This window comes from Falco rusticolus, chromosome 4 (genome assembly GCF_015220075.1).
Source record: "Falco rusticolus isolate bFalRus1 chromosome 4, bFalRus1.pri, whole genome shotgun sequence".
Taxonomy (NCBI): domain Eukaryota; kingdom Metazoa; phylum Chordata; class Aves; order Falconiformes; family Falconidae; genus Falco; species Falco rusticolus.
Genome location: NC_051190.1, coordinates 103966937 through 104489851, shown reverse-complemented (window position 1 = coordinate 104489851; position 522915 = coordinate 103966937). Strand labels below are relative to the sequence as shown.

The following is a 522915-nucleotide window of genomic DNA, read 5'->3' as shown; positions in this document are numbered from 1 at the left end:
GCCGGCCCGGCAGCGGTGCCCAGCGGTGCCCGGCCCCTTGGCCCCGCACCTCGGTGTGGGGAAGCTGCCCCGCCGCGGGGCCGGGCGGTGGGCAGGCCCCGGACCCGCAGACCGCCGACCCCTGCGGGGGCCAGGCGGGAGCAGCCGGGCCGTAAGCAGCGGGCCGTAAGCAGCGGGCCGTAAGCAGCCGGGCCGTAAGCAGCGGGCCGTAAGCAGCGGGCCGTAAGCAAGCAGCGCGCCCGCGCCGGCAGCGGGACGGAGGCCGGTGGGCCTCTGGCCTGCAAACCTGGGGGAAACTGAGTCCCAGGAAGACGGCCCCACACCTCGGCCCTGGGCACTTGCCCCTTGCTCCTAGCCAGGCAGGCGGCTCTGGGAGGCAGATCGTTGCCCGGCCTTCAGTCACGCTCGGGAAGATGTGCCGGGAAAAGGATGACAGTACATCCCCACCACCCATCTCTAATTCATGAGGCAGGGAAAGCGAGGAAGGAGAGTCTCATTAACAGCTCTCAGCTTCAGCGAGCAACATGGCGTCTGAAGTAACAGGCGTGAAAGCAATAGCTACTTGAAAGAATCAGATTGGTTTGTTTTTCCTTAAGGAATTACAGGAATATTAAACCCTTCTTGCAGTTATAAATCATTTAATGCAAATCATTTAATCCAAACAGAATTTTTACAGGCTCATGAGGCTCACTCATTTTGCCAAGAGTGAGTCATGTACAAATAAAATGAAACCAACAAAGAAAAGAGCTCTCATACCATGTGTATGTGGGTGATCCTTTGAAAAAATTGTAATTATTTTTTTTAACTCTACCACAGCCGGGAAGACAGGTTTGTGAAGCGAGAGCAAACCTTGATAACTGAGCTGTGGCACATCGATGTGTAGTTTTTCCTTCACCCAGAAAGGAACACAACAGGTCCCTTGTCAGGCCAACGAGAGCGATGGTGTGACTCATGTACCAGTAGCCCCTCCAAGGCCGCAACTTCAAACCAAGTTGTGTACTGACATACGAAGGAAGCAAAGGGCTTTTCAAAAAAATGAAAATAATGTTAAGTGATTAATACTTAGTAAAAGAATGCAGTAGGCAGCTAATCCCTCACTTACGGGTTAGTTAAGGACGTGAGTTAAACTTCATTCTTCACTCCCCATGTCATAAATATGTGCTGCTAAACACAGAGCACAGTATGAGCCAGTGGGGTGGTGATGCACTGCTCTGAAATGACTAACATGCAGGGACACAAAGCCATGTGATGGTGAGAATGGGAGCCTTGAAATGTGTCATCATCCCCATCAAATGAAACTGATCTGGAACGCCATTCACTGGTGGCAACGGCAAATATTTGCGCATACTAGAGAGGTATGGCTTCCTAGTATGTTCAGATGGCAATTCTCCGCATCGTTTGGAAGAGGTATGTCGGAGTATCTCAAAGTGCTCCTCTAGCCGCCTGCTTTGTGTTTTAACAGGACAGACGCTCCTGGGTCCTCACGGGTCCACAGCCTCCCTTCCACCTGCTTGGCCAGAAGACTGTAAGTCCCCGATGCGCAGTAGGACAGAAGCAGGGCAGGAGTCCAACAGCATTTTGGTAACAAGCCAAAGGGCTGGACTTTGGCCAATACAGCTGCCCAGGTCCAGTGTATGGTGTGAACACCAGTGGAGCAGAGGGCCCCATATTTAGGCAATCCAGGACCCTAAGCCATCTGTGATGGGACTTTCACTATCGGTGGTCCTCGTTTCAGTGCCTGAAATGCCACTCCTGCCTGGCAGAAAGAGAGGTCCTCTCATTCCCTTCAGGAGTTTGAGGGAATCTCTGCTTGCCTTGTTGCTACTAGGGATGTGCTGTGTCTACCATGCACTCACAAAATGCTTTTCTTACGCGGAGACTGTGAGACGGGGGTTCAGCACAACTGCAGGGCATGCAGAAGTGCCGGTGAAACCCTGCACTGTTTGTACTGCCTGACCTGCAGCGGACACTGCAGCAGGAGGGAGGAGTGGAGGGAGGGAGCACATAGCTTGTACAGCCAGGAAAGTAATGACATTTTCCTCCTCCCTGAGAACACAAGTTCAGGTCATCTGCAGGCATAAGCTGCCACTGCATCAGTTACCCACGGGCCGTGACTTTGTTCACAAACATCAGGAGTCAGAAACTTCTTTCAGTTAAAAAGCTACCTATACACTGACCTCATCAAATGACCAAGAGCTGGACCCGGAGTGCATAGGTCCTCTGAGGTGCTCTGAGATGAGCTGGAAGAGAATCTGTACAGCTTTCAGGGCATAAGGCTCTTGCCAATGAAACAGTATTTTTTCCTTTTGCATTTTAACACAAAGACATAACTCAGTACCTTGGTGGATTTCAGCTTTTTATCCCTTACTGCTCTCAATTTACTTTTTCTCCTAAGTATTTTTTGTCTGGCTTTCATACCTCGGGGCTCAGCAGACAGGAGAGAACTTTAGTTCAGCTGGGCTTTCTAATGGTAATGGACATCTTACTTACATCTGCCATCACCTGGCAGATTTCCTTGTTACTGGTTATTTTGATTGTTTTTCCCTATGGATCTTTGATTTTAGAATGGTTGCTTGGCAAATCAGTTCAGATACAAATGACCGTGTTTTTCTCAGAAGTATTACATACCTCATGTGCTCTTTTTTGAGGAGTGGTGTTACTAACTTGTTTACACACAAGCAGGCAGGCAGCACAGGCAATGACAGGAGCTAAAGAAGCAGCTGAATCACTTGACCACTTGGCTCACCTTATCTGGTGGACAGAGGAGCCCCTAATCGCTTTCCAAAGGAGAGTCTTATGAGACATGTAGGTTTTCTTTTTATTTATAATTTCTCAGGCCTCTTATTTCCTCAGTCCTCTGAAATAGCCTGTACTACAGTGCTTGGAAAAATGGTGATTAAAGACAAAAACAGTTATGGTAAAGCAGTACAAAATGTCAGTAGTTTAAGATCACTCTGGAGCCTGCTGATTAAATGAGAACCTTACCTTTTGGCAGACTAAGGCAATCCAAAACATTTTGTTTTAAAAACTTTACGAGGAATGTCGAAATCAGGAAGCGTACATGTCCCTGTTCATTTTTCAGACTACCAGCAGTGAGTCAGCACAGCAGGAAAGCATCCTGTGTGGGTCCCCCTTTAAAGCACCAATAACCACAGCTTATACACACAACAAAACTACTGGGCAGCACCTATTAATGATAGCTGAGGCCAATCTTCTCTAAATGCCATGAAACAATTTTGTGTTAACTGAAGGTATTTGGCCAACATCCTCTAGTCTTTGTCTGGGGCAAACATCCATTTCCTGCAAAAAATTGAAACTAAACCACTAATACTATATACTTTCTTTCCCTCTCTGATTTCCATTTTACAATACAGTGTAATATATGTCTGTTTCAAGATTTCTGGGGAACCTAAAAATAACCTAATGTAATAATACCTTGTTTCTGCACAGAGATCCAATTCCATCCTGCCATCAGAATTCAAGGGGAACCACAGCAGATGTGTAAGAACAGAAGATGAATGAATGAAAATCACGACAAATAGGAAACAAAAATAAATAACAAGAAGGAAAGAAAAAGAGAAACAAACCTAGAGGCACAGTCTAACCTCCAATGCACAGTTCATATTCATTTTTGATCTTCCATGCAAAAACACAGCAGGGAATTTTTTTCAAGTTCTGCAGGGACGCACATGGCACAGAACATTAGTGTTTGGTCCACAAAACCAAAGGAACAAGGGCAAAAAAATGTGAACTGAAAGAAAAATCACCAAAAATTATTTTGTAAATTGCAACAACAAAGTATTGAGGAAAACAGTCTTAGCCCTCCTACACTGAAGCCAGCTTCCAGACTAAATAGGAATTTGTGTATATTCCCCTTTGTATTGCAAAAGCTGTTTTACTAAAAAAGGCTGTTGGGACTGTCATCAAAGGATGATGTGGAGGTTAAGAAAGTTCAAAACAGATCAGACAATAGACAGATAGGTCTATTATTGATGGCTAGTAAACATGATGATGCAATCCAGTGAAATTTCTGGCTCAGGAAATTCCCATAACCTCTGCCTGCCAGCAGTTAGGAAATCCTACACTTGTCCTATTTCTTCCAGTCTTTCTGCAAGCGTTGTCTACTTGTCAGTCAGCCAAAGGCGACTGGGCTAGATGGGCTACTGGTGTAAACAAAAACAGTGGTTCATACTCGTTATGCTCTGAAGAGATGATCAAGGCCATTGTTGTCATATTATGCTGTCACCTGGGATGATTTTGTTAATGATCCAAGTAATGGTTCCAAATCTCATAAAAATGATAGCAGACTTAGTTTGGATTTCCCAAAAATACCCAGCAGAAGCAACTCCACATTAATAAATTAATATTAATGGCAAAAGTAGATTAAAAATGTCAGGTTTCATTAGCTCAGAACTGTAGCTTTTCCTTCATACTGAATGGAATGGACAAAGGGTGAGATGGGCACACTAGTAAGGACAGCCCATCAGGCAAGAAGAAACAGCATTTAACTGACTTGCAGAAAAGTCTGTAATTTGGAGTGGGCGTGATAGCACCAAAGGCTTTGCACAGAGTCCCCTTTCCATGGTGGATAAGGAACATATCTTTCGAGAAGAATCAAAGCAAGAGTGAATGCAGCTCTGAGAGAAGGTACAGTGGGAAGATGGTTAGAAGTCCTATTGAAACCAGATCCCTTGTCCCAAACCCCTGCGGTTTCAGTTAAAAGATTAGGGCTTGGAAAGGCTCCTGCAGTTGGAATAATTATAACTGGGTTACTCTGAGGGAAAGCTAAAACCCACTGGGGAGAGGCTTGATTTTGGAGGCCTGACAGAAGCAAGAGCTTTGCAAGTTCTCTTATTCCTAATCTAAGACCATATGGAGCTCAACTGCCAGGTGGGTGGGTGTATTAATGGAGGGAATGTGCAGCTCATCTTATTCAAAATCAACTTGTTCTTCATAAGTGAGCATCACTATGGAAAACACAGCAAGAAACATGGAGATGCTGGGAAACAACCTCCACCTCTAAGTAAAAATAACAAAACCTAGAAATTGAGATTCCACCTTTATACTAAGCTCAGAATAGAACTTAGAAGCCTGATATCTCTTCTTTGGAGAAGATGAAGACATCTACTCATTTCAGTAAGTGAAAACATGTAAAATAATGCACTATCATCTTTCCATTCATTCTCCATCTCTTGTTTTAGCAGTATTTTGCTAAGCTTTATTTTAGCAGGCCTAAAACATGGAGTGAATGAGATCACTTTACCTGAATCCAGTCATAGCTGGATTTCTGGAATAATTCAGAGACATGCACAGAGTCTTCATTTAAGTATTTTGGTTCCTAAAGTCTCTTGAAAGGTGTGGAAGAGAAATATTACTACAGTGCTAGCAGAAATACTATAATGGTATAGCACTATAATTCTATTATTGTAGAATGGTTGTTGCCATTTTTTGCTCCAAGTGTAGCACATAGTGTAGTATATATACCTGCTTAGTGTAATATGTAGTGCTGGTACAGTTCCAACAGTCATATTTCAGTAAATGCCAATTTAAACATGATTTTCCTGACATACAAGAGGGAAGCATCATGTTGTGATATTTATGCTAGCAGTGTCTGGAAAAAGAAGCAGTTGCTTCCCCTAGAAAACCTGATTTTCTAGGAATCCCAGATGCTTTAGAGGCCGGTTTAAAAAATCACTCTACAGGACCTGCCAAGGAAGAGTCCTACTTTAGTCAAATCTCTGGCTTTTCAAGTGACCTTGCCCAGTACAAACATGCTGCAGCAGAGTGGCAGTGCTGCCCGGTGTGCATAAATCTTTGCAGAGGGAAGTGCTTCAGCAAAAGCTCTTGCTTGACTTCTAGAGTAAGTATAGCAAGTCATAGCATAACGCTTGACAGTGCTACACATTTTTATAGTTACCTGGTCATCCAAAAGCCAATAACATTAAAACTGACCCAAATGCAATGAGAAGTATTCTGGAAACACCTACAGTGGTGCACTCAGACCCATGGCTATGAACTCCTGGAACAAATTAGAAACTGGCTGTACCGTAATAGCTGGGTATCTCATTTCTTTAGAATATGAGCAAAACATGAACAAACAAGCAATGGATGAGGCAGATAAGTAGCTAATTCTAACATGCAGGAATTAACTTACCCAGCCTAGGCAGCCCTCTGACTATTGAAAAAACTATCCGCCAAATCTATACTCATTACCAGGGCAATAAACAAATTAGAAATACACAGAGACAGGCTGAACAACTTGCACGCTGTTTTTAAATTACCTTTATCAAAATGAGAACTTGGGGAGGCGATGGGGATGATTAGAAACTGATGATGGCATACACTGCCTGCTTTTCCTCCCTGTAAACTATCACTTTGTTTCTTTCAATTCACTGGGTCTTCAGACACACCAAGAGCAGTTACTTGTTCTTTCTAAAGACTTTTAGAAAGCTGGCACCTACACTTTTAGCAGGGTGAAGAGGAAGTAAACCTTTGAGGAAACCTTACCCGTTAGAACCACTTTTTAATAGTCTAATGATTTTTTAAAAACAATTTGAATTTTGCCCAAAATGTCATTAAAAACATGTGCTTCTCCACCCCAACTATAGAATTCCTGAAACAACGTAATAATCATCTGAAGGGAGGAGATTCTCTAGAAAAAATGTCTATTTACTGTTCATTACAGTGCCATGTTTCATCATTCAGCATTGAAAATCTCCATTCATAAAATAGCATTCATTGGTTTTATAACAACTCCAGTTCAAAATCTTCTTTTTGGAACTCTGATCCTCCAAACTGAGCTTTATTAATCATTGACGGAAAACTAGCAAAATCCTACCCCATACTTTGGCAACCTTTCAAAATGTCCAATTAGGTCAAATCAAGAAAGCCCTAGAAACCAATTACAGCAGCACCTCTAAGACAAAAACCCTCACTGTACTCTCAAACAACTGCAAAATTACAGGGAAAAAAAACCCAAACCAAAACCCTCAATCATGATGTGGTTATGCACCTGAAATACCACCTCCACAGAAACTTGCCAAATAGCCACTGCTTGAACCACATCAATGAACAATATTTGCTCACAGATTTTCTTTATCAGTGTCATAAATGTCACCAAGCAGTTCGCCATAAGGAACAATGCCAGCAAGTTCCTTAATCTGTCAAGTGAACACTTTCTCCTCTTCAGCATTTTTCTACAGACCTCATCTTTAGTGCTCGTTAATTTCACATGCACATGAAGTCTTCACCTTTTTATGAGTTTCATGTGTTCTGTATCTCACCTGCATGTTTGTACATTAACAAATATGTTGACAATGTGATAAAAATAATCTTGGCGGCAAGAACAATAGCAACCTTTATCTAACATCTCAAGAACGTGATCTTTGCTTCTGCAGTACTACTGCACGTACAGCCATAGGTGCTGGTGGGCTGTCTGAGGTGTGTGTTGCTGCCAATCCTAATCCCACCACCCACAGTTAAGAATTAATTAGGACTTGAAAATGCCAGAGGGAGGCAAAAGAAACAAAAATAGCATTTTAATTAACTGTAAACAATAATTAAAATTCTGCATTATGTTTAGCATCTGCACATTTCTTGACTTACTGCACTGACTCTGAATCTAATGAGATCATCCAAACAAATCCCAGAGGACTGGACAGATCTCAGATCCTAAGTACATCCCCTATTATATCTCAAACCAGTAAATAATTTATGCATCCTTATTGGGAAGACCAGGAACTAAAATTTCAAAAAATAACACTGTAAATGAAGCAAAATCCATACACCTTGGCCAGGCTGAAGGGGAACGACATGTGCACACATATAGTAAATAGGTTTTGAGTTTCCAATTCCAGATGTACACTTGTTCTGCAATTTCATAACACAATGGTCCCCACTTCACTACACTTAGTTATTTAGTTAGTTGTTTTATTACTTATTTATTTATTTACTTATTTACAGTTCCCTTTTACTTTTTTTATTAACCTGTCATTAAACTAACAAAATTTGGAAGGTGGTGTTACACAACTTCTTTTGCCAAAGCCATGGAAAAGTTTCCAACAATTTCCACTCCAATGCTCTTTTAATTACAATGTTGAGACACAAGAACCCTCTAAGTTCTTCCTATCTATTTTAGTTACTCATTTTTCACTGCCATTTGATCTTCAGCTGGCTAGTTTACAAATTGGATCTCATCAGTTCATTTCAATAGAAAGTACTACATTCCATCAACTCATGCTTGAAACAGTCACCTGTCATTCAGAAGTCAAATCCCTTAACAAAAATCTCCATACCTTCACCAGGAGGACAGGTAAACTTCCTGAAGTTTTACTTTACCAGGAGCTTGATCAAAGGTAACCACCAGGACCTAGCCATACAGCAGAAAGTCAAGGGCTTCTCCTGCACCCATTTCTAGAAACCCGAAGGAAAACATCTGTCTGAAGTAACCACCTGGCTTTTGTGTTCTGTCACTTTTCAAAAATTGCTAGACCAAACTTCTTAACATCTCTTAGCTACAGCTAAAACTTTAATTCACACACACACACACAAAAAAAACCAACCCAAAAAACCCCGCCTAATATCCATTTATATAATGCACTCAATATTGCAGCCCAAATAGCTCATTTGAATTATACTACATGGCAGACAAATGCAATGTTTTAGCTAATGTGTTGGAAGGTTTGTGTGGAACCTTTTCTCCCTTACATTATTTGTTTACGAATCCATTAATACAATAATCAGGAAATGTTTGGAAGAACCTGCATATCTCTAGCTTTCTTTCAGCTTGAGTTTCATAGGTTCTCAGGTTTCACAGGTTCATATGTTTCATGGATTCTCCCTTACGCTTTTTCTAAACTAGTAGGTACAGAAGATTAACTGATTAGGAATGTCATTATTGAAGTGTTCACTTCCATAGCACATTTTTTGAAATGCAAATTGAAGAATTGTAACGGAAGTATTAAGAACCGCATAAAACAAAGTAAAAAGAGACTGGTATGTATTCAGGAAGCCAAGGTCAGACGTAAGTCTAAGGTCTATGTCAGGATGTATCCAAATTAAGGATATCTTTTGTTAGAATGGCTGCCGTTATTTATGACTGATTGCAAATGTGGCTGAATTGCTTTGTTGACCTGGAAAGGTCAGGAAGTTTACCCTGTTTTTCCTCTCATTTTATGTCATGCCTTTTCTTTAACTGTCTATACTCTCGTAACTGCACCGCTTCGCTACACTTGTCTTTCTACAAAAGCTTTCCTTGCATTTTCCTTTTCATTCATGCTTGGGGTTTTTGGTTTTTTTTCCTCTGTTAGGGTGGCAAACAGGCCATTAAAAGTGCTACATTTCCTCTGGGTGGATGAAGAAGCCAGTAATCGCTCCCCTTTCTTTACATGAAATGCTGTTTTGCCATGGCCTAGAAGGCCCAGCTTGGTACAGGCCAGCTATAGGCTGCTCCCTGGTCTGAGAGACATCCTGTAACAGACCGCACCTCACAGTCACGTACGTGCTGCTGTACGAGAGCTGCTGAACCTCGGCCCTTATCACGGTTGCTCCTTCTAGTTGGTAATACTTTCCAGGAAACCGCCTCACAATCTTTTGTCTTTCTTTCAGACGTATAGAAAATCTGTATTTCCTATAAGTACCCTTGGTTTGCAGAGCCTTGTAAGGGAGCTTCACATTTTCCTCCTTAACTTTCTTGGCCTTCCCTCTCACATCCCCCAGTTGGGGCAGATACATCGTTCTGTATCGACTGTTTTCCTGCTTAGTCCTTTCCCCTTTCCTGGAAATGCAGCCCTTAGCACGTTCAAGAATTTCTCAGGTTTCTCCAGTGCATCTTCATTTGCCCAGAAAATAAAACAGTAGGGTCTCACAGTCTTGGGGTCCACACAGCAAAAGCAGCCCACAGTTCCCGAGGGCAGCAGGGTTGCATCCCTCCCTCCCAGATGAAAGTCTCCAGGAATGTCTGTAGCAGTTCAGCTACCTACTTACGCTCTGTTTCCTGCGCCCTCTTCCTAATCCTTTCCCACAACTTTTCTGCAAGCTACCTCTCTTTTTGTGCCTTACTCAGGTTGGTCTCCAGATTGTGACAATCTGTGTGATGAAAATAAATGTAATTCCTCTCCTTTGTCTCAGCTTCTTTCTGAGTCACACTAACCTGTGTCTTTTTGTTGAAATCTTTTAAGCGGGTCAGCTAACTCCAATATTACCTGAAAATGTTTGTTACCTGGAACACTTCAACTTCTTTTTAATAAGAGGTTTTCCATCATTATCAAAGACATTTTGTTGGATTTCATGTTTTCCCCCTGCCTTTTTTCTCACAACTTTTCCATTTCAGCTTTCTCCATGAAAACAAGCATTGTTGTATTAGCAGGTTCCCTTTCCTTCTTTCTGCTAGGCCTCATTTTTTAAGAGATTTCCTTGTTAAATCTAAGACAATATGTCTTTCTTCATTTCCCTAATAAATCCTGATACCATTTCCCAAGCCTTTTTTACTAACAATGCCTTCTCATTTATCCTGTTCAAGTTTTATCTCAACTGTTCAGCAGAAGTTTATATTAAAGCTGTATATTTTTGTTTTATGTTTATTTATTCAGCCAAAAAGACCAAGACCTTAAACTTTTGCAGCCCAACATGCTGTTGTGCTGTGAATTCTTAACTAAGCCTTACTCCTTTTGGAAATCGTGCTTTTATAGATAGACACTACTGACTGGTTTTAATATTACACAGTATCTTCCTGCCACCCTTTTGCAACTGGTTGAGCGCTTCAGTCCCCTGCAGTATTTTCTTTCAGGTATATAGGTTCTGGGGAAAAAAGAACCCCTTTAACATCTGAAAGAGCTGTGATATGACTGTCCTATAGATATGTTCTGCGGTGCTTTCTTTTCATTGAGGCTTAGCTTCTCACTGCCTCCTGATTGCTCCGATCCATGCTGCAGGACCTAGCAGAGCGCCCTTCTGTGACTCCCAGCACATGGCAATATTCGGACCCGGGAAAGCCTCAGTTCCACCAAACACTGCTTTTGTGGTCATATGGTTTGAGCACGAGTTACAGGGACATTTCTTCTTTTCCCCAAAGGTGCTTTCCTAGTCTAATAATAATAATAATAATAAATTAATACCAGGTCTGTATCACAGCCTTAGTAAGCCAGAGCTGATCCTGTCTCCCTTCAGCTGATGGTCTTTGGGCACTGTTTTGGTGAGGAGAAGCTCTGTCCCTAACGGAGGAAGATTGTGCTATGCCAGCCAGGGAGCCGGGGCACGCACCCTCCTCTCCTCAGCTCTGCCACCTGTTGCTGCGGGACTTGGGATAAATTACTCCATATTCCCGTGCCATGTGTTCTCCACAAAAACGCGTATTCTGTGTTAAGTTTGCTTACATCTCTCCCACAGAAGCATCTCACCGAAACACCACAGAACTCAGAAACGTGTTTTTCCCACGAGGTACAGAGTTCACTCACAAGGTGGCCGGTAGCGCCAGCTTCTCCAAAAAATACGGGTATGTCACCCTCCACGGGGACAAGTACGATTAACAAACCGTGCCGCTACCTTGGCAGAGAGGTTCTTACAGCTCCTCCCGGTTTGTCAGCACGTCACAGAGCACTGCCTGGGGTCCCCGGGGTCCCCAGCGCCCTCCCGCGTCCCCCCGCCCCGCCGAGCTCCGCGCTCCCACCCGCGCCGCGCCGGGACGGCCCGGGAGCGGCCCGGCCTCTCCCGCAGCATCGCCGCAGCTCCCGGGGCGGGGGAGAGGGATGAACTCTGCAGGAGCCATCACGACGTAGCCCTTCCTGGAGCCTATGTTCTTCCCGTGCGACAAGAACATACATCTGGCAAACCGAAGGGCCGGCGGACCCTCGGTAGCGGAGGCTGCTCCTGCAGCTCCAGCCCCGTCCTCGCAGCCCCGCCGACCGCGGGGAGCCCCGACACGGCTGCGGAGGGAGCAGCGCTCCCAGGGCGGCAGCACACCGGAGCCTCCCCGCCCCACCCAGCGGCAGGCTGGGCCCCGGGCGGCGGAGGCGGCCGGCGGCGACGCCCCCGCCCGGGCGGCTCCATCCCCGGCGTTGCGCCGCCGCGCCCGCCCAGCGCCGCCCCCGGAGCGCGGCCCCCCGCCCGGGCCGCCTGCGGAACCCCGGCTCGGGCTTCCCGCCCCGGCCGGCCGCCGCTCCGGCCCGGGGGGTCCCGCCGGCCCCGTCGCCGGGGGACGGCGGGCAGGGCATGCCGGGCGGCCGCCGGGGGAGCGGGGAGGGACGCGGGGTCTCACCTGCCACAGGCGAGCGCCGGGCGGGAGGCGCCGGGCCGGCTGCGGCGCTTCCTGCGGCGGGAGGCGGGCGCTGTCCCCGGCTGACCCCGCGGGGGGGCGGGGGGCCGGGGGGCCGGGCCGGCCGGGCGGCCGCCTCTCCGCTGCGGAGGGAGGCGGGCGGGCGCGGGCGGCGGCGGGGCCGCGGCGGCCGGTGACCGCTCTGGCGCTGCGCGCTGTCATGGCAGCGCGGCCCGGCCCGGCCCGGGGGCCGCCCCGCTCCCCGCCGCCGCTCGCCCCTGGGCGCGGAGCCCCCGCCGCCGCGCCGCGCCCTCCCGAGGGGCGGTCCGGGGAGGCCGTGCCGGCCCCGGGGGGCGTCGGGGAAGCCGCTCGCTCCGTCTGCGCTCGCAGCTCAGCGCAGGGGCCGCGGGAGGGCCCGACCCCCGCGCCCTCCCGGCCCCGGCCGCCCCCCGCCTCCCCTGGGCGCTTCTGCCGGCCCGGCCGGGGACGGTACCGCCGCCTCCCTGTCGCCGTCCGCCTGCGGGGAGCGGCCCCGCGGCAGCTCGCCGCCGACACGCGTCCCTCCCCGCCAAAACTGCAGGGAAATTAATCGTGTTAAACGAGAGCTCGAACGGCGCAGGAACTCTGTGGGTGTCCGCAAAGTGCCGGCAGCGCTCCAGCCCGCGGCGGCTCCGCTCCGGGCTCCGCGCTGCAGCGCCGGGGCAGGGCAGCGCGGCTGCCGAGATGGGCGGGCTGCGCTCGGGCTCCGTCCCGCTGGAGGTAGTTTTCCAAACAGCCAGTGGATACCGAACACCACGTTTCTTCCAGATTGCAAAGGATTTTGTTTCGGGTTTAATTTTGTTTGGTTTTGGGTTTTTTTTTCCTTCGTATCACTCTTCACCAGCGGCCAGTTTTGAAGGCTGAGCTACGAAGCAGCCAAAATCCATGCCCATTTGCCTTACCGTTTTTAATTGGCTTCTTTCTGTTTTCAGCTTCTTTACCGTCATTTTTTACATCTAATAAGGAATAAAAGGAATGAAAAACACGCAAAGTCAAAGCACAGCTTAGCTATCACAGTGTTGCCTGCATTAGAAATGTATAAATAAGATGAGCACCTACGTGACTCCTGCTAGGGGATGCAATTAATTTGACTACACAGCCTCATAACACCACAGCTGAGACAGAAGTGCAGTTCAAAGGCAGTAAAAGGATTAAAGCTCCATCCCGGTTAGCATTTAAACTTCTTGAACACTGTTCCTCTATAATATGATTCTGCTCTGGAAATGTGATAGCATGTGCTGGTTGCCTCGGTGCTTGCTGCATCGTGGACTCAGTTTACATGTAAAAGATGTTCCCACTGAATTACAACCCTGCAAAGCCAACTGAGATCTTCTCTTTGACTAACAGAATGATTATAGCTAATATATTTTATATAACTAATAATTATAACTAACACTGAAATAGACTGAAAGTCTAACTTCTCCTATATACAGTGTAATACCTACATGTCTTCACTAAAATTACACAAAAATTGTACAACTCTTCATCATCCAGCTAAAACATGCTACATATTTTAAATTTAAATTACTTTAGTTATGTAGCTTAACCAGTGGCAGCAAAACTCAACAAACATGAACTGGCCTGAGCAGGAAATAGTGCAGGTGGGCAAACAAGCTTCTCTACTCAGATCATCTAATACTTTGGCCCGGACTCCTGGTAGCACATTGCAGAGGGTCTCCCCAAATCATGTCTGTGGATCTATCAAATTAGGAAGCCACTGTAGTAAACCTATCTAGAAAAGTTTCAGTGCATTCTAGAAATACTAGGGAGGATCATTCTTGCTTTAGAGAACAAAAACACAGGCTTTAAAATAGCTAGGGGTAATGAACTGAATGACATTGATCCATTTTTATACAAAGTTAGAGTTTTTCAGCTAGCACAAATACATAAGGTGTGATTGAACCACCTTCGTCCCTTAGGCCCAGTTCAGTTGCTCTGCATAGGAGAAGGTCTGTAGACCAGGACTATAATAAGCCAACAAAAGATCTGATGAGGCTGCACTGTTACATGGCAAAAGATGAGGGGAATAATGGTGATAAAAAAAAATAAAAATCAATGCCAAAGGAGCAAGGTGAAGGCAAGTAAGGACATAAACTTCAGCTTGATGTAGCAGGGCAAGGGAAGCCATCTGAATGCTCAATAGGGGTGATGTATCCAGGAGCACAAGGAAGGATGGTGACTATCCAGGAAGACGAGTGCCTTCAAGACCTTTCTTGAAGATACATTTGAAGGGTTTGTTTTCTGTGGAATCTCCATAGTTCCATCCAGCAGTGAAATATCTAATCTATACAGGAATTTAGTATTGATGCGGTTTTATTTTTCCCGTGCTAAAGGACTAGACAGGCAGACACAACTGGCCAGAACTGGGAAGAACTGGTTAGTATGTTAGAGTAGACAAGGCCCAGTGTAATGAGGAACAACGTCTGGAGCAGGATCTGAAGGTTTGCTATTCATGCTTCCTTATAGACTCTCACGCTACTTTCTACAGTGATTAATTTTTTTGAAAGTATAGAAATGAAAGTGACCAGATCAGCCATTTGTGTATAGACTTACAAAAAAGACGTGTCTTCTCCCACAGACTTCGCCCTTAAAATCTCGAGTGGAGTGAATCTACTGAAAACCTCCCGGCCAGCCCGTGCAACCGAGTGAGGCAGCTGCTGGATGCGCACAGCATTGTCACCCCTCCGCAGGGAGCGCGCCGTGGTGTGGGGGTTGGGGTGTTGTACGGACTCGGGGGAGCCCGCAAACGCCCCGGGGTTTCATGCCTTGGGTTTCACACAGCCCGTGTGGGGCCGGCGCTGCCCGCCCCGGCCGCCGCCGCTCCCCGGGAGCTGTCCTTGGTCGGGAGCGCCCGGTGTCCCCACCCGCACCGGGGGCTGTGCCCCGCCGCGGGGACACGGGGCTGCCCGCGGCGGGTGTCCTAGTGCTCCCTGTCGCCATGCGTTCCTGCTTCGGGGGACACCTCTGCCGAGGAGACTCTTCGCTTTTATTACTAACGTGTATCCCAGATACAGTTATCTTTTTTTTTTTTTTTTTTTTTTTTTGTTGCTATCTGACATAAGATACTGTTCAACTTTGGAAAATCTCTTAGGAGTTCACTTATTTTAAAAAATGCTATTTTTTTAAGTTTAAGGTTTCCTTTATTATTTTTTTTCAAGCTTCTTAGATGACTATCTATACTTTTGGTAGATTTCCAGCTTTCCCATCCATCTGTTAAGTTGAAAATAACATGAATTAAATATTCAGTTTGCTCTCCAAGTTGTGGATTTTCAAGGAGTGAATCTTATTTAAGCAGATAAATGCAGTTGCTGCTTTGCCAATTTGTGACTTTATTTCCTTCTAGATATCCCCACTGGCTTGCATATTGCTGCCAAGGTATTGAGATTGACTCATCTCTTTGCACTCTTTTGCCTTCTACAGCAACGCTTGAATTTTAGGCTGCTTGTTGGAATTATTTTTTGCATATTATTGTTAACCCTAGGATTACTATCATGCTCAGTAATCTTTTAGTTGACCTTTTCAGACAGTCTTCCACATCTGAGTGATCACTACAGACCTAAGTTACTAGCCAAATAAGACTTCAGTATCTTGCTGTTGTGCCATTTAATATCTAATAGTCTTGCTGTCTAAACCTTTCTGATAGTGAATCAGCAGGAACCCCAAAATGTTTAATCATTCACACTGTCATTTTTTGTTGATCAGCCTTCATATTAAAAACTTCGGCACCTCCTTGTTCAGTGCAACATTGTTCAATGTTAATCATCAAGCAGAATATTTTATCTCATGTCATTCATACTTCATCCATGCATGTTGCACCTGGATACAAAGTTGTGTTAATATTAATTATTTTCCTTGACATAACACATTCCTTCAAAATAGAACAACATAAATCAGGAAAGAGACTGTCAAATGCTTCTGTGAAATGTGTGTGGTTTATATTAATATTTTTTTGCTATTCAGTCTTCCTTTGACAATTGTTTTTAGACTATGCTGATACACATTCTGAGAAGTTAGAATAACAACAGATTAGCAGAAAAATTATGCACAACAGAAGCTGAACATGGGTAATGCCCTCTCCACACTTGCAAAAAAAATAAGCTGAAGTTTATAGGGTGAAAGGTGCATTCCAGCTCACTAGGTCATGTGCTGGCCAGTCACTGCTGTGGCCGCCGTGCAATGTATACTGGAACTAGATTTAAACCAGCTATCTTTAAACCAGCAGCAACTGTAGTGTAATGATCCTTCGAGGCAAGTGTCTAGTAAAACAATCTGGACCAAAGTTTCTGTCATGAGCTTTGCCTCAGCCAGCTCACCATATGAAAAGGTTTATCCACCGAGAAGAAACAAAGGAGCAGAAAATTCTGTGCAGATCACTTCATGGACTCTGCTGGCATTGTCATTATGAGAAGATAGGTTTAAGAGTTGAAAAATTTCAGAAAGAGAAAAGCCCTGCGCTGTGCAGTGATTCCCATCTGGTGAAGCCATGGTGGCTGCTTGGACAGCTCCTGTCCCCGGGCGGCCGCCTGCCTCTGCTCACCCATGGCCTGGCCTTCTGGCCAGCTCACAGCTCTGCTGGGCCACTCCTGCTGTCCCAGGCTGCCAGCTCTGCCGCTCACCTTCTAGTTAACTTCCTCTGGGTGATCCCTGGATGAAATCTGCAAGAAGTAGTATTGGGAGACTAACTAAGCCGCTATGTGATCCTCCAGGAAATCCAGGAAAAAAAAGGAGGTGGTTTGTGCCTCCAGGAAAGCATGGCTGTTCGTGTTTCAGAATATGGATTTCGGAGGGTAAAGAAGTGTAGGCTTGTGGCATTTCTAGTAGGAACATGTAAAGCAATTTCGTTACTTCTTTCTGATCTAAAGCACACTGAAAATTTCCACTGTTATCATTCTATTTTAGGGGGGCTCATTGGTTTAAAATCAATATTAGACATGCAGTGGTCGAAATGGCAATTTTATTCAAGATTTCTTCTGTAGTAATATGCTGTCATACGTGTTCTGACTGCCCATATGGCAGACTTCTATATACCATCTCATTTTAAGCAAAGTGTATATACATATATTTCTTCTAACTCCCTGCAGACACAGTAAGGAGGAAAGCCTTACAGCAGAAACTAATTCTAAGCTCCATAGCTTTGCTAGTGAGTAAAGAATCAACTTTGCTTTAAAAAGACATCATTTGTTTGTTCACACAGGGACTTGGTAGGGAACAGAATCCTCTGTACTGGAAGAGAGAGGGAAAGCAGGCAAGCACAGCAACTCCTTGTGTTTGGTTCTAGTTTCTGCCCATGTTAAATGACCCATGTAATGAGTAAAGAATTGTTTAGATTGAGTAGTACACAAACATGTCAGATCAATAACTACTCCACTGCTAGCCGGCAGTCTGAACTGGCCATAAACAAAATCAGTGCTGTTCACGATTTTTTGAAACCAACGCAGCTACAGAAATAGTTCCTAGAATGGATAGATTCCTTTGCTACATGACAATTAACACCAGCAGCTTAAAGATGAAGAGAGGCCCGATGTGTGGTTTTTAAGAGCCCAAATGACTCCTGGGTTCACCAATGGAGCACTAATGGTGAATATAAGGTTCTGGCAGTAGTACTTCAAGATTATTTAAAAACAAACAAACAAACAAACACACACACCCCAAAAACAACAACAAAAACAACTATTGGGGCTTCTCAAGATGTACTTTTGACTAACATACTTTTAAATGAATGTATTTTTTCTTCCCTGCTTCTACTTACAGCACTGACTTGCTGTGAGCTTTTAAATTACCTTGCAAATTCCACAAGGTGAGAGCTATGAGTGGGTTTTCATCACACCTAGCCTAGAAGATACACACCTGGAACTGGAAAACAGCATTTTTACAGCAACTGAAAAAGAAATGGAAAAAAAAAAAAAGTATGAGAAATGTGACTACTTTCCTCTTTAAGGCTATGATAGACAATGGATGGGTGTCAGGACTTTGGATTGAAGTCACAGTCCACTAACCCCTGTGTTTTGAAGGATGGGTTGTAAGTAGGGATCAAAGGACATGGTGACGCTGCTCTTATTCAGTGGGAATGTGGTCTCATTAGGGAAGACACCAAAGTGATCTCATGTGCAAGAGGGAATCTGGAGAAGAAAAGGCTTTGCTATGCCACACTGTCTCTGTTGAGAATCTTCTTCTGGTTAAGGTCACCTCTCACAAAGTGTCACTTCTTGACAAATCTTACCTTTTTTTGTTACTATTTTTGTAGGCTACATGGACAATTAGTAAATGTTTCCATGGCAATTCATTGACAGTTTTTCTTTTAGATGAAGATAGATTTCAGCATTTGTAGACAAAGACTCTGTTCTTCCTTTCTGTTTTTAAAGTATTTTTAAGGCTAACCAAGTAGGATCATGTAGGAGTATGTTCTGTCACAGTAACAATACCACTGTGAGGATATTTTGGGAGGTCCAAGTTAAAAGTAGTCTATTAATGTCTTGAACACCCATGTTAAAAATGCATTCAGATGAAATCAGAGTGTGTGCAAATCACTGGTAGACAGTGTAGTACAAAATACTGTAGACAGTACTATGTCTTATGTTCTTTCCTCAACTGAAGCGGCAATCAGAATAAAGCCAAGGAAGGGCTCCCCTGCCCTTGTAGAGCACTCAGTTCTCACCCTGACGCCTGCTAGGACCAAATAAAACCTATGACAAGGTAACCTAAGAAGGGGGTAAAACCACACCAGCAAATTACCTCAGGGGCGGGGAGACTGTGAAACTATAAATGTAATTGGCTCAGTTCTTCCAGAAAAACATTAACTGTTCAGATTCTGGGAGAGGAAGGCTGACACTGGACTAACAAGAAAAACTAGCACCTTGCAGGTAGTATCTTCTTGTCTGGGCCGAGACCAGAGCTCGGCTGGCAAAGAGGTTTGGGATGTGAAAAAAAGCCCACCCCAGACCTCCAAAATAAGGTTAAATTTCGGAGCTTCAAAGAAGATTAACAGTGTGAACCTTGGCACAGTTATGGATGGACTCAACTAGTTTAAGAGCCATGGGTCAGTCATTTCATTTGTTTCACTTCAGACAGCCAACATACAGCGAGATACTGCACCGATATACTTAGTTCTCATTTTTGAAGTGCATTTGGGCAGCCCACAGGAAATGTCTTGGAAATGAGAACTGCAGAAACGAACAAACAAAGGAAAAGCACGTCAAGTTACTTAACAAGGCTGAGAAAGAAAAAGCCTGCTCATTCCTCTTCTACAGGAAAGCCACTTGATAAGAGGATCCATTTGCAAAAGGAGAAAAGAGGAAACTACTGACAGTTATTGCAAAGTGAAATTCTGGCTACCTATCCTATGGCTGTGCCCCCGTTAGTATTTTCCTGTGTGAGCAAATGAATGAAGAGAAGCAAAGGGGGAGGGGGGGGGGTGCGGGTTGGGGCAGGATATTAAGCCTTTCCAAATCCAGTATTTCAACTGGTTTCAATCCTATTCATAAATTATTTGACTATTGGTGTCTGAAATGGTAAGGCTAATTTACCAACTTACCTTTCTAACCACATTATTAACTTAGCTTTCTTTTTTCATTTCTTATAAATAAGATATAATTTTTGCAACTACTATATATTATAAATAACCCTCACTGACCATTCTACCAATGTTCAGCATATAATCTGAAGGGAAACATAAATTCTTTCTGAACACATAGTATGGTGTGTTTTCCAGAACTACTGCATTTTTTTCATTTCAGTTCAGGTGGCTCTGCAAACATCCAGGACAGTTATTCCGTCTCCCGTGTCGTGGGTGTGTTATGCTTTTACATAAGGTCAGTTCATGCTGCTCCATAGGTAGCAGCATTCCCTGCTCAGGGAAGCTCAAGCACATCAGTATAAGGTATCTCACAAGCAGCTACGCAACAGACTGGTGTTCCTGAAAACACTAATTTTCTGTATTCCTAAAGGCAACTTAAACACAGATGAACCATGCTACACGTTTCAACAATAGGATTTTTTTTTTTTTTTTGTCTATGATAGAATGACTTTTTATTAAGGTTGCAAAACTGGTGAAACCACTTCTTATAGGAGCTGCCGCAATGTGTAGACTTCTGTGTAATCATGAGCACCCACCTGAAGCCTTACAACAAAAAACTGGAGAGTCTTAGATTTGGTTGCACAGGCTGTTTGGCTTCTCAGACCAGTTGGTTTCCTCGCTCATAGCTGAGTTTCAGAGCTAAGCATTTATATACATGTATATATATTTATATTCCTTAAAAAAACTCACATAAAACTCCCTAAAATAAGTAGATACATATATATTTGTATATTTGATGAAAAGCAATTATGTTCCATCTTCTTCCCGAAGCAGTTTACATAGTTTACAGGTGGACCTCTATATCAAGAGGGAGGTAATACTTCAACCTTCCAGAAACAGAAATGAGTGGATGCTGTAGGAAAATTACTGTGGAGCAGAGTATTAGGCCTCGGTTGAGCATGTAAAATAAATCTGTGTATTTACTGCCCAGCACCCTCCCATGCGTGCACTGGAAATTTTCCATCGAAAGCTAGGTCTGCAAAACTGCATCACCACTAGCCCAGCTTACAGTAGAACGTACCTGTGGCTCTCTTCAGGGGATCCAAAGGGCAGCTGCATGGCCCTGAGGCCAAGGGACTTAAGTGGCATTACTAGGACTGCACCATCTTCCTCTGTGCTCTTACGCAGGCTTTTAATTCCCTTTGCTTCTTGTTTTCCCTGAGAAGGAAAGGGGAACCATTTAAAAGCAACATACAAAATCCAATAAATACTGCCACTTTAATAAATTCCGGTGCAACTTCAGTGTGGTGCTAAAATATAATAACCAGACAAATCAGTGGATTTAAGGAGCAACTGAATGCACTGCATTGTCTGCATAGCAAAGACCACTGAAACGATTTGAATTTTCTGTCAATCAAACCTACTTTATAACAAGCTTATGGTGGTACGGAACCAAAGTAAAATCAGTTCCGGTATCCACTATCTCGCTACACAGTAATTAAACAAAACCTTGTAAACACTTTAAACCAAAACACACATGAATAGTCATAGAACATCTGAACAGGGTGGAAACAGAAGAAATTACATAATAATTTCAACATGCAATTCTCAAATTAGATCTGCATGACATGCTACTGTGTTTTTTTCATGGTAATAAACAGAGGTTAGTACTGACAGCACATGCTTTTCCTCAAAACTAAGAATATTATTTAATGCACTGTTGCCACATTTCCAAATGGCTGGGGGCATTACCAAGAAGGCTGTTACAAAGAAAAGAGAAAAAGACTGAAGGAATAATATTATTTCTATGCTACGCCATTCTGGAGGCAGCTTTTATAGTGGTGACCAAGGATACAAACAATTAGGTAGTTTCCACCATTGAATTCTTTCAACTGATGTTGATTATAAATAAATAATACTTCAGTGTCTGCGTGTTTTCTTCTCAAGTGTGGGCTAAACAGAGGCATAGTGAAAAAATAGCTACCGCATGGACTGCAACAGGCTTGAAGTTCACACCAGTGATCTTAACTGTGTGCACCTCTCTGTTTGTGAAAGCGCTGCTGAAATTTGAGTTCTTTCACTTAACATTACAAGCAGAAACGTAGGTAGCAGGTTAGATTTAAGGCCCACTGAAGTTAGCAGCAAGCCTCCTACTAACTTCACTTACATGTACAAAACACAAACATGTGGCTGAATTAGGAACAAGGGTAAATACAGAGGAACAGAGGAAACTGTCACTGGCTGAAAACAGGGCAGGTGGGCAGTACCCAGCCTTGTCCATACAGGTTTCCACTGTAATTTCATGGCAGACTGGAGGAGCTACTCCTCCTTCCACCACAAATAATGGTTCGTACCTAACAAAGCTAGCAACTACTAGCTGCTAACATGGCAAGGAAGTAAGGAGTTGAACTGCTGAAGGATACTCAGGCAGGTACTGAAGGCTGTGGGAGACCATGAGAAGGTGAAGTAGAGAAAAACAGAGGAGGTTCCTGCCTGGACCAGGACAAACACAGAAGGACAAAGCTCAGTTGATTTCCACGCCGGCCTGCTGCAGCAATGGCACTACCCATAAACCTGCCTATAGCTTTGGCAGTTATGAGAAGAACAGTCTATTTTTCTTCTGCGAGCTTGTAAGACAAGTCTTGCACATGAATATTCTAGAAGTCCAGTTAGAGAACTGGATGGATAGATTATTAATATTGCTATTTTTAGACTATATAAGGGATAGGGCTGCTGGGGAATCTGTTATTTTAAACAAATGGTGGATTACTGTGTCAGGACTGAAAAATAAACACACGGTTGAGCGATTTCTCAAACTCCTGCATGGTCGTTAATTTTTCAACAGTTCTTTTAATGGCTTTGAGAGCATAATACAGCAGAATTCACTAAGAGTCAACTCTCACTGTCAGTCCTTTGTCACGCTGTTAGAGAAAATCCCATCTATCTTCCAGTGTTTTAATTTTTAGCTGTGTTCTTTCCCCATCTCTCTCTGGTCAGCTTTTGAATGAACGGCAAATTTTGGATCTGATTTTTTAAGCAGTCTACATAAGCATTGCTTTTTTAACTATGTTTGCATAACTCTCCATCTGACAAACCTGCTAAATTCCTTGTCCCAACAGACATACAGAAATGACCTATTTTCAGTGGTGTGCTGACGATGTACTTAAGGACTGCCTAAGTCTGCCTGACAGGCCACGAACAATCCCTGAACTGCCTCTTGATAACCCCTGATATTTTTATTGTTCTGTAATGAAGTTGTTGGGTTTTTTTTCCCCTCTCCCAGAGCAAAGGAAAGAAAAATATGTAATTGAAATGGATCAGAAGGCTTGATGTCTTAGGATTTAAAATCCCAGATGAGCTCAGTTAATGTGGCGATTCATTCTTGGTTTATGATGGGCTATGGAAGACAATAAAGTTCTCGTACTGTTCCCAGTGGCCAGCTATTCATATCCCAGACCCACCAGTGGATCTGAATTACCAGCATGCTTTTTGGCAATCAAAGAAAAAAGACTGCAGGATGAATGGGTGCCAAGATGGATGTATAATGTGGGCCAATTCCCAAGGAGAAGTTAGGTCCAAACTTGCTGAGTGGACCAGGCACCCAACAGCACAGGTTGAAGAGGACCAAGTGGGTAAGGGAGAGACTGCCTGTTCCATAGGCACAGCCTCCTGTTGCTTTCTGAGGCAGGGCAGCTTCCCATAGGATCCTGCAGAAATTTGGCCATTATTGCTGCAGTTCATGTGTGTTCATGCTGATTTTTTTGCGGGGGGTGGGGGGTGGGGGGGTTGGGTTTATTTTTCACTCTTGTTAGCTCTGCATAGCTAAGCAGACCAGAGGAGGTGAAATGGATTCTGCTGTTTCTCTTGTACAGTGTCAGAATCCATTGCATGTGTGTAGAGCTGCTGAAGACAATGTGATTGCCAAGTCTTTCTGGGGGCGGAACTGGCCTGCTGGTGACAACACACTGGAAAAACAAGAGGAAGAATCCAAAATGACATTCAGCTTCTAAGCAAGTTGATAGAGCCCAATACTGGGAAGTTAGTACATGAGGGCTGAGAAGGGAGATAGCTTTCCTTTCCACTTGGAAATTCGATGTGTTTTGTCTGGAACAAAGCGGAACAATATAAAAATATAATTTGGTTATGTCATTTTTCTAGCACCATTTTTTGGAAAATAGGTTTGTAATCTATGGTGCTATGTAGTGCGTGGGACAGGCTCCATCTGAAGCACCAGGTACTTCTGATTTTTTTGGGAACTAGTTGAGGGTGCTGAATACACCTACTTCACCACCACCAAAAGCTCAGGAGTACAAAGTCTTATTGATCTGGTTACCTTTTGAAGCTTTCTTTATTAATCTCATTACGCAGACTTGTAAGAACGTGGTGGAAGAAGAGTTAGATGGGGAGGAAGCTTTTAGCTGTGTAGTAAATACAAGTAAGAAGATAACCTTAAGCCTCTCAATGGGTCCTGCTGAGTGGGAGGGACACTGCACCACCCCCCACTAACAGAGCGGTCTGTGGTTGTTCTTGTGAATAGAAGCTTTGTGTCCAAAGGAAAACCGACTTTGAAAGCAACTAGTCCGACCCAAACGAATTATTCTAGTAAACTGAGTTGTTTTGTCCTTTGTAATTAAGAAAAATCCATCTGCAGTGACTGTTTTTCATAAACCTGTTTCTCAGTTTAAGAAAGTGTGATCCCACAAATGTTACGATTTCATCACCTTCCCTGCTAGAGTACTCTTCTGGACACTGGATCCTCAGTCTGGCAGCAGCTCAGTGAGCTGGACAAACTACTGGACAATGACCCAAAGGAGAAATTTAACTGAGTTAATAAAGACAGTGACTGAGAAGATCTGGCAATAATTTATCTGGCAAGAATGAATTAATGGAAATACAAGCTACATCATCAAGGTCTCCTGACGCTGTTTTTCCAATAAAAAGATACTGGAATGATATCAGATGGAAGACAAACAAAATGCAAGTCAAAACTTTAGAACTTTAAATTTCCTTGAAACAAGTATTTCCTTTACTAATTATGTCTCTTGGGTTTAATGAATTTAACAAGGAAGAAGGAGGGTCATTCTTGTTAATGGATTTTAAAACACAATGCACTCAGAAGCAGACAATGTAAGGGCAGTTATTACAATAGCGAGCATCAGAGAACATTTTGTAGCAGAAGGAAATTTACTAGTCAGAGTTAAGCTCAATAGAAAAGTCATAAAACCAAAATCCAAGTCACTTTCTGTTGCGTAAAGGGAATATAATTAAAGAGATGAAATCTCATAGATGTGCTATATGTCCTTCAAAGCTGTTGTGCTTGCAGTACTGGGTGTCTAGGAAAAAATACTGTAGTTGCCTGTTCAATATATTAGGGGTGCTTTTTATTGTTTTACTGTTTTGTTTGTGAGGCTTCTTTTGCTTTAAAAGATTTGGAAAGTTTGGGGTTGGGTTGGGCTGGGGTTTTTCTACAGGAGCAGACTGATGGCTGTACCTGATAGCCCTGATCTCAGCAGCAGGCAGCTAAAACCGGGTGTACTTCTGACCCAGCTCAACAGTGCAGCTTGCCAGCCGTGGGATGCTGGTAGCCAGGGCTACTAAATTCTGTTCCTGTTTGTTGCAGACAACATAGGAAAGAGATGAAAGATTCCCCGGTAGTTTGATGTCATCTCTTCAGCAGATTAACTGACACGGTGCCATTGCGTCAAGTCTGTGGGCGGCTGTATGCTTATCCTTGGAGCACAGAGCTGTCTGATCTGTAGAGGTGGGGTATGGACATACAGTTTCCAGCAGAGATATGTGTAAGAGCCTCACAGGCTCCAGAGAGATATTTCTAAAAGAAGGTGCCGCTTAAACTTAGCAAAAGTATCAGAATATGGACTTTTGCCACTTCCCTCAATAATCCAGGGCAGGTTTGGCCAGCCTGCTCTATACGGCATATAGGATAAGAAATGAGATCTCTCACATGCTTAGATTACAATGTGGCTGTTGAATCAGACACTAGATACCACCAAAGGGCTGAACAATTCCAGTACTCCCCACTTATTTGCAGGAGTTAGAGTTAGGCTGTGTTCCTCATTTCCATCTGAAGCTTTGGTGTACAAGGAATTCAGGCAATGGGCTTTATCTCCTAAAAAACAGTACAAATAGGATTTGTGTCTCTTCTTCAGAGCTAGTACTGAATTTGCAAATGAAGAGAAATCCAATAGTAATTACTGACATTTTTAAAAATTTGTTTACACTGTCTAAATTTGCCCAGTAATATATTTGCTCCTGTTTTACACATCAGAACAGATAAAAGGAAAATCCATTAATGAATTCAACCATAAAAAGAACTCCAGGAAAATATTTCAATACATGTTTTTTTTCTTTGTAAATTTTACTAAATTAATCTGTCCTAAGCTTCAGTGTATCAAATGCTCTAAAATCTTTTTTTTTTTAACATTGTTTTATCTTTTCTGCTTCTGAACCAAAACATCTTTGCAGCACTCAGCAGTGAGCCTGTGCCTAGGACACAAAGAATGACTTGGAAATCATCCAAAAAAGGGCCTCCTTCCACAAGAGATGGGTCAGTATTAATTATAAATTGCAGTTGTCATATAATGGCTTTGCATGGGCTATGATAGCTATTATCTGTGTCATACTACATTTGTGTTATTCCTATATTCTGTGTACAGGACAGGTTGAAGAAATCATGTGCCCAAATTCACTAAACAGTAAACTTTTATTCTGATATATTATTTTCCTGCATTTACAGCTATGCATGTTTAAATCTTAACAACATCTGATTCCCCAGAAGTATGATTCATTTGACAGATCTAATAACTACTAAGTATAAGATTTCACCACACCTTGTAATTTTGTTTGTGGGACTTGGCAGGGAAGTTTCGTGCACTGAATTTGGAAAGTATAAAGTTATTCCACTTTAATACTTAAGTCCTAATATGACAGAGGAGAAATAAAAAGTTGTAAGGGAAGAGTGCAAATCAAGCCATTGACCAAGCAAGACCATGGTGGGTTTGTCAGAGAGACCAAGGGGATTGTAGCCTTCTTTGTACTGCGCTACACAATAATCCATCTTGGATTGCTCACAGAGGGACCAGCCTTCACAGCCTTCTCGGCTGCTGGATTGTGGCCAGCCTTAACCAGACTCACACAGGCAGTGGCTTGGGATTATTGCCACCCATCCTACTGCCCTAAGGGACAACCCATGTGCACTGAGGTGTTCACGTAAGGAGCCGAGAAATATCGTTTATTGCTTTTCTTTAATAGAAAGGCAAAATATGTTAGGGTTTTGTTTGATTGGGTTCCCCCCTCCCCCCTTTATTAAAAAGTCAATAGGTCCTACATTGACATCCCTATTCATGGAAGCTTTGCCTAAATAAAGTTTAAATACTTGCAAATACTTCAGTGTTACAGAAGGATAGCAAAACATATATTTTGCTAGGGAAAATAAAGTAAAATAAACTTTTCTCAGTATCATGATGAGCTCACCTCTGTCTGAGGGGAATTTAAAGTTATTGTGTTGATTTAAACAGAAGCAGGATCAAGTCCTTTTTATCAGGGACTGATTCATAGCCTAGGAAAAAACAACTAGAGAATCTTATGAATATTTTATGATTGCCACCGATCTATGGACCTATGTATACAGGGAGATGTCTCCGTGTAGAAGGAGCTGCATTACCTCAATTAAAAATAGATGGATCATTTATAAATGCAAAAGTAAATATAAAGCAATCAAATTATTACATAAGATAGTCCTGCAAAGAACATATTTCAAACAACCTGACTTGGCAACAACATGAGACTTTAAAGAAACTGAAGAAAGGAGAGAGATGCATTTCTCACACAGCACCATGCCTGAACCCCAGAACTTGGGTAGTCCACTCACCCAAATTAGATGTGGAACTCGGGAGCACAGTAGCACTTTTCCATTTGGTGAACCTCCATTCTGTTTCCACAGGAACATGGGCACTGCGGCTAGGGACCATGTGGCTGCACATTGGTGACATTTCTACTGAAAATTGGTCATGAATTCACATACCCAGCCCCAGGAGACTGAAAGTTTTCAATCAGTATGGATATAACCAAAAAGGGACAGATCCAAAAATTCTTTTTTGGGTTGAAAGTGGCTCCACTGACTTCACTGACAATAGTCCTCCGTAGACGTTACTGGCTGATCCAGCTATCCACACAATGGAAAAAGTAAAATGCCTCTTCAGCAATAGAAATAAGTTCAGATTCCAAGTTTGGACTTGATTGGACTTGATGATCTTAAGGGTCTTTTTCAATCTGAATGATTATATCGTGCTATGATTCTATTCTAAGTTATTTCCCCAATAACATAATCTTGATTGCTTTGTAAAAACCATCAGCATGAAGTTTGTGAGATATTTGATTTAAAATGTTCCTGTGAAGGCAAGTACAAGGTTTCTGAACTCTTTAAAAATACAAGTTCGATCCAGGTATCTTAAATACACAGACACATTCGTTAGTAGATGTTTCAATCACACAGATAATAACCTATCATTTCAATATTTACACACTCTTCTTGCAAAGCTGAGTAATATGATATTTAAACTACTTACTACATAACTAGTCAAGGGGGTTAATATTTTTATTTAATTACGGGTAGTATCTAGTACCTGTCATAGCTGATAGAAGTTACTCCATGGAACTACCTTAAACGATGTGCTCAACAGCATGTACAGCTGCATGTTTAACGCTGAGGTTGAACAGTAGCTGCTGACAAATTTGGAGAGCTGGCAGTGGTTCAGTGCTCCTCACAGTCTGGCCTCTTGTGCTCAGTAAGGAAGGGAGTTCTCTCTGGGTTGTTTCTTCACACGTGATGTGGTGGAAGGAATTGCCCTTTCTGAGTCTGCTTCAGACTCCTTCCAGCATCACTATCAAGCATATGGAGCAACCCAAATGATTCTAAATGATTCTATGAAACAAAGCCTCTTTTCATTCCAACTGGCCAAAGTATTCACTGCAACCAACTAAAGTTAAGAAATTCTGAATTATAATGAGAAAACTTGAGAAAAGACTAAGCTAGGTGTGATGGTATTTGAAGGACCCTCTCAAGAATTGGCACAAAGTGGATATATTTTATGGGGCAGGGGGATGGGGACTGTTAGAATCTAGTAGGTTTAGTGTAGGAAGACAGTGTTGTTACGGATTGTTTAAATCAACAACTTCAGAAGCTGTTATATCCTTAGTCATTCTGAGCAGAGACTTATTTTCACTGTTAAAGGTTTAATCCTATCAGGTGCCAAGAATTTCCTATTTAATGTACCCAGAGATACTGTTTCTGGCTCCCACCTTCATAAATTTTAATTAAAAAATGGGAAAACGAATAAATGTAGCTTGCAGTTATACACTGTTCAAAGATATGAAGTTTCACCAGAAGAGCAGTAAAGAAAGCAGTCTTCTATACCCCTTCACAATCCCTCAGAAATACCATGCGTTTATTCAGTTATGGGCAATCACATAACACAGTCTGGAGTTGTAACTGCTGGGTGGCAACTCTTAATACATCTTTATCGGGCCACATTTGCAGATGGTAAATTAAAGACTCAATTCAGCAGATCTTACTGATGCAAGTAATTCTTATTTTTGCACGTCTTTTCACTGATTTCAAACCCTTATTTATATAAATTTTTCCATTGGCCTCAGTAATACTAACTGTAAGAGTAAGAGTTTCCAGTCTTTAAATTATTTGTGGGTTTTTTTCATGAACAGATGTCATAAATTCTACTGAGTAAATTACCAGTTACAGATTGCTTAAAGAATATGTGTTAAATGATTGTTCATCGGCACCAGTTTTGTTCCTTGGTTTTTGTTTTGTTTTGTTGTTTTTTGTGTTTTGGTTTTTTTTTGAGGAGGAGGGGGGTGTTAAAGCCTATGGACTACCTTGTGTTCCTATTCTACGCAGCTTAAAGTTTATGTGTAGGAGAAAAAAACCAGAACATATGTCTAGAATAGATAAGATTATATATAGCTAGTGCACACAAGATAGATTAGACAAAGAATAAGACTATCTCAATCAAGACAGTAAATCCAACACAAACACCAGCAGTGGGATTTATCTCACCTAACTTTAGCTGTATAAAAGTAAGGCATTTTGTATTAGATGCCTAGGCTGTTGCCATAGTTCATGGAGAGAGAAAGGTACATTAAATGGGCCATTCAACCAACATATTTTAGGACATGATGAATCATTTTCTGCATGTGGTTGTGTCCATTGACTGCAGAAGGCACTTAAGTAACTAGCCTACATTTAGTCTATGCTCATGCCTTTCGGATGGCTAAATAAAGTAAGAGACCCCTACCCAGTCGCCTTGCAAAGGTCAGGGTATACATAAGGGTGGAGGTGAGTTTTAAGGAAGGACTTATGGACAATAAATTCAGTTAGATCATCAGCACAAGAAACAAGTCATTAAATGCGTTTGTGAATGTTGTTTCTTGGGTCAATAGATCAGAAATTAAGTATATCAAGCATATTTTCATACGTTAGCTGCTTCTCCATCCATTCTTGCCGTTTTAAACATATTTTGGCTTTTAAAAAGGTTTTACTTCCCCTTGTTGCTGCGTACAAGGGAAGAGAAACTGGTGTGAAGGTGCTGCTGAATGCTCAGAGCAGAACACTGAAAAACACTAATTTTCTTTTTAAGCACAGTCTTACAGAACACAACAACAATAGGAGAATAACTTCTGAAAATATTTCAAGTGGAAGTGAAAATCAGATAGTGGGGAAATGGTGAAAGCTAGAAAATACCAGAACTACGCTAGATAAACATCTCTGACAGGCAACAATTTTCAGAAATGGTCATTGATTTCACAGGTCTCCATGCAGCTAAGAGAATAATCACTGGATGTTTGTGAAATTTTTGAACAAAAATAATCCTTGCATGAGGTTTCTGAGTTCTTGTAGCTGTAAATTTTATAGAAGAAAAGTCTAGATATACACAGGAAAGGTATGTGAAACCTGTATTATATATTAGAGGAAGATAAAATAATAGCCTAATTTATACATTGTTTTGTCAGCTGAGATTTATTTGTAACCATTACTTTGTTTAGTATTTTTGTAGTTTACTTGGTGCAGCTACAAAATGTCTAGAAAAGGTAATTTTTTAAAAAAAGTAAAGATTTTATGTAGTTTAAAGAAAATGGTAATTCATAAATATTGTTATAATTTCTATTATATAAACAATGATTTAATAATGAAATTATGTTTTATGAAAATATTATAGAAACAGTTCTCCCAATCAGCAAGGAGCCAGTCCTGGAGACTGTGGACTCAGCAAGAGAGCAGATAAATCAAAGTAAAAAGCACTGACAAACTTGCACGTGACATTGAAATGAATCTGGATACCCTTCAGGTCTTAAATCTATTTTCGTGTTTGCCGAAGCATCCTGATATTAGAACAGTTCCAATAAATCTCCCTCTTGATGTCAACCCGTTAATATTACTAAACAATAATAAATCTTACGTCAATCCAAAATGCTACAGGCACAAGCCTTGTAATTTTTTCCACTTTTGACTTTCCCGCCAGTGCTGATAAAAACATCTATCACACAAGCACTAAAGCCTGGATCACTGGTAACAAATTTTCAGACAAAAGTTGGTGAGAAAAAAACCTTTGCTAGTTTGATGATTTCTTGATCTAGTGATACATTCAATTTGTTTTCTAGGCATGACTTCAAATTAGACATAACAACTGAATATAATATTCACAGCATTTGTTCATTCTGTGAAAATGTATGGACTGTTATTACAGTCAAGTTTGCCTAAGTTAGTAGTGAAGTACTTCATCATGAAGTCCTGCTGTAGTTTCAGAACAGTGCTGGCACAGCTTAGAAAAATCTGCTATAATGATCGTTGAAAAACAGCCCATTTTCTTGCAGTTTAACTCCAGTCCACGTACTTGGGGCATGAATGGGGAATCTGGACTCCTTCTTCACGCTAGCAGTGTTGCAAAACTAATGAAGAGCTCAGACTTTAGAGAAAGGATGCCTTGGTCAGTTACCTATACTATCACCTACAAAAGAAAACAGGAACAAGGCAAAGTCTAACTTTATCCCTACAAATCAGTCAATCCAGGGAGAAAATATTTTTTTTTTGTTCAGATAAAAAATACTTGGAAAAAACTAGTTTCATAAGCAGCACTCTGATTTGAGCTCTCCCTGTAGCAGCCTTGGGCACAGCCACTTCAAGGGATGGGCTGGAAAACACCCTGTTCCAAGCCCAGCTCTGCTAAACACTGTGATTTGGTGAATATCCGTCCTGCAGATTGGAGAGTTCAGGCGAGATACTCCAGATAGCTTTACACAAACTAGGTCGGATATCAGACAGTCTGGGATAATGCAGAGCTAGTCAGCAGAGGCTGATTTCACATGGCAGTGGCTCTCACTGTGTGGGACTGGACCTCTGCCTGCCTGCCTTGTCACCTTCAACACGGCCAATTCTCACCATGTCCTAACATCAGCAGCCATCTCTCTGTCTCCATTTGCTCTTCAGCTAGCAGGTAACAATCTTTTGCTGGGGTAGGAGGGCATCTACATAACGCTTGCAAGGAGAGGACCCTCAGCTGTGATAGGAAAAGATTGAGATGGCCCACTGTAAGGGCCAGGGCAAAGCCAGCTGCACAAGGAGACAGGAGAGAGGAGCAGGATAGGGGGAAAGAGGAAGACAGCCTGGAGGGAGAAGAAAAAGGTGATATGGTTCCTCAAACCCCACCAGAAGGTGAGTATAGATGAGTGGACACAGCAAAAGAGCAGTTCCTTTGTAGCCTTCGGGTCAACCACTTAGGATAATCAGAACATGAACTACAACCTATTGCCTGAACATTCATACCAAAAAATGCAGAGGAAAGACAACAGAGAGAGTCCTGTACACATTGGAACTTCTGCGTGTGCTTTCACTGCTTGTTGGCAAGCAGATAAAGTCTGCAATGGCCTTGGCAAAAATGCATGGTTTGGACTCCTGTCGTGTTTGTTGTTGTTTTGACTGTGCTATATATTGCTGTGTAAACACGTGATAAAGAGTAACAAAATTGGATACAAAGTTGTTAACATTATCAAAATATTGACATTACATAAAAGCAACAGCTATATATTGCTATGTAAACACATGATAAAGAGTGAAGAGTAACAAAATTGGATACAAAGTTGTTAACATTATCAAAATATTGACATTACATAAAAGCAACAGCTATATATTGCTATGTAAACACATGATAAAGAGTGAAGAGTAACAAAATTGGATACAAAGTTGTTAACATTATCAAAATATTGTCATTACGTAAAAGCAACAGCTATATATTGCTATGTAAACACATGATAAAGAGTGAAGAGTAACAAAATTGCACACAAAGTTGTTAACATTATCAAAATATTGTCATTATGTAAAAGCAACAGGAAATAAACTGATACAGACATTGCAACAGTACACCTTACCCTTTCGTCCCCCAGATGATGACATTACATTTCCTCCAGATCATCTTTCTGTGTGATGCAAGGGTATGAGCATGCAAGACGTGCCTTACGTCCTTTTGCTTATCTGGATTCAGCTTCAGAGCTGAGTGATATATTTTCTAGGTGCTGTCCAGAAGTACGTCCACTGAGGCAGGATACCCACCTCAGTTCCAGTTAGCATTGTGGCGAGACTGATGACCTCCCCTTTTCCCTCTTCCCTTTCATCCCAGACCTTCGGTAGGAAGTGTCTTACAGATCGCTATTGCCAAAGCACTGGCAGCTGGTGGATCAATGCCAGACAGCCTAGCCATGAACCTGCTGGCTGGAAGAGAAGCTCTTCCTTTCTGGGTTTTACTCAGCTGCAGGTTCCTTAGTAGCCCTGAAGAACGGGGCTGAAATGCAACAGAACTGCAGGAACTCTCCCTGTGTGACTTGGCTTGAGGGAGAGTAGGAAAGTCTTTGTCTAGCTGATGGGGATCCCAGGCACAGGCAACCCACAGAGATTTTCTTCTTTTTTATCCAGCCTCACCAGGAGGTAGCCTCTGTATCACAGAACTGATCTCTACAGTTTTATATCCTCGGCATGTTAGATTTTTTTAAGGGCCTTCTTTTCACTGAGGTTCCTGTAAAGACCTGCACATAGACTGAGAGGCTCTCCAGGGGCAGACCCTGGTACCCTATGTGCTTGTGGCAACGTAGTACCACAACTGTGGCAGCAGCCAATACAATAATGCCAAAACTTGGGCTCCATTCACACCATACCGTTTATATCAACATCCAAGTAAAAAGAAGAAAGGAACTTCCTTCTTAGGAGGTTCATGGCTTGCTAACTCATGCATAAGTAATTATAAAGGCATACTTTATTGCGATTCATGAGAAGAAATTGAATACAAGTCTTAACATATGCCAAACATACTAGTTCCTGCCTACATATAGACAATGAACAAAAAGGTAGTTAGCTTTATTCAATTCCTTTCCAGCTGACTCTTAGAGGGCCCCTAAGATATTTTCTATTCCTAAATCAGACTTGTCCTAAATAGCAATACAAGACTGAGACATCTAGTCCAGTTGTCTGTTATCACAGGCAACTACATTTTGCAATCCCTCTTATGGCAAATTGATCTTTTTTCAAAACAGTTGGAAGTTTTTGCGCGCGCGTGCGCACACACACACACACACACTAGCAAAGTTTTCATTTCCCTGTATAAGCAAAGTTACACTTTTTTTGGTGTGGGCTTGTTGCCACAGTATCTGATTGCTCTGGAATGCTGTGGGTTAGGTACAAGTGTTCAGAAAAAACATGAGGAAAAACCATATGTACTCATTAGAGAAAAAGATCATAATGACAGATTGCTCTCCATATGTGGAATTTCTGTACATTAATCTCGCTGTTTACATGACATATGAAAAATGTATCATTTTCTAATGACAATTTTCATTTTATATAATAACTTATTAATCATAAAGACATGAAACCAGTTATTTAATTTATATCTATTTCATTAGGAATGACCTGCCATAAATGTAATGTGTTATGTTTATTGCTTTAGCATTAATGTATTTATTGATATCATTGCAAAACATGAACATTACAATACTGGTTGGAATAAACTGAAATTAAACAGGCCAGAATAATTAGCCCATAACTAATGTCATGAATTTCAGATAATTCTCTATACTTCAGAAGTTTACCTCCAGCAGTTTTCTGACAGACTGTGTATGAGAAAAGGGAAGTACTTATTAGTAAGTCAAAGAAGTCAATTAAATCTTGCAACGCAAATGCCAGAATTTACTTATACTTAATTAACCTTTACTGAATCATTTTAAGTATTTGAAAAAAGTATTAGTAATATTGACATATTAGTCAAACAATTCCCTCAGTTTTCTTCCTTGACATTTGAATATTTTTAGGTGTTAAATATTTGTAAAGAAATGTGTCATTTAGGAAAATAAAATAATAAGACAGAGCAAAAAAGTATGCAGTCTGGTAAGCAGATGACTGTTGCTTTATCTTAGCTTTTTTTTTAGTCTTGTTTGAGTACTCAGCTGCCCAACAAGAAATGTTAAATGGAAATCTCCTGAAACAGGCATTTTCTTAATTTCTCAAAATAGAATCATAGTCCTGTAATCTTTCCTTAGGCAGAACCTTAACCAGCTCAAAGACATATACAATCTGTTCCAAAACTCATGTAATCAGTGGAAACATTTCCACTTACTTCAGTGAATTTTGGAAAAGGCAATATCACAAGAAGTAGTAGGCTGCTATGCCGTGGTGTTGGACAGTAAGTACCTGGCATTTTTGTAACTCTATGAACTATTTTAAACTCCAGAACAAACTATTGCACATGATATTCAGAGACTTAAACTTACTTTTTGTGGGGAAACTCTGCCTGAGATGATAGACCTAGAAATCAAGATTTTTTTTTCAGATACTTTGGATGAAAAAAGGCAAATAAACTAAGTTTTTGTTGCTTTCTGGAACTGCTAAGTAGAACTGCTTATCTTATGGTAGTGATTTTCCTTCACGGGGATTGAAATATACCATAGTGAATGGAGAAAAACACCTGTTTCCACACTGAAACTGTGGGTGATGATTAATGAATAAGTATTTTGGGGAAAAAACACAGAATATAATGGGCATATTACAGTATTTTTCCATAATGATGAAATCAGAATTGTAATTGGTCTATATATTTTATTATTAATGCATGTGTTTTAAAGACTAAACCTCGCTTTCTCTAAATAGACAAGAATTTTTGGAAGTTTCACCCTTATTTTTTTCTCTTTGTATTTAATGTACCCAGTTAAATACATAAAAAAATCAACTGTACAAAAGGGTGATTTCATTTAGCTTTCATTAAAGTTCTCAAGTAAACACCTGAAGGGTATCAAGGATAATTGTATCACAATACTTTATCTGACACAGTGTGCCTCCAATACAAGAATTTACTGTTTTCTGGATGAATGCATATATCTGCTGTAATAAATCATTTTCTGATATTATAGAATAAGATTTTATGGTGCCATTAATTATGCACTTCAGCCAGAGGCATTTTTGCATGAGTTGTAGAGAGATCTGTGACAACAGTGAAGAACTGTATTAATCATATGCAGATATTATTGTAAAGATTCTGTAAGCAATCCCAAATTTTATATGTAATAGTCCAAAAGGACTTGACATGTAATTTTAGCCTCCATTTTTATGGAAAATTCCCTGCCAATAATAAGAATTCACTGCATGAAACAAAGTCAAATGAATTGTCAGTTTGGGAATGGCTACATCTCATTCGTCACTAATTCTACAGAAGTTTAGAAACAGGGCTGTATCTTCGAAAAAGTATCTTTCTTGAGCACAGTGATATCATAGCTTACTTGCAAAAGTCTCATAATACTTCAACAAATTGTAAATTTGAAGACTCAGGTCTTAATATATTTTTTTCTTCCTCCCCTGAGCTGTTAATACTTTAAGGCTATGGAGAGCTCTTATCTTCCATGCTTAGATATCTGACTGCCAGGCAGCAGCCTGGCCTAGGTTGGCCTTGCGGAGCTATTGATATCTTACCAGATGCTATTGATATGTTACCATTTACTAGCAACAAATTACCAAGTAAACGTATTCCAAAGGCTTTTTGATCTTATTAGTTATGAAATAATCTTGCAGTGTTTTATGCAGCCTCACCACAATTTATTGGGGTTTTGTCTGAATAAGGACTGCTCCTACATTTATTTCTCTGATGCAGAAATAAGTAGGTTGGGTTGTCAGATGGAATTTCATCTGTATTGCTTTAAGAACTGCACTTCAGGAGACCAACACTGAAACCATTCTCAGAAAGGCTTTTTTTTGACACAGAAATCAGAGCAAACAAGAAAACCCAAACAACAAACCACAACACCCAACCCCATCAAAACCAAACAGAGAAATAAGATAACTCTCATAGAAATTTTGTTCTTTCCCATACACACCAAAAAAAGAAAAAGAAATACGGGTCAGAGAGTCCATGAAGCTATCCGGAGTTTGCACTACTACTATATTTTAAGGGGGAAATGGATGCTTAGACGAGAGGTGTCCAAAGCAGTGTTTCTGCCTGGAAGGGTCACCATTACTAATCACTGCCACTCAGCCTGCTCCACGATGTGGGCAGACTGTGTGATATTAGCCTGGGAAAGCAGGCGGGCAGGGAGGGTAGGAGTATTTCACACAATTGGCTGCTTTTGCATGGCTTTTATCTTGTCCGTGATCAGCTCTTCGGTGCCTGATACGTATGTGTGGTTTCTTAAACATCCTATTTTGTAGATAGTACTAATTTCGTCTTAGTAATGTTTTATTTGGCTGTGATTCTCTTTGAACAAAGCCTTTCAGGAAACCCCTCCAAGCAGCTGTTGTGTTCTGAGGCCTTCTGCTAACAGACTCAGACTCCCAGACAAAGTCCTTTTATTTAATTATCGAAAAAAAATTATGAAAAAACAGTATCTGATAAAGTTGGATATAATGTGGGCTTGAGATGAGAACACTACTCGACGTGTTTGATGATGCTTAACAGTTACATTTTTGCAGAGAAGTTAATTCCTTGGGTAATTCCAAACCTATAAAATACACAGATTCCTTTCTGTCTGTCGTGCTTTTTACTTGGTTTCACTGAAGTCAAGGGAAAAACTTCCACTGACCTTACTTGACTCTACATGTTACAACAGAGACTCATGCAGTGTTTAGAGTTTCTCACATATTTCTGTGCATTTGGATGATCCAGGGCTCAACTCTGACTCTGAGTTATCGGGGTTTGTCTATGCAGTCCAGATCACTAAGAGTACTGGGACTTTCTACGGGAACCCATTATTTTAAAGATGTTATCCCCTAATACATGTGTATATTAATCTAACCAAATGTACATACTGATGAATATGTGTCAGGACGTAACACAGGAAGCACAGTAGATGACACTTGGTGATAAGATGCTGTATAGACAATATTTCTCACACAGACCACTAGGCAGAGGAAAGACTCCGTGTAACTTTGTCCAGCTTATATGAACTAGAGGAAATACATGGGTTTAGATTTGCATTAAGAACATTCACAAAATATCTCTTTTAAAAGCTACAAGGTATGCATTACAAAAAGCAAGATGTTGGTATATAAGCATTAGAAACGTCCCTTGAATGCTAAAAAGATCTTTTTCCAAGGAACAGCATCTTGCAGCTTGTACAGTTACCACAGTAACTTCTCCGTTTTCCTCAGAGAGTCTCAGCAGAGTATCACCAGGGAAAAAAATAAAATTGACTTTTCCCCATGTTGGTTTTTTTTTTTAATGAAAAAGAGACTTTTCAGACCCTAGCCAGATTTCTCAAAATTCAGTGGAATTATTTTTGGAAAACCAGCAGGATTTTTCTATTTCTTGCAGACAAGGGACAAACAAGAAATCGCATTTTCTTATTAATATTAACTACTCTGTAACATAAACTCTGTAATTAATATAAACTTAATATAAACTTTGTAATTAACTACTCTGTAACTCTTCATATTAACTACTTTGTAAAACTAAAGCCTTTATACTCTTCTGAAAACATCAGACACTGAACAAAATGTAAACATTGACAGCAGTCAATCATATCAATTGCCATCAATTACACTTAGGATCTAATTAATTTACCATCTTAATGCGACCATTATGGAGAAGCAACTTTTTACTATTGGGTTGAATTGGAAATTTCCCTCATATCCTTCTCCTTTATTTCTGAATTTTTGGCTGCCTTCTTTTATTAAAGGAATAGGGCTAGTATTCGAGGGCAAAAGTAATAGCTGCCTGCCTGGAAAAATTCAGACAAGGACCAGATCTTCATCTGGTGTTAATGAATCTAGAGGTTTCAGTTTCATAGAAAAAAAATTGATATTAACCAGATGAGGATTTGGCTCATGCAATTTTGTACTTGTCACCCATTTTTTGAAACTTTCCCAAATGTTTCTGTCAATCCATGAGATCTGCACAATGGCTTCTTCTAGCATATTTGAATTTCTTTACTCCTTTGGCTTTGCTTAAGAGAAGGATCTGTAATATGCTGGGGGCATCACCTCTAGATCTAGTAGTATCATGAACTTCAGAATCCTGAAAAGCATCATCGGACAACTTTGTGGAACAGTATCCTTCACTCTTAGCAATCTGCACTTAACGCTCATGCAGAAGCAAAGGGAGAAAATGGATATGCAGCAGCTTTGTTTCTCTTCCCCCTACCCCCCCCCCCCCCACCCCCCCCGGCTCTGCTGAATGCTCCCTTACGAAAGCCAGAGCTGCTACAGACTTCCAAAGTGCTTTGACTGCAGCTGTTCCTAGCAGACCTCTCATGCAGCCAAAGCACATGTAGAGCACAGTAACGCTCCAGCCTGATCCACTTGCCCTATGTTCCTAAACGAGGGGATAGAAGAGAGGTCACAAATCTGGCACTGCTCTGTTCCCTCTATGGATCTCTCTGAAAGCAGGCAACATCCTCTTTGCCAATCTTACATATATTATGCTTCTGAAGCAACATGAAGACTATGGACCACAGAAGATCCAGTTCACAAAGGCTACAGTGATGACAAATGGTAAATGACAACAAAGAATCATGACTTTAACCATCAAATCACTAGGTAAACCACACCAGGAAACAACTTCTTAGTGAGTTTGTCTTTGACTTACAAGCTGAAGATCCAAGTTTTCAAGCTGGTGGCACAGGACTGGATGACAGTGATGAATTTAAGAAATTTATCACCGTGAGATTATGTGCAGTTTAGCACAATGCTTATTCAGATAATTTTAAAAATAGATGGAGTCTTAAAATAATTGTAGAAATCAAAACCAGTAAGCGTATCATCTTCCTACTATCAGATTCTAAAAAGCAGATGTACTCAGAGTTTACAAGCTCCTTATTGGTTTTCTGTATTATATATTCTTGATATCTTTATTAAACCTCTTTAGAACTATATTTTTTATGTTCCTGGAGGAATATGCTGTGTCTGCATAGTTTCTATTATGCAGGATTAGGTAAACTTTTTAAGCACTGGCATTAATAATGCTACGAACAATTTGCAGCTTGTGCCAAAGCATAATGTCACTTAGAGGAAGGTGAAGAATATTCTAGATTTCTACATGCCAAGATACAGATAATTTTAATCCCTCACAAACAATGGTCAGAGAAGAAAAATACACTGGCAGTTATTTGGCAGGTAAGTACTGAAGAATTAGGAGAAAGCAACCAAAAGATAAATATCTGGAGACTGGGGGGAAAAAAGCCTTCCATCTTCCTACTGAAAAACAGAATAGCCACAGACAGGAACTGTCTGAGAGGAAGTAGGCATTTTCCTTTAAATGGCAAAAGAAAATAAGCTTGTTGAATAAAACAAACTGGCAAGATGTTGCATTCCTGCTTTCCACTGGAGGCTTTTGTCAAAGGCAGCAAAGCCCTTTCCTGGGGACCATTTGTGTGAGTAAAACCAGACTTCCACAGCACACATTGAAAATCTGGTGGCCTACTGCTTTGTAACATCAACAACAGCATCAGTGGCTCAGTAAGTCCTATATGAGGGTGGCGAACTGGACCACAGCCGGCTCCTGGGGGGGCTCCTCTGCCATCTGCTCTCTGCAAGAGGGGACATGGCTCTGCACTCCTGCCCACCAGCAGTGAGTCTGCAGTCTCACAGGTAGCACTTCATCCCAGCCTGTGGGGTTGCTAAACTCTTAACAGATCCCCTCAGATCCCTCACAACTGTCCACATACCTACCCATAGCCTGAGTGGCTTAATAAAATAAAGAAAACTAATAGTGTGACAAAAAAGTTGCAAGCAAAACGAACTCAAATGCCTTTCCATTGTCCTCAACAGCATTATTTTAACCCCGATTTTGGTATCCCTCACCTACAGTTCTTCTGAGTGTCCCGCATATAGAAGTCAGAGGCCCAGATGTCACAGCAAAATCACATGCTCCCCACCTGTGCTGAGCTTTGAGTTACTTCCTTTTCATTGACTTCCACTTTTATTCCCTTGGACACAGTCTTTGAGGTACCAATACAGATGATTCTCTTTTTACAGCATCTTGAGCATATTAGTATTATTCCTCTTTACTGCACCAAAACCGCCAGTGGGTATGCGAACCATCTATGTGATTCCGTGTTTGCTATTGCCTCCTTTTCCTAGGGCTGAGTCCTTGCAGTGTGTGAAGGCGACCCCCCCTCTTCCTCTTAGACCAGCTGCTGGGTGGCTCCACCCTCGTTTTTGACCATGGAGAATCAGGGCTGCTCGTACACTGAAAAGATTGCACAAAGCAACTGCTACATATATATGTTTTCTTGAGAATGCTTTCTGGTGCATCTTTCAGCGGGAAACATGGCACTAAGACAAACTGCAGACTGGTCAGAAGGGCCAGTTCAAACCCAACGGCTCCAGTCACTCTCCAGTCACTTACGCCGAGACCGAAGGCAGCTACAGCCCCAACGCACCCATGGTGGTTAAGCACCTGCAGTTAGGTGGGATGATTTCAGGACCTGTTGCTCAGACTACACAGGTCTATGACAGCAAGTTCTTCCTCTCCAGCTTTTACTAGTGTTTCTGTTGGACCATAAAGATCTCAAAACATGTTAGAAAAGCTTTTATGGCAGGGATACTATTTTAGAGAGAAAACTGAAGCAAAAGGTGGACTATGAAAGCATGTGAAGGGCCTTTTTTCCACTCCCATGCCCTACATCAGGGTCCTGCCCTCTTTGCTTCACCCAGCAAGCACATGGGGCCCCAAAGGAAGTGACTGGCCCCTCTCCCACAGGGGCTATCCCACGTGTGGAGCATGCACATCACAGTCTGTGTGGGGCTTTCCTCCTCCCTCAGGGGAAACACACCCTCTCTCTGACCTTTACATTGTCTTGTGCACAGATGCCACACAAATGGCATCCCAGCCTATCTGCCTAAAATTGCTGTATCCTCCAGGAGGGCACTTCTGCAGTGGCTGACGGGAGGGCAAAGGCGAATTGGCTCTGTTAGGCAAAGTGCTGGCTTAATGCTGGCGACAGCAAGCGTTACAGTCTGTGTGCTCTTCTGACCACTAAATACCATTGCTTTTGGCCAAATGCTTAAAGCAGGCAGAATCTTTAACCAAATCTCTTCCTTGTTCCCCAAGTTTCCATCAGACTGGTTTACATGTCTTTTGCTCCTTTTGAAGGGTGAGGTAAATCCCTCACTGGAGTCAGCAATCCCTGCTAGTGCCGTTTGCATGCCATATTGCCAACATATTGCCAACAGCAAGCCCTAAGAGTCATGAATAAGAGCCTAAACATCACAAGACTGCCTAAAAAAATTCCAAATAACAACAAATTTTAAAATGACATTTTAAAATAACATTTTAAAATAACAAAGGAAGTTTCTTTTCATTACACCTAAGATGCTGGAAATTCAGGTTCATTTTTTCCCACTCTTTTTCCACTGTCTTGCAGCCTGGAAATATTTTGTAGAAGTGAAAGCTGATTTACACATTTCTGAGTGCTGGTACATTATAGTTTCTAGTAAATTTCATGATAAGGCCCACAGAGCTGGTAATATAATGCAAATTCCACTTAAATAGTTACTTTGAATCTGCAAATAATGCTAAGGAAATGTACTCAACAAAGCATTTCTTACTATTTTTTAATTATTTAAATATTTAACATACATAGTGGACCATTTTTCAAGTGATGCAATGCCTGACATGATTGCTACAGCATCTGGAGGTGAAAACATGGTTGATTTCATCCTGAACCTCTTGCCATGTATGGGTTTACAAGAGATCAACAGATAATCCAAACCCTGTTTTCATGTGCAAAATAAATTGTATACCCATAAAAATGCAGTAGCAAAGCATGGACTGTTTTAGGAAAGGAGGTTGGTTTCCGCAGCATTGTAAAGGCAGGAACTGGACCTTTTGCATTTCCTAATCAATGTATTCACATTTGTAAGCAATATTACATAAAGTTTTCTTTTTCTGTATAATCCTATAACTGAAAACTGCTGTTCCTATCAGAAGCAGTACTTTTAGTGCCTAGATTTGATGATATGCTTTCCTCTTCTCTCTATTTCACACCTTCTAAGGACACAGATTTCCTGTCACTACTTCAAATTTACAGTGCCACTGTATGCTTTTCAACTCTGTCCCAGAAAATCTGGTCACCACCTTCTTAATTTTGAACAATCTGGTTCAGGGTTGGTCTGAATCAAACAAGAATCAATTAATTAAGTGTCACTAGCTGCTATTAAATTGCTATTAGCAGTGCTGAATCTTCACACCTGTTGTACTGGAAGACTTGTTAGTTGTAAGAAATTCCTCTGAATTTCAAGTTTCCAGTTCTAAATGGTTCCATTGTGGTTCTCGTTTGGATCTTTGTCACCCTCTAGTGTCACGACAATGGAAGCCAGAAGCAAAAAAAGGCAAGTTACAGTGTAAAGGGTATTTGAATGCCATCAACACAGACCTAGGATTATAGCTACAGAAATAACCAGGATACAGACAACAGATATAGCGAGTGCAGTCATGCGATTGCCTGATCCATAACAAAGAATCCAGAGTCAGCTGCTGGTGTGGATTAGGAGGCTATCATCATCTGTCCCTATTGAGGCCACAGGGACATAGCTGCAAGCTTTGTGCAGCTGTGTCACAACACGAGTGTGCTGGTGCCAAGCATGAGCAGCCATGACACTTTGCAAAATGCCTGTCAGATCTCTCCTTGTCCAGACTTACGAGTGGCTCATAAAGACAGTTTTAAAAAGCAAATGCTTTTGTGTTTGACAGGCATCATATCTGGCAGACTTCTGCTGGTGGTGTCCAACACAAGATCTCCTGGATGCCACAAATGACAGCTTTTGTCCTTGGGTAAACACGTTCCCCTTCCAGCACAGGATAATGCTGTTCAATCTGCTTTAGGTGAAAGCAAATAAAACATGAGCTCTACCTTTCCCTCACAGTTCCCCACAATTACAAGAACAAAACCTTCTTGATGTGCCTCAGCACATCTGTTTCCTTCCCTTCATCTCCAACCTCATCAGAATCACCTGAACTCTCAGTCGCTGATACCAATGTGATCTTCTCTCAAGTCTTGAAACTCCATCTCTGCCCACCCCATACTCACTCACTACATACATGGTTTTTGTGGATTTTTTTCCTGCCCCATTCTTTTTCACAGTTCCTCCTGCCTCCTTTTATGTGGCAGTGGGGTTACTTATACACCTTTTTTTTTTCCAGAATACACCCTCCAATTCTGCCCTCAGAGAGGAGTCTCAGGAAGCACATCTGGAGCCTGCACTTGTGAAACCCTATCAGAAGAGCTAAGCCTCTCCTGATGGGCGAGGAAGGAGGGGACATGCACAGGTGTGCCTGGCAGCCAAGGCGAGGGCAGGCGAGTGCGGGAGGTGGGGGACTAGCAGTGGCTGGATGGGCAGAGCAGTAGAGGTGGCACGGTGGGGTGGGAGCTCTGGAGCGAAGAGTTAGGAAGGGACAAAGTAAAGGCTATATGGAGCAGGAGGCTCCTTGGGGGCAGGGCTGGAGACGAGTTGGGAAGCTGGAAGGAATGGGAGACTTGCCAGTGGAAAAGAGAGTTTGGAGTTAAAAAGCTTTGGATGAAAGGATAGGAGAGAGGATTTTTTTAGTATTTGCAGGCTTTGGCCATGGGATCGGGAGGGATGGGAAGCTCAGGAGTCTTGGTCAGGTAGCAAAAAGCTTAGTGTTGGCATTGTCCCCTGGGATCTCATCTACCCAGGCTCTAGTTTCAGAAGCAGCAACATGTATGAAGATGTCTTTAACAAAGCTGCCAGGTGCCACCAGAAATGTGATAGCCCTGCTGTACTGCTGTGCTTGGAGCTGTTCCAGAATCTTGTCCACACCACCACTCTTTCCTCCCTGAAAAACCTTTCTCAAAGTGCATGACAGACTGCCCCAGAAAGAGGAGCAGACCCTGCCTTCATCACAGCTAGATCCATTTGATTTTGAGAGCCTGCATGGCAATGAATGCATTTCAGTGCGTATTTGTAAAGCTCCATTAAACTGAGAATAATTGTTAATTACAAAGAATAATAACGCTGGTTTCTGCAGGGTGATTGTTCACATTGCAAGACTACTCAGAACTGAGCTTGCCTAGCAGCATCTGCCATAAAGAAAGTCGGGCCCAAGAGGCACTAGCAGAGCTTTCCAGGGTTCTTCAGACAGTGGGCCCCTGCTAAGGACTTGACCTGGCTTCATGAGCGCTACCTTGTCCTTTTTGTAAGCAAACTGACTTCTTCAGCTAAAATATCAGAATGGTACAAGGTGGGTCAAAGGTTCACATCCAGGGAGTTAATCATCCCAATAGTTTCAACCTATCCGGGGCTGGGTTTTTGTTGTTGTTTTTAAATCTGTCCTTCAATGGCACACAGATTTCCTGCTTGTCACTGAGTATATGCCACATTTCATTGCAGAAGTGTTCTACTGCTCAGTGCTATCATTTGTCTAGCACTTTGTGATCCTCCAGATGAAAGGAAAAATTGAAAAAACTTACGCCATTTAAAATAAGCACCTGGAAACATCTGAAAAATACAGATTATCACATACAGACTAATTTATCACATAAAACTATGGTTTTTGATCTGGCAAGTGACTGATTAAATAGATTACATGTTAAAATACGATTTTCTATATTGAGTGATTATGCATAAGTACATTTTTGAATCTTGATTTCTAGAAACACAAGCACTAGTTAGTTAATCCACATCTGGTATGCAGTGCATAATGCTGCATGTTTTATTCGTAGATATGCCAAAGTTTTAAGTTATCAACAGAAACAGTGTCTGCAATCTGAATATACAAGAACATAAATTCTAATGACAAAAGACTGGAATTTTAAGAGACATTCATAGAATCCAAATAAAATCGTATTGAGGCTCAGTACTCCAGGAGCAGAGAACCTGATTCACAAGGTTTTGACACATTTGGGGGCTGCTTTATAGAAGGCAATTGATACTTTGCAGAATTAGACCCACAGAGAAAGAAAAGCAAATTATTTTAAAGTCATAGCTGAAGCTCCTGAATTTAGCAATCTGACAAAACCTCGGTGCATTAATGAGTTAGAATTTCCCACAATATTATATTAATTCCTCTGTTGTTTACAGCAGTGCTAGTTTTAAAATGGTAAACTTACAACTAAAACACGAGGTTCAACAGCAAGTTATTTTTGGCCATAAGCATTCAAGAAAAATATCACCCTATGATGTGTTTCAGGAATATAAAACCTAACTATAACAGAAAAAGGTTGTGTTTACTATGTGCGAATTGCAGTAAGACGTGGTGCTTGTAGCAGCAGCTATGATTAAGTTTGCCTGACACTTTCTATGATAGTACCCTATATTCTGTTGCTGTAACTTAATAGTACTTTAACTGTTTGCTATTTTACCATTAAAATTTTGCACATTTGAATTTTAGACAGTCACATGAGTCTGCTGCAGACCAAATCATATTTCCTTCCCTCTCTCCCTCGATTTCTTCTTCACTCCCTCCCTCCCTTCCTTCCTTCCTCCCTGTCTTCTACAAAATCGTGGCCAAATTACAGGGGTTTGTGTTTGTTCACAACCTTTTCTCTGAACAGCTGAAGCACTTCACACCTTGGAGAACTGATCTGAAATTTGTAAGGGGACAATTTCTGTGCAATGGGTATGTCCTTTCCTGTGTTCAGTGAAAAGCCTATGAAACTTGACAAGGGTCCAAGCCTTTGAAAAATCTCTTCATCAGTGCTCAGGAGGGACTCACTAACACTTTGCACCTGAAATCCCAAAGGGTGCAACGATACTCTCAGCCAAGAATGACAGACCTTTTTCTGCCTGCAGTTGCAGCTTTGGGATTTAACAGATCAGGACCAAGAGCTTGTTTTTCCTGGGGTTTTATCTTCTCAGGTTTTTTTTCCTTTTTGTTACAGGTAAAGGATGAAGCTGCCTGATAGAAGTGTGGGGTACAAATCAGTGTGAAGTTGACGCATGAGGAAATTGCAGAGAAAACCTGGTAGAAAAAGGAACTGGAAACTTGTGGAAAGAAAGAAATACTGGGTCAAAAATGTAAAAAATGTATGACAGGGAGACAGTAGGATTTAGGGGTCAGGGAGGAGAAAGGGAAGAAGGAATGACTAAACAAGGGACTTAATGGGGATATCAGGACTGGAGCTGGAGATCATGATGAGATGTGCCATGAAAATCATGGAACAAATTATAAATCTCTGGAAAACAACTATTTGCAAGCAGTACTTGTTAGTCACTTCATAACTTTTCAGAATGTACCAGTACTCCCCACATGCTCCCAAATTCCTCTGCATCTCTTGAGTCACGCATATGCTAGGTCACATATTCAACCCTGGAATTCAAGTAACCATGGACATGTTTAAACTTTTAATTTCTGTTTTACCCTCGAATTTACCCTTTGGCCAAAGGGAAAGTACACTGGGCCAGAGTCCAGGAACTGTTAGTTCTAGCTTCATATGTGACTAATGTATGACTTTTTTACACTTCACTGTCTTTATTACTGTGTCCTTTCCTCAGCAACTCAGCCACAGTAAAGCCAATATTGTTTGGTATATTTTTCATGTGCAAATACATGCTGAAGAGATGTGTCACAGGATTTATGTTACTGCAGCATACAATTACCACTCAAAAAAAGCAGTATGACAATGTATCTTATTGGAACCTCAAGGTTCTCAAAAAATTACTTTCAAAACTCTTTTTGTCTGTGTACACAACGCTTTCAACCTAGAAACAATGACTCAGCAAAACGTCTCGTTTGCAAGCCAACGACATTTCAAACTGTATTTGTAGTCCAAGTGTTCAGCTAAAGCAGGTGAAGGTGGAAAGGCCACACAGCAAGATCCCAAATAGACAAGAACCTAAGTCAGAAAACATTTAGTACCCGGCAAGCCTAGGTCCTCAGTGTGTAATATGGACAGCACCGGAAATCAAGGCATCCTGGTTCCCATCCCTCTGCTGTAATAACAAATTACATCACACTGCCCCCTCTGTTGTTTATAATGTATCCCCTTAAGACTGCTGGCTAAAAACATTTCTAATTTATGCAAGCAGAGTTGCCAGCTTCAGCTGGCTTTCTACCACATTTGCATCGCAGCCAGGTACGTCCCGCCATCACCAGGCATCACAATACCGCATGAGGCAGACATGGCTGTGCTACTTAGTGTTCCAGCTTTCTCCCCATTAGGCAGGTAGGCAGGGAATTAGTGTGTTTAAAATCTAACGTGTTTAAAATCCCACTAGCATTGCCTGAATCCCCTTCCCCCCTCTTTTTTTCTTTTTTCTTTTTTTTTTTTTTTTTTTTTTTTTTTTTTGAGTAGCAGACTGAGTTTAGAAAAGGACAAGTAAATTCATGTATACTGGTTAATTTAAAAATAGTGGTTATGCTGTGACAATAGCAGCAGGGGAAATCCCAGTTGGTCTTTTGGAATATTTCAGGCTTCCCGCTTCACTGCCTCAGCTGCACTATCCCCCCTTACATAACCCAGCAAGCAGCGCTGACACACTCAGTTGGGCAGGCACATTGCCAAAACTTTGTGGTCTATTGAATAGCTGTGATACAGACTGAAGACTTTTGTGACCCTCCTCCACATGAACTTCAGCTTTAAATGACAAAGAAGTGTTTGCACTCTTCTCTCTTGAGAAACCCAGATTTACTTTTATGAGGCCATCAATATTAATGCCCATGTGGCATTCTGCAAAGTTATTTTCCCCTTCATCTTGCACAGCCAAACAGGAACAATGAAGCAACTTTGTAATCAATGTCTTACTTAAACTGTTTCTTGTTTTTTCCTCCTCCTTCCCTGCTTCTCTTTTCCTATTTCTTTGAGAGGTATATTTCTTTTTGGGCTGCTGAACCCTATCTTTTCTTTCTAATGTTTAACTTGTTTATGTGGCCACCTTCATTTTGGGCTTGCATCGAGTTCCTCTGTAGCATGTAATCACACAGTTACACAAATATCCCCATAATGCTGAAATTGTCATATACATTCCAGATGTCAAATCCAAAATGCTTTGAGTTTTGAGAAGAAAGGCAGGGGAGCAGCATAACAGACTGAAGTGCGTGCATATAGAACTGGGGATTTGGGAGGGTGTGTGTTCCCTGTAAAGCCTTCTAGAAGCACAACAGTTATGGAGTGCAACACAGCCACTCACCAGATCAGAGTCCTTGCAGGCTCTCTGTTAAACGGGATGGTCCTTCTCTTCTGAACCATAGGTGCTTTGCAGACGAAGATGTGTTTTTTCAGGGAAGAGTTCCTAAACTTCATCCAAGCACAATCTGCATTTCACTGGAGACTGATGATCCATAGGGCTAATGTCAGGAATTTCTACCTTTTTTCTGTCTTCAGTTTTAACTGCAATCAATTCTCAGACAATCCTTATTCTAAGGAAGTAAACAAACAGAGAAAGCTGTTTACTTTCACACCAAACTTTTTAAGGAACCTACAAAATTCAGAAACTACGCTATGTGTTCTTGAGTGCTCATCTAGTGACTTTCATTTAAATATAGATATCTAACAGCTTGCTGCGGCTGCTTCACATTATCTGGGAAGTAATGAAGTAGTTGACAGCCAATTTGTGTCAGCAAGCTGGAGAAGGGCCTTGGTCCAAGCTATACTATAAAGGCATGTCTATGTAGTCAGGTGGAGACAGTTGTGGAATAGCTTAGCTCATTTTCTAAGGTGCAAAATGGAAGACACATTCAATCCAAAAGCTGTTTGGACATGCTAATGTGGAACTGTGCCCAAGCTAATAAGCTCTGCTCAGAGGCAGGTTATTCTTTTACATAAGTTGGCTGGTCCCTTACTTGGTGAGGTATGTATACTACAGCTTGAAATAACACAGTTCAGCCTTTATATGAACATTGCTTGCTAGACAAAGGCTGCTCAGAGAGCTGGACTTTCTTTTTCTTTTTCATGTTCATCCTTCTGAAGATCACAGGAAAGTCATCAACTAGTATGGGATATGTTATGCTTGCAAGGCAAAAGTAAAGCTGAAGTTCAGATGCTAAACCTCTTAATGATTTGCTTCTCTTTCATATTCGCTATGTCTTTCACTGGCAGGAACAAGTGAAAGGAGACAGAACTACTAAGATTCCATTAGTCAAAAAATGCCCCTTTTTCCCTTGAAACTTCTCATATAGACATTAATTTTAAGTTATAGTGGTAATATATGCCATAATACTTTTGGGATTTTAAATGTTTTGAGTTAAATATTACAGTTAAATATTTTTCCATGCAAGTCCCATTATAGTTATCAAATGTATTATAAGACCTTAACCTTATATTAAAATGCTTGGTGTCAGCATAATATGGCCTTATAAATGTTTTTTTCAGTGAATTTGTTGATAATGCACTTCTATTTCCCATTCTACACAGGCTCTAATTTAACAGATTCACATCTAACAAGGTTTATTGCTTTACTACATCATTAACAAAACCAGATGACCTTTCTGTGTCAGAGGTAAGCCATTTCATATACCATCCTACTTTATTTCTGTTATCATGACTAAGCTATTAAACAGCTAGGAGTCTCAGCAATAACTTTCTAATCCTTTACCTGTGATTGCTAAAAATCTATAAAAATATAAGTAACTCCCAGGACCTAGCTTGGACATGGTCCTGAACTAATCCATCTAAAATAGTTCCTGGACTGCGCAGAGCTTCACAATCTCCTGCACTGATTGTGCACACATTTATCATAATTAGTCTTTGAAGGCTGCATCTCACAGTGTCTAGCATTTTGTTTTCCAGAGAAAACATTTACTCTATGAAAAAACAAATGCTATGCAGAGATACATGTTGGGAAAAAGACTGATGTTTAGGTTGTAGAAGTTGTTTTCACTGCAAAGTTAAATGGTAATCTACGTTGCATTAACTCCTCTCCTACTGTCTTGAACAAAAGTATCTGCATAAAATATGCACAGAGGTATCACTTTAATTCAAGTTAACTGTAGCAAAGACAACAGGACTATGGTGCTCCAAAGACTTGAACGTTCCCCGTCTTTAGTGAGACTCATGCAAAAAGACAGGTACCACTGGAAATTGCTAAGTCACACGTCTGGCTTGTACTTTAGATGGGACAAATCCTGTGGCAGGACCTATTTCTGTCTATTGTGTAAAAAAGGAATTTTGTTCTGTCTGTTGGGTATTGATATCTAGTTACAAATCACAAAACCTCGCTGGAATACATCCCATTCAGTAGTAATGGTTAACATTTTACTGAAAAAGTCCTAGTTTTCCTAGAACCTGGCAATTTTGACTGAGATTTGACTGCTGTAAAAAAAGGTGGTAAAACTGAACAGTGCAACTGATAGACTCTTCTTAGATGAACACAACACACCATTTCCTCAGGGCTATGGATTTCTTTTCCCCTCTCACAACTAGATCTCCCTGAAGCTAACGTCTATCTTTCATGAACAGTAGACAATCATCACATTTGTTTATACTTGACTGAGGTACAGTTTAGCTGTTTATCTGATGTCCTTTTGTCTCTGTGGGCTTTTTACAATCTCCATAGAGCAGGAGTTGCTGCTGAGACAGCGGCTACTGTTCCATGGCAACGGAAAATAAAACCTACTCCCTTCTCTTGGTTTTGAACCTACCATCCACAAACAGCATTTCAAGCAATGTAGTTCTTACATTGTGAGACAAAAGAAAGAATCCCTCCATACTCTTTTTTCCCATGCCACTAATAATTTCATAACCTTTGTTACATCATATCCCAAGCAATTATTCGTAAATCAAATGAAAGTATCCCTACTCTATTAAGTTGCATCATTTGTGGAAGCCATTCCTTATCTTTGGCCACACATACTGGCATTACTATTGTTCCTAATTCTAGACCTTTTTTTTTATAAACATGACCAGAAAAATGCAGTTTTCAAAATGTGGGTCAAATTTATAAATCTGGATCTGTAAGTTGCATCATGGTTATAATTTCATCCTAGTTTCTGCTTTATTTGCCATTTCCTTTTCCTAATGCTTTGGGGGTTTGTTTGTTTGCCATTGCTGAGTATTAATCTGATATTTGCATACAATAGCTCTCCAAGAACTCAGACACCTCCTCCTGTAGTTGTTATAACTTATTTAGAGCTGCACTTGTATAATTATGAGGCTTTTTTGTCCCAACGGGCATTACCCTGTATTTAACGTTTGATTTCTTCTGCCATTTATTGCCAAATTGCTCTATATTGAGAGAACATTCTGCATCACATCACAGTTGGATCTTGGTTTGTATCATCTGCTGATCCTATGACTTCATCATTTACTTATTTTCCAAAACATTCAAAATGTAAAGTAGTACAGGTGTGAGCATAAAACTTTGAAGAACACCTATGAGTAAACCACTGCCATTATGAAAATGGAATGCTACCCTTCCATTCCCTATCCTGATTTCTGAAGTTTTTCTTTCAATTACATATGAACACCTGACAAAACATGCTTTATTTAATGTATGTTTTCTTCAGCATGCATTGGTGAAGGATCTTGCTGAAAGTTTCTGGAAATGTGTCTATAATGTATGATAGATACAAATCATTCTCATTTACTTGCATGCTGATTCTTTCAATGAACTCTGATAATTTGTGCCTTATACCCTCCCTTTGCAAAAGCTTTATCACCTTTCCCTTTTTATGCCATGGTTAGCTATAAGTCTGCCCATTTTTCATCACAGTTGGTATCATCTTGCTTGGTGCAGAGGTCAGGCTTATTGGTCTGTAATTCCTGAGGTTCCCCTGAATTTAAAAACAAAAGGAACATCACATTAACCACATTCCGTTCCTCTGGAACAGAGGCCAATCTACATGTTGAGTTACATTGCAGTTAATAATTTGTCACATATATCAGACTTCCTTTAGAAGTGTTTTGAAAAACTGATCTCATCTAGGTGATTTGTTACCATTTGGTTCTATCTAATCTGAAATTTCTTCTCTGACACTTCAATTCAAGATAATTTCTTTGACTTGGCCCCATAAAAAAGGTTCTGCTGTGGAAACCTGCCCAAGCTTGTCCATGGAGAACATTAATGTGAAAAATTCATTTAGCATTTCTGCTCTGGGCTTATCTTCTTTAAATACTCCTTTTATATCCCAAACAGTATAGAATGCCTATAAACTGTCTGGCATAATTCATGCTTCTGATGTGTTTAGAGAAAGTTTTATTATTAGCTCTTATGCTTATCACAAGTTATTCCTCAAAATATTTTTGGCCCACTTTATAAAGGGTTTATATTAAATGTGGAAGAGTTAATGTTTTTTTCTGTTTTCCTCATTTGAACATAATTTCCACTTTTTGAAGACTGACTGTTATTTCTGACAGCCACTTTCACATTTCTGTTTAATCATGCCAGCTTTCTGTGTGCGTGTGGTCCTTTTAAAGCCTTTTTTGTTAAGTAGTAAATGTTTGCTGTTAGTTTCTGGTATAGCATCTTTAAATAATCAGCATGCCACCTGCAAACTTCTTGCTGTTTTGGCTGCTCCTTTTAATTCCTCCTTAATAGCCATGATTTGCATATTTCAATAACATATAATAGCTTAATAATACACAGGAGATACATACGCTTTGATACTGTCTTTTGGTTCCTAGGCAAATTCTCATAACTTTGGAATTTCTTTTTAATTATGATTTCTATTAACATCTGTACATTGTTAGTTTCTCCCAGAATCCTGCTTTGTTCTTAGGGAATTTGACCAACTTGTCAATGAAATTAGAATCAATCACATCTCAGATAATATAGCACGGAGTAAATCACCCTCCAGCTGGTCTGAAAGGTACTGAGTTGGCCAGCAGACCTAGGACTGATGGGCTCCCACTCCTACAGTCTGGGCTCGCTCTCAGGGTTTGCAGAGTTATCTGCAAAGATTTTTGTGAATATAAGGAAAATTATAAAAATGTTAGGAGACTCAGTAATGCAGACAGGTGTAATTTAGAGAGGTTCATTCTGAAAGTACTACTGGTTAAAGCAAATAAATTAAAGGAATGTGAGATCAGAACTCACCACAGAGATTTAACTATCACAGAATTGCACAGTGAAGTCTCATAGATTTGCTAAGCAAAATGAAATCATTTCAGTCCATCAACTCTTACATTGCACTTCTGCTGAGTATGTGTCACATCTAGATTGCAAGGCATTATTTTCTCTTCCCAATGACTTTCAAGAGCAGTAAAATTAATAACTGATTATATAGAAAGAAAAATGTTTAATATAAGAAAGCTGCACGTATACTGGGAAGGAAAATACTATTTCAGCAATGTACAAGTGCCCAAATAATGAAAATGAATGTTTATCACATTTGCCATGGGCCTGTTAAAACATTTTCTCTCCTACAGTGGCATCTGGTGGTACTCTTTGGAAAAAGCTGAGTCTAATAAAGCTGATTTTTGCAGCATTCATGCTGTGAAGGATTCTAACTTTCTGTTCCGTCTTTCACATGATGTTTTCTGAGTAATTTGGTTGCTGTTGCTGTAGACATAGATGTTTTTAATTTTAGTGTACACATCCATCTTACTTTACGTGTGTTTATTTTCAAAACTCTTGATTCCTGTGGCTTAGTCTTCAGAATATGTGAAAACTATCTTTTTCCTGTTAGTTCCTAAAATATTTTTTTCCATCCAACAACAAAAGTTGCATATTTCAATTCAGATAAGGAAATCCTGGTCACATTGAAACTTCTGGGGAAAATGCAATTAGTTTTTGGGGGCCAGAGCATGGCTCATAAAGATTCTTTATCATTGTGGTGGAAACAGGAAAGGAAGTGCTTGTCTTGCACGCTGTGGAGGAAAATGTATTACACCTCCAAGAGCAACTTACACCTGCCATCTTGTCTCTGGCTGACTCTCACTCCAGATGTACAGCAGCAATCAAGAAGAGAGCTTGAAGAAGTCTCAGGAGACCTATAAAGTCAACAAAATGGCTTATGACCTCTTTTTTGTTCAATATTTCATGATGTATAAAAAAAACCCAAAGCGCTGAGGTTTTCCATTTGATTTTCCATTTAAAAGACAGATCTTGTAAGAGTGTAAGGTTTATCACATCAGGGAAATGGGAAAAGCATAATTCAGTTGAGATGTTTTTTCAGCTCAGTTTGTTTTCAGCTGTTCAGTTTGTTACTTTATTTTTGTACCACCAGTTCCCATATCTGGAAGGGAAAGTTCAATATCCCCACGTCTCTCAAAGAGAAGAATAGAGAACACTCTCACCTCAGATTTCTGAGTAATCTAGATGTGAAAATGAAGCAAAATAAACTTTGAAATTTCTGGTATGCAGTGCAAATAATTAGGTAGGTGAGAACATACAAATGAAATTACACTGTTTAAATAAAAGCTTTTGTTTTTTTCAGTGCAAATCTGAGTGGCCAGACTAATCACATGTTATTTCACCATTCTCACTTTTTGGGTCCCTGTTCTATCAGTCAAAATGCTGCAGGGTAATAGAGGGTTTGTTTAGCCTCAGCCTAAATCAGCTTCTGTATCGGATTAAGAATTACCCAGGAGGTGAGCTGCCTCATTCTCTTTTTGGTTTAATTTCTTTCACTTCCATTCCATTCAACATATACTCTGAACAGGATGTTCTGCTTCTGCCTCTTGTATTCCTAACACTTTCGTCTTCCTAATCCTTTTGTGGGAACTGCTCTGTGTGTCTCTTCTGCCTAATTTAACCATAGTTTATATGGCTATAAGATAAAGATATTTTATACCTCACTAGTCAAGTGTAAACTATTACAGTAAATCATGTTATTTTCACAAGTTTGGTAACAAGTGCTAGCTGGCATTGTAAGTGTGGAAGTAACACTTTTATTTCCACATTCCTGCTTTCATCATTCACATTTATTTCTTCAGGGGGAGAATGATACTTGATGTCACATTGAGGATGTCTCTCTACTACATTTAATTCCTGAGCCGGGAAAAGATATTGCCTAAATAGGAAAGGTCACAATTAAACTCTGCAGTATTAAAGTACCACTCCCGATTTCTCAGTTCCATTAAACCTTAACAGCATCTGACCGGAACAGAACACTGTCCTGAGGCCACAGGTAACATTTTCTCAAGCACTGCTTAACTGTTTTTCTTTGTTTTTCCTCAGTTGTTTTTTGAGCTGCTACAGCAACCAGGAGAGGAGCTGTTGTGCTTGTACTTAGCTCTCACTTGCATTAAGGCTACGTTCTGGTTCTGTAATGATTTAGGTGGAAGTTGTGTAATTGCTAACCGCATTTAGGCCTAGCTGTGTTTCCAGGCCAGAGAGGTATCTTTAAGTAAACAAAAATTAATCCGCATATTCTAATAAGGAAGAGAAACCGAAGAGACACTGTGCAAGGAAAGCAATTATTTTCTATCAGTTTTCTTCCACGTTTGTGATACAATTTCTCCACCAAAGACTTGCTACATTTATTGTAACACAAAAGCGACAAATCATATTTGTTATCTTAATCCTGCTTCCCCCCAGCATCGATGACTTTCTTCCTCTCTGTGTTTGCTATTCTTTTTTGTTGTTCTATTTTTCCTACCAGAAACCAAGAGCTGATCATTCTTCAGGTGGAATATTCCCTCACTTTTGAAATGTTCCTGTATTGCTCAGCACAAAACTTCTGCATGTATTTCTGGGAATACCTGAAAATGAGTAAAGGGTGCCAATGGTATTTGTTTCAGCAGGCTGATGAGTACACAGGCTGTAGTCAGAGTAGAGGATAAATAGAATGCAGCTTGTTGTCTCACAACAGTGGTTTTGTTCTTGAAATACTCTTTTAACATTCAGACTTTGCTATATAAATATAATTCAGAAAAGTATCTTCTTAAATATATTTTGGGAAAACCATTCATTAAATTAATATCCTTCTATTATTAAATTTGAAACAGTGTGCTCCATCTTTTCAAAGGCTGTACAGCTCTGTTGTTCTCCAAACACAAAGAGAATGCAATGACTAAAAAGCTATCAGACCGAAGCACAGACAGTGAATGCAGCATATTTGTGGGGTGCTTGGAGACAAATGAGATTTTGGCGTAGTGGTGACTCATTTAATTGCACAGCTATCACAAGATAATGTGATAGTATTAACATAAGTAACTATGGGCTGCAATTATTCCTTTCAGAGTGTTATATGCTAACATTTATAACAGTATTCACTGCTTCCAGCTCATAAAACAAACCCTGAAAATATTCTCATAAAGATTACTTTGTAAGTATTCTGAATAAGCTATCAGATTTTGTGTGTGTATAGCACCATTCGCTGCCTCTACCCAGCAGTAAGTGGCACTGGATCTGGCAATTACTCACAAAGGCAGGAGTGGGCAGTTCAGTGCTCAGAGCTGAAGAGCTGTCAGTGAAGGCAATGCCAGTCCAGCAAGTGGGAAGTATTTAACCAGGCATTCCCGAACTACAGCACAGCTCATTAGCGATGCACAAATACTGCCAGAATGGCAAGATGTCTCCCTCTATGCACACAGCCCTGAAAACCTAGGAGATACTACTGAAAACTAAATTTAGGAACATTGTTCATAGACCAAATAACTCAAAACAACTGGCCAAACTGAACTGAACAGAACTATTGGATCAGGTAAGAAAATGACTAGAAGAAATGGGTGCCTACAATGAGGTTTGTTAAATTCTAACTCTCCACTGACATTCATTATTTCTGACCCTAAAATTGCCAAGGATCCATCAAAACAGACACGGTAAAGAACATCCAGGCAAGCAATTCCTAAGTCAAAGAGGTAGGCAAAGGACCCTGGAAGATGATTTATTAGAAAAGTGATCGTGGTTGGGGTCAGCCTTATTTTGACAAGATGTGCTTTCAAATAATGTTTTTTAAACTCTTTACGTTTTGTCCTTGAATTATGGTAGGCCCTATACCAGGTCTTCACCTTTCCAAAATGCCATCTGAATGGTGATATTACAAATTCAAACAAGCCGTCATATGTAAATCAGAGTTAATAGAGCATCCCCTTAGGTAGTTGGACATGCATTATTCAGCTCTGGGTATCTTCTTTTTCCCCTGCAGGCTGCAGCCATGATTAAAATGTTACTTTAAAATGAATGTCTCCACAGAGACAAAGATGGATTTAATACATGATGGATTCTCTCCCACCATGCTATTAAGCAAGAAAGTTACCTCAGCATGAAGATTTCATTACATGTCACCAAAGACTAGATTCTCCACTGCAATCTCAGAGATTCCACAAGGCCAAAATGGATTAAAGCAAAGGATCTCTTTAAAGAATATTTTATTTTTTAAAAAATACAAACGTAAGATTTCCTGTGAAGATAGCTGTAAATGTACATGCATGCCTATTTTTTTAAACACTGTCTGTTATTGTTATAAAAATGGCCTGGCATGGTGTAAAGTCTGCAAGGGCATTATACATGGTGCAGTTCAACTTCAAGTTTTCAACTGCATATTTTATTAAGGAGGTTATTGTGGTTCACTGGGCACAGAGTCAGATCCCTTTCAGAGCACCAGATGATTCAAAGGCTTTGTGGTCATCGCCACACGGTATTTGGAAGAAGCAGAATTTGGACCAGGTGGCTTCAGATCAGAACTTTTATTTCAGTACCTTCTGCACAAATATTAAATCAAGTTCCAACAGCACTCCCCATGGACACTGCCCAGAGAGATGTTGCAAATAGACCATGATACAATTAACTAAGATCCAAGCAGTGGGAGTTTGAGGTTGAACAGAAATAACACCTCCATACATATACAGCCTTTCACGTTTATGCCCAGCTATTTTCCTAATCTAACTAAAGGAAGAGTAAGTCCATGGCCATGTTCCTTCCATCTTTCATAGAGCTTAGCTGCCCTTATACACTACTAGACAACAACCGAGCACCCTGCAAGCCTTAGGAATTGCCTGTCCCAAACGCCAGCCACTCATCATCTCTTTACTCTCTGAAGAAACTCTTGCCTTCTCTACCACTTGAGTCTGCAGTTAACGCTGATTTTCTCCTCAGCATAAGTGTAAGTCAAGGCCTTTCTCTCCAGATATCATCACTTCAAACAGGCCTAGCTTAGACCAAGAAAGTGCAAGTATGATTCTCTGCTTAAGTTTAATTCCTTGAAATCCAGGCTGCTGCATGACTCTCTCAGTAGTTCTTGCTGCAGTGCAATCACAGCAAATTCACAGAGTCTGCAGTTTTGACAGGAAATTATAACACAGCTGATTGCTTAAGAACACATTTTTTGTGTGATGGTCACACAGAAATTCCCTAGGACTGATCTTTAAAAACTCTAGTCTGTGTCATAATCACGGGAGTCTGTAGAGGTCATGCATAAGCTATAAAAAAACCCCAACAAACAAAAACCGACACCCCACCCCACCCCCCAACAAAACAAAACAAAGCAAAGCAGTATTAAAACAACCTACTTGCCTTGCCTTTGTCTTCACATCTTGAAACACCAGAAGTCTGAAGAAAAATCTTGAACTATTATAGGAGAAGTTCTTATTTTGGGCTTATAGCATAAGGATCAAATGATTTTATTGTGTTTAGAGCTATGTAAGAAAAATGATCAGCCTCCAAAACAGCAAAGCAAAATAAAAAAAGGTTTAGGAGATTCTGCAACAGTAAGTAATTTGATAAAAGAAAGACTGTGGGATACAGCTGTGTTTGTTTTAATTTTCACTTAATATTAAATATAAGACCTTTCCTTCTTATATTTGAAGTTAAAAGGCTGTGAGTGGAGCCAAGCTAAAACCTGAAACAATTTTTCTTAACTACTGAATATGCTTTATCTGCGTTTGCCTTCCATTGGCTTCTGACAGTGCTCTGGTGAACAAACGTACTAGCAAAGCACAGGGGAACAGCCTGATCTCAAAATAAGGTAGAATTTGCACTTGTGTCTCAGTTCCACTTACAAGAGACAATACAAAACCACGTGAATGATGCTGCCAATCAAAATAAGCAAATTTGACTCTGAAGATGTAAAACTTGCAGTAATCTGCAGATGAGGAAGCAATGAGAGCACCAATGCATGGTTCTGGTCTACAACCACTGAGTTATATACAGTGAATGTGTACAGGGATGAAGACAAGAGCAATTTTCAGCATTGTAGAGTTGTAGAAGTAGATCTGCAGAGAAAATGCATCAGTCAAAAAAGTTAAGCTGCTGATGAAACACAGCTCATTTACCCAGAGTTATATCACAAGTGCTGTTGCAGAGGCCCATGAGCAGTCCAGAACTAGTTCCCTTCACATAAACAACTGAGAGACCCAGATTAGCATAGCCACCATGCAATTAGCAAGCAGCACGCATGACATGACTGAAAGACGAGAACTGCATGAGATCAGAACAAATGGCCTGTGAGACAGAATGGGGCACCTGTGTGGAAGTAAGCCAGGGGCTCTGGAGCTGAGGCAGATTGTGAGATCTAGCAAGGAAAAATGGATGAAACTTAAAGGTAGGTATGATCTATAGGGTTTACAGAGCTCTCTGGGAAACTGTGGTGACTATACATAGATATTTAAATATGAATATATTCTTTATGCATTTTTTTCAGCTGTAAAACAAGAGCATGTCTAAAAATAAATGGGTATTGTTATTATAAATTTTTTCTGACTCACACATTCTCTACCATGGCTGGAGAGAAAACAGATCAATAACCTTAAGTACTAATTTCTGGAGCTCCAACAACATGGTCCTTTCAGGGCAGTAAAAAATGCAGCCAGGATTCTTGCACATTACCTAGAAATAGTTCGCACCAGTTTGATGCTTCCTATAAATCATAAGTTATGTTTCCAACTACAAAAAAGGAACTCTGCATGTTGGCGGTAATGTGATTGATCAGCAATACCCTAATTCTCATCATAGTTTGTTTTGCTATAAATGTTGCTAAAGAAAGAAGAGGACAAGTAGCCTTATCTGAAAGGGTATTAAATACAAAATCTTCCATGTGTCAAAATTACTAACACCACCAGCAGCCCAGCTGGATTCCTTCTGCTCCCAGAGGAAAATCAGAATTAGGATGAATTAGATCCCTTCCATACCATTATACCGCTTCTGCTTGTCGGAGGACGTGGGAGGAAAACTGTTAATGCTGAGGCCAATTTGTTGTTTATGTCATCTATTTGCATGCTTAATTAATGTAAATTGCCAGCAGCTACAGAAGTTTTAGACAATGACAACAGTTATGCTCGAGCTTTTTAAGCTAACCAGGAGAAAAACATGACTGGTTTATATTTTCTCTATATCAGTGATAGATATTTCCAGGTTTTATTAATAATCTACTTTTGGAATCAGGAGCCAGGCAATAATTTCTTAAATAGGGAAGAAGAGATTACAATGAGGTTTAGGACTGGGCAGATGAGAATTACCAATGGGAAACAGTCCTTGTTCCCATAGAGCAAAACAACTAGTGCGCAGGGGAGTTATGGGCATGTCTAGGAAAACAATATTGCACTGTGCAAAGAAGCTCTCTCTATGGTGTCGGGGTTTTTTTGGTTTTTTTTTTTACGCTCCTTTTCTAAAAACAATATGATGTGAAAGAATTTCATAGTACCAAAACTTCCAGAGACTCGATAATGGAAGTCATGAGAGGGCTTTGCAAAACAAGCTCAGTGTGAGCACTGCTAGAATGAAGCCTACATTGATTAGACTTCTGAATAATCAGGCAAACAGCCTGCATTGTAACAAGCACTGTTTATGGGGCTGAAGCAAACACAGACAAGTTTGATTCACATGCCTCAGTAAGCGCAAAAACACTTGTAACAAGGAGCATTGCAAACTGAGCAATTAGGGCTATGGAAAGAGTCCCTGCCCTACCAGGATCACAGGCTCGGTGAGAGGTGGGAAGTGCTCAGCCAAGCTGGCATGTCCCAGAGGGACAGGCCCTCGGCTCCCACATAGGCGACAATGGCAAAACCAGCCCCTAACTGGTGGGGGCTGTGCTCCCCATACAGCTGCATCAGCAAAGCATTGCCAAAATTTTCTGAGCAGGATTACATAAAAATCAAGCAAAAGAAAGCCCTACAAAAAGCAGATCGAAACGTTTGAGAGTTTCTAAAACTGTTGCAAAAGGTATAATTTTCTAAACGGCACTTTGTTGGCTTTATTACTAAACTGTAATATGAACAATCCCAGCTGCAGCAGCAGAGGCACAGGTTTCTGCTTGCAGTAAAGGTGAATGCATAGCATTACGTGGATCTAGAAGTATGTGTATCATTTTGATCCCCTCACAGATAAGTGTATTCTACTTAAAGACAGTGGTCTACTACAGTGCTTTGCAGACTTTTGTGTGCTAAGTTTTTTTAACAACAAAATTTTCCTGAGCAAAGCCTCCTAAGGGGTTTATTTTATAAATGGCCACCTACTTTTAAGCTGACAGCCATTGATTAACAAGGCTGTAGCCATGAAGGTGTAAACAAAACACAGTTATTAAAACCTTTCCCATATCCTGGGAATACTCCCAATGGCTGGGTGTCTTCCAAGGTCCCCAGGATTTTAATTCCATGACTTGGGCCAGCTGTGCTTACTTCCACCATTTTCCAGGGGAAAGACTCATCCTGGTCCCAGTATGGATCACCAGGGCTTTGTGCTGTCCTGTAATGGAGCACATGTAGGGGTAGGAGCACCCAGCTGTCAGAGCTGACAGCTTTCTTATCCAGAAATGCCCCCTACTCCCAGGTCCAGCTAAAGGTAACCCTTTAACCACTACCGCTTCAGTATTCGACTGCTACTTCCATGGCTGAGCACAGGAAAATACTCCTGTATATAGGCATACGATCACATGGGATTCTCTTTCAACATCAACTTTTTGGGGCCACCTACTCTCTTACCCTTTAACAGAAGAAACTATAGCAATGGGTTGCATTAAATACACTAGAGAAGCTTCAGCAAAATTAAACTCACTGTTCTAAAATGCATGTAGCTGTTAGTTTTCACTGTGTCTACACTGTAGTAATGTTGATCTGGTGCACAGCATCAGCTTTTTTACTACCGCTTCTTTCTTTTCCTGAAGCCCCACCAGCCCTGACACCTTCAGATCACTTTGCAGCTTGTTTCTTACTCTTTCTGTTTTGGTGTCTTGTGTGAATTTGGCTGCATTAAAGATAGGAACAGAAAGATACAGAGCCGAAAGGTGCCTGCTCTTTGTGGCTTACTTTAATATCACTAAGTCCAAAAGGACTTGGAAATACAAAACGAATACAGGTTACAGTTAGCTGGAAGAATCATCACTATTGTCTTCATCTTTGTGAAAGCAGCAGTGCCACAGATCGCATGAAGTTGCTCTGCTGAGCGCCTGGCAATCTGTTGGTCTAATAGAATGGATCACTGCATGTCAGAAGTTGCAGCCTTCATTTTAATGAACTTGTTGTATGGCCTAGCTAGCCATACTTGTTGCCACATTGATGTTACTGAAACTCAGTAATTGTTCATGAAGAACAATTAAATGTTCTAAATACATCCAAATGAATAAAACTGGTTTGTAATTTGTCCACTCTCATTCTGTGTTATTTTTCCATGTTTCTATACCAGATTTCTGTGCTAGTCAAGACTTGTCTCTCTTGAAAATCACTACACTTTATGACTCCTGCTTCTTCTGTGTATAATTACACAAAAAATTGAAGATAAGTTTATAAATCCCCTTTTGAGTCCCAAAGCTTGTTCTCTTTTTCCAGCTGTGTTGGTTAGTTCAAGAGAAAAATTAACCCCTATCTGCAAGCTTTGTCATTTCAAGAACTCTAAAATATTTTAAGTATGTATTTATGCATTTAAACTTTTAAAATACAGTTCCTTACTACAAGACTATTAGGAACTGTCAAGTGAAAAGCTGAACATTGAGCTAATGTCTGAACTGTTACTGCTTTCTATTAAGCTCCAAGGACATAACGTTTTACTTTCACATTAAGCATCATCCAAAAATATTAAAAAATCAGTTCCTCATAGTTTATTGCATGTAAACTGCATAAGATTATTGCTAATTTCCAGAAATAACATTGCCAGAAGATGGCACCTGCTATACGTATTTGATGCTGCTGATACAACAAAGATGCACAGGCTGCTCTAGATCAGAGTGCATAGATACCTGATTTTGCCCACTCTATGTTCCAGGGTCTAGAGACCAGAGGATATATTCATATGTAATGACACTCAGTGACTTCATTAAAAAGCAGAATTTAGCCTCAATATTAAATACAGTCATAGGAAAACACAGTCTGTTGCACAGTAAGTGTGTGTTACAGAACTGTGATTTCCTGTAACCCATAGTTATTTAGAATTTCCATGGCTCCACTTAAAGTTTATGTCTACAGCCTTTTTCCTGCAAATTGAAATGTGTGTTTGTTTTCAACACCAAAAACTTCCACAGGAATGTTTTGCCTTCTTAAATAAAGAAGGTGTTTTTATTTAAAACTGAAACTTTGAATTCTTAAATTAAAAAAAAATAGGATTTTGCCTCTTCCTCTTCTGTTCTCTTTCTGCCCATTCTATAAGACACAGAAATATTTAGTTTCTTCCTCTATAGCATTTTGAAGCATTTTTGGCTTCATAACAATCAAGAGTGACAAAAGGAGATGGAAATATCAAAAATGTCGGAAACCTGAGCCCTATTGGTTTTATTTCTCTCAGTCAGAAAAGGAAGAAGTGGGAGATTCTCTAGAATGGATCTTTCTGTTGGTACCTAGTATCTATAGACCAGATTCAGTTATCGCTACAGGGTGGTTGTGATGGGTGAAATTTGTAAAAACATTTCCACTTTAGCATCCATTTCTTACAATGTTTAGGATAACCTTAAACCTTGGGACTCAAGCTTTTATTGTAAAGTAGGGTGAATTGCCTGTGTCTGGAGAACTCTGAGTTAGCAGTGGGGCAGAAGTTTCAGGATGTTAGCATCTGTGAAATCTGAAGTGAAGCTACAGGAATTAACAATGTCCCTGTTCACTTGTATATGTCCTGCATATTGGTAAGAGCTTCCAGTAAAAGAAAGGGCCATGGGCAGGTCAGGCGGCTTTGGAAAATACGATTCTTGCTAAGTGCTATCGGGGGGAGAAGAGGAGCCATAACTAAGTCCTTTGGGGATACCTTGAATTCCGTGGGGTTTTTCTTGCAGACATCCAAATGCTTGAATGGCTAAGTCTGTTACTCACTTTCTGGGAAGCAGACGCTCTCCACCTGTAATAGTTTCTAACTTAATCTTTTCTAAATGTAAGTGTTTCATACATTATTACATTTGGAGCAAAGATAACAAAGTGCTGGTGGGGAGCAAGAAAAACTTAGGGACCTGTTTGGACAGTATGATATAAATGAGGCGCCAAGACATGTAAGGTCTACAAGGACCCGTTAAACTCAAGGCTCAAGAATACAGGCAAAGAAAACCCTCTTTGCCAGCTGCAAATTCTTCAAAATGAGAGAAAGTTACAAGAAATGCTTGTTCACTTTTTGCTGCTGTTGCCCTCCAAAATAAGTAACTCCATCTCCCCAATTCCAGACTATTGCTCTCCCAACTCTGGAGGCTAGGTTTTGCCCTCTAAACTTCTGCTCTCTCCAGGACCCTGAAATATGTCTCTATATTCTTGGTTTCTATCTACACTCTATGATTTTGTTTGACCTTTTAGATTTGCTGCTTTTTTGCACTACTGTTTCAGAAGTTTTTACACAGTCAGAATTAGTGTCTTGTATTATTTTCCTTCAAATAGTAATTAATTCCTTTTAAGTCACTGCTTCTAGATGCCAACATTTTCTCACCATATTAGGACAATGATTTCAATGGAAAAAACCTCAGGCTCTTTTTAATGCAAGGAAAATCTGTGAACTAAAAGTCAAAAGAGTTTTCATTAAAATCCATGTAGATTAAAAGCCTAAAACATCCAAATTAGTAGACAAGACAATCTTCCTAGGGGGAAAACAACAAGGCAAACATGATGCTCTGAGCAGCGCACAAACATGAGGAAACATTGGAGGTTTAATTTTGACAATATACTGAAAATAAACTAGCTCAAAATGTCAAATTGTGAACATACTTCTGAGAATATTGAACCATTTTTAAGCACTTCACTAAAACATGCTACAGGCTTAGATACAGGATGAGAAGAGTATAGAACATTAAGCAGCACAGTTTAACACCCTATTAGGAAGGTCTCACATGTAATTCCTACCTGACAGTACCCAAGATCACACAGCCGATTAGCAATAAGGCCAGAAAAATAGTTCAGATATTTTGATTTCCTGTCCCCCAAGACATTTGTTAAATCACAGTTACATCTCAGACTAATGGTATTTTGTGTATCTTCCATTTACATGCCTTCAAGCATCTTTTTACAGTATCTATAGCTAGTACCTGTCTGTTATTTCCACTATGCCCATGGGGAAATTGAAGAGATTTGTCTCACGCAATGTAACTGCTCATGAACAGTTGAGGAAGTAACACTGAATCCCAATTTACAGTCAACTACCTGGTGCAGATTAAGTGATCATTGATACAGGTAGGAATCTTGACACAGACCTGCAATTTTTTATTATGGCAACAAGTGTAAATATGGGAGCAAATTCCTTTACCTTTTTTTTTAATATATGGATGTGCATCCAGGTACCTTTTCTTTTGATATGAGGTTCAATCTCCTTAAGAAAAGCAGTTCCTGTACCCTCAATATAAGGAAATATTTAATTAGGCACTTCATTTCAAGTGCTAATCAGGATACTTAGGTGTTAATTATTAAAACTATAGCTACATCTTTATTGTCATTGTAATTGAGGGTTTCATTCTATACCAAACAGACATACAATTTGCATATTCATAAAACTCAGTGGGTGCTCTTTTAAAAGTCAACCAAATTTAATAAACATAACAAAAACTAGCTTATTAAATACAAATTAAAGCTGGAGACACAAGAAGTAAAATGTCATCCTGTTTTATGGTTTCGGATTACTACATCAAGTATAATTTTTCAAAACAAGTCCACAAGACAGACTCTTAAACAACAATCCCAGCATGTGATGGAGAAATGTGAACACCAGAGTGATAATCACTGTATCACTTATTAGTAATGCTCTGTGGAGTAGCTCACTTATATCTATAACAAGCCAAATTTGCTTCTTGGAGACACTAGTGCAACTAGCTCCCTATTTCAGGAATTCCCCACAGAAAAGAAAGATTTTTAAATAAAGTAAATCTATATGTATTTTGGGTATTACAGTTTATTAATTGATAAGAGGGAAGGTTCTCTCATGGGTGACTAATATATTAATATCTAACAAAGACCAGGAAGAAATTGCAGGTGCCCAGTGGAAGAAGTCTATATGTGGGAGTTTCCTAAGGATCTGTACTATTCATAAATTATTTGGAAAGCGGTATAAATCTGGGATGAATAAAGTTGCAGGTGATACTACATTATTTAAAGTAGTTAAACCTAAAGCTGACTGTGAAAGTTATGGGAAAGGTTTTGCAGTCCTGACTGACTGAACAACAGAATTTCAGATGAGTCATTTCTGTTTCTGAAAAGAGGAGAACTAGCAGGCATGGAATGAAATTGTCAGGTAACAAACAGAAAACAAAGTGAAGTACTTTTCCCACAAAGGATGTAAATAAAATATGGAATCCCATGCTACAGTAAAATACAGACAGCAATAATACAAAAGGTATGGAAGAGGAGTTTCTTAAATTCATGGAGGCTAAGCACTTTGGTAGATATTGGATGTGATGGTCAATGCAATCCCAAATTGTGTATGCTGGTAGGAAGGAGCAGGATTTTTGTGAAATACTAGATTATGAAATAGACTGAACCAGCCTCACGTACAGATTCAAGGTATCTGTCTCCACATTGCTGAAGGTGTTTGAGCCAGGCACCGTACCTACCATGTAACTGGGACAAACTGTCCACAAAATACGACGATGGATATGGCTTTTCCTTAAAAGGCAAATGTATCAGCCGTGCTCCTAGTCATTACCAGCTTAGACTGTAAAAAGGCAAACCACCATGTATTTCCTGCACCCCAAAATGCCCATATTCCTCTTATACCATGCAGCTCAAGTGAAGGTGGACACTCTAGAATACAACACTGCAACCCAGAAGCTTCAGCAACACATCCTATTTAACACCTCTAGGTTAGAGACCAAGCTGCACAAGAGCTCAAGCAGATGAACTCACATCAGGCTCCTAAATTCTAGGAGCCTAAAAATAACATTCTGTGTGTTTGCTTTTTACAGTCACATAAAACACACATTGGCTTTCATTTATTCACTAGCACTTGGGTAGGATTTTATGCTAAGAGGTTTCCTACTTTCTGAAACTGCCTCTGTCTGGTTTGAATCACAGGGGCCTTTTTCCTTCTATCTATTCATGTTTTTGGGACGTCCACTCTCGTTCTCATTCTCAGACGTACTGCAAAAGGGTAGGTTGCAGCACACTGTTTGTTGTGGAGGGGGTTGTATGGGGCAGTCTCTGCAGCAGAGGTGTCCCATGAGCTCACCCCCTGAGAGGAGCTTCTTGCCTATCCTGGGACCATGAGCTGGAGCCTCTGCCTATCACATGGCTGCTTATATGCCATGCTGTGCTCCGAGCCATCACACTGGGCTGTGGGGCAGCTTTTAAAGGAAGAGCATTGTGCAAGCTTGGGATGTGACACACTAAGAAAGCTATAATTTTCATATTGTCTCTCCTTACCAATTGTAAATCAGTCATTTTAAGGATGCTTTCCTTTCTTGCTTCCCTTCAGGCATCTCTTATTTCTCTCTGGAAAAAGAAAAGATGTAGTTTATAGCTAACTGCAGGACTGAAATGACATATATAATAGCAACAGCAGGCAACAAATGTGTCCCTAAAGTGGCAATATGGTGCCTTTTGTTTTGTTTTAAGACTTTGGAGTGATAGGCAATTTGTCTTTTCGAGCTGCTATTTGAATAGTTACAGGGAATTTAGGAGACAATGTTATGCATGTTCAGTAATGAGCACCTCGTAGCCTGACTTAGGGCCTTTGAAAACTGAATGATAGGAAAAGACAATCAGGAAAAACACTGATTAATATACATAGGGTTATTAGCATTAAAGGTTAATAATAAGGAGTTTTAAAATTTTTTGGCAGTCTTACTTTACTTTCAGTTAAAAAAGACAAACAAGCCCATTCTGATCACCAGATACTTCTACACAAAACTGAACTCTGCCACGTTTTGTAGGAACAAACATAGCCTGCATGGAATACTTTTGCAATTATGTAAAGAGGTGTTCTATAATGTCTAAATATAATGGTTTACATATATGATAAAATCAAACTCCCCTATGTAGCTATTTAAAGAAAAGATATTGCCACTCTATCCACATGAGTAATCCAGCTCTCATCTCCCTGAAGGGATGCCAAGGATAGAACAAGTACCTGACTGTGTCCCACTGACCAGATACAGACAGGTACAGCACAACCCCCCTGCCATGCATAGGGCAAACCCCAGTCCAGGTGCCAGGATGCCGCAAGGCAGGAGATATGGAAGCCACAATGTGTTTGGAGCTCTCCAGTTCTCTTTTCTTTTCCCTCTGATGAACCCTGAGAACACCTCAGAGGGGCAAGTGCATGGAAAAGGAAAGGGATAGGGGATGAGACAGCTGAGCACCTGAAGCACTCACCGACTTCAGCTGCAGTTGTATGAGCTCACATTTCTAAAACCACTGTGCCAGGAAAACTGATGCCACAGTGCAGATCTCAGTGGCGACTGATTTGAAGAAGGGATGTCTTACCTGAATACCTTCTTGTTAAGAATTTAAGGGGGAGGAACACCAGGCACCCAGCAGAGATCCCCTGGCATGAGGATGGGGCAAAGGGTGCCCTGAGCAGCATCAATAGCTGTTGGATGAGAGTCACTCATCCATGTCTTTGCGGCACTAGCTCATTACTCACTTGGCAGCACCTCTACTTCTTACTTCGCTTCTCTCAATGACTTCAATTTCACTTTTCTCGCTGTCTCACTTGCTTTCTCTCTCTTTCTTTTTAAAAACGTCTATGTCTCTTTATACCTCCCTTTGCTTATTGAAAGGAAAACCTGGGGTGATCACACTATTATTTGATATTTTATAACATCCACCAGAACTTCAGCAGTGTCATGGGTCACATCTTATCAAAATTATTTAGTAAGCTGATTTGTTTCTATTTGTAAATGTGTTCTTAAAGGGACAACTCCCATTAACCAAAATGCACATATTAAAATTAAAACAATAAATTAAATATGAATACCTCATTAAATTAATCCCTGAATACAATATTTTTCACTGTAAGATCATTTCAACATTTGTCATCATTCTGGGATCTAGATGTTTTCCCAAACTAAAAGACACTAAGATGTGGTTGAAGTTAAGAATATGTATCAGTATTTTATATTAAGATGAGTTAGGTAGGTTACATGTTATCCTTGTACTGAGCATCCTCAATGAGAGAAGTGAAAGTTAAGGATTACAACCCACATATTTCAAGGATGAAAATGCCTGAGTAGGGCATTTAAACAACCTTATTTCTGTCCTCCTTTGCTGGCACAAAGCTGCCATTCAGTTTCTGCCATCAAAATAATTCTGTATGCAGTCTTAAATTAGACTAAACTGACTTTTCCAAGCAGATTACACTCCACTTCCTCATGATTATTATGTCAGTATTAAAAGCTGGGTTTATCTCCTGAATTTTCCTATTATCATATGCTAGTGGAGGCAGCAAAAAACCCACCGTGAATCGGTTTCTCTTTCACTTATCTCCATTCTTTTAAGATAGGCAGGGTGGGGGGTCTCACTGTCAAAGGGCCTCGGGCAACAAGGCAGCAGGGGACCAAGCCTCTCAGCGGAGGGCAAAGAGATGGGGCTTCTCTCATGGTTGCCATGGCGATAAGGCAGCCAGAGCCATCCCCACACTGGCTCGGTAACGGGCAGGATCTCACCAGGATCCCACACTCACTGTCTTCCACTTGCCCCTCATTCAGCAACACACTGCTTGCTTAAGGTGCAACTGCCAGAAATCAGCCTCCCCTGCATTTCAAGTTTCTTACACAAACAATTTTACAGCCTCCTGTATTTTCACATCTAGAATCCCCACTAGGATCCATACACGCATACATCACTGCCCAAGTTCTCACACCTGTCTCCAGCCCACGTGATCAGCAGATACACACCCTGCACCAAGGCAGAATTCAAAATTGTAACTGGAAAATTAAAACTACTGTAGGTCTCATATCTCCATTCAAATTACATAAGCAGTGTACCATGATATGCAATATATTCAGTATTTGCTTCTGGAATGAGGTTCAAGCATTTCCACTATCCGCATGCAATAAAAATCATGTTGCCAGTGGTTTTACAAGTCTCTGCTATGATTTTAAGCAAGCTTTTTTACTTAAAACTACTTCAGTAGGTTCCATGACTATCTCTTCTTTTACACAACCTTTCTCACAGGCTCAGGGAGATGATAGTGGTATTCTGGCATAAATGTATTGATAATGTACTAATCCTTTACTGTAATTTCACCCAAGAGTATAAACTGTTTGTATTGACCTTTGTGAAACAAGTAAATGACCGCAAAATATGGTAGCATTGGAATTCTTGGACTTGTTCTGATTTCTATATAAATACACCGGTGGGTCACTTGCTTAGTTTGTAGAATATGCTCTGCCTCTTGCATATCACAGAAATATTAATGTAAAACTACTGCTGTGTTTCTTAGCGCATTATCATCACATTATGAAGCTTTCAATAGATGATCTTTCTCATGTTGTTGGACAACCTTGACCTTCAGTTTTTAGTGAGGTGAATAATATTACATCACATCTAAAGAGAGCAGTGTAATCATCTTTTCTATTTGCAGCACTAAGACAGTCAACAGTATTTGATACAATCAGCATGTGTCTTGATACTGAAGGCACATGGTGACAAGTCTAACTGAATGTAGTTATTTGGCTGTCATGAAATGCACCTTATGGTGATAAACTTCAGCCATAAAATTGGAAGACTATCACATAAACATGTTTCATGAAGAAATACACTAACAGAATTCACTGCTAGTTTATAGTTGGAAAGCTGCGTTCTATTTATTATGCTGCAATTTTTACAGCAAGTCAGGTTCCAAAACTCATTACATTTTACAATGAAGTAATTACTGGGTGTTGATTCTTCTCCTTCATCCAACAGGTCTATCTAATTAGTGTACAATAAATTGAAATACTACGATTAAGGATGTGTGAAAGGATACTAAGACTGGATGCAGCTTAGAAACAGGCGGAATTGCACAGCTGGTCCCCCACGATGTGCTTGGGGTAGGCATCTCAGAGGGCAATGCTCATGGGAACCTTCCTCCGCCTTTGCACCTTCTCCTCTGTAAATGTGCCCTAATGCAGACACTACAATAAGTATATCAAGGCAGTTCACATGTGTACGCATTAAATCTTAGACCTGATACAAACGCAGCATTTTCTTTTCATTACTTAGACATTTTATCTTTTAGATAAATTTATTATCCCTGTAATCTTAACGGATATGGTGTTCATAACACTTACTGAAAGTTAAACCATAAAACTACCCAAAACAATAGCTTCAATAAACTCAGAGACATTGTCTTATCTTCAGCGTAAGTCAGCCTCACTGCAGTGCAATGTTTCTAGCTTGGCATTTTATTGGTTATGGGAGATGTTCTGAGGCACAAAGAGTAGGAAGGTTTCTCAGTCATACTGAAAGTCAAAGAGAATTGGAGGCTTACACTACATTTGTGCTTTTGAAGATCCCCGCTGTGTGTTTGACTGGGCTGCCTGTGAATGAGATGTGAAATATGGGGTCACTCTTCTACTGGATTAACCATCCTGCTGTTAGCAGTAACAGATGTGGGTATGTGCTTGTAAAACATCCCCCCAAAGAAATGTGATTTTATCTAAGTGAGGCTGTGTTCATCTGGTGTGCTTAGGCTGCCCAGGTCAAACAGTGAAGCAGAAATGGTTTTCTAGGAATATTTGCAAAGCAAGGGGTTTCTGGGTATATATTTGCCCTGCTCCACCTTGAAATCTGTACATTGGACAGCGTTCAGAGGTACCCTGGAATGGCAGAAGGAGAAAGAGATTGATGGTAACTATATTTAACTGTTCAAACAGCAAAGCAGCTGCCTTTGGGCCATTGCAATTCTGCATAAATGTAAACTAAATAAATCTCAGCTGCAGTTCACATATCTGCTAGAAGAGGAAATAATTAAATAATCCTGGGTTGGTTTTTTTTTCAGATCAGAAAGGTTAGCCTTTTCTCAAAATTATTTAACTTGTCAGACCTTTTGCAGCCATTCACAATATTAGGTAGCCTTGTGATGATAAAGATAAAATTAATGCCTCACTTTTGTGTAAGACTTATCAGGCCAATATTAATCATTACTTACTTAATTCAACAAAGAAAAATAATCACCAAGTCTCAAAGAAACAGAGAATGTTTTCACAGGCCCATTACAACTACACATTTGCTAACCTTGCTACAGCTACTGAAGCTCAGCAGAGGTGATTAATACCAGTAAAATAGGGTTTCTCCAGCCTAAACTTTGACATTATCATATTATTCTTTGCTAAAAAGCAGATCCTGTTAGATGAAGTAAAGTTCTTTCTAATTTCAGAGAGGCCAAGCAGGGTTCTTTGTGGTCAAGTTAGGAAAAATGGAATCTTCATGTTGGCAATAAATTGGAAAATGTAATGAATTCTGATGAAGAACTGATTAAAAACAGGTTATTCCGAGATTTGTAGGAAGATTATTTTTCTTCAGCCTTTTTCTTTCCTTTATTATTGATTCACATCATGACATTCATAGAACCATAGAATAGATTGGGTTGGAAGGGACCATTTAAAGGTCATCTAGTCCAACACCCCTGAAATGCTCAGGGACATCTTCAACTAGATCAGGTTGCTCAGAGCCCCATCCCATGTTTGGGGCTTGCAGTTTACCAGTCTTGGTCATCGGGGGGTATGCTTTCTTTGACCTTCCTTTTCTGGCCAATGTACGTGTAGAAGCCGTTCTTATGCTTTGCATCCCTTGCCAAATTCAGGTCCAGCTGTGTCATGGCCTTCCTGGCCCCATCCCTACACAACCAGGCAGCACCTCTATACTCTTCCCAGGATACTTGTCACTGCTTCCACTGCCTGTGCATTTCCTTCTTGCCCTTTAGTTTGACCAGCAGGTTTCAACTCATCTACACTGGTCTCTTGCCTTCCTTTCCCGATTTCTTACACATGGGGATCTTGTGCTCTGTGGAAAGCACCCTTAAAGATCTGCCAGCTCTGTTGTACTTCCTTGTTCCTGAAGGTAGTTTCCCAGGGGGTCTGATTGACTAATTCCTTGAAGAGTTGGAAGTTTGTTTTCCTAAAATGCAGGGTCCTGACTTTAGTCTTCATCTGACCTATACCCCTCAGGACTGCAGGCTCCACCAGTGCATGATCAAGATCACTTCCCACATTGTGTGAAGAAGAATAACTAGTGAGATAATGCATCCATACTGCAACACTTTTGCCTTTTGTCTGCCTATATTTTAGAAAATAGAAAATCAGATGTGCCATTGTTCACAAAGTGAGCTAAACGTTCAGTTTCATTTGTGTCCTATAATGTATAACAAAAAAATTAGATGGGAAAAGTGTATGAAAAATTACAGTACAAGACAGTCTGACTATAGATAAGAGTTTTAGAAATATGAGATTGCCCTCATAGAACTGGGCATATTCACATGAAGAAAGTCATTAGAAAATGACAGATAAACATCAGGGCAGAGATCACTGGGGAATTATGATAAATTTCTTGTTCCTCTGATCATTAATCAAGAGATATAGGTGTTGTTGATCTCCTGAGATAGGGGAATCCTGGGTTGCCATCTCTGCTCCACAAATTATTTATGTGTTCTCACGTTATATGCCTTTCTGTTCTACTCTAGGTTTGAAGCATTCCTTGTGGTTAGTTAGAATAAATGAAATGCAGAGAGATTACAAACTCTGCAGATATTAGAACAGTGGTTGAGGCAAGGCAATGTAAGACCATGCATCTGGTAAGAGAATATGTTAAGCATCAGAAATTATTTTTTTCACAGTTCCTACCACACCAGTGTAAGAAGCTTGATGAGGTAATGATGCAGCAGCTTGGCAGTCTTGTGAGATTTTTCGAAGAGGGTTTCAGAATTTTAGAAAGATATTTTGAGTTTTGGCTTTCAATTAATCCTTTAGTCCTAGCGAAATTAATTATAAATATGAAATGAAGGCACATTTAACAGGTAGGTCAGGACACAGTTTGAACTTTCTGACTACAAGGTTTTAAGATTGCTGCAGTCTAAACCTGATTAGAAGTGAAAAAACAAGTAAGATTAAATGACCAAATCCCATCATAGTGGTAGATTAACTGCCCCAGGTGTTCCCTATGATGTGCCATGATGTTTAATGAGTTCGTTAACGACTTGGAAAGGTGAAAGGAAAGCATGGCAACAAAGTCTGTCAAGGAGACCAAGTTGTATACATGTACAAAGACCTGAGATGACTAAAGAACATTAAAGAAGCTTAAATAAGCTAGGTGAAAAGTCAGCATGACAACAACGAGATTCAAAATCAGGCTGCAAAGAAAAATAATCTGTTTGACCTGGAAAGCTCTAATCTGATTATATATATCATCTAAAGGAGACCTGGAATATCACTGTACACAGATCAATGTGCAACTGCAGCCAAAAAAGCAAATCAGCTATGGGGCTGTGCAAAGGGTTGTAGTAATCAAAAATGTGGAGAGCAGTGTAATGGCAGTACAGAAACAGAGGCATAGTGTGGTGTGGTATGTGGCACCCAGCCTCCAAATGGGTGCTGCAGAGGAAAGAAAATAATTTTCCTGGAGATTATAGAAGTCATTTACCTTACAAATATGAATCTGTACAATAATGCACATTCTAGAGCAGGCAGTCAGGGACCCACAGCTTGACCTCATTTATGGAGGAGCCATTCAGTGCAATTAAGCAGCAGAAAACTCAGTAACATTTTAATCCATTTCAGCTGTGAATTTCACTGCCATTGAAAAATCATTGGGTCCAAGAATTCAGTAAGATAACAGAGGACTGAATAATCATATAGAAATCAAGAATATATAGGCCTATCATAATTAACGATTTAATAATAAATAACCATTGTGTAACACTTTCTGGCCATGAGGTTTTTATAACTTCCTCTGAAGCTTAGGGTTCTAGGTATATTATTTGAACAGCAGAACTTGAGGACAACTTGCATTTCTGAGCCCAATACAGACAAAAATATTGTAGTCACACTGTAACTGCGTAATAATAACAAAGATAAACCAAGCTAACCTTTAAAATTACCAACTTAATCTTTAAAATTAATTTCTGGGCTTCTGCCCATCCAAACAAGGGCAGGCAACCACAAGCAGGGCGCCACCTCCCCTCAGCAGAAGTCCCCCCCCAACTGTAAGTTCAGTTAGGAGTCAACCCATCTAATTATTTCTTTTCTGACTTCATGTTTCCTAAATTCATTTTTTTGGCCAGGGATGCTCCCTTTCCCCATATTAAGGCCAACATTTGGAAAAAAAAATGCAAAAGTGTACTTTTAAATAGGAAAAAAAGCCTACATAAGCCTGGACTGATTTGAGTAGATGTTTAAATGGGTTCTTCCCAGCCTCATAACCTCCTTCTTACGCACTCAGCAATACTTCAGGCACAATTGCTCCAAAATGACTTGGATCTCCCTACATGCCTGGTGGCTGAAAACACACCTGTGCCTTACGGGCCCTCATCAGGCCAGGCCAGGGACAGTCTCTGCTGTGCCACCTCAGTCAGGAGGGCAACCCCGCGTCATCCCACGCCGGGCACACACTCACCCATAGCAGGGGGATTTTGGCCAGGTGGGCTCCTGCGCACCCGGTGGGGCCAACAGCCAGGCCAGCAAAGAGCAGGCTGCCAGCCACCAGGCCTCCTCACAGAGCTTACAGCTGGGTCAGAGAGAAACCCTGATAGAGAAGCTTTTAATGCCCAGGTGTCATGTGGCCTCTCCTGTAATGGGGGCTCAAGATGCTACGCATTAACCCATAAATGCTTTCACGTGTGTGAAACTAGGGGGGTTGGCCTGGGGGAGGCAGAAGAGTGGTGGCACCTGTGAAGAAGCACACAAGCTGTAGCCTGCGTCGCCATGTTTCCAAATCCAGAAAAAGGCTTCCAGCGACACTGCTGAACAGACATCCCACGGACACTGAGGTGGGGAGAGGTGGCAGTGGTGGCAGAGCACTCTTTCCTCAGTATTGTACTTTGCTGGGGTTTTTGACATAGCCGCTTCCTCGAGGAAGCGAGTAGCTATTCCAACCTGTCGGAGGCGTGAAAATGTCTGCTGTTCGCCTCTCAGGAAAAGATGCACAGCTGTATCAAGGAACGGCTGCGTAAGTAATTTTGGTTTTTATGATTTGAGTCCCAAAAGGTCTTAAACTGTCAGATTTATTGTCTATCCAATTTTATGACTTTTAGTTGTATTTATTCTCTGATGTTTACCATCAAATGTCTCTACGTGAGCTCTGGTTTGTAGGTTTTCATATTGCTAAATCATTTTTTAAGCTTGAGATGTACCTTCTGTTCAACATCAATCTCTTGAGAAACACCATTAACATGAATCATTTCTGAAAGTATGTCGTGCAATATGAACTTTGTGTCGACTCAATCATTCACTCTGATTGAAAGAAGTGATGACCTTCACAGAAGCAGCGTATCACAGCTGAATATCCCAGGACCCTCTTCTCTACTGTCAGTTGCGGCTGCTTTTGGAGCTCATGCAGACTTAATCATAGCACAAAAATAGGCCAAAGATTATTTTCCTTTGTGTGGTTAGGTCAGAGGAGCTTTAAATAAAGGGCTGACAAAAAACTGAGTCCTTTACTGAGTCACAGACCACTTTATTGCTTGAATGTTGTTTTCACAACGGACTTAAAGAAAAATGTAAGTTGTACCTTGTTAGTTTGTTTCATTTTCCTCAGTACCCTTCAAGTAAAATCTTTTTTAGAAGTACTGGCTCCTCAGATATTACAGCAACAGATGCTTTTTGGCCCTCTTGGGAAATAGGCCTCAATGTGCAGAAGTACTGGCGCATCTCCCTCCGCTGATTCTGTGAATCCGGACTCAAGGCCTGGATCCTTCAGGCCTGAACTTGCAACAGGGGGGTGAAAGCATAACTTGATCGGACTATTAATCTATTAATTTGATGAGTGCTTAGGTGACTTGTGCTTTAGCACAACTTCCTTTATATGACTAGGCGATATTTTATGTTAGTACCTATTCCTGTACAACTACTGCAGAAGTGGATTGGGTAAAAAAAAAAAAAGGTTTATTGTTAAAAAGCATAGGTTTTATAACCAGTTCTGTTTTGGGTGTCCTTTGGGATCTTGGATTTGTTACTCACCCTTCCAGTACATCAGCTCTTTCTTCCGTAAATTAGCCTAATTATATGTTCCTGCTTTATAAAATCAGTGGGAGGCCTGATTCAGCCTGGCTTATCCTGGCTCATTCATTAATGATTTAAGGAGCTTGGAGATTACTGGATGTAAAGTGTCATAAAAGGAAGGTTAAATTCAAGAGAGAGATTTAAAAAAAAGGGCAAGAAGAAAATAAAACAGTGTCACTTCCACACATTTTCACAAAGTTAGTTTTCCCACTCCTTGTGTGTTACAGTCTGCAATATAAAATATTATAGATATTTTCTTCTTTTGGCAAGCAGCCAGAGTTTGGGGACACTCTTCTTCATTTGTGAATATGTCATTTTATTCTGAAAATAATCTGATTTTTAAGAGTAATTGTTTGCTTCCTAAGCAGTATTTCTACTGCTGAAATACCATATTTCAACAAATATAAATACTTCAGCAAGACTAAATATGTAGATTGTATTTGTCTAAGTTCACATTTGCTCTTAATTTCAAAATCCATCAGTTAGTGCAATTCCATTCTACATTCTCATCTTTGAACAAAAAAACCCCACACATTTGCACCCAAGATTTGGCCAATATATACAGGATAGTCTCAACAGAAGAAAGACCTACAGACCCCCACATAGTCTTTCACTTCAGTGTCTTATGCCCAGTATACAATATTGGCCTTGTCATTTGAAATAATTCAGAGCAAGACACAAAAAAAAATCTAAAAAGGCAATTACTGAGTACCTTCCCCATACAAAAAGATTTGTCTCAGCTCCTTCTGTAGAATAATCTGACACAACGTAAGAGTTTTGCAGTTCCAGATTCCAGAAAATATATTATTATTGTGACTTGGAATAATCCTATTAGTTGCATAGTTGGATAAGAGGCTAATATTAATGAAATTCTGCTGTGACAATTAGAAAAACACTAATATGCTAGAACTGTATTTAGAAGTATTTTTATATAGTATGTCTGATGTACTAGTGAGAAAAAAATGAGACGGAGGTAGTGATGATTTAGAATTCAGAATGTTATCCTGTTTGTTTCTCACTGTGCAGAGCGAGCCAATGTATAGTTGTGTCCCGCTGTCATACATACTGCTTATACCCAAAAGCAATTTGATTTTTTCCTAGTAGAGATTGAAATGAAGGAATATTTTTTCTGCATGATCACTTAGGACTGTGGCATTTAAAGGTCATAATGAAAAGCATCTTCTAGACACCTACTATCAACAGCAGCCTCTCAGAGTATCGACTGATAATGATTATGTATTGTTAAAAGTATTTTCTGTCAAATAGAAATAAATGTTTTTCATATTGTTTCCTGCTTCTCGGATAAATAGAAAAAGATAAGATTTCCAGTATTTATTCTACTGTCTGCTCATGGATGTGAACAGCCCCTTCAGAGTTTAATCTTTATAGCAATATTTTCTTTATAGATATTACAACCTTGAGTTGAGATTTTAACATCAAATACAGTAAATTTTAGTGTTCAGAACTGACAACAGTGATAATAACAAAACATCCCTAAGGCTGTATGGCAGCAAAGAACAGTTTTTAAAATAACAAAATACATAACAAATCATCATAGACAATTGTCTTCTTCAATTTCTTGAGCCTCTGTCATCATATTTTTAGATTGCCCTTTGAAACTAAGAGGAAAGTCAGGATAGCTAATTGATAGAAGCTAGTTCAGGTGAAAATGAAAACTGAAACATAATTCAATGTAGGGAGATACTGATTTACTGTTACGTTGGATGTTGGCTGGTTCCCAGAGAACGTTTTTGATCTTTTTGCCATCACAAACCTTATGGATTCTGTAGGTGCAATTGCTACTTTCAAGTCAGGTCAAATCAGGAAACAGTCACATTCCTCTTTATTTTGGAACAGTATCAGACTGTATCCCTATCACAAGCCAGCACAAAAGGCTTGGATACTGAATTATAAGAATTGAGGATGTGTTTTGGCATTGCTACTTTTACAGCAGACAAGAGATCCCAACTCCCCCTTGCTCCTGTTTGTTTCTGCTCTTCCTCATATTTTAGAATCCCAAGTTGTGCTGTAAGGCTGTATCCTAAGGCAAAGCCATGAAACAATCCAGTTGTGATGCTTTTTTGTTTGTTTGGTGGGGTTTTTTTGGTAAAAAGAAAAAAGGTTTCCAAAACCAGGAGAAGGAATGATTAACTTTGAACATGTCAGCAATCAAGGTTACACTGTGATCCCACAAACATTTGCACTGGTACTTCAGAGAGGACTAATGGCAGCATAGTGGGGCTAAAGCACAGGATAGAAATGTGTAAGAAGGGGCAGACAGTGGAAGGATCCTTTTAAACTGTCTTTGTTGCTGGAGAAAATATCCATGGAACTACACGCTTAAGAGTTTTCCCTGGGGTCTGAATGGAAATAGAGAGACTGAGTGTTATTCTGATGTATTTGTGAGTCAGATGCCACCACGAAGGCAACAGGAAAGCCCAGAGGGTAGCAAAGGAATCATGGTAGCATGGCTAAGGGACAGTTTTCAGGGCTAGGTACTGGGTAGAAAAATTTGGAGTTATGATTAGGGATTATGAGCAGTCTCCTGTTGACTGATTCCTAATGTGTTCAGGCAAGCAAGAACTGATACCTATTCTCTGAGGATAAACAGAAATATGAGGAAAATTTCTAATTATATTTCATTTCTTCTGCTGCTGGAAACAACTCACAAAACTCAAAGAATTTAATAGCTACTTAGCCTAACAGATTAGCACTATTACATACAGCAGAACTGACAAAAGAAAGCATGACTAGCCCAAGGAAGTAACTTCATTATTAATTACAGTAATTATTTATGATGTTTTTGTTAAGCAGTGACAGTGCACTTAGGACTGTATACAGTTGAACTAAATGCCCAGAGGACCGTATGATGACAAGCAGGTGCTGACCATCTGCATCTCATGTCTTTGGTGGATATTGAAAGTGTTGACAAGGGACTCTAAGCTGAAAAGGAAACTACTCATATATTCATAGAAGATGTTTAATCTCTTGAAATACTTACACTGCTATAATACCTAATTGTTACAAAGTTTGAATGCTTTCTAATAATTTATTCTTACAAATAGGAAGCAAAAGAGTAATAGCTGTATTAATAAATGGGACATTGAGATTTACAGGACTAGGGCAGTGATCGTCCCTCTGTACTTGGCACTGGTGAGGCCACACCTCAAATAATGGGTTTGGGTTTGGGCCCCTCACTACAAGAAAGACATTGAGGTGCTGGAGCGTGTCCAAAGAAGGGCCATGAAGGTGATGAAGGGTCTAGAGGGCAAGTCTTATGAGGAGCAGCTGAGGGAACTGGGGTTGTTTAGCCTGGACGAAAGGAGACTGAGGAGAGACCTTTTCACTCTCTACAACTACCTGAAAGGAGGGTGTAGACAGCTGGGGGTTGGTCTCTTCTCTCAAGTACAAGTGATAGGACAAGAGGGAATGGCCTCAGGTTAGATTGGATATTAGAAAAAAAAATATTCACTGACAGGGTTGTCAAGCACTGGAACAGGCTGCCCAGGGGAGTGGTTCAGTCACAATCTCTGGAGGTATGTACAAGACGTAGATGTGGCGCTTAGGGACATGGCTTAGTGGTGGACTTGGCAGTGCTAGGTTAACGGTTGGACTCAATGATCTTAAAGGTCTTTTCCAGCCTAAACAATTCTATGACTCTATAATTCAAAGGAACGAGAGACCTAGGTTTAAACCCAACTCCCCACAGTTGTAATAGGTTCAGCCCAGTTTCTTTTTTTAGCTGAGATCTCCTCATTCTTGTTCCCCGCCCTGCCCTGTACACTTCCCTTCCAATTTTGCCTCTTTTCCACAGCTCCTTTCAATGAGCTTCCCGTCTGCTTGCCCACGATTGTTGCTGTTGCTGTGCTGTAACTTACCTCTAGCACTGATGTGTAGGGAACTACCCTTCATTTATTGGAAACTAGTGGTATATCAACAAATTTACTGACCTACTTGTCATCTAGGCTACTCCTTATGTACTAAGGTACATGGATTTTTCTAAACACTGTGGGATTTGAATGACCAGAGGATCAGATCTGGAAGGAAATTCCACACTTAAATGTATCAGTAGGAGAAAAAAATTTGATTATGGATGCTGGAAGAGAGTGCAAAAGTTGTATTTAGACAGGATATCTGTGAAGTGTAAAGGTAGGAAGACCATATTCTCTACTGGCAATGAATGAAGGACACGTAGAACAAATAACTTATAATAAATAACTTTGTCACAGGCTCAGATGCACAGCTGGATTATCCTAGCTGGTTGAGATACTGTATCTCAATTGAGCCATGGTAACTGACTATCTGCATGCTTCTCACTCATCAGAAGCACGACATAAAATGTGCTAGCTTAAACCTCTGCTAGAGATTTTCAGCAGGCTAAGGAGATGCATATGGTCACATACTCGGCAGTTCTTTAAGTCATCATAACTCAGTCTGTCCAAGCCCTAAGACACACAGGTATGGGCACAGCTTATCCTGCTATTTGCTATCTTCAGAACACAGGGTTTAGCAGACTCGCTGTTCTTCTGTGTAAATGCTTAGAAAGAAACATTTTTGATCAATGATTTTTAAAAAATCAACATACTTTAGGCATCCTGAGACAAATACATGAAATGGAAGTAAACGTAATGAGTACTGAACAGAGAACTCCCTGATGTGTCAGGCCTGTAACTACCCTGGAGAGGCAAAATGCCTCAGAGCTATTCTGTTCAGTTGTCTGTGACAGTTTCACACCATCAGACTAATCCAGGGAGGAGCAAGCCCCAACATTTTCACTGGCACTAGTGCATTCCACATGCTTATTTACTCGGACTGTCACCAAACTAAAGAAAAACGCAGCATCAATATTGCTTTTTTGAAAGGCCTACCAGACAAGATAAATTAAACACAAGCTGCAGCATTCTTTTTGAATTCACATAATGGGGGAATTTCAAAAACTGTAACACTGCCTCTCTTACCAAGGATTTGTAAGCCATAATTACATTGATACATGTGCCATGTCAGCAGCAGCAGTGAAATTCACAGTATTTTTTATGTGAGATGTACTGTTTTATTGCATTAATTCACATTTAATGTGTACACAGTAATAACCATAAAGTATGATAACCAAAGTCATATATTTTCTTCAGAACCTTCATTTAGAGAGCTTTCAAAAGAGTCCAAGGAAATTAAAATATCAGTCAGTTTACCTGCAGGATATAGAGCCAAAGCACCATGCACTATAATTTCTTTTACAAGCAGCCCCTTCCTCACATAATGTCCTCCCTCTGATAAAATACAATAGTCATAATGCTTGTACATATTGTGAAAACTGCTGTGCACAAAACCAAGATTTTGGAACTGGAATAGAATGCATCACTAGAGAGAAACTGTGTTACTCGTAGTGGGCTGAGGAAAAGAGAGCTGTAATGAAGGTATGAAATTAAAGCATTTCTTCTCTATAGCACCCATAAAGCAGGCACGTCGCACTCACTTAGGAAGCATAGCTCTTCTCCATAAGGAGCATAAACAAATGAATAGGTGCTAAACGGAGCCACAGTCTTGAAGTCCCCTTTCTTGAGAAGAGAAACAATAATAGGAGTTATGGAAAATTAAAAAGAGGCAATATGATATTTTTATCTTTCTTTTGCCTAATTCTGCTAGCTGCCAGGGCTGCATTACACTAGCACTGATCTAAACTCAATGCAGCCCCTTCCTTTACTATAAAAAGAATAAAGAAAAAAAAAAAAAAAGAAGAAATGGACACAACACAGTCCAAGCAATGTACCCTCATTAAACAAAGATGCAAAAATAGTTATAGCTTGTCCTGACACTGGACAAAACTTTCAGTAGAGATAACACAGCAATTAACTCTTCCTTACAGACACAAAATGAAATTTCAGGAACGTTTTTATCTGTTAGCCATTTAAATTTAATTACACATGTAAAAACCAAGTAAGCAGTTTAATAGTTAAGTAATAACTGCACATAAGACTTATGCTAGGTGTAAAAGTAGGAAGCAGAGGTACAGAATAGATATCACTGGAATCTGAAAGATAAAAGCAACCTCTGATAGATTATGATTCATGAGTTGGATGGATTTACTTAGAATGACAGAAGCATACAACACTTGATGGCAAGAAACAGGCATAATCAGAGCTGGCTTTTATCAGCTTTGGCTTGCCAGAACTTTGTGCCAGTAGCTGTCACAGATCAGAAGCAGGAGTTTAGATTTCTCTCTATTGAAACAAAATATTCAGTAAGAAAAGTGCCTTCTTGCCTTCCAGCTCCTGAAGATTTAATTCTGTTGTAAAGAGAAGCTGACTTGGCACAGAAACAGAAGAGTTGCCCCCTGATTCTGAGCAAGACCAATTCTGGTGCAAGAAGGTTCCACAACAATGTCCTTTTGGGTGGTTTTTGTTTTTTTTTTTTTTTTAAGATATAAGCTAACTAAATATACTTAGCTATATAAGAAAATCATTTTCACATTATACAAGTGACCAAATGACAAAAACTGTACCAGAATTAAATATACATTGGATGTGGAGAACAGTTCCGTGACCTGTTACTATCATTCTCACCTTTTCACTCTACAGATTTATTATTATTATTATTATAGCCAGTCCTTAAAACTTATCTAATTTGAAATTTGTCTGACAACTCCACAAGGTTCAAAACATTTTCTGTGCAGAAATCCATGGTATTGTGATGCCTGTGATGATTGAAAGGGATTCCTGGTAAAATATGCAGGTGGAGATTCATGTTCACTGGTGCAAAACATCAGAAGAAAGCACTCAGTGCAAGACTCCAGGGCAATGACACAGATAAACTCCTGAGCAAAGCACTAAGATCTCCTCTGCTTCCAGAGAAGGCTCTTGATTCTTTTTGGAGCTTGTCAGTCACTCTTGTGTTCAACTGATTAAATTTGTTTGCAGATGTCCTGAAGATAATACTGACAGCTATTCCTTCAGGACGTCTTCAGCAGCAAGAAGTCAAAGAGTATGAGTTGACATGATAACGACAAATGGAAAAATTAAATGCACCGCTGCGTAGCACTTACACTCATCTCCTGCTCACCCCTTGGCATTTTGACTGTGTTGAAACTGGAAGCCAAATGAATGGGTGACATTTGGTTTTGCTAAGATAGCCGTGTTATTGGTGATTTATGGATAAATTCATTCATAAATACACAAATTAGCAGGGAAGGTGAAAGTCAGCTAGTCAGATTTGTAGAGTTCTTGGGTCTCAGTGGACACTGAAAAATAAATCATGTAAACCATAAATTTAAAACAACTATGAAAAATGAAAGCAGGTGGAATAAAAGGCTGTTTGAGAATGACCACACAGTGCATATGTCTGCAACTACAACAAAACATAGTATCTCTTTTAGGTGTATCTGCAGATCTAGGACCTGGTTCTGATCTTCTACTTCAGTATAAATCATAGAAGCAGATCCATTGAACCTACCAAAGTTACACTGGGTTAAGAAAAAAATTAAATTTGCAGAGTAAAATCAAGCTTAGAATTTGAATGTTGATACTTAACAGATAATACAGTCAATATCACGCAAAGTTATTGTAACTTGAGGTAGAAATGGTCAAAATTTAGGTAGCTTTTTTTTTTACTAACTTTTTTATATTGCAAATAAAAACAAGTAGACTTTTTGAAAATGTATTAATTTACCCAGAAAAATATTCCTTCTGGGCACATTCTTTTCTATAAGAACCTTTTAGGTATCAGAAATGACTGTTTTTTGGAGCAGCTACCCAAGGAACAGATATGTACCCTAAGAGTGACCACATTCATTATCCTTATAGGAAGGGAAAAAGTCCCAAATTTGCCACAGTAACAAAATCTTTACATATACATTATATATATATATATATATAATATCACCAAAATATAAAATGGTGAAATAGTGCAATAAAAATTAAAGGAACACATCAGTGGGGTAAAATATTTGCAGGAAGATCATTTAGAGGGTTTCCATATTAGAGATACAGAGAAAATATATATACTATCATTAAAAATATAAATCAGGAGAAAAAACAGCATCTGACCTATGTTAAATAATAGATCAAAGAAAGCTATCAGAAGTAAAGATTAGGAGCTACATCCAAACAAGCAGAATAGAAAGGAGTATAAATGGTAGCAAGCTAAATGCAGAGAAGCCATCTGACAGGCCAGAAGGGATTTGAACAAGTAACGGTAAGGACAGGTAACCTATTAATAAAACTTTTTTCAAACACACCATTACCAGAAAGCCTGGCAGAGAGTCAGATGGGACCAATAGGCAATCAAGGTATGAAAGGAACATTCAAGGAAGATGAGGCTATTGCAGGAAAGCTAAATTAATTTATTGCATCAGTGTTCATTACAGAAGAGAATGAGGTCCCGGGATCAGTCATTCCTTATGGGAGATAAGGCTGAGGAACTGGCTCAAATTCAAGTGTCAATAGAAGAGGCTTTAGAGCGAATTGACACACTGAACAGTAAGAAATCTCCAGGAACAGATGGTATTCACTGAAGATTTATAACAGAACCCAAATATAAAATTGCTAAACTACTAACAGTGGTGTCTAACCTATTGCCAGAAGAACAGAAGGTGGGAAATGTGACACCAATCTTTATGAAGGACTCCAGAGACATCTTGGATCTATAGACTGCAAGTCTGGTGTCTGTACAGGCAAAATGGTAAAACTGTAATAGAGGATGAGATTAATAGATACCTGGGTGAACACAATATATTGCATAATACACAGTTTCCACTGAGGGAAGATGTTCCTTACAAATGTATTTGAGTATTTTTAAACTGTCAGCAAGCATGTAGATTACAGTGATCCTAATTGCTATAATGTACTTGGATTTTTAAAAGGCTTTTGATGCATTCGCCCATTAAAGGCTTCTACAAAATAAATTACCACAGGATTAATGAGAAGCGATTGCCATGGATTAATAATGACTTAAAGGCAGATGACAAAGAATAGCTGTAAGTGGTCAACTTTCTCAACCAAGAGGTCCCCTAAATACCACTAGTTGGATCTGTACTGTTCATCATTCTCCTGTGCTGCCTGGCAGAGGGGCTTCCTGGGACGTAAGACAGTAGGGACTCCCAGAGCTCACTGGAAAGGGCAGTGGAATAAAATGGCAATGAAGTCCAGCATCAGTAAGTGCAGGGTAATGCATCTGGAGTAAATCAGTCTTGATTATAAAAAGAATGAACTCTGAATGAACTATCTTCATCCTAGATGGAGAACTGAGGGTTACTGGGGTTCATTCTGCAAGATGTCTGCCACATGATGCCATCGCTGATGGCAGCTAGAGTGTTAGTACTTCTTAGGAAAGGAACTGAGAACAAAACAGAAAACATCTTAACAAAACTCAGATGTGCAACAGGTTTAATGCTGCTCCGGTGACCCTGTTCCAAAAACCTTTCAGAAGAACTAAAGAGAGATAAAGGCAGCAATGATCTTGGCAAAAAAGCTACAGAGCAGGTTCAGTTAAAAAACATGATGGAGATTTATAAAGCAAAAAATTATGTCAAGGGTGTAGGTAGTGAATTGTTATACACTGGTTTTCATGACATTAAGAGCTAGATAACATTCAGATGGCAGCAGTTTTAAAACAAATAAAAGAGAACGCTTTTATATACCATATAATTGTGGGACTTGTTTCAGAGTGGAGATCGAAATTAAAATTAATGAAGAAAAGGCTTAGATGAGTCCCCAGAGGAGAGGTTCATTAATGAATTTTAAACACAATTCTACAGATGCTGCCCCTGTTTCAGGAAATACAAACAATTGACAAAAGCTAGAATAGTGTAGAAGGGGAAAAGATGCCTCTACATACTTTGTTCTTTAAGTGCCTGTTGCTGCCTTCTGTTGGAAACCTTCATGTCACCTAGAAGGGAAGGTCTTGTGTAGTTAAGAATTAATTGGCAGTAATATACACTGTAAACCTTCTTTGTCCTATGTTGTTAGCCAGGTGACATAAATGGTGAACTGAGATATAACTTAAAGTCATGAACACTTGCCTTTTTCTCTTTCAAAATATAAATTCAGTATGCTCCTAACTGAAGAAACATTTTAACTTTGTGTGTTTACTCTCATTTCTGCAAAAGTGTTGAAAGGCAGGAACTCTTCTGCTTTAGATTTGGTTTAGCAGATCCAGTGTTTATTTCTACAGGTCACAGAAATGTTTAAAAGAAATGAAACTGTTGAAAAGCATGTTGCATAAGTTTAAAAAGGCCCCGGTCAGGTTACAGGGGTAAATACGCGGCAGGAGCTGTATCTGTTCACAAACAGACATGGACACAATGCACCAGAGACACCAACACAACAGATAGGGTGACAATGAATTTATTGAAACTCCTCAAGTCTGAAAAAAAAAAAAAAATGGCTAAGAAAATATATCCACTACAGTTCCTAATAATAAATTCTGAGGAGCAAGAAACAAAGGTACTAAATTTGTTTTCTTATGTGAGTCACATTTCCAAATTCAGACTTGATAAATGAGAAAACCTGCTTAATTTTCCACCATTTGCCTCAGAGGTATTCAGTTTTCCCCTCAGCCCAAAGTACCTCTCTTAATTTGGCTGCCAGGAGGCTCTCTCTGCAGCATCTTCTTCATTGAGAGCTCCTACTTAAGTTCTGATTCTGTAAGAGAATAAAGGACATGCTCCAGTTTTTCCTCTATCCAGGCTGGAGATAAGAGGATATAAAGAAAATACTTTAACTTCTGTCAAAAACCTGAGATGTTTTGGCATAACACAGACACAAATGCAGACACGGCAAACTCCTTTAAGTGCGTATCATGGATGCAAACAACTAGTAGAAAGCCTGGTTAAGCAGTATCTTCCCCAGACAACTCCAGATCTTATAGGGTTATCCTGAAAATAAGTTTCCTACCACAATTATCTCAAGTGAAAGCTATTTACCCACTCATGGATCAAGTTCTTAATTTTAGGTGGATACAACAAACCAGGTAAAGTAGGCTACTTTCCTGAACTATACCTGATTTGCACAGCTTGGGTAAATTTTGCCACACGCACACCAATTCGATGTGCTGTGTAGTTAAGGGCAGCTGTGCTAGGGGGTGGGTACTGCACAGAAGCTAAGAGGGGCACAGCTGGCTGCACTCATCTCACTTCACACTACCCTATAAAAAGTACGATTCTATTCTAAGAAAGCCTTTTAGGCTGCCTCTGGAGTCTACAGAGAGTGATAGAATCCTCCACAGGGAGGTTCATCTACTGTTCTTGGTTGCTATTTAGGTTGGGATTAATTGGACTCTTAATTAATTGGTCTGTTTCTCTCCATTGGGTACTAGAGGAAGCCTAGCTGAGGGGTTTACATTTGGTGTCTTTTACATGATTAGGCGAGGGGAATTCTATCCACAATTTAAAAAAACCCAGCATAACTTGTATCAAGGAAATTACAGTGTGAGTAGAGTAGGTACAGTTTGTACCTCAGACTGATTTTTCTCAGAGCATCCTAAATGAAGGATAAATAGTGGAATTTCTTGAACAGTGCTTGTAACTGTACAGTGTAAAAGTTAAATATAAACTGCACTGTTTCAATAAAAGAGAGGTGAGGCTGCTATAATGAGCAATTCAATTCAGTGAAGAGCCCAAAGGCAGCAATCACAGTGCACTTCAATGCAACTGCTATGTAACAGCAACAGTAGGGGGTTGCCATCAGTTTGTGAATGATGCTCTTCTCTCCTTACCTCCACCCCACCCCACCCCCAATTCTCTGTGATGTATGAACTATGGTATCTGGCTCTGCAGAAGTTGTTCAGAAGCATCTGAAAGAATAACTGAACCTTTTATTCTATATTCTGCCTTGCAAGTACTTTTCTGAAAGCTGAAATGTGTATAACATAGGAAATAAACTATGACATAATGTAGGGAACAAATGTTTTTCATTCTTGCTTGCAATTGATACCGAAGTATGTTTTCTGAATGTATTTTGGTCATGAAGCATAGTGCCACATCCTATTACGTCCCACATGCAAGCAGTCAGAAGATTATATGCCAGCCACCAGCATTGCACAAGTCAAAAGTGATTTACCATGAATTCATGTGCCTGTTGATGAATATTTCTAAGATTATACAGCTGTTGTTTATCAAGTATCATTTATAAAGCATTACATGACAGTAAGCTATAAAGAATGCATGTGCAAGCTTGTAAAATGAAACATAACACGTGGTAATTTAAAAAATATATTCATTGTGGATTTAATTGTTGAATAGTTACGTTGATTTATACCACACAAATGGGGACTTTATGATTCACAATGACTTAGCAGACACCGAACTTCATTGCTTCACTGAAATTGGTTTATGGGATTGAGTTGCAAAAAATGTTGTGTGTGTTCGTAGGGATCAGTCCTGCATTCTCTGCACGGCTGAAATGTTGCACTGCTCTTGACTCCACTTGTTCAAACAGGAACACCACTGGATTCAGTCCCACCAGCCTGACTGAGTCAAAAAGTTTGTGATGACTAGTTACAGGCCCATATTAAATTACTTCGTAACACCAGTCCTGTTTCTTACAGAAAGGTAATGAGACTTTCTTCAGAAAATTATTTCATAGTTAAAAGTAAATGGGATTGAAAACCAAACTTTCTTCAGAAGCTTGCACTTCTAGCTACAAAAGAAATCATAGAATCATGGGATCTTAGAATGGGTTGGAAGGGACTTTAAAGAACATCTAGTTCCAACCCCCCTGCCATGGGCAGGGACACCTCCCACCAGACCAGGTTGCTCGAAGCCCCATCCAGCCTGGCCTGGAACACTTCCAGGGATGGGGCATCCACACCTTCTCTGGGCAGCCTGTTCCAGTGCCTCACCACCCTTGCAGTAGAGAATTTCTTCCTAACATCTAATCTAAATCTACCCTCTTTCAGTTTAAAGCCATTACCCCTTGTGCTATCACTACATGCCCTTGCAAGGATTCCCTCTGCAGCTTTCTTGTAGGCCCCTGTAGGTACTGGAAGGCTGCTAGTAAGTGTCCCCAGAGCCTTCCCTTCTCCAGCCTGAGCAACCACAACTCTCTCGGCCTGTCTCCATAGCAGAGGTGCTCCAGCCCTCTCACCATCTTCGTGGCCCTTCTCTAGACTCACTCCCAACATGTCCATCTTTTGCTGGGGCCCCCAGAGCTGAATGGAAAAAAACCCGGATAGGGTATTCATGAGAGTGAAGGTGGAGAATCACCTCCCTCAACCAGCTGGCCACACTACTTTTGATGTGGCCCAGTGTATGGTTGGCTTTCTGGGCTGCAAGCGCACATTGCCAGGTGATGTTAAGCTCCTTGTCAACCAACACCCCCAAGTCTTTTGTTGCAGCACAATCAAAATAGCAGACTGCAACAAGGCTTTACCGTTGGTCAGAGTCTACTGTCTGTGCTGTATCTCCTTCCTCCAGAGGTCAGACCACACTACTCCTCCCCCATCCTCAGGGCTATTTAACCACTTAGCGGGAACGAGCTAGAGCTGCACATCGTCCATGTCAATCAACCCACTGCCTCTGAGGCCAGGCCACAGCTGCATGTTATCAATGCTAATCAACCCACTGCCTTCACTCCTCTACAATCTTTCTCCTCAATGCTGCTCTCAGTCCATTCTCTGCCCAGCCTGTATTTGTGCTTGGGATTGCCGTGACCCACATGCAGGACCTTGCACTTGGCCCTGTTGAATGCCATGAGGTTTGCTCGGGCCCCTCTCCCAAGCCTGTCAAGGTCCCTCTGTATATCATTCCTTCTCTCCAGTGTGTTGACCACACCACGCAGCTTGGTGGTGTTGGCAGGCTGCTGAGAGAGGGTGCAGTTAGTCCCAGTGTCCATGTCACCAACAAAGACGTTAAACAGCACCGGTCCCAACACCAACCCTGGAGGAATGCCACTTGTCACAGGTCTCTACTTGGACATTGAGCCATTGACCACAGCTCTTTGAGTGTGACCACCCAGCCAATCCCCTAGCCAAGTGGTCCATCCATCAAATGAATGTTTCTCTGTTGTAGAGACAAGGATGTTGTGCAGGACAGAGCTAAATGCTTTGCACAGGTACAGGCAGATGACATCAGTTGCTCTTCCTTCATCTACCAATGCTATAATCCTGTTGTAGAAGGCCACCAAATTTGTCAGGCATGATTTGCACTTAGTGAATGTCACCAATCACCTCCTTATTTTCCATGTGCTTTAGTATAGTTTCCAGGAGGTTCTACTCCATGATCTTGTCAGGCACATAGACGAGATGACAGGCCTGTAATTCCCCAGGCCTTCCTTTTTTCCCTTTTTAAAAATGGGGGTTATGTTTCCCCTTTTCTAGTCAGTGGGAAGTTCACCAGGAACTCTCACTGCTTCTGAAATATGATGGATAGTGGCTTAGTCAATTCATCTGCCAGTTCCCTCAGGACCCACGGATGCACCTCATCAGGTCCCATGGACTTGTGCACCTTCAGGTTCCTCAGATATTCTCAAACCTGCTCTTCTTCTACAGTGGATGCCTCTTCATTCTCCAGTCCCGGCCTTTGCCTTCTGTGACTTGGGCAGTGTGGCTGAACAGTTGCTGGTGAAGACCAAGGCAAAAAAGTCGTTGAATACCCCAACCTTCTCCATATTCTGGGTAACCAGGTCTCCTGTTTCCTTCTGGAGAAGGCCCACATTTTCCCTAGCCTTCTTTTGTTATTAATGCACCTATAGAAGCTTTTCTTGTTGCCCTTGATGTCTCTGGCAAGATTTAATTCTATCAGGGATTTAGCTTTCCTAACCTGACCCCTGGGTGCTTGCACAATTTCTCTGAATTCCTCCCAGGTCACCTGTTCTTGCTTCCACCCTCTGTAGGCTTCCTTTTTGTGTCCAGGAGCTCCTTGTTCATCCATGCAGGCTTCCTCGTGTTTTAGCCTGACTTCCTCTTTGTCGGCATGCATCGCTCCTGAGCTTGGAGGAGGAGATCCTTGAATATTAGCCAACTTCCTTGGGTCCCTCTTGCCTCCAGAGCTTTATCCCATGGTATTCTTCCAAGCAGATTCCTGAAGAGACGACAGTCTGCTCTCCTGAAGTCCAGGGTAGTGAGCTTGTTGTGTGGTCTCCTCACTGCCCTAAGGATCTTGAACTCCACCATTTCATGATCTCTGCAGCCAAGGCGACCCTTGAACATCACATTCCCCACCAGCCCCTACTTGTTGGTGAGAACAAGGTCCAGCATAGTGCCTCTTCTTGTTGGCTCCTCTATGACATGAAAAAGGAAGTTACCATCAATGCATTTCAGGAACCTGTTGGGTTGCTTATGCCCTGCTGTGTTGTTCCTCCAACAGATACAGGGTGGTTGAAGTCTCCCATGAGGACCAGGGCTTGTGAATATGCTGCTGCTTCTATCTGGATATAGAGGGCCGCATCTGTTCAGTCTTCCTTATAATTTACAAGTAAAAAGTTCAGTAGTTGGAGAGGATTAATGAATTTTAAAATGTAAATGGTAATTTAGTAACTGTGATAGATTTGTCTTGCCTGTATTTTCCACTATGAGCTGGACAACCCAGAGAGACAGTAACTCCTATAACTCCCATGCTATATCAAACCAAAACACTGCTAATATCGAACCTATGTACCATGGGAGAAGTAGTCCAGTGAGCTGACAGATCAGGGTTACTCAGGCTTAATGTTCATAAAGCCTTCCAAACAATATGGCAGTATTTCCAATTATTTTTTTAAGATGGAATATTTTTACTTTTTGTGATTTTTTTTAATAAGCTGTCTAAATTTCTGAAGGTGTTTTGGTGAAACTGCACTCCCTGACCATCTCTGACACCTCTGTGGGCAGTCCTAGCTGACAAGCCTACGCTGATATGGGAATGGAGAATGCCTTTCCTACCTTTCTGTGAGAAAAACTTATTTCGTAGCTTGCCTATCTCAATGCACTGAGAACTTCAATATCTAAAGTCTGTATTCTTCATAAATGCTAAACTCAGTAAATGAAAAGCAAACATTGTTTCCTTAAAAATTTAAAGAGAGAGTCTGAAAATTGTAGTAAGCCAAGGATAATCCAATAATGTTGATCCCAGGTGAATATATAATTGGATACAGTTTATCACAGCGCTTGTCTACTTTTTTTCTCATAAGAAAGTGGTAAAAGAAAACCTGTTAGTTTTCTGAATGAGTGAGCAGTAGCCTTGTAAAATGTGTGTAACTGCTTGCATATACGGAAGAGTAAATATGCCCAGCATTCATGCATATGCTTTTGTCATGTGTTGCACACCAGCAACTGCAGAAAGAAAATAAAGCTGTATTACTCTAGGCTCAGAATTAATGCATGGTGTTTACTTACTGAATACTTACAATACAATCTGAATCTAAAGAAGAGTGACATTCTTGCAGAACACATGGGTAAGATTATTAGGTCTTTCTTGCTTTGTCAGTTGGTAACATATCTTCTTTTGACTGTTTCTTAAAGTTATGAGGAATTCTCAATATAGAATCTATGTACGTGTAACTTGTATTTTGCTGTTTCTTTAGTCTGTTTATTTTTGAAGACTTGATGTGTGTGTCTGCTCAGACCTTTGAAAAATGCCAATGCCCTGCATTAACCCACAGACCAAATACTGAATGCAACAGGAATTTCCTACAAATGTGCTAGGTGATGAGTACTTGGCTCTGATCTCACAGGAACACTTTGAATAGAAAAATCAGAAGTACTAGAATTCAATTATTATGATAGTTCAATTAACCTCTATTGAACAGATGTAGAAATTATACCTAATTATACATGTAGCTGACTTCAGACATGGACCTCTACCCACCAAGGACTAATCTAAGATCACCAAATTCATTTCACTCAGACCTTTGCTCTCAGAAATGAGTATTACAGTAAGTGATTTCACCATTAAATATCCCTCTAGCACTATAATCTTTCTAAAAGTCTGTTCAGTGCTCAATTTTATACTAAGAAACTTAATGTGATATCCTCAAGTCTTATCACAGAAATTCTAAAGGAAAGGTCACTGATAAAAGGGGGTTTTTAACAAGAGTTTTGCTGAATATTGCTGTAAGCCTACATAGACGTACACCAAAATGCATGAATTTGTACCTCCAATTTTAATATATCCTTATCATGGGGACTAGGAAATGTTTTGAATTTATTCCTTAGTGCAAGGCTGTATTCTGAGAACCAAAGTGCCATCTATAGTATGAGATGTCCCTCTACACAATGGTATTTTCTCTCTAACCATAAAGTACATTTCTTTATGATCCAGCAAGTACCCTAATGTGTAACAGCTTTTCCTTAACATGGAGAAAACAAAGCTTTGTAATCAGTTATGCAGCTATGAACACAAATTCTATACTAATGTATTCTAGGAAAATATTACCTGCATTGTCTGTGCAATGCCATTTTTATTGCTCTCATATTAAGGCTACAGAAGAAAAAAAGAGCACAAGGTTTAAAGGCAGTGGCTCTTTCTCCCAAATATGTTTGGGTTTACCACTGTCTTTACATAAATTTGCTTTTCTCTTGCTAGCACCATTGCACAGCAAGGGAAGGAGTCTTTTCCATTCCTCCATGACATTTATTTCTGTTTCTATCTGTTGTTGAGATTGACTGCCCTGATCTTCCTGCTCTCTCCTTGGCTATTTTAATGAATACCCGAATTTTCTCACAGCCGCTAGTTTCCAGGGAGAGTCTGTGGGCTGGCACCCAGTGAGATATCCCTAAATATTCACCACTGTCTTCTGAGTAAGAAAGAGATTAACTGCTTTGTTGTAACTTCTTGGATCCTTGTTTATGAGGAGAACTTTGCCATGTAACTAGACTCCTTGTCGGGTTCTCACTCACTCATCTAACTTTTCTTCCTAACATTCTGGTAAATCACCAGCATTGGCTGAAGCATATTCCCACAGAAATTACACTGGAGATGGAAATTCTCCATTTTATTCTGGGACTGTGTGTCCTAGATTTCCAGTGGTTGTAACATTCAGTTGCTGTTGACCACAGCTTTCCTACCTTTGAGGTTACTTTCTTCTTTTGGATTCCTTTGGCAAATAGGATGTTACTTAGATAAGCAAACCAAGAGGCAAGATGGGGTGGAGGGACTGAAAGTCAGATATTCTTCTATGACAATACTGTATCTATACAGGGTCTCATAGGTCTGAATATAGCTTTTTTTCTTCCTTAAAGCTGCCAGAATTTTACTGGTAAAGGGATCTAGTCTCATTGGTAAAATCAGTTACTTTTTATGAGACAAAGTGTTTATCTTGAGCTAGAGAAAGGAAAATCTAGGTGCACTGCCTAAATTTATACCGTTGGTATAGAATTATGGGTAAGTGTAGAGTTATGGGTAAGTTAATATTCTTCAATAATTAGTATAGAAGTGAAATGTTTTTCAGTGTGCGGTCATCATTTTAATGAGACAGTGTTGACTATGCCAATTTCTTTTTTGTTTGTGATTACACCTCACACCTCACCCATGTTTACTGCAAGATAACAACCTAGTGGAAAGCCAAGCAATTCCAGCTTTTGAACACTGGGAAGTATTTAATGTAATTATAGCTTCTTTTAAAACAACCAACAGCTTGGAAATATGGGAAAACTGCATAGTGGATTAACTGCTTGAATACTGCTGCTATGATTGTTTTTCCCATAATGAATGTCTTTTAAATAACGAAACTTTGTTATTGGCATGATAATCTAGTAAGGCATTAAACTTCAAGCCTGTTAACAGGGAGGATATTGTCTCATATTATATATAAACTACAGTTCGTGCATTACAATTTGTAATTTACAATTATTGTCTTCTATTGTCTACAAGCAATTACATTTACAGTAAGCAGGTTGTAACGACGGTACTAAGGCAGCCTTGCTTCCTATCAACGTGTGTCCTACATCACCTACAAAATCACCCCCACTAGCAAGGTTTCCTCTTAGACAGGTCCCTCTGCTGTTGTACCTGTAGTTGCCTCCCCCTGATCTTACTGACTTCCACCATAACATCCTCTTACTCTTTTCAGATCATCAGCTCACCTCCTGCAAAACCTCTCTGATGTATCCACCAGACTTACTGTAACACATTCATTATTCTATGTGATCTGTATCATGATTGTATTGCAGAAGCCGCACTGTAAACCTGATACTCTGAGGGCAACTGAGACATATTTAAGCGGGATAAAAAATAACCTTCAATAAAACATGAGAGCAATGGAAACCTTTCATGATATATTACACACAAGAATAATAAGTAACAAATTCCTTTAAAATATTCTAAGGCCAAAGACCAGTCGGGTCAAGACCCTCCTGTGCTATGGGCTGTAAAAGCATTTAGCAAATGACTGTTCTTTCCCCAAAGACTTAAGTAGATGAACCATTCAGCTGGGGGGAAAGGAGGAGGACATTATGCCACAGAAAGAGGCATATTAATGGGAGATGGTAACACAACTTCCAACATAAATAGTTCTTATTGAAATTATTTTTTAGTGTCTTTGAAAGCCAACTGTTAGAAGTTCATGCTTGCGCTTGGACCTTGTCAGATAAACAAGTTTCAGACTCACCTTGTGAGTGTATTGCAATGAAAGAAGTAAACAAGTTATTTAACTAAGAAATAGTCTCACGTACAAATCATTCCAAGAAGTATTTTCCATGTTTACAAAAACTGATGACATTTTAAACAAACCTTCACTCAGATCATAAATGTCAATGGTACTACCTTACAAGTAGCTATAAAGAGAGAAGGCTGGTGTTAGTATGTTGTGCATTCCTGGGGGTTTTTTTCAGTTTAATTTAAATGGTACCTTGATAATTGTATTATTTGCTTTCAGCTTACTCAGAATTTCTTCTGTGGAAGAGGTATTGATTTTTGTATTAGTCAATGGAAAGCCCAAGCAATGCCACAATACAAAACAATAACAAGCAGTAAAAGAACACAACGGAATAATGTTCATTTTAAACAGAAATGTGAGGTAAGTAGGGCAATGACAAAATCTAGCAGGGAACCAGACGTTTGGGTTAAAACGAGAACGCGGCTATCTGCAACGGAAGAGGGAGCTCTCACTGCACCGGCCCCCACCGGCCCGGGGAGGGGGCTTGCCTTTTCTAGCTGAGGCTGGGGGGGGTGGTGGTGCCCGTTCCCTCCCCCTTCATTTTCACTCCGGAATACGATTCAATGCAATTTTCATATTGCTCCTTGTAGAAAGCCATAGCAGAACGCTCCACAGCAAATTACAGTCAGATATGAGCAACGGATGAAACTCGGTAACACTTACCAAGTCTAGCTGTCACAGGGCTATTTTCCTGAGTTAGGAAGGCACTTTTTATCCCCATAGCAATAAGTCTGTTTCTTCCTGTATTTGCACGAAACCCAAACACACTCAGAAAAGTACTACAGCATAAATAATAAGAAATACCAACTGTGTTTGTGACAACGAAGAATGCAGACTGAAGGCTTGATGTAAAACTCACTGAATTTGATTAGAAGACTCTGACCTCACTGGGTTGAATGAAACAATGACAATGTGATTTCGCAAACCACCTCAGAGTAGCTGTTACCCCTGTACATCACCCTTTCTTTTTTTAATAAGCTGTTCCATGTGACTTAGAAAGTAGTCAAAGATTAACATAGATAAATATCAATGTTTTATCCTCCATAAATAAACAGTTATGCCTAAGGTCTCAATTACAGGCACCCTACTGGTGTTCTTGTTTGTTTGCTTACTCATTTGTATTGTTTTGGAGAGAATTATTTCCAAATAAGCACAAAAGAATGAAATACTCTGAAGATGGCCAGAAAGCTTCTAGATGCTTGGTGTAAAACTGACTCGCAAGTTAGGGACATTAGAGGCTTGCTGTGACCTAGGTGTTGAGTGCCATTGTGAGATGTCCTGGGGGGTCTTTCCTAATCACCAGATACCTCTCCAGAAGGAGACTGGAATCATGCCCCATCATTCAGCAGTGTCTGCAGGACTGCTTACAAATCTGGAGCAGATCCTGAAATGAAACAATAACTTGCAGCAGCAATGGATCTATGGTATGTTTACCAGTTGAGCATCTGCTTAGTATTTTCTTCAACCAATGCCACCTGCTTACAGCATATCCAAGGACGTATTGGAATACAACAGAATACAGGTTCAATTACCACACTTGATTCTCTGTTACATGAAGTATCCATTACTAACCTGTAAGGTCCCAGGGAAGGCAGGTGCACTATGTGCATCCATGCAGCAATCAACTTGTAAAAGACTGTAGAAAGTAACTGTTAAATAAGTCACCTATAAATACCCTTCCATACTGCACTCCACACTACTCACTTAAGGAGTTAGGTTTTAGGAATGTAATTTCAAAAGTAATTGCAGGACTGAACATCTGCCCTAGAGGATGAATTCAGGAAACAGAGCCAGGGAGAAGTTGGGACATTGCAAATAAGAACTTCTACATGTGCTGGTAGGACTTATCTTTTCTGTATTTATATATATATATAATTCATGTATATTAAAAAATTACACATTTATTAACACATTTATAAAGACACATATATCTCTATGGCTCCTTGCACTGATTCTTATGGCTTTTCCTCTGTTTAGTTTTACAAGAACTCTAACCAGCCATACAAGTTTCAATATTATAGAAAATCCTACAAAACTAGGGAATCCACCACCTACAAAGATTTTGAATGCTGTAGTCATTCCCAGGGTTCTCCTTTTAGATGGACTAAAATTATGGAGGAATACAGAGTCCGTAACTTATGGGCCAGGTCCATTAGTTGGGAACGTATTATACTGAAAACTTCAGATTTTTTGAAGTCCTCCTCTAGGTTCAGCCTTCCACTACTTAGTTGCACTTTTCTGTTTTTTTCTTAGATGGATAGATTATTCTCTTTGTTGGTTTTGTTGTTATTCTGTTTCACACGTGTTGCCACACATGACTAAGCACTATGCAACTGCGCACTCACTCCCCCCACCGTTGGATGGGGCAGGGGGTCAGATAGGTTGAGATAGAAAGCTGAATAGGTAAAGCAAAAGCCACGCATGCCAGAAGAGCAAAACAAGGAATTAATTCACTGCTTTCCCTCGGCAGGCAGGTGTTCAGCCATCTCCACGAAAGCTGGGCTCCATCATGCCTAACGGTGACTTGGGAAGACAAACACAATAATGCCAAATGTCTCCATCTTCCTTCTTCTTCCCCCAGTTTATATACTCATTATGACATCATATGTATGGAATACCTCTTTGGCTGGTTTGGGTCACCTGTCCTGGCTGTGTCCCTTCCCAATCTCTTGTGCCTCTCCAGCCCTCTTGCTGGCTGGGCCTGAGAAACTGAAAGCTCCTTGGCTTAGTGTTAACATCACCCAGCCAGAACTAAGCCCATCAGTGTGCTAGCAACATTGTTCTCACATCAAATCCAAAACACAGCACTGCAACAGCTACTATGAAGAAAATTAACTCTGTCTCAGCTGAAACCAGGACGGCATGCTTGCATCTGACTCATATATTGGTCCATCTTTTGAAATACTGTCCCATGTCACTGACATCTTTTGCATCTGGCACCTGTGCAGGTGCAAAGGTCCTTGCCAGTTTTTGAAAAATACAAAAGTTTATCAGGAAGCATGAATCCAAAAATAATTTTATCAGAACAGTATTGATTGTCGAGGTCTGAGTGGTATTACATAAAAAAGATGACACAGGGACCTCTGTAACACAGATTTGTTGTTCTTCTCTGGTCAGAACTCTAAGCATGGATCACCGATGTGATTTACACAGTACCTCCCTTCCATTACTTGCAGGACAGACACTAGTTCATACTTGTCTGAAGGTGTCTAAAGCTTTGACTTATAACAGCCATTCTGATTCCTCTGCCAGAACACGCAGTTTGCGGGGCCAGACTGCAATACTATGTTTCATCAGTGTATATTCAACTGTACCCAGTCTTTCATCCCTTAGTGGCTGGGCTACCAAACCCTTTCGAGAAACATACTTTGCTGTTGCATACTATGAGCAAAACTTAATTCTGCTTATTATGTCTGGTAACAACTTTTTGGCGGTGCTTTGTAAAGTAGCAGGCAGTGTAATGCATGTGCTTTGTGAACTCTCGACCTACTGTGATCACCTTAAGGACCTCTACAAGAATGAAATACTCTGCTTTTATACTCAAATACTTGGATTCCCTTGTCATTTAATTTCTGACCTCTAAATAACACTGATCTGTGCCTACTAGATGCATGAGTTCCTTCAAGAGAAGATGTAGCAGAAATCTTGTAGGAATTACATGTTATCATAAGTGTATGGGACAAATCCAGAAATACAAACACAGCTTGATTTACACATCTGTCTTTCTGTAACTTACATTTTTGTTCTTTCTCCACCCAAACTGAGTTTCTCCTTATTAGCTAAATCCACAGTACTTTAGCCAGATCTCTGTATTTATTTACCTCCACATTTGTAAGATTTTTTTCTGCCCTGTACATCTTTTTTCTGTAATTAAGGTTTCAATTCATTGTCACTGATTATATGCCAAGGTGATAAGATTTCTTACAAATTGGCATTGCTTTCTGCAGTTTTACATCCTAACTCCTTAGAGGGTTATAACTTTTTTCACTCCCAGAAAATGGTCCTCCCATGTTCTTCATATTGTCTTATCAGTAAACTTACTACCTGATACTTCCTGGCAATCCATCCTGGGGACAACCACAAGAAGCAGTTCTTTAAACACAATGTACCTAATTAACTCTCCCAATAACAAGTGGGTTAGCTATTCTAATGTCTTCCTTTGTCTTTCATGCATGCACTTGTTAAGTCATTACCAAGCTCAGTAGAGGAGGTTTTACTATATCAATTATACTGGTTGGATATTCCATTAGCTGCATTTTTTACTTCCTTTATCAAGCATTCAGAAGTCATGGCACCCATGTGTTGCTTAGTTCAATTCCCAAGGAGATAATAGAAGACCAGCTGATACACAGAAGCCTAAAGGAGTCCCAGCTGAGTATTTGTAGCTGCAGACGCTACTATAATCTCAGCTGCCAGCATCAGTTATTGTTGCATGATGGTGCAATTGCACCACAGCTTTATTTTTCATCTCTAAAGGTAAAATATCATCTCTGTTACCTAGTAAGCATGTCAGAGACAAAATTCATGCTCTGAACACTGTCCGCAGACTCCATGTTCCTTCTTATAAGTATCTTGTAGGAACAAGGAAAAAAAAAAGGGGGGGGCGGGGAGGGGGAAGAATATTGCTAGGGATTGAGTTGTTATTATTAATACCTTGGGATTATATCGTGTCCTTGGATGAGGGCTGGCTGTTGCAACAAATGTTCATTTAGGTGTACAGAAAGCCCCTCAAGCTCAGTGGGATTCTGGATTTCTCTTGTCTGCTGGCTGATGTTTCAAATCCTGCAGGATGTTTTTTTTCTTCCTTTCAGCACACAATCCTTTTCATTAAGGAAAATAATTTTAGTTTCTGAGTCTCAAACATTTTGCAGTTTTATATGAACTGATGCCTCCAGACCATAGAATAACAGATACCTGCGAGGCTCTTCATTTACATCAGGTTGCTTTACTAGCTACAGAGGCTGGCCCGAGTGGATCAGCATATACTACTTCCCCTGGCTTTCTTCTGCGTAGGCAATTCTATTTCAGACAGCCATCACTGCCTCCATATAGCCAACAAATGTTACCCAGCTTGGGATCTACCTTGGAAACAGCATCTCTCGCTTGACCCCCTAGGTCCACGGCAAGTAACTCGGAGCTGAAACTCCTCTAGTTTCCCCTTTCAGTTAATTAGCAGTGTATCCAAGTGTGGTCTGTACGTAAGGCTGGCAATTAACAGCTGCTACTTTTAAGAAGACCCTAATTTCTGCTGTCACATTTGTAAATATATAATTACTTCTGTTGTAGTCTTATCCATTATGTTATTGACCTTCATTAGCAGGCTGTTAAAATTCCCTGTGTTAAATTGTACTTTAACCTTCTTTTTGTAAAGGATTTGCTCATTTTTTGCATAGTTTCCTCTTTACTGCTGAATCCATATATGGCACAGAAGTTGTCAAGGGATCTCCTGGGCAAGAAGTAGGGAAATTGATGACAGACTCCTAAATGTACACAAGTACAAACTCTACTTCCTATAGCAAGAGACTACAAAAAGTTTTCAAAGCTACATCTGGTCACAGGACTCCGCATAGTCATTGCTGCTGTCTCAGAAACATTGCTTTGATCCAGAGCATTTTAAAATGTTTTGTTTTGAGTGTTTTTTCTCTTTTTCTTCTTCTTCTTTTTTTTTTTTTTTAATCCCAAGTGGCTTTTCTAAAAAGAAATCTGAGCCCTATACATGGAAACTGGCTAATGGTAGAAAAAATGATAAATAGAATTTGACCAGAAAATCCACTTTTAACATTCTTCCCTCACTCTATTTTCTTTCTTCTTTACAGTCTAAAGGAAGAGTCTGACTGATCTTTCATGAACTGTAGGGAAAACAGGAGAATCTTGAATAGAATTTATATAAAATATTCAATCCCCTCCTATGAGGACTTAAGAGGCATAGTTATTTAACTAGAAGATGGGAGACAGATATTAAAGGATATGGGAGACAGATATTAAAGGAACTCTAGACAGAGTTCTTTCAATGATTTAAGAAAGGCTTCCCTACTTAACAGGATAGTTAGCCTTTCTGCTGCTTGAACTAGAGGATATGAAAGGAAAAGTACCCAGTAAGCCTTAGGAAGCCAGGAATTATGAGGAGTTCCAGTGAAGAGCAGCTAGGAAATCAATAAAATGTTCCAGAAGTTCCTCCAAGCTACGAGAGGAAGGAAACTTCTGAGGGAAAAAAACCCCCAACAAAAAGCCCACCTCATGTCAGACCTCTGACAGGAGCCCCAAAAGATAACAATACTGACTTCAGTCTCTTCTGATCTCTACACCTAACTTCTTAATGGGAGAGAGAATTAATAGAATGGGAAAACCAGGAGTGCTTTCTCTGGGAGCATGAGGGCAGAGTCACACTTGGAGGTACTGAATTAGGGGCTGCTGCCATACATGTGCAACTCACACTTAGCACCACAGTCGTTACACCTCTGATCCGTCCCATGGCATTGTAGAGACCCAAGTGCTGAGCAGTGCTGAATGATGTTCACGGGCGATGGCGGTCACCCCACAGCATTCCTGATACCATCTCATTGCGGTTTGGGCTTGCAGGACCTCTTCCTCCAGATTTCGATTTCCTTCCTTAGCTCCAAGTGACCACCAGGAAAAAAAGGTCTTGTAGGATTCCCTAGGACTGGTGTGCAGGGTCAGCACTGAAGCCCAAGCTGTCGTGTGATTAATGGAAGGGCTGACCTCTGACCTGCCGAAAGGCAGTTTGGAGAGTGTGACCCACAGAAGGCAGCGTAGATGGCCTAGCTTTGTCAAAGGCTCTGCACCCTGGCAGTGAAATAAGTAATGTGGGAAAGGTGGCTTTAGGCATTTTAAATAAGTGAACAGTGCTGGAGCTCTGAAAACTGATTAAGCAAGTAGAACGCAGAGCTGAGTCACTCTGTATCTGTCCCTCTGTGTGCACATGTACATATATAGATACATATTTTTGTAAGCGTGTGCATGTATTTGAGCGAGGATATGAAAAAAAAAACAAAGAGGCATACAGTTCCAAAAGCCACTGCAATAACAAATTGGGAGCTGAAGCTGTCACATCATATGAAACAGACCCAGAGAACACATGAAGACACAGTCATGGATATTTTAAAACTTCTCTTCAGTGTTTTGCTCACATTTGGTAGCATTTAATCTGATATCCTTTATGGCTTTTTTTTTTTTTTTTTTTTCCTGAAGCCAACATTCCCCTTTTGAAGCAATGTTTGATGAAAATGCAAAAATTCTTGGCTAGCAAAAGATTTTATTTTTTTAATCTCCCAAAGTCATATCATTCAGCTTCATGCAGTGAAAAAAATGCTGATGTTCTTCTAAATAAAAGGATTAGGAAGATTAAAACACACACCATTGGACTTGGTGAAAAAAGGCCCAAGTATGATACAGCCTTCTTCACAGCTTTGCCTTGAGGATCACAGCCGAAACCATTCTTGTCTTTACTTTCGGGTGGTTCAGAGAGATGTTGAGTCCAGATCCCCCGTATCGAGTTTTTTCAGAAAAGTTGCAGCAAAAAGGACATTGCAAATAGAGTGCTGCTGAGTGAATGATCAAATTTTATTTTATTTATTTATTTTTGTTATTACAGCCAGATGTTGCCTCAGGAAGTTGAAACAAGGAGTCAGGAACTGACAGCTTAATAATTAAATTGGGAAAGTTGGCAGGCCTCCTGCTACTTCCTCTAATACGTAGCATCTATGAATGAAAGTGTGCAGTATCCCAGTGGCTCTCCTTCCGAACTGGCTCATCTATTACCGGGTAATGATTTTCCGTCGAGGCACGGGGCCTATTACACCAGCTACATAAAGTTAAAAAGACATTAGGAAAAAAACGTTCACCGTGGCTTTTACCAACATTTCTACAGAAGACTGCCTAATGCTGACATGTGTTTATTACACTTAATAATGTTTACATAATTCTTCCTTGAGCTCATTACAGCTGTCAAAAATCTGAATAGAGTGTATTTTTGCTCGTGTTTATCTCCCGAAGACCCTGCGGTCACTACGCTGGGACGCAGGCAGTCGCCAGCGGGCTGGAGGCCCCGCCGGCCGCTCGCAGGCAGCTGCCCGGCCCGGCCCGAGCATCACCGCACCTTCCTCCGCTCTCGGGGCTCCTTCCCCGGCCGGAAACCCAGCGTTTCCCACCGCACGCTGCCGGAGCCGCCTGTCGGGCCCGGCGCCTGCGGGAGGCGCGGGAGACGCGACGGCCCGGGCATCAGGCGGCCGGCACACCGGCCCCGAGGTGGGCCGGGCGGGGGCTCGGCCGAGAGTGCAACTTCCCCCGGGGGCTGCAGGAGCGCGGGTACAGCAGCGAGGCGGCTGCGGCGTGGGGGGGGGGGGGGGCGAGGCCCGTCCTCTGCCCTGGCCCCCGGCGCTAGGCGGAATGGGGGACGGGGACGGGGACGACGCCCCCCGGACCCGGGGGGACGACGCTCCGGAGGCGGCAGACAGCTCCTGGGGAGCGGGGGGACGAGCCCAGCGGGCCGCCGTGCCCCCCCTCCCGCCCCGCCGCTGCCCACGCCGCCGCCCACGCCGCCGAGCCCCCGCCGGGCTTCGGGGGTGGGATGGCAGAGGGGGCCCTTCTGCCCGCTGCCCCCCCCGCCCGCGCGCGGCGAGGGGGCGCGCGAGCCCCCGGCGGCCCCGCCAGGGGGCGGGGCGGGGCGGGGCGGGGGGTCCGGGGCTGCCGCCGCCGCTGCCGGCTGCACTGGCGGGGCGGCGGCGGGAGCGGGAGGCTGCGGAGGTAACGCGGGCGGCGCCGGGGAGGGCTCCCTGCTGCCCGCCGCGGCCGGCGGCGGGGGGAGGCGGCGAGGGGAGGGGAGCGGAGCGGGGCGTGCCGCCGCCCCCCCTCCGCAGCCCGGCTGGCGCGGCGCTCGCCCCGCGGCCCCTTCCGCGCGTGTCCGCGCCCGCGCGGGGCCCGCGCCGCCCCGGCCCAGCCGCGGCGGGTGCGGAGCGGGGCGGCCGCGCTGCGGCGCCGGGGCGGGTGCGCGGGGCGGGTGCGCGTGTCTCCCGTGGGCGGCCGCGCTCTGGCGCCGGCGCGGGCGCTGCCCCCGCTCCCTCGCAGACAAAAGCGCCCGGGACGGCGTCGCGCGGCGGTCCGGTGCGGCGAAGTCGCGCGCGGGAAGCGCCAAACTGCGCGGGACCCTGACGGCCCGGGGCGGGAGCCCCGCCGTGCGCTGCTGCCCCGCGTGCCGGCCTCTGCACAAACGGCGCTTGTTTTGGCCGAAAAATAATAATAATAAACCCGTGGTGTTTGCAGATGCGCTTAAAACAAGCGGACGGGCCTTGGCAGAGCTTGCTGTAAAAAGTGACTGGGAGCGTGAGGGCAGCGCCCCGCCGGCGGCGCGCCTCGCGGGATGACATTCCCGTGCGGGGACGGCCACCGCGGCGTGGCTCTTGGGCGGCCGCTTACTCGTTCATCGTCGTGCGTGCCGAATAGTTCCGTAGTTCGGCAACTCGGTGGATGGCCGGGAAGGCGTGCGGGGGCGGCTCCCCGGCTCCGCGGGGAGTGACGCGCGGCTCAGGGCCGCCCGGCCGCGGGGTGTTGCTGGGGCGCGGGGGCTGCTTCGGGGTGAGCGGGGCTGGCCCTGCCGGGGCCCGCGGCGGCCCCGCCGGCTGCGGGTCAGTGATAGGCGTTTCACAAACACGGTGTGAAGGCTCGGCGCTGTGCGCGCGTACTGCGGGCTCTGGTGCAAGGGGGTGATAGGAATGCTGTTCATGCAGTTCTGATGTTCTCCAGTGCTACGTTGTGGTGTGTATTTAGAGTGACAGCTCGGTCGTTTGAATCTGGCAGGATTTTGCTGGTTTTGATAGCGTTGCTATTTTGCCTTTGGCTGAGGCGTGCTTAATAGCATTTTTAGCAAGCGACATGTAACAAAATACAAAGGGGCTGAAGCGCAGGCAATAAATGCAGTCGAACTTCATCTTTGAAGACAGACAGGAAGCAATAGCATGGATTCTGAAAACAAAATATTTAATGGCGCAACACAAAATATTACTGTCCGAGGACCGTGCTGAATCCAAAGAGTGCCCAACAGAACAGTACAGCAACAGCCCAAAGAGAGGAAATTTACCGAGACGGCTTTTTGGCTCTTACTCTTGGAGGAGTTCTCATGAGGAAGTTTAGCAAGTGTAGGTTAATTATATATGATGTTATGGTTAACTGAAGGAATTGAATTCCTAGTGCAAGAGCCTATGCGCGTGGGAGAGGCTGATGTAAGGTAAAGTGGTGTCAGTGCAAATGGTGTCATTGGGGTAGAAGTTGCTATGTGGCCGTCACTTGTTTGCAGTTCTGGTTATGTCGTTCGGGAAGAGTTGGAAGCAAAACTGAAAAAAACATTGCTCTTATTTTAAGAGCATCGAGAGTTGGTGTGTGTTTTGTTTTGTTTTTAACCAAGAAAGGTGGTTTTGTTTTAAAATGCTAATTAAATCTTTCTTTTATGAACTAAGCCCTGGGTAAGAGCTTGATGTGTCAGCATCTGTCTGTGTCTGATTTAATGATCAGAGAAGGTCGATCCTTAGATTTTTATGTGGGTAAGCTTCCAGCAAAATACTTTATGCTAGATAAAGGGTTGCAGGATTTGTCCTTGCATGGTAATGTCAGTGTTAGTAAATGAGAGTGGTTACTAGTATAGGATCTGCCTCGACCCAGGTTGTCATCATTCTGTGAGACTAAACATGCTCGTGAAGAGTGCAAAGGCTGGCTCCAAAGCAGATGGTCGCATTTTGCATCTTTTCTGATTCTCGTCTGCACCTTCCTGCAGAGCTGAGGGGTCTTGCAGTCCGCTTGCATTTTCAGGCTACTTTGCCCCAATGGCAGTGTAGTAAAGAATCTGTTACACTTGAAAATCCGGTTCTCTCCAGGTAGAAGGAGTGACATCACCAAGGACTGTTTCATCATGATGACTTTTTGGTTTTCTGCTGAAGTAGGTTTGTTTATATTTGTAGTGAAAGTAATTTATTGATACTGGCTTGCTTCAGGGGTAATGGGTCTCTACTGTGGGCAAAGCGTAGAAGGCTCAGTATTCTCACATACCCGCTTTTCTGTAGAGTGAAATAAGTTATTCTACCAAATTTCTGGTTATGAGGTGCCCACAGGTGTGTACAGTAGGAGTTTGAGCCAATGTGCCTGAAAGGGACCATCCATTTTCATACTTGTGCCCATATGGATATGGTGGGAGAGGTATGCAGTATAAACACAGTCTCTGTTGACTTCTGTGGATTTACACATGTGTAAATTCAGAGTTGCAAGCAGGTTTAATACAATAATACTTGTATTTCTTTCTTGTGTGGAGCACCAGTATTTTCAAGACAAAGATCTATTTTTCCACTGCTTTGCACCCCAGCGCATGGTTCTTCTGTATTATCATTATTTTCAGTATCTTCAGTGTATTATCAGTAGCGATTTAAAAAGCTGCCACTCCACAGTGGGTTGCAGTACAAAGTCCAGCCAGTGTCATCCAACTGTTGTGAGCAGTTATGGTGTCCTTTTTGTCATAGTGGAAGTTTCTTCTAACTCTTCTGAACTAATAGTTACTTTATGCATGAGGCCTTAATATGTTCTTGCCTGTTTAATAACCTGTTGTTTCAGTAATATCTTGTAGCATCAAACTCTGATTACCCGCATGAAATCTGTTGTCTTTCAGTATCATTGACTCTCATTTATATATTAGGAGGAGACTGTAGTTACTAAAATTCCCTAATATAGCTTAGCTGTTCTTAATTATAATAATGGAGTCTATTACAATGCATATTGTAGGTGCAAACTATTGTTAACGCTTAAGCAAGTCATTGGGGAAAAAATTACATCAAATTTTGCTTCTTTGTAGGGTGTGTTCTAATTAAATATGATAGGAGACAGTCTTTCAGTCCTGAGATCCTGACGAAATGTCAGTTTCATCGTATTTCCGTCCTTCAAAGCAATGTGCAGTATTCTGTATAAATACAGGAAAGCGTGGAGAATTTGTAGAATAGACATTTACCTGTAATTACAGAATCATGGAATGGTTTGGGTTGGAAGGGACCTTAAAGATCACCTAGTTCCAGCCCCCCTGCCACGAGCAGGGATACCTTCTATCCGACCAGGTTGCTCAAAGGCCCATCCAGCCTGGCCTGGAACACTTCCAGGGATGGGGCATCCACAGCTTCTCTGGGCAGCCTGTTCCAGTGCTCCACCACCCTCACAGTGAAGAATTGCTTCCTTATATCTAATTTAAATCTACCCTCTTTCAGTTTAAAGCCATTACCCCTTGTCCTATCACTATATGCCTTTGTAAAAAGTATAAGGAATCCTTTTTTTATTTTTTTTTAGGAGCTACTCGTGTTAGTGAAAGCAGAAAGACGTTCACTTGGTTAAATATTTATTTAGTTTGTTGGAGGTTTTAGATTTTCCTATGCCAGCCTAACTTTTCTCTGCTGTTCACCTCTTCCTTATATCCTGACACAACGAGCTTTTTATTGTCAGCTTTGATTACAGCCATATATGTTTCAATAGTGCTTTATAGCAAGTCTGTAGGGCAGTAGATCCTACCATATCACAGATCTAATTTATGACTTTATTTTTCAGCCATTATGGCAAGTCTGCTGATCAGAATTAAAATTATTTAGATATAATTAAAATAGGCCAGTTGAAATGTGTATGAACTCATACAGTTTCCCTTTTCACTAGATATTTTTTGGGGGGGGGGGCTATTTTTTTTTTAATACGGAGTGCAAGCTGTTGCTAATTAGCATGGCGCTCGGTAGGTGGTCTCTATGTAAGCTAAATGGAGAGGATAGGCTGAAGGGGAAAAAACCCTCAAACCTGGAGAAGTAAAAGTGCCAGCCTTGGAGGTGTTAAAAAAGCTTTGCACACAGGGTGGGTTTTGTCCTCCCTGTTAGACCAGTGATGGCAAAACCTTTCCATGTTGTGTGTAAAACTTCAGACCTGAGTTAGTTGAATCCTGTGCCGATGTGTGTGTTTGGGCTGGTTGCAGGCAGAGGGGCCTCTCTTGTGAGACGCACTAATTTCTCTACTACTTCTTGTGCAGGGCTACAGCTTGTCTCCCGTTTAGTAGGCTGGCGTGGGGAGTTGATAGACAGCAGTGTGGGGCTGGGAGCACGTGTATTTCCAGAATTGCAGCAGGTTCACTGAGGAGGTGCCATGGACACTGCCACCATGCAACAGCTCCGGTGCGTTTGCCATGGCTTTTCTCTCATGGATGCAGAATATTACAGACACCTATGTTTGTTACTATTATTAAATTGCTGAAGGCTTATTTACTTTGGATATATCTGTAACATATATTCTGCGTACGGTACACAGAGATGAGAGAGTAAGAGTATGTGTGTGCACGCGCGCGCGTGTGTGTATGTAGATATTTCCATGACTATTTTTGATGGTTAAAACACATTTTGTGTGATCAGGTGGAAATTATATGCCAGCTAAGGGGGCAGGTTTTGAACTTGCACACCCAGTAATCTTAAGGTCCAGGACTGCTGATTATTGCTGCAGTATTTGGTAGTCATGATTGTGGAGGTTTTAGTTCTTATCTAGGCAGATATGGAAAAGGTGCTACATATTGCTGCTGCAGGGAGCAACGTAATAGAAGACAGGCTTTAAGTAAATGATACATAGAATCTTTATTAAACCCATTCTGGCATATGGGGAGCATCCTCAGAAGTTGTATAGGAAGCTGCCTTCCTTGGGTCTCTGAATGAAACCCGATTCGCTCTCTGCAAGGACATGCCAGGCAATTAAGGTCACTCTCAGTAGCTCAGTACAGGTAACACATCTTCCTTTTCTCACATCTTCTTGTATCTGTTTTGACCTATGCCTAGATTCTCTGCAAATACTTTGGAATTTATGCTGTCAAGTGAGTGATATGTACTGCTCATTTATCAAAGTAATGCAGTAGACCCTATCTCAAAATAATGATTAGAAGTTCTTTTTCTTTAAGAGAGGGCGCTTTAGCCCAAGGTATTGGTACATGCAAATATTTTAGCATTAGGTACTTTTTTGAAATTTAATTTAGCAGAAAACTTAGAAGTAACTAGTAAGAAAATCCTGCTTTTTAAAGGTTTCCATCTAGAGTTCAAAGAAAAGTCAAAGGAAGTTACAGATCATATGTCTTTTATTTTTTCTGGGGTCAGCTGCAGGAAGTTGTATAGCTACATTCTAAACCACATTCAGTTTGCTTTAAATGTAGATATTTCTTTGTTTGGTCACTGAAAAAAATGCTGTTCCACAGTGATCTGTGTTTAGGTGATCTGAGATGCCACTCATGAAGCAGTGCATTTTTCTGTTGAATGCTTCATGCTGCTCCTCTGAGGTCATCCTTAGAAGAGCTTGCTTTGAGATCAGGAAGGAAGGTAAGACTATGGTGCTCTGTATGTCAAGGGGACCTGTAAAACAGTGCTGTGTGATCAAGGTGAAATATGTTAAAGTCTTTGCATTTTCATAGTTTAAAGAGTTTTAACTCAGAGCAGCCACCTTGTTTCAGCCATCAGTAGATGTTAATATTTTAGCTAAAATACTTGTATTTAAAAATTAATCAGGAAAAGAAACAGAGCACTTCTCAGATTTAGTGTACTGATTTGCAAATTTACTGCTTAAGATGTGGCATATTGCCATCCTTTTCCATGCAGAATTTGGGTTCACCTCCGTGGCTGTAAGACCATGCCTGGCTTCTTTTCTTTGTAAGTGTTTAATGAAAAATATTAGCTACAACATTGGCTTCTTGTCTATATTATATATTGCCCAAGGGATATTTGGTGTCCATCCATATCACGTGCTTTCTTCTAAGCCATTATTCTTAGGGTATGGGAACTGTAGGAGTAAAAGTGTATAGTGATTAAAAACCAACACTGAATCAGTCAGCAGTGTGCTGTTGCAGCAACGGGGACTAATAGCATGCTGATGTGTATTAGCAAGAGTGTGGCCACCTAGCTGAGGTGGGTGACTATTGCTCTTGACAATGCTGTTTCTGTGTCCTGTCTTTGGCCCCCGGTGCAAGCAAGGTAGGGACAAACTGGAGAGCCCAGAGGACGGCTGCTCAGGTGGTTGGGGGCTGAAGCACACGGTGTACAAGGAGATGTTGAGGGATCTGGGTTTGCCCAGGCTGGAGATTAGGGAATGAAGATGAATTGCTGCCTTCCATTTCCTGATGGGCTGTTATGGAACAGGGAGAGATGCTTTTCTCTGGAGCATGCAGAGAAAGGACAAGGTGCAATCATCACACACTGAAATAAGGAAATTCTGACTGGACATAAGGAAAAAAAAATAGCAATGAAAATGGATAAGCTGTGACCTGGAGTCTGTGAAGGTTGCGGGATTTGCCTGTGGAGATTTAAACACTTGACTGGACAAGACTGAACAACTTGATCTAACTTTGAAATCGGCACTGCTTTGACTACTGGGAGTTGGAGGACATGGCCTCTAGAGGTCCTTTTCAGCCTAAATTATTCTGATTCTGTAAGAAGATTTCCCACAGAGAAAGTAAGTATCGTAAGAATTATGCTAAATAATCTTTAAATTATATTCTTAGAAGGGAAGAGCTATTTGTTTGCAGTATCAGAGGAGCCCATTGTGTAGTACTCATGGCCAACGTAATTTAGAATAAAGATAATTTTGTAAAGAGCATGTACAAAACGAACAAGTGTAAACTGTGTGTGGGGCAAAGTGCTTCTGCACCGTGCTGCTGCCATGCCTAGTTACAGTCTTGCTGCCACGTGTTGAGAAGAGCTCTGACAGATAAATGTAAGGCATGTCAGGTGGTAGTTTTGGCTGCGGCTAGTGTAGGTAAGTTCTTCACAAATCTGGGAGGGTTTGTAACACATACTAAGTTAGAAATGGCTGTTTGGTGTAATAAAAAAGTGCCTTTTTTTTTTTTCTCTAGAGTGACTAATGAATCTCTCTAAGACTGACTGTTGACATGTGCTTTGGGCCTGATGTGATGGGAGTACTCTGTTGATGTTGTTTGCTGTTGTTAGTTGTGGCGTCATGTTTGACCATTTGTGTTTTGTGATATACAGCTTGAATATAAGATGTGTTTTTTCTTAAAGAGTTGTTTCATGTTTCTCAGAACTAACTTTGTGTTAAGGCAGGCAAGATTTCAGCACTTCTTGTCTTGGGTGTCTGTGTAAAGTCACAATGAATCAGAAATCCTGATAGGCTTGGCCTTAAGACTTTAGCTTTTCCAAAAAAAACCTAATGATGACCAAATAGTCTATGGTATGTGAATTGTAGTTCTGCCGGCATTATTCGTTCAAGCAGTATCTCACTGAAATAGCGTGAACTTTATATATTGAGGACTGTATTTTGAAATTGGAAAATTCAGTAGTGGAGAACAAGTTTATTTGTTACCTTGTATGACTGCGTGCATACATGTTTACTTACGGGAGAAGGAGGGAGGAATGTATCATAGAGCAGTTCAGGCTGGAAGGGGCCTTTAAAAGTCATCTAGTCCAATCCTGCTGCAATGAGCAGGGACATCTTCAACTAGATCAGGTTGCTCAGAGCCCTGTCCAACCTGACCTTGAATGTTTCCAGGGATGGGTGTCTGAGCAACCTGTTCTGGTGTTTCACCACCCTTGTTGTTGTTTTCTTTTTTTTTACAACACCCCCCCCCCCCCCCGCTAAAAAAACAAAACAAAACCACAACCAAACCCAACCCAAAACCCAACAACCAACCAAAACAAAAAAAACTCCCCAAACTACCAAAAACCCCAAGAGCATCCTACCCAACAAACTCTGCCCCCCTCCCAACATTTTAAGACACGATTTTAGTTTTTCATAGGGGAGGCTCTTTTTGGAGGGCTCTGGGGGCCCACGCCAGCAGGTCACAGATAATGGTGGTAGAACTGCTCAGTTACCAACCCACCTGGGTCCCCAGCTCTTGTTGCACTGCCTCTGCCAACTGCCCTGTACTTCATCACCACACTGCCCCGAGGGTTGCTCTGTCTGCAGTAACCCCCCTGCTCCCCCTCAGAACAATTATGTTTTTGCTTTTTAGCAGATGACATTAAATGCCTTTTACTGTTAACTGAGTTAAATATGCTAGCTGTGATTCAGGTTTAAAACCTGAGACTCTTGTTCAGCCTTTCAGAAAGACCGTTGGAGACAGTATGTATATAATCAGCAGCGGTGTAAGTAGATGCTATCAATCTAGGCTGCTGTTTTCTCTCTGTGGGCCAGATTGAGTGCGGCCTTTCTGCAGAGGTACAATGGGCTTGTATAAAAGCTTGAATGATTGCTGTTGGTGCTCTGTAAGATGCACAGGCTTCAGTGGCCTTTCTCTCCAGGGGCTGCCTACCTGTACTGGCCACAGGGTGGGAATCGAGGAGGCAACATTAAGGAGAGCAGGCTGTTGCTCGAAAGGGTATCAGGCAGGAGGTATGCTGTCTTGTACTCCCAACAGGGAAGGGAAGCTGCGGCTTTTTGCTCTGTCCTTCACCTTCCTTGAGTCCTGCTTTTGTATTTAATATTCTTAACAATATATTTATATATAGGTATTTTTTTTAGCCTTGAGATTCAAGCTTCTCAACTCTAAGTAACCCTTCCAAAAGGGTGTGAGAGTAATCAGGAGACGTTACGTTAGCAATTTTGAATCCTCTTTAGCTGCTCTGTGTATTTAAATCATACTCAGGATGTGTTTTCCAGCATTGTACATATATAAAAGGGAAGGGTGTTCTCTTTAATTTTTAAATGAAAGTTGAAATGCATGAGCTGTTGTTGAGGAAGCGTAAGAAAAACGCCAACATCACTGGATTCAGATCAGAAATCTGGGAGCAGCTCTGCTGGTTCTAGCAAGACTGCAATATGGAAATAGCTTTGCTGAAAGATCTGCAGATTTATACAAAATCAGGCTGGGTTTTTTTTGGTTGGGTTTTATGACCGATTTTAACAATGTTAAGTGTATATATTTGATTTAGAGCATTTCCTGATTTGGGAAACCAGTAGAGAAGTGTTTTGAAAATAATATTATGAGTACTAAGGGCTGGACAGGCAGAGCATGTTGTTAGTGCAGCACCCATTGTTCTGTAGTGCTGCTGATGTGAGAGGGAAAAGCAAACTGTCTTTTGTGGCTGTAGTTTCTGCACTCTGGTAGACTCTGAGAACAGTCAATTCTCAGCTGAAGATGTAAAAGGGCAATACAGAGCAATTCCTCTTTTTTTTTTTTTTTTTCCCTTTTCCTTTATTTTATTAATTTCTTGACTACTTTCTCACTTGTCCTCTTGTTGGGCAGTAGTGGGTTGGCAGAAACTGCCTAGTTAGATCAAAAGGTAGAGGTCATATTTCTGAAATCATATTTCCCTTTTTTTAAAAAAGGGGTTGGACTTTTCTTGTGCTGATGGTTCAGCTGTAAAGGTATTTCAGCTGTTTTTTATTTTTCCAAAGTGAAGTTGAGTAAACTGGGGGAAGTTAGTTGTGTGTGCTCTGTGCTAGTGCAAACAGTTGACCAGCCCTGGAATTCCATTGGGTGCTCACAGGGAGTTGTGGCATGGACAGCTCCTTCTTCCTTGAGCTGGAACTGAGGAGAGGTTCAGTGTGGCAACTGATAGGGATGCTGAGTGTGAAGAGGAAGAAAGGAAGCACGTCTTGAACCTGAGATGCCCACATTCAGAGCCTTTAGTGAAGCACCGCTCTGGTTTTGATTTCTCATTTGCGGGTATATGAGATAACATTAAGATCTTTCCCTGATTATTCCCTGAGTATTATTGTTCTGGTGATGGGTAGGTTTGCCTTATTCCTTCAAAACTTCGCTTTGTAACTGTTCTTTCCCCTTACATTCTTCCAGCATGTCAAACTGGCTTAGGTGCATGAAGACTACGCTGGTGTCAAGCTCCCACTGACTGGCCTTCAGTTTTCAGGAGCAAAGGTACAGTTACAGGGTAAGTTAAAATCCACTCACAGAATCCCCTGAAGGAAACAAAGGCTTTAATTAGTGCCCTCTGCTTTGCATGGCAGTCTCTGGCACATTTCCTCCTTCAGAGTTGCTTGGTCCATGACAGCAGGCTATCAGCAATAGAGAAAGGGAAATCCAAAAGAGTGGGGTCACTTTGAAAATGTAGTGAAAAGTTAATGAATAGCACTTATAGGGAAAATACTGATGCAGGCTGTGTCAGGTAAGCACTTTAAAAGTGAAAAGTGCCCCCCTGTTGGTTTGTTCTCCTTTTAACTGATCTCTTTGAAAGTCTAATTGGAATCACAGTTGAACTACTGTGATAAAATATGTTTTTGGTAGATAAAGTTGAAATAATACACATTTAGCGATTGGGAGTGTTGCTGGAAATAGTAAGCTCATGTAGAAATGAACACAAATTTCCATTTCTTGTTTCATCCTAAGGGCAAAGTACCCTTGGTGCAAAGCCCAGGGGACCTATATAGTCATTAGCAGATGGAGGGGGACATCAATCTTCTACCCACAAATCTGCCCCAGCACATAAAGCAGGGAGCGTCTGTTGTAAGGATTGCTAGAGGTTGTACTAAACATGATAGTATAGTTTATAATCACAGTGCCAGCCACTCTTGCTGTTCATTGCTGTGTTCTCTTGGTACCCTGTGTCTTGTGATTTCGCTTTTTCTATCTGTGTATAATGGAGTAGTGACAGTGTTTCTGCTTCTTGAGATGCTGGCAGAAGCTTCTTCCAACACGCTTAAAATCTCTCTTGCTGTAAGCGCTAGAGTATGCTAGGATATACTTTAGGTACTTTTTTGTGCATAGGGAGAAATGTATGATTTTTCTGTGTCATTCAGTCTTTCTCATTTGGCAGTAAGCTAGGAGACAGGCATGGTTAATGAGGTATCTCAGCAGTGCATTTTCATGGGAGCATAGTTTAAGGTTAGGAGTATGTCCAGTCTCCAAACTGCCTAGTGAGCATTCTGTATTTGGAAACAAATGCCAGCTGGCAGTGGTTAAGGAGTGCATGCTTATTCTGCTCATGATAGCCAAAACATGCTCCCTGCTGTGTGCTTTTGGCAGCTTTGCACTGGCAATATGTCTCAAATGCCAGTTGCATGTCCTCCTTTCTTCCTCATAAGTGTGTCCCATAAGGCATGATTTAGCCTAAATAAAAATGTGCCTCTGTTAGACTTGGTAACATATGGAAAGAAAGAGACTGCTTGTTTTCAAAAATCAAAAGTCTTTCTGAAACACCTGTAGTACATTATTTCTACAGTGGAACTAGAAGGATGATTGTCATGTCTTCCTATACTCAGTGGCAAATTAGCCTTAAATTCCTGAAGATCTCATGAGTTTTGTGACACCAGTTCTTAGGCATACTACAGTGAAAATTTCCCGTAATTTATTCTCGGTGAGAGCACTGGCTGGAATTTCAGTCCTAAAGTGGCTGTATATTAAGTTTATTTGAAGTTCTAACTCAACCACAATGTAATTAATACATTTACCAGATAGGTAAAATTAATTGCATTAATTTGTGGTCTGAACATAATTATCACCTCTTTTATTTCTTTCTATTTGTAAAAGTAATTATGCCTTTGCAATAAAATATAACGCTTACTTTAGATTTATTGACTTAAAACAATTCAATCAAATGTTGCAAATGTGTTTAGCTGAATTATTTGAAACAGTTTGTGAGTTGTGGTACACTGGATACAAGTTCTAATAAATCCGGTCTACATTTCTTTGTCATTTTTACCTCCAGTAACAGCATAACAGGTTAAAAAAAGCATCATTAAAAAAAAAAAAAGGGGGGGGGGGGGAACAAAGCACTGAAGCTTTTCAATTCAACACTCCAACAATTGCTTTTAAGGTCAAGTCAACTATAGGGTGAGTAACCTGTGCTTAGAAGTTGGGTGTAGAAATACTTATGTATTTAAGCTCCATCACTTCTTTAAGGAGATCTCTCACTTTGTTTGAAGAAGATCTCAATACTTGGCAGGATGATAATTCTCAGTTTAAGTGCCTTTTTATTTTCTAAATCAGTGAAATTCTGTTGAGATCTGGTAAGATAATGGAAGTTTAAAAATCAGATTATCTTCTCTAATGTGTTCATTAGGAAAAGGTTGTCACCTTGCCAAAATCACAAACGTTCCCAAAGCTGGGATCGCATGACTACTAAAGAAAGGAACAGTACCCATTGGAAAATGCTAGGTTTTTTGGTTACCATGCTTCTGTGTATCTGTTGAAGCCTGCCTGTGGTAACCGATTTAATGTTCCTGTTGCTCACTTTGCTTTCATAGTAAGTAAGAATAATCTGCATTTCCCAGGCAGGAGGTGAAAAAGAGGGTCTTACTGTGACCCTTTCCTTAAACCCATAAGCTTACCTCAGCAGCCCGGTATCACTGTCACTCACATAACTTTCTGCCAAGAAGGACTTGTTTTCAGTTCTTGTTTAAAGTAACTTTCAGCAATTCAGTTGCTTTCAACAACTGATCTAAAGTGGCACAGGTTTCCTTCCAAGTTCTTTGTCACATCCATTATCCCGCTATATTCTGGATATCCAAGGCCATGGGCATCTGTGTTCAGGTACCTGAATACTTTCGTGGTTCTCTGTACTATAGTGAAGTTGAGAATCAAATCTTGCTGTGATCTGTGTTGAAGGAGCACTGCTGCACATTGGTTAACTTATTCATGCTCTAAAAACCTTGGGTATGAGATGCAAAAAAGGTGTTCTAGAAAGTAGGTTGCAAAATCAAACCCTCAGAAGTTGTGAAATGCCAGATTTGTTATTTTCTTCTGTGCCTGTAATTGATGCAGGAATACAGATCTTGCAACTGTAATTTCATCATACCCTAACCATAAGGCACCTGAATTGTGGTAATTCTTACATGAAAAGATGTGTGGCATGGTCATGATACTTACTAAATAACATGGTAGCATTTGTGTAGGAGGAAAAACAGTGTTCACAGAAGGATGATCATAGAATGCGATGCTGAGTTACTATATACATTTAGAATTTAAATTCTGTTGAACCAATTCTGTTTAAATTCTGTGTCAGCTAAATATATTTGCATTGTATAACCTTAATGTGGATTCAGACCTGCAATAAGTAAGCATGTGTAACATGATTGATTTCAGTGAAGTTTCTCCCATTTATGCTGGTGTTGAATTCTGCCTCTAGTCAAAAAGTTTTGTAAAAGTTCTGCCAACAGAATTCTGTCTCTGAACAGCTTTGAGGCTTGCCAGCAGTGTTATTTCTTTGCGTTATAAGAGCAGCTCTAGTTACATGCCAAAACATGGTCTTATTTTTAAACTGAGAAATAAATGAAACCTATGTAGAAATGGAAACTTTGTAGAATGCCAGATTCTAACCACGTTACTCCCATTGGAACCACTAGGACCATTTTTTGCAATCTGCTCTGTCTTTATAGCATTAAGAGGAATTTCACAATGTGGGAAATACTGGAAAAAATAAATGCAAGAAAGGCAGGAATTCTGCCAATGTCCATGTCTTTTTTTAAAAAAGCGATTATAACCTACTTTCTGCGATGTGTTTTATGCAGGTATCAAACTTAACCAGACTTCAGTTATGGCCATCCAGCCGCCATTTCAAAAGTGTTATTCTATAGAGAAGAGGCAGATTGAAAAATTTGGGTACCTAAAAATTTTCAGCATAATCATAATTGCATGATTTTGGCCTCTTTTCTTAAGAAAGAGGCTTAGAAGGCTGGAGGCTCTGTCTGCCAGGCTTCTTTTGCATTTCCTTATTTTTAAACTTTTTGTCCAATGCGAGCAGAATTTTAAGAAGTTACTTCCAGTAAGACAGGGGTTAAAACAGATGGAGGGGGGTGGGAAAGAGAAATACAAGGAGAGGTTGGTTTGCTCTAGGAGTATCTTTACTTTCCTCATACACTAGCCCTAGTAAAAAGGCCCAGATGTTTTGCCTGCAGCAGTGTGCAAGCAGTCAAATCCATTGAGGGCTTTGAGATGAGGCTCTAGTGATTTCAGGCAGTTGTTGACTTTCAGCTTGTGTGAAAAGGATAGAACAGGTATGTCATGTCATCATTCCATGATAAAAGGAAGGCAGAAATTTGGGTTTTAGTCCAGAAGACTTTCTGGGTATTTTGCATTTGGAGTCTCAACTTGGTCTTGAGCTGAGGTCTTCAGAGCAGTTAGAGGTAAGTATAATCAAGCTGAGCTCTGTAAGTATGATTAATGCTAAGGGACAGCAGATGCCATTATAGTATTTTGAAAGCATATTCAGTCAGGTAGCACAGATTAGCAAGAGGTCTAGTAAGACTGGAAATGTTCACTAGTTTTGATGGCTGAACAGTTATTTGTGATACATCACTAGGTGGCTGTGGTCCTGCTAACCTGTGACTTAAGGGCAGCATATTGCTTAGCACAACTCTTCATGTGTTTGACAGTAAGTTGTTTGTAGACCAGTGTAGCTGGGTGGTGTTACGCTGTTGACACTCAAGGTTTTATCACCGCTGAAGTCACCTTGGGCAATGTGTAGTCCTGGCAGATAGGCATGGTGGATTTATGTTCTGAGCCCTTAGCTCGGATGGCAGATTTTATATGTAGGCCTCCTGCCTTGTACATTTAAACTGCTTTTGGGATGGAGTTGTAGTAGTATCACTTGCAATTGTCTAATATTTGCTACTTTTTTCTCAATTCTTAAGATGGATCTTCACTTTGTACGGAAAGGGAATTAATAATTGTCTTCTGCAGGCTTTTTGGCAGGGCATGGTCAGCTCTAGGGATCTTTGACTTGTAGTAATCTCATTGGCAAAAGATGTAACTTGCAATAAATTGCATTTCGTTTTTCTAAAGCCTGAATTTACCTGTATCTTCGAGTTTTAGGAAGAAGGTAAGTATTAAAGGCATTAAAAGGCAGTTAGACACTAAGGTCCTGCTGTCTAGATTTGGTGCATAACTCCTATTTGTATCTTTGCAAATCTGAATTTTTTCTTTGTGTATCTGGTGGATGTTTAAGGAGGTGGCAAAGAAGCTACTTTCTACTACTTCATTCTGTAATTATAAATACACCGACTTTGGTATGAGAAACACCAGACAATAAGTCTTGGTGATGGTTAAGTTAATTCACTTTTAGAAGTTCAATAATTCATCTCAGAAGTGTCAGCAGCTGGGTCTTGTTAATGGTAAGCCTTTCATTTCTGTTAAATCAATTGTGAATAATAGGATCCTTCAGAGAAAAATGATGAAGTAAGCATTGATTTCCAAATTGGGTGTCTGATATTGGAGCATTAATAAAATCTAGGGCAAGGAGGCAACTAGGACCTCATACACTCTGATCACCTAAGTAGTAATCAGAGAAAATCAATGATTTTTGTGTATGGTGCTAGATCTGTTAACATTTCATCTGTCACCATTCATCATTGTGTCTATAATTTCATTTTTATAATTGCTTAGATTTTGGGGGGCTTAATAGTATGCATTGAATCAAGCATTTACTGTCAAGCTTTTGTGAAACAGAAGTGGCATTGCCATATTGTCTACTGTTTACTAGCTGTGTGTCTTACTATTTTAGGGCTTTCTGTAGCGATGGGGAAATTAATGTCTATGTGTTTTCAAATGAAGTTAAATCTTCTTAGAGCAGTTCCAAGTAGACTTCATGGGGTCCTCTGTTATTATCTCTTTCTAAGCTGTGAGGAGCTGTGTTGCTCACTCGTGTGTAGTCACGTTCAGTCTCACAGGGGTGTTAAATACGTAGCCAGTAATGATGGTAAAACTGTGTTAGAGAGAAGCAGCCGTAGAGAACATCTTCAGAAGAGTCAGACTCCTGACATGACTTCCTCTGTAACACCTCCTTGGACCGTTCCCAGGTACCTTCTGGGTCTGTGCGCTTTGTTCCAGGCTGTCTTGTGTCGCTGTGGAGGGCTGTGATTGTCTAGGTGTGTCAGAGGAGGAAAATGATGCTGATGTAGCTGGATTCTGGCCTTCGCTGGCTTTAGTACAGAGGACAAAGATTTGGGTGACGGGAGTTTTCGTGAGTGATCTGAGAGGATGCAGGTGATGATCAAACACCCCGCCAAGGCATGGAGGCCATAGGCTTTTGTGGACGGGATACCTGTATGTGTTGTACTTCTAGTCGGTGCGGGTTTGTAGTGCAGTGAGAAGGTTAGACTTGTGGGTGTGGTTTTTTTTATTATTATTAATATTTTTATTGCTGTTTGAAGGGTGGCTTGAGTGGTTTTGTTTAGAGCTGCTAGGCGCTGGCTTCTTATGTCCAGAATAGTGCTTTACCAGCAATCCCATTCTGTTTAAAGCCGTGCTGAATTTGTATGGAACCCCACATACAGGCATATCTGCTTCCTGTTGAAGTCAATGGGAGTTTAGGCTAAAACTGGACCAGGATTTGCCTCATAAAGCATAGCAAGAAAATTTAACAGTTATAATAAAACTCTTAAGGCAAATAAAATGTTCTAGCAGGTGTTCAGAAGTGTGCTTTATGCTCATAGACTCTGTTAAATGTTAATACTGAGGTCCTGCAGAAGCTGCACATAAGGACGGTGTGAAGGAAGCAAATGTCTGTTAAATGTGCTGTGCAATATTGTAGCAAAGGTGGGCGACAGTGCAATGCCATGCTACCTATTAGACTGAAATATGAAAGCTATTAGAGATTCTGCTGAATTTTCATTTTGTGAGGGAGTAGTTTTCAAGAGAGAACATATCATATAAAAAAGCCATGTGTTGTGCAAAACTAGAAGCATCTTTGTCGGTGTATGCAGTTTTCTTGGATGTATGCAGAGCTTGTTAGGGACAACTGTTAACATACTGTATTAACAATAAATTTTAGACAATACTTGTGCAGAAAATAATAGCTAAAAAGCAGGGGTTTTTTGGTATCTTTCATTTTCCTTGAATTAATTTTTTTTTATGCCTTAGATGAATCCACAGGCAGAAGTCCTAATATGACCCTAAACACAGTTTGAGGATAATAGGTGCTGGCATGGGTTTATATTTCTGTTTATATCTCTGTTTTACGTTAACTCTTAATATCTTTTTTAATCCATCACTTCACCATCAAAGCATTTCTTCATCAAAGCACAGTGAGGTCCATTTTAGATTTCCGGGAGCTCTCCGGCCTTCCTCCTTTCTTGGCTTCTAAGTGAAGCGTTTGTTGGCTTTTTCAGCAGGTTTTGCAGCATGCCCTGAAAGCTGGTAGCTTGTACTGGCTTGGTTTCTTCTAGCAGTTAATTTCATTAGGATTCAGGTCAAACCCATGGGACAAAAAATATCTGTGTGTACTGGAGTCAGTTCCTAAAATGACACCATGAATGTGGCAGTCATTGTTAGAATGTGGTTTGTTGGTGTTTGATTAATTGACTGAGTTATCATCTCATCAATGCTCAGTCATTGTGTTGCAGGATAAAAGCAACCAGATATTGCAAAGATAGTCTTTTTCCCAGTTAACTTCTGAATTTTCTGCGCTAAAAGAGAATGCATTAGCTTGGAAAACGCTAAGATGGCTGAGTGAGGGGAGGTCTTTCACATGACATTAGATCTATTAAGTTATAAGCATTACAGCTGTTCTTGTAGTGCATGCCACTGTCAGAATGTCCATGTAATGTCAGAAAGACTCCTCCGCCGTTGCTTTGGTCTTGTCCTCAAGTGCTTGTTCCCTGCAGTGGCAGTGCTAGCATTTTTTTATGAAAGGCATTTTTTTACTAAGCAAGAAAACTTGCTTCATTCCACCTTGTTTCAAAAAGGGTTGAAGGATACGCTCGCACAGTGAGTTCTCATCACTTGTTTCCTGAACAAAACTGCAGGGCTGCCAGGGTGTTTGGACCTTTTAGCTTTCTCCTCTAGTAGTGCTGCACTAGTGTGCTTATGAATCTTCAAAGCAAGACTGAGGGTCAACACCAGTTAGTGGACTGGGAGCTCCCACACGTAGTGGAATATCTTTTCTTGTAATTCTTCTAGGACAAGGAGGCCTAGTAGAGAGGGAAAAGACTAGGAACTGTCTTTAATCAAGTGGAAAACATGTACTCTCTTCTCTTCTAAGTTGTGGCACTTCTTGAATAGTGATATTCATGCATAACTCTTAATCCCTGCAGTATATTACAAATGCATTGTGTGAGAATTAAATGTTAATTGAGGCCATTATTTTGAGTGGACTATTTATAAAGTTATTTGAAGTAATGGGCCATGAATGCATTTTGTTTATTAACTTACCCGGAGCTCATTCTTCTATATCTTTTCTTACCACAGAGCAGTAGTTTTGAAATGGAAGGCTCTCCAATGGCATGATGACCTGCAACATACAAGGCGTGTTACTTAGAAATAGTGTGTTTTCTTGATTTCAAGATATGCAACAGTATACAGTCAAAACCTTGTGAGGTTGAGCTTTCATGTGACTGTCTGAGGAAAAAAAACAAAACAAAACAACAGAAGAGAAGAATATTTTTTCCCCCCTTTGTTTAAAACTTGTTTGATTCAGGTACTTAAATGGTCTTCTCCATTCTAAAAACTGAGAAAGTAGGGTAAGGAAAATGATTTACTTTGCCTGGGATTATGAAGGGAAGTCTGGCAGACAAGGAAATTAAATTGAGATCTCCTAAATGTCAGGCAAGCTCCCTAGCTGCTACAGTATCCTTCCTTCCTTTTCTAAAATGTCTGTCAGAAATATGGTGAAGTTTAGATTTTGTAGGGTTTCCATAGGACAACGGCTCTGTGACCCTGAGTGTGTGAATACCCACAATTTGTACAAATTCATTACCCTTTGAAGTTGAGGGTACTGTATCTGTTATTAAATCTGAAAAAAAGACAGTGTCAAGCCAACATACTTGTAATAACATTTTGGATTTCCTTCTCTAATTGTTTAATGGAATTAATATGAACATTTTTGCTATAAAGTTGGACAGCTGCAGCAGGATGTGATTTAACTGGCTCTTCTTTCAACACATCCTGGTGAACTTTACAGTATGCAATGTTTTAAAAGTCCCATTTATCTGTCATGTAGCTTTCTTGCACTTCCTTTGTTTCCAGTTATTTATCCATTGCATTTTTTAAAAGGCCAAGTTCAAATTGCTTCTCACTTTTTGGTTATGATAAAATGCAGTGCGAGGCAAAAACCTTGCATGCTGCCTTCCCTCTCACCAAGGACACTGGGATATATGCATGAGCAGTGGTTGCCTGATGAACTGCAGCACTAAGTGATGCAGTGTCTAACTATGCTACCCATCTGTTCATCACATCTTATCATTGTTTCCTGTACATTCTGAGGGACTGTTTTTGCAGTTCAGCCTTTTGCTTGTGCATCCAAACTCTGTTTCACATACTTTTGCTTAAGTAAGGAAGACCCGAGGAAGTTGCCTACAGATCCACTCTAAACTCTGTGTTCTAGTAGAAACTCTTTTGTCTCCCTGCCCAGTTTGTAATGTGCTTGTGAAGTTTTGTAAGCATTTGTTGTTCTTTGATGCATTACAGTACATTTAGGGTCTAGACTTTTGAGCATTGTCAAATGCTCAGAACAGAGACAGCTGTTTATAATGGTATTGTATTTATATAATAAAGTTATGCTAATAATGTGGAGCATATGACAATTTAATGAGGTTTAAACACCCTTGGGTTGACCTGGCAATATGTAGTGCTCACTGCAGCATGGCTGTAACCTTGCATACATTGTTTTGTGCAATTCTGGAGGTGGTGGCTAGGAGAACCGTTTCACAGTGAGCTCCTGGGGAAGTCAGTTGCTGCATGCACCAGTGAGACTGTGCCAAGCTTTAAATTCTGTCTCTACAACTCGTTTGTGCACTGCAATCAGTTATGAGATTGATTATTGTGTGTTTTCTTATAAGGTGCTGCTTTCTACCCCTTGGTAATTGGGTGGCGTCCAGAGTTGCTTAGCCATGAAAGCTTACAGGGCTTTTGCAGGCCACCAGGTTCGGAGTCTGGAGACAGCTGGCTGTAGCAGGCAAAGGACTGTGGTAAATGTTAGCTTGGAAAAACCCACACATGTAAGAGCCCTGAATAAGTCAAGATTAAAGTAATTTATTCTGTATAATTTTAACAAAAAGACAGCTCTTACGATTTTAGAAGAATACCTTTTAAATGCATCTTGTAAAGATTAAAGCTATCGAGCACAAAACCATGATATAACAGCAGATCCTAATTAGTGCAGTTTCTTAATGTGATTATGTTTTTTGGTTTTACATTTATTAAATATTTAGAAGTTCAACTGTAGATATTTTTAATCAAAATCAGAATTTTCTCGCAAAATGGGTGATTACATCATTTGCACATTTATATTGGAAGACATTTTAACGATATAAGCATTTTTTCATTTAGACAGCAACCATAATAAATTGAAATAAAATTCAGCCTTGATTGATGTTCTGTGTGTCATGTACAGGGCAAGTCCCATCTATTAAATGTGGTTTGCCAAGGCAGCAATATTAGTAGCATTTGAATGTTTTTCTTATTAAGGAGAAAAATGGTCAGCAACATCAATACCGTCTGCTCCAAAGACCATGGTAAATGGAAACTGCCTGCAGCACATTTGAATTCCTCACTGTATTTGGGATAAAGGTATGATGCAGGCAGTGAGATATTTCCCCCCCCCCCTCCCCCTTGAAAATTAGGGTAGACTATTACAGTTCTTAGGATGAAAGAGAGAGGCTGATTACAACATAATGGAGTGTACCATATTCATCTCTTTTGAAATATGACCTCACTCGGCCTTTTCCATTTTACAATCGATTCTCTCATTCCCTTAATGAACCTGTGCGTTCATGAGTCTTCCTTGGAAGTATGCACATGAAGTATTACAGTAGCAGAGAGTAATTGTCTGACAAGCAAGTGCAAGTAAAGTGTCTCTCTTGTAGTCTTATTCAATAACACTATGGACCATTAACGCATTGCATCAGGTTCCATATTGTTTTGTTAAAAATTTTGCAACCATATTTTTCTTACTTCTTGGTTTTTAAGTAGTTTCAGAAAACTGGTTCAACATGTTCTGTCTTTATTTCTTTGCAGAACAGTACATAAGTGTAACAGATGAGCTATCAGAAAGGTACTCTTACAAAGTCAATGCTCTGTTATCAGGTACTGAAATTGAATAAACTAATACTATGTTAAAGGCAGAGAGGAAGGGCTCTTTGAGAAGAAGAAAAATGTGTAAGGCTAGGTAGAAAATTACTGGAGGTACCATCACTTAGAAGATGTAATTTTTAAAGGATCAAATACCTAGTATGTGACACTTGTGTCTGTTGGCTTCTTTTGGCTATTGATGTGATTAGATGTAATAAGAGAATACTGTTAACTATTATATTGTACGTTTTATATAAGTGTGTGTGTCTTTATGTGTATTTTTAGATGTATTTTTAATATTAATATAAATTGTTTATGTAACTATAAACTAATATGTATTCTATATAACCATAATGAATATATAAACTATTTATAGATGGTTTACATACAAATACGTGTGTATGTACATATATATATATATATAGCTTTATTATCAACCCATAGTGGCAAACTGGCTATTGACCTTTTCAACTTGCTACAAAATACAAAGCCACCCACTGGCTGATGCCCACATATACAAAGCAACCTGGATGGTACCCAGTATCAGACTACAAGCATAAAGCTTGCTGTGTTCACTGCTGGGAAATCAGGAGAGCAGGGAATGTGGGACAGACTCTCGTACCCCAGTCTTGCTCTAGGCACAGAGCTGCTAAGGAGGCTGAGCCTTACAGGGAGCTACCCAGGAGAGCTGGCAAAACCTTATAGAAAGATGTTGAGAATAAACCACAAGCAAAATAAACCAGAGAAAATTTGCAGATGCTTGAAAACCTTTGTAATGACAATTTCATTGAAATTTGAAGCATTTGATGTATCACCACCGGCACTGATTTGATAGAAATGACCATGAAATAAAGGTTGAGCTCAGAGAGAAGCAAAAGTCCTGTCTGATATGTCAAAATGATAATTCATCATGTCAGAAAGCACGATCAGGCCAAAGTCAGTGTCCTAAAGTGTGAAAATTGCCTTAACTGTGGACCTGTTTGGATTGTGAACTGCTGCTCAGGACCAGAGATGAGGAATAAGTAAAAATAAGGTTAAGGTTAATTTTGTAAAACATAAGATGCACCCCCCCCCCACCCCCCCCCCCAAGGTTAGGCCTCTTCAAAGTTTTTTATTACTTTGGAAGAGAAAACACCTTAGAAAATGTAATTTACACTCTTCTTTTTAAATCATGTATTTTGCTTTTGATGAAACTTCTGTTCCCGGCTCCAAATTGTATTTGTTGTAAACACGTTATGGGTTGCTTTTTCACATTGCCCTTCTGTCTCAACTTCTGCTCTGTGGGACTATGGATCTTGTTAGTTTTTAGCAGTTTCTTTAGTTCACGTCAGTATAGTGTAGCTGACTCCATGCAGGTGGAGCCAGCTTTTTCCTTTTTTTAATGGAAACCTTACTTGGAAACACTACGTCCTAGTATATATATATTTTGTTTTGCCAAAGGCACCTGCAGTATGCTGTCAGGATATGTCACTGTGGTAGGGAGTTCATCTGTAATAGTAGGGTTTAGCTAAAAACTGGTAACTGGGGTGGTGTTGTGTGTTTTGTTTTACATGTGAGAAAGAAAAACCACACTAACAGATCGCTATTTTTGTTAGCTGCGAAATTGTGGCCAGGATGGTTGAAAATCTGATCAATTTGATCCAGGCACTTTATTGCCAGTTCCTTTTCTGTGGTTAATGTTGCTTGCACAGGAGTTAAACTTCTGCCATGTGAAGAGCTTGGTCATACAGAACGTGGTTGTACTTGGAGGTGTCCCAAGCAGCCTGGCTTACTGCACGCAGGAGAACCCGTGCTAGTCCATTGACCATTGCCTGCTTTGGGATGTAGGCTCTGCTTGTGGTATTTCTGTAATGTTTCGGCATGTTCATTATCTCACCATTCATGTAGCATACATACTCTTCTGTTTTCAGCAGGGGCTCTGCATCTCCTGTGTATGAAGTGACTGAAGCCCCATTCAGGATGCGTATATTGAGTGGGGGTACTTATGTATGTGCTTGATGATTAGACCAAAGCCGCGGCTGATGTCAGCGACATTGAATGCACATTTAGTTGAGGCTTTCTATGAATGGGAATGGGTTCATGCTGAAATGCCTTTGAGTAACGAAGAGTGAAATGGTCTGTTCAATACCCCATTGTACACTCTTCAGAGGACTTGAGGGTAATTTTTGAACCTGTGTTAATGATGAAGTGAACTGTTTGCTTGTCTCTGATCGGAACTGTATTACGGTAGGTCCTCACAAAACACTGTAAAGCATCAGTATCTCTGTCCTGAACAACTTTGGACCCATGAGAAGACAGCTTGCTGGGAGGGCAGCCAAAAAGCCCCATCTGCATCCTGGTGAGCAGTTTGTTATCTGGTGTTACTAAGCAGACTTACGGAGGCTTTTGGTTCAGGTCCATCTTTCAGAAGATTCATGTGTGCTTAGATAATTCATGTTTTGTATTTAGTGGATAGCAGGGAAAAGGAACCAATATTTTTCTGCAGAAATGTGATGTTCAAGAGCCAAATGCAGGAAGAGTTCCTTATTCTTAATTATCTCTTAATCATCTTTTTACACCCCAGCCAATTAAAATACAGTTCTTTTGGTCTTCAGAATTTTTTAAGTTGAGATTAAATTAAAAGTTTATATTTGTTTTATTATTTGTTTTCTGATTTTTGAGTTCATAGGGATCATGCATTTTCAAGTTTTTTACTGTGCAATCTCAGGACTGGGAAACTTGCTTAATTTTTAAGTGAAGGGTATGACGGTTAAGTTGTAGCAGTACAACAAAAACTACAGACTATGAAATTGGCAGAGAGTTGGCAATTCATTAGATGAAATCTGAAGGAAAAATCTACGATTGTAAGGTTGTAGTCCAATGAAGAAAGGAAGCTACATGCCTGCAGTCCATCTCGCTTACATTCAGCATTTACTATATTGATGCACTTTGGAAGAGAAATAATGTACCATTCTTTTTCTAAAACATTCCGTCCAGAATTGCTTCTCTTAAACATGTTATGATTGCATGGTCTACATCTTAAGTTACTGGACTGCTTTGCTTCCCAGTTTCAATAATGTTTGTGGTTTGTTACCTGCTCTTTTTCTGATACTTTAAAGCTTTTGCTGATAATAAGTACTAGGAAGGTGAAATGTATTGCCTCCTTGAATGTATTCAGGTGCTGTGTTTATAGCTATGGAGATCAATGCTGTTTTTGCTTTAGAAAGCTGTTTTTGCTTTAGGAAGCTGTTTCTTAAGATAGAAATAACCATCAGATACTGTGCTTTTAGAAAAAAAGATCCTTATAGGAGTATTTCTGAATCATTGATACTGATGATTTTAGATAGAGACACAATAGCTGAAAGAAACAATGACAAACTGTTTTTAAAAACATGGAAAAAATCTCCACCCCAAGACAAAAAAAAAAAAGCTTTGAGAATGGAGTCTGAAGGTAGTACTTGCTGCTATAAAAATCACGTCTGACCCATTGGAGCAATTTTTTACTGTAGGCTGACTGCAACCCAGTGTACTAAAGAACTTTCTAAAAATCCCAGAAATGGAAGTGCTTTCTTTATACATCTAGATACTTTTGTGAGCTGACATTTAAATGGATACAGGTTTTGTGTGGGATGCATGTGAGCTCTTAGAAGCATTACTGTTTGCAGGCTTTTCAGGTTAAAGAGTGCCTTTTGGGACAAATGCTTTTTCAACAATAGGAATGAATTTCACTAGCATGTAATATTTTGAGCTGGATTGTTGCCCCACTTTTGCATTGCCCAGCTAACGACTGAGAAGAAAGAAAATACATCAGCTATTGGTGATAGCAGCAGCCAGACGGGCTTAGTGAAGTATTGTGAGAATTTGACAATTCCCATCAAAGCATAACCTCTCCTTTTCTTCGTTGTATTGCTGCCTGTTGATAGAGCTTGTTGGGTCACAAGATGTCTGTGGCCCTTTTTTCCATTCAGAGTAGAATTGTTCCGGGAAGAAGAGGCTAAGAAAGGTACACAAGATGATAGACTGTAATAGTTGTGTCTTGTTATGAGTGTTTCTACAACTTGGTCCAATGGAGAAGGTGCAGGAGTGAAGGCAGTGGGTTGATTAGCATTGATAACATGCAGCTGTGGCCTGGCCTCAGAGGCAGTGGGTTGATTGACATGGACGATGTGCAGCTCTAGCTCGTTCCTGCTAAGTGGTTAAATAGCCCTGAGGATTGGGGGAGAGGGGGTTGGATGGGGGAGGAGTGGTGTGGTCTGACCTCTGGAGGAAGGAGATACAGCACAGACAGTAGACTGACCAACGGTAAAGCCTTGTTGCAGCACAGGTGCGGCTAAAGATGATGAACAGGTAGAACTAAAATGAAACGAGACTATTATTTTGTGTTAGAAGACATTCATGGGTATAATTTATTCTTCTAGACTTTCAAAAGGTTTACATTCCAAGTTGCTATCCTACGAGATGTTTAAGAATATTGAATTGGAGAGGCATGAGGCAGATTTATGGGAATCATTCCTTCTGCAGGAGTTGCAGCATGGTGTAACTCAGGGTTATGCCATCTTCTAGCATCAGGGCCACTTGGCAACTTGGACATCACAGAAGATTAACGGGGAGGTGTAGGGGTATGAATAGTAGCACGAATGTTATTAACGTAGCTGTTGTATAGCAATCTCAAAAGATGAGTAAAGAGATGGTAGAATTTGTGGGTGATACAAAATGAATTGGAGGAAGGCTGAAGAACTTTAGGGGATATCTAGCAAAGCCTAGGAAATAGGCACTGTGATGGCAGATGAAGTTTTACAGCTGAAAAATCAAAGTAAAATCTTCCAAGTACATAATTTGACCTAATTGTATGTTGCTGAATATTTAATTAACTACATTTGCTGCAGGAAAAGAAGCTAGCAACTTAAGTTTTTGTCTGACACTTTTTTTTTTTTAAAAAGATTAAATTAACAAAAATAATTTTATGAAACAGAATAGCAGTAATTCCTAGTTAGTAGTTACTGCTGGTTTACATCATGATGCTTTATAATAGGGACTCTTCATTTTGTTCTGCATTACTCTTAAGAAAATACAGTAAAAATAGAGAAGACTGGATGATGAACAGAAGTGATTTGTGGCATCAGAAGGAATTCCTTGTAATGAGGTACTGAAAAGAAATAGAACCAGCTTAGGTTAGAGGATGAGCAGTCAGTGGGGGTCTGTGTGTATAAATAAATCATGTGCTTAAACTTACAGCAAGAACAAAGCACTACGTTAAAAGGCAATAAATGGAAATAACTGATTGAAACGGGGTTCGATTTTTTTTTTTTTTTTTTTATACAATACATAATTTACTTTGGTAACTTGTGCAAACTAGATATCTCAGTCTAAACGCATACATTCGAAAAGAAAACCTGACATGAACATGTGCATTAACAGAAGTTAGGATAAACACCACCTCCCACCACAGTGTTTTAAGGTGTAGTTATAGGAGAAAAGCAAGTTTACTACGGGCAGGTTATTCTGTGCTTGTGCTTTACAGTATACCAACCTTTCTTCTCTGTGGTAGTAGTCACTGTTAAGGCCAGAGGTTACATTAGACAGACCACAGAGCTCCTTAGTCTAACGATTTTGATTGTTTGGATTTTGGTTTTTTTTTAAGGATTCTTACATGTTTATGCATCTCCTGTGCAGCAGAAAGTATGTAATTTTTCTGTGAATACTGAAATCTTAAGCTTCTAGTAATTCAAAAGGGAAGAAATGTCTGCCTTCTGCACCCCCCACCCCCCCAAAAAAAAATATTTTTTTTTTTTGAGTGCATATTCACAAATAATTTCTCTTCCGTGAATAAGGGAAGTCTCTGATAAACATCTAGTGATACGTTACTTATGTAATTGAGAGTGTATTCATGGAAACGCCCTTGAGAAAAGCAGATTTTGAGTCATACCAATTAGTATGTACAATCAAGAATTCACTACATGGCTTCAAAAGTATGTTCCAGGATGGAGGGTGTATTTGAATGATTCACGTATTATCTGACTGTTGATTATTTTTTTCCTTCCCATGAAAACTGACACCAATTTGGATGAGCCTTAAATCTTGGACTGTGGTGTAGCTTGTGTATTGTTCTGAAACAAAGTAAATGTGTGGAACTTACTCAAGTCCACTAGCTGTTATGAATACATATGCTTCTCCCAGGGCAATGAGCACAAGCAGCTACTGCCCATTCATAAATATCTTATTCTTCCTATACGTAATGGGACTCCAAAGACATTCCTGTTCTCATGGCCAGGGCTACATTTGCAGTGAAACTGCATATATTGCGTAGCGTATAGTTATAGTTTATGACATTTGCTTTTGTTAGGGTTTCTTCTGGGTTATCAACATTCGGCCACAACTCCCTTTATTTGGAAAATGCACTCCTTGTACAGAAGAATGTGATTATTTATTTTTTTTTGGTGAGGAAAAAAGCAGTGGAGTCACAAACAAATCATTGCACTAAAACAGATTTGGAAATTTGTATGGGATGGAAGTGGAGGTGTACCCCAATATTCCTTCATAGCTTTTCATCAGCATAGCAGGGTGGTAGCTTTTTGTGTGTTGAAGCATCTCATATTTATACAAGGTGAAAATAATTGCTGCGTAGCCAGCCCAGCTTAACCATGTGTACCACTTTCTATCTTGAAAGCAAGTAAAAATTAGCTGATGCCTAATTCTTCTGCTTACTCGGTGCGAGGGCTGGGTTTTCAACTCATGCATGAAATCCAAGTCTGACTCCAGTTGTGAACTTCTGTTTCCTGCTGGTACGTTCATGAATAAATACAGAATGTGACTTACTGCGGAAAGGATTTGGCTGGGCCCAGACCCTGGGGCTGATCAGCTTTAGCAGCGTGCTTTGTGGACTTCCATCCTTTAGGTACACTGGCTGCCTTTTAACTTTTGAACATCGGGTGGTTTTCCCTTCAGAATGTGACCACAGGTAGAGAGCTGTGAAAACTGAAAGATGCTATAACAAGAGATTATGGTGAAGATTCTTCCTGTGTGTATGCGTAACTTCTTTTAGCATGAAGGGAAACCATGTGCTCACACTGGGGATAGAATAGGGGCTTTTGTTACTATCAATGAGCCAATCAAGGAAGATTTTTTTTATTTTTTTTTTTTAATATAGAAAGCCTCCTGCTGCTTCCAAAGAAGTTCCCTTTGCGAAGCACAATGATAAGTAGTCTTACTTCTTCGGTCATTGTATTACCAAGGGTTATTGTTTTGTACTGTTGCATTTGGTGAGACATGAAATTTGGCTCTGTTTGGATTAGATGGGCCAGTAAGACTGAAAAGTGATATGCTGGGCTGGTTCTTTATAGACTTGAGCCTCGGATGCTTTAGCTGGGTGGTTTTCCAGCGTATGTTCTCTGACCTGCCCCTCCAGCTGCCGTGTAGGAAGAGTAGCGAGGGCTGGGCTTCACAGGGAGTGTAAATATAGTGGGGGGCGGGGTGGTATTTGAGAGATCTTCCTGTAAGTGCGATAATTTCTACCTCATCTTACAGACTGTATGAAAGGATTGCAATTCCTTTTGCTTACTGTGCATTTACTGAAAGTGCTGCAGCAGATCTGTGAAATTCTGTTTTATCTTTGCATAAGCGCCTTTTTTTCCCCTGCAAAATTGTTGAAGAAAGCCTCAGGTATTTAATGCTCTTTGAAAATGCTGCTCTTTGTGAATAGACAGAAATTAACTTTAAATAACTTTCTTTATTGGCGTACAATTTAAAGAAACTCGGGCACATTGCTGAGGAATTCCCCTTCAAAAACTTAAATTTTTCTCGAAGATAAAAATACTGGAGGGATAGGCAGTTTGTGAGGGTTTTTTTCCCCTCTTTTTTGAGGAAATTTCCATGAAAGACACTGTAACTACTTACATTGTTTGGCAGAAGAATTGTGTATATTAAGCCAGAAACAGGGACTGCCTGATGAACTGGAAAGGAATGAAACTGTAGGGGTGATGTTACAGTAGGAATATAGAGTCTTTTCTGGAGCATGTACACATTAAGTTAATTTTAAGCTCATGCATTCCTCACTGGTTTTAACAGAACTAATCAAGGGCTTAACTAAGCCTATGTTTAAGTTCTCAGCTGCTTGTGGCCATAGTAAAGTGATTTTTCATGATAGAGTACTACAAGCCTAAAAAGTCAGTCTCCTTAGTAAAGCTTCTGTGACTAGAGCGCAATGGATGTGGGAAGAAGAGGAGAAAAGCGCTTATGCGAACATGAAAAATTAGTTGTTCCAGGTGAGCAGCTTGATGCTGGGCGAAGGTTGTAGTCCAGCCTTGCACTGTGCAGGAACTGGAACAGGTTGCCCAGGTAAGTTGTGGATGTCCCATCATTGGAGGCATTCAAGGCCAGGTTGGATGAAGCTTTGAGCAAGCTGATCTAGTGAGAGGTGTCCCTGTCCATGGCAGGGGGGTTGGAACTAGGTGATCTTTAAGGTCACTTCCAACCCAAACCATTCTATGATAAAACGGGAAGGGACTAAAGCCGCTGGTGCTCTCCAAGCCATTCTTGTTTGCTCGACAAATTCATCTGCTCAGTGCTGCCTCAGTTGCTTTACAATGGGTGGTGTCACTTGCGATGGTAAAACATCATTCTATGTGAGAAGAGCATAGTTCAGTCTGTGTGCTCTTGGATGGCGTTTGTGAGCTCTGGGAATGGACCAAATTGCTTTAGAAACAAACCACAATGTAAGGATGGTCTGAAAGATCATGCCTGCGCGTCCTGTGCTGCCTTGCTGCATCTCCTTGATCACATTGCCACTGTTTGAAGTGCTGCTTGTGCTCTCCCTGCTTTTTGCATGGACTGTCAGGGCAGGTAATGAGAAAATGGATGGTCATTTAAGGTGTTCAGGCCATGGCTGACATTTGAGTCGCATTATTTTACTGCTGTTACTTTGCAGATGTGCTTCCACTCGTTGAAAACTTTGTGTTACATAAAATGCACATCAAATTTTCTTTCTTTGTTGTTATTAATAACTTACATTACTGAAAATGGAAAATGTTACAAAAATTACTTCTATTTTTGGCCTGTCAAACTATTTGGCTATTTTCATGCTTGTTCTCAGTTGTCTTTAGTTCCTTGTCCAGATACCTGAAGTCCTCAGTGTAAAATCAGTTTGTGGAGCTTTGTAACACAGTAGGAATGAAGTACGCTTTTGTAAATGAGGATTCAAAATTATTTTCAGTAATCAAGAGTGCCCCAAATTTCCTGAGAATTTCAATATTAGTTTGTTATTGAAAAATCCCTTTTTTGTTTTTGTTGTTGTGAATATTAAAATTACGCTTCTATTACACTGACTGCTATGTTTGAATCGTCATAATCTCCCTGCAGTTATCTGTAGTATTCCTTTATTAATAGAAACTTATTTTTTGTAATTCTTAGTGGTTTTAGTTAAATTTTAAGATTTTTGATATGGTCTGTGCTTCTCTAAACGGAAAGAATTTGTGTAATGATTTATATGATCAGAGGAGTGACCTCGTGCATTCTGAAATAAACAGTAACACAGCTAATTAAATAATATTCGTCATGTAGGCTAGGCCATGCCAAAACGCCTTAAGATTTGCATGTCAAATATACAAATGCTTTTTAACTGGGAAATAATACGAGGAATTGAGAGGCTGTTAAGATTGGAAGAAGCAAGCAAACTCAACTGAACAAGCTCCTTTAGCTTTTAGTGCTGTGTTTGAAAACGTAAGAATTTAATTTTATGTGTTTATCTTAAATAACTTAAGGCATTAACATCCATGGCTCCTGGTAGTTCTGGTCTTCAGATTTAAGAGTGAAATCTGAAAAAATTACTGCTTCCCCTTCATGTTTTAGGAGAAGGAACCAAAAGAGTAATTGCCTCATCCTGAGGCAATCACATCCTGAATGCCTTGCTCCTAAATAAAATATCTGTAACACATTGTATAATATAATATGCATAATATATATATTTTCCCCAGTTTTGTATCTCATTAGGTCTGGTTATCTCATATTAAAGGTGTTTTGTTCTGCTCTTGATATCTTGACAGTGTAAAGGTCTTAAGGATCCTTTTCTTTCACTGCAATGATGTAAAGTAACCTTATTAATACAGGTAAAAATTTGGCTTGAGGTTTTAGGTTGTACTCTCTCTGTGTTTAAAAGTCTTTGCATCCTTTTTCATGCTTTGTCTCTATTAAAGAACAGTTTAACCATGGGAAGGATGTACATCATTCATTTGCTCTGAGGCTAATACTGCCATTTCCCTGCAAAAATGTGACTGCATACTGTGCTTTTAAATAATATTTAATTCTGTGACCTGGGTTCACCATGCCTTGCCAATTGTCCGTTAACTCTCATCTTCAAGCAGAGACAGTCTTTGCTGCATGGGTACTAGGGAGAATGCCTGACAGAATTAAAATAGGTTTCAAAATTACGATACCTTGTATGTTTGGTTCCTTTTGTACTGTTCCTTTTAATAATGCTAATTAATGCCATGCAAACAAAGAGATGAAAGTCAAGAATTGAAATTGGGGCAGGGAAGGGACTGAGGAGGAAGGAAGAACAAACCTTTCTGACAGGCACACGCCAGGAAAATGCAAGGTTGAAAGTACCATGTCAGGTTGCATCACCTTACCATGCAATTGCCCTCATTTATTCAGTAATTAAGTGTGAATATGAGCACTCTGGGTCTGTTTCATTTCTTGTCATGGCAAACCAACTTCCTTCTTTTGTTGTTGCATAGCACTTGGATAAAACAGTGGTAGTCATTTTAGAAAAATGTGAGTTATCTGGACAAGTTAAGACATCAACTTAACACATTTCTCCTTCCACCTTTGGAACTTGTGAGAGATGGATCAGACAGAGCTTTCAACAGCTAGCAAGCTGCAAGGAGGATTTGAATAAAATGAGTAATTTGAATATAGTTAAAAGAATAAGGAAGGCCCCAGGTACTTTGTTGCTCTAAGGAAGAAATCTTTGCTTTGCAAGGGTCTTTTTTTTCCTCCCCCACCCCCCCCACCCCTTCTCTCTAGCTGGCTTGTTTCTGGTTGGGTTGTTTTTTAGGGTTTTTTTTTCTCATCACTGGAAATGCCTGTTACAAAACTCATTGATGATGGCATTGCAGGCTTGTCTCTCTGCAGCTACCAGCTCAGTCCAAGTGGTTCCTCCCTCTGTAATCTCCCTTCCTGCCGGCTTTTTCTGGCATACGTGGAGTGCAATGGTTAAGTTTTTCTTCCATACCTGTTAACACTTCTAATTCCTTTTCACAACTGCCAGTTTTCCAGCTTTGTGAAGCTCTCACTGTAGACAAATATTACATGTTAGGGGCTCACTCTAAGATTCAAAATAAATTTTATGTCAACATACCGCTGTTCACACATTTAGAGCACGTTTTAGGCTACAGTGTTGTTAAGGATGACTCCACCTAACAATAAAAGGTGCAGAACATTTGAAGGGACAGGTTTAGAGCTGATCTGAGCAGTGTCATTCACTGAAAATGGTTTTACCTGTTTATCCCAGCTCAGCATTTGGTCCTTATCTCCAGATTTCTTCGTGTCTTTATACCGTTTACAGCACACTTAGTTGCTTTCTGACTGAGATCATTAGTAACTTGTCACAGCTCACTCTCTGAAGAGACATGTCAAATGCCAGCTCTGCTTGTTCGGTTTGTTTGGCTTGCTTGGCAGATTCTTAACCACAGGGTGCAGCATTTTGTTCAGACAAATTAGTGAGCTTTTATATTGCTGAAAGGGTTTTACTAAACAGATTTGACTTTTTATTTCTCAAAACAGTTGCTAGTATAGTTTATTCCATATTTCAGTGGTTATTCTGAAACCCAATGATGATCAATTATGTTAGAGCATATTATTTCCTTAATATGGTATCAATGGTTTCAGATTTTTAATTTTCTTCACTACATAATGCTGTACTGAAGAGTAAAGTTATTAGCTGTACATATAGGCTATCTACTTCATAAAGAATTTTTGCTGCTACACACATGCCCGTCTATTCTAGTTCCTTTGATCTGAAGGAAAGCCAGTGAAACTTCCTCGGGGAAATCATGAGCGCTTGGATGCTGTGGAAACTCTCCTGGTGTTCAGTTCACTGCTGTCACTGGGACATCTTCTGTGCATTTTTGATAGTGTTTCATCTAGATCTGTACAACTGATATAATTAACAATTCATTAATAAGTAACAGGCTCAACTGTTGATCCTGAAGGCTTATCTCAGGGGAGTGAGATAACCTATTGCTAATACGTGGATGCTGGCTCTGATTTTCTCCATGTTTAATTCTGCTATCTTCTAGAGTTGGTCATTCTCCATGGTGTGTGTGGGAGATGCCAACTGCCAGTGGTCACAGTGGTGCCACACTAATCTGATACATCTTTCCTAGTTGGAAACCCATGCGGAAGAATGAAAATTTAGCCCAGAGCTTTTTAGAGATGTTGGGCCTTTTTTCTTTAAACAAAGCATTGGGGTGAGCTTGCATAGAAATGGTCCCTGCTAGCACATGGTGTGTTACTTGCTGGAGATGTTAGAGAGATGTCCCTGTCCAGGGGACAGCTGAAGTTCTGAAAAGAATATGGATTAATACAATCTGCAGTGAATATGTATTCAGACCAGCGTGTTAACTGTAGCTGGCATTTTCACAGCGGGGTTTAGTTTTATCTACTGTATGGTTTTCCACAGCACTGCTAAAATCCAGCCAGAGTGGTGGCTGCAGAGCTTCTAAACGCGTCACTGTTAGTTCTGGTTTGTACTGGCACGGACAGTGGCAGAGCAGAATAACCCTGTATTTCATATGATGAGCAAGCATGCCTTTTGGGCTAAATTTCTATTTCCTTGCTATCCTTATTGCAAGCAGGATTTGCATATTTAATTCTTTTAACTTATTGAAAAATATATCCCTTTAGGTTTGACAGCTTCCCAAAGAATATTAGATTTCCCACACTGATTGTGGGCCATATGTTAGTACTAATTATATAAATGAGATGACATAGAATTGTGACATGCTTAAATGTTCAGTGCTGTAAGGACTTACACCAGTGCATGCTAGCTTGGGTAAGTGCTGGAAGAATAAAAGAGGAGCTGCAGGTTTTGAGCAGATGTTAGTAGGGCCATCCATTGTCTTTATCTCTGTAAGAAGTTGCTGACACCTTTGAAGGATTTGTCAGACAGTTTTAAGCTGCCATTGTGCAGGAGAAAAAGAATTTCCTTTTTGCACCTATGGGTGTGCCAGTGATTCATTGTGTGTTATATCACATGAAATGTTGGATGTTGATAGCCTCATTTTGCTGTTGGGAGTAAACATTAAATATGCGGCTGTAGCTGAGAGTGTCCGCACTTTTTTGTGTGCTGTGGATGTTGCTCCGAGGTGGAAGTGGCTCACAGGCATTTTATTATGAATTTATGTTATTCTGAATTACATTATTAGGAATTAACCAAGAAAGAAAAAAGTAAAGGAAAAAAAGAAATAGTTGGAAGGTCAGAGCTGTAAACTGAAGGCGTAAGCACAGAGGAAAGGATTTTATAAGATACTTTTCGTTAGTGTTAGTGGGGCAGGTATTATCTGTAAAGTTAATTATATTTTGAACAAGTTTCTAGGGAAAAAAAGGTCTAGTTTCTGCTAAAGCTGTCATATAATTTTTTTATTGCTCCAAGACTTGGTGATACATACAGCGGTAAAGATAGTGTTGCAGAAAGTATATTGCGCAAAAGTTATTCCTTCATAGTTAAAAATGAAGTATGTATGCAGGCTATGCATGCAGAGCTGGTAAGCCAAAATTATGTCTGTAAGCTATTTCTGTACATTTAGCTTTAATGCTGATGCATATTTAATTGCTCGGCCTGTTTTCCCCACAGCAAGATGTGGCTGTCTTCCACTGAAGTCAGCGCCTGCAGTCTGCAGCAGCCCAGTTTGATGTTTGTACTTTGCATGAGAAGTGCAGCATCCACATCTGCAAGTAGCAGGTCGATGTAGGCTGAGGGAAAACAAAAAAAATCCACTCTGCTTGTACAGGGGTGTTTCCGTGGAGGAGGTTCTCTGGGACTGTAAATGGATGAATTTACAGTTTTAGCGACTGTAATGTCTCTGCTGGAAACAGGGATATGCTGTATTTTTTTCTTGTGTGCAGGCACCTTCGCAAGCTACATTGTTCTATGTTGCTTGTCTACTTGAGCATAGAAAGGTATTTCTGATTTAACGTATCAAATTGTTTCTTAATTATAATTGTACTTTTGTCTTTCCCTTCTAACACCTGACCTACACCACTTTCTGTGTTTCTTGTCAGAACATTTTTGGAAAATGGAGTCACAGGCAGCAATTAGTAATAATTGTGCTAGACGATTACTCTGCGTAGTTAAATCTCAGATGCTTTGTCTGTGAAAGATGATTATCGTTTCATTTCAAATGTAAAAGCGCACATGGTTTGTCAGTGGAGTTTGAGTAGCTGTTTCGTAGGAAGCCTGGTTTTGGTTTTACCTTAATTTGATGTAAGAGCTGAGATGGTTAGTGCTAGTAAGACAGGAGGAAGCAATAGGGAAAAAGCTTTGGATTCATGTATCAGCAGAAAGGTGTATGTGAGCAGAGGAGGAATCTACCTTCATGATACTGGCTGTTCTGTTAGCTTGGATTTTCTAGTAAACTAAAGCAACTTTTTAATGCTGGAGATGCCGACTTTTTTTTCTTTTTTCTATTGGACTTGTGTTTTCTGTGATTTGCGTAATACTATTTAAGTTCTTACTGTTTTATCAAAGGATAGCAGGTTGTTTTATTTTAAATGAAAAAGTCCCTTCAGATTATACTTTTTCTGCTCAGCTGCAGATTAACAGTTTTATCTAGTCACAATTGTAGGGTATATTGCCAGAAGATAATTTGTTCCCTCTGTGTCTCGGTCATGCTTATTACCTTCATTTTATTATATACTTTGAGCCTGTGAAATGATTTCTTAACTGCACTTAAAGATAGTTTGTGTAGACAGCAAAATTACTGTTCCCGCCCTCAGGATCAATTTGTAACATGCTTTTATATAAATATTACGTGCTACACTTCAATATTGTTCATAGCCCAGAAGATAACTGCCATGATGAGTCTTATTTAAGAAGTATGGTGAAAATGCAGTCCATATGGAACTTGAAGAAAAAGGTGCTTAATTAGCTGTGTTGTAATACTGCTGTCCTGTCTCCAGCAGGACTGCCAGTGCCCCCAGAGCTGCTGCTTGCATGAGGGAAATACTAGTTTTAATACAGCCATTTATGAAATATGTTCTGGGGTTATTTTTGGAGGGGAGAGAGCAATCATGAAATGAGTATGCGATTTAAAATAAAGCAAAAACCTGACTTGGAAAGATTCACAAGGGAGGGAATAGGAGAAAAATGTTAAGTGGAGAAGTAGAAGAGATATTTGTGGATGGTCAGGCAAAGAAATTGAGAAAGAAGGTGGGGGGAATTTCACATGGTTTTAAAGAAGACTGAAGGAAAGAAAAAGGGAGACAAGGGAGAATTGTCAGAATATGGAACAAAATGAATTGCAAACTGTCAAATCAGGCACCTAAACCTATTGCTGTGTTAACACTGGCCTGCTTGTCTTCGCTTATTTTCTTTTTCCCCTTTTCTCCTGTCACCTGTACTGGAAAAATAGTTTGCTAGAATGAGACCACAGGAGGACTGAGCATTGTAGCTCAGAGGTGTCTTAACGTCTTTATGTTGACCGTCTTATGTACATTTACTTAGGTTACCAAGGAGATATGCTTGCATGCATTTAGTTATTTCATTACCATCTTTCAACTTTATGCTGAGTAAAAGCATCATCAGGGCCTCTACAGAGCACTCCTCCTTTTTTTTTACCTGCATGAAATATCTGGGTGGGAACATGGGGTATGTCTAAAGAAAACTGATGCACAATAGCTCCATAATTGGGTTGTTACACATCATTCTTACTTCACTTTTTAAAAAAACCTTTTCACCGTTCCTGCTGAATGGATGGATGTCAGGTTTTGAAACATTAGCATTGGAAGCATCAACCTTTGCTGCCTGAGCTAAACCGAATTTTGTAGGCACGGGAGCCAGACTCCAGAGGGTAAATACAGTGCGGCACATTGCTAGGTTATGTCTCAAAATAAGATACAATAAAATATTATCTGTATTTATATGTTTTTCATTAGCTTTGCTACAAATAAAACACAATATCCCAGTGCTGCATTTGAGATATGGGCGAGACCTCAGAGGTCTCACTTGTTAATTTTAAAATTGCAGTTAGTTTTGTTGTGTTTTTTTTTATGCACATGACTTTCCCTCCAGTTACTCTGAATGCAGTGCTACTGATTTCAAGATACTGCCACATTGTGTAATGCTCTATCAGATATAAGGGAGCCTTGAAGCAATCAAAAAGTCATATTCCTTAATGACTTTGCTGGAATGATAGAAAACCTGTGTTGCTCTGGCACTGTTAAGTCCTGCTAGCCTTATATATATTTGCGTCTTTGATTCCTATTTAATGTAAAGACTCTTTATAGTTCTTGGCAGTATAAGTGACCCTTTATACAGGAGCAATTGAAACCTGAACCATAGGTCCATGTTTGAAAGGTGCTTGCATGGGTGGCATCAGTGCCGGTGCACAGGATGATGCTAGACTGTGCTTTGCAGCAACCTGGCACAAGGTGCTCTGCCTTACCTGCATCACTCCAGTGCTGGCAAGGTGCTACGGTGTGCCTATGCTGTCTCAATTATAATTGATATAATTATTGCAATTAAAGATGTTGTCTTACACTGTTGACTGCATTATTTTTGTTTTATGGTGCTTGGTGTGACTTTCACTAAAATTCCCTTTTTGTTAATGGGTATTTATGTTTTGATGTGTCATTCAGGCAGCACGTGTTCTGCATTATGAAGAACAGTTTGTTCAGTTACACTGATTTTTTTTTTATTTTTTTTTTTCTGATCGGATCTGTGTAATCTCTGTCTTGTTCCTCCTTTTGTCTTCAGTCCATTTGAAGACAAGATTCAATGTGGATCGCTCCATTGAATGAAATCCTTCATTTCCTTCTGTACCTGTGCATGTGTGCTGGCTTTCCCCAGTCTTCCCCTAAGTGCGCACTGTGAAACTCATTGAGGTTGATCCTGGTCCCTGCGGTTTAATGCTGGCACTGCAGCTCTACAGGGTCGCCACAAATCACGCCTTCCTCCCGGTTCCCTAGTGCCCGAGGCTAATGCACGCTCTGACATCTACCGCTTAAACACAGTTAAATGTTAATACAGTAACAATTTAATACTGTTAATACCTCATGTGTTCTTTAATGTCGTGGGGCTTTGGGTAGTCTGCGCTTTGCAGGGTCACGTCATGCCGCCCATACTGACTTGGAAGAACACCTCGCTCCTTTAAAAGTCCTCTTGAAGTTAATGCAGCTGCATGAGGAGCAGGTTTTGCTGAAGAACCAGTCCTAGGTTTGTCTGAACACTATAGGTTTGGCATGCTGCTCCCAGTTTCCCAGGAAGCTTTTGCTGGAATATGGGTTAGATACTGTACACTTGCTTTGTAATACATTTAGGACTAATACTTGCAGCAGTTTATTAAATGTAACTTCCACCCTTCCTAAGTGGCCTGCAAAGAATTTGGCTCACTGCTCTTCAGTCTTGTCCAAGCTTCAAAACCTACATTTTTGTTCTTGTAATAGTGGTTTTAATGTAAGTGGAAACATCAGTCTTGTCTTAAGTCTTCAAAATGAAGCATAAATTTTGTCTGTGGGTTTTCATAGAACTCAAAACTTTGAGATGATGCTATGCTTTTATAAGCCAGTGCAAGACATTTGTAATACATCCAGAAAGTACTTTGTCAGAACGATGAGCTGTGTGAAAAGACTTTTAAGTATTAACATGTTGTTGTAATTGCAGTTACAGTTTTAAGCTCCTTTGTTAGCAGTGTAGAGTATTCTTGAGAGAACATAACATGGTGCAAGTTAGTTTCCACAGGACGTGAGTTGTCATATGTTTATTTCTATCCCTCACCCCCCAATGGTGTTTTAAATTTCTTTTTACAGACTGGATGAGAATGTAAAGGTTTTCTGTAAAACTGCACTCTGCCTGGGTGCGATGCCTTTCACTCCTATTTCCTTCTCTGGAATGTGGAGGACAGTAGCACCCAAGGGGGTCAGTGGAAAGGAGGAGCAGGAAGCTTGGACTGGATAGTCAGGAAGAGCTTATGTATACTGGAGCTAATTCCTGCCTGGAACTCAGGCTGCACCCATAGCTGCTGTTTCTGTTCTCGTCCTCTGAAGAGATGCGTATATACAGACTCCTTGGGAGGTGCCGCCTCCTCATCTGGTTATGGTCTGGAGGACAATACGTGGTAGTTACTCCTGGAGATCACGTAACAGAAGGCTGTGTGGTGAACCTGAAGAAGCAGTCCTCCTATTGACCCAAGATTGTTTATCATTTTAAAACATTCTGGAAAATCACTCGGGAAACACTAAGAAGTATGAAAATAATGGATTTAAGGTAGCAACAGTTTGAATTCGGTGCCCATGAATGAGGCCATTGGTTGCTGCTGTAGTAATTGGTTAAAAAGAGTGATGGACTGGGGGTCTTGTCCTAGCTCATTCAGATCTTTAGGCCAGATTACTGCATCTCCTCTAGGAGAACCCCACTGTGTTTACATTCACATATTTCTTTCATGGAAAAGGCTTCAGCTGCTACCTAAACTTAAATACATGGGTGAATTGTGATATGTGTGAGCCTGGATTTTTGAGCTGGATGGATAGATACTTGGTCTTGCAGACTGGTAGTAGATGAGTGTGGTTTCTAAACTGACAGACAAAATATACGTTGACAGGCAAGCAGTGACTTCTCTGGTATTGACCAGTTACTTAGGGCGACACATGTAGAGAAGTGTGTGTTCTGCTGTGCTGGCCACCTTTTTTTGACAGAAGGATTAATCTGTAATTAATTTTTAATGGAGTTAGCTTAATTTTTAAGGATCCTGCCATACTGGATTTTAAAATAATATTTAGGAATATCTTAATAGCAGGATTTCTTTGGTACGCTTGGTGTATCACATTGTTTTACTGTTTAGTTGTTGGCATAGATTTAGAAATACACTGCTTCCACCACACAGCAGAATTTCCGTATGTAGGACTGTACCTGACTGGGTGTCTTTTATTTATATTTTCATTGATTCCTTTATTCTGGATGGATTTAAGGATGCCAAGCATAAACATACTGAGAGCCGCAAAACTGCGAACTAAGAGCTTTTGACTAAGGTGTGTGAAGATAATATTACTTTTTTCCCAGAGTTTTGCTATATCCTAGATGCAGAGTTTGTAGTGAAAACGATATGGATGCTGGACCAACCTTTACCGTTGGTGCATGAGTGAAGCACTAGACTGTAAAGTCTGATACTTGACTGAAGTCCCCTGGCATCTCAGTAATAACAATAAATAAATAATAACAGCTGTAGGTTGGCGTGGAGACAAGGAATCATGTGTGTGTTTGTGTATTTGTGTGCATGATAAAATCTGTGTATCCAAAGATGGACTTGTCTATAGAGGCTCTTTTTTTTTTTTTTTTTTTTTTTTTTTCCACCAGAACAAGCCTTTGATTTCTTGCAGGAATCAAGAATAAATTCTTTCTGTTAAGCTTGAGGGACGAGTCTAAAAAGATGGTTACCTACGTATGTCTTGCAGGGAAATAATTCCGCTTACGAACATGTACCAAAAATATAATTAATCAATCTCAATACCACAGCTACCAAGCCCGCTTACAGTTAAGGCCAAAAATAGATTTCATTTGCTTTAAAGACTGATATTCTAGTTCCATGGGAAGACGAGGTAATGAGGCTTAAGCACTTCATGTTTAAACATAGTTTTGGAAACCTAAATACAATTCAAATCTAATAAAAATACTAAATATTGAAAATGTTGGAAAGATTAATACAGTTAAATATTAAATGCCTGTGCTGGAGAACAAATTGCAGGGTTGAGTACTTATCTTGGTAACATGGTTTGAGTGGTTCTTGTCACTCTTGTATGAACGGTGAAAGAGGTGTTGGGTGTGTATTTGAGGCCAGGACTGTTTAAGTCATGAACGCTTTTTAAAAGTGATTACGCATTTAATTATGGGGCGGATGGCATTTTTTAAAATAACAAAACAGAAGTTACACAGTTAACAAAAAAGGAGATTAGATTGCTGTAAACTGGTTAGCCAATATTTTTTTTTTTCCTCAAGAACGCACATCACATTCCTTTTTCATGCTTTTCTCATTCATGGCTCTACTTTGATGCAGGAAATCCAGTGATAAATTAAAACCTGTGTGCATTTGGTCGCTGTAAATCATCTTACAAAGAGTCTTGACCAGCAGAGGGCTTCTGTCCCTGGGAAATAATCCCTCATGCCAGCGTTTCCAGAGAAGAGGAGCTCTAACCACGCACCTTTCCGCAGTGGTTTTCCTTCTCTTGTGGTCCCATGGACTGGTGAGCTCTGGGGAGCTGTGCAGGATCTCATAGAATCCTTTACTGGCTTTCAGATTATACATGATGCAGCCTCATCTCCTTAGGGCAGGGAAAAAAACGCAGTCCTTCTCCAGTGGCCCCATTTTAATTATGTTAAAATGCTTTTGTTGTCAAGATGTAAATATGAAGACAGGGAGGGATGTTTTGAAGATCTTTGGAGTTCAGGCTGTAGGATAAATATAGTATTGGTGGCACACTTATATATATATAAAAAATAAATCAATCTCATGAGAGCAAAGCTTTATTCTTTTTATCCTGCTGTGGTGCAGAATGGCATCTGATAAATCTCGCTCTATTATAATTTATGTCCTTAGCAGCGTGGAAGGTGTATACCAATGTGGGTGCACTCAAGCAGGCTCCTGTAATGGCAAGAGCACTGATCTTACACTCTGCTAGAAATGTATTTTGAATCCGTCTTGCTGCCTCATTACTGAATATTCTTCTTGACACATAGTTTTGCATTTTACCTGGCAGGCATTAGTCTTTCTTTTGGCTAGGTTTTGCATTCCTTTTATCTGCTTTATCTAGAACTCCTCTCTGTTGCTTATTCTGTAGCCACAACGTGCTAAACAGCCTTAAGTCAAATATTGCCACATACACCCCTCTTCTTAAAATACCATTAACTTCGCTTGGTGCTGTGAGCCACCCAGTCAGAACCAAGCCTTTCAGCTGGGTGACTGGCAGCATATGGAGAGACAACCTCTTTTGGACACATTTGGTTAAAAAGATAGTGTTTGTTCTGCCTTTCTGTGTTCAGCAGTGCCTTTTTTTCCTCAGCAGAATTGGAAGATAATAGGATTTTAAAGGGTGAGTAATTGACCGACAACCACTTCCAGCCGTAGCATTTTTCTTCATATCGTGTGGCCTCAGTGCTAAGGTGAGGCACAGCCTGATTTCTTATTTCCACAGCTCGCTGCACTAAATCCCGTGGCAGCTTGGATGTTCTGCCAGCAGCACAGGGGAAACAGAAAGATGGAACTGGTCTGGGGTGAGGGGGGCTGGGGTTGTTTGTTTGGGGTTGGGTTTTTTTGTTTGTTTGATTTAGTTGCATTGTATATCTGTAAGGATAGTATGCACTATCAGATGCTGAAATCAAACCAAATAAATGAAAAATTGATTTTTATTGCCAATACCAAAATTATTGAAAATCCCATCTATTTTACTATCTCCTTTTTTTGATTTTTTTTTTCCTCCCTCACCCAGAAATAAACTTCTGCTGCAAAGTTGTCTCTTTGGTGGAAATGTTTGTGTTAATTGTTGATGACTGCATTGCAGAAAGATGAAGGCTGGAGACTGTAGATGCTCAGGAGCACAGGAGAGAGAGGTTTGGGAGCTTGGGAGGAAGATGGCAGTAACAGTTTGGTCATCATGGGGGAGGTTTGTGAGAAAAGGAGTCAAACACTTTAATCACCCAGGAGAGGGTAAATGAATACTTGTTTATGTGTGTTTGTTTTTTGTTTAGGACTTATTTTTTTTATTATATGGTAGTGGCTGTTTGCATTGAATCTTCTCCCCTTTCTTGCTTCCCCCCCACCCCCCCAAGCTTTCCTTCCTCTCTTCCTCCTCTCTGCTGCCTCTTGCTTGAGCCTGAATGGCTCCAGCAGTAAATGACCATTTGATGAGTTTTCTCACCATCCCCCTATATCTAATTTACCAGGGAGTGCTCTTGAGGCAGGTAGTACCCCTTTCCTTTTAGCAGGGTTTTGGATAGACTCGGCAGCTCATGATGCCCAAAGGCAAAGGGCATTTTTATCAAAAAGGTGGGGAAGCTGTGCTAGCTTGGTTAGAGTTAGCTTAAAAGTGACTTCATGAAAGTAGTCGTAAAATCCTGTCTGGAGATTATCCCTGCAGCTTGGGAGGCTTATTTAAATATACTTTAGATTTTTAGGTAGTCAATATAAAACTGCATTTCTTTGTAACATTTATTTGTTTATGTATTAACATGTTTATGTTATCCTAAATACTGATGTGTATCTGGGTATTTCTGCGTTACTTTCTATAGGTGAGTGTAAGGCATGGGTGTGAGGCTGCATTTTTGTATCAGAACCAAGGGTATCAGAAGTTTTTGATGACACTTTTTTACGTTTACTTTGGCTGTATGACAAAATGGTATGAAAATGAAGCAGTTTGTTGTTTTCTGTTTATTTGGATCCTTGTGGTCTTTGCTTTGGCATCAGTTTTCCCTGTGTTCTGTAAACAATCCTTCGTAAGTCAAAGATGTGTAAGTGTGTAGCAGTTTTAGCGCATCAAGGTTTTAGAAACTGTTCTCAGATTGCTGTGTTAGTCTGTTATGAATTTTAAAGATTATATGGGTGGTACATGCATTAGTGTTATGTAAGACGTACACTTATTAAATTCAATGTGTGTGTATTTTGCCTTTTCTGAAGTAATTTAGAATAAACAAAAACACTTGCAACTGAACAATTGAATGTTTTGGTGGAAAAGAACCAGAAAGTGTGTTACTGCAAAACTATGTAACAACTGAACTTTGTGCATCCCTTACCTCGGTGAGTTACTTGCTTAGTTTAAAAGGTCAAATAAATTAAAAGACAAATTAATGTTAACATGTTGGTGAACTACTTACTGACTTTAATTGTAACTGTAAAAACATATACCCTGAGGCAGATTTAAGCAGTACCAACTAACATTGTTATGATAGCCTCAGGAAGCAAGTGTAACAGACAGGATGTTTTGTAATAAAGCTGTAAAACAATTAAAATAGCTGCACAAAGCATGTTGCTTTTTAGCCTGTCCAGAGGAAAGGGCTGTAAAGGGAGTGTCAGCCAGTCACAACATCACAGTTGTTATAAATTGCCATCTACTTTTGGAAGGGGCAAAAGATGGATAACAAAGTCGACAAGTAAATACATGCTACATAAATATGCATAAATCCATTACCATCTGCCACATTGTCCAATTTGACTGGGTTGTCTTTCTGTGTCTACCACATAAATCAGTTTAAAGCAGTTTCCCTCAAGCAATATTTTCTGTAATGAATGGGTGAAAGATGTACATTCTCGGGTTGTGACTGTAGTCCTGGTATATAATATAGAAAATACCTTATTTACCATTTTCTCAAAAATATAAAGCTGTAGTCAAAAGATTTATTTGACTGTGCAGCTACTAAACTTTGCATTTGTCTTTGGAAGCCAAGCCAGGAAGTTAAATTACCAGGCTTTTTGCTTGGCTAGGAATTTTTAGTGGTTTATTTTATGCAATCACTACTGCAGACAGTAAGTAAAGATTAGAAATATCAGTCTGTAAATGTACTGGTTTGGTATCCTAGCTTTATGATCGTTTTAAATAATAATTTTCATAAACTTTCATTCCTTGCTTGGTAAGCAAACATAGCTCATAGTGCCGCTGTTTATTCTTTGTGTCATCCCTGTGATATGTCTCAGTCTAGGCCCAAGTAATTTTATTTTTCTGCCCTGTATACATATAGCACACTTGCATTTAATCTTCTATCCAGATGTGGCCTCTGTCTCTTTAGATTCAGCTTGTACGATTTTCCAACATCCTGTTCTGGATTTCTCCTAATAGCTACGACTATAGAATCCCTGTGCTCTGCCGTGTTCATCTGGGCTTCGTTCCTTTCACACCGAGGCTGCTTTACACTGTTCTGGCAGTGAAAAGGGGCCCCGGTGAGAATGGGACTCAAGACCCAGCTGGCTTGTCTTGGTTTTTATGACTTACTGAATGGATTGCACCAGGATAGATAAAATTTATTTTTTGTAATGCCAGAAGAAAGTATTAAAATTTCCTTGTTTGCTTGTTTTTTTATAGATTAAATCTTTAAAGTAAAAATCATGAGTCTTTTTCTTATGCCCACTTATGTCCCTTTCTGTTTTTTTCCAGTCCCTAGTTCAGAGATTTGTAATTCCTATTGGAAGAATTTATAGTCCTTTGATTAAAAATGTATGTTAAGACATCAAGATACCCTTTCTGGTAAGAGGTTTTACTCTTTAAATGCTCATTTGTGACGGAAAAAGACAAATTTGGGTTTTCATTGGCATTCTCATAAAGAAACTGGCCTGAGTTTATATATGAAACAATCTGACAACTCATCTTCTCTCTGCAAATATTTGCCTCTGTTAAGTCAAAGGTCAAAAATCTAAAATGTCTGTCGGGGTACTTCTGTGGAGCTTTGTAAATCACTAAAGTATTTTTAAATCTGTATAGGTAGTGTCCTTTAAGTTAGAAATCTAACTCTGGACTTCTGTTTTGTAAGAACCGCAAGTTTGTAGTGTAAGAAAGTGACTTACAATACAGTATTGAAATTATTGGAGAAATAATTTATGGGTAGTACTGAAACAGTTTTTGATGTGGTAAAGATTTTGTAGTGTTAGAAAAAGAACTTCTAATAAAAACACAGCTTTACCCCTTAAAGTAGCAGAAATTTAATGCTGAAATTGCAAATGAATCCACTTAGGAAAAGTGTGCAAGAGTGGGAATAGTTTTTACTTCAAATTAACTGTCTAAAAATTAGGCATCACATATAATCTGGTTGTCCAGCCTTTCAGCTCAGTCATGGCAGGGAAGGGGCCCTATAGAGGAGGAATCATCTCATCTAAAGAAAAGTGTCCAGTAAGGTAGGATACATTTACCCTGGGAGGGCAGGTGGGCTGTGTTGGCTGAGGGGGGATTCTATACTTTTTGAATAACTTGTAGTTAGCTAGTGTTGAATTGGCTGAAACCCATCCTAAATGATGCGAGCTTCAGTGGTCTGCACATTTTTTGTGTGTGTATGGCCGTGTATAAATCTCAAAGTGATGCTTTTTATGCATGTGGGGAGAAGAGAACAGCGTGCTCCTAATTTAAAGAGAAAAATCTAGATTCTTAACATAAAATATTAATCAACAATATGCTCATTTCCAGGTGGGTTTGGTACAGTTGGGGTATGATTTTAAAGATTCTTTTAAAAAACAAACAAAACCCCACCTAATGCACATCTTAAGTCTCTGCATCTTCCTTATCTACTGACTGATACACTAAAAAATAGACCAAAGGATAAAGGATTGTTTGAGAAAAGGCCCTTTTCCGATCCAAAACTACTCTTTCATCAGTTTTGTGTGTTGGCTAGTTTCCTCTGAGCGTATTTTGTATGTGTTTAGAGGAGAGAAGATAGTCTGGCAACTACATATCAAGGCAGGAAACCTATTCCCAGATCTGCACCAGGCTTCCTGTACGGCTGAGGAACTGATCCTGCCAGCTGGAGCTAAAAAGAAAAAAAAAAAAAGAGGCGGGGGAACTTGTTTTCTTGTGTGAGTTTTTAATGCAGTATTTTACTTACTGGTTTTCTTGTTCATAAGATCTAATACTCACCTGCCTGGCAGGATTTTAAGAAGGTGAATTTTCAGATGAGCCTCAAGTGTTTTCCTGTAGGATGCTGTATGTGTGTAGAAAATAACTTTTAACTGTTACTGCACTATTAATCCTTGAGCAAGACTCAAGGAAATTTGTGCAGGGTACCAACCTCTGAAATGGTCTTGCTCCCTGCCCTTGATAATGAAGTAAAGAGATGAAACCCTCTTTAGAAATGAGGCAATTCGTTACCATTTTCAAGCAGCGATGGCAGGAAATGGGAAGAAAACAATTGCTCTGAAAACAATTTGAATGTTGCTCCCGACAAATAAAAGACTGAGGCAGTGGCTGACCTCTCCTGACGAACAGATGGAGCCAAAAATGGCCACAGAGTTGTCGCTTAAGGACTTAATGGAGGAGATCTTTCAAATCAAAGAAACAGTAAACAAGGTAGATGGAGCTTTTACAGAGGTTAAAATTGAGATAGCTCAGATGAAAGCCAGGCAAAATGAAATTAAAGAAAAGGTGAATCAACAGCTCCGTGTGTGTGAAGATGAATTGCTTATGTTAAAAGAGACTTCTAATCAAATCAGGTTTCTGGAATGATCTTTGAAGAATCAGGAAAATAAAAGCAGGAAAATCAAATTTGAGACTGGATACCTAGAAAAGGCTTGAAGGACATCACCCAGGGGGAGGTTTTGAAAATATTACATTGGAGCTGATGAAAGTGAATGCTGACTGAGAAAGGCCTTAGAAGTGGCACGGTTGCACCTGAGCTTCCTCACGGGTGCCCAGAAGACATCAGCCCCTTGTATCGGAGGCGTTGCGCTTGCCTCGTGTCTAGCAGATGACAGCGGAGGAGTTCCCTGCTGTTAGTTTTTTCAGGTCACTCTCGCTAGACCTTAACTGGATGCAGGCTATTTGCTATTGATGGCTTCGCAGCCTCCCTGAATGTGAGGCTTGATTTATGGGGCCCTGGTGAATGGGGTGGGTTATTGCACGACAACAGAGCAGGAAAGGGACGAACCAGTTGGACTGTCCTTGGGCTCAGGAGGGTACCTTTTCCTACCACTAACGAACGCAAAGGCATTGTGCTGTGCAAAACTGCGCTTGCTTCTACAGCATGGCGACCTACCTGTGAATTATTGTGATAGACTAGATTATTTATACGTTATTTTAAGAAATACTGGGAAGGAGAATATAGGAGGAGGGTATTTCTCTGGTAGTTCCCCATTTTGGTACTGATTCTGCCAGTGTGGTGAAATACAGAGCAGAGAAGGAAGAATGAGGGTCTACAGTGCCTGACTTTTCACTGACAGAACCTTGCATCAGCAAAAAAAAACAACCTAAGGATTCTTTTGTAGGTTCAGCTTGAACTGGGGTCAGGCAGCTAAAAGCATCGTGCATTTGCCCTAAGTAGGACAAATACAAAATATAACAAGAAAGGAAAAAAATACCTGCTTGCAATTCTGCAGAAGGGAAACCTGTTTGAAACACCTAGGCGAGAAAATGGTGAGATGAAAACCTAAAATTAAGGTGAAATTAAATTGACGCCAGTGGTTTTGCTTGTCTTGAGCTAACCACCAGTTGCCACCCTGTTAAGGATGCGTTAATGAGAAAGAGTAGTTGAGTTGAATAGTAGTGGTTGGTTTGTCCTTGGAGATTTCTGAACGTATGCAAGAATTTTCCTTATTCCTTTTCTGATTTATTTACTCTTTATTTTCTTAATTCATTTTTTCTGGCACTTTTCAGCAAAATTATTTTTTCTTGGTTTTGTGCCAGTTTCAACTAAAGTGGATGAATTGGTTTTGAAAGAAGTATGTAGTGATGCAGATTTTTGAGTCATAGTGGTCAAAATGCCTCGTTAACTTGGTTTTCATTTTTGTCTTTGCTTTTCATGGTTCATGCTGAAGTATGTATCGCACACTGTCCTCTATAAAATCTATAACTGTCTAACTATTAAAAGTTTTTTTCCCATTTTTTTTTTCAGCTTAGCAATGGCAAACAGATATTGTGGACACAAATCAGAGGTTTGGTTTGACTTCAGATTTTGGGTGCTGAGATAGATCAAGCATTACAGTTTCTTGATGCTGACTAGTTATGTGCAGCTAGGTTAGGTTAGTCAGTAAGGTAACATTTTTACCATTGAGAAGAGAGAGTCCACACATAGTGGGGAATGCTGAACAGTAGTCAGTGGATACAAAGGAGCAAACTCTGAGGAGCTGTTATTTCCTCTGTTTCTTGGGTTTTTTTGGATCACTATTGTATCTTCCTATGATCTAGTAAGAATAATGAGACCAGTTAGTACCATTGTTGAACATGATCCTAATGAGAAGGATTTTTCCCACTGGATCAAACTGGACGTGTAGCTCGGGGATATATATACAGAACCTCAGTCAGTCAGTTTGGTTAAAATAAAGGTTGTAATTGTCTTCTGGAGATTCTGTACAGTGGACCGATGTGTCGTGTAGCAGTAGTCCCAAAGAAGTTGAGCGAGACATCAGAACTTTCCTTTCAGCGTTGTCCTATAAGAAGGTACTGCTGAAGGTGAACTGTAGTGAATTCAAACTGTGAGAATTAAGAAAATAGTCTTCAAGTATTTGTGTGATTGGTTTGTTTCAGGGAAGAGCTACAAAGCATATTGTGGGTTTGGAAAATGGACCAAAATCCTGTGTTTAAAAGACCAAAGACTTCACAAAAGTCACCCTTCTAGGTCAGTGCATTTCTAGGTCGCATTTGTAGGAAGGTCTGCTAATAGAGAATTTTTCTGTTTGTATCTTTCCCTCCGCTCTTACTTGCGAGGGATGCAGTCTCTTGAGTGCCTTGAAAATCGGCTTCAATCAAAATGTTTTTCTTTGCAGTTAATTGGCTTCCAGGTTTGTGTTCCATCTTGCACCAGAAATAGATTTAGGTGCATCTCTCTTAATTTACAGGTTTCTGGATATGTACCCTAGGTGAAGTATTGCAAGAAACTTCCATTGTTCAGAAACTTCTGACAATAAAATACTAGTGCAGGATTTCTTCCCCTGGATCTTGACTGTAACAGGAGAAATAAGATTGTGTGGTAGGCAGAATTTTGCCATTTTGGTTCCACTCTTCAATTTGCAGGCAAGTTACCTTCTATCTATCTGTCTGTCCAGCTATAGATGTCTGGGGGAGTGTATATAAATACAGACTAAATATATATTTGTATTACATAGTTTTTAATGACAGTAGATACTAGGGATGTACTTAAATCCTGGGAACTCTTGTAGCTGTGGTAAGCAAGAGTATGAGAGGCTGGGTGATGTCAGACAGCTTCCCCTTCTCTTTTTCCTGGTCGCTGCTGTGAGAACAGCAACTGTAAGGTTCAGATCTTTTCATCAACAAATAAAACGTGTTTTTTAAAACTTCAATAGATTGTATTCAGACTGTATTACTGTACCAGTAGCTGTTTCAATTGCTTATATTCTAGAGCATTTGTGGAAGTTTTTTTGTAGTAGCCTTACCATAGTGTAATGGCTAGATGCGCTTTTGAAACAAGATCTCCAGGCTTCGTTCCATGGCACCATTGTGCCCGTAAGGTAGGCACATTGTTAAACAGGGCTGCCTCTGCATTCATCACCGATGGTGTGAAGAAAACCCTTGACGGCATCCATTGAGCACCTTGACACCAGTAACTCAAATGTCCTTGGTCCAGGAGCCACTGAGAACCCCCTTTGGAACATGTAGGAGGAGTCTGAAAACCACCCAAGAAAAGCGAGCAATTGCTTACTTGACATAACTTAGTTAATTTCCATCTGGCATATGAGCAGAGGTTCTCCAGGTTGGTGGAGGAGCAGAGAGGCTGTCAAAACTGTCATGTCCCATTTGCCCCCACTGCTGTGGTCAGGAGGGCTCCTCGAGTATGGCTGTAGTTCCAGTGAATGCCGTTCTTCCAAAGCAATTAATTCACCTGTATTTACTAAAGAGTGAGCCTGTGTAGACAGCACATCTCTAAGAAACTAAATGCTGGCCTGTTTTTGTGTCCTTTATTGGTACAACTGACTCCTTTTGTGGCCTGACTCATGATGGGCAGGAGGTATATTCTAAATTATATTTAATGTAGTGTTCATGTGCAATGGGTGTGTAATCTTCAACTTGAGTGAATCCTCTGTTTTTTTTCTCCTTCCCTTCAGAGTGCTGCAAAAAGACAGCTTGATAAACAGACTAATTTGTTTGATTTTGGTGTTATGAACTTTCAAGGAAAAGGCAGTATCAGCTTGCACTGGGGGAAATTCCTGCTTTGTATCTTATGCCAAGATACGCAGAATCACTTCTAAGAATGGACGCTGTAGAAACATAGGTAAAAGCACACTGCCACCAGATGATTGCTGTTTATTTTTTTTATTTGAAGTAGATGGCTTATTTTTGTTCACATGCAGATGAATTGCTGATTTTATTCAAGATCAAGGAGGTGGATTGGAAATATGAAACAGCAGTTTTAAGACTTCTACGATATTGTATGGTATCCAACTGAATGGTAGAGACCTGTCAAAGCAGACAGGAATGTGTTTATCTGTATTTTTTTTCAGCAGACTTTTATTTGTGTTCCATTTTCAAAGTGGCACTGTGATTTTTTTGTGTTTTATGGGTCCCGCTTTCCAGTATGGCACCATCACTATGTACTTCACACTGTAGATACAACAGCTGGGTTAATTAAATAGATATGTCACAGCACTGAAGCCAGTGCCTGCTGCCATTGTGCACAGGCAGCCAAGAGCTACAGCAAATAGAGACTTGCAGAAGCATTAACGATGCGATACCAATTGTAAGAAAAAAAAAAAAAAAACAAACAAAAACCAAACAAGCTATGGTATGAAAAATAGTGGGACAAAAAATGATGCTTTGTGTGCATTAATTACAAGTAAGTAAAAAAGAGGTGAAATGTATATTAATGATATCATAAAACAGTTGTTATTGATTACGATAAATCAATAAGGTGCATTTCGGATAAATGTTAGCAATCTCAGTGTAGAATTTATGGAAGATTTTCATTCTCTGTAGCCCTACATGCTCTCCCCCTTTTTTCTCTTTTTCTTTCATTTTTTTCTTCCTCTCCTTCCAATATTGAGATGTCTGAACATGTGGTCAAAAAGATCCTTTAACATTTTCGTAAGGAAGGTTTTTATCTCTGGTGTGTGTAACAAAGTTGGAGACATCATCCTTGTGAGCTTCCTGTCTGTTTACTGTGGACTATGCGAGTTGCATGCCATAGCCCCCGCTTCATCTCTGAAAAGCTGATGAATGATGCTGTGTGCTTAAGGCCTGCCCTGCTCTTCTCAAAAGTGGCTGTATTTCAGTGACTGGCAAAATATTCCTGTTATACCTGTTATTTGTTTTTATGAGGTTCAGGTTAGCTCTAACTACTGAGAACAAAATGTTCTTCTATGATTTCGGCTCATTGCAGACCCAGTGACGTAGATGCGCTGTAACTGAGGAGACGAGGTCATCTAAATGAGTATGATGGAAATTGTTAATAGATTGCAGATTTTTTTCCCCATAAAAGGATCAAAGCTCTATGTACAGCTGCTGGCAGGGCTACTGAGGACAGCAGCAAAAACTGAACCTCCAGAAAGGATGGATGCAGAGTAAATCCCAACACAAGCTCCTCTCTGTGGTTTGCAGGCTGACTGGCAGGCTTCCAAGGAGCAGATGGTGCCAGCAACATTTTGTTGTTTGTTTGCAAACTACTTGCAGCATTGCAGAGCAAAGGCAGTGTGGGGCTGGTCAAAATGGCAGTGCTGCCGTAGCAGAAAATGGGAACAGCCGTGGCTGCTTGAGAGTGGTGACTGCTAAATTACACCTTGAAAGTAATTCTTGGCACTTGATGTACGAACTGGTCTTGACCCTTTTGCCTTAGAAGGTAACGAAAGAGCCATATAAACATCGTTAATTTTGCAATAAATAAATTGTTCAAAAGTGTATCATAATAGGAACTATTATTTTTAAATAAAAATAATCCCTATTGTGTGTGATACAGGGATTCTCGAAGCACGTGGAGCTGTCAAACAGTAAATCTCCAGATATTTTTTGAGAATCTCTGTATAAACATGAAAATCCAGAAATCTCATTGCTGAGACTTGTTAGCTGTGGGGCTGCATGGGCTGGCAAAAAGCATGGCATTTTATTTCATGACGTTCTCGAATTCCTGTTTTAATTTTGTAATTTGAAAAGCAAACACTAAAATACAGATGCAGGTCTCAGTTTTGCAAACTCATGGACATATGAGTAGCTGTCTACCCATAATTAGACGTTGTGTTAGTACCTTTGGGAAGATAGGGGTTACCCAGCTAGAAGACGGTGGCGTGCCTGGAAGCAGGGAGGTGGAAGGCAGGCTGTGGCTCTCGCAGCACTCCTTGCTGCCATTCCTGTCCCCTTACCTGTGGTGCTGGGGACAGCCTGTTCTCAGGGCTGTCTTCTCTGCCTTCAGAAACCTGGGGGACAGTGGTTGGGGTGTCTGCGCTGTTTGCCCCGCACTGTCTGCAGCCTGCGGGGTGGTTTGCTTGTCAGGACAAGGGTCTCTTCAACACACAAGCGTCCTCTGCTTGCGCCCTGCTCAGCTTCTCTTTGGAAATATGTGCATTCAAAGTCACTAAGGATATCCAAGGATTTTTGGTAATTGGGCATGAGAGGGTTCATCTAAACGTGTAACATGGGTGAGCAGAGGATGGGGTTTGGGGCGTTTTGGTGTGTGGTGTGGGGTTTTTGGGTGGTTTTTTTTGGATGGAATACTGTAAGTCATGGGAGAATTTGGGTCCAGAGACTAAGGGAATGGTAGTAATAATTTTAATTTTGTCAGCCATGGCTGGCTAGTTAATTTTTAACTCTTTAAAAGGTAACTAGGTTTCAGAAATACTGAGTAGGATTTGGAGAGTGTGTGGCGTAACGCGGCTGCACTGCCTTAGCTCACCAGGTTGACAAACCCGTGCCCTAAGCTTACAAGCAAATGCCAGAGCCAGTTAAAATACATGCCCAGAGCAAGTTTTGGGGAATCTTTGGGCAGTGAGTGGGATAGAGCAGTAAAGGGACCTGGCTAGGACAGCAGGCTGGCTGACCCACCGACCCCAGGGGATGAGCAGGCTAAGCCCCAGGCTTGGTCTATAGTGACTCTGGTCATCCCCTCACAGCAGCTCTGCAGTGGTTGGTGGTGAGGGACTCGTAGCTGAAAGTCATGGCTTTTTGGGGTGTGTTTCATAAGATACCGATGGGGAGCAGAAGCTGATAAGTAAGCATTCTTTTATCAGGCTTTTGAGTTCAGTGTATTGTTTTTGTGCAAGGTCACTATATCCATGGTAATTAAAATGATAGCTCTCTGCTGACTCACTGTCTTGTTTTCATTTATGTATCACTCCTTTGGTGTTGTATATAGAATCAATTAAATCAGTTTGTTTAAAAAAACCAAACCACCACCTTTAGTTAGCTACAGAAATACACTCATCTCCGTCAATTTTGAGACGCTGTGGAATATTGTTGCTGTGATTTTTGCCTTTCACCCAATGTTCTGCCTCCCTGCCTCTTCTTCCTTCCATTTTTATTTTTCCCCATAGTTGTTGTCATACTTAAAATTAAATTGTAAGCTCTTAAAGGATGACTGTTTTGCAAAGCAACCTTTACAAAATTATTCCAAATTGTAATTAGTAGCTATAAATAACAAGGAGGAGTAAGAATAGCAAACAGAATCATTCATGTAGAGGGATGAACATTTGAAGACTGTGATGTGGGTTGTAGGCGCATGGGTGTTCTCTTTTCCTACCTGTTTTACATTCAATGAAAAATTATGGTGGCTGGGAAAAGCTGAGGCAGATTGTAGTCCCTCTTCTGCGGGAAGAACCAAGTTAGAGAAACCAACTCTAGCTTCCAAGGAGCAGAGAAATCTCGAGACTCCCACTCCTGACTTGTGGTAGCTTCTTCTCATGTCTTATACTAAAAAAAAAATAATATTTATATGCTTTAATTCAATGTAAAAAAATTTAACATTTGCTGATTATGATTAACTTTCCCAAGAAGCTAAGGGGTCTTTGGCTTTCTCCTACCCTCACAACTGTTTTGGTGACAGATGTCCTTGAATTTCTTTGACATTAAACACTGTTTGTGATTGCATGAAGTTAGATAGGGTGAGGAGAGGCAGAAAGAGGAGAGACGGGTGTTTTATATCTTTGAGCAATTTCTATTTCTGGAATTGGACAGTACTTTAAAATATTCTAACATAGGTTTTGCTACTGTTGTAAGTGCTGTAGGTTTCACTAGACTTCAATTTTATCTTTTATATTTTTATTTTTTTTTTTAACTCACTCTCAGTTCAGATCTGTGGCAACTTTGAGTGCACTGTCCTACATGTACTGAGTTGTGTCTTTGGAGATGTGATACAGCCTGAGATTATTCAGTGTGGCAACGCTTAACCTAACATAATCCAGTTCAGTGCACTGAGAACTAGAATGATAGAATATTTTTTTCTTTTTCTAGGATGAGTACCCATCCATTGTCACTCTAGTTACTGCCAATTACCTGATAGGAACATAAGAATATCGGAGTTGCCATACCAGATCGAACCAGTGGTCCATCTAAGTCACTGTCCTTTCTATCGAGACAGGCTGGAGCTGGGCATTTCAGACAAAATTGTAGAAAACCCTACAATAAGCTTTGAAACATCTTTCACATTATGGTATTTTCTTTTAATCCTGTCACTTAGACTTTGGTCTGTACTGTATAGCAAAAGGACTTAAATCCCTTGAGTTTCCTAAATCTGCTCTGATGTAACACTTCATTTTCATTTTATCTACCTAAGCCTTATCTGAATCCTGCTGCGCTTTTGATGTCAGCGCGGTGTGGTAGCAGTGTATTCCAAAAATTAATTATGTTGTAAATAGGAATGTCTAATGTATCTTGTCTTGTCTCTCAAACCTCAAACATGCCTTCTATTAGCCATCTCATCTGTAAGCTAAAAGGATTCCCATCAGTATTTCCAGTCCCTACCCTGCAGGACCATTCTGGTGCCTGTAATCATTCTAACAATTCTTCATATCTGTACCCTACGCTTGTCACAATAGATCACAGTGTTTCATAGAAAGAGTATACAGTCATTTTATATAGTAGCAACACTGTTTTTCTATAACATTTTAATATTGGTATGAAGAATTAAGGGGGAAAGAGAGATGCTTACAGTCAGAATTATCTTTTAAATGTTTTATTTCAGGTATGTGATAATGGTACCAGTATCATTACAGCAGTAAGAGAGTGGTCCTAAAATGTGTGTCGAGCACAGGCTGCGGTAGTAAGAGCCGCTTTCACTTTAATGGCCTTTTTTCGCCTTTTAAGCCAGTATTTCTGTAGTTTAATTCGTGCACTGCTTAAGACTTTATTTCTTCTTGTTCTTAATCAACCCAGTTGAGTTTATATGAGCTTTAAAGTTATACTTAACGTAGACCTAACTGAGTAGTTTGCTTCTTCCATTAGCTCAGCAACCATAATTCAAAGTGTTGGGGTTTTTTGAAAGAAAAATCCTTACTTTGATCTTGTTGATGTTGCCTCCATCCAAGTGTTTTCAAGGAATAAAGCTCTCTAACTTCTTGTATTATTCCTCTTTCCTTCCTCTTCCCTCTTTTCTCATGTGTGTCATGAACTTGCACTTTTTAAAAATTAATCAAGAGCTGGTAGTCTTGAAAGCAGTCAGCACAGTCTAACACGGCCGGTATTCATTTGCATGTATACTGAAATGCATGCATGAGCGTCTGGCGATGCAGCAATGCCCTCTGCTCCAGCTTCAATCTGTAGATTGCTGGTAGTGCCCCATGAAGGCACCTGTACCTGTGTGGGAACCTTTAAACTCCTCGCACACACTCAGCATTGCCCGTGGCATAAGGACTAAAGTAATTAGATGAGGCATAGTAACAGTGTGCAGAGTTTTAATAAAAATGTTTTGCTTATGATGAACCGCAGTGATTTTGGCTGTTGGGGGTAAATGGTTTCTTTTGTAGTGTGGTGTTTGACCTATAAACCTGACCTCAACTTTGCTAGGTTCTTTTTCTACAAAACTGGCAGCCTCCACTGTCCGCTTTCTTCAGCTCTAAAATAAATAATGAAAACTACCATAAACACAGGATTCGATATTGATTTTCTGGAGTTTAAGATAATCTGAGGTCTTCAGAGATCAGTATCCTTTACTGTGTCATACACTTATGTATGCTGCTGCTATAAAAATAAATAACTGAAGCTCTTTAAGGTCTAGTTTGTGAAAAAGATGAAACATTTATTGGCCACTATATTTTGAACATTGTATTTTTGAAGCTGAATTTGATGCTTTGCGTCCCATAAAATAAAAATGATGAGATTGAAGGCAGTAATCAAAAGAAAAGGGCTCAGTGTGTCGCTCTGTTGCTAGAATACATGTGGCTGGCTGAACTGAGCTTTGCTTCTAATATACTTTATAAATTTTTAATGATAGCTAATGAATCAAAAGCTGAGAGGCCTTGGAGATGAGTTATTTACCAGATTATTTTTTTTTTCCTTTTGGTGTGCATCTCCTGGATCCCTCTGGTTGCAGGCTGTTTCTAAGATGTGGCTTGCGGTTCAGTCTGTTCCCTGTCCAGTGTTTTGCATCTCTTGAGTGAATACCAGGGTAGGGTTTGGTGGTATTAATTTTGAACTTTTCACATCAACAGGTGTTACAAAACCCTGCAGGAACAAAACAATGCTGATTTTTGTTTCCGTATGAATGCCTAGGCGCTGCCTGAAACGCATCCCTGGGCGGCGGTGCTTTCCAGGCCTGACCCATCCCACCAGGTGCCGCTGTTAATGCAGTGATGCCTGGAGCCGGCGAGGAGACCCACAGGTACGCAGTCCCCAAACTCCTGATTAATACCAATAAAAAGGCAAAGGAAATTGCAGCCTGCACCCTGTGACCTGACCAAGCCATTGTAAGTCATCCAGGAAGCCTTGATGAATCAGGAGCAGTCTCCTAAATATCAGAGGGAGCTATATGATTCTGCAGAATATTGTACCTACTGAGATACAGATTTCTGCAGTGTGACCATATTACAGCATCAATTTGAAAGAAGAGGGAAAGGAAACTTAGGAGTCAAGCTGCAGAAATAAAAATGATTCACGGGAAAATGGCTCAGCAGCTTACAGCCAGCTTTACCTCTCCCAGTGTGTGGTCTGTGCAGATAGGCACGTCTGCACGGTACAGAGACGCGTTCAGTTCTCTGCCTGCCCCAAGCATGGCAGTCTCCATTACTCAACATGCATCGCTGGTGGCACCTCAGAAGTGGCATTTTGGCAAGAAAGAAATTGCGTGAGGCAAAATCATGGTGTAAATTGAAAGCGAGCTCTCTGTCAGCCACCCAAATGGAATCAGTTGCAGTAAGGATTAGGTAATCCAGATTATGCCTGCCTGTGGGTCCTCCAGGTTTCCAGGTGGTGTGGCAGAAGGAGATTGTGTGATGCTACTTAGAAGGGTATGCACGTACTAAGCACGGGAGGGAACCCCCCAGTGCTGGTTTTAAATAGCCAAATACAGGAGAAAAGATGATGACAGTAGGTGTCTTTTAAAAGTTGGCCGTTGTATTGAGCTGATGAATTGCTGGGTCGTTACACTAAGTTTTCAAGGGAGTGATCTCCAATAACATAACAGGAAATAAGGCGATAGCATTGGTCAGTTATTAGTCGATCCCTTTAAATTGCAGGGTTCAATTCCTCATACTTGCTTACATTTACGCTTTTCAGTTTCTTTCTCTTTCTGGAGAATCAGATTCTTGCTAGGTGGGACAACAGGTTTTGGACAAGACCTCCCAGCTGTATCCCACCCAGGTAGGTGTCAAGATACAGTATCCTCTTTTTCCTTAATAACTCTTATTTCCTGACCGTGTCAAAAGTAGTATATCCAACACTCTGCTTCATCTTTTCATCAGGGCTCACAAACCTCACGTGAGGCCCTCCCAGTTTACTATGCACAAGGTTAGTAGAAGAACCAGTTTCAGAGGTGACTATGCATGGACTTGGTATGATTCCCCAGCTAGATGCAAGGTATGCTGGCCTGCTGTTGGGGTCTGCGTGTGTGATTCTTTCTGTATCTTTATCACAGGATGCTGCTGCAATCCTTGGTATGATGCACAGTGAATTGCACCCAAATTTCAGAAAGATCAGTTGGTGGTGGCAAGGCTGAACTCATTTTTCATAGATGCAGGCAGAGATCACCTGAAATGTTGCTTCTGTTGAGATGGAGAAATTCGTAGGAAATACACTTTCTAACCTCTGTTTTTCAGGCTGGTGTTCTCTTCCCCAAACTCTCCATAAATAGTCAAGCCATGGTATGGAACTTGGAATCCTATTTCTGGACATCTGTTAGAGTACATATTTCTCAGATGTATTTAGAATGCCTTGCAGGATGTGCTCAGTTTTCTGATCTGAGGAGGAAAGGAAAAGAGCTTATCTTCCAAAATTAATTATACAGATTAACTAACGGTAGCATCTTCAGAAATCTATGCATTTGCTAAATGATGCAAGTCAATTTTTACCATGTTAATTTATTCTGGATTATTTTAGGTTTTGGAGATTCCTGTGTATGAGGGCATAACACTCAGTCCCCATATTATTTTCTTGCATCACTTTTAATTGGAATTGTAAATGTTAATGTGTAGCCTGCACTATTGTATGTGCCAGACAATTGCACTTCAGGCTGCAAGCCTACACGTTACGTCTCTTCTGGCAATTACATTTGAAACACTATATTTTGACAAAATTATTCATGATGTACAACCCTATCAATACAACCCTTGCTGCCTGAGTGTAAACAGTTTACATTCATGTAGTTGGAAGGTCTAACGTAGTATAACTAATTGGATTGTTAAATGCTTGAAATAGCTCTGGCTGGGATATTTGGGCCAGACCTTCTTTGGACTGACATAAGACAATATTCAGAACATTGCTTTTAAAGACTTGCATTTCAGTAGGCACACTGTACGTGAAAAAGTGTGCAGTATACATTAATGGCTTAACTCTTTAACGGTAAACCTTATTGAACTTTATCCTGGAAACTTGACAGTGGAAGCTGGCTGAAGTTAAAAGTGAGCTTTGAAGCCCAGAGCAAAATTACTTTGAACCTGAACACATGGGATGAATCTCAACTGCTAATCAGAATATATAGAATATTTTCAGCTATTAATTTTAATTAACATTTTAATTAATTTTTTACTTAACAACAATGGCAACAACTTTAGCCTCTACTGCTTTTCTAGCTGTGTTAAAGTATACTGAAATCAGGAATTCATGACTGCACACAGACATCTGGAGCTGGAGACTCGGCAGACTTTTGAAGTTGTGGAGTTGCTCTGATTAACACCTTCTGAGGATCTGCCTTATGAGATCAGTGCCAGTCCAGGCTTAGGTATTCTGGGTCAAATTTAGTGAATCTGGAAGATTAAGAGGACTTCAGAGTGGGTATTGTTTCTTTTAAAGGTTGATTGGACCTTCCTCTATTTATGTTGAGTACTCCCCGTAGTCTGATTAGTGGGGGGCATACGTTACATATTTTTGGGATTGATTCAATTTCACTTTCAACTCTCATTATTTTCCTTCTGAGAAATCAGATGGCTCTATGGTAATTCGCTGCTGCTCTCTAAATTCTTAAATCTGTTTCCTGTTTCTCACTTCTTTAAGGTATTAAGCGTTACTCAGTAACATAGAAGTGATTGTGTCTGACTGTTTAATTTTACCGTGTTAAGCATAAACAATTTTAGTCTTGTTATTTCAAAGTGGATATGTTTTACACAACACGCCATCAGGCTCAGTGGTAAGGTTAGCTGGTATTTGTTGGCTTCCAGCTATATTAAGTACTTCAAAATAACATAACCCAAATGCAAAATTGCATCTTACTGCAATACTGAAGAAGCCTGGCCATGGAAAATCTCCAGGTTAATGAACTTTCTGACTGAGAGTATTTGCCTTTCCAGCTGCTGAATGGGAAAGTTGGAAGTGTGAGCTCCTAGTATACTGGTCCCCAACCCATAGTAAACCCAGGCTGACAGGGGAGAGGACAGTGATGTCTTAGCACACCGCTCGTGCCGTGTGCGCACTGTGCTTTGTGGGACCTCAGGCTTGTGAAGGGGGCTCGCCTGGGGTAACCTCGCAGCGTGGGGGCTTCGCACATCCATTTACACTAGGGCTGATGTAGCTGCGCTCTTACCAAGTACTGGGCAAAAAGTAAAGTTCACGTGCCTGGAATAGTGTCCTGCTTTATAACAGAGGGCCGGTAGCGGACAAAGGCAGGGAATTTGTACATCATTACAGTAAACTTAGTAGAATCTCACTGGCTTTTTTGGGAGAAGTTGAGAAAGTCGTCGCTGGGTCCACTGGTCGCAGATGCACTGCTTGGATTATTCCCTCTAAACAGCATCTCTTTATTTTTCTACCCATTTACTTAGGCTATGTGAAGAAGTGAAAGACCATCAGCTAAAAAAAAGTCACCGAAACAGAGGAGGACTGTGTTTCTCACCCAGGCATATTTTCCTGAGAGCCTCATGAGAGTTTTTCTGCAAGCAGGGCTCTTGAGTACACACACAAAAAAGTTTTTTTTAATACTTACACTATCTGTATCTTCTGAGGTCATGAATCTGAACTGTCTGATACGTTATGGAATATGTCGTGGAGTTTGAACTAAGCAATCTAATAAGGTGGTTACTGGGAAATGTATATTAGTGGGAACATTAATGCGCTCTCTTTATATTGAAACCAGGTTTGACAATGTTTATGTAGCCCATGGGCTGAACGGTGATGTTGGTATGAGAGAGGCAGATTGTTTAGCTGAAAGGAGGGTTGAGACTTGTCATATCTGCATTACTGACTTTAATGTTTTATGCACTCAGTGCTTCTAGGACTGCTTCTCTGTGTGGAATTATGGTAATTCCTGATCAATTGTGTCTTTGTAAGAAAATATAACCACACATAAAATAGCTAAAATGCAAGGTAGCTCTTCATTTCATAAAGACCAATTAGAGGATAGTTTATTACCCACCTGAGGTTTGAAAAGAAAAACGTTCCAATAAAAAGGTTCTTGATCAACAAAATGTGAAAGGACTTAGCAATTTTAGTTCACTAGGATTTGGCTAATGTGATTGTCCTCATTTCAGAGCAGGACGTAAATCCTTTGCATCAAGGACCAGACTTTGGCTTTTGTTGCATGAAGACGTATCTCTTGGAAACACAATTACGTAGTTGTCTGTGACAAGTAGAGGGGCAGAGTGCCAGTCTTGGTGGGCTCAGTCCTCTCTGAGATGTTGGCAAAGGAGGAAGAGCACCCTAAGAAGCCTGGAAGAAGGGTAGCAGAGTGGCTGCTGTGCAGTTGCCTCACCCCTTGATCATAAAGATTTACCCCCTTGATCGTAAAACCTCTGAAATGGAATGAAAAATAGAAGTTAGTGAAAGTTTGGCTAGCATACTTAGCATTGATTTGACCAACTGCCATGGAATTATTCCATTATCAGAATATTGCAGTGTATAGTTTGTTTGTTTCTTTTTCCCCAAGGCAGAGATGCATCTTCTACTAAATTTGTTTGCAATATTTTGTTTTGAAATGGCAAAACTGGTCTCAATTATGATTCTTATCTTGGCCACCAGTCATGTCAGAGCCCAGCCCAGCTCTTCAAAATAAATTGAGCATTGCTTGTTATATTGATTGCTGTAAGGATTCCATCTTGCTCTAGTTCAAACATGTTTATTTTGCAGTATAAGGATAACACTTTGGAGAACTAGGTTTAGTTACTATAAAAAATGAATTTCCTAATATTTTTTATGCTGCAAAGAATCTGAATGAATCTTCCAAAATTAGTAATATGCATAGGAGCAGTAAGGAACAGGAATCCAAAAATCTAGGAGTTCCTTTTGTCCCTGCCCACTCCTCCAGTGCCAGAGTGACACAAATCCATTTATGCACACACACATTTACACACAAATAAATGGATGAATAGATAGTGTAGATAGAACGAAAGAACCCTGGTATTTTAGATTGAAGTGCCTGTCACTGACATTAATTTAGATGTAGTATTAGGGAGCCTCTTAAAGGTCAGGTTTCCCCTGGAGCGTTAGTTTACCCTGGACATTTTTACAGATGATGTGCTAAAGATGTAATGCATCTAATAACTACATCTTGGCTTCATCTACTTGATTCATCAAATACCTTCCTGCTCAATACTGAGTTTTCAGTGACATGTTATATGTGAAATATTAGAAGACAGCATGTTAATACTGTGTTGATTACAACAGGTTTCTTTTATTTGGAGGTACATAAAAAGGTGGGGGGAAGAATAAAGCTCATTTATTGCCTAGTGCTAGTGGCCTCCTGAAAATCGGGACCCCTCATTGTTCGGTTAAGGGAAGATGGGTATGAATGACAGCTGCCCTTTCCTGGGAAGGCGGCAGTCAGATGCCCAGTGCTTTCACTGGGAGAACAGCATCGTGACTACCCATGCACATGGGGTTATCGTGTTGCATGCTAAACGTTATATATATACAACCAAATAATATTTCTTGGATTCGTGTAAAGCCACAGATAGTTAAGTGCATTGTTGTCACAAAGACAGAGCCTAATTCTTGCCGTTATCCTGTGACCTCTTGATAATACAGATACTTAATCCATTTTAAGCAGTCTTTTAACTTGATTGTGAAGACTGTAGTCGACCAGAAACCAGAATAGGGCAGCCTTGAGGTTAATAAGGTTGTTTGCTTTATAACAGTCAGTTTGTCTTTTCTACTTGATGTGAATATTTTTGTAGTGTAACATTTGCATTAAGCTGTATGCTTTGCCCTTGTCAATAACTTTTCAAAAGAAATTGGCTTTGAAATTAGAGTGGCATGTGCCATAGAGCTGGCACTGTTGCGCTTCAGGAGTTCACCTGAGTTCACCTCTCCATCTCCGACTCGCTGTGCTAAGCTGCCCATCTGAAAAAAGTTGAAAAACAAACAAATGTAAAAAAAACCCCAAGAACTTTAAGATCATCATATGAAGATGAAATACAGGTGTGAAATATTGCGATTTCACCAAGAAAAATTATTTTTTCTGTGTTGCAGAGCTAGAGCTGTGTATTTCTGTAACGCTGGCTGGGGCAAGGGGGCTTTTGAGGCACGGGGGCAAGCACTGCTTTGCTGGGTGGGGAAGGGGACTGAATCATGTGTGGTCAGCAAGCGGGTCTACATTATTCTTCTTCTGAATTGCAGACCTCTTCCCTTGTTTGTAATAGTATTCCTAAAGGAGGGTTGTTTTTTTGTCTACACAAATCCTACTGGTTATCTGGTTTTCCTTTGCACCCAGGTGAAGGTAAAAGCAGTGGAATAACGGGGAGTTACGGTCTTGCACCCCGAAAAGCACCACACCAAATTAATTTACTGTAGTTTGGGCTGAAGACTAGGCTGTGTGTCCTTTGTCCAAACTTTGCTCCTAAACTCTGAAGCAAAGCACAGCCTCGCCTTTGTGGGTTTTTTCTTTTTCCTAGAATTGCCTTTTGTATGTATTGGCAGGAAAAATAGCATTGCTCTTAAGGATCTCAAAGTCAGTTCTGCTTCTGCAGCCTTGGAGCTGCTGTTGCACTAAAGAGGAAAAAGAGAAAGCCTTTAAATATTGAAACAGTTTCTAAAGTAAAGAGGCTTGAATTTATGATTGATTTCGAAGTGATCTGTGTTTAAACTATGAATGGGAATAAAATAGTGTCTTGTTCAAATATTGAACTAGTTTTAAAGTTAAATGGCTTGAACATAGAGCTCTCTCATGGGAAATTGTATTCTCATTTCAGCCTCTGACTTGCATATTGTACTATACCTCATTGTACTCACACGCCAGTGTTTGCTTAGGCTGCACTGAGAAGCTTTCAGATAGGATTTTATTAGTTGATTTAAAAAAACCCAACAACAAACCACAAAATACACTGGAAAAAATGAATAGCAGCAGATATTTTTTCAAGGTAATGGAAATTCAGCAGAATGATATAAGCAGAGACTTAGGATAGCTTTTTAAAGCAGAAGATCAGGGGAGATAAAAGAATTAAAAAAAAATTGACACAGAGATGTGGTCACTGAAGTATGGCACGATGAACGAGAACTGTGTAATTGGAGGAGATTAATCTCTGGAGCTTGGCTGATAAACAGATGAAGAAACCGTTACCTGTTATTGCTCACCAAGCCCCTCTTAATTTTTTGGGGTGGTGGCTATTCTTTATTGACTAGCATGCTGCAAAAGTTATTATTTTTGAGATTTGCATAAGAGGCCCACAATTTCATTTGATAGTACGCGCTGTCAACTTCTTAATGTGGCTGTGGCTTTGAATGCGTTTGGTTTTCTGGCTTGGCTTTCACATTTGGCCATATAATGCCTAACGAACATCTTGCATCAGGAGGAGCGAGAGCTGCATTCAAGGACTAGATAAAATGCAGCATGAGTCCTGTGTGTGCTGTTGTCGTACTGACCGTAACATTAAGATTCCCTGTGTATTTTATAGGCAAAATGATGTTTCAGTTTCCTAACACTTGAGGGCATAATTACTTCAACTGACTAATTGAGCTGATAGACACTTGTGCATATTCTCAGTGCACATTTTTCCTTGGCATCAGGTCATACTACTGTTAGCTCGACCCACTCTGCGTTGAGTTTATCATCGTTGGAGGACAAGGTGAAGCTGCAGATGAGCTGCCCTTGCTGCTGTTCCCATCTCCGTTGCAGCAAGAAACCGATTTTTGAGAGCTGGAGATTTCCTGCAACTAGAAAATTTCAGTGGCAAATCCAGAGTGTTAGAAGTATGCATCTTTATGGCTGCAGACAAGGGGGTTGAGAGTAAACTGTGTTTAGTGTTGGGCAGTAGTGTGAAAAACAATCTCTGCATTGATCAAAGTTTTATGAACCCACAGTAGAATGTGCGTTTTTTGTTTGTTTAAATTTAAGAGGACCCCTGTTTAAAAATGAGTAAGACATAGGTTTTGGATTGGATTGCGGAGGAGAGCATTACGGCAGGTTTTCAAAATTTGGAAGTTTGAAATATTTCTGTCAATAACATCACTGTATAAATCAATGAAAAAAAATTCTCTGCAACTTAGTGCATGTTTTCAGAACAATGGTGGATTTTTATTATTACTGTGGTACAAAACCAGTAGAGAATCAGTGGAAGGTTTTCTGGAACATAATAAATCCATGCAGATGTAACTGAGAAATTACGGTAAATGCAGAAATCTGGATAACTGGCATATTTTAAAAGCTAAATAAATTACGGTCGGTGGAGACTACCTAATCAAACACTACTGTTAAGCAGCAGGAGCCACCTATTCTACAGTTTTAATAAAAGAACAGACATGGAAGGAAGCTCATAGTCGGAGCCGTGCGCTAGATCATCCACGCAGTCATCTGTCCAGGGAACATCGTCACCCTCCTTGCCCATGGGTAAACAGCCTGTTGAACTGAGCTGGCTGGGGCTTTGGGGGCCCGCTGGGAAGGGAAGACATTTTGCCCCATAGAAAGGCTGGTAATTATTGCTATATGATAAGTAGAAATGTTACTCAGACTCCATTTTCCGCATCAGAGCTACATTTTTCTCATGCTTTTGACATTTGGTGCCACTTATTTTTCTTCAGACAAATCATTAGAAGCAAAAAAAATAACAAGCCCCAAATAAAACAAATGCTAGGTTGGTTAGCTAAACCTCTTAAATGGTTGAAAACATACCACAAATGACTATAAAGTGTTGGATCGATTGTGAATTTTTAAGTATTTTCCCCTGTATCTGGTACGGCCTTTCCTTTTGAGTAAGCAGACTTTTTATAAGAAGTTTTGGTAGGAGCTATGGGAATAGGAAGATTGAACCCTGTATTTTTGCTTAGGGACTGACACAGTCATGTAGCAAAAGAGAGTGATATGATGACTGACGGACGATGTCAGATGCAGAGATTTTGGGCCTGTTGTTCAGTTTTTGAGATGCTGCTTTTCCTAGCATGGAGTGTATCTTCACTGGGTTGTTGGTCATCGGACGGTTGCCCAGCCCTCATCTGGGATGTGACTCTTGCCTTTTATCTGACCTCTGTTATCATGAATCGTGGGGCACTCTAGGGCAGCTGGTTTCTGGTTCCTGAGCTTTCTACAGTTCAAAATTGAGGTTTATGGCTTCTCATCCTGGGGCTATACAGTACGATCAGCAGGCTTTGCTGATAAAGGTTCTCTTGGGCAAGTACCTCCACCCAGCTGTGAGTTACATGGGACACCCTTGGTTGTAGGAGAATGTTGGTGTTTCACCCCTAAACTTGGGAGAACTGACCACATTGCGGTGAAGAAAGAGACCAGCTGGCCTGCAAGGAGCTTGGCATTGACGCTATAGCGTCACGGTTTTTCCAGCAGGTTTGTGTGACAAGTACTTTTTCACTGGGTTGGAGAATGGTATCCACTGGAGCAAAAACCCCACTCTTCCTGTTATTAGTTCATGTGCTGTCTCTTTTTTTTTTTTTCCTTTTAATTTTGAAGGACCTTGGAAATATTCACGTTTATTATGTTCTGTGAACTTTGAAATAGTCAGTAGGTCATTCAGGTGGTATTGCTGTCCTCAGGTTTTCTCGTCTGACATGGCTTCCATTGAATTCAGTGAAGTCAGTGATCTTTATTCATTGCGGTTTTGGCCCCAGACTGTGTGTATGTTTTTGCATGTATACGTGTATGCATGTGTACGTGCATGTGAGCACGCACACAGTGCAAAGACTCGTAAGTACATGAAGCATGATGTGAAACTCCCAGAATACTGTCATCAAGGGCATTCTACAGAAAAGTCAGTGCAGCAGTTTTTGGAAGTGTATCAGGTATGCTGAGCATACTCCAGGGTCCTGAGAGGGCTCCTGAGCCACGCGTGGCATTGCCACATGTTACTGGGCGTTTTTTGGATCCCTTTGCTGGCCAAGACACAAATTTGAAGAAACAAATCCATTTGAGATCAAGACAGTGGAAAGTTGTTCTAAGGAAGTCTCAAAAAGGAAAGCAGAGACTTAGAAATATGATGACAAAAATGATGTATAGTTTACGCAACCTTAATTTCACCTTAGTTAAGCTTTTTTTTTTTTTTTTTTTTTTTTTTTTGTGGGGATGGGATATATAAAATAAAGTATTGTATGGATGAGTGTAATCCAGTGAATGGTTTATGGACACACTCCTCCAGGGAGTGTTATAAGTTCACCACTGAGTGCTAGATTTTGCATTTGGATCTCTGATTTAACTGCAAGAGGTGTAAAAACTGATGCATCGAGCCAACTCCCTACTGGTTACACATCTGAGACTCAAGTGCTTCATTTGTTACTTTTAAAGCTATAGTAAATAATTCTAAACACAAAGCGAGTTTTGTTGTTGTTTTTTATTTTTTATTGGAAGGCTTATTGTTTCCAATAAATGATGATGAATCTACAGCAAACAAAACATTGCATGGTGTTGGTAGGAATTATTTTATCAGCTCCAAACCTGTTCGTTTGAAACAGTAGCTGTAACGGACTTGCATATTTTGCTAACTTTACTGACTTTTGTTCTCTTTCTATCTCTCTTTGGGGGTCAGCCATCACAAATGCAGAAGCTACGCAGATCTGGAGATATCGTACTTTTTGTTGGATGGGGAGGATGGGTTGAATTAATAATCTAATATGTAGGCTGCTGGCGGCACCCTTGGTGCTTCAGGAGAATCACAGCACAGCTGCAAAAGCAGAACAGATTCTTGGAGTTTAAGGCCAGTGATAGAGATTAGCATTGGTTATTATTATTATCACTATTATTTTAGTTTTACTGTGTCCCAGAGTGGGGCTCGTGCCTCATTAGAAGGCTCTTAAGTCCTAGATTCAGAAGGTTTGGGATCTGAGTAGAAAGCTTGCTGCACAGATCAGGGGAGAACACTGTGCCAGACAAAGAGCTTTGGCAGAGAGAAGACAGTAAGGAATATGGACACAGAGTAAATTAGTTACTTCCTTCAGGTGTACATTTGTCTTAAAATGTTAAAAATGTGTGGGCAGGCTTGTGAGAGTGAGTGCATGTTTGAAGGCAGTGCGGTTGGCCTTTACAGTGAGGTGGACTTCATGTATGAATTTTGGTAGTCAACGGATGTAAAATCACATGGATTGAGGTGTAACAAAATCACGGACAAAGGAGGTTTCTGAAGGTTAGAATCAGCTCTTGGCTGGAAGAAAAAGAAGAAATACACAGAGAGAGGTATCACTGAACAGCAGTATTTGTTGCCCTCTATTTACAGCTTTAGCAGCCCCCTAAGCTTTTCCTGCAAGAGTTAGATGCTCTTGCCTGGAGAACCAATGCCATGAAAAAATTTCACTGTCTGATAGGAGGCAGGAATAAAGCCATATGAACGCAGGCTGATAGAAGAGTGGAAGGCAGCTTGTGCATCACCAGGTTTTATCCTCTGCTGTTGCAGGGTACTGAAGTCAGATCAATTTCTCAGCCTCCCCTGTGGAAGGTTCTTCCTCGGTCCCACTCCCGCAGGATGGCGGATGGAGCACCACCTCGCCCTCCTGATGGTTAGACGTGTGCCTGTGAATTCCAGTCTCAGTGCATTCACGGCCAAGTCTTAATCATTTGTTGTTATGCCAAAATTGTCTTCTAACTTGAATAGCTTCTCTGCCTCTCTATGCTTATCTCTTCTCCAACCCCCTGCAATTACACAGAAATTACATTCCTTCAGAACAGGTTATAAAACCTTGCATAACTTTTGGACCAGGCTGATGGCTTGGTAGTTCACTAGGTATGTTCCTCCCCCATTCTTAAATACAGGTATTATGCTTGCTGCTTCTGTAGTCATTTGTATAACCTCTGACTGAAGAGATTTATTAAAAACTAAGTTTTTCAGTAAGTTGAACTGAGAGCATAAAGCTTGTTTTTAAAGCCTCTCATTTTTTTTGTATGTATATACAATTTGAACCTTAAAATACCATGTCTTACACAGTTTGCTTGCCGCCTTTGAATGTACAGAAAGGATTTTAGACCATGATCTAACCACTTCAGTGTGCATTTTCTGCCATTTTTTTCTCAACCCGTGTGGTAACAAATGACAGTCAGTGCTACAGCTTAGCCTGAAAGGGAGGAATGTTCTTCAGCTCCATTGTAGGGATGGACTTCTGGACTTGGGAGAAGGTAAGGAACTGAGGGAAGGCAGGGGAAATCTTTGGAGTAGAAGGCAAACATCAAGGGAAATAAAAAAGCAGGAAAGTGAAGAGTAAGGTCGTTACATGTTATGATTTTCTGAAACATTTCTAATTCCCCAAACTGCAAGCAATGATAAGAAAATTCCCTGTTGTCTTTCACTCGCAAAAAGCCAGAATTAAAACTCTGAACATTTATACATAAATTGAACTGCAGGTGCACTTTTGCGGGGAGGGGGGGAGGATCTTAATAAAGTCTGTAAAAAGCAACCAGAAAACTCTGTGGAGACCACAGAAAAATAATATATTTTCCTGAAACAGTGTGGAATAACTGCATGGGTCATCTTTTCATCTAAATGCTGGTTATTCAGTTTTCCCAAGCGAAGACCACTTTGGTTCTGATGGTCGTTGCATGCAAGGCAACTGATGAGGGTACGATTTCCAAACCTCTTTTTTTTTTTTTCTCCTTACAGCAAGAATATTCTGTCCACCCCACCCCAATACCCTAGAAGATTATTGAATAGAGGTATTATTGCAGTCAGTGTGTCATTTGACTGTATTTCAGTTCATTTAGTCCCAGGTGTACTACGTGTGTGTTCGTTCTAGGGGAGGGCATGGGAGCCTTGCCAAGCCCTTCAGTTATTCTTGGCTCAGAGCCTAAGCACTACATTTTTCTAACTTATGAAATGAATTTCAACTTGTAACCTGTGGCACTTTCAAGGTCATGATTGGAAGGTGTCAGGTGTGCTTTAAGAATAGTTCAGCAAGGAAAAGGCCTATTTTAAAAGTTTCTTTTCTTTTCTTTTTTTTCCTCCTTTTTTTTTTTTTTAAAAAAAAATAAAAATAATTGCTGGGTAACAAATAGCCCAGAAAGCAAACTAGCATGAACTCCTCAACACCTCTCCAAATTCAACAAGACTGACATTTATAGCTTTATTGTAGCAGAGACATGGCATTTGGATTCAGATTGTTTGGACTGCAGAGTGTCAGTATAAATAGCTATGATTGACTTTTGTATGGAGCACATCTGGAAGCAATTTATGGCATTCCAGCTAGATTAAAGCATGTTTTAAAGGCATTTCACCAGTCTTTTTTTTTCTTCTTTTTTTTCTGGCTATGGTGAATAAAGTTTCAAAGACAGTTTAGCTGCTGTTTCTGTTAATGTGGACCATAGTGAAGTCAAATTAAGGGCAACTGGGGAAAATGGTGCATTTGTTTGTTTTTGTTTGTTTTGCTTTGTTTCCCAGAATAGAAAAACCCTGAGGTGAGTGTAACTGGAGCTATGTTCTCCTTTGGAAGGTAAGATATGGCATTTGATACCAAGACACTTGCACACGGAAAGCCAGTGGACTAAACAAACATGTGCTGTGCTCAAGAGTACAAATTTGAAAGGCTTAAATACTTGCTAACAGGAACTGAAACAACTGGGCACAAGAACCACCTTGCTGGTTTTGAAGCATATAAATATGTATAAAAGCAAAAAAGAAGGAAGATAAATCATTTATCATGACCCATCATGGTCTAATTGGGATAATACAAGGAAGTTAAACACATGACATTTCAAGCTGAGTGGAAAAGAGGCTCAGATAAAAGGGCTGTGGCGCTGTGGCATGGAGATGAACGAGGGTTAGTAAACAAACTTGTGCTGCAGAGTTTACTGGTTTATTAGCAAATTTCTAACTCTGTCTCTGCAGTAGACCTGCTGGCTTGCTAAAGCTTTCTTGCATGTGGTTATGGTGAACTGAGTTAAAGGTTTGAGTTGCATGGTTTCTCAAAGTGCTTCTGCTGAAGGGCTGGCTGCTGTTAAGACACGTTGTTGGGAAAAGCCTACTGAGAAGCAGCGAAAAGCTGAAAATTCTGCTGCTGATTACTGTCACCACGGCATATTTGGTCTGTTTTAAAGTGACATTAGCTCCTCACGTCTTTCTACTTCAGAGGACTTTTCCCCAGTGCTGTAGGAAACAATTCTATAAATCTATGATTCTGTGATGTGTGCGTGTCGCTGGTTCATTTTCATTTTTATTAACAGGATGGGACTAATTGTTTCAGGGTTTTGTGGTGTCTTTCTGACAGCGCGCTATTCGATGTCAAACGCGCTGTCTAAAGGTGTACCTGTACTGTGGTCAGAGATGTGGCTTCAACACAAATGGACAGAGGGTGAACTTTAGTTTGTCCGTTTTGCCTGAGCTACAGCAAAACCGGATAACCTACAGGATAACCTGTCTCCAAGCCAGCCACTGCCGGTGCTGCTCTGTTGTCATTGCTATCGGCACCTGAACTAGCTCAACTAAACCTGTATTGGAAACATTTCTTATCTCTGGCTGCTTTATCGATATTCCATGAACAGTAACTCTTTAGACTTTATTTCCTTGCTCTTGCAGGTGGAGGAGAAAAGTACACCGTCTGGTTCAGTCCCTCATGTTCTTGACGGGTGGTATAAAAGTACGAGCTTGTTTGGTTCTGCCTTCACAGAAGTTTTTAGGGTGATAACATAAAATGGGGAAGAGAGAAAACAGGGTATGAAACCATTAAGTGTTTTAATTTAGTATAGGGAAGAGTATGAGAGCACATGACTTCTTGGTAGGAGCTGTCTGATGTGACGATAAATCAAGAGAAGAAAAGAATTGTAAAAGTCATGAAGGTGGGATATTACTTTGGCACTCGGCTCGATGGCAAAAGTGCTTGGTAGATAATTTTTTTTTAAATGCTGTAACTTGATTTTTTTTTTACTGCACTTCTGGCCTACCTCATGCCAAATACAAGGTGTTACATATATTATGACAAATTTTATTTTATTTTAATTTATTTTATTCCAGTCTTAATAAATCCTACTTTTAATTAGACCATATGAGGCTCTAACTGCCCTCTAGGAATTTTATGCATACTGCAGGGGAAAGGTTAAACAATATTCAGCCTTCAGAAAGCAGCAATGACAATGAGCTCCTGGAGCTTAACCCACTTGGATCTTTTCCCAGCCAAGGCAGAACACAGACAAAATTCATGAAAAGAATTCCGGTGCTGTATAAGGGTCTGGAGTCTGGCAGGTGCATGATGCTTGTATAATATACCTTTGGAGGACTAAGTTTAAGAGTTCACTGAAATATTGCACATATGTAAAGAATGTGTTTGCATGCGTAAAGTCTTCATTATATACCAACAAAAACAGAAGAAAAGTTTTTATTTGGAAGCACATCTTTGTAGAGCCCAGCCTAGGTGCTTTTGAAGGCATCGAACAGGTGGACTTGCTTTCCTTGTTAAGTGAGGAGTTTCTGTGCCATTTTGTGCATTATCTTTGCTCACTTTATAGGACCAGGAGCCTGTATTGCTTCAGATTTTGAATCTGAATAATTTTCTGTGAAATTCAGTGCCATGACAGCGTGCCTTGGGCTTCAGCATCTGAGCTTTATTTGTTTAAAAAAAAAGATAAAATCTTTCTAGTTCTCTCACTGGTGCAGACGGGCACAATGCCTTAAACCAGTTCACTGCTTTTCCTGAATTTTCACACAGCCTGGAGCAAGAGGCATCCAGTTTGAATTGTTCTAGTCCCTGTTAGTGTGGGGGCTGTTGACTGGTAATTCAGATGATACTGTTGCTCATTGCGCTCGATCAGAAGAAACATCATCAATATTAAAGCTTTTCCTGGCAGTCAGAGGGAAGAGGGGAATTGTGTTACAGCCAGGCAATACCCAAACAGAGTCGGGGTGCCACCAAACATCCTCCCAGCTCCCTCAGCTCAGCCCCAGCACAATTTGCCTTGGGTACTCCCATATGTAATGCTGTAACTCGTAACAAAAACTTAGTCTTGTAGGCACCTATGTTTGTCACTTGTGACAACTGGAAAGAGACTGAGCAACGCTTCCAAAACTATTTAGGAGCTTGAAGTTTTCATGGTAGGTCTCTTGTGACCCTTTTCAAAGTGCCTGAATGGGTTCAGTTTTGTATATAGATTCGTATATGCATTTAAAAAAAAATACGTTAAGAAATAGCACTGTTTTGGTGCTGGAGCTCCACTGGTGCTAACAGTGCTCATCATGCCTTCCATGGAGCAGAGATGCTTTCACCACTCCTTCCAGCAGCGTTACTGTGCACCCCCTGCACCCTTGTGAGTGGTCTGCAGGAATAACCCATGCAGCCAATACTGCGTTCACGCGTGGGACCTGAAAGAAAACACGCAGAAAATGACTGTAATTGGTTTATGCTGCCTGATTAATTTACTACTTATTTCCTGACAAGTTCATTGAAATGTAATTTTCTGAGTGGTGATAATATCCGCAGAGTAAAAGATGGAGGATGGACAAGTTGAGAATACTAAATCACGAGTAGTATCGTTGCAGGGAGACTTTGTTCGGCTTTTCATTAGAGATTGAATTCTGTTATTATATGGCCTCATTAGTTATGCTGATTGAGGCAGGGGAAACTTTAATGACTGATGTGTTAGGCATTGGAAACATATTTTAACTTACTGATGTGGAGTACGGAAAGTAATTGCTGGAGCTGTATTAGCAGGATTGGTAGGGGCACCTTAGACTCTCCATTCCTTTCTGAAATGGAGAGCTGAGAGATTGTTCTGGTTATGGATGATAGCTGACTTTCTCAGTATTTCTGTTGTTAGGGGTTTAGAGCACCCGCTGTTTGTTGTTTCAGATAGCTTTATCCCTTGGATGCTGAACTCACAAGCTGCCTTGCAAGGGTGCTGTGCTGTTGTTAGCTGTCCTGTCCTGTAAAATTCACAAGCTGGCTTTGCGTGATGCAATTATTTAGCAGTCTCATAAAATGTATATCTGGCCATCTCTTATCAGGCTCATTTAAACAAAGATATTTTAAATTGACATTCTTACACAAGTGTCTAATTTACAAATAGCAATAAATAGTCCAGGCAGCATGCCAGAGACACCTTGGAGGCTTGTAACCCGATGCTGGCTGGAGTGGATAAGGACTGTGACAATCCCATGCTTTTTTAATAATTAAAACATTGAACTGTTCTTGTACCTGATCCAAACCAGTGCTGGTAGGGTTGATCCTTAAGTCAGATACTATATGGCTGCTGAGCCAACTTACCGCTAGTGTAAATTCTCCAGCAGTTTCCAAATAATTTTCCGAGTGGATTTTCTTAGTAGTAATTTTCTTTGGGATTGAGGTTAGTCTGCTGAATACGAATTTTTTTATGTGTGCGTAAGTCAATGGATAGTATTATTTAGTGTGTTTTACTGAGGCAGTAACATTTTATAAACGTAAATGTTGTCTGTTCACCAAAAGAAAGTGTAATGCAGATTAGAAGAAACATTTTATAAGGAAAGAGATGACAAGAGGTATGGGAATTTGCTTAATAAGAGCTAGATTTTTTTTTAATATTTCAAAGAGGCTATTTATAATGTCAGCCAAAAGGCTTTATAAATAAATGAGGCATTAGACTTACAAGAGAAAGCAGTATAAATTATAACAATGATGATGATTACCCATTTCACTGACAGGCATGTGTAATGTTTTATTTGTGTTTGAACTGAAGGAGTCTGATGGTGTATTTTAGAAATAGGTAATGAAGAATTAATTGTTTCTTTATTAATATTAGTGACATTTAATGGTAATATATCCTCTCTCTCTTAGAATGGATGTGTGGGTGACATTGTTCAGAAGTGCTTTCCAATTATTTTAACAGAAACCATATGTACAGAGGGTAGGCGAAGTGCAGGATATCGTCTAGGTAATTGATGCTATGCAGACTTTATAGACTTTCTCATTTCGTTTTTAATTAAAGTTTCAGTGCAATAGAATCCCGTAAAGTAAATTAAAATTAATCATCAGTAGGTAAAGCTGCTCTGCAGAGAACATAAAGCCGCCAAAACTGTTTTTCATATTGTGCATATATTGATCAATCAGTCGATATTAATTGATTTATTTGTAAGTGTACCATGTGAACTATTTGGGAAACTTAAAAAAATGTTGGATGTGAATCCTATTAGGGCAACAGTTATTTTGTCATGGGTGTCGATCAATAAATACTTCAGTAGATTACAGATCCAATATTATTGTACTAGCTCAACTATGTGATTACGTTTCAAAACCTCTGTCTGGTTATTGTTCAAAAGAGAGTTTTATGCCATTTCCTTTTTTATCGTGTTTCACTATTCCTTTCTACAGTGATAATCTTTGAAATCATCAGTATTAAACAGGACATGAAAATTAATTTTTAAAATTGCCTTTTGTAGACACGTATGCATTTTGATGAAACTTCTTGTATGCTACATATTTCTCCTTTTGTTAGGAATCTGTATTTTCTACTGAAGGAGATTCCCTTTAAATGCAGTAATGAAACGAGTTAACTTTTCAGTAGTTCAGTGGTATGTGATAAAATACTGTGGGTTGCTGTAAAGGAGAAGTCCCAGATTTTATTTAGATAAAAATCCTACTGACGTTAGAAGATGGAATCCTGACACTGTTGAAATCATTGTAAAATAGCCTATGGAGTTCAATGGCATTGGCAGTTTCACCTTTGGAGTTTGTTGAAAGTAAGGGTAACGTGTTAGGAATTAAGATAAGGCAATCTGGGCGTTAAACTTCCTCAGAACTTTCTGCAAAACCAAACCATATCTCTTTGTGCTCAAGCTCCCTGGATGTAAAATGGTGATAATAATTTCTTACATCATAGAAGTGCTGAGAAGAGAGAGAAACTAAAAGCTGACAGTTTGGGGTTATTCTCAGGTTCTGGTGAGTTAGGAATCATGCAAGTATGTAGATGAGTTCAACAAATACCCAAATGTCTGGATGTTGTATGAACAGCAACCTAGGAATTGTACGTGTCTTCCAGGTAACTAGATAATTCTCAGAAAACACAAAAATACCTTTGTACCTCGGAAGTTGTCACGATATTCAGAGTGGCACAATTTAACTGTGTCGTGAGATACAACAAATACTTGATAGGTGGAAGAACCTTTCCTATGTTTTTCACATTTATTCTCTGTTGACAAGGAGAAAGATGAGCAGATGATGAGCTAATTTAAGCACATGCTGAACTTTAAGCATTTAACTAAGCCATGTGTTTAAATACATGTTTTCCTGATCTGAGGGTCTGCAGCTCTTGCTCAACCAGCAGGATCTAAAGAGATCCAAGCCGTGATAAGACATAAGGACTTAGCAGGCAGCCCTTTTTCATAGAAGATGTAAATTTTAAGGTAAAACAGAATTCCACCGTGCAAGCCTATTGGTTTTCTTTATCATATTTAGAAAGTTCTCCTTGGGAATGGTAAAATACCTTCTTTTTGTTCGTGCACCTGTGAGAGGTTTAGCTCAGGTTAGAGAGCCCGAGCACTGGGTGGGGGTTTCAGGATTGGTGGTAATGAAAAACAGATATTCTGCACGGTTTTGTGAAAACATGAAGGGCATGTAGAGGGCGTGTGAATGAGTGAATTGGGCTGACAGTATTTTTAATGATACAGAAAGAATAAAATAATCCTTTACTTTCTCCCGTCAACCATTTATTGGGCACTAAGAACAATTAAATATGGGAAATAAAATTGAATGGCCTTTTAAGCAATCAATGTAAACTTCTGTACTAAATTACTGAAGAATAAAAATATACTGTGTCATCAGTCTTTAAATACCTCGCTCATTAAAAGGTTGTGCACTGACCTCTGATCCCTAATCCTCTGGATTATTAGTATTAATATCTTTCTTTTTTGTCTTTCCCATTTTTTACAGGACAGTGGGAGTCAGTTTTCACATCTATCAAATTAGAGTATGGTTTTCAGAAAACAAGTTATATGACTTCTTTAGTTTGGAAGGAGAGAGAACGTGGTTCTCTCTCCCTACGTTGTTTTTGCAGCGCGCATGTATGTTCAACGTTTTTGTAAGGTTTGTTTTGAAGAGGAGGAGGAAGATCCTCCACCCTGATTTTTCAGTGTGACAGGTATCCATCTAAACAGGGTTATGAGTCCAGGTTTAAGCCTGTCCCTGCTCCCGGGGCTGCAGGAGCTCAGGGCGGGGGAGATGCTGTGCTTCACTGGTCACAGAGGGGACTCCAGGAGCCGGAGTATCTCCAGCAGCCGCAGGGTTTTCTCTCCCATGTGCATCTGCCCATCGCATGACCCAGCTACTTGGTTCCTCGGTGAACTATGGGATGATGGGTCATAGCACCGCAAGGAAGAAATCTGCAGCCTTAGTGAGATCTCAGTGACTTGTGAGTACGCTGCTGCTGGCGGGTGGAAAGCTTGTTTGTTTTTCAAGCCAATAGCTTGCAGTGTTGATTTTCATCTGGTTTTCTGCAGCCTTTTTTTTTTTTTTTTTTTTTTTTTTTTACCCTCTGTTAGCAGCCAAGTATCACTTAGGTATTTTGTGGCTCTCTGTTTCTGCCCAGTTATCATATTACAGCAGTAGTGTCAGCAGAATGAGCTTATCGGTGTGTGCCCCTCATGTTGTGGCATGGCACAACTGCTCTGCAGTAGAGTTTTAGAGGGAATATAATTGCCTAAAAAACCTTTCTTTACACAGTTGAAAGCAGTCAGCATCTTAAGTGGCAAGAGGGGTCTTTTGGGGTAAAGGAAACCCAGTTTAGCCATACCAAAAAGGTAAAGAAAGGAGCAGGGGTACCCCTTTGGGATGAGAGTGGCATGGGTAACAGCCTCCATGGTTGAACTTCCAGGAAGATGGTGGTAGTGGTTTATGTTCTTTTTAGTGAACATAAATTCTATCCAGGGCTCAGTCCTGCTGTCTGTGAGTTGTGTGTAAGCTGGAGTCGTAGCCATAAGCTCTGTAGGAAATTGTCCTCAAGGTAATTTTTCTGAGGAATCGGGATTCGTGCCCTTTCTGCTGCCTGGATGGCTGAATTTGCCGTGACGCAGCAGTGGCTGTGCATTCATTTACCCTAAGCATTTTTGTGACCATCACTTGTTTCCCTTTCCATGTTTAAGTGATTGGTAAAGCATTCTTCTCTCCAGTCAGAATTGGCACTGCCTGTTTACTACAGCTATAAACCTTGCACCTGCTATGTGGGTATCCTTGTAGTGACTGCAGTGGGCTGGCTTTGAAGAGCTCCACAATAATTCCGTGGTATTCATTGATTCATCTCATATTTATTGTGATGGCTTTAACAAAGCTGATCTCATTTCATACTCATTCCACTGTTCATACACAACTTCTGACTGTAATTCATCGTAGTTTAACAGGAATGTTGCCCTGAAACCGTTCTGCTCAGAGTGAACACTGTTTTACCCATAGCAGGTTTGTTAGTCAGGGAAATTTTTCACTGAAATGCTAACCTTGATGTGAGAAGCAGACCTCATCATGGAAATCAAAATAGAAAGGAAAAGAAGTTTGTTTCTGCATCTAGAAAGAGGAACAGTAGGAGACAAACTATTAAAGAGTTCTTACACATAGGCTTATGAAATAGTTATAAATCTGTATAATTAACTTTTTAAAAGTATATAACATTTCTAATTTAATATTCCAAACTCTGAATTGTAGTTGAACACATTGATTTTTTTATTTTTTTTTTTTTTACTTTCTTCTGGTATTTTCATAGGTCAGTAACTTGATGGTAAGTAGTATTTCAGAAGTTTCACAGGGTAAAAAGCTAAGCCATTGTAATGCCTGTCACAACTGCCCTTTCTGTCTTATTTTCCAATAGATTTTGGTTTTGATGGATTTACATTAGATTTGCTAAGAATTCTCTAACAATACATAAAGTATTTACACTTTTATTTTCTAGACATTTTCTTAAACGCATATGAAGAACTCCTGGAAATTTGAAAATGAACAGTCTTCTTTTCCTCTTCCTTTGTTTGTATGGAAATTTGTGATTCATCTATTGCATTGCCAAAGTATTTTTCCTGTAAGTCTTCTGGGCTATATATTTACATATTTTAGTTTTTCAATTAACTTTATTTTTGGAACACTTTATCTATGATCTGGATAAAGCTTGGTGTTGCTGTGACAGGGGAGAAAACTCTAGCTGACTTCAGCTGAAGTGGGATAGCAGCATTTTTCCTTGTCCCTCCTACAGTGGAGTCTTAAATAAGGCCTGACACAAAGTCTTTGCCAGTCTGTTTGGAGGCTGACATTGACGTGAGCGTGCTTTTCGTCAGACCGATAAACGGCTGTTTGTTTTAGGCACTTTCTCCCCTTTTGTGCTAGCGTCGCTATAAATGGAGTTTTTCTATAAATAGTACTATTACCTGTCTGATGCACTTTCCCCTCCTGGTTTGACAGTATTTCTTTTCATTGCCTTATGGTCCGGTACAGCAGAGAGCCCAGCAGTTTCTTTCGTGTGATGTCTATTTTTCTTCATTTTCTACTGTCTCAAGTACTCCAATGTCTCTTCTGCTGTGTCGGTTGAGCTTTAATCCCTTTTGAACTTGCTATAGAAAGAGCACGTGACTAAAGGTGTGCTTCAAAGGGAGAGGTCCTTCAGATTTGGGAATTGCTTTCCTAAAATTGTGTGTTAAAATCTTGCCTGAAATTATTTCTGTGTCTTAAGCTTACTGTGGCTAGAGGAGTGTCAGCTCTCTTGGCACGAGTGCCACAGGTCCGTGGGATGCTGGTCCAGCCAGCCAGGAGAGGTAGGACGACAGCAGCTCTCCCGGGATCCTGCTTGTCCCTTCTGGGACAAGGCTGGGCTTAAACAGGGCTGGGCTTACACACCTGTTTACCTTCAACATGATTTTACCATGTGCTTTATTTACCTCTTGGCAACTTCAGCACAGTATTTTTCTGTCACAAGCATGATGGACGTACTTGAATTTTTCTCCTTGAAAGTGATGTAAGATCTGCATTGGACTAGTATTAATGGTGTCTGGATTCCTCAGGGTCCATCTTATGAAGGTGGTTATATAGCAAGGAGTTTTGAGAATACCTTGAGGCACTGGGTCACAGGTCGAGGACCCTGAACACCCTTCAAAGCATGGGCCTAGGTCTGCAAAGGAGTGTGAGCAGCAAGCCCCCAAACGGTCTTGTCGAGGTTTGTCCTTGGAAACATGACTCAAAACATAGTATGTCTGGACATGGCCTGATGATGACTTCTGCCCGTCCTTGGGCAGTATTTTGAAAACAGGTGTAGGAAAGTAGTCAGACTGCTGGGAACAGAAAACCCTGCAATAGTCCCATCTTCCTGCTTTCCTAGCAGCTGAGGAAGCGGGGCTGGCCGGTGCCGCTGGTGTCGATGCCGGTGTTGGGTCTGGGTCTGCGAAGCAGTGGAGGCAGCTGGGAGGAGACGTAGCTCCTGAAATGGCAGCGGTCATTGCCCCTGCTGCTAGTGGGCACTGGAGCAGCAAGCCCAAAACACAGGGGCTTCACCCTGGTTCTCCTCTTCTTCCTTTCTCCATCCCCCCCCCCCCCCCCCCCCCCCAACATTTCATCTCTTCCTAGGACAGGAGCAGCCCTCATCTTCAGCGTGCAGAAGTGCTAAGGTCCACATGTTATTGCTGTTTTAGAGAAGGAGAGGGGGCAGGGCAAAAAGTGTTTTCCTGTTACTTCTTCGGTGCATCCAAGGGGGGACTAGGGAGTTACTGAAAATTGTATTATAACTTTTGTTACCTAAGCTGGGAGAAGCTATCTTCCAAGAAGGTGTGGTTGGCTTGGGCCACTTGCCTTCTCAGCCAGCTCTAAAAAAAAGTTGTAGTAGGTGGCAAACTTTTTTTAATTTTGTCGTCTTTGTTGGCTTGTTGCGTGCCTCACTTCTGCCTGTTGCCTCTTTGCTCAGGGATGCTGGTTTTCCCCTAGGCTGCTCTGCTTTTTCTCACTAGTCAATAATCCATACAAGTTTCTCCAGTCCATGACTGGTCTCCTGTGCGGTGACCCTGAGGTCTTGACTACTCTTGTGGGCATGTTGTACCACTCCCAAATGAACCTTTTCTTTCTCTGTTTTTTTTTGTGGCAGCAGAGGCGTGGTAGAACTGCAGCTGTATTTTTAATTTGCAAGCTGTGCAGTCTCCTGGCCCGAGGGTGATTGCTTCAACAGCACATGTGAAGATTCGGTGGGCAGCGTATCATCACCTACATAAATCATGTGGACTTCCCTTGATAGTAAATTGCTCTTTTCTTTCTCTTCAGCTTTGAGGTAGAGCATAGAGACACAGGTGCATTTTGGACATACTTAAACATAGTTTAACCCCAGTTGGTGTAACTAAGCTGTTGTGCCAGCTCAAAGCATTACCTGCGTCTTCTGTGCTAAGGACTTCCCAGGCCAGGATCCTGGTTCTGGGTCTGTGGAGCTGTGTTGCCCTCTGTGTGTGTGACCAGGGTCGTTGGACAACCTGCAGAGTTTGCACCCAGAAGGTGTTAGGAAATGGTGATGAGCAAATGCCTTTGGTGTATACTTTCATAAAATATAGTTTGGGATGGCTTCTGTTGCAGATTTGCCTGAGCTGTTTGTGGATGATAGTAAGATGACGTGAGCAGCGGGAAAGCAGGTCTCTGTGTTATGTTACGGAGGATATTTCCAGAGTGCATGGAGGGGTGGTAGAGAACGTGCTGATTATGAGTATACAGCGTGCACAGTGCCTGCAGGGTTATATATATATGTACCTGTGTCCATATATTACACGGGGGTAAGGTACACAGGACACTTACAGTACCTCAGGTATGTATGTACATATGTATCCATGGATGTACACGTATGTGCTGCCTGGTTTAGGTGAAGTGGGCATCCAAGTATGAGAGTATTTGGCCAAGTAATGTGTAATGTTGGTATTGCTGTTGATGTCCACTATAAATATGTCAGTTTCCCCTATTTCAATCAAACTGCAGAGAAGAGCTGTTACTGAAAAACGTTTGTTTTCTCTTAAGCAAGCTGTTTTACCCACTTGGAATGTACCGTTAAAATCCAGTTATATTTCTATTATAGTGCTTTTATGCTGCTAGTGACTCAACGATGTTAAATGTTTTACAAAATGAAAATTATCCAAAAAATCTTTTTTACAGCTTTAATGTAAGAATTTGTGTTCGTAGTAAAGATAAATAGCCTTACGCTGATCAAAATGCTGAACATACGCTGAAGCAAGGCCTGAGACATCCCAACTCAAACCTCGCGACTGCGTGATCCAGTATGTAATATTCTCCCATGCATGCAGTGGGGTGGTGAAAGGGACTTTTCCCAAAAGCCTGGCGAAGATTTATAGCCACCAGTGGCGTTACTGGAGTCACATGAAGTAGGAACTTCACAGACTAAATAGTTTAGGTGGTTCTAATTTGTCCTATTTTCTTAGACTGGTGAAGCTGACAAGCGATGCAGATGTGTTAAGACCTCGTTCAAAGTCCAGTAAAAACCTGATACAAGCTGTAAACTGTCTTTTGCATATTCAGTTGCAGGGGAGGGCTGTTGCCTGCATTAACGGCCCTGAGCTCAACTCCCCTGGCTCCTTCGGTAGAAGTAAGTCATTGCTGTGATGATATGCCTCAGTGATTTTACTGTCTATGAAATAGAGACCATCTTCATATGAACCTCTGGGGGTTCTTTGTAATAATATTGTATTTTTAAAAAATGGCTGTACTACTCTACATAATCTCCACTAATCGGTACATAAACCCTGTTTGGCAGTTTAAACTGTATGCACAAAACGTGAGATTTGGCTGTGCCTATTCCAATAGTTAAAAGCTTTACTCTGGTGTGAACCACTTATTTAATTGTTTTTAAGTGCAGTACACAGGCTTGGCTTAATGTATGCCAGATACATTTTTGTTGTTGTTGTTATGTTGTTCTGTTCCATTGTATCTCTGAGCAAACAAAATCTTGGCCAAATTAAAGGATTACTTTCTGAAATAAAGCCTTGTTCTGTGGATTTTGCATAAACTAATATCCCATGTCATTTGGAGTTGATAGAATAAAAATTGTGTGTCCATTATTCTGGCATTTTCACCAAGTAATCTTGTGTCTGGAGCCAGTTTTCATCTATTATTAATATATCCTTGATGGATGGGTTTATTTTCTACCTACATATGGCAAAAATGTATCGTTTTAAGCAAGTTACCCTGCTCTGTCTTTCCCCATAAACAAAAGCACTTTCATTAATCTGCTTTCAGAAGCCTGGAACAAGAAGTTTCTCTTCCTGTGCACAAGTAATTATAGGTGGGCCATGGATTAAATAACGTACTGGAAAAATCTTTTTTTCTCTGTAGTGTGGCTGAGAAGGACTTTGAGAATGAGTCTTGTCTATTCAAGTCTCTCTGTACTATGGGAAAAGGCATGAAAACCATTGAGAGGTTGGAAAAAGTTGTTCTTCACTGCTTGATGGTTTTTGCACACACACACGGTGTTGCATCTGGCATTAGTAGTGAAAGAAGGAGGGAAGGAGTCATATGATGCTACTGCTATGTAAAATGGTTTCTTTTAACTTTGGGATTTTCGATCTCAGTTTTAATAAGTTCAAGTAAAATATAGGAAGAAAAACACCTGTTTCTTTGTCAAGTAGACAAGAAAGACAAATAATTTCCAAGGTTTCTACCATTCCACATTCAGTAATTGTGAAAGAACATACTTGAATTTTCTAGAAACAGATACTACTTCCTTTTTACCATCTCTTTTTCACGGGACTTTTTTAGGACTGGAAGGTAAATGGAAGGTGTTGTTTTTGTTGGGTTTTTTCCTCCTCCACTCAGACACAGTTAAGAAAATGCAGCTCCCTCACACTTCATTCCAAGTCATCTCTGCCCCCTCATTTACCAGTGTTGCTGTCCCTTATGAACACATTTTTCTCAGTATGCTCCAGTCATACTGCCATTGCTTGCAGATCCAACGCCTCTGAAGGCGTGCTTAGTCTCATGTGTGATGCCGATGGTATCAGACATCAAGTGGCTGAAGAAGCCATGTTCCTCCTTGCTCAAGGAGCAGCCAGCGGTACAGTCAATGTAGATTGTCCATGGCACCCACCTCTGGCCACCCATTAGGTCAAGAGGCCATGCTCCTGAGTTTGGGACAATGAAGTGGATGGGTGTTATGGTCAGTTTTTTACGATTGGAGGATGAAACTCCTCTGCATGGCTAGAGAATGGCATCCTGTGTTTGAAGTTGGATCATGATGTGGCAAATAGTTCTTTGATATCACTGAGAAAGCGTCTGTTCTTCACTCCTTGGGCATCTCACACAGATTGCTTGTTTCCTGGCATAGCGAGTATTTTGCTCCTTGATTTACAGTTTCCTCTTTGGTGTCCATAGCTGCAGCTTTTCTAGCTGATGCTTTCTGTATCAAATCTTGTAATTTTCTGGAATTAAGATTCTGTTTTTTATTAAAGAAGTGCTGCTTTAACATGTGGTCTGGCTGGCAAATAGCAAATCTTCAGAAAGAAGACCAAAGTATTCTGGTGTTCTCCCAGCTTCCCCCCCTTCCCCAAGCCAAATGTCTTTGGATTAATTCCATAAATATGCTGCACATCTGTGAATTACCAGACTTTTAACAGTTACCTGTCTGGTACTAGACCATGCTGATCCTTCAGATGAGGTTTTGTCTGTGTAAAAATAATTAATTGCTCTGTTGATTCTTTTTCTAAGTGATGACACTATAGCATAGGGCTAGGTAAAATTTGCTTTTTGTCCTGCCTCCTCAGATGATTTACACTAAAAGGCAATTCTCATTAAGGAAGCTGATCAAATAACCCAGTTTATATAAAGCTCCATCACAGCTGGTATGAATTATGTACAGAAGAAAACCCGATGTTTGTTTTCATGTGTTTAGATTTCTAAAAGCCATTAAAGAGACCTAGGCTATGTTCTGGATGCCCTTCCTGTAATTAATACATAATACAGAGAGCAGTGGAATATAGAGGACTGCTCGTCTACCCATGACAAATGTTCAGTGGCAACGTGATGAGCTTGAAACATTCCCAGTCTTCAGTGTGGAAAGTGAGACTGGCCTTGCCGCGTGCTTTGAGTACTCACAAATGGAGAGTTTGGTAGCCATTGCATCCAACGAGTCACAAAGTTGAGACTCTGAATGGTAGCATGCCCTGCCAGCAGCTCCATCTGATTCAGAGCAAGGGCTTTCCAGGTAGGGACTGTTGGTGGAGGGCAGTGAGAATGGTCAGAGGGTAGAGAAGAGAAGGAAAAAAGAGAAGACTAAGTACTACAGATGTTCAGTACCAAGCAAAGTAGACCGATAGCGTGACATCGTGTTTGGAAATCTGCTGGCAGCCAGCACAGCTTGAGCATCAATGCTGCTGGTGTTCCACGTGAGCCATCTAAGCAGCAGCCATCTCTTCCTGGGGCTGTAGGTCCGTTGCAGCAGTCTGGCACCTTGCTGGTGAGGAGCAGCTACAGTGAATAAAGTTTGTGTGGGAAAGAGCATTGCAGAGATGTGCACATGGGGAAAAAAGTGGTGGTAGTGCTTCTTGGACACTCTGGAGAAGTGATATCCCACCTCATGTTATAGCCATGTACAAAAGGGCCACAGAGCAGTGGTGCTGCAGAGATTCTTCTCCCCAGCTAAAATTCTTTGTCTTGTTTGGTCCAAATCTGTTATCTGCCAGTACTTGAGCATATGTAGTGAGTGTCTGTTAGAAGTACTACCATGATGTTTTTTTGCTAGCTGGCTAGCTATAGTACATATATTTTATAAAGATGCAACCATACAACTTCTAATGCCTTTTAAGCCGTATTCAGCCACAGAAGAGAATCCTTTTCTAGTGGGCCTGGATGGTAAGCCTGAGAGGATGGGGTAACACCTGCCTTCTGAATATCTATTTCTCCTTACGTACTATTAAGCAAAGAGAAACAGATTAGTGGTTGTTTCAGGTTCGTAAGGGAGAAAACAAAGGGCTATAGGTGACAATTAATTTAGTAGAGACAGAACTATTTTTAATGCAAATATTTTTAACTGATGAAGTTTCAGGGTCTCAATTTATGGCGCTTGGCAACTAAGACAAATGAATACACTTGTTTTTCGTCACTGAAGTATAAACTGTTTTTCTTGCTTGAGAAGCATCCTGTTTTCTTTAGGTTGAAGTATGTTTCGAACTTGTTTTCACCCTGAGGATTCACTTTGCCTTAATAAATTCTGTTCCTCACCAACTGCAGATGTTGAGGCTGGTGTCATAGTGGCCAGGATGTTTTCTTTCCTTCATCTGTCTGCCTGCCATTGCCATTCAGGCTTTTTTTCCTTTTTAAAAAACATTCACTTTACTGTATTTTCTATGGGGGACAAATGACCACCTATCTCGCACAGTTCTGCTTTCATACTGGTTTATGGATCTGTGTTATTATTTTTATTTTCTTATTATTTACTTTGTGACTAGTACAGGCCTTTCCTTATGTAAGAGGACAAATTCCTGTCCCAGATGACCTCACTTTGTGTCAAACGGGAGGTTGCCTTGCCATGTCATTTCATCTGGACAGGGAAGATGAATACAAATGAGAGCTTGCTGGAAAGCAATGCAGGAGGGATGTTTTTGTCTAGCAGTTGTCATTCGCCACAAGCTACTCTGCACAACAATACGCGTGAGTTAAAACTAGGTTGCAGTTTTTAACAGGGTGTGGGCAGGGACAGAAGTGACAAAGACCCTTTGAGGGTCTGCTCTGCACCTTGCTGGGCAGGCAGCGTGGGTCCCTGCAGGAGCGTGTTTGTATGCTTGCATGTGTAAATCTGGGTACCTGTGCGCGCCCCTGTCTGGAATGAATTGCACTCACATTTTCATACAATCAGACAAATAAACCTGAGTGGCAGTTAAATGTCTTGGAGATCTGTTATCGAAGGCTGAAAGCACAAGCTGGCTTTCCACTTGACCTCTCTTGGAACGATATTGGTAATGGTACAAGATGTCTGTACTCGACTAGTCTGTCAATACACTAAATGATACTCCTTACATCCAGCAACCTGCTCAGTTGTGACTGTTGTGCCTGCAAACAGTTACTGCAACTTGTTTTATTGTTTAGAAAGCATAAAAAAAAAAGAGGATGTAGGTTTCCCTTGGGTGAGCTGTGTTAAAAATAGCACAGTGTCCTGACACTGGCTCTTTGGACTAAAGAAATTATGGTATTACAGGAGGGCCCTTTTGTGCGAGGCAGTGTGCAAACACCTCATAGCAAATAGTCCCGATGCTCAGAGAGTCTCTGGTGTCAGCAGACAAAGCTTGCATTGGGAGAAGGAGCTCAGGCTGAATAAACATGTGATGGCAGCAAGATCCTTCCTAGGGCCAGGGTTATTTTTTGATTTGTTTTGGGGTTTTTTTGGTGTTGGTTTGTTTTTGGTTTTTTTGGTCTCTTTTGTGGCAGAAGGGAGTCAGTTACATGACAAGAGAACTGAAGTGAGCTCAGGGAAGAGGAAAAAAAGAGTAAGTGAGACTTGGAGAAGCAGATGCACGAGCATGGTTTCTTGGCACAAGGAGAAAATCCATGGCAGCATCTTGAGACGTTTGGAGAGGACAGAAGGCAGGAGCAGAGGGAGAGGAAGGTGTTGAGGAGGGCAGCAGGCATGGATGAAGTGACAGCAGTGGCTGTGCTGGGGTGAAGAGAAGGAAGGAGACCTGGGCAGTCTGAACGTGAGGCCGTGAGGGCCTGGGGGTTTCTGGGGTGAGGGAGGAAGAGGGAAAGAGGAGATGGAGCTGAGTCTGGAGTAGAAGTGGAGCGGGGATGGACTGTTCTGTCTCATGCTGTGCCCGTTTCAAGTTCAGCTGGGTACTTTGCTGAAGGCAAGATACAACTTTTTACATTTAAATAATGATTTACTGATCACTAAGGTTAGTGCTTAAACAAAACTCATCCCAGTAAGTGAAATCCATTATGAGAGTACATCTGCATTGATTGTCATGCTAGATCTTTATCCTCTCCCAAGTGTAGGATGGCACATTATCTCAGCTTTCTTCAGAGGGATGGTTAATCCATAGTCTTTTGCTGCCTCAGCACACTGATTGGTGATGAACTTGAGGCAGATGGAAAGTTGAAGTCAAGTTCTATACATAAAGAAACGTACATTGGTTAACTCTGCAGAGGCTTTTAATTTTCTTAAGTAAAAAAAGCTTGCCAAATGTTCAATAGGAATATTCCTGGCATCTATACTGTAAAAAGAAGCCCAAGCAGAGGAAACTGAAGCACAGTGGTCTGTGTTAAGCAGTAAGACAGGTAGTGTTATCATAGCCATCCCACTGGACTTTTAAATGTAGGCACTATATTTCATAATCCATCGTTCACTGTAAATGGATAAAAAAAAAATAATAAAAAAATGCTGACCACAGAGCCTGCAAGCAGGATTCTGCTGAGCTGTGGACAGATGGCTTGCATGTCTTCCGTCAGACACAGCTTTCTGTAATTTGAGTCATCACTAGCTGTTTAAAAGCATATAGGTGCGTATTCTTTTCTCATCGTTGGACATCTGAACACTAAATATGATGTTCTGTAGCACCTTGAGTGCAGTGGGGAAAACACTGATGAGGTATTCTCACCACCTTAGATGGCAAGCCAAAAATCATTGTTCCTGCATTTCAGTACCGTGATACAGTCCAGTGCTATTTTTTTTTTTTTTTTTATGTTTTGTTCCCTTTACAATTGATGATGTTAGCAATGAAATAGAGAAAAGAACCTAACTGCCCCAGGAGAAGGTGTGCTGATGGTTATGACTGTTTGGCATTGTGGTCTTCAGGGTACTGCAGTGTGGGGCAGCTTCTGCTTTTACTTTTCTCCAGAATCTGTCAGTTGCACAGTCACATCTTTCTGAAAAATAGTCTGACAGTAATCTGTGGAGGACTTTGTTCCAGTTTGTTAAAATTTAAGTAAATAGCTACATTTACCTTTGAGCCGGAATGGGATTTCAAGGGACTGTTACTGTAACTAAGAGGAGAAGTTGCCTGGGTACACTCAGGGGATGAGTTTGTTATCAGTATCATTACTATCCTGTAGTGAACTGAGTAGTAGCGTAGAGGTGGTCTGAAGAATCTGCTGAATATTAAAAACATGCAAATGTGAAATGATAGAGGTATGCATGTATGTAGCAGTAAATCTGTTCCATAATTCATGTAGTTTTTATCAAGATCTAGTATAAAACTATGAATATAAGGATGCCAACAGTAGTGGTTTTTTCCAAGCAAATAAAATTAAACTCTGTTATACTGTTAACGTAAACTCTCAGGGATGCTCTTGAGGTTGGTTTTCTGATTGGATCATGTACATTGTACCTTAACAGCGCTGTTCTTTTAAAATACATAAGGTAAATATAACTGTGAAGAGAGTTTATAATAGGAAGTTGGAAGAAATTATTATTATTGTTTGATTTTTGGTATATTTTCCATCCTTAGAAAATGAGGTGATGCTTCAATAAATTAAGTCAAATTATCTAGACATTAGGTGTAAATACTCGCAATATGTTTAAATAGCATTTTAACTTAGCAAGAGATAATATTTTAAAGAAGGGCTGAGTTGCTTTGTCTCTGCCATTATGTGAGTTATCTGTAAGTGCATTTAACACTCATAAGATGTTATACTTGCATATAATTCACCCTCCTGTTTCTCAGATAGATAAGAAATAATGTTTATCTATTTTCAGCATACAAATATAGAGAGAGAACTTGGTGCTGACTGTAGTGGAATGACGGTGTCTGAGGATATTTAGGACTTGTATGTGGGATAGTTTGAGGCCTGCTGTTGCTCTTGCTGTAGATCTGAGAATATAGAATAGAAACAAAATGATGGCCTAGATTTATCAGCATTGTAGATATCCTTGTAAACAAATAACACTAAAAATTGTGCCCCACAAAATAATGGCAGCAGTTTTTTTCTCCATGGCTGGGGATGAGCTTCATTGGGATAGATAGGGATCGGATTCTGATGGACCGTGCTGTTGGTCTTGTCATCAGCGGTTTTGTGGGTTTTATTGGTAAAATACAGATCAGCATTTTATAGACAGAACAGTTACTGTGACAGCTTGACGTGCGCTTATATTTAGTGCTATTAAAATGACATTTCTGCTTATGTAAACTTACATGCTTATTACTTATGTCTCCCAAGATAATTGTTCGCTAAACAAGGCGAATGTAAACAGGAGGCTATTTTTTCAGAAAGTTGCTCCTTCAGCTTCCTGTCCATCCCAAAGGTCAAATCCCTTTTTGTGAGACCAAAAACAGCTGCTGACGCAGTGGCGACAGTGAAGAATGACAATATTATGATCTATGGTACAGTTAAGAACTTGGAGTTAAAGGTTGTAACAGCGAAACATCCTTTCAGCGTGTTTCTGCAAACCTTAATAAGTGGCGGAAGAAAAATGCTTTGGAACGAGCATTTAGAATGCTCATTTAGAATGGTTAGTTCTTCATGTTTAGTCTTTAAACACTTTTTTGACTACGGAGGTCTTTACCTGCTAGTGTCCATTGATATCGCTCGCATTTTACAAAGTACCCGAAGTACCGAACAAAGCTGTGCTACCCCTGAATCTGAACCACTCAACAGTGTTATCTCTAGCTCTAGTCGTATACCACCGTGCAGTGGAAAGCATTATTAACGTTCTGCAGCACACGGAGGCTTATAAAAGCTCACATAAAGTGCTGACGATGGAGTAGGGGACTGAGCCCAAGCCATAGCCTCAGATAATCCCCGCCACCTCATCCTTCACTGTTACTGCTCAGGGAGGTTCCCAGCTGTGAAAGGGTTGGGGATGGAGGCCCAGGTGCCTGGAAGTGCCATGGCCAAAGTGCAACTGTACTAGGTAATGTTTTTTTCGGTCTAGTGGTAGGGATGGTCCCAGTGGCACCACTGTGAGGATGGCAGCAGAAGGGAAAATAAAACCACACATCAGGAGCTTTTCTGGGGTGAAGTATTGTGGGTTAAAAAGTTGACTCTGTCATAGAAAATCAACTGTGTTCCACCCAAACCCTGTACACGAGGTCTGGCCAGAGGCTTTTGAAGAGAGTGGAGCAGATATTTGTGCTGCATGAGGCCCAGTGCATGTACTGGGTTCACCTCCAGCACGGAAATCCATTTCGGGTTTGCACAGGAGACCTCTACCAACTTCCCTTCCAAGTAATCCTCTACAAGTTGAGTGGAAGAGGTTGCATTTATTCATAGCTGCCTGTTTGTTTGCTTATTGTGGAGCTGGGAGAAGTTTATTAGACATTATGTTTATTTTTGGGTTTAGCTTTTAATGCTGGGAGTACCGCAGTTCAGGATGCTCTACTGGGCAGTTTTTGTTGTGCTATAAAAAAGCCTTTGAGTACTTCTCTCCAGCTTCCTTTCTGTGAGTTTTTTTGTGGAATTTCAATGATGTTTCTGAATAAGCTATTAATATTTTTTTTTAATTTCCAATTCAGAAAGGCAAATATTTCCAATTTAGAAAGGCAAAAAGTTTCTTTAATGTGTTGGGTTTTGTCTTAAAAAGGTGGTGACATTCCAAGGAAAATCAGTTTTTCTGGAGGAGAATGGAAGCTGGTATCACCTCATAGTACACTGCTGTGTTCCTGCTCTCACTTAGGAGTGGAAAATGTTGAGTACTCCCTGTAGTTGGGGTAGAGAGGGATGGGATGCTTGCTGGAAGGCATGGTAACTGGCCCTTTTGCAATGTTAATGCTCAAGGACAAGAGAGAGTCCTGCAACAGGAATGATTTTCTTTCCAACAGACAAGAGAAATATGCTAGTTTTACATGGGGAAATTTCTCAGAGAGAATGCAGATGAAGGAAACTGGGAACTTAGGGGAGAATTAACTGTGGCTGAAAAAAATTAATTTGGTGAGAGGAAGAGAGCTGCTTGCCTGTTGCAGGGAAAGAAACAGCAATTTCCTTTAGTTTTCCAGACTTCAGTTATTTTTGTGTTCCTTGTGCCAAGCAGTTAGCTGAATTTCATGGTACTAAACTGATACTTAAGAGTTAAATACTGACAACAAGGAAACCTTTTAAAGTAGCAACCCAGCTAGTGGTAGGGCTGCCTCAATGAGATGCACTGCTAAGGCTAGAGCAGCTCAAAAAGAAGAAAAGTCGGGTAATTCTCAGTAGAGGGTAGCAATGGCAGGTAAAAACATTGTCAGTTAAAACATATTTTATCATGATTACCACAGAACTCATTATTATGATTAAAGATGTACTAGCCATGACATGCCAGCTACATGCTGGTAGCAGAAAATACCTGCTGTTTGTAGGTTATTATCAACCTCCTTTGAAGAAAATCAGTCTTTCTTTACATTTGCAATGCAATGAAACCCCAGGCATTTCTTTGCGTCTTTAATTTAAGCATGCTTTTCAAACGCAGATACCCAGCTGCAGTAAGCAACAGAATACCTGCCTCACCATCACAGGGGTTGATGGGTTTGTTGTTTTGTCATGCCACTAAAGAAAAAAAAAAAGTTTTTGCAAATATCTGTGTCAATGTTTTGGCTTTGTTATATTATCTGTTGCAATTCTAATATATATAGACCAATAAAGTGGAAGAAAACCTGGTAACAGTGCTTAACAGAATACTGTACCATGTTTTGAACTATAATTGTAAATATCATTGCTAATGTTATATGGTACCATAAATAACATTAGGGGAAATTACTACTATGAACAAAGTCACTAACTGTATTGAAGTAATTGGTTTTAAACTGCAATTTACCTATTACAGAGAGTGATGGAAAAAATGACAAAAATGCAAGTAAAATGCAAGTTCAGGTATAACTAAGCCCTTTCCAGAAATACTTTATTCTAAGTGTTTGAAGCTGTTATTTTCATGGAGAGATACAGTTAAACACCAGCTTCAGTAAGCTCAAGTTACACGGTCAGATAGATACTCTGCGAATATTAAAGTGACTGCTTTGTCAGTGAACTGGCGGGTGAGTCGTTCCTCCTATTTTTATTATTTTTTAAATAATTCAACACATGTGCACTATTAGCACTGTAATGTGAACACTCTCATGCTGAGGATTTTATTTTGCCTGAGAAGAAAATGAGCATTGTGATTCAAAAGGGTTTTGATATTTTGCCTTTTATGACCACCTATTGTCTTCCTTTTCTACTGAGCACATCTCAGTAACGAGGTGGTACTGAACCTAAATACTACAGGTAGAGAAAGCTATTCCATTTGCAGTTGTATGTTTGTAAACTTACTGGATTTACTAACTACAGAAACTCTGAGACTGGCTAGTCATGCCTTAAGAGGCCAGTTTATGCCTATTGCTTAACATAACATGAAATCACAATTTATATTCCTCTTTCCAATGTGACCTGATTTTATTTAATTCTTTAAAATTTGATCCTTTTTGTATCCCCAGTTTTTTCCATACCAGCTGATATAAATGCAGCTTTCTGTCTCCATTTCCACCGCCCCCCACCACCCCCCTACGTCTCTTGCTGTTGCAACTTACCTTGGATGGCAGGTTATTGGTTACTGCCTACGGGAGCCTTTTCCATGAGCTAATTTAGCTGTCAGTCTGAAATTGGTAAAAAGGATGAAAGATGGATCATAGGCCTGGGGCATGCCTAGACCAATATCTAGCATATCCCTATCTGGAAGTACGCTTATTAAAACAGATTTAAAAAATATTTTTCCCAATCGCTCTGCCATCATTTCATCCAGCTAAGAAAAACATTTTTACAGTGATACTACTGATTCCTTGGCAGCTCTCTTTTTTCTGAAAGGTAGAAAACAGTATTTAGATACAAGATCAATAGAAAAACAAATAGACTATTATATTCCCTGGAGAAACCCCTAGAGAGAAGACAGATGCACAGAAATTTAATATTCTTGTAGGCAAAAATTCACGAACATGGGGGTTCTGTTCGGCTGAAATGAACTGTGGTAAATGTGTATGATATAAACATTTTAAAATGAGTAATAATAATAAAAAAAAGCTTTTAGGCTAGGCTTTTTGATTTGCTCTCTTGATGAGGTGCTTATTTGAATTCGTGACCCCTTCAAAAAGTCATTTTTGCAACTTCTAATAATGTTGCTCTTAAAATTATATGGTTCAGGCATAACTTCATATAGTGAGCAAGGAAGGTTTCTCTCCATCTGCTCTTTTTGGATGTACTCGTCCATTCACAAAGTTCATAGAGAGAACTGTGTGTTGAATATTGCCTCCATTTTTTAAGAAGATAATTGTGTTCTGCATCACCTTGAGCCTGTTGTTGTTCATTTAGGCATGTGTTTTTGTTTCTTTTCCACAACAATTTCTAAATAAGTGTAATCAAAATAGGACTGTATTTTTCAACGATAAGAGTGCCCACTTTATGTCCTTAAAATTCAAATCTTGTTGTATCTACTCAATGAAAGGGGTGTACGGGTTGAGCTGTCTGTATCTATCGTCTCAGGCTTCTTCCTGAAGCTCCTGCACTAAACATCTGACCAGGAGCATGAGGGGTACCTCCTGCTGGAGGAGCTGCGGGATGAGCCTTAAAGAAATGAGGTAATCGGCTGCTGGCACACTCCAATTGATGCTGTGCTTTTTTGCCATTGCCTTGCACCTAACTGCAAGTCTATCTGCATTACACATTCAGCTTCTTGAAAAACCACAACCTTTTCCCTCCACTCAGTCCTTTTTTCAAATCACGTTTGTGTCAAGGTCACCACTTCTTCCCTGAGAATGCTTTGGCGGCATTCGCCTGACACTGAAAACTAGCTGTAGTCTGATAGACCTTGCATTTCGTTTTAAACATGCGAATACCATTGAGCTGTGGAGCAATGTTAGTTTCTATTTGTAATATTTAACATGTATCAGAAGCAGCTACAAGCTTCCACCAGCTTGGACCTCATTTGGGTTGGACTGGGTTTTCTACAAGCTATATTGTCATTTTCTTTAAGGAACATACTGCCCAACGTACAAGATGTGATAGGTGTGTTGTGTGTCAGATGATACTGGGAAGGACTTGGGTTTGGGAGAAAAGGAGAAATAAAGCAGAAGTACATGTAGTTCTTAAACTACTTTCGAGTATGTTAAATCATACCTGTTACTGATGGCTTCTTCAATATTAACAGTATCTTATCGTTATCAACAGCTTCACGTAATTTAGACCTAAAGTCGATTTAAAGGGAGCTGGATATACATAGTATATCATCTTATAAGTTGGCGCATTAGGATTTTTTGGTCATATTTTTCACTTTGTATCTCACGATCCTTTGGAAGTTTGAAACTGAAATCTACTTACTCATTGGGTATTTTACCTAAATGGAGTATGTACATGTGCCCCTCTTAAATTGTCATTGTAGAGGTCTTGTGTGTGTGGCTGTGATTCTTGATTGTGGAATTCCTTAATGGAAAAATATTTTTGAAGAAGAACAAGACCGTGATTTTGAGAAGTTTTAGGTACGTGAGTAGATTTATTGGGATGTAGTGTCTTTGTATTGAGATGTGCAACAAAATAAAATTAATCTGTTTGGGCAGTGTTCACTGGAATATGTTCCTGAGGAGGGTAAGCACGAATCTGGGTACCACACGTTAGTTTATGTGATAAAAGCCAGTCTGCATGCCCACAAGGGAGCACTGAGAGACAATGGCAGGAGTAGAGCCCAAGTAGTGCCGTGCCCCAGCTGCTCCCAGGCCCATCCTAGGAGCCCTCAGTCCATCAGAGGCCCATCTGTATAAGCCCAGAGGAGCTCAGGGGCACAAAGGGCAAGTGGGAACCCAAATTATGGACTTGGAGAAAGGGGCACCCTGTGTGGGCACCTCCCAGGGCTGGCCGAGGGGAGCCTCAGCCCTGTGGTCCGGGTGTGACACACATCAAAGTAAATCAATGCTAGAGCACCTGTGGGACTGAGGGAGCTCCTGCCTAGGGGTGTGGCATCCTTTAGGACACACGGGAAGAACATTTTGGGATTGTACAGGACTGCTTATGGGATGCTAAGGGAGGCTTTATGAGCGTGACATGGGAAGAACTGGCAAAGTATTGCAGGTGAAGCTTCAGACTCAATGGTGTCAGTGTAATCCAGTTAAAACTGCCAACATGGTGGTGTTTTCATATGCCATGAAGTGAATGTTTATTCCAGCCAAATTTCACACCAGCTGCAGAGTCCCCTGTCAGCACGGGCTAGTGCGATAGGGCTCGTGGATGTTCTCTGTGTCTGAGGACCATGGGTTAGTAATTCCATCAGTTTGAGGACAGTGTAAGACAAACGTCATTCCCAAAGAATGCCTACTGTACTGGCCACAAGGAAGATGAAAGTGCATTGCACTTACTTGGTGTGAGAGAGTACATATAATTACTTATTTAAAGTATTAAAATTATTCAGGACCGAACTTTTTCTTAAACCTATGTTATTGTTTGGGAAAAGACAGAATTTAATTTTTAACATCACAAACTGAGAAAGAATAATACCCCTTTCCTTTCTGTTTTACGTATTTTGGCAAATTTCTTTTTTATTAACGTGGAAATACATAGAAAGAGGTCCGCTAATGTGAATGTATATAAATGTGTGGATACCAAATTCTGTTATTCTTTTTTGAAGGTAGTCCTGTCAAGAAAGTAATGTAGGTTCCTAGAAGGATAATTTGTATAACTAGGAGAATATCTCTAAAAAACCCTTCTTTCTTTATTTCATTTTCTCCAGTTTGAGGAATCTGGAAAAAAAACTAATGATAAAAGGTGATTTGGGTTTTTTTTTTTTTTCATTTTCTCAAAACGAAAAATTAAGCAATTATTAAGCAATGCATGCTTGCAAGCCCCTGTTATTCTGATAGAAAAATTATGTTAAGAAAATTGAGACTGTTTTCTAGAATGAACACACATAGGAGACATAAAAGAAAATTTAAGTATGTACTAAGTGGTCCCATTTTGGGGCGACACTGATGATCTGCAGTTTTATTTGGTTGCTGAAGGATATAGTCTTTCATTGGTAGGTGTTTTGAATTAGGTGGTGTAGAGCCAGCAGCAGAGCTGGGGTTAGAGCTCAAGACATGTCACTTCTGTACGCTGCTTGTCAGTCGTTTATCCCCATGAAGGGGAAAGAAGGGGGAGGGGGGGGGGGAAAAAGGGAAGAAGGAAGCTGGTTTTGTTAATAACCAGTACTGTTGATACGTATGTTAGAAACCTGCAAGACACCAAGCACACTGAACTGTTTTGGATTTTTACTGGGAATTGCTCAGCACCTCTTGAGGTGGTGGTCCATGTTTCTCACCATGATTTGACTTGGGCAGGATGTTTCCATACTGTGTGATATTTACCATTCTGGGCATCATGCCTTTGTGTGTCTTCTGAGAGAGGTACCAGCATTACGGATTCTATGTGGCAGTGCTGCAAAGGCAGGATTAATTTGAAGACAGAAAAAAGTAATGACAGAAAGGTTAGAAAACCTTTATAACCGTATAGGTAATAAAACTTTAGAGGAGGCTGCTGTAGGAGATTATGAACTTCCCATCGCTAGAAGTGTTTAAGGACACATCTATCAGGAATGATGCTGGTGTAGTTCATCCTGCCCTGGCATGAAATGGCCTTTTGCAGGCCAGGCTTGCCCTTCTGCACGGTGTTGTCTGTTAAGCTCCCTGGTATGTCGTGTGTTGCATTAGTAACCTACAACCACCTTGCCTTAGTCATCAGGCCTGCCCATGTCGCAAGATAACACATGGAGTAAGAACCCGACCGCAGTGGTTTCCTGGAATGTTTCCTTGGAAAGCTCTTTTCCTGTGAAGAAGGAGTGGTTTGGCATACAGACTCTGGCACCACTTGCTGTCAATCATGGGGATGGGTGTCCAGGGAGTCTTTGTTTCTGCACGGCCCACGGGAATCCTTCAACCCGTGATGAATAGTGCCTTTACACCACTCTGAATGCATCAGGCCTCTTTCCAGAGAAAACAGGAGCTTGTGTATGCATTAACGAGATCTGGACATATTTCATGTGTGACCAGGCATGGTCAGAGGTGCAGTATCTGGCACAGAAACTGCATCTTCCTCCAAAGTCGGGGTCCTGATGCCTGTAGCAAGCTGGAGGGCTGTAGCACAAGGAAGGGCTGGGGACGGCACGGTGTAGGACAAGGCTTGTCTCATGGGAAGGTGGAATCATCCTGAAGACTCTTGCCTGTGGCTGCCCAGCTTTAGTCAGAGTTGTCAAAAGTTAATTTTTCATAAACATCTGAGGAATTTAAAGTGTTGCTGAAAATTACTGAGCACCTTCCTCAAGCATCCGTTTTTTCAGAGGGAACCAGAGTATACATGAAATATGTTCTGCAGTGAGGAATGGGAGCAGTAGCAAATATCAGTTAAATTTTTTAGGTGGAGCTTACTTGCATTTTGACTGATGCTATATTCTTTGGTTTCCCCAAAATTGCTGCGTATCGAAAAGTGGAATTTTAAATGTCTGAAAAAAAGGGGGACCCAACCCCTTGCAGAGGATTCACGTTGTCCAGAAGGGCAGAGACACGTGAAGAGAGATGCTGACAGTGTTTTGTCTTCATGTCCCCTAGTGTTTTTTTCTACTATCTTGTTTGAAAGCAGATTGTGTGTGAAGGGTATTTAAAAATATCCAAACCGATCAAAATCATCTATGGCACAGAGGCAGAAATAGCCAAGAAAACAAACAGACCGGAGATGAAATATGGATGAGATAGACATACTAGTGTTTCATGAAAGAGCGAGCTTAAAACCAAAAGCCAAGAAACACAAATATAGGGAGTTAAAGTACAGATACTTTACGATTTGCGTTACTGTCTTCAATTAACTATGATATAGAATTGCGCGATTTCTTCATTTTAAAAGAGAAATCCATCTCCTTGCTTATTTTTCCACTTGCTGCTTTCTGTTTAAGTTAATTCAGCAGTAATTGGATACACTGTGTCTAATTCCTAATAAATCAACAGAACTTTATAGTGATATTGACAGTGGCTTTGCTAGCCCCATTGTTTCTATCAAGAGTTTTATTCTGCTTCAAAACAATTTGCTGTGAACGCCCTTGTTTGTTTGCCACACTAGGCTTTGTTCTGGCTGAAAACTTTGATTTATAACTGTATATAATTGATGGCTGTGGGGTAGGTGGACTATAGCTATTGCTCCTCCTCTTTTAATCTAGCTTTGCGTAGAAATCCATGTAGTGGAGCATTCTCAAGGGAACCAGGCTGGGAAATTTTCTGTATACCCAATGGGAGGCCATTAATCATAGTGAAGAGTCTCTTACTGGCTGCAAGCATGTTTGTGAAAGTCAGGAAAACAAAAGTGGACCACCTCAAAATGACTGATCAAGAGAATAGATGTTAAAGCCAATGTATTCATTGTGATACATCAAAAAAAAAAAAAAAAAAGAAGGAATAGTTTATGCATTGCTAATTACATTGAGGCATATTTATTCAGATAGATTTGGCACATTTCAAGATATTTTGTACACTAATAAATGAGTAGAATTGTAGATGTTAGAAATCAGAATCCTAGGAGAATGAAATAAAAGATTTCATGATCACTACTGTTGATTTGAAAGAGAAACTTCAAAAGAAACAGGTAAGAAATGCCTGGAGTGTTAGCTGAACGTCTGTCAGAGCTGAGCTGGTTAAAGACATGTGCTAAAAATATGTAAAATGTTTAGTGAGATTTTTGATGAATATTTACCGCAAAAATGCCTCATTCAAAACAAAAAAGTTAAAAAAATTCATTTTTTCGGGGAAGTTAGCAAATACGGTTTTTTTCCCTGCAGCTTATGTGTTAAGGCTGTGACCCAGCACAAGCAAGGAAGCAGCTGAGAGCACCTGCAAGCTCTCAGAGGTGGCACTCACATGCTGACTGTGAACCCCCAAAAAATGCTTTTAGGACTGGGGTCTCAATGTTTCTGCAGGTCCTACTGTCTTCCCATATTCTTCACAAAAATCTGCTGCTCAGACGCAAACCTAATGGGTTCCAGTTGTTACTGCTCAGAAGGTATTTTTACAAAAAAGTGATTGTGCTAGGATTTGAGTATAACTAGGTTGGCTACAAGATGGACTTACAGGAGGCATTTTTGTGATTAAAAAATTCTACCCAGCAGGGAGGAATAAAGGAAGTAAAGAGGCTCAAATGCAGTATTTAAGCACTGACAGTCTGGACCTTTTCCCATATAAATAGCCATAAAGTATAGAAAGAAAGATATTGTAATATGACATAACAACATTAACTTTATTTACTAGACAAACAGTTGGAGGTTTTTTTTGCTTTACAGGCTAAATTTAATGCAGTCAAAGGTAATGCTACAGTTTGTTTTCTCATGAACCTGTGGTAGAGCAGCATACTTAAATCAGTTATTTTATCTCACAGAAACTCAGCCTATGTGCTTTGAAAGGGTTACTAAAATTCGCAAATAATTTCCATGAATAATGCTTAAATATGAAAATGGAAATAGCGTTTTCTCTAAGTTATTAACTGCTGTTTTGATAATCTGATAAAGTAAGATGGAAACATTTTCTCCAGAAATCGGTGCAGTAAAGACTACAACTCATCCTGACAAGGTAGTTATAAAGTCAAAAATGGCATTGCAAGCAGTAACTGAAATCTTAATACAAAATGCAGAAGAATCAACGTTCATTCTGAAATGTTAAGTATAACTTTTTATTAATTTATACTAAATTTATGGCAATGGGGAATAGGAGTAAGAGACTAACTTACATTTGGTAATTTTTTTAAGGTCAAAGGAAAAAATAAACTTTCCTGTGATTAAAAGAAAAAAACCCTCACCTATTAGCCTGTCTTTTTCACTGTTTATGGAAAGGGATTAATTTCAGCTGTATGCTCTGCAATTTCCAGTATTTTTATCCCATATTTATTTAGTACTGTTAAAAATATTAGCATGACTAATTTTTTTTCCTCATACTAAAATGAAACCAAATTACAGTCTGTGTCCCAAAGATGTATATTCACGCTTGACATAAAGCACGTGTTAAGATCTGTTTATTTCAAGTTAAGCATATGCTTAAGCTGCTCTCAGCAGAGATGGCCTCTCTGAGCTGCAACTTACACCCTTACGTACTTTGTTAAATTACAGCCTTGTCAAACTGAGTGCTGTGCCCTGTTTTAATGGTGTTCCACACAGGGATGTAGCGCAGCCTCTCGTCTTAAATCCCTAAAAGCAATTAAAAATTGCTGCCCCTTCACTTGTTGTCTTGTTTCCTGGCATGGTGGAAGTCCAAGCGAAATGAAGTCCAGGCTTAAGTGTTCCTCTCAGCTATTCATCTTAGCTTTACTTATTGTTATGTTTATGCAGAGTTTTATTAGACTCATGGGATCAAAATGTATTCCCTTAGTTTTACAAAAAAATGAATAGCCTTTGTACGTCCTTCGCATTTAAAGTAAACACAGTGAGTTTTTAAAGTGTTTTTTTTAACAACTAAAATACAGTCTTGTATTCTAAGTATAAATCATAATTTCATTATCAACAGTGAGAGGTCTAAAGCAATATATGTGTATAGTTGAATGATATAAGTGGCATTTGTGTGTAAAATGTATTCCCTTGCCCAAACAAACACTTCATAACAACATGAGTGAAAAGGTGTATTTAAAAAACGAAGGCTTAAAGCACGTTACTTATAAGTTAAATGGAATGCAGTTTTTGTAAAATATGAAGCTCACTGGATATGATCCAAACCAGCTGAACTATGTTAAAAGGCATAATAAACAGTCATAGCTTTGCATGCAGTTATTTAATTGGCAAATAGATTTTTCTATCACTGTCACTGGCAATAGCAGCCATTTGATACCAGGGCTTGGATTAAATGTTTCATCAGTAGTGCCTATTTAAGGATCTTTATGGAACAACAAGTTAGTCCCCTGGGCAAGCCCATGTCAACTGCAATAAAGAGATCCACACAAGTGAACGAGATGTATTTTTGCAGGATTTACAAGGAGACTAGGATTTGCTTTTCTATCTGGATGCTTTTGAAGGCTGCTTCCCATTTTGTTTAACAGTGTCTGCCGGTGGCAAATATTGAATACTGAGCATTGCACGTCCAAAGGATTTTTTATAATTTTCTTGTGAAAATGGATTTATAAGCGCTTGTCATCTTTCTGGAAATAGGTGAGTCTCTGATAAAAGCAGATGTTGCAGGATTTAGGTAGATTTAATTTTCTGGTAAATATTCTGCATCTAGACTAAACCTACTGATACTCCAAGTAGCTGCCTTGTTTTTTTCTCTCCCATTCAGAAAAAAAAAAAAAAAAATCCCAAATCCCCTTAACACCTCCCTCCCCCTTTTAATACAAGGAAATTGTAATGTCTGTGGATTTCAAGATTGCTTGACTTTTTTTAGTCCACTATCCTGCTCCCAGGGTGCTCGTAAGATCTGTGCATGTAGTTAATCCTTGCTGCAATGTTTTATAATTGGTGTGTTATAATATATACATTTGTCATTTTATAGCATGTTGGTTGAATGTAGAAGCATTTTTAAAGTTACTTTTGAATATGTATCTGTCATGGAACCTGAGTCTGTTCTTCTTGGCAGCTAGATTAATTTTTCCTTGGTTGATTTTAATTTCAAGATTTTATGTGTAATATTTGTCTTCCAGATATTCTGTAAGAACAAGCAAAAATACATAACATAGCTGAAACAGATTACATCTAGTATTCGTTTTCATGTCTGTGTAAGCACGCAGGGCATAAATTTAAGTCTCAGCTGTTCATTGGCATCTTTTTGATCTGAACTGATGATACTGCGCCTAACCTCCTTAGCTAGCTTACTGCTTTCTGAGGTTGAAAAGTGGAGAGCGAATGCCTCTGAGGTTGAGTTAAATGAGCCATTTGCAACAGATGTGAACTCCGGTGAATAAGCATCTTTCAGGCTCACTTGAAACAGCTCAAACTTGTGTTCACTGACTGTTCTCCAGTGCAAAGCAGAACTTGCGCTACCGTTACTTAAAAGAACCATTTCTGGGGTTCTGGTGAGAGTAAGAGTTGTCCCAGTACTCACGCTTGGCAGTTTGTGTTCTGAAGAGCTGTTTTATGTGTGTGTATATATATATATTGTGTATATATATGTCTGTATATGTATATACACACCCATGTTATGTATGTATCCGTATATATTTATATGTATTTGTGTTTATAAATTTATATAATTTGTATATTTCCATTTAGATCTATCTAAAAATCAGCAGGTTTAAGTAAAACCCCAGGCTTTTCTAACAAGCCTCATCATTGTGTTTTTATCAGACACAGGGAAAAAAAATCCACAGCTAAGTAACTGCTGAAGCTAGACACACGAAGTCAGATTCCTATCTGTATGAGGGCTCTTTTACACCAGCTGGTATATGATAGAAATGCTTCTAAGTATCAGTGTAGTATTTTACATCCACCAGAAGTTTTCTAGAGTCATGTCACTGTAAAAGGGCATGAGATAATCTGCACTTAGGAGACGTAACTGCGCAAATCTGTGCAAAATGTGAAGGGGAGCCAAGGGAGCAGGTGCATCGCTCAGCCAGCCCTTCTTCCCTCTTTCCCTCCTTAGTCCCGGTTAGTTCCTGCAGCCTCCTGGGGAAGTGCCAGCCAGCGTTAACTCAGATCATGTTTGTTGGTGATACAGTCATGCATTTAGATGAATAATGTAGGGCTATTCTGGCTTTCATAACTTGTCTCTCGCGGTTCTTTTCTGGGTGTAAGTAACTGGTGTCTTCATGACACAAACAGTGTCTGAGAAATATGTCTTTCTCTCCCACTTAGGCCTGTCCTGTTTGTGGTTGCTTTAAAGAGAGCATTAGGTTTTATTTAGGGACTGCAAAAGTGAAATCCTTTCATGCCTGCAGTATTACCAGTATTTAAAACAAAAACCCCTATCAACGGTTTCTGGTTTGAGCCGGAAGTAAAGTCTTTTCTCCATTTTACAAGAGCGTCAAAATGGAAAGGTCTCTTAACTCTGTTTACAGTGTTACTAAGGAATAGCATCCTGTATAACTCTGAAAAAACTACTGCTCTGTCCTTGAAATCAAGACCTCAAGAATCTGTCCTCCCAAAAGGCTTGCAGGGAATCATCTAACTAATCAGCTATTGACTGGACAGCAGGTGGAGATTGCTGAGTTTATTGATAAATCATCAAACAAATGGATGGAAAAAAGATGCTTGTTGTTAATCTGTGTGTCTCTGTGTACTTAAAACCTTGAATTGTCTTCTGCCTCTGTGGTTTTTTGCAGTTGTTTCAAGGTGGCAAACATTTTTGTGGCAACAGCCATGTTTCTAGAGGCAAGCTGTTTCAGGATTTGACCATCTCTGAAGACTTTGAATGCTGTTGCAGAAGAAATACTACCTAAAAAATACAACTAAATAAATCTGTCCTATTCCATTGTTCCTCACCAAGAGCACACATCCATAGGTTTCTGTGCTCTCCCCCGTAGACTGCTTGTGCCTTCCTCCATGACTTGAGGAGGCGTGAGATGTGCATCAATTTGCATGATAGCTCAGCCTTGTAACCTGGAGTGCGATGACTGCTAATGTGTTTGTTGGGTGGGTTTTCCTGCTTGTACAGATTAATGACCCAATTCGGAAGCCATTCTACATGCTGGACTCCTGCTGATTTCCGTTTGCACAGAGCTGCTAGGGAAGCTAACTTTGAGCATATATCCTGGCATAATTTCTTCAGGGTCCAGTCCTGGTGCCCAGCCAGAGTTCAAATAATAATAAACTTGTCTTCTCACAAAATCCTTCTTTCTCTCATCTTGAGGCAGATTTTTTTCCTGCCTGCCAAAGGAGATGCATCTGCTGAGTACTCTGGGCCTGGGTAGATGTCTCTGTGGACCTCTGGTACTGCTCCAGGCCACTTCTTCAAGCTGCCACGGAGTGCATAGTCTGGAGACAAGTATGCTTCTTTCTAAGCCTTTGTGTTGTGAAATAGAGTAGCTGCAGTAATTCGAGGAAAAAATTAGCATTTCCTCTATAAATTTATTGCACTGTTAATTTACACCTTTAAAACACACTGGGTTTTCTTGAAATTCAACAACTGAAAGGGTCTGTTCCCCTTGCTGAGGTCTCGATTTTCCATGCAGGTGGTGGTTGGCAAGGTGCCTTGAGCAGACCCCTAGCTGGGGGGGGGGGGGGCAGTCATGTTGTGGGTCAGTCCAGCTTCAGACCCTTTGGTGGCCTCCAGACTTAGGGACTGCAAAAGTGAAATCCTTTCATGCCTGCAGTATTACCAGTATTTAAAACAAAACCCCAATCAATGGTTTCTGGTTTGAGCCCAAAGTAAAGTCTTTTCTCCATTTTACAAGAGTGTCAAAATGGAAAGGTCTCTTAACTCTGTTTACAGTGTTATTAAGGAATAGCATCCTGTATAACTCTGAAAAAACTACTGCTCTGTCCTTGAAGTCAAGACCTCAAGAATCTGTCCTCCCAAAAGGCTTGCAGGGAATCATCGAATAATAATTTTACTTGATCCTTTACTGGAATCATCTAATAATAATAAGTCATGGTTAACCAGAGGTAAGCATGCACGTTACCTCTGTCAGCATCTATAGAGCTTTACCACCTGACCCCATCCTCAGCTGCATGTACATGTGTGCGTCTCAGAGTCATTTAGTGACTGAACTATGAGAATTACTGTTAGAAATCGTGGATTTTCATCTCCTAGAAATAGTAATAATCCTGAAAATCCGTAGAAAGATAGGTTTCTGGGAATTTAAAGATCCTATTTCTAATCAGGTTGAACTACAGTATACTTAAATCTTTCCTGGCTTCTCGCCAATACACTTTTGAGGAGAATTTCTTCCTCACAGAAGAAGGTTGTTTGAAGTACCTCAGAGATTTGTAATGCTAGGAGCAGCCAAGGTGAGGATGGATTAGTAGGTAGAGTGCAGGTGCGTGTTAAATGCAATTTATCACATGGATACCACTCCTAGCTATGTGAGTGGGTGGATGGGTTGAGAGATGCCTACCTAAAGCTTTAACTTGCTCAGTCAACACTTTATTCAGAGGATTTTAACTTTTGACTGCTGCTAACAGCGTTACTGAGGTCATGGTTTCACACGGATTAGCTATTCTTGAACAGGTTTCCCGTTGTGTTAGGAGTAGGCACACTTCGGTGCAGAATCACTGAGGTGTGGGTGCCTTTTCTTTCTGTCCAGTTGTTGCAACAAACACACCTATTGTGACTGCTGAGAGGTTATCACTGCCTGGTAGGCAGTGTTGCGACTTCTCGTAGGGGACTTAATCTTTCGGCTTCATGCACGCATTTATGGGAAAAACTCTTATCATGAAAATTTTTGTGTGTCTCCACCATCACTTTTTCTAGCAGCATGGATTCTGATTTCACACGTGTATTAGTGTGACACTGTTGAGTTGTCAGTGGATTTAGTTGTGATGAGATCCTTAAGACTGAGTTATCTGACTTTATAACTTGCATTTGGCTTTGTACCGTCTCCCAAGAATACCTATTTGCATTTTCGTCAGAGACTTCAGAGGCAGTATCTTTTCAGATATGAAAAGTAACAGCAGTAAACTGCATTAGCAAATCCTCCTACAAGCTGCTTCTGTTTCCTTAAGCTTCATCCTTAATAGTTGCTGGTAAATAGTCTCTCTTTTCATCAAAATAACTTGTAAAGAACAGTGATTTTAAGGACTTCATACTAAAACTGCACAGATCTGCTCAGCTAGCTATGTTATAGATGCTAATTGACTCCAATGTGAGAATAGACAGGGGAGGTATAAATATGAAACTAATGCGAAAGTCAAGAGAAAAGTGACTGATTTTGAAATGCGTCTGAGTCTTTTTTGGTCATGGATGGGTGAGACCAGATTCATTTAATGCCCATGGCAAAGTGTCATTGTCTTCAACTGGTCTGAGATTTTACTGTACTGGGTGTGATTAGAAAGGTTTGATATTTTCACTTTGATACCTGAAACCACAAAAAAAAAAAAAATACAATCATGTGGTTTCTTTTTCTGTTACCATGTAGACTCTACCTCAGGTTTTTTCCAAAGTTCATTTCATCTCTCACAGCTGAGCTGAAAAATCAAATACCAAATTTGATACGCTTGCATTCCATGTGGAAAAGAAAGCCTGGATTTGGAGTCAGTCCTGCCTCTGAGTAAATAGAGCCTACTTTTCAAACAAATCTATGTTGATTAATAATGCACTCCTGTGTTGTGCCAAAGTAAATTTTGCATAAGGGCTATGAAAAAAAAAACCACATGAAACATGATAATCTGCATTGAGTTTTAATTTTAGTTAATGTGAACTTCAAATTTAGGGAGTCAGGGTAATACTGAAATGGTAAAGAAGCCTTATCTGGTGCTGTGTATGGGAACTGCTGCATTTTGCACAACTTTTGTCTGTTTTATTTTTTTTCTCTCTTCTAAGAAAAAAAAACAAAGTCCAGAGCTTTGATTCCTCTTTTTCTTTTCTTCCTGAGTAAAATACCTTCAGTATAAAAAGGAAAAAGCGGGGCTGACAGTCACCCGTAAGCCATTATGCACGTTGTTTATGATAGATAGTTAAAGTGCCTTTCTCCTGATATCAGCACTTCTTAAGCCAGATACAAAGCCTGAGCAAGCAAGTGGACACAAGTCAGGGCTTGAGCATTGTGGGGAGACTAACTTGTAATGGTGTCTGTTGAGAATTTATGCTTCTGCTGAAATTTTGAGCTTTGAGCATGGTGTTATCATTGGCTTTGTGCGGTCAGGATTTCATTACTTTGGATTGAGGTATGCATCCATGGTGAGAATGCAGTGGGAAGAAGTGTGAGTTCAGATTAGTAGGATAATGTGGCGATAACATTGTGGTAGTAGTAAGAAAAATGTGTACTTTTAAGTGGACATAAACAGTTAAAAATTAATACGTTTGCAGTTCATGATTTTTCATGGTTGGCCTGAATGTGAGAACACTAATGTGTTGTAAAATGATAATTTCTTTTAACACCATCCTCAGTGGAAGCAAGGAATTGTTTTGCAACTCTTCATAGATCAGTTTGTCAAGCTTGACCATGTTTTGTATTTATTCAGAGATCATTGCAGTGTAGCAAAAGGTGAAATTTTTGCTGTGATGTGTAATCAGTTCATCTGTTGGTTGGTGGATGCAGAGGAGCAGTTAAGACATCACTCTCCTCTTAGCTGTTTGCATTAGTTTTATATCCAGCTGCTTTGCTTCAGCTTGTGCCCGGTTCTGTTGTGCTCGACTCAGTAAATCATGGCTAATAAACAACAATTTTTTTAATGTGACGACATACAGAAATACAACAGTATATATAGGGCTATGGTTTTTACATGCTAATGAGATCTCCGCTCTGTTCCTTATTGTATAATTCTTCCCCATTGCCTTTCTGTGATGGAAGTGCTCTGTACACAGCTTCTGCCATGTGCAATGTCCCCATGGAGACACTGTGTGGTGTGCACCTCCTTTTTGGTTTTGTGGTTTTTTGGTGGTTTTTTTTTTTAGCTAATAAGATCCTAGATGCTTATAGAAGCTTCTCTGAGACATATTGTAAAAGATACTACTGAAATGAATACTTTGCTAGATTACCTAGTATGAAAAAAACCAACAACCTACCAGTAATAGATGTTTTCTACTTTGTGGAAGAAGGGGGGGAGAGGTGAGGGGCCTGTTTGTGATATTGTGAGCTTTAACAGCATATAATCAAAGATTTTTTAAAATTTATTTATTTATTTTGCCTAGTAAGGATGCTGCCTGTTATATTTACATTCTTTTTCTTCCTGCCTAGAATTGCTTTCTTTTGTTAAAGAAGCCTGCTGTACCTGCGTTATTGACTGGTGAGGTATCCAAGTGCTAAGTTTGCAGTTTCTGTGAAAGCTGTTTGGTTCTGATTATATCCAGTTCAATCTGTTCTGTAACTTGGTCTCCTTTCCTATTTACTGTTGTATGCCTTTATTTATAAATATCTTTTTTGTACTCTTTTTTTGTATGCCTGGCTCATAAAATCACAGCCAGAAGTACAAGCTTTATGACTATAAAACAAGTCATGCCTACCTTGTAGACTGTGTCATCTGCTGTGATGTTGTATTCTATGTATTATCAATTTTACTGTAAGAGGAAAATTAGAGCATGCATTTTCCACATGAAGAAATCAAATGTAATCTAAATGCAAACCACAGGTTTTATTGCACAGTAATATTTGATAGTGCTGCTATTACTAATCCCAGCATGACAAGAAACACAGCATAGTTATGAAGTTCACAGCACTCATTTTTTAATGGTCTTTTTTGGTTCGGAAAGACACAAAGCCAGGACAGATTGTTTGACAGTTGTAGTCTCAGACTTGCAGAAATGTTAGTAGAATACTCTATATTTTACAAATTATTTCAGGTCTGGCAGGAATATGTATCCTTCATAACTTCTGTGAAAACACTATTGAGTAGTAAAAATAAAACGAGATAATTAACCATATCCAATAAATACCTTATTGTCAGTGCTTTTGCTTTTGTAGGATACTGTATGGAGAATTTTATCTTTTTTGGATTTAGGGGTTTAACATCCATAATCAGAGAAATAAAAGGCAAATGATTGTACTGCAGTAGAGTGCGTCCACCTCCCAGGTGGGGAGCACACTGCCACTGCTCTTGTAGGTTATACAGAATTATTAATATGACAGTGAATGAGCTTCTTTCAGTGCTCCCCTAAATACGTTACGATTGTGTTTTCAGTCAGCTTCGGTAAAAGTGCCAGAACTGACTTCGTGATACAAGGATAGCTTAGGAGTATTAGGCAAGCGTACTGTTAGGGAGCGCTGGATATTAACTGACATGGACTAGATGAGAATACATTCTTCCTTCTTGAGATGTGTTGAGTTTTTCCATGACAGTTACTAAACACTGAGTAGCTGTGAGTGCAGTCCGTAAAGGCTGAGGTGGCCTCAGCTGTGATTGAATCAGTCGCAACTGAAAGTGCATTTAGTACGTTTCCCTATGTTTTCCATTTCATGCCCACCTATGCATAGTTCTTATTCTCCTTATCATGTTGGTATATTCTCTATGTACTTAAAGTTGGCAGAGTAGACCGTGGCCTGGGATCTAGAAAGAGATGCAAGTAGGACATGCAGCTGCAAGTGCAGGGGGAATTTGGAGGCTGGTATTGCTGGAAGGGAAATTTAGCTGAAGTGTTGGGCATGATACCCATTTTCAGATGATAAATAGTACGAGGTATTCATCTTCAACACTTGTTGCTAACTCATCCTGAAGTCACGACCATCATGCTGTCTGATACCTCTCTGGATCCATACTTACTTAAGAGTGAAGGATGCTACCTACCACATCATGGATATTGCTGTTTCCATTCGATAAAATTTTCTCACAGACCTCTCTTTCTGAAGCAGGAGTCTAAATGAGATGTATCAGACCAGGAGAAAGGCAGTGCTGCTACACAGGCAGGCACTTTTTGGGGCTGGTCTCTGGTCCGTGGGCATCAGGTCTGCCGCTGTTCCTTAATTATGCACACTATAACCATCAACGGGCAAGGAAAAGGGAAGGGAGTTTAATGGGAGAAGTGAGGAACTCACCATCATTTGACGTCTTTTATATATGTGGAGAATTGCGTTAGTCCAGGTTCTGGGGAAAAATGCATGCCCCATGTTTACAGTAGGTCGGACTGTATGACGAAAGTGGCCTCTTGCTTTACTGTATATAGGAAATTTGTTAGCTGTCCTGAGTTTATAGTGCCTTTCTATCTAGTTAGGGTTTTCTTGCCTTTTCATTCAATCTGTTACTGTCTGGGCATTCAGTCCTGTTAAGGGGATATTAGCAAGATATCTGGAAGGAACTGGCTTGCTTAAATGATATACACTGTAACTTAAGATAAAATAAATCAAATTCAGAAGTAATATCGCTGGTGCTTATGTACATGCTACTTTGATCATATCTGTTTCATTCAGTGTTATTTACTATTGGTGGTAATGGTTTGTCTGCTTTATCTCTGCTCTGTCCATAGTTTTGCCTCTGTCCATGTACACTTGTCTCAATTAATAATGCTTTTAGTTCATTGATTTTACTTTCCAGCTGGCTGAACTTGAGCTGCCAGCTTTTCCTTTGTGCAGTTTTCTTAAATCTTCCTTGCAGGTACTCTTGCCTTTCTTCTTCTGAGAGAAAGCTAAGAAATCTTAATTACCTCCGAGGACAGTGTCCAGTTAAAGGACAGAGAGACTTGAGAGATTTATGTTCGATGTGTTGCGCTAAAACTCTCTTTACTAAGGAGATCTTTACTATTAAGTGGGCTATGGTTGTATCTTGCTCGTCTGGATGCAGTTATAGCCAGCCTTTTGGTTGTACTGACAAAGCTAAAATGGTGGACCACACTGAAGTTTGCTTTTTTGTTGGTTTGTAGTATTGGCTTTCCGTATTAAAGCAGAGAAAACTAAAATCTCTTCTGCATGTGTGTGTGCATGTGTCCTTTGTGCTGTCTGTGAGTTAAACCAAGGATTTTAGGTTTTCCCAACATGGCATCATTTTGTTGCTGAAAACCTGGAAATCTCTGAAATACTGTGTATGAGGCTGCTGAAAATGTCACTGTGGATGTTATGAAGTCGTACACCCCCATGCAGTGACCCTTTCAGTCACTTTTCAGTTACAGCATCCTCCTGAACCTATCAGTTTCCCTAAATGTAGGTTCAGTTTGAAAAGTCCAGCTGACCGTGCAGCTTGATTTACACACTTATGCACTTGTTTTTGTTGACACATTCTAAAATACATTCCCCTCATGTAGTCCTTCTGCTGGTATATGGTTGTGGGAGCCAGTCCCAAGTTCCCAAAAAGCAACGTGTGATGTACACATCTACCAGTTGTGCTATTTTTTAATATGCTTTATTTTATCCAAAGTTACAGTGAATGTTGTCCAAGTACCTCAAAACATGCTTCCAAAGCCTACATCTCTTTTACAGACACCAGGGAGAACAGCATGTGCTTTGACTTTTTTTTCTCAACTGTCTTCTCTAGCTATCATCTTCAAAGACAGTTTTTGGCTTTTCTTCTTCCCCTTCTCCCTCCTTTTAATTTTCTCTCTTTTTTTCTCTTTCGTGTGCACTCTCTTTCACGCTCTTTCTCTTCCTCCCTCCTTTTCTCTCTTTCTCTCTCTCTTCTGTTTTACAGCTCTTCATAGTCCAGGTCTCCTGGGTTAAGAAGAGAAGAATGAATGAATGGGGCAGTACATAATGTAATAATATCAATTTTTATTTCATTTCATGATTAACATTTTGAAGATAAGTTCAGCAGGCAGTGATTATAATCAGCTGAGGATGTCCAGAATAGAAGAGAAAGCAATGCTTGATTATAGCAGTTTACAGTTTTACAGTTAAAGATATGAAAAAAACACAAATAGTCCCTTTGGGAAATGAAATATAATGGAAGTGTGGTTATTAAAAACTAGATGTAATGTACACTAGTTATTACCTATTACTGTAAATCACCATGAGATGCAGGAAACATATCAGATAGATAAAACAGCCTTCTTGGAATATGTTGCCTTATTTTTCAGTGGATTTTTTTTTTTTTCTTCTTAGGCATTGAATTGATTTTGGGGTGTGGGATTCATTTAGGAGCATGTACATTGCCCTTTTCTGAATGGCTATTGAAATGAAGTTGTTGTCTGTGCTAAACTGTAAGTTATGTTTCTCCATGCCCCCAGGAAAACCGCTTAAAGGGGCAATCGCATATAGCAAGTACTAATAGATATTAGTTACTTATAGTTAATGATGCCAGCCTTGAGTATTTCGCTTATCTTAAAATGGAAGTTCATGTTGATCTCCATTTCACAAATGGAAAAATTGAGTCAGATGGAGTTCAAGTGATTTTCCTGAAGTCACTAGCAAATCACTGTCAGACCTGAAGATAGAATCCAGCAGCCCTCTCCCTCATGCCCTATGTGGTTATGTACAACTCTGAAGTGCCTAAGTCAGTCATTTTGCTTTATTAATGGATTAATGCTCATTTCACAAAGATGTGAGCAACTTTACGGCTTTCAAGGTCATTTCTCTGGCATCTTCCAGTGTCCTGTCCATTACTGAACAACTTGATTGTGTTGCTGTCACCTGGATCAGTCAGAGGTCTTGCAGTTCTGATATTCTTTCTGTTGTCGTGGGTGGAAGTGGAAGTAGGTACAGGTAAGTCTAAGTGGTTATGTGACATCTGCACCATCATTGTCTTCCCTTTTCCTAAGGATTTCCTGAAATAATTCCTATAAATTACAACATTAACTTTATCCTATGGGTTAGAGACAGTAGGTTGGCCTGAGGAGGACATCCAAGTTCAGCCAGTGACTGCATAAATTTGTTGCAATTACAAGCATGCAGTGGCACTGAGTCATCTGCTACGTCACAACTTTCCTTTGACCAGCTAAATTAGTATGGATTCATTACAGCAATTAAACAGAAGATAACTAGAGATGAAGAAGGAGGTCAAGAAGAAAATTACTGGCAGTTGAAGCCTTGTGTTGGGTTAGCCTTGGCTAACAGCCAAATGCCCACCCAGCTGCTCACTCACTCCACTGCCCCATGAGATGGGGAAAAAATAGAAGGAAGGTGAAAAGATTTGTGGATTGAGATAATGGCGTTTTAATCGAGAGAGCAGAAGTTGTACTAGCAAGCAAATAAAAAAGAGGGGTTTGTTTACTACCTCCCATCAGTAGGCAGATATCCAGCTGCTTCCTAGGAAGCAGGGTCTCAGCATGCGTGGTGATTGCTTGGGAAGACAAACATCATAACCATGAATGTCCCCTTGTACTCCTCTGTTCCCTAGGTGATCATTGCTGAGTACGATGTCATATGGTCTGGAATATCCCTTTGGTCAGTGCAGGTTAGCTGTCCCAGCTGTGTCAGCTCCCAGTCTCATGCGCACTCGCAGGCTGTTCAGTGGGGTGGGGTGGACACAAAAGAACGTCTTACTGCTGTGCAGGTCCTGCTTGGCAATAGAGAGAACATCAGTGGGTTATAAACTCTGCGTCAGCCAGAGATCCAAAGCCCAGAACTGTATGGGCTGCTATGGAGAAAACTAAATCCCAGCCAGACCCAGTACTGCAACTAAACATGTGTCTACAGATCTAGAGGACTGAAAAAGTATTTTACTTTCTTAAGAGTATTGGAAAAAAAAGCCACCAAAACCAATCAACCAAAAAAAAACAAACCCTCAAAAAACTTCCCAAGGAGCAAACAGCAGCAGGCAAACAATGGTTCATTCATAACACTAAAATGATGCAGAGAGGATTTGGGTAAATTGGACAATAACAAATTGCCCACAATGAATAGAATTCTGTCTGGGGATCTCTGAGAGTTGGGTGAGAAAATGGGAATATCAACATTGGAGCGTCTCTGAAATGTCATATGCTGTAATGGCAAAAGTGTTGAGGGTGTCTGGAGAGAGACTGGGATTGCAGAATACAGGGGTTTGCATCAAATGAGGCTGTATTCATTTCTAAGAAGAAAAGCAAAGGTGAAAATGGTAGAGACTTTTTAATTAGCTTGTTATGCCAGTAGGGTTTTTGTTTGTATTTAATGAATATCTTGATCCATGACATGGTTATAGAAAGGCCTGTGTTTGGGCAGCTAGCAAGAGAAGGCAGTGGAAAAAACCCTATTACTTATTTCCAGCCACTTACTTAATTAAAATAAAAAAACAGGCAATATGGTCTCTGGATTTATTTTCCCCATGTAGTCTATAAGCAATAAGTTGAAATTGCAAAACGAAAAAGTATGCTTGCGCCTTCTTGTCTTGACCTTTGAGCTGCTGCTTCTCTAAGATGAATGTAATCCAGGCCCAGCTTTAAGATGTTGGGGGCTTTGTGTCTGCCTAACACCAGCTGCAAATATCTCCCTCAGGTAGCCCTTAAATCCTACTGGGAATAGTAAACCTTGACGTTTGTTAGTTTGCCAGCGTTTTCAAGTCCCACTGAGGTGAGATGCTGCCTCGAGGTTCCCCTCGTGTGGTATAGTCATCTCCTTCCTCGATAACACCTAAAAAAATTAAGAGTTAATTGTTGATCTTTCTGAAATGTTTGTCTATAGAGAAGTCGTAGTTTGTAACCCTCTTGCTTCTGGCTCCGTGAGTCAGTTTTCCCAGCTGACTGACCCCATGAGCTGCGGTGGCCTCACCGTGCCCACGTCTCTCGTTCTGGCCCATGCCTTGCTGCCGAGTGAGGCTCACTTCACACCTCCAGCTGTGCCAGACTTGGGGGTCCCTCCCCTCTTTTGTTGGTTCTTTCTGGCTGTGAGGGAGCTGCGTGAAGATTGCGTGTTCCATAGCTGGGATTTCTCACCCTTGAATGTTGGAAGCTCTTAGGTGCAAATAGAATACAGATAGCCCTCTGATAAGAACTGGTCTGCAGGTGTGGAAAACTTAGGGTTGTGAACCTATATAAATATATATATACAGGGTTTTTATTTCAATTTTTCCTAAGATTCCTTCCTTGAGCTTTTAGAAGCTGGGGTTGTAGGGATTACTTCGCTTGGTGTTTACAACCTTGCCTCACCCGATTCGTACCAGCTGCTGGTACCAGTATGGGTTTGTAGCAGCAGAGGCATGTGCTCATCCCACAGGCCAACGCTGACCGTCCCCTCCTGCCTGGGGCTCCAGACCCTGGCGTTCCCAATGGGCTCACATTTTAAAAGCAGTAAAACCAGTGATAATAGACGAATGATGGTTTTAAATGCTGTGTAATTAATGGATTCAAATGAAGTATTTTGGTTAGTTGGTTTAAAAAGAAATATTATATCGACAGATTTTAAATTAAATACTTTTTTTTTTTCACCCGTAACTATGTTTCTCATAGTGAAATGTAAGTGTTGCCATCCTGTAAATAAATCAGAAAGCTTATGCTTTCTTCAGTTTGTTGTGACCTGTATTTGTAAATAGGGGAAAGCTGGGCTTCTTTTAAAGTCTAAGGGCTGTTCTGGGCTCAAAACTGCTGAAGTGGATTTGTATAAAATCCAGTTCTCATGTGGACAATTAATTAAAATGCAATGCAACTACAACCCGCCTGTAAAGAAACACATGGGATGCTTGTGAGGAAATAACTATGATTTAAGCTGAGGCTGAAATGATGCATTCTTTGTGTCTGAGGAGTTCCTGCAGAACAGCATGTCTTTGGAGGATGTGCATTCTGATACATCTTGGAAGTTTGGGTGCTGTTTCTTCACTGAGTTAGCTTAATTACTTAACTCCCCACTGCAGCTTAATTACTGCGGCCAGGTGGAGCGGGTTAGTGGGGCAGTGCAGGCAGGTGAGCCTGGTGATGGTTTGGAGGACTCACCTGCCGGGTGGGCAGGGCCTGGGACCCCCACAGCGGGCAGCAGCGGGCCCTGCGGGGAGGGGTGCCTCAGCCTGCAGTCCACAAAACATGCTTCCTTGTATTGGAAGAGACTTGATCCAGGTACGTGTGGGACCAGCAAGCTGTGCTTGCAGCACCGTGGTGTGTCGTAGTTCGCTGTAGACATACACCAGCGGCAAATGACTGGACAGCAGTGGCCCTGTGGCCGAGAAGGCGGATGGGAGCCTGGGGCGCGTTAGGGGCAGCGTGGCCAGCGGGTGCAGGGAGCTGATCCTGCCCCTCTGCTCGGGCTGGTGAGGCCCATCGGGAGTGCTGGGCCCAGCGCTGGGCTCCCCAGTCACGGGAGACGGGGAGCTGCTGGGGAGGGCCCAGCGGGGGCTGCGGAGCTGGTGAGGGGCCTGGAGCACCTCCCTGGTGAGGAGAGGCTGGCAGAGCTGGGGCTGTGTAGCTGGAGAAGGCCGAGGGGGGTCTCACCCGTGCGTACCAACACCTTAGGGGTGGGTGGCAGGAGGACGGGGCCGGGCTCCTTCCAGTGGTGCCCAGCGACAGGACCAGGGGCAACGGGCACAAACTGCAACACGGGAAGTTCCAGCTGAATATGAGGAAAAAGCTCTTTACTTGGAGGGTGGCGGAGCCCTGGCACAGGCTGCCCAGGGGGGCTGTGGAGTCTCCTTCTCTGGAGACATTCAGAACCCACCTGGGCGCGATGCTGTGCAGCCTGCTCTGGGTGAGCCTGCTTCAGCAGGGGCTTGGGCTAGAGCAGGGGTCCTCAAACTACAGCCCGTGGGCTGGATGCGGCCCCCCAGGGTCCTCAATCCGGCCCCCGGTATTTACAGACCCCCCCACCGGGGGTTGGGGGGGGAAACCAAGCAGCCGCAGATGACTGCCTGCCACTGCATCCGCACACCGGCCCCCTGGTTAAAAAGTTTGAGGACCCCTGGGCTAGATGATCTCCAGAGGCTCCTTCCAGCCCCAACCAACCTGTGATTCTGTGAGTGTGGTTCCTAGTGCGCATCAGAGAGATGGCAATCTGCTTCTTGGGAGAATTCCTCTAACTGGTTGAGTGCTTTAGGGAAGGGAGGGTGCAATGTACTGTTGGAATCTCCTGTTCATAGGGAGCCTACTGCTTGAAGGCTACGGCTGGATGGGGGGAGAATCAGCATTGTTCCCAGGAGCAGCCCTGGATCAGGTTGTGACGTCTTGTTTGCCCCATTTTGCACTGGTTTGGATGGTCAGGAGAACAGGCATGGATGTGGGCGCTCTCCGCTAACATTATCTGCTGTTTTAAGTAGGGGTCATGCTGTGGCTTACACCCCTGGGTCAGTCACAAGCCTTGTCTCCAGCATTACTCCAAGGCTTTCCTAACCTGTGCAGCAAATGCTGCCAACAAAAATCTCAAAGTGGCTGAAATTGCAAGCAAAAGTGTGTGCTGAAGTGGTGGGGTTTTATTCAGTTGCTGGCATTGGTTGCTGCTGTGTTTCTGTGATTGCCTGTTCATTTTAATATTTATACAATAATGATTGCAAAAGACGTTGCCATAAATAGAGATCATGTTAAGCAGTCACAGAAGGGTGAGTATTGTGAAAAGCTGTGAGTAAGTGTAAGGGTGCCACTTGGAGAAGTTACTCCTCCTGAACTGTTGCCACAAACGGAGGAGCACACACCAGTGTCCTCTGAAACATTTAAAGTATATTTTTGTTTCCAAAATGTGTTTTCCTTTCCATTAAGGGGCTTTTATATTCTCCCTGCTAATTGGATGTATGTACTTCTCCATCCTTTTGATCCTAAAATTAAGCTTGTAGCGAGGAATATGCTGGTTTTACTGTTCACTTCTGAAAAGATCAAAAAGCCTGAAAAAAGAGTTCAGAAAACCTGCAGAGCTTGTGCGTTAGATTTTTGGGGTTTGGGTTTTGGTTGTTGGGGTTTTTTTGGTACTCTGTGCTGTATTTTGCTTCTTTATTAGGAAACACATAGAAAAAGCTGTTTTATCGTTCGTTAGAAGTATAAAAGCCTTATGTCTGTCTGTTCATTTTGTAACCTTTGACTTTCAGCAGCGTTGCTGGAAGGATGAGGTGGTTAATGTTTAATGAAGAGTTCCTTTATTTAAAATGCTAATTAGCCTTTGAAATGAAATAGGCTTTAACCAAAACAAAAGTCTTTCCAGTTTCAGATGAGCTTACCACTCCCCCAAACCCTCTTCTTCCTCCCCCTGGACTTTCCCTGTTGTCTTTCACCATCTCCTCCTGCTCTGGTCCTCAGAAACCTCCAGCGTGTGCAACACCTCAGAGCTCAGCAACAACCATGGGGCAAACACCCCATCTCCTTTCTTTCACAGATAAACACAGACAGCCTGAGGTGTGCACTGAAGTGGAGACATACTTTTCCACATACTGGTGTGCCTTTCCCGTTTCCCCCTCGCCCCTTTCTTCTTCGTCTTTTTATTTTTTTTTATTTTTTTTTTTTTTCCACTAAGAAAGGAGGTCTATAAGAAGACCTAACAATGCCCCTACTGTTCTGTCAGAAACTGCCTGGCTACATCTTGTTTTATTTGGCCCTCGCTGAATGGCAGTTTCATTTATGTTTTGGGTGTTTGGCAGATATTTTATCTTTGTCAAACTTCACTTTTAACATTTGTTTAGATTACTTGTCACAACACTTTCCACTTTTTTCAGACTCTTAGGATTTCAGTCAGCTTGACATTGCTTAGAAGTGGTTTCTAGTATTTTTGAACTTGCTTCTTAAATGTTGTCCCTTTTTGAGCTATACCAGTTAAGTTGGTTGATTTATAGTTTCTTTTTTGCACTTTCCCTTTGCTGGTAGTGCAGCACTGTTATTTTGAGTCTCAGACTCCATTGATGGTGGGGTAAGCACCTCCTAAATCCTATGGATAAGAAAGAAAAAATTATACTGACATTTGTAAAAACCTGAATGCATCCATTTTACTCCAGCTCACCTAGTACTTAAGATGATGCTGCCCACTTCAAAATGCTGTGTTGAGATGAGGAACATTGCTCCCCACTGTTCTGTCTGATAGTTGATGGTATTTGCTTTTTGTACCTGTGAGGAGGTCCTGCAGATACTCAGCAGTGCTTACCAGGGCCATCAGTCCCTGACAGCACCAGGGGCCCTGGGCTAAGGGTTCCTTGTGCCTAGTTTTGCCAGATGCTGTTAGCTCTGTGGTATCTCTTTATTTGTGGGGGCAGATGTAAATATGAGCTGGTCCTGAGATACAGACCAGATTCCACTTCTTATCTGCTTATGTGATGTCATCTTTGCATTGAATTTATTTGGAAGGACCTGCAGTAGGAGCCAGGGATACCACTGAGGCTTCCTAGCTCTCCATCAGCATATGTTTCTGTTAATTTAATTCTTCCTCCAGCCTGAATCTCAAGCAATGACCAGACTCCTACCATTTCTTCTATGCCTTTTGACTATATATAGATGGAACTGAATGGGAGAATGTAACTTGAAATGAGATTAGGGAAACTTGAAGTACAGTATTCACACTGCGTTGTTTAAAAATGAAAATAAAAAGAATTATTCCATGTAGCCATTCCTTGCTCAGGTGTTTTGTCATCACAACTGATTTCAAAGGGCTGATTTGCTTATGCTAGTCTTATTTGCAGCAATAATGTTTGAAGATTGCCATAATCCAAATTTATTTAACCTGATACTCCTTTTTCTTAAAAAAAAAAAAAAAATTGAATTTGGAAGTTATGTTTCAAAGCTGCAGATGCTTTGGTTTGGCAAAAGGCAGTTTACCAAAAGTAATGTGATTGCTGAAATAATTTAGTCTAATACTTGCCCATGCTCTGTTTGTTTCCATGCTTGAGCTGACTTGCAAATGGAGACATATGCACATGGACAGTGTGAATAAATTAAAAAAACCTGCAAATGTTCAGCTTTCTGAAAAAAAACCCTGGAGACAGCCTGCAGACTTCAGCCAGCATGGATGAATCACAAGTGACCCTAAAGCCAACCAGAGGTCAAATGATGGGGCAGACTGCCCAAGAGCTGCTGTCACTGCTTGCTTGGAGCTTCCCCATTAGCTGCTTGCTATGTATCAGTTGAGAGGATGGCAAGCAGACTGGTAATGGCTCGGTATTTGCAGAGCCTGAGTGTTTACTTGCAGATTCAGTTTTTGGGCAGCTTGGGGTCTGTATTATTCCCCTTCTGCCTTCATTTGGAAACTGGCATTGTGTTTGGGAAGCGAATGGAGTCCTCTTGGTAGTGTTTATCTGTCAGCTGCTGTTATTAATTGATGTAATTGTTTCTTTACTAATATTTACCAAGGGTTTTAACATGGAAGTGACTATACAGATAATTCTAGTGCAATCTTAGAAGGAAGTCAATGCCTTAATTAGAGAAATGACTTGCTACTCTTGACTTGTTATTCAAGAATTGATTTTTTTTTTCTCTGCCCTGAAAAGTGTTTGCCTTGAAATCTAAGGAAGTTAACCAGATGGGTGACATTTGAAGAAGTGTATACTAGCAATTAAGGTGAACAAGTAAATTTGACAAAGAAAATAATACTTGTCCTGAAGGAAACCTGAAACATTTGGAGTGGGGCAGGGAATTTGGAAGCATTTCTGCCTTCCCGAAGCCTCTTTCTTAAGAATCGCTGTAGTATACTATGGTCAGAAAAACAGAGCAGCAGGCATTCTTGAAGAAGATGAGTTACATTCACGTTACTTTTCTTTTACTATGCTACACTAGATCCTATAACTACACAGGATCATCCAGGGAAGATGAGAGAGTTATTTAAAAGTGTAGCAAAATGTTATTTTAAGCAGCGCACTGGTGATGTTGAAATTTGGTGCCTCTCGGTTCTGCTAGGGCCAACAATTTTGAGGATTAAAAACATATGGAATATAGATACAGAAGATAGCCACAATGCTTGGGGTATTATTTAGCATTATTTATATTATTCAAGCTAGCAAAAACAAACAAAAAGACCAAGCAAAAACCTCCTGTTACAGGGCATAAGACATCCAGTAGACGATGGGAGCTGGAAAGAAATTTTATGGGAAAGTTTTTCTGTAATTGCTCTCCTAGAGATTTCTTCATCCTTTCCCTGAAGCATCTGATGCTGGCTGCTGTCAAATGAGAGGTTACTGAACTAAATGGACTATTTAATCTGACCCAGTACAGCAATTCCTGTGTTCCTATGTTTACAAGCAGGCTTTGTCTGCTGAGGGTTGTCTCTCTGGAATAAACTCTCCATTGGAGGCTAAGGAAAGGAAATTGTCCAGAAGCTTTTACGCTGTTGCTATGTAATTGTGTGTGTTGTTTTGAAAAAGTGTATCCTTCACCCCCGCCCCACCTTTTATGTGTATGCGTGTTTTAAATTATAAAATTTAGCTTCCTGTTCGATGCATTTGCTATTCAGTAATATTCAGGACCATTGAGTAACATAATTATTTAGAATTATGTGCTTTTAAAAAATGAGGGACAAAGTAATTTTGGTTGGCTGTTACGTGGCTAAATGATCAATTCTGTTCAGGAGAGTGTGAACTGGGTGCCATAGTCACCACTTGTCAGACCTGCTAACACGTCTGTTCCTTCTTTAAAAGTCGAGAATTTTTAAAAGGAGAATATATTATTATTGTGGTTGTTACTAATCGGGGTTGGCGGTGTTCTAGTGAACCCAACTTTCGACCGTCACTCATTTTTAATAGTTTTCTATTTTGCTGGACCCGAGGAGCTTTAGCGAGTAACCTGCCTTTGCAGTGAGGCACGTGAAGCAGAGTTGTAATTTCAAGGAATTGTGTGCCCTGGGTTTGTTGTGTAAATCTTAAATTGGGTTTCCTTATTTTTCAAAGGCTTAAGAGTGGATGTGACAGTCAAGCTGTTTCATTCAGATCTTTTTAGCACGTCAGACAATATTGCTTCGTGTAGATGACTTTCATTTCTCCTTACTGCTTTAAAAGGTGCCTTAGAGACATGAGATACAAGTGTGCTTTGTTTCACCCAGAAAAATGTGAACTTCATATAGGGAGAATGTGTTTCATTTCCTTACCATGTGTCAACAACTGGATCCTAAACCTGTGTTTATCAGATGCAGAACTGTTTTTGGAGGATTATCACTAAATCAAATGCTAGACCGGAATTTAAGTTCTCGCTGTAGGATTTCTCAAATTTTCATATTACTCTACTTTTAGGCCATTTGGTCTTTGATGCTTAGATCTGATACGCAGAGGCTACATTTTTGCATTCCTCTTTGTACAAGAGAATAAATACTTCTTTCTGTTTCAAAACCCTTATACTCTGGTAGTGCAGACAATACACCTGATTTCTGGTTTTGTGGGTTTTTTTTATTAAGGCCCATCATTACTGTTCAAACACATGCAGGAAAAATTTGTCTTAGCTCACACATGGTAAAACCATGGTATAGGTGTATTACTGTGGTTATAAAATGTATTAAAAGGGAGGAGATCCTATGGTGTTCTTTAACACATGGGCTCCCATTATTATTTTAGGAGTATATCTCCTAATTTTTAATGTATACTAATTAAAAACACATTTTTGTCTGGCAAAACTAGAGTCAGAGTGGTCGTATGAATATGAGACCTAGTCCATGTCGTAAATGGAGCTTTATGCAAAGGTATCTGGAAGGTGCTTTTTCTCAGTCTTCTTCAGTATCTCTTCCATCTCTTGCTGTGTTAGAGCTCTGCGTAATCTCCCTTTGAATGTTCTTCAATGTATTCAGTCAGGTATGTTGCTTGTCATACATCCTTGAATTTCTTAGTATTTCACACAATTTAGTCACTTTTCATTTTAAATAATTATTTTAAGTAGGTTGGGGTGGTTTTTCAAACCGTATTGTGAATCTCTGACAACACACACACAAGCTTTACATTCATGAAAGGGGGATCTTCGCATCTGTCATCAAATGAAGCAGCAGTGACTGAACCCAACATACTAGTCTTTCCTCCCACTTCTGCTCCCTTCCCTTCTCCCTTGTAAAATCGGATATGCAGTGCGGAGCAACCGTGGTTCTCCCCATCTCACAGTCCATACAGTGATGGACTCCACGTTGGGAATTAAAAAATTTTGTTTTAGGGTCTGTATAGGCAGAATATCTTCCAGACCTATGGCTTTTATAAAGAAAGTGACAGCCTTTACAGATTTCACTTATTTTGAGATATTATTTCCATTAGCTGGCATCTTCATTGCATTCTCTTGCTTATTCATCGTTTTGAGGACACAAATTGCCTTTTTTTTCTGCTTACTGCTGATTTACTTTAGCATATGGTACTCTGTGAGATCCCATATAACGGACAACTGTCTGACACTCAGTTGGCACAGACAGCACTAGCTGGGAAGAGGTTGCAGTCAGGGTAACATAGAGGGATTTGCTTGAACTAACATGTACCTTTCAGCCATCTCTGGCTGGACTATTCTGCTTGGTGATTTTTTTTGGCCTGATTATTATCACAGAAATCATGAGTGGATTTTGAATGGCTCTGTCTTACTAGCAAAGATGATTTCTCCTCCCCCCCCTCCTTTTTTTTTTCCTTGGGGCTTAATTCAATTGCTCATCCAACATGTGCACCTGTTGAAGGGACTTCAGGTGCTGTTAGAAGAGTGCTCTCTGTTGTGACATGTCTGTTTTGACATTCCCAGTTCAAAGATATGCTCTGCTTGGCTGCTGGTATTTGCATGGTTAAATCAGATTGTCTTATCAGACTTGGGCACCCAGCTGGGCTTCCCAGTTTCTAGCTTCTCACTCTTCTGCCTCCTTTGCAGTGCATTGTGCTGCCGGATCCAGAGTTAAGTGCTGCTGGCCTGGAAATCGTGCAGGAAGAGCCTTGGTAAGGTCCTGCTGCTGCAGTGGGGAAGGGTGGTTGCCAGACATATAATGAAGGTGGTATGGAAAACATACCTGCCTAGCTGTCTGGCTATGTTATCATTAGATGATAAAAGTGGAGTACCTGGCAGAAAAGCTCAGACTGCACTGCCTCATAGGCGCAAGGGAAGGATGGGCTATGGTGGCAGAGGTGGTGGTGTCGGTGCCAGGAGATGGGTCTGTGCTGGCATATACTCAGCAGCGTACTGGGCTTGACTCCTGGCATGCAGGGGGAAAGTGCTGCTGGGAGCATTGGGAGCATCACTTCCCTTACCGGCTTACATTTATTGGCATGGGTGGGTTGGATGTTGTAGAAATGGACATCTTGTTGCTGAGACTGAACATCCTTGCTGTTGTTTTGCTCATGTTGCCTCAGAATAGGTTGAGGCTTGTTGGAGAAAGCGCTGCCTGACAACATCATTGTTCAACAGGAGCTTCTTTGGCACTGTTAGCCAAGTGTAGCAGCTTCTATAGGATTCTAGATGCTGTTGAGAGCTTTATACTTTACCCATATCTCATGATGTAATTATGAAAACGCACACTGTTACTTTCTTGAATGCTTTCAAAATTAATAATTTAATACATTACTTTGCCAGTGGAGCTGAAAAATTAGTGAACCCAATTCAGAGGCTAAATGCTGCCCTGTTAACCTGGGTCCAGGTTAAAGTGGTTATAGCTAAAATATTTAAACATGACAATAGGTTTGGGCAGGCCTAAATGCTGCATGGTTGCATATTACCTGTCTCCATCCCTCAGAACCTGCACGCAACTTCTTACTGCACAGTGAATGTGAAGCACTTCAGGCTAGTTTCCCTATCCAGAGAAGCAGGAAGGTTGTCTTGCAGTTACCAGGAGAAAGATGCTTTCAGAAGTGGACTTGTTGGGAATGATTGCTGTGCAGTTCATTCACATGCTTGCTTATACCACAAGAACACCTTTGTAATGTATCAGAGATCTTACTTTGCAAACCAGTGTGTATGACACAAGTTTTCTTGATTTTTGTCAGTGCTTAGGCTCCTGTTAGGTTGCTTTTGGAAGTGAGATGTAAGGTCGTAGTTCACTTGGGTCTTTCTGATAATGCAATCCATCTGTCCAGCACCTCTAGCAGAATAATTCTGGGACGTAGATCTTCTGGATGTGTTAGGTTGTGGAAAAGATATGCTAGTTTTGTGGCTACCATGATTGATTATTGCACCTCTGTCCTTATGACCTGACTGATAAGGTTTTGCAACACTTTCAAATGATTCAGAGGACAGCTCTGAAGGTGCTTACATGTGCAGTGTTATCTCAGCGTATTATTAGCATTTTGCTATTGCTTTATTGGCTCCCTGTTAAGCAAAATATTGACAATAAAAATGCTATTTTTGTTCTGCAATTCACTCTATGGCTTTGTCCCCTCCTAGTTAATGGTTGCGCTTGTTCCTGATTTTGCTACCCTATTGTTCCTGTGACAGGGAGCTACAGAGAACAGAGGTTTTAAAATAAATGTTCATAATCTCCACCAACCCTCTGGCATATTCTGCTGACCCTCAGGGAGTCTTACTGGGAATATATTGGAATTTGTGATATGTAATAAGTGAAGGTTCAGGAGCCTGAAGTAGACAGCAGAAATGTTGTCTTCTGGGTAAAGTTGGGCTGAAGACTCTAATAACTCAGAGGAATTACAGATCCTTTCAACAGACATACTACTAGACTTGCCATATATAACAAAAGATGAAAAATTGTGTGTTAAATTATTTTGTGTTAGCATGGTGTCCACACCTCCATGGTATTAAGATGATAGATGCACCTCCAGTCCAAAAGAGTAGTATTCAGAAACAAAGTTCACAACCAATGCTTGAACCCTATTTTTCCCCTGTTCCACTTGGTTCACCCTCCTCACTTGACAAAGGGGTGCAGCAAGGATTACCAACTCCTCTAGCTCCGAGGAAGTAGAATTTCCAGCCTTGTAGTGCAAAAAATTGAACTAAAAAAAAATTGCCCCCAGCTCTGGGGAATTGAGAAGCCTAGTTCATCATTTCACAATTCAGGTACATCCCCTACACACAAAATCTTCATTCAGGTTTCTCAGACAGCCTCCTGAATAAACATTATTCATGTTTTTGAGTGAATTCACATGCTTATCCTCACAATGAGTTTAGATTACACCAGATAGCAGAATTTTTCTTTGCAGTAAAGTGGACTCTTGTAGGATCTCTGTGTGGCATATAAAGTGAAGTGTGCTGGCTTGAGGCAGAGCCATCCACTGCAGCGCATGTTTTCCAAATGAAACAGGATCTTTTTCTCCTCTTTGTTTATCTTGGTGACTGTTGAAGTCTTTGTTTCTTCGCATCGTGTGTGAAGATCACATACTGCACTGTGACCCTTCTTCAGTGTGTTTCCAGGCAGCACATCACTGCCATAGTGGGGCACAAAAAGACATGTATTTAATGGTTGTCCAGGTGTTGAACAAAGCAGAAATGGAAACTGAAGCTCTAGAGCTTTTTCTTCCTTAAATTGGCAATGAAGGCAAGTTGAATGCTATGATCTTGTGTAGTTGTAGCTAGACATCCAGGCTGTCAAAATTTGACTGCTAGGTTCCATCCTTTGTGCTGCTAAAAATATCCTGCATGGCTCTATGCCGAGGAAGACTACTGACCTCGGGGAGGGAGATCATGTGCTGCTTTGCTTTATTGTGGTGGTTCTGCTAAGACCAAGACTTCTTAGAAAGATACCTCTAAGGCTGAGCCGACGGAGGAGTTTTGCTTCTGTACGGGGACAGTAATCTCTAGCGGTGTCTTAACAATGAAGGCTAACAACAAATGTTGCAAATTTAAATTGCCCTGATCCTTCCCAGTATTAGCCTACAGTGACTGCATCACCTACATTGGTGTACGGATAAAGCATATCCATCAACACTAATGTTTTTGGCACCTGCCACTCATAGAGCATTTGATGAGCCTCTGTCCTGACTCCTGGCTTCACTGGTTAGGGTTTTGAGACCAGCACCCGCTTTTTGTCAGCACTAAAAGTTACCAGTGGTCTTGCACCTCTTTGTGCATCCTTTAACAAAGTATCTTGTCATCCTGTTTCAGCAGTTCACCTGCGGTGCTCGCTGTGGCCATAGAGTGTTGGCCTCCCAGATAGTTGTACTTCTCTGTCAAGAAGCTGCCCTCCAAAGCTGCTTCCCTCTTCAGCTTCTGAGCAGATGGAGTACTCCATTCTCTTAATGATTCCCAGGCCACCATCATTTACTAGGGATCTTCTGTCTGTCACCAAAACAATAACATCACTTGACCCCTCTTGCTGATCTCAGAGGCCTCTTAAAGGTTATGAACAGTCAGTATAAGGCCTCTTTAGTAGTTGCGGTGACATGTGCTGTATTTGCCATTGGTCACCATGACATGTTTCCCGTCAGCTAGAAGGGCAAGAATGAGCACTCTGAGAGCGTGCTTGGGAGTCTTCAGATATGGGGAACCTATCCTCCTAGCTATAACATCACTTGGGAAGAGATCGGCGTACTTGTAAACATCTAAACATCTGCACATCCATAATATTGGACGACGTTACTGAACACAGACAGCAGGATGTGGTTTTCCTTGCTTACTCAGACTCCCTTCCGCTGGCCCCCCATCTCTTTCCAAGAGCCCTTCTCACAAAAACTTGCTTTGACTGGGAATCGGTGTGATGCTATCTTGAGGTGCCTTGTAGCCAGAGTTAAAGACTGATTAATTACCAGTTAAGGGGAAAACCTTCAATGGAAGATCTTTTTGTTGGACAGGGAACATGACTCATTCTGAAATTAATCAGAGATCAGTGATGTTACCTTTCCTTTATAGATAGTTAAGTACGCTGTCAGTTAGGGTGCTACCTGTTGGCCTGTGTAAATCTTCCCAAAGTCTTAGAAGCGTGTTGGCACTGGTAGCAGCTCACCGTTGTTATCAATGATTCTTTCTCTCTGCTTTGACTGGATGATGAGAGGGGAGCCCAAGGGGTGGGTTCCTTACTCCCATCAATGATAATTTTCCCTCTTCATTGGTGGCCACCTCACACAGGCAGGTAGGATCAAAACAACCCGGTTGGGCATATAGGACTGTAAAGAACAATTTGGGTCACAAAGTCCAGTCTAGTTTTCCTGAACTGTAGGGAGAAACTGTGCAGGAAGAAAGGAAGCGCGCTGAAAAAACATGGTTGGAGAACAAAGCAGTAGGCATAGCACCTGGGGTGGGAAAAGCTTTGCTGTGCTGGACTGTCTGGCTGTATGCGACTTGAGTGACCAGCCTGCTTTCTAAGAGCTGTTTTTGCTGGCTACCCTCTGCTGTTTAAATTGTGGATCATCTAAATTGTGTTTGAGAGAAGTGATGTATTCTTCCCTTTGAGTTTGGGGATGGGCAGGAATGGGGAAACAGGTTCAATCTGAAAAAAAAAACCCCTACAGGTTTGATCTGGCAAATCTCTTATCTCCTGAGTTTCTGTAGCCCATGGGATAGTCTCATTTAGGATGGTTTCAATATGGAGTTACTGGTTTACATCCTTAGAAACATTAATAAGGAACAACAGATGACAGTGCAATGCAAGAACAGAAGTTTTGATTCCATTGAAAGAGCAATTTTAAGCATTGAGAAATAGCTTTTAAAGTCAGGGAGGGAAATCAGTGAAAGGTTCACTTAAACTCAGGCAGCAGGAAGCTCAGTTACCCTCCTTTTGGTTTCCATAAATGAAAGAGAACTTCTTTTCTTGACAGTCCATGGGGATTTTTGAATGTGGCAGGGTAAGGAAGGAATGCATTTAGTTACAAAGCAGAGTATCCTATATACCAGCACAAAGTGTATTCAAAGCCCCTTGAATTCTCTGCAGAAAACTGCAAGAGAGTCCCTTACAAAGGTGATGGAAAGCCACCGCACAGGAAATCAACTTCTCATCCTGTAAATAAACATGAGCCAATTCTACTATATCTGGCTGTCAGGGCAGTACACACAGTAAATTGTTAACCCCATCACCTGACCTAACCATTTATCTTTACTTCTCAGTATAGTTTTAGCAACTGCTGAGTAATGAAAGAAACATGGAATGCAGATAGCTGTAAAAAAAAAAACAAAAAAACAAAAAAACAAAAAAACCACCACAAAACCAAGAAAACCCATACAAAAAACAACCACAAAAAAAATACACAACCACCACCCACTCCCCAAAAACCCCTCAAACAAACCACCCCACAGCTCATTTAAAAATACAGACAGCCCTTTAAAACAGCAAACAACAGGAGAAAATGAGAAATTGCCTGATGCAGTGGGAGGATCTTAAATATGGTTAGTATGGAACAGAATTAACATCTCCGTAGAATAACAGACGTGAAGCATGGATTTTCAATCCTTCACGTCTTCGTTATGCTAGCATTGTACTAGCACAAATAAATTAATAACTCCCCTGAACCTTTGTGCAACAAATAACCATAGCACCTTTCAGACTTTGAAGTGTAAGCTGTGTGTGTTTTTAATGTTGTATGTTATACATGAAGGTTGGCTGAAATAGGTTATTCTGCTTATAGAGTATTGTTCCCATATGAGGATTCAGGCTATGTACTCACAGCTGCTGCTCGCCAACATGGACTCTCAGTTCCACTAAAATCAATAGCTGGCACAGCAGGGTACTGTTGTATAGTGTGTAAATAAATGGGTGTCATTGTGTCTCAACTTTTTTTTTTTTTTTTTCTTTTCCCCTTTCAGATTTAGATTTGCTTTTTTCCAGGCATATATCAGCGTGTGTTTGCAATGCAGGCAATACGAAGCATAGCCGCTTAGGGAAAAGAAGCTCCCCACCCCACCCCCAGCCTTTTTATACTTCCCAATAGTATCTTCAAATAAACAACAACTGCGTTAATTATATTAATTATCTCTTTAACAATTTCAGGAAAAAAAACAAACAAAACAGAAAGCTGTTTTGCAAGTGTCAGCTTTATGATAAAAAGGAATTCAGAGTCGCCCAGTAGACAGCTGTCTTACATACAAAGATGTAGGAAAAGTGTCATAGTAAGAGTGTCTTAATTCTGTTACAACAATTTATCTTTTCTCCTCCCATAAGTCATGCACCTATAGTTGAAAATACATGACAGTTATGGTTATGGGATGTAAGAGCTACAGATCCGCTTTTCAATAAACTGACTCTGAAGTTCTGTTTCATACATTTTCTTTTTTATTCATGCATCTGGTCATATAGAGTGCTTTACTTTTTTTGGCTGCAGACTTGGCAGATACAAAATGCAGATGTTGTTCTTCTGACTTAAGCTGCTATTTTAAGCTTTTTGGCCAGTGGTTTAAAATTTTAGGCTCAGTTGTTTATTTGCTTATCATCAAAGTGGTTTTTGTCATATAATTCATATGCAAGTATTAGCTTTCTATGTTTACTTTCAGAGTTTGAGATTAACAGTATGGTCCCTTTTTTTCCTTTCATTTTTTTAAACCAGCATGCTCTTTTGATTAATAATACAGTAGAATGTTATGCTTCAGAGAGCTTTTATTTACAAAAAAAAAAAAAGAACACCAACCAGCAAACCAGCCCAACCCTCACATTGTGCTCTAGCGCTTTCCCTTTAAGAAAACCATATCTCTCGCCAGATGCCTGCATCTCTTTGATACAGAAGGGTACACTAAGTTCCATCTATAAACAGAATCCACTAATTAAGAGTAATTGCTTCGGAGATTGGTACAGACTATTCAGCATCAGATGCATGTTCCTCTCAGATATCCATTAGCCTCTAATAAGATAATGCAGATGTGCCAGTCTGTTTCCTGTTTCCTTCTATTGTACCTTTATTGCCGTATATGGACCAATGGGATGGGCTGAACAATAAGTGGATGTCCTTTTGCTCCCGGAGCCCTTCTCAAAGGAATGTTTGTTATTAGATTGCTTTTTCTGTTTAGTTTCACATCACTATGCTAATAAAGGAAACATAACACTCCAAAGGCTGCTTTTTTTTGGTTTTGGTTTGGTTTTTTTTTTTTTTTTTACTTCTGCCACGGTAACTAGTTTATTGTTTAATTAAATTCGTTGGATAGCCAAGAAAACAAAAATGCAACATCTCTCAGTCAGTGAAGGCCAGTGGAAAACAGAGTATGCCCCTTTATCAAATAAAGTTTCCATGCATTTTTAAGAGTTTCAAGGCAGCGTGGTTATCATGTTATTGTATCTGACTGATTTACACTTGGGTCGTGCTAAATCTGCTGAATTATTCAGTACTACTCAATGCAACACCATCAGCTAGCATAATAGAAAGCATATGCATAATCAGGGATTTCAATACAAACTGTACATTAAATACAGTAAGGGTTCTCAAAACTATTAGATCTTGACTTGTTTTGAAAACAGCATTAGAATATGTTTCAAAGCCCTCTAATAAATAAGGACTCCATCAACTCTGTCCCTTGGGAAAGAGATGTAATATATTGTTGAAACGTTTTGCAAGCAAAATTTCTCTGGAATTGTGTTTGTTGCTGGGAGAGGAGCAACTTGCCTCTCCCGTCTTGCTGCCCAGGCTGCCCTTGCAGTCCAGAGGTTCCTGTTGTAGGAGTTAGCCTAAGATTTAAAAGAGAGAGGATTTTTGGCGTTGGCAGGAAAATGGGAAATGAACTTAGAAGAGACTGCCTCCATGACCCTGGAAACTTTGGGGACAACCATGCTCCAGACCACTGGGCTTGGAGCAGCAAATTCCCCAGCACCCAACTCTGTGCAGAGCATGTCCTCGTGTTGTGTGCCTTTCCTGCATTTGTGGGTTTGTCACCTAGTTGTAAAGGAAGAGCAGCAGTGGTTCATTATAGTAGAAAGGTTTAGGGATAGTGGATTTAGCTTAGAAGTTTGCTGTGTGTCACAGTCGCGGGTATCTTGAAATGACTGCTGAATTTCAAACAGTGCTGCAGGTAGGGCAGAGCTCCCGACTAATCTTTTCAGAAGTGAGGGAAGAAAAAAAAGGCAAAAATCCTGAATTACTTGCAATGCTGACAACTTAATTCCCTGCCATGGACAGTGAGAGGGAGGAAGAGGAATGTGGAGTGGGGGTGATGTTGGCAGAAGGTAGGGCAGAGCATAATCTTTCTACTGGCACAGGACTATAAGCTAAGCCTCCTGCCTTGGCTTCTTGCCTATCCAGATGTTGATGTGTGTCAAAGTCACTTGTAACAGCAAAAGGGTTTTATAAATTCAAATAAAATCTTATGCAAGTGCAAAATTCAGAAGGATGAATTATGTTACAATAATACCAAATAGTGTTACCAAGTGTAAGCTAACTAATACAACGAATAAGAATCAATTAATTTAATACATTCTAGAAGAACTGATGTATGTGTGGAAAGTAGAACTGTTTTCTATAGGAAATCCTGTGCAAAATGCATGGAAAGCTAAGAGACAGTAAGAAAAGTTGGGTCAGTGTTTATCCAGCAAAATTTGGAGCAGATATTCAAAATTTGTGGTTTTAAACTTCTCTTTACACAAACACCAAGAAGAAATATGGAAAAGACAGGTACACCTGCTGCATTAACTGCAGCTGATAAATATTCTGTCTGTTCTGTGGTAGAGCTACTGTAGCCTCTTTCCCCTGTGGCCATCTGCTTTATCACTGAAGTCAAGTCAATAAAAGGTCTGTAAAAACCAAAAAGGAGGCATATGTTCTGTCAAAGAAGAGTCATTGGCCGCTGTTCAATGTGATGTAGTGCACAATGTGATCATCTCTTGGTGAGCCTTCAAAGAAACTTTTCTGTATGATCCTTTTCCATACTGTTTGTGCTAACGGCCTTGTACCCATGAACAGTCACTAAGGACAAGTCTAATGGAAGAGGATTTTCATCGTATGCTGGGTAGATCCTCTGAACTGCTTTGACGACAGCTACTTTCTGAAAATTTTGCCTCATGCATACAGGGCAGAAATCTATGCTGTTGCCTCACGTGAATGGGTGTTCGACCACCACCAAGGTGACTCTGCGGTCAGTCTGGCTTGCTCCTTCTGGGGTTGCTCCTCAGCTGTGGTAGCTGGCTCTTCCTGTCCCGTTTAGGGTAGGCTCATTAGCTCCCTTATCAAGGGAATCCAAGTGTAGGCCAGAGGGAGAGTACGTTCAAGGTCCACACAGCATGGAAAGGATGCTTCTGGGAAGTGTCACAGTCCAGAGAGGATGTGCTCCTTTAGCTGTGGGTGTTTACCATAGCACATGACAGCAAAGGGGAATATTCTCAAAGCTGGCACCTGTACAGTGTCTTACAGTGTTTTGCATGGTGGTGAAGGTTTAGTTGAGCAAAACAGATGTTTTCACCTTGGAACAATTTGCCGCGTAGAGGTCTGCAGCTGATGTCCAATGCTGGGATCTTCATCAGTGAGTTGAGGGGCATCAACGTGTCAGTCTGGTGACACAAGTGAAGTCTTGCCTTGCGAGTTTTCTTTAATGCCATGGAACTGGCATGAATGGGGACAACTGATTTTTGAGTTTCCTATGCTGCAATACTTTCTACTTGTGATGTCCTCTGCTGTGCAGTGGTGGGGGTGACGGGTCTGTAATATCTGTTAGCAAAGCTGGTGACTTGAAGTCCCTCAGTAATCACAGAACACGAGTGGTGTTTGCTTCTTTACAAGAAGCTGGAGTTGCTGGAACGTAGGTATCTGCCTACAATTTCCTCCTCAACCATTGTATAGGTGTTCGGCCATGGGAACATTTATAACATCTGCTACTCCTGAGAGACCCTACTTGGAGTCAAATAATACGCTGTTTAGAGTATCACGCCTTCTACACTGTCTTCCCTCTCTACCTTTATTTGGAGGGAAGAGCTCTTTGGAGACGAATAACTGCTGAAGGCTTATCTCCAGCACAGCTATCTGCAGGAAATTTCCCACCATGAGGGGTGAAAGGAAGGTGATTTTTGAGTAAGGCAAGAGAAACCTACTTTCTGGTAGTAATTTCAGTGTATAATTACACCTCACATAAAATTATAAGGATACAGAATTACAGGATTATTATTTACTTTTGGCATTGTTAGTTATTTCCTATGGAGTTGTGTACTGAGGAGCTATAATGCTGCTGCATTTTGTCATGACCAGGTCCATCACAGAACATACTCCTCCAGTGGTGAGGAAGTGACCAAAGTTTCCCTGAGTGCCCTTTTTTCCCCTCTGACCTAAAGGAGTTGCTGCTTTTCTGAAGATTTGTCAAATATAAAAATATATCTGATGTTGTGATTGTGGGATTATATATAATTTATGAGTTCTACATTTTTCTGGGTAATAGAAATATAATTGAAGATATTAGATAGTTTTTTGCAGTTGACGGCTTGATGTCCAAGTGGAGATCAGACCAGGAATGAGTGGCGTTCCTCAGGGGTTGGTACTGGGGCAGACGCTAACACCTTTGTTGGTGACATGGACAGTGGGCTTGACTGCACCCTCAGCAAGTTTGCCAATGACACCGAGCTGTGTGGTGTGGTTAACGTGTTGGAGGTGGAAGGGATGCCATCCAGAGGGACCTTGACAGGCCTGAGAGGTGAACCTCATGACATTCAACAGGGCCAAGGGCAAGGTCCTGCATGTGGGTTGGGGCAATCCCAAGCACAAATACAGGCTGGGCAGAGAATGGACTGAGGGCAGCATTGAGGAGAAAGACCTTGGGGGTACTGGTTGATGAGAGGTTCAACATGACCCAGCAATGTCCACTTGTAGCCCAGAAAGCCAACTGTACCCTGGGCCACATCAGAAGAAGCGTGGCCAGCAGGTTGAGGGAGGTGATCCTCCCCCTGTGCTTCTCTCTCATGAGACCCCACCCAGAGTACTGTATTCAGCTCTGGGGGCCCCAGCAAAAGACGGACATGGACCTGTTGGGAGTGAGTCTAGAGAAGGGCCACCTTCTAGAGAAGGATGATGAGAGGGCTGGAGCACCTCTGCTATGGAGACAGGCCGAGAGAGTTGTGGTTGTTCAGGCTGGAGAAGGGAAGACTCTGGGGACACCTTCTAGCAGCCTTCCCGTATCTACAGGGAACTGTAAGAAAGATGGGGACAGACTTTTTAGTGGGGCCTGTAGCAATAGGACAAGGGGCAGTGACTTTAGACTACAAGAGAGTATGTTTAGATTAGAGATAAGGAAGAAATTCTCTACTGCAAGGGTGATGAGACAGGCTGCCCAGAGAGGTTGTGGATGCCCCATCCCTGGGAGTGTTCAAGGCCAGCCTGGATGGGGCTTTGGGCAAGCTGGTCTGTTGGAAGGTGTCCCTGGCCGTGGAACTAGATGATCTTTAATGTCTCTTCCAACCCAAACCATTCTATGATTCTGTGCTTTTATGAGATGAATTTTATTTCCAAAGCCCTACATAATTTAACAATTGGTGACCTTGTTCTGTGATTAATTTAATGCATAGAATTTTGGGGCTGGTTTTCATCAATGGCCTTCCCCTCTTTGCTTTTTTGCACACATTTTGAAGCATGGTATTGTTGTGGCTCTGGTGGAGTTTCTTTAGAAAACATTAGTTCTGTGTGTATTCCTTTGATACTTCACTTTCCCCGTTTCTTAAGCTTCATAAAGCTTTAACAGTCACCTGCAATGGTTCATCTCATTTTGTGTTGTTAATGAGTCAATATATTTTGGCTGTTGAGGCTTCCTTAAAAGATCTGTCTGGTTTCACCAGTCTCTAGGCACGTGGTCCTCGAGCTCGGCATGGCCAACAGCTGTGCTTTAGCTCACTATACCCCCCATTACAGTCTCATCCCTGCATATGTCTGTCTCCATTAGCATTAAAGGTATTTTTTGCATAATTTACACAGTTATCAAATACTTACAAGCTACATTTCTGTTATCCCCAAGCAGGCTGCACTCAGCAGAAATCGCTGTCTGAAAACATGCACAGCTGGTAACCTTTGCTGGTATTCCACACAGAGCAGAAACACTCCTCTGCTCTCTGACAGGCAAACATATGCATTTGGGGTTGGGTTTATTCCTTTCTTTCCTTGCTCATTTGAATTCTTACCGACAACTAGTAGACAGTAGCAGTAGTGATAGTCAATGTTGCATTGTCACAGTTTCCTTCCTCTGCATCAATTTTGCTTTGTGACCTTGACAAGTCATTTCACTGCTGCCTTTATTTTCCCACCCAAAAATCTTCTTGCCTTTGGTTTCAGGCTATAATTTCAAAGAATTATGAATAAAAATGCTATATAGTGGTGGATGTTGTTACTGATCATTGACTGTATCAGATGCAAGGGCACATAGCATGTTGTCTCAGGAAGCAAAGCCTTTAGGCAACCCACCCTGGACTGCCTCGCTTTTGGGTGCTTGAGTTTGCTCTCTGGCTCCTACTGTCTCCCTCCGACAGGGTGTGTTGGAGGGGATGGATGACTCCTCATGCAGGGTGATGCTTAGGAGCCAGTTGCAGTACTTCCCAGCTTTTACCCAGTTGCAGTACTTCCCAGCTTTTACCTGGAGCAGTGTGCAAGTAACTATGGAAGTTTGCAATATGGAACAATTGCAGCCTTTCTAGTAGCTCACAGGACACTAGTAGCACTTACCTAGTGTTGCACAAGCAGGTTGTTTCCAAGAGCAGCCGTTTGCTGTACATGGACTTAAACAAGCAGTAGCAAATTTCACTGCTGAGAAGTGCCCTGTTGTCAGTCTGAGATTTTCAGTACAGAGACTGAGAAAAGGAAGACCCCTTGGTAGGCACCAGCCATTTGGGTGAAACACTAAGGAAGGTGTGTAGCTGTAGATGACTTTGAAAATGGTGGTCATGACAGAGCACAGGAGCAGTGTTACTGCCATCATGTCACTTGGCTTATGAAATAACGGGTGCTTGTTTATATGGTGATAGAGGCAGTTCCTCCTCCCCCCCCCCCCCCCCCCAAGAAAAATAAAAATGAAAAAAGATAGAATGATCGGTGAGGGCTCTTACATGTCAATAAGATAAACTAACTATCCTTTGTAAGAACAATCATTGGTAAATAAATTAGTATTTAGATTTAGTCCAATACAAAATCACCCTCAGACACCAGTCTCCAGTGCCCTGCCTGAGCCATGGCATTGGAGCAAGCAGAGAGCAAGCAGTGTCGTTCATTCTTCTATGTGGAAACTCAAAGCTTTCATGTACATGGAAATTTTTTAGAGGTTGATTTTTTTTTTATTTTTTTTTTCTCCACTGGTATCAATATTTCAGGTAGTTGTTGATGCATCAGTTTCAAAACTGGCAATTTCCAAACCAAGATTGCCACTACCAGAAATTGCTTTTGGTGTAACCCATTGGGCAGGGAAATCAAGTTAATGGGTGTTCTGCTGTTAGCTTCAGTAGAGTAAGAATTTTACCCCCAGGTAAGCTCATCTTGTAGGATACTGATAAATAAGTAATCACTTAACAAAAGTAGGAGAGGGATAAAATATTTTTGTATGTGTATATATTAAAAATATGTATATTATAATCAATATATTGTTTTCTTCTTCCCACAGGCTCTGTGAGTATGTGTCTGTAGAGAGCAACTGTCCCCCCAGAAAAACATTTGCATAAGCAACTGAACTGCGCTCTGATACCCAAAGTAAGAAGACTTTCTGCCCACAGTCTGTAAGAGCAAGAATGTCCTGGGAAAGAGAACAGTAAGAAGCAGCGATGAAATATACGACAGACCTGATCGAGTGAATTACCTTCTCACCATCACACAGTCCAGCTCAAGCTGTACCGGTAGGCTTGACAGCCCCCTTCATTCACAAGTTGAAGTATCTGTTTGCTGGCCTGGAGTGATGCAACATAATATTTATACACTGTGAAGTGTTAACATGACAACCAGTAGCCGCACATGTCCAGTACCAACAGTGAATGGACATATGACTCACTATCCAGCAGCACCATATCCATTACTTTTTCCTCCAGTCATCGGTGGACTGTCACTACCTTCCCTCCATGGACTCCAGAGTCACCCACCAACTAGCGGATGCAGCACCCCGTCACCTGCAAGTAAGTGCTTGGTATTAACAGCTTTTATTGACCAGTTTTCCTCTAACAAAGACTGATCGTGTTTGTTCTGAAATTGTTTTAAAGAGTAATTGCAGTTGTTCATCTGTGATGTATTTTACTTGGGCGAAGACCATGCATTTGATTTGAAATACTACTTTCACTTAATCTTGTTTTTATAAAAAATAAACATGCAACTATATGACATACCAAAGCTGTGGAAACCAGGGGTGATAAAATCTGCTATGGATTTTGGCATATTCTGCATTGTTGTGTTAGCTGCAGAATCTGATGTTGTGTTTAAAGAAAAATTGACTGTTGTGTATTCATGAGCAGAGGTGATTCCTCAGTACAGAATTCTCTTAAGTTGCAATTAATACTGCTTTTGTATTCTTCCTTAAGTACTGCTTTCTTCCTGGGCAGCTTGTGAAGAGCAGCCCAGTGGACAGCTAGTAGCTATGAGCTGCCAATGGCTGCAGAATGAGCCCTTGAGTCTATGGTTGAGTTCCACATGCAGCACACTCAAATTTTCAGCACCACTGAGTGTATTAGCTGGGCAAGGTTTTTTTTTATCACTTTATGGCGAACACACATTTTCTGCTTGGTCTTAGTTTTATATATGTTTAAGTGGCTCCAAACAAAGCTATCCCAAGTATAAACTCTTTAAGTAGTGTCACGTGGACAAGATAACATCTCTGGAGGTCTTTACAGTGGGTGACTGATGTATTTATCACCCATGTGAAGAAAACTGGAATGCATACAGCTTTGCAGGTCAGTTTGTTGTGAAGGTGCTTGTCTAAATACATTACTGTGATTGTTCAATATGAGAAGGTCTTGACTGAGCAGCACATTTGCAGAAAAACCACACTTTCTATTAAAGGGAAAAGAGACTTGTTATAGCAGTGCCCCCAGTACATCTTTGAACAGAAAGCACGTGAAGTTAGAGCTCCAAACATGAACAGGAAAAAAACAGTGAAGACAAAACTTCTGAAGAGTGGTGTACACTGGTAAATACCAAATGTATATGATCAGGTATGCAGAGTTTTTCCTTCCCATGAATTGTTCCTGTGGAATTAAGACTGCATCGTGGATGCATTGTTAATGATTAATAAACCAGTCAGCATTCAGCCTTTCAAAAAAATAGTGCCAAGTACGAATTTCTGTCAATATGTGAACAAAGTGGCTACTTCTGTGTCTTTGGGTTTGCGTCTTTATGCCCTGGTCCCAGCATTTTTAGGGCAGTACTTTTGTCAAGGTGCTTTGCAGCACTGGCTTGCCTTGCCTGATCATGAAAGCCTGGCAGCTGTTGTGCATACCTCAAGGCAATAGTGTTTGAAAATACCCGCTAAAATTGGCAAGATAGGGAGGAGGGTGACTTGAATGAGAATGTCTTTTCAGACACAATCCCCAGCAGGAGGACCCTTCTGGTTTATACCTCTGTCTTCTTACCTTTGCTGACAACAGTCTGGGTTGTTCTGAAACCTCTAGACTTCTGATTCTGGAGCTTGAGGTTAATGTTGCTAAAGCCATAGAAACAAGTTCTTGGAAACAAGCAGGTTGAGCTTTGGGTTATATTACAGGGTTTTGTTTTTCATTGTGGATTTTTTGTAATTATTTTTTTTTTTTTTACACCAAAGCCACACAAATGGGCCAAGGTCAGCATGACTGATGGCCTCTATTAAAGTTAGAATTTATACTGGGTGGTGGAAGGGTATAGATCTCACTTGCAAAGACCTGAAGAAATTAAAATTTGGCCAAACCACTGCTCTCTATGTGTTAGACGCTATTGTACTATTTATTTTCCAGATTCCTTCCATTCACGCAGAATCCAATAGAAATTATTTTACATAACAGGAATGCTATAAAGATCTCTTTAATCTTTTTAAAACAGTGCAATTCAACAGCTTCTATTTGAAGTTACAGTCATTTAAGCCTTCATGTTATTGTCCTGTTTTATTTGTTCTGTCTTGGTTTTAGACTTGCCGTGATGGCAGAAAACCTTATACCAAGTTGCATTGTTATCTTAATCTACTGTTGGGGTAGGCATCTCCAGTCCTGTTAGACATACAGTGTATTTTAGATGTATGAATTTTGTGAGCACAAGGGGCTTACAATAAACGTTCAGGATGGAGTGATTTAGTTTCATTGATTTTAATAATGGTGTTGCTTCCGTGACCTGTGACTTGGCTTCTGTTTTTATACTGAGATACATAGTGCAAAATACTTAATAATTAGAGGGCTGGTCACAGTGCTGAAGAGGTCAGAAGATGAAAAAAATACCATTTTTATGCATACATGAACTACGCATTAGCACTGAACAAGACCACGGTCAAGAAGATCATTACTTTTATAAGTCCGATTGATTTACCTACCACTGTATTACCCCTTGCTGCACAGAGCAGACGTTTTCACTCCTGAGATCAGATGGCACGCAGGGTTCCCTGGTTGCACTAATAATGAGGAATTGCTTCTATATTTAAAAAAAAAAAAAATAAATATCAAAGATTGTTTCAGGAGGTTACTGCTTAGCTCATTTAGAAATGGTAAGGGAAGGCGAAACTGGAGGCATTCCCGTGCTTTTTGGGTCATGCGCCAGCCCCACAGGATTCGGCGCTCTGCCAGACAGGGAGCAGCTGTGGGAAATGGATGCTTAACAAAAGTCCTGCAGAGCCTGACATGTTTGCAATAGGAAAATCACAAAATGTTAGTGAAATATTTGGAGGAGGCTGAAATAAATATGGGTAAATAATTGTTACATAACATTTTATTGAAGTGAAAGCATCTCAGGTTCAGGCAAGTGGGATCACACAGGCACACACAGGCGATTCTGGTGTCTGGGTAGCATTGCTCTGCTCTTTATTAGTCCTGGAGGAAGGGACCCGTCTTGCCATCATGAGAACTAATGCTGGTAGTGCTGTTGCCAGAGACCAGTAAGGCAACTGTCACAGTGTTAGAAAACCAGCTTAAAAAGAGTTTACCTTCTTTATAAAGCATCTGTTGTGGATCAACTGCAACTTTTAATTTCTAGAAAAAGACTAATTATAAAAAATTATCTTAAAAAAAAAAATCAACCACGAACTACAAAAAAACCCTAACCAAGTGAAGCACCACCTGAAATTTGAGAGGGCAGGCGTGTAAAGGCACATCGCTCAGTGTAGTGTGTCCACCCAGTTGAAAACTGATGAGGTGTCTTTGTATTATGGCTGATGGCAAGGCACACAGCAATGTTGCCGTTTCACAGGTGGATCTCAGCACGGGGAAGATGAAGCCATGCTGCTCGTTGGTGGAGTGTCTTTGTAAGGCTGGTTTCTTTAATGTTACATCACCAGAGCGAGTTTTGCAGCATTAGTTTGACATGGGTAAAGACTACTACATTAACAAAGCCAGTTGGTGTGAGCTGTAAACTGTGTCATGGGGGGAGGAAGAAACTTACCTGAGCTAATGCTGTGATGAAAATAGTCACTGAGTGCATCCTAGATCCAATTAAAGTAGGGTCTAGACAATAACCGCCGTGGGAGTCACTAAATAATAAAACACTTTGGTGGGCAATTGTTCTCTTTGTGCTTGGATTGAGCATCCTGCTTGAACGGGGCGATGTGCATAGCCCGTGACATTTGATGGGCACAACCCCATATTCTGCCTTTAGCCCCCCACCACATTTTGGCCCTTAGGCTGCCGATGTGAGCCTTTGGATCCTCAGTATTTTGCCGTCATTTGTGGCAAGGGAGGAGTAGGAGTAGCTTGGTAAGGGGGCAGGGGAGAGCAGTGAGCCTGATACAAGAATGTCCTGGAATTTATGTAAACTTAGTGAGATTGCTTCATCCAGATAGTTTAAATAAATAAATAAATAAATGTGAATATGTTATTTAGAGGGCTGTTGGGATGTCAGGGAGAAAAATCCAAACTAAGGTCATTCATTGTATTTTGGCCAAGCTTTTCCATACTCTCCTGTCTGGGGTGTTTTTAAAGTGCATTGTAAAGAATAAAGGACTTTATATTCTTTTTTATGTAAATCTTTTTAAGTATGTGAAAATGTATGGAAAGTAAGATCATCTGAGGAACTGCAAGAGGTAAACAAGGAGCTAACTACACCATTACTTCTGGGTAGTGCTATGCAAATACTAATTATTATATTTAGCAGTCAGTGTTGCATCTCAGGCTTTTCAGACATGCCCAGGCAAGGCAGATTGTTGTTTTAAGTGTTGTTTTCTGCTGTTGTTTTAAGTGTTGTTTTCTGCTGGAATTGTTTTTCCTTCTATTACTGCTGGTTATTTACCACTTGAACTCCAACTTAGATTGCTTGCTCACCCCCCACCCCTCCCACCCCCTTCTTCTGGGAAATGGATTTTCCACTGGTATCATTGAAAGAGTACAGTTAAATCCAGTGTTAGTGGTGTAGTACTGCAAGATATTTTTGCCAGCCCCACCCATTGCAGGAATTCATTTACTTTTCCAGTTCTGTTGTTAATCATTATATTGACACAGAAAGTCCTCCCAAAAGCACTCTTTGGCAGATTGCATTAAATATGAATAGCAGATATTCATTACGATGTGTTGCCCCCAAGAGAACTCTAAACTATCTGCACTACTCATGAACAGGCAAATAACACTAATTCTCCAGCTATTCAAATTATTTTCAAATAGTTTAGTGTATCTCTAATAAAAACAAGAATGTCTCTGTTTTCCTTAATTACTTAAAAGGTCAAGGACTCCCACATCTCACTTTACTTCACAAAAAGGGGAATATTTCTGCTGGAGGTTGGAGTATGGTTAATACATGATGGATTTTCTTCCCTCAGCACAGTTACTGAGGCAAGTGCTGTCTGTTGTGGACTAAAAAGAAAAACCCCTCAGCACTCTCTGGCGCTCTGAAATTGTCTGAAATAATATTATAATAGTTGTCTTGAATTAGGAAAGAATACATGAATCAACCTCGCTTGATTATGTTGTTGAGCTTTTTCATGCCTTCTAATTTTAGTGTGGTGTCTCCCTTTTTTCCAGTTCTGTCTCCCTAGGAAGGCTTGCTACATAGTCATTTACATGTGTCTGCAATTAACATATGACTTCTAAGACTTTTTAATGTACCTATTCAGTGCATGTATTGCCTGTCTTTATGGAGAAGATGGAACATGTGTTTGCATTCAGAAAGAGGGGGATAAACAGAATATGGATATCAGATTTCTTAGCTACAGCCAGTGTTGCCTCATGCTGGCAAGTCTGAGGAGCAATGTCCAGATGGTACCTTGCAGACATCATTCGTGACCTCGGAAACTACCATTTCTTTTCAGTTCTTTCTTTTGTTTATATTATGGGGGTTTTCCTGGTTGGGCTCTTTGTGCAGCTTGAAAGCATCCACGTGTCAATTAATAAAACTGTGTTACGTTTTCATTTTCTGATTCTAGTTAACCTGAAACTGTCAAAAAATTAAACTTATTTTTTCACGTTAGAGCTTCATTTTTCAGTACTGACCCTTTTTAAAAAAACAGGAGTGAGCACCTCTCAACTCTGTGCCCTTGCCATAGCTGTGCTAGGCCAAGGTGAATCTTCAGCACCCTGCAGATGCAGTCCGCTTCAGATTTTTGTGGGCAGCATGCTCATCTGCAAGAAATTAATTCTGGGTGTGTATAGACAAGAATTTGCTTCCTGGGAGCAAGCCAAATTTGGAAATTTTCTGCTCTGGCAGGGGGAGTGTGTGGCGTAATTCTGGCACGTGCTCTGTATAATGGCTCTCTGCATCCCTCGTAGACCTGCTGTAGCGTGAAGGAGCCCAGTGTCTGGAAGTCTCGTAGAAGCTATCAGAGAATTGCTCCTTCCCTTCTTATGGGCCCTGAAGTAAGGAAATTCCCCAACAAAATGCCTTCTTACCTAAGGTTGGAAATACGTTTCTGTGGACTATTGTGAATGACCTTTTCCTTTGTTCTGGCCCAACAAAAATAACACCCAGTAGCTGCCAGTGTTTGGGATGTCAGGAATGAAGAGAGAAGGGCTGGTTCCAGTCCCCTTCTGCTGGGTCCTGCTGGGTGACTCCTCTGTCGCCTCTCTGCCCCATGATGGTGGGTTTGCTGTCAATTCATCCATTGCAAATGAAACACACAGTATATCATTCAAAAGGAATATAATGCCAGACTTAGGGTTTGGCAGGGTAGTGGCACCAAATTTTTCTCAATGTCTGATGTGTTTCCAATCCAAACTGATAGGTGCAGTCTTTCAAAATTGTTAATCGTGTGATAGATCATGTTATTGAAAGCGAACATAAGCTTTTGTTTAGCCAGGTTTCCATCTGAAGGCATATGTTTAGCAGCTACAGTTTTACGAAAACCTAATCATGTTATTTTAATTACGTGGAGAGTTTCCATTCAGTCATGTTGCTGTGTTCAAAAGGCATGTCACCATGGGGATTTTTGCGAAAAGGTTTTTTTTCTTTCCTTTTTTTTTTTTATTTCAGCTAAAATGTGCTTTTTATTTTGGCTCTGTGCTGGTCTTGGTAAGACTTTCCTCCTTTACTCTTCTTGGGTTGTTGGTTTGTGTTTACTGTGCTTTTAGCAATATGCAGCATTTAATTGGAAAGCCTTATTTAAGATTCAGATAGCACAAATTTTCTTCAGGAGAGATCGATTAATGGTTGTCCTTAGGTAGAATACCTTCCCCTTTTGCTGTTTAGGGAATATGGGGAACAAGTTGTGTTATGTGGACTTTTCAGCTGTATCAATGACAGCATGTTTCCCATTTAAAATGATAAATACCCACCCTATCTGATGAGCCCCAAAAGGGCAGGGAATCCTTTTTCCCTTCCTTTGTCCTTCAGCACTCCGTTTCCTTTCTTACTGCCCAGAATAGGCCTACATCAGTAATATTCATAAATGATTTACAAAAGTAATTCCTGTGTAATAGCTTGGGACGTCAAGATTTTATGATGCTGCCAGATGTGCTATCAAACAAAATTATCTGGTTCAAAAAACTTGTGATAAATCTAGTCGGAAAAAATTCCCCAGGGCAAACTCACCCTCTACAAAAGTAACTGTATCTCATAAAATTGTTAGATTCTCCTTTACCACATGTTTGAAATCAGACTTAAAGCAACAGTTTTATTCACATGCAAACTTAGGTTTGGGATAACTAACAAACAGGAAGGACTGGCCTGAAGCAACAGAAGACTCCTTTCCTTTCAAAACACCACGCGCACTCAGAGGAAATGTCAGAGTAAATACAGAAATATTCGGAAAACCAGAACCTGCATCCCTAAGATACTCAACTGTTTTGTCTAGATAATGCATTTTTAGAAAGTAGTTGTACCCTAAATATAGCAGGTCTCATCTGGGTTTGGCTGCTGAGCTCCCAAGTGCTGTATCTGAGCTCCCTGAGGTTGTGCAGTGAACAATGTGCCCAACGTCTGCCATGTGCGTGTGTTCATTCCTTCATAGTCTCCACAGGGAAAAGTGCATGGGCGATAGGGTGTGTGTTTTGGCCAGGAGTTCAGGTTTTGAAGAAGGGGAAGCACTGGAAATGCACTGGAAGTCTCTATATGGCCATGCCTCCATGCTGAAGAAGGCTGGACCAAGGCAGTGCGCCCATGGCTTACACCTGCAGCTTTATGGTGGTCCTTATTTCTCAGGAAAGACCCCAAGGAAGTCCAGCTGCCTGCACAAATGAGCTTCACCAGTATAAGTAGTTTAGGTACACTGGAGGAGCAAGGATTTTGAGCATGATTTTCGTCCCATAGTTCAAGGTATTTGGGAGAGGGGCTGAAAGGCCTGGGTGGGAGCTTTTGGGGGAGAAATGCTGAGTTCAGGCAAAGGAAGTGTGTCTTGGAAGCCCAGAACAGAGCCTGAAAAGTGGGTCTGGAGGGCCTGTGGTGTGCTGTGTCTCTGGGGAATGTGCTTCTGGAGTAGAGATGTTCATGGGCTCAGTGTGCTGCCTGCTGTTGCGCAACATGCTTGCTTATAGCTTAAATTTAGGTGGAAGTCAGCTAATGTGCGCAAGCAATAGGTGTGGACCTCCAGGTGGAGCTTGGCCTTTGCTATTTTTCAGTGCTAAGGGGCAGTCAAATGTAATTTAACCTCAGCATTAGCTTTCCTGAGGTTCATGTGTTTAAATCTAACGCGCTAGGCTCATACTCACTTTTTAAAAGAAATCTGAACTTCAAGAAATAGAAGATTTTTTAAAAAAAGAGTAATGCTGTGGAAAACTCAAAAAAAAACAACCAAACTTTCCTCATCCTTTTACCTTCCTAGGGATGGATTCAGACCCTAGCATGGGTGCACAGCTCCTGTAAGGGGCTGTGGAAACTCTGCCTGTGGTCACAACTGAAGATCATTCTCCTCTGTGTGTTTGTGCAAAAATTATCTAGTTGCTTCTTAGAAATTGAAGCCTTGATCTTTCAGCTAGCTCAGTTAATGGCATGTAAGAGTGGGTAGTGTTCATTCTGTAGATTCAAGCCTTAGATGATTTTCAAAAGCTGACTTTTACTAAGGATGTATTTTCATATTCACAGTAATGTGGGAATATATTTTCCGAGCTATCATGGGTGGAAAAATGTATGCTTATGCAGTTGTAACTTCTCAAAGTTAAAAGTTTTCAGGTGTGTTTCAAGGCTTTCATAACATAACATACCTAACTAGAACCTTTTACAATCTGTATATTTTTTTCCAGTCAATTTTTAAATGCCTAAACATTAGTTTTTATAAAGGAAATGCCGAAAGTCCTTTAAGTATAGCTAAAATAGCAGCACTTTTCCCTCCTTGTTTTTAAAATCAAAAAGAAAGATGTTCTTTAATAGTACTGAATACTCCAGGACAGAAAGGTGGTGTCCTGCTGCCTGCTCTGTGCAACCCACAGCTGTTATCAGAGGTTCTGGCCAAGGGCTTCGAAAACCTCTGGGCTCTAACAACCTCTGTGACTGTATTTGAGGGAGAAAAAACTTGGCTTCCTTTTAAGATTGAAAGCATCCAAGCCAAAAGCCGGAGCACTGCCCTGTCACGGTCAGGTCACCTTCAGCGGAAAATGCAGTGCAGTTTCCTGTGCATTGTGATTTTATTTGGGTACCATGGAAGCAGTAACGTTACACTGCCGTGGAGCGCAGCATCTGACAGGGGCAATACCTAGGGGCTACAGCAGAGCCAATGGAAATCCCCTTTATTTCTGTCCTTACTCCCTTCTTATCCTCATTCCTTCCAGCCACTGAGAGATACTTGTGTGAGGGTAAAGATCCTGTAGAGAGATGCACAGACATTAAGTCTAGAGCCCTGAAACGAGGCCATGTTGTAAATCTGTAGTCTTTGGAAGAATTAACCTGCATACCAGCATTACCTAAAAGCTATCAGCAAAGGCATTCGCTGGGAAATAGAACTGCATCATGTAAACAAATCGGTTTATTATATATTGCTTTTGCATAGCAATTCCAGGATCAAGAGTTCTGTTATTTGAGAAATTAAATCCTGTGAGAATCATTAAAAGTATAGAAATAGTGATGTCATTACAAAATTAACTAGCTATAAACCCATGGGGTGACATACCAATTCATAAAGGGAATAGCAAAACATAATGCAGGGCACATCTGCTGCTCCGATTCCTGCAAAACCATCAGCCTATTGGTATCTGCAGACCACTTGAAATTGAACATCTGTTAGAAGCACTCAAAAGCAGCAGGAGAAGCCGTACACCTTGCAAAACACTTTCCTGTTGGTAACATCATCATTTCAATAGTGTATTCTTACAAAAATTGTTCTAAGTCCCCTTCAAGTCCTAGATCTTCCTGGCATCGTTTCTTAAATAGTGACAGCATGAGTAATTGTAAAAATAACATGGACTTTTCTAAGGACTCTCCTAACATTTTTATTACTTTATATTTATTATACCACTGCAATGTACAAGCTGATCTAGAGTTTCCAAACAAAGAGAGAGATATGATCTCTGTTCCAAGTAGCTCAGAATCAAGAAAAGGAAGATATATGAAAAGAGAAAAGGATGTGACTTCTGGGCCGAGCAATGGAGATGAAGAAAGGCTTGCATCCCAGAAATGCAAAGCTGCATTTGAGGCTTCTAAAAAAAGATGGCTGGATGCATAGGAACAAGACAGCCTGTGGAGACTGACTTTCTTCTTGTGAAGACCAACAGTGGGATGCTGCAGCTTATTTCACAAAACCTGCATGCACAGTTAGTGATCGATTAAGTATTGTAATTGAACTGCAATTGAACTACGTCATCTTAACTTTTAACCGAACCAGTCAGGTTGACAGTATGTTTCCCCTAGCTGTGTGGTCTGGCAGAGTCCAAGTAATTGGCAATTTTCTTCTGTTTAACAAAACCAGAAATATAGTTAAGCCAGGGAGAGAAAGATTTCAGTATTGATTAGCAGTGGTTGATTTTGCAAAGTGACCTGACAGACATTTGGAACACATCAGCTGTCTCATGGTGCTGCAGCCAAACATCTTGGATTTGCTCCCCTCCACTTTTATTACTTACAGAAGAAGCAAACTCTGCCAGGATGTTATTGGAAGGGATGTTTGCCATTTTAATATGCAGTTACTCACACAAACTCGATGAAAACATATTGCAATACTTTGATTTTTAAGAACAGGTAATTGTATTTACGTGTAGTAAAAAATGCTGTAAATGATTCAGGAAGGTGAATTAAAATGTATAGCACAAGTCACGAAAAATGCTCAGTTTTATTCAACTTAACAAGTATCAAAGTATTGTATTGGAAATACTCCCATTTCACTTTTTTCAATAACCAAAGAATTTTTACCTGGTCATCCAAGACAAAGCTGGAGCATTCCATAACCAAGGTAAAGCCTAGCTGAAGCAGCCCATCACTAGTACAAATATGTGGGAAGTCACTGATGGGGGCAGTTTAAACGGGGTTTCTGCCAAACCTTTGTCACTGTTCTGAAGTGCTTTGTGTGTATGCTGGTGGATTTCTAACAGTGGTGAGAATACTATACACTGGGCAACCTAGAATTTAAGAACGTAATGAAGTATACATAGGAAGAGCATTAGCACTAAAAACCGGAGTGAGATATGTGCATTTTTTTTCTCCCTAGATGTTGCTTGGTAATCCATTTTTTAGTCTGTTCTGGGCCCATAAAACTTCTTTGGCTGCCCAGAAAACTCCACAATTATAGTGCCAGTAAGAAAGTAATGAAGTGATAAGAAATGTGTGCCCCTGTTTGGTAAACTTTGCCTTTTCAGGGAAAACCCACCTGTTTCAGAAGGTCTAAATGAAGCTGTTAAAGCTGCTTTCCTGAGGTCCTACTGCTGCAAGGGCTCTCTGGAGCTGATGCCTCTCCTTTCTCATTGGATGAATTGAGTACATCTTGGGGTCTAACAGGTTTCTTCTCTTTGAGGGAAAAATGTAGTTTTGGGGTTAGGTCTGTTGCCTGAGGCTGGCAAAGAGCTATTCAGTAATGTACGATCACAAAAGGAATCCAGCATCAAAAGTCCATTTTCTTACCTGTAGCTTCAAGTCGCAGTCCACCTGCCCCACTCCACCTGCTCATCCCCCAGGAGCTCTCCCTTTAATCTTTTCCTTTACTTTCTTGTCCCTGCAAGTTGTCTGGTTGTGTCTAACTTTATTTAATTGATTTCTGTGGTGGTTGTGTGTTTTGTGCTTTTATCCCATATGTGTAATTACAGAAGATGGTTGTGTTCCCTCTTTCCTTACTGGAAGAATCATTTTGTATTTATCCTCAAAGTGGAAGGGTGGCATGAGATGTTGTCTGTAGGGTGAGGGATACAGGAGTGGTTTTTAGGAAGGTGAGGCTGGTTCTTGGCAGCCAAGAAAGGGGGAGAGTGCAGTCTGGGAGGTGTCTTAGGCCTGGATGATGACACAGGAGGCAGCTGGCTCCTGGGATTTGGTATAAAACAACTTGTAAAAATTTGGGAACCAGTGAACAAATTCAATTTCAAAGTTTCTCAGAGATCACTCCAACTGAGGGAGACTCTTCACCTGTGTCTGCTGAGTACTGGTCATTCTGCAAGAGTAATGGAGAAGGCATTAGAGCCATGCTGCTGAGTCACATCACCTTTACTAAGTTTCCAGTCACAAGGTTGATGGTAAGCGTGTGTGATGATTTGAGAAAAATGTTGATCGTTGTCAATTGTCTATTGGTCCGGAAAGTTGGGAACCACTGACCTAACGTATGTCTCTAAGGTCAGGGAGATGTATTTCCAAGGATCTGTGCCCAGGATCAGGTATCAGCCTGCTAGGAGGAGCATGAAGAAAGGTTGCTGTCACAACGAAGTATCACTTTTTCTTAGGATGGACTACTTTTCCCTTATCTTTTTCCTTAGAATGCTTATCTTGCCTGACCTGATTTCAGAATACCTTGTACTCTACAAGGCACAACAATACTTTGGATCAAAAATATGTGCTAGAATATGTATCGTAGGGTGAAAGGGGCTTCAACAGGTTTCAAGTCCAACAAGGGGCAAATTTCTTTGTGAGCTTGTTAATCACTTTAAACAAAATTGCTCTCCAAATCATTGGGAAACACGTGATCATCTCTGTAGCCTTGTGTGCCTATGCAGGGAGTAAATAAAAGTCCTGCTGGCATGCTGGGTGGCTCTCTACACGGGCATCACTGACTGAAAAACAGCCAGAATTTGGTCTGCGCATCTTGATGTTCACCATAGGTCTCTGCAGAATGACCTAGGTCTGGCTGCCTGTGCCAATGTTTTTGTGTTCCGAGTGGTGTGCTTCTAATAAATTATTTTCTAAAATGTTAGGATCGGTCAGCCCGTGCAGTTTCTTTCCTCATAGGAGGTCATTATTTTCTGTGCAGTGCTTATGTTGGAGCAGAAGGTCTGAGACGGCTGGGGGAAAGGGGTGAAAGAGGGCAGCCAGGGCTGCTAGAAGGATTGCTGGTATTTCTGAGGGGCAGAGGGAATGGACTTCACCTGTGGCATACATTTGTTACAGATTCCCTCTAAGATCAGGAAATGAGTACGGTCAGCGCTTTGTAATTAACTGTGAGTGGAAAATCTCTGGAGGTGGCTAAACCAGATTTGTCCACTTAGAGAAGAAACACCGTGAATTGACAGGTGTATGGTGCCTGTAATGTGCTACTTAGGAGTTCTCCAAGCTTGGCTGCAAAGAAAATATTATCTGACTATAACAACATTATGAACCCAAAGGCCTTAACTGGTTTCATTATCAAGTGAGCGCCTGAGGGGAAATGCACAGATGGAAAGGCATTCCTTTCCCTTGGTATAATGCTCCCATGCCAGAGAATTTATGGCCAGGATGCAGTTGGCCCTTGCATGGGCGCCTGGTGGAGGAAATGCATAAAGACATTCTGGTTTTTTGGTTTTTGTTTTTTTTTTTTTTCTTTTCCCCTTGCAGCCTGTTTAAGGGATGAGTTTTCATTGCCATGCCCAGGCTTGAGGATGGCATAGCTGTATGCTGCAAGCTACAACGTAGATTTGTGCTGGTCCATTCTTCTCTTTGCTGTGGTCCTTGTTGTCTCCCTGAGCAATGGGAAGAGCCCTGCCTGGAAAACACCCACTAACCTGATGGGTGGATTCAGGCTACTCTATAGTCAACGTGATGCTCAAATGGCGTAATCTTCTCGGAAACTAATTTATCCCAGGATATGCTGGAGGGCTGATCAGAAATGGTCTCCTAAAACTGAGTCCTTTCCTGCCCCCCCCCCCCCCCCCCCATCATCTTCTTTGGTCTGTTTGTTGTTTTTTGGGGGTTGTTTTTTTTTTTCTTTTTCTGGTGCAGAGGCAGATCTTGGAAAGATCAGCTCTTTCCTCTGTATTTCCAGCCTGTTTGATATACTGGCTGGAGATAGCATCAGCAAGGCAGAGCCTGTGGCTCAGGCAATTGTAAAGGCTACATGAGAAATAAAATTAAAATAAACATTTAAAAAAAACCCCAATGCATCTTTTAGCTAGTTGAGGTAGCTATACTCCTTTTCTGATTCATTGAGAAACCACAGGGTATCTAATTACAGTTGTCAGGAGAAAGGTATGAAAGCCGATCTTTTCTGAATGTGTGACCAGAGAAGCTGCTGTTCCCTGGAGAGGGGTCTGGTCTGTCCGTTGTGGACAGCTCTTATTATGGAGAACCTGGAAGATGAGCGTGCAGAACACGTTGGGTAGTAGCCTAAAATACTGTTTTATTTTCCAGAACTGAATAAATCCACAAAGTTTGAAATTGCATGCAGGATCCATGTTTTATCTGTGTGTGTGTGTGATATTTAGACTTAGTCAAGAACCCTGAAGGTAACGAAATGAAAACTAAGTAAGTAATGAAGTTGTGGTTGAATTGTAAATGTTAACGTTTTTGGGAGAGACTGGACAAGTTCTTTTATTATTCAAGCTGGCTTGTTCCTTCCTTGTTTATATATCAGTTTGCCCTCTTTTTGAACATTGTATATGGTTTCACGGTGAATAGTTCACAAATCCTAAAATGTTGCCTTCTTGTCAGTGACACTGATCATAGTGCAAAGGTCTTTTTAAAATTTCATACAGATCAAATAGCTCTGTTTGTTAAAAAAAAAAGGTCAGAAAAAAGGTCACCAGAATCTTTCATTGTTGGCAAAACTACCAATTTTTTTCTTTAGTCAGGGTCATAGAAGCAACTGAACAGAACCGATTTCATTGAAGATACTGATTAAAAACAATCAGCTACCCCCTTTCCCCAGCCTTCCCCCTTCTCCTAACAGACATCTGGCATGGAAAATTTAAGTATTTTGATCAAGGCTATAAGCAACCAGAGTCTGCTATGATGGCTGCTGCTGGCAAGCATAAGAATAAGGAGCTTCTGCAGCCCTGCTTGCAGCAGCTTCTTAGTTTGAAGATGTTTTGCACAGGTGTAAAAGTGTGATGCCAAAGTACGCCTTGATATTAGCATACTGTACATTGTATCCTGTAGTTAACTGCACCCACCTGTATGTTGGTATTTCTCTGACTCTTGCCATCCTTTAAGCGGTGTGTATCTGAGGATCTAATCCATCTAAGCCTTGGACACCCTGAACTGCAAATGAAGTCAGAGCGCTGCAGGCGCACAGCTCCTGGCAGGATTATGCACCCAGTGAGCTATTGCTCTCATTATGTTGCACTGCAATATATCATCAGTGTGAAACATCATCCTAATGATGCATTAGTGTGATACATCATCAGGGGAGTCCCACCAGTAATGTATTACTGCAAGTATGTTGCTACTCAGTAAGAAAATCATCTCGCAGTCCTTGTGTTGTTTCAGAACAGTATCAGTGAAGGCAAAATATGTTGCTAAACATTGATGCAGCTTCCCAATTTCCTAAGTGTGTTAATGTTGGGGGGGGCTTCTGTACACTTGGACTTTGCAACTGTATTTTCAAAGAGGTCTCTTTGGTCTGTCTTTGGTTGCCTTTCTGTTTGGAAGGAGCCAGGAATTGATTCTTTAGATTGATGGCTGGGTGGCTTGAATAGGAAGCCGTAAATCTCTTGCCCAAGTGTCTGTTATGTAATTCTTGGGGGTGGGAAAGGGTTTATGAAAACTTGGTGCCAGAATTCGCAGTTTTAAGGATTTTGCTAGTGTTGCCCTGATACATCTTCCTGTTTCAGTCACAGATACTAAGATAAATGTGTTTAAAAAGCACTGTCTCACAAAAATTAATCCCCTCCATCTCCTGTATCAACCCATTGATTTTCTTTGGTCTGCAAGATCCTATAGCAAAACAATCCTTCCCACAGGAGTTGTCTCGAAGGCAGGATTTACTTCAGGGGGCAAGGCAAATGGATGACTTCGCTTACTCTTGAATCACAGTGGTGGTACTGTGAGGAGCTCACCATGGGATTACATCAGCTCCAGGGACTGCCGGATGGAGAAGTGTAGTTGTTAGCAGTCCACATAATGTAACTCAAGGATTCACTACTCACAGGACACATCCATTGTAGGATTGGAGGGTATATTAGCTATAAAACAGACATTTCTGAAAGATGTTTCCATACACGGCCAGTGTTTTCTAGAGTGATTTTTTTAAATGCATCCAGTTTACAGATGCAAGACAAGGAAACCTAAAGGGAGTTTGAACTTCGGTATGCTTTTGAATCTGTGTTGCATGTTTTTGATGCTGAAATGCTGCACACAAGTTGTTTTTAAAACAAAAATCTTCCCAGCAAAACCAAGGGATGGTTCCTGAATAGGCTGAACAAAATTTGGTCTCCCTTTGCTTTGCTTCTTGTTCTCTTGTATTACCATGTAACTGGACTGAGCAGCATGATTGTGTCCTCCTTCAGATTCATCAGTCACCCCTCCTTTTCCTGTAAGGCTCGTGCAAGGTGTTCACCAACTGCTTCTGCCTACGTACCTATGTCAGTAAGATGAGGAAGTATGACAACACTGTATTTGCAGGAGCACCTACTGAGCTCTTTGTTATTGCAGCAAAATGGAGATTTATCCATTGTTTACTGCTATAGCTTGTTTCATTCATTCGTGATGTTTTTACTGTCCCGATCCAAAGCATGCACATGTTGGTATAACACGAGGAGCACTTTGCTGGCGTCATTCTTCTTTTACTGGTTGAGTGCTCTGTAGGCTTATTTAGGCAGCAAAAGCAGTACCCCAAGCCAAAAGAACTTTAGTTGTAACTTTCTTGAAGCCTTATTTGGGCAAAGTATGAATGGCCTTAAAAGACAGTAACTAATTTATTCCTTAAAGTGGCCCTGGGTTAAGATCATCATCACAAATCACACAGTTTTTAACATTAGAGTCTCCCATACTGCTGTAAGGAATACAAACCTACTCTTGTGAAGTTCCTTCTCAAGACTGGTTTAGGATCCCAGAGGTCCCAGGTTACTCTCCAGGAGGATGGGGAGGCTGCTGGTGCAGCACAGCTCCTCTGTGCTAACGCAGAAGAAGCCAAAGGAGCAAGCCTTTGCCTGTGTGTTGGGTAGAAGAGTGAAGCGTGGTGAATCTCCTCCCAGTGATGGCACCATGGCTGTCTGATAATTACCTTTGGTTTTAAATTAAAATGAAGATCAGCCTTGTTGTCTGCATTAAATAAGTAAACAAATCCAATAAAACCAAAAACTCTCTATCAAAAAGGTAGGAGTTTAAAGGCAGAGATCATTTAATGGGTTGATCTTTACAGTTTTTAAAGTTTTAAGATTAAGATTGCTACTTCATTTCCCTGCTGTTGTTTGATGCTACTTTGGAATCAGGTTCTCTTTCCCAGCCTGCCTGAACTCAGCCCCAGTAGTAGATAGCTTTCATCAACAACAATTAAAAAGGTGATAGATTTAATTTTCTGATTTTGCTGCTGCTTAGGGTTTTTGTTACCTTAGGACTGTTCAGCTCATGCCTTGGACCCTTCTTGTTAGAGAAACAATGCTCTTCTCTGTGTATACAGAGCATGTAATGAATCGAGCGTTGCTGTAAATATTGTTTGCAAAGTGAAGTGTTTCTGGCAAATTCCCTCAGCTTATTGCATAGTCATATATGGCAGGCTATTGTGTTAATAGATTATTAAACTCTGTATTTTCACTTTAACCTTCTCTGAACTTTATTCTTGTGTTTTAGAAGGAATTAACTAAATCCAAATTAGTGGTGGGCTGTCAATCAACAGTCATATGGGATTTTTGACCTTACTGGTACATCCTGTTGCATTGCGTCGTGCTTTGTTCTTCCATCAGGTTGCACCATGACTCAGGCACAAAGATGACATGTTAGAAATATAACGTGATGTGACACAACCAACAAAAATATCAGTTAAGAATTGTGTGGATAGTTTTGATTCATTCAATTCATGGATTATTCGCTGTCCATTCATGTGTCGATAAATGGTCCAGCAGTTTTAAACTTGCTGGCTGTTAAATGAAAGGGAAAATAAAAAAAAAGCACCAAAGCAAAGAAACAATAGCTGAGACCCTCGTCCTTCAGCTGGGTTCCCTTGCATTCAGCACTCGGACTGTGTGCTGCGGTTCCAGCTGGTGGTGTTTGGAACCTGTAAGTTAATTAGGAGGAGAAATTTCTGCAGCTAGCAGTGTAGATATTCTGGGGAAAAAAAACATTGCCCCAGGGGAGGAATGATATTTGAGCAGATTTATAGTGCTCTGAGTGTGCATATGAATGAGATGACGGCCGTCAACATGGCCTGCTGCTGTGGGGAACTGTCAGCTTTGCTCAGGTAGAAGGAGATCCATGGAGGGGAGCGATGGAAATGAAGGGAAAACAATGATAAAAATTGCATCAGTTTTAAAATGGGTTTTTAAAATTCTTAAGGCACATAAAAGCAGACTTTTTTTTTTTTTTTTTTTTTTTTCTGGAGGGGAAAGGAAGGGAGGAAACATCCCACATGAGGCAAGCAGCGCAGATAAGTGTCTGCTAAACATTTGGGGGGTTCACCATGCATAGAGGCCATGCTGAATACCTAAGCCCCATGTCCCTTTTGCATTTTGGTAAAAATAACCCTGAACAGAGTTCAAAACATCCTGGATTATTCTGCTCTGGCAAGAGTGTTTTGCTACGGTGTTTGCTACTGTTGGTGCGCATGGCAAGGTCAGCGTGCTAAGGGTAGCGAGATGGAGGGATTTTCTGAGGACCATGGCCAGGCCAAGGCAAGGGATTTGCTTGTCTCACTCTGGACCACATGTTTTAATAAATTGTATCCCCCCTGCCTGTGAGGGTGCCGTATACGATTGCACGGGGCAGTCTGTGGCTTTGTCCAGCACGCGTGTGGGGCAGCGGCACGTTCACCCACCTCGCTGTGCGGGCTGGAGCACGCTGCTGGCCGACCTGAGAGCAGTGATGGATGGGTGGGGCGGAATCATTAATTACCTTTCTTTGACAGAAGGATTGCATTTTTTGCGTAGATGCTGAAAGACTGTTAAGTGGGTTGGCCAGCAGTTTTAAGAATTGCTTTTGAATCTGCTACTTTCACTTTTATCTTTCGTTCTCAGCTTTAATAAATCTCTAGAGGTTGCTAATTGCAGCATGTTTTCTGTAGTGCTGGAGCGGTGGGCAGTGCGTTTTTAACCTTTCCTTCCACAGTTTTGGCATCGCTTGACATGCGTGTTGAGGAACAGTTGTGTGTTGCTAAACTCTGTCGTTTGGGGGCCCTTCTGTTTTTAAATATTTGTCAGAGCAGCCTGCTGTCATTTACAGTGAGCCTTTATTGAGATCATTAAATGGAAAGTTTAAGATTAATTCCCTTTCAGGGCAAGAGGAGGAGGATAAATAACTAGTCCTGCTCAGTGTTCATTCTTAATGACTCTAGCACAGTGTGAAAGAGTAAACACTTTTGACAAAAGATGTAATTGATTGTTTGGGTTTGACTGATCACTCAAAAATGTAGCGTATCCTCATTCAGAAGGTGCTCTGTAAGGTAATGAATGTGATACTGTTAGAAAACAGGGTCTTGTGCTAAGCAAGGGTGAGGTTTTGTGCTGTGGCTCTGCTCGTGGCCAGACTGGCAGCTGCTGGGAGCACTGGTGCTGCTCCAGCCCTGTGCACCATGGTGGCTGCTGCCTCCCTTCCTTTGGTGCCTCCCTCATCCTTGGGGAGCCAGTTCAGAGAACCAAACCAGTGGAAAGCTAGACTACCAGATATAAGAAAGATTAAAAGTAAAACGTTTTCTGCCAGTTTAGATCCCTAAATTACCATATCAATGGCCCAGGTCAGATGAACACTAAGGCTGGCATGAAGGGATGGGATCTTGCAGCCATGAGCTCACAGGGGAGGAAGGTGGGACATGTTGCTCAGTGGCAAATGGCCAGTAGATTTGCAAACTGAATACCATTCTATGATGGTGGGACACGCCAGCAGCGAAGTTAACAGTGGTGTGGTTATCTGTAGACTTTCTGCATTCTCCAGCTGCCACCTCTAGTTTGTTGGGAATGAAGATGAGAGCTTTAAAGACCACCTACTGCTTGCATCCTCGGATGCCCTGTGGGTGTATTCATTCGGTTCACATCATGTCTAGATCTAACCTTGTCTTTTTCTGTCCCCTTTTCTTGTGTAAGTTTTTCTAAATGCTTCTCTTTCATCCTTTAATATGTTAGTCTTCATGCTGATTTTCTGTGCCTCTGTGATTTCACTGTCAGAAGCATGGGTGATATGTAGATTAGCAGTATGTTAGAGATGAAGTAACTTGTTTTTCCATATCTGTGGCAGAGTGCAGCATATCCACAAAGGGGATGTGCAGCAATGAAAATTAGAAAACACAGGAGTGCATGAAAGGCCAGTGAATGAAAAGGCCTGAAAATGCAAGTATTTGCTGTTAAATTAATGCTGTAACAAGATATTTTGGGTGCATAAAATGAACAGAAGACTCATATAATGCTAATGTCTTTAGAATGTATTTAGGAATGCCATACTATTTGAAAAGCTGAAAAGTTACGGCTTTGTAATGCCAGTTGTGACTCTCTTGGGCTTAACATCCTTTCCTTCCTTGTCTCACAAAACCAGATGTGGAGCACCTGCAAGGGACCACAAGGAAGGACTGAACAATTATCTGAGCAAGTCAATGGCACCCATTAAATGTTTAGGTGATAGACTGAAAAGGGTATCTGTCCTTTTGAGCTATCGAGTTATTGAGGGAGTAAATATTACTGCGTATTGTTTCTGCTAGGTATTTTGTTTCACAGAATCTTTGTGAAATGACGGGAGAAGCGCTACTGCCATGGTGGTTGAGGGTAGCAGGTGATTAATCATGGGTTTGGAGCAATATAGTGAAAGGTGGCCAAGATTAAGGTCTTTGTAGTCAAATCGGGTGTGAAGAGCCCACTGCGTGTCCAAAACCTGACTGTATGGCTGTGGCTAGATGATAACTCCTCTGAATCCCTGGACCCTTCCTGCCTAGGTACTGCTGACTTCTCTGGCTTGGAAGGCAAAATAAATTACAGGATTTTCATCAAAAGGATTGTTCAGTGGTACAAATACATTTTCTGGAAAAGAAAGTTGAGGATAGAAACTGCTCTGAGCTTCCTCGCTAGTCAGTGCACGCACGTACATAGTTTTTGTCTTCATTATAGATAGCAATTGAATTCTGTGGCTGAAGAGTATGTTGATGCCTTAGGCAGAGGATTGTTGAATAGCTGAGAAAGAAAGCTTTCCTGCTTATCGGAGGGACACCGTCAACGCCCTGCTTTTTGTAGCATCAGCACTTACGCTTGGTTAACTGCATCATATCTTAGTGCACCTTGCTTTGTACTTCAGTGCCACCGCTGCCTCCTCTTCACTCCTTCTGGTTCTGGGCCATGGAGAGTGGCTGGATGAAAAGACCAATATTAGAGGAGAAGGAGTGAGAAGTACAATTTATATGTGTGTGGGGGGTTTCCTTCATTGGTCAGTTCATCCACTTGAGCTTCCACTGCTGTTCATGTTGGATTCTTCCTCCGGATGATGCGAGGTGTTTCCCATTTCTCTTCCTCTTCCACAAACTGAGATCTAGACTCGGATCTCAGGGTTGGTTGGTTGCATTTGTTTGTTTTCTTACTTGCTTTTTGTTTTCAGAATACCACAGAGTGCCCAGGGCATAGATCATTGTGTTTCCTCTTTTCTGCGTCATTTCCAGCTGGTCAACCTCCTTTTGAAAAAGTAGGTGCCAGCAGTTTTGGTGTGCCATAAATGCTTCACTAGTATTATTTACAGTCACAAGTATCAACTTTCTATTCCTGTTTCTGTACGTGAAAGATAGTTTTCTCTGTAACTGGATGGTGTGGTATTTGTGTGTTGAACTGGTCAGTCACAGTGACTATAAATTCCTTTAAGTCACAGCTTTCCAAGGGCAGCCTGTCTCCTTTGTGGGAGACCTGTATTTTTATTTTTTTTTTTTGACATGTGTGAACTTGAAATGAGATGATACTGGGAGGCTGGTTATTTGAGGTTGAGCCTACTTTATCAGTTATTGGGGTTTACTGTCTGGCACTGATCTGGTCTGGGGTTTATTCACCTGATACTGTTCTTTCAGAAAGCTTTGTCAGTGACGTTGTTAGTATTACTCACTTTATTCCCTCAGTTACTGAAAGTTTGAGCAAAATCGGATTGAGACCAAATCCATATAAAATTGTCACAGAAATGTCTGTAATTGCTGATAGTTTCTCATCGACAATTACTTTTTGGGATAGTTCAGCCAGCTCTTAATGTATTTTCTTCTCCATTGATTATGCCCACTGATAATTTTTATTTGGAATGTCATGTAAAACTAATTCAAATGCCTGACAGTAGTCTATGTGTGCAATTTCCCCAATAGTGTTGCCAGCCATACTTCTAATGATACCATGCTTATGCGGTAAGACTTCTTTTTCATAATACTGTGTTCGTTTCCATTAGTTATGCTACCATCCCTTAATTCTTTACTGATTGCATTTCTAACAGCTTTTAGGTTATTTTGCCTGAAATCAATACCAGGCTAGCTGATCTATAAATACCTAGCTCATCCTGCTGGCCCTCTTAAAATATTGGCAGAAAATCAGCTTTTTCAGCTGGCTGGAACTTCCCCCCGCCTCCCCCAAGCCTGGGAAACAGGATGGTATTATGGACAAACTCCTATCGTGTCCTGCCGCACCCTCTCAACAGCACCATCCCCGCAGAGGCAGTTTTAGCACATGTACTGGTTCATGCACACCTTGCAGGCTGGCTATGAGAAGTATATAAACCAGCAGGAACGAGAAAGTGATCATGTAAAACAAAACAACTTTACTCCGTCTCTGCTAGCATTATGTCTGTGAAGTGGTAGTACCAATACACATGCTGATAATGATCCGTACATCTGTTATTAACATGATGCTCTTAATCGTATAAACCTGATGATGTCTCCAAACACGTGTGCGAAGCACTAACAGGTTGAGGATTGGAGCAGGTATGGAGAACAACGTGTAAAAGCCACGTAGCCGTACCTACTGGCCTCTCAGTTGCTGGGAGCTCTTTCCTCTGAGGAGCAGATAGCCAAAATAGTATGTGTAAGATGATACAATAATAAGCACACTTGGACGTGGATAAACATAGAGTGATTTCCATGGTGGAAGAAGAAAGATCTGGGAATAGAGACGAGAAAAATTGTGGGCTCTGATGCCAGTACATTTCAGTGTTTGGCTTGAGGAAAACTCATGCAGACTTTGACGCATTCTTTTAAGTTGATTGGAAATTTGTCGTCCTCCTTATTTTGAGAGCAGTTCTGAACTGGCCCATAATTGTCAAAGTGAAAAAAAGGAAATCTTGTCATTCTGCTATTATGGCTTAAAGCACTTTTTCAATTAAATTATCATTAGGGTTACATCATGAAAAGTATCAACATAATCTGTTTAAGTATATCTTTTAAAGCTCTTTACTACCAAGAAAAATCTCCTGTCTTTCAGGTACCAAAGTTACAGGAATTAATCAATCATGGACTCCAGGGGAAAATTCAGCCTTGATGTAACTCAGTAGTAGGCACTCATTTTTATCATGCCTTGGCGTGTATCTTTGTCTGTGCTAGGATTTTATATTTGTATTATCACAGGAATTTGGTGCAGGTCTTGAATCAGGCTGTTAACAGCTAGCACAATAACTACTCTGTACACCAGCATTCCCTGCTATTTTGATTTCTATTGATGTCAAGTTTTCACTTTACCTGGGGAGTATTTTTGCCTGGAGGAAACAATCGAGAAAAGAGGCGTACTTTAAAAGCCAGGAGTCAAAGGAGTGATAAAAAATATTTCTGAGCACAGTGAATAATTAGGAGTTAACTCACTGTGTCATAGATGAAGAGTATTTATTGCAAGTTATTGAAAACTTTCTCTGAGATAATACTGATTTTCTTGAGACCTTTGTGGGACAATGAATCCTAGCGTATCTTGTCTGGTAGCCTCAAATACTTACATTTTTATTTTTAGAAGACTTCAATGTGGTGAGGGCTGTAACTGTCTCCATGTTACAGCTGGGGAACTGAGGCATGGAGAAGCTTATATTTAAAAAACATTGCCATTCATTTTTTGATGATGCCGTTCAGAAGACATTCTTGCTTGTGTGGGGTTTCTCACCAGGAGAGAAGTTGGGAGCTTCATGGGGGTCTGCCAGCAACACTGAGATTTAGTCTCGTGAAGGAATAAATTTCCTATTTATTTATTCCCCCCTTTCTTTTTTCTTTTCTTTCTCCACCCCGAGTAGATAAGGTAGCACTCCCTGCGTGGGTGGAAGCACTGCGTCATTGCCCACTGACACAGAATGGTTCTCCAGCAGCTGACCCAGAATTTCCTAGTGGGGTTGGGGTGGGATCTGTTGCCATTTTCATTCTGTGCTGTTCCAGACAGCATAAACATGACTAAGTTACAGGAATTTGAATACGTGAATAGGAGACAGTTTCAGAGTATTGCTATTTATGTATTTGTTCCTGCTGTGTAAGGTTATCCATCACAACTGAAGAGATTTTTGATAGACCTTATCTTCATGTACAGTGTAAGTACGGTACGTTTTGGTTCTTCCTGTATCATTTTTCCGAGGCAAACTGCAAACGAAAGCCAAAACAAATCAAAACCTCTATGACTTCCTGATGCAAAATAATGTTTCCAGTTTTAGAGAACAAATGTTTAATCAGTGTGGATCATGCAATCATGGAAGAGGAAAGCTAGCATTTTTATCTTAACAAATATGTATTACTTATTGTGACCTAGAGCTAGGACAATGCTGCTAGTCTAACAGGAAAAAAAAAAAAAAAACAACAAAAAAACCCAAAGCCTAACAAATTTTCAGCTGTTGGAGCACAGCACCTCTGCATTGCATGAGAGCAGGTTTTGCCTTAAAACAAGCTATCTTTTGAGTAAGCGTTTAAAACCTCTGAATTGTAACTTTAAAGATTTTAAGTTTAGCATCTGCCAAACAATGGTGTGTAGACTGCCTTTTAGAAGTAGGAGATATCCTTTAATGTTATCAAGAATCTACATCCTCCATGAGGTTGCGGTTGCTGCTGTGGCTTGGTCCATGTTCAGAAGAAACTGCTCCCTGTTTTAGCTTTTGTGTGATCTGACATCTCTTCATTTGCTGCCCCAAACTCTGTAGTGCTTTCTGTCCAACGATCCAGGTCTTTCTCAGCAATGTCTTTTGAATTTGTATTTTCCTCATTCGTTACATAAATGACGTCAAACCCTCTTGGTTTGCATATTTACCTGGAAAAATAATAAGCAAGAGTGTTTGTGTAAGGAGGAGTCAGTCAGCTCTGGTGAGTATCCTCAGTGCTGCGTGCATGGAGCTCTGCTGTTGCTCCTGTCGGAGCTGCTGATGGAGGTGAGCAGGATGCCATCACTGTTCGGCGTGCCCGTTGTTCAAAATTCAGCTGTGTATTTATCTCTCAGAAACACCCTGGTCTTTTGTGAAATCATGTAAGCCTAATTTTGAGCCTATCGCTGATCATTCCTTCTGTTTGATGTGAGCTAGTCTCTTGAGATGGCTGGTGTCCTGGAGTGAAGAGATGGAAGTGAGAGATCTGCTAAATCTGCCGTTGCTTAGAGTTGCCTTTGATACTGTCTCCAGAGACTGCACTGATCTCTACTTTTCAGTCAACAGTCTACATCCTTGCTGGGGTTTTGATGGGAGACTCCTTTAAGGCATTTTGTACTGACAAGGTTATTCTTTCTGTGCACGTGTGGCAGAATTTTGCAGAAACCTTCAAAGAAAGGGGTTTTTTTTCCATGTTTGAACTGAGTTCACAGTTGCTTAGGTTCTTTGTAAAATTACCAAGAAATAAATTATGTGAGCAGCTTAATTAACACTGAGTTAGGATGAAAGATGCCTGTTGTTTTTCTCCTACAGTTAGACTATTTTTTTTTTCCATATATATCTATTTATGTTGAAAAGTAACAGCTAGTTGGAGCTGTCTGGTTTTTGCTGAACACAACCCCTAGTGAGCACTGGCATTAGGCATTTGATTCATATATTAAAAAAAGAACCAGTATTTTGCACAGAATTGCTGCCTTTGCAGACTTCTGCCTTTGCTTACGGATGAGGTCATAGGTGTTGAAAACTCCAATAAAGCTTTTCTTTCCCCAACAGTTTTAAAATTCTACTTTGTTGCAAGCCTGGGAAAATGCTGTTGTTGGGCTTTTTTCCTAGTTTTAGCCAGCAAGGTTTTCTTTCTCAAAAAGGACAAGGCTAATCGAAGATGTGAAAAAATTTTATTGACTCTTTTTTTCAGCTAGTATCCCAATGAGAAAGGCTTGCAGCATCTTGGTCAAATGTAGGTAATTTTGCTTGTCTTTTAAGGAAAATATAAGTGGTATTGCCTGAAGTAAAACTAGTTCATGGTTTTGTTGAAAAATTTTTCTCGCATTTGGTTTGAGACCCATTGGAGGTGACTGCTCTGAAGAAAAACTTTATTTTCTCTTGTAAAATATGCTATTAGAGATTTTTTTTTTTATAATAATACTGAGAGATTAGTCTTTTTTGTGCTGAATTTCCTTAATTTGAGAGTTGTTCTCCATGCTGGACATGTATGTACCACATGGCCGAACAGGGCTGCTGGTTCAGCTGTAGGCACAAAGGGGAGGTGCCTCACCCAGGGGTTACGTTTGCTCTGTGCTGATAAATTGCATTTCAGGGTCTGCAGCTATGGATAATTCCATGACAGAGTCAGGTCTATCCACAACAAAGCCAGATCTCCTGACATTTGCACAGGGAAGATGCTGAAAAGTTTGAGTGGGAACATGAACTGGAATAGGCTGCAGTGATACAGACGCTCCATCCTTGTTACAGGCATTATCTCTGAAGTATGGTGCACTGATTTCCAGTTGCTGTACTTATTAACTATTCAAAACAAAGGATTAGGGATATCACAGAAGCGCAGACAGATCCTCCTGATGATAGTATGGCTGTCAGGAGCATGCCAATACATTCCGGAGAGAAATTGCAGTCCAGGCTATTTAGATCTGCGATACAGTCTTATTCTAATGCCGTTATAAAGACTTGTGTTAATTGAGCAAATCTCTTTTGAAGTTGTTTGATTTCCCCTGTTATGTGTAAGACCCAATAATGACTATTTTAATGTGCTAATTAAATTTACTTATTGATCTACCTTTTATTTAGAGAGGACAATTCAAACAAGAAGCTGCAGCATGTGTTGCGGAGGCATGTGGCAAAGCACGCCTGTGGCTTGGTATGTCAGTGGTAGTGGAGAAGGTGCTCTGCCTGGGGTTTCATTTCAGAATAGCTCAAAGTAGTAATGCAGACAAGTACATTAATCTCCTTAACTATTCAGAAATGAAAGATCAGGTACAATAACTTATTATTTATTGCTCTTCCAACATGTCTGTTCCGTAAGATTCACCATTAAAATTAAAATATAGGTGCTGTAACGGCTAGTTTAAGAGAGTCTATGGCTTTGCTGTTCAGTACTAGAACATTTTTCACTGCCATTTCCAGAAGATTTCCTGCCATGCTGGTGTCCACCACTGATGGGATGGTGGAGGGTTTACACTGAAACGATGCCCATGGTTATTTTGAAGGACCCGAGGGGTAGGGTTCAGCAGCAGGCAGTCAGGTAAGGTGCATCACACCACTGAGAGCTGAAAAAGGCAGCAGGCACAGCTCATTCTCACTGTACAGCAGGCTCCACTATAGCAAATGGTAGCAGTTGTTTTGGTGCACAAATTCCTGCATTTCTTTTCTTATTTTTTTTCTTTCAGTAAACAACTGACGTTTATTTTTGTGGTCTTGCGAGGGATTCCCGAACACACTGCTTTGTGCAGCAGTGGAATCAGAATTCAGTGCATAGACATTTTAATAGCTACCCATGCTTCCAGAAGGCTTTTTGTCTGTAATAAACTTTTGCTAGGAGGGGGACAATAATGACTATTCATTGTGTGGCATAACTTCATTTTCTTGTTTATTACAGATTTAGCCCTAATCTTTCATTATGTACTTAAGCAAAACTATCCTTAAGGCTCTTGGAAACAAATCAAGAAACTAAAGGTAGACCCTCTTGCAGACGTCTCTGCCCACGCTATGCTGTAACATAACTCTTCTGACTATTGATTGATTTATTTCACTGCACATGAATGTGCCAAATCCTATCAAGCCACACTGCTTGAAATACCATATGAACACACAGCCCCTGCTTTTAGAGTTCAGTGTTCAATCAGAGGAGATGGACAGACAGGAAGAGCGGAGGTAATGGAGAAGGGAAGCATGGGGATTAGGTTTCCCTGACCAGGGTAACGTGTGGAATTTGTGGCAGAGCTGGAAACTAAACCCAGGCATCCCGAGCTCTGCTCTGGGGCCTGCAACCCCATGCAGGACATGGCATCACCCTGTATCTTGGGTGGGGTGGGATGGGACCCCAGGAGGGCTCCAGTCCAGTGCCCTGCTGAAAGCAGGGGCGGCTCCAAGACCAGCCCACGATGCTCCCAGATTTTTCCAGTCCGGCCCTGAGCAGGCAGGAGGTTTGCATGACCACTGTTGGGAGACCTGCTGCACTGCCTGCCCGGCCTGCTGCTGAGGGCATCTTCCTCTGCATTCAGCCAGAGCATCTCTCCCTGCCACCTCTCCCTCCTCTAATCCTGCAAAGAAAGGATGATAAAACATATTCCTTCAAAGGCTGCTAACAGTGGGTGGCCAAAATCAGACCTGCAGTCTGTGGATACCAAATCACCAGGTGTATGGAAAACAAAACATAACAGTAGATTTCAAAGAGCTCTCTTGTTTTCCAGGGAAGACTCTTCACAATTTCCTTTTGGAGTTAATGGTTGGAGGATGGATGCTTTTTGCCCCCATCAAGCCATTGTGATCTTACGTTTCCTCTGAAGTACCGTTTCTTTACCAAATTTACAAAAACTTGGTCAGTGTTGTGTAACATGCTTTTCACCTGTTAGAGGTTACGTTATGCTGGCATTAAGCAGACTAGGTATTCATATAACTCATGTTTACATATAGCTGTATAGCTTTGATTGTATGTATAGATCTGTATATTGTTCTGCTTCTTGAGTTGTTCTTTTATTCCAAATGGCTTTGAAATTCAGTTTATCTTTAATTACAACACAAGTATAAATCCAGGATTAAGGGTGAAGAGTTTCACTGTTCTCTTGCCTTTTTTTTTTAAATGGAATTTGTGGGTAGTCAGCATTGTTCAGGATTTTGTCTTTGATGTTTGCCTTCTTTCGGTATATAATAACTTGTATATCAGATAAAGAGCTTTAATTCTTTTTATTTTTATTATTTGGGGGTTTTTAGCAGTCTGTTGAAGGTATGTGCCCAGAGGGGTTGGGTTATGTGGAGGTTGCATGTCATCCTTGCTCTCTTGTGCAGTGAAGTTTTTCTTAGCCAGGAGGAAAGCTGGCATTTAACCCTCAGACCGCAAGTCCCCTTGGCATTCAGGAAAGCACATGTCCAACACAAGTACCATGAGTGCTGCTGCCTCCCCGCCAGTTGCATGCTGCCAGGGCTGCACATTTATTGTCAGTCAGCACAGCAGAATTAAAGAAAAATCATTTAGCCAACGCAGCAAAGGTAATGAGGTGGCATGCAGCCTGGCCTCGTATTTGTTTCACCTGTGAAACTGTTCACCATTTAAATTTAGCTGTGAATAATCTGGCAAGGATGTTGGAAAAAAAAGAACAGCTGACAACCTCTCCATTACCTGAAATCAAATATTTCACCTCTCCATCACACTCTTGCTCCGGGAACGGGAGATGGTGATCCCTGAGCCTCTCCAAGAGCTGAGCTGGTGGGAGCGCTGCAGCGGCTGACTCAGCCCACGGGATCGATGGGAGGCTTTCCAGACCCTAGTGGAGTTTGGTCTAGGTCGATACAGCTGGGTTAGTTGTAGCGCATGATGGACTTGACCCAAGTTCTTGTTTTCACATGAATTTGTGTCTCCCAGTGTCTGGCCTGGGAAAAGGTGAGACTAATGCTGGCTCAGGGTGTCTCAGCTGTACAGAAACAGAATGGGGTCTTGTCTTCCCTCACTCCTTTGCCCCAGACTTGAGCACACAGACTCCCACACTCCCTGTCTTTTCCTTCCTCACTTGTCGCTGCTGTATTATCACTGAGAAATGCTGTCCCCTCCCTCCTGCCTTGCCCTACTGCAGCAGAGATCTACTCTGTCCCTCCCTAGACCATCACATGGTCGGGGAGGGCAGAGAAGGATGGTGCATGCTCCTCAGTACCTCAACATGCTCGCTTCTCACTTTGTCCTTCAGCATCGTTGGTGGGATCAGAAAGTCACACAAGCTTGGGCCTTGCTCAGCGGTGCAGCTGCACGTGCTGTGACACTGCATCCCATCAGCACACCCAGGGTGTTTCACTGCGTGAGGCTGGAGTAAGGAGAGGGGTTTGTGAGTATGAGTTGCATCCACATTTCTGCAGTGTTTTGGTTCATTTTTGCTTGCTCCCTGGGAACTCCAGTGAAAAATCTGTAATCAGAGAGCTGTTGTTAAGCACCTGCTTCCATTGCAAAATAGTAAACAAACTTAATCCAAGAATGGGCATGGGTGGAGTTGCCCAACAAGAAAATCGCCACTGCAGCTAAGGCTGTGCGAGCCAGGTCTTTCTCAAATGGATGAACAGGAGTCTCCTCCAAAACCTGGGTCCCCCGTGTGTGCCAGTGTTTGTTTCCTTTCTGATTAGGTATGCATTGAATAAATCGGATAGCACTATGTTTAATGTTTTCACTGCCAGCCTGCCATTTGTTGACACAGTGTTGGTATGATGAGCAGCTGCAGGTCAAATTTGTTCCCGAGCTCCCCTAAGTCTGCAGCTGCTAAAAATAAACATTTTGTGCAGGTGGAGGCTTTGGCTGGGCTTGTGGTTTGGCTTAACTTGCAAAGTTTGGGATCTTTTCTGAGGTATGTAAATCACATTAAAAATATTTGGCAAGGCAAGTCAGTGCCTGAACGTAAAGGAATTCCACCTGAGGAGCTGGAACAGCTCTGATGGGTCTTTTGGCATGGCATTGGCTGCCTGAACTCATCAGTGTCTTCCATATTGTTGTGTTTTCCAAGGTTTTGTTCTTCCTGAGGAAGCACTGGCTCCTTCTAAGAAATGTTTGTCATGGTTGTACTTGGTTGGTTTCATTGATTGATTGGTTATCCATCTATCTGGATATTTACCCCGTACTCACAGCCCTGCTGTTGGAGCGCCTGGCCATTGCAGTGATATCAATACTAGAAAAACCACTTGACACATCAAATATTTCAGTAAATTTAGCCACTGGAGGCAGAAGTTGGAGGTGAAAGGACCATCCAGGCCATCTCCTGGGAGCAGGAGGTTCAGGGAAAAACAGCACTGCAGATCAGAAGAGAACCCGACTCAAGCCAAGAGGAGAGAACAGATGGGGCCCAGACCACCTAACTTTTACCTACATTTTAATACCAGTGGTACAGCCCTTGTAAAACCCTGTGCTGGAAAGAAAAAGGTGCTTTTGAAAGTTTGTAAATGGAATTGCCATTAGGTAGCTAATGTTTAAGCAAGAGTTAAAGGATAGTACTTCGATGTAATATTCCCATGCAATATTCCATCTAAATTAAGTGGATTGGATCTCACTTGCTGTTATCTGATGGGGAGATGATCCGTGAGCTTGTGGAGACCAGAAACAGAAAGAGGGAAAATGGTTTGTCTTGTTCCCACTGCTCTTCACGGCTGGGCCAACAGCTCCTCATCCAGAGACACCTTTGCATACTGCAGTCCCGCGTCCCTCGGGAGTTGGTCTGGGCCTCGGTGCTTATAGTGCACTTTCATATATTTCAGAGATCATCAGAGCAGGTTCGCACCGTTTCAATAAAAGTGTGCTGGGTCAATATCCGAGATAAGCCTCTCGCTTACAGCAATGGCAGCCAGTGTAGATAAGGGGTGAAAAGTTCCTGAGATTTCATATCCTTTTAAATAAATAAAGAGAAGCATACAGAAAATTTAGCACCTTTCCAGCACTGGGCATCCGACATCTTCAATTACAATTAAAAGAAAAGAAAAGAAATCCCATTTTATCTTGTCACTATAAAATGAAATTAAGAAGCCATTCACCTTTAAAGCAGACTTAAAGAAACTGGCTTCTAGGTACGTGGATTTGATTAATTTGTATTTGTGAAATGGGACGTTCAGTGTGAGATTTAATAGCTGGTTAAGAAGAAACAAATTATTGTTATAAATAACTATTATTTTATTTCCTTCTGTTATGGCTTTGTTCAGGGAGCTTTCTCTCCTCACTACCTGACGGCACACTGAATTTCATTGTTCAGTAATCCAGTCCAGCTGTTCCAGCTGTTAAATATTCAAGCAAATACTGGGTGTTTTTCTTAACAATTCATTTGTATTTAGTTACCTTCTTCCAGTGCAGATTAGCTACTGAATAACCAGAAGTTGGAACAAGAGCTTGTAATTTTAGATGCTTCCATATGTACTTGGCTTAACACATTATTTTTCCTCAAGGATTGTACTCATAGGTATTTCATGTGAATATTTTTCTGAAGTCTTAGCTTCTAGGTACCTTTTAGATTTTAATACTCATCTGTACTTTCGGCTAGTATCTAATTGACACCACTCGCTTTCTGTTTTTCTGTTGTTTGAACAGACTTTGCTAGAATAGTATAGTTTATTAATTTAGGGAACTGTTGAAATAGTGGTGGATTTAATTTTTTTATAGGAAATCATGTGAATAGTGTGTTAAAGCCTGAGGATTTAAATTGTTTAGCGCTTTTTAAAGTTGTATTACATGTTCTCCTGAAGCTGTAAAAGATTTAGTGTTTGTTTGTTTTTCTCTGTCATTAGTAGTACAAAATATTCTATTGAGCAATTCTGAATCTTCTTTAACAGTTTCAAAGAGAGCTCCTTTTCTGCAGTACAATTGTAAGAGGACTGGGTTGTTGTGTGGTGTCTTCTTTCAGTGGCTGTTACAGTGTCTTTCAGCGATTGTATTTCCTTGGCTAGCACTAAGAGCCGCTTCACTTCGAGCCAAACCAGGCAGCCCAGCGAGCCATATGGGACAGTGTGGTGGGAACGCATTTCTGTAAATCCTGACTCTAAAAATTCTGACCAGGTTTTAACCACATTTTATTTGCTACTGTGTTGTCCAACATATATATCTATATGTGCAGACTGGTGCTTCAGACAGCAAAGTGGCATTAAAATGACTGCAAATTGCAAAGGGCTGATTTGCTGAAAAATTCAGTTTTGATTGAAGTGAAATTACTTGATAATTTGGGTCATATTTAGAGAATTACTTTCACTTGGAGAAAGAAAAAGAGCTTGTTGTTTCTGAGCTAGAAAAATTATTTTCCTTTGCAGATTAAAATTAAAAGTTAGGAGGGAAGGCTACACCCTTCGAGAAAGATATTTTTCACAGATTTATTGGAGGGTTGGTAGGAAAGGCACCAAAGTTTTTTTTTCTCCTATTTTCTCCTGCATTCACCATTACTTTGTGACTGTAGTAGTAACCTGGCATGTCATAGACCTAAGTCTAAAGCGGGGATTGTTAGCAGCTGTTTTCTGGCAGAGTGCTCTAGACATAAAGTATTTGTGTTTGACTCCTACTGTGAAGGAGTTGTATTAAACTTTTGCATATTAATTGGCTAAAAAGCATAGGAATCAGTGTAGAGCCTAAGAAGTCTGTGCTTATTGACAGAGAGATGGGATATTTGACTTGCCCACATAAATTAAAAGGCAATTTATTTTTTTATTATTGTTGGAGGATTTTTTTACTTTTTACAAATTCCTGTTATTTTTACACCTGGCTACTAAAAGCAGTCCTTCCAGAGGACCTTTCCTACAGTGATCTTTGTGTATCTTCATCTTTGTATGTGAACTACATGGTTTGAGATGGAACTTTAATAACTGGATGTAACTGTGCCTTTTGATGTTCTCTCCAACACTGTGTGTGCAAAGAGATCTGTGCCTGTAGTGACTGCAGAAGACATTTCCCTACTGAGAAAAAGCAACAGAGCTGTAGTCCCTAAGAAAATCTATTTTAATAGTGTATGTGGCAGCAAAGTCCTACAGCGATACGATGGAAATGCCTATCAGCTCCCATGATGTGGTGCGTGACGAGAGTGCATTGACTCCAGCCATGTAAGGACCATTCTCCTTAGGGTCCCTGGGAGCAGATCAGAGTTTGAACCACTGCCTTATATCTCCTTATCTTCACCTGCCTGTCCTTGTTGCCAGCGCCAGCTCTTTTTACACAGCAGATGGGTTACTAGGGGGCATCCTGTGCCTTTTGCCCAGCACACCTTATGGCTGGTGATGTCGGAGGGCAGCTCTTGAGGTTTACCTGTGCTGCTGGGTACAGAAATGGATAGAAAATGTGGCTTGGGGGTTTGTCTGTTAAACTGTCTTATGTCCAGTGCTTAACGTCCAGTGCTGTCTTAGTTTGCTCAACAAAAGAATTGCTTCTCATTTGCTTCCACAGTAGTTGGGGTTTAGGGAAGAAAGGGCTTAAAGAGAGTTGTCTTTTGTCAGGCTGTTTTGTATCAAGATCATGCAAAATACCCATCCGTGAGATTTACATTACTTGTATAGCAAGGCTATAGACTTATCATCAGTCTTGAGCCTTGTCTTGCATCAATAGAGAGAGAAGGAAGACGTTTACTTGGTACAGTTCCTAGTGTAATTACCTAAATAATAGACTTTGTAGAGGCAGAAGAAAGAAACAGCAAATGCTTTCTGCGCTGCCTGTGACAGGGTAGTGTGGGAAACATATTGCAATATGAGAGTGTAAGAAAGGCTGTGTGGGCTCAGACCGAGGGTCCGTCTGGCCCAGCAATCTGTCTTCCACCCTGACCACAAGCAGACACCTAGGAAGGAACAGGAGAAAGGGGAATGGGTTTGTCTGTGATCTGAATTTGTCCTGGAAAATTACCACTGACATTTTTAAACATAGGGTAGGATTTCAGATGTTCCGAGAAGTCCCTCTCGGGACTGGAAGGGACAGGGTGCAGAGCAGGTGTCTTCCCTGTCTTCGCTCTCCCCAGATCTTTCTAAAGTGGTTTGCTCAAATTGTTGCAATAGGAATTTTTAATTTTTTTTAACCAGAAATCCCCATTGATGCTTAGAAAAATGTTTTTGCAGCACTGTTGACAGTCGTGCTGGAAACACTAATGTAAACTGCTCCCTGCTTTCAGAAGCCATTTTGTTCACAGCACTGATTAAATTTGCTTGGAGCAGGTTTAATTAAGGTGGTGTTGAAAACCATCACTCGAGCCAGGGACTCATGTATGCTGGGGTTCCTCCATGCTAATAACATAGTTCTGCTGAATTTGAAGGGGAGGGCTTTGCCTGTTTTCTTATTTGGCTCATTTGTTGGGAGAGGATTACTAGGGCCTCAATATTTATGGGCCAATATGTATTATCGGTGCCGACTCTGGCAGATTTCAAAGTGTTTTGATTTACTTATTAACAGTCATGGCTTGCTCATTTAAGGTAGGTATATAAATGGAGAGGAGGACGGCTGGATAAATAGAACAACAATGAAAAAAGGATTGCTTTGTAGCTTTTGTATCATAATAGAAGAGAAAATATTAGAAAAGTTTCCAGTGCAGATGAGCTGTTTCCAGATGTGAATAAATATTTCTGCATTCCAGAGAAGTAGAGCTGTGGGTTGACCCCTGGCTCTGTGACCGGGCTGAATCAGCACCGCAGGTCCCCAAAGCTTGTGCTTTCTGAATTATGTCCAACCCGACAATACTACTGGGTAAGCTTCCACCTTCCCTTTTGCCCAGTTTAATCTTTATGAATTACCTGAAGAATAGAATAATTTAAAATACCAAAATATTTTCTTTCAGGCTAAAGTCTGGAAGGCCATTTCTGTCCCTGCTGTTAAATCCATTAAGGTTGTTAGAGCTGCGACAGCTGGAAAGCAGAATATAGTCTTATGTGTGCTCTCAAATGGCAAAGGCGTTTGGAAATTTAGACATTTGATTTCCTCCATACTTGAAGGTGTCAGCCAGTCATGTATTTTTAAGTCAGGTGTGCATACGCAGGCACAGTGGATTGCTGTGGGCAGAAAATGCATCTCTGTAAGGGGGCTTGTTGGAGGTAAAAATGGGACCGGGCTGCAGGTCACACTCCACATCTTTTTGATCTGTTTACATGCTGTATGTAAAAGAGGAGGAGAAAGTATAGCCCACTTGACAGGGTGGATGAGGGATCCCTTCCCCCAGCCTGGTTCCCAGTCCCTGCTGGTTGCAGCTGCTGGTGCTGCAAGGGCCCCTCCTGTGAGCCAGTCCAGGTCCCTCACCCCATGAAGAGCAGCCCCTGTTTTCGCTGGCTGGATGAGTGGAGTTAGTCCATGGAGGTGTCCCAGCTGCATCAGCCCAGGACATAGTTAGCAGGACCATTAATATATAGTGAGGTGAAAGTCTGGGGAGTAGAAGACCAGAAGAGCATCTCACCCTGTTCCCCAAGCTGCACCCATAAAGTACATTTGTTTTCAAAATGTGTAACATGTTCAGGGAAAGCAATTACCTTGTGCAACTAGTTTGATAGGAAGATTGCATGTACCTCTATGTGACAGTGCATGATAGACCTGGGCTTAGTTGTGATTTTCCTGTGAAACCATACCTGCTGTACAAGTGGTTGTTGGACAGACTTTGCTGAAGGTTATAGTGTGTGTATATATAGTTGCTAATTCAATAGTGCAGAAAGTATGTGTTTGGCTTTAAGCAGTTAGTGATGAACTGGTGTCAAAATGCAGAACGGCAGAAGAATGCCAAGTCACTGGCCGGTTACCATGCAAACAAAAACGTCTTCTGAAATATAAAGCTGACATCTCATTGGAACACAGGCAGGCTGTGTTAGCAGCATTACTGGAAATTTGGAGATGTATATATAAATTCTTTGTTAATGCCTGTATTGCGTGGAAGCAACGTGGAACCACAAGCGTCACAGAAGTGACTGTGAAAAGTTGACAAACCCAGTGCAAAAGCTTTAGTGCCCAAACAAGAGAGGATGAAAAATGCAAGTCAGGAATCAAAACCGTAGCTCTTGATGCTGCAAGACAACTTCAGCTAATGTTAGAAGTAAGTGCTCTCTTGTGGGCTGGGTGTCAGGTCTGGAAAGCAGGAGTCCTGTTCCAATTTTAATGGATTTTTTTTTGAGGATCTAAAGTCATCCAGCCTGGAATATAGATTATTCTTTCTCCATATACCTAGCTTTAAGTTAAAATTTTACTTCTTAGGGGTTCTGCTTGAGGCTAGTGTAATCATTCTATTTGAAATCAACCAACCAAAGGCAAAAAGGAAGTGCAAAATGATACCATATTCTGTGTTACCAGCCCTGTCATCCGATGCAAGTTGAATTCTGCCAGGAACAATAGATTTATACTTGGTAATCTCTGTTTTGCCACTAATAAAAACGTTTTATTCTGAAAAGGCAGAGGGATTCAATCACTGTTAAGAGGTTCTGCCCCTCCAACAAACTGAGTTCCCTTCTGCATGAAATCCTGTTGTCCCCTCCTACCTTTTTTCTTTCTAATGCCCCACTCTCCCTGTCATTGCAAGGAAATGACCCTCCGTCTCATTCAGCTCACATTCTTGAATTCACTGCCTGACTGATTAGCCAAGGACATGCTCAGCCAAAGTAATGGTTGTGAAGCTCTCTTGCCAGACAGCTTGCTCAAAAACACTTCAAAAGAAAGAGGAGAGGGGGAAGGAACCCACTTGCCAGTTTAAGGACAAAGCTTGTTTACTATTAAAACTTCTACAGTCAGCAAAAGCAATACCGACTGCAAAGCTGAATTTGCATTTATAGTACAAATATGAAAAATGAACTCTACCATGAGCATGTCCTTAAAGAGATTATAAATCCACTCTCTTGACTGGTATTCAGTGCAGTGTTTTGATTGTTGTATCTAGATATGTTGCATTTGAAAGTACGGCGTATGGTGTACTTGGAAAGACACAGATATAAAGATTTTGCAGTCAAAGCAATTTTACAGTGGAAAACTCTGTAATGAGAGCAACCCTGCTAGTACCCGAATGCTGTGTTGTTTTATTGGATATCTGTAAAGTTTGGCATGTGGTGGGTTAATAATTAGATACTCTTTGTGTATAGTTCAAGTGAAGGCCACCAGCTATGACTTCACTTTGGCTGGGGTTTCCCTGTAATCCATTTAGCAAATTAAAGAGATTACTTTGATTGGTGCCATTATCTCCTATTCTCTTGCGGTTGAACCACTTAACCTGTGCTTAATTGAAAGAGATAGAGAGGGTACAGTAACAAATACAATCAAATGAAAGGGGCAATAGGATCTGTAGGCCAAACAAATGATCAGCACTAGGCTAACAATAGCAGATTAGAGGTGAGATCAATTAATTAGAAGCTATTGTAGGCGTTGGGTGGCTGCCAAGCTTTCTAATAGCCTAAGCCATCATGCCCTTCTGTTTAGGAGGATTTTAATGACTGGGAGTTGATATGGTTATTTCAATAATTACCTATTTTAATAATTACTTCATTAGAATATAAAATGTATTATTCTGCAGGGTCTGTGGGAAAGACAGTTTTATTAACCGTGCACCTGGATCCAGGGGAGCATACGTAGCAGCACCGGTCTCGCCCTGCCACCTCCCTGGGCTGGAGCTGCTGGCATAAAGGTCACCGTCCGCCTTGGGGTATCCAACCTCTACCAAGCAGGAGGCATGGGTCCCCTGCCTGGGCGTCGCTTCGGAAGTGCTGCCTGCAGACCTTTGGCTGATGGGGACTTTGAGTAACAGGCTGCAAGTTTTTGTTGCCTGCAGTGCTGTCAGGGTGCCCAGGTGTGTTCCTGGCCTTGCTTAGCACCCAGGGCTCCCGGTCATGGTGCTGGGCAGCCCTGGTCTGCACCCGCTCCTGCGTCAGCCAGAGTAGTCACAGTGACTGGTAGGAGCCAGTGAGCCAGCAGGCAGAAACGTCTGTCTGTTGGGAGACGAGGAGGTGTTTCCTCGGCTGGTGCAGGAAGAGCATTAGATGCATCCAGTTGGAAAACCTGCGGCACTCTGGTCTAACCTGCATCCTGCCTGCTGGGATAACCTAGCTGCACGCATGGTGTATGTGCAAGAGAGCAAAGTTGTCAGAGGATCAACTAGCATTGCTGTCCTTGAATATTATGATTAGTACTTGTCATGCATACTGGCATAGGCCGTTGGTATGTAGCGTGCTTTCCATTTGTAGTAGTAAGTAATTTTTAAAATGAACTTTCTAGGAGTCATTGAATTTTGGTTTAAAGGCACTTACGGCTGTAAGTTCGAACAGTTTTTAAGAGAAAATGAATTTACTGTAAAATTTTCAAGAACAGCTTGACTGCTAAATACTTCTAAATACATATATGTGATAAATATGGTGGCAGATTTACAGGTAGCTGTGTGTTATACTAATTTATTTATTTAGGGGTTTTTTTGCCACATGTAGCAGAATGCAAATGTTGCCTCTGGAGGTGTAGAATTTCCCAAGGTAACATTTGGATGTGCAGAGCAGAATTTGCTTATAAGTTAACATTGAAAGCACATCAGCTTTACACCAGACCTATTTTGTTCCATTTTGGGGGGCAACTGGAAAGGGAGAATGTTTTCCAAGTCATTGAAGTGACTTAGGAGCAAAATTTCAGCAAATTTTTTTGTGGACTTTGTCAGGCTGGAATAAATGGTGATTTTATCTGGATGGGAGTTGTGCTGAAAAACATAAATAAATGTGCAACTTCATTGTAGCTTTAATTCATGTTGTTGATGTTTCTGCAAAATGGCAATTTGGGCCCTCGTTTTGCATGTGTACATGAATAGGGTTTGCTGTGAGCTGGGATGCCAGAGTGATTAGCATGTGAGGGAAACCTGTAATAGAATAATAGCAAGTGCTGCTCTGAATTTGGACAACACCAAGTGGCAGATGTACACAGAGATAACGAAGAGCATGTAGTCTCCAGGAAATATGAGTTCTGGTCGTATCATTACCCTGTGATAATGAAGAAAATTAATGTGTGGTATTTTTGGTAGTGCTTGGCGAGGCTGCGTGATTGCGTTTGTGAGTAAGCACTCAAACGTGTGGGTGTTTTCCAAACTATACAACCCTTTTGGAATGCTGCATCATTAATCTCCAGATGTGCAAGAGGATATCATGGAAATAGCCATCCTGTGCCATTTTCCATCTCTGATCTTGATCAGAAACATGTAAAATGCACATGCTTATGATAAAGCAAAATAGTTATTTAGTATAGCTGAATTTATTATGACCTCAGGACAGATCAGTTTTATCCACAGAGTGGGTAAAGTCACCGTGTTTAATCTGAACTGCTTGCTTCATGCTTTTAAGGGAGGAACCTAGTCTGTAAAGAACTTGATATCACTGGAGGGGCCTTGGTTCGACAGAAGCGCAAGAATGGCTGACTTCATGCACAAAAGGGACATACTGAAGTTAGACTGTTGAAAGTAATAAGCAATCAAACCCATTCTTAAATCTTTGTGGTACTGAAGTTTTCTTCTGCATTTGGCATCATCCACGCTAATTTTTGCAGTACAAGACCACGCAGGTTTTAATACAGATATTTTTCATAACTAACATCTATGTTTCTAAACTATTACATCTGAAAAAACACACGCTGTAGGAATGATTAATTTTGGAGAACAAGATCTAAACCCCTTAACTTGGATGAGGCAATTTCTTTTAAATGAATAGTAGGTTGAACTGGCATTGGAACTAAATATCCTCTTACTCCAAGGGATACTAACCCCTCAGGGCAGGACTCAGGTCATTAGCGGGTCAGTTTAGGAAAGCATATACTATTGCTGCCTCCATCCCTCCTGGCCTGAAGATAAACTTAAGACTCCAGTTTCCATTGTTACCAGACCAGGAACCTCCACAGGCCATAACAGCAGCTTAAGAATTGTAAAAATACATTTGTGAGTTTAAAAGCCTAGAGGTTTTATCAGTGATGGAAAACATAGTGTTTTTGTTGGGTTAACAAAGGAATGCATAAATCGAATCCTTTGTGTGCCGTCAGAATTTTATATGCAAATATCTACTTACATACTTTAAGAGAAGTGTATGCATGAACAAATAACGCACAGTGGACTGGTATGTTTAAGATTTATCAGCATGCATTTAAGATGGCTACAGTCTAAGGTTACTCACTAAAAGGACAAGTAATCTGGCCGTACCAACTGTTTGCCAATAAACTCGTTATACAACACTATCCTATATTCATTTATGTGCCATATGGGTTATAGGAAAGCTATTTAAGAATATTTTGGAGGGTTTTAAGTTTTATTGTAACTTTTTTTCAAGATCCTCCTCCTGCAAAGTGAGGAAGAATGCTTATTAAACAGCAAAACACCTTTAGAAATGACCTAAGAACTTTTCTGTTGCAAGGATTGATGTTAAAACTTGAAAGTTTTAACTGGTGGGCGCAATGAGCCCTTGGTGCTCACTTGTGGAGCTGAAGCCAGTCATTAAACTTTCAGGGCAACAAAGAATCTAGATTCCCAAAGTTCACCCTTTCTGCATAGAGCAGGGAGAAGATGGCCTCTTTCCACACCCTCCTTGCTTTTTATGGAATCAATGCGCAGCCCTTGAAAGGGTCTTAACTGCATTGAAACTAAAAAGGACCAAAAGTTACCAGGCAAAAGGGAGGGAATGTGTACTGTAAATTCATTTACTGTATGATGCAGCAGCTTTCCACATGGAAATTACCACCCTGTTGTGTTTGCACACATACATACCATGTGTATGTATATTGAAGACCAAAATCTACAATGTTATATCTTGCAGAATGATAGAAGGTAGACAACGTATCTTTTTGTGCTTTTAAGGGATCGGCATTAAGTGTTATTTGTCTACATTGTTTAGGATCTTTCTGTTATTGGACATATCCTCAAGGATTTAGAGACTGCAGGTCTAATATGGGTGTTCTTTTAGCTGGGGTGTCAGACCTCATGTGGCATCACGTGCTCTTAGCAGCTCTTTGAGAAGACGTAGGTGCACAGAGATGTTGTTTAGATTGTGATTTTAATAGTAGCATATCTTCCTGAATTTTTTTTCCTCCCTACTGATCTTTCTAGTCAAAAGGTGTACATTGGAGAGACAGAAATTGAAGATATTTAAAATATATATATATATATATCTGTTAGTAATCGGGGTTGAAATCCTACCCCACGGACATCAGTGACAAAAATCCTATTACTTCAGCGGAGACAGAATTTCAGTCTTTGTGCTTTTTATGTTTATAAGATTCATGGAAAAGCCAAGTTCAACACTAAAACACATGCAAGGTATAAAAACAAAATGCCAACATGCAGACTTTCAATAAAACAGGGTTTAATAAGTTACTGTCCAATCTGGATGACAGATATTGTGTAATACTGTTTTAATGGTCAAATCTTCCTTCATCATGATTTGGAGTTAAAGCAGGAGATGGTCAAAACATTGCCAGTGATTTTAATGTAAAAAATAAATAACAGGAAGTAAAAAAATGTGTCAAGAGCTGGCCTGAGACAGGGTTCAACAGCAGAGAGTAATGGATTTGATTGCTCCTGCTTTCCTTAGGAGGAGTCACTGCATGTAAAGTATTTGGAGATAATCTGAGCAGAAGGGCCACAGCCAAAGCCCTGTATTTCTTTTTCCAAGTCTCTGATGCAGAACATTCTTAGTTCTTTCACTGTCCCTTGAATTCAAATCCTGGCTTTGTTAGTCCAAATAAAATATAAATCCAGGATATATTTCAGTCCCATCTGTATGTGCTGGGTGATGTACAACAGGTGGAATCCATTTGCCGATAATTACTAAGATGCAAACAACAGAGCTCTTTACAAGTCATCTCTCTTCATCACAGCTCGGGTGTTAAGGCCATATTTGTTCCTGATAATCAGTAAAATTCCAAAAGACAAGTAATGAAATAACTTGGAGCACTCTCCCCAAAAGCCCTATGTTCAAACAATGAAAGACTTGCTGGCTTTTCAGCAGAAATTAAAACAAATCCTTTGAAGATTACCACAATTATCATCCTCCTCCCCTTTTTAAGTGTAAGCAAGTTTTTGCAGCTTTCTTCTCTGATGGGGTGTGGGCGTGGGGGCAGAAAGTGAAGATAATTTCTGGAGAGGTGGAATTCTGGGTGCTTGACTTCAGACCTCCTTCTACCCGTGCCTCTGTCCTGTCCTTTCAAACTTGGTGGCAAAGCTCTTCATTAATTTCAGCTGTACAGGGTCAGACCAACCTTGTACCCCAAGCCATCTGCCTCCAGGGAGACATCTGTATTGGCCTTAGCAAGAGATAACCTTTTATTCTTTTACACCTTTTAATGCCATATATGACCCTCACCTCTGTGTGTTGATAAGCATTGGATTAAGCTGCCTTTGCACGTGGAAGTTACTCTACCTATAGCTGTCTCGTGCCATGCTGCTCCAGATGTTTGTCTCCCCCCAACATCCTCTTTGTTCTGCAGACACTAAGTATGTCTCAGGAACTGAAATCAGACCTCCTTGGTAGCAGCTTTTTGCAGTAATGCAAAAAAAATTGTGTTTTTAAATTTTTTCATTGGTGTTGAGTGCAGTTTGATCTTGTGCAGTTGAGCATGGTGAAGTGGATGCGTTTGTGCAGGGCAGAGCAGCCAAGCTGGTCACTTCTCCCAGGAAGCGGTGGCAGTGGCTTGGGAGGAGCACGGGCTGTGCGGAGAGATCCTAGTGAGACGGGTGCGTAGGGTCTACCCCTCAGGGGGCTGTGGGACCAGCCCTTCCTAAGCACCCTCACCCCCTCTTACTACTTCTGTAAAATGGGGGGGGGGGGGGGGCGGGGGGCGGGGAGCTGTAAGGCTTTAATTTCATGTTTAATTTGCCCCCACTGGCTATTTATGTAAAACTTTTAATAGTACGGTGCTAGTAATGCAGAAGATACTGATAACTGAGGCAGCTATAAGGCACTGCCTCCTGTCGCAGGTTGTTACTTCAGTCAAACGACTTCACTGGTTTATGAAATGCAGATTTCCTTTTTGATAAGGTAGGTCACTGGAAATTTCTCGCTGAATCAAGGAATCACATAGGAATAATCTCTTTTTTTCTCATGTTAAATACAGTAAAAATAATATTTCTGGGTTTGATATTTTTTTTAATCTTTTTCTGTTCTGTATGCTTGATATTGTATCTGCCAATGCCAGAAACGAACTAAGGGAAGGCTGGAATCCTAGATAATGTTTAATATGGTTTGGATTGGTTTGGTTTTGTCTTGAAGCATGTACTGCCCATGCAGATTTGCTATTTTTCCCCTTAGGTTGCTGTTTGAAGCATCACATAGGTTGCTAATTGCCTTGTTTTTTCCTCTTCTAGGACTCTTGTTTCCATATAGCTACCTTTAGTCAGAGTTTAGGCAGAGGACCTGGTCTTATAAAATGGCATTTCTCAGTCTATGTCTTGAATTGCCTGTGACCTACTGGCAAGAAAAGTTTTCCTTCTACTCCAGCATGACATATTGCTTCTCAGTTGCACATTCTCTGGGGTTTTTGTGGTTCATGGCAAGGGAACTTTTTTTTTTTTTTAATTGACACCCCCCTGCACACATTAGCATCAGTGTTGCTGTTGCAGAGCAAAGGGTCTTCCTTGTGAATATGTTGAATGCTTTGCAAAAAAAAAAAAAAAACAACAACCAAACACCAAAACCAAATACACAACGACCCTGCAGTGCTGTGATGTGCTGGAATCCTGCTCGCTGGTAATTACCTGCTGAATAAGAAGTGGATCAGTGACAAAACCTAACAGAGCTGAAGGAGCTTGCTGCAGTAAGGTTTTTCAGGGTGCAAAGTGTCTGGGCAAAAATTGTGTAATAACTCTATCGTATTCCTGATAAATTCTTGGAAAGCCTTAAATCCGATATTTAAGTTTGACAGATGTGGTATGTTTGTGCGGTGGATTTTACCTACTGTAGCTCTGTATCCTCTGAGTACAGCTAAGAAAAACCTGTGAGATTGTTAAATGGGAGCTTCACCTGCCAGTCTGTACTGCAAGATCTCTATAGCAACCAAACATAAATCAAGAAAATGGCCCCTTTTGTAAGTTGGTTAATAGGCACAACATGCTTCTTTAGAAAATCCAACTATTCTTTCAATAGACTTTGATTGAAAGTCAGCCTTTTCTACAGACACATTCACATTCACATCTAGTAGCAGCTTGTATGGCTGTCCAAGGTCTAATTTATTACCCTTTAAAGATTGGGCAAAGAAAAAATGGTTCTCGGAACAATGTTTACATTCAGAGGCATAAGCACAGTGCCACAAAAGAGCATCCTTTTGTTCTGAACCCAGAATATTAATCTTTAACCTACTACTTATTTCAACTCCCCCTGCTTTTATTTGGTTAGCCACATTCTTCTCTTGTAATTGAAATCTTAACGATTTAATACCTTATTTATTAGTGATGGTGGGAGAACAAATCTCTCTGCTGTTGTTTTTTTCTAAACCTTGATGTGTATTGATACATTCTTCAGGCTCTTCGGCCAGGTCTGCAAAGCTAACTCCTCTCCTGAAGAGGTTTCTGATGGCAAGGGCAGGCGTTTTGGCTGCTACCATTTCTGATGTAAAATTTTGGGGTGTTAACTGGGGCATTCTAGCGTTCTTCCTACTTCATTTATGGCAGTTATGCGCTGGGAGTATTTGTAACAGACACATCGCATTCAGACCCCTGTAAATGCCGAAGGAAAACATGCAAGTGCTATATAGCAGAGAAGGAATTAGAGACCAAGGTGTTTTTATTTGAGGTCTGGATTTGATTCAATAACCAAAAGGTAGGGGTTTTTTCCTTCAAAGTAGAAGGCAAACTTTGCAATTCCTCCTTTCTTTCTGGCTGTGAAGAGGAAAAAAAAATAGTGCATCTGGTTCAGATATATTGCAACAGGAATTAACCTGTTTACTTTCAACAGAGACAGCAAGCATGAGAGAATTGGTTTTCAGGGAGCAGATAAATTAAACACGTTCAGCTTGGTGTGGGCAATTGCAGCAGAAGTGCTGCAGCTGGATGCTTCTGCAGAGCAGTGTCCCAGCAGAGTGGTGCGTGTCCCTGAGCCCCTGGGAGATATCATCTTCCCTGATGGAGAGGGAGAGGGGAGCAGAGCACTTCAGGCGCCTCAGCCCTGGCCATAGCGGGAGGGATGAGTGGTGCCTCCTTCTGGAAGCAAACTGAAGGGTTTTTTTTGGGAGGGGAGGCGGGGGGGGAGTACTCTGTTAGAGCAAACTGGGAACTTTCTTCAGCAAAATCCTGAAAGCGCTCGGTATGATTCTCCAGAGAAAAAATATTTTTAAATATTCTTTGCCTCAAAAGTCTGCCAGTGATTCCTTTGTGGATGCCAGGGGATCTGTGTATGTACATATGTATACAGATGTGTGTGCATATGCACAGCACATACACATGCATGTGTGCACTGCTGCCTGCTTGAGATGGAGGCCCAACACAGAACTCGAATCCTCATTTTACTTTCTTCTAAAAAGTTTGCCAAAGTGCGCGTAGTTTTCTGTGAAGCTGTTAGCTTGTGTGTGCTTCGTTCGGTGCCACTTTCCCGTTGGGGGTTAGTGCGGAATGCTACCTGGAGGTTTCTGTGGCAAATGGTGCCAGCAGGCACGTCCTTGTCGTTGTGCCCAGATGTGCCAGAATAGTTCTTGTCCCTCTTTTTAATGTGCAGAAAGATAGTATATGTTTACTTCATTGCATTAAAAGAACGGTATGCAGTATACGCCCTGGATGTCCTTCTGTTATTAACTGCATCAGTAATATCATAGCAAACACTGTTACCCACCCTTTGGACTGCAGTCAGTGAAACACTGCAACTTGCAGTCCCTTCTCCTCCCAAAAGCCTGTAAAAATAGAGGAACACTGCTCCTGTTGTGTCCCCTTTCAAAGTGGGAACATATGTAGTCTGCTTCGGAGTAGCAGGCATATGAAGGATGTTTCTGGGATGTTGAGGGAGCTTTCAGATCAGCTGCACTTTCATTTCAGCTCTAGAAGCCTACCTGGTGCACACTGTGGAGGAGGTATCTCCTGTGTACTTAAAAAAAAAAAAATTAACAACCATATACACACATTTTTCAGAAGTGGCCACAATTTTGGGAACCTGGTCGAGTGTGTCTGTCTGCATAGTCAGGATCAGAAATCCCTTTCAAAAGCGGTCGGGTTTACATACTAGACCTGCCACCTCGCTCCACCTACACAGCCTCCTGTGAGAACAGATATTGCAGACCCGCGCACATTAGGGCAACAAGCTCCTGGCATGAAACTCCATTAAATCAGCAGTTGACACATTCTGCATTTGTTTCTCTATTTTGTTTTGCCCTGTGGAGAGTGTGTTGCAGCAGTCTAATTCCAGGTTGACAAAAATACGGATAAACTGTGACAAGGTTTGCGTGGAAGGGAATAGGTCATGCCCTTTTCACCGGTCTTGAGCAGAGGGAAGTGCTCTTGGGCATGACCGCTCCATGGGTGCCCAGGAATAGTCTGCAACCTAATACACAGGGTTTTAATCTATTAGGAACTGACATCTTGTTTTATTAGTGGTAACGACATAATTTTCCCCAGCTTTTCCAACCGCTTTCTTCTGCGCTGCTGACATTATCCTAGTCTCATCTAGGCACAGGGCAGAGCTGCAGATTAAGACGATGATGTGAAAAGGGGGGGTTGAAAGCAAAGCACAACCATAAAGCATTTCTGTTTCTTTTGTACTTCTGAAGCTTCCCAGTGAAAGTAATATTTTTGTACCTAATTTTTTTTTAATGTTCAAGTCCAGTCGCACATGTGGGATTAATTAGACAAGACAAATGGCTACGAGGAAACTCATCTCTTTCTGGGAGGTTGTTTTCTGATGTTGTCATCCCATTATTTCCACTTTTCAGTTGCTTGTTTCAATGACTGATGGACTCAATCGCTTCTTATGTTTGATAGGCAAATACAGCCCTCCACTTTGCTAGTGTGTGTATGTGTGCGCCTACGATAAACATTCATTTTTAATTTACTCTGTTTACCTTGAGAGACTGCCAAGAAGTGATTCAGATATTCCAGTGCAAAGGGTTTTTCTATTGTGATACAGGACAAAAGAATGTTGAGCATATGCTCTTTCTTCAAAGAGAAAAGAATATTATTTATTTGTGCAGCTACAAGAGGGCTGGTTTTCCTATGTAAACACTTGCCTGATTTTGTTTGTCACACAGTCTACTAAACCTTTCATTCCAGTGTTTAAAAAGAAAAGTTTTGCTGCGCAGTGACAAAGGATTTCAGTGTGTGGTTCCAGTGCTGCTGCCCTCCACGTGCTGTTGCATGGTGAATATTACAGGTTTCATCCATCTCATGCTGCCAGCAGTTTGCTTTGGGGTAAAGACTTTCCTAAGGGACTAATTCATAGGGAAAAAAGCCTTGCGCAGCTCTGCTTGGTCCTGCAGACAGCTGCCTGTTGTATGCATTGCCATTGCTTCAAACAGCAACGCTGACCTTGATGGCTGCCTTTTGCGTTTGGCAAAGGGCTATCTGTCTAGCTAGTAATGTGGCTAAATGTTGTGGGACCTGCAGCGGTACTTGAGAAAGAGGAGCAGGCTGAGGAATGTTTACGTAGCAAAATTGGTCTGAATCTGAATGGATGTGGAGAGAGCTTAGAGAGAGCTGTCACCTGCCCAGCTGTCGATTGTAGTCCTGCACTACTCTAACGTGGAGTCTCTCTGGTGGCTTAGACCCAAGTTCTCCTTTCTGTCTGGGCTTGATTTTGAACTTTTGCCTTTGAAAATTGTTTTGGGTTTCTGCAGGCAGTTTGGTTGGTTTGGGGTGGTTTGGTGTTTTTTTTAATAATGGGGATTCAAGGGATGTGAGTTTCTGTATCAGAAGAACTTTTGCAGGGTGGTGCATTAGGTCCCTGGACACAGGCAGCTGTTATGCCACCCTCTTTATTTAAGGGAATCTTCCAGGTGTTTTGACTGTGCTGTGATACAGTTTAGTCATCTTTTATTGCTGATGGAGGGAAGCAATCCTCATTTTTGAGAGCACAGTGATTGGCATCGCTACAGTCTGATGCCAGTATTTATTGGAAAGACAGCCGGTTGCCTGGCTGATGTTACATCTGCTGCTTGTATGGGAGAGAGTGACAAAGGCATTGCATTGACTGAAAGGCTGCTCAAGATCTAACAAAGCAACAATACTTCTTAATAAAATCTTATGATTAAAGACTTTCCTGGTGTAAAAACGTATTAGTAAACAGTGGCAATAAAAATAACACATAAATTGGAGAACAAATTCAGCACCACAACCTGTCCCGTTAAGGCTCCTGGGATTGCGGAGTTCATGGACTTTATTCAGAAGTCTGAATATGGGCTGATGATGGTTTATGCTTATGTGGTACAGGGCTGACTTCACACTCCAGCTTGCTTTTTCTCCTTTCACCCTGGTTTATCATCCCAGGAGGTGATATAACAGATTAGTGGGTTTTAGTCAGGCTGCAGAAAGGATAGCTCAGTGTATAGGATAATAGCTTTTGAAAAAAGATTAATTTCACCTTTATCTGGTTAAGTTCTATAAAACCTTTATTTGAGTGGTGCATAGGGTTTTTATGAACTGTCCCCGAGCGTCTATTAAAAAATGTCATTACGATTTGTTCAGCACAATTAAGGAAGAAGCTTTCTCAGAAAATTAAAAAAAAGTACTGTTCAGTGATTCTAAGGCCAAAGCAGTTACAGCTTAACATGCAACAAACAAAGTGATGGTTGGAGAGGGATGACAACATGGCTTTTCATTTAGATTGATTGAAGAAAATTGCTATATGAAGTTTCCATTCTGGTAGGCATTGGAACAGGGGCTGCTGTACAGCTGAAGAATGCAGGTAATTTTGAAGGGGAGATTGTAAAACGTGTATAAGCTGAAGACATCATAGTTATGAGATAGCCTGAGAGAATAAGACTGAACTGCAAAAATCCAGCAGTCCACTTTTGGTCTCTTTTTGTCATGTACTGAGATTTTGTAAAGCTGCAGTTTGCAACTGTGATTTTGTTTGGAGACAGACTGCAATTCATAGTCATGTTTAGTAAATATTCCTTGGAGCATTTGCTCGGTAACAGTTACAGTTAAGCTGGGAGTGTGATACCAGACAAATATGACAAGGTGTGATTTTGATTTTTTTTCTTCATATAAACTAGGAGTAACTAAAATAAAAATCCATGACTAAATTAACAATGAACTGAAGACTTATGTACTTAACTGCATTTTGTCTTAAGATTCCTATCGGTTATTCATCCAGCCAAGTATCAGCAAATCCATAACACAGAGTGCAAGTCTATTCTGTACTCGACAGGCAAGAAATCCATTGCCATTGCTGTTGTATGGTTTTGAAGATTTTTATTTGAAGGTTTGTGTATGCATCTTGTTTATGCCTCTATCTTAATGTGTGTATAATATCAAGAGTTATTCTTACAATCTGTTACTTGTAATACCGGCTTTAAAAATACTTCAGTATTTCTAGTCATGATATTGTTAGAGTCATGGTCATCTAAGGAAAAAATGAGGTCAGATTTGTACAGGTTTTTTAACTGTTCACGTGTGACACCATTTGCTTGATGGTGGATGCAGTAAAGTTTACAGTAAAGCTTGCTATCATAAATGTGTGAGAAAATCCCCAAAGCAGCCTGTTTTCTACTGAAATGTATCAAGCACGCTTCCCTGGGCAAGAGTAACTCCTGTGCTTGGAAGGAAAATGGTCAAGCTTTTGTTTGTACTTGCATAGGAAATCACTTTTTGTTCCAGTTTTAGGAGATACCAAGTAAAAAGCCCTTCATTCACCGCCTTGAAAAGTAAACTGACACAACCACAGATAGCTGAAAATATTTGCCATTTAAAAGGCTTCTGACAATAAACAGACCATAATATGAGCTGAATCTAACAGCCCTGTGGCGAAGCAAAAAGAAGACAAAATAATAAAGCTGAGAGCTAGGCAGCGAGTATTTACAATGTGAAAGTTCCCAGTCTATCAGTGTGTGCATCGGCAGAGTTGCGAGACTTTCTTTCTGCCACCTGTGGTGCAAGATGGTTGCAGCGTTAGCTGCTTCAGAGACCTGGTATTTGGACACCAATTCCAAATCATGACTTTGGGGACTCCACACACCTGTGCATTTGTTTGTTCAGGGAAACAGTATTATTGAAGCCTTAAAGCAGAATATAATGTGTGCTTGGTTTATGTGGCAGTGGCTTGTCAGAGGTCTTTGCCACGAGCTGGCCTGGCCAAGCCTCACACCTTCAGCAAGGATTTGCTCCCCTGAGCCCATCCTGCAGCTCTCCCTTCCCTCACCCGCTGCTCTGGTATCTCCAGGGCTTGCAGAAGCCATGTTTTCCTTCTTGTCCCTCTGAGGTCTCTGTTGGGAGGAGGGATGGCCTTGGTGCATTGGGCAGAGGTAGGAGGAACACATGTAATCCTTCCGCTGATCCCACAGGACTTGGTCAAAAAAACCTGAGCCCATGCTGGTTTTTTTTTTCTGGAGGGGTGCAGACCTGTGCAGGAGATCGCTGTGGTCCTGCAGCTGGTGGGAGGCTGGGGCTGCCTGGAGCCGGAGCTGGGCCGGAGCTTTGTGTGCAGTGCTACAAGTCTTGCCGCGTGTGCAGCAGACACAGGTAAAAGCTGAATTCTGCTTGACTTTAAAATAATAAAAATAATAAGAAAAATGTGCAGATAACACGTGTCATTAGAAGTTAATTAGAGAAATGTGGGTAATAATACACCCACAGCTCTGAATGCTAAGTGATACTAAAGCAGCTGTTTCACTCACGGGACACATAGAAGGGGACTAAGAACTGATTAGTTAAGGAGAAATAACAGTAAGTTTAGTATAAATTGCTACCAAAAATAAATTTATTGCACATGTTTATTTTGCTTGATTGCCTTTGATTCGTGCATACTTGTTAAGGAAGGGAGAAGGGAGTTGTCTGCAAGGAATTAGGCAAGTGACATGGTGAGGGAATTAGCCTCTGTTAGATCTCAGCCCTAATGGCTCCAGCTCCCTTTCGGTGGAAGACCTCACCCCACATCTGGCTGCCAACTCCATCTCCTGGTTTTCATTAGTGCTCCAGCCTAAGTTGCTAGAAAGAGTGAGTGCATAATGCATCCTTCTGCCCTTTCTTGGGCTGGAGCAGGGTTTAATCCAAATGCAAAAAAATGCTTATGGCTGCCTGAAACTGCCTTTTTTTCCTCTTTTTTCTCCCCCCCCCCCCTTTTTCTCCCTCCTTTGAGCAATTTGTATTTCAAGAGGTGTGCCGTGCAAAGGGAAAACTGAAAGGTGGGCGGCTAACAAGCGTGCAGGGAAAGTCAGAGCAAGTAGAGACGCGACGTACAAGGCGCTGTGTTCATTTTCCCCTGTTTTTGCAATGCCTGGCTGGGCCTGCCCTGGGTAAGAGATGGATTTGTTGACTCTGCAGCATGGGAAAGAGCCGACAACAGATTTACTACGGAGATGACTTAGCAGCCCCCTCTAAGTGTTATGAAAAGAGTTTAAAATGTTTATATTGGCCCCTCGGATGTACAATAAATTGTTATCCGAAACAATTGAGAATAAAGAAGGGAAAAGTCATAATTGCCTCTCAGGAAACGCAGGGGCTGTTTCGGCGCGCAGGAGCAGGAGGGCGTTGGGTTTCATTGACTTGGTCTGGCTGGAAAGCAGCCTGCCCCACAGGAAGGCCGCGCATTCCTGTCCTCTCGGTGAACCTGCCTGAAAGGAATACAGGAGTTATTGGGTAATCAAGGCTTGTCAGCACCTTGGTTATGCAGCGTGGTTCAATCCGATAATGTGAATGGAACCTGTAATAGCGCTGATGAAAAGCACGGCAGTTTGAAAGGGGCCTTGAATGATTTTTTTGTTCATTTTCTGTTTACATGTAACGCGTTATTGATGCCGTTGCCTTCTAATGCGCCTGCTTGTTTCATAGAAAAACTGGGAATTATTCATTATTTTTAAAGAAGAGGGGGAGAGAAAGAGAAAGGGAGAGGAAGGAGGAGTGAAAGAAAGAACCCTGTTACGTGAAGAAAATTGCATTCGAATGCTGCGACTGAAACATATTGATTTTCTGGCACAGACTTTTTAGATTAAAAATGCCAATACTAAATCCTTTCATGACCTATAGTTCATATGAAGTTCACGTGTCATTTACTATTATTCTGGAAAAAGCAGAATCTTTAATGAAAACATAGTTTGAAGGAATGTCCTGCCATCCTGGCATTTGCATGCAATTGTAATAAGACTTGATTAAGAGCAAAACATGCTACCGAGGCGGAGGTTTAGGGTGTTTTTTGTAAATTGAAGTCAGTTTGTTATTTTTAATTGCTCACTTGTCTTTACCCTCATCTCGAGCTTTATATCTCCTTTCTTTTCCTTTGTTTTTCTTTATTTTACTCATTCTTTATGTTACGATAGGAGGCCAAAGAATCTCATTTTTCCCACCGCTAAGCACAAGGATCTTGCTTCAGATTTTATGGCATTCAGGGGATCAATGAGTCAAAATGCTATTTTGATCTGCAGTACAGCAGACATTTCTCGTATAAATTCCCAGAGATGACCCTAACTTCTCCAACTGTTTTTTACGCCCGCTTAATAGAGACTTTAAAGGTACTGATGACGTGCTAGTGTCAGATTGGAAAATTTAAGGCCAAATTCCTGGCTCAGGTGATTTCAAACTGCTGGCTATTTCCTGCTGCTAACAGGGCTAAATTTCACTTCGGTTTCTTCCAAGGGGACCTTCATATTTGCAAGGGGGAGACACGGCAATAGCGTATCTGCTGCCTTCAGCAAGGCTGTGTGAGGGACGTGTTCATCTCGCTGTGCTGCCCCGGTACCGTGGCTTGCGCGGGCCCGTCTGCGTTATGCCTAATGTTTGCTTCTGGGTGGGAGCGCTCCCTTCACAGAGGGACTCTTTATTTTTCTTTGCATTTTATCCTGAAACCATGCAACCCTGTATCGCCTGTGGCTGTAGTCACTCAAATGAGCATGGGAGCGCATATTTATCATTGCGGCTTCAGCGCGGTATGGTTCTGACTCAGGAAAGCAATCGAGCCCTTCCTTATTTAAAAAGGGGCAGAGGAAATCTGTGTGATAAATGTATTTACTTTTCCACAGGTTTGTTTGCCAGCCAGGCTGGCAGGAAGCGGCTGTTGGAACCCAAGCGGCAGCCGCCTGGCTGGGGAGGGAGGGTCGCAGCGCCCTGAGCGCTGGTGGGGGGCGTCCCCTGGGAGAGCCACCTCGCCCACCGCCTCGCCTGCCCTCCGCCATGGGCTGGGGGCAGCCCGAGCCCCTGAGGGTCCTGCCAGGGAGGGGAAGGCTGGCGTCTTCGCTGGCGACAGTGCACTGTAGCGGGGAAACTTCCTCCCCGTGCTGGGAAGGGGCAGCACCCACATGTCCTGGGAGTAGGCAGGGCTGCTGAGGCGTCACAGCTTCCAGGCCTGACCTCTGAGCGAGCTTAACACCTGAAGAGCTTCCATCTCTTTTAAAATATACAACGTCCTATGCATGAAGGTCTCACTAAACTGTTTGATACGTTTTTATGCAGTTGAAACTAGGAGCTCTTCCCTGGTACCGCCTGCACCATATTGCCCTAGGGGGAGCATGGCTGCCTTCGCACGTCTCGCTGTGGGTAGGCTCCTCTGCTCTTCCCAATCAACGTTATGCTGGAGATCCATGGCAGCAGTGGGACGGTGCCTGCATGGCACGAGGTACGGCCGGTGGGGCGTGAGGCTGGCCCTTGTGGGTGGCATGCTCTCATGTAGCGTGCCGTGGTGGCTACCAGGTAGCTCTGCCTTCAGCCAAAGCGTGCCATGTGACCTGGTTTTGTCACTGTGGCTTTCATCTCCCTCTTCTACTCGCTGTCTCGGGGAGGACCAAGAAGGAGAGGGTGCCCTGCTTTATTGGTTTGCGCTCTGTGAATGTACCCAGTAACAGAGCGAGGTTTTCCTTGGCAGGACTCTTCAGTGGCTGCCATAATTCCCGAGTGATCAGAGGTCCTCGCTGTGCACCGCTCTCCGTCTTGATACTGGACTTCAGAAAAAAGATTCCCCTTTGGAGATGGGAGACACAGGTGGCTTGCTGGCTGTAGTGCTGGCGGAGGGGCGGCACATAGCCCAGGTCATGAAGTGAGGAGGAACTGAGGTTCATCTGCAGCTTGCCTCTAAGGCTCCATCCTGCTTCAGACAAAAATTTACAGTGACTTGGTTAGATACACACCTCTTGTTTCTCCTTTCTGTTCCTATATCACACATGTGGGTGAACGTGAGAGTGTCATAGGGAGCAATGCAAGGCCAAAGCAGGCTGGGAGAGCGGCTGCCTTTCTCAGCTGCTGGTTACAGACAGACATTTGCGTCTGCTGGATGCCCGTGGTGTAAGGTTATTGCAGGGGTTTGAATTCTTCTTGTGGTGTATACAGATTTTCACTGCTTGTTTATCAAAAAGAAAGTTATTTGTTCAACAATAGATGTTGTACAAAATATTTACTTTCTCTTCCAAAACACACAGAACGGGGTGCATTGTTCCATTCTTGGTGGCACCACAGCAGCTCTCCTCGGTCAGACTAACCCGAATAAAAACAAACAGGTCATGTGGAGTATCTCTTGTCTGACAGGAGTTAAAAATAACATTTAAACCAAAGCTGAGGCTTCTTGCATTCAGCACACCCATCACCGTTATGGCCCTTGTGCTATAAAGTAAAATATGGACACATCATTGAAGAAGCAAGCTTCTGCCTTACTTTGGTTCAGATGCCCTTACTTGCCTGAATATATTTAATGATTTTGAGCCAAAGCAAAATTTTATTTTGAGTTTTTAGTGAATAATCTGGACATTTTGTCTTGCTTAGGTAAAGTGCCATGAAAAGTGCTAGGGTGGCAGCTGGAGACAGAAGACTCTAGGCACAGGGCAGGCAGCAGCAGTGCACCTTGGGCAGCATTGGTTTGCCTGTCAGCCTCCAGCTGGACATGCACAATTACTTTTAGAAACTGTTCAAGGACCTACGTTCAATGTCCAGTGTTAATATTTGGCCTCTGGTGGGGGGAAAAATCACTAAGGAAGGAAAGTGATGTAAATAAACCTCTAGGTAAAGGTCATAGAACTACTGGAAAAGGGAACATCCAGTGTATGTATCTGCAGAGCCAGTTAAAAATGCCTCTTTGGAAATTAATTAAGAAATGTAAGTTAATAGTAATTATTTTGGAAACATCACTGAAAAATCAGGAGTAATAGGTCGTTAATGGTAATAGGTAAGAGCAGCTACTCTGGTGACAGTGAGCATTTAGTTCTTATGTGTAATTTCTGCTCCTGGGAAATAAAAAAACAGGCAGTAAACCCAGGAAAATATCTCGGGGATGACGGAATTTATGCAGGAAGCAACGTGGTTTTATAAATACAAAGCAGCATGTGTGAAGTTTGGGCATGGTGTACATCAGTTCTTCATGCAGACGATCCCTGCTGGCCCTTGGTGCCCTTTCTCCTCTGCACCAGGCTGGTGGCAGGCTTCTTCAGGAATCCCAATGATCTGAACGCAATGATCTGAAGCGCTGGGTCCTCCCTGTTAAAAAAAAAAAAAAAAAAAAAAAAATCGCTTGCTTTAACATGTGGTTGTTTTTAATACTTGGCAGAGCACTAATTCTGAAAAATGCTAAACTGTGTTCACAAATGTTTGAGATTGCTTCTTGATCTGGTGCCAAAAAGTTACCAATGGCCTTTAAGACTGCTCAGAGACATTGCGTCTGCAGAAGACAAAGAGGCTTTCCCCTTTGCCATTGCTGAGCCTAAAGCTGAAAGAACATGAGAAAGGTCCAGACATGTTACAGAATATTTACCGAAACTGTTAAAAATGCTTGAAGGGAGTCTGAAGAGCATTCAGGGGACCCAAAAAGGTTCACCAGACAGTTAGCAAGGAAGAATGCTATTTGAAAACGTAAGTAGGATATAACACACCAGGAAAATACAGGAACTTTTCATGTGATAGGAAGATAACATAACCAGTAATAATGGAATAATAATGTTTTAGTAGGCACTGGTTTATAAGTATAATATCCCCTGCCCCGTATATAGGGCATGTTAAACTATCTGAAGTATAGGGAGGAGGTTCTGATTTTCCTCTGTTGCTTGTTTATTCCAGGACAGTTATCATCCTCCCTAAGTTTTGTTTAAAGTTCACAGCAGTCTATGCAGCTAGTGCAGTTTTAGGTTAAGCATATTTTATCCATAATTGCTATATTTGGTTCTCAAGTTATTATTGCAGTTCCTTGGGGTACATTTAAATCCACCTTATTGTAATAGATTATGGAATATAGTGGCTAATGTGTCTAATGTAAAATAAATGACTATAATGATTTATGATCCAGCACTTCAGTTTTATTGAACATAAGGATCATTGTACTAAAATGGATGGTGTATTGCTGGTTTAGCATAAAATACTGAATAACATATTCAAGGAAATGAATGGATTGGCCAGTTCATAATATTCTGCCCCTTCAGCTGAGAGGTCTTTAATAAGCAAGAGTGTCATTACACTTGAAAATGTATGTGTAGGTAATCCATTATCTAGAACAATGACAGTGATCGGATGAAGCTCTTACTAAAGAAGGGCCCTCCTTACAGGGAAATACAGAGCAAATCCCCTGCCTCCAGGAGGCTGTGTATGTGTCTGTATTTCTGGTTTTGTTACAGCAGTTAAAGCAGTATTTAGTGTCATTGAATTTAAAAGTATCCATGTATTTGAAGATAATTTTGGAGTGGGAATTACAGGGTGGTTTTAAAGGTGTGAAGCAATGTCGCTAGGCTGTGGTTTGCATAGGCTCATACTGAACTGCGTCTTTGCTGGTCCTTATTTTACTGCATGTACTGATAAGATTCATTTTTCAGCTCTTCATTTTTGTCTCATTTGAAGGCCTATATAAATTACACCTTTGCATGCACCTTGCTTCTGTTTACGTCCAGGTTGAATAGTGTTGTCTCTTACTAAATGTCAGGAAGATTGAATGTCGTAAGGGATGATACCACGGGGAGTATTACTGTAAGTGGGTGTTCGGCTTGCCTCGGTGTCATCAGCAACACTCACTTTTGGGCAGTCACAGCCAGCAGTGTCCCGACTTAAACCCTTGACTTCCTGGGGTTTAGCCTCAACTCTTTAACTCTTTGACCTCAAAAAGGAAGAAGGCTTTATTAGTCGAGGGGAGATTAATAGGAGTCATAATGTGGACAGAATACTTGAAATTTTATCTGATTAAAGCATGACTCTAAAAATAAAGGAAGCAAAGCTAAAAACATGAAAAAAATACAAGGAGCAGAGATGCTGTTTTATTAAAGTACATATTTAAAGGAAACTGTTAAAGGAACATAGATGGTTGTATATCTTAAGTGTTTTCACATTTTTCTACAATCATAATAGGACAGCAGGTTATGAAAGACTAGCTTCCAGCAGTTTGCTTATAATAATTTGTAGTAAAAAACACATTTTCTTATGTATTGGAGAGAGGGAAAAAAATAATACATTTTGGGGATGTTATCCTGGAATAACTCTGCATCCATTTTCTTAATAGTGCTTGGATAAAGTTGAAAGACAGAAACTATTACAAAGGCATATTTGCATTCATTATACCCATGGTAAAAGTGAATTAAGAACTCCTTTTGGTATATTTACAGCTTAAAGTATTAAAATAAACATGATGAAAGTACAGTACTTCTGTTACAGCACTGCAGACAAATCATCTCCCCATTTAAACAAGATCTCACCAGCATTTTGTGTGGGAAGGAATTTGATGCTATATTGCCGTCTATTACTAGCTTTTCCTATCAGTGAGCACATCCTTTGGCAGACGTGCAGGGAGACTTTTAAAACAATTCAAAATTACCTTGGCAAAAATTGAAAAACCTTCAGTTGCAAAAACACGTATTCAAAATTTTTATGTATCCAAAAGCGTTCAGGCTGGCTTTGACATGTAATTGGATACTGTTTTATAGCAGAGCCATTTCAGGTTTTTCATTTCTTACATCTCAGTCAGTTTTATAAGTAGCTCAGTCATAGCAGCACACTGAGAAAATCCTAAACTAGCTGCAGTTGTGCTTCGAATGGAAGCAGAAATTGTATTGATAGCTGTGGTGGGCTGCTCTCCTGCCTTGGTGTAGGAGGGTTTGAAGGACCTGTTTCCCTCTAGTCTTTTGTGCTTTTAATTATTCTTACGGTTTTGGTGGTGATAGAGTTAGAAGCGATGCTGCTTTCTACTGAAGCCTGCCATCAAAGTTGCCTTGCTAACTTGAAGATGGTAAGGTGTATGTTTTGAACAAGAAAAGCAGTTGGAGAGCACGTTGACTTCTAGCTGACGCTGAGCTTAAGTTCTTCTCAGTATCTGAGCAGTATGATATCACGTGGGGCTCTATTTTAGTGGTGTAAGTAGACTTGAGTAGAGGTACCTAACAGCTCTTAAGCGTATTGGAGCAGCATCCCACTGCCTGCTCATGTGTAGCTGTGTCGCAGCTTAGGTCCCCAGCAGGGTGACCAGGCGCCCCACTTGCCAGCCTCGCAGTCTGTTACAGCTGCTGTTACTGCACGGTGACATCTGCAACTTGGTGACTGAGGACGTGTCAGCTGGTGCAGGATGCTGCCTAGAGCTGCTGCCATGCTTGCTGTGCCCTTACTCATTCCTAGGATGAGGCTCGTGAGCACAAGCAAGGTGGCAGCGCTGGGATGTGGCTGACTGCAGGGAAAGTGGGCCCCAACCCCAAGTCCTGGCTCGGTCCCTTTCCCCCCCTCACGTTTGAGCACAGACCCGTCCTGTGGCGAGAGTACAGATGTGCTTTATCACATACCCTGGTATGCGACCCCACAGCATCCTACCCATCACCAGGACCCATCGTGGAGAGCAATAGCTCAGGCTCTGAAGCCGAATTATGACTGTCCCCGTTCCTGAAAGCCCTTTGAATCTTTCCTCTGCCTTGGACATCTGGTTTTCACATCACAGTTACTTCAGCCCATAAGCTTCCACAAGAATTTTAAATAAAATATCACTACTAACCAGATCTGCAGGGGAAAGCAGTGGCTTTGCTTACAAATGGGCACATTGTTGAGACTGGAGAAAAAGGGGTTTCTTTCATTCGCACTGGGTTACATCACTGAGTGCCAGCCAAACGGCGGAGAATAGTGAGAGCTGTTATAGAACAAGTTTATGCACTGCAAATGCAGGAAATGTCATTGCTAATGGCACACATCTGACGTATATTCAGGACGTGGCTGTAGCATTGCAGGAATAGGAGATGGGCCAAGTGATGCCCTAGGAGCTGTGGGCATCACACCGCAGGGTGGCCCTGAGGCATGGTGTGCAGGTCTTGGTGGGTCAAAAACAGTCTTTCCTGCACTTCTGCAAAGGCATATGTGGATGTCTGTGTTTATCTCACCCAGTTTTAGACATCTCATACACTAACTCATTACTGTAAGCCCCCTTGACAGGCAGTGAGCAAGCACTTCTAGGGTGCTTGATCTACCTTAGGTGCCTGTAGGCAGGATGATACCGAGGCACCCTTACAAAGACCTACTTGATGTTAAAAGAGCTGTGTTTGACTAGCTCAGAACTAGACATCTAACTTCTAGATGCTGAGGTCAGGCCAGATAACTTACCTCCTTTTAGATTTCTTTGTGCTTCTTTGTGTGTATCTTAGAAAACTTGGTAAATGCATGCAGAATAAATTAAAAGGTCTGTAACTACTTCTGCACATACTTACAATTTTAAGATTGTAACAAGATCCTGCTGTAGGAAAATTGTGTTAAATCTCTGTTTAGTGAAGACTGGTGACAGCCTAAGCATGTATATCTAGATACACACAAGTACATATCTATAAAAAATACCATGTCTTTACATCTTTGTAACAAAATTTTCCTGTTAGCGTGATTTGTGGAATGCATTCTACATGTACTGTTCTGGATGAATATAATAACAAAGAATATACATAAAGAAATAAAATAGACCTTTTATGGTGCAAGGGAAATATTGGGGGCCCAAGATTAATCAAAGGATGAGGAACATCCTCCTGTATCTGAATGTGGATACTGTATTTAGATTTAGAATTCCCCGTAAAAAAGAGACTTTTAGACCATATGGAATAAGCATAAATAATGAAAATAAATGTAGTGTCTTATTGTTTGCATTAAATATAAGATAATTTCTTTAAGAAATGATGGATCCTGTGAAACAGCAGTGTGTACAGCCAGACTTTCTGAAACCGAGCAAGATTCATACACAGATTTCCATTATGTTTTACAGAAACTTTTGGTTACAAAACATGCATTTGACTGCCTGCGATGATACAGAATATTCCAGCCAAGCGCTCAGTTTTTCTTAATGTACTTGCATGGTTTATGTGTGTATGTGCAATGACATGTGTGAGTTATACCACTCTTTATTACTTAAAACCACTTGTGTGTGTATATACATACATGCACACCTATCTGTATGAGCACAACACAGATAAATGTGGCTGTTATTGGCTTATTTTCAGGCTTTTTTTGTTCCTCTCGGCCTGTAGAAACCGTCTCTTTTTGCCAAATGAACTAGTGTCACTGGATGGGTGCAGGGATGTTCAGTGGGCGCAGCACTGCCTGCGTTACCGGTGCTGAGCAGTGTGTTGCTGTGGAGGATCGGGTGCAGCAGGGCTCCTGCCCGCTCACGCATGTCCTGTTGGGAGACGGACTCTTGGCACGGGTCGGGTCTGAACAGAGCCCAGGCACCATCCTGTCTTGGCATCTCCATGCTCATGCTTGGGTTTTTCATTTGTGTCCCTTCCCTTGTGCACCCATAACTCAGTTGCCAGCATCTTCCTGCTGACTCTATTACACCTGGAGTGCAGTGCCGCTTGGACACCTCACGGTTGGTCTTTTCTGGCTGCAGCTGGTGCTGCTGGTCCATGGGCTGCTGCCAGAGCCTGCCCCAGCCTCCCCTCTCCCCCAGCACTGGCCATGTGCTGCCAAGAACCACCTTCCCTGTCTAATTTCTATGGAAATGGGTAACACCTGTCCCAGTACCTTGTCCCAGTAGCATTCCTGCACCAGCACCCATCAGCCACAGAGGGACGGAGTGGCAGGGAGCCGTACAGCTGCACTGCTGACCCAAGCTCAGCTTGCCAAGGTCACATCCCACCATGCAGTCTACTGTCAGTAGAGGCACTTGCTGACAGTGTCATTTTTTAAGTGACAACTTCACAATATCAACAGGATTTTGTAAAGTTACACACAGCAGCTCCCCAAATCCTCCCACTCAGTTTGCTACGCTTTTTGCTTTCGCATTTGCGGAGGTTTCCTCTCAGACCAGTGCGTTTCCCACCATGTTCAGATGAGGCAAGTAAAACCAGTGTAACATCGCACGCATAGTTAAAAATCCCTTGCAGGTCCACAGTGCAAATGAGAGCTTCAGCGCTCCTTATTACTTCCCGTTTCTGTGTGGCCTTATTTGAGGCTGGGGGGAGATTCACCTTGGTTTGCAAATGTAAAACCTGGCCTGATCTTTTCCAGGCTGTGGAGCCAGTGTGTAGATGGAGTTAAACAGTTTCACATTCCTGAAGAGAACAGGAATGTTTTCACAGTGGAATCTGCTCTGTGTGAATTACAGGAGTTTATTTTTTCAGGATTAACTCCTTGGACAGGCTTTTTTTTTTTTGTTTGCTTGTTTTTTTAAAGAGGAGATGATATGCCATGAAAATATCTACTGTACTAACTAACGGTGTTGTTATTAAAGCTTGATTGTGAAAATTCAGGTTAAGAAGTCCCATCAGCTGTTGAGGAGGGACAGTAACAAACATCTTGCAGTATTTTCTCCTTCTCATTTCTGTGCGTAGGGTTAGCTATGGTAAGCCCATACAGTTGTGCCATGTGCCAGCTGCTGTCGGTTATTTCCCGGAGAACGCAGAGCACAGGAGCAGGGCGCGATGCTGCTGCGTGGGGTGAGTGGCAGCGGCTGCGCAGCAGTTCAGGCAGACAGGGGAATGTGCTGCTTTTCCTTTCAGGGGTTGCACAGGCACATCTTACCTTGTGTGCTGCAGCTAGTAGTTGAGATAGAACAATTATGACTGCGGTTCATCAATTTTCTCTGTGTTAGTGTTGCTTTTGGGTTCTCAGGAAAGTGTACGTGTATGGGGGACAAAACCTATTGAGACTGTCTGCCAGAAGAGGAGCCCAGGGCACGTCTCTGGCCAAACACTGCTGTTACTGTGGCTCTGCCAGTGAAGAGATTCTGTGTCACTGAGGTTCCTGAAATGTTTTTTCCAAACAAGGTTTATTTGGGATTTTAAAATAGGACAAAAAGCACTACGTGAATCTAAATATTAATTTTCTTGCTTTTCTGGCAACGAGACCAAGGAAACGGAGCGAGTTGTACTATTCCATCATATATTAGCTGTGTGTCACGTGGCAGTATGTGGAGGGGATTTTTATTATCTTTTCATTTGAGCTGTAGGAGTAGGATTGAGTTTTGTCCTCAGACAAGTTCTCCAGGCTCCCTGTGCGTCCTGGTGGGAGGTCTGGGTGCTCATCCATGGGCAGAAATCACTTACAGCTCCTGAGCTTCCACGTACAGACATGCTCCTGTGAGGTTCTCCCCAGTTGCTGTGCGTAACTCAAGCCGGGGGACCAGTCATATCTCACAGCACCATTTGAAGTCATTACATCTGGGGAGTTATCAGCCTCATCTCTACCACCAGGTACACACAGATACAAACCAAAGAGCCGCTGGTAGGGGTAACCTTTTGTCCCAGGTAAATGGTTCATGTAGTCATGGTAAAGGTACCATTTTGGTCAACGTGTGTTCAGAGATGGTGTTAATCTGATGCACGCCAGTGATGTCAGCGGGATGGGTGGTCCCTTGGAAAGACCTCAAGTCCCCTTGGTAAAAGAAGCTGGAAGCATGTTAATGGCACCAGTGCCAATTCAGGTGGCTTGGAACACCCACAGGAGGACTTTCTTCTTTTGGACAGGATTGCCAGACAACCAGGAGATGAGAAGATAGGACAGGACAAAACCAGCAGCAATACATGTGAGCCAGAGACTACTCTGAACTTGTGTGAGAAATGGTATGCTGTCCTCTGCCAGGGATGGCAAAAACGACAACGGCTCTGGCCTACAGAGCCAATTTCTGAGCTCATCTAGCCAATACAGGTGCTTTGTAGATGTGTCATCTTCTCTTCTGTTCAGGGAGAAGTATAGGAGAGTTGCCTTGACCTTCTCCTGAAGTAAAATCTTTGAAGTAAATAAGATTAAATAAACTTAAAAAGGAATGCAGGAAGTCTTTCTTTAGGGATTTGTGTATCACATGTGGCATTATCCTGTGTGTTTCACGGCTGTGCTGCAGCTAAGGACTTTCTATGCTGTCTCTTTAACCGGACAATTATGCTGCTTACACTGACAGAAAAAGTGAGTTATATTCTGTATGGTCATCTCTTCCACATTAAACTTAATATGCATTTCAAGGCAATGGCAAAAAAGGGGAGTTGGAAGCTACAACCTCTGTCTTTTTTTAGTTTTGTGTATCCAGGCAGTGACATGAATTATTCTAGATACACAAAAACAAAATAAAATCGCACAGCGTGTGCGAGACAAGCTTTGATGTACAGAGGAAACATAATGTGAACATTTGATTTTGCTGTATTATACAGTACAAAACACTGTCTTAATCAGAAACCTTAATCAAAAAGCTGAATATTAGCTCCTATTCCAGAATAACAAATCCTTTACATTTCACCATAGAAGCAAATGGTCCATAGAAGAAAATTTTTCTCTATATACTTTATCCTCACTGGGTTAGGTTATTTTATATGTTTTTTATATATGTTTTTATATATGTAAGTTTGTAGCAGACGGTTATGTAAATGCACTGTCCAGAGGTAGTGATTTATTTTTTTAAAACAAAAATGAGAAGTTATGAGGGCTCAGCACTTTCCACACATTAAAACTGGAACAATTGAAATTTTATGCAGTACAGGACTGGAAGCATGTTGTGCAACAGGAGAACAAGTGTCAGCTAGAAGCTGACGTGGAGAGGGGAGACTGAAAGAGTCTAGCAAGGTGCAGGCTGAGCAGTGATACTGTGAGCACTAAGTACACCAGAGGGACTGCTGGACGCGAAAGGAATTGGTTAAACGTAGAGGACAGTGTTTGCACAAGAGCAACTGGGAATGCGCAGGTCAGAAAATGAATGCAGTTTGTGGAGGAAAGGGAGGCTTTCCTGACCAGCGGAGGAAGGAGATTCCAGAGCAGCCTCCCAAAATCAGCTCCGGGAACATAAGGTGTTGTCCCTTGTGTTTTGGGAATAGACTTTAACAACACCGTTTTCTTGCAGAGATGCTGTTTGGAGTCTGTAACCTGGCATGTCCTCTATTGTCCTGCAAATCCATGAGTCCTTTTCAGGTTCACTGGATTACAGCACACACGAAGGTGTAGGTTATCTTCTCTTAAGACTTAAAGGTCAGGGAAAGGAGCCAAGTCATGAGCATGTGCTGTTTTTGAGGAATATGCTAGGCTTTCCTTCACAAGTACTTTTGGCCTTTTGGGAGGAGGAGGCACAGACAGCAGGGCAAGATGCCTTCTGCTCATTTCCAATAGCAAAGCAGCATAGGTGAGGGAATCCGTGTTACGTGTGTGTTTGTGTGCCAGTGAGGGACGTTTCCTATTGCTACCACATTTCTGCTGAGAGATCGTGCCCCTTCATGACTTTGGGCTGGTTTGTTCTCTGGTGGGTTACACACAGTGCGGAAATGCTCTTAAAGCTGGTGAGAGCAAATGATGCTTCTAACTGTTTGTGTGGCACAAGCACCGTTCATGAAAGTGTGACTGGTCCATTGCAGCATGCCCATGTTTCCCAGTGATGTGTGGGTGCATCCAGGCGTGCTCGTTAGTATCCTCCTCTTCATGTCTCCATGTGATTTTTTCTGAACTGAACTAAACTGAATGGCCCGAATTATGGTACTCATTACCTAATGGCTAATGTTAGTACTGTGGTGATGGAAGTATTTGTTTTTTTCTGCTCTCCACTGCAGGCTGTTCAGGGGGGAGAAAAGGACCACTCAGGCCTTACTAAATCACTCATGGACCTGGTGTTAGCATGTCTCGCCAAGAGCCCTCTTGTGTATTGCAGCATTCTTGGGGCCATAGGTAGGAGAAAGCACCATAAAGTACCATCCGAGTGCTTTGAATCAAACTGCAAATGCAGGGATGCATGGAAGGTGAAAGAAGCATTTTGACAGATGTTGTAGCACCGGAGGTTCTCAAGTTTTAGGTATAAAAATCTCACTTTAAAAAATAAAAAGTAGTATGCTCAGTAACACTGGTTATGGAACCGGGTCACTCATAGAAATAGAAATATGGTTGTTGCTTTTACTACAGGAGCCATCAAGGATCCTTCTGTGTTGCACTGTGGTATAATGTTTAGGCTATGCAGTAAGTCCCACTTTTTGTGCATGTTTCTGTCAGCAGAAAGTGCTGCAGGGCATTTGGCTTCATCACTGTGGGCTAAGAAGTGTCTCTTCCCTTGGCCAGATGAATAGTGCTGAGTTTTCAGCGGGAACTGGAGCTATTTCTTTCAGACATAGGTGGACATCTAGAGATGGGCTACAAGAGGGCAGAGACAGGAAGGGAAGGAGGTGTGAAATCCTGCAGAATGAAGGGGATGCAACGTGCCAGGTACCATCGTACTTGCTGTGCCGTGTTTTATTGTGGGGGCTGTGTTTACTGTGTATGTGATGAGAATATGGGAATTAGGGGACATCGTGATTTATTGATTTCCATTGCATATGCCACAAATACCGGATAAAAAATTTAGACTATGGCATTTCCACCCAAATGTTTCATGCGTTCCAGGTATTTGTATCATTTCCTAAAAGGCAGGGGTAATAAATAGCGTCTTAAATGCACAGTAACACTGAGGCAATCTGAATGACATAAAAATAATAAGCAAAAATGTGTAGGGGTAAAACACCAACTGTATCTTTTTCTCAGCCGTATCTGGGGAGAGTGTATGGCAATTTTCAAAGCAAGCAGACAGCTACCAACATTTTTCTTCAAAAGGGCAGAATTTGACTTTTACCCTTTACGAGGGCATTGCATCGCCTGTCTGAGGAATCTTCATTTTGCCTGCAATCAGAAGGGGCACTGTGTGGACTAATGTTGATGTCATTTCTCGGCTGAAGCTTGCTCTGTCTAAAATATCAGGGCCCAGACATCTTTATAGCAGCAGAGCGAGTGAAAATACCTAGTTCCATTTGTAACCTCTCAACTGTATTCACACTTCAGACGCCAGTTTTTACAAATAATTTCTAGATACTACAAGAAAAAACATACTCTGTAAAGGTCAAGCACTGAATGGAGCTTTTTTGGCATCATATGCGTGATTCCATACATTTACATGGACGGTGACCCAAATTTAACCTTGGCCAAAGATAGTGAAGCACTGTCAGAGTCAGTACTTGCACAAGGATTGCCTTTGACATGGTATTTCCTAGATCACTGCAACCTATGGGAGCTGCTGATTGTCTGTGGATAGCCAGAAAGGTAATACCTGTAATTTCCTTATCACTCCTGGCTGTCTAGTCACAGTTGCAATGGGTCAGTATGGGATGCCAGTATTGTGCAACGTGGGTAAACTCTGCAATGACAAATGACTTAGAGCCATTTTCAAGGTGACATTTCGATCAGGGAGCTTGTGCCAAGTTTTTTCTATTAAGCATTTCATTTCACCGCATGGTTAATCAGCAAAAGATTCTTCGAAAAACCCATTATGTCATATGTCATATGTAATATGTCAGGACTGTTTCTCCTTGCTTAAAATGAAGGAGGGGCCATGAATGCTTGAAAAACAGCAAGTCTTATTTCTGCTTAAAAGTAAAAAAAAAAAGAACAAACCAAACACATAGCTTTGCTTTTGACCTTGTTTAAAAGCTATCTAATTGAGAAACCAAAAATTTACAGGTTTACACAGCTTGATATGTTATTCATTATGCAAACACTTTCAAAAGCAATGCTAGCCTGTGTAGTATTATGATATTCAATAAATTCGGTATTAACTATGTGTGTCTTTTGAAGCTGTAATAAGTCTGAGTCATTTTATATTACTGCAAAGACCTTTTGGAATATAGATCAAATCCCCAGCATGTTTTCCTTTCTTAGCAAACTTTTTTCTACATCTAGAAGGCTCAAGTACTAAACGACCTGCAAGTTTGTGTCAGCATTTGTCTTTCTTTTCCCTTTCTGTAAATGAGAAATTAGCTTTATATATGCTCACCAAAAATACACATCTCTTTCAAGTCAGTGTCAGTATAGATTCGGTTTTAAATATGCTTGAGACTTGTTCTTGACTAGTTGATTCTGACAGGGTTACACATGTATCTTGTTTACTCAAGGCAGGAGGTAGGCTGAAACTTTGGTTTTCTCTCACTGACCGCTGCAGTAAGATGTCTAAATGGCTTCCAACTGGCTAGCTTTTAGCTCAATCTAAATTCCTTTGAAATCTCCAAGAACTGTACAATCCGTAGACTCATTTACAGTCCTGTGTTCTTCTGGTTTGAATGCCATTAACTATTGAAGTAACGACCAGCTGGACGGACTAGCAAAGCGCCCTTGTGAAATGGGGACATAAAATACCTCACCCGTCCTGCTGTGTGGTAATTGTCCTAGAGGGCAAAAGGAGCTTATGTCTCTTCTGCCTCAGAAAATCCCGTATACCAAGCAGATACTCTGCAGTTTTCTGAGACTCTCAATTCACGGTATCAAAATGGGAACAATTTCATAATGTCTTTTGGTGTCCAAATGAAAGAAATAGGCACCTGACTCCTGAAACGACCTTACCAGAAAAGTTGGCACAGAGGATCGACCCAATATCCCCATTGGCGTTGATATCAGCATTATTGGCAGAACCAAAGCAAACATCACCTCCAATGTCAAAGGCAGTGCCAGCGCTTCAAGGCAGGAAAGCTGAACAGAGAAGAAGTGTATTCTCAGTTTCAGGACAGAAGCTCAGGAGGACTGTCATGGTCTTCCCATAAGGGCTGTGGTGAGGCTTAGGCAGACATAAAAAAAAAATAATGGATAGCTCGCATGTGTCAGGGACCTGCAAATAGACTGTGACACATTCTGCTGGCTTAAAAACTATCATATCTAAAGACTATTGACATACATTGGTGCTGGCCTTGAGAGAAGACACCTGGACAGAACCAGGTGCTTCCCAACAGTAGTCCAACCTCACTGCTGAAAGCACGTTATGCTTTAAACCCATTGCTGGAAGTTGTCTGCTCTCATTTATATTCTTCAAATCTCACCTTTTCCTCATTGTTTCATGGCAGTTGTTGCTCTGAGGTCTGTGGATGATGCAACCAAAAAACCCTTGAACTTCCAGAGTGCAGCCTTGAGTGCCAAGATTGGTCAGGTCAACTGAGCAACACAGGAGCCACCCACACATAGTGGATATCACTGTGGTCCTAATTCCCGACATGGAAACCGGTGTCTACCTGAACAAATTTCCCTATCCATCCAGTTCTTTACTTGGACAACTGAAAGCAGAAAATCAAGTAGTATGTGAATCCTTTGTTACAAAGGATATGATCCTAAAGATTTCTTTTGATAGTCTTTGAACTAAGAATTATTTTCTGCATGAGAACCAACCTGAATGTTTCAAAACAGTTTTACAATGTCCTCCTGTGCCACGCAGACTCCGTGAGACTTTGATTTTGTAGGGGGGAACTATTGCTATATGTACGTATTGATATATGTGTAAGAAACTAAGAGTTCCTTACTTTATTCTGTGGGATGGGGTTTACCTTGACATCAAACAAATGAGTGCTAGGGATGATCATCATGGTCACTCCGTCTATTTACATGATAGCCAGACCTTTTCGTAACCCCTCTCAGAAATTTCTTTCAGTGGAGACTTTAGTGGTCAGAACTCACTTTGTAGCTGCTTCAGAAAGTAAGTCAGAGAAAACTGCTGCTGCTCAGTGTTTCTTAATTATGAAGAGAGACCCAGTGTGAAGAGGATTAACTAGTGCGTGGGATCTCTTTTATATGGAGTGGAAGTGCTTTCCTGTAACATCCTACCTCCCTCTGAAACCACTTTCCGGACTATTCCCTGGAAATAGTCTGTAATACAGTGCCTAAATCTTTGCTTTCTGGGGATATACAGCATGTTGAACGGTATCCTTGGCTAGAAATTCATAGTCAGGTTTTGCTCTCTTTGCAGTTGGAGAGGACAGCGTTGCTGTTTTAGGGTCTCCAGTAATGGAGAATAAAGGCCAGGGCTAGAAGTCTCAGGGCTAGTTGGTCTGGGAGCTTTAGATAAGTAGAAACGGGTAAAAAAAACTTTAAAAAAAAATTACTAAAGTATGTAATTTATTCTTTATCAGTAGGAAAAGGAAGTCCGACCAGGTGTATTTATGCAGGTTATATTGTCCTGACTCTGGCTTTGAGTTCAGAGGATCGTGGGAAAGACTGCACCACAGCAGAGAGAGAGATCTAGAGAAAGGACTGCTCTTGTCATGAAAATCTTTGCTGCAGTTGTGCTTATTTGAGAAGCTTTGTGGGCAGTCTAGGTAGAGCTGGTTTGAAGTAATTCAGAGGACAAGCTGGGAGAACCCAGATTAAGGGTGCAGCTGCTATAAGGGACCTTATTACAAACCCTAGAAATTCATAGAAATAGTGTCCAGAATTCCATTTTAGAAAAAATACAATAGCGGTTTATCAGTTAAATGTCAAATAAAAAGGGGAAGGAGGACAATGGCCAGGAGGGGAGGAAATCCAGTGGTGCTCCCTTTTTTTTTTTTTCTTGTGACTAACGATTTTTCAGCTACCAACAAAAGTGCCTACGGCACATATCCTCTTGTTTTGCAAATGACCCTAAAGGATGTGTTCATATGCTAATAATTTGTTTCCTCCTTATAAATCTGGGCACATTTATGTCTTCATGCTTTGATAAATCCATTACTGTAAATATTTTGCAAATGCTGTTGCTGAGGTACCTTAATTGATGCAGGTGATAATACTGTCTGAGCCTGGCAGGATGAATCAGAAATCTTACTGCAGTCTGCGAAAGTAAGTAGCAATTCACCTTCCTCCCTACTGGGCAGTAAGTAGGAAAACATACACTCACATCCACGAAAATGTTCTTTCCTTAATATCCTTGTCTCTGGTCTCGAGGATAAGATTTGTTTGTTTCCAAATCTGTTCCTGTGCTACTCATAAAAGCACTGTCAGAGTAGTATTTGTATGATACATTTGACAGGAACAAGTATTGGGCATACTTGATCCATCAAATCTGTGCAAGAGGCTGACTTTGGAAGTGCTCTGCCCTCAAAAGCTATGGTCGCTTTAGGGGACGGCAGGAAAACGCTGGCAGTATAGGCAGTTGTGTTTGAAGTTTAGGATGCCATTTCTGTAACAGGTGTGAGAGACGGGTTTCTCTGAGAAGGGAAAGTGAGTGGTTGCCGAGAAGGTAAAATAAAAGAAAACAGGGAATTAAGAAGCTGCTCTGTGTATGTGATGATGGATTATTACTGCTTTTTCTGGCTATGAACAAGACTGTTTTCCTTGGTGTGGGGGAGAGTGGGGAGTGAGCAGTTTGACAGGGCAGTAAGAAAACTCAATAGTAGAGATTCTCAGCTAGCTTTGCCAGACAAGGATGAAATAAGTAGGATGACTAGGTACAGATCTCTTTTTACTAGATCAGATGTCAATAAAGTAATATTTTTGTATTTGTAAGTCAACGTAGAAGTGTAAGGACATTTATTTGCATTGACCAATGCTTCTCGCAAAATGGTATGGGGGGCAGCATACCACAGTGAGGAGTGTGCCACCAGGACAAGACTCTAGGTGTGAAGAGCGCAGATGGATCTATCAATGCTAATGTCCTTCCTTAGGGGAAAATATGATGTCCTCATCGAGTTATTGCTATCTATATTTCTTAATTACAGTGTACTCATTATATAGACTGTTATTACTGACCATTTATACAAGACTATCTCTGAAATAGTGTCAGTCTTGACATGTAAATTTTAAATTCAGTAAACTAGTTTTGGTTTCTTTTAATAATTCTTTTTAAATGGTACTCGGATTGTTGAAAACACTTTTTTATGATTCATGTGATTTATTATTTTTTTTATTCCATTGTGGTTTTTTTCTTTCTCTTGGAAAACTAATGCTGGCATTACTGTTGTTAGCAATTGTCGGTTCTTTCCCACACGTCTGGAACTGATTTTGTTCTCCCTGTTTTTAATGGAGCTGAAGTGAATGTGGCTCTTTGTTTAGCTTTCTTTTGGTGCCACAATATCATTAGGTGTCTGAAAAATGTAGAGCTTCTGTGGCACTTCACAAACATTAACTCACTGACCATGCCCAGCTTTGCAATAATTTTAGTGTTGGGTTTTGCCTTCCCCTGGCACTAAACTCAGGCTTGGTCTAGCTGTGTTTTTGGACCTCTTGGTATCTGACACAACCATGTGGCCCTGCTGCACATGCCTGCATAACCAGCATCCTCTCTAAGATCATCACCCATGATTTTCGTGTCTGCTCTGTGTCTGCTGCTTTCCCAATAGCTTCGTCTCAGTGAGCGATGCTCAGGGGGCCTCCATTTGCACTCACTGCCCCTCTACCCTTCCACCCCGCAACGTACCTCTTGGATGACACAGTTTCTAAAAATCACATTTAAAAATAGCATTGTGTTAATAATATGTTTTATTAGGGGAAACACATTCAACCGTGTGGAATTTATAGTGTCAGTGCTTGCCAAACAACTGTTTTGCACTCATCTCCTTGGCATCAAAACGCTAAGATGAAGACTGCCTTCTGCAGGTTGCTAGATGGTGTGCCAAGAGGGAGCTGGTATTGCTGCTCGGGTAGCATTTGCTGTGGCAGTCATTGAGTTCTGGACCTTTCTCACACATGCTGCTTGCCTCTTCCTGCATCATCCTTTCCTTCCATCTCTTCTATTGTGCTTTCCACTGCCACCCCTTCCCTATGCTTCTCCACTTGGTGGCCCTTTACCCATTCAAGCCTTTCTGTTGCTTGATCTTTCCTACAGCACTGCTGCCAGTAATCTTAGTCTCTTTTTTCAGGATCTCTGCCTTCCAGTGATAGCTTCACTGGCACTGATGATTGTGTCTCTGTTTGCCTTATGTCAGTATAGCCACACAGCTGCTTTTTCAGCAGCTTTTGGCAGTGTTTGGCAAGTGCCACAAAAAACCCTCCTATTTCTGTATTAACAGCTGGAATTACAGAGAACAAGCAGTGTCTGGTAATGCTCTATTTCTTTGTAGTCCTGTTGGGGCTGCAGCTGTGTGAGAGCTTCTGATCTGAATAGTTGTCTCCCTGAAATAAACCCCCTTTTGAAACCTTGCTGGTGGTTGACCCAAAGGCTTTGAACATATGAGTCCTATCACGGGATGGCTGTGAGGGCGCTTTGCTGTCCTTCCAGCCTCAGCTGTTCTGGGCAATTCCTCCGGGATGCTGAAAAGGGCATGGTGTGTGATTGTCTTCTCCACTGGCTGGAGATGGCTGCATTTCTTTGTGTTTCTTCTGCCACCATCTTTTCCTTGGTCATCATTTTCAGCAAATGCTCTCCTGAGCATTTGTAAAGAACATAAAAATTATTCAAATTTTCTTAATTAGTTCATTTGCCCATGGCTGACTGAGTGGCAGATAGTCTACATTCTTGCTGGAATTAATGTTAATATAGTTTGTTACTTGTTCCTAGTGCATTGTGGGGGTCAGAGGTGGGGGTGTGTGGGTATGTAGTTGTGTTTGGTTTTCTGGCTTCTTTGTGTTAATTTGAATTAGGTAATACGATTGAAAGCTAAATTTTTGCTTCAGATCTGTTGCTTTGACCAGGTGATTCTCCTGGCTGTTTTTTATTTTCTCAAATACGTTACCTACCTGAATCTTCACATTGTAGCGTATTGTTTGAAGACTGTTCTCAGTCATTGCCTCTCCTTGCTATGCTGGCCTTCCTCCATGGTGGCATGCCCAGCCATGGGAGGGTTCCCAGGAAGATCTCACACAGCTCTTGACTCCAACCACCCCAGCCTGGCTGTACCCTGTAGGTATTTGGTGCTTATGGCAAAGCCATGACGATGCTCCTGGGAATGGCCTCAATGCTATCTGTAGGTCCATGGGGAACGTTTTCTTTCTCTCCACAATCGTGAACTGCCCTGGATTGTCCTGCTGCTGTGACATACGAGTCTCTGCCACAGCAACCTTGCTGTGGTTGCCTGAGATTAATGTTTGCACTCTGTTGTGCTTCATTTCTTCACTTTCCTCCATGTGTGTATATTCTAGAGTTTTCTTAATGGACCTTTTCCCCACAAACACTTGAGAAGACTGGCGGCTGAAGGGCTGTTTGGACTTTTTGAGTAATGTTGTTATGAGCTTGGCTATACTATCCCGTAGTAAAAACTGCTGTCCACTGTGTTTAAAGGCCTGGGTCTGCTGGGGAACATCTGATTTATTAATGGCCTCTTTTCAGCTTCCTCCTCATCTTAAGAAGATATAAGCAGGTAATTAGCTAGTTGCCAAGAAGATGGTGGAAATAAACTTTAAAAGTCCTCCTTGTAAAATGATTTATTTAACAGTTTTATTTTGACATGTGTGTTTTATGCTTTAATCATCTGTCTGTGGCTGTGAAACAAGCCAGGTCTTCATCTTATGCTGTTAGAATTTAGCGGACTGATCCTACATGGTTTTGTTTTCTCTTTTGTTGCTGCATGTCAGTGTTTATGTTGGCTTTCTGGTAGATGCTTAATTGGATTGTAACTGATTTTACACTAAAGACTGATGTCCGGTTTTCTTTTGGTCCTATCTGGATTGCTCTGGTTTTTGGAAGGAATCAATATTCAGAAATGCATTAAATTATTTTGTTGTGGCTTTCCTTCAGGGACATGACTTACATTTGATCATCAGTGCCAGTTGCCCAGTGTGATGAAGGTGTTCAGGTGCCTTGAGTAACGCCTCCGTTCCTGTTACGGTTACTTTTTGGAACTGGAGTTCCGGTATCTGCAGATATCTCCACCTGAATGCTGATAAAAAAGAAAAAGACTCGCAACTGTTGTCAGGGCTCTTCCAAATTTCTATTCCCTTTCACCCTTCCTGACCATTTCCTTTGATGGTAATTCTATTTTTCCTGTTCCCAAAGCTCATAATCTCAAAGTCCTCTTTGAGCCTGAGCCTTCTTCAGAAGTTCACGTTCATCAGATTATTTGTGAAACAGCCTTAGTTTCACCCCAATAACCTTTATAGGTATTGAATGACCTATACTCTTTGTCAGAAACTTAGGCTAGGTACACAACTCTCTTTAATCACAGTCTGTTATCTGCAGGCTCGCTCACTTCTGCTTCATTCAAACATTTTCCATTTGTATAAGTCTCATTTGTCTTTCGGATCATCAGTCTCTAAGCATGTTTCTCCTCTGTTGAAACATACACAGTAATGTCTGAAGAAAAAGATTCATGTTTGTAACTCATCACTTGCTACTCTTAGCCACTGTTAGAGCAAGACCATGAATTCACCAAAAAGAAATACCTCATCCTTAAAACCAGAGCCTGGAAAGGCCCTTGTTTGAGGTGCGGAAGACTCATATCTGCAATCACACCCCCCCAGGGAAAGCCAGGGGGATTTACAGTAAATATCATGGTTTGCATCCAGAACTGCTGACAAACCAGCCTCCTTTTGATAGATGGATTCATTATCACTTTCTAATTACAAGCAGATTTCCAGGTGTGTTCACCATGTTATAAATGAAACCTGTCCATTGTTACGCAGTGGTGGCCTCCGGGTCAGCCATAAGGGATCTATAGCTCCTCTTCTGTCATTGGACCAAATTAATCAGATGTATTTTTAACAGATAACCTTTACAAAAGTGACTGATTAATCACTTGGTAATGTGGACTGCGATCAAGTTCATCATCTCCAAATAAAGGAAGGAACTCAGCAAGACTACAATATGTCAAATGCATCAGTCTCAGTGTGCTAAAATACTTTCAGGGCCAGATGCTGCTCTTCTGAAAGGAAAGAAATCTGCTACATCAAACATACATGTTTTTCTGCATCTGTGGGTCAGACTCTGTGCTCAGATGAAGGCTTTCTGGTTATGCAGGCTTGCTGTCAAATGGGAGCCCCATGTGTATACATCTAAGGACAGAATTTGATCACTGCAAAGTAATACAATTTCTACCAGATTCTGTCATTTTTTTAGAACTGTGATTTTTAAGAGAGTATTGGAAGCTGTATGTATCAGTAAAACACAGCCGGTCTTTGTCTAATCCTGTATCCAAGGATAGATTTAAGTGTGATTTGCTATGTTCCAGCCACTTCTTTTGAAGATAAAACAGCCTGTCTTTTAATTTTGTATTGAAGAATATGATTGACATCTTTCGAACTGAGATTAGGTTAGCAGAGGCATACCCTCGCTTATGCTGGAAAATGAAACAAGTTCCTAATTGTCAGAAGATTAATCCTTGGCAGTCATCCAGGGCAGTATTTGCTGTAGCAACTTGGTATCCATCACAGTTAGGGACCAAAGGTCTTGTCATATACATACTCCTTGCAGCAGTGCTGTAGCAGGGCAGCGCAGCCTCCCTACCCTGGGCTGTTAGTCTCGTCTCTGGGAAACTCTATCCATTCCTCAATTAGTGCCCTCACGGGGGTCACAGTCTTTGATGACTGAGCTATTTCTAAAGACTGAAATATAAAGCTCAGTGATACCAAAAATAAAATAGAGCAAACCCCAAACTGATTATTTGTGTGCATTGCGGTGTTTCTTGCTGGAGGTTTTGGCATTTACTGGAAGTTTGCTCCATCAATACTAATAACTGTAATGTGAGTCAAATGTGAGGCTTTGTTTTACTGTGAAAAATCAGCGTTACCTGTAGGTTGATACTGCTTAAATTGGCTTTTTTTATTATTATTTTTTGACTCGCTGGTACTGAAATGCAAAGCTGCTATAGCAGCATCTTTTCATCCACCAGCATGGCCAGTCCTGTCCCTGTCTTTGAATACTGTCTTCTTCCCTCAGAAATTCATGGGAGGAACAGAAATGGGGACAAACCTTTGTTGTCCTGCACACCTAACGGAAGAGTAGGTCAGTATTAGAAATGCTTTCTGTAAATTACCAAAGCTAGCAGTCCTAAACCTTGTTCTCTTGGTGTAGCTAAAACCCATGCAAAACCTCAAAATGCTCCCCCCATGTCCCTCCTGTGTAAGCCACCTCAGTTGAGTTTTGGGTAATTACTTCAGTGTAGCTTTAGAAAATTCTTCAAAGGGAGTTTTATCTCCCTTATTCATCACAGAAATGATGATTCAGAAAATGGTCTCGTTTGGTTTGATACTCATTGTGACTGATGCTGCATACCCTTTGACTTTCCACACTGCTAGCTGGCAGGAAACTGCCTACAGTTTTCTATTTGCATGGCAGGGGAAAAAAATGGAGAAAAAAATCGGTCTGGTGCAGGCTGATAATGCGGGGGGTGTGTGGGGTGTGTGTGTGTGTAAAAATCTGGGTGCTAATCTGGCTTTGTTTTCTTTGACTCCCATTCTGTAGCGCTGAGGTTGACAGGATTATGGGGTGTGGGTAGGATCAGGACTTGATCCCTCAGTGATGAGTCTCTGCCCATTTAGTGCTTTATAGGCCCAGGGGAAAGGGGCAAATTGACAGAGTGTTCTGGCACGCTGCAGTCTATATTTGGATCTCTGATTTAAAGCTGACAGATGTGTAAAATCATATGTAGCCAGAAAACTCCCTAGCGAGGACACAGCTGCATATATCGATGAGTCAAAGTTACTCCAGTTAAGGCTGGCATTAATTTATATGTGGCAAATTCCCTCCAGATCTCTGTTCCTGGTAGTGTAATATCACTGAGTGTAGTTTTGGGCTCGTTCCACCCGCTCTGGATCAAACCGTGTGCTTTTTGGATATGAATGGAGAAGACCTGTAAATCTGAAGCGCTGCTCTTCTCAGATGCTGGGCGAATGCCATCATATCCTCATTTAGATGTGGCAGCTGTTGTCAGTTACTTAATCTCATAAATAAAATAAAGCCAAATTTCCACAAACTGAATCCCCCTCTATCACACGGCCTCCTGCAATGCCTTAAATGAACTGCATATTTTTGTTTCTCAGGAATCTCCCTTTATAACCCACTATACTGCTTGATTATTTCCTCTGTGTTGTACAGGAAACGGTAAGTGATTAATAACCTGCCTCAGTTTTACTTTCCCCTCTTGCTACAGCCTTGTCATGAAATAATGTGACCCACAGATGTCTGAGCAAAGCAATCCATTGCGTTAATGACAGATGCTGTTGAGGCTTGCTCAGTGAAAGTGAGCTATCAGAGGGAGAGAAGCTCAGGTATTCCTGCTACTTTGATCATCTCTTTTTTTAATTTTGCGTAAATTTTGAGCATGCTGAAAACTCCCAACAAAGCACAACATAAACCCACTATGGAAAACAGCCTGAGGTGACTACCAGTCCCAGAGGCTCAGGAGGGAGCTAGGAAGCAGGTTTGCTAGAGAAAGGCATATTTAGCACTAAAAATTAGCATTTGCTGGCTGTAGAAATGTCACGAGGTATGCGACGTACACCAAGTACTTGCTTGCATCTCTGCTAAAAAGGAGATAATGGAAAATAAGGCCTCTGCACTTAAACAAGTGAAAACTCTCATAGTTATTTACATCACACAATTCTCAATGTTTAACATTGTCTGGAGTGAGTGATGGAAATTAAAATCTCAGAGCTAGTTTTACTAGGATTTAGTTAGGAGGCTAGTATATGGGGATAGCTGGCAAGAGAAATTTCCCAGTAGTAATGTCCACACAGAGTGGGGAAGATTCAGACTGACAGTTGCTTATATAAAGCATGAGGGCACACTGAACCAAATTACAAGCTGATTGAATCTTTTAAGAATTGCTAATCGTTTCTACAGTCAGTCTATAATACACTCTTCAACCATCAGCTAATGCACTGGAGTCAGCTGGGCTCATAGCTGGAGAGCAGGCAGCCCTGGTGTGTGGCACTGAGCACCGGCATGTGTCACGCTGGCTAATTGAGGGTGTCACCCAAGTGTTCTGCCAGATCTGTGTTTTCCTGAGTGGTTTTTATTAAAGGCATGTTGGAGTAGTGGGGAAGAGCAAAGTTGTATTATATTTGGTAGCAGCAGAAGCATGAAATTGTACTACATAAAGAAATATGATTAAGTCGTGATACTGGCCAATTTTTTTTATATAGTAACTCAGGAAAGGAAGCAGAACACACATGCATGCAGATGCCTCATAGTAGATGGTTTGACCCAGGACAGGAAATTCTGCATTTAAATTCACTGGGTGGGGAGAGAGGTGGTCATTGAAAATTTAGGTACCAACTAGAGAAACCTAGAAAATGGTCTAAAGTAAAGGCTCAATAATTTATCTGTTTAGCAAAGAGTTAACCAGGGACCCAAGTGCTGTGAGATCTGCAGGGATTTCTGCTGTTGGGGGCTCTGCGTATGTGTCTCTATACTTTTTTCACCATTACAATTTCTGAAACTTTCCGCTGCCACTCAGAGGATCAATACATATCCATATTCCTAAGCATTTTTTTTTTTCACATCAACAAGGAAAAATTTTAGTCTTGAAGAGGAAAGGAGAAACTGAGTTGTAGTTCTACAATGGATGGAAAGAGTTACAGTGCTTTGCAACCCTACAGTTGTCTGCTACAGTTCATACAAGACAATGCTTAATACAAGTAGCCAAAGTCTTGTTCACTTTCTGTTGCCAAAAGGCTGAGGGTGTTTTTCAAAGTCCTTAGCTCAAGGGAATGGAACATGTCCTGCTTGTGTTCCCTCCTCTCACCCTTACCTTAAGGTACACCATTATCTTGTAGTAATAAAACCTGAAAACAGTGATAAAGATTTAACGTCAAGGACTTCAGCGAAAGCACTGACAAAATACCCTACAATCCTGCCTTAAAGAGGTTTCTATAGAACATCTGAGTTAAGCGTGGCAATTACAAAGAAGCTCAAGTGGTCTTTGCTTGAAATTGCAAATGTACCACATTGCATTATCACAAGAATTCGCATGCAAGAACAGTTTGCAGATGGTTTGCATTGGCATACTTTATGTAAACGCTCTAGGGAACAGATGGCATCATGGGTTCTTGTGGCACATGTGAATTTATAGCTCTCACAACATGCTAAAGTCTTTTGCCTGTAGCTGAAAAGCAACAAAAATGAAGTGGAAACTCAGCCCTGTAAATCAGTTTGCCAGTGCCTTTGCCATTGTAGCTATGGATAACATTTAGTTTAGTCTTTATTGTGAAATTCGGGTTCTTTTATTTGCTTCTACTTGCAATTGGGTGCGAGTGCATGCAGCATATGTGTGTGTTTATTTGAGTATGCATATGCAGCTTTTAAATTATTAGACTGACATTGTGTAAAGGCCAGGACGTTGAGATCTCAACCGCAATTTAATCCAAAGCTTTTGAATTTTTGATCCTAAATTTTATTCAAATAGTTCTCATTTTCCATGCATACATAGATTGCGCTAGGTAAATCAATTGATTTTAAACAAATATTGACAAATATTTTCAGGAGGAGTAAAATAACAACATAGGTTAGAAATGTGAATTACTGACATCTCAGTCATTTTGTATGTACATATGCAATCAGATGAGCATCAGGACAGGTTAGTATAAAACGTAAGAGTTCCTTCTTATTTGGATGCAAGTTGGAATTTGAACATCTTCTGTAAAGAGGAGGTGTTATTTAAGAAGCCAGACCTCTGGGGGAAAAAAAAAGAAAATTGTGTAAACAAGCGATTCATTGAATTCCTTTGGAACTATTATATTGGACTCTAGAATATAATTATTATTGTGGTATATTCCCTAATTATTTAGATGCTTGTAAAAATTGATTTTATGTAAACACAGCTTGTTCTGAAACAGCCAGGTCTTTGCAGTGAACATAAGTTGTTTAAAATTTATTGACCTGTCGTTCACATGTGTTACTTTACTAGCACTTAATGGTCTGTTTAGATAGTCTTGGTGTGTATGAACTCCCAGTGCGCTACTCCAAGCACCACACGTTGACAGGTAGCTGCCATGCAGATAAAATAAGGGGCCCTACTCCAAAGCATACAGGGACACACAATCATTATTTATTTTCTAATCTAAAGCAGGGATTCCTTAGCAGCCAGAGGAAAAGAAGCATTCTGGTTTTGCATTATCTTTGCAGCTGAGTTCAGCCCTAAGTCCTGAACCAATATGCAGCAAGGCCAAAAGCAAACAAGCAGGAAATCCAGCCTTGCACCAAATGTAATTCATTTAAGGAGCCTGAACTCTGAGGGTTTCTTTTTGAATGCGTAGTGCGGGCTGTGGCCAAGATTAGAAACTTATTTTGTCCTTCAGACTCTTCCGAAGGATTAAAGACTGATAATGGAAAGGTAAATTACTTCTGTAGTAGATAGAGGTCACCTTAAAAAACCACTTGTGGTAAAACTTGCTGGCGTGGTTTTATCATCCTGTGTATAAATAAAGCTGTCCAAGAAGAAAAACTAAAGCAACAAAAAAAGCATTACTTCTGATGGTCCTTACTCTCCGCTGGCTCAAATGTGATTGCTGTGCTTGTTTTTTCTTCATTTCTAGGGCTCCCATGTATTTTGTGAGTTGAGATTGAGACTTCTTTTAATTGTTTAGGTCTCATGAAAAAAATTATGCCAATGGTACGATCATCATAGTCCAAGTTACTAACCAAACTTTGCTGCTCCGTTTCCACATTTATGAGGCTGAGTATTTCCAGAGACCCTCAGCTTTTCTGTTGTTTGTTGTGATTGTGGATCAGCAGCATAGTTGTCTTAATTTGACACAGGCAGAGGTTGCATCCCTGAAATCCACTGCTGGAGTGTCATCTGTCCTGCTCAACTTAGTGGTTATCAGTGTGTCTATGAACCACGAATACTTGGCACCTAAAAAGGTATTTATCTTAGCTTTAAGTTGGTTTGAAAACACTGGCCTAAATTCATACTAATACTACATCATACCATCTGAAGACCCACTCTCAGAATGCTTGTGGCCCTGGGAATTCAGCAGCAAATTTTTCATAGGAAAGCTATTTTATGTCAGTGTTTAAATATTTCATAGGGTTCTTAAGTAAAGAATATATTATGTTACTGTTTTCTTTCATATATGCAGTTGCATAGTTGTTTTTCTGCCTTCATGTCAGGCCAAATTCTGCCATATTTGACCAGCAGTAATTCAGAGTACTATTATTTCCAGTGGATTTATATCAGCGTAACTGGACATGACATCTATAGTATGGATAAGAAAAACCCATATCAGGTTACATTTGCTGTGGCAATAAAGATGTTTATCCACTTTTCAAACTACACTGACTTCCCTATAGATTGAGCAATCCCAGTATCCCTAACTCTTGCAAACAATAACAGAAACCCCATGACTTAAATTCTTCACTCCCATGGCGTGTACTTGGCTTTGAAAGCACATGAATTTAAAACATAAATAGATGTAGAAATTGCTTTTAAAAATGAAGAAATCTGCCCATATAATTCTGAGCTATTTTACACTAACACAGGAATGAAAATTTTCTTACTAGTCATCTATTAAGATTGAAAATTAGTACTTTAAACAAGCAGGCCATTCTCTTCCTGATATATTTGAACATAATTTATCAGCAGTGGACATGTCATGTAGACCTGACAGATTATATATTTGGAAATCAGAATCAAGTTCACAAAAATGGTTAAATATCATTATTGGAGTTTATTCCTCTGCAAAATGACATTTTTGTGCTTAACTTTCATATTTCTGTCACAGCTTTTGCCCTAGGAGGAGCACGATGAGCTCAGGAGTGTGTTTAAGCCTAGGCTGCAACCTCCAGAGCTGTCTTGTTTTGAATGGTGGTAAATTAGTGATAAAGTATTTGATTTGCCATCAGCTCTGTTCACAAACAGGTGGTCTCATTTTAATGTGCTGAACACGAGCAAGTCCTGCTGAAGATAAGGAAGCTACGATAGCATGGTGCCTCTGACAGGTTTAGGTCTGGAGATTTTACTGTTATACAAGTCCCTTTTACTGAAAGCTACATGGTTGTGCCTCATTTTGCTGGCTTTTCCTCTCTGAATATCATGTATGTTGACTTCCCATGGTTCCTACTTTTGGGTTAGACCACTGGAAGGATTTCTTTCCCTCGGCTGTGGTGCCCAGCTCTACGCCGGTCCGTTGTGCTGCGCTGTACCCTGTGTTGTCCCTGGAGGATAAAGAGTAAGTGTGAGGACTGGCTGGCCTTGCCTCCTTGGCATGCTCTGCCGCTGCTGGGAGGTAGGCCTTCATGGCACCTACTAAGGAGCATATCCCTTCCCTTTCAGCATCTTGGCTAGGTGACCAACATCCCCATCTGGAAGGTGTCCATCTTGACAGAGGACTTCCCTGGGGGGAAAGTAAGGAGGGCGTACTACATACATTAAAAAGGTTGCCTTTTTGGCTAAAGTTATTTTTTTAGTTAGCTAGGGGCAAGGTTAATGGTGACTAGCTAACAATTAAACAGAATTGGGAATGAATTCATGAGAGGCGATAGAGTAGGACCCTTCCAGAAGGGAATTCGTTATTGATGTGATAAGCTTGGGCATCTGCGTTGTCTCAACATCAGACTTTGCTCTTAGGGGAAACCTAGCAATTTTTACTGACCAGGGTGGTACATTTTTCTTTTCCCTGGTGGGAAATCAGCAAAAGCTTTGCTGTACTTGTGATACTACTGCACCCTTTTTATTAAACCTGGTGAAGTGTAAGTGACCAGCAAGCTCAGCTCCAGTTTAATGTGGCAGTGGGGACGTTAGAAGGAATCCTGTGGTTGTGGCTAGACTCCAAATAAATGACCAGAATTCCCATGTGATAAACTGTCCTCTTGGTATGCTCAAAGGATATTTTCCTAATTTTTGACTCTTTAAGAATGTCATCAAAAGAGGCATTGCATCACTGCCACCCAAGCCAAGCCCCTTTGGGAGATGCATGGAGGCAAGAAAAAATGAAAAAGATCTCTTTCCCTACGTTTGTCAGATACCTTTCCCTATCTCAACTCAGGAAGAGGATGATGTCACTGAAGGCATTGGCTTCCTGCATATATGTTTAAATATTAGGCAGTAAAAAACAGCACAAAAATTCTATGGTCTTAGTAAGGGATGTTACATAAGATGTGTGAGTACCCAAGGACGGGCAAGCGGGTGAGACAACTGGAAATTTCCAAAATTTTTTGATAGGTCCTGAAGGTAGTAGATCAGAGTCCTTAGGTGTGTCTAACAAGGAGATCAAAATGTTGCGTAACTGTCGCTCACCAAGTGAGGCCAGCTCTTCCCCAAGCTGGGCAGTTCCAGAGGCAACACAGAACACTCATGCGAGGGAGCCAGCACTCTGCTAGCAGTGCTGATTGGAAAGATTGTGCCTGCTGCTGTTCCTGCTTTCAGCACTTCTCATGGACTTGAGGTCTCACACCTAGTCACACAGGCTTTTTCTCCGCTACGGTGTGATGAACGGTCCTGAGAGTCAGCAAAAGCCATAGGAAGCTCTTTTGACTTGCACGGCTCCTACCCATGTTGCTGGTTAGAGCTTGGATGCTGCAGGGGTTCAAAGGCTATCAGAAAAACAAGCAGGGTCAGGACGTGGGCTAAGGTGGTGACCTGTGAGTTGTCCATACTGACAGCACACAGCCTCCTCTCCCCAGCAATGCCAGGGGTGGTTCAGGGGTCAGCTGCACGAGGAACTATCCCCATAGGTGTCCCCAAGCCAATGCTGTAATGTAGTGGGAAATGCTTTGAATGCAAGCTGTGCCTCAGGGTTGGAACTGAGCTGTGGCCCACTGTATTTATGATAGGCACAGTCAAGAGGAATTGCTGTGCCTGTGCGTTGACCCTCTGGAATTCATGGGAGAGTTTGTGCTAAAATGTTGTTTCAATCCAGATTCCCAAAATGGTTGGAGGGTCAGTTGTGATACAGGCTGGTGGCTGCATCTCCGGCTAAGGCCAAGGCTGATAGACAAGGCAGGTGTACTTTGCTAAAATGCAGACATAAATATCCATAGATTTTCTTGTGGCTGTGACAATGTGGAGCATAATTTTTATTTTTATTTTTTTCATTTCCTGTGTTGAACTGGCTATTGCCTTATGGTTACTCTTAGCTGAGATCTCGGTCTGATATCTTCACATAAACTTTGAACATGCTGTTGCGATTGTCTCCACAGATCTTGAGGTGGGGGGCAGGCAGGATGGACAATGCCACCTTTAATAATATTCATGTTTTCCTATGTCTGTAGAGGTATTTATGTCTGTTGTTAGATTCAGATCCCAAATCTATAAGCTTTTTATTAAAAATTTTCTGGAAAAATTTATTTTCCCACACTGAGAGCCTTTTTTAATGAAGACATGCTTCTGGTCCCATTGGCAGGACCTTATTAGCAGCATTCAGAAAGCCTCCCAACAGGAAAGTCATGAGCCCTGAAGCTGTAGCTTTACATATATAGTCATTCCCTGCTCCCCCTCCACCATTTGAAGGCCTGTAAGATCTTCTTCCCCTGTATTATTTTTAGGATTATGTTTGTTGAGGATAGTAAACTGAGGGATAAATCAAAGGGATTTTGTGATCATCAAGGTTTACAATCATCACTATATTACATACTTGAGTAGGGTTAAAATAACAACTCAATTTTAATTTGAAGGGGAGATGGGGGAGTATACAAAGAATACTATTTTTATGTAGTTTTATAGAGAGCAACAACGTGCAAGATTGCGCAGCTTGGACAACAATTAGTAAGGAATACAAAGCTTGTCTCAGAAAGTTTTCAGTACTGTTCTGTTGCCTTTTTCACAGGTCCTAAATTCACTTCAGTATTTCTGAATTACACAGTGTTACCAGCCCCAAATGTAAAATAAATCATAATACTGACATACAAATTAAAAGGCTTAGTAATAGTAATTTAGAGTATTTCTTCCTCATCCTTTAGTTTCCTAGCCTTTCAACATGCCAGTCTGGTCATGTTTGTAAGCCATTCTTCTAAGTCCTTAAAGCTGAAGACTTCTTAAATGAAAACTGAGTTGCTCACTTGACTGCTGAAACTTAGATGAAGAGAAGAAAAAGGGTTGTTTTTCTTTAGTTCTCACTGTGAAGTTGAGAGATATGGCAAAATTATTTAAGATTCTTCTCATACTTTAATAACTTTCTTTAAGGCTGAGGGATAAGATGCGGAGCCTTAATAAAAACCCTTTTTTTTAGAAAATCATCACAGCATCCACTGTGACTCGGCTTTGCAACAGCCACCACAGATCCTGCTCTTCGCCATACAGTAGCCCGGTGTAGTGTATGTTACAAAACTTCCCTTTGTACGGGCAGCAACACTAATACGCAGAAGGCATTCAGCCACCAAAAATACCTTCTGTAATGAGGAAAGAGCACGTGAGCTTGTGCTTGGCATTTGTCTACACCCTCACTGTCACTGTGCTGTAAGTGGTCCATGTAGCCAAGAGTAATTATTAGAAACGTGTTTTCCTGAAGCACAGTGCAGACTCCGTACAACTCTGCAAATGGCTGAATATAAACCCAAGCGGCAGGCGAGTGCAAGGTCACGTTGGTATGAGGTGAATGTTCTTGTGTTCAAGGGGAATTTTTTAAAAGAAAATTAAATAAGCTTCCTTTGGATTCATAAAGTGTGATGTTAACTCAAAAGTAGTAATGTTAAACTGGTGGCGAGTGAGAGGCTTTGTGAGGGTTGTTTTGGTCTTGTATAATGGGATTGGTAAGTTTTTGGAAAAAAAGGACAATCCAAGAACAAAGCAATGCGGTTCCATTGAAGAACTGTCTGTATATTGTAGAGGTTCCCAGTGTGAGCTTTATCTCTTCCCAATGAGTGATGCATCCAAGCCCCAAGAGTTCATAAAATCTCAGCATGGAACATTTGGATACAGGTTTTTGACAGACTAGCAGAAATCTTACATGCAGGTGCAGGTCACAGTTCTGAACTTAGACTTCATGCTTTCCTGAGCCCAAATCTAGAGCAACAGAGAAAGTGAGGCATGCTCTGAGGATCCTGAAATAGTTTAAAATCACAGGCTGGCTCTGCATTTCTGTGAAGGACGTCACAAAGTATTTTTGTTCTGGAGCTCATATATTCTTTTACTAAAGCCTCTTGCTTCCAGTGTCTAATAGCCTAAAGAGGCCTATTAATTACGCAAAAAGCTCTGCTTTATCAGTTGACTTTCTATGGTTCTTGATGTTACTCTACTGTTTGTTTTCCTACTTGTCATCTTTTCTTCCTCCTTTAGTTGAGTATGTGTTTGAAGTTAGTTTTAAAGGAATAAAATTGCACCCATTTATTTACATAGCAGCAGTCAAAGCACGATATTCTATTCTCCAGAACTCAGTACACACGAAAAAAGTTCATCTGCTGGTTTGCTATCCTGAAATTGCAGGAACTTGGGTTTTCTAAACCCTCCTCCTTTTTATGAGTAATGATTAAAAGGAAAAAAAAATCTGCCAGGAGCACAAAACCTCTAAGTTATTGTCATACTGGTGGCACTTGATAAAGCCATGTAATAGGTTTGTGGGAGAGGCCTTCGAAAGAAAGAACCATCTCTGTGTCTTTCAGTGGGAACTCAGAATAGGAAAGCTGTGGCTTAATTCCTTACGGTGTTTTCTTGGCATCAACTCTATCTCCCCAGCTCTTATTCAGGCTGAAAGAAAGGGCGGTTTTGTTTTGTTGTGTTTTTGCAAGAGAGTAAAATAAAATCTTAACTGTGTTTTTCTTTTTAATATTGGGAGCATAATAAGGTCGCTTAAGAAAAAGAAAGCCAACCAGTAAGCCTGGAACGTCTCTCATTTCTTTAACAGCTACATAGTGTGTGCAGCTGAGAGCTGCCAGTTGGATCCTAGCAGGGGAGAAACCACTTTAGTTTGTTTGGTTTGTATATGGAATAACATTTTTCTTGCCTTGGAATACTTGTTTGTCATCACTCCCCCTTTGTGTTTATGTTCTGCTTGGAAATAGTCTCCGTGCTGTATATGCATTTGCCAGGATGTGCACATAAACAATGTTCCATTATGGCCCACTCTGCATACTCCTTATTTACACCATATACATTCAGCAGTAAACACGTTGGGGAATGACAAGAGCGCAAACTCTTCTAGGCCCCTTTTTTCAGTTAGTCCAGACTTTCTGCCATATGCTTGCTGAGGTCCCACTTCTATTCATGTTTTTATTAGGTAGAAAAAAAGTGTCCAGACTTCCAACAAAGCAGCTTTTGTGTTCTCTGTCAAAAAAAATCTTCTCCTATGAAATGTTGATAGAAGTACCCAGAGCCCTTGTGGGGGTGCAGAGTCTGAACAGGCCCATGGTGAAAGCAAGGGAAGGGAGTGCAGGGGAGCTGGGGTACAATTTTTGCTTCTTGTGTGCTGTGAATGAATATCACTTAACTTTCTTTTTCTCCAGTTTTCCATTTCGCAGCCAGGGCCGTATCCCTCATCCTGATGCTTGTTACAAAGGCGACATTTTTAAAATGCTAAAGGCTTACAGAATTTTAGCTGAAAGAGGCGAGAGAAGAAAATACTGTTTAGTGTAGCATAGAATGGAAGTTTGACTTAGAATATATGCTGTTTAGTAAAACTGTCGAACCATGGTAGAAAAGTTTTACAGTGGCATAAATCATTTTTAGTGACTCTGCACTTGAAAATGGTCAGATTAGATCTTTTTCTCATTGATTTTGTATTTGGTTAATGATTCCAGTCCTGAGATCATAAAGCTATATAAGATGTAAAAGATACGGGAAAATATCTTTAACCTCTACATTTAAACTATGTGTTTCTTTTGACATTGAAATACTGCAATGACCTGGTAATGTTTTCCAATGTTTTAATTTTTGCTGATGTACAAAAATATCACAGAAGAGCTGATTCGTAATTATTACGCATGGTATTGCATAAATTTCTTCCTAATTAAAAAGCTTCTAAATTCTGAATAATCAATTTATGAAGGCATATGGTTTTGACAAATTATACATTTAATTTCTAAAGATTTATTAGAAATTTGACCTGCAGCTAGTTAATTATGGTTATAGTACTGATGCAGTAATACTGGAGATTGATTTAATGATATGGTTGAAAATTTATTTTGATATCACCTACCTTAGCAGGACATGGGAATACACCTACATTTTGTACCATCTTGTTCATTATGCAGGAAGGCATTAGTTTAATGAAGAACACAAATATTTGATAGGTGTGTGTTGGCATTAATATGAAAAGGTACTTTCAACAGAGCATAAGGATATTGAACCTAGTCCTTCAGGTTTTACCCTTTCAGAGGCTACGTTTCCAATGGCATCAGTGATAGTTTTAGATGAATAATAGCAAAATATGAACCTTTTGTAAAAATCCACAGTAAGAAATGAAATTCATTTTTGCTACTTAATTTTTGGACCACAAAATATTTCTGAAGTACCTCTCTTTGGACTAATCTCCCATCCACTATCTTGATACTCTTAGTTTTATAAAGTCAGCAGCTAAGTTATTCAAGAGGAGCTTTCAAGATACCATGCCGGAAGCCAAATTAAATAATAAATACGTTTTACAATGGTATCTTTCTATCCCATCTGGATTTATAAGTGGTTTTGAGAACCACACAAAGAAAATACAGATGAACTTTTAGAGTGTGAAAAGTTTAGAAAAGCAAGGCATATCTTAAACACATAGGTATTCCTTTTAGTAACATACAGAGGTTACCTATTTTTCTAAAGCAATCAAGAAAGAAAGAAACTTTGAAACAATTCTCGGTGTTGTTTGAGCAAATTAATTCTTGTTTCTTCTGACTACTCCCGGCCTAAATGGGAGGCTCAGGAGCTGCTACTGAGTAGTGAATCTCCTTCATGAAGAGATGTTGGTGGGAGGGCTGCATTACAGGACTGGCTGTGTCCATGTGTGAGAATGGTGGGTGAGGCAAGAGGAGCAGAAGACTTGGTTCAAGGTTTTTCTCCTTTGAACCCTCAGCTAAGAGTGTCTCTGAGTCTTACTGAGGACAGGAAAGGTGTAGTCTTACTCTGCTTGTCCGAGGTGGGACAGTGTCAGTGGTGCCTGCCCTTTCCTAGCCTTGATTAGTGCCTGTGGTACCGTAAGTCCAGTTCTGTGTGCAAAAAGAACAAAAAGAAGAAATGAGGTAGATGGTTCTCGCTTACTATGACCAGAAGATGGTCAGAAAGAAGTGTACATCACATCACTCTGATCTCTTTATTTTCTCCACTGGAAACCTAGTAGCTCCTTTTTCCTAATAGTATGCAGCTGTGGCTCACAGCAGTGAAGTGTGACCGCACGAGGTGCACTCCAAGGGAGGACGTGTGCCCTTCCTGGTCCCTATGGTCTGTCTTGCTCTCTGACAAGGAGGGAAACCAGCGGGGCTGAATTGTAACATTTTAAAAAGAGAGCTTTAGGAGTCTTTGTCCTAGATGTTGACATTTTTAGATTCAAACTTCATTATTCTTGATAACCAAGAAAACAGGAATAATATTATTCTAACTGTATGTAATATCGATGCTTATATTTAATGTATATACACATAAATGTAATGCAATTCTAAAAACAAAATAGGGAAATGGCTGTGATGAAATACATTGAGATTCTCATGTAATTACTTGATGCCATTAATTAGAAGGGGTTATTAGGAAAAACACCAGCTAGTATCATAAGACTTGCAGGAGTTTTTTAAGAGTTTACAGTAGGCGGCTGTACAATTCTGGATGAAAGCAACACATTCACTGATGGTGAAAAAATTCTCTTATAGATTAATTAAGTACTACCTCTGCCAGCTGAGGGCTTTTTAATGCTTCAGTAATCATCTAGACAGAAGTCAATGGGTGGACAGAATTTGGGTGAAAGAGACCATTGATACATCATAAATGCGGTCCAGATAGGATCCCCACAGACTAAGCATGAATCATTTTATGAAAAATACATTGTATGTTTTGTATATGTCACAACACCTGATGATATAAAATATAGCTTAGACTGACCCGAATTCCCTGCATTCTCCGTTCATTGTACCGTCAGTATCCCGTGGTGAGTCAAATAGCTTTGCTTTTACCTTAGTAGCACTTGACTCATTTTTTCCAAACAATTTTTGTAAACCTATGAAATTATTCTGAAGCAGGAGGAGGAAAAGGTCTCTTAAATCATGCCAGATAGTTAACTGGGAAAGGGTTAATCTGCCCGCAGGAGTTGCTATGTAACTGAGTCCTGCTGGGAGAGTCAGGGTTTGCAGCCAATGGGACTCAGCGCCACAATACAATGCATCTATCTTGTATTTCTTATGTGTTGTCACTTATTGGAGTTTTTCTGAACTGGAATTACACTCCTGCTCCTTTCCTACTCTCCTGCCGAGTCTTAAATAATTGTATTTCACACCAAAGTCGGAACGTAACAGTACAATGGTGTGCATTTATCCCTGAAAATGTTACTTTGGACAACTCTGAGTAGCATGTAGAAGGATCTCATGCACCAAAACTAGGAAACTTTTAAAATATGAGATTTCCCAAAGAACTTCAGGGTAGCACATGCCTTGGTTCACTTTCAGTCCTCCAGAAAGCCTCCTGCCTTTCTGTTCTCACCTGTGCACGCAGCCTTCAGTGCATTTGCTTGTGCAGAAAGAGTGGCTAATGTCTCAACCTTAAGCTGTTCCTTCCTGCCTAAGGTATTTCAAGAAGCCAGTATTGATTTTCCCTGCGTCTCGATTAGACTCTCTGTTTAGCTATTCCTCTTCTCTAAGGCCACTCAAGGCTTGAGGACTGATGCATGAATTCTTTAATTTCTCCTTTAGAAGAACCAGGTGTGTTTTCTCAAAGTCTCAGAGCTCAAGCAGAGCCTCTGTGGTTGCGTCAATATATTTGTATGGAAGAGGTGGCACTTCTGAGGGGGGTTTTTGTTGTCTTTTTTTCTTTTTTCCCAGAGAACATCCACCCACAGTCCCTTTGAAGGCTACTGATAAGATGAGGGAGAGACTAAGCTTGTCCTGTAAAAACACTACTTAGGCATCTCTGCTTCGGCTGTTGGGTTCTGATAGGAAGCAAGAGAGTGGAGTGGTATTTGTCAACATGTGGTTCAATTCTCAGTAAGTTTTACACTTCACTCATATCTTTTTGCCTCATTTTTTCCAGTGAGGTTCTGCCTGGTAATTTGTGTTAGCAAAACTCTTAGCCTTTCTTACGTGCTTGTGCAGTCCTGCCTCTGAGTGACATAACGTTCCTGCATTGTTCGTCTAGCAGAATAGGCTTGAGTATCAGTGGTGTGTGCCTGTACGCTCAGTAAGTCGATTAAAAAAAAAAGCTTCAGAGAAATTTAGGAATCCAGCAGGTGGACCTCTAACTTTTAAAGGTCTTTAAATAACATGTGTTCTCTAACCTTTCATTTAGTTTAGTCATTTAGGAACTGGTTGTAGATAACATGATGCTGTACTTTTTGAGGAGAATTCCAACACATTTCTTAGAGTTGGGAATGTGCAAATGCCTCATTCTTGTTACTAAACCTCCTATGGGTTGAGGCTTACTTCCCCCACCCATCAATCTCAAGAATTCCTTGAAGAAGTTGGGCTCTGTCTTCTGGCATATCCTTTGGGATATTTCATGCCAAAGACAGAATGGATGGATGCAGCAAGGGTAAGATCTCGGAGCCTTTCTGCAAAGGAAAGAGTTTTCTCCCACACATTCTTCTTTGTACATATCCATATAAAGATGGGTAAAGTCTGTACTTCTGGTAGCCTCATCAGAATACATGGAAGATCTGTGTCCCATGAATGAGAAAACTGTTCTTGAAGATGTTTGCCCAAAACCGTGTATCGATGAAAAGGATTTTTTTTTTTTTTTAGTGTGATGGCAAGGTCTATGCAAAATTGTTAGGAGAAGGCTCAAGACACCGAAATGAAGACTTTTAGTTTGGTTTATGCAGAACAAATTTGATAGTTTTATAGACCTGTCAAGCCTGTTATGCTGCATTGCATGCTTAGAGACCACTTTGTGCATCCTTCACTACATGTGGCACAAAGGTCCCTTAAGGGCAAAAAAATCATACTGCATGATGGCTAGGACAACATGCTGTTGGCCACCACAGTCTCTTAACTGCACCCCAGCTCTGTAAGTGCTCTTTGATTAAAGCATGTGTGTCAGTCATGATTCCCTGAGCATGACCATAATATGCCTGGACATTCAGTCTCTTCTATGGCCCAGTATTGGAAATCTTGTACACCAAGGGTATGGGAATTTGCAGATCTGTGTACTCATATGGGACTACCTTAATGAAGCAGCTTGAAGCCAGGCAGATTTTTCTTTGTGTACTTAAATTGCAGAAGTCAAGTAGAATTTGAGGAATGCACCAAAGAACAATTTGATAGGTGTGTTCTAGTAGAGTTTGAAAACCAGGAAACATCTTGCAAGCGTTTTAGACTGGACATCATTCATGCTGCCACTGCTTGTCCTGAATGCAAGTGAAGTCCAGCCCAGCCTGATTTTTGGTGAGGTCTTGTTTACCTTTTCCTGTTACATTGGCGTAACAGCTTAGGGAAGAAGGTGATCTTTCCTTTTTGAAAGAGTTGTAGCTGCAACAGCCCAATTGTGGATAGTTATTGTAGCATAAAAGGGATGTACAGAATCCCTTACCCACTCAGCAATGGTTAGTTATACTATGGTAACCTGTATGCTTGTAAAACTGACCCTGTTAGCCAAGTTTACTTTTCAGGCTATGTCAGTACAGTTAACAGTGATAACAATGTTCCTGGAAGGACATGTGCCCTCGGTTAATTCACACAGTATCGATGGCACATACTCCACAAAAAAAAAAGGGACACCAGTTTGCCAAATATGTACCTCAGTTCCTGGGTAATCCTACCTCATTTACAGCAAAAAAACACACAGGCTGTTCCCCAGACTGTACCCAAATAGAAACTACATCTGCACGATAAAACAAAGGTGTAATTTTACAGTGCTTTAGGGCAACAGGTGGAGTAGATGGGTTAGCATAATGACCATCATGACCAGCAGATTTCAGGTGGTGTCACCACATTGTCATTGCTGTCATTACCTTTGCTAGCCAAGTAGCCATACCAGCACATTTTCCAGTCACTCCTTCGTTTTGCTTTTTAAGATGCCCATAGATACAACATTGGACTGTTCTTTCAGTGTTTGATGTAGGTTTGGGAACTAGCTAAGTGGGAAATGGATTATCATGAATAACATGTGTCAAACTGTGGATCTGTGGCCATTTATACTAATGGCGTGATCCAATCCGATCTGCATCAGGCTTTGTGTCCAGAGCTCTGTGCAAGTGTGTTTCAGCTGTTCCTGGCCTCTGGGATCCCTCTATATGGGTTTTCCAAGCAGCAGCCTTAAATGCTGCTTAAGTCTGTCTTAAGTTAAATGAGGCTTAAGTAAGGTTTGGTCTTTGTTAGGATATATGTCTGCACTGAGCTGTAGTTCCAGTAACTCCTTGGTAACTTTGGTCGCTTGTTGGAAAGCCGCTAGAGCAAACTTCACCAACAGTTTAAGCTGCCGTTAGAACCTCTAGAAATACTGTTGCCCCAGTTTAGATTCTGATTACAGCTAGGGTGGTAAGCTGTCTATGTTTGGAACTCCATTGATTTTGCATTTTCTAATGTTAGTTATTTACACGTTGTGAGACACCTTGCAGGATATCAGAACATCAAGAAATACTACCCTTTTGGTTAGGTAACTTTCTTTCCCCTCCCTAAAAAAAAGGCAGAAACGAAACAGTTACGCGAATCGCCTTTTGGAGTCTCTATTTTGTTTTTAATGGAGCTGCATGCTCTTTCTCCTTCAGCCAACCATGAGCGTATTCAGCATATAGGAGACTTTATTGTTAGTAGTAGTATTCTCTGCAGTTTAATATTCAATATTTCTACTTGCTCTTCTGCTCTTTCTTACATCTTGCTTCTACTTACGTTTTATAGATCTCCCAGCTTTCATTCTCCCTGGATTATATAATGCAATGTGTCAGTACCATGTGTGGCACTCCAGTTACCTCAGCATTTCCATTATAACTCTATGTTTGAGGGATTTATAGGCTAGCAGTAAAAATCTCTTTCTTGGCTAAACCTTGAAACAGCAGTCTCTGGTCATTTAAAAGGAAAACAAAATGAAACAAACTCTGCCCCCCCCCCCCCCCCCCCCCCCAATGCTGTTTTCTGACAACCATTTAGTAGTGGTGTTTGCACTGCAGGATCCTCCTAAATAGCAAGCGTAGTTCAGTATGTAGCCAGATTTTAATGTAATAATGTTTTTTCTTTTTATATCCTTCAAAATACATGTCATCCCCTCCTTAGGCACATGATGTCATTGCCTCCTTGCCAACCTTTCTGGAGCCTACAGCAGTCAGCCTTTGGGGCCTCAGAGAAGTGCAGTTTGGTCTGTGCTCTCCTTTATTTGCAACGTGGATGAGTTTTACAGTGTTTTTAAAAAAATATTTTTCCTCCTTTGTCTCAAAGCCCAATAATATACTACCTCCTCCTGTGTCATGGAGCTACAAATTTATCACAATCCAAAAAGACATTGGCTATATATGAATATCTAGAATATCAGGGTTATTACCAAAAACAAATTTGGAAAGGATATTAAATCTCATGCTTTAATGCTTAAGTGATTTCCTGTTAGAGAACAGGCTATTAGAGGACCTATGGGTGAGTTATACTTTGCCAATCACTGGAGATTCCTATATTTTCCTTAGAAAGGTCTAGTAGTGGTCACTCTTGGAAATGGATTGCTGAACTAGATATACTTCCAGTTTTATCATATAGGGCAGTTCTCTTCCCCTGCCTCTAGGCCAGAGGAGTGTACAGCACAGTATGGATTCTAAGAAACGTGGTTGTGTGCTCAGGTTTGTGGAGATGAATTATTTGTGTAGCCTTTAAGTTAAGGAATCAGCTTTAAAGGCATCTTCACAAATACATATCCACTGATTAAAACAGACAAAAAGCCTTTATCATTAAGTGACTTGCAGACTGGTTGCATGCCCGAGTTCTGTGTCTGGAGCTGACTAACTCTGCTTTTCCCATCTAAAATAAAATACTGCTCTGCACTGAATAGCCTTTTGCCAGTTGCTGTGATATATTTCAGGCCTGAAGTAATTCTTCCTGTTACGTGCAAATTCCTGTTTCAGTCATTGCAAGCTGTGCATAGTAGCATATAGCAGTCAGAAGATACCCCCTTTTTCACTTAATTTCACTGTACTTCATGCTTTTCCGTGTCGTTTATGCCATTTTATGCCAGCAATTTTACTGTTTTATTTTCTTCAGGGCAATTCTTGCTCAGGGTTGGTACCTATTTCCTCAGGACTACCTTGGAGTTTTAAATATTCAGCTGTTCTCTTGTGACCCAGTGATTTTCTTCCTCATAATCTTTTGACATCATTCATGTGCTTGAGACATGAGGAAAACATCCTTCAACACTGAAAAATACATGTAGTGAAGGGGGATTCAGGCTTTCAGATTTGAAACCCTGTATCACCGGGGGGGGGGGCTGGGGGGGTGGGGGGACCCTCCAGGGCAGACAAGTACTGTTTCGTATTAACATCTATTCTCAATGAAGAGGTAAAAATCAAAGCCCCTGTGTGTGAGGCAGGCTTAGTGAACTGCCAGTGATTCTCCCAGCAACTGACACAAAGGAATCTGTGAGTATCAAAGCTGAGGCAGCAAGCTTGGTGTCAGCTCTTGCCTAGGGAGTAGAAGAAAACATCACTTTGTCTCTGCTTTCACTGCTTAAACACACACATCATTCACTAGTAACCATTTACTCTGCTGTCAAAACTGTTTCAAGAGAGTGCTACATTTGATTAATACTAAAATGCATGCATGAAAAAAACCCAGTCTGCTTCCCCTGAGGTACTTTGGGAGAATTTTTGCATGTACTTCTTAATTTTTCCATCCTATAAATATGCCTGTAATATTCCAGGAGTACTCTGTTGCTTCTAGTAAAGTAATTTTTATTGGAGAGCCCAGTGCACTCATCCTGATTCTAGTTAATGCTCTCTTTCTGTTGGTGAAGCATATTACGGCACCCTGAGCCTCTTGTACTAACGAAAAAGTGACCAGCGCAAACATGTGTGCAGTACATGATTCATAGTGCTGCTTTTCTGAATTGTCCAGTGGGTAATTGCAGTACAAAAACCAGAGAAACAGATGTAGACCCTAAACCTTGGCTGTAAATTTTTGTTTTATGATTATGGGTTTCAAATGTGCTATGTCACACTGACAAATATACAGTAACACCAAAGGAAATAGATTTCTGACTTGAACTTTTGGTTTTTATTTCACTTGTGGCTAAGAATATGTTTATTGTAAAGTTTCTGCCATCACAGTCTGAGAGAAAACAGATCAAAGAGGTGATGTGAAATCAGTTTCTTTGCACGGATAAAGGGGAAGATACTGGAGAGTTGTTGCCTACTCGCACCTTTATGGGAGCTGTGTAGGCATTTAAAATACGTGGCAATACTTAAAGTTTCATTACATTTGAATTAGAGGGCTATTAGTTATCACAGTGATTAAGGTTAGTCCCGATCTAGATTAGAAAATACACCCCATTTTAAGAATGTAGCTTTTCCTGATACTCTTCTTAAGAAAAACAAGTATGTTATTTCAGAGTGAAATATGAGATACATAAATTACTGTACTGTAGAAATAGTATGCAAGCAAACCATTAGGCTATTAGAAGACTTCGTTAATTACATGTGATTTTAGGAATAAGTATAAGCATTAGCACAATTATTATTCATAATAAAACATGATGAGCTACCTGGCTCATTTAGATACAGTGAGAAAAAGTAATCTTTTTAAATTCATATGTAGTTAAGTGTGACTTACTTACTGACACTTACTTTCAGAAGTGCCCAGTCTAGATTTTAAGGTACAACGGGCAGGTTTTATTTTTAAATATGGTATTATAAGACTGCTAATAGAATAAATATAACTGTATTTCTGTTTGTCTGATTTTGTTTATTTTAACTCACATGGGCAATATGTTTTTCTTGGCATAAGCTTAAACTGTTCCAAGAGCCATGGTCCACACAAAATGCTGTTTTCTCCCCAAATTGGAGACTGACAAAACATACTGTGTTTTGTGTCATTCTTTCCAGTTATTTTTGTGGTGATACATTACATATTCCAAATTTCTTGTGCATCCTGTGTCATCTGGTTAGAAAATACTCTTTTTAGTTTAGCTTTGCTACTCAAAACAAAATTGTAGCAACACAGCCAGCTGAGATGTTAACAAAAATTTAGCTACTTGTCTTTTTAATACCACAAATGCTACTTGCTGTGCTGAAATGGTGTAAACAAACCTTCCCTGAAGGATGGCTTTTTCAATAAATGAGCGCTATGCATAATTTTTGGATTAGTGTCAGGGGCTTCTTCAGCTGAGGAGTACAGGCTGGGGGAGGACACCCCAATGGACTGAGAAAGACCTTAAAAAGTCCTTAAAAAGACGTTGTTAGACTCCAGCATTTGTAACTCTTCTGCCTGGAAGGAAAATGGGAGGGAGAGACTGCCTGCTGCAGGGACAGCCAAAGCTCTCCCACCGGAGGGGAAGGAGGCCTAAGAAAAGCTTTTGTTTTTATCTCTTCAAGCGGATTTGTTTCCAGATTGCAGCAGGTCTTTTTGCTGGCTGCTGGTTTTCAACATGGGTATATCAGTTTCAGGGAACAAGTGTGTGTGCTGGGGGGAGGGGGTTGGTTTTGTTTTGTTGGGGGGGGGGGGTTGTTAGTTTTTGAACCTGTGTGAAAAGTTTTGTTATACAATCTGCAGGCATTGTCAGAGGGCTTTCGGTTCATCAAAGGACTTTTTGTGGAGAGGGGACATGGGATCCATTAAAGTGGCTTGTGCAGCTCCCAGACTGAGTCTCTGCCCAGCGTTTCTTTACAGTCACCAGTTGTGTGCCATGTCTGCACACAACATCCGTCCCTTGCTCTACCCACCTCCTGTCTTAGGCTTTTCAAGAAACGGGTAGTAATCGAGGGTTTCATTTTCCAGTTTCTGAACCTGAGCTAGCTTTGAGGTGGGAAGCGAGGCTTCTCATTGCCCCAGGAAACCTCACTCAGAGCTGGTGCTCAGTCCGCCGGGGCTGAGGAGGCTTGGCTTATTTGCTTAAAATGAAAGCGTGCACTTGGTTGTTGAGCTCATGTGCTTTCCAGTGGGGCAGAGGCTGTTTCCAGGCTGTTGTTTTTCATATCTAAAGTGACCCTAGGAACATGGACTGGCGAAGGCCTCCATGGAGTCTTTCTCTGTAAGCAAGTTTTTGCAGAAGGTGGTTATCTACCTTGAAAGCACAGGGCTCCCTGCTGGCTTAATGCAGGTGGTGGGCCAGCACAGTGCTGGCTGTGGCACGCCGGCCACAGCCCTGTGAAGGCGGCGACACCTACTCCCGCCAGGAGGGAGGGCTGTGGGCAGCGCGGTTGCCGCGGAGACCTTAGCGGGTGTTTTGGCGGGAGCAGCCCTGTGTCTTCAAAATGGCTGCAAGGGGGTGGCCGGGGCTGCCCCCGTCCCGGGGGGGGGGGGGATGCAGCCGTGGTCTCCCCTCCTGGCACCCTGTGGTGTGTCCCATTCCCCAGGGACCTGCCTGTGGCCTTTCTCCCCTCCTGGGGGGCCTGGGGCTCATTAGCCCTCTGAAAGCTGATACAGCCCCTCCAGGGCCAGGCAGGCGGCCCCAGCCCCTCTGTGCTAATCAGAGACAGGCAGGAGCTGGCGGCGGCGGGGCTGAGGAGAAGAGGGGTTGTGTGGCTGCTCCTGCCCTGGGCTGAGCGGTGGGGACAGCCCCTCCTGGGCAACCCTGGCGGGGAGGCCTGAGAGTGCTGGGCGATTTAGGAGCCGGGGTGAGGGATGGTGAGGAGAGATGGCACCAGCCTCCCCCACCTCAGGAGGGGCGGGCTTGTGAGGTCCCCCCGGGGAGTGGGGCTGGCACCGGCCATCTTCTCTGCTGGTGGCATTGAAGGAGGGGTCCCTGCTGGTGGGCGCAGGGACTGTGCTGCGATGAGGCTGCTCCAAACCCTGTCCCACCACCCCAGAAGTTGGGGCAAAGCCTGTGCCCGTAGCTCCGGCACGGCGGCAGACGCCTGCGCCTCGCTCATGGCCTCTGGGGAGGAAAGGAATGGGGGGGGGGGCGCAGAAGTTTTAGCGAACTGAACTGCAATTCCAAAATGCTCTGTTCTCTACCGCCACCGAAAACACTGCCTCAGTTCCCAGCCCCCATGCCTTGGTCCTCATTGTTTCTTTGTAACTTCGCTATTTCGGGTGGGTTTGCAAGTTGGCCTCCCCGTCCCCACCCGCCATTGCCGCCCGCTCGGCGGCAGCGGGGCGACTCGGGCAGGGCCGGTGCTCGCCGCCGCCGCCCGCTCGCCCGCCCGCCCGCCCGCCTGCTTTTTTGCAGGGCTGCTGGGAGTTGTGAAGGCGTGTGAGAATCCTGGGAGCTGGTGATGTCAGACCGCTTGGGTCATTTGAAGGTTAGCAGCCTGGGAAGGGTTCACGGAAAGTTCACTCGCATATATTAGGCAATTCAATCTTTCATTCCCTGTGACACAAGTAGTAGGAAGTGAGCTGTTCAGAGGCAGAAGCATCTATTCCCGGCCGAGGGGGATCCCGAGGCCCTACCGGAGCTGTTTTTTCCCGGGGAGGCGGGCGATCGGCGCGGCGCGGGACGCGGCACGCACCCAGCCGGCGCCCGGGCAGCGGGGCTGACTCTAAAGACATTTCGGGGGCAATTGATGGGAGCTAAAACTTGGAATGCAGCTCGCTTCCCCCCATCTTGCTGGATTGGCTGGGCAGCCTGGAAAATGGTAAATGATCATTTGGATCAATTACAGGCTTTTAGCTGTGTTGTCTGTCATAATTCATGATTCTGGTCTGGGAAAAAGACCAACAGCCTACGTGCCAAAAAAGGGGCAGAGTTTGATGGAGTTGGGTGTACTTTTATGTGCCATTTTCCTCCACACCTAGAGGAAAGCACTTTTGCAGGCATTCTGTGCAGGGGGAATCATGTTTGACTGTATGGATGTTCTAGCAGTGAGCCCTGCTCAGATGCTGGATTTCTACACTGCGAGTCCGTCTTCCTGCATGCTCCAGGAGAAGGCTCTCAAAGCATGCTTCAGTGGATTGGCACAAACAGAGTGGCAACACCGGCACAGTGCTCAATGTAGGTCCCAACTGTTATTTTTCCACTTTAAAGCTGCTTTATTATTATTTTTATTTATTTATTTATTTATTTATTTATTAATTAATTATTAAAAATACTTGTAATTAAGAGCAGGGGTAATGAGGGGTGGGGGGAGTTTTTTGTGCAAAATGTGGTTTTGCAAGCCTTTTTTCTTCTTTTGGTGAGAAAGGAAAAGGGAAAGAAGCACGGGACTGCTTTCTGTTTATCCCTTCTCATTGATTAACAACAGTTGTGGAGCCAAGTAGGAAAACATAAAATTATAATATAGCAAATACTTGCAAAACTCCAATCAGTGAAGGACAAATTTACGTAACATCTCTGTGGTATTTTTTCTTTGCCTTTTTAATCTAATTTTGTAGTGTGTTTGATAACCTGGATGCATGTTGTCTCAAAGTGCATTTTAGCAGAGCAGCCAAGCAATTAAAATGCTGCTCTGTATAGTTCTTGCAAAGACGTGGAATTGGAGTGGGTAGGTGCCATTCCAAAAATCAGACAGTAGTTTTAAGTTTCCTAAGAAAAGGCAATATTTCTTTGTACTGACCTTGCTGCCACCTTTCTTCTTCACTTTGTTGCTCTAAGAAGTTGCTGTTTTTCTAGAAAACTACTTACTGTGAACACCCTTTGAGTTTAACCATCAATTATTTCTATACCTTGAGATTCAGGCAGCGTTGCATTGGTAACGGAGGAGGGAGAGTTAGTAGCAGGACCTTCTGAAAATGTATTGTTATGTTATAGGGTCTTCATTTGTTGCTGAAATACATAGATGGTAAAAAATAGCAGTATTTTAACACCACGGTTTCAAGTTTGAGAAATGACAAAAAGTGCCAAAAAGTATCACCTTATACTCTGCGTAAAAGCTTGCAGGATGCTTCACTGCTCTGAAGGTGATTTAGATAAATGACTTGGCTATGTATCAAAATGTTTTTAGCACACTCTCGGGCACTTCAGTACACCATTAGCCATATAATTCTGTTTGAAATTTTTATTTTGCTGTATGTTAAAAAGTTACCTAGGAATTAGAATAGTTCTTCTTTCGATACAGTTTATCTCGAAGGAGTGGAGGGGGGAATTGAAAAATAAATTAAATATATTTGGTGAAATAGAGGTTTTTTTCACTCTGCTCAAAAGTTTTCAGTCACCATATGACGTTTGTGTGGGCTGAGTAATGAAAACAGAATTGTAAAAATTAGTGACTACCAGCCTACAACACCGAAAATGTTTTGCTGTCTTTACAGTTAAAATGAGACTGTGAGGTTCAGCATGAGATGTTTATTTTCTCCGTGCTGTTTTCAAAATGCTTTAAATAAGAGATGAAACAAAGCTTTTACTTCAAAATAATGTTGCTAGCTATGGGAGAACATCAGTTAGGGGGAACAAAAAACCCGAAACAGATGTTTTACTAAAAATGTGTTTTCCTCCTTCCATGGTTTAAACTTTAGTGTAAGTTCAGTGTTGATATTGCGGAAACTTGGAATTAAATAAACTTTCCTGGAGTAGGAGGCATATGCTGTCGTTAAAAGCTTGCATTCACAAAATATTCTTTAAATAACTTCTGGTTTTAAAATGTCCTGCTCATTCTTTTGTACGCTGTTAATACCTAGAAGCAGGTTTCTTAAAAACAAAATATATGGTGTTTGTTCTTGGGCAAGTTAAACACAGGATTACCCTTATCAGAATGGCATGAGTGGTAAATATGTCATTTGCCTAGGGCCTGTGATAAGAGGCAAGTGTTGATAACAGCAAAGTTTAGCTAATCAAAGAAACTCATATTAACAAGAGTAAATAAAAAATACAGGAAAATGCATTCAGGAATCCAGTCTCATAACTTTGTAGGCAATAGGATTAATCTTCACTGCATGGGAATTTAAAGTCAGGCAGAAACCTGAATCATAATACAGTGGCTGTAATTTGAACTATGAAAGCTAATGGTATAGAAATGTGGAAGAGCAATTTAGTTTGGGTCCAAATGAAGAATTCTCTTTGATTTCTAGAGCAAGTTTTGGTTTTAATTTTGAAGAAAGCATAAGCACTTTATGTGTATAGGTAAATATATGTAAACGGATTATAAAATACTGAAGTTCCCACAGCATGTAAGATTTTACCTTGCATCTCATGACAATAATGACAAAACCAGAAATTTTGTGGTCCAGAAAGCTTTTAATGGTTTAAAGGTTGCTCCAGTACTTATAAATACAAAGACACCAATGTTTAATTCTAACTCAAGTGTCTCCTGATTTTCTAGTTTTATGAAGACCTCTGTGATTTAATGGAAAGTAATTGTAGTGAAATTTGTAAATTATTAGACCTGTAATAGATAGGTTTTTTTGGTCTAGTTTTTGGCTCTGCCATAAAAGCAGTACACCTGCAGCCATCACTTTAGGCCTTAGAAATATTGATAGAGACGTGATTGTAGAGTAAAAGGTAAATGGTTGTTGAGGGAATAATACACGGATTGTGCAGACTCTTGAACAGGCCAGTAACAATCCCAGACAGCATCAGGGCTTCAACTAAAATGCTGGCAAAACTGGCTGTTGCAGGGGTTAGGGCAGAATGCTGTAGGTCTCCAACTTCAGCACATCTTCAGTATGTTAATCCCGTTATGATTCACTAAGCAAGTGTACTCCTGCAGCATCACAAATTTTCTAGTCCATGAGGGTCTGCAAAGTAAAAATAGAGGGTAAGGCGCAACCCAAACATGACCTTAACTTGTGTGGTATTTTTTTGCCTCCCCTCTGTGGGAGGAAAAACCTGCTACGGGTTTGCAACGCAAATGTTAGCCACTGTATACCACAAGATGTGTTACAAGCACACAAGAAAACACCTAGTTTTGCACTGGTATGTGTTTATGTTTTGTGTGATATTAGTTTATATCATTGTAGGTTTAAAAACGAATTATTTATTTGCAAAGAAAACTATGGACTCAGAAATGAGAGTAGAACCGACTGCACTTTTAATCATGAGTCTATTCTCACTCATTTTCTTGTAAGATAAAAATCAGGTCAGTGTAATCAAATTAGACAAGAACAGTTCTTAAGAGGACAAAAGACTTAAGATTGCAAGAATGAGTATTTTCTATTTTTTTATGTAAAGTAGAATTTTCATCTTTCCTGTAGTGCGGTGACAACAAATACTAAAAGAAAACCAGTAACTTCTGGTGAAGTGTGAGCTAACTAAACATTGTAGAAGTGGGAATGGGACAGACCCTGAGAGAAGAGCTGCAAGGAATGGCAATTTGACCTTGGAAAAACCTATTAAAAAAAAGTCTTCATTAGTCTTCATTAATTAAACAGGCAGAAAAACAAATGAGCAGGCCCAAAACACTAGTAAGTTTGTTTGGCAGTATGTAGTGTTTCAGCTAATTTTATCAAGTAGAAGACTACTGCCTACCGCATTTTGTTGGGTTTAGGAGAAAAAGAAATTTGATGAAGGCAAAAGTTAAGGATATGCCAGCGGGACATAATAGGATGTCAAGGCTTGTGGAGTACACGGTTCTTATTTCAGTTTGGTGGGAAGTGTTTGCCTGGAGAGGATCTAGCAGGTATTAATGTTCAGAAAGTTCCTGAAGATGGGACTCCAAAAGGCATGCATTTTCCTTCTGAATTCCGGATTATTGCAATGTTTGGGTCAGGTTCTCGTTCCCTGCAAGCACTGGAAACATCTGCACTCAACAGAAAAAAGCTCAGTACTTTATTTTCTTTCATCTTTCTGAATTTAAAAACAAACATTTTGAAGTGAAGGACTTTTAATCTGCATTCCCAAGTATCAAATTGCTGCAGGTGTGTTTGCTAGTGCCCAGAAGGCAAGATCTGTTTGAACGAGGTTATTTTCTTTAAAGTTCATCTATAAACTTTACAGCCAAATCACTAGGACTGATTTGCTTAGGGATACAGTCTTTGTTTAAATTTTTATACTTGTAGCTTAATGCCCTGAAATATGTGATGAAAAGTGTTTGTTTCAGATCCCCTTCATTCAAAAAAAAAAAATTGCACAGGGATATTTTTCTTTCAAATTAATTGAAATGAGAACAACTATTCTTTACACAGACTGATACGGTTAGCTTGATTCAGCTGCTGGCACAGGAGAACTCTAATGGACACGCATCACTGTCAAAAACTCCTGCAAACAGAAATTACGAAAGGTGTTCGCTAGTGAAGTCAGGGGTGGGATAAGCTTGAAGGAAAAGCAGTGTATCTTTGGGTGACTCCCTTCTTGCCTAATGAGTCTGCAGCAAAGGTGCAACTTGTCAGAACAAAGCCAGGCTGGCTGGGCGCTGCCTCAAAGAGAGGTTACCGCGAAGTTAAGGAGTTGAAAGAGAGAGATAATGTTTCAGACAGTGAAGTTAGTCATCCTCACATCCAGTTAAATCCCCACTTACTGCTGAGCCGCCTTCGTTAACCATGCGTGCATCGTTCCTGCACTGCAGCCCGGCCGAGCTAAGGGGCTTTGCTCAGAGGTGCACAGGGAGCGAGGTGCCCCGGTCAGGGGATTATGCTTCCACCTCCCCTAAACACCCCAAATGACTGTTTTTGCTCAGGCCTAATTTATACACCACTCTTTACGCAGCCGATGAAGTACGGCTGTGTTACACAGCCAGCATTTAGATTTGGGAGCAGGGTTGTGAAAGGGACATTGTGCTCAGAAGGACTGCTGTCTGCTGCGGTCGGCTGTGCCGTGCCCCATCCTATTGAGACCTCAAAAGCAGAGCACAGCTGCGATGAGTCTCCAGATCTGTTTGGCCGTGGGGGCCAGTGCCGGTATGCATGCAAGTGGGGGGGAGCACCCTGCTCCCCCTTGTAGTTTCTGCCTAGGAGGCTGGCAGCAGCCTCTGAGCAGCAAGTTTACAGGGGCCAAATTAGTTGTGGTTTCGGAGGGCTTTCCAGAGCTTTGCTAGGCTGTCGCGCACAACCCCATGAGGAAAGGATATCAGTTGATGTATAAAATGGCCAAGGAGCTTTGGTAAATAGACTTTACCCTTCAAATCCAGAGGTCCTGGCAGCCACTGTGTGGGAGGGTGGGGTTGTACTTTTCCCCTTCCTGTACTTGGACACTTTTGATTATCCAGACTTTCTGGGACTGAGCAGGGCTGCCTAATAACAAAGCCTGCATAATATAATTGCCTAAATAGGCCTATTGTCCTTTTCAAGTCACTGTGCTGTGAAATCTTTCAACTTTTTGCTGAAAATATTGCATCTAACATTTAGATGGTTTAGTGGCTACGACAAGGAGGAGATCCTTTTCCCTCCTTTCTTGTTGCTGCGTGGTCGAGAAGCTGATTATATTATTGCCCCCTGTTGACTTTTACTCCTTTTGGGAAGCAGATATTTTAGCCCCTTCTGGCAGGGTAAACTGCCAAAAGTAATAGGCCTGGAAATACAAAGCTATGATTGATTTTGACCTTTGCTCACGTGCATGAAGTCTGTCCCCATGCACTGTGACCCATGCCACTTCTTGCTGAAATCCAAGCCCTTTCAAACCAAATGGAACCACGAAAATACAAGCCACAAAATGCTCAAAACTATTCTAAAGTAACAATAATTGTTTTCTCTGTACCTCAAGAAAAAGCTGAAGCAGGAGGATAGCAAAACTGGATTTTCTAGACAGGCAAACCAAGAGTAATGTCTTTCGACTGCTGCTGCCTTTTTGAGAACCATAATCTAGGCACAAGATAAACAAACTGGTATCATGTGGAAATGATTCTTCTGTGCAGTTTTTAAGTCACAGTAATCTTAGCTGTTCCTCCTAACTGTGATCAGTAAAGAACTTTCATCCAAAACTGTAGATTTTAAACTGTCTTTTTAAAAATAATCTAAGGTCTGGGATTTTATTAATTCATCGTTGCATGAGCAAAATGTGTTTCGAAAGTTAAGAATGTCAGAAACAGTAGCCTGAAGTTAGCATCCTAAATCCACATTTCATGGCTTCATTTCCAAATATGCTGAGCATCTAGGAGCTCCCTCAGCACTTTTAAAAACAGGCCACATATTTAAATGACCAAATACTATTTAGAACCTGCATTTAATACTAAAAAATTTTAAAGGACTTTCCCACTTCCCCTAAACTATATGAAAAAGTAAATCAGTGACAGAGTTCACAACATTAACAGTAGAAATAGAGACACTTAGAAGACAAAGTAGGACTTGTTCATAAAAACATATTGCTCTCTTTAATATAAATTTACAATTTTTTCTCTTTATTTTGTCTGACAGATTTCTCTGATTCTCTGTTTGCTTCCATGTGTTAAAGTCTGCTCATCAGATATTAATCTGAGACAGTTTCAAACTTGTAGTATCTATTTTAATAGCTAGATTTTCTTCTTCATACACTCACTCATCATTACCAGCTGCTCAGGATTGTTTTCCCAGTGGCAGCAAATTAGTATGACTGTGGTCACTGTGCATTTTGCTTATTTTGGGGGGGAGGGAGGAGGGGAAAACCTAGCTTCCTTCAGCTCATTTTAGTAATCTGAATAGGAGCGGAGAACTTGCATCATGTGACGGGGCAGCTCACGGCAGCTCACCAGCATGGGGTCCCTGTGTGAGAACCTCCCTTGTACATGACAATCTGATAAGGATATCATGTGGTTTAGAAACACATTCCCACAATGTTCTCTTCTTTGTCCCTTTATTTGGAAGTGGGTTTGAAAAAAACTTAACTAATGCCAGCCCTTATATAACTGACCCCACTTTCTTTTAACGTTCTGTTTGAGCCTTACAGCTTCTTCAAATACTTTTGTTAAGAGAGATGGAAATATAATCCAGCAAGTCTGTGTAAAGAATCCTAGACACAGAGTATATAATATACCTTCTGTTCCCCTTGTACAAGGTGATTTTTCTCTCCCCTGCTTATACCATATATAAACTGAATATTATAAAGCTATGTAAGTTAAATATACACATGCAAGCAACACTTGTGTAGGTTTAATAGGTTAAGGTTTGAATGAGTATTTATAAATTCTCAAGAGTGCTCTGGATCTTCACCACTAAAGATACGATGTTAAAGTCCATCCGTAGTTCGGAGGGATTTCTATTGTATGCACTTTCAGTGACATACATTTTACTCTCTTAGTGGACCCCCTAAGAAGGAGAGCAGAGAAATGTCTTGCAACAAAGAGGTTCTTTTAGCACCGCTTAGTTTCTTTTAATGGTTTGGAGGATCTCTTTCCATTGAACCATAATATTTTTCTCTAGACTCACATTGTGTTTTTAGCAAGGCTCTTTGAGCAATAAAATGACAAATTAAGTTTATTTTTGTCTTTTAGAGTCTTAACTAGTGAAGCACTTAAATACATTCAACCCTCCACCCTAGATTTTAATAAGAGTTTCAGACACAGTGTGGTCGTATGCGTGAGCCCTTAGTGTATTTATGTACCAGTACTTCTATGAAACACCAATAAAAGCTCATGCCATTGTGCTGGATGTTCAGCACGATGAACATCCAACATTGTATTTGTTCTTAGAAAGAAAGAAGGATCATTCTCCTTTTAAAGATATATAGCAGAGGTGTGGAGCAATTAAACATGCTGTCTGGTGTTGCACCAACCAGAGTCAACTGCCACAGTTTGAGATTTCCTTCAGTGGGTTCTTCAGTTCTAGAAAGCCATTTGTGCCTGTGAGATACAAACAGTGGAAGGAATGGTTTGGTAAAAAAACCCAAACAAACAAACAAAAAAACAACAACCACCAAACAGTCAAATAACACAAAAAATTTCTCGAATCCTGTGATTTTTTTTATCTGAATGCAGCTTGTGGTGAGTTCCTGAAATGGCCTTTACACCATTCCAGTGGTCTTCTCCGCTCAGCTGGCTGGTGGTGCAGCAGCACATCATGTAGAGGTGTGTATCTCTTTTCTTATGAGAATTCCTTGTCGTCTTCCAGTCTTGTACCAGAATCACTCCTCTGCCAGCTGGTGACTGATACCAGGAGGATTCCCAGGTTCCTGCATGATAAGTGGGTGTAACAGCATCTGAGTTGATATAAATATTTCACTTGTTCACAAATACCGATCTGAGATAGAGGTGTTCAGGCATGGCTCTGCCGTACCCTGGCTTTCGGGGGTCTCGGAGCCTCCTGCCTCCAGCACTGTTGCTCGGGGACTGGCCATGGGCAGAGCCCGGGGCAGGGGGCAGGCTCCTCCACTGCTCGCCTCTCTCCATCTCCCGAGTACCTCCTTAATTCGTTATCTTGTACCCAAAACCCCACAATGAAGACCAGCGTTGCTTGTCTTTCCAAGACTGAACATTCACTCGCACACAAAGAAAAAGGAGTTGGAAAACTGTGTCACAGTGCCACCTGGCGATACCTGCAAACCTTCTCTTACCCTTGGCAGGGGCTGCGGCTGCTGAGGCAGTTGATCCGCACGCAGATGCTTTTTCCAGGTTCCTGATTCAGGCGCAGGGAAATGCCTGTGTCCCCCAAAGCTCGACTGGCTGGGTTTTTTTGCGCAACTCCCTGGGTTGCTTTAATCAGAGATCCTATCTTCTCTACAAACCTTTCCTTCCTAGCAGAGAGCAGTGATCCACCAATCTGCATTTTTGGCTTGGGGCACAAATCAAAGGACTAGCTAAAAAAGGCACGCATATGTGAGCTTTTTTTATTGTTAAGATCAGGCCCTGAGGAGGGGTGTGTGTGTTGCTTGTTTTAAAGCAGTTGTTCATAGTTCTGCCTCTCAACTTCTGGTCTGAAGAGGTTTTCCTTTTTTCCCCCCATCTGTCAGAGTATTCCTTCGCATGGCTTTGTTGTTTGGTTTTCTTCTTTTCATGCATTTGAGGAAGAAATTCTGTTAGTTACTGGATCAGGGTATATATCTTGGTGGCTGGCTGGAAAGTCTCAGATGACCTGTCTTTCTTAAAGATCCCTCACTTTCCGCCTCACGCTTTGAACACCAAGATGGAAAATGAAGAACAAATGGCAAATTATCTATGTCTTTCAGATACTTGTGCAATGTGTCTGATGAGGGGGACTAACAGAAGACTATACTTTTCCCAAGTCCTCATTGCCCAGTGAACCTCAGCCTTCCTGTCTCTGTTTAGAGAGCACATTCCAGCTGTGTTTTTCGAATTGCATGTATCGTCACATGCTATGCAGGTTAGGTATGTGAACTGCTCATCTTTCTGCACTTTGCGTGTATTGCCACATTCACTTCTCTGAGACCACACCAAGAAGGTTCCATTATCTCTCAAAGTTTTGAAACAAAGCCTTCGGCTGCCTGTGAGAAGTCAGAGCTGACTCACATCCTTCTGTAGTTTTTGTGGGGTTTTTTTTTTTCTTATCCCAGTCCTTTCCTTTCTCTGTGTTTTGGAGAGGTCCTGCAAGACTTCATGGTTGAAGCACGAGCTATGTGTTAGGAAGCACTGCATATCTGAAGGCAGTTTGGAAAAATAGCCGTTCCCCTTTCCCTGAAATGGAGTGCAGTATGAACGCTGCAATTGTTCACAGGGGCTGTTTTCACCCTTATCAAAATGTGAAAGCAGAGCTTAGTTACAGCATGATACACTGACACTGCCCAGTAATACCATATCTGTTATGTTTTCACTAACCTTAATTTCTGCGCAGAACAAGAAAATACTCTGACGAAAAGAGGTGAGGAAGGAATGACGCAATTAAACGAGATTAAATCAGAGTATCAGTTTCTCTGGAACACGTATTTGGCTCTTTACCAATAGTCTTCTCCCCGTTTTTCAAATAAACACATATTTTCACATGATAACTCTATTGGAAATATTAATGCTTCTAAGGCTGCATTACCTTTGTTTTTTCATCAAAGTCCATTACTATGAAAAGGCTGCTGCTCCTTAGGCTGTTTCAGCTTCAAAAGAATTTTAGGGCCTGGTCTATTGGAAAGCTTGGGGGTATAATTAGTGAAAATGGAAATAGATGCAAGAGGAATTTAGTTCCTGATGTTTTAATTTAGTGTAGTACTGCCATGTGTTGTTGAAGAGGATTCTTAAAGGCAAACATAATTATTTCATTATGGTCTTCAGAATGCTTTCATTGGTCTTAATGACAAGAAGCTGCATAAGGAGTCATACATTTTAATTAGACCTTCTTATATTTACATCAGATAAATAACAAATAATTGATGAAAAACAAGTCTTCTGAATGGATGATTTCACACAGAGCTCTGGTTACAGTTTAATGATAAAACATTTCTCTTATTGCTTTGCATTTTAATTATCTAGAATTATTACTCTAGCAGAAATCTCAAAATACTGTTATTTTCATGCATTTCATTAGATTCACAAATGATTTTATGAATCTGAAGCTAAGAGAAAAGGTGGGTTTTGACATACATTTACAATCAGTTTCCAGCTTTATTAATTCCATTTTGCTTTAATTTCTTATATTTAGATAACTTCTTGTTTTGGTGATAGACTCCCCAGTAAAAGTTAGTGGGAAGAGGATTCAGACCTTTTTCTATGTCTTCAGTTCCCTACATAGGAGCCATTGTTAACAACCCAAAACTCCTGTAGAGGTCAAGGAGTGAGTATGAAATTGTAGGGCTTGTAGTGGAATTTTCTTAGAGAAAAATTGTTGCCTCTTTCTCACCAGCTTAGTTGAAAGTTGTATTCCCAATTTACTTTGCAAATCTTACCGATACCCTTTTGTAATTGTGTGAATGCTTGCAGGTGCATTTAAAATACCTATTTTTTTCTTTTCTTTACCCCCTTTATTGGATGCTTTATAATACCAGGAGAAATTACTTCAAGAGTTTTGCTACTTGCAATAGTCTTCCATGTTTGCAAGCTCTCCAGCCTTTCATTTTTGTAACAAAACATATTTCATATGATTCATTCCTGAGAGTATACAGAACGCTAATTGTTGTTATTGATTTTAAATTTTGCAACCATTACAAGTAACCCAGATGAGTGGCAGATAAAGAGTAATAACCCATGAAGTTCTGGAAGTGTTTCATGTTTGTCTGTAGTACTTTATGTGATCAATAGTAACTGCCCCATTGAAACTAACTGCTGTATCAAATAACAGTAAATCAAATGAATGTGCTTACAGATTATTTATTGAAAGCTTTAATTGTTCACTGGGGCCCTGCTTATCTCAGGAAACAATAGAAGGCAATGATCAGGCAAACTGGTTTGCACATGCAGGGGTGCAGTGAAACAGTGGGATCACCCCTGTGTCTGGATGGTGTGAGAGCTTTCCAAAATTTGCCTCTGTCCCACTAGGATTGCCCACTCACTGGGATTGCCCGTAGGAGTTGATCCCAGAGTAGATTGGTTAGAGGTGAGCTTCTCGAGTTCGCAGTTTACTCTTTTTCTAGTTATTATTTTTATAGATTGTCATCTTTGGATGGCATTTTTTTTGTATCTGGTGGATCAAAGTTTGGGAAAAGAACTAATAAGATTTCCCAAAATTTCCAGGAGGTCCATGTAATGAGAGACAAAACAAGATCAGACCTTAGAAAGGGAAGGGAAGTAAAGAAAAGCATACTAAACTTACTCAGTGGAAAACTTAGCTGGGTGTGTTACAGTTTTGGGTGATTATATGCTGCTGTACAGTTATCAGACTTGCGCAAATACTGAGAAATTAAAAGCAATGATGTGCTGTTGTATTTTACTAATTCCTTAAAATGGCTGCTCTGCCTTGTCACAGTCACTCCTTGAAGTACTAGTGCCACAGGTTGGAGGTTTTCTGGGACTTAAAGTGAAATGGATAGTCTTATAGGCAGTTTCACTACTATCCACAGTTTTTTTAATAGCCTTGGTGTGTTGTCAATAATACTTAGCTGTGGCTTCGGAATCCTTTTGGTATCAGCAGAGGCACTAAAGCTGTCCTTCAGCAAATTCAGGAAGATGGCACTGAATTAATTTACATTTAGTAACATATCTTTCCAACCATGACAACTTTAAAAGCATTTGTAAAAATGAGATTAATTTCTACAGGAAATGATGGCCCAAATCTCTCAAACATGACAGGAATATCCTTCCCCCGCCCTGGTATGTTTTGTGAAATGTACGTATATGCATATGTGTAATGTTGGATAATCAGAATATAGAAATTTAAAATTACGAAAGCACGGAATAAAGCCAGAAGTTTCCTGGAATGGAATCTCACTTGAAAAAGGTAACATCCCTTTTTCAAAGTGTAAGCTTCAGCTTTAGTTTCTTGGGACATCAGATGTCAGGACTGAATGTTGCATTTCCTTTTCGCCATATTCTATATAGAGTACAGTTGACGTTTTCCCTGTTAGGATATTAGTGTCTTGTTGGGTTATTGCAGTCAATAGTGAGCAGCTTAGCTGGGCAAAAAACCCCAAGTCGTTGTTGAAGGTAGGTATTGAATAAGAAAGACCAGGTGTCTAGGAAATACTGATAGCACATATGTGTTTGCCTGCAGTACAGTGTGCACATATTTTTTCTCTTCCAAGTGAGAATGGTACTGACAGACAACATACAGGTCAAATTATAATCATTCCTCACTCCAAGGGTAATCAGAAATCCACTGCAGGTAGAGAATAGGAGAACAGAGTACTGGAAAATGTTCTCTCCAGTTGCGATACTCATCTTATTTCCAGTCTCTTGTGAATGTCTTACTTTATTGATCTGTGGTCTTAAGGCAGAGAGTGGAGGTGTGCTCTGAGCCACAGTCAACAGTGCTGCTACCGCTTGGCTCTGGGACACCAAACTCCCTCCCAGCTTTCAGCTTCTGCTGCACCTACTGTGAAAGGGGCAGGGAGATGTTTGCCAGGTTAACAGCATCAGTGGAAAGTAAAATGCACCTATAAATTTTTTTTAAATAAAATAACCTGTGTAAACTTGATGACAAGGACTGAGAATTACGAGGAGAGGAAATATGGTAGTGTCTTAGTTTTTCATGGTACCTTCCAAACTGTGTTATTTTTTGTCTGGCAGGTATTCTATTCAGAAATATTGAAATTCCACTTAGGCAAGCATTATGGCTTGATAAACTGTATATTTTATTTGCCCCCTCAAAAGATATTGGCAATGTTTAGTTCTTAAATATTCCATAAACTTGAATTTCTTATGTTAGCATCAGAAATGTTGAGGTGAGCTGCTCTTAGTAATGCGCTGTCCTGGTCTGGCATGCTGAGGCGATGAAGGACAGAGTTTGTCCCTGTTTTGGTCTCAGATGCTGTAAATGTATGTGTGCTGGAGGATGTCAGAAAGGTTAAGTTTTGGTCTGGCTGCCCTTCTAGTTTGCGGATACACTCAAGTGATGAAAGCCATTTTTTCTGTTATTATGTCATGTCTAAATGGAAATAATTTATTGTTTTAATTATAACCTGGTAGTTGCAGCAGTGCAGCAATGTAGCAGTGTGGGTGCAGTTAGGCAAGTGTAAAGAACAGTCTTAACACTTACTCGAGAAGTAAGCTACACGAGTGTAAAACACCTGTATACAAGCAGGGGTACCCCAGAAGGTTCACTGCAGTAACATTAGGGGCATGGGAGATGTGTGCTGCTTGGTTTAAGAAGCTACCTTTGCTTCTCGCAGTCTACGCACTGCCCTGTCCTCTGCAGGAGGCTGCTGCTGCCCAGCAGGAAGAGACTCAGGGCTCCATTTCACAGCCCTGAGCCTTGCCAGCTTCAGCAAATGGCCCTGTTGTGCAGCCGCATGGCTGGGAAGCTGGACATGTGCTGTTTCCCCAGCTCCGCCTGAAGGGTTGGTAACCTCTGGGAATGGGCCGGGGGACGGCTGCCTGGGGTTTGCTGGCTCAGCAGGTTTCATCCCAGCTCCACTGTGGGGTGAAACCTTACTCAATAAAGAATCATACCTCTGGGTGGCATAATGCCAAAAAAAGGTCTGCAGCAAGGGCCCGAGACTGAGACGCCAAGCAATGAGATATATAAAGCTTCACAGTTGTCCATTGCCTTGTAAAAAAAGCAAGTGGCTGTGTGACAGGGGGTTGTCAAAGAAAATACAGAGTTAGATCTCCTTTTCGAAGGAAATCAAAACTTAGAATTAGCAGAGCAATAAAAGCCTTCTAAAGCGAAAGCTGGAAACAATACATTTTTAATAAAATGGGCAGTTACTCTAATTGCTGAACCCCTACTGTTCAATTTCTTTTAGTGCCCTTATTCATTAAATTCAGCATACTTATACTTATTATTTACAGATGTATGCATTTTAACTTGTTTATAGAAACCATGCCTTGCAGAAAGCTGTGGATGGTATAATACTAATTTGTAAGTGTTTATTGCTGCCTATAATATGCAATTTTCAAAACAATTAAAAATAGCAGTGGAGTTCATCATTGTAGTCAACCCTAAACTGCCCATGAAAAGTAAAACATTAGTACCGTGTACCACCTTAAAGGTTATAGGCCATTTGTAGTGGATTGATAGCATACCCATTAATGAAGAATTTACCTGTTCTTAAAGATTTTAAGCTCTCAGCAGCCTAGTTTCTGGATATTATTCTAATGTAACCCATTTAAACATATGTGATGGAGTTCATAATTGCCCTTGTAAATGGGTATAGAAAGGAGGGTATATAAATCAATTAGTGATATCCAGCAGTGTGGCTGTAATACAAATTAATTGGGATGATAAGCATTTTAACTGCTACTATACTTACTCGAAGCAGTTTTGATCACTGAATTGGCTCTTGTTGAGTCACTCTATTAATTTTAAGATTTGAGAACATCTAAAGATCGAAATGTTCTGAATTAATGGTCCTAAAGTTTGAGAAATAAAATGATAGGTAAAATATCACACAGCAAGTCAGTTTTACTGCATTTGCAAATAGAGCACAACAGTTGTAATTTGTTCATGTGGTACTGAACAACTGTGTAATAGTATTGCGTGATTAAAGATGTTAAAAACACTCATTTTAATGCTGGATTCAAGCCACAGCAAAAAGTCATGATGAATGGTGTCATAAGAACATGTTGAATGTATAGAAAATAAAAAAATTTCTTGGCAGACATACTGAAAACTAATACCAACTTGGATAGAAGGCAAGTTTTGAAGAATAAAATCATTCCTTTAGTATACTCTGAATTATTCTGTTTGGATGCTTGAAAAGGTTTGAAGATAAAAGAAAAGTCTTCAAAACACTATAAAACATTTAATAACTCTAAATGGAGAAGTTATGACTTGGTAAAATATCTGGATGTGTGTAGGGATTATAATAACTATTTCATTTCCCTTGCAATTTTTATTTAATTTTGAAGATACTGGATCTGAGTTTTCTCCCATTTATGTTTACAAGTCAAGAGTCTTCCTTGGAATTGGTGGGGTGACAACACCATAAAAGAGATCTGAAAAAAGAATCAGACCCCTTTTATTTTTAAGTGTTTTATCCCGCACAATGTGCCTTTTTTCCTTACTTTTCATCCTGCAGGGAAAATATGCTGAATTTGTGACGCCACAGTTGTATCAGTAGGCTACAGAAATAGTCTTCATTTTCATAAATAAGGAGTAAAGAGGCCAGAGTCCTCATTCTCTGTATATTTGTGTCACTTCTTTGCCTATGCCACTATGCTCCAGATGAGAATCTGACTTGGGAATTCACTGGTAAAGCAAACGGGGCCTGAATTGTAAGAAACGTTAATTTTTAAGGAAAAATCTTAACTTCGTGCAAATGGTAGCACAATTGTAAACGTTTTTTAAAGAAGATCCTTTTTTTCAGTTTTGCAACAAAGCGGAATTTTCACTTGAGACTGATGCAATTTTGTATGGTAGTGGCCAAGCAGAAAATCACCGACCTGAAAAAACTACAGAGCTAGCATCTTTCGGATGTTTTTCTTCATTTTTCCGTATGATTTATTTTTTTCATTTAACATGTTTTCTTTTTCATTTTGAAGGTAGGCTCCTAATACAAAGTGATGAGCTGTTGCCCTGTAAACTCTGCTGTGCCTGGCAAACCCTCCGGCCATCCTGTCTGTACACTTACTTTCACCCTGGCTCCCTCATGGTGTCTGCCTGGCCATTTATTTAGCGAAAGACACTCCTGTTCTCAGTTACTAGCACATCATTAAGTCTCACTGTCCTGAGAGTAACACAGGTATAACCAGACGCAGTTCTTGTCCCTGATACAATTAATCCTGACAAGCTTTCTGCCTTCCATGTTTGCTCAGGTGTAAATGCTTCTGTCTGGCTACATGGACACATAAACCCAAATGTAGAACTGCTTTACTGCTATAACTGTAAAAAAACCCAAAACCCCAAACCAAAACAAAAAAACAAACCCCCAAAAAACCCAGCCAGAAAAACAGTGTAATTTTTTTTGAAAAGGTTATGTGAACATGAAATCTCCTATGTTAGCTATACATACTACCCCTGGGTTTAGTGGAGCTGGTGCTTGAGAAACAGGCGTTGCAAACCAGGGTAAACCTTATTCCTGTTTGAAAATATCCTCCTGAGCAAACCTACAGAATATGAATGTGCTTTTACAGAGAGGCTGCAGCCTTCTTGTTGTCCTTTACAGCTAGCTGTAGTAAATATGTGTGTAGAGTATGTAGTTGCCAGAAGTCCTAACTTTACTGGGAGAAGCACCAGAGGTAGTTGCAGTGACGGCTGTCCCACAGAATACCTGTGAGACACAACAAAACGATGCAGCAGCTTCAGAAAAAGGTTTCAGGGTGTTTGCATTCAGGCATACATGGTCAGGACACATTGGTGATTTCCAGGTCATACATGCTCAATATATAAGACTAGCCTTGTAGATTCAGGCTTATGTCTTGGCAGTATATGAGGCTGATGTTGGCTTGGACAGTATAGTCAGGAGTAGAGGGTTTTGTGGCAGTTTCTGGTGCTGCTTACGCCTGTGTGGGACACAGCACCAATGTGCATGGGTGCAGATTCAGGACTTCTCTGAGGTCGGGTTTGTTGTCTGCCGGGGCATTCCTGTGTAATTGTATATATGGTGGAGTAGTCTTACAGGAAGTTAGGTCTTAGCTGGCTGTGGAGATCAGCAAATGAAGACAAGCCTTTTGTCATCTCGAGTTCCCTGCCTGCAGCAACAGTGGCTTCTGGGGGGCAGAAGGCACCCAGCCCTGGCCTGCTTTGCAGTTGGCAGGCAGGCGGTGTGCACACGCAGGCTTGGGGGTGTTTCAGAGTCTGCACATTAGGGGGACTTAGCACAGACTTGAGTTCCCTGCTCTGTCATGTCTCCTGTGTGTAACTTAGACAAGACATGTAAGGCTACGTTTCAAAGGCGCTGCTAGAGCTACAGCTAGGTTCTCAATTGCCGTTGAAAATACCGGCTGGGTACTGCTTGCATTTTTCTAGGAATTTAAGACCCAAGCAAATGAAACTCTTAGGCCGTCAGTGCTTCCATTTCCCATTTGTAAAGTAAGACGAATACCTCACTTAGGTGTTACAAAGGTTAAAATAGGAATGCTTATGGGTTATTCACATACTGGAGTGGCAGGGACCATGCTTGTAGATCAGATAGGTAGAAGAGAGCAGGATCCTTCATGCTGCTGAATATGGCAGGGCCAGAAGTGCTGCCAGCTGTGTTGCATGGTAGGGACAGTGGGCCTGGGGAGTCACTTAGGGTGTCTGTGATCTGTGCAGGAATGTCACTTGGGAAGATGCACTGGCAGGTCGGGCCCCTGGAGTGCCTGAATAAATGGTACTGTGAAGGTAGGTTACTGATGTTGCATTGATTAACAAATGGATTAATTAAGAGGCCAGATTGTGGCATAACGGAAAAGTATGTTACAGAAGAATGACCACCCTTCACCAGGCAACTGATCTTTGTGGGAATAATGAAATCTGTGCTACAAGTGAAGAAGTTAGCTGCTAAGGAACAGAAATTGTATTATGAGACTAGAACAGAAGGATAACTGAAAGATAGATGCTGCTGTCTTCTGATTTACTGCGAACAAATCTGGATAGCTCTGCTGTGCTGGTAGTAAGATGCTGAACTTCATTTCCTGGCCCTAGTCACCTCACAGAAATAGAGGTTTCAGAGGGCTATACTCCTGTTGCATGGCCAAGATTAGTATCCACTGACTCTGCTGACTTAACGTTACATGACTCTGCTAGTTAAGATTACAGAGTGGCAATTGAAACTTGGCAATTTTGTTGATGAAAGGCACGAAGGACTATGATGCAGCTTGCTCTCTCCCAGTTCTAAACTGGGGGAGATGCAGCAGACTAGTGTAAATGCTTCTTTTCTGCCATTTCGGTTGGCAAATACTACTTGGTATACATACAGCAAAGGCATTTGCTGAATATGAAGAAGCCTTGTTGTTGTTGTTGTTTGGCGTTTGTGAGGGTTTTTTGACTCATCCTTTGAAGCTAGCCTGCATTTTAACACTGAAATGCTAAAATAGTTAAAATGAAAGCACTCTAAGGACCTGCTTTGCAAGTAATGGTTCCCCTCAAGGTTTTGGAGGCCTTTCAAGGTTCATTCTTACAAATATCTTTTGACTTGGCAGGATCGCAACCATTACCATTATTTGCATTGGAGTAGCGCTTGAAGGTCCTGCAGTGCTGGTTAATGTGCAACATATTCTGAGACCCTGCCCGAAATATTGTATGGTCTAAACAAATGAGATGCAAAGGGTGGGGGAAGAAAATACTGTCCTGATGGTATGTCTGTCTGCAATGGAGCAATGGCCAAATTTGTACTTGGAACTTCATTAGGGTAAGGATATCAGAGCAGACAGTGTGCTTAACTGCTTCTTGTACTCACAAGGCAGAGGGCAGAGTTCAGCAGGACCCCTCTTGTCCCAGATGCAACGGGACAGAAGCCAGCTGTCCGTATCGCTCTTTAACTGACAAGACTCCTAACAGCAAAAGCACTTTGGCTTTGAAGACTTCTGCCAAATCAGCTGCACCTATCGAGTCTTGCACCTTGTCTGAGATAGCTATTGGCAGCAGCAGCCTGTGCTCTAGGTATGGCTTTTAAAATGACCTGGTCTGAGGCATCTTCTCGGTGACCTTGTGTGCAGTTTGTCCATTAGTAAGTCTTTGCAGATTGGGCTTCTGAGCTCCATAACCTCTATTTCTTGCTAGTTTTACTGTACTTTATTCATACAGTAGGAATCCTGAGTAGCACGTAGTGAAAACCTGTGGGATACTCTTAGCTTTTAAAAGTAACAGAAAAGGATCATTTGGATTGGGCACCCTCAAGCAGAAACCAGGTCGTGAAGCTTGATCTCGTGTCCCTGTTGAAAGTGAAATTCCCCTTTTCAGACTAAAAGCAAACCTGAAGACTTAGAGGTTTTCTTGGCTTTCAGCCCAAATAATACTTTTTTTTTTTTTCTTCCCCCAAGGCCTAGACAGTCTTGTAGAGATGAACTATGACTTGATGAAAATCAATGGTAGAAAAATTGTAATCGAGAATTAAAAATAGAGTAACTTACACTTAATATCACGGCTTTAAGGCAGATGTGTGCACCTAGCAAGATGCAAATAATGAAATAGAAGCCCTCAAATATGGAAAACATACTTTCTTAAGTACTTCTGAAAATCCTGATATTTCTATCTCAATCTGGAGTTATTGTGGCAGTCTATCTTTTAATCCAGGTATGTTGTGTTCACTCGTAATAAAAAGCATTCCCTCCTGAACTTTGATGCATACCCAGCCCTAGGAGGAAAGGCTTTTTGGTTGTGGTAATTCGTTCTACATTGATTAACATTTGCACATGGCTTCCCCTGAGCCTTTTCCTCTGTCCTCCTGACCTCAGCCCACTCCACCTCCATGCCGTCAACCCCCGGGTAAAACAACAATCCAGCACAGCGAGTGCTGATAGGTGAAATAGTAGTGCGACTTCTTTCCTTTGTGTTGTTTTCTTTGCAAGGAAGAAAATGGGAGTCTTTGCACAAGGGAAGACTTTGTTTTCCTCTTTCTGTTGTCTGTGTTCCCCACCTGTTGTATATATGGTAAAAATATCTGGGACTTATAACCCAGCAACAGTACGCAGCCAGAGTCATGTGTGACCGGGTCAAACACACACTCGCTGGAGGGTCATGGCCAGGTTACTAAGTCAAGGCTGGCAAGTCTCCATGATAATGTTTTCTTTCTCTCTCACTCTTTTTTTTTTTTTTTTTTTTTTCTTCTCCCCTTGTCTGTCTTCCAAACAACAGTTTAAAAAAAAATCCTTGTAACAATGCAAACTATTTAAGCATGACAAATTCAAAGAAGTTTTTTATTAAAAAAAAATTGGATGGGGAGGGCTGAGTCAATGATATTTTGGATTTAATTTTATAGTATAGTTTTATGTGGCACATGAAAGAGAGAAATTTGTATTGAAACAATTGAGACCCACTTTCCCAGTTCCTGGCTCTTTCCTGGAAGATGATTAAAAGCAGACTTTTTTTTCCAGACGAGACATAAAAATTAAATGATCTACAGTATATAGTTATTTTTTCAAATGTTTGGAGGCTTATAAATAACTTCTACAATCAAATACACACATACAAGCAGCAGAGAATCTGGTTCTAATTACTTGTACTTTAGTTGAACTTTGGCGTTTCCTTTGACTTTCTGCCTAATGTATGTGAGCTGTGTGCCTTGCACTCCTGCAGTGAATTCACAAAAAAAAAAAAAAAAAAGAAAAAAAAGAGAGAGAGAGAGGCAAAAAATCCAGACTCTTGTTGGTGCCAACAAAAATGAGGGTTAACAGAGTGTTTTGACCAAATGCAACACTTTGCTATTCACCCTAATTAGCTGAAATTGCTGCTTCCCACCAGGGACCCTGAGTTCAGTATTCAAAATTCCCTTGAGGCTATCCAGGAAATGCCATTTGCTTTACAACTTCTTATTCTTTTAAGACTCAACTGTCCAAAGTGTACATTAACATACAAGTTTAATAATATAAGTTTCTAGCAAAATGCAAGGCATTTCATAGTGCTTGCTGCTTCTAGTTGGTCACAAAGTAAAATACCTCCTCCATCTGTCAACATGGTTTAGCTGGCAGTAAATTAGGTCTCACAAAGCAGGCTGTGCTTTTAAAGATCTTATCTGCTGCTTTATCTAACCTTTAGAAGTATTTCAGACATTTTAGGAATTGTGAAGTGACCGATTGTTTGAGAGTCCCTGTGTGCTTAAGCTGCATTCAGGTGTTGGGTGACAGCACTGAGCCTGTTTTCTCAGGTGAGTGGGGACCCTGAAGAGTCACATCCCACAGGACAAGACATCAGGGCATGGAAACAAGTTGCCCCATTTTTTCCCCCTCTCCTTTGAATTCTTCCTGAAATTGTAAGACTGCTTTAAAAATGCCTCTTCTGGAAATACCATCTTTCTGCCCTCCATCCTTTATTTTTTCCACCTTGCATGTACAGACATGCGTAGAATCATGGAGTCATTTAGATTGGAAAAGACCTTTGAGTCCAACCATTAACCCAGGACCGCCAAGTCCACCACTAAACCACGTCCCTAAACACTGCATCTATGCGTTTTTTAAATACCTCTGGGGATGGCAATTCCACCATGTCCCTGGGCAGCCTCTTCCAATGCTTGACCACCCTTTCCATGACGATATTTTTCCTAATATCCAATTTAAACCTCCCCTGGTGTAGCTTGAGGCCATTTCCTCTTGTCCTGTTGGTTGTTATATGGGAGAAGAGACCGACCCCCACCTGCCTACACCCTCCTTTCAGGTAGTTGTAGAGAGCACTAAGGTTCCCCCTGAGACAACTCCTCTCTAGGCTAAACAACCGAGTTCCCTCAGCTGCTCCTTGTAAGACTTGTTCTCCAGACCCTTCCCCAGCCTCTGGACACACTCCAGCACCTCTGCATTCCTCTTGAAGTGACAGGCCCAAAACTGAGCACAGGATTTGAGGTGCGGCCTCACCAGCGCTGAGTCCAGGTGGATGATCACTGCCCTAGCCCTGCTGGCCACACTGTTTTGGATGCAAGCCAGGGTGCTGCTGGCCCTCCTGGCCACCTGGGCACACTGCTGGCTCATGTTCAGCTGGCTGTCAGCCAGCACCCCCAGGTCCTTCTCCACCAGCCACTTTCCAGCCCCCCTTCCCCAGCCTGTAGCGCTGCATGGGGTTGGTGTGACCCGAGTGCAGGACCCGGCACTGAGCTGTGTTGGCCTCGGCCCATCAGTCCAGCCTATCCAGATCCCCCTGCAAAGCCTTCCTGCCCTCCGGCAGGTCAACACTCCTGCCCAGCTTGGTCTCATCTGCAGCCTTACTGGGGATGCACTTGATCCCCTCATCCAGATCATTAATAGATACATTAAACAGGACTGGGGCTGATACTGTGCCCTGGGGAACACCACTTGTGACCGGCCACCAACTGGATGTAACTCCATTCACCACCACTCCTTGGGCTCAGCTGTCCCATTAGCTTTTACCCAGCATATAGAGTGCACCAGCCCAAGCCATGAACAGCCAGTTTCTCCAGGAGAATGCTGCGGGAGATGGTGTCAAAGGCTTTACGAAGGTCCAGGTAGACAACACCCACAGCCTTTCCCTCATCCATTAGGTGGGTCAGTTTGCTGTAGGAAGAGATCAGGTTAGTCAGGCAGGACCTGCCTTTCATAACCCCGTGCTGGTTGAGCCTGATCCCCCAGTTGTCCTGCACATGCCCCATGATGGTGCTCAGGATGATCTGCTCCACAACCCTCCCTGGCACCGAGGTCAGGCTGACAGGCCCGTAGTTCCCCAGATCCTCCTTCCTGCCCTTCTTGTAGATGGCCATCGCACTGGCTGACCTCCAGTCTTCTGGGACCTCTCCAGTTTGCCAGGACTGTTGATAGATGGCAGAGAGTGGCTTAGCGAGCTCCTCTGGCAGCTCCCTCACTGCCCTCAGGTGGATCCCATCTGTCCTCATAGGTTTGTGCACATCTAAGTGGAGCAGCAGGTCACCAACCATTTCTTCCTGGACTGCGGGGACTTCATTCTGCTCATCCTGACCCCCATCTTCCAGCTCAGGGGGCTGAGTACCCAGAGGGAAGCTGGTCTTGCTATTAAAGACTGAGGCAAAGAAAGCGTTAAGTACCTCAGCCGTTTCCTCATCCTTTGTGGCAGTGTTCCCCACTGCATCCAGTAAAGGATGCAAGATTATCTTTGGCCCTCCTTTTATTTCTAATGATTTGTAAAACTAGGTTTTGTTATCTTTTACAGCAGTGGCCAGCCTGAGTTCTAGCTGGACTTTTGCCTCTCTAATCTTCACCCTGCAAAGCCTCGTGACATCCTTATAGTCCTCTAGAGTTGCCTGCCCCTTCTTCCAAAGGTGGTAAACTCCTTTTTACCCTAGTTGCAGCCAAAGCTTTTTTTCCAGAAAGCAGGTTCTGCTGTCATGCATCCACTAGCCACCCACATGACACAGAAATAATGCTTTATACCTGCTGCGCATGAATGCACTGAATTTCTGCACTTCCATGCTGGCAGTACATACGTTTGCAAATAAAGAGCTAAAAAGCCTAAATCCAAGGAAGAATAGTAAGTCAGAAGCCAGAGTGAGAGTCGAGCTTGTGTAACTTGAGTTCAAGCCTTCTCCAGAAAGCTGTGCACCTTGTATGTGATCAAAAGTGGATGTTCCCAAACTGGGTTTTTTACACAGAAAAAAATACCAAACTCTCTGGGTGATTGTTCAGCAGATGCAAGCATTATATTTAATAGATTAAGATCTTTTAATGAGAGAGATAAAGAGATATGTATATGCTTATGACTATTTTACGGAGGGTCTTCTGGTTCTTTCCTTGTCGTACGCCTTTTCACATTGTCCAGAGAAGAATTCTGTAGCAGCACCTTCAACTCTTCAGTTGCTGTGCTGTGTATTTATGAACTGAGCTGGTTGCTTAATCTCTTCTGGTTATCACAAGTTCCTGGTGCTTGGCCAGTGCCTGACAGACCTCCACTGTACTTACAGTTTGTGGTTTGAACACTACCGTTGGATGCTGGTGCTTGTTTAGGATGAAATCATGAAAAAAGCAGAAGGGTCTCAGTATTATTCGGCAAAGACTGTTTTCCCCAAACTGAAATCGCAGAAGGATTGCAGGAGTGTGGTGGTTTTATTGAATGACACAACCTTGTTTTCCTATGGGAAACCTAAACCCTGCCTTTTAGATGGACTGGGAGAGTTGAATGAGCTAATATGAAACACATTGTCTGCTGGTATTAGAGTTTTAAAACTAAAATTTTATCATTCCATAGACTGATTTGAAGCCACCATAATTCATGTATGAGCATGAAATAAGGCAAGGAATGTTTGAGGCCTCTCAAGGGCATTTGATGAATCTAACTTTAATTTAAAAGTACTAATAGATTATTGATTCAAGTAGGATGGCTGTGCGGAGATCAATAACAGAGCACTCTCTGTCTCTCTTAAATACCAAAAAATACTGTTGAAAAGAAATTACCATTCTCATTTGTGTTTTCATTAAGAAAAAGCTTCATTAAAGTTTTCCTGGTGCAGTAGGAACCTGTAGATTTTTGGTTTGCCAAGGTTCAGTGTACTTAGTGCTGAAAAAGGTAAGTACAGTTCTGGACATTGTCTTAACCACAATTTATGGAGCCACATTATTTTACTTCTCTATTTTTTCACAGCCTCCTTACTGTTAGATACATTAAAAAATTCTTCCCATTGGAAAGGTATTTCTTTGCTTAGAATCAGAGCCTTTAGCACTTCACTCTAGCATTTTTTTTCTTCTCAAGAAATGTCTGTCCTTGAAGTTGATACTAGCTTAACTCAAGTAAAAATGGCAGATAGGGACCTTTCTCTCACAAGTAATCAGAAGTTGCATCGTGCTCCATGATGCCCTCTGTGAATTCTGCAGAACATGAGTTGAAAATGAATCATGAGTTTAATAGAAATGTATCATTTTTGTAATCTGAAAAAAATCACGTACAGTAAATCTTGTTTAAGACTTTTCCATTGAGTAACATTCTTTAGGGCCTGCTGTTGGTACTCTTGAGATTTAGCTCTACTGATAGTGCCTAATATTTCTGGATAGATCTGAGTTCACAGATCCTGTCATTTCTGTCTATCTGTTGAAAACTTAGAGGGATTTATCTAAGCAGGAGCAGACGGCTACGTGAAACATGAAAATGTATTGCACATCTACAATAAATGTGAGGAATGATGACAGCATATCACAGAAAACTAATGCAGATGTTTTGGAAAGATGTAGTTCGCATGTCTTATCTTGCATCGTAGAGCTTTCATGTCCTTTCCCTAAAAGGGATAACTGGCTTTTCAGCAGGTTCAAAACGAATGACGATCTAGAAATATTAGGGCAATAAAGGGATGTAGGGTCATAATGTGTAAGTAGCTCTTTCTCAAAGAGGTTTCCTGATGCTACAAATGCTAAGGTAGGTAAGGAAGTGTTGCTGGGTTGTGCTAGTTTTACAGATTTAAAAAAAAAAAAAAAAAAAAAAAAAAAGATTATTTGTTCAGGTAATTTTCACTTCAGGTCTTACATTTAGTCGTTTGTCTCTGTACATACATCCCATGCATGCTGCTATCCTGCTATTGCAGAATTGGACATTGGAAATCTTATCTTTTGTAGGAAAAGGCAAGAGATACAAGAGCTGTCTCAAGACTAGGTACTGGTTGGAAGGGTACATGCCACAAACAGTGGAAGACTGAAGATTGATACCCAGCACACATGTGTTCCACACAATTCAATAGGCGAAAACCAGAACATGAGCCCAAAGTTGTCCATTTTTTGAGCCTGTTAGGAGATTCAAGCACTATATATCTGAAGTGAGCTGGACCTTTTGTGGTGTTGAGTAGCTAGATCATGAAAAAATTATCAGGTGCTTTAAAATAGGCTTTTGAGGCTATAGGATGTAGTCCTGTCATTACTTGCCTTACTTTAGTTCCCTTTACATTTTGCTAGGAAAGACAAATGTTTATTATACTAAGAAAGATATAGGCCAGTTTGATAGTTACAATACAGTAAATTATCAGATATTTAAAATTCATTCATGAATCATTCAATTATATTTCTTTTTTCTTTTGTAGCAGTTGAAACTCAGAGCACCAGTTCTGAGGAACTTGTTCCGAGTCCTCCTTCACCACTTCCACCCCCTCGTGTTTACAAGCCCTGTTTTGTCTGTCAAGACAAGTCATCGGGATATCACTATGGTGTCAGTGCTTGTGAGGGATGTAAGGTGAGTGCCATCATCTCCCTTTCCTTTTATAGGGCCACATATCATTTTATAGAGGGGCAAAGCAATACAGTTTGGTGTGACTTGATTGTCTCCAAATAAACCTGTATCTTCCTTGTGTGAATTAGCTCTTATTTATGAGTAAAGTCAAGTAAATGACCATCGTGCCTGGAATTATTTCCCTTCATAACTTCTTCGAAAGTAAGTCTTTCAGGGACCTCCCTAAGTATTGATTACCATGAGAATGTGATCATAGATGCAGACATAATCAAATAAAGGGAAAACACTTTGAGACTCTTCACTGTCCATCTGTAGGTCAAGTATGCCCTGAGAACTCACATGGCCATTGACTGCTCTCAGTGTTTTTCTGTGTGCTGCTACCGCTGTGTATCCAGGGGGTGGAATCTGGGAACAAGATCTGATCATCCGTGAATTTTTGGCATGGCCTCTAACTATCTAATTAATCTCAAATCAGATTGGGAATTTGAGGATTAGCAGGTTAGTTTTTGCGAAATTTAATCTGGCAGACTACAGTGCTGGCACATCTGCTAGGTGCTTTCCAGTGCTGTGGTTGTCAGAGCATGAATTGACTATCCATAGAATGCGGTAACACAATACACTGTTCTAAAGTAGAGGATGTCTAAAGACAAGATATACTTCAGAGAAGCAATTTCAGCTACACCATGTGTGTATGGCAATAATTAAAGGTGTACACACAGTGAATAGTATGCCTGCAAGGAAGAAGGTAGTGCGAAAAATGCTAAAGAAGAAGTATCATCACATGCTTTCATAGTTAACTTTATTAGCTGTGGTACTGTAGCACAGCTTTCTTTTTTAACAATTAAAGACCTATGATTTTTGTCCTTCAAATTAAAATAGTTGTGTGGTGCTTAGTAAAGTGAAGATACTAATGCGTGCTGAAAATGTGGTATTTGCTATATCCGTATAAATGAAGTTATTAGAATGAATTCATAAAAGATATTTTGCTGGTTTGTTTTTATGAAATGTTGTAATATTTTTCAGATACTGTGCAGTTAGCAATTTTTACTTTATCCTTTGAACTTGCAACTTCTTCTATGCTACTGACGTTTTGTAGTGATGTAAAATATCATAGTCCTGGGTTTGTGTCATTAGGCAAAAAACTATAGTATGGAGTGTGGTTTCCCCCGTTTTATAACTGTAGATACTGAAGTAGTGAAAGTAACTATTTAAGCTCACCTCAGTTTTAGAATCTCCTTCTGGTATTGAGGTTTTCCTTGGATATCATGTCCATTTTTTTCTTTTGGATGCTGCAAAACTATCAATTTAACTGTCTCTTAGGAAGAACTGTGGTAAGAATATGCTGTAGCTGATTTTATTGAACAGGAAATCTCATCATACTCAGATGCTAATGTACAAATGGTGGTGTCATTTGCTCACCCCACACGTTCCTTCTTAGCACAGAAGTAATTGCAGACTGTGGCAGAAAGGTCACATGTCCCTAAGACTTCATTATTTTTGAAAGATACGCAAAAAAAAATACAGTTTTTATTGGCATGCTGCAAAGCATTTTCAGAAATAAAGTGAGACCATACTTGTCAAAATACATGAAGAAATCAGTCTTGTAATGTGTTAGCCATTATTCAACAACAACATGTTCACTTATGTGCTAATTTGAAAGATGCGGTAATTCAGCACTTAGCAATAGCTGCTGTTAAAAGGAAAAAAGTTATGTACAAAACCTGTCAGTCTATGAGAAATAATATTCCAGAGCAATAACTTGGCTGCTTGAGACTGGTAATACTTGGGTTAGTTAATGCTAGATCTTCCAACAAATTGGACTGGGATTTTATGAATCTCTTCCACTGTTTGAATCAACTTCCTTAGTGAGTGCCAGAAACTGGCAAAGAACATGATGAGACCACTAAGTTAACCAGTGGTCCCTCTGGTGCACAGTCATGTACTGCATCTCCATGCGATTTCAAAGAGCTTTATTTTCTTTGACATTTGGAATTTCACTGAAGCTCAGCAGTGTGTTCAAAAGCTGTTGGGATGGGGAGAGGCAACCTCGCTTACAGACAGCTGGATTGCACAAAGCTCATTCCATAAGAAGCTAGACTAAAATATCAGCCAAATCAAGCATTAATCCTCCTTTTTTTCCCCTCTTTTCTGACCTTGTTGCCATTTTCTCTTTCTTCACTCCTATTTCCACCATTTCTTTCTTCACCTGATTATCAGTCTCTGTTCTGTGATGTTAAATTCTCTCCTTTTTCCTCCTGCATTGCACCTCCTCTTCTATGAGGTCCTTTTCTCGATCTTTTCCTTTCTGACTCATTTACCTTTCCCTTCGAACTGCTCAAAATCTTGTTTCTCAGGGGAAATGAATGGAAAAATCTGCTCATATCATACTTATCTAATTAGGGCCCTGTTCCTTTTGGTTTTCTGTGCTGCCTTTCCCTTGGTTTTCTTTCAGTTCTCTGTTTCCTTCTTTGCCTTTCTCCCTTGAGCTCCAGTGAAGCTGCCATCACAGTGATCATTAGCAGTCTCCATCTAGTGCAAAAGGACTGCTTTGTGTCCTCCATGTTTTGGGTTGCTAACTTGGACACAGGGTTCATGATGACAGAACTTCCCATCCTCTCTCTTCATGACATCACCAACTGTAATCTCATGGTGTGCAGTTTTTTCAGACCTCATGCCATGATGATACCATTTTTGATCTGCAACATTTGATCTGCAATTATTGTCCTTTTTCCTTCAGCTGCCTTCACCTTCGGAATGTGCCTTTAGCTGCCTTCACTGTTAAACCATCGCTGTGGTCTTCTCGCGTGATGATTAAATTGGTGCCTTCTCCTGTCTTTCCTTCCCCTTTTCCCACTCACTGTCATCCTGGGACCTTATTCTTTTAGGTACCTGGGAACAACCTCCTAACCTTTGCTGAATGCTTTCCCAGTATCCTAAGCACCCTTTTTTAAAGTGATCCTTCTATCTTACTCATTACCAGAATCTTCAGTACTGTGCCCCACTAGAAAGACTGTTCTGTGGCTTGTTTTGATGTACTAGTTTTTTAAGGTTTTTAGGGGCTGGACAGAGTATTTAATAATATGCACTTAGGAACCACAATAAAAGTTTTGGAGCTGTCTAAATAATTCTAAGCTATCTTTGTTTTCTAAGTTTAGTATGTTCATGCTGAAAATGTTATTTGTGATTATAGATTTAGAGTACTTGACTTCTTGCCTTCCAAATTTGAAATCTGGGAACTTTCAGAAGGTTGATGTCCTAAACTTTTTCTCAGTTTGGTCAGTTGAATTCAGCAGTCAGGCTCTCTCTGGTGTTTTAAACTCGGGTTTGGGTTTTTTTAAATCATGGCTTTGTGTTAATTGCTGGCTGTTATGCTGCAAAAGGCTGGTGTGCCTCATAGCCCATCAATGTCTTTGTGTATGTATTAGAATCTCAAAACCAAACTGGTCTACACAGTGCACTTGTATTTTGTAAGCAAAATGCCAGAGGTAGTCCATTTTTCTATGTATATAATACAGTACATTGACAATATTCAGCTTATTTGCAACTTTTCCATTTTGTAAACTGTGTGGCATTTCAGAGGCGGGGTTTGGAATCTACTCATGTGTTTCATGATCTCAGTTAAAGATTTCTGAAAAAGAGATTTTTTTTTTTTTCTCCCCCTGGTGTCTGGGTGTTGCTACATAGCATGCAAACAAATTCCATACAAAATGAACAACCTGGATTTATGCAGCCTGGTACAAGTGGTTATAGGGCTGGCTGTCACCAAAAACTCAGCTCTTAGGTCCTGACTTGGCTTGCACTGTAGCTGGGTTTGCAAAAATGGAGACTGAGAGTAGCGTGATGGATTCCCCACACAATGTTGCCATTGTGTGGGCAAGGAGGAGAAGCTGGTGTTCTGGCAGCTTCAGCTGTCTCTGAAAGCCCTGTTGCTTGTTCTCGGCATTTAAAAGACAGCATTCCTCTGCTGGCAGTCCTGTCCAGATTCCTGGCTTAAATTCGGTGGGCAGCAAAGTTGCCTAGAGCTGTTTCAGGAGAGAAGACAGCACAGCATGTAAGAGGGTAGGTTTATGGTCCAGCAGTTTTGTCTGAATGATCAAGGTGCTTCTCTGCCTGTTGTTGATGCTAATAGACAAAAATGTAGATAAAGCTACTTCAATACCAGGTGATCCCAGGTTGGCTTTTATCATAAAAGAAGAATAGCTTTCCTCCCATCAGTTTTCATATAAAATCACATCTAATGTGTGATCATTAAATGAAAAGGGTAACCACATTTACTATATTTTCAAACATCTTCAGCTATGAAAATACATTTCTTTGTTTGACACCTTCCTGACTCAAACATACATATACACACACACACACACCCCCCTATCTTTTTTTTATTGCAAAGACTTTAAGCAGTATGAAGAAATAGGCATTGATATATACCTTGAAATTTAGGTTTGTAATTCTGTAGGACTGACTCCCACAATAAAGATGAGCTACACATAGGAGAAGAAAAGAAAAAGAGAGAAAATTAAACCGTTTTTACTTTTTCTGGTTTTTCTGATCCACGTGGATATTTAGCTTGGGAGAAAAGCTGTCATTTTCTTACAGCCTTATCTTACTTCCAAATGCAGTGGGAGGCAGTCTTACCACTCAACTTCAGGCCCAAAATTTGTTACCTAACTTTGAAGACTGTGCTCTCGCTGTAGTCAGTGGAGAGAAGGAGCTCCTCTTAACGGCTGATTCAGAGCATCTAAACTAGATCTACTCTGGGTCACCCTCCAGAGCAGCCTGTCCTCATGGGCCATTGGGTTAGGTGCTGAAAGCACAGCTGTGTTAACATTCTCCATCGTGTCCCCCATGGTTATGTCCCTCTGGGCACTGAGAGGGTTGGGGTTCCCCTGCTGCAGGCCATGAATCCATGATCAGCATCAGTCAACAACAGATTTACAAAATGCTGCTGACAGAGGGTGGCTTTAGTTTTCTTATTTATTTGAAGTTTGATGGCAAGGATATTATGCTTTGTTCTGCAAGAAAAGTTGATGAGTGGCCTAAAATATTTTAGAGATTGTCGTAGCAAAGTTCCCTTTATGGAACAGTATCCTTTGGGACAGATGCCTTTTTCTTTTAATAATGCCTCTTAGATCATGTGAGGACAGATTTGCATTTTCTTAGGCAGTTCTGGGATTGTAGAGGGATCTTAAGCAGCAGTTCTTTTTGATAACGCCACTCTTGTACATGTTAGCTTCTAGCTATAATATAATTATATTTAAGCCTATACTTATGCCCCTTTACTGGGAATTAAAAATCCAGACATAGAATTTTCTCAATTACCTAATGCTAAAAAAATGAAAGCAAACTTTATAAAATCAGCTAATATTCTGTATATTTGTTTGGCTTTGCTTTCCTGGCATGTTTTAATAATCTATAACTGAAACAAAAAGCAAGAAAAGTAAAGTTGAAAATATATGCACAGTATGATTTGTATCAGGGAAAGAAGTAACATTGTTTGCAGCAATGCAATTGTAAAAGCTTCAATTGGTTCAAAGAAAAATACAGATCAGCTTGAATGATCGAGCTGTATTCGTCTCCATTTAAGCTGTATTAGTAAGTGACAGTGCCAGCAGTGGAGATGCATGCTGTCATTCATGCACAGCTATGAAAAATTCCTCAAATCATAGAAAATTGCTCCTAGTTTCAGCTAAATCAACAATCATTTTTTTAGAAGGTTAAAACATATTCTGAGATGCATTTCTGCATACTGTTAATATCATCTGATCTTAAACTGTAAAGTGTAGCAATGCTTAAAGCCATTTATTTGCAGAAAGCAGTGCCATATGCAGAAAGACACTAAATGAGTTGCAACTGATTTAAATGTAGCTGAAACCCTGGAATTTTTATACATATTTTGTAGTACCAGAAAAGACCTGCTCGCTTTAATGCTGTCTTCAAAATTTTAGTTTTTGAAATAACAAAATGAGGAAAGCCAGATGTCCTGTGAAAAGCTGATATCTGTTTCAGTTAGTTCTGATTTAATGTTTCTCTTTGTTTGGAAGATAAAACTTTTGCCAGATACTGAAGTTATTTCAAATTTTTGAAGGATAGGGAAGCATATATTTATTGGAAGCCCACTGAGAGCAAGTAAACATGATGAAATAGATGGGACCAGGAACAAAAATTCTGTCTTACTGGATATTTTAAAATATCTTTCTGGGTTGTGTGAATGACATGAATGAAGAAAAAATATTAATCGCTAACCATGACAGATAACAAAAATTAAAATTGTGTTGTGCATTTGAATGCCATATTTGATTTCCAGCGCTGTGGGCCCAAGTTGTGTATTATATCTCTGCTGTTCCCCTGCACTGGGCTTCTGGTGCAGAGACAGATAAAGAGCAGCAGTGTTTGTAGGGATATATAAGCACAGCTCATCCTTCTCTTATCCTGTGCATTGCTCTCAGTCATAGACCAGGAGTTCATCTTAAGGTGTGAGAATAGTTGTTTTTACGAATTAATTTGTTTCTAACAGTGATGCTGGTGCTATAGAAGCACAGACATTATCCCAAATTACTTTCTAACTGTGCTAACCACACTGCTCCAGTTATTTGTGAGCACAAGGGCAAATATCCTATGGAAACCGGAACTGGAAACTGCTCTCTTATTTTGCATAAACTGTCAAATAATGACGTATGATTGTTTGGCTTAAATCTTGCACTTCATTCTCGTGCAAAATTCCTGATACCATTAGTGAAGGTTTTCTCAAAAAATGAACAGCAGCATCAGGCTCTTAAATCATGGTGCAGTGGTGACCAGCCACGTTTTGGGGCACTGCTTTGCCATGCTGTGCACCTGGAATGTTTCTGGCTGTACCGACCTCTGCTCCTCCTGCATGCAGCCATCTCCCATGGGCAGTTTGGATGCAGCTGTCCTGTTTCGAAGGCCAAAACTGACTAACGTAGAGGTGGACTTTCATGGTAAGTCAGCCAGCCCATGTGCCCATGACTGTTCCCAAGAGCATTTCCTAATAGAGATGTAGTCTTCATGCCTGCTGACCATACATATCTTTTCAGGCTCTTTTGCCAATAACTATTCCATAACAGCTACAGTTTTTTCATTAGTAGTAATAGTAAACTCAAATTATTGAGTCTTATGCTTCTGGCAGCGTCTGTTCCTTTCTATAACTGAGAATGCACACCATAAGAAGAAGAAACTTCAAATTTACATGTGTAGGTGCCAGTTGTTGTTGGAGTTGAATCATGGTTTCTCACACCAAGGTCAGTACTGGAGAGTGCTTGTCACATTTCTATCCAACTTTTACCTGTTCATAGTTGTTGTGGCTTGTTAACAGATGGCTGAGGGAGAGCTGAGGCTCACACCGGATCTGTAACATGCTCACAGTTTACAACAGCTTCAACAGAATTAAGTAAATCATACGTATGTGTAAAAGTGCTGTCTATGCAAATCATGTCGCGACACACCAACCAGAGATGCCAGAAGCAGGTGGGCTGCAGTCCAGGCTGGAATGCTTACCCGCTGAGAAGTCCCCTGTTTTGTATGCAGTGGGTATGGAGCAGAGCATGTTTTTAATTTCCTGTAAGTAGGTTCTAATGGATTTTACTTTTTCTATTTTCCTCACTAGAGAGGGAGAAAACACTTTTGTTTTGTTCTCTTCTTGTCAATCTATTTCATAGCTGTCCATTAGTTTAAGGACCACATGTGGCCTTTAATTATAGATGTGGAGTACAGCATGTAAGGGCACATCCAGAAAGTTGTTCCAGTATAGGCAAAAATGCAGCTTTTCACCATGTTTAATGCAACATTTCATAATATGATCTTTTAAAGTGTTGTTTGTAAAGGTAGTTCAGCAGGTAAGGAAATAAGAATATCTGAGCAAACATCTCAGAAATTACTCTTCATATTTTCTAATAAAACTAATACCGTACTTTTTTTAATACCATGCCATATTTATTTATGCTTACTGAACAGCAGTTATAGATGTGTAAAATTACAATGAACTAGCTTTTATTTTCTAACTATGGAACTTTTTTTAAAAAGAAACTGGTTAATGAGACATAGAGAAGGGATACATAAGCAGTTGTTCTGTTGAACTGAGATTTAGGATAGCTTGCTGGACCCCATAAGGAAGTGCAGTGTTTTCTGTGGAAGAAAGGGGGAGAGTAGAATCATTTACATAGTGTGGTTCTGGCTGAGTGTTGACTTCAGTGCTGGTGAGATGGTTGTGGTAAGTGTTCTGCTTGCTTTAGGGTTCTTTGGAAATTGTAGTTTGTGTTTTTCTTATTAAGTACATAAAGATTTTGATTGTCACTGTTTAGAGAAGTAAATCCAAAGTCAGGGGGGTTCATAAGTGTTCAAAATGAAATTATCCATTATGTAATTCTGTTCCCTTACATATTAGGTAGATATTCAGATGCCTTTTGTTTGCTACTTTTTTTGAATTTATTTTGAAAGATGTACCTATCTGTATTTTCTGGTTATTGTAAACCATCACCCAGTTCATAAGCGGTCAGCTTGCCAATTTGCAGAAATACTTTGATTGCCCTACGAAAGTGACCTTCCATTGCTCTCTGTGATTACTGACTGACCTACTAATGGAAACAGAGGTTCTTTCTAATCCCAAATGAAGTATTCCTTTGAGGAAATTTCCTGAAGGGGTATTTTCTTTAGTTTCCTCTGGCAATGGAGTGCAACTGATTTTGCAACATGGATCCTAAAGCTGTTCAGCCTTGCAGAGCTGCTCTTTGTGAAATTTAAGTCTTCTGCTGTAGCTGGGAAGACAGTTGGATGCAGTTTTCCATGTTTCAGTTTCCAATACTGTCAGCTTTACAGATTCTTTCTTAAATTTGTTTATTGTATACAATCTTCTTTTTCTTCCTCCTGTGAAAGAAAACAAATGCCTTACTAAAAAACCTTCCATTTTTTAGTAGCCATTCAAAAAATCAGAAACTGCCAAAGTTAAGATTATACCTATGTGTCTGTCTTTTGCTCTTTCTATCTGGATTTTGCTATCATCTTTAAGTATGGATACGTTGTTTCTTAAGTTCGGTGCAAAGGACGTATGTGTTGTGCCCTTCCTGTTTTATATTATTCTGATTATTTCAGAGGAACGTCCCACATACAGGAGGCACCTCTAGGCATGACAGCTGTGGAGCTCAGTACTCCACTTACAAAAACTTGTAAAGTTAAAGAAACCTTGCATCCAATTCTGTAATTAGTAGTTTTGGTATATTGGTATAGTAACTGTTTAACTGGTATACTGCTGCAGCTGGTCTGTCAAATATTGTGTCCCTACTCATAAATTGTTTTTCCTTTTGATAATATGCAGGAGTCCCCACAAATTCCACAGCTCAACTCAGGAGACAGCTGTGAAGTAGAAAGACATTTTTGTGTATAAAGTCCCTTATGATTTCACATGGCCACGGTTAAAATTTCTCATTTAATATATTTCAGTGGGAAAAGTTACTACGCAATAAAAGCTGTATCATAATACCTATGTTTAAAGGGGAAAAGGTATATTGTTTCTGGATCCCCCGTCTAGAATAACGGATACATAAATTAGAAGGTGAGACATCAGTTGCAAGTAGTGCCAAAGAAATGTAGATTTGATTGGCTGTAAATGCTGTTGGTGATTCCACTCCAGCTATAGCAAACCTCAGTGACTGCTGGGGACCCTTCCAGCTCTGGAGGGGAGAGCCAGCAGCCCCCAGCCACAGCACAATAGCAGGGTCTGCCATCACCTGGTGGCAGGGAGACTGATCAAATGCTTATGGAGCAAGTTTGTTCCCGTTTCAGAGTCCCTGTAAAAGTGACAATTTAATGGGACCCATTACTATCAGCTGTGTCCGGTTCCCTCTCCCTCCTCCCAGGTGCTCCAGGGAAAGCAGAGATTTATAGCTGTGGTGCAGCCACTCTAGCGGGCTACTGTTCACTCCTCCCGCGAGTGTCCCAGCTGGCAGCTCTCCAGGTGAATATTCCCAGCAGGTCTTCCCTGCCTCTGGGGGTGCTTGCCTTGCTTTGGAGAAATGTAAATTATTAGGTCCGTGCTTCAGAGTGCGCTGTGGTCCTCATGTGCTTTCTGCTGGTCCAAAAGAGTGGCAGTGCTCCTGAAGAAGATTTAAGCAGAGTGTTTCAGAGGAAGCTCTGCAGCCCATCATTTTTTAGATGAATGAGCACCACCACTTTGTTAGCTTTTTTTTTTTTTTTTTAGGGGGTCATGGCATTGCTCAAGTGGTGCTGTAAATGGTCTTAAGCAGTCCACATTTATCCATAGTGATGTACAGTGACTGCTACGTGTATAGAAACAAAAATGAAAACTATGTATTTTTTTGAAAGGAAAGAAGAAAGAGAGCATTAGGTAAATAGGAGAGATGCAAGCATAGCACCCAGGAGCCAAATGGATGAGCTAACTAAAAAGACCTTTTATCTTATCCCAAGTCCATGTGATTTTTGTAAACTGAAAGAATGATCGTCTTGTGACTATATGAGCTCTGTGCTTGAATCTGGCCATTGATTAAAGTCTGGCAGGGGAGGGAAAAAACAGGAAAACATCTTGCTAAGATTTTCCTGTGTTAGATTAATCAGTCCTAGTTCATTCACTCATCTCTGAAAGGTCGTGTTTGCTTGTCGTCAAAGTTGCCCAGTCCCAGACTCTCCCTTGCTTCCCTACGGCTTGGCTGAATGAACAGTGGTGCCCAGCACTGGGCAAGGTGGAGGCAGTGCTGTGTTTGTCATGTAAGCTGTGATGCTTTTTCAGCATCTCAGCGTGATTTTGTCGGTGTTGCAATGAGATACATATCTCCAATTAGTGTTACCTTAAGAGTCCTTCCTTACAGCTTGGAATAACTAGTCAGTAGGTTCCTCTGGCTCTGTTTGTGCAGTTGCTAATCCCTTGCACTGGCACAGGCTGCAGTTCATCCACCTTTCACAGCCTGCTTTTGCATGTTGTTGAGACCATTTTGACCGTGTGTACTTTGACTGTGTACAGGAGCCAGGCAGATGGGTATGGCCACCATCTCACTCTTAAAAATGGTGGGTTTGCCAAGCCGGTCCAGCTCCAACTCATCCCTCTGCTGTCGCCTTCAGTAATGAGTTTCAGCTGCAGTGTAGAAAGGTAATTTTCCTTGACTACTGCCAGTACTAGAGAGCCAGACTTGCATGTTTCTGGCATGTTTTTGGGTGTTTACTTGAACTCTGTTTTCTAGTCTCCAGGCATCCAAGTTTCACTAAACTCTATGTTTTACAAGGTTTTAGTGAGTAGTTCTGTATTAGCAGAGTTTCTTTGTCACTGAATGCAGGGGAATGAGAGTGTAGCAGAAAGTAGTAAGTACAAGATACTACTTTTGCCAGATTTCAAGAGATCTGATACAACATATTTGTTTAGACATCAACTGTCAAAACTAAGTGAAAAAAAATTGTGGGGAGATAATAAACATGTGTTGATGAGTCATTCAGATAGATGCCTGAAAAATGTACCAGCAAGGATAATGCTCAAGACATCTGGTTTATTTTGGCACATTTATGTCCATGTTCTTTCTTCTGAATATTTTTAGGTTGCTTTCTGCATTGTTTTCAGAAAATTCTTCTCTGCTGCGGATCAGGCACATTTTAAAACTCCTCCCAGGTTGGACAAAAAGAAAAGAAACATGCTGGGTCTTGAAGACAAGCGGGAGCCGTGCTGCGGCACAGCCAGAGCCAGCTCTTCACCAGCCATCCTGGCAGGTGGGTGCTGGGCCAGCACCCACAGGCACCCACCCAGCTGGCTGGGCTCAGGCTGGGGTGCTGCATTGGCTCAGGGAGGGTGGGGAGACGGCAGGGAGCAGCAGGCTGTGCACGGAAACTGTGCAATTCCCTCTGCTAGAGCAAGGGGAATTGTGCTTCAGCCAGCTTGCAGGCATATATAAATATTTGTGGCATAGTTTGCATTATGATTTCAGCTGAGCTGTAAACATTTAGTTGCTGATAGTGGGTTAGAAACTAGCACCTCTATAAATTTCAGACGGTGCAGAAATGCAGGGATTTTTATATTGGCTGACGATTAATGAAAGTCCCTGTGCCTCTTCTGATAAATAACTGTGGTGCCAAATATGTGGGGGAAGTCTGCAAGCCTTTGTGGTGAAGGCTGAGAGGGGAGGAGGAGGAGGAGGAGAATGATGCCTGCCCGTGTGGGGAATTTCCTTGGAGCATGCACATACCTTCTTTCTCACATACAGGTTTGTGTTTGAGCTTGTCCTTTCCTTTAAATGTGTTTTCATCCCTGCCAGCAGCTAAGTGGAGAGGCTAATTTGAAAGACCTCTACAAGTAATTGCCGCGTAGTAATTGCATAGCTAACATGAGTCTTTTCCTTGTCCTGCCTGCTGCAGGAATCTGCGTGTCACTGCATGGGTATAGCTTGGTGGGGATTTTTTGTTGTTTTCCTTTAGGAGGTCTACTACTTTGTTAGAGTCGCTGTTGCTTAGCTGTCTTTCCTTTGTCACTCTGAAAAAAAAATCCCATGTATGTGTAGTAAAATTGTAGCATTGTCCTTGGAAATGGTCCCCCTGCTCCAACCACCTGAAAAACCAATAGATAAAAACAGAGACCCAAATTATGAGCATAAACCAAAATCAATCATACATTTTGAGGATAACAATTTGGAAAGGCTTTCCTGAGACTGTGCTTCTATGCAAGAGAGCAGCTACAGAAATGGTTTGGAAAAGTGTCATTCTTTACAAAGAAATACTGCACTTAATTAATTCTTGCTCCTGGGAGGTCAACCTGGGGCACTCATTATTGTCTTAATTGGTGATATAAATCCTGAGGCACTGGAGGGGAAGGAAGTGAAAAAACGATGAGCAGTTAACAACGTAGAGCCTTTTGGATGAGCACTAGCCAATTGTACGACCATCCTAGTGACATTTTATGGTTTTATTGGGTTATAGGTCTGGTCCTCCACAAATTAGGTTAAAGAGAACTGATTTGCATAAACAAAAATATAAGAAAATAGCAAAATGCAATAATTCATTCCTGAGTTCTCCATTAAACTGTGTGAAATAACTCAGTGCACTACAACTCAGAAAAGCATTTCTTTGATCTCCTGTTATTCGTATTCAATTATATTCATTACTCTTCCCATCTGGAGTTTCCTAGCAGGCCAAAAACCATCCTACAGACATTACTGAAAGGAAGTTAACTGTAACTTTTTAATTATATACATTTCATCTCCTCTTTTTTTTTTTTTTTTTAATTTGAAGAAAGCAGATGGAAGTGCATACCAGCGCTTTCCTCTCTGTTTAAATTACTGAAGTGGAGAAGCAGAAAATCTCAGCCGATCGTTCCCCTCACATATTGTTTCAAGGTGATGACTGTTCTGTCTGGAGACTTTGACATGTTTGCTAGAAAGGTCAGGAGTTCAGTGAAAATTGAAATTGTGAAGAAATCTGTGTGTAGTCTTAGGGATGTTGTGGTACCCTTGCTAGGGAGATCTGGTTGCTGCACATTTGTAGAAAATTGAACACATCTCCCCTGTTTCATCAGTAAGCTGCCTCTCTGCCAGTTGGCCAGCAGAAGTGTTTCAAACTCCCTCCACAGAAAAAAAAAAAAAAAATCAACGTTTTTATGGTTTGGGGCATGTTTTTAACATTAGACCAAGGTTTGTGGAATGAAAAGATGTGTTTTTGTGAGGCACCATGAAAAATGGGGTTTGTTTCCAACCTCACCAGTGGCTAATGGCTAAATCAGCATTAGTAGCCCCATGAATAATTTTGTTCAAGTTCAGTCACCAAAATTGGGTTTCTTTTCCTTGCCCCCTAAGCCCCACAATAATTTTGTCACCTTAGAAACTATTAGGATTTATCAAGTATGACCTGCTTAGTCTTTGTTGGAGAATTTTTTGCAGTTGCAGACGAGTATCCCTATTTAAGTAGCTTAGCTTATCTGCCTGTCCCTGGCTTCTGGGCCTTTTTCTTTTTCTAAGGAATGAGAAAACCCTGAAAGCTTTCAAACTTTTCCATTTGTGTTAAAATAATGAAAAGAGAATAGACCTTTTTTCCCCTTAGTGGGTTGCTCTTAGGTCCACAGGTCTGTATTCCTGTATGCGAGGTGTGAGATAACACCTGCTTATTTTTATGAAGTGTTTTGAGCTCTATTGATTTTTAAAAAAAACAAAAACAAACAAACAACAAAACCAAAACAAAATCCCCTGCTGTCAATAGCAAATTTGGGTTTCTTCAGCCATGGAAGATTACGGCTGCTCTTCACCTGCAGAATAAATGGTTAGACGTGATGAAATGTGGATGGCAAGCAGAGAGTTTCTGTTAGAAATAACAGCAACAACAGACAAACAGACAAACCCAGAGCACTTCCCAGGGCAGGCTGGTGCCCAGCCCCTCTGCTGCCGTGTGCCTGGCATCTTTAGGTGCTCTCTACAAGCTATTGACATTTAATGGCATTTATTGGTTTGTTTTTGCAAAGATCTGCCTGTCCTGCCCTGACATACATCATCAGAACAATTTCCCTGCTTCCTGGCAGTGAGCCTTCCTCTACTTATTGTTGTAGCTGCTTCCATTTTGTGCCAGCGGTGGTTTCCAGCCACAATGTCAGACAATTAATTTGTTTATTCTGTAAGCCGTGACTTCCAAAGTGTGATAGACAGTGCAGACATCCTGGAAAAGTGCTGTGCAACTGGGAATATGCTCATTTTAGCTTTCTTTTAGATAGCTGCTTTGGCAGCTTTCATTACTTGTGGGGGTCTTGTGTTCTGGCTGCAGCCATTTTGCAGTGTCTTTTGTACTATATGGAGTCACTTAACGGAATATGCTGGGGCTTTTAGGTCTTTTGTAAGCCTGTCTGTGCAATTCCAGTTGTGGGAGTGCATGTTATCGAGGCCTTTCAGGGCAAATATTCCTAGTTAACAACTAAAAATTGTGTGTCTCTGCCCTAACCTGACCACTGATCATACCAGGATTTTGAAAGGAAGGGGTTTTTTGTTCCTTGATTGCTACCACCTGTAATAAAAATATTGCAAACCACATTTATTCCATGAATGTACCTGGGCAATTCCCCATACACAGAGCAAAGTGGTTTTGTACAGATCTCATCACTAAGAGAGACCTTAAATGTTTCTGTTGATGCTCCAGAGATAGCAGGAATTAAGTCCTTACCTTGCCTAAGTAGATTTTATGGGGGTAGCAGGGATAGAGGGTAATGTGAATGATTAAAATAAATAAACTGAAAAGAGGCTATGCATCACAAACAGATACATTTTGTAAAAAAGGTACATATTTACACAGCCCCTATTTCAGAATAAAGCTAATGGCAGAGGTTTCAGGTATGTTGTGGGATGGATTATTCTTTTCGGTTGTTACTGGTTTTTATCTTTGCCTTTCAGAGCTCAGTCAGTCGGAGTTTATAAAGGACTGATAAACTGTACCATAGAAAAGTCCTTCCTACTCCTTTGTTTCTCTTATGATAAAGTGTCAGTATACTTCACTCAGAAGCTTATTTTGCAAATTTACCAAAGAATGGCCTTTAAATCTTTCGGGAGTCATAGCTAGCTGCCTGTATTTGGGGGTAATCAAAGCTGAACCAGATAAACCTAGCAGGCTGTTCAAACAGATTGGGCTTGCAATAGCCCTTCTCTGCTGATGACCCTGTCCAGGGCTTGCAGTGCAAGTTTTCATCTTGCAAGCCCAGTACGTCTGCAAATAAGATTTGGCATGCCCTATGCTGGCAAAATATTTTTAAGATGCTGTTGTGATCAAATGACCCATGTCTTCATGCATTGTGCATAAATTGAGCTCTAAATGATCCAACTTGCCAAAATCAACAGGACTGTGAAGGAGGAGTTGTATAGGTTCCCCATCAAATATGTAAGGGTAGCAGTTCATGCTCACAATTCTGTAAGACTTCATAAGCTTAAACGTTTGACATTATCTAGAAGGCTCATCCTTAATGAGTTCCTTTGTGTTCAGGTAGCCAGTGGCATAATGGCATTCAAAATATTACTGAAATAGTTAATATTCGCTGTGGGCACTGCTGCTCAGTACTGAACTCTTTAATTTGACACAATCAGCGGCAAACACTACAAAGTTAAGTGGTGCGAGGGATGAGGTAGGGTTTTTTGGTATTGTGTTCAAGTTAGATTGACTAAATAGGTTATTTAGTTCTAAGCAATAGACCTAGTAAACTGGGTTTATTTGCTGCTTGATACATATGGTTTCACATATCACTCTCTGCTTTCAGTGCAGCAGATAAGATATCAACACAATTAAAAGTGAAAAATAATCTGTCTGCTCTGCCAGTGGTGGATGCTCAGAGAACACACGCTGATACAATAGATTTCTGAATAATTTATACTCAGCATTTTTTCCTTGCACTCGGTAAATGAGGACACCTAATGTGGCATGGTCAGAGTGATATTCTATCTGTCATCCATTAAGATAACAAGATTGGTGGGCCTGGGCGGAGTGTGGTGTGGTGCACAGAAAAGATGAGATTAAAAATTGAAATGTTTGTCCAAAATGCTCTGTGTAAAGGATGCTGATAAAACCAGCTCAGAAGAATGGAATTAATTCAGAAGTGTGATTTCTGCAAAGCTTTGTTTGTCTTCACTAAAATAAAACCACAAGATCTATGTTCCTTTCAAAAGTTGTGGATAAAAGGAACGTTAGAGCAAATCACTGTTTCTGATAGGACTTCAGTAGCTTCCTCTACTTTAAATTCAAGTACTTTGTAGGTGCTATCGAAAACAATTATATATGACAGTAATGCTTTATGAAGGTTTTTTTATATATATTCATAAGGCATTTTAAATTACAAAGAAAGAACCATTTGTGCTTGTTTTTTGCACAGAAGCATCTCATCTCCTGTCACAGGTTGTTAATTTGGACAGGATGCTAAAAAATTTGCATAAAAAATTGGTCATGTAAATATTCAGCCAAACAGATTCCTTTTGAGGTGAATATATTATATGTAGTAGCTTGTTTTCCAAGAGCCAGGAGGCACTGGAAATTGATTCATTTGTAAGCAGTGGTGGTTTGCTGTCTCTGAAGTTTCTGACAACTTTTTAAGGTTAGGTCACATTTGGATTTTCTTGGTTTTGAAGAAACTGTTGGGGTTGTGAGATCAGATGGAAGTCATTTGGCAAAAAGCACTTGGAGGAAAACTTAGGCTTGCTTCTAACTTTGTTATTCTAACAGGCCAGTGTTATTATACCTGTTCTATCTGGAGCCCAGCCTTGAAATGGTTTAAATGTGCTTTTCCGTTTTAACTGGGCAGCAAGTACCTGTTCTGCCCATCCCTGTGTCCTGCAGGGTTTTCTCTTGCTGCAGAGCTGCAGGTAACCAAAGCAGGTGAGGTCCAAACCCCCACAGAGGGACAGACAGGAGACTGCCTGGTTTTTTAGCCCAGATTCAGGAAATGTTTCTGAGTATGACTGCTTGCAGTGCCACCCAAAACTCGTGGCCGCGCGGCACCAGGCTTACAGAGGTGGAATGGGAAATCAAGCCCCAGCGTCCAGCAAATGCTCCTCGCCCACTGCTGCTCGAGCTCCTGTCACTCCCCCTATGATGGCTTTGGTTTGGGGTTTGTATGCAAAGACAGGACATGATATTTATAATGTGGGTGTTTTTCTTACTGCCTGTCTGGAGGAAAATTTAAAGATCAAATCTGACGTACTGCTGAGGTTTTAAAATGAGCTTGCCACAAACCTTGCTAGAAATAGTATCCCAGTGTTGTCTTATGGAAGAGTACTTGGGCACTAGGCAGTAACATACTGTTGAGAAATGTGTTCCGAGTTTTGAGCAGGGCCACGTTATGCCTTTTTTCACCTGAACATTTTATGTAAACAAGTTCATTTTTATTTCTATTCTGTGAGTAACTCCAGGAAGAAAATCAAATACAGGTGTTAAAAAGTAATTTGTAAAACAACAGTCTGAGCTTCCACAATTAATATCCTCATCTATTTCTTTCACTCTGTGCCTGTGGAGGTTAGGCTGTTGAAGAAAATAGTCTCCATTTCCACCTGCAGATTTGTTTTTTCCGAGTTTGTTCTTCCTGAGCCTTTTATATTAGTGATGACTTCATGAATGCTTTATACTTGCTGTCTGCAGAAGTTGGATCACCTTTTTTCTGTTGGGCTGTGTGGTTAACTTCGTATGGTAAGGACTGAGACAGCCTCCTCTGCTTTCCTTCCTGATGCGCTGTAATTAAACACTAGGCTAAAATGATGCAGAACCTGAATACCTAAATATCAGAACAAGTGATCAAACAGTGGGTGCCATTAGCTACTGCTCATATTTTGGTGAAGTACAGGTGTATTTGGAGGAGGCCTTTTCCTCTTTTCCCTGTATTGAGTGACACTTTTGAAGCTCATATTTCATTTCAAATAGTGCCTGTGTCTGTAAACTGGAAGGCTTTTGAGCATGGATGCACAGCAGCCTCTGCCCCAAAGCATATGCGCATAAAAAGCAGGCTTTGGGGGCTGGTTTTTTTTTTTAATTACTCCAGTTTTTCAGCTTGGTGAGACAGCTGCTGCACGAGAGGGTCATTTTTATTCATTTGGGCCATTTTGTTTCCTGCTCTGTCAGGCTGGTGGTAGGACAGTTATTCCATCAGTGGCTGCGGGTGTTAATTTACGTGCAGCTCCTGATTAAGCTGGGGTGACTGCAGGGGAAGCTACCAGTCTTGACGTCCCTTACCTCTTTCCAACTAAAAAGCAGTGACCGAATAAGCCATATAGAGACCCTTGAACCAGCACAGCTCACACTTCCTGGCTGTTGAATTAAACCAAAATAGATGCTATCAACCCCTCGCTGTCCTAGTTAGCATCATCAGCAATTATTACAGAGCCAGGCGTCACAATGGGAAATACCAAAGCAAGAAAGCAGCAAGTGAAGTATTACCATACATTTTCTTCTCAGCAAGTAAACAAAAGTACGCACACTTGCCATACTTTCCATTCCAAAGATACAAGGAGTGTTAATGATCAAAAGTGTGGAATATAAAATAGCAGTGTTATTGATAACTTAAAAGGTTTTAATTGTCTAAACAAATAGCTTTAAATTTTCCTTCTGTGCCCAGTAGCTTAAGGAAAAGAAAGAAGCGAAGAGATTTTATTTACCTCTTTGATGGTAGTGTTAAGGATCTTCTAAATCAGAAGAGCTAACCTCAGGATGAGGCTTGCCTGTGCAAGAGCTGCAGAAAACTATTGCCAGGGGTTACGTGATTAAGGAGGCATTTTTCAGTTCTGAGTGAATTTGTGGTATTTTCATAACATTAGCATCTGCAGCATGTTGGGTGTGCAAGGAATTTACGACCAGCCCTTACTGTGCCTGCCCTGCCACTCCCTGATCATATGGCCAGAAACTCTCCCAGTTAACTCTGAATGATAGGGGTTTTGGCTTTTGAACTACTCGCATATCTCAGTGAGTCCTTCTAGGAGAGCCAATTTTATAGCTTACTGTGATTGCATCTTTAGCCAAATGCATTGTGGGCAACAGAGCTATCGTCTGCGGCATCAAGTTTACCACTTCCCTGTAGGGTGTAAACATGGCCGGTTGAAGAGTTTTAACCTCTCAAGCCCTCCAACAAATAATAAATTGCCAACTATTCCTCAATAATGCTATGATGTTGACTGAAATCTGACCCTGGTCCTTGCTGAAATGATTTTAAAAATCTGAGTGAGAGGGTTAAATAGTGCTGTCAAATTTCCAAATGTCTATTGCAGAAATACTTTCGCTGAATATCTGTGAGTTGAGCTCTGAAATGCTTAAAGTATTGCTCGTTTTTTTCCTTCATTATTATATGATATTATCTAAAGCTTGGGTTTTAGTGCAGATAAAGAAATTAACTAGTTTTTTGCCCTTTGTCTGTGCCAGCTAACCTTGTAATTTATGGCTGGTTTTCTCTCTTCTACTTGCTGAAGGAGGAATCCAGTCAAATGGTGTTCCTTAAGTACAAACCAGACTCTAGTTCTCTTCGGTTTTTGTTCAAGATCATTGCAATTACTTGATTATTTTCACAGCTGTATCTGAATAAGAAAAAAATGCTGTAATTGGCAACTTTTACAAGTTCACAACTCAGTAACTTGATGCTGGAACTCTTCCACCTGCAGAAGCCTCATTAATTGCTGTAGGAGTTCCAGCAACTAAGAGACCTGGGTTTCAAATTATTTCGCTTTTTACGTGCAGCCTTCGAACTAGAGAATCTCTGCAGTAACAAAAATAGGCAGGACCTTTAGGCTGAGAGCGGCTGTCAGTTGTTGGATGAGTGTTTGAGTTTCAAGTGTATCTGTTAGGAAAGCTGTTTACCCAAGTCATTACTACATCTATAAGCCCAAATCATTTTTATTTGAGCTTTTTTGTAAAATCTAGGACCTCATTTCCTGAATGCTTTTACTAGTTCTAGTTTTGTTTATTTTGGCCTTAGTTTGTGTTATTTAATTAGTTTTTATTAAAGAGATGAGTCTTATGTTGCACGGAAGAGTACTAAATTATAATAGGACTGAGTCTTTAAAGACGCCATATTCCAGCCATAACTTTGAATTTATTTTGTAATTTTAAAGGAATGTTAGTTCTCTAAGGGTTATGGGAAGCTCAAAAGTTTATTTGTTTTCTTTTTTTCTATATTTCAGGGCTTTTTCCGCAGGAGTATCCAGAAGAACATGGTTTACACATGTCACAGAGATAAAAACTGTGTTATCAATAAAGTTACCAGAAATCGCTGCCAGTACTGCAGACTACAGAAGTGCTTTGAAGTGGGAATGTCCAAAGAATGTAAGTTGTTCTCAGAAGCAATTTATTGTTTGTCACATCCTATGTATGTGTGGCAATCCCAAGGGAGAAAAATATTATGCAATTATGTGACTGAAGCCAGTGTCTGCATTCATATGCAGGGAAAGGAATAGGAATTTTGTACACAACTTCAGACCTGTACTTTACAATCTTCTGAGTCCTTAACTTCACAGCCTAAATGCCATCAGCTAAGAGATTTTAGTGCAACAGGCTGCCAGTGCAGCATGGCCACCCTGTGTGGGTGTTTTCACCAGGTGTTCTAAAAGAACAAACCAACAAGATAAGTGCTTTACGATTGGGTTGTTTCCCATCTGCTCTAGAAATGGCTTCTTGGGACACGGGTGTAAGAGGAACAGCGCTGGCTTCTTAAGCGTGGTTTCTGTCCTCCCTCTGCCCTGTAGACTGGCGTATGGCTTGGCTGGGCTTGGTGTCAGCCCAGGATGTCATTTCACAAGGGCTTCCCACAGGCTCTTGTGCAGCAGGCAGCAGCCTTCTTCAGCCTTACACCTTCTCCCTCACACCAATGCAGGTGCTTGTGCCAGAGGTCCTTCTTTTGGCAGTAGTGCCAGTTTGTGCCATTTTACAAAACTGGTGGTGTAACAGCCTTGAGTCTTCTGTTCATACTGGTTGGAGCCTCTCTGAAAGGTGACACAAGCTGGCAAATCTAAACCGGCACGGGCAGTATACCTGACTATGTAAAAGTGCTGCCAAGTGCACAAAAATCCCAAAGGATTTTTCTCTCCTTTTCTACAAATCTCTGGTTTGCCCTGTGAATCAACATTTTAAAATATTTAGGTAGAAATCTGTGATTTTTCTCTTTTTCCAGTTCATTGATATCCCTGTCAAGCATGGAAATTTAGCTAAAAAAGCCATTCTCAAATCCCTATGGGATTTCTCAGTTTTGATTGGAGTGATTGCAGTAGCAAAAAAGTCTTTGGTGTAGTGATTTGTCTGATTGTTGAGGGTTTTTACCTCTTGCCAGTGATGTTCCTGATTTCAGTAGGTCAGTGCCAGTAATAAACATTACAGAAATTTGCAGTGTGTGCATAAGAGAGAGGGAAAAATTGCCCAGCACCACATCTTTAATTCACACACGGGAGTTCCTTGGAGAGTCTTTAAGACCAGAGGAAAAAAATTCTATGCTGATGAGAGATTTGTGACTGAACTGTGACTTAAACCAGTTCTCATCCTCAGCATTTCTCCTTCCTGAATTGCATGGGACTTCCCAGTAGTTCCCTTCTCTGCACTTGGGTAGGAGCCAAAGAGGTCCCAAAGCCACACTGGTCCCTTCTGGTTGCATCCTATTTCTCTCTCCCTCCTTCTCCTTCCTCTCCTCTCAGAGGAACAGTGTTGAGGAGCAGAGAATGAGCCAGATACATCTTTAGGACACTTCGTAGTGTTTCCAACTCCTTTTCATGGAAATCTGAAATTGTGATTATTGTAAAAGGATACCACCAAGTTTCCAGCAACTGGGGAAAGAGGTCTTAGGAATACTATAGTTTCACTATCCTTGTTGGATTTTCTAGTTTTCTCGTGTGCCTGAAGTGCGCTTACCTATTCTTATGTATAGATTTACTGGAGCAGAGACCGTGATAGGGGTAAAGGAGAAGGTAGGCTAAATACAAAGATGTAGGATTGAATGAGGAGGATTTTATTGATAGGTGTTTGACTGCATATATATCTGTGCATGTGAAGCTTTTTTCCTTGATGAAAACAGTATAATGCAGTTTGGAAGAGAAGAAAAAACATTTTTCTCACCCGAGGGCTCGATGGTGTTGAATTCTTAAGGATTTTATTGCTGACGTAAAGTAGTAATCCTATTAAACACTGCAACGTCACATCAGAGTAGGTTTTGGAAATACCAGCAGTATTTCTAACATGTTAACCAAAGTTACTTAGGGCAAAGTATAAAGACTTACTGCCTTTTAGGTGACGGATTGTTTTCTCCCATAGGGTAGCTGGAGCTTTGCCAGTAAGAATTAAGGTTTTGCTCTGCCTATTTCCGTGGGTGAACTGAGTGAAATTGCCCTTTGGCAGTTGCCTTTATCTCAAACCACTACAGGCACTGAAAGGGGGATAGCAGGTTGGAGGGGGATCAGAGGATACTGGGGAAAAGTTAGGGATGTCCTCTGGCTGCATTTCTGTAGAAGGCATTTGCAAAGGAATAGAGAAATTAATTTAAATGTCATCAGTTTGAATGCAGTGTGTCTTGTCTTCTGGGTTTAAGAACTAAGTCTGAAATTATACCGTGTTATCCCTTCATAAACAGGAGCTTTTCATCTCTTAAGAGATTTAAAAAACTATTTTCTTATCTGACCTTCTTTCATACATGTCTCCAGGTTTCAACTCCATTATGTAAACAAAAGCACATTTGTCAGTGGGCTTTTTCTTACCAGATAGAGGTTTTTCTTTTCCCCCCGTACTTTATTCACATTTTGTTTTCCTGTCTTCTTACAGTTCTCTTACCTTGTAACATGAAAACCATGAACAAGGACAGAAAAAATACCAGGGAAATCTCACAGAGAAACAAGCATACAATGCTCAAACGAGTCCCAAACAGGGAGAGTAATCATGGTGGGCAGCTGCAAATAGGAACCCCAAGGTCTGTGGGGAGGAGCTAAGGAGGAGTAAATGCAGAATTTCAGTATACAGAATAATCTGGGCTTAAAAGCTACAGTCAGTCCTGTGTTTATTTGTTCTGCCTTTAAAGGGCATGCAAAAGTGCTTGCATATGTGACTCCTTTTGAGCTTAATGAGCCTTACAGGCAAACATCAGAGATGAGATGAGATGAACTGGCTGCCTAGCCAGTGTGATAAGTAAGGTTTTAAGAATGGAGGCACAGTGTTTTGGAAGAGAAGAGATACTGAGCATTTCTTGTATGCTTTTATCTTCTTTTAAAGAATAAAGTGAGATGATGAAGGAATGCACCAAATTTGCATTTCTCTATGGGTTGTTTTGTTCATGTAGGGGAAAGAAAGTTATCTTTGACTATGTTACTACCTAGATCTGATCGAGAGAGGTCAATAGCAAGGCTGCCTCCAGGGCAGCAGTGGAGCTATTTGCCTTGTGATAATATCTGCAAGACCCACTGAAACTGGATCCCACTAGTATAGGGACTGTCCTTCATTGTGCAGTCATTGTTGCAAAAAGTTTGTGCTCCAATAGACAAGACAAAGGGTGTGAGGGGAAACGACTTAGTGCTGACTGTCTTATCATCCTACAACAGGGCAAAACTTGCAATAAAGCCCTGCTGTCTTTCATCAAATCCCCCTCCTTCAGAGACTCCTGAGCTTGTGTCCCTGCAGCCTGAGCTGCAGCTCTCAGTGCCACAGCCTGGAGCCAGCCCCTCCACCAGCACTGCATCAGGTTTGGGGTTTGTTGTCCCACATCAGTTCATGCCTGGGTGCTCAGGAGTGTGTAGGTGCAGCCGGGGCTCTGATCCTCGCCCCAAACCTTTTTATCCTACTTACCCTTACAGCCTCTTAGTTTTTTTAATTAACATGTAGAGAGGACTGGTGATCACACAGGATTTTTATTTTTTTTTTTTGTCCTGCTGCTGAAGTGAGAAGGCTGACAGTGGCTCATTATGTGATGGAGAGCCTTAGGAAACTAACCTTTGCCCTTCTATTACGTGATCTCTAAGCTGATGTTGAAGCACCGTCCTTGGCCTGACCCCAGGTGTCAGCAAGAAGCACACTGTTGCCTCCATGCAGGGACCTCAGTCCTCGGTAGCTGGTGAGGGGTCACACGTACAGTGTTGCCTCCTGCAATTAAGGGAGCATGCAGGAAGCTGGGCAAAACTCTTGAACAATAATGGACTCTTTCAATCAGGGTGCTGGAACATACGCTTTGTAAGGTGAAGCCTGCCCTTAAAGGAAACCTAAACTGGATTTATTGCAGGGTACAATGGCGGAGAAAATGGAGCTTCCCTCTGCCAGAATTGCTCGGCTTAGCCCAGCAGCTCTTCCACTTCCATCCTCTTTTATAAAATTTGCAGGATGCAAGGACTGTTACTGTGCTTGATGGTCTTTGGGATCCCCCTCAGACACACACCCGGCACACGTACCAGTGTGTGCTACAAGGAAACTGGTGTAAACCTCATCTGCAGTGAGCTCTAATAGAGCAAAATACCGTGTATAAAGGCACAGAATTACTGTTCCAAGTTGCTTCAGTGCACCGAAGCAATGTTCAGATTTGTAAATCTGCTTACAATTAACCTCTCTGGAGGGAGGGAAGGGAGAAGGGAAGGAATGCAGGGGAATTACCATGAAGTGGAGAGAATCCAGTTTTTGTGCTCCATATTTGTATTTTTTTAAACTTGCACAGAAATGTATGTTACTCTTTGTCACAGCCTTCGAAGTCTTATAATATTTAAATGTTCATGCTTCCTGGAACGTGATTACATTATGCTGCTGAAGAATAGAATGAATTGATTTACTTTATTTTAAATCCGGTTTAAATTGGCAACCAGGAAACATCGACTTGAAGAACTGTCATGTTTGTGTTTTATTTTATATTTCTGTTTCATTTTCTTTCAGACTCCTTAGTGAAGTGCAGTTCCATCTCCAATGAGTGGCTAAGTGGAGAGCCAGTCTGCATAGTTGCCTTTGAGAAGTTCATGCAGATTTCACTGATGTAATTTTAAAGTGGATTAACTAGAATGCGTGAAATCTTTGTTTAGATGCTTTTACTCAGAACTGAACTGGATTTTTATTCTTTTTAGCCAGGAGAAAGCATTGGATTTAAGAAGTGTTTCTGCTTTGCTACAAGCTAGATTTTTAGCTAGATGCCTAAATACCACACAGTGGCTGGGGGCTTTTTCAAAAATTCCAGCACAGTTGTCTTGCCTGCTGACTCGCCTTGCTTTCTCAAGGGGCAGGAGCTAAATATTAGAGTGGAAATCACAAACCCTGAATTCTGTTCTGGGACTGATTCCTCTCTCTAAACACTACAAGCTGATTAGACTACGTTTCCTATCTTGAGAGGTGAAAATGATGAGTTTTTTACAAGGGCTGGGAGACCTTGTATTGTAAGTGCTTTGAAGGTGAAAGATGTAAACTGTGAAAATACTGATGAATTAGGAATTCGAGTATATGGATAGTGGGGAAACCGTGCCCAAGCTGTACAGATCACAGGTTTTTTCATTTTGTTCACTGAGGTTGGATTCGGGATTTTTCTCAGTTGCTGATCAGATAGGAAGGTTTGTATTTATTTTTTCAGGCTGAGAAATTGGGAACTTCTAAAAGTTAATGCCAAAAGCCCAGTATTGCTGATGGGTAGATTTTTTTAAGATGAGAGCAAAGCCAACGTGAAGGGTCTTCCTGCTACAAAAACCACAGTGCTCTAGTGTCAGTCTGTCCTCTGCCAGAGATAATGCTGAGTGACTGAAAATGGTTTATATACAACTTAAATTCTCTTGTAGAGAGCTGGGTTCTACTTGTTGCACATTGTTTCCCATCATCTCTGGCTTTTCGCACCAGTTTTGTGTCTTCAAAGAAGCAGATCTGCTTTTCTTTTCAGCTTTTGCAGTCTGTGTGTTTTGTGTTTTAGCCTTTCCCCCTGATTTTGCCTAGCTTTCATTTGCCAGCTTTAATGTTTAAAGGAGCAACTTAGATTGAATGTTATTATCCATTATTTACTCTATGTTCTGTGAAGATGGTTATGTAATAGCAGTAATTGCATCAACTCACCTAATGAGCTTTCCCTCCAGTGCCATGTACAGCAGATTAATAGCCCATGAATTCATTTGCAGCTCGTTGTGTTTCAGAAAAGTATTTCAGGCAGCAATTAATAAACTGCTAAAGAAAATAACATAAAAAATGATTTTTTTTATTATGTTAACTCTCCAGCTGAACAATTTATTGGCACCTTTCATGATGCGGCTAAGTAAATTCTCTCCTAATTCCTCAAGCAGAGTGTGATTAGTGAACCCTGCTCAACTCCAGACTGTTTGGTAATTAGTCTGATCTTTATATCCTAAAATGTTAGGGAAAAGTATGAATAGTGTCCTAAAGTTCTCTTTTTCTTCATTTCATTGCTTTTCAGGCATTGCGCAAATGGCTGTAACTTTAAACCTTAACACGCTAGTGCTGCAAAATTTTTTTCCCCGCTTTCTTGCATTGAAAACCCATAATTGTGTAAGCTAAGAATTAAAGACCTCGGCCAATAAACAAGGCCTGGCACCATTTCTGCACTGCTTGTTATCAGCTCCAGTGTCCTGTACCTCCCAAGTGGTGGGACGGAGCCCAGAGCAGGGACCCGGGGAGGGTCAGGGGTGCTGCTGCCCTGCGGTAAGATAAACCAGGGGTCGGATGCCACTGGGGAGGGAAACGCTGGGAGAAAGGCATGGAGAGCGGAGAGCAGGGAAAGTCCTGTGTTCTGTAGCGTAAAGGGGAATGAGGTGACTGAACCTGATGGGAAAAGAGCAGCAGTGAGATGCCAGGGCTGCGGCCACTTCTGTGGGGGAAGTGTCTGGGGAAAGGGGGAAAACACCGTTGCATGTGGCCGGTCTTGCCAGGCTGCTCTAGATTACTCTTTCCATGCTTTTTTTGGTTTGGATTGGTTTGGGTGGGTTTTTTTGACTTGAATGTCTTTATCAAGTTTTTAATTTTTAACATAATTTCTTTTTCAAAAGAAACGGTTATCCTCCCCCCCCCACCTCCATCCAAAAGAAGCACTAGGTCTTGGCTTGTCTTTAGAAGTAGTAAAATATATATTTTAAAACCTTTTCCCTCATTTTGGGCTCTTGAGGACTGAGTAAGCATAAAGGGAATTCCTTCAATAAGCCTATACAGAGATTGATTACACGTCCTCAGCTGGAAGTTACATTAAGACTTATTCACTAAGGTATAGCTACCGTGGTGAACTTTTCATCGCGCTCTGCTGTCTCTATGACAACACGGATCCTGGCAGAAGTTACCAGGGCTTGTGTGCTCTCTGCAGCCTTTGTCTGCATCCATCAATCCTAGTCCTTGGCGACTCTAAATGTGTGCCTTTCTTATGTTCTTGCTTAACAAGGTGTTTTATTAAAGTTGTGACACTTCTACAGTTATTATACTAATCATTTGTACTGCAGTACCTGACCATGCTCTGAATGAGATGTGCTGCAAGAAAGGAGAAAGTGTCAATTAGATACTAGTGGACTTCCTGAACACCTCGTGATCTTCTCCTGTGGAAGAAATTCAGCTGAATGAGCTGTACAGAGTACTTGCACAAGTAACTTGTCTTTCACTATAGGTGAAGCTCAGAGATAACTAGAGCCAGTAAAAAGCGTAATGCACATACAGTCTACTTTCTACTTACACCTGCAGCACACTCCAGGGAAGTGTGTGTTACTGTTCTGTGGCTCTAGCAAAGTCCTCAGACTTGATTGAACTCTTTCTTATTTAAGGGAGCACATTTTGTCAGAGCCCATGAGTGCTAATGCCATAATGAGGCTAGCACCTCAGGTTTCTGTGCCAGTCCTGCCAAGTGCCACCTTCTCCAGAGGTCTGGCTCTTCTGTGAAGACAGTTAGTGGCACTGACACAGGTGGAACTTCCCATTGTTATTTCACACCTTTGGGGGTTTTTAGGGATCATCACATGCTTTCTTCAGTCAGTTTCCCAGTAAAAGCATTTTGGATGGGTGCCTCTTACAAAGCCACTTAACATGGATCTGGTTGTTTCCATGACCTTTTTCTGTTACTCCTAGTCCCCCACTCTGGTTTTGGGGCAGCCATGGCGGGGGTTACAGCATGATTCCCCATCATACATATAAAGGCGCTGGCTCTGTACCTTCACATTGCCATTGCAGGTAGCCTTTGCCTCTTCTTGAGTTTAGTATCCCAGCTGCTTTCACAGCAGGCAGAACCCTGGGTTATCCTTTCTGCCTTGTGCTGTGCTGGGCAATGCTGCTGTAGGAGCAGATGTGAAATCTAGAGGTAGCCTGTGCCTGCCCAGTCCATGTGCTCCAAAGCACGGGGCTGAGGCCACGCTTGTTTGGTCATGCAGACATAACTGCTGAGACCCCAATCCCATGACCTCAAAAGCTTTGTTTGAGAGCTTCCATTCTTCCTTTATGCACTCAGTTCACTGCTTCATATTCCTCATTCAGATCATTTTCTTGTTCGGGGGCACGGGACATCTTTGATGCATCTCTTTCTCCTAATTACCATTGTGCCATGCAGGTCATGCTTTCTATACTGGCACCTTGTGGTTTCTCTTCTATCTTTCCTCCTCCCTTTGAACGTTGAATCTGAAGGATGGAAAAATATCAATGAGATAAGTATCAGTCTGGGAACGAGCAAATTGCCAGTGTCTTGGGCCTTGAAGCTAAACATGGCTTATTTGGTTGTCAGGCCAACCTGAAAATGTTATCTACAGTAGCCAAGGTTCGTGAGAAACGCAGTAAATTGTTCCCAAGAGTTCTGGGAAGTCTGAACTGCAGCAACCCGAATGTGCCTGAAGGACTCAGTATCAGAGGAGACACGTATTTGGTCCTTCCTCTTAGAAGAAACATGTAAGGATACGTACATCTTCCTGATGGTTTGCATGTGAAAACTTCTTTGCTTGCCTGGTGATCGCTTTAGTAGAGATGGTCTTGCATAGAATAGGTGCCTCTGCAGAAGGGAAGGAAACAAAGCTCCTGCTGGCCGCTCTGTGGAGAGAACTCCTGTGCTGATGGTGTGGAAGATGGAAAGCAGGCGCTCGAAAACCAGTAGGCTCTCAAAGACAGTTTAGGAAGATCTCTACATAAGTAGGTGAGGCCATGGATTTCCCTCTGCTGCTGTCAGGCTCTTACAGCTTGCTTTCATCCGCTGTATGAATTGTTATTGCAGAGGGAGTTTTCCATTGCTGTGCCTACAATAAGCCGGCTGACACGTTGTAGCTCCTCCTGCTGGGATGCTGGCCCTAGAACTGCTCTAAAAATAGCCTTGATTTGTTTTTAGTTTGACTTGGTATCACATGCTCAATTTAAAATACATCAGAACAGTTAATCTCCAGTTCTTCAGCACTCGCATGGAAAGTGTGGAGGTTTTTTTTAAAGTTAGATGGCATAAAACCAGTAGAAATAACACCCTTTCTATCCTAACTTGAATAACACTCAGCTGCTAATACTATGAAAGGAAAAAAAGAAAGATGATAAGGCATTGGGATTTTCAATTTCCTTTGACCCAAAGTGAGCAGAAATGGGTTTGCTCCATCTCACCTTACTCCAGTACTTACTCACATGCTTGCATGTTTCTGAAAGCTCTTAAATTTTTAAATCTAGGTCTTATGAAAAGTCTGTCAATCAGGCGACAGCTCTGAAAACTGACTTTAACAAGTTGTAGCTTAAAGCCCTACAGGCAGTGCCTGGGGCTGATGGGCATTTAATCAGCTGAGGGATCATTTCTCGGTGCTGTGCACCTATAACCAGTTGCTTATTGTCAATATAAACAGATTTGGTAAGTAAATGTGAGGAAATTATCTGACTTTGGGAGACATTTACCTGAATTTCAGAGTTAAAGCTAAGTGGAATTCTTCCTTTCCTCTGGCAAAAAGTGCAACAGAAAGCAAACATGCTTTTAGTTGGATTACAGGCATGGTTAGTCATCTGACAGACAGTTTTAATGGAGTCAGTAAGACATGCTGGGGAAACATGCTGACCTACTTTTCTTTATTTCTTTCTTATTTAAAACTTCTAAGCAAGTGAAATGTTAATTTTAAAACTCCTCATAAAGTTGGATTTTGCTGAAGGAGCTCATTTTGTAATTTATTTACACTTCTGCTTGGGGTGCACTAGATGGTTTTGGTAACTGAATTTCATCAGGTTGCTTTTGTTTCTTGATAGGAAATTGGGTTACATCTGAGAAATCCATGTTCTTCCCCCTTTCCAGGACAAAGCAATCAGCTTCAAGTTAATGAATGATTTAAGTCCAATCCTCTGAGGGAGGACTTTACAAACCATTTGAAATTACAGATTACAAAGCGTATTACATTTGTATCATTTTCAATACACTGTATTTTTAAACATTTTTTGTCTTTAAACTTGTGGGAAGAAGGATTACTGGCAGATAGTGTTGCACACTTTGCGTTTGGGATTGTTTTTTCCCATGTTAAGTAGGTCAGTGCTCCACCGTCAGTGTCTTCTTGGAGACAGAACTTGGTGTGCTTAAACCTGGGAAACTGTTAACCGTAAAACTTGAGAGCCTGGAAAGAAAGCATTAAATTAAATGGGAAGACTTAGCAGTGAGGGTGGATTAAAACAGCATAAACAGAAATACTGAATTGAATGATACTGGAATATAAGGGAAGGCTTTATAAAAATGCTGCAGGCATCACTGCACTGTCTCCTTCAGCAGAAGGCACATGTGCAATTCATGAAATGGCTCAGGGGTGCCAGGTTACTGCCTCTCTGGCAGAGAGGTGTTCTTTGCTCCCTTGGCAGCAACATGTAGTTTTGGTGAAGACATCACCACACAGTTGAAGGAGCAGGAGAGGTCATAATTCCTTGACTCATCAGTCAATCCAGAGACAATGTTTTCACCTGCTCTGTCTCCTGTTTGGATCGTTAGCAGGCTTCCCCCTGTCAGTCAGCCCTGGTCCAACGGGCGCTGCTGCAAATCCTTTGCTTCTTCCTGTGTCTCCTGAAAAAAGGTTCTGGTTTCCTTGCTTTTATTTTAACTCCCAACCAGCTGATTATAGTTTGCATTATGGAATTAGTAACACAGTGTAGGAGAAAGAGAAAAAAATAGAAATTGCCAGAAACTGCAGGAGTTTATGGTGAATAGTATTGCATTTCAAAGAATCCACAAGTTATGTGTGCTCTTACAAAGCATAGCACTTTTACTTGCTCTCATATGGTGGGTACTTTTAGAGGATGTCCATGGCAGACTAAAGATGAAACTGTATTTTTTGTCATTTTAAAAATTAAATATAAAATGTTTATTTTAGCTAATGCATGAGAGTTTTTTTCTGTATCTCAAGAAGATTGAAATTGGCATTGCACAGATTTTAGCCATTTTGTAACCTAGAGGCATCAACCTGGGAAGACAAATCAGCTGTGAATGAATGTCCTTATGTGATGAGCTGCTGCACCTTGCATGTTCATCATCCCTGGCTGTACTGTAGCTGTGTGAGCTGCTCCTTACATACAAGGACCGTCTCCCCCCTGATTTTCTTGCCATAATGCTTCTTCTAGGTGATCCGTGACGCAGTTTGTTTTGATTCTAGTGGAGAGGCAACAGGGAAGAGCCACTAAAAATAGTGTAGCTTCTGAAATGTCATCAGGGTAGGTTTTTTTCTGGTACAGAAGAATTGTTGATGCTAAAAGATGGAGCATTAGATGTAGTGAAGCTTGAGTTGCTCTTCGACAGTATTGGTGTGCCTCTGTTGGACAGGGAGCAAGCTGGGGCTCTTGTGTTTCAAATTAGATGTCTCATGAAGATGGGTGTGGAATTCCCAAAGCTCAGTGTGTGTTTGGTTGTACAGTGCCACGCCACCTGGTTATCCCATTGAGGAGCTCAGGGATCAGATTTGTACAGTCCAGATCCCTGTAACAAGTGACATGGAGAAGTGTTAGTTCAAGAGTCTTTTGACAGCATTTTTCTAAAAGAAGGATGCTCAGTTTACCCCTTTCTATAATTTGGAAGAGAACCTCAATGCATACTTTTTTTTTCCCTCTTTGGATGCCTCTTTAGGTGAATGCTGCTACTAGATCAGAACATCCAGAAAATAATTTTAATTTGAAAAGGAGTGCAAATAATAAAAAAAGAGAACAAATAAAACCAAGAGGATAGTTGTTAATAACAAAAAGAAACCCCATTATGTTCAACCCTCTGCCATAACAAAGTGAAAAGTACACAGGGAAGGAAGAGAATAAGCAGAAATATTTGACTTCTTTAATTCTGCTGAGGGCTTAAATCCTGCTTGTCCTAAAGAGAGAGTCAAAGCGTTTTCTTGGCAACTTTTCCTGTTGTTTTCTAGGTCAGTTACAGCTATTTCACGTGGGTTTTTAGGAACATTATTCCTACTAGAATTTATGCGTGGCAAGGCATGAACATATACATCAGCTGCCTCCCACAGGGTATGCAGTATTAAGCCCCATGCATTTGGGGGTCTTCTTTCTTGGCTGGGGGAACGAGGTGGAGAGAGAACCCTATGGTAAACGGGTCTTGCAGATTGGAGGAGGAACATTTTTAAAATATTCCCTAGAAACCAGGGTGTGGGAAGAGCAAGGCAATTAAGAGGAATCACTAGATGTCCTGTTTTAACAGTTTATTATATATATTTTTAATGAGTATTTAATCTCTAATGCTATGTGATGGATTAGAAGAGAGAGGGAGTCAGGCCTCTTTCTATGCATACTTTTATGTTTCCCCTTCATTGAACATTTTTTCTGGGCAAATTGTTGAACTTGAGCTGGCTGGAGGTGTTCCAGCACAACAGAGCTTTGCTGAAAAATAACGCTGGGTTGAATCCCAAAATGAGCAGTTGTCAGCATCGCATTGTGTTCAGGTTTGCATAAACTCAGGATGAGTTATTACGAGGGGGGCCGGGAAGAATTCTTGTTGGTTCCTGTCCTCCATGCTGTGCGTCCCAGCCCTGGCAGACTTGCTGTGTCTGCCACGCAGCCTGGGGCTCGGGGGCAGTTCCGCAGCTGGCTGGGGAGCTGGATGTTCATGGGCTCTTTCAGGAATTGAACAAAGCTCAGATTTGGAAATCCAAGTTTTCAGCCAGTGCTTCCCATGGAGGTTGTAGCCCAGGAACAATATCCTGAGGACCTCATAAAAATGTCTTTTGTAAGTGCATCTTGCATCAGGCGCTTGCTATAGTCTTGGAGAAGACGATCCTAGCTGGAAGGAGGTACCGAACCCATGTATGATGCGTTCAGGGCCCAATCCCACACTGCTGAAGGACATGAAAGATTTGCTGTTGGCATCAATGAGATAAGATGGGGGTAGAAACCACTAGCAATGCCAGTTAATCTTATGCTGGATTGTCATTTGTAATGTCAGCTGGGGACCACCACTGTCATTTAGTTGAGGACCAGCTGTGTGTGGAATTCAGACTCTTTGCCCAGCCCTTGGCTTCCCTCTCAGACGTCATCTCACATCCAAGTTGCATCCTTTGTTTTCATAGAGAAGTCTGGGAAAACTAGGTCAGTTTATCCAAGTAGAAATTATTATTTTATTGAGTTAACTCTGTGATGACCTGCTGCCTCTTCGCCTTCTCAAAATGAACTCCCTTGTGTGCAGTAAGTCTTTTGCTGGAAGTTGCAGAGGCCTCAGTAATCGCTTTGATTTCAAATCAACAATAAAAATGGCTGCTTTTTTTAGTGTCTTGCTGTTTTCTTGAAACAAGTATCTGCTTTGCTCCTTGTATGATCACTATATCAGGCTGGTCTGGTGTACTGTGAAAGCGCTTAATGTAAAAAGGTTATGTGCTGGCTTTACTGGGGATATTTAAAAGATCTTACGGAGAAATCAGGATTTGATGCTACTTGACCCTGTCTGGCAGAATTAAGCTCTTTAAGCCAGTCCTGTAGTTAATAGCATGCCTTCTTTTTTAACTAATCTGGTCCACTTACTCCGGCTATTTCAGAACTTAAGTCCCAGACAAGAAAGCAGGTTGGATTTTTATATGAAAGAGTAGCTGGAACATATTTTAAAGAACGTCTTTGGCATTGTACATAACGGATAAAATATATCAAAATAGACAGTCTGATAATTAGGTGCAGGCTTGTGGAGTGATTCATGTCATAACGTGAGTGCTAAAACAGCTGAGGTTGCTGCAGGTGTGTAAAGGGAATTCGACCCCGTAATACCATGATGCTTCTGCCGCTACATAAAGCAGGAGTACAGATGTCTGGAGAGCCTGCATTAATAGATGAAAAGCAGTATTTCTGCATGTGAATTATGGATGGAGCAGTATTTATTAAACACACAAGCAACAGCCTTTGTCTCCCAGGCACGTTTGCTTTGAAGAATTGCGTTCAAGCCTGCTGCTACCCCAGGCGTGGAGATCCGGGGCGCGAGTGGGGGCTTCGGCTGCTGTGGGTTAATCCCTGCTGGGCCTCAGCGCAGAGTCCTGCCATGCACGGGTGGAAAGGGATGTCCTGCCTGGAGAAAAACCTGGGAGGCAGAGACATTTCAAGTGCCTCAGCTTACCAGTGTAGCGAGTCAGGATGGGCAGTGAGGCGCTAAAGCTGAAAGTGAATAAACTTCTTTACCTGTGTCAGCAGCCAGCTTCAGCAAGGCTTTTACGGGAATCTGGTGACGTTGCCAGCCCGGCACTCCCAGAGCTGGCTGGCCAGCTGGCTGGCTTGGCTTGGCTTGACCTTCCCAAAATCCTGCGGATGGAAAGAAAAAGAAGTCCCCTGACCTCATTCCTTTCTTTCTCCTTAGGTTACAGTTTGTGAAGAAAGGACGATGTAATCTTAAAAGAATAAAGAAGTTCCCCACCCCAACAACAAATTTGCAGATTTTTTTATTCCAATTGCTCAGCTTTTGGGAAGAGAGAGGAAGTAAACAACATGCTAAAATGCAGTAAGATGCAATAGTATTGTTTGAGCATGTTATTTAACTGTTTGGTGAAACCTTTCTTTTAGTAATGTGGCAAAACAGTTTAATGACAGGCACTGTTAATTAAATAATCTAACACAGCTGCAGATCAAGCCCACCAGCAGGTGCAGATGCATGCCCACCAGCTGCGTTGGACTGCACAGCGATGTGAGACTTAACGGTACATTTTTTGGCTGATCTTCTGGTGCTTTTAGGTCCACCTGGCTGAGTAATACGGTTGTTTCCTTTTCTTGCACCTGGGCTGCCTCTGCTGGTGGAGCAGGTCCTTCGGTGTCAGCTCCAGCTGGCCAGCAGGGGAGCTTGGGCAGGGAGGCTGAGCATGGCTGTGGAGCTGCACACCCTGTGTGTCCCCTGCCCACCACTTCGGAGGTCAGCCCTGGTGCTTTGAGAGCTGGAAATAACCTCCTGATCCTAATATTTTTTTTATTTCTTTTTTTTTTTCAGTAGGAGTATCAACAAGCCTTTGCCCTTAGGAAGGAATTTGTGTTAAGTTCATAATGGTGTGTTTTCCGTGTTAGCTTCAGAGGAATAGGTAAATACTAGCTGAGCTATTTCTTTGCTTTTATTATCCCTGGCCTAGTGGGAGGCCAGGGCTGCAAGCTGCTGAGGCTGTAACGCAGGCTAATGCTGCGATTCAAGACTATGACTTCCTTTCTTAAAACGTGCCTGAAACAACTGTTCCTCTGCCTTCATGAGCTCAATTTACGGTTGCAGGAGGCAATGTGTTCTTTGTGCTTGATGAAGTACACTGCGCACGCAAGCCTCTTCAGATGTGTTGTCAGTTGGCAGCTCTCTCGCTAGATGCACCTTCACACAATTGCACAAGGCACTAGGAGGTACAAATGTGAAATTTAGCCTTGGAGGCAAAACAAAGAAATGAAACTTAGGTATGAATGCGGTGTTATCCATCTGCAGATATAGATATTAGACCTGATCTCCCACTACGCTACTGTAGTTTTACACTAATAGGACTCTGCTGCAATCAGTGGAGTAGCAACACTGCAAGACAAAAACAGCAGTGGTGATAAGTTGGGGCTGGTTTGTTTTTTTTAATTCTGGTAAATAACACAGGGTTGAATCCTGTTTGGGGAAAGCCTAACTGTATTCACCGCATGAAACCAGCCATAATAAAAGGGAGAAATGCAGGTGGCACGCAGTCTTGACGTTGCTCCTGAACTTCTGCTTTTCCTTCTGGGGAGCCATTGCCCTGGGTACTGAGCAACTGCACGTGGGCAAAGCAAAGGGGTCCTCTAGCTCACTTTCTTTTTTTCATAGCCTTCCCATTTGCTGTCCTGTAAAGTCAGTCTTATCATACGTAATCAGAATTTATCCTGTAGCTGAGACTCATTCATTACATTGAAAGAATGTGCGTATTATGGAAAGTTGTTTTGTTAAGGGAGTCTGTTAACAGCATTGTCAGGAAAGGCTGCAATTTGTCATGGTAGGTAGCTTTCCAGTTAAGTAAAAAGCAAGTCGTGTTCTTTTCTTCTGCGCAGGAAATAAAATAGCCACAGCAGGTTGAAGTGTATGAAGTGCTACAGTCAGGCCAGGCAGTGGGCAGGAATAGAGTGCAGTGTCTGCTCTTAGTTTACAGCCATGCACTTCCCTGGCCATCAGCGGTCCTGGCTAATACCCAACAAATTGAATTGATGACTTTGGATAACTGCAGTTTCTCCCAGTTGCGAGGCATCGTACTACCATGACTGTCTCCTAAGAGAAATTAATGTAATATCTGTAGATGAGTACACTGATTTACCTCTTGATGACCTTGGAGAGAAAGGTCAGGTTCAGGATATTTTTACCTGTAATTGGCTATCCATAAAGTTAGTGTACCAGGCTTCAAGATTGTAGCTCAAAAGGGCAGTTGCTTTGAGAAGGTAGCTGGAAAGGGCACTTGAACAGTTAAAATCAGATGAGACAGATTTAATGGTATCTCAGTGATTTCTGACTGAAGTTCAGTTTGAAAATTAGGGATTTTTTTTCTTTACCCAGCCTATGGTAAAAAACAAATGCACTATAGCTTAATAGAAATTTAATTTCATGCTGAGTATTTAGAAGTGTTTTTCAACTGCTGTATATGCACTTGGTCACTTAAACTATAAGGATGAGAAAGAATAATCACATTGTGGTTTTGGTCATGTGTATTTTTAGCTAATATGTTACGACACTGCAATTCCAGAAAAGCCAGCCTCCTGTTCCCCAGAGTATTTCAGTTTAACCAGCTGTATGCAGAATTTTAGCTAGACTGGCACAGTAGTTAGCAGTAAATCCAATGGGATTTGGGCAGCCAAAACAGTAGATAGTAAGTACAATACTTTTGTTTCCCTGAGAGTTTTAATTTCTTGGGGATTCGTCTGTAGGCTGGCACTTCACAGCGGGTTACCCACAGAAGCCCTCTGAGTTTGGGAAACCTCCCCAGGTGGAGCGATTGATTCCCACAGCTCCTTCCCATTCCTGCACTTGAACAGGGAAAGGGATAACTGGCAATATCCACCGGGTGATGCTGTTACTCTGCAAACCTGTTGCAGGTGGTATGGTAGGTCTTATAAATTGTGGGCTTTACATTTAGAGTAAGGAAGTGACTGATTTCATGCAGAATACTAAGAGAGCTTGGATAAGGCATGAACGAGGAGGGAAGGGCAGATGTGTAGAATAATTCAACAGCACCACAAGATGCACAGGGATGTTGTGGGACATGCCTATGGAGATGCTCTGTCTTGCAGATGGGAATTTCTGGCTACATTAAGTAACTTGAGGTGATGCCTATGTGAAATACAGATGGAAACATATCAATGAGTAAATTTTGTTTTAGTCAATGTGTATGGCTATATCCATTGCAGATATATTGGTGGGCCTTCATGGGAAATGTTAGTGATTTATTCTGCCTGCAGTTGTTAGTACTAACAACCTTCACTAGCTTTTTAAGCCTCAGCTGCTAAGCCTATGTGGATTGTCCTATTTCACACTGGCAATTAGTTGATGATATTAAAGCACTTTGAAAATGGAATCACAGGACAAATGCTATTTAAACAGTTTATCATTAAATGTATAATCACGTCTCTCCACCCACTTCGATTGCAATACGTAGGGAGATGGTAAAGGAAACCAAGGAGTTGCTTTTGTTTCAGTCCCTGGTATAGATCCTGTACCCTGTACACCTTGGCTCTGACTCAGCTGCTCCCCTTGCTGTCCTTTCTGCCTGCCCACACCCACATGCTGCAAACCACATTTTGTTCCAGTTTCGTTCCACTTGTTTGCTGTCTGTCTGTTTTTGCAACTTCTGAGGTTTTGATTTGTTCTTAGGAACTGTTTTGAGGGGGGCGGGGTGTTTTCATTTGTATTTCTGGAGTTGTGATTTTTATTCTCTCGGCAGTTACTGTGTTTGGCACATTCTGCAGAACTTGAACTAGTCCTGAAATACTACACTCAATATAAACATGGGCATTAGCGGTATTTTCATATACCTGCAAACAGGGTATGGGCTTTTGGGGTTTTCTTTCCTGCTGAAGCACTTCATAGAGCCTTCTGCAACATTCAGTCTGCCTTTAGAACTATTTTTTTTTTTATTTCAGCAGCAGTTTGGGGTCTTGGATTGGTGGTTCTAGATACCCAAAGTATGATAGCTGCTGGTTTTGCTTCCAGATGTCTTAAAATGAAAAAGAAAGTAAAAAAAAAAAAAAGATCTTTCCTCTTAAATGATACTAAAGTGAAACAATACAAATAATAATTTAAAATAATATTTTTTAAAAAGAATACCAAAGCTATACTTTTCAGCTATCTTGAAGAGGTATTTTTCTCAGCCTGTTATTCTGCATTAGCTTTCCAGTTTCGGTCCTACGTCTGAGTTCAGTTAGTATTGTTTTTCTTTAAGGGACTAGAAACTCCTTTTTTGCTCATTACATCTACTAATATTTCAGGGATGTGACAATAGCAGGTGCCAAGTTTCATGTAAAAAATAAAATTTTCAGGCTGATGGAATCCTTGAAACCACAGATCAAGTTTCAGACCAGTTAAAAAAAGCTGTAGAGCATCCATTTGTATCATTCATTCATATAATGAAACCTGTTCTTATAACTCAGTTCTTGATATATTAACCCCACAGTTATCCTCATACATAAATGGGAGATGTGTTGCTTTCCTCGGTTATAATAGGATATAACCATATAAATCCCCTGTGCATGAATGGAAAAATAGAGGCCCTTAGGCTATAGGTATCAAAGGTCTCCCCTATACTTACAATAGCCTAATAAGGTTATTTTGGAGGCATAAGTAATTACTCACGGACTCCCTATAGCTAGTGATTCATTGTTCACTGCTGAAACATTTCTAAATGAATTATGTTTTAAACAAGCAAATCCTTGCCCTTCTATTTTAGGGGTGGGGGAGAAGAAGAGAGCTGGAGAGACACAAAATTCCACCATTTTCTGTGTTAAAATACACTGCTTGCTAGTTAAAAGGTCCCTGATATTTGAACTGATTTAAATGTACTGTTGTGCTTCTTGCTGTTTTGATTCCATGAATGTGTATTTCCGAATTTCACATTTTGATGAAAATATTATTGTTGTCATTAATTTGATATTTAGAAAAGACTGTGGATACAAGAGCTCAGTGCAATGAATAAAACAGTTGGAGTTAACTGTCCCTGGGGATAGAATCAATCACTGTTGTAGAAGAGGGTGACATTTAAAAAAGAAACTCAGAAGAAAATGTCATGCTTAAAAAATTAGATTTAAACGCACTAGCTCCTGATTGATTTTTATTGCACTCAGATGGATACACTGATTGATTATCAGCCTTACAAATGTTTAGTACCTTTCTCACTTCTCTAATAATCAGAATAATCAAATTTTCAATGTCATTTAAGTTACCATATTCAAGGTTATAATAGATCATATTTCTAATAAAACATAGCAATTATATAATGAATAATACAAAGCTGTAAGGCTGAGTTCAGATTCACTTTCGTCAAAAAGAAAAAAATACCACTAGTGGCTAGAAGAGCCAGCGTACGTGAAGGCAGCTGGCAGGACGATGTCCTCCCAGCTTGTGGTGCTTTCCCCCGTTGTTGAACTGGGGGTCCTGGCGCACTGGCCAGGGCACGTTTGCCGTAGCTGAACATTATTTCTTAACAGGAAACCGGGGACGGGCTTGAATTCTGTAATACATGTGCTCGCTCTGTGCCTGGGGAAAAATGATAAGTGTGCCAGGTGCTTATGAAATTTCTTCCATGATTGTTTCTCTGTGCTCCCTTTTAATTTTGATACGAGTCTGTAGAGAGATACTATCTCACTGAAATCGAGATGTTTTCTTGTGGCAGTTGTACCCGACAGCTGACATGGTTGATTTCTCTGAATCACCAACAAAATATGCAGGTTTCAATGTGTTTTGGTTTTGTACTTGAAGCCCCTTACATGACTCTGTACTTGTTATTGGCTTTGTCCAGTAGAAGGGAGAGTTTTGTGTTTGAAACGTGCTTAGCTTCCCATCGTTCTCCATATGTCAAAGCTCAGTTTTGGCATGGGAATTTGTTTTAAGATAGTTTCCTGTTCTTTTAAAAAGACTGAGCAGTTTTGCCTAAAAGAAAACATTATTTCATCTGGAAGTCACGACCTACAAAAACCTATCTATTTATAACTACCTGGTGTTCTGTGTATTTTAATGCTGTTTGGCTTGCAATTGCATTGCTGTTAAAATGTGGACAGGAGCCTTACCGTTCGGAATTGCTGGTGCGTCAGTTTGTCAAGCGTGATTGTGTTGCTTTCAAGGTGGTGGTTTTGTTGCTTTTCTTACGTTGGAGCTGGGAAAATAGATCTCCTTGAAGTACCTCGCCTCTGTGTCTGCTTCCTCCAGCTCCCAGGCACTGAGCCACATGTGATGTGCAGCTGGGTGCTGGCTTTGTCCATGGGGTCAGAAAGCCCAGTGCAGCAGCAGCGGCACTGAAGGTGCTAAGTTTCCCTTGGTTCGAGGTTTTCCAAGGTGACTGTTGTGAAAGATGTCCTTATGGACTGCCATTTGTTACCATGAGCACAGTCTGTTGAAGAGTTATGGGGACAAGGGTGACGTGTGGTGGGGGGGGAGGGGACACATGTATCCCGATGGATCAAACTTGGTAATGGCAATAAGTAAGCAATTTGCGTATTTGACTGAAATTTTCCACAGCTGCTAACTTCTGCCAGAATTAGAAATTTTTAGCAGCTGCTGCTGGAATTGGAGAAGTCAGAGCATAAAGGAGCTGTGCGAGACTTGCGAGTTTCCACCCTAGCAAGCAGCTTGGTGCTCTTGGGAGCCCTGGGTGCAGTGGCCCCACCGCCCACGTCTGGCACCATTTGCCTGTAATGTCGAGCAGCCCAGGCTGCCTGGTGTTTGGCAAGAGGTGGATGGCTTCCCAAGGCACAGGAGAGCAAGCCTCAGCCTGAAGGGGAGAGTTGGCAGGTCTGCAGCGGTCCTGCCTCAGCTCACCTCCTATTTTTCTTCTCATCAACATTCACAAACAAAAGGAGTCTTTTTGAAAACCCATGTTGTGCCCAGTGCTGTGCAATTACTGACTTGCTCTTTGTGCTTTATGGTGCTTTTGAGATTTGTTAGCTTAACAAGTAACTTCCAAAATATTTAGGGACAAGAGAAGTGTGGTTTTACAGGAATGCAAACTAACTGGAAACACAAGTAGTTGTCCTTACAGGAACAAAACCAGCTAACTAGTACACAGAGCTCTTCAAAGGTCACGAGGATCTTCAAGAGGCAAAACTGCAGTGATAGCACTTCAAGTCATGAATTTATAGCTGATTAATCATTATAATATATGAAAGGTGCTGTCTAACTATCTTCCGGGCATCTGAAGAAGCAGAGGTTATGCAAGTAGTTGGAAAAACTGCATTGTGAGCTACAGGTTCTTCTCCCCTGGACATGTTTGTACCACCTGTGACAGAGGGGAGTACGAACACTAGCTATTCCATAATTTTACCTGATTATCTAGAAACTGCCTAAATCTCTTGGGCTGGATCCCAGACTCTTCACAGGCCAAGCAGTGACTAAGTTTGGTGGACCTGAGGGGCTTGAATTTAAGACTGGATGATTCCCAGCACTGTGACACGCTTGAAATGATCCCGCTCAAGCAGGAGAATTGCTGCGTGGTTGCTAAATGAGAGTGTTGGGGTCCTCCGAGAGAAGCTGTTTGTGTCTTTCCTATACATAGTTTCATCTACAGCAGGCCCTGCTTTTCTTGAAAAATGCATCCTTCCCTCCTGCAGCTTTTGTGCCCTGCCCATCGCTTCAAGCAGAAGAGGCACAATGTGTCTGAGGCCAAGGAAAGCAGTGGCAAACCTGGGGTGAGGAGAACAGGCAGGATGGGACACGAGATGGTGTTCGGCCCCTCTGCCGTCAGGTTAGAGGGGTGAATGTTTGAGGCTAGGGGCTGATCCTTAAACCTAAAGCAACAGAAAGTACCTTTGCCAGCTCACGAACCCTGCCGCGGCTGCCTGGAGGTTTCTGGGTGGGGAAGTGCAAGTCCTGGCATATGTGTCGAGGGGACAGGGAAACTGTCATGGGAAGATGGATCGAAGCAGACGTGCTCAGGCATGGGCGTGCGTCGCTCAGCCATCTGAGCAGCACTGAGATGTGGCTTCCTCACATATCAAGATACGCCTTTTTTCATTCTCTTTCCCAAAGCCACCACCTTACTTGTTTTCTTAGTTTTTTTAACTTCCAGTATTTCACGCAGGGCAAGAGAGCTTCCATACTGTCCCCTGTCGGGAGCTCCTAAATAATGCAGCCACTGAGTCAGAATTTAGTGCACAAGTAATGAAATTCATAACCTGAGTTTTCTACCGCAGCATTAACTGTGACACAGATTCATCACTGGCGTATCATCATTAAAAGGCAGTGAAATTGCATCGGGGATTGATGTGATCATATGCATGTAAAGATCGAGATACAAAAAGGTGTGATTTATGTAATGTAAGCATAAGCTGTAATCCAAAACCCTTCCCACATGCGGTGTGACAGTTCCTGTTCCCAGGGCAGTGATGGCTTTTAAATTTACTGGGTAAATGTGTGTTTATATGTTTTTATTTAACTCTTTTAAACGTATTGTTGTCTTAATCTGTTTCTCTCTTTTTTTTTGTACTGAATTATAGTTGTAGTTGAATGTGCATAATAGTTCAACGTTATTGAAATTCTTTATATTTTTGGAGCCTGGGTGTTATATGTCGGCACTTTATTGTGTTATCTTACAGGGGATATAGAAACATTGCCGTGTCTTACGCAGACTTAGCAAAGACAAATGTAGGAAATGTAAAAGGTATACATAAACCAAGAAGATAAATGTTATTCAGGTTTTAGCATTATTATAAAGGCTGTCGGAATTGTAGAAAAAAGGTAACAATGAACAAAAACTGCTCCTAGTCTTCAGGATGTGTTAATTCTCCTCTTCCTACCCTTTAGTGATTTGCACCCAAAAAGAAAGAGGACAGAGCTGGGCCAGTTTGATGATGTGGATTGACCAGCAGCTGTTCCTCTAGTGGCCTTTGGGGAGGGGAAGGGACTTGAGGTACAGCTGCAGAGGGAGCTGTGCCGGGGTGGCACGGGAGTGTGGCGTGGTTCCTGCTGGGGTTACCTTCTGGTCTCTGGGAGCTCCTGGCAGCTGCTTCGAAGCCTGGCCTAACGTGTTTGTCTTCCACAAGGAGTTCAAAGCTATTGAGATAAGTAGTTGCTGAGGCCTCCTGTTTGGCAAATTTGTCAATCAGCTCGTAGAGCTATAAGTAAATGGAGCTTTATTACAAAAGCTTATTGCTCTTTGCGGTTGTGTAGGAGTTTACATAATACTCTAAGGAGCTCTTTTATCTCTCAAGTACAGCAGTGATTAGGCTTTACTTCTGAGGTGGCAGTTTGGAGCACTTCAGAGGTACGTGTGGGTCCTGGATGTTTTTTCAGTGCAAGAGACTGTACTTGCACTCTGCCCTGGGGTCCAGCGAACAAATCAGAGCATTGGCTTCAGGGGAATATTTGTAAAAGGAAGCGGAGGGGGGACCCAACCCGCCCCATCCTAAACCTGACTACGCTGGTAGCATTGAACCTTCACAAGAAGGTACCTTTTTAGTCCACCCTTCCTGGCCTCCTTTGTGTTACTCCAGACACCAGAATTGATGGTGTTTGAGATTAGGCTTTAATCCGGTGGGGAGCTCAGCATCCCAGCCCTGACCCAGCAGAGGCGTAACTGACTTCAGTGCGGGTCTGTTCACACAGTTAAAGTCAAGTTCATCCTTAAAATATCTGCTGGATAGGGGTCAGAGTTCTCTCAGCTGCAAAGTCAAACCTTTAGTGAGAAAACCAGAGCCATTCATCACATCGTGTACATGCCTAATGGCCTCGTGAAAGAGCAACGATATTCACTGCATCTGTCCCTTGTTTTCTGTTACACATATTATTTCTGTAGATGCCCCTGATTCTGCTGCTTTCCCTGCCCACAGTTTTCCCATGTCACTCTTAATTTTCTCTCAGAAAGGACGCCCATAGGAAAATGAATCCAACTGTGTGTCATTCATTCTTGAACAGATACTGTAGGTGAGACTGGCTCAACACCTCTTCTTTCTCCTGAAATATTCACCATTTGGCTGCTCTTTGTGTTCATTTGTGGTTCACAGGTGTGTAGGAAGCACCCACAGAAGATGTGGAAATGGGTCTAGGGAATCCATAGGGGAAAAGAGCTGACAAGGGGTGGCTCTGGGCATCGCCCATTCTGCTGTGCATCTAAATATCATGAGGTTTTGGACACAAGTGAACGTTAGGATGGGGTTTATTTGTCCAATAACATTTTGTCTTCAGGGTGTTTAATATTGACACGGAGTCTTTGGGGAGAGGAATTGATTTTGCTTGGCTTTGTTGTAAAGCCTTATGCATCTGGTTATGCTTAAGATGTTAGCTTTAGCTAACAACAAGCCTCTTGATAAAGTTCACAAGTACTGGCAATACTGCGGACGTAGACTTATCTCCTGGGCACGTTTTGTAAAATTAAGCTATTTTCATTAAAAGAACAAAGAGTAGCATGGTGATGGAGCAGCTGTCATATTTTATTACAAAACACAAATATGTGGGAAATCAATTACAGCACGAGTGCTGCACAATGCACATTTCCAGTAATCCCCCATGGCCAGGGGAAGGTAGACGGCTGATCTGAGTGCAGGAGCAGATGGCAAGCAACTCTAGATAGCTTTGCTGCCATTTTTACTCTTTCAAGTGTTTATGCTTCTCCTTTGATCTTCAGATCTTGAGTTTAACGTGTTTCATCTTCTTTCATTTACTCTTTTCACATTTAACTCTCCCTTTGAATAACTTCTGCTTGGTGCATTTTGTATTAGTATGAGTTTTGTTCCCTTCCGTACTGAGAGATTTAAGAGGACAGACAGTTGCTGTCTTTTTTTAGTGTTGTTCACATCCAATGAAATACCAGCTGCATCGCTGCAGAGGACTTAGCCATTCACTGTGCACAGCTGTAATGGTACAACGGAAAAATCCCACCTCACAAAGTTACTGAGACATTTAGAGTGCATGTGAAGTTGCAGTAGACTTTCTCGGAAGGTAGATACTATAAGAGTGTGATGGCACGTCGACTACAAGCATCTATGAAACTTTGGTTTCCTCATTACCCGTTAAATTGAATTCTTACAATTAAGTAATTAAGCTTGCATTAGTATTCTCTGTGTGTATAACATTTTTATCTTCACTTAAAATAATTTATGTTTAAAATAAAAGCATTTTGCAGTGTTTTGAAGTAGAGCGACAAAAGCAACATGGGGTGATGTGAATAACCACATGAGATCTGTGTCTCTGCTTTTTCTGTAGCTGTCAGAAATGATAGGAACAAAAAGAAGAAGGAACCTTCAAAGCAGGAGTCCACAGAAAACTATGAAATGACAGCAGAGTTGGATGATCTCACTGAGAAGATCCGAAAAGCTCACCAGGAAACCTTCCCGTCGCTCTGTCAGCTGGGAAAATACACTACAGTAAGTATAGTTTGTGACATTTACATTCTGGATATGCCTGCATGATGTGAGTTTTGCATTGGAGGCTTCAGATGTTTTAAATAGATGCACTCCTTGCACCTCCTTAGCCAAGGAACACAGGTATGCACGCAAATGCATGCTGGAGAAGAGAAATTGCACTTAACTATAATAATTTGTTAGTGGTGTTGTGAAAGACTGAAGGATTAATCCAGCCAAGAGACAAGCCTGGAGTCCATGAGTCAATTACATGCCATCATTCATTAGAAATTTGTTGGCTTCCAAAGACATGCTCTCTGCTTGTGCGTCAGCAAATTACAGCTTCGTAGGTGTAGAGTTCTTAAATGCTGCTGGATTACTGGTGACAGTCCCAAAGCTACCAAGGTCAAGGAAAATATGAAATGTCTAAATAAGCCAGTTTCCAAAATGCTCATTTGCAGTTTATTCCTCTTCCAGTGTACTGAAATACCACAAAGCAGCAAAAATGTCTTCTGCTTTTAGAAATGAAAAATCAGCCTCCCATCAAGAAGTTCAGCGTTGTGGGAGTTTCTCTGGAGGGTGATTTGGGAAAATAATTTTTATATATATATATATGTTGCTAAACAAAGGGAAGGTTAGCGATATGTATTGATTTCAGAGAGAAAAATCAATGTCAAATTTGCAAATGCAGTAATAAAAGGCATGCTAAAATATAACTGTTAGGTAGTGTTTAGTGTCTTGTTGGTAGAGGAATGACTGTGCTGGGCCTGCTCTTGCTGTTGGTTGTAGCAGCACCGGCTGTTTCAGAGGGATGTGTACTAGGTCCTGAAGTAGTCGAGCATGTGCTTTCGCTGCTGAGACCAGTTCAGGAGTGGCGTGGCTGGAGGAGTCTGCCTCCATGGTCCTTGTCCTCCAGCCCCAGAGATCTGGGACCAAGCCCCACAGGCCAGGTGAAATACCTCTGTCACTGGATTGCTCTCTGTTTTGAGTAAATGCTCTGCTGCTGAAACAAGTGTTTCAGAGAGTGGTCTAGGCAAATCCTTGTGTGGCATCAATATTCACTGTTTTAGCAAGCAAGTTGCTGTTTTAAGGCATACTCATCTATTTACGAAGTGCAAGGTTCAAAAGTCTGAGGTCTAGGTGTAAGTCTTTGTATTTAAGTGCAAGTGTGATGTTAGAAAAAAGCATGTTTTTCATGTTGCTGGAAGTATTTTCACAAATGTTTATTCACGTTTGATTTTGAGAGCCACATTAAATGGTTAGTACTGGGGAAGGTGCCTGTCCTCTGCCTGGTTCTCTGGTGCTAGCCCTGCTCGGGTGAGATGTAGTCAGTACAGTCAGGTAGGCATGCTGGTAAATATTGTACAGGCAGACCCCCAGGGACTAGTGCAGCATGCAAGGCTGGAAGCTTAAAAGCAGCCAGCTGGTGACATAACCAAAGGCAAAAAGCTGGAGACAGTGGAATCCATAGTGTGTTTTTTCAAGGAAATTCCTGGGTTAATGCCCTCCACCCCTCCTCTCAGTATGTGCAGTTGCATCCTCATCTTGGAGGGAATAAAATCTTCCAAACAGGCTCTCACACTCCTGCAAATGCAAGAGTGCTTCCTGAACAAGCGTGAAAAAATATGCCCAGTTCAAAGACAGTGAGTTTATGCCTTGCAGAAGAGGTGATCGGATGTCCGCAGCTGGGATGCGTAGCCAGGCTGGTATGCGTGCCAGAGTTTATTGCTTGCAGGCCACGTTGCAAACGGCCTAGCTATCCCAGAATGATCTGTTGGTACACCTCCCAGCGTCGGCGTGCTGGCACATACTTTTGTGTTACCTCTGATTTAGAGGAGTGCACTCAGGTGGTGTGATGGTACTTTGTACTGGTAATGGCCAAAGATCCTGAAGGGCTGAAAGATAAACCTGGGCACCTATACTCTTGCATTATGTATTGGATGCTTAAATATCATTAATATTTTAGCTCTTGAAATGATAGAAGTGGATGAAATTGGAGAGGGTCGTCTTGCGTATCACACCCACCGCTGACGCCTTTGTCCTTGGGTTCCTCCTGACCCCCATGGTGAGTTTATGTCCCTGTTGGAATTTCAGAGCCCTTACTCCTAAGTAATAAATGGATAAATCTAGTCTGTCTATGGGTCCTGACTAACCGTGACGTGACCACGCTGTCTGAGGCTAGATATTGGTCGTTCGTATCTCAGGCCAGATCGGACAGCTTGGGGAAAGAGATTTCTTTTTTAGATCGTCGGTCTGTTGGAAGTCCACAGCAGTTTGCTGCACGTGGCTGAAGTCCCTGCTGCTTTGTCATGGCTTGGTACTATGCAAGTTGCTACAACAAAATAGCACTGAGAGAGTTATTTCTGGCTTACTATGAATCCTTGAGAGTGATACAACTTCCTTCAACAGCTGTGTCAAAACTAATAGTGGTGGTGCTAAATACTGCCTTCTTACTGCATTCCCATAGTCTCCGTGTGAAATGTGGAGTATTTAAATCTCTCATCTAGCTGAGGTCTGGTGACCGCTCCAGCTTTTTAGGCAGGAATTCAGTGTTAAGAGCTCGTTTTTATGAACACTGTCCCTGCCCAGCTGTGGAAAGGACAGAGTACCACTAGGGCTGGAGTAAGGGTGGTCATCATCTCCAGCTGCCAGTCAGCCCAGAAGTAGGGGAGAAGCCTTTCTGCAGTGGCAGAGGATCCAGGAGGCGGGAGGTGTGTGCACTGGTCAGGGGAGCACAACTTGGACAACCACCACCAGCTGCTGCTGATGGAATGACAGGGCTCAGGCAATCTTTCCTTTTGAGACACTTGAAACAGAGACCAGAAGTCAAAAAAGAGAGCACACAACTCTTTCTAAATGCTGAGTCCAAGGGGAGCTAGAAGCCTGTGCCACTCTACTTTTCTTGAGAGTAACAAGCCAGTACAGGTAGAAGAGTGCCACCAGTCCTGCTTTTATGCATGGTTTTGCAGGCTGGCAGTCATGAAGCATGGTGCACTCACGCTGTGGAGCATACAGATTGCTTTTGGAACCTTAGAGGGTTTTATTTAATTCTTTAAGCGAGAAGTGACCGTATTGAATCGATGTGGATTCACTTGAATTTCATGAGCTTTTGCACTTGTGTACTGATAGAGATGGCAGGGGAAAGAAGCTGCTCTGCAAGTGTGGCCCCTGTATGCCTTCAGTTACGTAAGCATTCAGACTGATTTAAAACATTATTTTGTTTGTTGCTGAAAAGAGCAAAGAATTCTAAGAGAGTGGAGTAAAAAAGACCTCGCAGAGATACAGTCATAAAAAAAATCTGTTCAAACATTTGGTTTGTGTATCTGGCTCCTCTCACTCTTGAGCACTCCAGCTTGCATTTCCCAGAGGGAAAGGTTACATGGTGGTATTTTTCCTCCATTGTGTATTTTTACCTGCTCAAAAACTATTTTGGAGAAGCGTTTTCAATGATGGGGTTTTATATCCATCTGCTCTTTAAAAAGAAAAAGTGTCCCGATCTGTAATAATTACCATACTTTGCATAGTTAATAAAAGTCTACTTAAAATAATGGGAGAATAGCACTGGTATTAAATTCCCTGGGTCGTTTGATTTAACAGTTGCATTTGGTGGGCAGTGGCAAGTATAGTTCTGCCGATGATGAGAATCAGCAAGCTGTTTAAACGTAATGGATTTCAAAAGTCCATCATAAATAGATCTGTTTTATTACTGTCATCCAGGTAAGAGAGAGTGCCTTAGTAATTTCTCTGGAGATGTCATACTTTATAGTATAATTGAGTGTAACTATACTGCTTGTCCCTCGAGACTGGTAGTATTTGTAAGTCTACAGCTCTGTTACATTCAGCCCCATGATAAAGGGGAGGATAAAACGGAAAATAATTTTGACGCTGTGGACCCTTGCTGTGGATTCTCCCAGGCAGGCTGGCTGGACGTGAAGAGGTTTTGCATCTGGGCAGCATTTTGTCCTTTGTAAGTACTGGGCTTAGAAGTTACATGCCTATTGTTCTGTGCCATCGCCGAGGGGTGTCCGTGTATCTGTCTGTCTGTATAACTCTCGATGCTGGGACTGAGCAGAGGCGTGTGCTGTGGTCCTTGGTGAACTCGCCAGAGCTGGAGTACATTGCTGCTTTTACTAAAGAGGCATAGCAAGTGTTCCTGATTAGGGCAGAGTGCCCCTGTGAGCCTTGTTTCCTTTGTAAAGTGGATTTTAAAGACGGTAGGGATTCTGCTACTGTGTATGTTTCTGCGAGTACCTCATCCCGTATCGTTAATGTGGAGATAGAGCAGCCTGCGATGTAAAAACAAAAATGATGGAAAAAATGGGATCAATTTATGTGGCAAAAATGGCTGTTTAATTGGATTTCATAGCAAGGTTGGGCTTTTCCACTGATAAAGATGCCACTGGGGTGTATTACAGTATTGTTCCACCATATGTGCGCTGGTGCATAGGCCTGAAAAACATGCAAGACTGCTCCTGGAAAAGACACCCAAAAAAATGCTTCTGTAAAATATTCAGGAAAAGTCATAGCGTCTGCATCTTTTTCACAGCATGGTTAGAGAAGATCCCCAGGCAAATTTAATCAGAGTTTCCATTTCTGACGTGCATTTTATTAACCCCGTGTTTTATTGTTCAACCTATACATTGATATTGAGTCAGTTTTGGTTTTACATATTCAGAAACGCTGCTAAATATCTAGCTATTTTCCATAACACTTAGACCACATTAATTACCAAATAAAATGTTAAAACTCTTCCATTTGTAGCGTCTCAAAGGCGATGTGTAAACCACATTAGCTCCAACGCTGAGGAATCTGGCATCCAGTGTAATAAAACACCTGGTTATTTTGTATTTTATTAACTGCCCCTTCTCTTCAGTTTGCATAATAGTGAGTTAGATTTACATTTGTTAAGACGGCCGTGCATTACTCTTAATAGAAGACATGTCAAACTTCCCGTCGTCGGTACTGCAGCATGATAAAGTAACCTCATATGATACTGATGAAGATTTTGTTCACACTTGCTGGTTTCATGCAACGTCTTTTTTTCCAGATGGATACCCTATTGTAAAATGATTTCCTGCTTTAGGCTCTGCTTTGTGTAGCTCTCCGCTATGCCATCTTTCTATGAACTGGATAAACTGCCTATTAAATTTAATTACAGCCTGAATGACTGCACATCTTGATCTTATTTTTCCTCCAATGTACTGTATTTCACCAAGGTCCTTGAGGATGAAATAAAATAAATCTGAAGGATGCATACTCCAGTAGCTGAAAAAAATGTTTCAAAGGGCATTACAATGACTGTTAACCCATTAGTTTTTTACCATTTTGAAGACAATTCTTTAGGTTTAGGATTATAAAGACATTTTCTCCTATCTTTTCTTCTGTTATTTAAAAATAACCAAAACAAACCAGAGGAAGTTCCCAGAATAAAAATTCAAATAGAAATGCTGACGTTAACGTCTTACCCCTTCAAAAGAGGGAGAGTGGGGAAGAGCACGTGGGCACCTTCGAACTGTTCAGCGTGGTTAGCATTTATTTTTTGTAATAAGGACCTATTGAATCTGCACCCTGTTGCAGTGAGGGTGAATGTCAGGCTGGCAGTGCCCTTGGGCCCATCAGGACTTTCTCCTTCACAGCTGATGGTAGTCGTGGCATCTGTGAAGGCAGTCCTGGGAGGGCTGCCAGAGCATCGCGGCCGCGTCCCCTCATTGGCCTCTTCAGGCTCTATGGCCTTCCCGTGAGCCAGAGCAAGCTGATGGCTTCAAAAGTTTCCAAGGAGGTGGACATCTGCACCATTAGTAGTGATGATGGCAGCATCACTACAGCTGTTTCCCTCTAAGAAAGTGTGATCTGTGAATGCCTTTTGATGGCTGTCTATCTGCCATGTCTGTTAGACTTTTGGGTTGAGAGTCCTCTCATTTACCTTTAATTTTAAAGTTAATTTAATGTTTTAACTTCAACCAGCTAAGACTAAGGCAGCTAATCTCATCGGCTTCCTCTGCAGCTGGGGAGAAAGCCACCATCTGAGGGGTTCTTCCCTTCCCTGCCTTAAGTACCTATCTGGAGTGGGTGAGCCTGTTTTATGGAGATGCCTCTCTTTTTCTTGGTTAGTCGACAAGCTCAGATGAGATGTGGAAGAGAGAAAATTTGCTTTGGGTTTTCCATGGCTGCAGCTCAGCACCTTTTGCAAATTCATTACAGCTTCATTACAGCCTATTTTTATAGGTAAAATTCCTCTTGCAGTGCAGAGGAGACTGCTCGGACAGCGAAGGCAGCTGCAATGCACACTAAACTTGGCAGCTCGTGAAATAGTGGGGGGGACCGTCCTGCTGGCCACGACCTAAACTGCATTGGATCAGATGCTGGTTAAATGGGAACACGCTGCATGCTAGGGCAGGAGGAGAGGAGCCTTGGGTGTTTTGGAGCTCTGTCACTACTTGTTTCTTGCCACCCCATGGGAATCACGGGTGGATTGGAAATGACTCACGAGGTTTCCCCATGACACCATCTTTTGTTGGGCCAGCATCAAATAGATCACAGCAACTTCTGAGTCAGCTGGTTCTTGGCTGAAATGTTCAACTTTTTCAAGGGTTAACGGGTTATTCTGAAGGTATGAAAACATTAAATTTAATCACAAACTTAACACGAATTTTGCTACACGTCCTAGCAAACTACGGACTTTTCAATTAAGGTACATGAATGTATGGAAACAGTCTCTGAAAAGATGCAGCTGGAATGTCCTTCTAACACTTCAGACAGTAGGGTATATGTGAGATGCACCATCGAATGAGCATATAGCATTCATCAGTGCACATGGTGTTTTTCTTAATGTCATATAAAGAAGTGCTTTTTAAGTCATGGGAGACTGTAGCTTGAGAAAGCTGTAAAACTCTTGCAGAGCCACAGAGCAGATAAATTAAGTAGAACCAATTTGCTAAGACCTTAAGTATGTGAAACTACGTTCCAAATACTGTGCTACTTTTTCCAGATGAGGACCCGATATTCTTGTTCCGCTGTTCATTTATATTTTCTGGAGTACAACTGAAAATTGTCTCTCTCAATGCACTTATTATATAATGGCGAGGAAGAATGATGATAGTGGCATTTGGAAATGTTTAAGTTCATTTGTGTTCCTTGTACAGATGGCCTCTGCCATCATAAGTAACAGAGAAATATCCAAGGAATTTTCAGGCGATTAATCCAAGTTTAAAACCAGCATCGTCCCAACAGCAAGCTGGAGAAAATGCCTGGAATGTTAATAGAAAGTACTTCTGGAAGGAATACTTGGTTGTTGTTTCTTTCCCTTGAAAACCATTTACTGAAAGGGATGTTGTTGGTTTATGGTGCCTTCTGTCTGTCTTTCCAGAACTCCAGTGCAGATCATCGGGTTCGACTGGACCTCGGGCTCTGGGACAAATTCAGTGAACTTGCAACAAAGTGCATTATTAAAATAGTGGAATTTGCAAAGCGATTGCCAGGCTTCACAAGTTTGACCATTGCAGACCAGATAACTCTACTTAAAGCAGCCTGCCTGGATATACTGGTATGTATTTTTAGCACCATTATTATACTACTACTGTGTTTTCTATTCTTCTTTTTACTGTAATCGACAGGGAGAGGGTGTCAAATACTGCCCCGGCCTTACGGTTGCAAAATTGAACTTAGCAGGTAGCCTGGTACAGTCACGAGCAGCACACCTACAGGCATCTCTTATTTTTGATGAGCATCCATTTCAAAATAAGTTATTGTAGTTTGTGGATTTCAGTGTAGTTGCAAGAAGGGCACGTTTTGGTATTGTGGCGCTAACATGAAATATGTGCAACTTTGGAAAAATTTCCTTATTGTTAACACCGAAGAGAGATCTGATTCTCTTTCTGTTCTCCTTCCTCCTCCCTCCAAAATGTAATGCTCTCTCTCTGTAAAGGATACTTAGAAAGACAATCTGCTGTATGACATTTTGGGAACTTGCTGTACCTGTGGTCATGAGGTGGTTTGAGGAACGAAATGCAGATCCTCGGAGTGAGGTTTCTGTAGGTTGTAGAGGGGAAACTGGTGCACCTGGAGCCCGGCAGGCGCAAGCATCCAGCACACAGATCCCCCTCCTCCTTTCACTAGTAGTGCTGCAGGCACCTGTGGAAATGGACGCTGTAATGGACTCGGTACAGGTTTTAGCTAAATGTAATTACTTTTTAAATAGGCAGGCATACAACCTGCAGCAGGGAACTATGCAGGTAGGCTTGGTGTTTTTCCCCAGACCTCGCCTTGTCACTGTGTCAAGGCAAGCTCTCTTCCCTCCCTTTGTCTCGCTCTGTTTCTGTCATGCTGACCTTCAGAGGAGCCCTCTGGGATCTCAGCATTTCTTTATTAAGACCTTAGAGGTCTTTAGGCTTTTAGTGGCAAATATGCTTTTTGTTGTTGGTTGTAGCAGTAACTTTCAGTAAAACAGGCTTTTTTCAATATATTTTAAGTATTTTCTTCAGAGCACAAACCTTCAGGTCTTCATTCAGACAAGCATGGCCAAGAAACCCATTGTAGGGTGGTTACTTTTGGCATGATACAGGAGTTTAAACCAGGGAATTGGAAGTTGAAGTAATTAATCTTGGAATTTCTGCAAGTGCATTGCTTCAAACAGGGTCATGTTGAGGAGGACGTTAACTGCTGTGACCTTTTCCTCTTGTTTTGTCAAAAGCTGTTTTGAAGAATTGCATCTAGAGGACACTGATGAAGGAGGAAGAGGGGTGGGAGAGGGGAAGGGGTATTGTTCTGTGGCCTATAAAAAAGAGAAGGTTGAGGTTGCCCTGCTAAGCTCGAGAGTCGCCTATCGTTGTCCCCTTCGTCCAGGCGCTCATTCAGACTTGGCCATCTCGTCCTTCCTGTGTGTGGTCCCTCCGTGGGGCAGGGCCGTTCATTACCAATTGCGTGCCTGTCATCACCAGCTCTGTCCTAATAAGACAGTTACGTTCCCCTTACACTAACAGGCATACAGTAATTGATAAACACGCATACAGTAATCGAGTGCATTCTGCCAGAGGTACAGGACGGGAACTGCTTTGTGCTTTGCTGTTGTAAACAGTAACGAATGGTTAGTTAATACAGAAACTACCCAAAAACGGTGGGGAGGAGTCAGGATATAGCAAGAATCTGCACTTCCGAACTCTAATCCCAAAACTTCAGCCCTGAAGCTTCCGCCCCTGTTTGTTGCTGCCATGCTGGAAAAAAACATACCCTGACTCTGTAATTGCTCGGGATCCTGCGGGCTCCTGGTGCTCTTTGCTGGGGTGGGTAGTGGGAGCTTACCCCGTGAGCATGCACAGCCCCTGTTGCACGGGGTCCTGCTGGCGGCTGGCGTTGCCAGCATTGGCTGGACAACATCAAGAATTTAGGGGTAGCCTTTCTGTTAGCAGTTTTATCTGAAGTGCCTAGATAAAGGCACTTGGCAGCCTTTGATCCAAGTGACTAAATAAAAGCTTAGTTGCTAGGTTAGAAAAAGAATAATGAAGCAGGTGGTAAATGGTGACTTCATTTCAACTGATTAATGGATAGAAAGGGTCGATTCTTTAATACAATTCACCACTTTTACTTTGTGGCCATGTGGCAGCCTTCAAGCTCTAGTCAGAAACGTTACTGAGACCTGTCATTCCCAATCACCTGCTCATTCTCTTTTTCATTTTTCATGAAGCTGGAGAAGGTGACATATCTGAGCGAGCACAGTGTAGCAAGTGCCATGACTACCCATAGCAGGCATGAGCTGAGGCTTTTCCAAAAACAGGAGCAGATAGGACTCTTTGCAGCAACCACGTCTTAACTTTCTTCCGCGACATTTAGACAAGCTTTATGTGACTATTTTATGTGCTGCTTAAAAAGAAAAAGGGATAATTACCACAAGCACAGTAATGCGCAGTGCGTGCGCTGTCTGTGAAATGCCCATATCCATTAAACCCACATCACCTGCATATAATCAGAATTGCAATGCAGCTCTGTATCTTTATTTAAGTTAAACTTCAGTACTTGGAGCAGTGTTTTAATAGCACATATTTCCCCCTCAGCAAGCTAGTTCTCCTAATTATGAGTGTTTCGAACGTTTTATTTTGTTGTGCATTGAGACGGGGAGTGAACACTGTTCCCCCTCCTGCTGTGCGAGCACCCGCTGCTGGTGTCAGCCTGCAGTCTGCTCTGCAAGCACTGCCGAGCATCGTGTGAGCCTCGCCGGCGTGCACTCCCGGTCCCGCTGCTGTGCAGTCCCCTGGACATGTCCCCAGAGCTGCCGCACATGGGAGGATCAGCATGGGGCTCCCAGCCCAGCCAGGTAGCGTGGCCAGGCTCCCCCCACCACAGGACTCTGGCTTCGCTGTCCACCTGCCCATCAGCACCAGCTATGGGGAGTCTTAAGCATTTGTAGACCCTGCCAAGGGCTTTGCTTGGTTGGTTCCTGTGGCCGTGGGTGCTTAAACCCTCCCTTAAACAGGCTGACAAAGGAAACGGTGCCAGGAGCTTGGTAAACTCTGCTAGGTGTGTGCCAAAGGATTGTTTTATATACAAACAAGCAAAATCTCTGGAAGGGAAATAGCATCAAGCCTCGCAAGACAGCTGAAGGTGCCAGCTGAGGATGGTGGACTTTGTGTCTGCTCTGGTGCCAAAGGTTTCGGGGATAAATATGACTAAAATTCAGTCAGTAGCCCTCGTAAAAGTGAGTGCTTCTGTCTGCTGGTACACTGGCTTGGCAGCAGTCGAGCATCCCCAGCCTTGCCAAGCTCTGAATGTGAAGAGTCCAAAGCCCAGCCTGTCTTAAATCCAGTGGATAAAAACCTGAGAGATCTCTGAATGCTAATCTTTAATAATGTCATTTTTGCTCTCTGTTGTAAAACCCTGCATGTTAATGCTAGGAAGGTATTTGTGTGTGCGAAACAACCCATGCTTATGGGGTATGGCAGCGCTGTGAAGGTTTGTTCATTGTTTAAGGGTTACCTGCTTGGGTTTTTCCTATCAGGAAACTGGCCCAGCCAGCTAAGGCAGCTCGCGTCTAGCAAGAGGGTTTCTTAAAAAAAAAGCCCAGCTTGCCCTAACTAATCAGTTTAAAACGAGTAAGAGTTCTATGGTAGCAACAATTTTGTAAATGCAGCTTTCTGGATGGTTTTGGTTTTTTGCAACCTGTAGGGTTTTTGCTTTGTGCTTTGCAACTGGCTCATAGGAACCCCAGATGCTTTAAGATACAACTATTCCTTAAAACAAAGAATCCTTTAATTGTGGGCAAGATCTTTATTTATGGCTGCAAGTGGCATTTAAGAGCGGAGTGACAACTAAAATACTTGGCTTGGTTACAAAATCTAAACAATGTTGAGGACATTAGGAGTTCAGTTTAAAATGGAGAAAGATACCGTGATTTCTTATTTCGAAGTGCTGACATTTCCCATATGTTCTTCAGTGAATATGAGCTTGAAATCCGCTTTACTTTGACACTGGAAGTTTGCCCAAGAATGGTTTAGCAGCGAATCAGCAATATCCATGGCGTTTTGCAGATCTTGATGAAGGACCCAAATTAAAAAAAAAAAAAAAAAACAAAACCCAACACACCAAAAACATTTCAAATTATCTGTCTCAGAGTTTAATAACAGCGTGTTGTGGGATAATGTCAAAGGAATGCAGGAGAAACCTGAGACCCGATTGCTGCAGTCAAGCTCAGTGCATCGCGGAGAACGCACGGTTGAGCTGCATCTGCGGCAGTGCCCAGCGGAGCCGCTGCAGGCTCGGCCAGTTGGTGGCTGGCGCAGCATGTGGGTATGAAAACCTGAAGTCTGCCTTTTGCAGAAAGCCGTCCTACCTGCTGCCCAAGCCTACCAGGAGCTAAATTCCACGGGCCCTTTCAGTTTTAGTGATAAATTTTGCAGGGCCCGTAGAGCTTTCCTGTGTGTGCCCGCAGGGGCTCTAGCCCACGCAGCCTAACCCCAAATTCATTCCCAATGAGGATCCAGCCTGGAGGCCTTCCTCTGCGCTAGCCCTGGCGGCGGTGAGCTGGGAGGTCTTTGCTGAGCACCCCTAGCATGCGCCTCCAAACAGAGCGGGTCTTACGGCACCAGGGGGTGAGCACGGAGAACGTCGCAGCACGGAAGCCAGCAGCCCCTGTTGTGGCAGGAGGCATGCATTCCACCTCTGGGCTCTTCGGGGTGACCACCCCGGGGCACCACAGTCCCTCGGGACCAGGAGTCTCTGGGCAGTGCGGCGCTGGCAGCCAGTATCCAGACTTGTCCTTGGATGGAGGGATACGTATGTGCCAGCCCTGCTTGGGCAGCTGCTGGGGAGGCTGCGGGCAGCCTTCAGAAAACACCACAGCATTGCCCAATTTAGCTCCTCGTCCTGTCAGCTAGTTTGTCGGACTGGGAGTCCTGAGGGTGTGGAGGGAGGAATTGTCATTGCTAAGGCTTTTCAGTTAAAACAGCACTGGAATAAAAGGGGCTGCCTTTCTCCCCAGCTGAGCGAAGGGAAAAATCAGTGCCACTTAAGAAGAGCCTTGTTCCTCCAAAAACTGGAGACCTGACGATCCCAGGCCACGCACCCTCACTGGAAGGCAGCTACAATATGTGCAGGCTTCGAACAGGAAGAGCTGCATTCCAGTTTCTCTTGCGTGCCATTAGAGAAGTAAACCGAGCACCTCTTGGGCTTCTCCATGAACACGCAAAGCTTTCACGCTATGCTTTTCTTGAAAACAACAAACTCTGTGTGTCTCTTCTGCTTTCTATACAATCCTTTTAATGACTTAAAAACATGACCAACAGAGAACTTCAGGGGAGAGCACTGCTGGTAGTTACTGCCAGCACAGAATATGGTAAATATACTGTCTCTTATTAACGGGGTGCCAGGCCTCATAATGTTAATTTCTGCTAATAATCCTGAAATACACTTTGGTTATTACATAAAACCTTTAGAGTTACCAGCAGCCTTTTAAGATCACTTACATTAGTGAGGAATTTGTGGTCAGCGAAGAATTTGAGTGCCGTGCGTTTGGTTGGTCATTGAGGCAAGTAATTTCAAGAGCTTATTCTAATTCAGGGATAGGGGAACGATGTGAAACATGCCTGTCCAGCCACATAGGGTCTCTGTGCTTCAGCATATACCCACAATGTGAGATAAGATTATATTGCTGAGACAGAAAACAGTTGAAGAGTCTTCTGCAGAAATAGACCCTGTTAAGTCTCTTAACCAAGGAATTTAAGAAGAGAAAGAAAAGCTTCCCTGTAGGTCTCTAACATGTCATGTCCTCCTGATTCTCCTCCCTGCTTATTTGGAGCAGTGTTGCCAGGCAAAGATGAAAGTGGGAGAACCAAGCCCAGACTGGTCAGCTGCCAAGTGCTGGGGCCTCTGACTCAGAGCTTCGGCAGCTATAGGAATAATTAAAATTCTCCCTGTGCTCACTTATAATCATGTAAATCTTTTTTGTTGAATCTTTAAAACAAAGTAGGATGGCTGTATGGGAAATAAATACAGTCAAGCCCTGAAAAAACGCAGCTGTAGTCTTAGCTCAGCTAATCAGCTAGACTTCTGCAAGGTTTCCTTTTATTTTAGTTTAGGGATAAGCCTTCTCCCACCTCTGATTATTTTAAACATTAAGCATTGAGATATAGATATAGATATATGTAACAGAAATATGTCAACGTGATGGACATCTCTTTGATTTGATCCTTAGGGCAGTGTTGATTAATAGCAGCTGTACAAATGAGCTCGTGCCGTACAGAGTCTATCATGGGACACATCCCGGGTTTGCTCCGAGAGGCGAAAGCATTCCTGCGCTCACTCTCCCTGGTCCTGCTGCCACACTGTGACAGCACTCTTGACACCGCGGTTACCCCAGAGGCATTTACTAACAAAATGCAGAGCGTCGTCGGTGTTTTATTCATGTGTTTTGCATTCCTCTGTGTCCAGTTAGAGGTGTGAATCCCATCCTCCTCTCGAACGCTCTTTCATCCAGGGTCAGTGCGGGGTGGCTGCTGGCGAGCAAGCGAACTTGCCAAAAGCAACACCGCCTGGGCTTGTGCGGCGCGGTGGGAAGATGCGCTTTGCACAGGCGGGCAGGGTGCGCACCCTCACCAGCACGGCCCAGGGCTCCCATGGGGGAAGCACCAGAGCCTCCAGGAGGGCTGGTGAGGAGGTGCACAGGAATAACAACAGCCGTAAAAGAAGAAAAGCTGGGCCAGCTCCTCAGGCTGCTGGCCAGGGTGCCAGCCGCCCCGTGCGCGGCTGTGTGGAGGTTCCAAGTTTGATAATCCATTCAGGTGCAGGCTCCCAGGCTGGCAAGACAGGCAGTGCTCCGTGGAGACTGTAACTGCAGCTGTGCTGGTGGAGGGCTGCGCTCGCGCAGGGGTTGCGCTCACGGGGTGGTGTTTCCCTACCTGCTGTCACAGCAGAAAGGCAGGCACCCGCAGGCACAAGTAACTCACGCTTTATGTTCTGCCTCCTTCACCAACGCACGGCTGTTTGCACTCGCTCCCATTGCACTCGCTCCCACAAGGTACCACAGAGACACTTGGTCATTACCAAAGACACAACCCAGAAAAGCACTGTCTGCAAAACTGATCCCCAGAGTCAATGAAATACATGCGTGGGCGAGGAGGTGAGATATTTTTATGATCTTGCCTTATGGTAATCTTGGTGACCTAAGTGGTGAGAATTGCATAGAAATTTTGATTACTTCATAACTAGGGGGAAAATTTCTGTTCTTAAATTTCTGTTGTAAAAAATATCCGTAGTCAGTGGAGTATATTTATGATGTACCAGAGAATTTTTGTGCTACTAGAACCAAACAACCTGGGGTTTCATTTGAGATTGTTTTGAAGTGACCATGTGCTGCAGTTCCAGACATCATTTGCTGCATCGAGAAAATGCAACAAACCTCTCATGAGTTGAATTCTTCAGATTTGGGTGGGGTTTTTTTTTTGTCCTTCCACAGATCCTTAGAATTTGCACAAGATACACACCAGAACAAGACACCATGACCTTTTCAGATGGCCTTACCCTAAACCGAACTCAGATGCACAACGCCGGATTTGGCCCCCTGACTGATCTCGTGTTCACATTTGCCAACCAGCTCCTGCCTTTGGAAATGGATGATACAGAAACGGGTCTCCTTAGTGCCATCTGCTTAATCTGTGGAGGTACCGTACAGCGTGAACTCAGATGCGTTTGAAAAGGATGCTGAGAACTTCATTTATGTTCTGTTTTGCTTTCCTGTACTAAAACATCTATCTATATATAATAGATATAAATATTATTATGTATGTTATATAAACCACTTAACACTAAAGGTTTATTTTCCACCGGTGATAGCTATTGGTTTTATTATGGATACGTTTTTAATGAATCAAATCATTCTGTCAAGCAACCGATGCTCTTTGCCGTACAGGATACTTGCTGCATTTTTTATGAGTGGTATATGGGTGGTTACCTGTACGAATGACCTTTGTTACAGCAAGATGCCCATTACACAGCTTTTACTCAAAATTGCCATGCATATACATGTAGTTACGTTCACACAGAAGTCACTGGTGATAACTTTCTTTGGAAAAAGAATAGATTACATTTTGAAATCGGCATAGTGGCACTAATGACATGATTTGGAGGGGGGGGCGCTGATTACAACTTGAAAGGGGCATTGTCAGGTAAAATCATGGTTTTCAAACACAAAAAGTGAAGTGTCAAGTAATTTCCAAAATCCTCTGTAAATGTATTTTGTTTCAATCACCTAGTCTCTCTCCTCCTCTGCAGAATCTGGACTAGCAACGGCAACACACCTTGTTTAGTTGGGCCCTTTTGTTGAAACACAAACCGGGTGCTACTAACAGAAGGTTTAAGAACAAGAGTTAGTCTTTGTTGACAATGGCCCTTTAGTACAAAATCTTTCCAATTTTGTGTGTGTCTAACCATAACCCATCAAAAGCACTGGTGGTTTCTGAGGTGTCACTGGTATGTGACTGGTGCATCCTGGTTTATGGGTGATGTTTGTTGTCACTCAAGCTCGCACTGCCATCTGCTGATACCTGATGGTAACTCAGTTTATTTTAGTATGGATACAAAAAATAAACTAGCGGTAATCTCTTTGTATACCTAGGTAGCTTATCAATGACACATACAAAATCCATTCTGAAATACTGTTTGCAGCAAGGTGTTTTCCCCTTGGAGAGGGAGGTACAAGAGCAGACTTGTAGTTCTGGACCACTCAAATGACAAACCTTTCCAGCCGCCAAGGAGAGACGAGTCTAAGTTTCAGAAAGCCATGGTTTAGCCGCTTCCTGTGGAATACCCACTCCAGAGTGTGGGTCATAAGTGAAAAGATGAAATTCATGGAGTTCTAATCAAGAACATGGAGGAGCTTCTGTGATTTGGAGTTTGTAAAAAGAAATACTTATTTAAAACCATGAGTGATATGATACTTTTCTACAGATCGCCAGGACCTTGAAGAACCAATGAAAGTGGATAAGCTTCAGGAACCACTGCTTGAAGCACTGAAAATTTACATCCGAAAGAGACGACCCAACAAGCCTCATATGTTCCCAAAGATCTTAATGAAAATCACAGATCTTCGTAGCATCAGTGCGAAAGGTACGGTGTCTCCCCCTAATTCAGCAAGAGTGTCAGTGTTCGGTTTCAGAGGAAACTGGCCTAGAGACCGGCGTTGTTATTTTTTTAATGTGTCTAAGAAACATCCTTGTGACCTTCCTCTTCCCTTCTTTATGTGTTTAAATCGGTTCTATTTTAAACATACATGGCGCTACATTCTTCATGCAACTTACAGTGAAAATGACGTCTTAGGTATAAGTGCGGTAGCAAATCATTAGCGTGAACTCTGTCAGTGATTTTAAAACAAGATAAAACCTCGAATTAAACCTTTGTTGAAGTTTACAAGGGGGTGCAAGTCAACGTCTATTTTGTATCCCTAATGGCTTCCAAAACCAGTCTGTTTACAGACAGCGGGAAAGGCTGGCATATCCCAAATTCCCCTAAACTGTGGTCTGGTGTACTTTAGAACGGATTAGATCCAGGATTTTGGAGATTCGGCACCTCTAATCCAAACTAACCATGCTTATAGGTGGATCAGTTTTAACATTTTATGTGGGCTTGTATGTGACCGATCACGTGAAACACACAGTCTAAGTGCTGTCACATAAATTCTCTGAAGCAGGGGGGTGGCTGAAGGCTTTCATTTAATCAGGCTCCCCCCAGGGCGGGCTGGGTGGCTGTTCTGGACATAGAGCGGACAGTCCGTGGTGTGGCAGGGCGCTGGCATCGCCACACACCCTGTGCTGTGGCTTCGAAGGTGGCTGTGCTCCTTTTGTTTGTGTACCCCTCTCTCTCCCCAAGACGCAATTTCAGACGCGTCCAGCAGTTTCATGTACGTCCACCTCCAGACTGCTGGGGAGCTGTCCTGGAGATGTACCAGCCTGACTACAGGGAGTCTAAAGAATTGCAGCCGGTTCTTATTTTTCACAGTGGTTGATGCAGTTCCACTTTCTTACTGTGCTTACTCAGCCACAGGTTTGCTACCCCTGCTAGACAAGCAAGCACATGAGCTTGTACGTACAGGTGCCTATGTAGGTAGAGATTGGATTTCTGCTTTTAAAAAAATTACTGATTTCATTTGACGTGGTTTTTGACAAGACTTCAGGGGGGCAGCAGTCAGATCACTCAAATAGATACGCTTGCTTTACATTAAAACCTGAACTGTTACACTTTAAATAATATATAAGTTAAAAGATCAAGCTATAGCTATGTTTATATAAAGAAGTGAGCTATTTAATTGGATTGATTAGTACCAAAAGAATAACTTAGAAAGCGCCAGAGCGGGAAGCAAAGGTATCCTAAAAGGACCCACTTAGCAGGTTATCTAAAGCTTGCATTTACCCTCAAGTAAAGCAGGCTCCATCCAACTGAAACCGCCAAATAAACTTAGAGCAGTACTGAGCTATAAAAATATTTAGGGGAGCTTTTTCGTTCTACTGTTCTTGCTTGTGGGAAATCCATTGCACTTTCCCGCTGCTTTGCCAGAGCCCTCCAGCTCCTCAGGAACACGGCTCTGTCTTTATGTTCAGTCACAAGAAAGGATTCTCCTCTCCATTCTGACATAAGTATTTAACTTTAATTATATCATTAATGTTTTATGGTAGAACTAAATCATACAAAGGACTGGTGATGTCCTGGAGGAGGGTGTGTGTGTCTTGAGTTTCATTTGAAAGACGTACATTAGAAGATAATGACTTTTGATGGTACATGATCGCTGAAAGCAATTACCAAAGCAAGCATGACCCGAAACGGCCGAGTCTAGTGTCTCCTCGCACTAGAGTTCCTTATACACCGATGTTCCTCTGTGACATCAGAAGTATCGTAATGAAGAATTAAGCATGCGTGGGACTAAAGCAAGAGACTGTCTTCTGAGTTCTCTCGTCCCACCATGAAATTGGAAGTTTGCAAGACCTGAAAAATTACTGTGGCTTTACAGCGGTTACTACGTAACCCACAAAACCACCTGGCAGTCCGACCGAGTACTCCGCAACAGCAGAAGGCGGGTGTGGAACACGGCCAGATTCAGTTCGTCAGCTCTGGCTGCAGATGGTTTTCAGAGAAGCTCTCAGCATAATTCTGCATTAATTTCTTTCCGATTAGGAAGCTTGCCCCTTTGCTCCTCACAGTTACTTAAGAGAGTTTTTAATCAACATTCACTTGGAAAAAGTTGGTCATTGCCTTTGTAGATGATTTTTTGAAGCTCCACAGCTAAGGCATGAACATAAGTGCTCCCTTACAGTCTGGGGTTACCGCTGCGGCTGACAACGAGCTCTCTCCAGCACGTACGTTGCAGCAGCACAGATAAGTGGAATATATCCAGAGGTTCTCTCTGGAATAGTTAATCAGTAACCAGACTATTTTCCCTTTAATTTTGTTGGCTCCTCTTGCCTCCCTTCATGTTTAAAAAGCACAGGCTCTTGTTATGCTATGCAACGTGTTAGACCAGGTATTTGAATGCTGATGTTTACGGCTATAAATTGCCTGATGTCCTGAAAAGAAAAATCTTTTTCCCCCATCAGCAGCAAAACGTGTAAAGCACATTCATGCCTCAGTGTGGAACAGAACCTTTACTGTATATCCTCACTTTACTCGAGACGTAATTCCAAGATGCTGCTGTCGAGGCCTTTCTGAACGTGGCTTGTCTGTCACTGCGAGCAGCAGCAGTGTAGAGCGACAGCAGCAGCTGAACCCTCCTGCTTTACAGACCAGGCTGTTCCCAATTAACAGCCCTTTTTTTTTCACTGAGAGTTTTGTCCATCCAGCATTCAAGAATTCCTGTCTGTAGTAACTTACTAATCCCTCAGCAGTTCCCTCAGCATTAACTGCCCGGCGTCAGGCAGGGTCTTGGCTGATTTTTAAACGCAGGCTTCTGCGCCGCTGCGGCCCGGCGTCTTAAGGACAGAGCTTCCTGGGAGCACCGAGCCGATGGCGCACACAAGTTACAGGTGAACTGCGCGGGGGCTGCCTCTTCAGGCAGCTGTCCCCGTAAGCCTGTCCTGGCCAGGAAACCTTAACACGCCTTAGGAGCAACAGGCGCTGTTGTCTGCCTTTGTGATTTATGTTCTTTCTTTTAAACTAATATTAGTTGTTGGTGCACAGTCTGAGTAACCAGGATTTATGTAGTACTTTTGTTTAATCCTATGCATACTAGCCTGCAAAACCACGTCTGCGTAAAAATACCTGTTGTTACATTTGCCAAAGACGAACACCGAACAGTTCAGTTAAGTCACCTGTAAACACTGTCAGTGCTTCTGTGTACTTTTGTGGTTAATTAGCACAAGCAAAGAAGCCTGAACGCTACAGGACACTTTACAAAAAAAGTATCTTTTTGCCTGAATTTTTTGTATAAAACAACGGTTTGTTAAATTCCGAATCTTATTTCACAGTTTTCTATACGGGAAAGAATGTTCTGACTTAAATCGCTGCAGTTCTCTTCCAGGATTCACCTCACCTATTTAACAGAAATTGGCCAGAATTTTTGTCATTCTAGTCTTTGCAGATACCGCGTACAGATTAAAAACTGTAAAGTATATTCCAATTTATAAGCACATCTATGTGGGAACAGTTTAGTTTAACTTTTCAGTATAATTTAAAGCTGTTTTGGTTCCTTCCCTGAAAAGCAGCAGTTCATCCCATTTACCTGTGCTGTAATATCAGGCGCTATGTCATGATTTTAAATGAGTTAAGGAGTACCCATCTAACTCCCCCTTCTTGTATGACCGAAGTCGTTCCCTTCTTCCACACAAAACCACGTACAGAAGGAGCCGTCACATCTGTTACAATAACATACCCTGAAATTGCTACTGATGATGCTAAAAAAAAAAAGGAAATTTTACAAACGGTACTAATAGAAAGGCCCTCTTGTTTTCTTTTTAAAGGTGCAGAACGTGTCATTACATTGAAAATGGAAATTCCTGGATCCATGCCACCTCTTATCCAGGAAATGTTGGAGAACTCTGAAGGACATGAACCACTGACACCAACCTCAAATGGAAATACTGCAGAACACAGTCCTAGTATCTCACCTAGTTCAGTGGATAACAGCAGTGTCAGTCAATCCCCTATGGTGGAGTAAGACATTTTCCAGCTACTTCAGACATTCCTAATACCTTATGTACAGGAATGAAAAGCAAGAAAAACATTTTTACTGCTGCTTAGTTTCTGGACTTAATATATATCTATATATGTGTATATATATAGATAAAAACTCAACAAGGACCAAGAAATTTTCATATGTATCGATATATACTCCTTGCTGTTTAAACTCTTAAAACTAGAAAATGCAAACTTTTGAAACTCTAAATCAGCCATTTCATGCAAAAAATAGTTAAGCTTCTGTTTTCTCCTCTGAACATTCAAGATTGCATGGTGACGAGACAGATCTCAAACTTTTAAATTCTGGTTGCATTTCTGATGACTTTGTACATACAAATGTATGGCTGTGCTTTCCATACTGGATGTTTGGTGCTTTCCTTTTGTCTCTCATACCTAAAGCGATCAAGACACCAACCATTCGAAACGGACTACCGTACACGTCCAGAAAAGGAAGTTTAAAGGACCGTCTGGTTTAGTTTAATATGAAAACTTGTCTCGGATGCCCTCAGTTCGCATCTCCTTCCTTGTAAAAAGTATACAAAAGTTCACTGCGCTGGCAGAAAAGACATCAGCATTAACTGCCAGATCAGTTATTCAGATGTCAGTTGTTCCACTGTTAATGTCACTTTAAAATTTAAAGAAGTGGTTTCTTACCGGGCTGGTGACCTAGCTACACAATTAACTACCCATTTCTCCAGCAACGCTAGCCTCCAAGGCAGAAACACTTTTCAGTGTTACCATGTTTTTGTTTACTTGTTCACAAGCCATTAGGGAAACTTCATGGGATGATAACCAGCAGACTCATTTACAGCATTCCAGTCGGTGAGTCTAGGGTATTTCCTTAAGAAGCAACTGCCAGGAGTTAGCTGGGTTATCTGGCCTTCCAGGTGCTAGGGAAGTACAGCTAGGACTTCCAGAAACACAAGGAGAGAATCTGCCTTCTTGGCCTTGTTAAATCACCATGAAGCAGAGTGAAAACTGTGGTAGAATGGTTAACAGATTTAAAGTGTCAGTTTCTTAGGTTTCATTTAAAGCACTAGTGGATTTTTTTTTATATATTCTAGCAAGTCTGTGATGTACTTTCACTGGCTCTGTTTGTACATTGAGATTGTTTAACAATGCTTTCTATGTTCATATACTGTTTACCTTTTTCCATGGAGTCTCCTGGCAAAGAATAAAATATATTTATTTTAAAAAAAAAAAACCAACAGCTCGTGTAGTAGTAGTCCCTCCAGTCCACATTTTACACACACACGATAATTTTCCATTTTTTAATGTTTAAACTTCATTTCAAAAGGCAGGTTTGCTGTTTGCAACCATGACAATTAAAATGTGCTTTAGCACAGCTGTCTAGAACATCTCTACAAGCCAGTCAGACAAATACATGACATTTCAATGAGTAAAAAAGAGCATAAAACTGTAGGTGTAAGAACAAAATGTTAAAATGCCTACACACAATAATAAAAACCATCAATTACATTATCACATAAAATAAGTCAAATGTACAAAAGTTTGCGACAGAAGGGACAAAAGGACAACACAAGATATTTGTTGGAAAAGATTTGCGTGCTCTTTGGGCACTTAATTAAACATATCAAAATCATCATCTTCATCAGACTCTGCAAAATATTTAACTTCTTTTCTAGCCCGGCCTGTCCGTGGCTTTGGGGCAGTTTCGGAGGCAAAGCCTGACTGAAAGATTTCCACATCAGAATCCTGGTCAAAAGCAGCCTTCTTGGACTTCTTTAGAAAAGAAAAGACAAATCAGTTGTAACGCTTTGTACGTTTTTCCCTTTCAATACTCAGAATTGAAAGAAGCCTCCTCTAACGTCTAATTTCTAAATGCACCTAAACCCCAAATACCGTATTAGCAACCTGTAATAAGAACGTGTACCTTTACGTGGGGTAATCCATTAGGGTCTTTTTTACAAAGAGAAAGGAGCAGAGATGGAACTGACCTTGCTCGGTGTTGATTTAGGCGTTTTCTTCCCAGGGTTGTATTCACCTTCATTTTCTGAACTGGATGCTTTCCTTTTCTTTGCCCCTCTACCCTTTCCTAGGTGAGAGATTATGATTTAACTTTGTTTTCCTTTTTTTTTTTAAAAAAAAAAATAAATAATTAAACTCCAGACTTCAGCAAACTGAAAAAAAGCCCTAGCAAAATTACTTTAGTACATCTACGTACGAAACTTCAAATTTAGTTCCCAACCCAAGCTTCTTCACAACAGCAGTAAAATAGGAAGTTGCCGTCGGCCCCAGCAAGTCAAGCTGTCCGTTCAAGATGGGGACAGACTCGGTTAGATCAGTGACTGCCAGACTCCTGAGGTACCGCAGGTCCCTGGTCGCCCTCCGTACTGATTACACACCGTTACTTCACCTTTACTGCTTAGTACGTTTAGCGTTGACCCGAGCTATCGACGCTGGCACATCCCTTACAGACTGCTCAGATTACACCGCTTGGTGGGCCGTGTGTTGGGAGGGCTGAGAACTCGGATACCAAAGAATTGGATTAAAAAGCCAGAAATAACTACTTACTGGAATGACTAACATAGTTTTACTGTCTTGCAAAAAGCTGAGATCAAACAAACTGATGAACAAAAGAAGGGGGTGGGGGTGGGGGGCAGAGCTATTAAATACATTTCCAACAGTGAAGGTCAGATAAAAAGTTCACGCACTGATTGTCAAGAAAAGTAAGTACACTCTATTTGTCACGGAAGAGGCTCACGGCTGAGTAATCTGCTAGTGATTAATCTACTAATAAATCAATGTGGTTCTAATTTTAGAGACCCTAGTTCCCATTCCTTATACAAACGATTGTGAAGCTGCGTTACGCAGAGCAGGTGTGGACACTGAAACGCTTACCTTTGGGTGCTGCCGTCTTCTTTGGAATGCCGAATTCTGAATCTGAGTCAGAGTTTATAATTTCCACCTTCTTGGCCTTGGAAGCTCTTTTAGGTTTAGGGGGCACATCTAGTTTTGCTGTTAGGATTAGAGATATTAAATATGTTAAATTCTTATATTGGTTAGAAGTATTAAATTTTATGAGATTCTCCAATTACAGCACAAATGACAGATTTTAAACCAAGATCAGCCGTTTCAGCACTTGGGGAAAATATACTTCAGCTTTTACGCTAAAACTGCGTGGAATACACGGGAGGTTTCCTTTGCCATACTTTTGAGATACATCAGTGCATTCGGTAAGTTCCAGTGGTTTTGATTAAATGCGTTTTCATCTTTTTGAGCACAAAACCGGTTACTGCTAACTTACAAGCAGCAACTTACTATAAACACGTTTGGATACACCACAGTGTTTACAGACAGAGCTTGCCGCTTGTGACATTTCTGCCTTCAGTGGTACAACGGCAGGACCACCTTCCCTATGATTACGACAGGCGTTTGAGAGACTGTGCACCTGAGTCTGTGACATTTTCTGGCAATCTCAGTGAAAAGGAACTTCAGAAAAAGCAGAAAGGACAGGAAGGGGACATACCTGTGGATTTCATACAGAATGTCAATTATTGCTACGCAGCTAGGCTTGCCACCTTTAAAGAGACAAATCACTGGTATGTTCTCATAATAGGTGACCAGGGATAGAATCACAGAATCATTTAGGTTGGAAAAGATCCTTAAGGTCATCGGATAATGTGTTCTGTATGTTGACAGACAAGTGAGTCCTCTGCAGAAACCTTGAGATATGCTACTGACCTACACTCCATCAGGTACACGTACCTCAAAGATGACGAGATACAGGTAAGAAAGCTCCAGATACCAGGAATGTGGACATTTGTGAGAACTCAAGCTTTCATTTATGGTATTACTAGGCAAACGTGTTCGGACAACAAGAGAGTGTCTCCGCAAACTTTTTGGCTATGATGCTTTCAACTGCTACCCACTGGTGAGTCGCTGCACAAAGACAGTTACGTCTTTCCTGCTTTTCCGCTTTCCAGTTTTTCTGCTAGGTAATCCGGGTATCAGGTCCTGACAGTACAAGAACTAAAGCATCGTGGATAGGGAAAAAAATGGCGTTGGCTGTGGCAGCATTTCAGATAAGACTTGGGGAGGGAAGCAACGATGCTTAGGATGGAAGTCAGGAACCATATTTGAAAGCATCTTGAAACGGGTCTCTCTAGGTATCTCAGCTAGGAAAAACCAGCTGTATTGGCGTAAAGTAAAACTAAGTAAGCCACAAAGACTACCAGTAAGCCTGGAAAAAAGTACATCACAACTGAAAGCAGATGGAATACTTTCTAGAAGCATTGCCAACAGTCAGTAGCTAGTTATCAGTAAAGGCAGTAGTACCTGAAGGCACATTTTAGGTCCCATAAAGTCCTTCATACAGGAAAAAGCTTTGCCAGCGTAAGAAACTTAGACTAGGGGGCAGGGAAGGGAAAGATTCAGAAGTTTCATCAACTTGAAGATGACAAGCAGAAATTGCGACCAAGAGAATCTTAGTAGAAGAGATCCGTTTTAGATGTAGGCGACATTCAGCACCAGGAGCTGAGGTTTTAGACAATCCTCTTACAGAACCGTACAGTTCCTGATGCTGTTAACGGAAAAGTGGCACACCAGGCAGAAGCCAAGTATGCTCCATTGACAAGTACTACCCAGCACATACATCATGAGATGTAACTATCTTCGTCTGGCCCCAAGTCCTTGAATTTGTCAACTGATGTTAGAAAAGGGGCAGACTTCTCACTGACAAACAAGGAACGGACACAACGTAACTGGGGAATGAAAGGGAAGGATGACACGCCACCACAAACACTACACTTGTTCTCCCCTTGAAACAGAGCCTGTCAACACAGGTCAGCTCCTGTGAAGCCTGCCTGTAGAACACCAAGTCCAAGGGTCAGCAAACCTCTTGTTACTAAAGCAAGTGTCCGTGGCTTCCAGAACGTGCAATTCCCTCTGCACTAACTCTGGCAAGATTCTCAGCTGCTACCTTAGATTACAGACCTAATGACTGCACAAGTGGGAAGGATCTCTGACAGCAACTAGACTGCCATCGGCTCAGCCAAGCTCTCCACTAGGTACCATGGCGTGAAATGGAAGTCTGCAGCGGGGTCAATGTGCACAGGCTCTCAACAAGTTCAAGTTTTTGGTCGAAAGTCCAGAAATGGTATCAGTCCTACAGCTGATGCGAAGGGTATGCCCCACTGCTAGAATCTCAACATCTGGGCTGTTCGAGGTGAGCAGCTGCTTATAACCGAAGAGCAAGACTGCTTTTCAGATTTCCCTTAGGCTTAGTATAAAGCACTGGAACCACAGACCTCTCAAATAGTGCATGGAAAGCAAGCTGAGCAGTCTCTTGATCCTCTGTAGTGAACACCAGAAGTCAAGAGATTTCATCTCAAATTGGTCTTAGTCTGAAAAGAAGCTGAACTTGTACCTATTCCTTTATTTCTCACTGGAGAAGTGGATGTGGCTGTACAGACAGCAAGGCTAGAGAACAGATCGTTCTTCAGTTTCAGCTTTCTGTCCTTACAAATCCGAGCTCTGGAGTCCCAGAAAAATCAAACAACAATTGTTTCAGCCACACAATAGTCAGTCCCAGTGTGAGGATGAGCGGCCGGAACCAGAAAACGGGTTCTGAAGGGGCTGCTGATACAGGGCATGCAGCTGGACTTAGAATCAAGGAGACTACTCAAAGGATACCAGATGAGCAATGAACTAAGCATGCCAAGTTATCACTGCACTGTCAAAAACCATGTCATGATGCTGTGGTCATGTCTAAGCTGGGCAAAGAAGAGATGAAAACTGGCGAAAGCAACCTGTCCTATTGGCATGCACTGAGAGGGAGACTGTCCCTAAGGCTACTCTGAAGGCAAAAATTTAACTTTTACTTGAAAGAGAGCCTGTTTATACCTATTTTGTGAGTGTAAAGGTTAATGACATACTGAGAAACAGATCACAGCTGTATTGCAAGGTTTCAAGTTAGGTTAACAACAACTCATCGCATCCAGGCCTTCAAAAAACAGAGAAGGAGAAAGAGATTGAACGTTAAATTGCATCCATGCCTAGCTACTGCATACCCAGTTCTCTCTTGTATTACTGCAGTACAGAAGTTTAACATAAAAGACTATTCTATTAGAGATCAGCTATTCCTGTAAACAATCTTCATTTATTGTATTATAGAAAATTACTAGCTGAAAGTGTTTGAGAAGCATTCAGACGTTCGCTGATTCAAACAGTTTACAAATTAGATCAGACACAATGCAGCAAGAAAGAGATTAGAAACAGGGAAGCAGTGGGGGAGAGGATGAAAAGATGCTACAGTTCACTGGTACCTAATATATAACACAAGATTTTTTTCTTCTCATTTTTAAAAGAGTAAGTTAACTACTGTAACTGGCTGCTTTCTTGCAGATTTCCTTGAGATATCTTTTTTGAGGAAGAATTAATACATTAAGCTCAGCTGCAAATTGGTCAAAAGATGGTTTAAAAAGCAAAGGCCACAGTACCACAGGAAAAAAAATGCTTTTGGAGGAGAGAAGATCGAGCAGCAAGAAAAAAGGAAATTATCTGAAAGACATACGGGAAGAAAGGCAAAGATCCGAAAGCAACAAAATCCCCTGTCTATCATAAGTTAAGAACTGTATTTTATAACCTATTTTAACTACTATTAGGTAAGAAAAAACATAATTTTCACCATTAATTATGGCAAGTGTCTAGGATAGTTTTTAACACACATTTAGAAAAAAGTGCAAGTCTTTCTCTTAAAAGTAGCACTAACAACAGATGAACCAGTATTCCCCAAAGTACACAGAGGGGAAAAAAAACCCACCTTCTTCCTACAAATACCCGAGCTCAACCATAGAAGCAAATCCAAATAATAAACACGCTCTTCTCGGAATTGTCCATAATTCCACAATATAAGAATCTGCAAGATATCAGTTCTAAAAGCCTGACTAATAGCTGAAAGTATTTACACCTCTGAAGTTTGAGGAGAGCCTTTTCATCCTCCGTTTCAAGAAGAAAAACAACTGTGCCAAGTGGAACGTACTGTGACAGTTTACTGTGCTGGTTTTGGCTGGGATAGAGTTAATTTTCTTCTTAGCAGCTAGCGTGGGGCTATGTTTTAGATTTGTGCTGGAAACTGTTGGTAATACAGGGATGTTCTCCTGATTGCCGAGCAGTGCTCACACAGAGCCAAGGGCTTTTCTGCTCCTCACCCCACCCCACCAGTGAGTAGGTTGAGGGTGCACAAGAAATTGGGAGGGGACACAGCCAGGACAGCTGACCCACGGGATATTCCATACCATATGACATCATGCTCAGCAATACAAAGCTGAGGGAAGAAGGAAGGGGGACATTTGGAGTGTTGGTGTTTGTCTTCCCACGTAACCGTTAACTGCGATGGGGCGCCACTCTCCTGGCTATGGCCGAACACCAGCCTGCCCATGGGAAGCGGTGAATGAATTCCTCGTTTTGCTTTGCTTGTGTGTGCGGCTTTTGCTTTGCCTACTGAGCTGTCTTTACCTCAGCCCATGGGTTTTCTCACTTTTATTCTTCCGATTCTCTCCCCCATCCCACTGCAGGGGAGTGAGCGAGCAGCTGCACGGCGCTTAGTTGCTGGCTGGGGTTAAACCACAACATCTACTTAGGAGGTAAATATTTCCCAGGGATTCCTCCGTTGCACTTTCTCTCCTTCCTTCTAAAGTAAGTTAGATCTTCAACCCCAAGGTCATCTTGTTTCACTTGTTCACCAAGGGTAAAAACCTCCCATTAGTTAAACTAATCAAAGGCTGAACGCCAGCTGCATATGTGGAAAGTATTAAGTTTTGACACTACAGTAACCAGTGGAATGAAAGACATTAAGGAGCTGGAAGAAGTTCACACGCTATGCTGAATTCCACTAAGTTCAAAATAAACAAATTCAGTTTCCACTCTGAAGATGTGAAGAGCAAAGGTGGAGAAGACAAGTTTTAAATAAATGGATTGGCTTACAGAACAATCCCATACATACCCTTTTTAGCAGCCACTGTTTTACTTGGAATTTTCTCTGTTTGTTTTGGGGCAAAAGATGATGAAAAAACAGGAGCAGAATCCTCTTCATCACTGTCCAATTTTGTTGTATCTACAATCACAGAGTATGTTTAGAATAAGATTCATTCATCACTGCACATTTTACATCAATATTAATAACAGTCAAAATTAATCTCAAAAAAGTGCTTCCGATACTATAGCTAGGCTACAGACATTTATCTATGATACAACAAGCTTTGTTCCACTACAGACCAGAACCTCCTTCCCCTTTCCCCTTTAGAGATCTGGACATCATTCGTCTATAACATCACTGTGTGAAATTTGTGTATACCACATAAGCTCTCCAATATATTCCATGACAGTTGCTGTAAGATTAAATAGCTCAGTGAAAACAAGCTCACCATCATCTGTCTTCTGAGAGTAAGATGGAAAAGAGAAGATGTTCCCAAAATCTTGATTTTTCTTGTCTTGAGATGTTTTCCTACTTCCAAACAGGAAACAGACATTATGAGTTGCATAAACTACATACTGAAATATGCAGACGTTACAATATCCATATGAGATTAAATTCCTGGTTTAGCACTACCGAGTATTTCTAGCACTTCTGTATAATGCTTGCAGCAGTCAAACCCCTAACATCACAAATCAGTTGTGAACTTCAGGCATTTACAATTAACAGAATTACACTTTTTCCAATAGTTCTGTAAACCAGACTGGCACAACATGGAAAATGGAGAATCTTAAAAAAACATGCAGTGAACAGACGATATTACTGACAGTGCACCATAATTTGGCAAATCAAGTTTACCTCTGCATAGGTCAATTGCAAGGCTGAGGTAATATGCTTTAATTCCTCCCCAGGAATTTATTTTGCATGTAGGGTAATAACGAGTTGATATTTCTCAGTTTTGTTCAGAGACATCTGCACTCAAAAATTTATTAGTAATGAAATACTGCTGAGTTATAGTACTTACTCTGGAGACTGCTTTGATTTGGTTGGGGAGAAGTCATATTCATCTTTTTCTAAACTGTCTGAGGGAACAAACTCATCCTCTCTGTCATTTGTAACTGGAGAGGCTTTTACTTTGAGCTCATCCAAATCATTATTGTTGTTGGCATCATCATCATCATCGGCATCATCTTCTTCTTCTGAGAAGTCAAAAGTATACTTGGGCCTCTCAGCTAAAAAAAACAAACACAACACAACAACAACAAAAAAAAAAAATCACGTAACTATACATTTCAAGATAGTTGCTTATGTTAACACATAAATAAAATGGAAGTCACCAAACAATCCCTGTCTCAGAGTATACAAGACTAAAGACTGGGGGAAAAGAAACTTGTTTGAGCCCGGAAGAATAAAGGGACATCATTAAAAGTCTTACCAAACATCTCACACCACTTGTGGTTTGCTCAGATACCTTCAGCTAATGACATTATGGAGACATCACTGGGTAAGTACTTTCAAGGAATGAGAATCCTTCACTTACAATTGGAAGTTTTTTTGAGTCTATCATTTGAATATTCTTCCTCATCAACTGCTTGAAAAATTAATCAACAGTTTTTCAGACAAAACTGTGTTTTTCTTAAACTATCAATTATTTATGTATTTTCCAAACTTTCAGTCTCCTATATTTTTGCTTTTCATGGGCTGTTCAGACTTTTTTTGAGAAATTTTTACTAGCTATTTGGACTTTTGGGTCTTATTTGACAGTATAATTGCATTACAGTAACTTTTTTATTTGTAATGGTATTGTCTGGTCTATTTCTTGTACAATTCATTAGTATTGTGGATAATTTCTATTCTAGTGTTTAGAATAAGGGAAGGATTTCTGGACCAATTTACAAAATCTTTTGTATCTTGAGTTCCTAGTCCTGACATTTAAGAGTTTGTTCACTAACCGCACAACAAAGAAAATGTAATGCAAGCAATCTGCAGGAGACAAGGTCCTAAAGGCAGGCTTTGGTCAAAAAAAAAAAAAAAAAAGCAGTTGAAACTTTCAGTCACAGTGCACAATGCACAAGAGCTTGGGTACCTGCAGCTCTCCTAAGCAGAGAGTCTCTTGGAATAATCACAGGCTCATTCTCTTCTAAATCACTTTCAGACTTGGATTCATCATCTGACCACGGGTTTCGTTTCTTCACTTTTTTTGCACTGGATTTTGTAGATGATGGTGTTCTTCTTACCCTAGTACCTGCCACAAGTTAAAGCATTTACTACAGTCAGGGTAAAAAATATTTTCATCTTTTCTAATCACTTACAGTACATACATTTAGCATAAATTTTTATCTTTAAAAGTTCTCCTTTAGGTGGTGTATATTTTCTTCTCCTTCCTGAAGAAAAATCGAATATGATGAAACTATTTCACACAGAACCTGAGCTGCTGCTGCCAAAGGAATCTGGTTTATGACTGAAAAACATAAAAGTCTCTAATTTGAAGTTTTAGCTGCTCTGCAGCCAAACTCCCATTTTTTTAAAGGTTGTTGGAGTTTTCCAGGAAAAGAACAAGCAGTTTTCCATTATTCAGAGAATATGATCAGGACCAGTTATTGGAAAAATGTAATTAACATGGGAAGCAGAGGATACCCCACTGGGCAGTAACAATGCATTCAGTCAGTTGCAGGGCAAGCTCAGGTCAAGCTGGGCTAATTGGCTCTGGCTCCACCAGCGAGGGTAGACCTGAGCTGCACGTAGAAAACCCAGTCATAACTGTACTCAGCTAATCTATTCAGGTCGGATAACCCTCTGAATAATTAAAAACAGATCTTTTCTCAGAAGTATTCATGTAACCACTTTTTATTCTTTTTTTAAACCTCATACTTAAACCTTCTCTTCTGTCTTAAGCTTTCTGTTTTGTTGCTGTCCCCCCATTACTATGTTATTTCTCCAACAGTAATAATTAATTCCTACTGACAGAGGAAAAAGGTTAACATACACATTTGGTAGGTCTGCCAAGCCATAATATGTGCAACTTTCTAAAAGTCAGAATGACTGAATATGTCAATAGGAAAATTATTTAATCAGGTTTTACAATCTACACTATTACTCAGACTGAGGATGAGTGCTATGTCCTTCGATGTCAGAAAGCATACAAACTAGAAATTTCAGTGGGCACAGAATTAGTCTAATTATGTAAAACTAATCTATTTTTCTACTTGCAAGTTCAATGATTTAGACACATACACACACAAAAAAAAAAAACCAAAACAGATGTAGAAAATGTAAGATCCACCCCCCAGAAAAGCAGCTTACGTAACAGAAATTTCACCAAAATACTTTCAAGTGTTTTCACACATCTCTTCAGGGAAGAAAATCAGATGAAACAGTGACTACTGTGGCATTATTCACCTTTAATTTAATGCCCTATTTGTATACACAACTATGATTAACTATGACTGTGTAAGGATCTTACCAGGCTCCTTCTTTTCTCTCTTAGGTTTAGGGGTTTTAGTTGCTGTGGCTGATGTATTCAGTGAGTCATCCCCACCGCCCTCAGCTGGAACACCACCAAATTCTTCATCAAATTCCATTTTTATTGCTAGAGAATCTGTTTCACCCTAAAAATATTAAAAAGTTGGGCAAAATAAAACAAATTATACCTTTATATTTTAAGATAGAACTGGAATAGTTTTACAGAAGATAATAGTGAAAGTAGACGAGTATACTGTCATTTGTTGAAACGTCTTGAAATTAAGAAATCTCAATAAAAACACCTGAACCGCAAGTAGTCACAAGAGGCTTGCAAATATAAAAGAAATCCAGTATTAACTTATTCATGCATTAGGTCAGCAAAACAGTATAAATACAGCTTTAATGAGGCCTAGCAGTTTGGATTTATGCTACCAGAGTAGAAAAATACAGCAGTTACGTAGTAAGTAATCTAACTACAGCAATATTTTCAATTTACCTTTTTCTTTTTCAGCAGTTTCCTGCTGGCATCAGCTTTCATGGCAGATGTAATCTGTGGAACTATTCTTCTGCCAAATGGTGATGGCATGGTCTCTTCCAATTGAAGTTTCTTCACCTTGGGTTTACCAACTTTGCCTTTTATTGGTTTGCCAACCATGCCAGCCAAAACATCTTCTCTTTCTTGTGCTTCTACTTTCTAACAAACAAGGCCGGGTGGGGTGGGGTGGGGTGGGATAGGGGGGGAACACATTCTTTTTTAATGAGGACAAAGTAGAACATGGTGATTACTTAAGATTCATCTCCTTTACACATGGAGCACAAGGCTTCCCTTAATTCTCACTTGAATTGTAACACACTTCCCAGTAATGGAAAAACCACCACTTAATCTGGGTAAATTCTTCATTACCCTACACTTTTTTTCATGATTAAGTAAACATGAACTTTTGGAGCCTGCTAGACTGAAAATCTTTCTTTTATCAAGTTTCTATTTCTCATGTATGTGTCTGGGTAACGATGTAACTTTTCAGTGTTTAATTTAAGCAACTAGTTTTTACAGTAATTCCAAGGCACATTTTCCAGTCCTTCAGTCAGCTTTTTGCACAAAACGAACATAAAGCTGGAATACAGACATCTGAACACACCAGTTCCAACTGCAGCTGTACCACAAACACACGAAGAAAGAAAACAAACACCTTATTTGTAATATCCTGTGTCACTTCAAAAGATTATATCAGCCCTTTCCAGGCAACACTCAAAGCTGAGGCTCAGCCAGCCAGCCACCAACAGGACTTTACATTTTTTCAGAGTTACTGATGAGGTAAAGTAAAAGCTCCTCATATAGTACTTATGGCCTACACACTTAATTCCTACATGTACAGCTTTGCATTTGACAGTATTTATTGCCTCACACTCACAACCAATTAGATCATGTAGAACTACTACTACTATTATTATTATTGCCAGTTACTACTCCCACCTTTTTGTGTCATATGAAAACAGATTTTCTCCTGGTACTTTTTCTTTTATCCTTGCTGACTTGGAAAAAAACATTAAATTGTATAGCTGCAAAAGACGATCCCTGAGGAATACAACTAGGAACACAAATACCCAATTTATTTCCCATTTACCATTATATTTGGAGGTCTATCTGCTTTTCATCCCAAATGCGGTATACTTTATTGTTTTTTGCTTAAATCATATTACTTTGAATTAATTAATAAATGCTTTTCATTAAATTAATTCAATATTTTTATAAGGATATGTAAAATAAAACATACTTCAAGCTCTTCAACAAAGGCTGCTAAATCTTCTTTCCAAAGATCTGAAGAAGATTTCCTTTTAAGGTCATTTAGTTCTCGCTCCTAAAACATGAACATAGATACAACATAAGTTACTAAGTTACAACTGAAGTAAATACTATCAAAACTGAACATTCACAATTAGACACATCAGTAATTACTGTATCTCTTCAGAACAAGCCTTCCATAGTGTACTAACCTTTGAATCTCTCTGCTTAATTAACTCTTCTACTTTCTCTTTCGTGAGTGACCATAGAGACATGTTTAAGATATAGTTAAAGTCGGGGCCAGAAGTTGAGCCAGAAGCAGAGGAAGCATCATCATTTGGGTTCTGTGGGTCCTCCTCTTCTGCTGCCTGAAGTGAAATATTTACAATTACAAGTATTAATAATCTTAGCTCTATGCATAAACTGTAACACTGCTCCAAAGCACCACCAGAGAGTAGTAAGGTCTGTCCTCATAGATTCAATAACCTTAACATTTTCTGGACCTTTCCAAAAGGCCACATTCCTGTGACTTTCTGTAACTGGATTATTTAATTATTTCATTTAAGAAAACAAATCTTAACCTGATGCTAGCCATATGCCTCGTATGCTGCTGGCTAAGATACTGGTACCGTCCTAGCTATCTCACAGGGCTGAGACCTTTGCCCTTGGGATGTTCATGTACATCTCTTTCTTCAGAAATGAGCAGGGTCTTTCAGATAGAAATTGCTATCAAAGCCCTGAATGTATACACTGTGGTGTGGAAGTGGATCAAAATTTCTCATAATAATAGTTTCATTATAAAATACAACACACTGCATGCAATTAAAATACAGTAGCAAAAGAACGCAAAGCAAAGCAAATGAGAAATGAAAACCAATAGGGAATGCAGTGGGAACAGTGTAGAAAAGGGGTGTCTTGACAGGGATTTGAAGTTGCTTTTCAAAGTAGTTTCATCTTCCCATAGTAAAGCATGAAATTAAACTTGTCACATCTCTTCTGGAACAACAAAAATCCCTCTTGGGTTTTTTTTTTAAAAAAAAACCAGAAATAGATATAGGTCAAGGTCACATTTACTAAACTAAGTCCAAAAGTCATAGCTTTACAATATTGATGTTTCATTACAGAAATCTAATGCATAAGTTTATATATCAATAATTACATTCTGCAATCATATGACATAAATAATAAGGGGGACATCAGTTATATATGTGGGGTAACTGATGCAGCATTTTATGTATCAGCTAGTCAGAAATCAAGCTGCCAGTTTGATTTGGGTACATTAAGAAATTCAATCCTCTGCATTCTCATTTTAAGGCTTGTACTATCTAGTTTTCTTCTAAGAATTATCCATATGCGATACCATTATGTGACAATATCTTTATACAAGTTTCACATATTTTTAAAACTGGAAGCTAAAAGTAGTAATGAATAATCTTTTTAAGGTGTTATGTGTGTTATAAATTATTTTATTCAGATGTTTGTTTTCCAGTAGTCTAACTTAATAGAATTTATAACATTAGCAGCATTCACCCAGTAACTTCAGATTATTACCTTTTCCTGTGCCTCCTTCCAAGCTTTTACTGGATCAGATTCATAACCTCTCTGGACCAGCATCTGAATCAAATCTCGTTTTGATCTGTTCTCTACAAGACACACACACAACCAGGCGGCAGGGAGAGAAAGAGGAAAAAAAACCAAACCATCAGTGTCTTGAAAATAGATGTCTTACATGCAAGTACATTCTACTATATTTAACTCTTTTCCAGATTTCCCCCCTCTGTTAACAATTCTAACTTACATTTACTCACCTATGGTAATTTTTCCTTGTATCTTCTCCAGAACGAAACGAGCTTGATTGTTAAGCTTGGTAGATTCTGCACCCAGCATTCCCACAAGCCATTCCTTGCGTAAACTATAATAATGCAACCGCAAATCAAAGAACTCCTTCAAGATGTCTTGCACGGTTTCATACTTCTTTAAACATCCCATATGATCGAATAGCACCTACAAAATACATAATATACTGCTTGAGAGATTGGATAACTCCAACTTTGTTAACCTTTGTGTACGCGTGTATTTCTACTGCACACATACATGCACCACACAGAAAGTGGTATTTTGAAGACTGAACTCAAACCTTGCTATGGAACTACACAGCACATAGCTGGACAGATTTTATTCACAAGTATATTTAAAATGAGATTTATGGTCACATGTTCAAACAGGAAGACACCTATACAGAGAAACATTAATTCAGTTGAATGACTAATTTTATCTAACTATTAAAGCACAAGTTCAGTAGCACCTAATGATTTATAACTATTTAACTAACAGTTGAAAAGCATCTTTAATAATCTTTCAGTTCAGTTGTGAAATCTGCCACTTTTCAGCTGTGAAAACTGCCATCCTTCAAGTTCAAGCACAAACAAAGTAAGAAATCATTTCTACATCATAGGTGGAATCAATCCTGCCTGAATTCTGACATCTGCAGTTTAGACATTTATGGTGAACTAGTCACCCTGGGCGGCCTCTATAGCCAACTGAAAGAAATAAGCCCCTCTAGAGGGTAATTCATCTATCTAAAATACCTATTTGGGAGTTGGGTGAACAATGACTAGCCTGCATTAACTTTTAGAGATGCTTACACTAGGGCAGATTAATTCACACAGAAAGCAGCCCTCACTATTTATTTCAGTATGCAGAAAATGCAGAATTAAGCTGCAAAAGATTTTGTAATCTGATAAACATTAATTTGAAGACATATTCTCACAGTAGTTCATACAGTCACTTAAACCTGTGAGAAATACTATCACCTTGATTTCGTAGTTTCGCTTTTCAAGCACAATCTACAAAATGGGTAGGCCTTTTTACTCTTCCAATTCTATAGTCTTTATTTTTCATCTATTTTCACATAGCTTTTGATTTATAAAACAACAGCAACAGTAATGGTATTGTTGCTTTGTGATAATATCTGAAAGTGGTATCTGCCATAAAAAAAATTAAGAACTGTTTTCAGAAAGGCAGGTTGTTTGGAAACATTCTAGCAGAATTATCTTACAATTCAAATCCCTCCCGTAATAGTCATTCATATTTACTCACATTCTTACTCCCATCTTGCTTCAAGCAGAATAAACCATACGAGTAGTTTACATCACTATTACATCCTCAGAAACTTAAGGGTAGTGTTTTCTACACCTTACAACCTAAAATAGTGTTTATGTTGGTGAAAACATTGGATCATTTAATTCCAATTAGAGGACTAATAGTCCTGCATAAAGTGTAATATTGAAAGTGTAACTTGTCTTAAGTTTAAAACTCAAACCTAACTATAATATGGCAGGAAGTTTTGTATAATCTGCTTTACATTAACCATTTTTCATTAGTTGCAGAGGAAATTTTCAGTTACAGGAAACTAACCACCCTAAGCCTGTCTAATTTAGTTTGAAAGATTTCATCAGGACTAAAATGGATTTGCTGATCCATATTGATCTCGTATTTGTGATCACTACAATTTTCTTATATTCAAACAATTTCAAATACGCGATACACTGTTCAATACCAAGTACCAAAGTACACACAGAAACACTGGAGCTCACAACAAGCAACAATAAGGATTCTGATAGCCAAACATGAAAAAGTTACCATAGAATTACAAGTAAGACTTGTCTGAAGCTTAAAGACTTTGTGCAATCCAGCTGCTTCTGCCTGTGCAAGTTTTTCTTCTGTCATCTTGACAACAAATTTCACAGTTGTATCAGTGTGGTATTCCTTATAGTCAGAAATTAATGCTGGAGTTTTTTCAGTCCCATTCAACATAGGTTCTAGAACCTGTTCTTTGTACACCTATTAAAAACAGTTTAGCAAAAGACAAAAACACTTCTTAAAACCCTCAATTCCTTAAACCAACTGAACAACATAAGATTTCAATGCTTTGCGCATTACATTTGATAAGTTATAATTTACAGAACCAGTATAACCTGCAAAACGCAGGCCAAGACTAGCACAAACATTAAAAGGCATCTAAAAAGAACAGAAAAATCTACTCAAAAGAAAAAAGGGATTAAATATCAATTCAGCAGGAGAAGCAGGTATTCTTTGTGATATGGACGGTAGATAGCACAAGGAGAAACCCATCTCCTACAAAGGCACACAAAAGAATCAAACCGTGTTCCCCTCCACGTATGTATAATCATCAGAAATTGTGTTAAAAGTTCATCCAGATGTAGGATTAAATAATCTACTATGAAACTTTTTTTTTTTTCACTGTTACTTACCTGGGTCCACGTCCTTACAGGAAGCTCTGTAATTTCTACAGTGTTCCTGTCCACCACAAATATTTCACCACTGACCACATACTGGTTTTGACCAAGTTCTTGAATGGTTCCTTTGAAGTTTTTGTAGTTTGGGAGCTGAAATTGCAAAAACCAGTGAAGTGGTAATAATCTTTATAATAAAAAACTGGGGGAATATTTGTTTCCCATTCACCATACAGCTATTGCTTTTTATTGCACTAAATCATCAACCAGCCTCTCATGCCTGTGAAAAACTTAAGTCATATGAAAAATACTACGGAATAAACAGAAAAAAGACATGCAAGTGGCAGGAGCAAGTATCTTAACATCTACAGGGTAGATAAACGATTAAGAAGATGCAGCTGAGCCCAGCAAGGTGGTGGGTTTTTTTGTTTTATTTGTGGGTTTTGGGTTGGTTTTATTTTTTTCCTTTTTTTCTTTTTTTAAATAAAACTGCAAGCACAGATAAGGCATGACAGAAAGCAGATTAACACCCCAGTCTCACAATAATTTTACAGAAGTGGTGCTACCTCCCCTAACCATTTTTTCATTCTTGTGCTGTTTGGCAAAGATAGTGGAACCCATCCAGTTTAAAAAAGTAACTAACAGGGAGGGGAGTTTTCTTTAACTGAATTGATTCCCTTATCCAGCTTACCATGCAGCCACAAACACATACCAGCATAAAGAAAGGAGCTAGATGGAGGCAGAACTGCCTCTTTCAACCACAGTGAAGCTTCAATTGACTGTGAGACTACACAGAAGGCCTAGGAGTCCTAAAGGAAGGGCAATGGATTGCATTAATTAAAAAAATAAATTTAAAAAATCTGTTCATTGTTCCCAAGAATTTGCAAAAGGAAATTCACTACGTCATGAAAATTGATACTGCGCACTCAGCAAACTGCGCTCTAAGTAGAGAAGAAAAGATGTTTCTGCTTCTGTGACTTGGTAAACAAAGCAAAGTAGCACTATCCAGCCACTGTAAAGGCTACGTTATCTGTATTTCATCTGCTGGTTATAGATATTCTGGGTTCACCCAGGTATTTTTCCTGTCCAAATTTTTTCAGGCGTACACCACTTCCAAGACTTTTTATAAAATTTTAAATAAAGGAACAGAAGCTGGATGCAGTTTAGAAGCTGCTGATTTCCTTGGAACAGCGACAGTATCTTTTCCTGTGCTTACAGACATATAAGAAAGTATAATTCAGACAGGACAGAGGAAATGTTAACTTTGGCTGAAGATAAGTAATAGTACCTTCAAAAAGGAAAGAGCGGTACAGCTTTTTACTCTACTGCCATGTCATAAATACCCTGTAAGACTGGCAACTGTGAAGGCTTACAGTCAGCAGACTGAAGAAAAAGTCCTGGGAAATAATGGGAAAAATACTAATTGCAATGTTTTTTGCTTCAAGGTGAACTTCCCCAGCCTCATCCCAACAGTCAAGTAAAGCTCCTACGCAAAATTACTGGGACAATCCAACTCAGATGTTCCAACAATCAAGTGGATATCCAACAATTTCTAGTGTGATATGAATTCATCTTGTAAGTACAAAATAAGGTTTGTGTAGCAAACATAAAACGCCAGTATATATTATTGTTTTTACCATTGGGTGGGGATCTAAGCCATCCAGCATTCGTCTGACGTTGTTTACAATCTCTCTGGTATCATAGTTTGGAAGTTTGCAAGCCCATCCAGTACCAATTCCTTCAGCTCCATTTACTAAAACCATAGGAATGATGGGAATATACCATTCAGGCTCTACACGTTGGTTGTCATCATAAAGAAATTTAAGCAAGTTGTCATCCACTGATGGAAAAAGCAGCCTTGCTAAAGGGCTTTAAAAAAGAAAGACAAGAAAACTGTTTAACTGGAGTTCAGTAAGTACATAATGCTTTGACAGTCCATGGGTCTAGATATGATTATTTGTAGATTCTTCTCATGCCTTCCTTTCTCTTTGCCATTCTGAAGCTGAAAATACAGTGTATGTGCCTCCTGAGACAAGCAAGCTCTTCCCAATGTGCATCCATAACATGTTTGTTTCCTTCACAACACATGCACGTGACACACTAGTAACTGATGACATTTAACATATACAAAATACCAAATTTTGAAGCACTCTGAACACACAGTTCAATGTGACAGTAGGTCACCCAGTAAGAAAGCAACACAGCATGCAAACGGTTGCAAAACTTCGTTGTTTAATTGCAGAACTAGCAGTCTCTGAAAATGCTACGGTGCTCTTCCTAGTGACTCTTTGTTCATATAGAACATTGCCCTGGGTGAATACAATTTCCAGCACCCCATGCAAAATGGAAAATTTGAAAAAACAGGTTGCTACAAAAAAACCAGGTTGCTACAGAAAAAACATACATAGGAAAGGGAATACAACCTGATACTTAAGCATAAAGCTTACAATTAGAGGAAAGGAAGAAACTACAACGAATTTTAGGCAAAATATCAGACTGAAATTAGCAAATAAAGAAGCAACATAACTTAAAAAATACTCTAACTTATGTTAAGGAACACATTCTAACACTGCATGCCAAATTGAATTTCAAGGTATTAGCTGTGAAAACTCAGCATCATTAAATTAGGACTTCATTAGTCATGATAGATGTGTGATTTAGCTTGATATGACTAAACTCATTCGAAAAGAAAAGAATATATCTCAACTTTCAAGTCTATGCTGAGTTGCAGGAATTATGACAGGTACCAATACACTTTCTATTGTGAAACTGATCAGATTTCATACTGACAGGGAAACTGAAAGCCACTTCTGCATGTCACAATTTAAGTTCAGTAACTAATCAAAATTATCTACATTTTCAGTCTTCAGCCTTATGATTCAAAGTTTAATTCCTTAAAAGCTATGATCCCCACAGAACTTCTGTGCATGGAAAATCATGCAGAAAATCAATATGCAAAAACATACAGATGTAAAGCAGAATTTGAGCTTCTATCAAAATATTCCAATCCTCCCCCACTCCTTGCCCATAAAAAAAACCCTGTAGTGTTGTGAAAGGATGAGTTTCTAACAAGGCTTCTTAAAAGCATGCATTTAGCTTTACATTTCTGTTTACCTTAACATGGTGAAAATATAGCGAGGGCTGGCAGCATCCTTCCCACCATGAAGCCTGGTACCAAACTGACCAATAGGTTGTAGCAGATTAACATTGTTACTTCCAACAAAGTTCTGAGCCAAGTTGACAATAGTCATCATTAATGCTTGCTGCAAGAAAATACACGTTCATAGTAATAAAGAGAGACAGTCTTTCCTAATCAGCCAATAAAATATATTTTTAATGCCCCAAAATTGTGTGAGTAATCTGAATTATATTTCAAAAAAGTAGTCTCCCTGAGAAAGGAATGTTGTAAACCTGTTGTAAGAGCTGCTGGCAAAACATAATGCTTCCTCTTCTGCAGACACATTGCCTCCCTGCTTTAAGCGTCCTTACAATCTATGCTTATGAAAACCCCTGGGCTTCTCCATTTTTTCTAAAGCATTTCTCTGGAGGAATGAATGGGGAGCAAACTGACTGCACTTACTGCTTTTAAAGAGAGAAAAGAAGAGATGGAAAGAGACTATTAATATGGCAACTCTTGTTAATATTTCAGATAAATATAAACAAATCAGGAGCTAGAAATAATTTTTGTTCGAACACTGTATCAGGTTTTTGAAGAAAAGTATCTCTTCTTCTTACAAGATTATATTTCTCGTTTAGGACAAACATTGTCCTAGTACGTGGAGCTCCTATATTCCTATGATTTGAGAATCTATAAGTTACCTATGCAATTGGTTGTCTACTATTTTGCCACAACCCACAAACTATTTGGGATACCACTGTGCACAAAGGCTTGGAAAGAATGGAAATATGCTGTATTATTAAGCTGCATACTGTTCGGTTTGTTTTCTTTAAAAGTAAATCTGTGGTTTGATTAGTAGACTTATAGTCAATAGGTTTGCAATTTCAATACAGCAGACATTTGCCTAATATTTTATATAGGCTAAAAATCTTCACAACTTTGCCATCCTTCATACTCACCTCCCCATGGTGATAAGCTGACATTTCAGCAACAGAACCAGCCAGCTGAGCAACCTTTACTTCACGTTTATCATTTCTCTTAAAGCAAGTGAATAAAACTTTGCGTTGCCCTGGTTTTAAACCTATTGAGAAGAATATCCCATTTTCAACATACACAAGCATATGTTTTTAAGTAATAAACTTGTTTTGTCTTACTGTCATTTCTAATCTCTCAAAAGCTTAAACACTAAATGGAAACAAATTCAGTGTAATATTAACAAAATACCAAATTAATACATCAGGGGGGTTTTAAATAATAAAAATTATTTTGGCAAACTGGAAAAGTTACCAGGACAGTGTAAACATAACCCTTTCAGCCAATCACTACTATGGAGCATACAGCATTCTAATAAACTTTATCCTAAATGTAAAGCTTCTACAAGTTGAGTTGTTTCTTTCCAGTCTACTCAGCAAAAACTTTTTCTGAAGAATATCAACACAAATTCAGCAGTGACAACTGCAACTGTAGCTTACACTTATTTTAAAGCACTCTGAAATTTTACTTTTAGTGTGAAATCCTCAGTCATTAAAAATACTCATTAAAATATAAAAAAAGATATGTTATTTGTCTCCCTTTTAGGTCTTCTAATTTTTTTATGTAAGAAGCCAGTGTCTTTGATCTTCTGACTTGTTTTTTATTGTTTAGGCACACTTTAAGTACAACATCTGTGTGGACGGGACTGCAGTTTTTCTGCATGTTATCGAGAACTGATAACCAGTTCTAGATCATGCTTATTGATCCATTCAGTGTTTTAAATCACATACAATTCTGAAATGCACTAAAATATTGTTATGTGTTCCCATTACTAACCTTGGTCAAAGGTAAGAGTAAAAATTGAAAAAAAGACACTGACTCCAATCTACATTTCATTTAAATATGAAACATTCAATTTTCTTTACAATGGGCCTGCACCATGTTTTTCTACCAAAATTCTATTGCATGTAACAGAGGATTTGCTTTACACAGGAGAATCACCAACAAGTAAAAGTGGTAACTAGTAATTGTAAAGAGATTACAATTGTAATGTAATGTTTTTCCTCTTCATTCTTCCTATGCCCAGAAAGCAGAATTTACAGCCAAAGCTGGCAGAAACACTCATAGCAATTATATATAACACATAAAATTACACATATAATACTGTACATACTATATATGTATAGTGTATAATATATATGGTGTTATAAATAATATAAGTGTAACAGAGTGATTATATGTAGTATGTATACTAATATACATACATACATTCTATTACATATATACACACAGATAAATAGATGAATAAATATGTTCCCTTCTCATTTTCCTTACACTTCCGTAGACACAATCCTGGAAAACTTCAATTCAAATGAAAAGTTATCTACTGCAAGTTCATACTTTAAGTTTCAGAAAAACCATTCTGCTGTTTCTGAGAAAACAGTCAGGGTAGAGGATGTTATAAGGAACAATGACCTCTTGAAACATGCAGCTCTGTGGTGAACCCAGAACAGTAAACTATGAAATGCTTGCCTAGAGACTACTGGTTTATCCTAATACCCGACTACGGGAGGAAGTAAGTCCAAAGCTGAAACAGAGACTGACATTCTTTGATTCCCTAGACACACCTAATCCTAATCTAATTATTCTGCAATAGAGCTGGAGATCCAACCTACTAGGAAGCTACTACCCCTACCCACCTGTGAGCTATCCTACTTTCTCATCTAAAACATAAAACCTCTTATATTTTGCTTCATTTTTTTGGTGTGGGTCTGTAGCATCAAGGCGGCTGACCACCTCCACTATAAAAAATGTAGAGGAAAGAGGAGATAAATGTGCTCTTTTTTCCCCTCTGTGAAACATCAAGGCCTTTTTTCCTGTATCTTACTAAGCATATGCATACTGACAAAAATATAGGCAGAAATTCCTGCTCATGCCGTCTGCAGGCAGTTTTACAAATAAAGCTGTAGCGTAGTAAGCTGCTTCTTTTAATGTTCATGCTATTGCAAAGGGAGCATTAGCAAACATGGCTGACAGAACCCCAGAAGGATTACAGGTCAGTAACCACTAAAATACTGCCTGTGGTTTAAGACTGAAGAGAGAAAAACATTTGCATCTTCATCTGCACTCAGCTGCCGACTTGAATTTTAATTATGATAAGCACTTAAAAGACTGGCTTTCTCTGATGGTCTGACTAGAAGCAAAGCACATGTATGGTCAAGGGAACAGGCCTGGTTAAGTAAAAAGGCTGTGCAACAAAGCTTAAACTTCCTCACAGGAGAACTATGGCAATTCCTTAGCATCTAAATGCTAACAAACAAAAATATAAAAGTTCTTACATTCTCTACTTGAATGCATTGATTTCCAATAAAAACCACAGGTTTAAAAATCAACAATAAAGAGGAATGTTCCAACAAATCATAATGAACTATCAGCTTACCATCAACAAGGGAAGGGATAGATCTCTCATTGTCTGAATTTGAGAAAAGGATCAACTCCTTGTTAATGAAGTCATTGTAAGTCAAATGTTTTGTTGCTGTACCATATAAAAATTGCTGAAAAAAAACACATGCATTATTCACTCAGTACAAAACTATATTACATTTAAATCTCACCCACCAGATTTATTACTATGATTTAGGACTCACCTCGGGAAGGCCATGTAGCCGACGCTGTCGTCTGTCCTCCATGAAGTTTGTTAACCATTCTTTTCGGTCATCAATCTTTTTCTTACTGAAGGCCTGAAAAGATTCCAAGTACACTAAATTATCAGCATATAGATGCTTGTGTAAATATGTGTTACTTTAGTCAGAATTTTAAGTGCACTAGCTGATCAAGTATTCAATAATGCTTAATTCAACAAGATAATCCATATAACTAATGTTTATGCAGGAGCACAAGCACATGACTTTTCAGACATAGTTGTGCAAGATTTTTCAAACTGACAGGTCTCCCACTGATCATAATTGAAATTTATATTCTATTCCTGAAATCTGTACACATTTAGACAAATCTTATCATTCTTATCTCTCGCTTCACATCAGAATTGTCCTTTGATACACAAGTTTAAAGGTGTTAGGATCTTTCCTCAAATAATTTTAAGGTTGGGTTCATAATTTAAACTAACTTTAACCAGCTGTCATCAAGAAAATTAACTGAAGGTATTACAAAAAATACCACGCTCTTCTTGTCCTCTCCATGCCCTGTTTGCTGTGTCAGCCACAGAATGCTAATAATTTGTAGCTGTTCCTGAGTGGTTGGCCCTAGTTCTCTTAAGATTGACAACTTAACAAAATCGACACTGCGTTAAAAGAATAAACCAGCATTTAGGCCAGCTAACTAAAGGCCTTAATCTTAGTCTTCATGATGACAAGGCATCACTTCAAAGCAACCACTTATCACTACAAAAAGACACAGGAATGTTCTGAAAGACTTTGTCCTGATATAGAAAGAGAGATCTGCTCCAGTGAGTTTCTTCTCCAGAGGACTAAGTGAGGAATACATAAAAACTGAATATGTGGCTTAATTTCAACTACTTCAGGAAAATTTTGTGAGTTGTTGAAGTACTGCCTTTTTTTTTTCTCAGGGAATAACATATAGAGACTCCATCATGTCCTGATTTCAACCACTCTACTGCATAAGACAACACTCATCAGTGCTATCTTTTTTCAAGGACTCGATCTGGAGCACTCCAGAAGAGTTCAATGAGTAGTTTCATTTCCTTGGAAACTATGCTATGACACAATAAATAATGAAGATCAGTAACTTACTCTCTGAGAAAGGGACTAAGTGCTATTGCCCTCTTTCGCATCAGATTGACTTCCTTTGTGAACAAAACTCAACAATTCACAATGCCAGACATCTGAAGGCTTAAGATTAGGCTTTTGTAAAAATATTACTGAATCCTTATGATTTTCTCCTGGCTCTTTTCAGCATATTTATAAGTTTTCTAGACCACTGAAGTGACAAATGACCAAGACCTGGATCAGCATAAAAAATATTTTAACAGAATAGAATAAAAGTTATTCTCAAATATTTATTCTTTAATAGAATAAAAATGTTTTTTTCTTTCTCTACTTAAAACTGCTATTCTAAGACCTCATTTACTAGCAAAAGAGTTCTCCAGAATGCAGAAGAACTTGCTATGTGAAGTATTTTTTGTTTTCCTAGATTACAGCTATCACAAAGCTTGGTAGGACCCATAATCTTACAACAACTATGCCCAGAGGTAAATTCGGAGCTGGGATTATAGCTATCAGCAAAGAAAATGTGGGTAGGAGTGTAACTGAAGCTTCTATTAACAGCCTCAGTACTACGCAGTAGTTGTTCCCAGTGTAACAGAGATGACTAGCTTCATCCCGAATTGACAGAATATCATTTTAGATAACAGTGAGGATCAGCTGTAACAGGTTATATGGCCTCCGATATCAGCCTGTATACGGAGGTCTATTTGCAGAAATAGAGCTCAGAATTTTAATCAGGAAGTTCGAGGTCTCTCCACCAATTAGTTTAATGTATATGCAATATACAGACTCATTCTCTATCTAGATGAACACACTTCTGTGCAATGGGGAAACACATACATGGATTATATTTAATGTGCACCTCGAGCAGAACTAAAATGAGCGGTACAAATAACTTCTGACACATCAGGCTGGTTTTCTTCAACAGAACAGATACCTTTCTGCTAGTAAAACCAAACCACACCATTTTACTGGATCCACAGTATAAGGAAAAAGTTGTTTTGCCCAGGATGGGTATTTTCCCATTTTTATTTTTCACTCTCCTATACCTTTTTCCCTCTAATATCACCTACAATTAAAATAGTGAATTAAAGGAGACAAAAGGTGAAACATTTCTTGAGAAAACAGCTCCATTTGAGACACACCATCCTTTGCCACAAGCTCTCTTTGAAACACAAGTACTTTCCTGCACACAACTATCTAAGACTTCAAACTCAAACATGTAGAATACATGCATGAATACACGTACGCCACACTGATACATCTTCCATAAATAAATAATACTTATTTGATCTTACTTGCTCAGAAACAAAACATAAATCCCTAAGTAGATGTGAAACGTCATTTGTTCAGGCGGTATTGCCTTACTCTGAACACTCTTCTGCATGTTCTGTCTTTAAAAGCAATTCTAAATGTAATGTTTCTTGATATCCACACCATACAAAGTTTATCAAAGCCACTACGCAGAAGGTAGAGCTGATATTGTAGTGTGGAAAAAGCTCTTATTCCACAATTTAAAATCCTTTCCAAAAGCTGCTTTCTCTCCCAAAAGCATTTTTTTCAATTACTCCAGAAAAAAAAAAAAATCCCTGTTAGGACTTCCTCATATTTTCAGCAAACAATGGAAACGAAAAATGCATCATCTAGCAGCACTTTTATATGTTCCTACCAGTGTAATGGCAGCATCATCTTCAGGACCAGCATATCGAAATAAGATCCTATGTCTTTCCATGTCAGCAAAATATTCTTTTGCTTCTTTAGCAGTGCTGGTACCCAAACCTGTACAGTACAAAGGAACAGTTACTCCATATTCAAAATTTAAGTTTTATCTTTTACCCCTTTTATTTTACTGGAAATATTATTAAAATCATTATAGAAGATACTATCATGAAAACAGTTACAAATAAAACTTAATAGCATCCATTTTTTACGTAAGTTTAAATCCATGAGGTTCACTTATTTGGTTTTAAACAAACCTTTGTAGTACTTTATCTTCCATGCTTTATGATTCTCCATATGCTTCTTCCACTCGTCAAATTCAGGAATACTATAGAATGAAAGTTCTTGCTTATTTTTGCTTGCCTTTAAAAAAACAAAACACCTAATGAACTTTTCTGTTGCGCTGTAAGTAATACATAAAATCTCATTAATAAACCCCATACCTTTACAATAGGAGTGATGAATTCCTCAAGAAAACCATGTTTCAACAGTGATGGCCAATTGTGATGAATAAAATTGATCAACAAGCCTTTTATGTGAGATCCATCCTGATCCTGAATCACAACATGAAAAGATGAGGTAATCTTACAAAACATCAGATCCCTCCAAACCACAAAAAAACCCACTCACTGACCTGCACACATCAAAACAATGTCTGTTGACAGAAAACATAGAAAGGAACAGTTACTTTTAATTTGGATTCCAGACTGGACCTGGGTATAAAATAACCACCTGTGAATGGCACTATCCCTGAGCTAATAATAAGCTCTTCCAAGCCAAGTGTACAGTCGCTGTTCAAAAGTTTCTTTGCCTCTGCCATGTTTTCTCCGAGAGCTAGACAGCTCTCCCAAACACCACAGAACTGAACTTTTGTGGAAGAAAGCCAAGCCTGGCCCACAGTTCTCACTGGTGTTAAGATGCTTGATAGTTCAACCTCCCAGGGGAAAAAAAAGTTTCACAAATATCCAAAGCATAGGATTCCTAGCCTTCTAAAATCTGAACAATAGATACACATTTAATGAGATTACCCAAAAATAATTGCCTGCATTCTTGTCTCTCCTTGACTTTCTAGTACTACTACCTCATGTATTGTTCCTTTTGCCCTTACTTCCAATGTATTTTTGAGTTATCAAAAGCATTCTTCTTTATACATGTTTTTATTATTACTTTGGGGGGTCTGTTACTGTGCAGCAAAGTTCAGTTGTTGATTTGGAGTAAACAAAACAACAGATAATACAGATATTATTCCCATAATAAAAAATACAGATAAATTATTCCCATAAAAAAACCTCACACATTAGGGGCTCTCTCTGCATATATCCATATTGTCCTAACACAGGGAAAGGTTATAATCATAAAAATGTAAGCTACCAAATTGCAGCAAAACACATTTTAAGAAGCTCTGTCTATTAAAACCTGTGAATTTCAGACTCACCTGATCTGTCATGATCATAATTTTTCCGTATCTCAAACTTTTCAGAGATTCTGGATCTTCATAGCTTTTCTTGTATTGTAGTCCAACTATTTTGATGATGTTGTTGATTTCTGCATTTTCCATAATCTGTATAGAAGAAGAAAATTTTGCGGTCAGTGTAATAAGCAGAAATTCAGAAATATCCCACTTTTTTTGAGATGGGCTTTATAGCTACTTTTTCAATGCACCCCTACCTCAACTCCATAATCTTTTTATCCCCAGCCCCCCTGCAGCCTTCACAATTGTAAATATTTCTTCTGTACATGCAAATTCTCAAGACTATACCACACACTTTCTCCTCCACAGCCCGAGGTCAGGAAGGCAGGGAGAAAAGTGCATGTAACAAAGTCATCTCACAAAACTGCCTTCTCTTTCCACTATTTCTATGGGCATCTGCCATACAACGCTTCTTACAGACAAATTATGGAGGACAGCAGAAGTAATGCAATGGGGTAATGCTGCTGCTACTGCCTCACATTGCAAGTCAATGAAATCATACGGCAACGGAGAGAATATAAAATTTTAAGTTTTTTAAATATTCATGTGAAATGTTAATATGAGTCATAGCAGAATTTCCTTCCGCTTGTGAAGAAATGAACTTTATCAACCCAATATATCATCTGCAGTACTACAATTAATATTTCCAGGCTTTAAAGTAGCTGGTACTTTATGAAATCCCAGCCACAAAATTTTCATGAAAAAGAAAAATTGAAGTATGAAGATACAACCCTAGAAATCAAAAATAAACAGGAGACATTCATGTCAGCTAGAAGGAGGAGACAAGACTACTTACCTGTTTGTGAGAAGCTTCTCGAACATTGAGAATTTTACCCCTGAGTGGGAATACTCCATATCTGTCTCTACCAATAACACCTAAGCCAGAGACGGCTAAAGATTTGGCAGAGTCTCCTTCTGTTAATATTAATGTGCAGTCCAAGGAATGTTTGCCACCTGCATTCCAGGAAGAAGTAGATGCAAGGCAAAAAAACAGAAAGCATAACTTTTAAACTCAAATAACAGAAATGCAATTGAATCAGCAGTCATGAATATTCTTTCTAGTCTCCATCAGGTAATTTAAACAGGCTGAATTTCTATTTTTAGGGATGGCCCTCCATATCACTAAAACTACACAAGAATGAGCATCCTTGCATTTAGCAATACACCATGGATTGCTACGGACAAGGAGCAAAATAGACAAAAAAAAATTGTTTATGTGCCTTTACCATTTCATTTTTCTAGCTGCAGATTTCTTACACACATACATTATGCATGCCCGAGTTATACACAGGGTTATTTCCCATTCTGCATTTCCCCTTTCCTCACAGTATATTTTCAGAAGTAATCTATTACATTACACTTTTGCAGGTTTCGTTTTTTATTGTCCATTGGCTGAAGCCAGGCAACTGTAAGAAAAACTTGACAGAAAGGCTAAAGAGATCAGAACACTTGCACTTCTTATACATTCTCAGATATTTATTGAGCAGAATAAACAAAACTTTACTAAAAGTGTAATTTTGATTCTGCAAGATAACACTGCATTTCGGTGCCTGTGTCCAGTGTGCTCAAAACTGGTATGACATATATATTCTGTTTATTGCAAGTGCAATAGTGGATTTGAGGTTCTAAATAATAAGCAAGTTCAAAAAAGGAATCCAGCCTTTTCTAAGGGTGTAAATGCTCATTATGCAGTTTTGCTATTTTATCAAGGCCAAATGGCAGGAAAGATGCAAAAAGCTTCCAAGCCAGCTGAGTCTTACCTGCTGTTAGTAAGATAGTTTTGAATATATTGGCATTTAAAATAGGTGCTTTGATTTGCCTTGAGCTGGTAGGTATACAACCACCCCACACTTCCTATTACACAGAACTTTCATTCAACATCTTTGGTCTTCTGAATCAGATGTATGGCTTAATATAATCTAAATTAAACAGCTATTCACACTGTAAAAAGAAAGTGTCAATAGCTACCACGCTATCAGCAAGGTGGAATCAAAATACCAAGAAAAATACTAGCCTACTGTTTTAGAATATATGAGAGATTCTTTTTTCCTAAATGAACTGCAGCAAACTCATCTGAGTATCAACCAGGTGCACTTTCTTCTGGAACAGCTGCAATCATTAGCAATTAATTTCATGGAAATGTAATGTGCCAGGTATTTTCCTGAACACAGCTGTAAAGAACTCAAAGAGAAAACCTCATGAACTGGCAGGTTCAAAGAATTATTTTATGCTTCACCAGATCTGGTAATCTAGCTGCTCCCTTACAATCCTGTATTCCTATTCCTGGTTCTTTATTCTTCCTTTCATTTCTACCTCTTCTCCTCCAACAAGCCACAGAACTATACATACCTCATCAAGATCTCAAGAAAGAAGAATGACCAGGTATAGGACTCACTCTTTTCAGCTGGGGAGGAAATCTGCAGCAAGTACATCGCTGTACAAGTGCATCTCTCTCTTATTCCTAAGTATTAATTAGTACCAATTCAAAAATTCAGTGGTACTTGGCACCCAAAGAACCTGTGGATGCTGGACTTCAGCTACAAATTCACCCATGAAGAAAAAAATAAAATCTAAAAACCACAGGAAAAATTAAAGCCAGAAGGGTCTGTGGCCAGACACTATTCTCTCCCACCTGCACTGGACTACTTCAGTCCAACTACTGACACCTGTTAATAGAAACCAACCCTGTTCCCTCATCTGATTTGTGGTGCTTATGAAAGTGTAATTCCTGCAATCAAATTTTGATTGAGAAAAAAATCCTGCAATATTTTGGGATCCTTAAAAATATTTAATTGTCCTGAAACACAACTACATGAAATAACACTACTGTGTTTTGCTGCCAGATTACAGATAACATGTATGAATGTCCTGAAGCAATCTCCCTTTAACTGTATCTTCATGCATTAGGTAAACGTTTTCTCCAACTTAGGGGAAAGTCTGAAATTCTTTTGAAAAGACGATTTACAACTGTGTAACTCTTCACCATATGCTTACTCACATGCACATTCATAGCTAACATTCATACGCAGAGTTGAATTTTTTGGACTAAGAAGCAGCAGTAATCATCACCTCTCACACACAGAAAGAGCATGTACCATGCTTACTTCATCTGACCCTGAGAATCCCCAAACTTTTCTGTTAAGGTCCAAAAGACATAAAGACTGACAGCTCTACAGTCTTTATCTGTGTACTCATTAAAGAATTTCCACAGCACTAGGACTTCCTTTTCCCCTGATGTCAAGAAACATCAAGCTTTTAGTCAGATGCAGTCACCAACTAAAGTTCACCGGAACATGTTCTTAAAAGCAGAGCAACCAACACACATGCAGCTACACTGAAGGAGTTACTCTTCTGGATCATCTTCTGCCCTCCCTTTCTCAATGAAAGCAGATTTTTATTGAGGTCACTGATCCTCTTTACAGCATTAGCTTAGTGCAACAAGACCAAAAAATTCCTATTGATTTCCAAGACCAAGTGGATATGTTACCTTCGGTCTTTAATAAGAAATGACTACACAACTTTTTATTTACGATCCTCCCGTTTAAAACATCTCTACCAGTATATATAACGTTACACTTCAGAAAGTCAGGCCAAGTGTGAATATGACAACACACATTGTATTCAGAAACTGAATGCCCCTCTGTCTTCCTGTGTGTCCACCCCAAATGTGCAACGCCTTCAATGTGAGAAACTTACTATGTTCCAGATCTTCAATAAACCAATATCTGGGCAAGCCTCCCTGGGAGAAGCAGAGTTCCTGCTCCCCATGTAACAATAACTAGGTAGCAGTTTACCCCTGGATAAAAGGGATCCAAGCCATGCAAAACTTTAAGCATCAGTGTTGAGCCCAAACGAATCCCTACATGCCTCCTTAGCTGATGAAGTTTCAGGGTTAATTGTATTAGCTCCCCTGTTAGAAGTTCTTCCTTTCCCTCATCCCTAGTGAAAAAAAATTAGTAAAAACTGATTTTGAAGCCTGGTTTCCAAAGCAGAGCTAAAAAAAAAAAAATCATGACGAAAGTGGATCCAGAAATCATTCACAATGTTATTTATGAGCGCTAGGCTTGATATCCATAAAACACAGCATTTCTCCAAGCACACAGTCTTCTAGACAAGAAAAATACTGGTAACATGCATCTGATTAAGGAATACAGATACAACAAGTAAAACACTAGATAAAGGAGATATGGTTATCAACTTCTGAGGCAAAATATGACATCTGAATAACTGGAAAAGTAATAAAATACTGCAGGAAAAACTCAATAAAAAATTAATAACCTGATCCAAGGAATAAAAAACAGAAAGGGAAGAAAATTAAACAGAACTCATCATCTCAAGTCATCTATGACTTGAACACTGGAGCTCAGGAAAAAAAGAAAGCCTCTCTACCAGTCTTACATGCTTTTAACCTACTTAAGGCACCTACCTACCTCACTGCAGTTTCTCTAGCTTTGCTTAACGTAAGGATGTATGAAAATCAACTAACACAGGCTGGCAACATTTCAAACTCCTTAGTCATATGTGCCCCTCAAATAATTCAAGGACAGCCCCCATTCAATTGCGACTGGCACAAAGATCACCATCTGATCCCGATTCCTATCTGTGCTAGGAAGCAAGCCAGCAGAGGTTGCCTGTTTGCCCTATACTCCCAGATAGGAACCTAATGGCATTTAAAATCTCATGAAAAAGGTCTCTTGAACCAGTGTTACTCATTCTCTACCCTAGAGAGGACACTGTTCCAAATACCAAACTCAAAATCATGCTTTAATTCCAGCTCTAGAAAATTTAGAAAACTAGAAAGGCTTTTATTAAAAAGATATACATAAGGATGAGAAATAAAGTCAGGTTTAAAATTATGATGTCTGTGAAAAAAAAAAAAAAATAATCTATGTAAGGTAAGTGTTCTTACCAGCATCGTTAGCATCATCCAGTTTCGGAATGCCCTTGATTTTACTGTGTTTCACCGATGAACATTTTTTGTTCAGCTGAGTTTGTGCCTTAAATTTGACCCAATTTAAAATACTCTCTATGATACCACAGTTAGAGGCCTGTAAGTAACAGATCAGAATTGTGGGTGAGAAAAATTAACCTTCACACAGCAGATTCTTATATCTCAATTTTAAGTCACTGATCTAACACTGGTCCTCAAGGCCCTCTTGATTTTTAAAAATGCAACATAGAAAAGGTCAAGGAATTAACACATACCTTACTGTTTAGCATTTTATACACAAAACCAAAACACAACATTCACACAGCTTCTTTTCCACCCATTGCATGATTGGTGAAAGGAGGAAAAGAGGACTGAGTCTTACGTTGTGTGGTTGATGTGCTGAGACATTTTAGGTATCAAGCACCTGTTTCCTGACTTTGACAGCAAAAAGTAACCTTATGGGATATTTATTGGAAATGACTGAAAGTGTCTGAAAGACAATCAAAAGCATTCAAGAATAAGGCTCTATGTCAACCACTTGAGAAACTGTTCAGTTTTTAAGAAACACATTGGCAGCAAAAATACAGCATACTTTCTAAAATAAAACTGTCTTAGGTTTGGTTTCACATCAAAAGAAAATACAAATGGAGGAAAATACTGTGAGCTTTGGCTTTTTGTTATCCCCCATAATAGAGTACTCATTGGTTAGAGGTTCTGCTGCACATTTAACACCTCTGGAGATCAATTTTCACTTCTGGGCATATTAGAAGCACTGTAAATCGAACCTACTGATAGAAATACAATATATATAACGAAATCTGAAGAACGAATACAAGATTGAGTTGTGTTATTTCTTCCAGTAAGTTCTCTAAGAATGTCAGCAGTGACACAGAAAAATAAGCCACTATACAATAAGTTGAGTTTTGACGCCAAGAGTACTAGCAGTGGCACCATTCTCCTTAGTACTGGAGTTTCCTTTATGTTACTGGCACTAAACAGGACTTTGTGTACTGACTTCTGACTAACAGAGTTTTACTTTTCCTTCCTTGTATAAAATAGTAGTAGAGGAAAACCCTCTACCATGTGTTTCTACTAATACATTCATTTAGAGTACCAATTCTTAACCCATCTACAGCCAAAATTTCTAAACTTGTTGCCTGACAATAATGATCACTTTGAATGCTACAGCCACAATTTTGCATTTCCTTTATTACTGGAAGAAAAGTAAACGTGACTTGTTCCCTCCCTCTCTTTTCGTTTCAGTGAAAGGGAGTAAGACTGACATCAATGAATAAGGTTGACAACATTCTCAACTTCAGAAAAATGTAACACAAAAAACTTGTCAAGGCCTATGTTTAGGCCACAGATGAGATGATCAGGTGAAGCTCACTTTTAAATCCAGGGCAACAGCCAAAACACAGTCGTTGCATCCATTATTAAGGCCAGAGAATGAACAGAAGTTCCTCCATCCCATTTTCATAGTATACTAATGTCACCAGGGTACCATAATGAACTAATTAATCTTCTGCTACATAACATAAATGCATTCAATCCAGTATGTCAATTTCTGCTTCACAGAAAAAAAAAGGAGCATGATTTACTTACTGCTTTAAAAAATTTCTCAGATAGTTGGCACTTAGACCCAAAACTTTTAGGCTGCAACGTCATGTTTTCCTTTGTTTGGGAATCAAATGATGGGTTTTCAATCAAGCAATTAACAAAAACCCAAATATGATTCTTCACCTGTTGAAAACATAGAAACCAATTTACTCAACAAAATTACCACATTCATCTTTTTCAATATTTTTGTACAAAAGTTACTTGCCTGAAATGGTTTCACTGAAACTCCAGCTTTATTCTTCTTTTTCACCACTTCTATCAGTTTGCCCACAACCTGATCCACCACATAATCAACGTGCCTACCACCCTTAATGAGGGAAGAGACAAAAAAAAAAAAAAAACACAAACAACAAAACCATTGAATTTCCTAATAGATTTTAGCCATATTAACAAAGTTCCTGTCATCATACTTCATGTGCATGAATTTCCTAATTTAAGTTGCAGCATAACAAAGGAAAATTTGTTTTAAAAGTTTCTCTTTCATGTTATTCAGTCTTCATACAAGTGAGGATGACAGATGTTACATGGAACAGAAGAAGCAGGAGACCTTTCATTTACTGTACAGTGGTAGACTGGAAATGTAGCTGCTAACAGCTTGTAACAGGATACAAAAAACTTAAAGAGTAGGGCAGATCTGAAAATTACTCTATAGCACTGGGATGGTACCTGAAACACCACACGGCTGTCAAAAGGTATCTTTTTAACAGGCACACAAATAACCTTGAACTAAAACCACCACACATTCATTCATCAAATTAAAACTTTCCCATTTAGTTCATAAAAAAAAGGTTCAAGAGTGCACCCTCATATACACAGCATCCATGCCTATTCCCTCCCAAAGGTCATCTCACCTTTTCTTAGCTGTATTTACAGAACTGTTTGAATAAACACTGTTAGCATTCTTTGCTAGCCTGGGGCTTATGCAAGGGAAAATGGAGAGCAAACTACAAATAGCCAACCACGAGATTCAGGAAACGCTAAAAGAACACAGTAAGATAACCTTAAGGAGACGAGTAGTTCTCCTTAAGACTCACCAGAGGCTAAACCTGCCCCAAATTCATACCTGATGGAACAACAAGAGATACACACAGAGCACGCAGCTAATCATAAGCTGGCAAACCAACCCCTTAGGAGATCACAGGGCAATGACTTGTAGCTACACAATCATGATGCCACCTGTTTTGTAGCAAACAAGCAGTCAGCTGGACTCCCTTACAATTGCTGCTCAAATGCAGAAGAAAAAAAAAAGGCTTATAAGCAATTTCTTGTATCATTACAGTGCAAAAAAAAAAAAAAAGAATATATAGGATTTGCTTCCTCTGTTGCACTGTAACAGCTGAAAGTGAATCATTCACAGTGACTGTCACAATTCTTCCTTTTACCCTAGAAAAAAGGGGGACCGGGTACTGGTTATCCTTGCTTAAGGTCTTTCGAACTCGATATTTCAAGTGAAGCCATTACTGCAAGAAAACTTTTAGTGGAGGCAATGTATTCAGCTTCCAACTATAACAGACCCTGAAAAGTTCCCTTTTTGAAGCCATATATAACTCATGCTTTGCAATACAGCACGGTGATGAAAATACTATTTTCAATGTTTAAACAGTGGTTTTACTATTGATGAAATTCAGTCTCAATAGGGAAGCACTAAGCATTTGAACATCTTCAAAAGGTGCCCCAAAGCTTCTATCACCTTCTCTAGCTACAGTTCTCTTTGGACTTAAAACTTTAAACTAGCTACAAAAAAAACCCACCACCAAACACCAAAAAAATGAACAAGCAAAAAAAAAACCCAACAAACCCCAAACATACTGCTAGAAGACAAGTAATTTTGAGATTAAATTGCTTGGAAAATAAAAGCATTTCACATAAGTGTTCTTGAAAAAAGAGGTCTATTATAGATCTATTACATGCTAACAATGACTACTGATTTACATGTGTAAAAGGAACCTATCAATTAGGGAGTATATTCCACAATGCAGAAGTAATCTGAACCAGAACCACCAGTAAAGCCTAAACCAGCACAAACTTACATCACAGATAAAACAGATTAGGAACAACTAGTATTTGAAATTATGTATCCTCTAGTCTTTAACTCTACCGAACAACGACTACTGTAGTCTAAACTAACGGTGATAAGTATGCTTAAATATGTAGAAGTCCAAGGCGACACAACTTCCCTTACAAGTAAAGAGGCAGGCTTTCTTTGGAAAGATGTCAAAATTGTGAACGGTCTTAAAACCCTGGATATCTGAAAGCTGTTTACATTTTTGATTCAAATGCCTTCCTTTAAATTTATAGACAAAAAGGTACAAATAATAAAATGTTAAATTCTACTGGCTGTTACAGAAAGTTCACAATGCTTTCACTAGTATCTATTACCTTGTAACGAAGAATAGAGTGATGTAGGCATATGCTATACAATTAAAACATACCTAGGTCAGTGCTCAGTATTTTACACAGATCACCTTTGCTTAGTATCAGTGAATGCCTCATAAAAATACAGACTAAATAATGGTTCCTGTTCAGACCAATCTGCATTAGGATGGATGAAATAAAGAAAACATGTCTATGGAGACATTCACCATTAGGTAACAAACAAACAAAAAACCCCCTCCTGCTTTAAAGCTGTTTTAAAAAGAGAACTGAGGAGAAGAAAAAAAAAAGCTTTTGATGGCTATGAGGAAGTATAGAATAGATAAGAAATAAGAAATGGAAAACAATAAAACTAAGAAAAAACAGTAGCCAAAAAGACAGAGGAAAAGAAAGAACAAACAACTACCAAGCAAAACCCAAAAATTACGGCAGACTATGAGTCTGAAAAGAGTGAAGATCTAAAGTGGTTGAATTGATGGGAGATAGATAGCAGCTGTGTAATCAACTTCATGTAGAAAGTAGATATTTAAAAAAAAAAAAAAAGAGTGGAGGTAAAGAAATTACTTAAGATGGTTAATATCATTAGTCATCAACAAACCAGTACTTGCACTTCAAAGAAACCATCTATGATTTCTGTCAGTCTCTAGAATCACCTACTAAACAGCAACAAAAACCACTAGTGTGTTTTAGAAGCACTATACATGTAAGTATTTTTCATGGCATTTCTTCTTAAAAACAAACAAACAAAAAACCTCCCGACCCAAACCTCCAAATACAGCAAAATTAAAACACAACAGGTTTTATTCACATATGAATGACAAGAGTTTCAACACAGGGAGAATTAAAGTGAGAGTTGATACATCAACATCCTGCCACTTCAGAGACAAATAAATCAATTTTCAAACCGTACAGAAAAGCTACTACAGGAAGATATCAAATGCCATGTTCCAAAAATTCCACATTTGAATGGCAATTTTAAAATGCGTTACTTTGACTCACCACATTACTGAAAACTTATGCTTACAGGAATATCTCAGCATATCTTTGTATTTACAACTTTAGCAATTTATTTACTTATTTATTTACAATTTTAGCGCTCCAAATATTTTTCTAAAACTAGCATCTGGCATATCAAAAAATAGCTACTTACCAGGCATCCTTGTTCTTAGAAGATATTAGTTACTCTAAGAGTTCCCCATTCCTGTGTCCATTCTTAGTGTGTAGCAATGAGTGAGGGATGTTCAGAGCTCAAAGTCGGGAACCTTTCAACCATCTCACCAGTAGGTGGCACATTTACCCACTATCGAAGCATAACAGCCTATAACTGCCCCAACTGTCAACACATTTTAATACAAGACTGAAAAATACCCTCTAAATCTAGAGGGCTGTCAGTGATTATTATGACTACTGTATTCTGAGAAAGAGTACCAAAACTGCATAACCTTCTTTTCCCAGAAGGTAACCATTACGGTTGAATCCCAGCCTTGCAGCCTTCAAGATGCAAGGGTATTGGATGAAATGCCAACAACTGGGATCTTAAAAATGAAGCTTAGATTGGCTCCTATACATATGCTATTGATATTGTCAGCCATAACGAACAGCCTCAATTAATTCTGAGGTAAGTCATATTTAAATTCTATGGACAGACAAATGGTTGATATGGTAAACAAATTCAGAAGCTAATTATAAAATTGAAGTTTTCAATTAATTAGCTAGACAAAATCTTATTTTCTTTTGCATTTGTTTTCTATTTATTTTATTAGAATAAATCTCAAAATGTCAAGCTCTGGAATTGTCCAGAATTTCTTGCTGAACTCCAGCAAATTTTAAGAGGTTGGGATGCTCCCTCCACCCGTCTGCTATCTGACACTGCATCTGATTTAGCTGAGCATTTCTGCTGAAATGATTAGTAGTATTAAGAATTAGCAGTGCCACCATATTAAAAATACCATTAGATTGCTACAATAATAACTGAAGTTTCTACTACAACTACTATTAAAATTCAGAACTTGAGAAGACCATATTTACTCAGTTACATACAAGTCTCAGTAAAGGTTATCTGCACAACCATAATAGCTACAAACATTCTTTCAAATGCTGCCTCAGAACCCGAAGTCAAATTCTGTAGTGGTTTACTGCGGCTAAATTGTGAATAAATAGGGACCTGGACAAGGTAACAAATTTACAAGAACAAAACAAGGGAGTTGTGCCTCAACATACTGCCTGACCTTCTACACACCCCTCAAAAAAACCCACAACCCATCAACCTAAAAAAAAAACTTGTTTGGAATTTAAGGCAAGTTTGAAAAAGGTGGAAGGGAAGTTACGACTGGGTGAAATTTATCCAGAAACAGAAATGAAAAGCTTTCAGCAAACAGCGATAAATAACCAAAAAACAGCTGAAATGAGCTCCTCACCTGTTAGCAGATAAGGGAACAGGCAGTTGACGCAGTTAGTTACTAGCCATTATGTCTCATCAGTGGGTAGTTGCACATCAATTGCTGGTGAGGTGGTTCACCGCCCCGAACATTCCACATCCAGTCACACACATAAGGCATGGATCGGGAGAGTGGGAAAAACTAGAAATTACAACACTTACCTTTGAAGAATACACAGTACTTTTTCTATGAATTTTCTTAAAGAATATATGATAACAATGTATGTGTAACTGCACGATGGGTGAAAATTGATCCAAAAGAGTCAAATTCAAAATCTTTTGAGTAAGTGTATGCAATACATTAACTTAGGAGTCAATAAGTATTCAGTTTTTTCAAATACATTTTCTTAACCTGATATCAATCAGTATTACGTTTTTCTACATTGCCAGCTTCTTCATAAAGGTGTGGAGTTTTTTATTTTTCATAAAGGTATCATCTTTAAGGTCATGCTATTTTTCTTCTTTATGTTGCATAAAGAGGCCCGAATTAAAACTAAGTTTTAACCTTTAAACTACCAGATACATTTGTTATCCCTGGTTTTGACAAGTAGCAGATAAGCATTTAATTAAAATGCACACTTAGAAAGTAAATATTCTGCAATGAAATTAACTACCGCCCCTTACCACTGAATGCTGGTTCAGCTACACTGAAAATCACACTGGAAGAAGTTACGCAGTAAAAATTATATAACACCAGAACACTGGTTACACATCGTCTATCACCAAGATTAACACTGATAGTCCTGGGCACTTGCCTAGACTTGGGACTCCACTTAGTGTAACCATGGGTGCCCATCATCCACTTGTGTTACCATTAGGATTTTCTTGTTTGACTCCTGTGAGCAAGGAAGGTTTAAGTGTCTGATTACAAATTCTTATCTTTCTCATCTTTGGGAAGCTCCTGGTTAAGATTCCCTAAAAACTGCCTCATCAATGACTAGAATTGCTTGACTGTTAGATCACTCATCTGATGCAATTTGCGAATAGCAGAAACGACAAAGACTTTCTTTCACCATGGTGGATCCCAGATCCCTAAACCTGGGGTACACCAAACAGGCATAAATGAGAGTTGCACTAGTTGATTTCAGTTAATTGCCTCGGTGCCTGAACACGCCAGCAATTTGAGAAGCACGAAGACTGTACTTTATATGCTGAGCATATTGCTGCTTTATCATAACTGAAGACTTGCTATGGTATCATTTCACTACTACTACAGCTGCTAGTAAGTACAGAGAACACCTAGATCCTCTTATATAATACAAATAAAAATAACACAAAAAAAATTAATTTCCATAGTTCAGGCCAGTTTTATACATCATAAAGCAATAAACGGAAAGCCATTTTTCAAGAACACCAAAAGCCATTTTTTGCCCTCCAAAACTTGCTGCAACTAATTTTTAAAGGATTTGTACATTTTTTTACCTTAATTTCAGAATTATTTTATTACAATATTTTAAAAAAGGAAGAATAAAATAGTTCCATTCATTTTATATTTAATTAATACCAGGTATTATGCTCACATAAGACATTGGTATCGCTAATAATGATTACTAGTGTTTTAAAAACTAGTGCATATTCAGAAATACTGCTATGAATGTATTTTGACTACATCCAATTGCTCTACCAGTTCCTCTCATGCAAAGGATTCTCTCACCTATTTATGTTTAGTAACTGAGATTATTTATTTTTTTTTAATGAACTATCTGACTGGGCATAACCTTAGCATACATTTTTATCATTTACATTTTTTTATCATTTAATGTAACTACTCACCTTTGTGGTAGCTATACTATTTACAAAGCTGATTTGCTGAAACCCTTTTTCACTTAAAGTGAGGCACACATCCCATCGCTCATTCACAACTTCGTGAATAACTTTGAGGGCAACTCCAGTTTCATCCAGCTTGTCTTTTACATAAAGGTCTACATAACTGCGAAATCCATTTACCTATGAGTAATACAGGTAACAATTACTATTCTTCACATCAAATTTTCAGTACACTTAAGATATTTCAAATGAGGCTCTTACAGGTAATTTCTTCCCATTCAACATGACTTTGACGCCTTTGCATGACCCAGCCAAATCATACGCTCTTCTTGTCATGAGGGCTACAATATCCTTATCAAGTTTTTCCATTTTAAATTTAGATAGATCTGGCTGGAAGGTAATGCATGTGTAGTCATCACCATCGAAATGCTTAATCTTGGGTTCAGAGGTCTTCATCATATTGTTCATCCAAGTCTTTGGAAACAAAACATTTTAATGTTAGTTTACAATACATGATATTCTCTGTTCCATTTTTCATCTGTGCTAGGATTGCAAGAGTTACACAACATAAACTCAGACTTCTTTTAGAAGTTTCATCTTGTAAAACACTATGCATAAAATGAATTGCTTTATCAAGATTTGCGCAAGTATCTGGGACAGTAGATTTGTGGTTTCTGTAAATATGCAGTTATCATCACATTGATGGACACAAATGCAAATAGAGCCCACCACAGAACTGACTAAATTAGATACAAGTGAACTGGCTAAACAGTCCTTATTGCCCACCAGTTTAATGCTTTCAGTCTGTAACACTTCTATAGAGAGGTTTATTAGCCCCTGTGCAGAGATTCTGTAGTCTCTGAGATAGCATCTTTGTGGCTGTACAGTGTAGCAGAGCATGCTTCTTGACAAACCAACTTGTGCAGACTTGACTCAGGAGCTTTGGTATTGTTCCCTCTTTAAGAACATGAGCACATTTATAAGACCAACCAGAATGCCTACTCACAGCATATATCAAAGTTGTTATACTGTATTTTCACAATTTTTGAAAATATAGGAAAACGTAGCGCTTACATCTAAATTGTAAAGCATGTCATTTTCAAGAAGTACACTCAAAGCTATATTAATTTTTTTTGGCAATCAGCAGAAAATACTAAGTTTTTAAAAAGTCAGGTAAAACCATCAAAATGTATTGTTTATGTAATGACATGGCAGCATAACCAGAAATTAATTATTTGTCCAAAAAAAAAAAGACAAAGAAGCCACCAACTGGAAAAGATTCCAAAGCCAAGGAATCTAACACTCTTAGAAGAAGAGCTTAGTAAAATTCTTTTAGCAAGGTGGCCATCTCAAAGCTTTATGTAGTAGATCACATTACATTCAATCCTTGGACTGCGTCAATAATAACAATGAGCAATGGGTTCAAATGGGGGGGGGGGGGGGGGCCTGCACTGAAGTCCAGCTAATGAAATTCATGACTGAATACTAAAATTCATGACATAAACACTGAAAAATCTTTCTCTTAACACTACAGAAAATTATCTAGATAATTGTTTGCACAGCTAAGTAGAAAGATTTTTTGACAAATTATGTAACAGCAACTACAAAATGTTTCAATTAAATATATTCCTTTTCACAGGCACATGAATATACTTAGTTTTAACAGAAGATTTTTTTTTTCATTTTTAGTTACCTAACACTCCCAAGAAAAGTTATTACTTAATAAAAAAATCCCAGACAAATTCTAATACATAGAAGTACCAATTTTACTGACGGAACTAATCCAACCTGTAAACTTTACACACCTGTTTGAATTTTAAATGATTCATTTCATGAAATATTCATTAAATATAGAAATCATGTTACATTTTAATTTATAATTACAGCAAAGAAAAGAAAAATTTGAGATCATTTCTATACCTGTTTAAAGCTGTGTTTGTATTCCTTGCAAGCAGTTTCAACTGTAAACTTTGTACTAAATATGTTACAAAGTTTTGCACCATAGCCATTGCGCCCACCTGAAAAAACAACATATAGTAAGTTATTACAGCAGAACCATATTTATGGTATACAGAGAGTATGCCAATAAAGCAAAATGTTCCTATGTAAGACAAAAGTTGGGCCACATGTCAACGGCTGTCAAAGGATGCCGCAGATGGAGTTTCACACTACCTCCAATCTGGTGCAACTGCTTCTGCCTCAAAATGAGCAGTTTGCTCCTCCCCGCAATGCAAGAATGCTCCCATTGCTTCCCATATGTTGATATATCAGTTGCTTGCTGAAAAGCGAGTGACTTAAAAACCCTGATCCAACTGAAAACTATGTCACGATCGGATCCACGTAACTGCAACCACACATCATAATATGGGCAAAATATACAAGGTAGGACAGAACAAAACTAGCTTTCATTCGTGATTCACATTAGGGTTACTTCACATTTAGAATAATGAATCATACCATAATTTATTAGATTTATTTTTCCCTTCATTTCAAGGGCACAAATGTTTAAATGCTTACACATGTTATAATTAATATATGAAAACATGTTGTTTGTTACTGAATAATGAGTATTGACATTAAAGATGTAAAGGTAAAGTTCTCTATAAACACTGGTGTTAAGGAGTAAGATTTTTTTCTTTCAGTAATTTTACTGTAACAAAGAGCTATAGCAATGGTGACTAATTAATCATCTGATATGAAACAGAACAGAAAGAGAAAAAGAAGAGAAAGCATACTGAAAGGCAAACAATGGCTTAATCAAACAAAACCAAGTATGTTAAATAGTCTTGCCTGTAACTTTTTTCTCATCATCATCATAGTTGCTGGATGTTAGTAGCTGGCCAAAGATTAAAGCAGGTACATATACTTTTTCTACTTTGTGTTCCACAACTGGTATACCCTTTCCATTATTCCATATGCTGATAATGTTTGATTCCCTATAAAATAGCGAAGACATTAAGCCAATGAATGTAATCTTGAAAACAGACTCCTGCATACATTTTACTGTTTAAATAACTACATAAAATACAATAAAAGACCATATTCCTACTACGTTTATTCACAACTATCAATTTCTATTACAAAAAAACACTTCACTGTGCTTATTAGATGTCCTAGAAGGAGTATAATTGTCGATATGACAGTATTTCATATCATAAAAATAACCCCCAAAAATCTGTTCAAAGAGCTTTCACTATCAGCATGATCTGCAACAGCATCCTGAAGTTTACTGACAGAATTATGCTTGAGTCAGAGATGTAGCTTGTTAAGTTTCACTGAAGTCCACCCAGACACAGCCAAGTTATCATCTGTTTAAAACTGTTACTTCCCAGTTACGATGAACAGTAACTTATTTTATGCATCAATGCCAAAATCCATCAAGGTCTGGCATCATTAATACTTGTAGCTCTCACACAGAATTTTCATTTTGGAGTTTTAGAGAGTTCAAAACCATGACAGGTCAGGCAGATTTACACTACATTCCCCTCTCACTCCATGATAAAAGCAATTTTCTCTACAGAAACTGATAATGCACTGGAAACTTGCAGAAAAATTACTTCTCAGCATGTTTATCCTAAAGATTAGGTGTGAAAATTAGGTGTCTAAAACAGTCAGTATTCAGTTAAATGCCACTGAAACGGTAATGTTAAAGGAACCCAATCAACATCTATTTAACTATGGTGGTACTTATTAGGAAACATCTTCTCGTATTCAATTTTTAAAAACAGTGGTAACGACATATTTACAATCTGCAGTTTCAATGTGATACAGCTAATCCAAACGTAATCTTATCCTAATGCTACAGGAGTTAACATAGAAGTTCAAGAGATGCAGAATCATGTTACTAAACCTCAAGGTTGGTATTTATGAGTAACCTGGCTGGTTATAGTTATGTACTGCCAAGCTTTCATCTAATCATGAATGTTATAACCTTCTGTCTTAAGTTTCATTCAATCAAACATTAGTGAGTGGTTTGGGAGAGCAAATTATTATAAATTTAGAATGATAGTACTTACTAATAACCACTTTTAATTCACCTTTTCATCTTAAAATATTAAATATTTTTAGATTAATGGAAGTAATTCAAAAAATACTATTTTGTTTTAAAAAAATCCAATTTCATTTAGTAAAATCATTTGTACAAATGTGAACTACAATAGCACTGGTAGGGAAAATAAATGAAAACATGCTTTTACTTACGGATCAATGGATATTTTAATACAAGTCATATTCTTGTCCCTCTGCTTATTGTCAGCAGCATTTACTATGAAACAAAGCAGCACAAATTAACACTTTTTAGGAGCAATAATTAATTACTTGATTGGTAAAACTGATTGTATACATATTCCACCACAAGATACAATGGTCAGGTATTTCTTAATCTGGCATCTCTGTGTATATTCTTTATCATATTACTGAAGTCTATAAATATGACCAAGTATCTGCAAAAATGTATTTTTTAACCTTCCTACAACTACTATTTCTAGCAGTTAGACTATCTTAGAAATAAATATAGAAGTGTATTTTGTGAGCCTGTTCTTGTAACTATCCTTAACATACTGAGCATTTTATTCTTCCCTTGCTGTACTTATGTTAAAAACTCTAGAAAACTGTATGTATCAGATCATCTTACACATCCTTTTGCAACTGAAAACTAATCTTGAAAAAGTCACATCCATTAAGGGTGTTTTGACTGCAGAAGTTATCTCTAAAGAGCCTGTGAGACTTATTACAGTTCTAAGTTAGTTCGTAAACAGTTTATACAGTTTATGATCAGAAGAATGATAACAGGAAATTAGCATTTGATCAGAATTTAATTAAACTGCACTCCAATGTATATTAACTACAAACAACAGAAATCAGACATGTCACTATTAGCCACCTAACCATGAAAACACATTACAATCATTTTCAGCATTTGTCTTATCACCTATAAGATAGATCAAACTAAAACCCCAAAACACCAAGGGACAGTATCTTAATAGATTATAAGGATCTCAGTGTAAGATAAAACATTTCAAGGTGCTTTTGCTAAAATCATTAAGTGCAGTTTCATTCAAAAGCATGCACAGCTACAATGTCCCATTTTGGTAGTGTTGTTACACTGACCCCTAGATCTCAAACCACAGTCTGTGGAGAACTTACTAGTGCTACATAAAGAAGCAACAGGCCACACAACACTAGGGGAACAATATAATAATGATCTCCCTTTTGAATGGGACAAGATGGAAGTGGACTCCCTCCTGTGAAAAGGCTGTAAATTTCATCTCTGAGGCAGCACTCAAAACAGAAGTGATGAAAGATTTTCATTCCCATATTACTAAAATTGAACGAGTAAAAAATAAAAATAAAAAAATTGTTCCCTTCCACCTGACAAAGATACAGTCTTCATTGCCTCTAAAACAGCAATGCTGTAAAGCACAGATTTAGAGGTGTGGAGAAGTTCTGAACTCAGTGAAGGTCATGACAAGATTTCCATTGACCTCAGCAGACCATAAATTAATTTATGATGTAAACCCAAACAATCTTTACAACATAACTTCATAAGACATGATTAGCCCAAGATTACATGCCAATTAACCCAAAATATCCGTTCAGCAGACAGCACACTATTCAGATGCTGAGCATCTCTGCTGCTGGTGAGCCTTCAGTGTGGGCCTGTCAGCAAGAAAGTATCATAAACTAGTAAGTCACAGTGACTCAGGCACTTCAGAATTTTCTAGAATTCATTTGTTTGTGCCTCAGTCACCATGTTTTTTAAATGGAAGTATGATACTTATTCATTTTTAGATTGTCTGAAGTCTAGAAATGATCCATGCAAGAAACACCATCACCACCACTATCATTCTGTACAGAAGGAGGTAGTTTTAATGATTAACAAAATGATGATCTAAGTTAACACTTGGACAACTTTCAGTTGTCTTCTTTCAAAAGAATATCTTCCTTCAAATGTTACTTGAAACTGTGGTGCTTACCAACTTTGCAGATTAAAAGTCTTGTAACAATATTGATCACAAAGAATGATCTAGTTTGGACATTCAGTAACAAATATTTACACTTTCTTAAAAGCTCAACTGAAAACTCTTCCCTCTTTAAATTGTTCTATAATGCTGGGATGCACTAAAATGTTAATGCAGTGTAGCTCAATGGGACTCTAAGTCTGTGATTTAAACTTGGATACTAATTAATGTGCTTTGAGAGCACTCAGAAAAGTGCTCTCCATAATGCTAAACTTGGATACTAATTAACGTGCTTTGAGAGCACTCAGAAAAGTGTACTCCATAATGCTAAAGCAACATTATCATTAAAAATACTTACCGAGGATTTCATCAAAGATCTTGTACAAGCCTGGAACAAAGGTAACTTCTCTGCAATTCATTCCTACATCTTCATCATAAACCCACATTAACTACATGTAAAAAAAATAATAAAAAAATTTACTGTCTTGGTAAACCAGTCTATGATTCTCTAATATCTATTTACTTCAGGAACTTTACTCTTCCAATCTGATTGTTGCTGTTATATGAGACAAAAGTAGAAGCAGAAGTTTGGCAAAAATTACAACTGTACCCACAAAGACTTCCATAATGAAAATCCACTATTTTCTGCTTGGTGGAGAACTTCAACAGTATAGACAGCAAAGTTGGAAGCAATTTGCAACTTCACAAAAATGGCTGAAAAAAGTGCCAGCAGGTGGCTTAAATTCTCTGTTCTCTACCTAAACAAACAGACCAAAGCATTTTTGGACCTAGAGCAAATGCTACTTACAAACATGTATATATATTTGCATGCACATAGGCATGTTTGCAAACACACATAAGTGTGTGTTTATATTTTGACTGAAATTCAACATTTTCTGAGTGTTTTCTTTCCAGTGAATCAAGCACTGCTTTAAAAAGTCTTCTCTTGACCCCTTCCTACACATGCATACGTAAACACGATCACAGTTTTTAGCATGATAATTCAGAACATTCAGAAAAGTAGAGACATACCTATTTATTAACCAGAACAGTAATTTCCTCTTTAAAACAACAAACACTGTTAAAACTGTAAATTTAGTGACACATACCTGAGTCAACGGTTCAACTGACCCAATGTAGGTATCTGGACGGAGGAGGATGTGCTCAAGCTGAGTCTTTTTCTGATAAACTCTCTCAACAGACATCTTCTTTGAAGTGTCATTTTTATTAATGCTTTCTGAGTCTTCCTTTTTTGAAGCATTGATCTGATTATCAAATAATGTCTAAAAAAAAAAAAGATTCCAACAATCAACTTCATTCACTCAATCTGTCACTCTCTAGATATAAACAAAACCTGACAGATTTAAATGAAATCAAAACTTGACATATAATTTAAATGTTGTTTTCAGATGTATTAAGATCAAACTAGCTTCTCAATAGAAAAAAATTCAACAGATTATACAGTCTCTTAACAAATTGTAACACATTCAAACTTTAGTGATTTACTAAGCATGATAAACCAAAATAAGGGAACAACAATATATTACCAAAGAGCCACTTCCTCAGGTTAAGTATTTGTATCATTCATTTTGTGCTTAAGCATTTGAAACCACTGAACACCGTTCTGAAAAATCACAGTAAAACTACTTTTCTATATTTGACTTCAGACATTCATTCAGTACTGTAACGCCTCTCCTATGGCTTCTCAATTGTTAGAGTTCACATTCTCTAACTGAAGTAATTAAACCTGATACAATCCCAGTTTAGAATGTTTCATGATGAAATAAGCCAAGGACAGTAAAAAAGGAGAATCACAGATTAATGTTGGAATTGAAACAGAATTCAAGCCTAATGTGGCTGGAAATGGTGCAAAATGCCTCAACTGGAAGAAGAAGCAGTGTTACAGAAAACTAATGCACCTTTGGGGGAAGGATAGAGAGATTTGGTACATTTTTCAGCAAGTTTTTCCTGACAAATACCTCCTTTCCACTGAACTAAACCCACACAAAAGGAAAAGTTAAAATCTCTCCGAGCAACCAAATGCAGAAAGTCCCATTCTGAGATAATAAGAGCATATCTACCAAGAGACTAGGTATGGCATTTTACAGTATACGTTTTTACCTCTAAATTGGAATTATCTTAAAAATACCAATCAAACATAATTTGAACTCACATGATATACTTGCCTGGCTAACAGACATAACAGAAAAAAATTCTGTCACCACCTGCCTAATACCTGAAATGGTCTCTTCCTCTTACAGGGGGTTTACCAACTTTGAGGCAGGTGTTACATGACCAGACAAATAATGAGGACAAAACCCACTTGACACTCAGGTAAATATTTCACTCCCATTTAGCTGTTCCCGGTAAATCTCTGTATAAAATAAATACAGGCTAAACTCCCACCCTGGATTAACCAGTCACCATGTAACTTTCTCAGCCAGAAAAAAGCATCAGCAGTTCTCTCTCAATCTAGCCTTCGTTGCAGCCTTGGACAGCAGTGAAAGCAAAGGGTAGGAAAGCATATAAGCACAGGAACAAGGAGCAAAGAATAATAAATTCACCCAAACAACTTCAGCAGATTCAGAAAGGCCAAACATAACCTACAGCATACAACTAAAGGATAATTCTCCCTGTATTATTCCAATTTGTCTTCCCAGTTTCTACTATTTAAGCTTTGATGCTTCCCGGCTCCCACCCACCCACCCCCTGCCAGCAGGCACAGGAATAAAGCATTACATTCTATTCAGAACAAAGGAAATTACCTTTCTCTTCCAGATTTAGAGATCACATTTTTCTAGTTTATTTATGGAAACGCTACGAAACATGTACTTCAAGAACCTTTGAGACAAGCAGACCATGTGCACCACTGATGTAAACAGCCGTTTGGCCATGAGTAAACCTGAACAGACAAAATGAGAATCAAGTCTTCTCTACTACCCAGTCCTGTAACTGACAACACCCAGAATAAGAGGGGGAAAGAACCCAGGGGACCCCACAATCTGCACCACGATTACATGCAGCAGAGAGCACTAGCTCTCACGAGTTTTATTCTGAAGCACATCACATCTCCCACCAAACAGGGAAGCTGCAGCATGTATTGCGAGATTAAAGTGTTTTAGTATCCAACTTAATTTAGCCTCCACACTGTCATTTGGTCTTAAAGTGTGACAACCTCACCACCATCACCCTAAAAACATTAGCCATAGACCTGCTAAGCAAGCAGAAAAGAAAAAGGACTTTGCAAATAGATAGATTAAACTGTTATACAGAACAAGAGGAATGAGAATTGTTACTAGAGAAGCACTGCCAATACTTGCAATGTAAATTTTATTTCATTTCATTGGAGATGTCCAAGCTTCCAATGAGTTTCACTGTATGTGTTTATATATATTTATATATGTATCTTTCTAACCTCACAGGCTTCACTTTATGATCATCCTTGACATCATACCTCATCAGTCACCCTTAGCTCACTTACAGATTCCACAGTTCTGTTAGCACTGCTTTACTATGTTCACTTGTTCTAATGGGACCAGTGATTAGCAGGAAAAGAAAATAATACTTCTCAGATTAAGTAGGTGTTGAAAGAAGGGAAGAGAGGAAATGCAATTCACACAGAAAGCAAGAGAATTACAGGTGTAAAGACCACCAGAATCTTCTTCAAACAGAACTATTCAATTTGCTCCTATTCTTAGGCTCCAAGGTTTTATCAGTTGTCACGTACATCAGTACTGTGTTCTTATGATTGTTCTGAGACAGTTCTCTAAAATGCCTCTACTTGTATGCATGACAACCCAGGAACACGTTAACATGGAATGAGAACTCAGATCTTAGGAAAATTGCGGCCTGAATTTATTAGGCTATCTCCAACAGCTCTACTTGTGCCACAACATGTTTGCAAGAGTCAGTAGGTTAGAAAAAGCCCATTTCATCATGACTGAATGACTGCCTCTAGATTGTGAAAAATCACTACAGAAAAGAATTATTGGGAAGGGATTCCTACAAGCCATTGCCTTCAATACAACACTAGGAAATGTGTCTCGGTTTTCCAGTGGAAGTCTTCCTGACAGCTTGAAGGAGTTTATAATTTCCACCTTATCAGTAAGAAGTGTTTGGAGTATCAAAACTGTATCTTCTGTTGAGATGCTACTGACAGATTGTCATCACTGACAGCGAATAAGAGGTCACAACTAGACAAACTTTGATGCCCAACAAGAGCTAATCCTGCAGAAGTGTCACTTCTTGGGGAGTAGTGAGTTTGCTTTAACCTAGCAATAGTAAAGAACTTCTGTTACCCTACTCTCTGTGACAGCTATGTCTATCTTTCATAAAACACATTATCATGTTCCAATTAGTGTGTTAAGAGGGGAGGAACCAAACAAAGAAAGGATCTGCATAACACTTTTTCCTCCTGGTCAGTGATTATTACAAAAAAAAAAAAAAAAAAAGAAAGAAAAAGGAGAAGAGTAGTCTTAAAGAACTTTAATTCTATAGTTTTTACTAAGACATCACAAACACCTTTTCAGTATGATCTACTTAAACATTTAAATTTTATTGTCACTGAGCAGGACAGATTTTATTTGTACAATCCTCCATTATTATTATAATCCTACAATAAACTCATATTATAAACACTTAAAAATTTAACACACTACTGAAACACAAGCATAAAAACAAAAGCCAGAAAGCATTCAATACACAACATAATATTATTATGCAGGCATGCAAGCGTCAGAAGTTCGCTGAACTGCAGTTTTCCAGCCTTTTGGGATGTGCTGGACTCAAACAGAAGACCAAGCCGAATCCCTGTATCTCCATCTTGAAGGACATTTTTAGATTTCAAGTGATGTTTAGAACTCATTCCAAAAAGAGAGAAATTCTTCATCACCAAATCCATGACATATCTATGGATACAAATATCCAACAGTCTTCCCATTACTTTTTCCTTGATAACTTAACAAATAAATTTTAAAAAAGTGCTTTCATCTGCTGAGTTTCTACTAAAAATTCAAGTAAATATACCAGGAAAGCTCCCCCACCCCTTTTTTTTTTTTTAACTGAGTAAGCACTGAACTGCAGTGTTACTAAACTGACAGTCTCTTCTGTATATTTTGCAATTGTCTCAATAATGCCTTTTGTATTCTGTCTTGTACGAAGTATCTTCAGTGTTAAAGCTCCAATAACACTTTTCAAAACAGCACCAGCTGTTGTTGCACGAGAAAACCCCTAAAGAGAATTAACAAAGTGTCACAAAGGGCTTAAGTCTTCTGCTTCACAGTAAGTCTGGTTTTTGTTTGGTAACAGGTTACCCAATTTTCAGGGTCTGTTTTGCAAACTTCAAGTTGCCAATTTTCAATATTATTTTTTTTTAGACACCCTTTGACATTCCCCACATTCTGGTGACATTCAAGACTTTACAGATTCCAAATAGTCTTTCATGCTTCCTAACCCTCCAGACTGATGACAAATATACACATCCACATACATGTATAAGCCAACAAGATGACCATCCCTAAGTAGTTTGGAATGTTGTAACCTATTGCACTGTGCATTCTTCTTTATAGATACCCAGTTACACTTCATACTGAGCTCTCAGATACGGCTAGCATTTTCAACACTTAACACACACAGCATAGTGGTAACTGTATGGGAAAACATACCGATTCTCAGTTAACAGCTGCTGCTGCTCAGTTTGCTCTATCAAGACTATTGTGTGTGCTAACATAACTATATTTCATTATGGTAACTACTTTCTCCAGTATAACTGCAGAGTTTCTCTTTTGGAGATGTTTTTGCTGTAAATTTGCCTAGTACTGTGTGAAAGCTATAGCCGTTCTTCCCTTTTGCGATCTCAGGAGTCAGAACCCAAGTAGCCTTTATTAGATTACAGTTTGGCAACAAGACTTTTACTGTCTACCTTCAGCCTAAGAACTCATATACTTGGGTTTGGCATCTTCTTTCTTCACATTTTGCTTTTTTTAATTCCTACAGTCTCATCCATTGACATTTCTGCATATAACTGAGCATGCATGACATCCATACTAAGTCAGAGATTTTTATTACCTTTTTTGATGAAAACTGGGTCATGTCACCTCCTTTGCATTTCAAAATCATGTTGAGTCACCATGCTGAGTTTGGTTACTTACGCTGCAAATAGCTGCACTTAATACAGCTAAATCTTAATACACATTTGATCTGGACAGTTTGGCAACCCCAGAGAACTACTCCTATCTAAATAGGCAGTAAAATGTAAAACAACAGCAAAGAACTTAGGTTTCATCCTCAGTTTCAGTGTTGCCATAACTGGAATATACATCTTTGGTTTGACTCCTTACTTTATGTGGAAGCTTCACTTTTATTTAAGTAGCTGAATCTCACACTGTCACAACAAGTTGAAAATCCTGAAAAAAACTTTAATATCTCTCCCCACTTACACAGACTTAATCCTATACTGACCACTGTTGTCATCTTCTCAACACTGTAAACTATATCCAAACAACAACAAAAGACCCCCAAATACCTGTTTTTCTTTAGCCTGCCCATTCTTTCTTCCCCATGTTAGGTGGCAAAAATGGGCTCATTTTCTAGACTGACAAAGCATAAATGAACAGAGACATTAGTATGTCAACAAGAAGTTACCTTCACTTGGTCTTTGTCTTTTCTGCCTTAACCTCCTAAAACTACTACATGCAACAATTTTTCTCTTGAAAGGCAAATGCAGCCCTGGGACATAAGAATTTAGAAAAGCACATGCTATGTGTCCTACATTCCCTTAAATAAAGTGTAGGATAAGCACATTTAGTGGGACAAGACAGTAAATACTGAGTGTAATTAAGCTGTAAAACCTAGGGAGGTTAATTAAGTACTGAAATTCAGGGAATGTGGTAGATTTTCTACCACTTACAGTTCAAAACAAAACTATCTCTTCTGAGAAAGATATGCTATATCACAAAAGAATTTACAGGTGCAATATGAAAGTTTCTAGGCAATTTTATGGATAACTTTACTATAGTGTGATGTTAAATATTGCATCGTAACAGCCTCTTCTTGACTTCAAAAATTAGATAACGAATACATTGTTACCTAAACATTTTGCAATTCCTCCAAAGAAAACTCTGGCTGAGAATACCTCCCACCACGAAAACAAAACTGGAGGGAGTTTCAAAATAAACCACACTCCTGCTGTGTTTAACAAATGGTTTGGCCCTCCTGCCAAGATGAAAACACACAAAAGTAACAATTCCCTGTTACCACAGCAAGTTTCCATAGACCACTGCATACCATTAGCAGCAAGAACTAAATCTCTCTCTCATATCCTCCCCAAAGCTGATGATCATAGGAAAGAGTTCCCAGTAAACTCACCCAGAGCTAGTCTCACTCCAGTGAGACCAACAAGTTTATTAATTTTAAATTTCTAAATTTTTTATCTCCTGGTTTGGAGAACTTGCTCTGGACTCTGAAAACATCACATTCCATAAAGTTTTGTTATGATGATTCAGTTATAGAATGGTTTGAAGATGGTCAGATCTCCCCGTTATAGAAAAACAAAACAGTTAATTGCTGCCAAAAGGGAAACATTCCTCCTTTCTTTCCTGTTCCCCTGCTTCTTTGCTCCATATAGTGAAATCAAACCAACCTCACAATAAGCCAGTTCAAAGAATAAATGGAACTTCCCCCTATTTTTCATCAACTAGCAGCAGTTAGTTGTTTACTAGCTTATTTTTCTGAACAAGCTTGCTAGAGAATCAGACAAGTAGTGGTGCAACGAAAAGAGCAGAAATATACAGCTAGGAGGATAAGGTTAAAAATACCCATATTCTTCAGCAGATATCATTAGATTGATTAGTTGCACCATAAAATTACATGCTTAGCATTACATCACTTCATCTTCCTATTAAATAGCTAAACAAAACAATCATTCTTATTTTAGGATATTTATGCGCAATACAGTAGCACACTAGGCTTACATGAAAATGTATGGATTTGCTTTCTGCTCCACAAGACTTTTGAAAAGTGAACACCACCACTTTTGTACAAATATTACATACACTATAATTACTTCTGACCAGAAAATTATGCGTATTGTTTTAAATATAAATTTACTTACACTTATATTAAGTTACTACAGCAATAGCTCCGCTTTATCTGGCATAAGTTTTGACACAATCAGCAGTACATTCAGATCCTGATCTTTACCAATTTCTTTAAAAGCAAATGTCTAACATTTGCCCATGCATGATGACAATTTAACTGAATTTTACTGTTACATTTTTAAGGGTCTGAAATTTTTTAGTTGTCTATCCACTAAAAAGTTCTATTCCAATACTATAATTTTGATATTGTTTACCCAGTATCAAAAAGTACATCTATGAATGCTTTGGTAACAAATTAAGTCTTTTAAGAATCTGTTTTTCCAGCTAACGCTGAGAGACAAGGAAGGGGTGAGTGGGTGTAGGGGGTAAGACTCTCACAGGAAAGGAATCTATCCACGTTAAAATTTAAGACAATGTAAGACAGTTTTCCTACAGAGTAACAGTAATGCTTTGAAGTGGTTTGGTCACTGAATGACCATATGTTTGGTCCACTGTTTCATCAATCAGCTCATACACAAGCCCTCAACTTCTTGATTTCTTGGCTAGTGAAGAGGTACTGACATCAGAACTTTATGTTATCAGCATCTGGCAGCACCTCCTTAGAACTCAGTGTTGCCTATACCCTTGCCCTTTTTAATGCTTAACTGTATCACCAGTTTGAATGCTGTGCAAGTATGCTAGGCTCTCAGCACATTTACATTTCCCAGTTGAAAAGATTACTTTGAAAGGGAACAACACAACCCAAGAGATCCCTCTGATGAACAAAATCTCTGAAATCCATTCAGGCTTTTTGTGAAATATCACAATCCAAGAACAGCACTGTGATGATCTTTCCTTCCAGATCCTATGGGTTCTACAGCCAAGCTAACCCATATTATACCACAAGATAATTTTACACTGCTGAACTATCTTCATATTAATAAGTGAACTGTAGAAAATAACTGCAGAAAAAGTTTCAGACATTAGTAAGACAACATTCAAGACATTCATGCTGCAAGAGAATACATAGAGCAGGAAAGAAACAGGGTAGTTTTTCAGCTCATGTTAACTGGCATAGTAACACAGTAACAGGAGTCAAGTTGCAATGAGCTGGAAGAAGTGACTGAATCCACTTGAAGATTTTATTCTGCACAACACCCAAAGCCCAGTCTTTTCTAATCAGCTTCAGAATTACTAGCTACATTACAGCAGTGGTAGAGGAGAGCCCAAACATTAAAGGTTGCTTCCTACTGAAGAGTGCCATTGGATAAGTAATTCTCCACTGTACAACAGAATCACATTTTTGAACATTTATGAATGTAACAGCTATCAGTATATTAGGATGGGTATACCTTTATGTGATTTGCATGTCTACCTTGCGCTGAAATACTAAACTAACTTGACAGTAAGATTTGAGGGTTTTGTACTTCTAACATGTGACCTAAAAAAGAACACAGTATGATTAGTAGTAACCATTAAGGGTCTGCTCCCTAGAATCTTCAACAGAAAAGCAACAGCATCTTCTTCACTTAACACAAGATACCATGGAAGTCAATGACATTTTTTTCTTTTTAAAAACTGTCCCAAACATCAAACTCTAGAAGTTTATGAATGACCGCACTGCTTCCTCTCAGCTTACCACAGTTTGCTCCACAATAACAGATACATCTGCTTTCTTATTATTTGAAGTGTCTATGCTAACACAGCCACGTTTTCTGTGTTTTATATTTTCAAAATCTGTTCTTTTCTGCCACATTAAATATGAATCCAGTGCTCTTTAAAAAAAGTAGCTTGAGTTAATCATTCATTTCCTATTATGCAACATCTACTGCTCCTCTGGAGATTTTACAAATCTTGAAATGTTTTACATGTTGCACAAATACATTACGTATTCTAGTCTCAATCCTGTAGTGAACTCTGTAAGAAAGGAACACAGGTTTGGTGTTCCAGACATTTAGAGCAATTCAGGGGGAAGAAAACAGAGGCAGCAACAAGTTGAAAAAGCCTGAGCACTGTTCCAGAACTGCCCCCTCCTTAGCCACTCATCCTCCCACAACATTCCTACAGAAGTTACTACGAAAAACCTTTCAGGATTGGTCACTAAGTGCTGAAGTGATCTTGAAGACCATCAAAATTCTACCCTTTAATTTGCAGTTTAAGAATTGCATCCTGGCAGGCAGAAGAATTCACCCCTCCATAAAAAGTACCATATACAAAAATCACAAAATAATTTCAAATATATTTTGAGATTAATTTTTACATTGTTCAGTGTTTTCATCATCTTTCTGTTACCTGACATGTATGTCTTTCTTCTTTGCCAGTTGAGTGATAGTCTACATAGCATATTCTGAAAGATTTAATTAGTATCAGGGAAAACAGGTTAACATGATACAATTCCGGGTTTGCTTTCTCTAAAGTATCTGGACCACCTCCCTCCTCCACCAGCAAACCCAGGTAAGGAACTTCCCATCCTCAGCTGATTCCTCTCGTGCTTACACAGATTCTTATTTGTGAGTTTAAGAAAAATCTTCTCCCAGGTCTGCTTAATAGCACAATAGAGTAACTGCCTCACTTCTAGCAATTGCTCTTCTCCAAGCAACTTGCCTCCGTTTTACTCCAAGATTGTGACATCATACTTCAAAGTTTTCATGACAATATTGTAATACAATGGTGGTGGAAAAGACTAAGTTAGGATCACTAAGTAGCATATGATGAAAAACACTACCTCAGCCAACAGAGCTCTGTGTTGATGCATGGGAGCAACCACGAATGGCTGCGTGCACTACAACTCTCTCTGTATCAGCTGCTCTAAGTTGGTGTTACTTTTCTCCAGACATCTTGCCACTCTTCTACCTTTATACCATGGTACACAACTAGCAAGGGAATAAACACAAGGTTGAAATTTTCATACACTACTACACTATCTTCTCTATAAAGTCAAAATACCTTAGAGCTACCAGAGATTCGACAGCTGCTTTCCAATATCGCCAGTGAGGCTCACAGCACCTTTCTCATAGGTAAAGATGCTCTGCTTAGGGGATGATCCCAGAATTCTAACTGCCCTTATAGAAAAATTACATATCAAGTTATCTGGTTGCAAGAGCTTCACCTGCCCACCCACCCCCAGCTTTTTGATTTATAAATAAATACTTTTCTATCTTAGCTCCTGTGATTTTGTCATGACAAGACAATATTGTTCCTTCTCTCTCCTTGAAGATTCCTTCGCATATTGAGAAAGCTGGTGTGTGATTTTTTGCCACCTCATTAATGCAAACATTTGTTCAGTTTTTCATACACCTGTTCTTCCCTCAACTGTTCAATGTCTTAAAGAACGAACAGGAAGCCTCAGCCTAACCAGGCGCGCTCATTCACAAAAAAAAAGAGAAATCATTACCTCTTCAAGACACACAGCTTTCACAAGAAGAGGACTGTTTATCTCAAGTGCAATTCTACCTCACAAATCAGGAAAGCAGTACCTACACACAATAGATTAAGCTATTTAATCCTCTTGTACACCTATTTTTTTTCTTCCTTTAAGGTAGTTTTTTAAAATATGTATAACCAAGGAAAATACAGATCTGATGTTTAGGTCTGAACCTTTCAAAAATTCTAACTCAAGCAACCTTTACACTAACTTTGCTAAAGCCCTTTTTTCTTACTCACTAAAAAAACCAGAATTGCTTAGATGTGTATAATGTAACAAATACACAGATTTATAATTTTTTAAAAATAAAAAATTAAAGCAGTACTTTAAGTGGCAAATTGTTTTTATATGTAAATTGTAATTGCATTAAGACACAGACAGCATTTTAAAATAGCTTTATTAAATGAAACCAGGTGAGCTGATATCATAGAAAGTTTAACACACACTTCAAAACATAAAAAGGACACAGTTCATAAGAGTAAAAGCAAATGCAATCACACTGAAGTTTTAAAACTAGCAGATCCTCACTTACCAGGGAGGGGAAGAATCTTTCCCTGCTTTTCACATCAACCTTTTGAGTACTCACTACTGAACTACCTGAAATTTTAAGAAAAATTACTATTGCTAAGAGCTGAAGAACACTTCTCCTGTGTTTACAAGAACAAACATTTGGCACGTTTAATCTTGTTATCTTCATTGGTTTCTAGAACTTAAATTATACTTTAAATTTTAGTATTTATTTTCAAAGTTCTAGAAGAACATTTTACATGTCTTGACTTATTAGTCAGTTTATATTTGGGATATTAGCATTAAAATACATTCTTCCAAAATACCTGGGTTTCACTACATGTACTTGATTTGAGAGGACACCACTAGGTCTCCAAGCATAAAATTTTCAAAACAGGCTTCTCCACACTATTATCCACATTTAGAACTACATATTTTTGCTCAATCCGCTTTTGAAAACTTTCAAAACCACTACTTAGCGCAGAATAATACTTTCCTTGTGGGTGACTTGCAAGAAATGTACTATTTTAATTGAGGAAAATGAGAGTTTCTTGTACCAGTTTTCATTTCCAAGTTCTCTCTATGTGATCTATAATACATACAAACCCCACTCTAAGGGATGGAATCACTCATATCCATCAGCTATGAATCACATGTGCTGCTTTTTATTAATTGTAATATAAACATGCATTTGAAGACTGCTTTTGGACATAGGCACATGAGATCATTTGCAGGCAAGGTAAAAATCTACTTCTGGAAAATAAATTCTATGAAAATAAAATATTACATTTAAATTATAATCTTTTTCAAACCTAAACTGCCTAACTTAGACTACATATATGCTTGTTTAGTTGGAAAGCTCACTTTATCTGTCCAAATAAAGTAATTCCTTACTTACTCTTTAATACATCACAGGTAGCTTAGAAGTTAAATGTATACACACACAGATCTAGACAGATAGAATGGAGTACACATGCTTGAATGTACACCTACCACACCAAACACCTTAATAACCCATGTGTTTTTTCAATCAGTTCTACTCCCTCCTCCAAGATATACATTCCTTCCAAGAGTTTATCACAATTTACCTCCCCACTTCTATGCATTCAGCATACAATCACCTGCCGTAGAACAAGTTTTCCTCCCAGCTCAGAATACACAGGGTGAAGATGCATGTTATTAAGCTGCAGGACTGGCTCAGTTGCAGTCAAAGCAGTAGCCCTGATCTTGTTCCATCACCAAGCCTGTACCTGATACCATCTCTATCACTTCTTTCACCCTGCATTATTCAGCGCTCTCACAAGGACAGGACTGGACCAGTAAGATGACTACGAAAGTATTTCACTGGGTGTTGGTGTGGAGGGTAGAGGATAAGAGGTAACAACTTTCTTTTGGCAGTTAAGCCATAACATCTAAGGAATACCACTTCAGAACTGTTGTGTCTGACTTACCAAAAATTGAGCCACAAACATTTCCCTCTAGTGCTAGAATATTCAGGAGAGTAATCACATCTCTTTGCAACACTGCATCCTTAAGGGCACCAACATCAGAAACTCAACAAGAGCAAGAGGGAATGCCACTTCCCCTCAACTGCTGACATACTACATAACTCACAGCCTACAAAATGTTTAATAAAAGTAAACAGCAACACACTGGGACATCTACTTCAGGTATGACCTCCCTCCTATTGTATAAAAAAAAAAAGGGGGGGGGGGGGGGGGGGGGGCGGGGAGCATGGAGCACATAGGGCACAAAACCACTCCCAGCTCCCCGGTCAAGGTAATAGCAAAAGAAAAGATAAATGCTTATAAAAGGCAAGCGAGGAACACTGAAACATGAGTTGGCAACAACGTTAACACTTTTTTTTTTCCTCCCCTGCGCAGACACCACAATATAGCAGAGGAAAGATAAGGCAGCAACTAACAACGTATGTCACAACTGTTACATACGACAACCGTGTTCCAGGCCTAGCTTCAGCCAGGAACGAAACAGAAGGCCTAAACCAGATAAAGATATGGAAACAACAGAAAGCTAGTTCTGATCTTTAGCTTGGGTCTATGTGATTCAGCAGGAACAACCACCTACTCCTGCTTTTGAAATTAGTAAAGTGGTAATAAACAGTAATAAAAAGAATGAAGAACTATTTACATTTGGATCACCTCTAGGACAGTATGCTTATTTTTAAAAAGTGAACATTGGATTAGGATTTGGTCATACTACTAGTCATTTGCTTAACTGTCAGTACTTCAGGCAGGCAGAATCCTGCCAGCTTATAGACATAGATTCATGATAGAGCAGTAACACACTACGACTCTTGGACACCCTGTCATATCCAGACACTCTTCCTCCAAGCACTATACTGGCAGAGGAACAGAACTCCTGTCTTGCTCCTGCCCAAAAGCCCCTGCTCCCAAATCAAAGTAGTAGTTGGGGCTCAGTATACAGTGGGCAGATCCTTGGTACAGTAGAGACCCACTTCAGATTTCAGATGAAAAAAGCCTACCCATAAATTTGGAAACCACCATATGTAGAATCCATAACAAAAGAATTGTGGCACATCACTGGAAATTATCAGACATTATTCAAAAGAAGACCTGTTTGAATCCTTTTCAAAAAAAATTGAAAGCCAAGTCAAACAAAGCTATCCAGCTATCCTTTTATCACAGTTGAGAGTATTTGTTTTCAAATGAAACAGTAAAAGACAGACAAGGTCCCTTTAACAGAAGGATTGGACTGGGGGACTATTTGTTGGGGTGGAGGGTGTGTGTGTGCCTGTGCTTGTTTCATTTTGTTTTCTGTTGAGCCTACTGTCCTATCTTCTCTATTACATATATATTCTTTTTTTTTACAAAACATGACAACCGTAAGTTAAAAGATATTTTTGAGGCAAACCTTGAAACTGAAGTGCTAATAGCTGAATTCTGATTATTTGAAAGGTTGTCATCTTTTCACTTACCAATATACAACTACAGTATTTATTCAAAGCAAGTATGAACCTGTATAAGCCAAATACATACATTATTTGCATCTACTAATATACATTTTCTCCATTCTGCTCCATTCAAAGAGCACACAGATCTGATATTTTTTTAAAAAAAAGTCATATTAACACTCAGCATATATTCATGTCAAGCTAGCATTTCCTAGAACTGAAACCTATCCCCTTTCACAATGAGCAGGAAAAGGGAAGTGGTGATCAAAGTATTAAATTATTATCAGGAGTCTCCATTTCCATTTATTAGACTTGTATAGCCCTTAGGGTTGAGGAGAAAGCCCTGAAATCATTGACAGAAGTAAATCATTAAGTACTGCTTGCATGAAACTCTTCCATAGCTTTCTGGGCATTACCATTGTATCAGAACCACCACACTTCACAGTGTTAACTTGCCGTGACTTCACTTCCACTATAAAAGGCACTTTTAAAAAAAAATAATTAAGTACTATTACATTTGCTGTAGTCCCTAAACACACAGAAAGGCTGAAAATAAGAATTACTTCTTTTGTTCGAAGTAAGTTTTTCCAGCATTAGAAAAATGCCATTACATTCCACCAATGAAAACTCCTCTAGTTACAAATCCAGGCTTTTGTAACTAACAATACAACTTCATACTTCTATGAGTGACCCTTGGAAATCTGCCAAAACTAATTAATATCATTCTGTTGGTCGAAACTGCAAGTTGATAAAAAATAATAAATCAGCAACCAGACAAAAAACCCACTCCTCAAAAAGTAACTATTGCATTTGATAAATCAGAGGTTATCTTGGTTTACTTTCAGTTTTATAATGCTAAACGATTTTCCCAACAAACATTTTAACTGTGCCTACTTACCAGCTAACCATTGCTAGTTACATTCCTTTAAGTTCTGTTACAGGTAGCTGAAAACACAGGTGAATTAAATGTTCGTGGAAACAAACAGCAAGTCATCTGGCTTTTAAAACCGAATGTAGGTACCACCTGATGCATCTATGATGTCCTCATTAAGAAACTCACTCCAAAAGCAGGTATCACCTGATGCTTGTATGTCGTTCTCATTTAGAAACTCACTCCAAGGTAAATTCTCTATCACAGGAAGTACCCTTCCTTTTTCACAACTGCATTTAATTATTTCCTAGTTAGCTGAACAGATGAACAAGGATGTTGTTTAAATCACAACCAAAGCTGAATTTATACATAAAACTCTTTACTGAAACATGAGCACCAGGTTATGTATCTAGAATTAGGTAGTTTGAAACATAAATTAACATCCCACTAAGTTTTAAATGTTCCCTCATCTTTAGAACTACCCTTACTTCGGTTGCCCTTCAATTGTTTAATTCATGGTCTTATTAAGAAACCACTAACAATACTAAATACATTACTAAGGAAGCAAGCATCCTAGTGGTTTCAGCACACTAGTAAAAAGTCTAAAAAAGTCAAGGTCGTTTCAAGACAACTTACAAGCAAATAGCAAGTAGTTGCACATCCAGCAGATATATGGTGAGCCAATTAAAACCCGACGGCTGAAACTATTACTGTCCCTAGCACTGTACGACTCATTTCAAAGCCAGGATATGGTATCTACTCATGAACCACCACCTGAACTGAAATTTTTCAGCCTGGCACACCAAACCAATCACTAGCCACTGCCACATCAATATTGCCTTTTTGTATGCCAGTGTTCTACAACTGGCATTGAACAGGTTTGGCTTTAGGAACTGGCTCAGAAGTCCTATCTTCACCATTTAAAATGCATGCGACAGAGAAACAACCACCTACTGTTTTCTGAAAAAAAAAAAAAAGCAAACACAGTTTTAACTAAAATCTAATTATTTCCCTACAACTACTCTAAGTTAACAAAAACACTTTAATTTTTACTGCTTTTAGAGAAGGAGAAGTTTGATTACTTCCAGTTGTAGGAAACTGTTGACTCACCATAATTTCATCCCCATTACATTTAAGAACATGTTTCATTAAAAATGCCTACTCGGTGATTTTCACACTTCATTCTCCAGTTTTCTATATGAGCTGTAAAACTTTGAATTACTTGGTCCAACCCAGCCAGTAAAAAACAATTCTGAAGAGCTATCCAAAGACCACAGTTGATAAAGATCACGTAGTATTGCAGGAAGGAAAGAAGAATAATTTCAGCTTCTCCACTTCGGCTGTTCCCATACCTAAACAGTCTAATTTCAAGTGGCACACCCAGAAACTTGCTCATTTTTATATACCTTTCTATGCTGCCAGCTTCTTAAAATAAAAATGCAAATTACCAACATAAAATGCAGTAATTAGAGCCACAGAAATAGCCCACAATCAGAATACACAGAATTTGTTCACCCTAATAACGCTATTCACGTTCTTTTCCAACAGCTCAAAGACGTAGAAAGACAACATAAGAACAAGTTTGCTACTATGCTCTTTAACAAGACTTCTTAAAAGTTCCCAACTCTGTAAAGTATATGCATCTGATTAAAAATGCGGCTACCTCACCATCTATATATCAAGATATACTGTCTCCTGCTTAAACATTAAATAAGCTACCCTCTTTCGAACCCTACACTGAGCAAGACAAAGGCAGGGAAGTTATTGATTGGCTGAACCAGACCCCTTCAGGTCATCTTTGCTCCTCCTTCCTCAGTTCCTACCAAAACCAGAGAGCATCCACTATTAGTACAGGCGAGGAGAGCATCCCTCTGCACTACTGAGTCAGGGACAATACTCTCAAAGGGCTTTAAAATGGATTTTTAAAAAGGATTCACTAGTTCTACAGTCAGTTATCACCTGCACCCTCGCAACTGTTACTACTTCGGACCATTCCATTAAATCAGTAAATAAACCCCTTCTTGGCTCTGTTACAGAGTTACAACTTTTGGAAGATAATGTTTCATTCCAGATACAAAGTAGCAACATGCTGCTCCAGCCCCCTGAATGTCCCTGACAGCCTCCTTGTCGCCCATCTACCAACTTCAGATACTGCCTTCCCAGACAGTTACGAGAGAAGCTGGGATTAACACATAGTCCCTTTGGCAGCCTGCGACGACTTTGCTCCAGCATCAACAGGCAGTAACTCCGACTTCTACGGGACGGCAGACAGCCCGCCCGCCTGTCATAGGAGGGCAGCGACTTCCAGCCAGCCCTGCTGCTCCCCCCAGAGCAGGAGGCTCCTTCCTACCTGTCTGCCCGCAGACCAACCTTCTCCCTCCCGTCCCGAGCGCCCTGCCGAGCCCCTCACGGCTGCAAGCTCCCCTCCTGCAACGCCCACCCCAAACGCAGCCCGGAGCGTCCGTCCTCCCCCTCTGCCTCCGCTCCCTGCGCCCCGGACCCCTCCACCGAGCGGCTCCGCGGCGCATCCATCCCCTTCCACGCCAGCCGTCAGCTTCTTCCTCGTTTAAAGCCAGCCCGCGCCCCCTCCACGCATACACACAAGGGACGCAAAAAGCCAATATTAATATTATAAAATAATAATAGAAAAGCAGAGCCCGCAAACAACAAAACACAAACGCACAACTTACCACCCAAGTCAGTCCCCCGCTGCCGCCGCCGCCACCGCCGCCGCCTCCTCCAGACTTTGCCATTTTCTGCCCGTTTCTCCGCAGCCGAGACGAGGGCGCAAGGAGACAACCGAGAGGGCCGGCGCCGACACCGACACCGAGCCGCGCAGCGCGCCCGCCCTTCGCGCTTCGCCCCGGCCCCTCAGGTGCCGCGCGGGCCTGGGCGCCCCCGCAGCCCCTCGCCCGCCTTCACGCACGCACAGGCACTCCCGCCCGAGGGCTCCCCACCCGCTTCGGCCCGGCTCCTAGTTCATGCCAGGGAGCGCAGCCGAGGCGAAGGAAAACAATCCGCCGGAGCGGGCGAGGAAAGCGACAGAGCGGCGGAGCCGCGCCGCGGAAGGAAGGGCAGCCGAGGGCCGCGCCGCCCGCACAAAAGGGCCCTTCCGCCGGCCGCGCTCCAACCCGAGGCCGGGAGGCAGCGGGCGGGCCCAGCCGGGCCTGCGGCTCTCGCTAGTTTAAAGGGACTGCCGGTCCCTGTACCTCACGGCGGCGGCGGCAACAACAGCCGTCGCTATCGCCGCCGTAGCGCTGCCTCCCGCCGTCGCCTCCTCTTCTCCTTCCTCCTTCCTCCTCCTCTTCTTCTTCCTCCTCTTCTTCTCTCCCTCCTCCTGCCCCTCACCCCCGGGCCCTCCCCCCCGCAGCCACAAAGGCCCGGAAAATAGATTAATAATAAAATCTGCCCCTCGTCCCCTCCCCCGCCCGCGCCTTCCCTCTCCGCGCGCGCGCGCGCACCCGCACGCGAGCGCCCGCGCAGCCTCCGCCCCCCCTCCCCTCACGCACGCACGCACACGCCGGTCGCCGACACCCGGAGCCGGCCCGGCCCTCCTTCCCCTCCTCTTTCCGCCCCGTCCCCGGTGCCCGGTGCCGCTCCCCCGCCTCCTGCCCACCCCCCGCGCCGCTCCCGCCGGGACCCCGCGCTCAGACAATAACTGCGCTGCCCCCGTCCGACATCCGCGTCGCGGCCGCCTTCGAGCGCAGCCGGGCCGGGCCGCCCTCCCCTCCCCCTGCGCCCCGCGCCGGCCCGCCAATCACGCACCGGAGGCGGGCGGGCGGCGAGGGGCGCCGGCCAATCGGCGCAAAGGAAGCAGCGGCTGCGGCCGCGTGAGACGTCACTGCGGGTGGCAACAAGGAGACAGCCGTGCCGCCGCGCGGGGGCGCTGCCGCGCGGGAGGGGGAGGGGCGGCGCGGGGCAAGGCGCCACGGCTGGGCCCGATCTGCCGCCGCAGCGCCCCGCCCGGGCCGGCCTGTCCCGCCGCCGGGAGGGACCGGCCTCGCCTCGCCGCCGCGTCCTGGGCGGGCAGCGCCGGGCTCCGCCGCCCCCTCGCCGCAGCCCGTAAGGCGGGGGCGCGGCCATGCGGCCGGCGGGGCCCGGCGCTCGGCTGCCCCCCGCCGCCGGCTTCGTGAGCGGCGCCGGCCGCCGATGCCACCTACCGCCGCGGGGCGCGGCGGCGCGGGCAGGTTACGGTCCCGGAGCACCGGGCAGGGTGTGTTTATAAACCTGGCTGCAGAGGCACGGCCCGAAGCACCCGCCGGGCCCGGGCACAGCTCGAAGAGCTGTTTTGGAAAAAGCACCTTGTGGTGTCACTTCGCACCGACCTCCGAGACCACTTACGGCCTGCGCAGGAACCCTACGGTGCACCTCATTCCAAGTGTGAACATGGGAAATATTTACGGTTTAAGACCCTTCCCAACAATAGTGAAATACGTACGACCATAAATATTATAGTCATAGATTTTTGACAAGGCTAAAAAAATGCTTTGGGATGTGCAGCTTCTCCATTTGTGATTTCCACTTTTGCTGTGTGAAATGCAAACGCCCTGCCCAGTGCAGTGCGTTCTCACTCCTTGGATTATTCCCAAAGTAAAGTCAGAAAAGGAGGGATTAATAGGAGCACTGCACGTCAGTTAGTAGACAAATTGGTACCTGAAGAGAATAATTTCAAGTGAACAGTAATAACTTAAAGGTTTTTCCTTTTGCAAGATGCTTTTCCTGAGAATTAAAGGGATTGGAAACGGAGCAGCTGCCTTTAAGGATTCAGTTGTAATGTTCAATTGCCCCTCAAGGGAAGGATCAGAATTTCTAGTAAATACTGCTTATTTAGCATAATTTTACTCTGCCGGTTTCTAAGGAACCTATTAAACTAATATCTAAGTGCTGCACAGGGATTACAGAAAACAATGGCATCAGCCTAGAAGGGACAGTAAGTTGTCTGTTCCAGCCCAGTTTTATTGCAGCCACTCGTACCTCGGAGCTATAGGCTGTGTCTTCTGCTTTGGTCAAAGTAAGAGGAAGTGTTCCTTGCAGAACAAGGGTAAGGCAAGACCTGCAGGGCTCTGCCTGGTGCTTCAGAGTTTGGGGCTTGCTGATTAGAGGAGGGGGCGTGTGTCCGACTATCAAATTTATATGTAGGACCTGTTAAAATGCATCGTGTGTAGTGAACCAAGACTGCTGCAATGAATATCAGGAGGACCAGAGAAAGCAGAATGAGTACATCTGTTCAAAGCTTTTTGCGTTGGTAGAGAACCATTAATGTATACAGCAGAAATAGAACCAGTCCCAAACACTGTGTACTATGTTCTCATTAGCTCCAGCTGTTTAGTAAATAGGCTGTTCTTACTGTGGGAAGCGTGCCTTTCACAAACATTTATCCTAAGCCAAGGAGCAGATAGCGATCTAGCTTGAAGACAGGCAATTCCATATACATTAGAGAAAGACAGAGGGAGTTTGTTTCTTCTTGGCAGTTGCTGATCTTTGAATGTGCATGGTCAGACATGTTCAGTCTATGTGTTACGCTGGAGTAAATACAGGAGGAAACACCAACTTTCCTCCAAGCATTTTTCTTTAGCCATCTTTGAAATTACTTTGTCCAAGTTGCTTTTCATTTAACTCTCATCATATACTATGCTACCAGCATGGCATGTTACTGGCTTATTGTTTATATTGGTTTTATCCTTAATACTCATACGTGCATGTTGAGTGGTTGCATTCCTAGCCAGGTAGGATTGTGTGACAAAGTTCTTATGAGACTACAAGCAGCTGCCTCCGTGGAGTTCAGAGGTGAAGAAGTGAAACTAGACTGCTCATCACGTTTCGGGTGATCCCTGCTAGAACAAACATAGAATTAGATTTAAGCTTGAATTGAACTTAAGCACCATTACATTTTGATAGGAGTGGGATTTCTTCGCTGCATGCCACTTGCCCCAATCACACACTACCAGTTTATGTCAAATAAACTTACACTTACAGCATGACATATTAAATTAATAATCCCCTTGAGATAATATACACAAAGTTCCTATTTCAATTCATTGGAGACTTATTTGCATAGTTGGAGACCGTAACATAAATAGAAGTACCCTACATATTTTCAAAACAATTGTCCACTTAAACCAGTTTCAGTAAGCAAAATATTTACTGTAACATTATGTTGTGTTTAATTATTTCAGCAGTAAGACAGCTGTATGTATGATCTTTAAGTATTTCTATATGTAGTATATACAAACTTCCCATCTATTATAAGAATATTATTTGCTGCTCCTATTCTAGTTTACATGCTGTTTAATAAAACCTTTTCTTTCTATGTGGCTTTTCATAAAACTTGCCTATTTGTGAAACTATGTATATTTATCTACTCTGAGAACATAGTCAGATACAATCACTTACCTAAATGAGTGATCACAGCTCTCAGTTTTCCACAAACTACACAGGAAAAAGCGTAATTTGCAATTTTGATCTAAAATATTTATGAAACTAACTTGATACCCGGTTACACTACACATTCTCCTTTGTATATATTTGTAATAAGGTATAAACAAACATTGCATGTTTCAATATAAAATATTCATATTTGCAAAAAGGTAATTTCCATATTCTACTGCATTTCAAAATTCCATCATAACTTATTAACATCATTGTGAAATAACGGATCAAATTACTGAGTAGGATTGTGGTAGCACAATATGACAGTTATCAATATACTCATCCTGCCTCGATTGCGAATGAATTTCAGGCCACAGTTCTAAGGCATTTAAGAAAAGTCTACCCATTGCTGGATCAGCTAATGATATAAATTTAGCCACATCATGCATATTTACACAACTGTATTTCAAACAACTTCGCTGAACTAGCAACAGCACACGCTAGTGGATTTCTGTGGGTGTACACTGTCAGTGCATGGCCTGACACCCTCATCTGAACCGTGTCCAGGACTCACCCACCTGCCTGATGTATCCCTGGCATGTTTGTCAGTGGCTGTTCCTGGAATAAGACTGTTCCCCAACCAGCCTTTTGAAAATCACCAGGTCATTTCCATGTTAAACGCCCAAGAACAATGCACTACTTTGTGACAGTCTGGCATAGAGTTTGGACTGGTTAAACCCTGTTTACCCTCCAGTTACTCCCTTACAACTAACCTGTTACTTACTGTGCCATTGCCAAGGTGTGGAGGACTTTCCAGCAGGACAGGCTGTGCGTGCTGCTGACGGGGTGTTGCTGGGGACAAGGTAGAGCAGAAGCCCCAGGGTTAGCTGTGGGGACCCCAGGGTCCTGTGCTTGGGCTGCCTGCTGCGTGGCTGGGACCGCTGTACCACCTGTCCCTCCTGTCCACCCCATCTCCCCTACTGCGGGAGAGGCACGTTGTGCTGAGACCATCGCACCGACCCACTCGGCCTCTCCCCTGGACCGCACCGTCTCTCCCACAGAACAGTGAAGTCGTGTCACTTGTTAATATTAAATATTTATCTGTGCCTATAAGCGCGATATCACCCAAGTCCATCTAGCCTCCTCACTGTCCATTCAGCCTTAAACTGTGACACACTTGCGCTGAGCAGCATAAACAGTTGTTGCTAAGGCAGGAGCTGGTCACAGAAATGAAATACATTTGTACTGAAATTCCTTGTCTAGGAGAAAGCTTCCTTGCGCAGCAACCACATGCAGCGAGAGAAGGTGCATACAGAGATGCAGAAACAAAGGAGGCTGAGCTGGCCCTGCTGAGAGGAATTCTCAATATGAATAAAATGAACATCCATGCTATTAACATCTGAGGGTTTTTTAAACAGTTGGTAGCAGCAGGAAGAGTTGCAAATGCTTGGGGAGAAGTAGGGGGAACAATGGAAAGAAACATAAAATAGCGAAGGCAATGCTTTTGGAGATCTGTGCTGAACGTACATGGCATAGAAATGGCCATCAGCAGCTACACTGAGCTGAGAGGCAGGCTGCTGCAATCATTTGGAGGCTGGGAATCACCAACTGCGTTACAGCATTGTTAATTAGCATGGAGAACGCAAACAGCCAGCAAAGGGTTAGGCATGACATGCTATTCAGAAAGTCTCTGACTCCCTTGAGCTCAGGGTGATGAACACAGTGAAGCATGCTAGGCTTCCCTCAGCTGGGTAGCTTTTCTGTGTTAACACATATCCCCTTTCTTCTTGTGCCTCTATCCCAGCTCCTCTGAAAAGGAGCTCTCTCTCTTCGGCGAAGAGATGTAGTTTTGTTCCTACCAGTTCACCCAAGACTCTTTGGGCAAGGAAACGTGAGTGGCGGTTCACTTTTACCCAGCAAGACACTTTTTGCTCATTGAAGGTCCCCGTTACCAGTGTATTTCTCCAGCCTTCCAGACAGAAATCCACAATGAATCCAGAATGAGTATCAAGACTGCTCCCTAACAGCAGGAAGTCATGTCTGCTCATCCCTGGGATGACAGGAAGGTGAAGGAGTTATTATTATACAAGGCATGGGCGGACACGCTAAATCTGTGGGGAAAAGTGATGACTGATGTAGCCAACAGAGAAGCCCACTATTCTGGGAAGTGTCTAAAGAGATGGCACTTTGCCCTCTTGAGCTAAAATCCAAATTACCTCTGATACTTTATCTCTGTTTTGATATATGATTAGTAATTACTGGGGGTGGGGGTGGGGCAGGGAACAGAAAAGACAAGCTTTCCTGCACAGCTTCATTTTACCACCAGTTTCAACTGGAATCAATGACGACTAGGTCAGGATGTGCATTTGCATTTCCTTTCTCAAAATTGAGCTGTGTGGTTCTTGTAGTAATCCGAGAAGAGGAAAGTTTCATGGAATACCCAAGAAAGCCTCTGCTCAGAGCCACCGAGGTAGAGCATGTCATTAAGATGCGGCCAGTGCACCCACACAGCTTATGCTGAGGTCAAAGGGAAAAAGAGAAGGAAGCCACAAGTTTTGGAATATTTGAATAACTGAAGATCTGAGGCAAAGACCAACAAAAAGAGTTGAGTGAATGTGCAAACATCCAGCTGAAAGAGGGAGCAGGCACACGTGAGAACATCAATGAACAATACATCTGAGCACAGCAAGGGTGGAAGACAAAAAGAAGGAACTACCAAAAAGAAAAGTCTGGGCTAACTATGAAGGGTCCAGTCAGGCACAGAACAGCGGAAGCACAGACAGGCAGTTTGAAGTTACCTACCCAACAAACTAATGAACCGCTCCCTTTGAGCAAATTTGTACTGGCAGCTTCAGATTATACTGGCTCAGTGCTTTGAATCACTAGACCATGAGGTTTTTGATTTGGTACTGGATGCCCTAAAATTTGAATTACTCTTTTATAGCCCACAGCACAGGGAATGTGCTTAGTGTGTATTTCTAACAATTACAAAGCAGTTTAGAAGAGGAAGTTTATGCAATAATATTGTAATTCTAAATATTCATGTCTAGCTGACTTAAGTTGTTTATCTTTCCAGTAACCTGTTTATTAAAAATTCCATTTCCTCAAATGCATTGTTTCAGTTTACTTAAATTCTTGGGCTTTTGACAATACATTTTTCAGAAGTCTTTGAGAAAGTAATTACAAAAATCAGCTGTATACTTGAACCAAAAATATTTAAAAAGAAAAATGAAAGCGGGTTGTACAGCCGAAAAGGTAAAACGTACACAAGACTCAATGACCTACTTAATCTTAAATGTAAGCGTTTTCCGAACTTAGAACTCCATGACAATTACGCATTTCAGATCAGCTATCCCACAGTTTCTCAGGTGGCCTAATTTATAAGAGCTCAGTAGCAGCAGTCCCTATTTATTTCAACAAGAGTTGTGTAATTCAACAGCTCGGATGATTAGACAAAGTGTGTTTAAAAATGATCGCTGCTAGCTGCCTCATACACTTTGCTTAATATTAATATTTGGTGAAAATAGAAAAGAAGATCAGAAATGCATTAAAAAATACCTTTTCTTAACCCTTTAGATTCTTTAACATACTGGTATTTCTGGGTCTTGAATGCTTCTCTCCAAGGTAACACATAGCTGTCCTCTGCTATTTGTTTCAATGGTGGTGTTTCTGCTTAGCATTCTACTCTTGCTGTATTTATTAGGACAACAGGTAAATAAAGTACCAAATGCAACAAATACTTTTGAATGTTTACGTTATGGTCTCCTGCTCTATTTTTACCCAACTAACAATGCTCATCTTCCCTTTCCACTACCTGCTTTACATGTCTCCCATTTACCTGTGTAGATTCTTCATGCTCCTTGGTGCCCTCCTGTTTTTCTTAAAGAAAAATAAGAACACGTTACCTCGGTCTTCAGTTGAAGTAAAAACATCCAGATTGGCGATTCTTATGCGCATCTTGCTCACTATGACTGTAGCCACCGTTGGCAGAGGTAGCAGAAGTTGCAGTAGCAACACCTTTCTATGTGTTTCAGGACTATGTGTTTGACAACTCAGGAATTATTTAGGCAGCGGTTTGCTATGGCACATGTGCATTAGAATGTAGGAACCTCAGCCTAGGTGATCTTCAGCCCAGCGTGGCTGCCAAAAGCATCTCTCCTTTGCTAAGCACCTCAGATAGCTGAATCCTGATCACAGCATTTCCTTCTTAGATTTAGGGTTCCTGGCTGTCACCTGTGAGGAAGGAAAACAATCTTTTGAATGACTTTGAATATATGCGTTTTAATACTTACTGAATTAATTTTTATGTTCTAGAATAAAGTTTTTCACCTACATGATGTGTTAAAAGTAACCTGGCTTTATAAATGTATACCTGTGGTTCAATATATGTGTACCAAATAACCTAAAGAATATGGAAACAGTAGGCCTCATTATTTGATACATTTATTTTTGAAATCTACTGTGCATTTAACTTGTAGTAAAGAAAAACGTTCTTCATCGATGCAGTTCTTTTAGAATATTCCTACATTTCTTGCAAACTACGAAGCAAAGAACATTAAAAAAAAGGTAATATTTTAATTTACTGACATACCTAAGTATGAAAAAAGCCAGCATTATCTTTTTGCAGCAAATCCATTGCTACACAGTAATCATATCCCACATTCTTTTAAAACTCAAAGAACAACTTAGTGATACACTATTTTCTTATGTAACAACTAGAAAGAATACATTTTCTTGCACTGTGCACTTCTTCTCATAGTAAGCTCATGCCCAAGTTGCTACCATTCTGCTATAGAACTGTAATAACAACTCACCTCCTTCTTCAGTTAGTTGGTTTCCACTGAGCTTTGCTATTCCACATATGCGCTTCTGCTGGAAGCTTTTATACCAGAAAGCCTTTGAAGGGTGGAAGTAGCTCTTTAAATTTATCTGGAAGTAGTGTGGTTTCTTTTACTGCGACCCTTACAGCTGCTCACATTCTTTTACTTCCAGATAGTAAGCGCAATGAATTTGTCAGTTTTTCATGAAGAGGCAATATGCATTATCCAGAAATTTCCAACACAGAATCAGTTTCTGTCCCATTTATCATTTTCCTTCCTCTTATGTCTCTTCAAAAGGTAGAAAATTCAATTTATGCATCAATATCTTTTCTAGTATTTTTGGAAACTTTAATTAACACTAAAAGTCTCCTTTACCTTGTAACAAGTTCTAAAGTTAGTTCTTTTCCTAAAGACAGAGATATCCTTACAGGTTCTTCTATGTTCCCATACCTTTTGAGACATATTGGACACTCTACTGAAACACGACATTTTTCTGCTCTGTTCATTTCTCTCAGGACTTTTGACAGGGAATCATGGAAGCTGCTTTTTTTACTTTACATCTTACCCTTAGTTTATTGAAAAGGTGCCTGTTAGTTCCAAAGGCATGCCTGCAAATACCTTGGGTTTGCTAACCTGCATTTTTGCAGTTTCTTATTATTTTCTACACTTTCTCTCAAAAGACTCTGGGACAAGAGCAACGATGATGAAAGACCACACTAGCATAAAAACTGAAAACACCATGAATTTACACAAGTCACAGAATAGCTAAAGTTTAAGTGATCAGTTACACATGTATTGTCCTTTTTGACATTAAACTCTCAAAATAAAATGTAAAGTTTCCCTCTGCTTTCTAATCAGAACATCCATTCTCCCAAATTATGAAAGCTACTGATTTCAAGTTGCTACGCAGAATTCAAGGGAGCTCAGAGCAAACAATCCTTTCCTTTCTGATAGTTTTTGTTCCAAGTACAGCAACGCAGGAACCGTGCCAACTTTCAGATCACCAAAAGACAGAGCACAGTTACAGGCCACACAGGCAGGCACATGAACTAACCCACAGGAGCCCAGCCCAAGCTACAGCGATCAAACATAACCCACGGCACGTGCTCCAGTGCTAAGCTGCTTCATCAAACCAGCATGACTGCTTTGAGTCACAAAGCTGAACGCCTGGGTAGCGCGGCACAGCACTCCCAAGCCACCCAGTACAAGAGATGTCCTCCCACAGAGCCCGCGTGCGGAACACAGCACTCCCACGCCTCCCTCCAGCTTCTGTTTAACGTTTAAATCTTCCCTGGTCATTTATGATCAGTTATTAAATACTGCGTTTCATGAGCAGAACAAGGATTGCAGCACCTGTCAACCCGCCCTCAATCGATGCTACTCCCACGCTGTTCATGGCGGGATATCCCATGATCCAGAAGGTTGGAATTCCCTCCAGGGTTGTTAGCTACACCAGGGACAGGGCTTGCTTAACAGGTTGTGTAACAGAGTAGCATGAAGATGCAAATACTATAATAGGTGAAACTACTATTTAAACTCCCTCTAAATGAATTAGCAAGTTAATGGTAGGATGCTGTGCTTTGCATTCTTACTCCTACAGGTCTTTGCAGATTATAAAAAGCCATAGTTAATCCTTCAAAAAGACAGGAAATAAGAATATTATTCTCAATTCAGTATTTGTTTGGGTCATCCTCTGGAGTGAAATTGGAAGTTCAACAGCATTCATATCCTTCCAGCAGGTATCTGTGGCATAGCATGCAAACTTCACGTATAATCCTTCACTCAGTTCTTTTGAGTTCTCCCAGTGCAATTTCTTCAGTTGTTCCTCTGTAACCTTTCTAGGCGGTGCGAGGAGAAATTTTCCCCAAGAAATAAAATCTGCTGGTTTAATTTGGTCAGAAGCCTCATCGCCCTTTGAACTATATGCATAAATGTACAAAACCATGAGGTTCTAATGTTGGTCCTAATTCCCTTCCCTTAGAACAACTGCTGCTTCACTTTCCCCTGCTCTGGGGGCCCCCCACACCACCTCCCTCACCTCTCAGGCTCCTGGAGGAGAGTCTCAAACAGATGTGAGGAAAGGCCTGTGTCACTAGGCCTGCGGTGGGTGCTGATGGTGGCCAGTGGACCTGCTGGGAACAGGAACAATGCTGGGAACGCAGGAGGACACCAGCGAGGGATGATTACTGAGGGACACAATACTGGAATGATAACAGGCTGAGGGTTCAGTTCCCCGAACATACCATGAGCGTGTGTAGAATAAAAAGCAGGTAGGAACTAAAACAATAACAGGTGGTAAACAAAATCTGCCAACAACAAAGGCTGTGGTGGGTTCAGAGGACCACATTCAAGGAACTCACTCAACAGACCATGCTACACTACTGTCATCCGCACGGCTTGCTTCCTCCCACTGCCCACCAGGGAAGAAGGAACAGCAGCCATCACGAGCTGGGGAATGCATGGAGGTTGTACGGCGTTGGGGGATCAGCCTGCGATACACAGGAGAAGCAAGAAAAAAAGAATCCAGGGATGGTATGGAAGCTTCCAGATCTTACCTGTGACTCACTTGAAAGTTGCCTTGATCTCCACTGCAGAGACTGCTTTAAAGGATGAAAACCACTAGTTTAGAAGAAGAGAAATTTGGAAGGGCTTTTAACAGTGAAGGCAACAGGGAGGGTTACCCCAGGAGACAATTGATATCACAGGCTAACCAAGGCAATCTTCCAAGAGATGGCCACAGCACTGTAGAATACATCCATCTCATTACTCATATAATTAATCCTATGTAACAGTGCTGGCTTCCTTAATCTAACATGTACTAAATACAAAATCCACTGCTCAGTACTGCTAGTAGTGACTCCTGCTTGACTCACAAGTAACACTACATGACTGCAGTGCCTCTTCCATATAATTTTTTCAATAAAATATTCTCCAGTTATGAATATAATGTTCAGTTCTTGGAGTATAATAGGTTCTAGTTGATTTCCACTTGAATTTGTTATCACATGCCAGTAAATATTCTGTTCTTTAAAAAATGAATGATATTATTTCCCTTTCCCTTTTTCCACATATCCAATCTTCCAGCCACTCTTTCACTAGCACACATGATGCCTCCACACTCTGTTCACAGATGGACTTAGTATTTTTCACTGAATATCTGCAAAGAGCTGAACTTCCTCACAAGACCAGTAATCAGTCCTGTATGTGAAGTAAATGCAATAAAAAAAGTTTAAAAACGTAAATGTACTCTGGCAAGTGCTTGTTTCTCTTCAGCGTCTGTTTCCTATCATGGATTTTGTTTCTGTTGGCCAGAAACGCATGTAAATCTTCCTGTGTCTTCAGAGGGTTATTTATATATTGGGACTGGATGAATGCCCGTTTCTTTGTACCTTTCTGTCATTCATTCTTTTTCAGCAATAAACTAGCGTACAAAATATGAATTACTGGCAAGCCTTAAAACTATAAAATAAAATTGCAGAATATAGCTAGTCACAGTGCAACGTCAAGAAAAATTGCAATGTCTGTTGCACTGAATGTGAACCCTGGGTTTTCAGCCTTGTTAAAAAAAAAAATCAAACAGATTTATTAAAATATTCATTATCAAAGACTGACTTTGAAGTAAAGAAATAACCGATACACCAACAATATTGTCAGGGGCTGAGACAACTTCTTACAAATGCAGTTCATACATAGTTCTCATACTCGAGCAGGTACTTGCTGCTTTGTACCTTTGTAAGGCTCCACAATGATAACACTTCCTTCCAAAACATAATCGATTTATAAAAAAATGAAAGAATTAGTTTAGCTTCCTAAACAACCCCCCAAATGATGCCAATTTGACATTAATCAGGAGTAACCTGACCTTACTTTTTTCTGTTCGAGTACTGAAATTAAACTGTAGCCTGTAACACTTTCTGTTTGTGCTATCTCTGTTGTTGAGGGTTTTTTAAAATTCCAATCTGTTATTGTCAATTATTTTTTTTGTTTTGGCCTATTTTCTTTGAAACTATCACTGCTAACATCATGGAAATCAATAAGTATTACTTAGGCAGAAATTACTATCCAACAACCAAACAAAACATGAAACCAGTTTGGGCCATGCTTCTTACTAAACCAAACTGGAACAGCTCCAGAATTCTTCATGCAGCCCACAAACAGGCACTTCCCTTTCGGCCAATAAAGTTTTACATCTTTTTGCCTGTCGTGAAATTGTTTTTCAATATACCAAATTATTTCCCTGGTGCTTTGGCTAAAAGCAAAAACTGCTGCAGCTTACCTGCATTATTTTGACTTTTGATATAATGCAAGCATGGACACACACAGATTACATTACCCTCTAGCCTCCTCATCACAGTAATCCAGAGGGGAAGAAGCGAGTCTCTCTCCTTCCATTCTGTACTTTGCTGCCATTTGTATCTGCTCTAAGAGGCTGTGATCAACTGCTCCACCCCACCTCCTTTACTAGGAGTTTCTGCTTAAACATTGCTTTTGGATGTCTTCATTTTCTGACATCACCCGGCTTCCTTATGACTTGTTTCAGAAGGGAGTCTGTATGTTGTTATCCAAAGTGCTTATCTGAAGTCCAGCGTTTCCTCCTGACTGTGACAGAGGTCAGCTGCTAGTTGATGTTCTGGGGGGAAAATGTGTTCCCCTTGGACTTCAAGGATATGAGAGACATACATACTACTGAAGTTCCAAGGGCATGAAATAACACATAGCGTTATGCAATAAAAGGATCAAATAAACAGACCATACACTGAAACATTACAACCAAAATGCACAGTGAAATCATTTCCCTCCTCATTTATAAGTTCTCTAACAGGTCACAGCTAGCCAGTACTTAAGACTCAGCCCTTCAAGTCTCTGTCGGTGTTCAGTGCCACACTGAAATCTCATAATCATTACAGATACTGTGCTCTCAGAACTCTTGGTTATGATATCTCACTAAACACACTTTCTCCAAAACCAAAGACCCAGATTATTCACCGGAACAAAGAAAGGAATGAATCTATATCAAGCAGTAGCATCCTGTTCTTAATTTAAAAACTGTTTCTATAGCTTAGACTAGTAAAAATAAAAGATGTTTAGAAATGGATATTCCTTAAATCTTAAGACTGCTTTTCAAAAAAGCTGTTCACTACCCTGAGCATTTTTCTTCTACTGAAATGACCTAAATACAAATGAGCACCTAGAAAAACATCTCAAAAATAGGGTCTATCATGGAAGTTACATTTTTCCAGCACTAGCTTACGTAGTCCAGGACATTTTCTTTTCCCCTTAAGTTTTATTAAATCCTGGTATTTTTGATAATTTCTGAGTGTCATGTTTTAATTACTACTGGGTTTTGTTGTTTTTTTGCTGAGGTTTTTTTTTAATATTTTTCATCTATTCCTTTTGTCTCCTCTTATCAAATAAAAGTAAAGAAATTGACTTAATTTTTGTCACAGTATATTTACCATACTGTGGCAAATATCTATATAAATTAAAAGCACATTAAAATGTATTTAAATTAGATGTAAATGTGTAGAGAAAGATAAAGCTGTAAAGACTGAAGCAGGCTAATCATAAACGAAGCTAAGAGCCTAATTACAAAGCTTACCACAAAAGAACAAAGCCCAAGAATAAACATAACAATCTAAACAAAGGAAAAAAACCCTGTTCTTTTATTCAGACAGGCAGATGGTCACCTTTATACCCTTATACTTTTTCACAATATCTGTACACCTAAAATGCAGATAATTGAGGCTGCTTGACCTTGGCTTGTTACTTTGCCATTCTTAAGTGCCATATTACAGGATAGGTGTCAAAATTGGTCCTGAAATTAGTAACTTCAGGGAAGAAGAAACTATCAACCTACCATAGACTTTTTTTTTTTTTTTAATCCTTACTGTCCTTCTGCTTGGGTTAAATAGTCAAGATTAGCATAACACATAATCTTATCTCAGATACTGGTGCTATTACCCACGTTGATACTGTGACCAAGGATCCGTAAACACAGTATCACTGATAATTGTTTACAGAAGCCATAAACTGCAAGGCATAAAGCAATGCTGGCAACAATAGTATCCCATAGAAGAACCTTAAGAGCTAGCACAAAGGAAGCTGAACTACTGCCAATAATGTTCAATAACTTTTAAAAAATATTCAGAGTATAGATAGGACCTAGGTCTATTCCAGCAACTGTGTTCAAGGAAGTCACTTGTCTCTACTTTTCTTCTCAACCCCCCCCATATGACATGAAACAATGATACAGTAGTTCTTTCAACACTGACACGTTTTTTTTAAGTTGTTGAATTGCTTGTTGCAAAACGTGGGCAAAATCTTAAAATTTTGTCCAAAACCAGAGGTCTGAATCTATAGTGGAAATTAAGAGATTTCTGTACTTAACAAATGCTGTTTTGACAAATACTAAGAAGGTACGTCAGATTCTTAACTGGTAATATATTTCCACTTCTAGCTTCAGCAACCAAAGGTAAAGAGATGGGGAGTGTAGGCATGGAGAAGAGGACAGACATCGTGGTATCTGCCTGGAACAATCTCTGCCCCCCTTGGAGCTTTCTTTTGGCTTGTTTTGTTTTGAGCTGCAAGAACTCTGCAAAAGGGTGTTCCCAGCTTCTGGCAGCCACATGTGCTGCTTACCATCTGTTTTCATTCCACTGTGCTATGGAGACAAACATACTTTATTTTTAGTGTTCTACATTTACTGATGTTGCACATAATAGGGGTTGTATCTCACACCTAAGCCCTATACGTGAAAAACCTTTCGTGGATAATGGAAGACTAAAGGTCACAGACTGCCACACAGAATCAGATGAGATAATTTTCATTACCTACTTCTCAGACCAAGTATATAATTAATACTTACATTCACTCGATTCCCGTATAAGCTGTGCTTTCTCTATACACTGTCTGCAAGGGGCTTCCTTCATATGTTTTAAAGATACATTTTCCCAGCAGCTTCCTGGGGTATAGGAAATTGCTGCTACAGTTTCATGGGTTGCCACTCGTGGTTTCTATTCTGCACGCAGCATTCAGAGTCAAAACAGGATATGAAGAAATTAACAGCTGTATGATCAACCGTAGGGAAACAACAGCGCCGTACAACAAATACTTGTTTGAAAGGAAGAATTCTGTGCACAGGCTCCCACATAGTTCTGCTGAAAACCACACACTCCTAAATTAATCTGCAAGCATTAATTGGATAGCATAGAGTTTATGTAAAATTTGATTTAAAAGATTTCACCGGTACACCCCAGTGCAACTTTGGAAAGCACCCACGGCGTACTGGACAGCTAGTAAATCTTTAAACTGCACCACGCTAAACTGAATTCACGAATGTAGGTTTTACCTACGTTAAGCCATACATTTCCAGGCAACAGTATTATTTCTTTACCCATTCAACCCACTCCCTCCTCAAACCTCTAAGCAGCTGAGTGAGAACTGACTTTTAGCTACATATGGCCCAATCAACCTCTCCTATAACTCAACCAGTATCATATCATTGCCAGCATAATTTAATACCTGTATTTCTAAAGCACATTGTAGCACAGATTTTTCCAGCATATAATACTGCAAATTCAGGACAGTAAGTTATTATCAAGCAGCTATTGATGAGGAATTACCTCTGGTTTCAAAAAATAATTAAAAAAATATTAAAAGCGGCACTGAAATAGAGATCAACAGAGAAAATTAGTGTCTTTAAGACAGCTTATGCATGAAAAGATTCAAAACGTTCACTGGTTATAGGGTACTCCAAAAGACACCTGAACAAGTTCCATTTAACTTTTTCAGATTAGTTCTATTTGTTCAGAGGTTTCTACTCATTAATTCTTTCCTACAATAAGCACTTTTATTATTGCATGTGATCTTACAAATACAGAAGTACTTCTTGATTAATTAGATTGAAAAGGCATCTTTCAATCTTTTTTAATTCATTCAAACATTTTAGTAATGGACTTCAACTACTCTAGTGTTTGAGTGGATTATTTTATTAAGTTATCTGCAGCTATTACTCTTCCCCCAGAGATTCCGACCAAAATTGTGAGAAGTCCTTTTATCTTACTGCTTTTAATTTTATTCTGCCTTCTGCTTTCAAATTATCAAATGCAGTTAAGCTGTTCCACAATTCCTCATAGTCCTCTATTTTAAGTAATACAACACAAGAAATAATTTCTGTCTTAAAAAGCAGTATCTTTTTCAGCTATCAAAATCATGAAGAGGAAACAGTTTTGCCAATTTATTTTTTTTTAGAATCATAGAATCATTTAGGTTGGAAAAGACCTTTAAGGTCATTGAGTCCAACCATTAACCCAGGACTGCCAGGTCCACCACTAAACCATGTCCCTAAGCACCACATTTATGTGTTTTTTAAACACTTTCAGGGATGGTGATTCCACCGCGTCCCTGGGCAGCCTTTTCCAATGCTTCACCACCTTTTCCGTGAAGATATTTTTCCTAATATCCAGTCTAAACCTCCCCTGGTGTAGCTTGGGGTCATTTCCTCTTGTCCTGTTGGTTGTTACATGG

The 522915-nt window shown here is 40.7% G+C and overlaps 2 protein-coding genes and 1 long non-coding RNA gene across 12 annotated transcripts; 1 reads left to right on the top strand and 2 right to left on the bottom strand.

Moving 5' to 3' along the window:
- Positions 1-106939: 106939 nt before the first annotated feature.
- Positions 106940-440073, top strand: RARB (retinoic acid receptor beta). 5 transcript variants are annotated; one of them, XM_037384094.1, is made up of 10 exons: positions 106940-106974; positions 117008-117101; positions 245362-245863; positions 372769-372917; positions 393527-393668; positions 419068-419228; positions 426571-426747; positions 434143-434347; positions 435633-435791; positions 439628-440073. In XM_037384094.1, the coding sequence occupies exons 3-10, from the start codon at positions 245686-245688 to the stop codon at positions 439822-439824; spliced, it is 1368 nt and encodes a 455-aa protein (XP_037239991.1). In that variant the 5' UTR covers positions 106940-106974; positions 117008-117101; positions 245362-245685; the 3' UTR covers positions 439825-440073. The 5 variants fall into 5 exon arrangements, with proteins under 5 accessions (XP_037239991.1, XP_037239990.1, XP_037239992.1 ...); XM_037384093.1 differs by lacking the exons at positions 106940-106974; positions 117008-117101; positions 245362-245863 and adding exons at positions 346224-346893; positions 354656-354745; XM_037384095.1 differs by lacking the exons at positions 106940-106974; positions 117008-117101; positions 245362-245863 and adding an exon at positions 346230-346893.
- A 1028-nt stretch (positions 440074-441101) lies between these two features.
- Positions 441102-506547, bottom strand: TOP2B (DNA topoisomerase II beta). 4 transcript variants are annotated; one of them, XM_037384089.1, is made up of 36 exons: positions 505891-506547; positions 488501-488674; positions 487750-487840; positions 485632-485695; positions 484222-484367; positions 483352-483449; positions 481693-481905; positions 481438-481611; positions 475060-475161; positions 474840-474977; positions 473214-473352; positions 469101-469258; positions 468269-468394; positions 467277-467387; positions 467091-467196; positions 466784-466893; positions 464020-464112; positions 463812-463926; positions 461359-461480; positions 460396-460544; positions 458919-459150; positions 457300-457434; positions 456668-456868; positions 454834-455029; positions 454577-454668; positions 453238-453393; positions 453018-453101; positions 451739-451936; positions 451244-451388; positions 449867-450025; positions 448805-449012; positions 448232-448314; positions 447811-447921; positions 442707-442823; positions 441803-441900; positions 441102-441584 (listed from the first exon to the last, which is right to left on the bottom strand). In XM_037384089.1, exons 1-36 carry the CDS (start codon positions 505951-505953, stop codon positions 441426-441428), a joined length of 4866 nt encoding a protein of 1621 aa, XP_037239986.1. In that variant the 5' UTR covers positions 505954-506547; the 3' UTR covers positions 441102-441425. The 4 variants fall into 4 exon arrangements, with proteins under 4 accessions (XP_037239986.1, XP_037239987.1, XP_037239984.1 ...); XM_037384090.1 differs by having other exon boundaries at positions 448232-448311; XM_037384087.1 differs by having other exon boundaries at positions 441102-441587; positions 505891-506546.
- Positions 506548-508079: 1532 nt separating this feature from the next.
- On the bottom strand, positions 508080-522711 carry LOC119146445. 3 transcript variants are annotated; one of them, XR_005103742.1, is made up of 3 exons: positions 514384-518087; positions 509594-513802; positions 508080-509031 (listed from the first exon to the last, which is right to left on the bottom strand). It is a non-coding gene; the product is annotated as an uncharacterized LOC119146445 (long non-coding RNA). The 3 variants fall into 3 exon arrangements; XR_005103741.1 differs by lacking the exon at positions 508080-509031 and adding an exon at positions 521255-522711 and having other exon boundaries at positions 511803-513802; positions 514384-516878; XR_005103740.1 differs by lacking the exon at positions 508080-509031 and having other exon boundaries at positions 511803-513802; positions 514384-514677; positions 515743-518087.
- Positions 522712-522915: the final 204 nt, after the last annotated feature.

Coding starts and splice junctions, on each gene's coding strand:
- RARB (XM_037384093.1), top strand. CDS start 346,737: ATGTTTGACTGTATGGATGTTCTAGCAGTGAGCCCTGCTCAGATGCTG. Junction 372,918..393,526: donor GTGCTTGTGAGGGATGTAAG/GTGAGTGCCATC, acceptor TCTATATTTCAG/GGCTTTTTCCGCAGGAGTAT. Junction 393,669..419,067: donor AGTGGGAATGTCCAAAGAAT/GTAAGTTGTTCT, acceptor CTTTTTCTGTAG/CTGTCAGAAATGATAGGAAC.
- TOP2B (XM_037384087.1), bottom strand. CDS start 505,953: ATGGCAAAGTCTGGAGGAGGCGGCGGCGGTGGCGGCGGCGGCAGCGGG. Junction 467,197..467,276: donor TCATCACTCCTATTGTAAAG/GTATGGGGTTTA, acceptor GTTTTTTTAAAG/GCAAGCAAAAATAAGCAAGA. Junction 450,026..451,243: donor GAGAGAAAAGAAGGAGCCTG/GTAAGATCCTTA, acceptor AACTTGTGGCAG/GTACTAGGGTAAGAAGAACA.